We start from the raw sequence: 549,491 nt of genomic DNA, 5'->3' as shown, positions 1-549,491 counted from the left end.
GTTCCACTTGTGCCCACAGAGGGCCACTCCTGAGGATGGGCTCACCTGGACTGTGTGAGGGCTGCCCTTCTCTCTATGGCACACACTATAATCATAAAGGGTCACAGCTGGCATTCTTCTATGATATGTCACTGGTGAAGAATGCTTGTGGGAAAGGAACACCCTTTCGGAGAGCATATGTATCTGTGAGAGAGAGAAGACCTTCATGCCCCTTTCACAACTTTGCCCTGAGCTTGAAGGGACAAGCTGTACATTTACAAAGTACATTCAGTTGGTAGAGCATGAGACTCTTAATATCAGGGTTGTGGGTTTGAGCCCCATGTTGCATTGCAGGGGGTTGGACTAGATGGCCCTGGGGGTCCCTTCCAACTCCAACTCTACAATTCCATGATCACATTCTGTCGAGGATTCGTAACAAGCTATCAGCCTGATCCAAGCGGTAACCTTTCTGTAATGCCAGGGCTTAGCGAAGTGATAATAAACAAGAGGGTGCCCCTGAGCAAGTGCAGACAGCATGCCATGCTGCTGAGTAAACACACACACACACACACAGACACAGAGAGAGAGAGAGAGTATTTGACATTGAAAGAAAGGAGAGAGCCCAAATAAAGGCTGTGGCCTCCCTTTCCCAAGCTCAGAGTATCCTTTGCTGTTAGAAAAGTTCAGGAGGCCATTTTTTAAAACTCTGAAATCATGACCAATTCTGAGCATATGGAGAGGGACTTTCCACCTCTTCCCCCCTCATAATGAGCAAAGGTCTTTCAAACAAGGCAAAGGAGGGAGGGACCTACCCCCCCAACCTTTTTAGGACACCATCCAGCTTGTGGGTGGTGCTACAGGGGAGGCTGGAGGTGTAGGACGACACAAATGCAACCCAATGACAGTGCATTAAACAACACGAAGAACACACACCCCGGTTTGTGCACACACCATTGTTCAGCAGCAAGGAGGGTGTTTCACAAGGCAGCTTAACATGGTGTAATTACTCTCAAATCATTGTTGTGCACCCAGTCTGATGGGCTAAAGGGAGCATCACCCTTTGCAGAGCAAACCAACAGTGCTCTGATTAACCTTACTGGACTCTCTGCTTACTGGGGTAGAATAATTTGAATGGGCTTCCGAGATTTGTGAAAGTGCTGCTCTAGAATGTGCTTTAGACTGAACTAGGAGTTTATGGATAAGTGCATATTTCTCCTAACTCAAGCCCAGTTTACACATGCGAGGTGGCAGAGTCCTGAGGCTCTAAGTGCTTCCAAGAATAATGCATGTGGAGTGATCGTGTTTTTGAACAATCTCCCATGCAAAGAAAAGGCTCCCTGTCAGCAGAAAAGTAGTGCATCAGCAACAGGCTTAGGCAGGAATGTTCGTTGCTAATGACTTTTTCTTACTTGGAGAAAATAAACAAATAATTAAATAAATAAAAACTTTCCCCAATCTGCAACCAAACCTAAGGGGTACAATCTGTTTTCATTAAATGCGCCAACGCTTCAGGTATGAAGTTTCACCCATGTTCATTGATTCTGTGACACTGTGTATGGATTAACGAATCTGAAATCAAAACAGCAGATTTGTTTCTGAATGTATTCCAAACACATTTGGAAGAAAGCCACGTGGTTTCACAAGCATGTCTACCACCTCTGGCAATGAGACACCATGTGTCCAATAATGCAAAACTCTTACACAGAAAAAGAGGAGAGACAAGGCAGGTTTGCGTTTTTGTTTTTTTCCAAAACGCTTCTTTTACTATCACACAATCACAATCTCAAATTCCAGCTGTCGGCATTCTCAGTAATACCCACTTCCTATTCCCTTGCACCCTGAAAACCACACTGGAAGATCAGTTCTTCACTGGAAGATGATGCCTCTCTTGCATTTCGATCTGTTCAAGGGGAGGCTGTACATGCCGGGAACCGCCATTCTCACTGCACAGTTTCAGCTGGAAGCTGGGAACTGAGAAAGTCGAGCTTGTCTTTTAATCTGGCGCCACAGATCTTAGTTCAGGGTCCATGCAAGAATCCGTTGTGAAGTGCAACAGAAGTTCTGCACTCTGGCTCCCAACAAATAAAACAATACATTTAGGTCCCCCGCAAAGGCCGTAGCAGCTTCAGAGTCACACTGAAAAAATCATCGAGAAAAGGTGCCAGCCCTCGGATCACACAGAAGCTCGTTTTCTGCCCTGCAGACTGCGGGTGATGGAGAAAGGCCGGTGGCACAACACGGGGGCCTGGCTAGCCCTGGCTCCCCAATCCGGACAGCTGGGGCAGGGGCCTGTGGGGCCAGGCCTTGGCAATGCTGTCCCCCCCCCCTTCTCAGCACTCTCTGAGAGGGCGTCCTCGATCCAGGTCCTGGCGGGGTTTCTTAAAAGGGTTTCTTGGGCCAAGGGGCGAGATTGCCGCGGAGGCACTGGCTTTCGGACAGCACCTGCCCTCCGGCGCTGTGCAGGGCCAAGTGCTTGCCAAGGTAGGCCCGGCGGCGGAAGCGCTTGGGGCAATGCGAGCAGCAGTAGCTCCCTTCGGCGGCGCCGGGGTGGGGCAGGGCCCCCCGGGGCGCGCCCGGCTCGGGGCTCTCGTTCTCCTTGGTGGTGCCCCCCGCGTGCCCGCCGCCGCCGCCCCGGGGCTTGTGCCAGCGGCGGTGGGAAGCCAGGTTGGCCGGGCAGCTGAAGGCCTTGCTGCACTCGTGGCAGCGGTACTCGACGCGGGCGATGCGGGAGCAGCAGTGTTGCGCCAGGGCCAGCGGGCCCGGGTAGGACTCCTGGCACAGCTGGCACACGAAGGCGCCCAGCAGCACCCCCGCCCCTCGGTCAGGGGCAGCGCCGCCGCCGGCCCTCTTCGCGGGCGCCAGGGCGCTGGGCTGCTTAGCCGACGGCGCGCAGGCCGACCCGGTGCCCAGAGCCTGCGAGGCGCACGTCGGGGCGGACGCGCCCGGGGCCGGCGACCCCGAATGGAGGCCCCCTCGCTCCAGACAGCTGCCCAGCGTCGCGGCGCTTCCCGCCAGACGCAGGGGGCCAGGCCCTGGGGCCGGGCAGTCCGGCAGCCCCCCGGCCCGGGGCAGCTTCCTTGGGGCGGAGGAGGGCAAGGCCAAGACCCCGCCGGAGACCAGCAGGCCCGACGGCACCCCGCCGCCATCCACCTCCTTCTGCGGGGTCCGGATCCGGTAGGAAATGGGCGCTTCTCGACGCGTCCTCTTCACCAGGAACCCCCGGGGCATCTTGGGCGGCTCGAAGGAGGGCGGAGAAGGGCGCTGGCGCTTAGCCCTTGGGCACCAGGGGCCTGGCACGGCGGCGCACGTCGAGGGGGCTGCTGGCACCTGTTGCTGCTTTGCGGGCCCTGCAAGAGGAGAGGCTTCCAAACTTGGCGCAGGGGCTCTCCCGCTTGGCGCGTCCGCTCAGGCTTTTGTTAGCTGAGGCTGCTGCTGGTGGTGGCGACGTCTCTTTCCCGTGCCCGCCGTCGTGTCTTCAGCGCGGAGCCAGCTGGCCTCTGGGAGCAAGCACGGCGGCTGCCCCGCTCTATAAAGGCCCGGGCGCCTATTGTGCTGGCTGGAAGCTGCAGATGGCTGGTGCGGGGCAGCCAATGGGCGCTGCGCTGGTTGCGTGGCTGCGGGTCCCGTGGGGGCGAGCGGCAGATGGGAGCACTGGCCCTGGCGCGTGGGCCCTGCCATTATGCAGATTGGGGGCAAGGGGTGGCACACGCCGGGCCGCCACAAAAGGGGGGTGGGCTGCGGGCTGATCCCCCAGGGAGGCTGACAGCATCAACGGGCCAGGCAGGGCGGGCGGGCGGGGGTCTGGGGGAAGATTAACCCTTTGCTGGGCCTTTTTGGAAAGGCAAGAAAGACGAACAAGAGACAGCGGGCAAATCTCAGTTAAGCCTGCAAAGCCCGTTTTTTCATCCTCTGCTAAAAGAAACGGCCGGAGAAGAGGAATCGGCTTAGTTAAGGGTGTATGAATTTATTTGGCTGGAGAGCCAGCTCTCCTCGGTGGCTTGGAGCAAGTTCACATCAACACTACAATTGCCATTTGACAGAGCCGGTAGGTAAAGTGCTTTTAAAACGATGCCACCTTTGGGTCAGAAACCCCATTTTCTATTTCAGCTTCACTGCTGACAACAAGGAGGTAAGGGACCCTTGTTGCATTCATGCCTTATCTTTATCTACATGATTCTCTCCCCCAGACATAGGAGCCAACTTCTAGGGGCTGAGGTCCCTTTGCTTCCCCAATAAAATATTTAAGGGGGCTGCCCCCAAAGTTGATGGGCATTGCCATTCAAATACGTAGTGTGTGTGCGCAAGTGTGTGCCGTGTCATGTGATCAATTATGTGGGGTGGGGCTTACCTGCCCCCTCCAATATTTTATTAAAGTTGGCACCCCTGCCCCCAGACCTCTCTTTCCCATATATATATATATATATATATATATCACATCACATCACATCACATCACATCACACATATGCACAGTCAGACACACATGCATATATCAAAAATACATGAGTTAGCATGACTGAAAGTTTCCCCAATGTGAGAAGCAGCCTCTGCTCCAGCATTTATTGCTTACAGAGGCTACTTTTCTCCATCGCAGAGGAAAGGGCACTCTGCATGTGATCAAAAGCATTTTAATAAATATATTTTATTGCAGGACATGTTTTGCAGGTTGAAATGTGCTGCTGAAAGCAAGTCCTTGGGCCAAACTCAGCTGCTTGGAGTGGAAGCTGCTTTATACATACCTGCTCTGACAGAGAGCAGGAACTCTCCAGAAGGAAATCGATCCCACCATCACCATCACCATCAAGGGATTGAACCTGGGACCTTCTGAATGCAAAGCAGGTGCTTTGCCACTGAACTCCCGAGGAGATATTAATAAACGCAGCAATATTTGTCTGTGGATAGCAGTGGCGGCCGTGTCCCAGTCTATGACTGTAAATGAGTGACCTCGCTTCCTGGAGGGAATTTGTAAGTGGCCGCTGAAGGTTTGTTTGTGGTCCTCCTGGGAGGGGCACGACACCTCTGTCAGTTCCCTTCCCTTGCCATCTTGGGAGGGAAGAAGCACATGCCAGCCTTTCAGAGCCCTCCAACTCCCCTGCATCATCTAGGGCAGCCTACGATCCGCCACTGTCATCTGTTGGTGGGGCCAGGTCTGGCCTTCTAGAGGCCTCAGGAGGGGCAGCATGTTCTGTGTGTAGTCATTCCAATATTTTCACGCACTGCCTGCTAAATAAATGAAGGTGGTTGTAAGCATGGGGCGGGCAGGGAGGTGCTGACCTGGAGCCTCTGAGCATTGCATGTATGCAGCTGAGCATGAAAATCCATGGGGATGGAGAACGGGGACACTGAACACTTGCATCACTGTAGAGCTGGAGGCTGTCTTCTCCCTGCAAAAAGTGCAGTTTTCCAGTGGTAGAGCCCAGCTCAGTGGTACAGCCCAGCTCTGCATGCATACAGAGGCGGAGCAAGGTAAATTGGTACCCGGATGCGATTTTTTTTGTTGTCACCCCGTCCCCCCTGAAATTATTAAAAGAAGGAAAAATAAGATACTTGCAGTTAACAGTGTTATTTTCTGGTTTATTTACATTGTGAGCATAAGCTCTTAAAACTCTTTCCCCCAAACTTTGAACTAGCTCCCCTGCAAAAGTTTAAAGCTAAACTGCTTGGTGCCTCGCAAGACGAAAATAATTCGTTCCGCGAGTCTTTTCGTCTTGCGAGGCATTCGTGTACAAAGATTGCAAAGAGGGGGGGACTGCACTAGAGGCGGAGAGGGGAGTCAGAGAGATCTTGCCCAGTCCGGGGCTTGCGCGGTAGTGGCAAATAGATAACTCCGAAGCAATGACCCTGGCCAAGGGCGCGTGGGCGCAGGACGGAGAGAATCCAAAGGCAGCTGCCCAGAAAACTTAACAGACCCACTCACAAAATGCAACGGGCTGACAACAGCATACACGATAGTAACAAAAACAATAGCAACTGTAGCCTCACTCCAGGAAATGCACGCGAATGTAACAAAACAATGGCAGCAGCAGTAGACTCGCTGAAAGAACGGCACAGGAACGTAACCCTGTTCAGCCCTGTTCAGGGAAGTTTTTAATCTGTGATATTTTACTGTATTTTTGGTTTCTATGGAAGCCGCCCAGAGTGGCTGGGGAAACCCAGCCAGATGGGCCGGGTACAAATAAATTATTATTATTATTATTATTATTATTATTATTATTATTATTATTATTATTATTATTACCAATTAAAAGTAACAGTAGCTACACTCGCAGAAAGATGCACGGACGTAGCAGAATAAAAGTAGCAGGAAAGAGGCGTTTAAGATAAGAGGCTTGAGAATTAAATGCTTGAAAAGCAAGGAAAACTAAGGTAAGGGGGCGCGGTGGCGGACGGATCCGATTCCCGGGATGAAATGCGCCGGGGGGCGGTTTGCCGTTCGCGGTGTTGGCGGCGTGATGGCAGCGCGCTGCCCCCCAAAAGATGGAGCCGGGAGCGGCCCGCTCCCCCCGCCCCCTTGCTCCGCCCCTGCACGCATAAGATCCCACTTCAATCCTTTGCATCTCTAGCTGAGGCTCCAAATAGGTTATGCACTTGATGGTCTTCCCCAATCTGCAAATTTCCAGTGGGAGTTCCAGTCCACCTGGAGGGTACCAGGATGGAGAAGCAGGATGGGCGAAGCCAACAAGGTGCCCTCTAGATCACAGCTTTCCAAAGTGTGTGTCGTAATACATTAGTATGTCGGCTGCCGTGTGTAGCTGTGTTGTGCAGACGCTCCCCACACTCGTCCCAGGGCTGGAAAGAGGTTAGTTTAACCTCCAGTTGGCTAGTAAAACTGAATTACTGTGTCGCGAAATAATGCATGTCCAAAAAGTGTGTCACCAACGTGAAAAGTTTAGAAAGCTCCGCTCTAGATGCCGTTGGACTCCAAGTCCCAGCACCCCTAGCCACTGGCTAAGCTTGCTGGGGCTGATGGGACTTGTAGGCTAGCAACATTTTGAGGGCACCATATTGGCTACCTTTTGTATAGACAATATTTGTTTAGGTGTGCCGGTGGTACGAATCAGTATAAGGCAGCTTCCTATGTTCGGCTCTGAGCCACATAAGGAAGGAATTGCAAACCCAACTGATCCCTGTTCTAAACTCAACCTGCTTTGAGCCAGGACTACTACTTTTCATTATTTTTAGACCATCCCTCGTACCATATTGGCAGTGTGCAACAACGTTTACAGAAGGGATAAAGTGCCCTGCCCTTGCTGGATCTCCTCCTTTCATGTGCACTCTCAACTCTAGCAAGTTATGATCGTGGTGAGAGTGCTTCTAAGCATGTGCAAAGCGTCTTTTCTTCAGCACTGGGTGTCCACATATACATGGGGCAAGCAGATCCCAGGTTTCTAAGATAGCGCTGCCGTCTCAGTGTAGAAATTAATCAGTGGATAAGGGAAGTGGAAATCTAGCCCCAGGTTCTGGGTAAGGGGGTTATTTATAGGATGTAAAGTTGCCCCTGTTCCTCCTGAACACCAAAGGGATTCCTCTATTAGGATAGCCAGTCACTGCATCACCGGGGGTGGGGGGGGAGGATAAAAGAGGGTGCGGATTGCATCCCCTTTGCAAATGCTAATTTACATGCATCGATGCAGATTTAGAAACAATTGCTGTAATTTAAACAGAAATGCATCTCGTCATAGTGGGGAAGACTGTGACCAGGTAAGCTGTGTGGTGCCTGCCTCGTCTGCTGTCCAGTGTTGCTAACTGCGGATGGGCAACTTAAGAGTCATTCCCCGCTACCCTGGCTACCCTTCTGAAGGTTCTTTATCTTTCATTTCTTTAAAAAGCGGTTCTTATCTTTATCTGTAAACCACTTGGAGTCCCCGTCAGGAAAAAAATGTGGGGTATAGATAAATATCTAACACACACGCACGCGCGCACACACACGTGTATGTGTATATGTACATGTATATGTATATAGGTTTGGACCAGGCAGGATTTTATCTGGAAGCTATCTTCTGGCAGTGCCAGCCCTTCAGACAGAGAACTAAAGTATTTATTGGTAGCCCCATATCTCACCGTGCTCAGGTGCCTCCTAGATGTTTCTGTCTAGGAGGCTCAATATAGGAGGCCCATAGAATTCGACAGTGGTCCGAGAATCCTGCCCTCTCCTCTGGTTTGGAATAAGCAGCAGATCTTCCAGTCCAATACTGGGTATCTGCCACAGTACTGTACTGTCGAAGTAGTGTTGCCTGCGTGTGCGGAGGAGCCCTCTTTGCACCCCCCCCCCCGCCTTTATTTGAAATGCTCCGAGGGCTTAAGCTATGCCCTTGCACACAGATTCCGTGGTGCTTTGAGGTCTCAAAGGTATTACCAGGTAGGCTGTTCTTGTTGATTTTCTTTTTAATAGAGGCAGTCACAATAGCGGTGTGGTGCACACTGTCTGCACGCCCTACATTTAAAGCAAGCAAAGCCAAGCCACCGTCTCGAGAATCCTGGTAACTGTTGTTCACCCATCACAGACCTACCATTCCTGGCAGTTCCCGGGATTCTTGGGGGGGTTGGGGGGTTGGAAATGTGCTTCAAATGTGCTCTTCCACAGTTTCTCTGTATGAAACGTCTCCTGGATTATTTTCAAAGCAGTTGCGGGGTGGGTTTTGGTTTTTTTGCAATCTTCTTTTAAAAATAAGCTTCCCTTGGCTACCCTCAGGTATTCATTGGGCAAGGAGGAAAGAAACCACCACCTAAACACATGTGCCCATGCGCTCGCGCGCACACACACACACACACAGGCAGGCAGCCATGGGGTGGGTGGGGGGGGGTAAGGCTTCAATTGTCCTTCCGAGTTTTTCAGCTGTGCCTTTGCTCATTGTATGCAGGAAGCGCAGTTGGTCTTGGATCTTTGCACACACTGCGGGGACAACCCGTCCGCCCCCCCCTTTCTGCAACCTTGCCCCCTGCTCCCTAGGGGTGGGGGCAGGCCAGGCCTCCTGGCACATTGAGATTTGCAGCATCCCTTCCCTCCCCCCCGCCCCCCAGGAACACAAGGGAGTGTGTCTGAAAAGCACAGACACGCGCCTGCCTTGACCTCCCTAACCCCCATCTCCATAAAGCTGCAAGGCCCCCTTGCAGATGCCAGACAATGGGCCCCCCTCCCCAGCACACCACCGAGGAGCTGTCTGTGGTTAACCCGTTAGGGTCCGGATCCGGGAGGAAGGGGAAGGAAGATACTGCTAGAGAAGTGGATAAAGAAGGGTGATGTGTGAGAGGTGCCTGGTTTATAGGAAGACTAAAGTTAAAAGGGCGACGAGTCAATCCAGCTCTCTTCTTGGGACGAGTTGCGGCAGCTTCTGTGAGCAGCTTGCCCCTCTGCAAAAAATGTCCTTTGAGGTTTCCTTCTCACACTGAACCTCAGTTTTCTGATTGGGGGATACCCAATACAGGTGAACAGCACAGCCCCTCTCCCAGGTTATGCAGCCTCCCCAGGCCTCTTGAAGCTGCCCTTTAATTCCAGCCCATCAGCCTTCCTTCCTTCCTTCCTTCCTTCCTTCCTTCCTTCCTTCCTTCCTTCCTTCTTTTTTGCCTCCTCATTTCCCCAGCTTTTGAACATCCCCCCCTTTTTGTGTAGTTTCTGAACAACTGGAAGGGGAAGTAGTTGGATAATAATAATAATAATAATAATAATAATAATAATAATAATAATAATAATTTTTAAATAAAACTCTTCTCCTGGTGGTGTGGCTTGAGGATATGAAGCTATAGTGGGTGTGTGTGTGAGTGCCTTCTGCTCTGTGTCTGTGTGCAGCACACTAATGTCAGAAAGTAATTGCTTTCACTTGCTTTCTGGAACAGTAGGTCTATTGTTCTGTTGTACAGTACTTAAAAACAAAAAAACCATACCTCTCTGCATACTTAAGGGGAATCCCATCAGACCCAGTGGTGTCTTCCTTCTGAGTAGGACTGCATAGGACAAGGGAACCGGAGATAGCTATGATGAAAATTTAAACAGGGCAGTCTTTAATTCAGATTATCAAGCCAGGACACTTTTGTATTTGGCACAACTCATCTTGGGTCCTGGCTATGTCCTCTGTTAACCGTCCTGTGTGGCACCTTTCAATAAATTCAGACTGCAATTCTGTACATACTTAACAGGGAATAAATCCCCATGGAGTTCAGTGGGGCTTACTTCTGAATAATGTACAGCTTCTTTGGCATGAACCCATATTAGAAATGGCGATAGCCGAGACCCCCTTCTGAAACAAAGTACGTAAGGCTCTTTGGTGCTAAGTATTAATTGAACTGTAATGATTGCTGCCGTTATGAACTGTTGTTTAGTGGTCTGTTGTTGTTTTCATGGATTGTGTTTTCTAAAATAAATGAATAAAACTGCAATGTTTAAGTGTTCACTGTTTCTTTGCAAAGAGAGAACCAGGACTTGACCACCCCTGCCATGACTTCTTAGTAAGTCCTACCGATTCCCCAGGGCACCAGATACCACTGGGCTTATTGGTGTTTCGTAATATTTGGATGTATCTACAAATATGCAGAAAAGATTGTGCTTACCTTCAGGTACATGGTGTTACAAAGTCACCTGCTCTCTAGGGCAGGTGACCCCAACCTGGTACCCTCCAGATGATTTGAACATACACCTCTTTCTCACTATGGCTTCTAATATCCCTGACCTTTGTCTACACAGTACTAGCTAGGGTTGATGGGAGTTGTAGTCTTCCCAGGTTGGGGGAGGCTGCTCTAGGGAGAGGAAACTAGCCCCTTCCCCCAACTACTAAGATGTAACTTAGTTTATGGAGCGCAAACAGCTTTAAACCTCTCTCCCTGTCTATCCTGTAGTAGTCTCACTCAAGCTGCAGTCTGGAGAGGAAAGTTTGCTCCTTTCCCAAAACATCTCTTGCCTCTTAGGGGAGCTTCCAGCTATTTCTGAGTCATTTTTGCAGAGGAACTCAGGGCCCACTCACACCCCAGCTTAATGTGGACCCCTCCATCCTTTTTTAATTCCCAATTGTCCATATAACTGGCACTGGAGACAGCTGCTGTCCCCAACTTTCTCCTGCTAAATCCGGAGTTTCCCCATCCTTGGAAAATCCAAAAATGAAATCTGCTCCACTTTAAAAGTGCTCCTACTAGTTTTCCGTGGGTGCCCTTGTCTCCCCCCTTTTTTAAAGGGGGTGTTTTTGAGGTGGTGCAGATTATGCAGAGTTGCTTGAAACAGCAAACAGTGGAAAAGGGAGAATGGACATGGAAACTTTGGTTAAAATCTCATCCAAATATAAACTGCTCAGGGATGGGCTGCCAGTGGACAAACTGAGATTATGCAAAGTGTGGATTTTGTGGGCAGGTTTGGATGGGCCTTTGGTCATGTTACTAGGAAGCAGCCCAAAAGAGCCAAGAGTCTTGAGGCATGCACCTGATGTTGGTCAACAAACGTTTAACAATTAAATGACTTAGTCTTTCAAGATGCCGGAATATTTTTGTTGTTTGTTTGTTCTTGAAGAAGCAGGAGACCTTTGGAGGGTAGCAGGTGGTAGAGCTGAATAAATTGCATTCACAGCCAGAGATGCATTAGGCTATCAGACTGGAGACAGATGCTCATGGAGGCGCTGAGCGATGCGCTTACTTGTGAGTCATCTTCACCACTTGACTCTCCAGCCTTGGTTGACCCTATTTAAACTGGAACAATGAGGACATTGAAAGGCACCTATACACATACTTTCATATACAGTGGTACCTCGGGTTAAGTAGTTAATTCGTTCCGGAGGTCCGTTCTTAACCTGAAACTGTTCTTAACCTGAAGCACAACTTTAGCTAATGGGGCCTCCCACTGCTGTCGTGCCACCGCCAAGCGATTTATGTTCTCATCCTGAAGCAAAGTTCTTAACCCGAGGTACTATTTATGGGTTAGCAGAGTCTGTAACCTGAAGTGTATGTAACCTGAAGCGTATGTAACCCGAGGTACCACTGTACTTAAGAGTGCTTCCCTAACCATGCTGCCCAAAATGGTGGCATGCAGGGAACAGCAATGGTCGCTTTCCCCAAGTTATCAACCTCTCTTTTGTGACTGGGCCTAAGACTTCAGTCAGGCCATAGACCTATCTAGGCCAACATGATGTTCTCCCAGTGATTAACCAAATGTGAGAAGCCCACAAGCAGACATTCTGTGAAGCTTCTTCCACAACATCTACTGTCAAAACTTTCTGGAAACAACTGAAGGCATTTTTGTTTCCAGAAAACCTTTCCAGGTAGATAAGGTCTCATTCTTAGATGTTCATTTTCTCTTGTTTTTAGACCTCCATATAGCAGTTAAAAATATTGTTTTAAATATTATTTATTCATTGTTTGCTTGTTTGTTTTCATTTACATTTCACCTTTTCTCCAAGGAACTCAAGGTGGTGTAGATGGTTCTCTCCCCCCCTCATTTAATCCCCACAGGAACTCTGTGAGGTAGGTCAGGCTGAGAGATGGTGGCTGGCCCAAGGTCAGCTGGCTGGGGCTGATGGGAGCTGTGGTCCAAAACACCCAGAGGGCACCAAGTTGGAGAATGCTGCTCTCACCACTAAACCACGCTGGTAGAATGCCTTCACTGTTTTACGACATTTTAGTTGCTTTTTATGGTATGTTTGCAAATCAGCTTGAGAAAAATCGACCTGCGGAAAGCGACTCTCAAACAAACGGATAAAATGAAAGACGGTGCCGGATGACTGACTTCACTTCCAGATGAAGTCAGCCCACCCTGCTGCGTCTGGGGACCCTCCTGCGTAGTTTGTGGAACAGGGCTCTGGACTTCTGCCACAGTCGCGGGTTCGATCCCCAATACGGGCCACTTGCATATTCCTGCAAGGGGTTGGACTAGATGACTCTCGGAGTCCCTTCCAACTCCACGATTCTATAGAAGTCCTACTGCTGGCGCCGCTGCCTGGCTCCTTCGCCAACCTGCCCTCCTCCTTTGATGTTCCTTCCTTCCTTCCCTCTCTTTCCCGCGCCCCCTGTCGGCCCGTCCCGTCGCGGTTCCCTTCTCCGGCCGGGAGCCGCCTCTCCTCTCTTCTCCTGCCGCCGGCTCCGCGTCTCTTGGCGGCGCTCCCAGATTCCTGCCCCCGGCCGGAGATTGGCTGCGAGGCGAGCGGAGCGGGCCCGTCGGGGCGCGCGTTGCTCTCCAGCCTTGGCAGCGGCGGCCGGGAAGGCGAGCCGCCTCCGCTCCGCCCCTCCTCTCCTCTCCTCCTCCTCCTCCTCCTCCTGCTTCTGCTCCTTCTGGGCTCGCCTCCCCTCCGCTCCAGCGGCTCCCTCGGCCGCCTCGCGCGCAGCTTTCCGCGGGGCGCCCCGTAGGGGCCAGGCGAGAGGCGCGCCGCGCTCCTCCGCTCCGGGCTTGGCCTGCGGGCCGCGGGATGCCAAGATGCCCTGGCGGGGGCTCGCTGTACTGTGGGTGCTGGCGCTGGGCTGGCCGGGCGCCGCCGCTTCTGCCGCCGCCGCCTCGTCGTCGTCGGCGGGCCCCTCGGAGCGGACGGCGCTGGCGCGGGAGCGCTTCAAGGTGGTCTTCGCGCCCCTCATCTGCAAGCGGACGTGCCTGAAGGGCCAGTGCCGCGACAGCTGCAAGCCGGGCAGCAACATGACCCTCATCGGAGAGAACGGGCACTCCATGGACACGCTCACGGGCTCCGGCTTCCGCGTGGGTGAGATGGGCCAACTCTTCTCCCCCCACTCCAAGCAGGGCGGGAGAGGTGCCAGGGAAAGGCTGGGGAGGGGGCCCTCGGGGAGTTGTTGTTCCGGAGTAAGTCACCCACTTTCAAATGAAGCGTTAACGCTCCCTCCGCCGAACCCCTTCATTTGCCCCAGATGTTGCTCAGGCGAAGGAGACATCCCCTCCTTTGCAGAAGTGCGTTCCTGGAGGTGCTCACGGGGCTCTGATGCTCTCTAGTCAATCCCAGTGCAGGAGGCAACTCACCCCCTAGTGTCAGGATCCAAGCCCAAGTTAACCCGGGAAGGTGGGTTGGTGGCATAATCAGGCAAGTTGGATGCTTTTCCCAAGAAGAGATGCACTTCCTACGGTTTGTTTTTCAACATCGAGGCCAAAAGGCCTTGCCCACTTGAGGACACTTAACTTTTACGCACTTTTCCAGATAGCATCTAGCAACACACATACACACACCACTGCCGTTGCCCCTCCCTCCCTCTGTTCTCTCTCTCTCTCTCTTTTTCTCTCTCCCCCGCCACCCCATTCTTTCCTCAACTGCTTTTGGCTGGTGGAAAACCTTACCTCATGTCCCAGCCCATCTCTGGGGCCCTGGCTGCCTCAGAGTTGTTGCAGCAGCAGCAGCAGCAGATCAGAACCGTTAGCCAAGCAAATACACATGCAGATCCAGAGGCTGCCTCGCCAAGACAAACGTGTGTGAAGAGGCTATGAAAACACTTGCTAGGTAGGGATAAACAGGAGCCCAAATGGCCTAGATAGGATTTAGTTTTTGGCCCAAGATCTCTAATGGCTGTTGCCCAGAATTTGTTTTCTGTGGGCCACAACAACAACCGCTCTTTAGAAATTAAGCTGACTGCGGAGAAGGCAGGACAAGTCAGCAACTGAGCTACACAAAACTCTGCCGCTTTCAGGCAAAGATTTGGGGCAGCGGGACTTGCTGCAACCTAGGAAGAGTCCTACTTCATACTACAAGTTATATAGCTGCTCCATAACTCAAACTCGTGGGTGGCCCATGAGGAGCAGGAGGAGAAAGGAACCACAATTAAAGCACAACATAAAACAATTGATATACAGGCTTTTTTTAAGTAGAAGGACCAGGTTGTAAATGGTCAGGGCTAAGTCCCATTTATTCACAGTGGCCAACCAAGATGCTCCAAGGTGAGTCTGCAAGCAGGACATGGGTGCAACAGCAACTCTCTCCCCATTTGTAATTCCCAGAACTGGTGTTCAGAGGAGAGGCCTTTGCCTCAAGCGATGGAGGTGGAACATAGCCATTGTGGCTATTGTAGCCACCAATAGACTGATCCTCCATGAATTTGTCTAATTCTCTTCTAAAGCCCTCCAAGTTGGTGACCCTAACTACCTCTTGTTGGAGTGGATTCCATAGATTTAACTGTGTGCTGTGTGACGATATACTTTCCTTTTGTCTGTCCTTAATCTTCCAACATTCACCTTCCTCGGATGGCTCCTGAGTATTACAGTATATGAGAGAGCAGGGACGCGGACTTATAAAAAATATTTTGGGGGGGGCGGGGCGGGAAAGCTCATGAATAATAAATAAGCTCATGAATATGCAAATAAAGTGGCGCCGCCTCCTCGTGAGCGAATAGGGGAGAGCGTGCTGCGCCTATTAATCAGCTCCGAAGGAAATTGGGTGGAGCTTTTGCTCAGGAGGGAGGGCAGGAGGCATGCAGCCCGACCCTGTGCATTTTGGGCTGGGGGAGGGGCGGCGATGGCGCTCTGCTGGAGGGGCGCCGGAGATTATTGGGGGGGCGGAGCCCCCCCAAACGAATTTTTGAGGGGGCTCGGGCCCCCTCAAGCCCCATGGAGTCGGCGCCTATGTGTGTGAGAGAGAGAGAGAGAGAGAGAGAGAGAGAGAGAGAGAGAGAAAGTGATGGGCCTGTAAATGGGCTGTTACGCATGACAAGTGAGGCCTGCAGCAAAGTGTTGCAGCATGCTCCTTTCCAGGGTTCCTACCGTGTTTTCTCTTCTAGAATATTCCGTTTCATCTGCCTGCTTTCCTGCTTTCCTGTTTCCTTCACGCCCCCTCCTCAAAACCGTCCATCATTCCACGACCACTATGATTTTCTCTTTTTGTCCTTTTGCAAACTTACATACTTAATGGTAGTTTTTGATGACACAGACATCCTGAAATTGGCAAGCCGATAACACCAGAACACCACCACTAGCCTCATAATTTGTCTAGCCCTATTTTGAAGTGAATAAGATGGTGGTACTTGGGCAAAGAAGGGGAAACCATAAGGCAGGGGGAATTGGCGCCCAGGTGAATGCAGTTCAGGTGAATGGCGCCCAGGTGAATGCAGTTCAGTGACAGAGCACTTGCTTTGCATGCAGAAGGTTCAATCTCTTGCAAAGGGTCAAGTAGGAAGCGTTGGGGAAGACCCTTCTTGGCCCAAGAACCTGGAGAGCTGCTGCTAGTCAGAGCAGACAATACTGGCTTCCTAGGCATTTTCAGTCTGAGGGTTTAAGCACCAGGGTCTGTTTCTAGCCCTGGCATTCAAGTTGGCATGTGTGGTTTCAAGCCGCCACGAGTCCCTGAACTTCTCTTTATGCAAACCATAGGAGTCAACTCCTAGGGACTGAGGTCTCTTTGCCCCCCCCATAAAATATTTGGGGGGCCACCCCACCCCCTTCCCAAAGTTGATGGGCACTGCCATTCCTAGGCAGGCAGGCTTTGCTGACAGCAGCCTTCTCCTTTGCTGCAAAGATTTCTTTACCAGCTGGAGTGGTATCTGACTGCCAAAAATCTCTCCCCCTTTTAAATCGCCTAGGGCGAAAATCAGGGTCTCTTGGAGAGGACTCTCCTTGGCAAGCGTAATCTTTGTTCAGGAGTGGAAGAGGGGAGCGGTGGAAGGGAACGTCCTTCAGCTAATGGAATCCAGAGGTGGAAACTTTGGCCTGTGAGCCCATCTCGCTAGCCAAGAGCTGGAGAGGTGGGGCCTCTGGGAGTATGCAGAGAGCGAGGGCTCCGAATCAGTCCAAGTCATGTTCTGGTCTAGCCCAGAAGTGGCACCCCCTCTTCCCCCTTCTACATTCCGAACCTTCCCTCCTTCCCTCCATCCTGAGCATTTTGGATTTGGAGTCCTGTTTCCTTCCTAGATCGCCTTCCCACCACCCCCATGTTTTGTTTTTCTTCGCACAAAGGCTCAAGATACCCAATATGAGCCAAAAACTGCAGCGTTTGTTGACTTTCTGCAGCTTGGGAAGGAGGCCGGCCAGCGTGGGAAGGAGGCTTCCTGGCTTGGTTGATTACTCTCTGCAGAGGGGTCCCTCCCTATAACCTCTCCAGTCTGAGATACCCAACCTTTTGGGACAGCCAAATCCCCAGAAGGCATTGCCTTAGCTAGGACCGCACATTCTCAAAAAGGCTAGATAAGTATTTCAGAGCTTTTCCTGACCCTTCCAGATTTCCTTATCTTCAAGGGGAAGGACTGTAGGCCAATGTTAGGGCACATGCTTTGTGTGCAGAAGGTGCAGTATTTGGTCTGGGCTGGGAGAAGGCTTCCTGTCCAAAACTCTAGAGAGATGCTGCCAGTCAGAGTGGACAAGACTGAACCTATAGGCTGATGGTCTGACTATGTATATGGCAACTTCCAATGTGGCTAATATAGGCCATGGACTCAGACCTCACTAGGTAGTTTTAAGAGCATTCAGTCGACCCACATTTTCCAGGACTGAGTCCTGCATTTGCAGAGCTCAGAAGCTCACAGCTAAATGTGTTAACCAATTCCAGTGAGAAATACAGTATTGTGTCTAAGCTGAAACTGGGAAATGTGGAGTCTCTTCATTGGGTGGGGTGTGTGTCCTGGATTTGGAATAGCTATTATTATTACTACAGTGGTACCTCGGGTTACAAACACTTCAGGTTACAGACTCTGCTAACCCAGAAGTAGTACCTAGGGTTAAGAACTTTACCTCAGGATGAGAACAGAAATCGCGTGCCAGCGGCGCAGCGGCAGCAGAAGGCCCCGTTAGCTAAAGTAGTACCTCAGGTTAAGAACGGTTTCAGGTTAAGAATGGACCTGCGGAACGATTTAAGTTCGTAACCAGACGTACCACTGTATTATTATTATTATTATTATTATTATTATTATTATTATTTACCTGCCCTTCACCAGCAGGTTCCAGAGCAGGAAACTTAAAATCATAAACAGTTGAAATAGATCCCAATCACAGGAATGGATTGGGTTCTGGAAACGCACATCTCAGGGGCCAAAGGCCGAGGTTAAGAAGTGTGCCTTTCCACCTAGGGGAGTCCCTCCCTCCCTTTGCAAGGTGGGTACTGTCCTGCTGAACTTCAGCCCTTCCCAAAAACAGGCCTGTGTCATTTTTGCTCTTCTGGCTCAGTAAAAGGCAGCTTCCTCCTCTGTGTCTGTGTCTGTGCCTCACTTTCTCGCTCTTGTCTGTTGCTGCTCTATAGCCAGCTTCCTCTCTTGACTGCTCTCCCCTTTTCCTTCTCCCCAATCATAACCTGCCATATCCTGAAGGTGGGGGGGGGGGTGTGCCTTGGCACATTCCCAGAGCGTGGGCAGGGGCAAGCTAAGGGCACTTTGCATCCGTGGCCGGGTCAGCCTCTTGGAGGACTGGAGCCTCCCAGTTTCCCACTTCCGTTCCGCAGCTGCCTCCACACCATAAAGCTTTGTCATTTCACCATCGCCTTTGGCTGGGGCTTCGTTCTCCTGGGCCCAACCCCTTGTTTTCTCTCTGCCTGTGATATTGCTCAGAGGCTGCTCAATCACCTTTTTCTCCCAGGGACCGTGGGCAACTAGAACCCTGGTTATAGGGGTTATATGAGACGGGCAAATGAGGGGTTTCATGGGATGTGCTTTGTGATGAACTCCTGCACATAGCCACACTTGCATATACCCTCCAACATGTCCAGGCCCAAAACCAGGACGTGCTCCTGGGTGAGTCACATGACCCACGTGGGATTACAGCCACGAAAACAGGGTTTTTTTGGGGTAAAATTGCTGCATTCAACATTGCCACCGTGCTCTCGCGCAAGAAAACAGGATGTCCCGGTTTTCCCAGGATAGTTGAGGTGTATGCTATTGGAGACAGTGTGCTGCTGGGCATGTGCAGAGTGCCTTTCTTGCCATGTTCAAAGCTGTGGGGCTTGCGGGCAGATTTTCTAGACCTGTGGGTGTGGGTTGAAAGTGTATTTACTGAGTGCTTTTATATCCCACTTTTTTATCCAGGGAGCTTAAAGGAATGTGCATAGTTCTTCCTTGCAGCAACCCTGTGAGATAGGTTAGGTTGAGAGCCTATGACTGGCCCAAGGTCATCCAGTGAGTGTCATGACTTGAGCCCTGGTCTCTGACCACTGCACCACCACTAAGCTCCAGCACCCCTCATTTCTTAGAAGAAGCTGCAACCGAGTTGGACTGGCGGCCTGACTCTTTGCAAGGGAGCTTCCAATGTTCCTAACTTCTGAGTATAGAAAGGAAAAAGTTCTTCTCCCTCTTTAGGACTAATGGGAGGTGCCAAAAATTTAGATTCAGTTAGCTATGGGAAGCATTTTAATTTTGTTTGTCCAGTTTGATGTATTATATGGCATTCCCTGTCAAGGTTGCTGCTTAACTAAATAATGTTTGGAAGGTCAGGTTGTGAAAAAAGACAGAATATCCTGTTGAGAAAAAGCCATTTTAGTTCATTTTCAGCAAATGCTGTATGTTTGCGGCTCTGTTCGATGGGGCCAACACAGGTAACCAGGCTGGGGAAAGCTGCATTATAGGTGTGTGTGTGTAAATGGTAAAGGGACCCCTGACCATTTGGTCCAGTCGTGACCGACTCTGGGGCACACACTCAATTTCACCTGAAATGACTGTAAAGTTTTTATTAGAGTAAGAAATATGCACAAATGTAAGATGGGTAACACCCAACTTTACCACAGTACCTGTGAAAAGGTCACAGGTTTCATCTCTGGCATCACCAGGTAAGACTGGGAATGTGCCCCGTCTATAACCCTGGGGAATTTCTGCCAGTCAGTGCTTGAAATACCAAGCTCAATAGACCAATGACTCACAAGGCAGCTCCTTTCATTTTCCAGTGAAAGGAGTTTTGATATTTGATATGAAACTTCCTGAAAGTCTGGGTTTGCCTAATCTGGGGTGTGTTCAGACTCCCTCCTCTCCCCATTTCATACAATACTGGCTTTGTGGCTGTTTCCAGAACTTCAGAAGAAATGTCAGAATTCCCAGGTTTGACTCTAGGCCCACGCTTTGTAAATTGCACACATCTGCGGCTTCTCCTGATTTTATGGGATGTATTGTATTGTTGTAGACATTCAGCAGACAACCCAGCTTCTGAGTCAAGGAGTTACTCATGTTTATATATCCCAACCTGTCCTGTTTCCCCCTTTGGGGATTCTCCAGCTCAGGTCCCCCCCCCCTATTTTGAGAACTTCCTTGCGGCTTGTGCCCCCACAGTCCCTGAATTGTTGGCTATGCTGCCTGGGGATGATGGGGGTTGGAGTCCAACAACATCTGGAGGGCCACAGGGTTATTATATTTTTAGATATGCTGTAAGCCGCCCAAAGTGGTTGGGGAAACCTAGCCAGATGGGTGGGGTAATCATCACCACCATCATCATCTTGCTAGATCAGTCCAGTGGCCAATAATCTAGCATCCTGTTCTCACAGTGGCTAACCAGGTCATAGACTCACAGAATTGGACCACAAGATGCTTGTGGGAAGCCTGAAAGCAGGACCTGAGCTCAACAACAGCACACCTCTCCTGTGGCTTCCAGCAACTGGTCTTCAGAAGCACCACTGCCTCTTTCTGTGGAGACGACACTAGTAGCCAGAAGTGGTGATAGCAGAGATATTAGAGTGGTATGCCTCTGAATACCAGTTACTGACTTGCACACCTTTTGTTTGTTTGTTCATATATTTTTAATTAAATTTGACCACTTATGCCGCATGTTAATAATACAAACACAAATGTGTTAAAGCTGTAGCATGGCAGAAAGTATGCTATGTTTGTTTGCTTTAAACAAACTAATAATAATAAATAAATAAATATGTGCACTCCACCCCCGAGACCACTCCATTGCAACTATCCAACCTCCCAAAATTTCGACACCTCTTGTGATGATGGTTTGGCCCCTTTCCATTTTAAGATTTTAACTTAGTTTTGATTATTCAACCAGTGTACAACATGTTAAGAGAATTGAATGGCACAAGGTAAAAAAATAATAATGGATCACTTGATATGGAATGACCCAAAATAGGAATTAAGGGTGGTTGTTTTCTTAGGACGGTGGGGTTTGTGTGTGCTGTGTCCTGGTAGCATTGTGGTGGATAGGAAATGCTCTGTGGGGTGGGGTAGGGGGACCCAAAACGGGGAGGTTGAGGAGAGTCAGTCAGCGGGGCAGTGAGAATTGTCCCCCATTGTACCCCTCTGAATGCCGGAGGGTACGGACTCGTCGATGGGGAGAGTACCGTCCTGCTTAGGTCCTGCTTGAGGGCTGTCTGTCTGGCCGCTGTGAGATCTGGATGCTGTACAGTGGTACCTCGGGTTACATATGCTTCAGGTTACAGACTCCGCTAACCCAGAAATAGTGCTTTAGGTTAAGAACTTTGCTTCAGGATGAGAACAGAAATCGTGCTCTGGCGGTGCAGCAGCAGCAGGAGGCCCCATTAGCTAAAGTGGTGCTTCAGGTTAAGAACATTTTCAGGTTAAGTACGGACCTCCAGAACGAATTAAGTACTTAACCCGAGGTACCACTGTAATAGATGGGCCTTACCCACCCATATTCTTATCTGCCTGACTTATATGTTATAGGAAGAAGCTCCAAGGGGCATGTGCCACCACATTAAACCCCCGATTCCTACATTGTACAGAACAGACTTCCTGGCAAAGTGATATCTGCAGGAGGCCAACTTTAGGCCACAGTGTGTGACAGGTTGGACTTAAGGCAGCCAAGGAATTTCCACACACCCTCCCCAAGGGGGATAAAAAACCGTCCCTCACCGATCTTTCCCTGCTGGGATGGCCCTTCCGTAGCTGGGCACCATGCCCTGCTCTTTTATTTGTTTTTGTGAATGGAGGGTGGCGTTTGGGCAGGACCAGCCTGCAGCTGCTGACTGTTGTCTGGGGATGAGTGTGTGTGCGTTGGAGAGGGCATGTTTGCCAGCTTCCCAGCTGCTGACTCAGCACTCGGAATTCAAAGAGGCTGAAATGTTGTTCTCTCAATCCTGGTAGCTAGAAATGTCTTTCTCCCGGCTCTTTGTCCAAAGGTTTGTTTTCTGGGAAAGGGGGAACCCTGGGAGCTGGGGACTCATTCAATGAAGAAGTGGCAGACATGTTTTAAAAAATTAAGTTCCTGACAGGCACTTGTGCAGCATGAAACCGTACACATACATAAACACACACCCTCCAAAGTAAGAGTATACCTTCCAACATTTATCTGATGAATTTTTATTATTATTTGTACCTCACCTATTGGACTGGATTGCTCCAGCTATTCTGGGCAGCTTCCAACATACTGTATTTTTCCGTGTATAAGACTTTATCCCCCCCCCCCATTTTTTTAAGTTTAAAATTAGGGGTCGTCTTATAGACAGAATGTTGCAATTATTTATTTTCTGATTTTGGGCTCCAAAAATAGGGGTCATCTTATACACGGAAAAATATAGACTATAAAAACATAATTAAACATTTTAAAAACTTCCCTATAACAGGGCTGCCTTCAGATGTGTTCTAAAGGTTGTATAGTTATCTCCTTGGCTTGCGGGGTGGGGGGGTCGCATAACTCCATACCCTCCAACATTTATCCGATGAAAATAGGGACGTCCTAAGGAAAAGCAGGACATTCCAGTATCAAATTAAGCCTTTGTGGTTTCCTAACCTAACTACCCGGAAACTGAGATGGCTTCTGTAAATCCAGGACTGTCCTGGGAAAATAGAAGAGTCTGAAGTTGGAGATTTTGCAGTTTGCCTGAACCATAGTCAGAGAGATTTAAACAAAGTGAGGCAGTACCCCACCCATATTAAGCACTGTTTGAATTATCACAGGGTTTGATGCACCTCAAGTTAATGCTTCCCCTCTCTGTTTCTCTCCCCCCCACCCCACCCCCCGGCAGTGGTTTGCCCTCTGCCCTGCATGAACGGTGGGCAGTGTACATCTGGGAACCATTGCTTGTGCCCTCCGGAGTTCACAGGGCGATTCTGCCAAGTGCCGGCCGGTCGCCAGAGCCAAAGCCAGCAGGCCCGACTGCCCAGTGAGGGCCTTGCCATGGAGACGGGCTCCAGCAAGCATGCCATCTACGCAGTCCAGCTCATCTCGGACGGCCACGGGGACACGGCCTCTGGGCCCGGCTCGAAAGGCACCATCAGCCACTCCACCTTCATGGTGCCTCTGGGCCCTGGACAACATTCATCCGAAGGTACCCGAGAAGGGGCATTTCTGTGTGGGTAGGGATGGATTCTGCTTTGAGAAGGGCACCGGCCACTATGGGAGAATTGCGGTTAGTTAGGTTAGGAGACCACAGAGGCTTAATTTGAACCCAACTGTAGGGACTTGTGTGTGAAATAAGATTCCCGAGCATGTGCAGAGTGCTTTTTTTAGTCCCCTGGCATCGGTGCTTAACTTCTCAGTGGCACTTCTGTCTAGGTGGCGGCAGGCTCTGTGGCTCAGTCCCGCTTACTTCTTGCCCAGCAACTGGAACTGGTAAGGTGGTAGATAAGCAAATAACATAAAAGGGGTGTCTCTGACCATGTTAAGAATGACCACATCCAGCTCCTACAACACTTGTGGCTAAAGGAGACGTCTGTGAGATCTGTGAGGTAAAGGTCTGTGAGGTAAAGGTAAAGGACCCCTGACAGGTACGTCCAGTCGCAGACGACTCTGAGATTGTGGTGCTCATCTCGCTTTACAGGCTGAGGGAGCCAGCGTTTGTCTGCAGACAGTTTTTTCAGGTCATGTGGCCAGCATGACTAAGCCGCTTCTGGCAAAACCAGAGCAGCGCACGGAAACACCATTTACCTTCCCGCTGGAGCGGTGCCTATTTATCTACTTGCACTTTGATGTGCTTTTGAACTGCTAGGTTGGCAGGAGCTGGGACTGAGCAACGGGAGCTCACTCCGTCGCGGGGATTCGAACCGCCAACTGCAAGCCCTAGGCTCAGTGGCTTAGATCACAGCGCCACCCGCCTCCCATATGTGACCTAGGAGCTACCAAAATGGCAACTGCTTCTAGCAGCTGCCTCTCTTGCAGCCTAGTAAATAAACCCAGAAAAGTCACTAATAAAATAAACATAGAAAAGCCACACAATATTTTTAGTAGCCTGCTAAGGAGCTAGATGTCTGTATTTCCATACTAACTGCAGAGGAGACCATGCCCCCTCTGCTAGTGGTGACTGGTGCATTTTGGGATTGGTAGGGTGGGAGGCATGGAGGCAAACAGTAGGTGGCGCCAGAGCCAACAACAGGTGGAGACAAATCATTTCACTTTTTGTCTCCTTCCTTCTGTTGAGTGCTACAGAGACTAAAGAGGAGGAAGCTGACAGACAAGGCCAGGAATGATGGGAGTCGTAGTTCAGCAATGACTCGAAGGCCAAAAGTTCCCCATACCTGCATTACGCAAACACAAGAGCCTTTGGCCACGTGCAGGGGTGCACTTGCCTCCGTACATGCCAGACTGCCCAGCATTTTTGAGATTTCCCAGGGAGTGCTTGCAGGTCAGAGGGAATGGCCAGGTAGCTCACCTTTTTGCCCTCTAGTTCAGGTGCACCAGCCGCTGGTCAATGTCCGGGTACATCACCCCCCAGACGCCTCAGTGCAAGTCCACCGGATCGACAGCCTCAGCTCGGAGGGAAGTGGGCCAGGCAGCCAGCAACACCTGATCCAGCACCCTGCTCCCAAGCCTGCTTATACCAGGCCCCCCACCCAGAAGCCCCTCGGGCGGTGCTTTCAGGAAACGATGCCTAAACAGTCGGTGAGTGGAGTGGTCTTCTGACAATTCTGAGGCATAGGAATGGCACCCAAGTAGAGAGAGACACAGTTAATTTTGCAAGGATATGAAGGGAGAGGAGATTTTTTTACCTCACGAGCACTTAAATCTGGATACCCTTCCTTAAAACTAATCAGCAGGATGTTTCAGCGGACAAAAGGAGGTGATTTTAAATCCGCACATAATTCTCTAATGAGATTTGCTTTGCCACAGAATGTGATGGTTGCCCATCAGCCTAGACCAGACGTTCTCAAACTTGATTCCTTGGATGGGCCAACTTGGGGGGGTGGGGGGAGGATGGACCCAGAGGGTCTTGGCCAGAATTTTTTTTGCGTGTTCTACAAATAAAAGCACATACATATTTTAATAACTGCTGTCTTCCTGTTCTAATGTGCTGGATGAGGAAAAATAGAAGTATTTTTCTCCAGCTCAAGTATCATTATTAGAACCAGCCCCCAATTATGAAAACCATTGGGTCTTAAGCCAGGACCACCTTAGCTGGTTTGATAATCCAGCCCTGATAAAAAACCACCCCTTATTTCTACTGTCTGAAAAAATAGTAATTCGAGTCTAGAGCCAAGTAGAGATAGTATCAATGGTTCTGAAACTTTCCAGCGGACCACAGGCTGTTGCTTGCAAACCAGCCAGTTGTTCACAGTCCATAGAACTTTTGACCTCAGATGGCTTTAGCAAAGAATTAGATGCCGAAGGGATGTCTGCAATAGCTGGATGGAGCTTCCACTTACAAAAGCTCCATACCTGAGCATCAGACGTTAAGGACAAATAAGAGAGGATGGGTACCCCCAACTGGCTGGCTGGCCTGAGACTAGAGTTTAAGGCAGGCTGTAGTTTAGTTCACCACAGCCCAGCATTTTATTTTATTTTTCAATGATGCAGAAACAATAGTTGCACATACTGGGTTTGGGGGCACATTTGGACAAACATTAACAAAATTTATATATGTCAATTTTAAATGCATTTCTTATTTGTGTTTTATTTCCTGCAAATAGCTTTGGGACGCCTCTGGATGTGTGAAGCAACATACAAAACAATGAATTAAACTAATATCTCAAACACACGGCTGCAACGGCTTAGCTTGAGAAAACCAGCCGCAGGCGTTCCAATGGTCCATGAGATCTAGACACTTAAAAATGCAGGAATAAAACCAGCCCGTCTTTTATTTGTAGCGGGTGTTCCACGCATAGTGTGGAGGCTGGTGGGAGAAAGATTTAAGGGCTTCTCCGCGCTGTGGTTTAATACCTATAGCAAGCTTCCTGTATCTCCACTAAACTCTGCATTGCCCATGTGACATTCTCCTCCTCCAATTCACTGCTTCCAAACACTTTCCTTTCCCTCAGTCCGGATTTTCTCATCCGAGGGATACTCTCAAAAAAGGAGAGGGTGTGCTAAAATCCGGACTGAGAGAAGGGAAAGTGTGGAGAGGTAGTGATTTGGAAGACAGCACCGTGCAAACAATGGAGAACCAAGGGAGGCACAAGACGCTTACTGCCCACATCAAACCACAGAATGGATGGCCCCTGAGTGATGTGGGTGTGCATGAGATTTCTATGTGGAGTTCATGAAATCTTATATTTCAACCTTTGCCTGTCCTGTTCAGTGTGGAAGCAACCCTCTCCCAGGCCTCACCAAGCAAGAAGATTGCTGCGGCAGCATCGGCACCTCCTGGGGGCAGAATAAATGCCACAAGTGCCCCCACTTGCAATGTAAGTCTCTCTTGCCCCCCACTTCCAAGTTCTGCACCTCTTCTCTCTAACCTAGAAACTTTGCAGGGAGCGGGTAGATGATTACAAATGCTGGATAGCGACCCGAGAGCAGGGGTCGGAGGAAGGGGGGTGCCTGGGTGTCACCACTGGGGTGTGTGTGATCAAATGGTAGGCGGCACTCACCGCGGGGCCTGCTGTGCGCCCGAGCCATACGTCTCTCCTGGGAGTGACGTAGTGGTTAGGGCGCCCGCAGGCTCCAAGCTGCCCCAAACGGTCCGCCCACCGCCTCCCCCTCAGCTGTAGGGTGGCTGAGTGGAAGGAGGCAGACGGACTCCTTGGAGGCCCTGCAGTGTGTCCTGCCCCAGTTTGCCCCGCCCCTGGGCACAGGGCATGCGTGCTGCCCCAGGCACTAATTTGGCTTGCTCTGCCGCTGACTGGGAGACAAGCAGTGGCGTAGCGTGGGTTGTCAGCACCCGGACCAAGGCAAGTAATTTGCGCCCCCTAACCCGTGGATTTGCACCCCCTAACCCTAACCCCCAGATGTTGCGCCCGGTGCGGCCGCCCCCCCCTGCACCCCCCACGCTACGCCACTGGAGACAAGTGTTCCCATATCCACAAAGCTGTGAAGCTTGCTGGGTGATCCGGGTCTAGTTACTGTCTCTCAGCCTTACTTACCTCATAGGACCCTTGTGAGGATAAAATGGGGTTGGGGACAGCCATGTGCTGTCGTTTTAGGTTGCATCCTGTTTGCAGCTTCTCCTTCCTCTCACCACTCTTGCGCCTCAAAATGAGAATCACACCGAATCACAGACTTGTTGGAAGGGTCCAAGAGGGTCATTTAGTCCAACTCCATGCAATGCAGGAATCTTTCACCTAATGTGGGGCTCAAATCCAGGACCCTGAGATTAATCACCTTGACTCTATCCTCTGGAAAGCAAAGGAGCAACCATGGCTGCCTTTGCCTTCTCTAGATTAGTTAGAACTAGAAAACTTTCTATCCAAATGGTGTATTCCCTATTGTAAACAACACTATTATTTTCTTACCCTACAAGCATCTCCCTGCATTTAATTGCAACAGGTAAGTCTAGCCAAATTCACAAGCCATACACTGCATGCTTTGCATACCAGCACTCTCGATATTAGGAGCGGAATATGTGCTTTGAATGCAGAAGGTCCCACATTCAAATCCCGGTTAAAAAATAGATCAGGTAGCAGGAAAACTCTTCTGTGACTGAGACCCTGGAGAACTGCTGCCTGTCCAAGGAGACAGTGCTGGATGGAAGTTGGCTGTCTGAGACGGTGTTCCAGAGAAGGGGCTGTAGCTCAGTGGTCAAAAATCTCCTTTGCATGCCTAAGCTTTCCGCCACAATCTCCGACGCTGTTTATTTTCTGAGGTGTTGCCAGACAGAGCAGACCGTAGTGGGCATGATGGACAAAAAAGCTGTAAAAGGCAGCTTCTTGCGTCCCCTATAAAACCGGAGAAGAGTTTCCCGTTCCTGCATCTGCCAGCCAGGAAGAAGCTGCACCTGCTGCATTTCTGCCTGTCTTGCAGTTTAAATACATAAACACACTGTGAGGGAAGCTGAGGTTTTTGTTTTTGTTTAAAGAGAGCTTTTGGTTGCATTTTCACAACTGGCAAGGAATGGCTGGGGAGGGACGATGAGAGAGATTTTGCCCCGTATGTCTAGTGTCTTGCTTGCAAGGACAGGGGTGGTGGTGGCTGGCACTGGTTTGGGGGAGCCAAGCTCTCCCCCTCCTAGACCCTGCCTGAATGGATTTTCTAGCTTCATGAAATCAGCCGCGCAAGGGGCCGGATCTGTTTGTGTTGGACGAGGCCTGGAATGTGCTCAGGCTGTGGGCCCTCCCTCTTCCCTTCCAGCCCCAAGGCAGTATGCAGGCCCCTCCGCTTCACTTTCCTGCAGCTGGCTGGCTGGCTTGGCAACTGCCCCCTTGGCAACCACAACTCGGCGCCCCTCCCTGCAAGGCTAATGTTTAAAAGATGATGTCCAAAATGGCAAGGAAGGGGACGTTTCTCTGGGCTTCTCGGATTATGCACCATGCCGTCGTTGGCACAGAAGCAAATGGGGAAGGGTTGTAGCTTGGTGGCAGAACACCTGCTTTGCTTGCAGAACGTCTCGGGTTCAGTCCCTGAGGGCATCTCCCAGTATGCCTAGCAGAGACTTCTGTCTGAAACCCTGGGCAGCCACTGTCAATCAGTGTGGGCGGTTCAGAGTGAGAGGGACCAGAGTTCTCTGAGTCAATAGAAGGCAGCTTTCTAGGAGTTCTTATTGCCATTTCAATCATTCAGGCCAGGCAGACCAGGGCTTTTTGTATTGCTCATGTTTTGACCCCTGCAGGATTTTGATGCTTTCTTTTGGGAGCCTGCACTGAAGTGGGGTTACTTTAAAGATGCATTGTAGTTGCGGTAGCCTTATGGAATTCTGCACAGACTGGCTGCCGTCGTATACATTTTCACATGGGAGCAAGCCCCATTGAGTTCTGAGTAATGTATAGGACTTCACTGTTTGCTGCTCTCCCCATGAGATTAAATGTGCTTAGAATTGGCCTTCTGAAGGGCCTTTATTTATTTATTTATTTATTTATTTATTTATTGGTTCCTATTAAATAGAAAAGAGCTGTTCAACAGTGGAACAGACTCCCTCGGGAGATCATGGACTCTCCTTCATTGGAGGTTTCTAAGCAGAGGTTGGGTGGCCATCTGTCAGGGATTCCTGGATTGCAGAGGGTTGGACTAGATGACCCCTGGGGTACCCGCCAACTCTGTTATTCCATTATTCCCTGACCCCAACTGCCTGGTTGTTTGCCTGCTCCCTGGTGTTTGGCATAAAATATCTATAAATAAATATTTCAGAATATCAGAATCAGTCCTGTTGCTTTGAGATCATAGGCTGCCTTTGGCAATCCCAAATGGGAGCTGCTGTACATATGTGTGATGTTCATTAAATGCATGCATTTTTCCTCTTTCAGACTTGGGAGTGCAGAAAACGCTGGGGAGTGACTGCCCACAGGGATACAAGCGACTGAACAGCAGCCATTGCCAAGGTATAAAATTGGGGTGGAGACTGAGAGATGGAATGTACCACTTGGGGGGGGGGCGGGTCCTCTTTGCTTTTGAGAATTGTGATCTAGTATTAGGCCACATTCACACCACACATTGAAAACACCATGGTACCACTTAAAGGCTCCCCCCCAAAGAATCATGGGAACTGTAGTTTGTTAAGGGTGTTAAGAGTTGTTAGGAGGTCCCTATTCCCCTCCCACAGAACTACAGTTCCCAACGTGTTCCCAACGGTTTAACAATCAATCCCTCTTCCCAGGGAACTCTAGGAATAGGGACCTCCTAACCACTCTCCTGGGGACGCGGGTGGCACTGTGGGTTAAACCACAGAGCCTAGGACTTGTCGATCAGAAGGTTGGCGGTTCGAATCCCCATGACGGGGTGAGCTCCCGTTGCTCAGTCCCTGCTCCTGCCAACCCAGCAGTTCGAAAGCACGTCAAAGTGCAAGTAGATAAATAGGTACTGCTCCAGCGGGAAGGTAAACAGCGTTTCTGTGCGCTGCCATGGCTGTTTAAAGTGGTATCGTAGTGCTTTAAATATATGGTGTGAATGTGGACCAAGGTTGACCGATCCAGCCGAAAGCTTGGGCCATGGTTCTGTCATCCAGGGAGAGGAAAAAACTTAAAACACAATGCAAAGTTTCCAAAAAATAGATCAGAGGCAATTGTACTTCTTCCAGCAGAGCTTTACTACTACTGAAGGCAAATGAGCATAATGGTCACAAATCCAATACATTCAGGATTGGCACAGTCCAGAAGAAATCCAGTTGCAGCAGACTTAACTTAAAACTTACAATAGTTATAACAAGTCTAAAACTTAACACTTAGCATACTATGTACAGAACACCATAGCAGGAAGAAGAGAGATAGGAAGAGAAAGTGAAACTCAGGCTCCTTCTGGCCTTACTTACCATATTTTTTTCTCTATAAGACTCACTTTCCCCCTCCCAAAATATAAGGGGAAATGTGTGTGCGTCTTATGGAGCGAATGCAGGCTGTACAGCTTCCACTGCACAGCGATCCCTCTTGCTGTTCTGGCTTCTGAAATTCAGATTTTTTTTTCTTGTTTTCCTCCTCCCAAACAGTCTTGTGGTCTGGTGCGTCTTATAGAGCGAAAAATACGGTATATAGTCAGCATGACAGAAGAGATAAGAGAACCAGTTTAAGCCAGCTGTACTTAGCTTCTCTGAAGGAATAACCCAAACATCATGAAGCTTCTTTCACACAGAGAAGCTTCCAGAAACTTCCAGAACCCCCTTGAATAAATTAAGAGCAGGAAAGATGTCTACACATCAGACCAATACTTTCTGCGCTAAGAAATGCAGACTGACAGGTTCGACTCAAAACAGTGAAGATTTTATGCCAGCCTTGACTCAATCATCTGTAAATGGAGCATAACAGCCCCAATACTCTGGGATAAACCTACAAGGTGCCTTCTCTTTCACCAATGGAACACAGAGCCCGGTCCATTGGGAGGTTCTCCCGCACAAGCCCATTGAAATGAATGCACCGAGAGGCAAGGGCACCAAGATTCACCCGAAGAGTGTATGTTCGCTTGTCCCCAAGAACGGAGACAAAAGGCAGCTTTGGAGATTGCTCTGCGTTTCCCCCACCTGCCCCCACCACTGTAACTGCCCTGTGTCTCTTCCTCCCACAGACATCAATGAGTGTGCCATGCAAGGAGTCTGCCAGGGGGGCGAATGCTTGAACACCCAAGGGAGCTTCCGCTGCGCATGCAAGCCAGGACATGTCCTGGGGCCTTCGCGGACCCATTGTGTGCGTACGTATCTTGGCTGGTGCGGTGGGAAGATCTCTCATATCTAACCAACCCAGCCTCTCTCTGCTCCTTCCCTCCCCAAAGAATATAATCCCTATCACATGGGTCTTAAGTCCTTTCTGCGCATTGTCTGGCCCACAGCTGACGATAAGCAAATGTCAATACTGACAGCCACCATATTAAAGTACTGGTAGCTGGGACCATGGAAGTGCAAGATTCAGGGGCTGGTGCAGATAAAGGAGTTAGTCTGAGTCAGGGCAGGTACTTGTGGGTCTTTCAGCACCATGGCTCAACTCTGCACTCTGCGCATGATCAGAGTTTTTTCTGCCAATGCTGTTGCTATTTTCTTTGTCGTCATCAATTGCTTGTCCTAGTAAGAGTCTTCCTGATCAGGGTTCCAGCCAGACATATTCTACAGCTGAAGGGGAACACATAACTGGCTACCCTCCAGTTTCGCTTTCCTCGCACAAGATTTTCTGGCTCCTGGAGGCCAGTGAGCATGCTCAGTCCTCTTTGGGCTTCTGCTTGGGCTTTCTGCCCCCTCTTAAGTCTTTCCACCCACTTTTATATTTTGTACTTCTGCAAACCTCCAGCTTCTTCTGAACACGCTGATACCTCCCTGTAGCTTCTCAGTGAACTGGCCTCGTTTTTTTATTGGCACTCGTCACCTGAGTTTGCTGTGAGAAGGAAGTGATGGAATGCTTCACCCATTCCTTGGTACAGGGACTTGTGACGATGGCAGTGCTGCGGACACCAAACTGTCTTTTTGTCTGTTGTAGAGGAGACTCCTCAGCTGCTGTGGTTGACACCATACTGATAAAGCACATTGCTTCCCCCTAAGAATCCTGGGAACTGTAGTTCAGCTCTGTGAGGGGGAGAAATGACAGTTCCTAGGATTCTTTGGGGCAGCCACGTTCTTTAAATGTATCATGTGGGTGCTTCTGTCTTTCTGCTGACTCTATACCTTGTAGTGGGATTTTGTGGCCAGGCTTTCTGTGGAGAATTTGAGGTTTATTTTGTGTTTTTATTTTATGAATCATATTTTTAATCCTGTGCTTTGGCCCAGGGAGTTTGGGGCAGCATACTAGGCTTTCCCCCTCCCAGTCCTGTTTTATCCACAAAACAACCCTGTGAGGTAGGCTAGGCCGAAAGAAAGAGACAGGCCAAGAATCCCACCTTCCATTGCAGCAACACAACAGCCCTGTGATGTAGGTTAGGCTGAGAGGAAGAGGTGGCCAAGATTTCCCCCGTTACCTTTTAACCCCATAACGCTCCTGTGAGGTAAGTTAGATGGAGAGAAAGAGACTGACCAAGAATATCCCCCTTTTCCATTTTTAGCCACACACCACCCTGTGAGGTAGGCTAGGCTGAAAGAGAGGAACTAGCATACAGTCGTTGAGTGAGTTTACCAGGCCAGTGGGTTTTTGAAACTGGGTCTCTTAATCGTTGTCCTTGTTTTCTCTTGTGACCCCCTAACCTCTCTCTCTTTCTCCTTCTCTTTGTGGGGGACAACGATAGCGGAGAAGGCTGGGGAGAAGAGTTTGTGCTTCCGACTGGTGAGCCCTGAGCACCATTGCCAGCACCCGCTGCCCACCAAGCTCACCCGCCAGACCTGCTGCTGTAGCGTGGGCAAGGCCTGGGGGGCGCGTTGTGAGCGCTGCCCAGCCGACGGAACCGGTAAATAGAAGAGGTCTTTTCCCTCTCCCCCATTTCCTCCTGCATTCTGCCACACCTGGACCAGACGTTCCCCACCCCTGTTTGTACAAAATCATTTTTGTTTTCCCTGGGCATTTGGAAAACACCAAAGACATGCTATTGTACTGTTCAGTCTGTTTTTTAATGTTTTATTTACTTATCTTTTAATATGCTTTTATTGATTCTCCATAAGTACATTCAGTGCAAACAGAAATGTCTTCAAATTTATTCTGATAGTTAATAATGATGGGGACAGGTGTACATCACTAGGAAGGGTATTCCACAACTAGGGAGCCACCACTGAAAAGGCCCTGTCACAGGCCAGCACCAACTGGGCAGCCCTCGGCAGTGGTGCCACCGACAAGGCCTCACCTGCCAATTGTAGGGTCATGCCACTGTTTGTGTGACCAATTTTCTGTCTCTCTTTTTCCACCCGGACAGCTTCTTTCAGAGAGATCTGCCCTGCAGGAAAAGGCTACCATATCCTTACCTCACACCAGACTCTGACGATCCAAGGCGAGAGCGATTTCACACTCCAGATCCACCCAGATGGCAACACAGACCTGCAGCAACAACCACCCGTGGAGCCGCCCACCCGCCCACCTGTGGGCAGCGACTCGCAGGAGCCAGAAGGTCAGTTCCCAAATGGGTGGGCAGGCAAGCCGAACGCTTCCTGAAGTTGTGGGGCAAGTGGATTTCTTCCACTTGCATCTTTGAGTTCTTTCCCCCTCATAGTATGGAATGAAACATCTGCTTCTTAAATTTTGGAAGGTTGGTGGGCTATAAAGTTGAATGAAGTACCGGGTGTGTGTTTATTATAGAGGCTGTGATCCCCATTTTTACTCCCCCATTGCCTAGAGCAGGCTTCCCCAAGCTGGTGCCCTCCAGATGTTGGTGGGCTATAATTCCCATCAGCCCAAACCATTGGCCTTGCTGGCTTGGGCTTATGGGGTCCAGTAACATCTGGAGGGACTACCCACCCTGTTTTAACAAAAGCCAGTTAAAACAAAGCAGGATCGAACCCCAGCTTCAGGTCCTGACTTGTTAAATGACTTTGGTTAGGGCAAACCACAGTTCCCTGGGTTTCTATATAATGTAATGCTGTAACTTCTTCCATAGTAAAAGTGGGAGCTGTCACTCTTCTCATCTCACAGTGAAGATGAAGGAAATAGGAGAAGGGGTGTCACCACCCCACCCTCAATGACTGGCCATGCTAGCTGGGGCCGATGGGAGGTTGGAGTCTAATAACATCTGGAGGGCACCAGGTTGGGGATACCTGGTCTAGAATGTGTGTGTTTGCATGTGTGATATTTCCTGGGAGTAGGGGTGGTGATGGAGGAGGGCTGCATTAAACTCTACCCATTTCTGCCTCCATGTCAGTGCAGCTGCAGCTGAAGCGGGGTCTGTCTGTCTGTCTGTCTGTCTGAACTTTCTTTAAAACCTCTAACCTATTTCTTCCTTTATTTGTATCTTGCAGTCATAACTCCAGCTATGGTAAGTGTCAGCTGCATTGCTGCACCGTGAAGGAGTCGGTGGCGATCTCTAGTAAGATGAGGTGGAAAAGAAGTTAACTGGCTGTGATTTTTTAAAATTATATGATTTATTATTACAACGATAAGGCCACTCTCTCTCTCTGAGGAGCTCAAGGTGGTCGACCCTGGTCTCCCACAAGCCCTAGTCTGTCACTCTTAACTGCTACACCATGCTGGTTCTCTAAAGGCAGTCTAATGCCAAACTTATCACTTATTCAGATGTGACCCTCAGTCAGTAGAGCATCACAGGGTTGTGGGTTCGAGCCCCACGCTGGGCAAAAAGATCCCTGCATTGCTGGGGAGGATTGACTAGGTGACTCTTGTGATGACTCTACAATTCTATGATTCTATGACCCTTCTGGTAGTGGAATCCTAGTACTTTCAGCAACCTAGAAAGTATCGGTGTGTTGAATCTGGGACAAAACCATCCTGGTGACAATGGCCTTTTCTGGTGTCAATTTTCAAATGACATTAAAAATAAGTGGCAAGCAGGCTGACCCTGCCATCTGGGCATAGTAATTAGTACACAACAGACGTTTTTTTCTGTGCAAGCAATGGGAAGCCGGGCAAGAATGGAATTGCTGATTTCAGTGGGGCTTACTCAGGGGAACTGCCCACTGGATTGGGCCCCATTTTTATATTTAATAGGAAGTGGAGGCACCTTAGGCTTTCAAGCCACATTATTTGTGCCAGTCATGGTGGGTTCCAGATGAACTGTTTATCGAGCATTCCTTCCAATTTGCTAGCACAGAGTGTACGTGGAAGATACCCGGCGCCTGCTCTTTACTGAACATTTGTGCCGATTTGTTCGCGGAGTGTACCTCAACTGAGCATTCAGCCTTATTTGTTTATATGGAGGTGAAGCACCAGAGGTGTGGGGATCCTCCAGCCTGCAGGCCGAATTTGGCCCATACCGCCACTTTTTCTAAAGCACTCCCACCTGCCTATCAGTGAGCATTGCTCTTGACAACAGCTGATGGGCAGGAGAGCGAGGTTCGATTCTGCTTTGGCTGTGCAGGTGTTCCCAGTAGGGATCAGACGCTTGCAGCCAAAGCAGCAGCAGGATTTAACTCCCCGACACATCAGCTGATGGAGGGAGAGAGAGAGAGAATTAAATCTTACTCAGTTTGGCTGCACACTCCTCTTCCCACCTGTGATGGGACATCCCACCCATCAATTGTGTGACATCATAATGATGCCATGTGATTGGCAGGTGGCTTGTCCTGCCCACCTGCCAATGTTTGCCTTGTGGGGCGGGGAGATAGAAAGATCTGGCCCCCCAGCCAAAATTGTTTCCTAGCCCTGTTATACACCTTGTAAGTCTACCATTTATCCCACATTTCCCTGTGCGTTTCTTCTTTCATTCCCCTAACTGCAGAAACTCCTTTTTTAAAAAAACAAAGTGGGTTTGTTGCACCAGAGCACTTCAATTGCACAAACCTAAAGTTCTAGTCCTGTGACGGAATCCCTCCTGCAAAGTAGGGAAAGAGCGGGGTGAGGAGGGAGTGTAGCTCAGTGGCTAGAGTACCTGCTGGGTATGCAGAAGGTCCCAGGTTCAATCCTCAAAGATACCTGCAACAAAAAAGGATCAGGTTGAGGGGGTGGGAACAGAGGCAGGTTTAGGGCAGCACGAGCAGGGCGGTTGCACTGGGTGAGCAGCCAAGGAGAGCACCTTCCCAAAACCCAGTAAGCACTTGCCTGGCTTCAGGAAGGAGGCGTGAGGTCTTTGACAGGGTTCCTAGACTCCTCCTGTTTCCTTTCCAAAGCTGGGCAAGCATTTACCAGGCTTTGGGAAAGAGGCAGGAGGGTTCTAGGACCCTGCCAGAGCCTTGTGCCTCCTTCCCAAAGCCCACCTTAAGCGAGGGCTGGGGGGAGGGTATAAAATGTTGGCCTCGCACAGAGCAATATATTGCTTAGGTCTGCCCTTGGCAAGCTGCTGCCAGTCAGTGCAGACAATACTGGGTTAGATGGGTAAGCAGGCCAGCCTCATCTACAGCCGCTTCCTATGTGACCACAGGGCTAGCCACATACAAATCTGCCTTGGCCTGTAATGTTGTCCCTTTCTTTCATCACTTGACCCTCCACCCCCCAAAAAAACCATTTCCAGTTGCCCAGCTATGTGACAACCTCGGAGCAGCAGCCTGTCTTCTTCGCCAACACCCCCACCTTCGGTCCCCGTTATCCTGGTGAGTATGAGCAGGAATTTCATTGGCCTGGGGCCCTGGTGTGTGAGAAGTCTCTCTGCAAAACTCTCCCCCCACCCTCCATCCTGTGCTCAGAGGCACTGCTGCCCAGGAGCCCGGCAGTGCCATGTTCGTAGCCTTCAACCGTTTCTCTCTTTCGGCTCACAGCCGTGATCGCCAAGCCTACGACCGCCGTCGTGGTGAAATATCCTGAAGAGGACAAGAACGTCAGCGAATTTGACATGCCCCCCACACAGGTGACAGGTGAGCTCGGCAGAAGAAGATAAGAAGAACGGGCTGGATGTGAGCCCAGCATCCTGCTCTTTCAGGGACCAACTAGGTTCTCAGGGGAAACCTGTAAGCAGGGCTGGAGTGCAACACCCACTGTCCCCACCTGTCTTTTCCAGCAACCGGTGGGTGGACGCAGGTGGCGCTGTGGTCTGAACCACTGAGCCTCTTGAGCTTGCCGATCAGAAGGTTGGCAGTTCGATTCCACAACCTGAGCTCCCATTGTTCCAGCTTCTGCCAACCTAGCAGTTTGAAAGCATAGCAGCACAAGTAGATAAATAGGTATCACTGTGACGGGAAGGAAAACAGCTTTTCTGTGAACTTCGTCCGCCTGTGATTTCTAAAGGGTCCCCGCTTCGCCGTAGCGAGAAAGACCCGTTTCGCGCGGAGCTTGTCCCTCCGTTTCAGAGGGAGTCCGCCATTGCCGTTGGCACCACCCCGGAAGTCCTCCGTGAACTCTGGCTTCTGTCACGGTGTCCCATTGCACCAGAAGCAATTTAGTCCTGCTGGCCACATGACCCAGAAAGCTGTCTGTGGACAAACGCCGGCTCCCTCGGCCTGAAAGCAAAATGAGCACTACATCCCCATAGTCGCCTTTGACAGGACTTAACCATCCAGGGGTCCTTTACATTTTTTAAATAATGATGATGATGATGATGATAATGATAATAATAATAATAATAATATTAATATTTATACCCCACGCATCTGGCTGGGTTTCCCCAGCCACTCTGGGCGGCTTCCAACAAAGTATTAAAATACAATGGTCTGTTAAACATTAAAAGCTTCCCTAAACAGGGCTGCCTTCAGATGTCTTCTAAAAGTCTGGTAGTTGTTCTTCTCTTTGACATCTGGTGGGAGGGCGTTCCACAGGGTGGGTGCCACTACCGAGAAGGCCCTCCCACCAGATTCAGTGAGGTGACAGTTCAGTAGGGGGGTGTTTCCCACTGAAGCATCTGGTTGGCCACTGCAGAAAACAAGATGCTGACCTTTGGTCTGGTCCAGCCACTACCCCCCTCTTAGGTCTCTTTTAATGTAAGCCACTTGTAGGGAGTTAATGTGGAGGGTATAAGTAACAGGAACATGGTGAATGTGATATGATAAGGGCCTCCCATGTTTTAAAGCATATTTGTTTTCCCGTATCTCTCTCTCCCCGCACCCTGTAGAGACGGACATTTGTAAACTGAGACGCAATATTTGCGGCCACGGCGAGTGCATCCCTGCAAGCCCTGGCTACACCTGCCATTGTTACCAAGGATACCGCAGGCATCCCCAGCACAGGTATTGTGTAGGTAAGGGGCATTTTTCCTCAAATGCACGCACATCCCTTTTCCCACTCCCCGACAAGTTTGCTGCTTGGGAAAACCTTGCACCACTCAATTGCCCTTCCTCCGCCTTCCTCTCTCTCCCCCCCCTCTTCTCCCCAGATGTGAATGAGTGTGAGGTGGATCCTTGCGGTGGCAGCGGGAAGGGCGTTTGCATGAACACCGGCGGCTCCTACAACTGCCACTGCAACCGTGGCTACCAGCTGAAGGTCCACAAGGGAGTGCGGTCCTGCGTGGGTGAGACACTTGTGGGTCCTGGGGATGGTGAGAGGTTCCAGGGCCCGCCCTCCGCCCCACTCATGGCACCCCCCCCACTTCCCCCTTTCCAGATATTGATGAATGTGCCAAGCCCAAAGTCTGTGGGGACGGAGGATCCTGCATCAATTTCCCGGGACACTACAAGTGCGAGTGCCATGCAGGCTACAGGCTCAAGCCCTCCCGCCAGCTCCTCTGTGAAGGTAGTGGTTGGGGTTATGAGTGAGGGGTAGGGGTGGCAAGCACTGCAGAAATAAGGTTGCGTTTTGATTCAGTGTTTAGTCCTGGGAAATAAAATGGGGGGGGGGTTATGATAGCGTAACTGTCATCTACTGGTTGCATGCAGAGGAATTGTGGGAGGCAGTCTGTCTGTCCCCCACCCAGCAAACACCCTGGGGAAAATGGCTCAGAGACAGGGGACTGGTGGTGGGACACTGAGGAGAGGTCAGAGGTAGCAGACTGGGAGGAGTCAGAAGCTGAAGAGGCAACAGGGTTTAGTGAACAGGAAAATGCTGTGGCAGAGAGCAGATGAGGTAGGCTGTGCAAGAGTCCAGGGAGTCTCCCCCTCCTGCTGGGACCAGCTCCCTCCCCTCTGGTCTCTGAGCACGCACAGAGAAATGAGAAGAGCAGGACAAAGATTAGCAGCTTGAGACTGTGGGGGGGGGGACCCCGGAGAAGAGGAGCCTTAGAGAGGGGTGGGAAGGCTGAGGAGGCTGACTTCCGCGGAATTATTTAATTCTTTCTGTAGGTTTCCATTTGGTGGGACTGGTGTAGACAGTATCTTGTTTGCAAGGCAATTTAGAGCCAAAGCATAGGCCTGGGTTCACTTTGTTGAACCAGGCAGAGGGCCTTCTTGGTAGTGGCGCCCGCACTGTGGAACGCCCTCCCTTCACATGTCAAGGAAATAAACAGCTATCTGACTTTTAGAAGACATCTGTTTAGGGAAGTTTTTAATGTTTGATGTTGTCGCTTTTTTATTATTGTTATTGGTGTTCTGTTGGGAGCTGCCCAGAGTGGCTGGGGAAACCCAGCCAGATGTGTGGCGTATAAATAATAAATTATTGTAATATTATTCTGCCCTCTTAATTGCTTCTCACCGCTTCCAGTTTCCCTCTGGTGTCCCTTCTTTCCTTGCAATCTTGTTTTTGATTACAACCATCGTTCCCACCTCATTATGGTGGACTAACATGGAAAATTGCATTACCCAAAAAACTTACCTGGTACCCTTGTTTTCTGAAAGGAAGAACAAAGGCTACCTCTTTTGTCTCTCATTTTGGAGGAATTTTACGTAACAAAACAAAAACAAAAACTTTACATTTGCCTCTTCCACAAGCCTCTCAATAAATCTGGGATAAGTAACATCTAACTGGTTGAAATTTTTCCTTGACTTAATATACAGCTTCTTATTATTGGAACTCAGCTTCATTAGTAAAAAAGAAAGATATAAATGTGTTGTAACACTGTGGCACCAGATGGCGCTGTAGAGCTGGAATCAGAACTGAATGAAATTTTCCATGTTGAGCTATAAAATGGTTTGTAAAAAATCATTTTCAGAGCTGCATTTTTTCATAGCTGTGTAGATGCAGCCTTGGTACTCCTTGTTTCTCAAATGGTTTCAGCTAGGGGTTTATTCTGCATCTCTTGTAAGTCATCTGTGTCACACTTCTCGCTCCTTCCTTTCTTATGGTGATGGTACTCTCGACTTACCTGTCTGTACAGCATCTTGTGGCAAGCATCTAAGATAATCAGCTTTATTGTTTCTGCTTGTTAACGCAACTTCTCGTGCCAACCTGGGTTGGGTTGAGTTTTTATGGGTTTGTCTCATGAACCTCTGTTTTGTTATTTGGGCTACACTGATAAGTTAAAAAATAAAAATCCACAAACAAACAAATAAACCCCGTTTCCTTTCAAGATATTGATGAGTGCCTTGACCCTGGAACTTGCCCTGACGGGAAGTGTGAAAACCGTCCCGGCAGCTACAAATGCAGCCCCTGCCCGCCAGGCTTCCGGGGTCGAAATGGTGTGTGTGGAGGTAAGAAGCAAGGCCTGAGCCCTGCCTTAAGGCTTTGCTGGGCTCAGCCTCTTTTTCTCCTGGGCAGGCCAGCCCTGGTTTGGAAACCTTGCTGCTGATTTCCCCCTGCTTTATTTTTGATGCTGTTGCCATGACGAGAATCCGTATATTTTATCATGTAGTTCATAGTATTATAATTGCATTTGTATAATCATTTATATTTTTACGTTGGATAGATATTAGGGTGGGGCGATATCTGGGCAATATATCACCAGCTAAACATCCCCATATACCAATATATCACAATGTCTGAAATAAGGATGGAGCTATGTAGAGGCATGGGCTGGCTTCCTTTTTATTTCCTGCATTGTGATTTTTGCATAGCACACACACACACACACACACACACACACACACACACCAGGTCAGAAGTTACGAAACCGATATCATGATATGGCATAGCTGTCAACTTTTCCCTTTTCTTGCAAGGAATCCTATTCGGAATAAGGGAATTTCCCTTAAAAACCGGGAAAAGTTGACAGCCATGTGATATGGGCTTGAAACCAGTTTTGGACGATCTGTCGTTCAGCCCTAGATACTGTGAAGTGACATTTGTGCTGTAAACTGCCTTTTTATCAGGCTTCAGGGACTCGGCTTTCTCCCCTCTTCGGCAGTAGATAAGCAGAACAAAGCAAAAGGAGTCTCTTACCAGTTAGAGATTTTAATGATCACAGCGAGAGAACCAAGAATCCATTCCTAGGAATGAAGGTGCTCCCAATTAACGGTTCCACCCACTTCCCCACTAGTCACTCACATCACTACCGCATCTTGCAACCTGATCTCACAACCGCTGTGCTTTCTGTGCTGCCACCTTTTCTGCTCTCCTTGACCTTGCACTGAGCGGATGGACACCTTTCAGTTAAAGGGAGTCTGTTAACTCTCTCTCTCCCAGTTCTTCTTCTCCTAGCTCTTCACCACCCAGTACTTCACAACTTCTGTCTTCTGAACTATGTCCCTCTGCAAACCACTGTTCCAAATCTATACTGTCCCTCTGCTCCTGGGAAGATTCAGGATCCTGATCAGGAGCAGGGGTAGGTTCCCACCATTCCTCCTCAGTGCAGCCCTCCTCAGCACAGTCCCTGACACTTTTGGTCTTCTGAAGAAAGGTGGTGTATAAAAGACATAAATAATCAGACTAAAGAAGACCATTCCGTCCTCACAAAGCCCTCCAGCAGAGCTCTCCTTCCGTTGCTCAGGGCACAAGGAGTGAAGCTCCCTGGGTTACTCTCCCTGCAGATGTGAATGAATGTGCCGAGAGCACGCTCTGTAAACACGGCCGGTGTAAGAATGTTGACGGCTCCTTCCTCTGCATCTGTGACGACGGATTTGTCCCTGCACCCGATTCCCACAGCTGTCTTGGTAATTCCCTCACACCTCCCTGGTGCACGGAGCTTCCTGGTGGGAGGGAACCTGTACAGGCTGGTTTCTGTGATGTCACAGCAGCACAGCCAATGACAAGGGGGAGGCCAAGATGGTCACCCAAGCAGATTTAGTGCCACAAATCTTGGGTCCCACCCTAATGATCTGTTCACAGAGCACCATTTTTGAATAGCCCAGGAATTCTCATAGATGTCTAATGAAGCAGAATATTGGGAGATTCAGGACAGTTTAAAAAAGTCCGTCTTCACACAGACTGTGGAACTCACTTCCACCGGAGACAGTGATGGCCAACAGCTTGGATGGCTTTAAAAGAGGATTGGACAAATTCAAGGATTTCACCAGCTAATAACCACAACAGCTATTCTTGCCACAGTCAGAGGCAGTAGTGCTTTTGAATACCAGCTGCTAGAAACCACAGGAGGGGAGAGGGATCACAGGGTGGTTCATAACATAGACCTCTAGTTCGAACCTCTTGTCAGCCATGAAACTCAGTTTGTAACCTTGGGCCAGTCACTATTTCTCAGCCTAGCCAACTTCACAGGGCTGTTGTGAGAATAAGGTGGAGGGAGAAGCAGGGGAACCATGTATGCTTCCCTTGGCTACAGGGTGGGTGGGATAAAAAATGTCATAAAAGCAATGTTCCTGTCCAGGAAAGGACTTCCTTCCAATCTTGACTAGGCCAGAGATGGGGAATGATTGGCACTCCCAGGTATTGTTGGACTACAACTTCCTTCATCCCTAAGAACACTGGGCTGATGGGAGTTGTAGTCCCACAACATCTGGAAGGCTGGGAGAAGGCTGAGCGAGGCGGAAACACCGAAGAAGTGGGCTGATTTGTTTCTCTCCATGCAGATATCAATGAATGCGAGAATGGGTCTCTCTGTACCTATGGTTCCTGTGTGAACACCCTGGGATCCTTCAAGTGCCAGTGCCCCGTGGGTTTCCAGGCTGTGAAGGATGAGCCACGCTGTGAAGGTGAGAGCGGCCTGGGATTTTGTTTTTGGCTTGGATTATTGGACTAGTTTTGGATTCCACCAGCGACGCTGAGGAGGAGCATAAGGAAGTAGCTCCTTTGAGCTTGTGCAGAGTGCCTGAGGAGCTGAAGCCGTCCTCCCTGCATCACAGGCTTGAGACCCTCCTCTCCCTCTGTTTTCAAACACAATGAACCATGCTTCTGAAAGTTAGAGATGGGATTCTTTGGCTGTGTATTCCCTCCTGAGAACAAGGGGAGAGGTTTGCTTATGAAGAGGTTGGCTTGTGTGTGCGTTTTTGTACTCCCCACTAATGGCCAGCAGGACTGAGGCCCGAAATGCATGTTCAGTCCTGCAGGTCAGCCCTCAAGCACAAAAAGTGGTACCAGAGTATTGCAGATATTAATATTGTGCAGCTTGAAGTGACTGGATGCATAAAAGCTGACTTCTTTTGGAATGTAACATTGTTGAGACCCATCAGATATTATTTTAAAACTTTGCTCGCACAACTTTCTTCAGAACAGGACAAAAACTTCAAAGATGCATGCAAACAATTCCAGGCAAGATCCAGCACAGGCTCAGCATCTTAGAAATAAAAGATAATACCAAACAGGCCTATAAGCAAAGGTCTCTCTCTCGCCTTACAGCCTCCATTTTGTCTGGAGCTGTTTTCTCTTCAGGAGACTTTTTGACATATATTTACTCCCAAAGAGCCTGGGAACTAACACTCCACCACCCTTCCAAGATGGCAAATTTGCAATTCAACAGCTCACATGTGATATAAATTTAAACACCCCCAGTGTTAGCTAGCAGAGAACAACAACAGTTAATTATCAACTCATCAAGGTGCTTTGAGAGCTTAGTACACTCCAGTGGAATTTCCCCATTTCTAACCTTTTCAGCAACACACAAAGGCATTCTCTATTTCAGTGTCAATTAAACAATTACAGTGGTGCCCCGCAAGACGAAATTAATTCGTTCCGCAATTTTTGCCGTCTAACGAATTTTTCTTCTTGCGAAGCACGGTTTAAACGGCTTAACAAAGTCGCGAGACGTTTTCGTCTTGCGAAGCAAGCGCATAGGGGAATTCGTCTTGCGAGGCAAATCGCGAATGAAAAAACCTTTCGTCTAGCGAGTTTTTTGTCTTGCGAGGCATTCGTCTTGCGGGGCACCACTGTATACTTAACACAGAGGCGAGAACAATGCCGTTGAGCAGGTACCATGCTCCTTTTCATTCTGAGGAACCACAGCCAACCTCTTAGGCTTGGGACAAAGGGTGGGTTTTCCAGGTTTTCCAGGCAAGTACCTTCTCCTTTCCTCCTGTCCCTGCAGACCTGAATGAGTGTGACTTCCCAGCAGCCTGTGTTGGTGGTGAGTGCCTGAACACCTTGGGCTCTTACCAGTGCCTGTGCCGGGCCGGCTACCAGTTGGAGGGTGGTCGGAAGTGCCAAGGTGAGTGAGGCAGTTCACCTTATTGCAGATATTAATACTGCAGAGCTTGAAGCAACTGGATGCATAAAAAAACTGACCCCTTTTGGAATAAAACAATGTTTAGACCCATAAGTTTGATTCAGGCTTTACTTGCGGAGCTTTCTTTGAAACAGAACAAAAACATCAAAGATACATCCTGACAATTTCATGCAAAAACTTGTGCATGTCCTGCACAGGCCCAACATCTTATAAGGAATAAACAGACCTAGAAGCAAAGCTCTCTCTCTCTCACTCACTCACACTCTTTACAGCCTTCATTTTCCCTGGAGTTCTGTTCACTTTTGTAGAGGCCCATTTACACCTCCTTTGTTCTCTCTGTGGCCTTCACAGAAAGACTCACATACAAAAATAGAGACCCACAGCCTGACATGTGCATAGAGTTTAATACTATTTCTTTCATGTGATCTAAGCCAGGCATATGACAGAGAACAACAACAGTTACCAACTCATCCAGGTGCTTAGAGAGCTCTTCTTTCGCTTCAGTGGAATCTTCCAGTTGAACCCTTTCAGCAATACACATAGGCATTCTCCAGTTCAGTGTGAATTAAATAATTATACTTACTTAACACACCTTGCCAACAGTGGGCTTGGAATGGGGTGAGTGGGGGGGGGGGGACTGACTTCTGAGGCTCCAGGTTCTTGCGTCCCTGAGCAACTTGTGCCTGCAGCACCAACATGTGTGGCGTTGCCTCCCCAGATGTTGACGAGTGTGCGAAAGACCTTGACCTCTGCCAGCCGCACGGGGCCTGCGAAAACACTGAGGGGTCCTTCGTGTGCGTCTGTGATAATGGATTTGCTCCTTCTGAAGACCAACAGAGCTGCGAGGGTGAGCGTGGCACATGAGGGGGGTGGCGAGAGCACTGGGGGTGGGGGGAGAGCTTTTTCTTTCGCCAAGTGCCTCAGTCACGGTGGGTGAGAATCCGGCAGGCCTGAAAGAGGCGATGATTCTTTCTTGTGTGGAAGCGAGCGACTTTTCTCTCCCTCTCTTTCCCCTCAGAGCTGCCACACAACAAAAAGGAGTGCTACCTGAACTTTGACGACACCGTCTTCTGCGACAGTGTCCTCGCCACCAACATTACCCGCCAGGAGTGCTGCTGCTCGCTTGGGGCAGGCTGGGGAGACCATTGCGAAATCTACCCTTGCCCTGTGCTCAATTCTAGTAAGTCTGAGGGGACAGCTGCATGGAGGGTGTTTCGTTAAGAGATCTTGATAAGTGATGGTGACAGCTCCTCCTGTCACCTTTGAATACAGGGCAAGAACCATAGCTCGGTGGTAGAGCAGGACTTTGCAGGTCTGCGAAAGACTCCCACTATGAAAGTCTGGAGAGCTGCTGCCATTCAGTGTAGACCAGGCATGACCAAACTTGGCCCTCCAGCTGTTTTGGGACTACAACTCCCATCATCCCTAGCTAACAGGACCAGTGGTCAGGGATGATGGGATTTGTAGTCCCAAAACAGCTGGAGGGCCAAGTTTGGCCATGCCTGGTGTAGACAATACTGAGCTAAATGGACCAGAATTTGTATGAGGCAGCCTTTATACTTCTCCATTTCCTTGTACTGTTCCTCAGCAGACCAGCTTTTAGGGGAGAAGGGTTCCCCTAGCTCAGTGTTGGGGTATCCACTTCAGCTGCAGAAGACCCCAACATCTCCAGGGAAAAGCATTAGGTAGCAGCAGCTCTTGGGAATGATTCTGTTTTTCCCCTTTTCTTTCTTTTGTAAAGTACAGCAGTTATAACAGCAGGTGAAAATGAAAACAAAGCCATGCAATAGGCACGTAGAATAAGTGCATATGGATTAAGTACCCAAGTCCAAGTCATGAAAGAAAAAAGTTGTCTTCACATAAATAATATTTGTGCTATTCGATACTCTCTTCTCTGCCCGACACCTCCCCCTTGGAGCAGACAGTGTTGTGCTTGAAGGAGAAATGGTGCAAAATAGGCCTTCTTAGGATAGCAGAAAATCCCCAACTGCCAGCAAGGGATAAATCTTCCCAAGCAGGAAATGTTGCAGAGCAGGTGGCCCTGGGAGCCTGTACCTTTAGGCTGATGGTTATTTATTACCAGCTTTATATATATCTCTCTTTCTCCTCACTCCACATAGTTGAGTTCCATACTCTCTGCCCGGATGGCAAAGGCTTCATTCTGGATGACACCATCCTCAACTATGGCATCCCAGCACATCGTGGTGAGTCTTTTGAGCCATGACATACAAAGAGATGTCGTGTGTGTGTGTGTATCTTTATTTTCACTGGGTGGCTCACCTTGCCCCTACCTTTGACTCTCAGATGCTGTGTGACTCTGGCTCCCAGCAGACCCAGCCAGCAGAGCCCGTGATCAGGGATGATTTGAGTCTCTACTCCAAAGATTTGTTCAACCCAGAGGCACGGCAACTCAGGTCCAGGGCCAAAAATGACCCTCCTGCCCCCTCTGTCTGGCCTTCCAGATTCTCCCCAGACCACACCCTCCCCCTGACACCCTCCTCAGGTGCGTTTGCCTGGCTGGAATGTTTTCTTGGACTCTGAGGAAGCCTCTTGCTTGTCTGGGTGGAGAGATGTGGGGTCAAGATGCAAGGAAGGCTTTTGAGTGTCAGGAGTAGAGCCCAATGAACAAAGGGGTGAGTGCTCCTCCTGTTGCTCCACTCATGACTCCATTCCATGGCTCCTAGCTGAAGAAAAAAACACATGAATGAAAAATCTCTCTACGAGATTTTTACAGCCTGCATCTTCTGCATTATTTTTGTGTGTGTGTAAGGGAACCAAGTTATTTCTTTTTAAGTCTTTTGGAACCTTTTTCTTCTTTATTTTACCGCTAACGGATGGAGATTTGTAACTTCCTAAACTCTGTGAGTAAAATCTTCACTCATTTGCAAAGCTTACATGTCTAAAATATATTCCTAGCCTAAGTATTTTTGTGGGAAATGTTTGTTCAAAGGTGGATGAGGGCAGATGTAAAACCTAAGTTTTAATGGGCTTGGTAGCTATCACCACTGTGCTAACTGTTACGAGAGAGTAAGGCTCTCTTCCAAACCTTTCTCTCCAACATAAAGAGATCACAGATCTCTGTCCCTGATACTGGGCATGGTTTGCCCAATATGGTTTTGTGGGCCAAATTCAGACACCTGGTGGTCTAATGAGGTCCACAGGTTAGACATTCACCCCCATCCCCCTTCAATGTATCTGCCCTGTTCACCCAATATTCAGTAAATGGTTTCCACCGTACAGTATTAGGAACATAGTTTCATGTTTGTCTTCCCTCTTTATAACATAGGCAAGCTGCAGTCCCATAGTCACCTCTGAGTAAGTGCCACTAAAACAGTAGGACTTACTTCTGAGCAGACCAATAATTGCACTGTCTGCTTTGACATTACTGTGTCCTCATAGATACTTTGCTCTCCTGACCTCAGCAGCTGCATAATTTATATGTGCTGATTGCTCCATAACAGGGTTTCCTGGCTGGTGTCCAAGTCTGAATCACATTATAAAAACAAACATACAAACAACACATTTTTAAATAATCAATCAATCAATCAATCAATCAATCCAAAATAGTGAAACTTTCTCTCCACAACCATCCAGCTCAAACTTTGGGATATTCAGAATTACACCTAACTGTCAGATACTGCTTAAATGGTTATATATCCTTCACATTTACTGAAATGGTGATGATCTGGAAGTCTACGACTTTCCTTTGCATTTTACAATGTGCGTGCCGCCCGAGGCAGCTGCTTTGCCTCGCCTCACGGGTGAGCCGGCTCTGACGAAATGCAAATTCTCCCAACGATATGGAGAATTTTAGGGTTTCATTTGGAGCATGCCCTTCCCCAACCTGGCGCCCTCCGGAGGTTTTGAGCTATAATTCCCAGCAGCCACTGTTAGGACATGCGCTGAGGAAGGTTGCATTTGAGCCCCACAGGAATGATGCCTTGATTTGCTGGGTGGGTGAGGTTTCCCCGGATTAACAGCCTCTCCTCCCTTTTTGTTGCAGACATTGATGAATGCGCCTTATTTGGGGAGGAGATCTGCAAAGAAGGGAAGTGTGTCAACACTCAGCCTGGCTATGAATGTTACTGCAAGCAAGGCTTCTACTACGATGCAAACCTCTTGGAATGTGTCGGTAGGCAAGAGGGCCAAAAATGATGGGGAAAGCTGCAGGACTCCATGGGGGGGGGGTCCGTCCCCAAAAAACCCCTCAACAACTGTATCCAGATTTTCACTTTTGGAAATATGGCAATTCTAGTCTATTTTTGTGTGTGTGTCTTGTGGGTGACAACCTATCACCCAAAGCATAAAAACACCTTATACCATGAGCGTAGCCAGGATTTTTGTTGGGAGGACTTTTGTTAGGCAGAACCAATGTGATCGGTCAGTTAGTTAAGTATTTCTATTGTTTTACTTGATCTATGCTCATGCCTTATACTGAATCAGACCCTTGGTCTATCTATCTTATCTCAGCCTGTGCTTGGGTTTCTGGTTTTGTTGATGGTTATATTTCATTGTAGTATTTCACTTTGCGTATTTTGACATTAATTAATTAATAATGATAGGCAGGTAAGCGTGCAACTTTAGCAGGCTGCTTTCTTTCTTTTTTTAAAGACAGCAATATTTAGATTTCTGTCGCTACACCTTTTTAAGAAACACTGCATTTTGTTTTTAAAAGGCAAGTAACTGTTTCTAGCAAGGCACCCCTTTCGCTCACATTTATTTTTGATTTGGATTTGGTGTGGCCAATGGCTAGTACGATAACGTTATTCGGATCGGATTGTTTCTAGCTCAGCTTTTAAAAAATCTCTCGGAAAACAAGCAACACGTTGTGAAAGCAGTGTGTCATTTGGCAAAGGTTTGTAGCGAAGGGCGTGTGGAAGCTAAAAAGGTGTAACGGTAGGCCTTGAACGCTCAAGATATCCTGTGTGTGTCAACTTTTTAGAGAGGAGAGGGAAAAAGTCGCACTAAGTAGTATGATCTGCGCTCACATGAACTGCACCGCCATTCTTTTTGATACACACACACAGAGAGAGTGGTACCTCTGGTTACGAACTTAATTCGTTCTGGAGGTCCGTTCTTAACCTGAAACTGTTCTTAACCTGAGGTACCACTTTAGTAATGGGGCCTCCTGCTGTTGCCGCCATGCGATTTCTGTCCTCATCCTGAGGTAAATTTCTTAACCCGAGGTACTACTTCTGGGTTAGCGGAATCTGTAACCCGAAGTGTTTGTAACCTGAGGTGTTTGTAACCTGTATACAGTGGTTCCTCAGTCTACGAACTTAATTCGTTCCGGAAGCGTTCTTATACCAAGGTGCGCTTTCTGTACTGAGGCCTTGTGCCGCCAGAGCCCTTCCACTGTTCGTCTTCCGAGGCAAAGTTTGCTAAGTGTGTGTGGAATACAGAAACTGCAAGACCTGAATTCCAAACCTGTCTCTCTCCTAGATGTGGACGAGTGTTTGGACGAGTCGAACTGTGTCAACGGGCGTTGTGAGAACACGCGTGGGAGCTTCCGCTGCTCCTGCCCTGCCTCCACCACCTATGATTCCAACCGTAAGAAATGCATCCCGGCCAGTGAAGTTGGTGAGTCCGGCCCCTTCCATTCTTGAAAAGCATATGCTTGGTTTGCCCAGTGGACCTCTGAGCTGGAGGTTTGAGGCTGGTTTCTAACTGCTGCACGCTCTTAAGAAAGCCCCAGGATGCAGTGTTTGGGGGTTCCTAGTTTGGAGAAAAGGTGAATTAAGAGGTGACATGATAGACCATGGGTAGGCAAACTAAGGCCCAGGGGCCGGATCTGGCCCAGTCGCCTTCTCAATCCGGTCTGCGGACAGTCTGGGAATCAGCGTGTTTTTACATGAGTAGAATGTGCCCTTTTATTTAAAATGCATCTCTGGGTTATCTGTAAGGTCTGCCTGGTGTTTTTACATGAGCAGAATGTGCCCTTTTATTTAAAATGCATCTCTGGGTTATTTGTGGGGCATAGGAATTCGTTCATCCCTCCCCCCCAAAAAAATATAGTTCGGCCCCCCACAAGGTCTGAGGGCAGTGGACCGGCCCCCTGCTGAAAAGGTTTGCTGACCCCTGTGATATACTTTTATAAAACTATGCATGGCAAAGATATAAAATGGATAGAGAAAAGTCCCCCCCCCCCAACCTGGCTTACAACACTAGAACCCGCGGACAGCCTACAAAAGCTGAATGTTGGAAGATTCAGGACAGACCAAAGAAAGCCCTTCTTTATACAGCACATAGTTAAACTATGGAACTCACTCCCACAGGAGGCAGGTGACAGCCACCAACTTGGGTGGATTTAAAAGAGATTCGGACAGACAAACAGGCTATCGATGGCCTTCACAGTCTCTCTGCTTCCACAGTGGAGGCAGCAATGCTTTTGAATACAGTGGTGCCCCGCAAGACGAATGCCTCGCAAGACGGAAAACTCGCTAGACGAAAGAGTTTTCCGTTTTGGAGGTGCTTCGCAAACCAATCTCCTATGGGCTTGCTTCGCAATGTCTTGCGAGTTCCTGCTGGGTTTTTCCCCCTCCCCCCTTTTTTCTAAGCCACTAAGCCGCTTATCAGCTGATCCGATCAGCAGATAAGCCGCTAAAAGCTGCTAATAGCGCTAATCCGCTAATCCGTCAATGGGCTTGCTTCGCAAGACGAAAAAACCGCTAGACGAAGAGAATCACAGAACGGATTCTTTTCGTCTTACGAGGCACCACTGTACCAGTTGCTGGAAACCGCAGGGGAGGAGCAGGCTCTTGTGCTTAGGACCTGCTTGTAGGTTTCCTAAAGCCCTGGATTGGTCCCTCTGAGCCCAGGTTGCTGGACCAGATGAGCCATTCTCCTGATTCAGCAGGCTCTTCCTATGCTGAAGGAGTTCATTTCAAAGGCCACCTTGTTAAGAAGTTGGCTTTGCCAGTTTGAGTCTGGAAGAAAGACCTCTCACAGGGCAAAACCTCAGTAGCAACAGAAGGGTGGAAGATAACAAGAATACCGAGCAATTGGGGCTTGTGGGCTGTAGGGTTGAGAATAGGCTTGGGAGCAGGGACATGCATAAAGAGACCCATGTAGGAGTGAGCAGCTGGCTCCCTGGTTGTCGCCTGCAGATCTGGATGAGTGCCAGGACCCCAGGGTCTGCAAACTTGGGCACTGCACCAACACCATCGGCTCATTCTCCTGCGAATGCCCGCCTCCCTTGACCTTGGACCCCAGTGGCAAGGAGTGCCAGCTCCCAGAGACACAAGCAGGTCAGCTCGATTTATTTGCAGCATTTTTATACCCATCTAGTAACAAAAAGTTATTTGGTCAATGTGATTAAAGAACAAAAACAGAAAAACCCATAAAACACAACACTGACATAAAATTAAAAAAACAATGTTAAAGAACATTAGGATCAGATCAGAAATCTACAGAACGTTGAAAGCTTGTAGATTTAACATATAGAATAAGAGAACAAGAACATACGTTTAGAGAAGATTGGGAAACGTTTGTTGAGTATATTGGGGGGAAACTCTACATCTGAAAATGTTGGCAGCATTAAGATAAATTCAACAGTGTAAATAAGTTTTGATGGATGCAATAATGGAATACTGAATGGTTTAGGTTTTGTAAAATATGCAGGGATTAGTGATGTGCAAAATGAACCATGGAAAGAGAAGAAGGGAAGTCACTGATATTTTAAGGATGTTTAAATGAGTATTTTAAATTGTCAAGCAGAAAAATTAATAAAAAATTATATATATAGAAATACCTTTTTAAAAAACAAGAAAATCTCTGTGCGCAAATGGAACCGAACCTCAAGCCGCCCCACCCCTTCCTCTCCCCACTTCGCAGACAGGGTGACCGACCTTCGCGACGTCTGCTGGCAGCAGAGAGGGGAGGACGGGATGTGCTCCTCTCCGTTCAATGGCCAGCAGCTGAGCTACGAGGAATGCTGTTGCCGCTACGGCAAAGGCTGGGGCTACCACTGCCACGCCTGCCCACTGCGTGGCTCAGGTACCGTGAGCGCTGAGTTCATGGGGAGGGAATAGTGGGAGATGGGGGGTAGTTGGCTGAGGGGGAAAGTGCCCTTGAGCATTGAGGGTCTGACCTCTCCACACACCAGGAAGTTTATTGAGGCAGCCCAGAGTGTCAGCGTGAAACTATTTCCTTCAGCAATGTCTGGGCCCAGGAATCCTGAAAAGCAGCGTGCCTCTGAGCATGCAGAGTGAAGAGATTTAATTTATACCCCAAATCCAGCTCTTCTCAGTATGGGAGACATGGAACAGTATGGAAGATATAGGTGCCACTGAGCACACACAGAGTGCTTTCCATCTTCCCACCAAAGAAGAGCCTCTTACACATTTGGGGCTAGGCTATGAGCCCTGGCATATCCCACTCTTTCCCTATAATTATAACGCTTGTGCCCACTTTTTTTGCCTATCATTATGAGGGTGACTTGGGAGCAGGTGTGGCCCAAGGTGACGAGGACTGCTGTGGTGTTTATTTCTCCCCCAGGCCTTAACTGCCAGTCCACTCCAAGTGAGAGCAACTCGTTTTGGGACTTCAGCGCTTTGTTTGGCAAGGTGCACAAAGGTGAGAGTTTTAAGATTGCCTTACGCCCACTCCAATCTGCGGAACTTGCACTGTTATGGGTTACACATAATTCTCGTTCCACATTGGTAAGAAATTGATCTTTTAGTACAGAAGCACCCACACTATGGAGCTCCCTGCCTATTGACTTCTGGTGAGCGCTGTCACCATACTTTTTTGGGGGCCCAACATTTTTATTTAGGCAAGCCCGTCCAGACATGTAGAACGTTGGCATGTGTTTTAATCTGGTTTTTATCTTATCACTGGTCTTAATTATTTTTTGAATGTTTCAAATAGTTGCTCCTAATTGGATCTTGTTTTTGTTTTACTGATCATTTCATTGTTTCATTCTTTTTGTAAAGTGCTTTGAGTTTTTTGTTTGTTTGTTTTAATCAAGTGGTACATAAATTTTATGAACTAAATGGAGACAGGGGTGGTGTTCAGCGGCCATCTGTCTGTCTGTCTGTCTGTCTGTCTGTCTGCAACAGCTATGATTTAGGGGAGTGGGAGGGCATGGAAACAGATAAACAACTACATGACTCTTAGAAGACATCTGAAGGCAGCCCTGTATAATGAAGTTTTTAATGCTTGATGATTTATTGTGTTTTTATATTTTGCTGGAAGCTGCCCAGAGTGGCTGGGGCAACCCATCAGATGTGCAACTACTTCTTCTTCTTCTTCTTCTTCTTCTTCTTCTTCTTCTTCTTCTTCTACAAAATGAGCTAAAATAAAGTGAAGGATGTGCCATTTTTTACTTCTCCCCCCCCAAAGCACCCCTTCCATTTTGAGGCTTCTCTCACTAAGCCCCTCCTGAAGGTGAAAGCATCCATCATTATTTGGACACTAGCCTGTTTCCTGCTTCTTTCCCCACCCCAGATGCGGACAGCTCCGAAGAGGATTCCGATGAATGCCGCTGTGTGAATGGCCACTGCGTCCGCACCCAGCAGGGCTTGGTCTGCGAGTGCTCCCCGGGCTTCCAGCTCGATGCCAGCCATACCCGCTGTCTGGGTAAGGGGGTCATAGCATGGACATAGCACTCTTGGCCAGGCTGAACACTGGAGGGTACATTACAATGCCTCCAGACACCCCACCCCTACCCCACCCCCACCCTCTGACCCCACATCATCCAGGGTTCTCCTTTTTAGGGAATCGACTCCACTCTCCTGTCTGCAGAGGGTTTTGGGTTGTGGGGTGCTGGGCAAAGCGTGGACTGCCATCACCTCTCTTGGTGAGCTCTGAAGGCTTACCTGGTCACTTGTGGCATTTGGGCAGCAGTGTTGGGTGGCCATTTGCAATTTCCCATAATGCCCCAGAGTGATGCTAGATTGGAGATATGGTGAGGAAGTGGACATGACTCAGATGCCGTTGCTCTGGTTGGGAAAGCAAATTTAAAGGGAGCCCAAGGCAGATGCCAGCAGTGGGCTCCTGCCATGGCACTGGGTTCCTCAGCAGCTGCCCAAATGTGCCAAGTTCTGGCGCTGCCCACCCCCTCTTCTTTTCCTTATTTCTTTTCCTTTCAGATATTGACGAGTGCCTGGAGCTCAACCACCGAGGGCTTCTGTGTAAAACCGAACGCTGCGTGAACACCAGCGGCTCCTACCGCTGTGCCTGCAAGTTGGGCTATGTCCGCTCTCGGCCCCATGGGATCTGCATCCCCCAGCGCCAGCGGTAGTGGGATGAAGTGGGGAGAGCGAAGGAGAGAGTGCAGCTGTAAGGAGGCTAGCGCCCTCCCTCCTGCCCTGGCGACCTTTTGGCTGCCTGCTGCCGGAAACTGTATACTGGGCTAGGAGGACATTTTTGTCTGGAACCAAAAAGGCATTTCTGACATTCTTGAGGACTCTTTTTTTTCTTTGTTTGTTTTTGTACCGGCTACGATGAAGGGGCATTGATTTGATGTTTTGTTATATAGGCTGGCTCCCTTGTCCCCCGTTTTACGCTCCCCAACCCACCGGATATTTATCATTAGGGTTAAAAAAAACTGCAGTTGGTTTGCACTTGTTTCTGTAGGCTTCAGAAATAAAATTCCAATTTTTTTTGTACATAATAGATGTTGGTGGGGGTGGGGGAAACAAACAAGTTTCAAAGTTAATCAGCCAATTAAAAAAAAGGAAAAAGAAAAGGGAGGAAGATCCTGTTACAGTTTCTGTTGTCTGATTCTGTTAACAACAAGGAAAGGCTGCAATTTGCAAATAAATAAATAAAAAGTCAGTGGGAGGTTTGGGGTGGGGTGGGGAATAAAAAGGGCATTAAACATGCTCATGACGTTAATTGAATAAGATGCTGCTGTGCTTGGAATGGGGTAATGTGTATACTCTCTAGTGAAGTCATTATCTGAATGTGGATTGCTTTGTTGCCAAAGCAACACTATCGAACTCAGCACGGACCAGCTCTTTATTGTATGTCACACTTGCACCGCCCCTCCCCATGAGCCAAGTCTGACAAATGAGCAGGGCTACCGACATGTCCATCATTTGGTGTCAGGATGGCATCCGGTGACTGATAGGAAGGCAGTCGTGCCCCTCCGTGGAAGTTGACCTGCAGGGGTCTTCTTCTGCAGTGTGTGCCACGCAGGGAATGCACAGGTGAAACACGCCCCCTGCAGAATTGAACCCCGCCCATCAGGCGATATCAGCTGATAGGTCAGCATGGTTAGGAGGAAATGGCCTTTAGAGCCAACTTAGGACCCTCCTCCCCATTGGCCAGGATAGTTTCATGGGCTGGAGGTTCACCCCACTTCCACCTATGCTGATGCACAACAAGGAGTTGTGAGCAGTTTTGGTGAAACCCCAATATATGGGGGGAAAACATTAGTTAAAACAGGTAAGTGGGAGGGAGGGAGGATACTCCAAAATCTCTGAGCATGCTCCATGGGCACAGAATGGGGGCTGCCAGAGGAAGAAAACAAAGCAAAGGGGGTGAAGGAGGACATGTTAGAGTGTCCTGGATGAAGCACTGTACCTCAGTAGGGGAGCATCTACTTTGCACACAGAAGGGCCCAGGGTCAAACCCTGCAACCTCCCAGGTAGAGCTGGGAGACACCTGCTGCCCTGAAAACCATGGAGAGTTGCTTCCAGTAAGTGTAGCCAATACAGAGCTAAATGGACCACTGGTCTGACTTGGTATCTTTCTAATGAAGGCAGGAAGGCATTATATAAATCCAATAGACAAACAAACCAAATAGCAAAAGATAACATAATTTGTACAAGATAAATATGCAAGATAAATATAAGTGCCCCCCTAGCCAACTTAGGTTCCCCCAGTGAAGATGATCTCCCAGCACCTTTTTTGTATTTTCTGACTGGTGGGCCCCAATTTTTGCATCATTATTTTCCTTAATTAACAGTTCTGGAGTCTTGCCCCCCCCCCCCAAGCTGGTGATCGGCTGTTGTGGTACCAATCTATTAAAAAGGGCCTTGTAAATGACCCAGCAAATTATAGGCCAATTAGCCTGTTAGATGTCCCAGGGAAGATGTGTCTCTCCTTGACAAACTAGTGGATTGGGTAAAAGATCATGTTCTGTTAACGTCAAGACAAGCTGGCTTTTGCCCAGGCAGATCAACTTTTAAAAAACTGCTTTATGCTTTAAGTACATCATTGATAAATACTTGGCTGGAATTGTGAGACATGTTTACGTGGCCTTCATTGACTTGAAAGCTGCTTTGGATTCTATCTCTCGGGAATGCCTTTGGACCAAACAAACTACAATCTATGGAGATTGATATGCAGGTATATGTTGTTGTTGTTTAGTCGTTTAGTCGTGTCCGACTCTTCGTGACCCCATGGACCAGAGCACGCCAGGCACTTCTGTCCTCCACTGCCTCCCGCAGTTTGATCAAACTCATGCTAGTAGCTTCAAGAACACACAAGACCACAAACTTGACATGAGCCAACAGTGTGACGCGGCAGCTAAAAAAGCCAATGCAATTCTGGGCTGCATCAATAGGAGTATAGCATCTAGATCAAGGGAAGTAATAGTGCCACTGTATTCTGCTCTGGTCAGACCACACCTGGAGTACTGTGTCCAGTTCTGGGCACCACAATTCAAGAAGGACACTGACAAACTGGAACGTGTCCAGAGGAGGGCAACCAAAATGGTCAAAGGCCTGGAAACGATGCCTTATGAGGAACGGCTAAGGGAGCTGGGCATGTTTAGCCTGGAGAAGAGGAGGTTAAGGGGTGATATGATAGCCATGTTCAAATATATAAAAGGATGTCACATAGAGGAGGGAGAAAGGTTGTTTTCTGCTGCTCCGGAGAAGCGGACACGGAGCAATGGATCCAAACTACAAGAAAGAAGATTCCACCTAAACATTAGGAAGAACTTCCTGACAGTAAGAGCTGTTCGACAGTGGAATTTGCTGCCAAGGAGTGTGGTGGAGTCTCCTATTTTGGAGGTCTTTAAGCAGAGGCTTGACAACCATATGTCAGGAGTGCTCTGATGGTGTTTCCTGCTTGGCAGGGGGTTGGACTCGATGGCCCTTGTGGTCTCTTCCAACTCTATGATTCTATGATTCTATGATCCAACCATCTCATTCTCTGTGGTATATAATGGCATATAAAAGCATAAATAAGCATATAATGGTGCTATATACTGGTACACCTCTGCAAGTTAGAATTGTTGGGGGTCATTTATCCAACACTGTTCCAGTCACAAAAGGAGTAAAACAAGGATGTTTCCTCTCCCCCTTCTTTTTAATATATTTATAGTTGAAGTAGTTGAGTTTCTGAGAGGTGAGCACTACTTCCCAGTGAAAATTGGAAATCAGAAATACTCCAGTCTCCTTTATGCAGATGATGCTATCCTGGTCTCTAATGCCCAATTGGGCTTGCACAGACTTGAATTGGTTCAGTTTGTACTGCAGGAATGAACACCTCTCTTATCAATTACCAACCCCCCCCAACCCACAAAAGTTATGATATTTGGTAAATCCAATAAAAATCACAATTGGTCACTCGATGGAAATAAACTGGAGCAAGTACTCTCTTTCAAGTACTTTGGTGTGGTTTTCCATTGGACAGGTAAATGCTTTGCAAAGGTTGAGTCAAGCACCTTGTTAGCTGGTAGAACTTTAAATGGACTCTTATGATTCCATCGCACAAAAGGGGACAACCTGGTCCAGCCCAAGTTACAAGACAGGGTGTTGCCAAAACTGCTATAGGGAGCATTACTGTGGGCTATGGCCAATTTAGATTCACTGGAAATAGCACAAAATAAATTTTTGCTCACACTCCTGTCAGTCCCTGTTTCTACAAAAATAGCATTACTCCATGCGTAATTGGGTGTAATGCCCATTAAAGCTGAAGCTCTTAAAATGGCCCTGCTTTCCTGACTTAAAAACTATTTTCAAGCAGGTATCACATCTTCTCTTGACAATTTTGGTAGAGATGATGCCCAAACTCATGGAAGTCTGAAATGCGGTTGGCTGCCATGAGACATCTGGTAGACTACAAATGTTAAAATGAGGGTAGCCTTTATGCAGGCAAGATTAAATGTTCCCCCATTAGCAGATTGGATGGCTCGACATAAAGGAATTCCTAAGAAAGAGTCTGTGGCTGCAACTTGGGCTGGATCTTCTAGACACATCAGAAAAACGTTTGAGGAAAATGTGTTGTAAACCTCATAATGGGACTAGAAATCACATTGCTGAAAGATGGAACTCTACAGTGCCATCTGGTGTCACGATGTTATAATGCATTTAAAACTTTACTAATGTAACTGAGTCCTTGGTGTCAATGGAAGAATGCCCTTTCTATAATGATATTAGAAACAATTATGTCTACCCACTGTTAAGAGTGCAGAAGGGAAGGTCACCCCTTGCCCAAGACCTGGGTTTTTTTGCTGTCTGATGCAGAGAAGTACTATACATATCTTTCAGAACATCCAAATTTCTTGTAGCACTCTGCAGATCAGCGCTACAAAACTGAAAGGATGTATGGGAAATTATGTGTTTTTTTTTTAAAAAGGATAAGGAGTACAAATGCATATCATCATCATTATTATTGCTATCATTTTTAATGTGCATATTGGCTGTTTTCTAAAACACAATAAACTGACTCTGTAGCCCCCACTTAAGTTCCAACTTAGCCAACAAGTACCCACTTAGCCCATTGGGACGCGGGTGGCGCTGTGGGTAAAAGCCTCAGCGCCTAGGGCTTGCCGATCGAAAGGTCGGCGGTTCGAATCCCCGCGGCGGGGTGCGCTCCCGCTGCTCGGTCCCAGCGCCTGCCAACCTAGCAGTTCGAAAGCACCCCCGGGTGCAAGTAGATAAATAGGTACCGCTTACCAGCGGGAAGGTAAACGGCGTTCCGTGTGCTGCGCTGGCTCGCCAGATGCAGCTTTGTCACGCTGGCCACGTGACCCGGAAGTGTCTCCGGACAGCGCTGGCCCCCGGCCTCTAGATGTGAGATGGGCGCACAAACCCCAGAGTCTGTCAAGACTGGCCCGTTCGGGCAGGGGTACCTTTACCTTTACCTTTACCCACTTAGCCCACTCAGTTTTGGGGGGCAGCACTAAATGTGGGGTTTGCGGGACCAAGCCAGCAGATCGCTTTGGCTCTGGTTTGGAGTCAATCTGACAAGGTTGGTCTTTGGGCCATTTAATTAAGATCCCAGTTTGGGTGTCAATTACTCAGTTTGGGAGCTGGCACAAAATGTGGAGTTTGCGGCACAAAACTAGCACTAAACTTTGGCACCTGTTTGGAGTCAATTGGACAAGGTTGGATTTTTTGGCATTCTTGTGCTGCCACTGCCCCCAGGCCAGAAAAGGCTGCTTTATCCTTTTTAATAAAATAAAATCTCCAGAAGCGAAATTGAGATTTGCCCATCAAAAACAATGGAGAAACTCCAGAATGTTAGTGTTGCAACCTCAACAATTTCAGATTGTTAGCACTGACTCCTTTCTTCCTTCTTTTTTAATTTGCTTGTAGCCAATTAAGAAACTTTGCTAAGAAGTCTCGGATCTTACTTTGTGTGAATCTTGAATGTTTGACTGCATAGTTCTCTTCTGCTCACTTTCTCTGCAGTTTAGAAGTGTGCTACAGATGCCAGAGAAATCCACAATTCTCTCCCTGCCGCTGCAGAAGAGAGGGGGAGGCTTATGACAACCCTGCAGTGTAGTCCACTCACGGTTGATATCCCTGTGAGGAGGCGGAGCCAGAAAGTGACTGACCATTTGCAGCCAAAAGGAAGGGGGGGGGACACATGCAAAACACACCTCCGGTTGCAGAAAGGGAAGCCAAAACCACTGCCACTGATTTAAGTTTAAATTAAAAAAGGAAGATGCATGTTAGAGAGGGGGGGGGGGGGAACGACGATACATGACCAGTGATGGATTTACTTATAAGCTAAACAAGCTATAGCTTAGGGGCCCACTCTCTTGGGAGCTCCCAAAAAAATTAAAGGGGGAAAAACTGGTTGTACATTTTCAAAATATAAGATAAAAAACAAATAAAATAAAACCTACATACAGCAACAGTGTTTTGTGTTGTATACACTCCTATGATGTAATTAATGGGCCCTGCCTGCTAGTCTGCTCCCTAAAATATCACTGGTTTGCTCATTTCTATATATAGGGTGCCTACATTCTGCATGGACTGGTGGCATGGCAACATGTGCAAATGACTTTAGATCATTTAGATCATTAGGTCCATAAATTACCATATAGCATATATTCAACACAAAAAACAGCGACAATTTGCTGTTGGCAAAGGACAGCTGGACATATAAAGGGCCCCATTACCTTCAGTAGCTGAGGGCCTCATGAAACCTAAATCCGGCCCTGCACGCATCCCTGGTTTGCTGTGTGCTTCTCTCCTTCCCTCGCGACTAGGGAGGCGACGGAGAGGTTGTGTGGTTCAAATGAACCCGGAATATAGCAGCGTGTGCATGACTTTAACTACTATAAGTCTGTGGATCAGAGCAGGCCGCCGGAGCTCCCCCGGCATGCCTTGCCAACGCGGGACTTCAATTCCCATGCTGCCCTGCGCGCGCGGCGGGGGTACGGACGGCTGAAAGAGCGCATTCGAATGAGAGAGCCGGAGAAGTGAGACGGAGGGGGCGTGTTGGGAAGGTGCCTTTCTGCGTGCAGCCCCGCCATCGGCTCCCCGCCCGCGAGGATCCTGGTGCAGCAGAGGCGCAACTGCAAATTGCAACAGCCTTGGGGTGGGTACGGCTCGTTTCTTCATTCTCCCCGCCCCCCCTTCATGTGCAGCGTGAGGTTGTGGCTGATCGTTTTGGGTGGGTGGGATGCAGGAGGGGTGCGATCAAAACACCTCCGCGCGGAGGATTATTGTTCTGCGATATTGCTTTTCCTGCAGATACGGATCGAAGCATGTTTATAAAGTGTAGGGAGCTGCCTTAGCTCCCGGATGCTCCGTTTGCCCGCCAAACCCAGAGCAGGCAGTAGTTCTCCAGGGCATCTCCTTACTACCGCATCCTCCCGCCTGAACACGACAGAGCTGCAACATGCGCGACAGATTCTCTGCTGTTGAGCTCTACTCCCTCCCGATATGGTATTCCCAAACTTTTTAGGGGTGTGGCCTTGCGCACCTCGTCAAGAATTGATGTGGTGCAGCCTTTGGCAGTCTGATGCCCTGCAGATGTTTTGGGCTGCAAAAACAGAAGACTGGGAGTGATGGGAGTTGCAGCCCAGATCATCTGCAGGGCAGCAGGTTGCTGATGAATGAACAGTGTGTTTCCTCCGTGTTCAAAGCCCTTCAGAAGCAGAACCCGAAAAAAACGGTTCTCCCAAGTAGGCCAGTGTTATGTCTGCATCTGACAGAGAAGGAGGGAAGAGCCAACTCTGAAGAGTTAGTAAATGACTCACTGAATGCAACCCCGTGAGTTCATAGCTTTACTGGAGAAGGGTTGTATATCAGTGGAGCAGATGTTTTGCATGGAGAAAGTTGCTGATTCTATCCTCAGCATCTCCAGGGGAAAGACCCCTGCCTGAGACCCCCCCCAAAGGTAGTCTTCCCCAGTCTTAGGTTCCCCAATGATGTGGGACTGCAAGCCCCACCATCCCCTTCCCAGCCTGGCCAATGGTCAGTAGTAACAAGGGGTGATGTTCAGCTGCATCTGGAGACCAAGCCTATTCATTTGCCTAATAATAATTTAGCAGCAGGTTCCCCACAAGCATGGGGTGCACTACAAGCAAGAGGTGTCCCTTTCTGGCAGCGCTGCACTCCCAAGACGGATGGCTCTGCCGGAGATCTGTGAGGCAGATTCTTTTGTTCCTCATTGGGGCTGCCACATTCCCATTGACACAAGCGCTCAACCATTTTGCTACCCCAAATCTCCCCAGGCTCCAGATCTGAGCTTTCAAGCAGCTTAGGTGTTGCAAAATTCCTCAACCAGGATTGCTCTTAGGCTGAAACTTCCTGCTCTGCACTGTCTGGTCTCCAGTTTGAGGTGGGTTCCCTGCCCCCAACCTCCAAGCAAGGCAATGTGTCACGCACACTAATGGTCTAGTGGGCATTTAAGTCAGTGACAAGATTAAAATCTACTCTGGCTTTACTTTATTCACGACCCCATTGAAGATTTGGATGGACCTCTGTGCTTACCGAGAAAGAGTGGATATTTCCTGCTGTTAGGTTTTAAAAGCTGGCAGACATCTGTTACACCAGGGTGGGGAACCTGTGGCCTGCCATATGTTTCTGGACTCCAGTTTCCATCATCCCTGACCATTAGTATCTATGGTGGTTGGCGCTGAGCCCAGCTCTGAGCCAGAAGTTCCCCATCTCTGTCATATTTGAATTAGCTGGACTGCCCTCTTGCCCCCTGCTAATTCTGACCCTCCTCCTTCTCTGCTTGCTCCCTAGCGCGCCCTCTAGGCCATGGGGCTGAAGGGCGCTCAGAAGGCTCTCTTCCCCCTGCGCTCCGTCTCGGATGTGGTCCGCCTCTTTGAGCTGGAGCTTCGCCGGGAGCAGCCCGACCTGGTGCTGCTTTCGCTCGTCTTGGGCTTCGTGGAGCATTTCCTGGCTGTCAACCGCGTCTTGCCCACCAACGTGCCGGGCATCAGTTTCGAGCCTGCCCAAGGTCCCGACAGCCTGACCTACTTCCCGGTGGCTGACCTGAGCATCATCGGGGCCCTGCATGCCCGTTTCACTGCCCAAATCCGCGGGGCCGTGGATCTCTCGCTCTACCCGCGGCCAGAGGGCTACTCTTCCCGGGAGCTTGTCAAGAAAGTCTCCGATGTCATCTGGAACAGCTTGAGCCGCTCCTACTTCAAGGATCGGGCCCACATCCAGTCCCTGTTCAGCTTCATCACAGGTGAGGCCACAAAGGGAGCATGCTGCTCTCTGTCCCAAGTGCTCAGCTGCCGATCTCATGTTGCCCTGCATATATTTATATTTGTTTATTATATTTATGTTCCCCCTTTCTTGCAGGGAAGTTTTGGGTCTCTTCCTCCCCATTGGGGGGGCATATTGCTTTGATTTGCTTTGTTTCAATTATTTACTTGTGTTTTTATCTTGTACTTTAGTCTGTGAACCCCCCCTGGATCTTATGATGAAGGGTGGTTTATACATTTAATAAATCAATAAGCGAATAAATGCTATCCCCACAGCAGCCCTGCAACGCAGGCTAGGATAAGAGACACTGACTGCCTCAAGGTCACCCAGCAAGTTTCATGGCTTAGCAAGGATTCAAATCCTGGCCTCGCAGGTCGTTGTCAAGCACGTTTAACTGCTGCATCCTACTATCTCTCTATATGATGGGGATGTTGGATATTTTGAAAACAAGAGTGAGCAAGGCCTGGTCCTCTTTTCTGGTCCTCTTAGATGTGTTGCTATATTGTTTGGATGGCCTTATCTTTGGCCTGTACTACAAGACAAGCTAAGGGACGCGGGTGGCGCTGTGGTCTAAACCACAGAGCCTAGGGCTTGCTGATCGGAAGGTTGGCGGTTCGAATCCCCGCGACGGGGTGAGCTCCCTTGTTCGGTCCCAGCTCCTGCCCACCTAGCAGTTCAAAAGCACGTCAAATGCTGTTCAGTGGTACCTCGGGTTAAGTACTTAATTCGTTCCAGAGGTCCATTCTTAACCTGAAACTGTTCTTAACCTGAAGCACCAATTTAGCTAATGGGGCCTCCTGCTGCCGCTGTGCCACCGGAGCACAATTTCTGTTCTCATTCTGAAGCAAAGTTCTTAACCCGCAGGTACTATTTCTGGGTTAGCGGAATCTGTAACCTGAAGCATATGTAACCCGAGGTACTACTGTAGATAAATAGGTACCGCTCCGGCGGGAAGGTAAACAGCGATTCCTTGTGCTGCTCTTGTTCGCCAGAAGCGGCTTAGTCATGCTGGCCACATGACCCGGAAAAACTGTCTGCAGACAAATGCCGGCTCCCTCGACATATAGAGCGAGATGAGCATGTAACATTAGAGTCGTTTATGACTGGACTTAACCGTCAGGGGTCCTTTACCTTTACAAGACAAGCTACAGTCTCCCGTTTTCTGGAGTTTCAAGAGACAAGGCTCTCAGCAAAATTAACTCTCAAAACTGGTGTTAGGAGTAAACTGCTCATTTGACGTTTGTGCAAAAAAAATATATTAATTAATCAAAGGCTTCTGCAAGGTCAAGGGAAGAGGCTGTCCACTGCTTCACCTTTTGAGTTACTGTCCTGGCTTTGCCTCCTACCAGCCAGCTGCCATAAGCCAGCGGAGAAAGGTTAATTGTGCCCAACATCTGCAGTGGGTGTGGCATGAACCGTCAATCACTCCTCATGCACAAGCACAGCAGAATTACTTGCTTTCAGATGTTGTAGCTCAGGGTGTCTCTGTACTGCTCTGGGCATGGCTCTTTCCAAGCAGTTGGCTGGCTCATAACAGCAATTCATGCAGAGAGGCCACAGGTGTGCTTCTCCAAAGGTGGGCAGCTTTCACCCTCCAAAAACAATTCTTTTAAGTGTGGCTGCATGCCTCCCATTTTTAATCCAGATGCAATAGTGTTTTTCCGCTGCTCTTCAAGCTGTCCTGAGCGTCCTGCTCTTTTACTTTCTTTTACCAGGCACCAAACTAGACAGCTCTGGGGTGGCTTTTGCAGTTGTGGGGGCCTGCCAGGTCCTAGGACTTCTGGACGTTCACCTGGCGCTCTCTGAGGACCACGCTTGGGTGGTGTTCGGCAAAGATGGGGAGCAGACCGCAGAGGTGACATGGCACGGCAAAGGCAATGAGGACCGACGTGGGCAAACGGTCAACTCTGGTGTGGCAGAACGGGTAAGATATCAGCTCAGGAAGGGAGGATGTTCCCCTCTCGTCTTCACATAGGAGGCTTGTGCAACTGAATAGATGGTTTGTAGCTTGCAGGTTCTGTACTCCATCCACTTCTTCCATAGGAGCGAATTAGCTTTAGATGGTGTACACATTTAATTTCATTTCATTATTATAGGAGCATCTGAGCATCTCCGTTTAGAGGCAAAAATAAATCTTGGGAATAGGTCCATTGTGCATGGATTTTACCAGCCAATAAATGTGAAATACAACCTGCCCCCCTTCATGAAAATTCTTATCTTAGTGCTGCTGCCTGGTGAGACCCAGCCACAGCTGTAATTTGCCTGTCAGCCTTCCAGCAAATGCCTCTGGAAAGCTTACAAGGAAGGCGTGAGCAGCGGCCTAGTTGGGGGGGCGGGAACAGGGGCAGTTGCCCCGGGTGCAAATTTGTTAGGGGGCACAAAATTTCAACACCTGGTGCTGCCTCGGTACAGCTGCCTGCTTCTGTTGCTGCACTCAGTTGAGAACTGCTTCTCCGTGCAAACCAGGAAGTGACTTCTCCAGACGACTCTTCTTATTTCTATGGCTGCAATCTCCTGGGTGATACAGACGCCATTAGGCAGTTGAATGTGCATGCTGGCAACCCATGCTATGCTACTGGGCGTGTGAGGGACGCCTTTATGCCTGTCTTGTTTGTTGCCATTCCACCTGGGAATTGCCAACATCCTTCCTTGAGTGAGGCGGCTTGGTTGTTATCGCTAACATGTTAAATCACCCTCCAGGAATCGGTTTTCCATTATTATTATTATTGTTATTGTTATTATATTTTAAAAATAAAGCTCTCCAGTATACCTTCAGCCACACAACCCTATGCAAATATCTGAAACGAGGGAGATCATAGCTGGGTTGTAGAGCACATTGGTTAGGATACAGGAGGCCCCTGGCTCAATCCTGGTGATATGAAAGACCCACCTCAGTCCGAAAACTTGGAGAGCCACTGCCAACCAGGGTGGGCAATAGTGGAGTAGATGGGCCACCAATCTGACCTGGCAGAGGGCAACCAACGTCTTTGTGTTTCATGGGTGGCAGAATCATCTGCTTAGAGTGTAGAAGATCCCAGGTTCCATCCAAAGAAAGAAAGAAAGAAAGAAAGAAAGAAAGAAAGATCCTGCAGTGGGAAAGTTGATGCCCACCCAAACTTCTCACCTGCAAAATTCCCTCCCCCTTTTCAGAGCTGGCTGTACCTGAAGGGCTCCTACCTGTGCTGCACCCGCCAGATGGAGGTGGCCTTCATGGTGTGTGCCATCAATCCTTCCATCGACTTGCACTCGGATAGCCTGGAGTTGCTGCAGTTGCAACAGGTGAGCTGACATGGATTGACCCCTCTCCTTCCCTTTGGTGGGGGTTTGCAGAAACTGGAGCCGATATCATCACCACCATCATGATGCCTCTCATGCTTGCCTCTTTGTCTCCATCCCTTGCAGAAGCTGCTGTGGGTTCTCTATGACTTGGGCCACCTGGAGAAGTAAGTACTTTAGAGAGGACCTGGTCTCACAGGGCCTGGCCCTATCATTAGGCAGAGGAACCTTTGGCCCCTCCAGATCTTGCTTGACATGCAACTCTCAATGTTGGTCATGCTCACTGGGGCTGATGGGAGTTGTAGTCTTCCCAGTTTGGGAAAGGCAGCTCTAGGGAGAGGAATCCAGCCCCCATCTTGATGCTGTTAGCTAACAGAGCCCAAACAGCTTCATTTCTCTGTGTCTTTCTTAGTCTCATGCAGTGTATAGTTAAACTATGGAACTCATTCCCACATGAGGCAATGACGGCCACCAACCTGGATGGCTTTAAAAGAGGACTTGGCCTGATCCAGCAGACGTATGCTTATGCTCTTATGTTCTTAAGTTGCAGAGGGAGTCTTACTCCTTTCTAGAGGAGCTTCCAGCTATTTCTGAGTAATTTCCAGAGGGTCTCGGCCACGTGAGTTGGAAGCAGCCAAAGCAGCCAGGAATTTAGTGGTAGTGGACTCTGGTTGTGACTAGCTTGAGTCCATTGATTTCAGTAGGTCTACTTTTAAGTCAGTCTTGGCTAGATACAGCAAAAAAAAGACTTGGTCTCTGACACTCACTCTTTTGATGGAAATAGACACTAAATATTAGAAAAAGAACAATATGGGAAGGGGATTCAGGCATTCTTAAGGCATGGGACAAAACAGCCTCTGAAGTCAATTTCAACAGCAATAAGGGAAAACGCTGAAGTTTGTTCAGGGGTGGTATATTCTCCCCTAAAAGAGGCTCAGATCACCTGTGCAGATACTGCCTCCTGCTGGAGAGTCTATGATCAAAGAGTGGAGTGTATGTCATCTATGTGAAAGAATATGAAGAGTGCCTTGGCATAGAATGTGAATGTGTGGAAAATATTTATTGAGATAACCAATCAGACCTCTTAAAAATCACCAAGCGGCTGAGCAGTCCATTCAGTGCTTCCCCCCCCCCCCGCTGTAGCAATTATAATGCTCTGCACTGGATGCAGTGTGATTTTTAATTGCATTTTTATGGCTGCTCTTACTTCTTGCGTTGTACCATACTGTCCCGAATATAAGTGCACCTTTAAAAATTGGGGGGGGGGGGATACCTGAATATGCACCGATGTCGTAAAAAAGCAAATTTTTGCAAGGTTGCGAATTTAAGCCGCATTTTAACTTTTCACGGTTGGAATTTGGAAAACAATGAGGCTTCTATTCAGGCCAATACGGTAATTTATTGCAAGGATAAAAGAAGCAATGATAATACAATTGAAGAGATGTGTTGACCTCAATGGCTGAGCTGTCTCCCCATCCTCAACTACAAATCCACAGGCCCTCGGGCTCTTATTTGTGTGTTCTTAAATTGTCCCCTTGGGAGCCTCGGCCTCCTCTCACCTCTGCTTGTCCTCAGTGATCCCTTGGCTTCCTCTGCAGGTACCCAATGGCACTGGGGAATTTGGCAGATCTTGAGGAGCTGGAGCCCACCCCTGGCCGCCCAGACCCCCTCTTCATTTACCATCAGGTATTTCCCCCCCTTGCCCCTAAGGGTGCTGGTAGGCTGGGCTTGGCAGTACTGTGGCCAAGAAGGGGATACAAACCCTAGTCTGACCACTACACCACATTGCCTGAAGCAAAGCTGTTGAAGGTGGGGCATGACCTAGATCTGTGGGGCGGGTGTGTGTGAAAGGGGAGGCAGTCACGTCCCCCTGTCCCCGAGATGAACCATGATCTCCAGATTGCCAACTTCCTGTCTTTTCTTTTTATTAAAAAGTAAGTTTCTAGCTTTCATGGAATCTGAGATATGAAGCAAAACATACAGGCAGTATTAATGTCATTTAAAAAAAACAAATGAAAAACCGCCCTGGTTCTCTTTGCAATGTTTTAACTCCCCCATCCCACCAAGGGGAAAAAAAATTCCCGGGATTTTGGCCCTTCAAAGTGGGGTCCAGGGAGTAAGGCAGGGCTGGGGAGATCTGTGACCTTGCAGTTGCTGCTGGACTCTGACTGCCACCTTCTCTGCCCATGGGCCAGGCTGGCTGGAGCTGATGAGAGGATCTTAAGTGAAGGGAGCCTGCTTCTTTTGAGTTGATGATGCAGAAGGCATTGGAACAGCCTCAAGGGAGGCTGTCCAGACCACCTATGATCAGTGAGGGGGGTGCGCAGCTGCACCTGCTGCCATGTTGTGGAATGCAGCTGTTCCCGGGTTTGCTGTCCTCATATTGTACACAGTTGCTTCCTAGAGCCTCTAGGAATGGCCATTGGGGCTGCCTGTTGACAAGCCCCGAATAAGCTTCCTGGCTATACATATACCTATCTGCTACCTGAGGCGACTTGATCCCTTTCTTCTAAATATTGGGAAGACCGCCTCCTTCCCTACAGGCCCTCTTAGGTGCTAAGATCAGCAGAAGGCTGATCTTTGAGCAGGAGATTCTTCTGCATTGCAGGGAGTTGGACTAGATGACCCTGTCAGCCCCTTCTGACTCTACAGTTCTGTGATTCTGTGGATCTGCCTTTCTTGTTCTTCCATCCTCAGACATTGGGGTGTTGCGGCCTGGGAGGGAACCTTCTCTGGGGCAGCTCCTTAGTTGTGGAACTCCCTCTTCAAAGAGGTGCATCCGGCACCTTCACTGCACAGCTTTTGACAGATGCCAAAGACCCTAGCCGGTGACACCTAAGATGTATATTTTTAGAACCACTACACCAGGGGTCAGCAAACTTTTTCAGCAGGGGGCCGGTCCACTGTCCCTCAGACCTTGTGGGAGGCCGGACTATATTTTGAAAAAGCAACAAGAACAAATTCCTATGCCCCACAAATAACCCAGAAATGCATTTTAAATAAAAGCACACATTCTACTCATGTAAAAACATGCTGATTCCCTGACCATCTGTGGGCTGGATTTAGAAGGCGATTGGGCCAGATCCGGCCCCTGGGCCTTAGTTTGCCTACCCATGCCCTACATCTTATTTCTGTGATTGGAAGTTGTTTTTAACTGCTATTATCGTTATGTTTTAAATGTTGTAAGCCACTTCCATGAGACCTTAGGGGGAAGGGTATGTGCCAATAATGATGATGATGATGGTGATAATTTTTACAATGTTTGTAAGCTGTTCTGGATACAGCATGATGTGTCTAGAGCTGGGCAATATATCAGTATATCATCCAAAACTGGTTTGAAGTCCATGTCGTGATACTTGTTCCATAATTTATGACCTGGCAATATATCACAAATCATGTGTGTGGGTGCTATGCAAAAATCACAATGCGTGTAAAACTGTGAAGCCGGCCAATGCCTCTGCATAGCTCCATCTTTATTTCAGACATTGTGATATATAAATATATTGTGATATTTGATATATCACAATGTTGAAGAGCAGGTATCACCCAGCCCTAGATGTTTCCCCAAAACACCTGAGCCTGGGTGTCTTCATGGATCAGCTCCTGCTGTCCCTGAACCCCCCCCCCTTATCTCCCACCCCCCTTTTCCTCTAGGGAATCAACTCAGCCAAGCAATACTACCACAACGAGCACATCTACCCCTACATGTACCTGGCCGGCTATCATTGCCGCAACAAAAACGTCAAGGAAGCACTGGAAGCCTGGGCTGATTCAGCCACCGTGATCCAAGAGTGAGTGTCTTCCTATCCTATTCATCTTGCCTTTTCCATGGGAGGAAGCGGAGCGTGGTGGTTAGGACCCCTGCTTTGAATGCAGAAGGTCCCAGGTTCCGTCCCCGGCATCTCCCAGAAGGGCTGGCACGTATTTGTACCTGAAGCCCCGGAGAGCAGCTGCTGGCCATTGTAGAGTTTACCACAGCCTGGTGGTTGCATCCATGCATTTGAAGTTCTGGTTTCATTTGGCCTCCAGTCAAGGGTAAAATAAATTTGCATTCTTTTCTCAGTTCCTTTTATTTGGGGAGGGGGCAACTACTGATGTTTGTCCAGTTCTCCTGTAAATAAACCTTTTCCAGAGTTTGTTAAAGAGAACAAGATTGCTCTGTGGGCAGCGGCTAACAGCTCCCCAAGAGGCTTATTCCAAGGTGGAGATGCAGTGATGAAGAAAATTTTGCCTGTCAGAGGTTCCAGATATCTCTGCATAAGACCCACGTCTGCTGTTATCTGATGGTGGCATTGCCCCCTTTTCTTCTCCCCCTCTCAGTTATAACTACTGTCGAGAAGATGAAGAGATCTACAAGGAATTTTTTGATGTGGCCAATGACGTGATTCCCAACTTGCTAAAAGAGGTGGCCAGCCTTGCTGACTCAGCTGAGGAGAAGGGGGCTGGCGAGAGGGGAGAGGTAAGGTGGGTGAGCAGACAGGCGACGTAAAGGATGGATGTTGTGCCTTGCTGGCATTCGTCAGCTGGGGAGGAAATTCTGCTTTTGCTATTTATTTTTCACTGCCGCGTGCCGGATGTTAGGAAAAGTATAATTAGGTGGAATGAAAGTAGTCGGATGGAGCAGGGTGGGAATTCTAGGAGGTGCAGCAAAATTTGGGCTGGGACTTTGCCAGAAGCAAAGGAGGCAGAACAAAGGCACAGGAAACAGTGTGAAATTGTACAAGAAGGGAAGGTGGAAAACACATGACTTTGTGCAAAGCAGAGGGGATGTTAATGATAAGTGTCGTTTGCACTGAGGACTAGAAGCTTGGAGAGAAACCATGAAGGCCTGAAAAGGGGTTATTGGCATCCAGTCAAGGCAAAAATAGAGGGGTTATCGTCTTAAAAGGTGACAGAGAGAGGTGAGTGGAGCAGAAAAGCATTATTAATCGTTTAGTGAAATGGCAAGAGGGTGTATGAAGTAGATGGTTGGGGAGTTTCTAAAGGGAGGCTGACTGGAGTATGGCTTAGAGATTTGGCAAGGGGATCACAGGAAGGGGTAGGGTTTTTTTTAGTTTTTTTAGAAGCTTTAGAGAGAGAGAGTTGAGTTGGGAGAGAGGCACTTGTGAATTGGATCAGGGAAAGGAATGCCCTTGGCAGACTTGGCAGACCAGTTGGTGCCAGGGTGGCATCTCTTCACCGAACAACCTGACCTGTCTTGCCCAGGCTTCGCCATCGCAAGGAGGAGGCGGCTCGGCCCTGCAGGACCCGGAGTGCTTTGCCCACCTCCTTCGTTTCTACGACGGCATCTGCAAGTGGGAAGAGGGGAGTCCCACGCCCGTCCTCCACGTGGGATGGGCCACATTCCTGGTCCAGTCCCTCAGCCGTTTTGATGGGATGGTGAGTGCTTGTGGCAGAGCGGGTTGCAGGGGGTAAAGTTCAGAGCATTTTAAGGTGGGGGGAATAGCCAGCATCAAGCTATGTTAAGGGATGCAATGACTTGGCAGGATTTTGGGGGGCCTTGATGGGCCTAGATGTTGTCTATGGGGTGTGTGTTTATTAGCTGGAAAAGAGGGAGCTCCATTGTTACCAGGATTCAGACAGATTTGGGAGAGAAGGGTGGGTTATGGGGGACGTAGCAAAAAAAGAAAATCAGCAGTATAGCAAGAATAGAAATGAATTAAAAGAATGGTATAAAGAGGTGTGGGATATAGCTGTTAATGATAATTAACATATGCCATTAAGGTAAGGTAGGGAATATCCAGGAGAAATAGTTTTGAGGAGATATGTAAGGTGTTTGTGGAATTTGTACTGTTAAAACGGAAAGGGGTGAAGCCATCGCAAGAGGTGTTGAAATTTTGGGAGGTTGGATAGTTACAATGGAATAGTGGTGGTGGTGGTGGGGTGCACATTTTTATTCTTATTTATATAGGATTATACTTTGTAAAAATTAATAATAATGAAATTAATTAAGATGCATGTTTAACAGGCACAAGGAGAGTGTTTAAGTGCCCAGCTGAGATTCTAAAAACTCGCAGAGTAATTGCATGTGAAATCAACAGGCAGGCAGACATCGCTTGTTCTCTAGATGTCAAAATGCGCCAGCTAGATATCAGGGCCAAGATTTAGATGTGGCTAAATCTGTTCTGGAAGTGTACAGCCCAGATAAGCAGCCTTCAGCCTCGTGCCCTGGGCGCCCTTGGCTTTCTGACTACTCCCCCCTCCCTCTCAGGTGCGGCAGAAGGTGACCCTGGCGAGTCGGGAGGTAGAAGCCAACGAGGACGACGACCAAGGCAGCGAAGACCCCCGGGAGGGGCGCCGCAGGGGTCCGCGCCGGGAGTCCAAGCCCGAGGAGCCCCCCTTGCCCAAGAAAGTGACTGAGCGCCGACGCCCCAGTTCCAGCCAGCGAGTGGACCGGCCTCCCCTGGAGAAGGAGGAGCGGCCCAGCAGTGGCCCCAGCCCCCCTCCCGAAGGGCCCGTCCTCACCTTCCAGAGCGAGAAGATGAAGGGCATGAAGGAGCTGCTGGTGGCAGCCAAGATCAACTCGAGCGCCATCAAGCTGCAGCTGACAGCTCAGTCCCAGGTGCAGCTGAAGAAGCAGAAAGCCTCGGCCCCCCGGGACTACACGCTCTCCTTCCTCAAGCGGCCCCGCAAGTCCCTCTGAGCCTGCCGGGGGGCAGCAGAGCTCTGCCCTTTCCTTGAGCAATATCTTGGAGCTGCCTAGAGTCCACCCAGGGTCACGGCTCTTGTGCTTCCTTCAAGCAGCCAGGAGTAGCCGGGGGGGGGGGGGCAAGCAGGTCTGTCGAGAATCTTCCCAGCTGTGCTGCAGAGCCATGTTTTGCTCTCTAGACCCCCAGCTCCCCAAAGCCAGGAGAACTTGGCGTGCCCCCCTGCTTGAGTCGCAACACAGGCAGGATTCCTCTGGGTTGTGATCGGAAGCGTTTTTTATTTTGTTTGTAACTCTTCCCTGGGAATGGAGGTTTGAGACATGAGTGCAAATCCTGCCAGAGACAAGGGGCAGCTAGCAGTTTTCATGGTGCCCAGGAAGTTGTGGGTTGAGCACAAATCAATGTGTGTGAAATAGCGGTAGGCAGAGGGGACTCGCTGCCTCCGCTGCTGTCATTTGTACTAATTTACAGGATGTTTTTTTCTAAAAGGACATTTTAATAAATCTCAAGTTGTTGGGGGTTTTTTTAAATAAATAAAAAATCTCTTGTAGCAATTTATGTTTCCAGTGTAAATGCTGGTATGTTATGTCTTTGGGGACAGGTGAGAGGATGGAAATACAATCTAGAGCCAACCTGTTCATTGGACTACATCTCTCATCAGAACTCAGTGAAAGATTAGGGCTGAAGGGAGCTGTAGCCCGCTGGATCTAGTCCATCTACATGTTCTCACAGTGGAAAACCAGCACAAGAGCACTCTCCCCTCCTGTGGTTTCTGAGCAACTAGCATTCAGCAGCATAATACAACCATCATGGCTTGTAGCCATTCTACTACTTCTCTGCTGCTGACTAAGGCAGAGAAAGCTGGTGGGACCTGAAGGGCAGGCAGATGTTTCTGTGAGTTTCTGTATGACCAATCCATCCTGAGGACACCCTCACCCCAATGAAGCATCATCACCATCTAGGATGTCGCTATAACATCTGGTCTATGCACCCCTTGGTAAGGTTTCCTCCACCTCCCGAAAATTTACACCAACAGCTGCATGCCTTCTCATGTCAACAGAATATTTCTGAAACCACAATGAGCACAACGTTCTCATTTCCCCCTTGGGTGATTTCACTTTATTAAATGTTAATAAAGAAAACAAGGAGATGGGGCAGAAAGAAAGGGACGGAGTTTTTGTGGGGAGGGTGAAGAATACAAAAAGGAGTGGAGTAGAGTTTCAGCCCCTCTTTGGCCCCCCGCATATGAGACGTAAAACCTCAAATGCCTCTTCTAGTGAATAGACGACCCAATTATTGCAGTCTCTGGTAGCATCTTCGAGTCCTGATCCCCAACAAACATCCAGGAAAGTTGGTGGGGTCCTGGGAGGAGCCCATTCCATCTCCCCCAGATTCTCATGGAAGCTACATGTGGAAAGGGGTAGAGGGAGACACGGCATTCACGCCTGGCTGTGACTGCACACTTGAGACTGAAGATTTGCATCTGAACAGCTCCAAAAAGGGCCTGATGAGCACAGGTGGAAAGGGGGCATATTAATGGTAGCAGAAAAGGGAAGGTACAAGGGGCAGCAGCCAAAAGTAGAACTTGAAAAAAACTGGATGCTTGTAGAAAGCTGCTTGGTCACAGGACAGCCTCAGCGGAACTGCAGGGGGCTGATTCTTAAGCCAATGACATCCTTCCCGATCTCTGTTACCTGCAGAGCCAAAGAAAGACATGGTTAGCACCTCCTAGACTTGGAACCAATGGGGTCCTTTTAATATGGCAAGAGCCCCTTGTCTTGCTCCAGGGAGAGCCTCATTCTGAACCTCAGAAAGCAGGGAAATTTCTCGCTCCTCTAAGCACTTCCAGACCACGGATGTGACACACTGTGTGTCTCTGAAACTCAAGTGTTGGGTTCGAAACAAGGTCTTGCCAGGCTCAGGGTAGCCAGCCTGATGATATAGCCGTCCAAGGATGCTAAACCGTTTGATAACCACATCATCCGGGTGGCTACCAAGGAGAGGCATGATCTACACAGAGCCCTGCAAAATAGAGGAGGGTGGGCAGTTCTTCCCTCCCGCAGCAAAACCTGGCAAGTGCTGGGATGCAGGAGCTCATGACAATGGAAGGATGTGACATGAGCCAATCCAGAGCAGGGGGAAAATCAAGGCATCTCCGCATTCAGGGGCAACGGGCTGCCAGCACTTCCTCTCTGAAACTCTCCCTGCAGGGCCATTGGCTCTCTAGACCAGTGTTTCCCAACCGGTGTTCCGCGGCACACGAGTGTGCCGTGAGCCGTTGCCTCGTGTGCCGCGAGATGCCTGGAGGGAGGCGGGCGAGTCGGGCGGCGAGAGGCGGGGCGGCGGCGGCGAGGAGAGGCCGCGCCTCCTGCTGCTGCCTGGCGCTCCTCCTCGCAGCCGGCAGCGCTGCCTGGGCGCCTCCGCGCGACTCTGCCTCGCTGGGTTTGGTCTCCCAGCAGAGACGGGTCACACGCGCACCTCCCTCCCTCCCTCAGCCTGCGCGGAGGGAGAGCCAGAGAGAGGCATCGCTCCTGCGCGGCGGGAGAGGGAGCAGCCGGAGCGATGCCCCAAACGAAGGCATGGGACCGGAGGAGAAATCCTCTCCGAGGAGGATTGAGCGCAGCTGAGAGAAGCCTTTCGAGGAGCTGCCGTGTCCCCTGGAAACCCCCTTCCCAGCTCTGCCTGCCTGCCTGCCTGCCCAAAGCTTGGAGGTTCCCCGGCAAGGGGGAGGGAAAAAACTTTCACTTTTGTGCGTCCCTCCCGGCGTGACGCTGCACGCTGACGTCACGGGGCGGGGCTTTAATGGTGGTGTGCCGCGAGATTTTTTTTCAGTAAACAGGTGTGCCGTTGCCCAAAAACGTTTGGGAAACACTGCTCTAGACGTCGTTGGGACTCCCAACTCCCACCAGCCATGGCCTGTGGGCAGGAATGATGTGAATTGTAATCTCAACAACCATCTGGAGGGTCACAGGTTAGCCTAGAGAAATTCTCCCTTCCAGCAGTAACTCGTAGCCAGCAGGCCTCTCGATGCTGTGAGAAGGGGAAGATTAATGCTCCCACCCCAACAGGAGGAAACTGAGGCCTAATTTATCTATACATGCAGGAAAATGAGATGGTACAGTCCTGCAGAGGTAGAATGGACTGCGCCATGTCAGACTGCTGACGGAGGGTGCCATTATTAACTATCCTTGCAAACAGAAGGGAGCTACTTGGGTTACTAATCTACATAATAAAAGTAATAGTAGTAGTAGTAGTGTGGGGGTTTTTAAGCATAGAGTAATAAGAGAAGGTACACTCCCAGATTCAAAAGTGGTGCACCCTACTAGTTACAACAACTAGTTACTACTACTAGTAGTAGTAACTACTACAAATAGTAGTAACTGGTACTAGTAGGCTAGTAGTAACTAGTAGTAATTACTACCACCCTACTAGTTACAGCATGTATAGAGTGATGCTTCAGCCAGTTTCTGTCAAAACACAGCATCTGGCAGCAGCAGCATGTGGATACCCTTGATGCCCTATACTTGCCACGGAGACCACGAGAAAGGCTGCCAAGAGGTAACCAAAAGAGGCTGAAAAGTCTCCAAGGAGAGAGTTACTGCCAGTAATGGAGGGAAGGAGGTGGCACTTACGGTTGTGACTCTGCAAATCTGGCCATGAAACTCAGGACAGTAGCAAGCTCCGCTCAGTGGACACTTTTCCACCGGCTTGCCCCGATAGATGGGCCGGTAGGAGGCGGCGCAGATGTCAAAAGGGTTGTGCATGTCGTAGTTGAGCTGGTAGGCGTCGCTGGGGTTCTTCTCGCATGCGGTTAGGATCTTGCGTGTCTGCAATGGTGGTGGAGAGAGGAAAGCTAAGCAGCTGTTAAGGAGAAACAGGGTAGACGGCCTGGGCGTCTGAATGTTCTGTCTCAACACTTTAGAATGAGCTGGGGAAAGACTGCACTGCAAAGATTCCCCTGGAGTGTAAAGAATCGAAAAAGGGACTTTACATAATTGTACGGAGGCAGAGGAGGGGAACCTCCAGCTCACGGGCCAGTCTTGGTCGGCGGGGTGATTTGGCATGCGGGGGTTCAATCCTGGCTGCTTCAGTAGACCCCTGCAGGCAGCAGGAGTGCATGCCCTGCTCACCAGCTGGGCAAGTGGAGAGTGCAATCCTGCTGGGTGCTGCACATGCCAGGACATGCCCTTCACAATGGTGAAGCAGACCTCTGCAGCTAACAGGATTGACCCAGTCAGCTTACCAGCTACTGGGAGTCAAGTTACATTCTGCTGGGTGCTGCCTTGGAAGTGCATTGCATGGAAGGCCATGGCCAAGCAGACCTCTCTCCCCACAAGTCAACTTCGAGAGGTGGGCAGTCACCTGAAACTATCACGCCATCAGGTCACTGACCCCCCCCCCATCCATCAAAGTTGGCCTGTGTCACAGCGGCACTACTCCTGCGCCAAGGGATCATTCTGCAGATATTTTATATCTTGTGCCGGAACCGCAATGTTGGTTTATTACACTTCAAAACACCCTCTGCCCTTTGTGCTTAGAGCCCTTGAAGGCGATGAAGATGATGGCTTTGAGCAGCTCCTCTGGGAATTTACCTGCTGAGCCACTTCCGGTTTGGGCCCCAGTTCCAGGAGGCGGCGAGCGAAGGTGGCAGCCGTCTTGAAGTTCTTGAGCTTGAAGAAGAGGTTGAGCGCTGTGCGAAGGACCAGGATCATGTGGACGGGCTGCAGGTTGGAGTGGGTGAAGTAGGCAGCCATCTGTTGGGAAGAAGGATGCAGTTCCAAAAAGGAGTTTGCTTTGGTTGGGGCACCGCTCAGTTGTGCAGGAGACGGGCCTGCAGCTCAGGGATAGGGCAGCTGTTTTGCATGTGGCATGGATGTTGCACCGCCGGCTAAAAGGTTTCAGGTACCAGGGTAAGTGAATGACCTCTGTCTGAGGTCTTGGAGGGCTGCTCCTACTCAGGGTAATAGGCAAGATGGACTCAAGAGACAATGGCACCACTAAGGTCAGGCTTTGGGGCAGATGATGGGGGTCCTCGGATCCACTGTGATACGGGTTTTTCCACAAATGCAACTGCTTTCTGAACTTGCCATCAGAAATGGCTAACCCATTTTGGCCAAGGCCTGACCAACTCTCCGGGGACTGCAGGGCAGTGGTGGGTGTGGCCAACCCTATGGCCCCCACCCTCCTCAACTGATCCATGTAGGTCAGCTAGGAAGGATGCCACTCAGATGATCAGAAGGTGGTGATCTGCATCCCCACCAGAGCTCTTAGCCCCTCCCATTCCAACACTGCCCTCTACTCTGTTTTTGTGTGTGTTTTGTTTTGCTGCCATCACCGCCAAAATTAGTAGGGTCCTGAGCCAGTTGCTTAAGGGTCAGATCAGGCTCCTGAACTGGGGGTTGACCAACCCTGATAGAGTTAATGGTGTTCATTTGATCTCTTAGCTAATTATTGGTGCTCTTGTTCACAGAGAGTTGCATAGGTGTTGCCTTCTGGCAGACTGTAACAGCTAGGATGCTTTTGGTAACCCAATGTTTGCACCCTTGGCGTGAGGTCATGGAGAGAGAGAGGGGTTGCCCTACCTCGCAAATGCGCTTCTGCTCTTCCAGGGTCTCCTTGGGCAGCTTCTTCCTCTCGATCTCCATGGACAGCCCCACAATGTATTCCCGGCAGATGGCGATCAGCTGCTGGGCCTGTCAGAACAAAAGAACGAACGAGCCAGGGCACGTTAGCTACAAACAGTGGCTTGAAAATTTGGGGAGCAGTGCTTTGTAAAGCTTGAAATAAAAACAGGAGATTTGGAAGAGGGGAGTGTAGGGAGAGAGCAGATTTCATGCTGCTGGGGTGGGCCATTCAGCCTACCCTATACCCCTGAACAGAAGAGAATGAGTGGATGGCTGGTGCAGCAACACTGACAACACACTTGATTTGCACAACGGATTAAAGCGTTTGAACTGAGTTTGTCCCAGTGCAGAATCAGGGTGGTGTTCTTTTAGTACAGTAAGGTAAAAAGGTAAAGGCACCCAGGACGGTTAAGTCCAGTCAAAGGCGACCATAGGGTTGCGGTGCTCATCTTGCTTTCAGGCCAAGGGAGCCGGTGTTTGTTCACAGACAGCTTTCCAGGTCATGTGGCCAGCATGACTAAACTGCTTCTGGCGCAACGGGACACCGTGACAAGCGCCAGAGCGCATGGAAATGCCATTTACCTTGCTGCCACAGTGGTACTTATTTATCTATTTGTACTGGTATGCTTTCAAACTGCTAGGCTGGCAGAAGCTGGGACATAGCAACGGGAGCTCACTCCGTTGTGGGGATTCGAACCACCAAGTGATTTAGACCACAGCGCCGCAACACTTCTGAGAAACATGCATGAAGGCTTCTCTTTATCTGAACAAAGAGCAAGTGGGCTGAGTCTGCTTTGGATGATGCGAATGAATCGACAGCTCACCTCCGCGATCTCCTGCTTGTTGTCCACCACCAGCAGCGGCACGCTCAAGAGGATGGAGCGGAACTTCTCCACGGCCTCCTCAAACTTGCCAGCTGTGGTGAGCTGGTAGCACAGCTGCAGCCGCTGAATCAAGTCGTTCAGCTTCAGTCCCACAGCCGGGAGGGCGTTTTTCAGGCCGGCGTCCTTCCTAGAAAATGAGGAGGCAGTATGAGGACTTGCCTACGACAGATGCTTGAACTGCAACATTTTGTTAGCCGATTCCAGAGCAAAAGGGGTAAAAATGAGGTGTGGGGTAAAACTGGTCAAGGAAGGGGGAGGCAGGGATGTTCAAGGACTTGCTTATTATTGGATGGACACCAAGAAAGCTTGACTGAGTAAATCTGTTGAAATTAATGGGCCTAAGTTAATGGCCACCAATGTTGATGAGTCTGAGTATGACAAACAGTGTATATGACGCTATGCAGCATTTCACAAGATCCCTCTGTTTGAGGTTAAGCATCAGCCCACAGCCCTGCTCCTGAATTCATGCATGCAGAAGGCAGCCAGGGGTAGGCCATGGCAAAGCATGTTTCCTGCTCACAACCTAGAGAGCTCATGGCGAGCACCTGGGTCCCACAACCAAGTGCAGCCGCCAGTCGCGGCAGGAAGAACAAGGGCGCTCACACCTACCAGTTGCGATGGGGGTATCCATACATGGCGGGGAGGCTGGGAAGAGCCTGATACGTGGTGCGCCCCCGGGCGTAGGTCTGCAGGAACAGCTGTTTGTAGGGGGCAAATGTGACCACTCCCACCTGGTCATGGAGAAGCTGCAGTGGAAAGGGGAGGGGGAGAGGTGGTGTTAACGGGGGTGGGCGGGCTCCCAGATGCTTCCCAACCAAGTTCTGCTGCACAGACTCTCCCCTTCTCTCATTCTTCTCCTCTGCTCTAAAATTATCACTTGGCTTGCCGTATCTAGGCTAAGTGGCTGCAATGCATTATACTTGGGACTGCCTTTGAAGACTGCTTAGAAATCGCAAATGCTGCCGAATTTGCCCATTGGGGCAAGAGCAGGCATTCCCAAACTCGGCCCTCCATATGTTTTGGGACTACAAGTCCCATCATCTCTAGCTAACAGGACCAGTGGTCAGGGATGATGGGAATTGTAGTCCCAAAACATCTGGAGGGCTGAGTTTGCCTATGCGTGGGCAAGATGGTCTGAGAACCTAACATCAATCCTGGCCCAACTGCGTTAGCTGCCAGTTAGTTTCCAGGCCAGATTCAAAGCACTGTTTGTGACCTATAATGCCTTATGTGGAGCAGGACCTCAATACCTCAAGGTCTGCCTTTCCTCATATGAACCAACTTGGAGCCTGCATTCATCATCTGAGGCCGTTTTCTGTGTGCCCTCTCCATTGGAGGTCCAGAGGGTGGCAGCATGAGAACTGGCCTTTTCGGTGGTGGCTCCTCATTTGTGGAATGTTCTCCCTGGGCAGACTCACCTGGCACCATCACAACTTTTCTATAGGCACAAGGCAAAAGCATTTCTGTTCTGCCAGGCCTTTGGCTTTTAATTATCTGTGGCCTCTTTCACTGGGTTTAATCCTGCCTTTTAAAAATATGAATGTGTTTCAGATTTTTCTTGGTTTTATTCTGGTTTTAATGTAAATATAATTCTTGTAAGTCACTTTGAGTTACTTTTGTAAAATAAAAAAGCAACTAGTAAGTTAAATAAATAAAAATAACAACATCCTTTAAAGGTCACATTGTGCAGGCATCCAAACCAACCATTTCCACAGAGAACTGTGCTCACGTTCAGGCAGGCAAGAAGTCACAACCCCCTGAAAGGAAGCAACGCTCACTGGGGACAAAGCTTTTGTGACAAAGACAAAACCCCACTTGTGACATGCACCCCAAAGTTCAACACACTGTATGAAAAAGAAAAAAGGCCAGTGCAGAGACATTGTCCCCAGGCAACTCACCCTCATAGCTGTCTCAAAAGAGCCAGCAAGGATATGATCAACTGGAAGCTGGGAATTGTTGCACCAGACCTAAGCAGGGAGAAAAGAAAGGGATCTGATTAGAACCACAGAAATCAGAGGACTTGTGGAGGTGAACTTATCCCATTGGCCCTCCACTGCAGTGAGACAGGAACCAGCCCAAGGGTGCTGAAGGATCTGCCTGGTTTTATTTGGTTTTTTGAAAGCTCTGCAAGTCTGGCCAGACTTTTCAATTTGGCCTACAGAAATTAGCTCCTGTTGCTTTTTTTCGTCTTTTACACTTTCAAAATGAGCATGTCTTGCAGCGTCTTGAGGACCAATGCATTGATTCGTCTTTGAGACTTCTTGGATGCTTTCGCTGCAGCAGACTCCGCACCCGGCAGACCCTTCTGGATTATTTTTTAATGGGAGTTTCAGTTGCGTGCTTGTCATCGCAGCCAGCTGCCTGGGAGCAGCACTTGCATTTGGGGGGAAATGCAGGAAAGCCTCAAGTCTCTGCCTACTCCCAACCACCTCCCTTTTCTCTGCTACTTGTAGGGCTCGGCACTGTCTGCTGCCCGGTCTCAAGGAGTCTTGTGCCTCAGCACAGACACCCTCCTACCTGGGCAGGGCTGGTGCCTTTGGTGGGCGGCACGAAGAAGCCATCTTCTGCCTCTCCAGCAGGACCACCAGGAACATCCTAGCAGAAACGCGGGTGGGGGAGAGAGAAGGAGGGGCAGTTATGGTGCGTTCAGACATGGAAGTTTTCCTGGTTACAATGCAATAATAATAATAATAATAATAATAATAATAATAATAATAATAAATTTATACCCCAGCCACTCTGGGCGGCTTCCAACAAAACACTAAAATACAGAAACTAGTGCTTCCATCCCATTTTCCTTTCCTACTATGGCACCTGCCGCAACGTGAACACCTCATTCACACCAGTAGTGAAACACAACAATAAATGTCTGATCACAGAAGAGCTGGGAGGGACCACGAGGGTCATCTCTTCCAACTCTTGGCAATGTAGGAATGTTTTGGCCCAACGCAGGGCTCAAACCCACGACCCCGAGATTAAAATCTGCATGTTTTTACTGACTGAGCTATCCCGCTACTCCCCATCTTCCCCACACATGCGTTTCTGTTCTCCATTTTCTAGTGCATGAAGATATCTGAGGTAGACTGCGCCCGGACATGGAGGTTTCACAGAGCTCATGTGGTAGTCAATGACAAAATGTTCTCCACGATGGAACCAGAGCTCAGAAATGGTGCGGCTCATGCTTTGAATGCATGAGGTCCCCGATTCCATCTCTGGAGCCTCCAGGTAAAGGGGAACTGGGACAGCAGCAGGCAAAGGGAAAAGGCCCCTCACGGTCTAGGATCCTAGAGAGTGGCTGCCGGGAAGAAAATGGTCCAGACTCAATGGGCCAAGAGTGAGACGGACTTAAGGGGAGATGTGTAAGCATTTGCTTTTAGTTTCCCCTCCCCTCCAGTCCTGCTGCAATACATCCCACCAGTTAAAATGAATGAAACCCATACTTACCAGTTCAGGGGGAAGATCCAGGTCCTCTTCGATTTCCCACCCACCTCCTTCCTCTTGGCTTTTAGCCAGGGCTTCGTCTCCAAAACCTTCCCCAGCATCCACAAAGCCATCTGTAAGGGGACAGAGCGTGGATTGGGGGAGTTTAAGAAGGTCCGACATGCACCCCATACAAAAACAGGAAGTGGTTGGGTTGCTTCATTGCTAAGTGGTGGCAAGGAAACACCTTTATTAAGTCATGCAGAGCAGGAAAGATTCACAGAGTGAGACACTGGGGTAGAATCTACACACGTTAAAAACGTTGCGAAAATGTGTTTGTTTTTTAAACCTTTCGAAAAACGCATTGAATTTGCTATAGCTCACGGTCGCCATCTAGTGTGCCAATTGTACTTTACAATGCATTCAAAACGTTTTATTTGCAGCTGTATAGCTGAGTCCCAGGTGAGGGAAGGAAAGTTCCCTGGAGAGAGCTGGGAAGGTCTGTCATTTTCTGTGGGTGGCCAGGATTAAGAGCTACCTTTGGATAGAGAGAAGACTCAGGATTTGTGCACTGCTTTCATACTTTAAACACCCTGATGCTGATTTTCTCCTTTCTTATTTTTGCTGCTGCTGCTGCTGTTGTTACAAAAAACTTATAATGCAGTCCTTAGTATTACAATCAAATTCATACGATTGTTTCAATTTTTATGTTGTACAGATACTATGCAGTGACATCTGCGGTGCATGTTGCAAACTGTCCTGTGGCCTTCTGATGAAGGATGGTATACGACCTTAAACCAAAACCTGGCCCTCATGGGAATTCACCGCTGAGCTCTCACCTTCATCCAGCTGCAGCTCAGCATCTTCTCCCCAGCCTTCGGTACCTACTGTGTCTATATCAATGTCAGCAGCCAACGCGCCTCCTTTGCCTGCAGAGAAGAACAAGATCACCAGTTTGTCTTGTGGTGGGATTCTGCAGCCTTAAGAAACAGGCACAGCTTGAGGTACAGTGGCCCTGTTTGACAGCAGCCATTTCTGGCCTCCACAGAGGACAGCAGCAGCCACCGACAGGAGCAGCCTCAATACCTGGGAGCTCCTGCCACTCCCCACCTCCGATGCAAAATCTGAGAAGGGGAAGCCTGCCAGTAACAGTGTCCTTACCTTTGCTGGCAATTGTGCCTTCAAAAAAGCCCTTGGAGACAGTGAGCAGAGGCCAGTTGGTGTCCAGGGGCATGATGGGAGCAAGCGGCTGGAGCAACTGTGCATGGGGGTCTATCTCTGGGATCTGGAAGAAGAGGAAACAAAGAACTTTCAACCCTCCATGTAAATTTGCAGACTCTCCACAGGGACAAGGAAAGGGCCGACTGGGAATTAGGTAGGGAGCCACACAGCCATTTCAGCCCAGGGGCAGTTTGGGAGAAAGCTTCAAACTGCAAGCAGGTGGGTGATAACACTTATGTATTCTGAGATGCAGAGTCGGGGGTTCGTGATGCAACCTGAGAGACTTGGGTCAATAGGTCTGGTAAACTACAGACTTGTAAGCTCCCACCCCCAGACTGAAATTCTTCCACCAGTGTTAGGCAAAGGGAGAATGGCATGCCAACCAAATCCAGCCTGCACTAACCGTTTCCTTTTCCAGGTCAAAGGTCTCTTTCAGACTCTCTGCTTCCTCATCTAAGCCGTGGGTTGCAGCCGTCAGATAGGCCAGGGACTCTGACAGAGACAAGCAAGCAAGAGAAAGGTCAGGATGGTGGGAAACTCTCCAGGGTAGTCTGGTCATGCAAATGGAAACAGCTCCATAGCTGCTACCCTGTTCGGCCTGGAAAGGGGAGGGGAGGGGAGAGATAAAAGAAAGCCCTTCTTTGCACAACTCTTAGTTGAACGATGGAACTCTCTCCTGTGGCTGGTCACCAACTTGGGTGGCTTTAAAAGAGAACTGGACAAATTCATCGAGAGAAGGCTACCAGTGGCTCCCACCCATGATGGCTGTGCCCTGTCTCCAAAGTTGGGAGGCAGCAATGCTTCGGAATACCAACTGCTGGAAGCCACAGAAGGGGAGAGGGCTCTTGGGCTCAGCTTCTGCTTTCAAGTTTCCCATAAGGGGACACCTGGCTATCCACTCTGAGAATAGGGTGCTGGACCAGGGGGGGCACTGGCCTGATCCAGCAGTCTCCTCTTGTGCTCGTTAATAGAAACTGTGCTCGTTTTTCTAGGAATCCCAAAGCTCACATTGCCAGCTTACTCACTCTGTCCACAGTTCTTCAGGATCCTCACCCTCTCAGCCACGTCCCCAAGGTACAAGGCATTCTGGTAGTGGCCGCTCATGTCCTTCCGGATTTCGGCTGCAACAAAGAACAAGGGAAGAGGAAAATGGGTCACCTCCACACCCAACTCTCACCCAGGAGTTTCAAGCATTAGCTCACTGCAGAATTCTTGGCTGCTGCTGCTACAAATCTCCCCTCTCCCAACCTGAAGCGGATTCATGAGTTGCAAAAGGGCAGCCACCTCCCATTACTACGCATTTCGTCCTGCTTTTTTCCCTTGCATCAAGGTTGGTGGTCAGTAGCCAGCCTACAAAGAAGCTTCCACGTCTAGGATTCCACATGGTTTGCCTTGCACTGGGATGGGATGAATGTGTCTTGTTACGAGGTTAACACCATTTCCCAGTCCTTGACTGTTAGGAGTAAGTTTTTCAATAGTCACGACATTTTGAGAGGGCCAAATGTCAGCAACTGTGATCATGCTACGAGAGAGGCAGGCGGCTGCATTCCCACACAATATGTCAGAACTCTCTGCTTATTCTGGGTTTGTTGTGAATGAGTAGCTTGCTAGTACACGGAGCTCCTTCGCTCTTCCCTTTGGAGAAAAGCAGAGAAAAACAAAGCAAGAAGAGATGGCTTATGTCCGTACCCAAAATCCTGGGGTGTTGCTCCCATATAAACCAGGAGTATATGTAAGCAACGAAACAGGATCCTGGGTTCAGATGTCCCATCAAGCTATCCCTTCCTAGTCAATTCTATGCCCTTGGGTGGAAGGAGTGGAACAGGACATGTGCTGCTGGCTCACAGTAAACTGAGAAAAGGCAGGAATCCAGTTTTATCAACATCTGCAAAGGTGGCCAGTCTTTTGCATGCAATTCTATTTTTTTTGTAATACATTCCTGAATCATTGAAAGTTTCTGGCTCTGTATGGGCTGGAAGAGCCATTCATTGTAGAGACCAACCTATCTTCATCATCTTGCGCAGTTTCTCCAGATTGCCCGTAATGAGGTACAGGAAGGAGAGCTTGTCAAAGTTCTTGGTGCGCTGGTAACACATCTCCACGATCTGGTGGTTCCCTTGGAGCAAGGCCACTTCCCCCAGTTTTTCCCAACAGTTCTTATCATCCAAGGCTTTGGCTGCCTCCAGAGCAATCTAAAAGAGCACCAAAAACACGGCCCTCGGGTTAATACCTAAGGGGGCAGAGCAGAGAGGCTGTTCCCAGCCCTGCTTCTTGAGATCATGCAAGTAAAAGTTCACCAAAGACAGAACCTGGAACCTTCATGCTCCACCACTGAGCTATAGAGAGGAAGATTTAGCATTTTATGGCTTAGCAGTCAAATGTTGGGACAGAATTTGCCAATAAAAGGCAAGTTTGCTTTAAAAAAAGGAAAGGAGACAATGCTGGAATGAAGGAGTGGATTTGCTTAACTAAAGACCTAGCTAATTACAGATTGTTGAGGGGGGAGGAAGCGTGGAACCCTTGTGAGAGACACCTCTAGGTCTTAGATCTGTGTGCAAGCCCTCCTGGAGATGGCTGGAAGAGAGCTGGCGCCACGTCTCACCTCAATGTTGCCGCATTCGAGAGCCAAGCTGAACCGAGTCTTCTCGTCTTTCACAAAATGGAGTGCAACTTCAGGGTAGCCCTTCTTCTGGAGGTAGGCGATGATGGACTGCCCACCAGCTTGGCGTTCCGCACCATGTGGAGCACCTGGAACAGGAGGCGAGGACAAATGAGGGCGCAGTCACGCATTTAGGGAATAAATCCTAGGTTAGCACAATGGCTATCACACGTTGCAGGCGGTAAGGAGATCTGGAGGGAAAGAGGCGCAGCTCAGTGTGTGGTGGCACTGAAATAGGAAACTCAGAGCTATGATGTGTATGTCCCCTGGTAAAATTCCTGTTAGGAATTATTTTATAGGAGAACTGTAGATTAATTCCGGTTGTATGTTCCAGAGAGAGAGACTTGCTTGTAAATCATTGGGAAATTAAGATTTTCCTATGGTGTTTGCAAACAATTTATCGAGTAGTCTAAGGTTTAAGGCTTAAGGGAATGTTTTCAATTTTGTAAACTGAATCTTTATATGCCTTTGTTTGTTCTTTACCGTATATGTTGTATTTGAAAAATAATTTAAAAAATGAATTCAAGTGCCTCCCTTCAGGCTGCACCTCTAGGCCTCCTGAGAGCATCTCACAGGCTTCTGCTGTTCCAGCAGTGTCCTTACATTTCTATGGCAAGAAGCGGACGCAAGTCCTGCCTGCTCATATCAAAGATGGCAAGGAGGTAGAGAGGAGATACAGTCGCCCTCCACGGCTGCTGTACAGAGATGGGAGGCAACGCAAGAGACATGCCATTTGAGAAGACCCCTCCTCCCCACCGCTGGGCACAGATGGCAAGAGGAAGCAGGCAGCACGCACTCGTCATACTTCCGGTTGATGAGAGCCAGCTTGAACTTGAACTCTGTCGGGTCAATGGTCAGGACTCGGGGGCGGCATTCGCGATCCAGGCAGTAGACGTTGTTCCCTTCACCCGCGTCACGTAGATAGGCAGGTCCAGGGTGCGGATAATCCCGTGGTCTCTAGATGGGGAATGCGGAAGCAGGGAGTTGTGGGGGGTATCAGGGACCGAGGAGGAATGGTGGGAGCCCCCCCCCTTTTCTGAACCTTCCCAAGGGCAGGAGGACAGTATTGATTTAGAACAGTGGTTTGCAGAAGAGCACAGTCCAGAGGGCAAAAGCTAGGAAATACTGGGTGAGGAACAGCTAGAAGAGGAAAAGCCAAGAGAGAGACAGCTGGCAGATTGTGTCCTTGGACAGCATTCCTGACCCACCCCCTTCGCCTATGAAAGTGTGATAGAACAGAAAGCACAATGGCAACAAGCTCAGATTACCCAACATAGGAGTGACATAGATTAATGGGGACCGAGGGGGTGAACCTTTACTGGGAGCAATGCCATTTTTTAGAGAGATATGCATTCTCTCGCTGTGATTATTAAAGAACTTATCTAGTACGAACGCTCCTTTCGTTTGATCTGCTTATTTACTGCCACTGGGGGAAGGGATCCGATTCCCCGAAGCCTGACAGGAGGAATGGGCAGAAAATGGGGTCATACGACCCTCCCTTTAAATTTACAAGATTGAAAGTGGGGGAGGACACTTTCTGCTACTGGATAAGCTTTGGAACTTTATGGTAAAACTGACTTAATATAATGATTGAGCTCTAACTAGGCTTTGCTTCTACAGTGGTACCTCGGGTTAAGTACTTAATTCGTTCCGGGGGTCCGTTCTTAACCTAACACTGTTCTTAGCTTGAAGCACCACTTTAGCTAATGGGGCCTCCCGCTGCCGCTGCACTGCCGGAGCACGATTTCTGTTCTCATCCTGAAGCAAAGTTCTTAACCTGAAGCACTATTTCTGGGTTAGCAGAGTCTGTAACCTGAAGCGTCTGTAACCCGAGGTACCACTGTACTAGGGACTGGAAAGGGAGAGGAAGGGCACTTGAGCTCCATCAATGAGCCACCCTCCTTGGCAAACTCCTTTCAGATCTTGGTCTCTGCCATTTCTGTTCACTCAGGTCAGCTTTGTTTATAAGAGCGCAAGAAGAGCCTGCTGGATGCCTGTGGGGAGACTTTCAAGCAGGATCTGAGCACAAGAGCACACTCCCCTCCTGTAACTGTTCCTAGCAACTGGTCTTCAGAGCATTACTGCCCCTGACTATAGAGGCAGAGCACAGCCATCATGGCTAGTAGCTGTTGAGTCACACTTAACACCACCCCACGGTGTTAAAACAAATCGAGGTTTACAAGCCAACAACAAGCTATGGCTCCAGATCATGTTCTGTTGGGCAGTAAACATACCACAGTTAAGCTTCTGGAGAAGGCTCAGATGATCTAACAAGCCATGGTTTAACAAACTGCAAAAGTCTCCCTTTAAAAGCAAGTGCAGGCTTCCTCTCAATACCAGGTGCTAACGAAGGATTTTAATGCTGTTACTAAATCCTACTGGGGAGTGGCTGCACACCAGCTTTTTAGAGCCTTGAGAGAACTCCTGTTTTGCAGCTATGATGCAGAGTACTTTGTCCCTGGGAAGCTTGTGTTGTTGTTGTTGTTGTTAATGAGCTTATCAGGTTTCCCCTGTCTTCACAGTGCTAATTCATGTACCTTCAAAACACAGGTATGGCTGCTGAAAAAGCAGGCCCAAAAGCAACTTCAGGAGAGGAGGAGTTGCTTTGGCTTATACTTCAGAGGGCAGTGATCAAAGTAAAAATAAGTGCCACTTTTATTTACAACCATCCCGGATAGCATTTTTGGAAGCACCATCATCTTGAACATTGATATTCTGCTGGACGCCGCAGTCCCGCTTACCCGGTAGTGACGGCATATTTGATGTGGTTGCTTGTGGTGTAGATGAAGACCCCGCTCTCATCCCAGGCGCCGCTCTTGACCCGGATGTTCTCATGGATGTTACAAAGCGACTCCAGCTTCCTGTTGCAAATCATGATGGCTGGAGAGGCAGAGCAGAGGAGAGATGTCATGCTCAAGAGGGCTTACTCCTAAGTAACCCCAACTGAAACAAATCCAAAGTACAGGGCCTCCCAGCCTAGGCACTACACTGCCCCAATGCCCTGTACTTTGGGGGAAGATGAGGAAGCTGCAAAATTGAGCAACCCAGAAAATGAAAATCACTGATATGAAAGCCTTGGGCCTTGCTGTCAAGACACCGGTGAGGCCTCTTCTTACCGTGCTTTGCCAGGAGAGCCACGTGGGACATGTCAGCCGACCAGATGACATACTTCACCTTGGAGATCTTGACAGAGGCCAGAGTCCTGCAGGAAGGGAGCAGCCCCCCAGTCCATGAAGTCACACCAGGACACGCCACCTTCCCTTCTTCCCCATTTGCCCACTATTCGAACGCAGGAGAAGCAGCAATCAATTGGCGGGGGGTGGGGGTGGATAGGTAGTACCACGGGCAGAAAAAGGCTTTAGCCTACGGACCACGTGAGACTTATGCCGAATCTGCCTCAACTGGCCCACAGAAACCAGCTCTTCTCCTTTCTCTAGGGCAGTTCTCTGGGAATCCCTGGTGGCGAAGAACACCCCCAGATACCCTACAATATGCACTTTATCTGTGGTATCTTAAGGAAACCTGGCAGCTGAAAGGTGCTCACAGAAAAAATCTGCAAGTGTTGGGTAAGGATCAGCAACTGGGAGCCTCTGGGCCAAATCCGGCCAGGTGTTTCTACTCCCCCATTCAGAGAGAAGGAAATCAGAGGGTTCTACAATTACAGCCTTGGGCTTCCGTATCAAAGTGACAGAGCTGGTAAAGGTCGTTGCCCACCTGGAGTTTGTCTGATGGACACCACCACCACCACCACCACCACCCCAGGCCAGAGGTCACCTGCTGCTGAAGGTTCTCACCGTTTCTGCTGCACATCAAAGAGGGTGATGGAATCAGCATCTCTCAACAGCAGGTTCCCAGTCCCGGCATAGAAAATCTCATCGCAGTTGGGAACCTGGACCTTCTTGGTGATCTCATTTTTCAGGTTCTTGATCAGAATCTGCCATTTCAGCAGGCAGGCAAGAGACCGCAAAAATCAGGGAGAGGAGGGAAGAGAGAAATCAGGCACACGATAGCGAAATCCGGATGAACAAGACTCGTCGCTGGCTCAGGACCTCACACAGAGCTGCTCAGCACCTTTGCTTGCTACTCAGTGTTGCCTTGTCCCTTCTCATTTTAATCTGCCACATAACCTGACAACGGCTTGCAGGGGTAGCTCATAATCAAGAGAGCGGCAGGGAAGAGAGAGAGAAGGAAACAGAGAGCAGCCGTGCAGTGTAGGGGCTGAGACTAAGCTGCGAAGCAGAACGCTCCGTTTGAATCTCAGCTGACATGAATTGCCTCAGGGGACTTGGCCAAGCCATAAATTCTCTCAGGCTCACCATATGCAACACGGAGAATAGGGAATAACTGTCAGGGAATAACTGCACCTTCCAGAAAGAGCATTTCTGTTCCGATAGGATTTCCCAGCTTGATGGATGGGTCTCTACCACGAGTGCCCACTTGTTAGGACTTCCGCCTTGCGTTAAACGTATTTGCTCTCTTTGTGTTTTTAACTGCTTTTAATCATCTTACGTGTAAAATTATCTCGAAACAATGATTTCAAAAGTGACTAATGAATTCATTGTAATAATAATAATAATAATAATAATAAATTCCTTTGCTTTAGTCTTCTTCTCAGAAGACTTCTCTGATTTTCCTCCTCTCTTCCTAAATCAACGTTTCTCTATCAGGATTCCATGAAACATGTGGAAGTTCCAAGCTCAGGCAGGAGAAGCCGAGGCTCGTGGGAAGGAAAGCAAGGCTGCTGCTCCCCAAAGACAGCTCATGGCTTGATGGGACAGGCAGAGCATTTCATACGAAGCTTATGCCGAATCAGACCCTCAGTCCACCTAGGTCAGTATTTTATCAACACTGACTGGCAGCAGCTCTCCAGGGTTTCAGAAAGGGAGTCCCTCCCAGCCCTCCCTGGAGATGCCACTGGGGAATGAACCTCAGACCTTCTGTATGCCAGGCAGACGTCCTGCCGCTGAGCTATGTGGTTCTCCCCACTCACCGAGTGCATCCGATCCAAGACGGCAAAGCGGTTCCGAGCTACCCACACAGCTGTCAGCCCAGAGGAGCGTTTCCCTTCAGGAGCTGGGGGTGGGGTGGAATAATAAATGACAGGCATTAAGTCATATACCGCTGGCTCTGCTCCAGCTCTGCTCCTGCGGATCAGCTGCTCTCTCCCTACCCCCCCACCCCCGACTCCCATTTAACCTCAGGCTACATGTAAGATCCAGGCCCTCCTCCTCTCTGCCTCTGACACATACTTTTGGATTCTCAAAGTGGCCCACTGGAGGAGCCAAGCAGTTGCTGGGGGAACCGGCGCCACGACTGGCTGGCAAAGGAGAAAGCAGCCATCCTGGCTGACACGCCACTATGTCACGCTAATGAGCTATGCCTCTGCAGCCAAACAAAGCAAGCGCCGAGGGTCCTGTAGCCAACATAGGCCCCTCCTTTGCCTCTGCTTCCAGCAGCTGTTGCCTCGCACTGAAGCACAAAGCAACGAGTGTCAAGAGAAGAAGCCTCTCCGGGAGAGAACTGCACAGAGTGAGGCATCTGGGCTGCTTCAGACATGCAGGGCAGTACCGTATTTTTTGCTCCATAAAACACACTTTTTTCCACCTAAAAGGTAAGGGGGAATGTGTGTGCGTCTTATGGAGAGAATGCAGGCTGTGCAGCTATTGCTGAACCCAGCAGAGCGAGAGTGAGAGTTGCGCAGCGCCTCTTGTTCTGCTGGCTTCCCAGCGAAGCGGGAGGAGGGACAGAAGGGAGCTCTTCCGTCCCTCATTGTGCTTCACTGGGAAGGCAGCACAACAAGAGGCGCTGCGCAGCTCTCCCTCTTTCTGTGCTGGCTTCAGAGATAGCTGCGCCGCTTGCTCTGGCTTTTCAGGGAGGCGGGAGAAGAAATGGAGGGCAGCCTGTCAGTCCCTTCTCCCACCTCCCAGAAAAGCCAGCAAGAGCCGCTCTATCTTTAAAGAGCCGTGTTGAGTGAGCTGGCTTTTCTTGTTTTCCTCCTCTAAAAACTCTTATGGCCAGGTGCGTCTTATAGAGCGAAAAATACGGTATATAAATAAAAGTAAACTTTTTTGCATTAACAGCCATGAAGATCAGGGGTGTGGAGCTTCTGGCCCTCCAGATGTGGCTGAACTATGACTTCCATCACCTCTGAAGATTGAGCATGCTGGGTGGGCTTGATGGGAACTGGAGTCCAATAATACCTGGAAGGCCTTCCCTAGTGCAGATGACAAAAAAAACCCCAACACACTGGGAACTGCACCTTCTCAACATTATCAAGTGTAGTCGTTAAAACAGACCAGGATGTCCCAAGCTCAGATCTCTCCTCACTCAGCAGTCTTTTAGGCTAGCTGCCTCAGTCTTCCTACCTCCATTGTTGTTGTTTTATTTATACCTCATCCATCTCTGGGTGCCCCAGCCACTCTGGGCAGATTCCAACAAATATAAAAGCATAATAAAACACCAAACGTTAAAGACTTCCTGATACAGGGCTGCCTTCAGGTATCTTCTAGAAGTTGTGCAGCTCTTTATCTCCTTGACATCTGATGAGAGGGCATTCCACAGGGCGGGAGCCACTACTGAGAAGGCCCTCTGCCTGGTTCCCTGTAACTTCATTTCACTCAGTGATGGAACCCCCAGAAGGCACTTGGAGCTGGACCTCAGTGTCCGGGCTGAACGATGGGGATAGAGATGCTCCTTCAGGTATACCATTCTGTCAGTTATACGGGGGATATGTATACTGGGCCCTCTCTGCATGCTTACTCTGCAAATATCTGCAAATTATCCAACAGTTCCCCACTTGATGATTTTGGTGGTAATGCACATAATCAAAAAGGGAAAGGCTACAAGAATATACCAGTACTGCCTTCGTGTTTGGAAAGCACAGTAGGAAACAAATTTTCCTCTTTTTGCCATCACACAAAGTGAAAAGAAGAGCCTTAACACTCTTACCGCTATGAAAATGGTGAGGAAACGGGGCGGCCCAAATATTTGCTTGCAAGAGCTACCAACATCGTGGGATATAAGAGCGAGAAACAAAAGCGCCCCAGAGTCCTAGGTGCCAGGAGGAGCTCAGCTCACAGCAAGGCTGGAACATAACTAGCAGAGTTTCTGTGTCTCGGAACGAGGGGAGGTAACATCGCCTTTATAGCAAATGGTGCCTGGCAGCCATGCAGAGCCCATAAATCTGCTAATGTGGGAGGCGGGAGGTTGGCCTGGCTCATGCATCACTGGAACTCACTCCAGGAGCTTTTACTGCTGTGACGTCAGAGGCAGGGGAGACCCAGCTGGAACTTCAACTCCCAAGTGGAACGAGAGGCACTTGGAAGGAAGAACTTCCAGCGGCACATTTTGATGGGCAGATTACACGCCTGGTCTGGAATTGGCCAAGAGGGAGAGAACGAGCACTGGGCACTTGTACAGCTACTTTGGAAGCAGAGAGGCCTGCCTGGGACGGAGCTGCTTTGCTAGGAGATCCATCACGACAGGCAAGCCAGTGAGGCGGCCTGCTGGGCAGAGAGGCAGGATGGATAGTTTCTAATAACTGATTTATAAAAAATATATTTGCAAGCGTAAAAGCGAGGGGGACAAACATGAATTTTTCAAGTCAAAAGAACCTGCCAAGAGCATGTGGGCTCCGCAGGAATGGTGGAGAAGGAACCCAGTTGTGATTTTCGGAGGGCGGGGGAAGGCGGTGGAGGCAGGGAGGAACAGATGCAAAGCTCACCATCAGGATTCTGGGAATCAGCATCCTTAGGAATGGTGTACAGGTCGTAGGTGCTGTTCTCCAGATTACTGGCTCTCTGTGGAGAGAGGAAGAATTCTACATGTCAGACCAGCTCTCTCGGGACTAGGATTTCTTTCAACTGTTTGTGCTTGTTTCTTTTGCTTGGCAATCACGCTCCAGCATTCGGCGCTAGCCTGCAGGTCAAGCCCGGGGAAGCCCCACATAGAGCGCACTGCAGTAATCCAGATTTAGTAATCTAGAATTAGGCAAATTCAAGGAAGAGAAGATCTATCCGTGGGCATTAAGCCACAAAGGCAATAGACCACCTCTAAATCTGGAGGATCCAAATCTGCAAATACAAGCTGGGAGGGGCCAGGGGGAGGGTTGCCTCCCTGGAGGTATCTGGTTGGTTACTGTGGGAAGTAAGGATATTGGACTAGAAGGGCCCTTTTCGTCCAAGGCAAGTAGCAGGTTCCTTGGGCAGCCGCCCTGCTCTTCCACTTTCTGAAAAGGTGGACATGCACATCGCCCCTGCAGGACTGAGCCCCACAAGTGGCAAGGCCTCAAAACGAGCCCCCAAATCCCTTAGCAAAGGGCGATGATGTCACCCAACAAGGCTTGCGGAACTCCAGGTTAGCTTCAGCTTACCGTGCAGAGGAGGACGGCGTTCTCCGCAGGGTTGTAGGACATGTTAAACACAGGGAACTTGGAGCCGCTGAGGAGGAGGAAAGTAACAAATGAGGAAAGCAGGGAGAACACAAATAGTAGCTGGCTCTGGCTTAAAGCAGCAGCCACTGACGCAGAAGGAAAGGACCCCCATGACCCCCCCCAAAAAAAGGTCCTGGGCTGCAAGGTGCTCTGCTGGTTGTCTGCCTCCATGGTTAGGAGATGGTAATGCTTCTGAGCTACAGTAGCTGGTAACCACAGTGAGAGAGAGAGAGAGCCAGTGTGGTGTAGTGGTTAAGAGCGGTAGACTCGTAATCTGGGGAACCAGGTTCGATTCCCTGCTCCTCCACATGCAGCTGCTGGGTGACCTTGGGCCAGTCACACTTCTCTGAAGTCTCTCAGCCCCACTCACTTCACAGAGTGTTTGTTGTGGGGGAGGAAGGGAAAGGAGAATATTAGCCGCTTTGAGACTCCTTCGGGTAGTGATAAAGTGGGATATCAAATCCAAACTCCTCCTCCTCCTCCTCTCATGTTCGGGGCCTGCTTGCCGGTTTCCCAACAAAGGCAGCTGGCTGACCTCTGTGAGAACAGGATGCTGGACTCGATGGGCCACTGGCGTGATCCAGCAGGCTCTTATGGTGTTCTTGTGTACAAGCAGCGCATGCAGCCTTCTCCGCCCACAAGAAGCACAAAACAACCACCTAGCAACAGTGGTGGAAGGCATCGAGCGGAAGAGGACCTCCTCACCTTCTCAGCTGCATTACGGCAACATCTTTGGAGCTGTTGAAGTCCAGCTGTCGCAGGAAGCGGTCCTTCACGTAGTAGAGCATGTTGCCATGCACAGCGTATGCTGGTCGCTCGCGCTCCAGCTTGAAGACAATCATGCCGCCATCGTGTCCTGGAGACCGGAGAGAGAGGCAGCCGTGTTAAGACTTGTGCAGCCAACGCTACAAGCAGACTCACGGCACCTTGCCGGGGGAGGGGGGGAGGTAAAATAGCATGCCCTCCAGGCTGAAGGGTCACAGCTCAAGGATGGAGCACCTGCCATGTACGCGGAAGGTCAGAGGTTAAATCCCTGGTGTGGAAACAGATTATACCTTATACAGTGGTACCTCGGGTTAAGAACTTAATTCGTTGTTTACCTGAAACTGTTCTTAATCTGAGGTACCACTTTAGCTAATGGGGCCTCCCGCTGCCACCACACAATTTCTGTTCTCATCCTGAAGTAAAGTTCTTAACCCAAGGTACTATTTCTGGGTTAGCAGAGTCTGTAACCTGAAGCATCTGTAACCCGAGGTACCACTGTACCAAGCCAGACTCTAGCTCAGTATTGTCTGCAATGCCTGGCAGTGGCTCTACAGAATTCTAGGCAGGAGACTGACCAAAGCCTAGCTGGAGATGCCAGGAATTGTGTCCGGGGACCTTCCTCTTGCAAGGCAGACACTCTTCCCTATGGCATCTCAAGGTGGGGCTAGGAGAAGCCCCAGCAGCTATTGAGCTCTTCCCCATCCGAGGCAGGAATGTTAAGCTTTTGGCACCAGCTGAAAACCTGGCTATCTTGGGAGCTTAGTGCCAGGATGAATGTTTATTTTATTGGTGCTTTTTGGTAATTTTTGTTTTGTTTTGCAACAACAGCACAACAAAAACAAAGCAGCTGCAGGGCCCCAATCCAGATCAGGTGCCCATGCAGGTTTCCATCTGAAAATTTGCCTTGCTATTTGACCCCCCCCCCCCCGAATGCTGTTTGCAGAGAGTGGAAGCTATGCGAGCAATGTGCAGTCAGAAGGGAGAGCTTTTCAACAGGAAATCCAGTACCAGGGCCCAATCGGGAATGAGAGCACGTTCCAGATCAAGGTTCCACAGCAGCTTATTCTCTCCAAAGACCAACGCAGCCAGGTTAAGTGTATTCATTAGAACACTTGACTGTTTTGCAAGCAAAGGCTTATTAAAGCACCTTTAAAGGAGAAGGTGCAAGATGCTTCAAAGGGCACTTTCCAGGTATTCCTGTGTTCCTCTTTTAAACCTCTGACATTGGGTTTAAAGCATGGGAAGACCTGCAAAGCCACAAGAGGGATGCAGGTGGGTGGGTGACCCCACTCACGCATCAATCATGAGATGTTATAATAATGGCATGTGACTGACAGATCATAAGACCCACCCACCTGTCAAATTTGGCCTGTGAGGCCAAGCTTGATAAAAGATCTGGCCCCTGGAGCAAAAGATTCCCCCACCCCTGGACTGGACACTCCCAACTTGTTAGATACATGAACTGATCCTCTGCACTTCATAACATTTTGACCCCACCTTCTTTAAAATTATAGTGTTATATCTGCCAACTGCAGAGACCATTTTGTGCATGCCATGACATGGGCTTGAAATCACAAAAGCAGATGCCACCATAAATCTGTTTGCCTTTTGGGTGAAGGAGATCCTTTTTTTGGCATCTACTGAAAACTCATCATCAAATCCAAAGTGACTTCAAGAACAGATCCCATTACCTGCAGCAAAGAGGTTGAGGTTGGGGTGAGCTGCCAACACCCAAAAGCGGTCGTGATCCCTGCGGAAAGTCTGGACTCCCGTGCTGGGAAGGGGAGAATGAAAAACAGAGGCAGACTAATTAACACAAAACAACTGGACTGGTTTATTCAATTGATAGCCTCAAAGCAGCTATTTTCCTAACAGAGGGGGTGGGGAACCTCTGGCCTGCGGACTAAATGTGGCCAACACCATCCAAAAGTTTACTAACACTCCTTCCTCACCTGACCCCAAGATCTGTTGGCTCTGAGTTTTGGATCCCTCCATCACACAGCGGAAGGGCCGGAGGTCAGTGGCAGAGCTTCTGCCTTGTGAGCAGGAGACCCCAGGGTTCAATCCCCAATGGCATCTCCAGACAGGGCTGGGGAAAAGCTCCCTGCTTAAACTGTGGGGAGCCACTGCAGACAAAATTGATTAGATGGACTGATAGCCTGACTTTCTATAAGGCAGCTTCCTGTGTATTCCAGCCAGGCACTTGTCATTCCAGAGCGTATTCTTTTAAATAGTGCAGGGCCCGATATCCCGAGATCAGGAAGGGCAGGCAGGATGGTGCACTTACCGCTTAGACATATCCCAGACACGGATGCTCTTGTCCTCAGAGTTGCTGAGGATGAGTTCCTGGCGGGGGTGAAACACGGCGCAAGAGACGTTGTTGTAATGTCCGCGGCAGGTGTCTACCTCCCAGGCTTTCGACTCTAAGGATAAGAAGGCCGGTGATCACGAACCACTTCCTTGGCAGAGAGGTCAGGGAAATGAGACCCTCCCCTCGAGCTTGTAGAGCAACTCTACAAGGTCCTACATAGGGAATTGGTCCTGATAGTTGCCCAGAGCAGTTCTGGTGCCCAGCCTTTTCAGGTGCTAATTGTTTTTACCCTTTTAACGCATTTATACCCCACTTTTCTCCCAAGCTGGGATTCATGGCGGCTTACAACAATTAAAAACAGCATTACAAAATAAGTCATGAGCACAAATGAGTTAAAAGCTAAAATGCAGTTAATGATTAAAATGCAGAACACATTTGGAGCCAGCAATTAAAACACAGTTTGCCCCAACGTCAGCCCAGTGATCAACAGTGCCTGCAACTTAGTTTCCAAAGGCCTTGGCCTTCTGGCAGAAGGATAACAACCAAAGGCCATCACTTCCAGGCTCTGCTTGCCTGCCTCCCAAGGAAGCTCAAGCCAGACGGACTTTTAAACTGGGCTGGCAAGGCATTCCTAAGGCTTCTGCAATCTTCTACTGCAGCTTGGCATAAGTTTGCCTGCTTTCTTCCCCTAACCTACCAGAGAAGCAATTCCTTCCGGTGCTGGGCTCATTTCTAAACAGCTATCAATGCTGGATCAGATTCCCACCCTGCAGCCAAGGTTCCTTCTCTTAAGTGCCCAGCCAGCCTAGCAGTGTATGCGGCTGGATCCTTGCTCTTGCAACTTGACTCCACGGAGGGAGGGCGGAAGGAAGGAAGTGGACGGCGCTTACCATTCATCCTCCAGATCTTGACTTGCCGATCATCAGCCCCTGAAACTATGAGGGGCATGGTGGGGTGGAAAGCGGCCCAGTTCACACCACGGTCGTGCCCCTAGGAGAAGAAGGTAACTAATCTCAGGCCGAGGCTGCCATTTTGGGAAGTGGCATCATACAGTGGCAACACGTGCCAGTCAATTGGATGTGAGGAGCAGAGTTGCTGTAGCTGCCACCCCCTGCCTGCTAATCCATCCCTACAGTCAGAAGGGGCTAATATGGCCCTGCCTCTCTGCTCCTCCCTCAGCAAAAACTCTGCTTTACAATCTGGGCCAAGGGGAGAGGAAACAACTGCAACTGCCTCCTCCCTGGTCTTCTGCAGTCACCCGAGCCCTCTCACCTCTTTACCAAGAATTCAGCCATCAAAACCATCCATCTTTCTCACTGACCACATAATGCCCTCGACTCCAGTCCACAGTGAGCTCCTTATCTTCAAAGCTCTCCACTCCTCCATCCTAGGACCCTGTTATTTCCCCACCTAGAGTTTCGTTTGTCCAACTCCACCCACACTTGACCAACCTAAGATTTCTTTCTTACGCCCTCAAACTTCCCTGCCCTTTCAGCCTTTCCTCCTCTTATATGTCCGGAACCACCTTCCAGAACACCCCTTTGAGGCCACCCCTTTAACTTGCTTCAAATCCTTCCTTCAAACACCCACCCTGCTTTCCCCCCAAAGCCTTTGCCATAACCTTTCAGTATCCAAATGATTAAGTCCAAGAACTCCAACGGACGTGAACTCTTCCCCCTGCCTGCTCCCTACTTCATTTCCCATCCCGCTTCTGGTACTGTTCCCCAGAGCTGAATTTTAGACCACACGCTCCTCAGGGCAGGGTGCTATGCTCTTAATACTTTGCACATGGGTGGCACCATATAAACAATGGTTTGCAATAGGCTTGATCCCTGAAGCAAGGATCTTTCTTGCAATCCAGCTCTGGAGGTTGCAGGTCTTGCTTATCCTTGTTGCAGAATTACTCAGGGCAGGGTCCAAAGTCCCTGCCAACAGCTGCTTGTGTTCTGAGCAGTTTAAAATAGCAAATATGCAAAGGTGCCTCCCCCATGCACCCCCTGCCCAAGCCAGGAGTACCTCAAGGACGTGCTTCACCACTGCATCAGTGGTGCCAAAGAGATCTACTCCAGTGATTCCCCTAACATCCGACTCCACGGCTCCCGGGGAGAGGTTCTTCTTCCTCAGGCCTTCACAAAAGGTGAGAGTGAAGAGAGCAGGGGCAGAACATGAGGTTAGTGAGAGGATGCTCCAAAATTCAGAGACAGGCTGTTTATATAAATGGAAGACATAAACGGGTGAAATGGAACAGAGAGAAAAGGGACCACAGGTTGCTTTCATTCCCTATGAACATCTACTAGAGCAATGCACAGTTGGAAGCGATTTCTACATTTCTTTGCAGTTCACTAGGGAAACTGAGACGCCTTTGCAATCAGGAAGCAAAAAATCACCAGGCTAGGAATGCTGCCGCTGCTGAGTTACCTGGTTGAAGGCCAAAGAGAAATGGGGGAAAAAGTTAATCGGTACTTTGTTGTAATGAATATAGGGGTTGTTCGTGCGTAAGTTGCCCCACTCCTGGCTATGTTGCCTTGTTAAACCTTTTCTGGCTGGACAGCCCTTCACTTCGTGGCTGCCTCAGTCGCTAGCAGAATCCGTCAGTGGGCGCTTCTTAAACCTTTTCCAGCATAAAAGCTGTTTGACGCCAAGTCTCCTCCTACTCTCCCTGCGCGGAAGTCTTCTGCGCAGGGAGGGTGTGGGTAGCGGAGGACCCGTGCTCTCCCCGCTGGTGTCCAGCGAGGAGTCCTGGAGCCCCCTCACCGATTCCCCCATCTGCTCCCCTTTATCCCTGGTGTTGCGCTGATTTCCTTCCCCAGCTGATGAGCTGCCTCTCTCCCTGCTGGGTCCCTCTCCAGCATCACTTGGGAGCCTTCCCTCCGCCTCTGGCTCCGATGTCAGTTCCCTGACACTTGTATATTGGATCTGAAACATTATGGCCTCTTATTTTAAATACAGATTTGGCTGTTAAAAGCTATCAAGTTCACATAACCAGGCAGGCACTTTCAACAAGGAACCCGACACAATGGGCTGAGATCCAGGAAGGTCTAGGCTCAGACAGCAGCCTCCTTGAGTCGAGAGTGGAAGGAACCACCTGCACGCCTGATCCAGGAGATACTGGAACATCTGGGGCTTCAAGGAGGTGGCAAAGGAACTGAACAACAGATGGAAAATTTTTGGAGAAGCTACACAAATCCAGAGGGAAAGGAGGACACTCACAGAATGAACCAGCTATTTAATGCTGTGGGAGAGAGAGTGAGGTGTTTGTGTGAGAGACAGGCAGACAGATGTACAAGAGCTGTGGGGATTAATGTGGTCTGCAGAGCAGTTAGACAGCCTGGTCATGCGAAGGCACTGTCTGGCTCCCGGGTAGTTGGGCACGGTTAAAGGGGACTCTGAAAGCTCAGGCAAGAACTGAAGAACAAGCATCACCCTCGGAGCGTTAGACCACCCTGGACGCAGCTCACAGCACTCCCAACTCATTAGGAAGTCTAGCACCATCATGCTTCTAGAGCTTTTCCAGAACTCCCCACCATTTGCTGCCTGGAACCTCAACAAGGCTCAACCTTTTAAGAGTGCCCCCAGCAAGGAACAGTTAGGAAATTGCTGTGCAACATTAACTCTTGTTAAGCCCTCCCTTTCTGCCATCGATGTCAAGGCTCAGCTTCCACCTGGATTAAAAGGGTGCAGGGAGGAAAAAAAGGAGTTATTTCAGAAACACCCCTGACAGGTTATTGTTAGTATCAAGAGCAGGGAAACTTCAGTTACAACGCAGCTTTTCATGCATTTTAATGTGGCAACCAGACTCCAGACCCAAACTGGCTCCTTTCACGCACTCTCTCAGCAGGAACAAGGGGGACCCTGCACTCAGTTGCCCTGGAAACCCACCCATATGGCTGAGATGATTGTCTGTTTTCTCCAAGAAGTACAGCAAATCCACAACATCCACTAATTATCAGGAGAGTTCGGGATGAGGCTACAAATCACTATAAATCCAGGATGAAATTTCCATTGTCGAAATGTAAGGAACAAGAATTAGCACAGGGAGGTGGTGAAAGACATTCCAGGTTCCAATTGCGCTCGGCCAGCTCACTAGGATTTAAGACAAGCTATGGACCTATCTGCATCATGGAGACAATTCTGGCCTAAGGTTGTTGTGCAGGTGACACTCCCTTCGTCCCAGCACTTTGCTCTCTAACTGGCATTTTGAGAGAGGATGACAACCAGCAATGGGAATTAACGCAACATTTCCAGATCTGTAAAGATGTTGGAAAAGTTTACGGATCTTCCAAACAACCAGTTTGGAATCCTGCTGAGAGAGTCTGTGAACGTAGCAGCAAGGGTGCTGGCAGAAGAGATTACAAAGCTCTCCCCGTCAGTAGCCAGGAAGCAGCAATCCTCTCCCCTCCCCTCCCCACAGCTGGGTCATATCTGAATGTGTGCTACGAAACTCCAGCAGCCCACCCAGCTGAAAACTGCAGTCGAGAAAGCGGCAAGTCTATTGTGCACTCACGAGGGGAGGGGTCCTTGCCCCCAGTTTTCATGTTCCACACTCCCACCTCCTCAGGCTCCCTCTTTTGCAACCAGAGCATGACTCTCCCTAGCTCAAAGCATTCTGCAAAGAATCCCTTGTCAATGGCCAGGGGTGATGGAAGTTGCAGTTCAGCAACAACTGGAGCACCTAAAGTTCATCACACTTGCTCTACAGATTCACTTTCCAGAGGGCTTCCAGGAGCTAGACCCCAAGGCCTGCAACTTCACTGGAGCAGGATCCTTCCTCCATGAGCACCCAGGTGCCTTGGCTCCTTTGCTCTGGCCCAGGGGCCCATCATATGGGCCTGCGCACTCCCAAATTGTGTGATGCTGTTTCCACCAGATCAAGAACAGATTCTTTGAACTTGGGGCCCAATGAGATTCAATGCACTACAGAAATTGGGGAAAGAGCATTATTCCATCATGCATCCAGTTAAACTGATACCACGATGCACAATTCTCTGATGGAATTTGCTGCCGGAAGATGAAGTGAGGGCTGCAGCCATAGATGTCTTTAAACAGGAATTCAGCAGCCATAGTGAAGGAAGAGACATCTATCAGCAGCTACTGGCCAGGTTAACTAAACTGAATCCCAGATGCTGGCATCAAAAGTGGAAGAGGGCAGTTGGGAGAGGGCTTCTCAGAGGCATCTGGCTAGCTGCAGAGGAATTTCCTAGAGGTATTTGATTGGTTGGACAACTCTGATCACACGCAGAGCCCCAAGGTTCATGGCTCCTTCCACGTAGTGCTGATTTGCTACTTGCACATTTACACCCAGAAAAGGGGTTTCCTACACTTCTCAACTGCTGTTAACAGCTAAGGAGCCACAGACTGATGCCAAGTGTACAGAGTGGGCAGTTTCTACCCAAAATGAAAAGGAATCAAGCAAAACAGAGGGAAACACAGTGCCAGGCTCTCCTGTGGTTTCACAGCACCTTCTGCAAAGCAGAGCTGGTGCCATAGGAATGGGACTGGACTCTAATTACTCCTCTGCCCTGCCAGGATGGTCTATGCTCAACTTCTCCTCTCTTGTGCTCCGCTTTCAACAACTGCAGTTTTGACCGTGGTGCTGCTGCTGGACAGCCCCCTCGACCTGGGCAGCTCACCAGAAATATCCCAAACGCGCACAGTCTGATCCAAGCTGGCTGATACCACCAGGTCCTCCGAAGGGTGAAACTGAGCGCACATCACGTAATGGTTGTGTCCAGTCAGCACACTAGGAAGAAGGCAAGGAAGAGAGGGAAACACTTATGAGTAGTTCCTCTGAGTATTCAGGATCAAAGTCATTCATTCAACAAGATGGCAGGGAGCAATTTATTTAGAAAATTCATGAGCCATCCCTTCAGCATAAATCTCTTGCAAAGGGCCAAGAATGCATGTCAGGTGCCAGGTGCCCTTTTGCGCCATTCCTGACAAGGCTAGAAAAACAACAGCATTTATTGGCTCTCCAGATCTCCACACTCTCAGCTATCTGCAATGTACTAAGTGAGGAAATTCACTTCAAGCAGCAGGTGTCAAACATGAGGTCTGCTATCTACCTTCCACCTACAAACTCCCAGGAGAATCACGTTCAAGGCTTGGTGAGCACTCCAGTCACGCTTCTCACTCTCAGCTTACTAGTTATTTATTTTTAATTATTAAGTGTTATTATTAATTTTATTACTTGCCCTTTACCAACAAGTCCCACGGCGAGTTACAGGAATTTAAAACTCAGAATTAAAAACAGTTAGAACATATTGCATTCACAATAGGCTGGTTTCTGTAACACCTAATTCAGGTAGCGTATTTTGTTGCATTTTGATCCCACCCTTCCTTCAAGGAGCCTAGGGTAGCTGATGCAGTTCTCCTCCCTCCTCCTCTTAACAATCCTGCAATGTAAGTCAGGCCGAGAGATAGCACACTCAGAAAGCACCCAGTGGGTTTCAAAGATGAGCAGTTCCAGCCTGACACTAACCACTGTGCCTGCCTTGCTGCATTTCTGAGAAAGTGTACCTGAAATCCTCTGAACGCTTAGAAAATGCTATATAAATAATATGACATGTTTTTATAAAGTGTCCAATTTCACCTATGAATTGAAGAATACAAGGTCGAGGGGTTGCTTTCAATAAAAGTGCTTGGGAACCACAAACAAAAGACATCTGAATGAAGAAATACGTTTTGGTTACCAAACACAGGTTCTGGACTGCCAGTTCCAAACCCGAATGGTTTGATCATCAGAAGCACTCAGGATCCAAGGGTATTCCTATGAACAAAAAAACAAAGACACATATCCCTTTCTTTTCTTTCTGCTACATACTGCTTTCATTAAAAAGGCAGCAAAGATACTTTGCAGAGCTGCTGCCCCAGTGCTGTTCTAGGGCCTTCAGACCTAAAGGCCTGTAGAGCGTCTTGCTGGACTCACATGATGGAAGAATGTGGTGCGGATGTAATCCAAGTGGCCCAACAAGGTGAAGAGACAGCGACGCAGCTTGTAATTCCAGACCTGAAAGTCAGACATGACAGGGTGTATACATCAGACAGCTGAGCACTCCAGATTCCCCCACAATCATCACATTTGGCAACTTTAAACATATTCACCCATCTGTGCTAAGACTACTGCTAAATGAGCCTTCTGCCCAGCTATGGCTCTGTCCTGGGTCTCTCCAAAGAAACCAAAGTAAGAGTAAGGGCTATAGGGCTCATCAAGTCCAGCATACTACTTCTGCCTGCTGTCGGCATATCCCACTGAAGAGCCCCAAAGTGGGGTTGTCTTTAGCACTTGGCAGTCAGAGATATACTGCCACTGCCCATGTAGGCACTATTGCATTGCCATGGCTAATAGCTTTTGAAAGATTTCTCCTCGTGCTGACTTCTTTGCAAGAGGGTGAAGAGATCCTCGTTACCTTAATTTTGTAGTCGTCCCCTCCAGACACGAAGAGTGGCTGCTGTTTGTGGAAATCAATCCCTCTGACAGGGCCTAGAAACACACACATACAAAAGACCATGTAAATATTTCCCCATTTCTGGTACTTATTAAATAGGAGTACTCAATAGATTTTTGGCCATTCCAGTTGGCTACTCTGATTTCTTCTCCTAGTCCCTTACCTGTCCCAGGACCTTCTTCTGTCAATGACTCACCACTGGGATTCCATAGCCCCAAACCATACTGCTCCTCCAGTCAACTTGTAGTTCCTTTGGTGGCAATAGCAGCTGCAAGACCCCGCAGTGTCTCTCGTCCTCTACACACACATACCCCTTCCCTGGGACTGAGATCCAACAGCCTGCTGGGGGCATGGTGTGAGGCTGATGGGCTGCAATTGGACTACATTTAGCCCATGTTACTTGCAAACCCCACCCTAGAAAGATCCAGTTTTCATGAACTCCTACCTTGGAACTTTATACTGCAGCTTCGGTTACAAAAATTCCACCACAGCACTTAAAAACAAATATGCACTTTCCCCCCAAATATAGCTCCATGTTCATAGGATAACATGAACAGGAACAGAATAAAGGAAAGAAGTTAATTCAGAGGATGAGTCTCTCTGCATATAAAAAGGTGACAGACAAGGGCCTATATAGGTTTAAGTTAAATTTGCTTTCAAGTGTTGCAGCAAAACATGCCAGAAAATCTTCATACAGGCAATTGCACATCCACTTGCCTATTTGAGATTATTGGATCCACTTGCATTTATGCCTCTAATCACATCATGATTTGCAGTAAGCTGTGCAATAAAGCACCACAGGCTCCCACATTTTACAGACAAGAGATCCTGCATATATGTGAACGTTCTAAGGGGGCTCCACTTACCATCATGTTCATCAAATTTGTCAATGAGTGTACACATCCGGTAGTCCCAGAGCTGGATCACTCCATTGTGCAGACTTGTTAAGATCCAAGGCCGCTTAGGGTGAAAGCTCAGCCCTGGGAAGGAAAAGAGGGAAGGATGGTTTACAGACAACATTTGTTCTTACTATTTTTGCTGTCTACATTGCATGCAGACAGCCAGCAAAATATTTAACATCCAGTGGGAATTTGAACCCGTCTCCCGGGTCACATTCCAATCCACTAACCATTACACCACACTGACTCCAAGGCTCCCCCATCTCTGGTGGGTAACTGTCAAAGTCTAGCAGATACGCCACATTGCCTTGACCCCAAATTTCAGATGCATATGGATCTAAATTCCCCAATGATACATGAATAAAACTTAAGTCCCTGTTTTATGGCATATATTAAAGTGTGTGGTCATGAAAAGAACTATATGTTAGCAAGTAACTCTGTTCACGTACACACCCTTTAATATTACCATATTTTTCGCCCTATAGGATGCACTTTTTCCCCTCCAAAAATGAAGGGGAAATGTGTGTGCGTCCTATGGGGCGAATGCAGGCTTCAGGAAGCTATCTACAAGCCTTGGGAGCCCGGTGGGAGGTCCTGCCGGCTTGCAAGGCTTGCGGGCAGGAGCCTGCAGCCTGAAGAATGGGGCGCCCTGCGGAGCACGCCCCGTGCTTCGGGCAGATGTCCGCAATCCTTGTGCGCCTGGCGGGAGGTCCCGCCGGGCGCGCAAGGCTTGCAGGCGGCAATCTCTTCAGGGGGTTGGGGTGGGGGGAAGCTCGGGCTTCCCCAGCCCCACGGCTGGGGGGGATTTTTTTTTATTCCCCCCCAAAAAAACTAGGTGCGTCCTATGGGCCAGTGCGCCTCATAGGACGAAAAATACGGTACTCGCTATGCAAACTCATATACATATGTGTGTGTGTGTGTGTATGTATATATATATATATATATGCTTTCGTAGATTTTCACGGGTACAGGAATGCAGGTTTTGGTGTCTTCGGGTGTCTTCCCGTGTAAGAGTCGGGGTGTCTGTGCGACGTTTGAGTTCCTATAAATACTGTTGAGGGGTGTGGTGTATAGCCTCCAACGTTCTGGGCAGAGAGGAAGTTCCTAGATTAGTGTGCCTTTTCTTCCCTCAACAGTATTTATAGGAACTCAAACACCAGACTCTGCTCTGTTCCAGTAACAAGAAGCCGAAAGCACCAGCCTGAAGATGACGAGTGAGACCTCGTCGAAACGTCGCACAGACACCCCGACTCTTACACGGGAAGACACCCGAAGACACCAAAACCTGCATATATATATATATATATATATATATAACGTTTGCAGATGTGATTTCTCCCTCTCTCACGCACACACAAACGTGCCAACATCCCCGTTATCTACCAACAACGCAAGAAGTTGCACTTGTAACCTTCACAACTTTCGCACTGATTCCCCGAAGCGGAAAAACCCTCTGCCCCAATGGTAATCCCATGCAGGTCTACTCGGAAGCAAGCCCCACTATTATTAACGGGGGCAGTTCACACGTAAGCGTAAGGCTACGACCGTGCGCGCACTAACATGGGAGCAAAGCAGCAGTCCTTACTCCCGAGTAGACATGAGCAGCGCTAAGGACACGGGCCCTCCTCCCCCTCCCCGGGTACCTTTGACGCGGGCCGACTTAGTCTCGAACTTGGTGAGCATCTTCGGGCCTGGCAGCCTCCGCGCCCCGAAGCAGAAGCCACAATCTGACCAGTCTCCACGTCACCGTCCGCCGCCGGAGCGTCCCTCAAGCCAACTCAGCACTTCCGCTTCCGGCCAGGAAACCATAGATTACAGACGGAAATGGGAAGCGCTCAGCCTTTCTGAGAAAAGAGCGCCTCCTAGGGGAAGGGAAGGAAAGAGCCTCCAGCAAAGAACCAGTCGCCGAGGAGGACAAAAACAGGAAGGGCGCGCCTGCCGCCTTAGACCATAGAGGTGGCATACGACTAGACCGTCTCCCCCCTCAGGTCGCTCGCGGCGGGGGAGCGGGCAGAGCGTCTTCCATGAACCTCGAGAAGGAAAGGAAGCGGAAGCCGCCGGCAAGATGGCGGCCGTCGAGGAGGCGGAAGCGGCGACCTGCTGCGGGCGGATGATGAGGGAAGCTGAAGGGTGGCTCCTCCGGGGGCTCCTTCTGTGCGCCTTGGCGGCAGGTGAGGCAACATCCCCCCCCGCGAAACCTGGGTGGCGGAAGCGGTGGGACCCCCGGGTCCCTCGAAGGGGCGTTTCGTGCCTCTGCGGAGGCTCGCCAGAGCCCTAACCTGACCTTGTCTGAGAGGAGCCGGGGAGGGAGCCGCCTGAAAGCCGAGGGAAAGCAAAGGAAAGGCCTCTTTTTCTCGGACAGGCGGGTGTTCCACAGGTGCGAAGTGTCGTCTATTGGTCACTAGAATCGCGGTGAAAGAGCAAATGCAGTTATTTGGTCTCTGGTGAAGCGGTAGGAAACCTCAACCCCCCCCCCCCCCACGTCCTAAACCATTTTTGGTAAAAGCTTCTTTGGGACCAACCAAAATGTCACGAAAGCTTGGGGAGCTTTTGAGTTCTCCAGCGTCCTTCACTAGGCAACACGCTGCAAAAACGAAAGAAAGAAAGAAGTGCGTCTGTGTGTTAAAATTTAGGAAAAACGTTAAGGGGGGTGTTTTGGCCATGAGGTCAGCTTGTAGGCTTTGTTCCAAGACGGGGGTTGCAAGCAGAATAAGCCCCTCCCAGTTGGTACATGATTCTGTGGTGGAGGTGCAATAGTCGCTCCCTGTCTTTGGGGAAACGAAAAAAAAAAAGAAAAAGAAAAAAAGAACTGAAGTCTAGCTGGTAACCCAGATCAGTATTCCCATAAATTTGTGGGGAGGGGGGATGTCAGCGACTGCATCCTCATCCTCATCCCCAGACTCCCAGATGTACAGAACTTTACATCTATACTACCAGGGAGGGACTTTAGCCTGCAATCTGATATCATGGAAGTTGATGACTTCATGCCTTCAAGTTTTTTATTTTCTTCACTCCCTGCTTTGCAGTAACCTCTAGCTGAGGGACTCTGCTGCTTGCCAAGCTTTGTGAGGTTTTATGCCAGCAACTCATAAAATAGCAAACAAAAAAACAACAATGTACAATGATTATTAAAATGGCTGGCACATCAAGAAAGTTTAAACAGCTCCATGGGCTTGATGATATAAAAAGAGCTCTGAGAGATACCTGAGAGTCAATAGAAAACTTGTGGAATCTCTGCTGGAAAAATGTTATAGAGCATGGGACCTCCAACACTAAATGCCTGACTTCTAGTTGGAGTCAGTTGGGACTCTTAACATGAGGGCAACTAAAAATTATCGTGTTCGTAGTTTATTATTTATTTACAAATGCAATACAGTGAACATTAAAATCAGTTAGAATTATAAAAATCAGAAAAATTCACTTAAAATGCCTGCTGGAAAAAAGTCTTCAGTGGGTGCTGGTACTTTGGTAGTGATGGCTTCCTGCCCTCAGCTGGTAATGAGTTCCATAAAATTGGGGCCACCATACTAAGTAAGTGGTTGTTGGTGGATATGAGTTCTGCACTGAGCATATGGACTGAATACTAAGTCCATTAAAAAAGCAAAAAAAAAATTGTGCGTGTTTGTGAAAGCCTGTTGGGTATCTGTAATACAGGGACAACTAATATTGATCATGTCAATAGTTTATTAAAAAAAATTGACCACATATAGAAACACAAGGCATTGAAAATTAAAATGGGTTAAAATCAGGAAATTCAGTCAAATTGCCTACTGGAATAAAGTATTCAGTAGGCACTGGAAGTTCAACAAGGAGGGGGCCAAACTGACTTCAACTAGAAGGGAATTCCATAAAATTAGGCCACAGTATTGAATGCATGGCTCCTGGTGGATCTGAGCCATGGGGGACTAACAGTGAGTCCCCTGGAGATTGGACAAGGATACAAGAGATTATGTATCAGACTAACCTCAACAACATAAAAGTACACTTTGATTGCTTCCATGGCTCAAAATGGGTTTCAGATGGGGACAAACAGGGGAAGTGCAGCCCCCTTGATTCTCCAAGATATCTTAGTAGTTTTCAGTTCCATTTACCATAATTTCCTGCTGTGATGGCCACATGTCTTTCTTCTCTTTAGTGGTTCATTTTCTTTTTTAAAGCAGTTGGTGCTTGGAGACTGCTGTTTTGCACAGTCACATTTGACTTCTCAGACACCACAAAGTTCCATGTGGTCTTGCATAGCTCCTAATATCTAAATAAAATCTTGAGTCAAATCACCAGTATGCTGTCCTCCTATTATTTACTTTCAAGGAGGTCATGAAAGTAATAAACAGGTATCTGTAGCTAATTTTAGAGTAGATGAAGGTTAACAAACCTTAATCTAGACTGGACACTAGTACTATGAGGGACTAGGAGAGATCGTTGAACCTGTTCTGGATGGGGATGCCGCCCTCTTGAAAAAGCAGGTTATACAGTGTAGGAGACTCCTTCATCCTTACTTTTCCTGGATGCCCAGATGGTGACAGTTGCTAGGAGTGCCTTTTTATCAGCTTTGCCTATGTCCTTTCTCTAAGAAGACCGACTCACATTCAGTCAACCATGCTTCAATTACTTCCAGATTGGATTTTTACCTTGACTTTGAAGACAATGATAGAAAACCATTCAGTTGCTTCAATTTTCTACCTGCATCATGCAGCTGTTAAAAATAGAAGAGCAAGATCTGTAAACAGAGGTGGTAAAGCTTCACAGCTTTTCTCTGTGCTTAGCATCATATTTTGGGAGATTATGACATAGGATGGCTGGAAGGAAGGAGTGATACTGGATGTCTGTAAAGGAAACCCTGAAGTGCAGTGTTGGGGGAGAAGGGATCCAGCTGAGGTTTTTCTAGCCTCAACCAGTTTGAGAAGCAGCAGAAAACCTTTCTGCCTTGGAAGTGAAAGCAAAGATAAGTCTGTGAAAGTTGGCTTCATAATGGGCTGAAGTTAAACAAGTATAATTTATTAAATTAGCAGGTGTCCCTAATAGGATAGGAGGTTGTCGTAGTAAATGAGTGAGCAAAAGATGGATGGGGATTGAGGGATGGAGATACTATTAGTCACATGCTTTTGGTGAATGTAGCAATTGTATCGTGGTTTAGTTGTTTTGCACATGACATGTAGAATGTTCACGGCTAGGGTTGTGATTGCTGCTTCACTTTTTCATTTGTGCACAGTGACATGGGATGGGAAAAATTGTTTAATCAGTTCATTAGCAGCAATGAATGGGTGCTAGTTGCAAATAGGGGAGCTCGGCAGATTCAGATTTTACTTTTGTTTACTGATTGCAAATAAACATGCTAACTTAGTTTACTCTTTACGTTTCAGCATCAGAAAATTTTCTAATGCAACCTGATGTTTTTAAAAAATGAAAGTTATCCTAATTTGCATAAGAGAAATTTCCATTTTGGAGTTTTCCAGAAAAAAATCCCTGATTACATGTTGGATTGGGGATGGGGCATGTTTTGCAATGCTTTGAGGATCTGTTGGTTGCTGATTGGGGTGTTGTGAAAGAGGGCTTCCAGACTCCACAATGCCATCTCATTACCTGCTGGCTCTGAGTCGCTGAGATAAAACAGGCAAAGGGGAGAAGGGTTATTCCATCCCTCAGTCCGTCTGCTTGATCGGCATCGATTTTTCCCTAGCCTGCTATGAGGCCCACAGTCTGCATTTCCATACTGGCTTTGGGAGGAGGCTGCTTCGTTCTCTCTGCAGCCCACATGGAAATTAGTCTTAGCAGGCAAGTCTCTTATATGGATTTATTTACAAGGCAAGATTACACTAGCCCAAGGTAGTTTGTGACTGAGTGGGGATTTGAATCCAGGTCTCTCTGGTGCTGTAAAGACCATGCCACACACTCAACTGTGAGGCGCAGCCAGTACTTAAAATGGCCTAGGGGTAGCCAACATAGCGTTCCCCAGACGCTTCAGGCCAATACTACCATCAACCGCACCCAGTGCTTGGTGGTGATGGGAGTTTTGATCCAGAACACTTGGAGATTGCTATGTTGGCTACTCCTGAGCCACACCATTTCAGTGAGCTGTCAACGAAATGAGAGCAGCCCTTGAGTGGGGACTGCAGAGAGGCTGCCAATTGGATGGCCTCCTAGCAGGGATACTGTACTAGTGGATTTCCGGCATCAGTATGAGGTGGGACTAGATGGCCTATAACAGGCATTGGCAAACTCGGCCCTCCAGATGTTTTGGGACTACAACTCCCATGATCCCTAGCTAACAGGACCAGCAGTCAGGGATTATGGGAATTGTAGTCCCAAAACATCTGTAGGGCCAAGTTTGCCTATGCCTGGCCTATAAGGTCCCTCCCAACTCTGTGGTTAGGCCTGGATAGTTGAGGCCAGATTGGGATCTTTACATCTGTGTTTTTTTTCTCTCTCTCTCCACAGGTGCAGGCTGGTGCAACTCTGTTGAGAGGAAAATCTACATCCCACTGAACAAGACGGCATCGTGTGTCCGCCTCCTGAACGCTACTCATCAAGTTGGCTGCCAGTGTGAGTGTATCCCATTCTAATGATTTTTTGCCTGGGAGAGAAAGTGGAGCTACATCACCTGGACCGCATCGACTCAGCCACAAATTTGTCAGTTGGCAGGTGGCATTTTAGATATAAGTAATTGATGTATATGTGTGGTGTTTTAGAGTTGAAGAGGACAGCCCCTGCTGGGTGGGGTTGCAATCTGAAATTCATCATGGGAGGAACAAGCAGGTGAAGGGGAAGCAGGAGTAAACTGGGGAAGAAGTGGTAGTTATTTCAGTTTCATGTACTTAGTCTTATTTACAGCACAGCTTAGAAGCTAGCTGGGGGGGGGGGGGGGAGTCCAGTGCAATTGCCAAGCAACAGAAAATGAAACTCCCAAGGGTTGGTGAGAATGTTGCATCAGGGACCTCTTCCTTTCTCATGGCAGCCTCCTTGAATGGAGACACCGGAGTCATCCATGTAGTGGAGAAGAAATCTGACCTGAACTGGGTGCTGAAGGATGGGCCACATGCCCCTTACATGGTGCTGCTAGATGGATATCTTTTCACCGGGTAATGAACCATCCCCCTTGCTGCTGCCCCCACAAAAAGTGCCTAACTTATTTATTGTGCTTGTATCTCTTGTTTCTGTTAGAAAATCTCAGAGAGGCCCCTGGGCTGGAAGGAACCATGAGGGTCATCTAGTTCAGCCTCCTTCAATGCATAAATCTTTTGCCCAACATGGGGCTTTAGCAGTGTTTCCCCCATGTGTGCCTTCCGTCTTTTCTTGCGTCTGTGGCAGCGTTGATACTCAGCAGATCAGTGTCAGCAGAGAATGAAATATTCGTCTTGCATGCAATATGTTTCACATCTTCTCTCTCCCTCATCTGCTTCCAACCCCTTCTTTTCGCAGCTTAGCTTCTCCTGTTCTCAATTCTCATTGCGTTGAGTTTGTTTTTAAGTTTGTCTGTGTGTGATCTTGCATGGTACCAGATCTCATTTAATAATGTGAGTTTTGGGCTGTCTGGGCTGGAGCTCAGGGGTAGAACAGCTGCTTTGCATGCAGAAGGGTCCTAGGTTCAGTCCCAAGCATGTGCAGATCTGGTGTATATCCCTTGACTCCTGCTTGAAACTCTAGGGAGGCAAAGCATGTTATGGCAGGCAGTGCTGAGCTACGTCATTGCTCTTCGTCTGCTTAGTCAGGACCAAATACCTGATTGCGGCCTGATCTAACGTGAGTTGCAACAGCAGCACTACCACCATATAGATAGATGGCAAAAAAAGAAAGAAAGAACTGGTTCCCCAAAGGCATGATTAGGCTTAAAGGTGTGTCTGAAATGGTTGGAAGACTGCTGAGGCAGAGGGACAGATGAAACTGGCTCAGTAAAATTCAGCTTCCTGTGTTGTTCCTGTGCACTACATAGACAGTTGTGGTCATGTGAATATCCTGTGATAGGCAACATGGTATTTCTTGTGGGAGTAGCTGAAAAAAGGGACTTGGCGTAGAAATTTTTCACAGCACACGCTCTTTAGATTCTTAAGGGACTGTGTGTGTAAGCAAGAGTATGTATATGCATGTGGAGTGGCCCTTGGGCCAAAGAAAATGGGGAATGCAGAAAAGGGTGGTGTGGTTGAAGAATTCATGCCAGTATGGGTGATGGGAAGGAGAGAGTTAATGATTAAACTCTTTTTCATTAGGAAAAATAAATAAATGAAGATGGTTTATCAGGACCAGATGGCATTTAACACCCAAGTGTAGCCTTGACTTCCTGTCATTCTGCAAAGCATTAAATAGATAAGGAGGAAGTTGCGCATTCCAGTTACTTAAAATTGCTTCTCCCGTTGAGGGGGGAAACAGAATGTGGCTAAACTCTCTCTCCTTTTATGATTTGTTACACGCTATACCATGGTTTTTGTTTGAAGTCTCCCCTTTTGTGCTTGGCTACTTAAGTGCTGAAGGCAGGCGATAACTAGCTAAAAATCTAAAACAGCCGCCCCCCCCTCCGGAGGTCTGTTCATCATTTTTGTGTTTCTTTTCTCAACAGTGATGTAATGCAGCAGCTGAAGGGCAGCTCCCGCATCTCTGGCCTCGCTGTAGCCATCTCTAAATCCAGTCTCTACACAGGATTCTCTCCTGGTTTACGGTGCCCCAACGATGCCTTTGGTAAGGAAGGAGCTGGGTGGCGGTGGGGAGAGAGACTTGCCTGTGGGCTACACTAATTTGTGGAGAAGGGACTTCTTCCTGCTGCATGTCCTCTGAAGAGCTGACATAGGTTCATACTGGACAGGATGGGGAAAACAGCAGCATTTGGCTGGCTAGATTTCCAGCCAGATACCTTGACTAGCTTTACCTAATGTCATTATAGTGCTTTCTTTCTATAGTGCTTTCCAGCCTTTGTCAACCTGGTGTCTAGATGTTTTGGACTAAAAGTCCCATTGTCCTCAGTTAGAACAGCCACATGATGCTAGGGTTGATGGGAAGTGTGTAGACTTATTGCAATCCCGAATCAGCATCATCACAGTAGGTGTGATGAGCATGAGAAGGGAAGGGCTTACCTTAAGGCAGAACTAAGCTCTGAACTAAGAATTTCTTGCTTAAAAGGCTCAGCCTCTTAGGCAATTCTTTTTCTCTTCTTATTCCATTCACCTTCATCTCCATGGCATCTGAGCATACTTTCCCCCCTGTCTTTTCTCCCAGTTTTTCCTCTTTTCCTCTTGCCCTCTTGCCCCAATATTCAATTCCTCTTTCCTGTACAGTGGTACCTCGGGTTAATACGCTTCAGGTTACATACGCTTCAGGTTACATACACTTCAAGTTACAGATTCTGCTAACCCAGAAATATTACATTGCGTCAAGAAATTTGCTTCAGGATGAGAACAGAAATCGTGCTCCTGCGGCGCGGCAGCAGTGGGAGGCCCCATTAGCTAAAGTGGTGCTTCAGGTTAAGAACAGTTTCAGGTTAAGAACAGACCTCCGGAACGAATTAAGTTCTTAACCCGAGGTACCACTGTAGTTCGCTGTCTCCTCCAGTTAACAGGAGATTTAAGCCTTTTGCCAAAGTAATCACCAATGAGGGCAAGGTTGCAGATGCAGCACAGCCCAGGCAATCCACAGAGAATCAGTCTAGGGCCTGATATTATCCAGAGGCAAAGTCTGGCAACAGCCCAAGGTCAGTGTCACAGGGCGTTCAGACAATGTAAGGAGATAGCAAGGCAGGGATATTAGAATTGGAAAGCAGGAGCCAGAAGCCTGTGTTGTTCCCAGCAGCTGAAAGGCTCAGGAAGGAAACCTTGTATACTCCGACCTCCTAAACACACCCTAAAAGCAGCTGCTCGGAGTGAAGGATTATCAGGGTTGCTTACTCATGAGTGGGCAACTGACAGTGGGTCACCTTCACAGTCTTGGTTGTGTGCTTTTGGCACTGGCATTCTCAAGGACTTGGGGGGGGCAGCTGTACCTCCTCCTCTGACCATTTTAGTGGTTCTTCAACCCAGAAAGTCTCTCAAAGGGATCCTCAGCATTGGATCTGGGGGACTTTGCCAGTTCCTCAAGGTCCTTGAGCTGCAGGTCACCCTCTAAAGACTTCATGCCTGGTACCAGGTCAGGGATAGGCATGACACCCGGCCCCTGTCCCCTCCTAATTCTCTGTCACTAGATAGTTTTCACTCACCCTGTCCTATTCTAGGAGCAGTCAGGGACCCATTTTTCTTGAGACACTAGGGCAGCTGGGACTGTTGCTGCAAGAGGCTTAACAATCACCACCAGAAAATGTCTTGGTGCATCACAATACAGATGGCTGATTACTAGACAGCCCTTTTCGAGGCGCCATGGGTATTTCCTTCTGAACGAGACTGATTCAGTGGTGCCTTGACTCTTCCCACTTTGTCCTTCAGGTGTCTACAACAGCAGCTATGGCCCTGAATACGCCCACTGCAACATGACTGTGTGGAACCCCCTTGGCAGCGGCCTTTCCTACATGGATTTTGGTTTCCCCATCTTCCTCCTTCAAGATGAGAATGAAACGGAGGTCATTAAGAAGGTACTGTGGGGGAGGCGGGGCAACCTAGTCAAGATGGGCGTGGTACAACTAATAAAATTGGTGGTGTTATTAATGTTCAGAGCAGTTTTCTCTCCTATGGAGAGAAATAAAGTGAAGGAAAGGCAATCTTTTGCCTTTGATTTCCCTTTTCCTTCAGTAACTCACTGTGCTTCCCCCATCCCAAATCAAAAAAGATTATATGCTACAACTGTGGCCCGTGTTTTGTTAGCCCCCAAATGGAAAACGAGCAAGGTCCCAACTAACGAAGAATGGCAACTTAAACTGTTGGAATATGCACAGCTTGCGGACCTAACTTGCAGCCCTCTGGAACAGCATGGGATGTGGCATGGGAGTTTTGCAGGACATTAAATAGGGGGGAAATGTCTCCCTGCCTCTGTCCACAGAAGACTGTGTTGGAGCAAAGAGCCTCCTGTGAGCAAAGGGAGACCATGAAATAGAACCATAAGGAACACATGCAAATGAGTCTGAAGAAGTGTCCCACCTTCTCTGTTTTCCTCCTCTAGTGCTACCAAACCTACAACCTCCCTGCCAACGGCTCTGACCCGCAGTACCCGCTGTGTGCCATGCAGCTCTCCTCCCACATGCACGCCGTGACCAGCACCGTCACCTGCATGCGACGCAGCGCCATCCAGAGCACCTTCAGCCTCAACCCAGGTGAGATAACAGGGCCGGTGTGGGGGGAAGTGTCCCAAGACGAGGCTGACAACCTACAAGCTGTGCGTCAGGAAATTCTGGGCAGTGCGGTTGAAAGAAGATACCAGCAGACTGAAAGGTGCTCTGAGGAGGGTGGCAAAAATGGCGAAGGGCCTGCGAGCCCCATGAGGAAAGGGTTAAGGAGTTGCATACGTTCAGCCTAGGGAAGAAATGTTGAGAGGCAATGTGATACAGCCACCTTCAAATATATGACAAGCTGTCTCTTAGAAGACGGAGCAGATTTGTTTTCTGTTGCTCTAGGGAGGCAGGTTCACAAGCTCACTGACACCATGCATATTTTGCATGTAGAACTGTACTGGCCAAGCTGATGTTTTGGACTACAACTCCCATCAGCCCCAGCCCCAGTCAGTGTGACTGTGCTGGCTGGGGTTGATGGGAGTTGGAGTTCAAAGCATCTGCAGGGCACCAGGTTGGGGAGGGCTGATGCAGAAAATTCTGGATTCAGATTGTGGTGGTGTTTTAAAAAGGGGGGCGGGGATCCTGGCTGCATAAGTTGGATAAGACTTCGATCTCATTTCTCCCAGCTAGACGTCAAATATAATTTCAAAGTTTCAATTGGTTGTTTCAAAGCTGCTTTGAGGGGTGACACCACAAAGGCAGGCCGCAGCACATGGTGGGGGTCAGTCAGTCTTCCCAGGCCAAGGAATGACCAGCCAGCCAGTTCCTTGCGCTTTGGTGAGGTCGCTTTCTCTCTCCGCTCCAGAGGTCGTCTGTGACCCTCTCAAAGATTACAACGTGTGGAGTACAGTGAAGCCCATCAATGAGTCCGAGAAGCTGGACCCGGACAGTGTCGTCATTGCTTCCAGTCGGGTAGGTGTTGCACATGCGGAGGCAGGGGGCTCTCCTTGCTTAGAGCAGAATCCATATTTACGCAGCCCTGATTGGCTGCCCCTTGTGTCAGCTATGAATTGGCTCCTTCCCCCCACCCCTTTCTCAAAACACAGCTGTTGCACAGTACTGACTGGTAGGGAGCAGAAGGATTTTATCATGTGACGTTGGGTTGTAACTACATGGAATTCTAGCAGTTATGCAAAATGGATTATTGCGTAGATTGGGCAAAATCTGAATTAAGTTTCAAATTGGAAATTGTTGCTAAACATGGTCTGTATACAGATAACGCCCATTAAAGTAATTTAAACGGGTCACTTTGGGTTTAAAATTAGAAAACTATCATTATTTCCTAAATACTACATCACTTTGGGAACCCACAGTATGACCCTTTTAAAGATGTTTCCATAAAAATGTAAAAACTGTCACCTTCTATGAAAATGTTCTTCTGTTCATTATAGACAGAATTTTTAGGCTGCCTTTCAGGGAATAACCTTTATTTTTATTTAGTGGAATTTCCAGCTTAACACAAAAATAGATTGTGTGTGATTGTAAGACATCAAATTAACGAAAGGTTGAATTAAATATAGTAAAATAGCTCAGAATCTCTGAATCCAGCTGCAGGAAAACACTGCAGGAAAAATCTCTTAAGAGGTCAACTGTTGTCAGTCACAAATGTCTTTTGTTCAAAGAGCATAAAAAATGAACAATGGCTCAACTTTCCCATTCTCACAAATGCATTTGCAGTTCCATAGTTGTTGATGCCTCATCACTCTGTGTGGTGTTTGTTCTTAGAGGAAATGTGCCTTAATGCTGTTAAATAAGATTCACAACTATGTGGATGTTTTAGTTTGACTTTCAAATATATTGATTAGCTGATCCTATCGGAAGCCATCTCCACTCCCCTGTTTCAAGTGCCAAATATATGTTGGGAGCTGATAAACATACCAGGGGAGAGGGAGGTGAGACACAAAAGTTAAGGAGTCCGTCTGCCCTAAACACAATGGCCTGTGAGGGGTTGTTGTGGCGGGTTTCAAGGCTCCTGCCTAAGATTTCCTACCCCTGCTTTAAAGATTAAAGCCAGCACTTTAAATTGTCCTTGGAGACCCAAAGGATGTATGCAGACAGGGCAATGGAAACGGTGAATATTTGGACCTTCCTGATTCTCTCTCTCTTGCTTCTGGCAGATGGACAGCCACTCTTTCTTCTGGAATGTGGCCCCTGGGGCAGAGAGTGCCGTGGCATCTTTTGTGACTCTCTTGGCGGCAGCCGAAGCCATCCACAAGATCCCTGGAGTTCAGACCTTGCCGAAGAACATCATGTTTGTTTTCTTCCAGGGGGTAAGGTCAGGTCTTGTTTTTTCATGGCAAGGGAAGGAAGGAGCTTCCCTTCAGAAGGGCCCAGGTCCAGGCCCCAGCAGCTTAGGTTTGGCAGGAAAGGGCAGTGATAGAAGGTCTGCTTTGCATGCAGAAGGTCCCAGGTTCAATCCCCGAGGGCATCTCCAGGTGTGGTTGAGAGACACTCCTGCCTGAAATCCTGGAGAGCCCCTGCCAGTCAGTGTAGGCAGCACTGAGCTAGATGGACCAAGGACCTGGCTGTTTCCTATATTCCTAAAGGCCCCTCTGGCCTTGGAGACAGTGTTAGAAATTCCCCAGGTGTGTTTTGCGACCGGCATGGGTCCAGTTGTGACCCCGTGGAGATCTCTGGATGCCAGGTTGGCAACTGACTTCCATCTAGCTGGCCCTGCCAGCTTTCTTAAGCAGGTAAGCAGAAGAGCTTATTCACTGTGTTTATGTCCCACCATTTCCTCCAAGGAGTCCATGGTTCACCCCCCACTCCTCAGTTAAACCTTACAACAGCCCTGTGAGGCTGTGACTGGCCCAAGGTCACCCAGTGAGCTTCATGACTGTGTGGGGATCTGAACCCTCATCTCCCAGGTCCTAGTCCGATACACTGGCTTCCTAGAGTACTTCTGCTATGGGGCACCTGTATAAATTAAGTAGGTAAATAAAGATGGGGAGAGCAAAATGTCACTTAGAGTAGGATCTAAAATATTTTCCATGAAGCTTGAATTCTGGATTGTTTTTAATGTGTTTTAAACCATCTTGAGTTTTATTCTTTAAAATAGAAAAGCAGTATAGGAATGAAAAAAAATATCAGCATCATCATCAAATTTCATTGTAAAAAAAGACACCTAGACATTCCATTGTGGTGACCGTAATCTGGGTTTAAGATGGCATTTGGCAGTTAGTTTATTTATCCAAGTTTCTAACACTGGGAGAGCTGCTGCCAGTCAGTGTAGCCAATACTGAGCTAGATGGACCAAGGATAATCAGACTCAGGGTATGGCAGCTTCCGATGTACTTCAGGCTGAAAGAGCGCTCCCAGTTTCTGCGTTGGGAATAGGAATCACATTGGTGGCCTTTGTTATTCTCAGCTGGAAAACGTAGCCATTGAGCCCTGGAATAAATGTAATTATCCCCAGAGAAACGAATGATCAGTGAGGCAGATGTACCCAAGCCCAGCCCCTCCAGGGAATTAGCCAGCGATGTGGATTTTGCAGAAAATGTTCTGATGCTCTTAATCTGTTGAGATCTGATCTAGCATGTTTGCTTTGACTGATATTTAGTAATCAAGAACTAAAATGTATGTCAACTTAATTTTAACGCATTGCATAAATTTCTCCGTAAAAGTTTTTGTAGTGAAAATCATTGCAGCTGAAACACTCAGGAAAAGAAAATTCAATAGAGCACATTTAATGCATCTGAAACGTAATTCAAAGGATGGCATTCAGTGATAGTCATACTTGGAGCAAACCCACTGATATTGGCGAACCCATGAATTTCAGTTGCTCTACTCTGAGTATGACTTGCTTGGTGTGCTTTTGGTTGGACATAATTTTTGTTGGCATCTTTATTAGTGTTTTAGGACCTGATAACTCAGTATCATACATACTTCCTTACTTTGTTAAAAATTTTTTTTAAAAAAAGGCATTTAAAACTGCATACTAACAGAAGACAAAGAAGAAGCAAAGCTGGGGGAAACTGTTGCCTGAGGCCCCAGGCAGCTCCACCAGTTAGAGCTGAGATTATGAGAGCTAGATGGACCAATGATCTTGGCAAAAGAACAATCCCTGGCCTCTTCCTTTAAAAAGCTTCTGGAAAGCCACTCCCAATTGGAGGGCAGCCCTCTGTGTGGTGCTGGGGAGCATAACTCAGTGGTAGAACATTTGCTATGCACAGAGAGAGCGTCAGGTTCAGTCCCCAACCGTATAAAATTATCTTGGAATGGCAACCAAAAGACCCCAGGAAGCTGCTAATAAGTTGAAATGAAAGTACATGGTTCTCTCTGTTGAGGCTTCTTTCCTGGGTAGACTTTTGTAGCTTCCTTTTCCCCTTTCAGTCTGGGGACGGGGAGATTTTCCCCTTGGCTGGGATTTAGCTGGCCAAGAATGGTGGAAACCAGGTTGGGTGTTAACATCAACGCGTGTTCGAATCTTAACATTAGCCCTGATGGATCAGTCATGGGGGGGGGTGTGGAAAGGTCCACCTATCCCGGCATCTTCTCACCAGCAGCAACAGCCAACCAGATACTCCTCAGGAAGTGCCAGAGCACGGCAGGAAGGCCAGCTCCAACTCTTTGTCCCCCAGCAACGGGTATGTGGAGGCCCCGCTGCCTCCAAACATTAAACGTCACATGGAAAGGATTAAAAATATATGCGCACTCTGGAGCAAACCAGTTTTAATTTCTGGGAGCTGGCAGCTGTGTGAAGCCAAGAGGATATTTGGAAGGGGAGGGGGCAGATGGGAGAGAGGGGGAACCGATGGTTAGCAGCTGATGTTCCCCTCCAGGCATCAACATCGAAGGGCCTCATTTGCTCAGCGCTGTCAACTTTGCGGTGGCTTCCAAAGTCCTGTGATGTCTCCATATGATCTCCCCACCCAGTGGGGGAGCAGTGGGAGGGGAGGGGGGGTGAGAATTGGCAATGAGGACCTCCCTCCAAAGCCTGCAGAATTAGCTGTTGGGAAACCAGTAGTTTTGATGCAGTATCTGGCACTGTTAGGCTGTTCAAAATACTTTGCACAATAAGCTCTACAGTGATTCCGCAAGGTAGGTTGGTGTCGTTACCTGCTGCGCTGCATATTCGGAGGGGGGAAGGACAGTACCTTAATTGTGGTTAAGAGACTGAGCTGTGAACCTAGAAGCTCCAGTTCAGATCTGCATAGAGTTGGCCTCGGGTAAACCCACTCCCCTCTCCACCACTTGCAAGATGGGCGTGTAAAGATGAGCCTAATTTGCAAGGTGGTTGCTGCAGCAATGCCCCGTGCTGTATAATAAATGCTGCATCTTCTTCCAATCATTATGGTTTGCAGCTGAGGCTGGGTGGCCAAAGCCTGCTTTGTGACCATTTTTGAATTTGCCTTCCTCTCTCAAGGAGACCTTTGATTACATCGGCAGCTCACGGATGGTTTATGACATGCAGAATGGCCACTTCCCAGTGAAGCTGGAAAACATCCATTCCTTTCTGGAGCTGAGTCAGGTAGGGAAGTTCAGTTCAGTTCTCCCTCCCTCTGCTATAAACTCAGTGGCTTTTCCTTCTCCATCTTGCTGCAATGTTTACCCACTTCCATGTTCCAGAGTGTGGATTCTGCATTTCTAGGCAGACAGGTGCCAACTAACTATTTATATTTGCGGAGCAGGGAAGGATTTTTTTATTTTATTGTTTTACCTTTTTGAGGGTTGTCGTCATTTCCACAGTCAAGCAGTGTATAAATGCATTTAAGTAAATAAGAAAACAAAAGGACCAGAGAATATGAGGTCTGCAACGTGAGAAGGCTCTGACACAAATTGTGGCAGCGGGTGGCTCACATCAGACTCGCATCTCACACAGCAAAGACAAAAAACCAATTATTTCTTCCTTACACTTTCCCCACCCCAAAGGCCTTCCAGTGTGTCACATCTGTCAGAAACATCCTGATTTATAGTTTGCTAACATCAAGGGCAGTCTGTCTTTAGGCAGGCTGGAGTTCAGGTCCACCTGCCTGCAGTGGGCTTACTGCCAATCCCTGAAGCCCCCTGGCCCCATTCCCCCTTCTCCTCCATGCTATCTCTGCCTCTGCACCTGCCCTCTCTTAAGCAGGCAAGCATTGGCAAGAGGGCGGAAACAGACCTCCTCCTTTTCCTCTGGGCTATTGGACAGGTTAAATGGCAGAGAGGGCCCACAAGGGGCATCTTTCCCCAAGGCTCTCCTGCCTCACACCACCAAAACTCGGAGCAGGCATTGAACTTCAACCATTTCTTCCTGGCTTCCCAACCCCAGAGGAACAAAAGTTAGAATTGGCCCTCACTACAGCCCTCCCTCTCTTTCATTTGGTCCCGTGTTTCTCTCCATCTCTCAAATAACTGTTCATTGGTTATTTAAAGGTATGCAGGGGTCCCAAGGAACGTGTGAAGGGAAGTCACTTGGGGACATGCACATCCCAGGTCGGCTGCCTTGCGTTCCAGCACAGAGGAAAGGCAGGATGCAAATAGTCCAGGCGGAAGGACGAGGCAACTGGGCTGAAGGCCATGTTGTTCTCGAGGTCAAAGTGACCACCTAAAGCAGGGCTGGCTTAACTAGGCTACTCCCTTTTTTAAAAAAATAGAAGCTTCCAAGCTGCACCAATGGGTATTTAAATTTGCGAAGCAAGAGTTTAAACCCAGGAGCTCAGAACAGTTAAGGCATAATTAAGAAGTGCTCATTGATTCTGAGAGCCTTCTCTTGCTCAGTCCAGAGTGGCACTTAAGGGCCTCTAGTCCAAAATTCTTTGCAAACATCTGGTGCTAGATAAGCCGTTGGGAGTGGCCGTTTGCTTCTCCCACTCTGGAGGGTAAAAAACCCAACTCTCCTTTCCTGCCCAGACAGCAAACGCTCGCCAGTTGCATTTCCAGCTGTTAGGCCCTGTTTCAGCTCCTGTTGGTCAGGCTTTCTTGGGGGGTGGGGTGTCTTTCTGCCTGCTTCCCAGACAGCCTAAGTTACCACTATACTGCTGCCACCAAGTGGGATGACGGGTGCTCCTTCTGTTGCAGGTTGCTCTGATGGATAACTTCGATCTGTGGATGCACACAGATCCTGTATCGCAGAAGGACCACTCTACAGAGGTAAGGGTGCAATATGCTCTTTTTTTGGTTCTCAGGTGGCGCTGAGGGGCAATTAAGACTGTGCAGGATGGAGTGCCTTCCGCAGTGATCCCCAAAGCATTGCCTGCTTTGCTCTTGACGTCTGTGTGGCCATGTTGGGCAAAGGGCAAAAGCTCTGCCTCATACTCTGGTTGTCTTTCCCCTCAGCTGCAGCCGTCTCCTTTTGTCTGGCCTTCCTCTGTCTTGCCTTCATCCCCCTCATGCCTGTCCATTGGTTCACCCCTCTCCAAACACCAGTCATGCAACGCCCCTCCTTTTGGCTTCCTGCCTGCGCCTGGACCCCGCACAAGCGCCTTGGTCCTTGCCTTCTGAGCCCGCTGTGGCCTTGCCCTGTCTGGCCTTTTACCCTTGGCACCCTGGATGTCCCCTGTGCCTTCAAAAGACTCCACCCTTGTTCCCATGCCTCTGAGAACAGTTGCATGATGCCAATTCTCCCATTTCCTTGTAATCCCTTTCCCCCCTGAAGCCTTAGATTTAGTCCTCACTACGTACTGAAACAAAGTCTGTGTAATGGAACTGAATTGTGTCCCGTGTCCAAAGTTTGCATTGTAAGCCCATGCGGCAGGGACTCATCCTTTTAGACCTGCGGGACCTCCAGTCATGCTGTATAAATGACAGTTCCTGAGAGAGTGGCAGGCGAGTAGCACAAGGCCTTTAACTTTGAGTGCTTTCTGTGGGTGGGTGTGGTTCTTGGGAAGTTTCTGTGATGTTCCTGAACACCACTGGATGATGTGGCTACAGCCTGCCCCCAGCATCATGTCTGGTTTTGCAGTTGCTAAATTGGGTGAGCGGAGGCCGTTCTCTAGTTCTAAGCTGCAGCAGACCGCTTGTGTTTGCTTTGCTGCTGCTGTTGTTAAGTCGGGTTTATTTATATAGCCTTTTCCCTGCAAATGCTGCACCTCAAGTGGGGTTTGCAACAAATGCATCTTCATAACCATAAGCTGGTCTCAAAAAGGAATGTCGTCACCGGCCTCCTCCTTACTTTTTAGGAAAGCGTTCAGAACATGGTGCAGACCTTGAAAAACAGCAGTGGGGATACCAGCATCACCATGCAAGTGATTGGCGCCTCCCAGCCCCTCCCTCCGTCCTCCTTCCAGCGATTCCTGCGGGCCAGGCAGATCCCTGGCGTGGTGCTGGCTGATCACCGCTCCACCTTCAGGAACCGGTAAGCGGTCCAATGAGCCCTGCCCTTCACGTTGGCTGCAAACTGTTCATGTTGGGAGGGTTGGCTAGGGAATGTCTTAAAGAGAGTTGCGGCAGTTGCTGTGCGCGAGAGCTGCTTTCCTAAAGCTCTTCCTCCTCCCACCCTGGTGCATTCCCAATGAGTTTTGCAGCACTTCAGTTAGAATTCTGTTCGTCCAATTCAGTTTCCAGCACTCCAGAAACCCCTGCTGCCTACTTCTCTTCACAGGCTGCCTTGCTGAAAACCCTTGGCAGCCTGGGAAACCTTCATTTCTTAATTCGGAGGCAGGGTCGTACCTTGGCAGCACCAAGGATGTAGGCTTGGGGTGTGCGCGCAAAAATCACACCTCTCCACTCTGGTTCGGAGTGGCTAGGAGCCTGGCCTGCCCATCCATGTGTTCAGGTAGGTGGACCATGTGTAAGAGAAGGAAGGGAGGCAAAGCAGAACACACCCAACCCCATGGCTGCGAAGTCATCGCTGACAGAGCGCAAAAGGCAACAAAAAGCAAACTTTCTGAGTTTCCAGTCCATGGCCTCTCCAAGCTTCAGAGGCACCAATACATCATCTTTCCAGGGGTACAAGGGACGGGGGGCACCAATACAGCTGCTTGCCAAGGGTGCAAGGGAGCCTGAATACACCTCTGTCCAGAGGCCCTGGTCATGATGCTTCACACAGACTCCTAATTCTTCCTGCAAGCCATTCGCTTTTTCCAAAGAGTGGCCCATGGGCAGCCCAAAGGGCATTTTGCCATGCACACAGAATATGAGTGTCTGTTTCTAGCTCGGGCTTGTTAGCCAGCTGCCACCTTTCATGACTTTAGCCTTGCCGCAGTAGTATATCCTCTGGCAACCTCATGCTTGCAATGTGCTCTACTGCCCTGACAGTCCTGAGGCTGCCTCTGGTGCGGAATGTGGCTGCCAGACTGTTGGCTGGTGCTGCAGAATGGGATCTTGTTCCATGGGAAGGGATGGTGCATCTCCGTGGATACCTGTGCTCTGCATGCAGAAGGCTGCAGGTTGAACCTGCGGCATCTCAATGCTGCGAATATCCTCTGAAGAGTCTGTGTCAGCTGCCAATCAGGGTGAAAAACACTGAGCTAGTGGACCAGTGGTCTGTTTCCGTATAAAGCAGCTTCCTAGTTTCCAACGTTAATCACTAATACAAGCAGTACTGCTTGCCTGTTCACTACCAAACTCATTGTAAGGTGTTCACCATAGTGTATAAAGCCCTAAAGGGCTTGTGATCCAAGTGTTTGAAAAAACGCCTTTCCCATTCCCTGTCAACCTTGGGCCTTAAGATCAGTGTGGGAAGCCCGGCTTGTAGTTCCATTGACTGCTCTGGTTTGTGATGCAGCAACACAAGAGCAGGGCCTTTTCTGTCACAACTCCCTCAGTTCATTTCCCCCACCTCCCAGTTACAAGGCTTCTAACATCACATGAAGGCATGTGCTCCCCCCCTTCAGGCCTTGGGAGACAACTGAGCTATTGAACGGATCTTTTAAAGCCAGATTAGTTATTGGTTTTATGTTATGTTGATATGTAGCCTATAGGGCCGTATGATATCTGTTTTTCAGCATCGCAATATATCACCTGTTAAACATCACGATAAATATATCACAATGTCTGATATAAGAATGGAGCTATGTAGAGGCATTGGCTGGCTTCACCGTTTCCCCTACATTGCGATTTTTGCATAGCACACACACACATGCATAATGATTCACAATATATTGCCAGATCAATAATTATAAAGCCAATATTGTGAGATGGAAATCAAACCGGTTTGGGACGATATATTGCTATATCGCTCAGCCCTCATAGCCTACTAATATCCTGTTGTGCATTGCTGTGAGAACCTTTGAGTTATAAATACAATAAATAATAACCCACCCAGTATAAAGCGGTGGACGAACTCCAGAATAAAGTTAAAGTTATTTAGCAGGTTCTCAGGCAGAGTTGGGCCATGGTGTTCAGGATCCAAAAGAGAGATGTGATGTTAAACTGAGAGTCTCTCCTTCCCTTTCTCTCTCTTGAAACACCTCTTTTTCCCTACTAGTGAAAGTTGCAGACTTCTTTTTAAAAAAAATCCTGTGCCATAGGGCTGCATGGAAATGGGGCGAGATCTGGCCCGTTGGTCAGCTCTGTTCTGCATAGCAGACTCACCTACTGGGAAGCTGCACAGCTTCCAAACAGGTTGAAGAAGAGTCTTTGCAAAACCCTTTTCTGACAGTAGCCAGTAGAGGGGGTTATGGCCACCCCTTTGCACGAGGAGTGAGAGGGCTGGGGGTGGGCGAGGATGCTGGGAAGAGCGTAGCAGTTGTGTTTTGGGGGAGGCAGAGGGAGCAGACGTGTGCTATGTAATTAAAGAGGCGCAGCGTAATTGTTCTGACAGCCACGAGAAATCCAGTTTTGTACCGCAATGTTTTCCTGCAGCTGGCTGGCAGCCAGAGGTTAGCAAACAGCAATTGAGCGTTCAGGGAGGGCCTCATCTGTTCTTCAAGGACTGCTTTAAAACAAAAACAAACATGGGAAGGAGTGTGTTTGCGGTGGCCTGGGGAAATCCAGCTGTTGCAGGCACCGGGCTCTACCCTGGGCCCTTCAGCCTGTGCCGTGCGCACCCAAACGTATGGTTGCCATGTTCTTTCCCAACCCTTAACCAGAGACCCCTGAAGAGCCTGCTGGATCAGGCCAACTGTCCATCTAGTCCAGCATCCTGTTCTCCCAGTGGCCAACCAGATGCCTGTAGGAAAGCTGCAAGCAGGACCTGAGCACCAGAGCCCTCTCCCCTCCTGTGGCTTCCAGTAGCTGGTATTCAGAAGCATTGCTGCTTCCAGTGGTGGAGGCAGAGCACAGCCATTGTGGCTAGTTGTCCTCCATGAATTTGCCCAATTCTCTGTTGATGCCATCCAAGTGGGCGGCCATTGCTGCCTCCTGTGGCAGGGAGTTCCATAGCTTAACTGTGTGCTGCATGAAGTAGGACTTCTCTTTATCGGTCGTGGATCTGGCAGGCTGGTCAGCAGCTTCTGCCCAGCTGTGTGTTGAACCCGCATGCAGTTTCTGCTGTCTCCTTGCCTTCGCTTTGCCTTGATGCCCTCCCTGAATCATCCATCCACTTTGCTCTTAAAGCCATGGAAAGTTGGCTGCATCCCCATGCCCAGAACCTGCCGTTCAGCGGGCCTGGTGCCATGGCGAAGGGACAAGGCGGGTAGTCCCCTAGCTGGGAATTTGCTCACTGAGCAGAAACCGCTCTCTCACAGCCTCCTTCAAAATGGGCAGAATGGTTGCAGAGAGGTGGTTCAAGGGCTTAGGCAATATGATGTGGCCTGGAGTGCTTTTGCAAGGCTTCAGTTGCTGAGCCCGTTTCTGGGGAGGCAGCAGATCTGGTCATTGTATTTCAGATTAGAATTGCAGAGATACAGAGGGGTGGGCGGGTTATTTTTTGCAGTGTGTGCGTGTGTGTGCGTGTGTGTGTGTCCATGAGCACCCATAGCATGCCTCTTGCTTCTCCTTTTGCCAGCTTTAGGGATCTAAGTCAAGCCAAGATCATGGACTCCTTCTCCCATCTTTTCTTTACCTCTGCTAAAGCTCATTATTTATATATTATTTATGGCCCTCCAGCACAACCAACTACCCAGCTTCCTTTGCCCCACTCAGAAAGCGCCAGCCTTTCTGTTAGAACAGAGTTTCCCAAACTTGGGACACCATCTGCTTTTGGACTACAATTCCCATCATCCCTGACCACTGCTCCTGCTAGCTAAGGATGATGGGAGTCCAAAAACAGGCCCAAGTTTGGGAAACCCTGTGCTAGAGCGTTCTGCCAGTGGCCCTGTGCCTCTTCTAGTCGGCAGCTGACTGCCCACATCCAGGTCTGGCCTCTTGAATTCATGCGATTTTGGGAGTGGGGATGGGTCAGAACTGTTCCTTTTGCCCCACCCCTTGTGTTTTGGCCTTCGCCCTCTCAAGGTTTGCCGGCATCCTTAAGTAGGTTGGCGGAACTTCTTCAGAAGCGTGTTCCCGGTGCGAGTTGCGTGGACTTCCCTTCTCCCTCCCGCCCCTGCCAATAAACGGCCTTGAGCTCATCAAACAGGCAAAGCTGCAGAAGGGCCAAGTTAATTACAAAGCCTCATTAAATGCTTTGAGGAGGAAGGGGGCAGGAGGAGGCTGGATTCCCCCCCTCTCCTCCCCCAGGAGAAGCCTCCTGGCACCTGCTCCAGACACCGCCTGCTCTCGAGGGCCCCATTGTGCCCTCGCCAACCTGCCTTCTCCTCTTCTTCCAGCTACTACCAAAGCATCTATGACACATCGGAGAACATTCAGATGAACTACCCGGAGGGACTGAGCCCAGAGGAAATGCTGAATTATGTGACGGACACGGCTAAGGTTCAGTGTGCTGTGACGTGGCTGCGGGGGGTGGGGTGGGGGGAGCGGCTTCCATCTGTCCTTCCAAAGACTTGAGAAGGGGGAGGGAGGAGAGAGTCATCGTAACTTCGTATTGTCTTGAGCTCTCGGTGGTTGTCATAGAGACATGCCAACAGCGCACAGGCAGGAGGGTGGCTGGCCTGCGCTCCATGCACTCGCCAAACTTGCCAGTCTCGCATTAACCTGGAGCCCCTTTTCTTCCCTTTCCTACAGTCCCTGGCGGATGTGGCCACTGTGGTTGCCCGCACACTCTACCAACTTGCAGGAGGAAGTGGCAACACCTCAACTGTTCGGGCAGATCCGGCAACGGTACGAGCAGACAAGGGTCCAGGGCCCTGGCACCAGGCCTGAGATCTGGCCTTTTCCCCTTCTGTCTATGTGCGTGCGCATGTGCATGCGTGCATGAGTTTCCCTCTCCTTGTTGCATCAACAGAACTTGCCTTGCTTCATCTCCCTGAACCAGCCACCTTCACCACCACAATCACTTTTTTCTTTTGGGGGTGGGGGTTGTGGTCCTTTCCCCTCATCCAGATTGAAGCCGTACGCACAAATGAGTCTCATTTGGATGGAATGTGTGCTTTGTGGAATTTCTGATGATGATGATGATGCTGATGATTTGTACCCTGCCCATCTGACTGAGTTGCTCCAGCCACTATGGGCAGCTTCCAACGTATATAAAAATAATAATAAAACATTAGACATTAAAAGGCTATCTTCACATGTCTTCTAAAGGTTATATAGTTACTCATCTCCTTGCCATCTGACGGGAGGGTGTTCCGCAGGGCAGGTGCCACTACCGAGAAGGCCCTCTGCCTGGTTCCCTGTAGCTTCACTTCTTACAGTGAGGGAACCGCCTGCAGCCCCTCTGTGCTGGACCTCAGCGTCCGGGCTGAACAATGGGGATGGAGACGCTCCTTCAGTTAGTTTGGCAGGAAGGAAGGGGTCAGGTGCCTACATCTCCCCCTATCAATAAAGATTCCCATCTCCATAATTTCTGAGCAGCCCCACCCTGCTGTTAGTCCATCAGGCAAGCATTGCCTTTCAAGCCTGCCTCTGCAGCCATTGGGACAGGTTGGAAACATCCCTTTTGCTTTTTTCATGGGTGGGCTTACTAAATTCCTCACTCTCACCATTCTCCTCTACAAATGTGGAGTCCTGTAAGACAGCCTCCTCCCAGTTCTGGTTAGGCAAAAGGGCAGGTCCCCAATGACCACAGGGTGAGCTTCCTGGCTGAACCCAGGTCCCCCAGTGAACCAGCCCAGCCTTTTCTGCCTGCTTCTGAGTGGCCCCAACTCAATGTTCTGCTCTCGAGGCCCTGACTCAATGCTTTGCCCTCTTTCCAGGTCACACGCATGCTGTACGGCTTCCTGATCCAAGCAAACAACCCCTGGTTCCAGGCGATCATGAAGGCAGAGCTCAAAGCCGTTCTGGGTAAAGTTGGTCTGGGTTGCACATGAAGTGAAGAGAAACGTTTTTCCTCCCTCGTAATACTAAAACTCGGCAGCACCCAATGAAGCTGCATGTTGGGAGGTTTAGGGTAAAATAAAGTAGTACTTCCACACAATGCGGAGTTAAAAGTGTCGCTGGTTTAGCAATGGGCTCAAAAGGGATGTAGATGTATTCTTGGAGGGTGAGGCTATCAGGGGCTGCTAGCCATAAGAACTGCGTCCTGCCCTCAGGATCTGAATACCAGCCGCTTGGGAATCACAGGTTATGAGAGTACTGTCATACTCAGGTCCTACGTGCAGGCTTTCCATAGGCATGTTGGATAGTTCTGTTGGTAGAGCATGCATCTCGGTTGTGGGTTTGAGCCCCACGTTGAGCAAAAGATTCCTGAGTTGCAAGGGGTTGGGCTAGATGACCCTTGTGGTCCCTTCCAACAGCCACAAGAATAGGATGCTGTGCTAGGTGGGCCTTTGGGGTGGGCAATGCTGACTTCAGGGCCTGGTGCCTCTACCTGCCCAGCCCCTCTTGAAACCTTTCCCTCCTCTCTCGCCCCAATTTCCTCCCAGGAAACGGACCCCTCCAGTACTACATCGCTGTGAATAACCCCGTGAACTCCACCTACATTGTCCAGTACGTCTTGGCCAACCTCACAGGCACCCGGCAGGAGAACGCGACCAAGGAGCAGTGCCAGGAGCTCAACAAGAACTCCAAGGTGAGTTTGCTCATCCCACTCTTTTTCGAAATGCAACATATTACTCTGCTGCCTGCAGCACTTTTGATTATATTACTTTTGCATTTGTGTCTCACCCTTGTGGTTCAGGTTAACTGTATTGTTGATCTACCTTGGGCCCTACTGAGGAGAAGTGGAATAATAGCAATAAACACGCGCATAGCAATAAACACGTGCGGCCATCCCTAATCAGTACAGTGGTACCTCGGGTTACATATGCTTCAGGTTACAGACTCCGCTAACCCAGAATAGTGCTTCAAGTTAAGAACTTTGCTTCAGGATGAGAACAGAAATCGTGTTCCGGCAGTGCAGCGGCAGCGGGAGGCCCCATTAGCTAAAGTGGTGCTTCAGGTTAAGAACAGTTTCAGGTTAAGAACGGACCTCCGGAATGAATTAAGTACTTAACCCGAGGTACCACTGTAGGTTTGTAAGAATTCCTGTAAGCGACAAGCCCAGACATCAGGCTTCACAGAGAGCCCATTTTGACCATTCCAACAACATCAAAAACCCACCTTGTTCAGAAAGTCCCAGACCCCCAGCTTCGCAGCAACACTCTTTGACAGTTTTAGGAGTCCACCTTTGGCTGGAACTTGCACCTGAGTCTCTGCTTCCATTGCCCCTGTGTTCTCTCCACAGCTGTACGACTACTCTTGGGTGCAGGGTGCCCCGTACCCAAATGCCACATCCCCCCGACAGCCGTACTGTGTCATGTCAACGGTCCGCTTCAGCCAGGCTTCCTCCCCGGCATTTGAGCTCCAGCAGTGGGGCTCCACTGAGTACTCCACGTGGACAGAGAGCCGCTGGAAGGAGCTCCACGCCCGGATCTTCCTCGTGGCCAGCAAGCAGCTTGAGGTGAGTCTCTGGGCCCAGCTGAAGGGCCTGGAAGCAAAGTGGTTCTTTGCTGAAGGTGCAGAAAGCAGAGCTTGGACCCAGACCTCTCTGGACATCTCAGCAGTTTGGGGGCTCATGAGGCTTGAGCCCAGGTCCCATATCTGTGCAGAGGAGGTGGCAGAGCATGCACTTCATATGCAGAAAGTCAGGCTATGACTTCTCATATTAAAGGGATCTCTCGGGCAGGGAAGAGCAACTGCCAGTTAGAGTAGGATGGATGGACCAAAGTGTCATGCGTCCCAAAGAGGCATCGTGGAGCGGCTGGTCAAATCAGGATGGGGTGGGCGGTGGGAGCAGCCTATTGAAGAGGCAACTAAGGTAGTTAACACTACACAAATCCTAAGATGGTTAGATAGCACCTTGTACACCTCCTTCCAGCAACTCCTGCAGCCATGCTGATGCCAAATGCATTGCTCTGCTTTCCTTTGAACTACAAGAGTGAGACTTCCATACACACTGCCCAGGCTTGCACCCCAGAGAGGTCATTTCAGAACTGCAAATGCAGCAATGTGACTTCACCCCCAGAGATGCAATCCATTGGCTCTCAAGAGAGATGGATGCCCACATAAATTCCCATCTAACGGGATCCAAAGGTGTGTGCTCCTTGTTGGATCATCTTCTCAGCATCTGAACCCTTTTTGCCTGTGTCCTGATTTCAGCATTAAAGGTTCCGGCAGAAACCGTATGCCAAGACAGACAGCCCTTAATCCACTGGTGAGAGCCAAGAAACACATGGAAGACAGTTTGCTGCAAAATTTGGAATTCTGGGTAGCAGTAGCCACCCCTATTTTGCATGCAGAAGGAGTAGGGGTCAATCCCTGGGATTTCCAGTTGGAAGCATCTGGGGCAGCATTGCTGGGCGAGGCTTCTGCTTTGGAGAGCTGGTCAAGGCAGACTCTGAATAAGGCAGCCCAGCAGAGGTCAGAGGTCATATCTCTAGGGTGGCCAATGGACAGGGCAAGCTGGATTTCTGCCATCTGTAAAAAAAATGTGCTAATAGGCAAAAGCAGGGAAAATTGTGCAGAATTCATTCTGGATTCTGCTGATGGTGGAACTGTTGTCCTGCTGCCCCTCTGGCTACTGAGATTTCAGCAGACATGTCCTCCTTTCAAGCCATGAAGACTAGCTCCTTCACTTTAAAAAAAATCACATCTGAGTCTTTGGGGAATAAAATTCTGCTCTCCTGTGGAATTCCCTCTGTGAGTCCCCTCCCAATAGATTTACTCTCCTCATGTCCCAAGAGATGCACCCCCGATTTCAAAGATGCTCCACCCCCTCCAAAAATAAATAAATTCCAAGAGTTGCTTTTGGGCTCCAGGGCTTTGGCCACAGCATTCTTTCTTCTAACAGTCGTTTGTTCTGCCTTCTCATTCTCTCCGCAGATCATCACGCTTATCGTGGGCATCACTATTCTGATTGTTTCATTCGTCGTCACCTACTTCATCAACGCCAAAGCAGATGTGCTTTTCACCAACCCAGGAGACTCGGGAGCCGTGGCATATTGAACTCCTAGCACTCAAAGCCGGGTGAGACAGAGAACGAACTTTGGGATTGCTGGTAGAACAACACTGGAGCCTTTTCTTCCCTGATTGATGTGGATTGTGGCACTGAAAGGAATCTCACTTCTCTCCCCTCCCCACCGCCACCTCCCCTAAAACAATCTTGTACTGAAAGAAGATGCTGGCGATACAGAGATGATTTTTCTTCTTCCTGCAAGGGAGATATTTGGCCAGATGTCTTTAAACTTCAGAGAAGATACCTTTCCTGCGAGGGCACCTGCTACACACTTCTGTGAGAATAGGTGGTCAGATACAGGGGGAAATCTTCTCCAGGGGTCTGTGCAGACGAGAGGGTGTTCCTCAGTCTCTTTTGTTCTCCCTTTCCCTTTTTTATTATTTTAAAGATCCAGGTTACCTAAAAAGATATTCTCAAATCATTTGGTCTGTATGTGTATCAAGATGCAAATAAAAGAGGGAGATTAGGAGGCTGGAAAGGGGGAATTGGGTGTAAAATATTTCTTTTTTTTAAGAAAAAAGAATTGGAATTTTTTTGTACATATTCTATAAATAGCTTGGTTTAATTAAAAAAACAAAACTTGCGAATTAAATCCATTGATCCCACTGGCTTTAATATCTTCCTTCCCTGGATAACCAAGGGAATCAAAGAGTTCGTGCAGAGCAGGGAAAACGGTGGTCATCTATTTTGTGTGGTGTCTATAGAGATCTGTTGAACTGGAGGGTGTGTGACTTATGCATAGCCACCAAGGGATATTCTGAGATGACACTGCCTTGCGTAGAGGAAGGAAGGCTTGACCCGGGGCTGTGTGAAAGTGAAGTGAAGAAGAAAGGAAGCTTTGGCTTCCAGAATAACTCTGGTTGGATACTCACTTCTGGCTTAAATGAGAGCCATGTCACCCAAGGTCCAGGTACATAATCTGGTTGTAGTGACATGACCATCAATGAAAATGCAAGAGTGGTTCATCATCTGCCAGAACAAATCCGTGTAAACTTGGCATTGCGCATGGATCAGCTCTGATGTCCCAAAGTTTCCCATGGTGCATGGTTGAACTTCAGGATCCTACGGATGGGAAGGGTTGCGGGGTGGGGGTTGTTTGCTTCAAAGTTGTATCTTCCACTCTGGCATGGTGATGCATCCCTGGAGTCAGTCCTGGGGTCAGGCCTTCGGCACCTGCAGCATGTAGACGGCACCTTGACATGAGAAGCAGCCACAGGGGACAAAAAGAGGTGGCTTCACTCGGCTATCTGCTAGGCAGAAGCAATTATGCAGCATTTCCTGGTAGCAGGGCACGCTGGATTGTCTGGAAGTGAGGTGAGAAAGTTAAATGGCGCGACACTGCTATTCCAATAGGGATACCGGAGCAAAAGGTGGGATGCATGGTTCTCCCTACAGCAAGCATGTGATGTAGGCTAGGCTGAGAGTGAGTGACGGGACCACTCTAACCACTACACCACACTGGCTCTCACACCATCTCAGTGAGTGGCCCTCTCCACATGCTCTGGCAGCAGATTCAGTAAGTAACTCCTGTGCTGCAACCTTTTGGTCTTTCCTGAATCTGATGTCAGATCAGTTTCCTTGGACTGATGAAGCTCTGTTTCAAGTTTTATTGCAGTGCCATGGAGATCTCGCGCTCTGTTCCTCTCAGTCACTTTCTCCCCACATCCCCAACTAAGAAGCCCATTGGAAAATGCTCCAGGCCCCTGATGAATTTTGGCCATTTTTCCTCTCCGTTCTGTTGGACGAGGGGTGGAGGGAATTTTCCTCTTCTCCCCTTCTGTAATTTCCCCCTTTTGGAATGAGAGCAGCAGATCTTTCTATCGGCTCTCCTCCTCTCCCTCCTCTCTCCCACAGCCCTTGGATCCGACGGCTGGCAAAGCGAAGGTGCAGCTGCCACTGTTGTCTCTGCCTCCCAACGCTCCACGGGTAGCCAATGGGCCTTCCTGCGGAGGACGCAAGAAGTCCTCACCCTGATGCTCTGGCTGCCGAAACCACGGCAACAGAGGGGCAAGCGGGAACCCAGCGTCAGCTAGACCTTGAAAAGGCCGAGACCTGTTCCTGCAATTCCCTTGGCAAAACGTCTTCTGACCGTCTTTGAAACTGAGGAAGGGCTGCAGCTCAGTAATAGAGCATCTGCTTTACATTTAGAAGGTCCTGGAACATCTCTCAGCACCCTTAACAAACTGCAGCTTCCCAAACCATTGCTATTTAGAATGGCATCATAGCTCTTTAAGTGTATGGTGTGAATGTGGCCTACTTCCAAAGAACCACCGTTGCCAGGGGGTACCACTTGTATTTCCAGCACTAGAGATGATGCTCCTGGGGTGTCAGATGCTAGCCTTGCCTTCTCTCTGAAGGAGAGGACTCTTGTGCTCAGCTTCTGCTTTTGGGTTTTCCTTTGGGGCATCTGGTTGGCCAATGTGAAAACAGGATGATGGAGTAGATGGGCCATTGGCTGGATCCAGCAGGCATTAGGACTCCACCTGAAGCACCAGGCGCAGCCAGGCTCTGCCCCCCCCCCACCTCTCACGCACCAGACACACCATCTCTGGATTTGTTACCCAAACCCTTAGTTCGGGACCTCTGACCCATCATCAAGGTCCACCAAGCCAGCCATTTTGTTCCATACAGCCGCCATTGTTTGGCCATAACTTCCCATGGCTCTGGTGGTTGTTAAGGGTTACAGCTACATAATTGTTAAAACTATTAATTAGCTTATAATTAAATTAATATATTTATCTGCTGCCCTGGGCTCCTTTGGGAGGAAGGATGGAATACAGATATTATTATTATTATTATTATTATTATTATTATTATTATTATTATTATTAATTTTATTTATTATCATCATGTAATAAGAATAAGAAGACTATACGCCTTGTGTTTTGATGTTCATCAGGTATATAAGCTTGCTGCAATTATTATAACAACCATGCAAAATCCAATGCCATTCCGTCTTTTGGATTTAGCTTTCAGTCGATGTCCTCAAAGACCAACATACTTTTGTGCATGTCAGGCAACCGTCAAACACACAAGTGTGTGCGCGCACACACACACACACAAATGCGCTCCGTCCAATTTAGCTTGCTTTCTGCACAAAGCTTCTCTACCCGTCTCGCCATCTCTTACAATTCTGTGACCCGGCATTTGGACTCATGGAAGAATTCCCTTCACTGAAGCTTGCTTTGCTTTGGTAATTAGTGGTGGCAGCAGGGGAAATCACACAAAACCCGGCAGAAAGTCAACAATTTTCTTTGCGGTGGGGCTGCAGCCTCGGAAGCTGCCCTTGCAGCTTTAAAAATATGTGCCTGCTATGGTTTGGGGAGAAGAAAGAGCCAGCATCCTGCCTCCCCACCCTTCCCTTTTCATACTGGTGGATTTTTTGGCAGGTGTAGTCTGCAACATGTTATTGATGCAATCACAGTGCCTTACTGATGGGCTGTTTGCATACACCTGTTTTATTAGTCGTTCTGTGATGCTTCTCCGACGCTTCTGCAATCTGGAGGGGCTATTGCGCAAGAAAGGCAAGACACCCCTGCCCCTAAAAAATGTTGGTTGTATGGAAAGTTGCAGGCTTTCATCAGGAAGTTATAGGACACGCACTGATTGGAAACGAAGCGGTATGACCACCCCGGCAGAAGAGCAGTACTGAAAGCGTGATTGCGTATGACTGCCCCCACAGCGTCATGAGCACGAATCATGAGCAATCCACAATAAAATGGACCTCAACGAGGGGATCCTGAAGTTATGCTGAAGTTATGCACACGTCAGTGAAAACACCACATGATTTCCACAAATTTTAAACTGGGGAGAGGGCCCAGTTATTGAAAAACAGTCCTCCCCTACTTAGATTTGCATTTCAAGGAGCTGGACCCGCACACACTTGCAAACTTTGGGAGGGGGGAGTGTTGTTTGGAATGTGTCCACAATTTTGTATCCTGTGTCTGTGTTCACTGTGTTCCATTGTGACACCACAGAAGCAACCCATGTGAGGAAAATGGTCCCAATTTTTTGGGAGGGCGTTAGCTTCCCTCAATAATTTTTTTTTTTTAATTTACAAACATTTTCCTTCCCAGTTCAGCTAAAATTCAAAGTTGCTCAATTTCTACCATTTGAAACATCTTGATCAGCTCTGTAACTGGCAGAGTTGATGTTGATCGCCAAGGCTTGAAACAATACAATCTCAATGATTTAAACCAAGTAATCTACAAATACCTTGCCTATCCTTTATCCAAATAAATCAGCAATGTCACAAGTGTCTCTAATTTCAGCCTAACACATTAGCTGAAAGTTTAACATCTACTTTTGGAGACCAAGTCAAGAAACAATGATGTGAAACTCGAGGAGAAATTAGTGGAAAGAGGGATGGGAGAGTGGGGACAAACCCCCTTGAGATGCTGTCTCCACAAACCTCCACCAAAGGGCATTTGGCTATGATGCAACCTTTGGCAAATGTTACCTGAAAATAAACAAGGTATGTGCTCACCTGTGGGGTCTAGGGAGAGGGGGAGGGGCTGCCTGGCCCCGAGGGGGCTATGACTATCAGGTGGCATTCCCTCCAACATGTTCTGGACAAAAATAGGGTCATGTGTTGTGTTCTCAGATCACAGCCTGAGGCTGCATGGCTACCCCCCCCCCGCCCCCCCAGTACATTGCCCACTGCACATTGACCATTTATTTGCTATTTTAAAAGCACAGAGTGGAGACAGACATAGGAGGAACAGCAGAAATGGAGTGAACCCAATTTGGCTGCCCTGAAAATACAGTACAGTGTTCAAGCCACTTCCTGTCCGCCTGCCCCCCAAATATTAACTTGGTCTTCATGCTTTAAGAATGTTGACTGGGATGTTTAGTCTTGCTATGGATCTGATTGCAGTGGATGGTACAATATCTGCCAGACAAACACATCAAGCAACATTAAGACTCATCTCCTGAGTCTGAACACAGGGGCAGTTTGGTAAGGGAGAAAGCATTCTTGCAGATATTTGGGTCCCAAGCCAATCGAGACCACCCTAGACCTGCAGGGCCAAAGTCAGGAACCTCACGGGCACTTCCCCCCGGGCAACCAAATCCCTTGCCAGGAGCTGAGTAGACCAGTGACAGCTGCAAGTGCACCAGGTAGGAGGAATCTAGGGATCAGAGTGCCTGTATTCAACACGGAGGTTTGGCCCTTTTAAGAATCTACAGTTAGGTCACATGCCCAACATGCATTTAAAGCACTGTGGCACCACTTTAAAAGTTATGGCTTCCCCCCAAAGGATCTTGGGAACAGTGGTTTGTTGAAGGTGCTGAGAACTGGTAGGAGAGCTGTCACAGAGCTACAGTCCCCAGCACCGTAAACAAACTACAGTTCTCAGGATGAGGCTGTTAAAGCGGTATAAAGGTAAAGGGACCCCTGACCATTAGGTCCAGTCGTGGCCGACTCGGGGGTTGCGGCGCTCATCTCATTTTATTGGCCGAGAAAGCCGGCGTACAGCTTCCGGGTCATGTGGCCAGCATGACTAAGCCGCTTCTGGCAAACCAGAGCAGTGCACGGAAACGCCGGTTACCTTCCTGCCAGAGCGGTACCTATTTATCTATTTGCACTTTGACGTGCTTTCGAACTGCTAGGTTGGCAGGAGCAGGGAGCGAGCAACGGGAACTCACCCTGTCGCAGGGATTCGAACCGCCGACCTTCTGATCAGCAAGTCCTAGGCTCTGTGGTTTAACCCACAGCACCACCCATGTCTGTTAAAGCGGTATAAGAGTGCTTGAAATGTATGTTGCACCAGCCATGACCTTACTCATAAGGGTGTGAAACCTGAGAGCAGTAGCTGTGATAGGGCTCAGTTGCTTTCAAACTTGGTCAGAGGGGGGCTGCTTGCTTGGAGCTTTCCATGGTGCTGGAACCTCTGACCAGCCTCACATCCTTCTCTGTGGGGTCCAACATCATTGGACCAGAGCAGGCAGGGGTCTGTAGTGGGGAGCAAGAATAAAGGAGCGGCGGGGGGGGGGGACGGACAACTTTGCAGCTATGCAATTTTGCAGCAGGCTGACTCAATATCTAGCAGCTTTCCATGCTCCTGTTCAAGATGCAGGCAGGAATCCTGAACTCGACTGCAGGGGTGGGCAGATTCTGGTTGGTGGATCTCAGCGATCTAGTAAAGAAACAGAACAGGGCCCTGCAAGCCTGCCCAGAAGGGCCTTTCGCACCTGGCTCTCATCTTTTCAATTCTTCCTTTCTTTCCCCCCCACCCTGACTGGGCACAGCATGGGGCCAGGAGCACAATGGGGCTGCATCTCCCAACCTTTGAACTCGGCTGTTTCCCCTGGGTCAGAGGAAAGGTGGGGCAGGACAGAGGGGTGCGGTGGGGAGAACTGCAGCTGCCCCACCACCACCGCCCTGAGGGGAAACATATGGGAGTGAGCCGGGAAGGCAGAAATGGGAGCAGTTAATAAATGGAGCATCTTCGTATCCTGGCTTCGCAGACTGGGAACTTTCTGGCTTTGGAAGAGCTGGGAGGGAGTCAACTGAGGCTCAGCACAACGCCAGGGCTGCAGCCTCCCTTTGCGGCTGGAAGTGGCAGCGTTTTACACACACACACACACACACACACACACACACACACACTGCCCTCCCAAATCCAGCACGCCATCAAATTCATTATTTGCTTATTAAATTTTAAAAGCTGCTAAGCGGGAGAAGCGGGGAGACGAAGCGCCAAGCTGGGGAGCGAGTCTGGCGACAGAGCTCGGCATCAGAGCTGTCATCACCCAGTTTGGAGCTGGCTGCCTCCCATGGCATCCTTGGCTTCCGGGGAGGTGCAAAGGGCCTTCCTGGGGAGTGGGCCAGGCAAGCTAAGCTTCTGGTGGGGCCGTTCCAAAAGCTGGGGAGAAGCAAGGGAAGATCTGCTCCTTGCGGCCAAGCAAAGATCTGCTTCTTGCATGCAAACCTTTGCACACGAAAGGTTCCAGGTTCAAACCGCAATGGCATCTCTTCTGTCTGAAACCTCAGAGAGCTGCTGCCAGTCAGTGCAGTAGACCAGGGGTCAGCAAACTTTTTCGGCAGGGGGCCGGTCCCCTGTCCCTCAGACCTTGTGGGGAGCCGGACTATATTTTGGGGAAAAATAATGAACTAATTCCTATGCTCCACAAATAACCCAGAGATGCATTTTAAATAAAAGGACATATTCTGATTCCCAGAATGTCCATGGGCCAGATTGAGAAGGCGATTGGGCCTCATCCAGCCCCCGGGCCTTAGTTTGCCTACCCATGCAGTAGACAGTACTGAGCTTGATAGACCAGTGGTCTGACTTGGTATTCCTTTCCTTGTAAGTCTTTTTGGTGGGATGTCAATCTGGAAGATTGGGACTCTTCCAAACATTTTTTTTAAAAAAAGTTTTACAGAGACTTCTCATAATACAATAAAAAATTCATCTAAACAAAAAGAAACACATGAAAAAGAAAAATGCAAAGTCCTCTCTCGTAGGTAGATCTTAACTCTTACCCCACCCAGAGAGAGGTGAACACCCCCAGCTCTCACCTGGGAGCTTCCCTTCCCTTTCCCAGCCTCCCACCTGGGGAGATCTTCACTTTCCTGCCTCTCACACAGGTTCCTTGGCCAACCATCCATCACCTTCACCTGCGGTTAGTTTGTTTGCTAACCCAAAGTAGGGGATTAAAAGCATAAGCAAAGCAGAAAGAGAAAAAGAAAAAGAAATCAAAAAGATAGACATAAGAGAGGGATGAAAGAGTGAAAAAAAAAAGGAAAGAGAAAGAGAGAAAGAAAACAATTTAAAGAAAAACATTAGCAGAAAATGCAAAGAGGAATTTCTGTTTTTCCGCCTGTTTACATAAAAAAAAATTACTTTTATAAAAATTAAAGATTTTCTTGGGTTACATAAGTACGTGCATTGTCTCTATTTTCAGGTCATGGAGTCTTTTCTACAAATCAGTTATGTTCAGTGTGAGACACTGATGTTGTAGGCAGTTTAAGATTTACAGCTTTCAATCCATGTGAGCAGCCGTCTTCTCCACTTTCTGCTAAACAATCTCTCTTTTAGGCCAAACCTGTGATCCTGCATATGTGAGGCTAGAATCTGTCAGAGGGAATGCGATGAACCCGCCAGACTGGCCAGGTTAAGTGTTTCTCAAGGAGTGAGCTGTGAGGATAAAGTGGGGTGGAGAAATATGTAGGACAACATCTTGGGCTCCTTGGAGGAAAGGGGGGAAGGGGGGAAATGAATGACTACTGAGTTAGATGGGGCCCAATGGCCTGGGCTCCATGGGAGGCAGCTTCCGATACTGAGCACGGATCCCTGGAACTGTGCTGAGCAATTTACCTATGCTTAGTTGGAGGGCTTGCACCTGGGCTTTTGGCTGCTGTGGGGCTGGGGATGGGGCAGGTCTATCACGCCCTAGCAGCATTGCAGGAGTGAGAATCCAGTGGATGCAGGCAAAAGGAGGTGAAAAGGTGCTATGCCACCGGCCTCCCCAATGGCTTCTTGCTCCTCCGCCTCCGACCTCTCGTCTCTTCCCCCCTTCTCCGCTGGCTAGCATGGAGGCAGCTTTAACCAGAGCTGCTGGCTCTAATCAAGATGGATAGAGAGCGAGAGAAGAGAAAGAAGAGGGGCCTCCCCAAGAGGAGAGGGCCAGGGAAAAGAGGAGCAGATGGACAGGGGAGGTGGAGAGCCACGCGGCAGCAGCTAAGTGGATTGATGGAGAGGCCTTGGAGAGAGAGAAAGATGGAGCCACTGCAGGCCAATGAGAGGGAAAGAGCAGAGCTGCTGCCGGGAAGGGACCCAGGCAAAGGTGGTGGCGAAGGCCTGCAGCTGACAGATGGACGGACACAAAGGCGCGAATGGCAGAGGGTGCAGTTTAGAGGAGGGGGGGACAGATGGACAGGCAATAGAGCCCGCCGAAGAGAAGGGATCGGAGCATAATTAGCTTGGATCCGATTATGACAGACTCGATTAGGGCCATATTATGATCGGCAGCTTCTGCTACACTTTGGCTTTCGAGGGAACAAAGCCACAGAGGAGCCGGGAGCAAACGGGGACAGGAACAAGACCGTGTGTTTGTGTGTGTCCTTTTTACACAGATCTGACAGCAGGAGCAGCAACAGATTGTGGTGATATTGAGTAGCGAGGCCTTCTGTCAGGGGCTGCACGCAAACCCCAGGGAAATAAGGTGAACCAGGCAGAAGGCCTAGTGAAGGGAGCAGAGCGGGCCGGGCCAGGCAGTGGGCAGAGAGGTCTTGCTCAGGCGGCCTGGCAAGGGAGGCACAGACGGTGAGCGTGCCAGGGTGAGCCAACGCTGCGCACACAGAATAAATTGCCATGCTGCACGGAGTCAGAGGCATACACCTCTCCCTGCATGTGTGACTTTGCAGAGAGGCGGAGAGCACTCTCCTTGTGTTGTTTTTGAGCCCACATGTTCCAACCCTGCATGTACTCTGCAGCATAGCTGTCAACTTTCAGATTTGAAAATAAGGGATCAGCAGCCTCACCTGTCCCGGGGACAGTCTACGGGATATCTAACAATCCGGGATAGCAGCGGGAACGGTGCTGGAATAAGGGAATTTCCTGCAAAAAAAGGGAAGGTTGACAGCTATGCTCTGCAGTGCACTCCCCTCTGCTCACTGCCTAGGAGTGAGTGTCTCTTGAGTGTTTGGGGAAGGGCTGTAGCTCAGCAGTAGAGCATGCACACGTTTCCTGTTTCCCCCAGTGGCATCTCCAGGTAAGGGTGAGGATGTACCCGATCTGGAATCCCAGAGAGCTGGGGCCAGGCTGTGTAGACAACACTAAGGTACATGGATCAAACTTCTGGCCCCTTCCTAATGCTCCTGAATGGGGCACTAATGCTTCTGGAAAAGAGTCCTGCTGATCAAGCCATCAAACACAGTGAGCAACATTAACTTTCTAGACAGGCAACTGGGAGCATGAGAACATGAGAAGAGTCCTGCTGGATCAGGCCAATGACCCATCTAGTTCAGCATCCTGTTCTCACTGTGGCCACCCAGATGCCTGCAAGAAGCCCATAAGCAGGATCCCAGCACAAGAAGAACTCTCCCCACTTGTGATTCCCAACAATGGGCATTCAAGGGTGCGCTATTTCATAGCATTATCCTCCACGAACATTTATGGGCAGGAGGTGCTTCCTGTGATCAGGTACAAGTGGCAGAGTTTCCAATAGGCTCTGGGACATAGCCTAGCAAATGCTAGGCATTTCCTGGGCAGACTACAATGGTTCGTTAGGAATTTTGACAGTCTGCTTCATCGCTCCTACATTTGAGGTGGCTTCCCAATCACCAACCATAGTGAGGATCAAATCCAGTTTTAAATACATAAATGTTCAAAGTTCTGAACTGGTTGCCAATTTGTTACTGGCCGAAGTTCAAGTTGTTACTATTAGTAAATAAAGCCCTGGACAACTTAGGACCAGTTTGCTTGCAGATCACCTGATGTGATATACGTCCACTTGACCGCTTAAATTGGCTTAAATTTGCAAAACTGACCGTGTTATAGATGCCACATGATATTTGTCCTGCGTTTGTTAAGAAATTGAACTTCTAGTGTGGCAGCACCTACACTTTGGTACTCCTTGCCTATTGGCGTCAGGCAGCAGCCTTCGCTGTACAATTTCCGGTGCCTGATAAAAACGTTTTGTTCAGGCAAGGCTGTCCAGGTATGCAGAATACTGATGTATGTTTTCATATGTTAATATCACCAATTTTATTATTATTATTTGAATGTTTTAAACAGCTGTTTCTAACTTTACTGATAATTCCACTGTTTTATTCCTTTGTAAACCCCTTTGAGGCTTGTTTACAATCAAGCAGTGTATAAATCGTAGGACGTAAACCTAAAATAGTGTTCAGATGAGCTCCCCCTCTGCCTTTTCACCCACATAATTAATGAAGATGTTGGACGGTGCTGGAACCACGACAGGCTGCTGTCAGACCCTACGGCAGGACACTGATTTATAATTCCATTTGGGGTCCTGCCTTCTAAGTCAGGGCGGATTTCTCCTATGGCAGCATCTATGGCCTCTAGCCCACGGCAGTCCTTTTACCCACCTCTTTCATTGAAGGCGTGTGTGGTGGTTTGGTTCCTAGCAATGGCTTTGTAGCAGTTGGGGATCGCCCTCGTTTCTTGTAGACAATTCCAAGCCAATTCTGTTTTCAAAGAAATTCCCAGGAGTTGAAGTTAAGCCAAGAAGCCTATCGAGTTGTTGTTATTATTATTTTAATGGGGAGGAGTCCCTTCCCAGTTGCTGAAGATTTGGTGTGGGTTTTTTTTTAATATGATAGCGATAATGGCCACTATGGTTTATCTCTCAGCTGCTGATCTTCCTTCTGCTCCTCACTTTAAAATAAAGCATAGGGGGAGTCAGCAGCAGCACTCCGCCGGCCCTTCAAGGGTTAAGTCCGTCTGCTCTGCCTGACAAGAACAGGCCAGCCAAGGTCCCCCATGGGATTGTACAATATGTCGCCTTGCCTCTTGCCAAATGTTGCCTCTCTGGTGTTTTCATGGCTCCCATTTGCCTTCCCGCTCAACTCCCCCCCCCCCCGTAAAATACACACTCACAGCAGCCTCCGCTGTGCCCATAGCAACTCAGTCCAGAGCTAGGCCTGGGAACAGTCGGCCTGGATTTGCTCGGATTCTGCAAAAGGAGGTCTCTTCTTCCGGAAAGGGAACATCCAAGGCACAAAAGGGGTGTTTGCTAGGGGTTTCAGGTACAATTATTTTTTTTATAAGATATTTATTAAGATTTTTTTAAGATATTACAATATAAAATGAAAAATAAAAATAAAATAAAAATAAAAATGATTAAAAACCACTCCATTTTTCTATTACTTATTTTCCTTAGCTTGTTTCCCGGACCTCCTCATACCTCCCTTTTTTGTATTCCAGTTCAATTTGTTGGCTCAGCAAATCCTTACCCTCTTTGTTTATCCTAATCTTTGGTCTTAAAATAGTAACATTAGATTTTTCCCTATTAACAACCCATTTTTCATATTCCCTTAAAGCCTGACAGCTGGAAACCACTTAATTTCTATCCAACATCATTCTAACATTCATTAATTTTACAATATTTCTGTAGATAGTCTTTAAATTTCTTCCAATCTTCTTCCACCGACTCTTCTCCCTGGTCTCGGATTCTGCCAGTCATTTCTGCCAGTTCCATATAGTCCATCAGCTTCATCTGCCATTCTTCCAGAGTGGGTAAATCTTGTGTCTTCCAATACTTTGCAATGAGTATTCTTGCTGCTGTTGTAGCGTACATAAAAAAAGTTCTATCCTTCTTTGGCACCAATCGGCCGACTATGCCCAGGAGGAAGGTCTCTGGTTTCTTCAAGAAGGTATATTTAAATACCTTTTTCAGTTCATTATATATCATTTCCCAGAAAGCCTTAATCCTTGGGCAAGTCCACCAAAGGTGAAAGAATGTACCTTCAGTTTCTTTACATTTCCAACATTTATTATCGGGCAAATGATAGATTTTTGCAAGCTTGACTGGTGTCATGTACCACCTGTATATCATTTTCATAATATTCTCTCTCAAGGCATTACATGCCGTAAACTTCATACCTGTGGTCCATAACTGTTCCCAGTCAGCAAACATAATGTTATGTCCAACATCTTGTGCCCATTTAATCATAGCAGATTTCGCCGTTTCATCCTGAGTATTCCATTTCAACAGCAAGTTATACATTTTTGACAAAATCTTAGTTTTAGGGTCTAACAGTTCTGTTTCTAATTTTGATTTTTCCACCTGGAAACCAATTTTCTTATCCAAATTATATCTCTCCATTATCTGATAATAATGAAGCCAGTCTCACACTTTGTTTTTTAATTTCTCAAAACTCTGCAATTCCAATCTATCTCCATCTTGTTCCAAAATTTCCCAATATTTCGGCCATTTGGACTCCATATTGAGCTTTTTCAGAGCTTTTGCTTCCATCGGTGACAACCACCTTGGAGTTTTATTTTCCAATAAGTCCTTGTATCTTATCCAAACATTAAACAATGCTTTCCTGACAATGTGTTTTTTAAATGCTTTATGTGCTTTGACCATATCATACCACAGATATGCATGCCATCCAAATAGATCACCCAGTGAGGGAATCTGAGCCTTGGCCTCCCAGGTCCTAGACCCTCTAACCATGATGGATGGCTTCCTTTCCAGAACCTAGTTCTAGCAGTGTGATCACACCCAGAGAGGACACTGGGGCTCGTGTGCCTTTTACAGGGAGGAACAACTGTGCGGACAAGCAGAGCATTTCCCTTTCCCCTGGAGGACGAGCTGCAACTGGTCAAGTTTCCCTCTTTTATGCAACTGGCAGAGCATCCAGGCTAAAACAAGAAACTACAAATCAGGAAGTCTATGGCTCCAATTAAATGGAGGGGCAGCGGAGGAAAACCCAATTATAAAGTTGTTTTGAAAATTACATTTCCCGCCCCCCCCCCTCCGAACAGAGAGAAAACATACTTAAATTGAGCTGCTGGTGGGGGAAAGGGGGGGGGATGAAAACTATACATTAAAAGAAGCAAGAAACAAAATCCACAACAGGTGTGGCAAAATCTGTGCTGTTAATGACATGCTCCATATCCTGGGGGCCGTCATCAAGATTTCTGGCATTGCTCAGTGCCTGGACCCAAGTTATGCAGAAAGGATTCTGGTTGTTTTTGCTCTGCCCACCACACAGACTCACACTGAACTAAACATTTTACCCATGTGCTTATTTGATGTTTGTATCTCACCGCAGCTAGTATTTGGATTATTGTTGGTTTTGTATTTTATGGTTATATTACATGTGATTGTACCCATGTTTTAATCTGCTAATCATTTGTAGCGTTAGTATTATTTCCTCTGCCATAATCTTACTCCCATTGCTACCCTCTAGTTCCTCGTCCCTGCATTTTATTTAACATCTTCCTCCTTTTGTCAACCCTTTTCAGGTTGAGGAGTAAAGAAATGTTTCAGCAAATGAGTAACATGTGTATTCACTTAAATCTTTTTTTGTTGTTAAGTAAGGCTGGCTTCTTTGTATGGAACTGATGTGATGCTTATGCCGTGACCTGCCCGGCAACTGTTTATAGGGTGAAAGGTGAGATATAAATCCACAAAATAAAAATTAATAAATGTTCTCAGGACAGCTTACATAATATTACAATTATACTGTAAAAACAGATGTAGAACAAAGCATTAAAATGGCAAAGGGTTGTATTCAAGTAAGCCTTACTTAGAGTAAGCCACTAAACTTCATAGCCATGATTAACATATCCATTTATTTCAATGGATCTGCCCTGAACATAAGAACTCCTATCAGCCATGGGAAGCATGGCCAATGGCCAGGAATTATGGGAGATGTAGTTCAGCAGAACCAGGTGGGCCAAAGTTTCCGCAAGTGGCAGTCTGTATCTTTTCTGGAAAAAGTATAAAAGCAGTAACCTGCCGCAGGTGATATAAAAGCAACTTTACAGGGGGTTATAAGGACAAGCACAAGAGAATTCCAACAAAGCATTTTGAACACACAAAAGTATTATAAGTGGTACCTTGGGTTACAGATGCTTCAGGTTACAGACTCCGCTAACCCAGAAATAATACCTCGAGCTAAGAACTTTACTTCAGGATGAGAACAGAAATTGCGTGGCAGCGCAGCAGCAGTGGGAGGCCCCATTAGCTAAAATGGTACCTCAGGTTAAGAGCAGTTTCAGATTAAGAACGGACCTCTGGAATGAATTAAGTTCTTAACCTGAGGTACCACTGTATAAACTGGAAGAATCAAATACTTTAAAGCAGCTCACCCTATAAGTGTGTGCTTGCTTCATGTTGCAAGACAGGTGCCAGGAGCTGGCAGTGGCACTACCAGACGGTGGCTGAGGGCCATCAGCGACCAAAGTAGACCCAAGAACCCTCCTGTCTTTGCTACAGCTTTTTAGTTTAGAAAAAAGGCGAATATTGGGGCATATGCTAATGATTCTTTTGCACGGTGTGTGGAAAGTGGATAGAGAATAGCTTTTTCTCATAACATTAGAACTTAAGGACATCTAACGAAGCTGAATGTTGGAAGATTCAGGGCAGGCAAAATAAGGTACAGTACTTCTCCACACAGCTTTTTGTTAAAACTCGGTGGTTCGCTCCAAAACGGTGTAGAGCAAGGGCCACCAAATTGGACAGCTTAAAAAGAGGATCACGCTAATTCACGGAAGATAAGGTTATCCGTGGCTACATATAGATATGTTCTCAAACCATTGCCAGGGGCAGTGCGCCTTGGAATAGCAGTTGTTTGGGAACCACGAGAGCGCTGCTGCACTCAAGTTTCTACTCCCCAGTTTCCTGCAGGCATCTGGTTGGCCCCTGGGACAGCAGGATGCTGGGCTAGCCGGCCTAATCCTGCAGCCAGCCTCTTCTGACATCTTGACGCTGCCTGCCGCACCTTCGGCTCAAACTGCATGCAAGCAGCCAGAGGAGTTGGGAGAAGGAGCTGTCACCTCCTCACGCCTCATCCTCTGGAGGTGCTGACTGGGCCCAGGGGCTAGCAAGTGGGGAGCGTGAAGGAGGGGGACTCAGGGAGAGGCCCCCCCACTCAAAACATTTTGACCACTGGCTGCTGGCCCTTGCAAATCCACCTTTGCCCACGCGGCCTCCCATTCCACACACAGCCTAAGTGGAAAGTCCGCTGCACCAACTGTCAGAATTCAGGGTGATGCCAAGGCTGTCTTCGGGGGGGGGGGGGATTTGTCTCTGTTAAATCAGCTTTAATGATTCCCCTCCTATGTGAAGGCGACGCGTGCCGGCTTCTGTCTCCCTTTTTCATTCTGCCTCTCCCCTTCCCTCTCTCTCTATTTCTTCTTTATGAAATATGCATGCTGAACAGATGTCTCCAACTCCCTGAGGGCCCACACCCCATTCCCCCCTCCCCCTGCCTCCCTCCCCTTTCCTCCAGGCTCCCCCCCTCTCCTCCTGTCCCAGGGGCTTGCCCTTCTTTTCCCAGCCAATGGCATCCTTGCTCCTGGCTTTTAATATTTATGAGGGGGGGGCACTGGAGCGGCCAATGGGAAGCCCGATGATGGACACAGCATGCGGCCAGGCTGGGTATATATAGTGGTTGGGGCAGGCATCCCCAGGTGCGCCCATGGTGTCAGCGCAGAGCACCTGGGCGTGTGGCGGATCAGGGGGCCCCCATGTGGCAGCCGCACCCCTGCCAGAAGAAGGCAGGTGCTGGGAGCACAAGGATGCAAACTTTCTTGCCAGCAGATGATGGGATGCATAAGTGGATCAAGGGATGAATGGAGTCGTCCGCTCTACCTGGATTCCCACTTGGATATTGCCTCTGAAGCGGAAAAAGCGCTCCAGGAAGAAGTGGTTTGGGAAGGAAAGGGTCTCCTTTGCTCAGGGGTAAGACTTCTCATGTGTCTTGGCCTGTGTGTGTGTGTGTGTGTTTTACTGTGTGCGGTTTTTTGGAAATTAAAAAAGAAGGCCTGTTTGGAAGTTTGTTTTGCACATTTGTGGTACCCGGCTGAATGATGTTGCCACAATCAGTAGGCAGAGAAAGAAAGAAAGAAGGAAGGAAGGAAGGAAGGAAGGAAGGAAGGAAGGAAGGAAGGAAGAAAGAAAGAAAGAAAGGACACCTGGGGAAAACTGAAGGAAGTAGGGAAGAAAGGGAACCTTCTAGAGAGGAAAGGGTTTTTTTGTTTTGTTTATTTTAACTGAAACTATAATCCCAAATATATATCTATCTTATCTAGCTATCTATTTATCTATCTATCTGTCCAACCTCACAAAATAATAGTGTGTGAAAAATAGTCTCCATTTAACAAAACAGGAGAAGAGATCCCATGGCTTATATGAACTACATCTGTTTGCTGACCCATTTCTATCATATCAAGAGCCTTGGTCAGTCATTCATCTATAGACCATGGTTCTTCTGCCTGTTACTTCCAATATCTAGGACAGACAGGTGGATGGATGGACGGAAGCAAACCACTTTTATTTAATAATAATAATAATAATAATAATAATAATAATAATAATTTATTTATACCCCGCCCATCTGGCTGGGTTTCCCCAGCCACTCTGGGCAGCTCCCAACCGAATATTAAAACACAATACATAATTAAACATTAAAAACTTCCCTAAACTTCCCTATTACTGTCTTGATTCACGAACATTTCCCTCTCCGCATTTCGTGCTGTGAAGGAAATGAATTACATCCTGTTTTGTTTCTTTCTGGAACAGGATTACCAAGTGACCAGCCTGGTCTGGTCTTGTTATGTTTTAGAGCAACATGTTCTGTAGACATCATTCATGTTCAACTGTTCACAACACAGGAGATAAACCTTGTTACCTGCTCATGTCAGCAGATCAGGCAAAGGAGCTGAGGCTGGTGTTTTTCTTTTTTTAAAAAAAAGTTGGCAAACCTGCCAGAAGGGCGAGGCAAGTTTGTGTCTAAGAGTGGGCTGTCTTCATTTCCATGATATCCGTAAAGAATTGCAAGCCAAAGTTTTGTTAGAGGCAGATTCAGAGGAGCCATTGGATCTGGGTGGAGCACAAATAGTAATAGTAATGCCTCCCGTTTGACTGGGTTGCAGGGTGATATCCAAGGACAGAGGGGGTGGGGATGGGAGAGAGATGGGGCTGCCGGTCCCTTTCCTTCATCCCATGGATAAAGCAGAAAGGGCACCTGGACGGAGATTACCTGTCCACTTAATTCTAACTCCTGAAAGGCAGCCCAGATAGAGACGTCTTGCAATATTTCCCAAAGATGCACAGGCACAGACTTTGACTAGCCTTCAACTGGAGGACGGGGCTTCAGCATCAAATGAAAAAGCGCTCTGTGAGAATGAGCCTCTTTGCTCCCTTGCAGCCTGAGCCCACGGCATTTGCCTACATTAACGTGGGCAGAGAAGGACCTTTCCTATCTCTTCCTTCCGAGATCCTTTTAAAACTGCACATGTGGGGGATTAAATCCAGCCTCTGCATGTGCTCTGAATGATGGGCTTTCTCCAGGAAGTTTGGAAGAACCCAGTGTGGTGCAAGGCAGCCCCTAAGATACGCCAGTCTTCCTGAGGGTGTCCTCGCAAATTCTGCTCCTGCGCTTTTCATTTTTGAAGGGTAGCGGCTCAGTGGCAGAGCATCAGATCTGTACATAAGTTCACTTCCTGGCATCTCCAGGTAAGGCTGGGGGAAAACCCTATCTAAAACCCTGGAGAGTTGCTGCTAGTCAGTGCAGACAGTACTGAGCTGGAGGGAGTAATGGGCTAAGCTCAGCAGAAGGCAGTTTCCTATGGTCCTCTGAGGTGGGAAATGCCTGGCAGTGGCGTAGCGTGGGGGTGCAGGGGGGGCCGGCCGCACCAGGCGCAACATGGGGGGCGCGTGCTCGTACTTGCAGCTCTCTGCCCCCTGCTAAAATCCATGGGTTAGGGGGCGCAAATTACTTGCCTTGCCCCGGGTGCTGACAACCCACGCTACGCCACTGATGCCTGGTGCCCATCTATGTTTGAGCCTTGCCCTCCAGATGTGTGAGGATCTTGCGCTGGTGTTCTCCCACCTGACTCCAACTCTGTGAGAAGTTTGGCAAAGTTTTAAGTGTTGAATTCATGTGGTTTTGGCTTAACATCATTGTACATTTTAGATGTTGTTTCTTCAAATGAAGTGTCCCTTGCTAATGTTGGTTTTATTTTCATTTTTTTAATGCTAAACGTACAATCACACACCTTAGCAATCCTGAGAATTAATAACTAGATTCATTTAAACCAGCTTGGAGAATTTATCTCCGTCTTGAATCTTCCATATGCAGAGCAAATGCCCTTCTCCCAAAAGCTACCATGAGAACAGGACACAGTGAGAGTCGGGGCAAATCTCACAATATTTGGCTTTGATTGCACTTAGCCCAAAAACCTTGCATATACTTCCAGGTGCCACTCAGAGGAGCAGGCAGTAATAAAAAAGGCATTTGGTGCCTCTAAGCATATGTAGAGTGCCTTTCCTCCTTCCACACCCCCAGAAGACGGGTCCTTCAGTGTCATTTGCAGGGCAGTATCTGTGCCTCAGGGTGCTGTGTATCAGAAATTCAAGCATGAGACTGTTCCTTTAGCTGCATTTGCTCCCCAATACTGTGGCATTTTTTATCCATGTTCCCTCCAGCTTCCCCTTGTTTGACAACTTCACAGGGGCTTAATTTAGCCCTGGCTCAGCCTTGAAAGCTCAGTCCTGGGAGCTTTTCATGCCACGAAGGAGACATCTCTGAACTTGTGCAGTGTGATTCTGTAACCAAACCACCGACACACAGATCTGGGATTGGGGAGGCAACATCTGCCCCACAACATTCACTGATGAAATGAGGGATCGGCTTGCCACACTCCAGTGCCCTGCTTCCCATCATCTCACACTGAAGGCTTCTCCCTTGCACTGTCCACTGATTTTGCAACCAACGATTGGTTTTTAAAGTCAGGGATGTGTCTTGTCAGAAGCTAAAAATGAGCCTCACTCCAGCATGTGAAATAGCAGCACCTTGTGGCACCATCATGTCCACGATGGGTGTGCAACAGAGGGAAGGCATATCTCTCTCCCTTCTAGGGGTGAGCCCTGAAGACAAGTTGCGTGCTAACAAGCTATTAGGAGCTCAGCCACCCCCAGAGGAACTCAAGAACCCGTTTTCCTTTCCTTATTCAAAACATGTTTTCATACACTGGTTCAGAACTCTGCTGTAGCTTCTGATAACTGGATGAAGTTTGTATAACCCAAAGTCACTAGCAAAACCCCAGGGGGGGAGGCAGGGAGTGGAACAAGAATGTTTTGTGCCACATGATGCTGTGTTGAAAAGTGCCCCTTTCTTTGTCAACTTTCAAAAATCAAGAGCCCTGCCATGCTGGGTCAGTGCAGAATCGATCCAGCATCTTGTTTCCAGCAGGTTAGTCAAAATGCTTCTTCTTGGGAACCCCACAAGCAGGACATGCCCGCCTTCCCATGCTATTTGCCCCCAGCACCTGACATCAAGAAGGTAGACTGCCTCAGAACTGAAGGTTCTGCCTCTGTATCATAATGACTGATAGGCTTCTTTTCCTCTGTAAGTGTACCTTTGTTTTTGTTTTTTGTTTTGTTTTTAAAAAAGCATTGAATCCTATGACTATCACCCCATCCTGTAGCAGCAAATGCATCTTGGGTTAATTGTGCATAGTATGGAGAAGTAATGTTTCAAAGAAAGTTGAGCAGTTTATTTTCCTCAATCCAAAAAATGTGGATTCATTACTGCTTAGGGTCTTGCTTCTCCTCTCGATCATGCAAAGTGTCATTTGAGCACAGACAGAGTGCCATTTTCTCCTCAAAGTAACCAACCAGATGCCTCAGCAAAGAGGGCCTTAAATGCAAGAGCACTCTTCTCACCTGGAGTCCCCAGCATCTGGGATTCAGAAATATTACTGTCTCTGACTGTGAAGGAAGAGCATAGCCATCATGGTAGCCACTGAGGGCCCTATCATCCACGAGGGTGCCTTTCCCTCCTTCCTAAGGAGGCTCCCAGGGTGTGTCCTCAGGCAGACTTGAGGGCTGCCAGTTCCTCCCATTTTTAAAAAATTAAGCACTGAGGACTAGCAGGCTGATGAGCCCTACTTCCTTCCCGGCCTCAAGCTGGCTTTCGCACGCCCAAGGCACCAGATTTCTGCAACAGAAGGGCTCTTTTCCAGAGATAGGCGGGCTCTTCTCCTCCCTCCCGACCCTGCAGGCCTGTCTTCCCTCCTCTCCCATTCGCCACCTGTCACCTCTCAGGAGGGAACAGAGCAGGCAAGGGGCTTCCAAAGTCTGCCCCCCTCCCCCTCCCTCGGGGTCTTGGGATGGAGAGCACGCTGGCCTTCCTTCCCCCACAGGCAGCATGTAGGAGCATCTGCCAGAGAATTCCCTCTTTTCAGACTGAAGCCGTCTGTCACTCGCAGATATTCCCCCAACCTACCACATTCAGTCGCTCTCCCCGTTTTTCCATTCCCTCCCCCCCCCCACTTTCTCTTCCACACTGCATTTTCTTTAATCCTCCCACCTGTTTCCTTTCATTCGCAACCTTTCCCCACACTCCTGGTTTCATGTTCACCTCTTCGATTGGTTTTACACAGAACTTACTTCGTTTTCTTTTAAAAACACAAACCTGGATCTCCCCCCCCCCAATGTTCCCTCTCCTTTCTTGCTTTCTTTCCTTTGCAAATGATTCTGGACCAACCCCACCGGTTCCTTCAGATATCTATTGTGGGCGGAGGGACACCTTGCTCGGTTTAGCCTGCCTTCTAGAAGCATGTCCAGCTAATACTTTACGGGTGACAGGCTGCCAAAGACTCTTTATAGACTCACACTATGAAATACTTGACAAACTCAGCTAGAGTGATTAGTTTAAATGAATGTATTTATTACAACTCCCACCTTTCCTCCGAGGAACTCAAGGTGGTTTACATATTTCTCCTCCTCCCCAATTTATCCTAACAACAACCCTGTGAGGTAAGCTAAACTAAGAAGGAGTGACTGGCCCAAAGGCGCCCAGTGAACTTCATTGCTGAGTGGGAATATTTATTATTATTAATATTATCATCATTATTATTATAATATATGGCAAAAGCTGCTCAACAGCGGAAGAGATTCCCACAAGAAGTGGTGGAATCTCTTTCCTTGGATTTGGACTCTAACCACTACACCACACTAGGCTCGCCTGACACCTTTTGCAGCCTCTTTTTCTACAGAATCCCATCTGAATAGCAATAAAAACCACAGGCTGTCTAAGCTACTGTCCCTGCAACCGTGTTGGCCTCCATCTGTGTCAGGACACAGTGAAGCGGCATGCACTTTTGTGGGTAAAGTCAAACGGTTGGAAAGTTGCAGCGCCTTCTGTGACTGTAGAGACCGATATGGGAGAGACATGATTTGTTGCAACTAGAGAGGATGAAGGCATCCAGTTGCGCTGCAGCATGTCGTTTCTTTTCTCTGCGCTCCTCCCAGCGGTCATTCCTCCTCTGGTCAGTGCTGTGGATGCACAATTTGACTGTCTCTAGGTGCTGTACCCCTAACTTCACATTATCCACTTTTTTTGGTGGGAATTTGCAGGAAAGGTCTGAAGGATTCATTGCTGCTGCTGTTATTAGCAGTTGCAATTTTGCGATTTGCTATGAATTTGACGAAACTCCGGGAGGCAGTAGAAGACAAGAGTGCCTGGTGTGCTCTGGTCCATGGGGTCACGAAGAGTCGGACACGACTAATCAACTAAACAACAACTGCACAGTTATTTTATGGCTTGCACTTTTTGAAATAATAATAATTTTTAATTGCTTTTTTAAAAAGTACAACAAAATCAATTGCAAATCCATATATAGAGATTACTCTGAATCTCAATACTTCCTCCCATCCCTTCCATGGGTCCTAATATCAACATTTACAACTGCATATCAATCTGTTATCTACTTTTTTTATCCATCTGAGTTATCCATAGTTTTTGTTACCTTACAAATGAGGTTAAAATCCCGCTAATGTTTTTATCTGCTTACAATGGTCTTCTAAGTAAGTTATAAAATTTCCCCGTTCTTTTTTAAAGTTCTTGTCCTCACGGCTTGCGCTATTTTATGGGTTCTTTGCATCTTCATTTGACTTCCTCGCAAACCGCCCTGTGGCCTGCGCAAACGCGGAGGTGCCCTGAACGCTCCTATTGTATTTCAAAAAACTTTTAGATATATTCATTTGCTCCATTTGCCTCCTTCCAACAGGTTAAGGACTCTTCTTTCTCGCTCTCCCTCTCTCGGCGGTTAAGAAATCCCTTCTCGTCGGATGACTGGCTCTCTCCACAACTCAGCCCTGGCACAGATCCAGAGGGAAGACCAGCAACCTTTCTTTCTCTCATGGCCTAAGCGGGGGCCATCGCCCTGGAGCGCCCGCCACCCAAGTGTGCCATTTTGAGGTGGCCTCCTCAGCCGGGACCCTAAGCCCCAGCCGTCCACCCCTTTGCCCCCCGACCCGCTCTAATTCGCCCTCCTTTCTCCCCCTTCCCTTGCCCCGCCTTGTCTTGGGCCATGATGCTCAATTCGGACCAGACCGAGCTGGACCTCCAGCCGACGCACTCCGAGACGGAGTCGGTATTCAGCGACTGCGGAGGCCGAGGCCTCGCGGGGGAAGAAGCCGGCGGCGGCGGCCTGGGCTTGTGCAGCCAGTCCCGGGTAGCTGAGCCTGGCGACCCTCTGAAGAAAGACCTGCAGCACCTGAGCCGCGAGGAACGGCGGCGGCGGCGGCGCGCCACGGCCAAGTACCGGACGGCCCATGCCACGCGAGAGCGCATCCGCGTGGAGGCCTTCAACATGGCCTTCGCCGAGCTCCGCAAGCTGCTGCCCACGCTGCCCCCGGACAAGAAGCTCTCCAAGATCGAGATCCTGCGGCTCGCCATCTGCTACATCTCCTACCTGAACCACGTGCTGGACGTCTGAGAAGGGCCTGGCCTGGCCGGAGGAGCCCACACTCCTCCTCCTCCTCTCCAACCTGCCTCTGCTTTCCTGCTTCACCTCCTCAGGGGAAAATATATGTATAGCTCGATCTCGATCCACTGCAGATATAGATAGGGGGGCAGCTGGTGGAGCCAGTCAGATGGACCTGCTCCTCCAGCTCTCTGCCTGGAGGAATGGCCTACAGATGCTAAAATTCTCCATCCTTAAATTCTCCAGGAATCCCACACCGGGGTGGCTGACATGGTGGTTAAACTGCCCTCCAGCTGCAGGCAAGGAAATGTGGGGTGCCTCAATACTTCGTGCCTGGAACATCTCCTTGCCCAGGTCTAAACCACCCTGGGGTATTGTTTGTTTACACACTCACTCTCACTTTCTCTCTACTCTTCTCTTTACATACAAGTGGGCCCACTAGAAAAATGTTATTATCATCATCATTATTTACATTTCCATCACCCTAAGGTCCCAGGAAAGGTCACAACATTAAAACACGTTTTAAAACAATCATAGTTACAGATAAATATAAAAACCATAGTAGCGTTATTATGCCAATCAAGCAAAATGTTACAAAACAGCGTGCAAACTTTGCCAGGACTCTTCATCAGGCTAAATGTCAACAAATGTCCTTAATTGAAAGTTGTGGCCACAGTTCTTGGTATATCTTTTTCAGTGTCTTTAACAGGGCAAAGGGGGCACAGGGAGAGAGCAAAAGTTTGCTGGTGATGAAGAGCTCTGGAGAACTCAAAAGCTTGCACACCTTTTTACAACATTTTTATATTGGGTTGTGGTCAATTTAGTTAGACCTAGAGTAGACCCATAAAAATGAATGGGCATGTCTGAGTGGGACTAACTTTGGATTCAACCCCAACACCCTAGTATGGATTTGGATTTCATAACTCATTTGTTTGTTTAAACGCAGCCTCAGTGGGCACATGTTCACTCAGTTGGCATGGTCACATACATGTGGAAAAGGGGCAATATTCTATCCTACTTTGGAGCATTCTTCACCACCACCCTCCAGGTTGTCACAGAGGTCTGAACACAGAAGCAAACTCAGAAATACAAATAAAAAGACACAGGAAGGAACAAATATAAATAAATTGCAGCTGCTCTCCCCCTCCCTGCAGATCCTTCCATGGTGCCAGCTTCATCAACAGTGTGTTGATAATAGCAGAAATCCGCACCTTTTCATCTGTGTGGTGCCTTCCCCACACATCCCCTCTCCCTAGCACAAAAAACCCACGTAAAGAATGTTCCTTTTTGGTTTATAGTGCCACACCCCTAAAAACTGGCATGGCGGACTATGCTTCAATAGGATTGGTTGAGGGCATCCCCACCACTACAGGACTGGGCTGGATTTATTTGTTTATTACATTACTTTTCCACCAAGGAGCTCAGGGCTATGAACAAAGCACATTCTTCTCAAAGAATTCTGGATATTGTAGTTTATTAAGGGTTGCTAGGAGTTGTAACTCCTTGAGGGATAAACTACAGTGCCCAAAATTCTTTGAGGGAGAGAATGTGCTTTAAAAGTATAGTGTGTACACACTTAGGGCATTACACACTGTTCCCCACATTTTATCCTCGCAGCAACCCTCTGAGGTAGGTTAGGCTGAGACACAGTGATTAGGCCACCCAGGGGGCTTCGTGGCTGAGTCTGAATTAGAACCCAAGTCTTTATGGTCCTAGTTGGACACTGTAACCACTCCACTCCACTGCCTCTGAATGGAAATCGTGTATTTATTTATTTCTATCCTAGCCTCCCTCCCAAAGGAACCCAGAGCAGGAACAAAGCTGGAACATATACCAAACTACATTTTCCAAGGCAGCCGCTCACCACCACAGAGTGCAGATCTGATGGATTGCTTTGTATGTCATTTGTTTGTCTTTCTCAACTTCATCCTCCACCCCTGCTATGTTTTAGACTATGACTCCCATCTGCACCCACCAGATGCTGCTGGACTACAAGTCCCATAGGCCCCAGCCAATCACAACTGTAATCCAAAACATTTGGAGGTTAAGGAAAGTTGGTTTGTGGTCATCCTGCCAGAGCAAGAAGAATGTTACCACTGGGGTTGCTAGGTCAGGAGCATCCCAGGCCCTGAGACTCCAGGGGCAACCTCTGGAGACGGAGGTTAATTGGGAGCTACTGTCTTGGTGCTGGATGGATGACCTAGGAGGACCCATTCCTGATATCCAGAGTAGGGACTCATTTATACTTTTCACAATCTACTCTCCTTTTCCTACTTTTACTCTCTTTAGGGCATCCAGATGCTATAGAGGGTCAGGCTTCTATATTATTCATAATTTCATAACAGGGGTTTGTTTGTTTGTTCATCAGAGCTGCAGCTTGTCAGTCACATCTGAGAAGAGCTGAGCTTCCTATGCACCGACGAACAGCAAAGATCCCTGTTCTCCTTTGTATCAGGTCACTGCCCCTCTTTTGTTTTCCAAATCACAAGACACAACGTAGTGGTACCGCTGGCGTAAGTCTAGCCCGTCTAACTCAGAATACTGTCTTAACTAGCCTTCTCAAAACTAGTGCCCTTCCAGAGGTTTTGGACTTCTGTCTCCCATCAGTCCTGGCTGGCATGGCCAACGCCCAGGAATGATGGGCGTTGGAGTTTTGAGGGCACTACTAGGTTGGGGAAGGCTGGTTCCAAATAGTCCAACAGCAGCTTTCCAGGGTTTCAGATGAAGGTCTTTCATACCCTCCAACATTTCTCCGATGAAAATAGGGACGCCCCATTCCATAATGATAATTTTACTATTTATAAATACACATATTTATATCTTACACATCTTACTAGGTCACCCCAGCCACTCTAGGCAGCTTCCAACGTATATAAAAACATAATAAAACATTAAACATTTTTTAAAAAAAACTTCCCTATACAGGATTGCCTTCAGGTGGCTTGGGGGTCGGAAAACTCCATACCCTCCAACATTTCTCCAATGAAAATAGGGACATCCCAAGGAAAAGCGGGACGTTCTGGGGTCAAATCAGAAACCAGGACAGTTTAAATCAAGGAAGTACCTGGGAAAATAGGGACACTTGGAGGGTCTGGTCTTTTCCTTCCCTGTGCTTGAGGGAAGGAGATGCTGGAGATTGATGCTGAGATTGTGCTTGACTCCTGAGCCGCAGCCCTTCCTCTTTGGGTGCTGCATGACCCACTTGTGTTTCTCGAACCATCATCAGAAGACCAATGATCCAGACCAGCATTCTGTTTCTAAGAAGGACCTGCAAATGGTCCTTCCACCGCCCCACACACCAGGAAGCTTAGATGCTGGGCACAGAGGTGATGGACTTCCCCTATTGCTGCTCCCCCTGCATCTGGTGTGACCCGGGCCCAGTCTACTGCCTCTAGAAACGGGATGTTCTGTTGAGCTGTTGTAGCCCACCCTAGTCCCTTTGCACAATACTCAGAAAAGCTTGGGAGCTTCTGACTTTTCTCAGAACGTGATTTGGCTCCTGGTTCGGAAGGAGACACGGACAAGTGCCAGGGCTGGAGAGGATGGAAGCCCCTTCTCATGTCTTGAACAACATCTGCGTGCCACAACCAGCATTCCTTTATTATTTATTTATTTGATGTATTTATTTTTTAAGATGTTATTTATTTGCAGTGTTTATGCACTTTTTTTGGAAGGGAAAGAACTTGGGAGGAGGAGGGGGGCTGGGGAAACCTTGTTTATGGTGTGTCTTTATATAAGTGTGTGTGTGTATTTATATGTGTGTCTGTTATTTGGTTTAGAACAGACAAGAGATGATGATTATTAATTATCATTATTATTGGTTTTGTAAGCAGAAGGGAAGATATTAAATTCTTCCATTCAGATGAGAATGATCTGGTGGAGAAAGGAGGGGGAAATTAATGATGTGTCCATTTCTTTCTTTAAATAAATTAAAATAAAAATCCCCGCCTCATGTGGCCTTGGGTGGCAGCTGGGTAATTTCACGAGCGGTAATTGATGGTCACGGACTCCGCCTGTTAGGATCAGCCTAATCAAATCTTACGCTCCAAAGCATGAAATGATCACAGTGGGGTGGAAGGCTGGAGGATTACTGCTGGAGGGGCCTCCCCATTCTTAAGCCCCCCCCCCAGTCAGTGGGAAGGCTGAATGTTTGGTTCACTGCCCCAGTGCTTCATAGGCATTGGGTGGGCCAGTCCTACCATTAGGTGGACACACAGGTGACAGATGTGGGTGGGGTGGGGGGCATAAAAAGGGCATTATTATGAACTGAGTCAGCCAGAGTTTTTACTAAAGCCACAAAATGTTTGGCCATCTCAGGGATGGGTGTTCAAATTATCCCAACACACAGTGATGCACAGAAGGATCAAAGGTTGGGTCTCAGCCTCAGGCCTGTCATCAGGATGTGCATCTCAAGCAGCAAGATTGAAGCTACATTCACACCATACAATTAAAGCACTCAGATACTTTGAACAGTCATAGCTTCCCCCAAAGGTTTATGGGAGCTGTAGTTTGCTCAGGGTGCTGAGTGTTGTTAGAAGGTACTGTCAGGAGTGGGTGCCAGGAGCAGGTTAGCAATAACTCACATGGCATCAGTGAAGTTAACTCCTTCTTCAAAGAAACAAGACCGCTCAGGAGGCCAAACCTAGAGAGCACATCAACTCTTCCTGGTAGATCTTGCCCCAATGAGGCAGATGCAATGACTGAAGGTCCCCACCTTCCCACAGCTCCCTAAGTCTCCTCCTCCCCCAGTTCCTTCCCAAGCAATCTGAAGCTCTTGTTGTCTTGCTTGTCTTTGCTCCGCCCTCTTCACACCTCTTTGGGTTCTGGGAGACCAGCAGGGAGGGCACCCTCTGGCTTCTTCAGCAGCCTGCCTCCTCTCCAGCCTCCACTTCTGCCTCTGATTTTGGACTGCTCTTAGCCAGACTCTTCCTGCTCACCAAACCCTGTTACCTCTTCAGCTCCTGACAAGTCTTCCCAGTCTGCTGCCTCTTCTTCCTCATTGTCATCCCACCACCAATGGTGGGATATATTTAGCTGAGGGTTGTGCTGCAAAATCCAGAGGGGCACATGACCTCAAGGATATCTGTTCCAATTCATACAGTGGTGCCCCGCAATATGAATGCCTTGCAAGACGAAAAACTTGCTAGACGAAAGAGTTTTCCGTTTTTTGAGTCGTTCCGCAAGACGAATTTCCCTATGGGCTTGCTTCGCAAGACGAAATGTCTTGCGAGTTCTTGCGAGTTTGTTTCCTTTTTCTTAAAGCCGCTAAGCCGTTAATAGCCGCTAAGCCGCTAATAGCCGTGCTTCGCAAGACGAAAAAACCGCAAGACGAAGAGACTCGCGGAACGGATTAATTTCGTCTTGCGAGGCACCACTGTACATTAGTCTGTTGGGAAGGTGGAAATTAGGACCGTTTAAAAATGCAGATCAAATCGCCAGGCTTGCTTTCCTAAGGCGGCTCTTCTAAATTCTGGGTGCCTTCCTTAAAAATACGCCCTGCCTGTACTTCTGACAACTGGGAGACTCGGAAAGCCAGAAAAACGAAGAGGGTCTCAGGCAAATTCATATAGAAAGAGGCAATTCTTGAGATACTCTGACCTCAGGCCTTTCAAGACTGTAACAGGACAAAACTGCAGCCTTGACTTGATCCTGTAAACAATTGCCAACCAATGGTGATGGCAATATTGAAGTATTATGTTCTGTCCTGCATGCTCCAGTTTAAACCCTGGCCGTTGCATTTTGAATCAACCTGATGTTTCTGAGCTGTCTTCAAGGCCACTCCCATTTAAAGTGCACTACGGTAATCAAACCACGAAGTAAATAAGGCGTCAGTGATTGAGGCCGGGTCCCAATGCTTGAAGAAGTGCCACAGGAAAAAGATGTGGCCTGATTCCTTCCCACGTAGAACACTAGGTCGTGACAACCTAGAGATGGGGTTATCTCACAACCCTGGAATCAGCCAAAGCAAGAGGGAATTAATTCCCCTTTGAGGGAAATTTACTAGACTCTGGACCTGGGACTGGCAGCTTGGGACTTTCGTAAGAGGGTTGTGAATTGCCTCACCCACTACAGTTGGTTCTCCATCCTTTGATGGAGAAGGCAGAAGCGCACAACCCAAGATAAAGTACCACCCCTTTAAATTCCCTGCCACTCTGCTAGGGAGTGAGACTCTGGCAGTCCTCCTCAGACCCTGCTTCTTTTAGAGGGGGTGGATGGGTAAGAAGGCTCAGTAGAGGTTAAAATTTTGCCAGGTCAGTATTTCTTATTTGTCCTGGGACTTTCTTGACCTGCAGTTGCTCAGTGGCAGAGCAGAAGGTCCTAGGCTACATCCCCCAGTAGCAACTCCAGTGTCAGGGCTGACAAAATCCCTCTGCCTATGACAGGCCTTGGATTGCTGTGGCAAATTGTCCAGAACTGGGCTGTGTAAACCAGTGGCACGACACAGTATAAATTAGATCAGACCCCTGACTTGGAAACCCTCACCCACAACCATAGAACTGTTTCCTGCTTCATACATGATCAACATTAATGTAGGTTCTCATCCTGGCCAGACCTTTATTGACACCACCATGTTGGTATGGAAAGGAGCCCCGTCATTGACCACTCTCCTCCTGGACGTTGCTGTTTAACATTTCAATTGTGCGGTAAATCAAAGCCTACAATATCCAAGTTGTCATTAATATCCCTCTTTTGCAGGGTATCTTCTTCTTTGGCGATCACTCGTAGCCGAGTAAGATTTTCTTCCATAAACACAGTTTTAAAAGTAACTGTGGAGGCCCATTCTGGATCCACACGTCCTTTCACAGTGGGGACATAGGTTTCTGGGCGGGAGTTGATCATGGTGAGGGTTTGCCAAGCGTGCCTTCCTCTTAGAGCGTTTTCCCCTTTTCTCCTGAGTTCGAGCATCTTCAAAACCCATGACAACTTTGATAAAGGCTCTTCTCCAATTGGAGCGCTCACAGGCCAGTGTTTTCCAGTTGTTGGTGTTCATACTACATTTTTTTTAGATTTGCCTTGAGAGAGTCTTTAAACCTCTTTTGTTGACCACCAGCATTACGCTTGCCATTTTTAAGTTTGCAGGTTATGGGGCAGACTTAACTCAAGTATTGCTTCCTGTTTTCAGTCTCTCTCTCTCTCTCTCTCTCTCTCTCTCTCTCTCTCCCCCCCCCCCCCGGCCTCATGTCTTCCCAAGAAAGCAGACACAGAGCCTGGCAGCAAATTCTGTTTTCCTTTCTGCCTCAGAACATGTGGGGTTCCCCAAGGAGAGGATGGGAGGCCGGTTGCAGGTGTTCACAAGTTGCTCCAAATTTCTTCGGATAATCGATTGGATTCGGCTGAATCTCTGCCCGCTGGGAACACATTTGTGGGGGGAATGGACATGCAAAGGCAACGGCAGGAGCGTGACAGTTCCATCCCTGCTGAGTCCTAATTCAGAGTAGTCTTTGACTCTTTCTTCTTCCTCAGGGTGAAGAAAATGGAGAGGCTTCGTGACTGCTTGGCCCAGGCCCCAAACGATGGAGCAAGATGCAGAATGCTGAAAGGGAGCAAATATAGGGGAGCAATTTGATTCAGTTCTTCTTCTTCTTCTTCTTCTTCTTCTTATTATTATTATTATTATTATTACTTATTAATCATCTTCCAAACAACAGTCTCAAGGCGATTTATGCATAAGGTAGTTTAAAACACTGAAAAGCACAAAAACAGCAAATAGATTTAAAACAACATGAAAAACATACAAAGTAGACACTTGTGCTATTTATCCTGCAAGGAAAGCCTGTAGGAACAGAAATGTCTTCAACTGTTTCCTGAAAGTAAAGATATTATTATTATTATTATTATTATTATTATTATTATTATTATTATCAATTTATATAGCTCCCTTTATCAAGAAATTTCAGGGCGGTGTACAACATTAGAAAGTGGGCGTTGCTCATTTCTCAATTGGAATACTGTTCCACATGGGCAGCCGCACTAAAACCCTTCTCCGACTTACTGCTGAGGGGGATTTGATATCTTAGGAACTTGCAGGAGTCAGGAGAAACCTTTCCACAGATCACAGCAATGCAGTGGGTGTATAAGGGATAAGGCGGTCTCTCAAGTAACCTGGTCCTGAGCTGCTTAGGGTCTTGTATGTTAGGACTAGCACCTTGAACTTGGCCCAGCAGGAAACATTTAAAGGAGAATCTAGTAAATTTGTATTTTCTGAAACATTATGAGAACTGAAACACAGCCATATTTTGCGAAATACGGTAGTTATCTGACCAGCGTTTACAAAAATGCATTCTATTAGGGGAAACTGTGCATGAAAATTAATAATAATAATAATAATAATAACATGCAAAAATTTGTTACGTTGCGGGAAATTGCTTGCAAAACTGTGGCTGTTGGTCAAAAATGTGCTGTGCCAAAGACTTGAGGGAAAACGTGCATTGTGAGAAGGGATCTGAAAGAAGTGGGGAAGGTGGACCACAGAGGTATACTAGGAGGCAGTTCTGGGTCTTCTGAAGGTGTAGGAGGGCTTTAGATGAAGGATGAGGCTGTCTGGACCAATAGATAGATAGATAGATGATAGATATTTATTCTGTCCAACTGCCTGCATTTTTGGACTTCCCTTTGGATGTGGCTATGAGGACTGGTATGACAAGCTCCTCCTCCTCATAACTGATCACTACAGCCCTGCTTCTGAGCACCTTCACTCTGTGAAGATTTAGAATTAAGGATCCGGGGTCTCTCTTCCTGGCAGATGGTGGGCACTCATCTGAGCCCCAGCACCTCCTCCTGCATCACAACTAAAAATGGTGTTCTACCACTGACTAGTTCTCCCTCCCACCGCACAGTAGCACCATCTTGTTGCACCCCACCACCCCCCAACAGCCCTGACCCAGCTCCTGCCTCCGTAGGCTAAAGAGCTGTGAGGGCTTCTGATTCACGGCCGTGGAAACAGCTGCTCCCCTGTTTATTATGGATTCGTGCGCTTTTCCCCAGTGAGACCAGAGGAGAACTGAGCGAGGCTCGAGAGGACATGCCTGGACATGCTTTAATGAAGAGGAAGTGGGGGGGGGACACAGCTTGTGGTTGTGGGTCACACGTGGGCAGGCAACTCTTGAGTCAGGAGGGCAAGCTTTGGGGCAGTTGGTGTCATCAACTCGTTGCGTTTTTTTTATTTGAAAATGGTGCTTCCCACCTTTTTTGCAGTTTTAGAGTTCATTGAGAAAGAACAAAACATACAAGAAAAGCAACACAAAAAGAAGCAGAGCATCACGCCCTCTAAGTGCTCTGCTGCACCAGGAGATTTTACAACCACATGGGAGCCTTTTTTGACCTGTATGAACACTCACATGATGAATTGCATTGTTTTCTTTGGCCCTTTGTCTCCTTCTGGTGCCCTTCCATTTTTTCCTCCCTTTTTTATTAGCATTAGTTGCTGGTACCCTTATAGTAGTTTTGCTTCCTAATGGTTTTGTATTATATGAGTTCATATGGGTTTGTGTGTTTTTTGCGCTTTTTATATGTAATGTACATGTTATATGATTCTTTTTTTAAAAAAAATCCCTAAAAAACTAGATAAAAGGGGGCACAGCAGGTTCATAGTGTCAGACTGATTATATCACAGCGTTTTAAGATAACTAAATTTTACAGCACAGAGCAGATAAAGAATTTCACACACCTGAATTGTAAATATACAAAATGAAGTCCCACCAGACTGCACCTTTGGAAACACGTAGCTTGTGTGTTATTTTTTTTCTGTGGTAGCCAAGTCTAAATGTTTTTGTACCACAAGGAAAGCTGTAGGCATACCACCTGATGTTAATTGATCACAAGACAAGTTGACACTTGCATAAAAATGCAAAGGGGAGGAAAAGCCACAATAAACTGACAGAATACAGAGTTCAGTTAAAATCAGTCAACGTAATTCAGAGACGGAATACATGCTAGGCGCTAGGAATGCGGGAGACAACTTCAGAACGGAGGGAGAAATTCGCTTTGCTTCACATTTTGACACAACTCTACCTTGTTTGCACGTCCAGAAACAATATGCAGATTAAAATGCAGCTCTCCTTTCAAATCTGCACAAATCTGATTTTTCCCAATGTGTATAACGTGCACCACAGTACACATATCTGGGGAAACTGAGCATAAAATATGAATGTCAATGCATGATATTAGGAGAAATGGTTTGCGACATTTTTCTTTTAGGCAAAAATTTGTACAAACGTGTGTTTCGAAGAACTGCACACTAAAATATTGGTGAATTTTTGTATGGACTTCAAGAAAAATTGCAAACAGATGTAGAAATGAATTTAAAATGGGGGGATTAGAAACAAACCACATTAACACCATATATTTAGAGCACAATAATACCCCTTTAAATGAGTCATAGCTTCCCTCGAAGGTTTATGGGAACTGTGGTTTGTTAAGGGTGCTGAGAGTTGTTTGGCGAAACTTGTTCCCCTGACAGAGCTACAATTCCCAGAGTTTCCTGTGAGAGTTTGACTGTTAATCCCGAGGGGAATAGGGGTCTCCTAACAACTCTCAGCACCCTGTACAAACTACAGCTCCCAGAATTCTTTGGGGGAAGCCTTGACTGTTTAAAGGGGTGTCACAGTGCTTTAAATGTAATGTGTGAATGTAGCCTGACATTATCCTCGAAGGCCAAGCCTCTCTCACACTAGGAGGACAGAAGTTTGGCTCTCCAGAAGGGGGGCAAACAGGACAGGCTAAACTGCCACTGGCTCTTCGCTTGGGCCATGCAGCTCATGCCTGACTCATACGTCAATCAACACAAGATACTATCACCAAAGCAACTATCTGTAAACAAACACTTAAAGTCCATAAAAATGGCAAAGGTAGTTTGTTTCCCAAATAGGTTTTATCTTAAACAATAGCACAGTAAATAAAGAGTCCACTTGTGATATACCAGTGGTTCAGTGCTCACACTTCGTTCTGGTAATCCGACATTTCGTTGCTAAAGAGCTTAGTCATCAAGCTTTGTAGTAAATAATATGCAGTCGTACCTTGGTTGACAAATGTCTTGCGAGTCAAACGTTTTGGCTCCCAAACACTGCAAACCCAAAAGTGAGTGTTCCGGTTTGCTGACATTCTTTGGAACCTGAATGTCCGGCGCAGCTTCCGATTGGCTGCAGGAGCTTCCCGCAGCCAATCGGAAGCCACACCTTGATTTCTGAATGTTTTGCAAGTCGAACGGACTCCTGGAACAGATTTTGTTCGACTTCCAAGGAACAACTGTACAAAAGAAGACAGTATGTAAACGACTGAAAGCAGGGGTATATCTGTCCCCGTCTGCATGTTTTCATCGGGAGGAGCATAGAAAGAGGATGATGTCCTTCAGTTTGTGAAGCAGGTTCCTAAAAACGATATTAGGGCAATATCTTTATGAGCCCAACTGAAGTGTCCTCACAAAACATTCTGGGTGAGCTAATAAAAACCTTGCCCTCATACAGATTTTGATTTCTGCCCCATATAGATGTACACCATTACCTTTTATTTAAAAGCCCACTGAAATAAATAGTGTCTACTGCCCATAAAAGGGGAGCTGTGATCAGGGCTGGGTGTAGGGATGAATCAGTCCATTTCCAGTCACACATGCCCCAAATTAGCCCATACCGTCGGCCAGGGCTCAGAGGCCTGCCTGCAGCCCCAAAGTCAAGTACAACTTAATGTCCCAAGTGCTGTTGCATTTGAACAGCAACGATCATCATCATTAATAATAATTAAATAGTTCAGTCACAGGGCCCTTTTGGAAGGCCTCAAGAGACTCGGCAGAAGGCCTAGATGAGGCTGGCCTTGTCACTACGGCCTCCTCTGCTCCCCTTGCCGCCTCTTGCGTGTGTATTTTGGGGGGTGGAGGTTGCCGAGGCAGCCTGACGGGAGCCCAGACAAATTAATCACGTTATGAAAGTGTGAACATTCTGTCGCTTTCTCCAGCCCGTCTGCAGCACCCATTGTTACACGCCTGCCAGCCAATCCCACGACATATGGACCCCATTGTTGCCTCACACGAGGCAACAACCCGCACCGGCCTTGTGGTCCCCCTTGACAGATTGGGCTTCCTTCTCCTCCTCCTCCTTTAATCTCTCTCTCACTCCTTTGTGTTCAGCTTCAGGTAGACTTAACAGACCAAGTCAGCTTCCGTAGCTTGCAAGGCCTTCTTCACAACGTTTTTTTTTTTTATTTTATTTTCATCACCAGAGTCCTTTCAGGAGGAGTATCCTTTTGACACAAGTGCATGTTGTTTTCTGTCTAGAAAGCAGGCCGTAATGCACGCAAGGACCCCACATGCATGCACATGTTAGGTTACTGTGACTTCTGGCAAGTTCTGAGCACATGTACAGGCGATAATAATCATCACATGCACGTAGACAGGAAACAATAGCCACACAGGATTGAGGCACTTTCTTCAAAGCACACACGGAATGGCTAACAAAGTGGCTGTAGCATCAGTTTTCAGCTTCTGTCACAATTAACCTACTAGTGCTTTAGATGTTTCTTCACACTGGAATCTGTCTTACAGGAAGCAGGTGTGGGATATTTTTTTTAATGCATTAACAGAACCCCCAAATGAGCCTTCCTTAGTAGTATTTTGGGGAGATTGGATATTCTGGCTATACCCCCTCTTGGTAGACTGAGCCCCCTAACTGGGGCATTTCCATCATTGCATTTCTATTTCAGCCTTCCTACAGTGAACACAGGGTCCTGTCCCCTCCCTCACCCATTTTATCTAGTGATGCAGCCCGAGAAAGAGAATGACTGGCTTAATATCACCTACTGAACTTGGCTTAGTGGGATCCCCACCCCCTACACTACCCTGTTCCGGTTATATTTTCTCACCTTCTTAATAGTGCTGCCCTCACAGTATGACATTTGGAATGTGCTATGTCAATATGAAGTGATGGCCACCAACTTGCATGCCTTTAAAAGAGGACTAGACAAAATTCATGGAAAATAAGGCTAGCAACTGCCTTGCCGGGAATCACAAGTGGGGAGAATTGCTGTCGCACACAGGTCCTACTTGCGGCCTTCCCAGAGGCATCGGTTTAACCACAGTGTGCTGGACTATATGGGCCTTTGGCCTGATCCAGCCGGGTTCTTCTTATGTTCTTTGCTGCTTACCTTAATATTTTTCAAAGAAAGCCACCATTTATTTCTGCCAGTAGCAAAATCTTGCACCCAGGACCATGTGACCCAGTAAAGTCTATGTTCTTGCACCAACTGGTCTGTTTCTTTCTGTCTAGTGGCACTGTTCCTCTTTGGATTTTTAAAATAAGCAATTCCACCACTTCAACGGGAGTTACTCCAGAGTAAGCTTGCATAAGTTTACAGCCACCGTAGCACTATTCTGGAGTGAAAGGGAGGCATAAGAGATGGCACCTCCCATTTTGACCAAAGGCTGCAATTGTGTACACGCTTACCCCTGAGCAAACATGCATCTGATCAAACTGTGTGCTTTGGTTCGATTAACCGTGCTTAGGTTTTAAATGACATGGCGATGGGCAGTTTCCAAACACCCTCTTGTTTCTGAAGCCAGCAGAGGCAAGGCGTCAAGGAGCTGATGAATGCAGGAAACAGGAAACAGAAAAGCACCTTCTGTGGTGGTTAAGGGGTGCTGGTGTTTAGCAGTGAGCCTCAGTGTGAGGCCAGGAATGCGAGGGGGACACCAGTGCCCTGGTTTTCCTCTTAAGAATGGAACTAAGGAAGCTGACTCATACCCATTCTTTCAATTGGTCTATCTAGCTCAGTATTATCTACACAGACTGGTAGCAGCTCACCAGGATTTCAGGCGTGAATGTGTAGGGACTCTCTGCATGCAAAGCACTTAACCATGTCCCTTCCCCTAATAGGTGACGATCATCTCCCACACTCCACTTTCGGGCGTCAGCTTTCTTTTCAGCACACCCAGGAATACCGTATTTTTCGCCCCATAAGACGCACTTTTTCCCCTCCAAAAATGAAGGGGAAATCGGGGTGCGTCTTATGGGGCGAATGCCTGCAAGCCTCGCGCGCCCGGCAGGAGGTCCCACCGGGTGCGCGAGGCTTGGGGCAGCAGCCTGTCGCCCGAAGCACGGGGAGCCCTCCGGAGGGCTTCCCCTGCTTCGGGCGAGTGTCAGCAAGCCTCGCGCTCCCGGCAGGAGGTCCCACCGGGTGCGTGAGGCTTGGGGCGGCAGCCTGTCGCCCAAAGCACGGGGAACCCTCGGGAGGGCTTCCCCTGCTTCGGGCGAGTGTCAGCAAGCCTCGCGCTCCCGGCAGGAGGTCCCACCGGGTGCGCGAGGCTTGGGGCGGCAGCCTGTCGCCCGAAGCACGGGGAGCCCTCCGGAGGGCTCCCCCTGCTTCGGGCGAGTGTCTGCAAGCCTCGCGCACCCGGCAGGAGGTCCCACCAGGTGCGCGAGGCTTGGGGCGGCAGCCTTTCGTCCGAAGCACGGGGAGCCCTCGGGAGGGCTCCCCCTGCTTTGGGCGAGAGTCTGCAAGCCTCGCGCACCCGGCAGGAGGTCCCACCGGGTGCGCGAGGCTTGGGGCGGCAGCCTGTCGCCCGAAGCACGGGGAGCCCTCGGGAGGGCTCCCTCTGCTTCGGGCGAGTGTCTGCAATGGCTTGCTGACGCTCGCCCGAAGCAGGGGAAGCCCTCCGGAGGGCTTCCCCTGCTTCGGGCAGGTGAGCGCAAGGCTTGGGGCGGCAGCCAGGGCTGGGGGGGGAATATTTTTTTTTAATTCATTTCCCCCCCCCAAAAAAAATGAGGTGCGTCCTATGGTCCGGTGCACCATATAGGACGAAAAATACGGTATATATATTTTACGATCCAGTCCTTTTCTTGATTGTGTATTGAGGTCCCATGTCCCCCCCACCACCTTCCCTAAGGTGTAAATAACTAGACACAACACAAGATATTGGTTTGGGATCAAATAAGGCCACAACTTTATTGGTTACAGATGTGAGGTTTGACCATAGGCATTGGGGTAAGCAACTGTGCATGTCCCTCCCGCCCGCCCGCTGGGAGTGTTTCTAAGGGTGAAGCCAATGGGGGTAGGGGTGGGGGTAATGCCCTATGACCTAAGTCAAATTGGGGTGTCCCCCAAGTGGTTCCCTTAGGAGGAGTGGTATGGACCTAGCCCCCGTCTGGCCATCGGACACGAGCCACTCCTCCTGGATCGCTTTAACAGGATACCCTCACCTGTGGAGGGGCAGGCAGAGGTTACAACCTCCTCTCAAACAAGACTAGGCTTACCCAGTGCCTATCCACCTTACAAAGTTGTGATTGTGACGAGGTAGGCGAAAACCCAAATGGCGGTGCCAATTAGCCAAGTGGGGAAAATTCCTATCCTGCCTCTGAAAATTAGGTGCCTGACATTGTCCAATAGCAAAGTCAAACAGTACCTGAACTGTTAAGTTGTGGGTGACCATATCTGACAACACAGCGATTCTTCCAAAGCAGCTCTTTATTTGTAAGCTGGAACAGAACTGAACTGAACTGAAGGGTTCAGCCAGCCTGCTTATATAGAGCTCCAGTACAACATAACTGTAACAACTTTCTGTAACTATCCAATCACTGAACGTCACTTTCAATCCCTTATTTGCATACAGTATGTGGACCTGAACTATCTACAGTATCCCCCTGCTAGCCCAGTGTGAGAACTTCAGTACATAACATGAACAAAAACCAATCCAAGAGGGGGAGGGTAGGAGAACAGGCAAGAGAAAAGTCAAAAGGCCCTGCCGGCCCGGCATTTAAACTTTCCCTGGGCGCAGGTGCCAAGGGCTGCTATTGGTCTTGGTCCCGTGCCCAGGGGAACGCCCATTAACTTCTGCCGCCATTGGCCAATTTGGCAGCAGGGACACGATCCGGACTCCAGTAGGATGGATTTCCAGGGAGGAAAGGAGCCGAATGGACTTAACATCCAGTGTGAGGAAGAGTTCTGGGGAACGTAAAAGCTTGCTTCTTCCTTTGTGGGGTTTGTTGATCATTTTGACAGCCCCGCTTCCTTCCACGAAGGCACACAAAGGTAGGTACCTTCAAAGCGGGTCAGCCTCTCAAGCAAAGCATCGTGCGCTTTCAGACCAGGCTGTAGCTACACGGTCAAATGGCATCCTCTCCTCCATTCCCAGTCTTTTCTAGAACCATCCCAATGGATTCCATCTCAGGGGGAATCTGCTGCGATTTTCCAAGGTCCTTGCCTAACAGCTGCGGCCAGGGGCAGCTGCTCTTCCTTCTCTCTCTCCTCATCACAGCCATGCCAGCCGAATTCATACTGCCCTCTGCCTGTTGCTCACATGACTGCAGCCTCTTGATGGGGAGATGGAAGTGGTCTTTGGTGGGGTCCAACCTTTGCAGGCTAAACCACGTCCATTTAAGCCAGGTTGGGGAGAAACGAGGCTGGACATTGCTCCAGAGAGCATCTTTGGGTTCAGACTCTGAACTGCCCTGGGCATGTCCAAACCCAGCCTTCCCAGGAATAAATAAGCTTGTAATGTGAGCAGGAACTACAGTGATTTAGAAACTGGGGGATGAGTTCTGGCTGACACCAGCCAGTAAAAGAAGCTGAGAAAACCTGGCTAGTTTCTATTTTGTAAATAGTTTGGTAGCTTGTTTCTTCTAATCCAGTCGCTGCAGACCATTCGAAACCTTGCAGATACTACAAAGTGCTCCCTTACATGAATAAACTTAGCAGAGTTATTGTAAACAGGCCTGGCCCTAGGGATAGGCATGGCCAAGAATCTGCTCAGAGGCCTGTAGCTCAGAAAGGCCTATTGTCAACTGGTCTTAGTCACTCGCTGCACCCTTACCTTGGGTATGATATACTGCTTTTAAATGGGACCTAAGCCACAGAGTAAAACCACAGAGCCTAGGGCTTGCCGATCAGAAGGTCTGCGGTTTGAATCCCTGCGACGGGGTGAGCTCCCGTTGCTCAGTCCCTGCTCCTGCCAACCTAGCAGTTTGAAAGCACGTCAAAGTGCAAGTAGATAAATAGGTACCACTCTGGCGGGAAGGTAAATGGTGTTTCCGTGCGCTGCTCTGGTTCGCCAGAAGCGGCTTAGTCATGCTGGCCACATGACCTGGAAGCTGTACGCTGGCTCCCTCAGCCAATAAAGCGAGATGAGCGCCGCAACCTCAGAGTCGGTCACGACTGGACCTAATGGTCAGCGGTCCCTTTACCTTTACCCTTAAGCCATTTTATGGCTCCAATCAAATGTCTCCATAGTACAAAGAGTTCTAGTGTTGTGAAAGAGTGAGAAAAGCTTTTTTCTCTCCATGCCAGACATACATTGATAAACTTTGATAATGTCACCTCTTACTCGCCTTTTCTCCAAACTAAGAAGTCCCAAACGCTGCAAACTTTCCTCATGGGGTGTCATGACTTCCCCTTGGCCAGACCCCTCTTAACCCACCCCTCTCCTGCCCCCACCAGCCTCCCCTCTCCCCTGTGCCTCTTGGCCCAAGACTCACAACGGTATGGTTTTTCTAGCCATTGTTTTTATTAAAGTCAGAGATGGTTGGAAAAGAGGGGAAAGCATCTCTGTCCCTTTGGGGCTTCTTCTGCTTCTTGGGCCACTCTCAATGCCTCCTCTCTCTGCCCTCCTTTCTGCTTTCTTTGTGGTGTTTGTGGCTGGTGCTGGAGAAGGAACCCATGAGAATAGAGGAGATCTTGCTGGGGCTCCGGCTGGCAGCTGGAGGAAAAGGAGGAGAGACCCCGAGAGGAGTCAGCGGAGCTGCTCCCACCGCCTTCACCTGCTGCCCCTCCCCTCCATGAGCACAGGCATGCAGCACTGCCCCTACCCATCTTTGGCTGTGCCAGGGGTAGACAAATGTGCCCACCCCCGCTGTTGCTGGACTACAGCTCCAACATCCCCCTGACTATTGGTCATGCTGGCTGGGGATCATGAGAGTTGGGAGTCTAACCAACGTCTGGAGCCTTTGACCATCGAAGCATGCGATAACTTTATTCCTGCACTGCGGAGGGTTGGACTGGATGACCCTCAGGGTGCCTTCCTATTTGACAGTTCAATTATTCCATTGCCTTATTTTCAGATGCCAATTCTCAAATCCATTTGATTTTGGAAATGTTGATCCAATATGGCATCCCTGGATTAATGGGTGGACGGAGATTCATGGGTTAAGGGCTTCTGCTTGCCCGTGCCCAGAAAGCACAGCTCCAATAGGTTTTCTGCTTGTCCAATGCTTTCTAGGCACAGTCTGAGTAGTTTCCATTTGCGCCACCGCTTTCCTTGGCAAACCCGTCCTTTGCTGCTGAACCGCAGCAAATGCCAATCTGCAGAAAACCCAATTGATGTTTGCTGTGATTCAGCGGAGGGACAGGCAGAAGCATGGCAGATCCCTGAGATGCTTACAGTGGCATGGATCTTCCGGTGTGTTTGGGGATGGGCTCTGAGAAGCTGGCCCGAGCAGCTCTTACCTCTCTTTGATGAATGGCTTCGGCGTGACTTGCTTGACCTTTTCCTTCTGCTGCTTTTTCTGAAACAGGAAGAGCACCTGTGAGAATGGCTGCCATGTCCACGTGAAACCTCCTCCATTCGCCATTCACCATGAGGACAATCAGAAAGTGGGTGTGGTTCCCCCATCTCACAATTAGGGCTTGTCCACACTGGAGTTTACTGTGGGTTTGCTGCTTTTTGCAGTCCCATTTAATTAGCACAATCCACATAAACAGCACCAATCTCAATGCTTTTCTCCTGAAAATTTGGGTTCACCAGATACAGGATGTACTTTGACAGGGGGGCACTGTTGACTCCGTCCTCCCTGAGCCTGCCCAGGCCTTTCTGCTGAACAACATCAGCCCCAAGCTGCTTTGCAAGGCTGCAATGATCCCAGCCTCACAAAGCAACACAAGGCTCACGCGACCCTCTCTGAGCAGCTTTGCAAGGCTGGAATCTGATTAAATCCCAGCCTCACAAAGCAGCACAGGGCTGGCTTGGGGAGGGCGGCATGAGCAACATCCCCTAAAAAATGTGCCTGGGGCGATCGTCCTGGTAGCCCCCCACCCCACCCTACACCCCTGCCACTGTGAGAACAGAATTCTGGACAAGATGGGCCTTGGGTCTGATCCAGCAGCCAGGCTGTTCTTATACTATAGGATATTGGGAACTAGTTGTCCAAATGACCATATGGGTAGCTAACGTTGTCAGAATACAACTCCCATCATCCCTGACCATTGGATATGTTGCCTGGGAGTAATGGGAGCTGGAGTTCAAAAACATCTGGTGTATATGTGCACCACCTAGCTTGCCATAATGTCCAACTGGAGCTTTCTGTCAGCGTATGTTTGTCTGGGGTGGTATGGGTTGAACCCTTTCGCCGTCAGCCTCAAATCCCAGCTCCCCGCTCTGGCTGCCAGCACAAAATTTCCCTGGTACCTGCTTCCAGACGAGCGGTCCTTATGCCTCCTGTCCTTCTTGTTGCCCTTGGAGGACCTTTGAAGGAGCTCTTTGGAACTTGGACCCTCTGAAGGTGGGAGGCTCTCCGATTCTGCTGGTATCCCTTGGCTGGGAGTTGGAGATGGGCTGCTGCTGGGTTCAAGGATGCTATACTGATTCGTCAAGGGCTCAGCTGGGTTCCTCTTGTCCTCTTCTTCTTGCAAAGTGCTTAGGACTTCTGCAAGGGTGTACTCTCTGTCCGCAGGGAGCTGGGGCGCAGGATTCTGGGTGGATGGGGAACAAGGTATTTGAAACAATGGCCATAGACCTAATTTTCTTTCCTGGGGACAGAGGCAGATTTAGGGCAGCGCGACCAGTTTCCCCACATTGGGTGCCAAGCCTAGGGGGTGCTGTAAGGCGTCACAACTATGACATAGTGAATTGAGCAGAACAGAAGGTGAGATGTGGGAGGGTGCTAAATTTTTGGCTCACACAGGGTGCCACTGAAGTTTCTACAACTATTTGGCTGTAACATTATTTGTTTGAAGAAAGTTCTATTAATAAAGCTTTGGAACCATATTTTGGGTCCGGACAATATTTATTCCAAGAGGAGTCAGTTTTTATCCACCCGATTGCTTCAAGCTGTGTAGTAGTAATACCTGTAATATGTTGTAGGGATGGACAGACATGAGGCTTGTCAGACTGACTTTGCTTGTTGTTTGCTAGAACCGTCAGGTCACCCAACCAAAGCCAGGTGCAAAAGATAGAAATAAATAATGCATTTTGAGCACAGGCTGAGGCTAGGAAGACGTTTTCAGAACCTGAAATGAGTGGCGCTCACAGTCCTCTCACATACACACTCATGGTTACTCCAAACTTACTTTATTTTAGCAGCCTTATTTAAATGGAGAGGAAACAATGTGAACAACTACTATTCAGAAACCTTTACTAATCTACTTCAGAACCCACAGAGCTCTACCAAGCACTTCTCAGTCTAACAGCACTCCACCCCAGCTCTGCTAAGTAAATTCCCTTAAAAGCTTTTTCAGCTGGGGTTCCCCAGATGCTGTTGGGCTGGGACTCCCATCATTCATCCCAGACTAACTGCTATGCTGGATGAATTATAGTCCAACAGCATCTGAGACTCCAAGGTTGAAGAACACTGCTTTTTAAACAGCTAAGACCAGTTCAATGAACTGTTATAGATTTGAGGGGTCTAAACCATACCTGTGGGTATAATCTAGACCAGTGATCCTGTGTATGGGAGGCTAGAATCTATAGGACGAAGCTGACTGAACCAATCAGGCCAGTTCATTTGTCAAGGTAATGGCCTCAGCTGCTCAGTTAAATAAATACCTGTCATTCACATCTTAAAAGAGTGAGCTCTGTTCCCATAGAGACATGTGGGTGAGTTTTTCCCCATCTGTTCTGGTTGTATGCCACATCATCCTAGGATGGAGAATAATAGGCCAAGACTGTGTATGTGAAAGTTGTGAGAGAATTTTTGCTAATGCTGGCAGCTGGAGACTCAGAGGCATGTTTTGCTCAGTGCTGGACTCCAAAGCTAAGGTTTTGGGCTTCCCTGGAACTCTAACAGGGAGGCAATATCCGTTGTGGTGTTAATGCTGTGTGCCCCTCCATCCTATGCTCAGGTTGAATATATGTGTCAAGAAATCCATATATCATAAAGACGCCACAGTCTCTGTTGACCTTCGTTCCAAGGAAACTGAACCCTGGGAAAAAGCAAGCACGCCTGGAGTCTCTCACCACTCAGAGATTGGGATGTGTGCAACACTGGTGTCAGAAGTGCTGGAGAAGAGCAAAGTGGGGTGTCTGTGAAGGGATGGCAGAATGCACCTCAAACAGGAATCCTTGGTGCAAGAGCAGGGATGGTGGAAGTCTTCAAGGATTATCCTACTTCCATCTCCGAAATGGTAGAGATCATCCATCTGTGAGAATGGAGAGGGCTGGGGTCTTCTGAAGTAATCTTTGGTGTGAGAGGAGTGTGTGTTAACTATAGGTGTGTCCCTATTTTCTGTTGGGAATCTGAATATGTGCAGCTATGCACACAGAGTCAATTAAGGTTTAGCAGACAGCCAAGGCAATGTGAAGGAGTAAGTTTGCCTGGTGATACAGAGGCATGGAGACAGCTCCATGATTGGTCAAGCTCTCTCACAGGAATATTGATTAATGGCCTTCTAACTGGAATGTATGGGACGCGGGTGGCGCTGTGGGCTAAAGCCTCAGCGCCTAGGGCTTGCCGATCGAAAGGTCGGTGGTTCGAATCCCCGCGGCGGGGTGCGCTCCCGCTGCTCGGTCCCAGCGCCTGCCAACCTAGCAGTTCGAAAGCACCCCCGGGGGCAAGTAGATAAATAGGTACCGCTTACCAGCGGGAAGGTAAACGGCGTTCCGTGTGCGGCTCTGGCTCGCCAGAGCAGCGTTGTCACGCTGGCCACGTGACCCGGAAGTGTCTCCGGACAGCGCTGGCCCCCGGCCAATAGATGTGAGATGGGCGCACAAACCCCAGAGTCTGTCAAGACTGGCCCGTTCGGGCAGGGGTACCTTTACCTTTACCTTTAACTGGAATGTACAAGTGTCAGTGTAGGAGTTGTGAGACGTATGAGAGAGCAAGTTAAAGATCCGTGTTCTGTTTTGCTCCTGTAAATAGGCACTGTGTATAATAAACACCTAACCACAAGTTACTGGTTCCTGCTTCATCCATCCTGTCTGCAGCCAAGTTGCCAATTGCTTTCGTGAACTCTGCGTGTGCTCTGCTAGGTCGGGCTAAGGTCCTGCAACTAGTCAGAAAGTTGTGAAACACCAATAGGTTTTGCCAATATATTCACCTTCCTTCCCACATTCCCCCTGCATTCCTACTTTTAGGGGCTTCACTTCCATCACCCCAAAGGAACTCACAGCTGTAGCGTTGAGAGCAGGCTGGCCTGGCTTCCATAGGTCTTCAACAGGCTCCTTCTTCAGGCTAACGTCCGAGGGGGGTCGCAGCAGGTGGACAACCTTGACCCATGACTCAAACTCACTTTCCTGTGTATCTGGTAGTGGGCAGAGCTGGAGGTAGAAAGTGCGGCCGGTGGACATTTTGAATCGGAGCTGTTGCTTATCAAAGTCATGGATGGAGATCTTGACGAAGCACAAGGGAAGGAGCCTGCAGGGAGATGGGGAGAGAAAGGAGGAAGATCTGTATGTGTGTTTGTTGTTGGAGTGCAAAATGGGGTCTATGAACTGACTTGCCGTCACACCACAATCTGCACCCCCTTTGTTTATTAAGACTTTTTAATGCCATGCACAAGATTTAGGAACTTTCACTGAAATAGCACAGCCATTCTTAAAAATTACCTCTGAAAGCAGCAAGAGAATTTAGAATGAAACAAAGTGAGGTCTGCTACACTCACGTCCTGCTTGTGGGCTTCCCATTGCGGTTGCCAACATTTGGGAGCCAATGCCTACAGTTCCCAGAGCTCCCTGTAAGGTGGGATCAATTGTTAAGCCATCCTGGAAATTAGGGTCGGCCCAATATATTTTTGGTACCTGAGGTAAACCACAAAATGGCGCCCCCTTCCCCACCAGGTAAGAAGGGGTGAGTGAAAATCTATATCAGGAACAAGGGAATAAAGACCTATACAGTGGTACCTCGGGTTACATACGCTTCAGGTTACAGACTCTGTTAACCCAGAAATATTACCTCGGGTTAAGAACTTTGCTTCAGGATGAGAACAGAAATCGCGCAGTGGTGGCACAGCGGCAGCAGGAGGCCCCATTAGCTAAAGTGGTGCTTCAGGTTAAGAACAGTTTCAGGTTAAGAACAGACCTCCAGAAAGAATTAAGTTCTTAATGAGAGGTACCACTGTATTAGGATCTGCTGTCCCTGTGGATCCTGCTACCTGAGGCAGTCACCTCACTTTGCCCCATAGGTGGGCTGGGCCTGCTGGAAATTGTTTCTCTATGGGGATAATAGGGGTCTCCTAACCACTCTCAGGGACGCGGGTGACGCTGTGGGTTAAACCTCAGCGCCTAGGACTTGCCGATCGCATGGTCGGCGGTTCGAATCCCTGCGGTGGGGTGCGCTCTCGTTGCTCGGTCCCAGCGCCTGCCAACCTAGCAGTTCGAAAGCACCCCCGGGTGCAAGTAGATAAATAGGGACCGCTTACTAGCGGGAAGGTAAGCGGCGTTTCCGTGTGTGGCTCTGGCTCGCCAGAGCAGCTTCGTCATGCTGGCCGCGTGACCCGGAAGTGTCTGCGGACAGCGCTGGCTCCTAGCCTATAGAGTGAGATGAGCGCACAACCCCAGAGTCTGTCAAGACTGGCCCGTACGGGCAGGGGTACCTTTACCTTTAACCACTCTCAGCACCCTTAACAAACTACAGCTCCCAGAATTCTTTGTGAGGAAGTCTTGACTGTTGTGCCATAGTGCTCTAAATCATGCAAATGTGGCCTTTTTAAGCAGGGTGCTGCCTTGGTGTGAAAATGGGCAACCTGGGCCTCACCTGGTCAGCTCAAACCTTGTATTCATCGAAGTGCGGTGTAACCGGGCGGCCTGGAGGCTTTGAGGCTGCTGTCGAGAAGGGAATATTGGCCGGGCCAGCAACAGCACGTTGGGGATCTGAAGACCTGGGCTGGTGGCCGCAATGGCAACCCGCACCATCTGGACTTGATTGTGGACGTCCAGGGTGCCACCTCGCTTGCTGACCTGCAATGCAAAGAGAAGTTACCATGTGATGACTGTTGGATCAATCCATCAACCTCTGACGGATGATTTAGAAGGATTGGGTCCAGCATCATTTTCGCTACGTGTGTGTGTGCCAGTATCCATACTCTGCAGAGTGACATCTCAAGGCAGCTGCTTCCTTGGAAGTGTCTTCAGGGTTGAAGGTACACACAGCAGCCAATGAACACTCTTGGGCACCATAAAGATTTGATCAAGTGTAGAAGCTTACTTGACAGGCATAAAAGCATATTGGTAGCAAATATATACAGACATCCACCAAGACTCACTCTCCCTGCTTTTCACCTCCCTTTGCGCTGGGGAGAAAAAGCTGACACTGCCTTTAGGAGATAGAGATGAACTCCTCTAACAAACCAGCCTAAGAAGATAGCTCCCCAGAAGGGGTCTGCTTCCAATGACACAGACTGAGCAAAGTCCCCCTGACAGACATCACCTCACTTCTCTGCAAACAACAGACATCACTCCCTATGTTCCTGGAGATTTAACAGCTATGTACTGAACTGTACTCAAAACTTCACAGCACAGCCTGCAATTCCATACTGCTCCAGTAGGGATAGGAAAACACTCCTGCTTTTAACTCCACAGAAAACTAACTTCAGGCTTACCAGACTTACTAGACTGCAGATGTAGGTTACCAGCTAACATCCTCACTGCATCTGTGAAACTCACTGCCACTAGAACAGAAAAACAGCAGCCTAAAGTGTTTGCTTTAGGCCCTAGACATGGCGGCATGTCTCGTATCAGCATCCCAGACTATTTGTAGGGTTGGTTACAGCAGGGAGAATTCTGCCAGGGCCAAATTTTCCAAACATGTTTCTGTAGCGACGGAGAAAGGGGAACACTCTTCAGCTGAGTTTTGCCCAGTTCTTGAGAAACTCTGGATGTGAGTTGGGGAAGGATATTGACTCAGTGCCCCCCCCCCCCCCGCGTCTTGCATGCAAAAGGGTGTTGAGTTCAACGCCCGGCATTTCCAGAGTTCCAGGAAGCAAACTGAGGAGCAGGTTCCTGTACCTGGACAAAGTCACTTTCAAACATGGTGGCACACTTGAACAGGTTGTACTCCCCGGAGCGTAGTTGGCGCTGGAGGGGCCCCATAGCTGAATTGAAGAGGCCTTTGGTGGCGATGTGACTGGGTGGTTTAGGCGCCTCCATCGTCTTCCCTTGCTCCATGGCCTACATGGGGTGTGAGAGACTAGTGGTTAGAACAAGAGCAGAGAGGGGCGAGAGGCAGGGAAGAATTAAGGGCTGCAGCAGATAACTATATGTGTGCATGTGTCAGGCTACTGTTATAAAGGCACAGGAGCAAAGCTGAGAGGAAAAGGTGGCAACCTTCCCTGAGTGCCTTGGTTTGTGAGTTGTTTTTGCAGGCAGGATTGCCAGGTTTCCCATTGACTGCTGCTCCTGTGCCTTTAAGGCCTCTTGATTTGCAGACCTTTTCAGGTTAGAAAGCTGTAGGTAGCTGTAGGTCAGGCATAGGCAAACTCGGCCCTCCAGATGTTTTGGGACTACAACTCCCACTATACCTGACCACTGGTTCTGTTAGAGAGGGATGGTGGGAGTTGTAATCCCAAAACATTTGGAGGGCTGAGTTTGCCTATGCCTGCTGTAGATCTTGACCTTGTAGGTGTGGCTTCTGCAAAAGCAGATCAAGCTCTCCCCTCATCAGTTGGCAACCCAACTCATGGGGTAATGGGGCTAAGGACATGCTCTGGTGCCTGTGCTCATCGCTTGTTTCTACCACGGCTTGTTTAAAGGGTGTCAGCAACTGACCTGTGGTCTTTTTTCCGGCCCCTCCTGCCAGCCCTGCTCAGTCCCTGTTTTTCCTAGGCCCCTTGGATGTCGCTCTCTGCGGGAGCAATCTTGTGATGTCATCCTTCCCTCTATGACCTCTCACTCCATTGCCATGGATCTGCCTGCAGAATCCTGAGCCAAGGCTCAAGGGTCCCTGGGACTGCCACCTTTTTGTGTTTCACAAGAGGGTTCTTGTGGATGCAACAGCCGCAATGTGGACAGCAGAAATGCAATACTGTAGATACAGAGGTTGCCGCACGGCGGTTATAAAGGCACAATATCTCCATCTAGTGGAAGAAACAAAAACACACTTTTCTGAAGTGCAAACTTTTGACCAAACGCTAATGTCTTCTCCCACACTATTGTTTATCCTTGTTAATAGACTGCCAAATCAAGTGGGCTTTTAGCAACCATGGTCATTTAATTTCATGCCTAACTGATATTGCAGAATTAAAACGTTTAAAAAATAAATAAGAATGGCACACCTGAATACCTCCTTTGATTAGAACACGGTGCTGATAATGCCAAGGTTGCAGGTTCAATCCCCTTATGGGGAGACACTTTTCAACTTCAATGGATTTTGTATGGGGACAGATTTGTAAATCCGGGGGCTGTTCCCGGGAAACGGGGACGTCTGGTAACCTTGACTGCAAGGCGTTGGACTACATGATCCTTAGTGTCCCTTCCAACTTTACAATGCTATGATTCTAAGAGCCTGTTGGATCAGGCCAATGGCCCATCTAGTCCAACTGGGAAACCAGCAAGCAGAACCCAAGCAGAAGAGCCGTCTTCCTTCCTGGTACAATAGTCAGAAGCATTACTGTTTCCAACCAGGGAGGCAGAGCATTGCCACTGTAGTTAATAGCCATGGACAGCCTTATCCTTCATGAATTTATCTAATCTTTTTAAAAAGCCAACTAAGTTGGTGCCAATCACTGCCTCCTGTGGCAGCGAGTTCCATAGTTTAACTATGCACTGTGTGAAGAAGTCCTTTCCTTTATTTTTAATGTCCATAAATAGCAACACCCTAGAGGTCCCGGGCCCTAAGGAAGTTAGATTAGCCTCAACCAGAGCCAGGGCCTTTTCAACACTGGCTCTGGCCTGGTGGAATGCTCTGTCTCATGAGACCAGGGCCCTGTGGGATCTGATCTCTTTCGGCAGGGCCTGTAAGACAGAGTTGTTCCACCTGGCCTTTGGCTCAGAATCAGTTTGATTTACTCCCCCTCTTTCTTTTTCCTTTCTCCTCCTATGAAGAGATTGCTCCCTAATTGTTTTAATATTGTAGCTTAATCTTTTAAATTGTATTTTAATCAACTTGTTTTTATTATTGGTTGTTAGCCGCCCTGAGCCCGGTCTTGGCTGGGGAGGCCGGGGTATAAAAAATTATTATTATTATTATTATTATTATTAGTCCTGAATCTTCCAGCGTTCAGCTTCATTGGACGTCCACAAGTTCTGGTGTTATGAGAGAGGGAGGAACAACACCAACAACAAAATCTCTATTCACTTTATCTAGGCTGCACATAATTTGATAAACTTCTATCATGTCATCTCTTACTTGGCTTATTGCAAGTTTTCTTTCTTTCTTTTTAAAAAATGATATTTATTAAGAATTTAAAATTACAGAGAAAAAAAGAAAAAGAAAAGAAAAAAGAAGAAAAAAAATTTAAACAATACAAGTCAATAAAAAGAAAAAAGAGAACAAAACACACAATACATCAAAACCAAAAACAAGAGCAAACAAAAATTTTTAAAAAATCCAATATTCCCAAGTCTTTATCTTTCATTATCTTGTTTCATCAACCTCCTCACACCTCCCTTTTTTGTATTCTAGTTATTAATTATCTCAAGTTCTCATCACAGAGGAGCCATAAACTGAAACTGACACGGGGACAAACAGAAGAAGACGCATTTACCCCAGTATGGTTCCCCCAGCCCAACAAGACAACAACAATAATCCACCGACAGCATATGAATCAATCTGGCTAACCTGATCCAAAAACACACACATACCCCACTCACACACAAAAACAAATCTCATTACAGTGGTACCTCGGGTTACAGACGCTTCAGTTACAGACTCCGCTAATCCAGAAATAGTACATCGGGTTAAGAACTTTGCCTCAGTATATTTGTATACTGGCACAGTGGCAGCTGGAGGCCCCATTAGCTAAAGTGGTACCTCAGGTTAAGAACAGTTTCAGGCTTAGAACGGACCTCCAGAACGAATTAAGTTCTTAACCCGAGGTACCACTGTACAGCCAACCAAAGACAACCAACCACACCCTAGGCTGCCCCCAACCTCTCTCACCACCAAGGAAATACAAGCAAATAGTAAGAGAACCCACACAAATGACGCTAACACAAAACCCCACACATACACTAAGTCGAAGAACAGAAGCATTGCCACCCGACCCCACCCCACCTTGCCCCCTCCTCCTCTCTCCCCCTCTTTTCTTCCTAACCTAACACTGTATGCAACCCTAATGTCTCACAACAAATGAAACTGATCTGTAGAAAACGCAACTTGAAAAAAGAGACAATGGACGTATTTGTAAAATCTTTAGCAAAAATATATCATAGAGGAGCCGCCCCATCCCCCTGGTGGCTGTAGCCAGAATGTTGAAAGTGCTGAAAGTGGTATAAGCAGTGCCGGATTTACGTATAAGCTAAACAAGCTATATAGCTTAGGGCCCCACTCTCTTGGGGGCCCCAAAATTTTTTAAAGGAAAAACAAATCTGGATGTACATTTCCAAAATATGAGATAAAAAACCAAATAAAATAAAACCTACATACAGAAGCAGTGTTTTGTGTTGTGTAGTCTCCTATTTGTTATGTGCAAATGGCTTTAGATACCTATTAGGTCCATAAATTATGTTATGTGGCTGGTTGTTGGGAAGCTGTTTTAAGTGGTGGGGCACTGTTCAAATAATGGACTGCCCTCTGTAAACTAGGACATATAGTCATTCTGCTAAGTGTGCCTAGCTCAGTCTGCTCCAGCCAGGTTCTTAGGCAGGTATGAACTTTGCAAGAGACAGGTGAGAACACCATAAGGAGGGACCCCTCTTCCAAATGGCTTCCAACACACTGAGAAAGGAAACAAATGATTAAAGAACTAGAAGGAGTGTTGCATAGCGGTTAGTGTCGGAGCTGGGAGACTAGGGTTCAAATCACCATTTAGCTATGAATCTCACTGAGTGATGTGGGGCCAGTCACTGCCTCAACCCACTCTGCCCCACAGAGTTGCTGTGGGGATGGGGAACCATGAGGGGGTGGGGGAACCATGTGCACCATCTTAAGCCCCTTGGAGAAAAAGGCAGGAGGGTAATAATAATAATAATAATAATAATAATAATAATAATACCATGCCCTTCTGGCTGGATTTCCCCAGCCACTCTGGGTAGCTTCCAGCACATATACAAACATAATAAAATGTCAAACATTAAAAACTTCCCGATACAGGGCTGCCTTCAGATGTCTTCTAAAAGTTGTGTACAGTAGTTCTTTATCTCCTTGATATTTTATGGGGGGGGCATTCCACAGGGCAGGTGCCACTGTAGACAAAGCCCTCTGCCTGGTTCCCAGTAACTTGCAAACTCAATAAATGAGTTTCATTTTTAAAAAAGCTAAAACAGATGGAGCACTTGGGCAAATCCTGCCTCCTTAAAAGCACCAGATTCACCTTAAATTATCTTTCCCCAAACCTAGGACCTTCCAGAAATTTTTGACTATGCCAGTGCATACGACTATGCTGATGGGAGTTGTAGTCCAAAACATCTGGGTTTGGGGCAGGGAAAGCCGCCTTAGGGCAGGCATGGGCAATCTCGGCCCTCCAGATGTTTTGGGACTACAATTCCCATCATCCCTGATCACTGGTCCTGTTAGCTAGGGGTCGTGGGAGTTGTAGTCCCAAAACATCTGGAGGGCCGAGTTTCTCTATGCCTGCTTTAGGGTCTCTTAGGCTTGCAAGCCGCGCTGGCAGCGAGAAAAGAAGGGAAGCAGCAGTAACTTATCCCCGCACCTCCCCAGTTCCCCAAATGTGCGTGACTGGCGGGACTGCGCCTCTCAGAAACCACCAGAGGAAGCCTGATGATGCCACAGGCAAGAACCGCCTGGAGATGCAACAATGCGAATTAACTTGCTCAAGTCGGAACGAACGTTAAGCTTGGAGGCGGCGGCGGCGGACGAACCCCAACAATCAGGAGGAGGCTGGCATTCCCTTCCTTGAAGCTGACAGCCCTTTGCGTCGCTCATTGGCTCTATCCACCCTCTCCGACGCCTCCTCCCCTTTAAGAAAAGAAGAAGAGACTCGCTTTGGGAAACGCCATCAATGGAGCCTGCGGAGCAGCTGGATTGGCTCGTTTGGAAAGGCTGGCTCCGCCCCCTCGCCTGGGCTGCCTTTTGAATGGAGAGGGTGAGAAGGGAGCGGAGGGCTCGCTCTAATTCAGGCTGAAGGATGAATAGGGAAGCGGGAGGAGAGCGGAGGGGGGGGGGAGTCTGTTGGAAAGGGGCTCTTTTGTCAGGCCGTCTTCCCACTGAGGCTGCAAGCTGAGGCCGGGGGAACAAAGGTCTAGCATCAGCCTCGGTCCCCTGCCTGCTCCCACCCCGGTCCCTCTGATGCAGTCCTTTGCCATCCCCCTACCCCCACCCCAGACAGAGCACCCGATAGATCCCCTCCGAAGGCCGGCCAGGATTAGCCTGGCTGCGCAAATCCACTGGATTCAGAGAAGTGACTTCCCCACCCCGGATGAATAAAGCTGCATAAACTTTTAAAAACAAAACAAAAAAAGAAGTGACTTACCCTGACTGAATAGTTTCTAATATTATTAATTCATTCAATATTTTCATTTTGAAATCTCTTTCTGTGAAGTATCTCGAAATGATCAGATCATGCCTCGTGGCGCCTTAGGTTTCTCAGGACCAAACTCCACGTGGCATTACCTGCGTGTTTGAGGCGCCATGCGCACTGTGTACAGTGGTATTTTGGTTTACAAACTTAATCCATTCTGGAAGTCCGTTCTTAAACCAAAGCGTTCTTAAACCAAGGTGTGCTTTCGCATAGCAGCAGGGGACTCAATTTACAAATGGAACACACTCAACAGGAAGCAAAGCATGTTCTTATTCCAAGGCAAAGTTCACAAACCAAAACACCTACTTCTGTGTTTGTTGTTCATAAACTAAGCTGTTCTTAAACCAACATACAGTGGTACCTCGGGTTAAGAACTTAATTCATTCTGGAGGTCCGTTCTTAACCTGAAACTGTTCTTAACCTGAAGCACCACTTTAGCTAATGGGGCCTCCTGCTTGCGCTGTGCCACTGCTGCACGATTTCTGTTCTCATCCTGAAGCAAAGTTCTTAACCCGAGGTACTATTTCTGGGTTAGCGGAGTCTGTAACGTGAAGCGTCTGTAACCTGAAGTGTCTGTAACCCGAGGTACCACTGTACCACTGTATTTTAACCAGTATCTACAGTATATATTTTAACCAGTATCATACCAAGCCAACAGTTGTGGCCAAAGAACCCTGGGAAGTGTAGGTGCTGAGAGCTGCAATTGACAACTGTTTGTTACGGTTGTTTTCATTTACTGAATTCGCCCCCAGAAAGGCTAAATACAGCCTGGCATTCTGATGCAAGCAATACAATGGGGTGGGTTCTTGTAAACTTTTGCATGCATGACATCAGCCTGAAATTGACGCTGAGAGGCAGGCCGACAGAATCAAAGTGCTGGAGCATTTTCCAGGGCATTGTTGCAGGGTGTGTTTGTGTGCGTTCTGGGTCTTTTGCACTGACCCTCTTGCCTCTTCCTCAAAAATTTGCATTCTTTTCCACTTTGTTTACAGAGTGGCTTTCCCTTTGAAAGCAGGCCTAAATTTGCATGTATAGTTTTGCAGATTTGTTTCATGGGCCCGTGGGGAGTTCAGTGAAGGACTTAGCAATGCCTCTCTCTATCAGGAAAAGTGCTTGGGTCTTCTTTGAGTATTTTGGGGTGGGATTCAGTCACATGCCGGCAAATTCAAGTGGCGCAATTGCGGCTGATTGGGAGGACTTGCGCAAGGAACCCAATTCCCCAACAGATCAGACTTGGGTGGGATAGCACTTCTTTGAAGCAATGTTATCTAACTAAAGCAAACAAATCGAAATGAATGCTCAATAAATAGCAGGCAGTCATCTCATCTCCTTGCAAACAAAGGTTGAATGTTCAGTAAAAAAGTTGTCTTGAAGTGGCCTTGGGTTAGAAAGAAGATGGCTAAAGCAATGGAAATGTGTGAGAGGTCTGTTAAAATTCTGTGTGGTACACAAGGGAAAGTGGATTGCTTGATTCCATTCCTCACCCTTGCTCCTCAAATCAGAGTACTACGAATCAGGGTCACTGGATGAAATGGATTCACAAACAAACCAGTACAGGACAGTCCAAAGAAATACTTCACACATGAATATTACTTGTGGAACTCACTGCTGGAAGATGTAGCTTAAATGGCCCTAAAGCAGATTAATCAAAAGAAGTCTATCAATGGGTTCCTCTAGCCATGATGGCTAAATGGACCCTCCAGGCCTAGGAATTAGAAAATGGCAGCTTCCCTGGTAGGGACCGAAAAGGGTGAGCCCCCCATGCTTTAAGGTCGCACTTCACTTCGTGCTTCAAGAAATAGAATACTGTAATTTGAAATGTACAGGTTCCTGTGTGCCTAAAAGTACCCACACAGGAGATGTATTGTATCTCTGAATGAGGTGTGGCAAGATATCAGGGTGCTTTCTCCAGGACTCCCCCCCCCCTTCCAGGCCACCATGAGATCAAGGCCAGCAAAGATGTCTTCCTTGGGGTCTCTCAGACCTCCTTTTCCTTCCTCAGTTCAAGGTTCTCATTTGCTACATTTCACCCACCGTTTCCGCTCTCTTTCTGCCTAATCTCCTCGGATCCTCCCTCCTGCCCTGGCCCCTGAACAGAGTGAGGGGGTGAATGATCCGCAGGGCTCAGGGCAGGAGGGTAGGTAATGAGAGGTGGCAGTTCTAGGCCGCCCACTTGACCAGGGATGCTGTAATGACCACAAACCTGAACCTGGCAATTATCTCATTGCCCTGGTGGGTGGCATTTGTGGAACGCCAGGCGCAAAATTCAACCTCAATTAGAATAATGGGGCAAATTGCAGAGGGAGGGGGCAGGGTAAGGCAAATTCCAAACATATATAATGACTCTGTCTCGGAGATAGCTTGGGTGGTCCACTGGACTGTGGGGTGGGGTGAGGGGAAGAGCTGTGTTGCAATCCAGCATTTCACAGACCAGGAGAGGGTCATGCTCACAACACACCAATTTTCTTACCAAGAACCACTTTGGAAATGTGAACTTCCCTCAATTCCACATATTGTTGATGGCTCATTGTCACCTGTCGGCTGATGCAAAATCCAAGAGAACTTTCAATTTTTTTAAAAAAAAAATGCATTTGGAAAAGTACCATTGCCTGACAGTTCCAAACATGAACAGTTCCATTATCTGTGGTGCTGTGCAAAAATTGCAGGACGCACATTGCAGGAGGCTTAGTGTTCATGTGCATGCATGGCTAAATTTATTTCTGTTAAATTTATTTCTGTACTGTCCTTCCTCAGAAGACGATAAGGCGGTTTACAACAGACAGCGCAAATGGCGCAACGTAATAACTATGCAACGTTAAAAAATTAAAACAATTCTATAATGACAATACTCAGAATTACATAATAAAATGCAGGTTCTTGGAACAGCATGAAAGATAATGGAGGAGAAAATCAGCAGCCGGGTATCAGAACCACAAATGGACCTTGCCTGGCACTGAAAGGATAGTAATGAAGGCCATCAGGTGACTGCATTTTATTTATTTAGGATTTGTATTTATACTCCACCCACTAGCCAAAGTTCTCAGAGCAGCTTACAGTATATTTAAAACACAATAAAACAACCACAATAGTACCACCACCTTGTTCTCTGGTGTTCCACCAAGTGCTATTCTGCAGCTGATCCAGGCCAGGATGCCCTTGCTGGGCGGCTGCTGCTGTGTATCACACAGTCCTGGCCCTGGTGGCTGATGCAGGAGGTGCTGGGTGGATCAGAGATGTCACATGCCTTCCTAGGCTCCTAGAACTCCATAAACCAAGCATAGGCAAACTCGGCCCGCCAGATGTTTTGGGACTACAACTCCTATGATCCCCAGCTAACAGGACCAGTGGTCAGGCATGGTGGGAATTGTTGTCCGAAAACATCTGGAGGGCCGAGTTTGCCTATGCCTGCCATAAACTGTTGGTCTGTTTAACTTACTTCTGAGTAAACATTTCTAGGCTTGACATAGTTTAGCTTGCAGTGTGATCCTCTGCATGTTTATGCAGAAGAAAATCCCACTGTGTTCAATAGGGCTTCCTCCTGGAGAAACTGTGCATAGGATTGGCTTTCAAAGCCATCAAATTCCTGGAGGTCAGGGCTGTCCATGGCTATTAGCCATGGGAACCCAGGGGCGGACTTTGGCAATCTTTTGCAATAAAGTGCGCCATGCAAGCCTAAAAATTGGTGCCCCCAAATGGATCTTCTCGATTATGGATATTCTCAATTTAGCACTTTCTTGATTCGGCACCCTGCGTGGGGAGGGGGGACTGCCGCACCACCCTAAATCTGGTGCTTTCTGTGGACCCCCCTTGTCAATGGCAAACAGCAGGGGAGGGCAACTGCATTCTGTGGGCTTTCTGGAGGCATCTGGTTGGTCACTGGGAAACAGGATTAGGCCCTCACTCTGATTCAGGAGAGGTGTTCCTATAGCTGTATTTATTTGGCAGTTATGTAGGTCCCACTGAACCCTGTGGGATTTACTTCTGCACAAATGACCTTTTTGGATCACATTGTTAGACTGAAATGTGATCAGGTACTAAACATTATTTCAGAGGCTTTAAAAATAATAATGATAATAAAATTAAATCTCTTTCTGCTTGTCCTCCTCTAGTGTCACCTTTCAGAAGCAAAATTGTGTGTGTGTGGGGGGGAGAGATTCTAAGAATAAAAGTTTGGATTCCCAAGCCTGCCCCCTTCAGATTCCACCCCTCACAATCCCATTCTACTCCCCCAGGAAAAACAAAACAAAACAGGTGCTGTAAAACTAGGTTAGCTAGTTATAAATTGCCAGAAAAGAGAACACGGATCTGCATAAAAGTTGCATGCGATAAAGAGATACAGTACACATTTGGAAATCAAATATACTGTTGATGAGATTCAGCTGGGTCCTACTCGCAGTAGACCCACTGAAATGAATGAACCTGGTTGTTGTTGATTAATTCAATGTGTTTCTCTGTTAGGAAAAGAACACAAATAACAGCTTGCTGGATCAGACCCATGGCCCATCTGGTCCAGCATCCTGTTCTCAGAGTGGCCAACCAGATGCTCCAAGGCTAAACCCACTCTCCTCTCCAGTGGCTTCCAGTATTCACACAAATCCTGTTGGCATATCACTGCCATTGTGGTCAATTGCCCATCGATAGTAATGGCACAGGGCACAGCCTGACTCCCTCCTTCAGCAATCTTCGCGGAGCTCTGGCACAATGGTTGCCATTGGTTTGATTTGAATTAATTTTATAATGAATGATTTTAGAGTGTTGTGTTGTACTGTTGTACTGTTGTACTGTTTTATTGTTGTTAGCCGCCCTGAGCCCAGCTCTGGCTGGGGAGGGTGGGATATAAATTATTATTATTATTATTATTATTATTATTATTATTATTCTGCACCATGAATATTTCCATCCTCTTTTTAACCAGTCCAAGTTGGTGGCCATCATTACATCTCTCTAGTGGGCTTGAGTTCCATATTTTAAATAGATGTAGAGTACAATCCATCGACACCAGGCGACAGGGGCACCTGCTCAGGCTGCTGAGCAAATGCTACCAACTACTGATGGGTAATTTCAAGGCTCCTGTTCCTCTTTTAATGGTAATTTACCTTGAAGCCAGACTTGGACCCAACAGCCCCTCTGTATTAAAGGAATATATATGTGGAGCTGCCCTATGTAAAATTAAACAGGGTACAGGAGCAATTCCCTGGGTGCTTTTTAAGTTTGGCTCCTGCCTTGGTCGTCTCCAGTTTATTTCCTAGACATCTCTCTCTCTCTCTCTCTCTCTCTCTCTCTCTCTCTCTCTCTCTCTCTTTTATTTTTATTTTAAAAGCGTTTGGAAAGGGTCAAAAGTCTGGAGAAGGCGAAGTTTCGCCCCCGCCCACCCTGCTTTCTGTTTTCCTTTCCCTTTAACAGTAAACCATAAAACTAATTGGGGCGGGAGGGAGAGTGGAGGCAGTGGGAACTTCGCGGCGGAGACAATGGAAGCGCCGGAGGGAGGCGCGCGCGGGCCTGGGAACAGCCGCGGAGCGTCCACAGGTTCGAATCCTCTCCTGTTCACACGCCGGGAGACGCCGGAGAGGAGTGGATCCGGAGCTGCCAGTGTGGGCGGTGCGGCTGTTTGCAACGACTTCTCGCCTTTTCCCAAGGCGAGGGACCGCAGGCTTGTTGAATCCTTGTGCTCCCCTCTCCCCTTTCTATCTTACACATTTTCGAATTGGATTTCCTCCCCCTCTTCCTTTTTTGTAATTGCATGGAAAACGGAAGGAGACGCCCGAGAGAGAGAGAAAATTGGAATTTTGCAGGCAGTTTGGGTGGCTGGAGAGAAAGGGCCGGGAACGAACAAAAGCCGCCGAAGCAGGGAAGGGAAGGAAGCTGCTACGTCTGCCTTTGTCATACGCAAGCCGGAGAGCAGCAGGATCGGGGCCGCTGCTGGCTGGATGCAATGGTAATTCGGATCGAAAGAGCGGCTGGGTCTTCCTTTTGTTTCCTCTACCCCCACCCCCTCGAAATCAGAGTTTTGCAAGGATGGCAAAGGAAGGGGCCGTTCCGTGTCTGCGCTCTCTCTCCCCCCCCCGGCTTTCAGCTGTGGATGTGCGGGAGGGGACTTGAGAGGAGGGGGCACTTGGAGGGGGGGTGCTGGGGAGGGCGTCTGGTACGACTGCTGAATCCTCCTGCTCCGATGGGCCTCTGTAGAGCCTGGGATTTGCCTGGGTAACCTGTCCAGGGGAAACGGGGGCATCGATCGCTTTGCAAAGGGGGTGTGGGGTGGTGGTGGGAAGCCTGGGAAATCTTTGCAATGGGGAGGAGCGGGTGGGGGAGGGAAACAGGTCTCGTACAGCGCTGGAGGGGGGTGGGCGGGTGCGAAATAGGCGTGGATGGTGGTTGCAGGATTGATTTGGCATGTCCCCCACTTCTCTCCCCCCCCACTCCCGCCCCAATCTCTACTAAATTGCATCCAGCACGTATCTTTAAAACTGGAGGAACTGGCGCGCCCGGGGAGTGGGGGCGGGTTTGCTCCCCTGCGTGGGCTGGTCAGGTGAAATTTTGCAGGGCTTCCAAACAGCTGGGAGCTGTTGATTTTCCTGTATCCCCCCCCCCCGCTTTTTTAATCTGAATGATAAGAGTCTTAAACACACATGGGCGTTGGGAAACGGACGTTGGGAGCCCGCGGTTGCTCCGCCAGGGCCACGTTTGGAATGGTTTCGTGTACAGCATTGTGCCTAAGGAGGGGTGTTTGGTGCAAATCGCTTGTGCAAACGGGCCCTGTTTGGCCAGGTAGCTGGAACAGTAACTGACCCAAACGCCAGAGAGCCGGCGGAGTGATCGGCTGGGCAGCTGAAGCGCAAGTCCGGCTTGTTTCTGTGCCTGCCTCCTAAGGCGTCATGGGAATGCAAGGCGGCTTCTTTGGCTTGTTGCCTGGCCGTGGCCGTTGGAGCGGCGGTGGCCTCCGAAGCCAAAGGTGTGCCTGACTGGGAACCCGGATAGAGCGCACAAATGGACTTGGGAGACTGTAGCCAGGGTGGAACGACTGTTTTATTTAGACCCCGAAAAGCTTCTCACGTGTGTGTGTCTGTGTATGAGAAAATTGGGTAGTTGCAAGAAAGACCCCCAAAATGGAGGAATTGCCACCTTCTGTTGGATGGAAAGATGCTACGCCCTCGCCAGGGGCATCTTCCGTTCCTCCAAACAGGCGTAAATACCCAGAAGGGAAGGTAGGGGAATTATGGGCTGTTCCAGCACCTTTTCCAAAGCTACTTGGGGGTGGGCCTGTTTAGCACGGTAGCTTGTTTGCAGTTTTGCTGGCCTTCCAGGAGTTTCACAAACAGGGTGAGAAGGTGATCTCCATCGCTATTTGTTTTGCTATTGTAGCTAGTTGAGGCAGTTTTCTTACCGTCACCCCCACCCCCCAGTATATTTATCAAGACTCCTTTAAATAGCCATTTGTGGCAACATCCTGTGGCAATGAGTTCCAAAGATAGGCAGTGGGCCAGGAGGTACTTCCTCTTTTTGCATATATAAACATGGGAGCCTTGGAGGCCACTCCAGGCAGGATGCTTGATGAAAACTTAGTCTCCCTTTAGACCAAGACATTCTGAAGGAAATCAGCCCTGAGCGCTCACTGGAAGGACAGATCGTGAAGCTGAGGCTCCAATACTTTGGCCACCTCATGAGAAGAGAAGACTCCCTGGAAAAGACCCTGATGTTGGGAAAGATGGAGGGCACAAGGAGAAGGGGACGACAGAGAATGAGATGGTTGGATGGTGTTCTTGAAGCTACTAGCATGAGTTTGATCAAACTGCGGGAGGCAGTGGAGGACAGAAGTGCCTGGCGTGCTCTGGTCCATGGGGTCACGAAAAGTCGGACACGACTAAACAACAAGACCAAGACAGAGAAACTCCTGACTGCAGCCAGATACTACTAAGTCCAGTGCCACCTAGTGACCAGACTAAATAATGGCACTATCCACATATCTTGATATCTTTGTTTTAAAGGACCAATAATGAAATAAGTCAGCATTGTTGAAACAGCAGGTCATTGATTGATGTTACTCATTCATCACTAAATCTTAAACATTTCCAAATAACTTGACCCAAGAGAGTGATTGTCTGCAAAGTATCATTGCTGGGAGCCTTGCAAGATGGCTTGGTAATGTCTCAGAAAAGGTGAGCTTGCATTTGGCCAATTGCATTCTCAGGGATAGAGAAAAACACCAGTTTTTGTATTCCATATTCAATTTGAACATGTTGTGGGTGCTCAGTTGCTCCTTGGGTAAAAGCTGGAGCCTAGCCTTGGTCTGTTCACTGAGTTTGATATAAACTCTAAATATAGTTCTTGTACCAAATTGAATCGGCCCTAGAAATACAGTTGTAACTTCTGTTAGCTTGGAAAACTGAAGAAGCAACTTTTCCCAAGTTTGGAATGGATGTTCCTATTTGTCTTCCCGTTTGCAATATATCTGAGCCAAATCCAGTGGCATATCCAAAACCCAAGTTCTGTAGCTAAAAAGGGCAATGTTTGGGTCATGTTAAGGTTTCCTGTCCTGTGTGCCAATTCTCTCTGCTTTTTCATTTCCTTGAAGGTAGCGAGGGTGGATGGTAATATGGCAAAATATATGGTAATATATCCAGCATGCCTGGAATTCTGCTGCTGTAAAATGCTTTTACTATCAGTCATGAGTTCACCTGGTAGGCCAAAAGCAAACTGGGGTGTTGTTCAGTTGTGCAACAATGTCAGAGCAACGTCAGACAAGGAGAGTATCTCACTGTACCTGGGGTAGTGCCCCCCACAAACCAAATAGTGTCAACCTCCCAGTTCACCTAGATCAGCTGTGGACCTTTTCCAAGGTCTATCTAAAATCAGGGTGTAGAGACAAAAGGTTCCTTTCATGATGTTGATCTGTTTACAGTGGTACCTCAGGTTACATACGCTTCAGGTTACAGACTCTGCTAACCCAGAAATAGTGCTTTAGGTTAAGAACGTTGCTTCTGGATGAGAACAGAAATCTGGCTCCGGCAGCGGGAGGCCCCATTAGCTAAAGTGGTGCTTCAGGTTAAGAACAGTTTCAGGTTAAGTACGGACCTCCGGAACGAATTACCGGTAAGTGCTTAACCTGAGGTACCACTGTATTCTGTAATAGCCACAGGATAAGATTCTATTATTTCTCATGTCCTGCCCAGCTCCAGCCCTTTTCTTTCCTCATAGACAACATTATTAGCCTTATTCCCTTATTAGACTTGCCAATTCACTTGGTGGCCCATTCTCAACAAAGTACTTAACAGTCATCTCTGAAGAATTACCAGGATATTTAGGCTGTCCTGATCTGAAATACTATTAAAAGGTTGTGGATTTCCATAAGTAGTTGTTTGGATTCACTGAAACCTGCATTTAGATGCTGCTAGGGAAGGGTTCTGGGAGAGTGTTGTACCTTAGCAATCTTCTCTAACTTGTAACTCTCTGCTTGTGTTTTGAGGGGGGGGGGGTTGGCAGGTGTTGGCTATGGTATGGCCGACTTCTTTCTGTGATGTATTCAGCAACTGGGTTGAATCTTATTCTTGCGAGAAGACATTGGTGTCGTCATGGTCTAATTATTTTCCTTTTAATCAAGGTCACCAAGGGTTTATGGTCTGTGAGGAGCCTGGAACGAGCATCTGCAAAAGGGTTTCAGTGTTAAAATACTAGCTAGGCACTTCAGGTTTTTTGGTTTGCTTTTTTGTAATGTTTCTCTGCTTTGAAAAGAGTTCTGGAGTAGAATGTTGCTAGCATCCATTCTGAATCATGTATTCTACCTAGCTTGCGGTTGTTTGCACAAGTGCCGTGTATGTTGGCATCATAGAACTGCAAACGTGGGGCAGTGGAGATTGTGTCCTTTATCTTTGTAAAGGCAGCCTGCTAATCTGATCTCCCAAACGAAGACATGATGAATTTCAGTAATAGGTTTAGAGGATGTGCTTCTGCGGGGTCGTCTTGCACATATCAAGCAAGATAATTCACATTTCCAAAGCGTGGTAGTTCTGCTTTTGAGCCTCTGATAGCATTTATCTTCACCTGGCATGTCTTAATTGTTGCAAGAACTTTGCCTCCGTGAAAAACGCATTTCTCCTTGTCTACCTTGAGTCCAGATTCATGGATCTAAGTCAAGACTGTCCCCTGTGTCCCCAATCTGTCTTCCAATAATGTACCTGATTGATGTCATCCATGAAGACCTCCTTTTATGCCTTGGACAAGTTCTGTCATCTTCCTTTGAAAAATCTCAGAAGCTGTTGCGATTCCAAATGGCAAGCATTGAAGAGTGTGATAGATGGCATCGGTGTATAACTCTGGTATTTGGTGCTTGCCAGAAACTGCTTGAGGCATCCAATTTAGTAAATACTTTGGTTCCTGTCTCTTTTGGGAGAAAGTCCTCAAGTGATGGTAGCACTTCATTACAACTTCATTAAGTTTCTTCAGATATATACGGATTCATATCCTCCCCCTCCCATTATGGAAACCATCGATTCACACCATGGACCATACATAAACAATGTCCCTTCATCTTTCATTGCTCCATTTCCACCTTGTTGAGTAAGGGATGGGGAGTCTAAGGGCTGTCTTGTATGGTTTGATGTCTAAACAAAGCTGTGTGTACAGAATCTCCTCCTGTTAGCAGGCCAGTTTCTCCAGCCATACACTGTTTTCAGCAGTCCCATTCCAGCAGCTACTCTGCGACTGAGGAGGTTATGTAGTTATGATCCCATATCACATACATGGCAAACATATAACTGCTCTTCTTTGGTATCATTGTGCTTTAAATATATAGTGTGAATGTGAACCTCCCAAGGATTCCAGAACCTCCCTGCACTGGATAAGGCAGAAACCCTTTTACACATCCAAGGGGAAACCTAGACTCTTGGTTGCTTTGTTGCACAAGCAAGGACAAGGTGTGTGTCTTTACTGAATGTGGAGCCAAAATAAAAATGGCGCTCTCCTGCTGTGGTCACTTTTTGCTTCATCCGTGTGCAATAGGAAAATGGTCTGTTTTGTGTGCACTTCCTACATGGCGCTCTTACAACTGGACAACTCTTATTTTTCCACCCCTTACCTTTTTCTTATTGCTGTAGAGTGTTTTTTAAGAATATACTAGCCCAGTTGTTGGATCACACCAAAGGTCTATCTAGGCTAGCATTCTGTTCTCCCAGTGGTCAAGCAGATGGGAAGCCCACAAGCAGGACCTGCGTGCACTAGTGACCCCTGGTGCTGCAACTTCCCAGGGAGGAGATTGCCATCACCTTTTCATATCCTTCTGCAAGGTTTCTTATTGGCTGATAGTTTGTCTGGAGAAGACAATCCATGAGCCCAGCTATGGATAACACGCTAAGTCCAAACCATGGCTTAGCTTGCAGCAACACAGCAGGAACCAAGGAGGAGCAAAGTTTGCAATCTCCTTTCCGGGAGCTTGTAGGTTTGCCTGAAGCCATGGTTTGGCTTGGTGTTCCATGCGAATAGAACCATAAATCACTTGTGTTTACGTATCTCCTTCCTTTTTCCTCCCGGAGAAATATTGAATTGCTAATGGGTCCTCACACCTGGGTTGCATTTTGTTGCCCTTCTGGGTTTTTTGTTCTTCTCTGTATTCAAAGATCAGCCTTGGCTCTTTCTGTGATGGGAAAATGCTCTCCCGAGTGCACATTGGAGCTTTTTATTTGGTTCCCCCTTCAGGCGTGAACATAGTAATTGCTGAGAAGGTGCGCAGGGAGAACTGCTTAATCAAGGAGCCCTGGCTGATTGCGCTGGGACTCTTTTATTTGGCTCTGGGGCTGATCCTGCTGTCGCCTGACTTGGCACCTGTGCCTGCATTGAGGATGTGTGTCAGTGTGCAGGATCCTGCTCTCTTGAGTTTTTTAATTAAGCCGTGACTTAGCTTCAGGCAGAAGACTTGCTTGAAACCCATCTGGATTTTTTAATTTAGGTGGCGATTGGGGGAGCTGTGGCTTCTCTGCCCCCTGCTGTCTGGAGTGGTGTCTTTAAGCAGGGAGAGATGTGGGGTCTCTACTTTGCATGAAATCCCCATTTCCCAGCCCTGGAAGCGCAAAGTGGGGGCGGGGGCTCTGCTTGCTTATAGGGGATGGAATGTTGATTGATTATTCTACATGCTGCTGATCAGAATCTTGAAATTCTGAATGCTACATGAATCCACCCTGTTGGGGATTGAGCCTTGGACCTTCTATGGCTCTTCTCCTCTATCTAGATCAGGGTGGCCAACTCCCAAGAGACTGCGATCTGGGGAGTTCAGGTCAAAGTTGTTGAGTTTTTTTAGGGGTGCAGGGCAAACATGTTGAGCTTTGGGGGGAGCCAGTGATCTACCACAGACATCCAGTGATCTACTGGTAGATCATGATGTACCTGTTGGACATGCCTGAAATAATGACTGTGGTCTCTTGGAGAGCTGGGCTGCAGAGGTGAAACCGAAGCTCCGTCATGATAAAGGCCCAGTCCCAAGGCAGCTGGCATTTCAGTGCTTCGTAGCTGGGGCTCATGAGAGATGTTGCCCATGCTACGCACCCTGCTATAGGAGAAGGCAGCATGGCTCCCCTCCAGATGTTGTTGCACACCAAGTACCATCAGCCCCTGCCAGCGCAGGCAAAGGCACCATGGGAGTTAATAGTTTCAGCAAGAATTGGAGGGCACCTCATTGAGCTCTTCTGTGCAGGAGCGGCACTGCAGCAGCAGCCTCTGAGAGGGAGTGTTGCCACTGCTGTGTACTGGGAAGAGGCAGGGGGGTGAGATGAGGTCAAGGGTCGGGGTGGTGCAGGGGCCCTGCCGGTGCCCCTGCCAGCCCCAATCTTACTGCCATGGGAAGTGGCAGCAACTTCTCCCCTCAATAAGAAGATGGTTGAGTTGGAAACAGTGCAGAAAAGTGTGAACAAAATTCCAAAGAGGATGGAGCGCTACTCCCCTGTGAAGAAAGCTTGCAACGTTTGGGACTTTATAGTTTAGGGGGAAAGGCAGGTAAAAGGCAACATGATAGAAATTTATATAATTTGCATGGCACAGAGAAAGCGAATAGAGAGAAGTTTTTCTCCCCGTATCGTAACACTAGAATTTGTGGACGTTGAATGGAGCTGAATGTTGGAGGTGAACGTCAGGACAGATGAAATACTTTTCACACAGCGCATAGTTAAAACTATGGAACTCCCTCACCCAGGAGGCAATGATGGCCACCAACTTGGATAGCTTTAAAAGAGTATTGGACAGATTCATGAGGGAGAAGGCTATTGATGACTACTAGCCGTGATCACTATACTTCTGAGTACCAGTTGGTATGTCCATTCTGAGAAGAGGATTTGTGACTAGAAGGGCCATGGGCATGATCCAGCAGGCTCATCTTCTGCCTTCTGGGCCAGCCACACTTAGTAGGCTACAGGCTGTTTATATTTGCTCTCTAGAATACTCCGTGCTGCTTTATTGGTAAGAATTGCCATAAGAGTGTCTAAAAGAGTCTGGGTGTTGGCTCAAGCCAACGGCCCACCGAGTCCAGCATCCTGTTCTCACAGTGGCCTGCCCCATATGTCTTTGGGGCAGTGTTTGAAATTCGGCAGGTGCATTTTGCACCTGGCTATCGGCCACTTGCGACCCAGTGAAGATGCCCAGGTGTCAGGATTGCACCTGACGTCTCCACCTTCTGGAGGTGCGTGTCTTAGATCCTACCTGTTTTCACACAGCAACAACACATCCTGTAGAATTCTGACTGTGATATTTTATCTTCACAATCGGAATAAATTTCAAGGACCAAAAAGCTGTATCCAAAAATCTGGCCCCAAAATGGCAAGTAGACATTCTGTTTTGGCAGTTGTAACCCTGGTTTTAAGGAGCCATTTGGCACCTAGCTTATATATGAGTTTCTAACACTGCTTTGTGGGGAGCCCAAATGCAGGATCTGAGCACCACAGCACATTTATGTGTGACACTGTAATTTATGAGGAAATAGCAGCCGCTTTGGTCTGGTTTTCATTGAGGTGGTTGACTTTTGTCTGGGCTGTACCACTAAGCTGAGGCCTCACCTCATGGAATGCCTTCTTCCCCAGGTTTGTTTTTAAAATCCCACGTGAAAGATGTCAGGGAGAAAGCTAAGCAATAACCTTTCATCTTGATCTGCTAGTTTCCTGTGGTCAATGTTTTTTTTAAAAAAACAAAAACAAAACAAAACCAGAGTGTTGGAATTTTCATTTTATTGCAGGAAAGAACGTTCCATCATGTGAGCTGGTCCCCTTCAGTCATGAAGTGAGGCAACCACCTCTTGTGGGAGTAATGGCCCTTTGGTTTGCAGATGTTCTGTTTTCCTGCACTGGTTTCTGTGGCAGGCATTTTAGGGTGATGATATCGGTGTGAATGCAGTCTCTGTTGTCTAGCAGGGAGCCTGCCATGCCACATTTCAGGCCTTCCATTTTAAGGGTTTTGTGTGGGGTTTTTGATCTGGAGATAATGAGGTGGTTGCCGGCAGCCCCTCAGTCAAGTGTTTTCATTTGCTAGGACAGCCTGTTGGAATGAGGGCGGTTGGGGGGGGGCTGGCTCTGTGTGGGAGACCTCAGAGCTGCAGATGGTGTGTCCTGTTGTGGTGATCAGCCTGCAAATGACCGTGAGGCAGGGGAGGGGGGCAACTGATCCCCCTCGCTGCTGCTGCTGCACTGGCAAAAACTGGTCTTGTGTTTTCCTCTTGGAAATGGAGATAATGGTCGTTGGGGAGTATGGAATTCTGCCTGCGTTAGGGGAGGAGGAGGAATTCCAGGACTTGACATTTCTGAATGTAAGGTACTAGCTTTTATCGCTGGCTGCTGTGATGTCTGTTTTCTGGAAAACTTTTAGCTGTAATGTCCAATGCCCCCCCCCCCGCCCACAAGAGCAATCCTGCTTAGCCTGTTTATTTTATTACACATTTAGTAAAGCTAAAAACTTTGCAGCTGCCATGCCTGCCTGATATTTTTGCAATGCGTCGTTACAGAGAAACAAAAGTAGTAGGAAATTTTCGGTCCCATGACGCCAGCTTGCTAATCTGTGCGATTCTCCGTTTTAATCGCAAAACAAGAGTCTTGCGGCACCGTTTTAAAAGACAGACAGTTTTTATTGTGGCAGAAAAACACTGGAACCAACTTGGTCACATATGCCTCCATAAAAGCTGAGGCACTGTTGAATCCCTTGGGCGTTTAGATTCCACAATACTATTTTTCTCCCCCTGCTGCAGCAAGGCTACCCTTCTAGAACTGGCTGTAATTATAAAATTGCGGCCTTTACCTCCCCTTTGGTGTACCTGTGGGACTCGGGCCGTATCCTTCTCACCAGCCCTGCTCTGCACTCGTGTCCAGGAGTTTTTGCTTTGGTTTTAATGCATCTTTCAGCTGTGATGTGTTTTTTGGCTGGACGGAGGACAGAGAGATGAGTGGGTTGGGGATGTATGGGGAAACTGCCTTTTGTGTGGCTGGTATGTAACTTTCTGTACAAAGGGGAGGCTCTTGCCTCTTGGTCTGGCTGTTCCCAATTTTGTCTTTTGGCCTGCCCACCAGTGGCATGTGGCCAGTGTTAGAAACTGGGATATATGTTAGGAAACAAATGCCACCTTAAACCAAGGTTACAGTCGCTAAAATGGAATGTCTAGCTGCCAATTCGGGGGCAAGACGCCGCTAAAGTCTTATTTTTCAAAGGATGGACTGACTGTGATTGGTTCTCAGTTACACATCTGGCTAGTTCAGATGACTACCTTGAGCTAGGTTAAGAGCTTTGGGAGAGCTTTAAGAAGACACGTCACTTGAACCAGGGACAATCCACAAATATATTGGCCAATTCCAACCTCTTTTTCTTAACTGCGTCTGCTCCTGCTCAGGCTGCACAGAAAAAGCAATTTGGTTCCTGAACTTCATTCCGATTGTGCAGATAAAATATAACTGAGAGAATCCTACAGCGTGGGTTATTAGTCTGTGAAAACAGTCCAGACCCTCCCGGCAAGCAGTTTCTGGTCTAATTAATTTAGTTTCTAATGGAAAATTGACACCTTTCTCTCTAAAGGCTCCCATGTTGTGAGTAATACTTGAACAGAGTTGTGCTTTGCTGCACACTTGTAGGGGCAAGAAAAAGGTGAGACATTTATATGGAGAGATATTTATGCACTTAAAAACATGTGGTGTCATCCTAAGGAAGAGACAAGAGGTGGCCTGTCCTTTTGGAATAACTTTGTTGTGGTTTGTGAATGTGCTGCAGAGGGACACATAGGGGAGCAGTTTGCTTTCGCCTTATCTGCAGAGGCCTGGGAGTCCTCAGACTTTCTCCTTCTCATCCCCATCACCCCCCCCCCACCTGCTGCTGTTCTAACAACATCTTTGCCCCTGTGGTTGGTGGCAAGGAGGGCCGGCCTGGTGTTGCACGTTCTCCACAGGGGGTGGGGCTGGTTGCAAAGTGATGGACGGGAGGCGAAGATGACCCTATTGTGCAAACCCAGCTAGGCATGATCATTTCCTTTAAGCCAGAGAAAATCCTGCTTGGGAGCGCCGTTTAGCACTCCTGCCTGATGGCTACAGATGGCGGCAAGCAGAGGATGGAGTGTGTGTGTGTGTGCGCGCGCATGTTTGGGGTGTAGCCATGAGCACCTCAGCTGGGGAGGCAGGTGCTGAGCTCCTGCGTTACTGCAGATTTTGTAAACGGCTCCCACCTGTTTCTCCCATCAGCAGGTGCACAGTGGACTGCCTCTCTTCTTAATGCTACAATAGACTTCTTTAAAAAAACAACAGCAAAAAACTTTTGCTTAACAGATAAGAACACAAAGAGACAGCTGGATCAGTCCAATGGGCCCATCCAGTCTAGTTCTTAAGTTATGTATTTTTGTATTGTAAACCGCCCTGTAGTCCTTGGGTGAATTTAATAATAATAATATAGCATCCAGTTCTCACAGAGGCCATCTCCATGTTTGTGGGAAACTAAGAGGCAGGACCCCAGCACAGAAGCAGCTCTTCCCCTCCTGCTGTTTCCAGCAACTGGCATTCAGAAGCATTGCTGCTTCCGGCCATGGAGGGCAGAACATAGCCATTGTGGCTAGTTAGCCCAGAAAGTCTTATAGGACCATCATGGCACCTGGCTGGGGCTGATGGGAGTCGTAGTCTAGGACAGTGTTTCCCAACCTTGAGCCTCCAGCTGTTTTTGAACTACAATTCCCATCATCCCTGACCACTGGTCTTGCTAGCTAGGGATGATGGGAGTTGTAGTCCAAAAACAGCTGGAGGCCCAAGGTTGGGAAACACTGGTCTAGGATGCCTGGTGGGAGCCAGGTTGTCAAATGCTGCCCTAGTTGAGCTGTGGGATGCGTTGTCTTGCTCTGGTTTGTCTTTCCGGTGCAGGCAGAGGAATGCCTTTGTTTCACAAGGATGCAAGGAGAGGCCTTCTCAGTCATGTCTGTCTAGTCCAGCAGTGGCCTAGCAGATGCTGTCAACCAAGGCAGGCTGTGAGGGCCGCCATCTTCCCACCTTGTTTGCGCTCTGTACCTTGTACTCAGAGCTCCCTCCAAGCATTCTGTTTAGTTAGCACGCCTAATTTTCCTGGGTGGGTTCATCCTCTTTCCATGAGTTTGTCCACTCCTTTAAAAGAAAGAAATGATCAGACTTGTCGCTATATCGCGTGGTATTGAATTCCATGAAAATTTATGTCCCAACTGCGCAGTGCATACAGTCGTACCTCAGAAGTCGAATGGAATCCGTTCCCAAAGTCCTTTCAACTTCCAAAACGTTCAGAAACTAAGGTGTGGCTTCCGATTGGCTGCAGGCACCACAACACTCACTTCTGGGTTTGCGGCGTTCGGGAGCCAAAACGTTCGACTCGCAAGGTGTTTGACTTCCGAGGTACGACTGTACCATGGTTCCTTCTTTTGCACCTTCAGAGAAACCTCTTTCCGCTGCTGAACCTAGAAAACTCCCTGATCCTTGGATGAACAGCCCACCTGCTTTGCCACTATCTACTCCCAGCAGTGTTCAAAATCCACCAGGCGCATTTTGCAACCAAGTGAAGATGCCCAGGTGCCAGGATAGCGCCAGATGTCTCCACCACCCGGAGGTATATGCCTTGGATCTTGCCTGTTTTCACACACTAGCAACACATCCTGTGGAATTCTTTCCATTGTATTTTATTGGCACAAGCAGAACAAATTTCAGGAACCAAAAAGCTGCCCCCAAAATGGCAACTAGGTACAGTGGTACCTCGGGTTAAGCACTTAATTCGTTCCGGAGGTCCATTCTTAACCTGAAACTGTTCTTAACCTGAAGCACCACTTTAGCTAATGGGGCCTCCTGCTGCTGCGCCGCCGGAGCACGATTTCTGTTCTCACCCTGAAGCAAAGTTATTAACCTGAGGTACTATTTCTGGGTTAGCGGAGTCTGTAACCTGAAGCGTATGTAACCTGAAGTGTCTGTAACCCGAGGTACCACTGTACCACTGTATTTTAACCAGTATCTACAGTATATATTTTAACCAGTATCATACCAAGCCAACAGTTGTGGCCAAAGAACCCTGGGAAGTGTAGGTGCTGAGAGCTGCAATTGACAACTGTTTGTTACGGTTGTTTTCATTTACTGAATTCGCCCCCAGAAAGGCTAAATACAGCCTGGCATTCTGATGCAAGCATCTTTGCCTTGGCTGGATCTGCACTGATTCTTGCCTTCCTGGAAGATTTGGAAGTGGGCGGAAAGGGAAGCTGTTCTGATCTGCTTCGCTTCGTAAGCTGGGGAAGAGCCCACCCGCTTCTCTCACCCCCGCCCCCAGATCTACGATAATTACGCCTCTTTGGGTAACTGTTGCACCAATAACTGTCAGCTCTTTAAATCGACGAATTAGTAGAACGGTGACGAGGCGGCTGCTAATTGCAACCAAGAAAACCCCCAAGTTAGTTAGTCTACCATTATAAAACCATGTAATTAAATTCCAAACTATTGCTTGCAATCAATTATTTACAGCCAGCCGTGTTCTGCAGACACAAACAGACGGCAACCAAGGGCGAGGGACCAGATGCTTCGTCTGAGCTTCCTGGTTCTGGAGCACCAGAGAAGAGCCCCAAAACAGTGGCAAATTACTGCTTTAAATTGAAGCAAGGAGACAAGCTCAGTGACTCTTAAAAAAAAAACAAAAAATGGATGATTCTTAGTTTTTGAAATGCAGTTGTGGTGCCGCTACCCAGAACACCGGAAGATGCTTTGTATTCGGTTCAGCATCTCATCCATTCAGCGGAAGACTATCCGTTTCAATTGGGAGGGTCTTGGGGAGAAGGAAGTCTCCTCTGTCAACTGGCAACCTGATCCTTTAATTAGATTTAATTAGAGATTCTGGGGCTTGAACCTGGGACCTTTTGCATGCAAATCATGTATGTTCTGTGCTGCTGAGCAACAGTCTTCTTAAATGGACAGACTCCTACCGGACCAGAGAGTACCTCTCCAGCTACTTTTTGTTTTTAGATGGCACTTGGAGTGCCAATTTGAGCACTGTCAGGGAAGGGGCTGCGGCTCAGTGGCATCTCCCGATAAAGCTGGGAATGCCCCCTGCCTGAAACCCTGGAGAACCACTGCTGGTCAGTTTAGTCAATGGTCAGACTTGGTATTTCTGGAATTCCTGTGTTCCTTAATGTCATTACCATGTTCAATCAGGTAAATGGTTTTGGTCATGGCTAGTCTGGCCCCTCTGGGATGAAGCTCCCAAGCAGGACATGGAAGATGATGGACCTTACCTGAGTGTTTGTCCTCAGCATTAGACCTTCAGATGTACAGTACCACTGTACAAGGAGGTTCCATTTTAGTGAGCTTGGGACATAGTGGTTGGATCTCTTAAGCCAAGTGGCCGCCAGCTTATTGTAACGGCATAGCTGTGCAACCCCAGCAGGACATTTGCTGCCTGCCAGACTTGTGTTGCAGCCTTCCAAGTGACAGTCTTGGCAATCCCTGTGCGTTAGCAATCCCGAGTATCCGGTTCATAGAGGTGTCTGGCCTTCTGAATGTGGATGTTCCACTTGACTATCATAGCAATTAGCTGGTCAGTACAACTCCAAGGCTTGATGTGGTAGCCTTGATGTGGTAGCACTCTGCAATATTCAGCTATAGGGCAGCTATCATTGAATGCAAGGCAGTCAATTGACAGTAATTAGCAGGTCAATTGTCCATTGTCCCAGCTCTATAGACCCTTGGGCTATCTCGCCTTTCAAGTTTACTAGCTCTGCAAGAAGAATCAAATGTGAATTTGTTAATAGTTGAGTTGTGAAACTGAGTAACAAGGTACAGTGGAATGTGCTGGTTGCCAGACTGCTGTGATAGAATCATAGAATTGGAAGGGATCCTGAGGGACATCTAGTCCAACCCCCTGCAATGCAGGAATCTCAGCTAAAACACCCTGTCCACTAGCTACTTCATTCAAGGCACCTGCCCAACCACCCCAATAAGAAACCAGCCCCTCTCTGGCCCAAACCATCCACTCTTACTTTAAAAACCAATTTGGATGGACTCATTCCTATTTGGCAGCAGAAGGAAGCTGAGTCAAATGGGGATGACCTCTTAAGTGAGCCTTCGCCAACCTGGGGCCCTCCAGGTGTTTGGACCACACCTTCACAGTGTTTCTTAAACTTGGGTCCCCAGTTGTTAATGGACTACAACTCCCATCATTCCTGACCACTGGTTGTGATAGCTAGGGATGATGGGAGTTGTAGTCCAAAAGCAGTTGGAGACCCAAGTTTGAGAAACACTGTGCTTAACCCACAATAACTTGCAAGTTTACCTGTAAGATTACCTTACCCCATATATGCCTGTTTTGATTTGCAGAATGCCATGTTACAAGTGATACACAATATCCATTTTGTGTTTGTTAGAAATTGACCTTTGGAACTCCCTTCCTATTGATGCCAGGCAAGCAGCTTCACGGTTACTCTTTTCGATCCCTGTTAAAAAAAAAATTTGTTGAGGCAAACCTACCCAGATATGTAGAACTCTGGCGGGTGTTTTAATCTGTGTTTTAAGCTTACCAATTTTAATTACTCTCTGAATGTTTTAAGTACAGTGGTACCTTGGTTTACAAACTGTTTATAATCCGTTCCAGACGTCCGTTCTTAAACCAAAGCATTCTTAAACCAAGGTGTGCTTTCCCATAGCAGCGGGGGACTCAAATTACAAATGGAACACACTCAACAGGAAGCAGAACATATTCTGCTTCCAAGGCAAAGTTCACAAACCGAAACACCTACTTCCGGGTTTGCAGCGTTCTTAATCTGAGTTGTTCATAAACTAAGCTGTTCTTAAACCAAGGTACCACTGTAGTTGTTTTCAGCTGTTGTTTACTGATAATTTCATTGTTTTGTTCTTTTTGTAAACCACTCTGAGGTTTCTTTTGCATTCATGTGTTTCATAAATTTTATGAAACGAGAAACAAAAACATCTCATTAGCCCACAGAATCACAATGAGACATATCGTCCACAGGGTTTCAGGCCCCTCCTTTTCAGCTGAGGCGGTGGGGGGGGCGGGGCCTGTGGACACCCCCCCCCCGTCTTTCATATGCTAGTGACTTGGAAGGGCCAAAGGGCCAAAACACTTGATTCCCTGCTTTTTGGAACAGTCTGGACACGCCTTGTCTTGCAGATAAGTCCAGAGACATTGCTAGGCTATAAAGTGTCTGGAGCCAGCAACTTCCAAGGCTGGTTCTTTGTTGTTGTGCATTGATGGCCTGGAGGGGTAGAGAAGGAAGGGAGGAGGAGAAATGACTCCTCCAAGTTCACAACTATTTCTTCGGCTGGTTCCCTGGAGGGAAACCTTTATGTGCTATATTTGACTACGCCTGCCTTGCAATGAAGCCCTTGTTGCGTGTCCACTGGATAGGCAAGTTCCTCTGGAGTGTACCTAGGGTTTGCAGCCTTAGTTTCTGTGCTGTGGCATGGATGGGTTCATACCAGTGTTTCTCAAACTCTGGTCTGCAGCTGTTGTTGGACTACAACTCCCATCATCCCTAGCCAGCAGGACCCAGTGGTCAGAGATGATGGGAGTTGTAGTCCAACAACAGCTGCAGACCACAGTTTGAGAAACACTGGGTTATATTCTGCTCCTCCAGGCCAGGAGTGAGACTGAGCCACCCTTGTAAAGTATTAGACAAAAATGATGCTGCTTAACCTGGTGACAAAAACAGAATGCAGAGCATTCCACAAAAGGGGTGCCACTGCAGAAAAGGCCCGTTCTTTTGTTGCCACCCTCCAGACCTCTCATGGAGGAGGCACACAAAGAAGGGGGTCAGATGATGAATGCAGAGTTCAGGGTTGGTTGTTATGGGGAGAGGCGGTCCTTGAGGTACCCTGAAGTCCTGGGGTAAACATGGTGCAGATTGAGAGTGCAGCACAATACACGAAAGGGGGCTTGTTTGTCTCCCATCTTGTGTTCCATTCCTCATGTCTAGTGTACTTGCGATGGCTGTTTACGCCCAGTGGCTTGAACAGCAATAAGATGATCACTGAATGACCCTCCTTATCCCAGGCACAGTGGAGGTTGTTTTCTTGCTTGCTGATCTCCCATTTTGGGTTTGGTCTTTCCACAGCTCGCTTCCGGAATCCCTGCATCGCGGCCGTTGTAGATGTTGAAAGCTGGGGCTCTCCCCACGGAGTGGGACGGGGCGGGGAGTCTGACCCCAGCTGCTGAGTGTTTTGAAGGCTCCATGATGCCCAGCCCCTTGCAGGACTAAGTGGATGGTGGGGGAAGGCACTGGACCGTCAGCCGTGACTGCGCCTTGGTGTGCCACCAAGTTGGTGAGTATTGCTTAATTGCTTAATGCAGGACAGGGGTGGGGGGGGGTTGCGCATTTGGAGTGCAGACCTCATGGTCTCTGCCCTGTCCTGAATTTGTTTTTTAAGTGCATTTCTGTTTGAGAGAAGTGTCTACCTGCTGAAATCTTGAAGGTGGGGGGGGGGGTTGAAGACTCACAGGCCTGGGAGCTAAATGTAGCCCTCCAGGCATCACTTTCTGGCCCTCTGATCTCTCCCCCAAGACACACCTCTCATCCTGGGCGTTTCTGGTTGGTCTGAATGTGCTCTAAAATGCCGATGGATAATGCTCTTGTTTGCCTGCATGGAAGATGAAGAGGCATTTGAGTGTGTTTAGAAACTAGCCTATTATACAAATATGAAATCTGCATTAGTTGCTCTGCACCACATACACCTCTGGCCTGCCCTCCACTGGCATTTTGCTCTTGGAAGGCTGTGTAGAAGGGACTGTGGATAGCTCAGGCGGTAGAGCATGTGACTCTTAATCTCAGGGTTGTGGGTACAAGGCCCACGTTGGGCAAAAGATTCAAAAGATTCATTCATTGCAGGGATGACTCTCGTGGTCCCTTCCATTTCTACAATTCTGTGATTCTGTGGCCCTTGGGCTGAAAAAATTACTTGCCCATCTTGGGAGGGTCTAGAAATTATTATGGTAGGAAGATTTTTTTATTAGCAATTATTATTTATTGTTCATAGTAGTTTTGATTAAAACCAAAACCTAGAAGGATTAAAAGGAACAGTAAGGGCAGAGAAGTGTGTGTGTGATGTGCATTTTGTCTTAGCTACTGTTTTTGGATTATTTTTTTTTAAAGTCAATAGTGAGTTCATGAACCAGGAAGAGAGTTTGGTGTTCAGCTTGCTGTGGTTTGTCCTCCTAGTCAGGATGAACCTCGTGGCAGTCAGTGAGAGGATGTCTCTAAGACCAAATAAATCTTGATTACACGTCTCTGCCCAGAATGAGGCGATGAGCTCATGAGGCCTAAGATTGCAAGTTGTGTTCATCCTTTATCTGCTTCTTGGCTGTAGCCCTCTTCAAGCAATCTTTTGATGCTATGGACAAGGGGGGTGGTGCTGGGCTCCCTAAGCTTCACACCTTTGCATGTTGAACAGGAAAGTCTGAAGGGGATTACAGGTGGTAACTTGGTAGTTGAACGGCTTAGTTGTCGAACAAATCGTCTCCTGAACGTCGCAAACGGTTTGCGGACGTTTTTTGGAAGCCAAATGTCCAGCGCGGCTTCCGCAACTTCTGATTGAGTGCAGGAAGCTCCTGCAGCCAATCGGAAGCAGCGCCTTGGTTTTCGAATCGTTTTGGGAGTTGAATGGACTCCCGGAACGGATTAAATTCAAGAACCAATGTATGCCTGTATTTTCATATTCTGCCGAATGTGCTTCAAATCCTTCACTGGTTTTCCTTGCGGGGAGACTCCTGGAGCTGCAGGAGACTCCTAGCTTCAGAGACAGTCGCTCTCCATGAGTTGAGAGGGTGATGGGCTGTGAGGGCATGAGAAAAGACGAACCTGGTGCCTGCATCAGACCAAAGGCCTGTCTAGTCCTCTGGGAAGGACAGCTCAAGCAGGGCATGAGGATCACAAGACTCTCTCCACTTGAGATTCCCAGCAACTGGTATTCAGAGGGTACCACCTCTGATACTGGAGTAATGTACAGCCATCATTAGTAAATATGTACCCTCCAGACATGGTGACAGTGACCCTCCCTCCCTTGTTTACTTAACACCCAGTGGCTTGTGTGTGCCAGGGTGTGTGTGGGGGGGGGGGGGGCGACGAAAATGCTTGTTCTATTGCCAGCTCTAGCTCAACGTTTCCTAAACTTCCAATCTGTAATATGGTTTTAAAAAAAGAAACAAAAACTTTCCACTGTTCAAAATCAGTGGATACCTGATGGAGGTTGTTTATTTGACTTATTTTGCTTTTGCTTGCTAACATGCATTTTACTAATTTCATATTTCATGTAAAGATTTGCAAAGTTTTTCCATTCACCCAAAGTACCTGAGATCAAATGTTTGCATGGGTTAGAGGAAAATCATAAATTTCATTTAGGCTAAAATCCTATAAATAAATAAAATAAATAATTGTCCAGTAGCACCTTAGAGACCAACTAAGTTTGTTCTGGGTATACGTTTTCGTGTGCATGCACACTTCTTCAGATACACACGAAAACTTAAACCCAGAACAAACTTAGTTGGTCTGTACGGTGCTACTGGACACTTTTTAAATTTTTTTCTTTATTTTGACTGCGTCAGACCAACAAGGCTACCTACCTGAATCTACAATCCTATAAACACTGAAGGTTACTCCCACTGAGCGTAATGGAGCTTACTTCTGAGTTGACATGTGCAGGACTGCACAGCAGGTTTTTAAACGTTACAAACATATTGAAACCCTGACTTCAAAATTATTTTTATTGCATTCCTTGTATATATTTTAAAGTGTGACCGTTAAATAGTGTATATGTTTCCTTTCATAGTTTTTAAAGTAAAAATGTCACTCAAAACTATTTAACATATTTATTTTAGCAGTTCTTAAGAGCTATGAACATAAAATATATGTACTTTCCATGGAAATTTAGCTGGAAAAACAGTTGGTTACAAATGTGATTTTAGACTTGACTAGGTTTCTCAGTTGCACTTGTTTTATGCCACTAATTCATATTTTTAAAAAACTGATGTATTTCTTAAAAGTGGGTTTTCTGCCCTAATTTTCTGCACAAGTCATGGGCATTTTTTTCTCTCTGGATGATGCTCTGCAGAAAAGGTTCCTCCCCTCCCACTCCCCACTGCTGCTTCTGGTTGCTGAAGCATGTTTGTTTTCTGACTTCAAGGCAGAGGTATGCCAATTCATGGCTTGAAAGGTTTACTTAAAATAATCTCCTGTCCTTGGCTAAATAAAACTGGTTCTCCTCCATTTGACGGGAGACGCTGGGAATTGGAACTGGCAACTTTCTGCGTTGCAGAGCATGTGTAATTAAGTCCCCGGGCCTTGCAGGAGATTTACACCCAGATCAGCAGCTCATGCAAAACCACAGTGTGGGCTTCTCTGAGGGCAGGTAATATCTACTGTGATGCATCTGGTGAAAGTTAAGCATTGTAGGGTGAAGAACTGTGCTTCTGGATGAGTCACTGTTCTGGGCACACATCTCCTGAGGGCAAGTAATCCTGCCACATTGCTACAGAGGATTATTAGGTTGCTTCCAGTAGCGCATTGTTGAGGTCTGGTAGTATGACCCATTAATTCCTCACCCCACCTGGAGGCTGGCTGGAAGGAAATTAGGCCAGAGAATGACCCGTAGAGAGAGGCAGCCTCCTCCTAGTCTGGGTAATCCTCCTTCAGGACAGACTGCACCATGCAGTCACACCCTGTGCAGCTGAAGCTGCCTGCTCCCCAGTGTCAGGAGGGGGCTGGACCAGAACAACAGCTCATTCAGAGCTGCAGTGGGAAACCTCCTCCCATGTCTAGGAAACTAGGAAGCTGCCTTGAATAAACCAATAATAATAATAATAATAATAATAATAATAATAATAATAATAATTTATTTAAATCCCGCCCTCCCCAGCCAAATCCAGGCTCAGAGTGGCTAACAACAGTAAAAGTAACACAGCATTCTAAAATCAATTCAGAATCAAATTAATGGTTTAGTATTGCTTATGCTGACTGGCGGTGGCATGCCAGGGCTTCACCAAGTGATATTTTCCCAGTGACCTTCTGTACGCAGAGCGGTTACCGTGCCACTGAGCTGCATCCCAAAGTCCAGGGCCTCACAGGAATCATATTAATGTAGTCTAATTTTCCACCGCATATCCTTTGGGACTGATTCCTAATCAGAGCCCTCCCCAGTCGCAGCTGGGTGCTGAGAAAAAGAGAGGGCGTCTTTGGTTTTTTATTTTTGGCTTTTCCACTGCCATGCCTTCCTCTTTTCCATAAATCTCCCCCAGAGACACCGCATAACACTGTGAATAAAATTGAGAAAATGCAATGCCCGACCCATGGTTCTTTCCAAAGAGGCCCCTCGTCCTTTGGCCTGTTCTAAATTTTTCATCCTCCTCCTCCCCACATCTTCTGCTGCATTGTTTCTTAAGAAAACCCTCTGCCTCCCTCCAAACAAACCTTGGAAGGGGGTGGGGAGAAGGCGGGGAGGCAAGGGAACACCCCCCTCCCAGTTCCTCCCCCCCCCCTTCTGCTTTAGTTCGCTTTGGATGCTGGCCTGCAAGCTCTCAGGCCTTGTTGCCATCGCCTAGGCAACCAGGGTGTGCATGTTTGCGGGGCGAGCTTTTGTTTCCTCTTGTGATAAATGTGCAAGAAAATCTCCTGGCATCTTGTACAAAAGGCCACTCTCTCCCCGCCGTCGCCCGTTCTTCGTCCTCTTTCTTTCCCCTCTCCCCATATTCCCCGTTTCGTCTCTTTGAGGCGAAAGAGTTTGGACAAGAGCAAAAATTCCATCTCTTCTCCTCACTAAGCACACACCCCACTTTCTTCAGTGACATGAGTCCTATTCCCTGCCTGTGCTTTGGAGGCTGCTCTGTGAAGGGGGAGGTCTGCTTATTGCACATAGGCCCTCCCCACAATTGGGAACCCCACAGCAACAGTGCGGGATAAGGCCTGCCCATGTGCCCCCACATCCATGAAGTCAGGCCACAACCCCACCAGACCATTGTTTACTGAGGGTACTGAGACTTGTGATGAGACGCTGCACCCCCCTAATTCTTCTTCTGGAGCAACAATTCAGAGTGGTTTATCAATTCCCTCCTCACAGGGAACCTTGCGAATTGTAGCTCTGTGAGGGGAACAGGGGTCTCCTAACAACTCCCAGCACCCTTAACAAACAATGGCTCCCCTCCCAGAATTCTTTGGGAGAAGCCATGACTTGATAGTGGTACCATAGTTCTTTAAATGCATACCCTCCAACATTTCTCTGATGGAAATAGGTTCATATTATTTAATAATAATAATAATAATAATAATATAATATGCATGCATACATACATACCCACCCACCCATCTGGCTGGGTTGTCCTAGCCACTCTGGGCAACTTCCAACATATAAAAAACATAATAAAACTATGTAGAGTTGTCTTCGGATGTCTTCTAAAGGTCGTATACAGTGGTACCTTGGGTTAAGTACTTAATTCGTTCCGGGGGTCTGTTCTTAACCTGAAACTATTCTTAACCTGAAGCACCACTTTAGCTAATGGGGCCTCCAGCTGCCACTGCGCCGCCAGAGCACGATTTCTGTTCTCCTCCTGAAGCAAAGTTCTTAACTCGAGGTTCTATTTCTGGGTTAGCGGAGTCTGTAACCTGAAGTGCCTGTAACCTGAGGTTCCACTGGATAGTTACTTATCTCCTTGTCTCTGGGTTGCATAGCTCCCTACTCTGCAACATTTCTCCGATGAAAATAGGGATGTCCTAAGGAAAAGCAGGACATTCTGGGATCAAATCAGAAACTTGGGATGGCTTCTGTAAATCCAGGACTGTCCCTGGAAAATACATGTAAATGCGTGGTGTCTCTGGCCCATGCTGTGCTCTGCCTGCTTCTACCCCTCACACTGGGAGCACCCATGACTCTGTGATCAATTACATCCATGTCTCTGTGTGCTGAAGACCCCATGTTCAACCCCTGCCATTTCCAGCTAACAGGATATCGGGGAGCAGAACTGGCTTAGTCTTTGGTGAAGCTCAGCCGCCTCTGGTCAGAGAAGACGCTCTGCATGGTTGCCAGTTAGCCTGACCTGGTTGGGAAAAGACCCTTCTCATGTAGACAGTCTTGTTTGTAGTTTAAGCCGGCCTTAGACCAAGCCAGGTGATTTGCCCACTTAGTAGCTTCCTGAGGTATCAGGCAGAAAAATGTCAGATTCCATTTAACTGAGGAGGACCTGGGATAGAGTCTGGGAGCTTCTGCATGCCGAGAGCAGGCCGTTATTCTCAACCAGGGAAGGAGACAACCCCTGGGGACTCTCCAGATGTTGTGGGACTACAACTCCCATTGGCCAGGCTGCCTGTGGCCGATGGGAGTCGGAGTCCCACAACATCTGGTGGTTCCTCATCCCTGCTCTGAACTGGCCTGTCCCTTTGCTGCCTTTAAGCCCAAAGCAGAAGCGCCGCGGTCTTATTTCTTAGCCATACGGTTGATTGCACATTGAGGACATTTTGCCTCCTTTCATTCTCCTCTTAGCTTTCCCTTTCTTTCCACACACACTCTCCTCCCCCCCCCCCCGTTTCCCATAAAACTATTGCCAAGGAAGCCTTGTAATCTGGGGAAAGGGGGGCAACTCTTCCAGCTGAAGCCTCTTGCAGTCCTGCTGTTCCAGAGGGGGGGCCTCTGGCGCTTTGTGTTTGGGCTCTGTTTTGCTGAAGCGGCTCAGCATGGTCTGTTATTGCTGCTGCTGCTGCTGTTGTGTTTTGGCCTGGTCAGACTCGGGGATGGAGGAGGAGGTCCATTTTGCGGAGGGGGAAGCTGAAGACCGTGAGGAGGAAGAGATCAATAGTAAAGGGCTGGTGGTAGTCAGGAGGACTCAGCTGAGGGAATGCACGATCAGCACAGTGTTGGTTGAGCAATGGAAATTGGCTTGAGCTGTTCTGTTAGTTGCATGACTTTGCATGCAGTTAAAACAATTATTTTTGAAACAGGCAGGCGGGGAGGAGTATCCTGCTTCTGGGTGATTCGCACACGTGGCAGCACAGCACCTCTGTGAATGGGGAAGGCCTCTTCTAAGGAAAAGCCTGTCGTCTGCAGTTTTTTAAAACCAATATTTTTAATACAAGTCATTTTTTTAAAAAGTCGTCTATCTTGAAAAATTTATGTACCCCCCCCTTGATTGCAAGAAACAACCTCCAAAGTGGTTTCAAAAAAGAATAAAATATCAATGAAATCAGTTAAAAAGCAGCAGTTTAAAACATTCGAATAATGATTAAAATCAAAGGTAAAATTATAAAGGGCTGCCCAAATAATTGGGGACGCTGTTTTTGTTGATTTTTTAAAAAGCTTCTGAATCAGTGTTTGGGTTTTTTGGGTTCGCTGAGCTCTGGGCAAGCCAGGGGAAGAAGGGACTGTACCTTGGACGTAGAACTTCTGCTTTGCATGCAGAAATTCCAGGTGACATCTTCAGGGAGGCTGGGGAAAGACTCCAGGCTGAAACCCTGGACAGCTGCTGCAGTCAGTGCAGAACAGCACTGAGCTAGATGGATTAATAAATCACTTTGAGGGTTTTTCCCCTACAATCAAGTGGCATATAAATTTTATGAAAGGGATAAAAAAGGCACACTTTGTAAAAGGTAACTTCTGACATCCCTAGAGGAACATAGTCTTTGCCAACTGGTGCCTTCCAGATGTTTTGGACAACCAGATCCATCACAGAAACAGAGTTGGAAGGGGACCCTCAAGGGTCATCTAATCCAGTCTCAACTAGATGAGTCTGATAGGTGTTGTAGTCCCAAGCGACAAGGGCTGATGGGGAGTTGTGATCAAGAACATCTGGAGGGCCCCAGGCTGGGGATGGCTGCTGTAGTGTGTCTTGCATTGAGTGGCTTGCCCAAGCCTCCACCGGGAATTAGTGGCAGGGCTCTCCTCAACCCCTTGTCTCTGGCTTTCTCATTTTGATTTCCAAAGAAGCATTGGTATGCTGCCTTTATTATCTTAACTAGCCGCAGGTGCTGCTGACTTGGCATGGATCCATTCCGTAGCCGCCATCTTTAATTGGTCCATGGCCTTCCCCCTTGCCTTTGTGTGCCGGGGTGTGTTGCATGTAAAAGGGGCGTTTCTGGATCAAAACCCGGATTGGGCTGTTGACTTGCCCCGCTGCAGGTAGATCCAGTTCTCCACCTGCCACAGGCAAAGCCCTCTTTGCACTCCTCCGACAGAAAACTTATTAGGCCTTTGCTCTAACCCTCTGGCATTGCGCAGAGCACGTAATTCTCCCTTATCTTCCTTTTGAACTGGGGGACTCCTTGGCAGTGGTTTTGGGCGTGAGCTTGCAAGGTGCGCTGGGGTGGTCGACCTGTGATTCAGATTGTCGGAGAATCTGGAGAGAAGTGGCTGAATCCATCTCCCTTTGGGGCCTGGCCTGCGGGGAGGGAGGGTGATGGGACACGCCTTGTTCGTTCCTGCAGTTGCTCCCCCCTTCCCTTCTCTCCCCCTCTACCATGCACACGTCTGCGCTTTTGAGTCTGGTATGGTGCAGGTAAGTCATACCTGGAGGCCCTGAGAGGAGAGAAGTGGAAGGCCTGGTAATTAAACAGCAGCTGGGCACCATCAAAGCATCGCTGGTGGAGCTGCTCCCCACCCCTGCTTTAGGGACCCGCACCCTGCACTGAGGCATGTGACCCATTTGAGGAACAACACTGAAAGCCCATGTAGGTTTCCTGCTTGTTTTGGCAGCCAGGTCCACATCTGCGCCCCTTACTCCCAAGTCCGGTAGCAGAATTAGAAACTCAAGATATATAAGCTAATTGCCAAATGGCACCTTAAATCTAAGTTACTGTCTCCACAACGGATTGTCTAGTCACCTTTTTTAAACGATGAAACAACAACAAATTTCATTTCTATACCGCTTTATATTTTAAGGGGGGGGGAATCTCAAAGCGGTTTACAACACGTTAAAACATCAAATAAAACAATGCAGAAACAAATAGCAACAAGACATCTGCACAGATTAGCTGCCTTGTGCGGCGAATGAGAAATCCTCACCCTTGGCTACAGGAATGCAGCTTTTTGCATTTCCCTTTTTTAAAAACCTGCCTCTGTGCAGCTTGTTTTGGAACAAGTTCCCCTTTTTGCGTTGATAAATTTGGTTTAAATAGGTTACAGGGTTGGTGACCAAAAATGGAGTAGCTTAGGTTGGGCAGCATCCTGTGACATCATTTGGGATATGTGTGAAGGGGGTCTTTCCTAGATCAGCCACAGGTGGGGGGTGGGCTGTTTGGCTTGCGTGGAATGGAGTGGCAGAGCCCTTCTGTTTGGCCTGCTTGCTTCCTCTTCCGAGGACTTTACTAGCTCAGGCCAGAATTAAAGTCTCTCCCCCCCCCCCAAACGGCACATATTTGGACTGTGAAGAGCTGACAGAAGTACTTGTGATGGCCCCAGGGTGGTGAGATTGCCCACAAACTGGGATGAGGTAGAAGGAGAACAGGCTTCTCCCCCAAGACACTGGAGGGATGTGGATAAGATAATAAACAGAGCACACAGGAAGGCTGCCTCGGATCCTCTTGTGTGTAATAAAGGCCAGAGTTCGTAATGACATGCTTGCATCTCGCCTCTGCCTTCCTTGGTCGTAATGGGAGCCAGCATCTCCTCCAGGATGCAAGGGCCAGCCAGGTGTTTTCCAGGACACTCCTGAGGGAGGCTGCAGGTGGAGGCAGCAACCCCCATCTGTTGATTGTCCCCAGCGTGTAGTATGCAGATATTGACTGAGTGCTAATAATAATAATAATAATAATAATAATAATAATAATTCCCTTCACCCTAAGGTTGCAGGGCAGGTGACAGCTATTAAAATGCAATATTAAAAACAGTTTAAGACAACTCACAACCACAGAAAAATAAATATTCATCTCAAGTGTCAAAAGCCACGGTAAAGAGATGCAACTTCAGCATTTGACAGAAGCTGAATAACGAAGGTGCTGGATGCATCTCTGTGCAGAGGGAATTCTACAACTTAGGGGCTGACACAGAGTAGGCCCTCTCCCGAGCTGCCACCCCCCTGAGCTTCTGTGGACCCTAACCAGGAGGGCCCCCCCTCTGCTGATCTTAACACCCGAGGGGGTCCATAGGGAAGGGAGACCTGAATCTAAGGCTTTAAACACAAACATGAACACCCAGAAATTAACCAGTTCAGGTGTTTAAAAACAAGGGTTATATGAGAACTAAACAGAGCCCCAGTTCTGGGCAGTTGAAGTTTCTGAGTCGTCTTCAAAGGCAGTGAAAGACTCATGCATTGCAGGGGGTTGGCCAAGATAGTCCCCGCGGTTCCTTCCAGCTCCACAGTTCTATGATTGTTTTGTGGAGCCCACGACCGTCTCTTATATTTCCTCGTGAGCCCCACAGCCCCCAGACTTTGTGGACCTCTCACCCTGCCGGCTGCAGTAGCTCTCTAAAGTCTGAGGCAGAGAAGATCAGAAAAGGTACCTTCTACCAGCTTGGACTGTTTGCTTCGCTGGCCCAGTATTGGCCACTCTGGCTGACAGCAGGGCTTCAGGCCATGCAAGGGGCCTTGCCCCATTTCTGCCACCCTCTGTGGACCTTTTATCTGGAGGTGCGACTCAGAGGTGCCGACTCTACTTCTGCTGTTCTGGCCCCTCCCCTGGGAGAGGGGAAGAACCTGATCTGGCAGGTTGGGTTTTTTTTGGAAGGCCCCTTTGCCGAGCAGGCTGGGATTCCTCCCAGAGCGCCAGACTTGCCCGGACAAGAGTCCCGAAGCCCTGCGGTGGGCGCGTTTGCCTTCGATGGCTGATTCCTTGCCTTGGCTCCAACCCTGGGCTTGCTCTGAGGCAAGTGATATCTGGAGCAGAGCATTAATGCGAGCATAAGTCATGTGAAACGCTTGTCATTTTGCAACATTGGTAATAATCAAGTGGCGCTGTGCATTTGTGTGTGTGTGTTGACTTCTGGTTGCCTCGGCCTCCCTTCCCCAGGGCTGTTAGAAATAACTGAGCAAGCACAGTAAGGTCCTTTCTTGTTTGGGGTAAGATGTTCCCGCTTCCAGGAGAAGCTTCTTTGTAACCCAGACGGTCGGATTTAGAGGCCCAGGCCCATTTTAATTCTCCTAATAACTGGGTCTGTCTAATCACGTGGTGCTGGTGAGGGCTTTCGGTATCAAGGAAATCTTGTTCGTGAAACTGGGATCTGGCCTACACAACTGAGTGTTTGTGTGGGGGGGGGGGAGATGGGGAGAGAGCTTTTTTGAGGGGGGGATGAGAGAAAAGCCTGAATGTATTGAGGAAAATTATGGGGTGTGTCACTCTTTTTTGAATTGGGATCTCTGTGTCCATAGTTCCTATTTCTGAGACAAAGGCTTCTAAAGTAAGAGTTGATTGTTTGGGCTGGGGAGGGGCTGGTTTCTTACTGGGGCGGATGCCTTGAAAGAAGTCCAGTAGCTAGTGGACAGAATGATTTAATTGAGATTTGTACATTGCAGGGGGTTAGACTAGAATTGGTGGCAAGGAATGGCTGACCACTGTCATGGGGGGCTGTTGACCTCAATACAGTGCTGCCTTGGTTTAAGAACAGCTTAGTTTATGAACAACTTGGATTAAGAAAACTGCAAAGTAGGTGTTTTGGTTTGTGAGCTTTGCCTTGGAAGCAGAACATGTTTCGCTTCCTGTTGAGTGTAAATTGAGTCCCCCACTGCTATGGGAAAGCATGCCTTGGTTTAAGAACGCTTTGGTTTAAGAATGGACTTCTGGAACGGATTAAGTTCATAAACCAAGGTACCCCTGTAAAGCAAAATTTCCTAACCCCCCTCCAATGCCTTACACAAAAAGTTAAAGTAGACACAGCACTGGGTGCAAATCTTTCTGTTCAGCAGCACCCTGATGGGAATGCACATTGTCTCCTTCCCCAATGTTCAGATCGATAATTTCAGGGGGAAGGAGGGGGAAGCAATGATAAACTCTCCTCAGCTGATCTACACAGATTAAATACAGGGCAGGGCTGTGTGTGAATGTGGGTTCGTTACACCTACTGCTGGCATTTCGGCCCCAGAGGGCTGCCCCCAAAAGGTTAGTGGGGTGACTTCCTGCAGATCTGGAGATAAGCCTATCCTCTCCCTGATCCTGGTGTTTTACCTGTTGGGGATGGGGGTGGAGGGGGAAGGAGGAAGGAAGCACCTGGATTTATAGTCAGTTTAGGTGTGACACAGACCTCCTGGTATATCCAGCTTCCCCGCCCTCCTCTGCACAAACACATTAAAAACCAAACAAACCCCTGCAGGTGGAATGCTAGCATATCAGGTAGAAGGGTTCTAGCTTGAAGTGCTGCTTTTCTACATGCGGGGTCCTCTTTTCTTAGTAAATATGCATTAAACATGCCACTCCTTCAGCTGCAGATCATACCATATGCTCTCTCCCGACTTGTCTCGAGGGCTGGGCGTGATGAGCATGGTTAAGCAGTTTCTGCCTCCCTCCTTCTGCAGGTGCCCCCTTTTTTTCTTCTAAGACGAGCCCAGCTAGCCGATCAAAATAGAGTCCCTCAAGGTGAAAGTTGACTTTCTGAAGGTGCCCCTCGGCCTGAAGAAACCCACTCTGAAAGAGGCAGCGGCTGCCTTGGCGGCTGTCCCGGGGCCTGGGAGACCTAAGTCCATCAACGTGGACCGCTACAAGGCGCGGCGCTCTGACAACATGGACAACGAGTCTCAGTATTCCGGGTACTCCTACAAGTCCGGGCATTCCCGCAGCTCCCGGAAGCACAGGTGAGTCTGCCGGCAGGCTGCACCCTTGGGCCTCCCGCTTTGAGCCAGGGGGAGCAGTTGGTTTAAACCAGGGTTTCCCAAAATTGGGCCTCCAGTTGTTGTTGTTGTTGTTGTTGTACTACAACTCCCATCATCGCTAGCTGGCAGGACCAGTGGTCAGGGATGATGGGAATTGTAGTCCAAAACCAGCTGGAGACCCAAGTTTGGGAAACCATGGTTTAAATTGTTGCAGTGAGCTCTCATGTGGGGCTGCCCTGGGACTCTGCATTAATGTACAAAGCTCTGAGCAACTTGGGTTCAGGGGGTTCCCTTGTCTCAGCCCACCTTGTGTCTAGGAAGAGGAACGTGAAGTACTCTTGCACACAGCTCTGTTCTTCGTACCCTCTGCCTTATTATTATTGTTATTATTGTTAAGTTTAATTTTAAAACAAGTCATAATAATAAACTCCAAACAAATATAAAAGTTATAATACAAATTTGTCCATTGCTGCAATGTTACAAAACGATGACAATAAGCTTTAGTTTCACATTACTGTATCGAATCCACTGCGCACCTCAATTTTCAAAACCTTGAAACCAAAAGCACCATCAAATCTAATGCACACCCTAGTTTTTGTGAGTGAATTTGATCAAGAAAGATGCACATTACACTCGAGTAAATAAGAACTGGAAATGTTTAATGAGCAAACATAACAATAGGGCTGGGCAGTATATTGATATATTGTCCAAAACCGGTTTGAAGCTCATATTGTGACCGGTTTTATAGTTTTTGACCTGGCAATATATTGCGAAACATTGTGTGTGTGCATGTGTGAGCTCAGTGGGTTAAGGGCCTGATTCTGTTGAAGGCACCTTCCTGCGGGTCCAACAGCTGCAGAACTGTGGGGCTGTGTCTGTAGGCGACAGCGAAGACAAGATGGAGGACTTGGTGGGCTGTAGCTGCCCTGAGGTGCTGAGCAGGACAGTGTCCTATTTCCTTCCATGGTTCTCAGCATGCATCTCTTCCTCCCCTCTGCCCATTGCAGAGATCGACGGGAGCGGCACCGTTCCAAGAGTCGAGATGGGAGTCGAGGGGACAAGTCGGTGACCATCCAGGCCCCTGGGGAGCCCCTGCTGGACAACGAGTCAACTCGAGGCGATGAAAGGGTGAGTGGCTTATGACAAGTAAAGAGGGAAGCCCCCCTGCGAGGGCCAGTGGCCACCACCTCCTGCCCGCCTTTTCCTGACTGGCTTTCCCAACCAGCTAACACCCAAACAGCCAGTGATTTATTCTGAGGTTGGGCTGGGCAAATGTTTCAGGGAACTTCCATGTGCTTTGTTCAGTAAAGGAGAGAAGCAGCGGCAGGCAAACCTGCACGTCAGCCTGGATAGCTCAGTTGGTTTGAGCATGGTGCTGATAACGCCAAGGTTGCTGGTTCGATCCCCGTATGGGACAGCTGCATATTCCTGCATTGCCGGAAGTCCAGCTAGATCAGGGGTCAGCAACCTTTTTCAGCCATGGGTCGGTCCACCGTCCGGACCTCAGACCATGTGGTGGGCCAGACTATATTTTGAGGGGGGGGGATAAACAAATTCCTATGCCCCACAAATAACCCAGAGATGCATTTTAAATAAAAGGACACATTCTACTCGTGTAAAAACACGCTGATTCCCAGACTGCCCGTGGGCCGGATTGAGAAGGCGATTGGGCCGCATCCGGCCCCCGGGACTTAGTTTGCCTACTCCTGAGCTAGATGATCCTCAGGGTCCCTTCCAACTCTAGAATTCTGTGGAGCTCTGTATTTTGCGAGTCTCCTAATTGGACACAGGTTTCCTGCCCAAAGTGACTCACAGGCAGGTAAATTCTAAGTGCCATGCTGCTGGTGGATCCTATAAACAAATGGAAATGTTCTTTATGTAGTCAGTCATTTATTTATTATGGCAGTTGGATATGGGCCATATTCTTGTGCTTATAAACTGAAAGACAAAGGAAGGGGAAGTGTTGGGGAAGACTTCGAGGAAGGAGATCGGTTTGACAGTGTCAGGATGAGGAGTCTCCCCCCCCCCATTTGCCACCCATGGATGAGGGCAGTGCATTGGGGCCACCGTTCTAGTTTAGCCCTAGTATCAATAAGATACTTTCGTCATGCTCCAACTGAAGTTAAAAGCACCTGTTAGCAAGAAATGTATCAAAAAGCCCTTGGCAATAGGCTTATCGGGGATCAAAAATATTAGGACAGAGGTAACATGAAACACTTAATACAGAGATAGTCCCATCTGGCCCAGCCAAAATGACCAAGGGGCTGGAGCAATGCTCCTAAGAGGCAAGGTTTTGCAGCATCCGGAACTTTAGAGGAAGTGCGAGTAAGGGGTGACACGAAAGAACTTTATGAAATTATGCACGGCATGAAGAAGATGCATAAAGAAAAGTTTTTCTCCTTCTCTCATACTAGAACTCTGGGACATCCCACAAAGTGGAATGTTGGAAGGTTCAGGGCAGACAGAACCTTCACGTGGTGCATAAACTATTCAACTCACTCTCACGGGAGGCAGGGCTGACTTTAGAAAGAGGGATGGACAAATCTGTGGATGTTAAGGCTATCAACGGCTACTGGCCACTTTGGCTCTGCTCTGTTTGCCTCCATGGTCAGAGGGGAAGCAAATGCTTCTGAATCCCAGTTGCTGGAAAACTGCAGGCGTGAAGAGTTGCTCTTTTTGCTCAGGTCCCGTTTGCAGGTTTCCCATTCAGGCATCTGGTTGGCCCCTGTGAGAACAGGACGATGGACTAGATGAGTTATTGACCTGATCCTGCAGGCTCTTACAGGTGTGTGACTAGACAAGGGAGGAGCAGTACCCGTCTGCTGAAGTACACATGAAGAAGCTTTCAGGCAGAGTCAGTCCACCTGGCCTGTTCCTCTTTGCCATTACTGGCACCTGTTTGTAGCAGAGGAAAGCTGTGCTCAGCATCCCAAGACTTGACCCTTCTTGGTGCAAGAAGGTGTCCTACCATGAGGTGTCTGCCTGCTCCCTCACCTGCCCCTGCTTGGCCCTTTCCCTTCTTTTGCAGGACGACAACTGGGGAGAGACCACCACAGTGGTGACGGGCACGTCTGAGCACAGCATCTCCCACGATGACATCACGCGCATCACCAAGGACATGGAGGACAGTGCCCACCTGGACTGCTCCCGCCACCTGGGCGTCTCGCTGGGCGGGGCCCTGGCCCTCCTCTCCTTCCTCACGCCCTTGGCCTTCATGCTGCTGCCCCAGCTGCTGTGGGGGGAGCGGCTGGAGCCTTGTGGGACGCCTTGCGAGGGGCTCTTCATCTCGGTGGCCTTCAAGCTCCTCATCCTCCTGCTGGGCAGCTGGGCCCTCTTCTTCCGCCGCCCCAAGGCCTTCTTCCCGCGGATCTTCGTCTTCCGCGCTCTCCTCATGGTGCTCGTCTTCCTCCTGGTCGTCTCCTACTGGCTCTTCTACGGCGTCCGGATCTTGGACTCTCACGACACCAACTACCAGGGCATTGTCCAGTACGCCGTCTCCCTGGTGGATGCCCTTCTCTTCGTCCACTACCTGGCCGTGGTTCTCCTCGAGCTGCGGCAGCTCCAGCCCCATTTCACCCTCAAGGTTGTCCGCTCCACCGACGGGGCGAGCCGGTTTTATAACGTCGGCCACCTCAGGTGAGGAAGGGCTGCAGTGGAGGGTGCACAGTTGGCGGTACAGCTTGTTCTGATCATGATGATGATGATGACAACGACCTGCCCTTTGCCAGCACGTCCTAGGACGGGTTACAACAATTTAAAATTAAAAAAAAAGAGGTTCAGACACGTTACATTCACAAGAGTAGAGTGCAGCATGAAAACACACATCTTGGGGTGCTGAAGGCCAGGATTGATTTGTTTGATTGACTTCAGTAAGATTTTTTTTTAAAAAAATACATCTCCCATCTGACAGGTAAACAACTATTTGTTGTTGACATCCCCTTTCCAGGGGAGTTTTTAATGGCTGATGTTTTATTGTGCTTTAAATACTTTGTTCGGAGCTGCCCAGAGCAGCTCTGGGGCAACCCAGCCAGATGGGTGGCATATGAATAATGAAATCATTGCTATTGTTGTATTATTAAAATGAATGAAATAAGTAACAGGCTGCGGGTGCTGGAGACTCCATTAATCAACCAGTCAATCAATTATGCTTCCCTTCATCCGAGGACCCCCTTTTCTTTCTCTGCCTCCTTGCAGCATCCAGCGAGTTGCTGTGTGGATCCTGGAGAACTACTACCACGACTTCCCGGTCTACAACCCGGCCCTCCTCAACCTCCCAAAGTCTGTTCTCTCCAAGAAGATGTCTGGCTTCAAGGTGTACTCCCTTGGCGAGGGTGAGCGATCCTGGCTCTCTGAATCATAACACCGTAGACTTGGAAAGGGACCCTGAGGCTCATCTAGTCCGGTGTTTCCCAACGTTGTGTCTTCAGCTGTTTTTGGACTACAACTCCCATCATCTTTAACTAGCAAGACCAGTGGTCAGGGACGATGGGAATTGTAGTCTGAAAACAGCTGGAGAATCAAGTTTGGGAAACACTGAGCTGGTCCAGCCCCTTGCAATGCAGGAGTAGGCAGCTTTCCCATATGGGGATTGAATCTGCCACCTGGGCATTATCAGCACGGTGCTCTAACCAGCTGAGCTAGGTGTAGATGTGAAGCAGTCTTGCAAATTGTCAGACCATTGACCCACTCAGCCTGTCAGCCTCTTTCCTAGGGCTCTAACCTGTTCCCTTCGGTCTTCTGAATGGGAGGGCTGGGGTTTGAACCCAGCATCATAGGAGCCAACTCCTAGGGGCTGAGGTCCCTTCTCTCTCTCTCTCTCTCTCTCTCTCTCTCTCACACACACACACACACACACACACACACACACACACCACACATTGATGGACATTGCCACTGAAATGGTGTGTGTGCATCATGTCATGTCATTTACAGTGGTACCTCGGGTTAAGTAATTAATTCGTTCTGGAGGTCCGTACTTAACCTGAAACTGTTCTTAACCTGAAGCACCACTTTAGCTAAAGGGGCCTCCTGCTGCTGCCACGCTGCTGTTCTCATCCTGAAGCAAAGTTCTTAACCTGAAGCACTATTTCTGGGTTAGCGGAGTCTGTAACCTGAAGCATATGTAACATGAGGTACCACTGAATTATGTGAGGTGGGGGTTACCTGTCCCCCCCCCCATATTTTATTCAAGTTGGTACCCCAGCTGAGCATGTAGTGGCTGCTCTTCCATTGAATTATGCTCCCTCCTCTGGTCCCCGTCCCCCCCACCATCCTGCACAGGCCTGCCTCTTCACTGCCTTTTCCTCTCTCCTCTTTGGCCACATTCACACCATACATTTAAAGCACTATGATACAACTTTCAACTGTCATGGCTTCCCCCAAAGAATCCTGGGAGCTGTAGTTTGTTAAGATTACTGAGAGTTATTAGGAGCCACCCCCCACCCCCATTACTCTCCCAGAGTAATATTTCCCAAAGTTTCCTGGAAAAAGAAGAATGATTGTTAAGCCACTCCAGGAATTGTAGGAGGGGAATTGGGATCTCCTAACAAACTCTCAGCGCTCTATGTGTGATTGCAAAATGTGGTGGCCAGAATTTCAAGCCTTCTTGATTCCCTTCTCTGTTCCCATCCTCCAGAAAACACAACCAACAACTCAACAAGCCAGTCGCGGGCTGTCATTGCTGCAGCGGCACGACGGAGGGACAACAGCCACAATGAGTATTACTACGAGGAGGCTGAGCATGAGCGCAGGGTGCGCAAGAGACGCGCAAGGTATGCACAGAAGGGGGTGGCTGTGTGTTCCTGTTCGTCCCACAGCAGAGAAGAAACTGAGCTTGGCTTGCCAAGTCCTTACAGTTGACATTATGCACTGTAAACTCCTCGAGGCAGAGTTGTGAAATTTATGGAAATTCTGGGAAATCGGGCAGTGCTGACTTCCCTAAACTTGTTTCATCGGTTTAACAACTTAAAATGCATTCGTTTTATACAGTAGTGGCTTGTGAAATTGTGTTGTTTTTGCACATTTATGAAATTCACACTGCAACCTTTCCTTCCTTCTGCAAACGTTCTGATACCTTTTGCTCCTTTTCCTTCCCTCCACTCCCTCCTCTCCCCTCGCTGTGGCTTTGAGAGGTGAGCATGCGATGGGTTCCGCAGTCCATGGCTTACTATATCACAGGACCCCTCTTGTCCCGACAGGCTGGTGGTGGCTGTGGAGGAGGCCTTCACTCATATCAAACGGCTCCAGGAGGAGGACCAGAAAAACCCGCGGGAGATCATGGACCCACGAGAGGCGGCGCAGGCCATCTTTGCCTCCATGGCCCGGGCCATGCAGAAGTACCTGAGGACCACGAAGCAGCAGCCGTACCACACGATGGAGAGCATCCTGCAGCACCTGGAGTTCTGCATCACACACGACATGACGCCTAAGGTAGCCAAGGGAGATCAGAGGGCCAGCCGAGATAAATGGCTGTCCTGTTAATGTTATATAGGATTCTTCTACAGAAACTGCATCATATCCCACTAAATTATATGTGGGGCAGACCTACTGAAATTAATGGGCCCAAGAGAGTCATGCCCATTAATTTTAATGGCCCTTGATTAGGATTAATAATGGTGTGCAACCTAGAATATTTGGGTGTGGGTATGTGTCCGAGAGGGACGCGGGTGACATTGTGGGTTAAACCACAGAGCCTAGGACTTGCCGATCAGAAGGTTGGCGGTTCGAATCCTGTGACGGGGTGAGCTCCCGTTGCTCTGTCCCAGCTCCTGCCAATGTAGCAGTTCGAAATCACATCAAAGTGCAAGTAGATAGATACCACTCCAGTGGGAAGGTAAACGGCGTTTCTGTGCGCTGCTCTGGTTCAGCAGAAGCGGCTTAGTCCTGCTGGCCACATGACCCGGAAGCTGTACTCTGGCTCCCTCGGCCAATAAAGCGAGATGAGTGCCGCAACCCCAGAGTCGGTCACGACTGGACCTAATGGTCAGGGGTCTCTTTACCTTTACCTATGTGTCCAAGAGTCACTGTTGTTGCTATGCCATTTTGGCATAGTTAAGTAGAGCTCTTCTGGATCATAACAAGGCTTGGACCTGGTCCGTTGTCCTGACGGCAGCAGCCCATCCCATAGTTGCGTATCCCCATCAGCCAGCATTCAGAGATAGACTGCCTCTGAACTTGAAGGTTCAAATTTAGCTCTAAAAAATAGCTTTTCTTAAATAACACTCAGCAATTTTCCAAAGTCCCCTTCAACACTGAGGAAACCCAGACCCTAGGCATTCAGGCTTTAAAGCCCAAGAGCAGAGGCAACCTCCCCCAACTTATGGGGCCTTCAAATGTCTGTTTGGACTCTTATCTCTCATCATCCCTGATCACTGGCTGTTGCTGGCTGGGACAGATGGCTTTGGGGAAAGGCTGGGTTTATCTTTTGATTTTTAGTCTTCGTTAATTAATGTGGTAGCCACCTTTTTGAAGTGCAACAGAACGGGGGGATATAAATATTTTTAGTCATTCCAGGCTCTTGTGTATGTGTGCGGAACCTGACTTCAGGTGTCTGAACTATAGAGGAGCCAAAAGCGCTTTGCCCTCATTCAGATGGCCTGCCTAACAGGGGTGTTGTCATGGGGCCAAGTCTCAGTGAGGGCAGTAGCTTCCTGCTTGTCATAGCACTACCACCATTCAAATATATGGTAAAGGGTCAATAAACAGGTTCCCAAATGCTTGTTTCGGCTGTAAGTCTGAAAGTGCTAAAGACACCTGCTCCAGAGACTGTTGGGTTAAAAAAAACAAAAACACACCAATGGCGCCCCCTAGCAGCCTGAAGCATGATTGCAAGTACTGTTAAAGTTGGCCTACACTGCTTCTTGGTGACGCCTCCCCAGCTTTTGCAGCCTGCAAACAAGCGCTAAGCTCTTTCAAGCAGGATTTTAGTTTTTGCCATGTGTTAGGCAGTGCAGTTGAATTGGAGTTGGAAGGTGGGGGTTACATATTTCAACTTCAAGTGGAGCTTCATTCATTGGATATTGGATTGTAGGATATTGCCCTCACATTCAGAGCCAGATTACAGATTCCTTGACATGATAGAAGTCTATTAATGACACGATGGAAGTTTGCAAAATTATGCAGGGCATATAAAGAGAGGACAGGGGAAACATTTCTCCCCTCTCTTGCAACACTTATGGACCCTCAGTGAAGCTGAAGATTTGGGACAGATAGTAGTAATAATCATAATTCTATTATTTATATCCTGCCCATCTGGCTGGGTTTCCCCAGCCGCTCTGGGCAGCTTCCAGCACATATAAAAACATAACGTCAAACGTTTTAAAAGTACTTCTTCATGGGGTGCACAGTTAAACCGTGGAACTCTCTTCCACAGGAGGCAGTGATGGCCACCAACTTCGATGGCTTTAAAAGAGGGTTGGACAAGATTCGTGGAGGGAGAGGGCTATCGATGGCTATGAGCCACGATGGCTGTGCTTTGCCTCCACGGTTGGAGGCAGCAAATTCTGCTGAATTCTGGTTGCTGGAAACCAGAGTGCTGTTGTGCTCGGGGGCTTCTGTTTGGCCACTGGGATAGCAGGATGCTGGACTGGACTGGCCATTGGCCGGATCAACTTGGGCTCTTCCTCTGTTCTTAAGACTTGTCCCTTCTCTCTTTTCTCCCTGCAGGCCTTCCTCGAGCGATACCTGACGGCTGGGCCCACCATCCAGTACCACAAGGACCGCTGGCTGGCTAAGCAGTGGACTCTCGTCAGCGAGGAGCCAGTGACCAACGGCTTGAAGGACGGCGTGGTCTTTGTCCTGAAGCGCCAGGACTTCAGTCTGGTGGTGAGCACGAAAAAGATCCCCTTCTTCAAGCTCTCGGAGGAGTTTGTGGACCCCAAGTCGCACAAGTTTGTGATGCGGCTTCAGTCAGAGACCTCCGTGTGAACTGAATCTGGGGTTTAGGGGCTTGGATGCCAGAGGAGCGATTTGCGACGGGGAGCAGCCCTGGTGCACAACACCTGCCTCGTAGGAATTTAGAGGAGATTTCCAAGCTCGGGGTTTGGAAAGAGGCATTTCCACCAAGTTTTCCTTCCTGGAGTTGGGAGTTTGCACCTACGACCTTACATCTTCTGATGCCGCCATCAATGGACCTTTCTTCACAATGCCAACGGAGGGGTGGGGTGGGTGGATGTGCCCCCTTTTTTCTTGTACCTCCTTTTTCATATTTCTTTGGTAGCAAAATTCCCAGGAGCCCAGAAGGTGTGCAAGTGGAAAGGATGGTATCTTCCCCACCCTCCCCCAACCCCTGGCCTGGTCCCGAGTGAAGTGATTGAAATTTATGGTGCCAAATTTTAAGGGCTAATTCCGTTCACTGTCTTCACCAGCATCACCAAACACAGTTGTGGGTCTGAGGAACCTTCTTGAATGTTTGTTTGGTTGTTGTTTTTTTAAAAAAAGAACACAAACCGACTCTAACCTCACAGTTCTGGCCTTGGAAATATTACCTGATGCTGTTGTAGTGGTTGCCGTCCATCTTCTCTCGTTCTCTGTGCTTGCACAAGACTTTTGCGGAGTCCCACGAAAGCAAATGCCTATGGATGGTAGGCTTGTGTGGCTGCTATTTTTTGTAATCTTCCATCATTCCGTGGCACATGCAAAAAAACCCCCCAACCCAGCCAGCTCTCCCGAATTTTTGCAAGTCCGATCTAAAACCATCCTGTTTCAACTTCCTCTGGGGTATTTCTCTGACTCAAGTTTTTAAACACACAAGGACACATTTTGGGGGGAGATGGGGTGAGGTTTTTAAAATGGTGACTTGTTTTTTTTTTTTTAAGATGCTGTTCTCTTTTAAAGGACATCCTGTGTGTTGTAAATAGTTGACTTCTCTAGGGTGACCCAAACTGTCTCCTGGCTGGGTCTTGTCTCCTTGACTCTTCCCTGTGGTTTGACCCTTGGTTTGACTTGAAAGAAGGCTGTTACATTCTGTAGGACTTGGGTATAAGCTGAGAAACTGACCCCCCTCCCCTTTCTGGAGTGTGAGAGGCTTCTTCTTTTGCACAAGCCCCTTTGAAATGAACGGCAGCCCCCACGAGCGGGTGAGCGTTCCTGTTCATTTTGACAAGGCTTCTGCAGGGAAACTGCCCAGTGGACCCCTGCCCTCATTGAAAACCACAGCAAAATGCCATGAATTTCAGAGTTCTGGAGCAACCTTGCTCCCTCCACGTTGATTTTTTCTCTCCAGATCCTCACTGTTACATTTTTTTATTTTTTATTTTAAAAAAGCAGGTTCTCCCCTTATAACAGCTGCACTGAAGAAAATGATCCAGGGTGAGAAATGGGCAATTTGCAGCTTTGCTCTTCAAGCAGGCCAGCTTTCTGTCTGTGTTGTGGGGTGGTTTGCCTCGCCACAGCTTTGGTGGAGAGACAGAACATCTGGGTGAAGCTGCTATCTTACCATCCCAGAAAGGAGCCCCCTCCTCCCCTGTTAGTTCTCCCAGGCAACCATCCGCCCTGCCTTGAGCTTTCATGCAGCTCTGCCAGCCGCCTCAATGCCTTTCGGGAAATCCAAGAACAAAGATGTTGATTGGCTGCCCCCGCCGCCAGAGCCTGATGAGGTCACACTGGGCCGTAACTCCCAGCGTCCTCTTTGTGCTTTAAATGTTTATTGTTCTGTCTGGCTATTTCTTCTGGAAGAAATTCCTCCCCGCCCCCGCCCCCCCCCCTTTGCTACAAGGAATATACCTCAGGAGTTTTTCTGCCGAGGTTCTTTCCATAGCTGCGCTGCAGTTTCAACTTACCTAGGGTTGTTTTTTAAAAATTAATTATTATTAAAAGTAGGTCTTGGGTTGCTCTCAGACTAATTGCAGTGTGAGAGCCGCTCAAGCCTTCTCTCTTTGTGGGTGGTTCTTCTTGGGGGGGTTTGGTAAGGATGTTGGGGTAAGAAATCTCAAATGGCATCTTTGGCCAGGCTCCTCCCCTCCAGCCATTTTAGACTACAACTCCCATCAGCCTCGGCCCATGCAGTTATGCTAGATGTGGATGATGGGCGTTGTAGTCCAAAACAACTGGAGGGCCACAGCTTGGCTAGGGCTGTCAGATTGTATCACTGTGATGTTTAAATTTTATTTCACTGTGATTTTTTTATTGTTTCATTTTTTATATATATTTGGAGCACGATCCAGCCAGAAGGTGAAGCACTTTCTCAATTATAATTCCCTTTGAGTACAGCATCTCTCCTGTTGAAACCAATGTGCAACGCTATGGCTGGATTCTGCCTTTTTAAATTTTAATTATTAAAGGAGGACTTTGAAAAGATGTTTCCTTAAGTTGGATCTGTCCGGTTTCGGGTGGGGCGGGAGGTGAGGGCAGTAAGCATTCTAGAACCTTCTTTCCCTGCTGTGGAATCCCACATGACGAAACAGGAGACTTCCTGATGGAGGCCGCTTAGGACCTCTTCAGCACATCTTGGTTTAAAGGGCACACCTGGAAATGTGAAGTGCAAACGTGATCTGTTGGCTACAGTCGTGACCTCGGGGCGGGGGGGGGGAGAGCTGTAACTCGCTGCCCATTGGGAAGCCCAGTCTTGCTGGTTGTGAAATGGCTTTCAGAAACTTGAAAATGGGGCCTACCTGCATCAGTGCGACATTTCTCCCCCTCCCATGTTGCATTGGTGAAGATTTGCCCCCCTTTTCTCTGCCAGATGGCGCCTCCTGTTGCGCCATCTCCTGCCCTTTTTTTGGGGGGGGGTCTTCATTTTTCTACCTATGATGTCTGCTTCACTTCTGCCATAAACCTGCTTTAAACTAATGGCAACATCTTTCCCCCCCTCCCCGTGTGGCTTAGCCTACGATACATGCAGATCTCCTTGATCTGGCACTGGTGGGTGCTAACACCTCTACCAGAGCAGCCGAAAGGTGACCCGAGAGCCACGTAGCAGCCCCTTGAACCCCAACTACAGCCTTCACCACTCTAATGCCCTTCAGATGGTTTGAACTGGGGCTGATGGGAGTTGTAGTCCTAAACGTTTGGCAGGCACTGGATTGGTAAAGTCTGGTGGGTTCTCTGTAGCCTCTGGCTGGGTTGCGTCCTGCACCTGTTTAATGAGTTCAGGAAGTCTTAGTTTACTCTTAGAGCAGTGGTTACCAGACTTGGGTCTCCAACTCCCACTATCCCTAACTAGCAAGACAGGGATGATGGGAACTGTAGTCTAACAACAGCTGAAGATCCAAGTTTGGGAAACACTGTCTTAGAGGAAGCAAGAGCTGGTTCTGTATGTACAAGTGTGCAGGTGAGTCCATTTCTTAAGAGGCTTCAGGCATGTGATGTAGTGATCCATTTGTGTAGTAATAATTCTCTTGTCTTGGGCGATGTGCTTTCTCTGGCTGGTGGCTGGTCGCATCTTCCTAGGGGTGGTTGCCACATCGTGGCAAAAGCTCAAAGCGAGCTAGAAGTCACAAAATGCTCACAAGCCCAGGCAAGCTGCAAGTTTGTGGCAACACATCTTCGGTGGAGAGATCTTGAATATACGGTGGTCTTTCCAACCTGGTGCTCCCTTGCTGGGTTGGCCTGCCATTCCTGTCACCCCCAGGCTGCCGTTCTGTGGTCCTGCTCACATTGCACAGCTGTGATGGCTGGGGCTGATGGGAATTGTAGTCCAGAGCAGCTGGCAGAGCTGGGGAAAGCGGATTTAACCTGTCCCTGCTTGTATCTCTGATCTTGGCCTTCCAGGTGTGACTTCACTGCCATTTCACATTGTCACAGACGAAACCCTTCCGGCTTGATCGCAAGTAGTGGTTTGGCAAGAGGACGAAGTTTCAGTGGCAGAAATACCACCAACTCCCCCTCTCGTATTGAAAATGTAAAATAGAAACTTCTTCCCCCCTGCCTCAAACACACACTGAATTTAGGAAAATACTTTTTTGTTTCTTTTTTAAAGACAGAGTTGGAAAAACCTTGTGCATGCGTGTAGAAAATTGTAAAATGTAAAATTGTTTTTTAATATATAAAATTTTGTTTTTACAGTTTGCAGTGGTACTAAGCATTATTGCAATGTTAGTAAGGTTTTTTTTCATAAATCTAGGAAGTAAAACTGTACATTTTTTTTAAAAAAATAAATAAACACCTTTTGGAACTTTTGAAATTCCTTTTTCCCCACCCCCTCTTTCCAATATTTACAGGAGAGGTGTGAGATTGAAATGTGTTTCTAGCTCAGCCGAAGTCCCCTTTGCAAGTTAAATGTGGAAACTCCAATCTGACCCCTGATAAATATCAATGACTCTTCTGCTGAGAAATGTGAGGCAGAGTGGATGATAACAGAAGCACTGCAAATCAACTTTCACAGATAAGAGGCTGGCAGGTGATAACCTGCCTAGAGCCATCCAAAGAGTTTAGTTGTGGAACTGGCATTTCAGGTTCCCCATTCACAAACACATACTGGCGTCTCTGATTGATTCGTTCATCATTAAAATCACTGTGATAGAAATGGGGTTCTGAGTGGGCCTGAATCTTAGGTAGCAAGTGGCTGGGAGTGGAAGTCTCTTTTGCCATTTTGCCCTTGTTTGATTCGGTTCCAGCTGTTCCTACTGCTTCTTAAAATCCACAACAGCAAACTACGACTCTTTCCCCCAAGCCGCAGGCTGCTCTGAATGCTTCTGCTGACTGCTCTTGTTGCTGTCACTCAGGGCAAAATGCAGCACATTAATGGCTTAATTAAATGCCATTATGGGCAGAGTGCATCTCTCTGGGATGAGGTGGTGGAGCAGGAAAGCAATTGACTGGAAGGTCGCTTCGCTGAGCACAGTGGCTGCGCTGCAATTGTTGCTGTCAGAGTACGCTGTTCAGTCCGCTGTCTCTTTGCTATCTGAGACAGAATGCTGGGTGAATTCCCTTTTTTTAAAAAAGGGATGTTTTATTTTATAAAATGGATATACTGCTGGCTTGCAAAAAAAGAAAGAAAAAAAGGCAAACCTCAAAGCGGTTTAAAAGAGGAAGAAAACAATAAAATTATCAGTGAAAACAACTGCATAAAACAGTCAAGTACTAATTAAAAACAGATTGAAGCTCCTATAAACGTTCTGTGTATCTGGGTTGGCTTGTCTAAACAAAAGTGTGTTTTGCAAGCACTGAAAAGAGCACAGTAAAAGGATCCGCCTGATGTCAATAGGCAGGGTGTTCCAAAGTTGAGGATTTCTATAACAAGATTCATAATAAATGTGGAATGAGCACCCGTGGCACCCGTATCCGTTCCCGTTCCACAGATTAAAGCAGTCAAGTGTGCATATGTTAAGGTAATCTGGGTAAAACTGGTCCCTAAGTGTTGGCATTTGCCTGTCTTTTCTTCCAGCAGTTGGAAGCCAAGCACGTGGGTACATCAACTTTTGCCGACCTGGAGTCCTGCAGATAGTCTGGACTCACAACTCCCGTCTGCCCCAGCAGTTAGTACAAACTGGCCATCATGCCAGGGAGTTCTGGGAGCTGGGAGTCTAAAACATCTTGGAGGGCTGACGAAGGCTGCGTACTGAAAATGTGGCAATTGAGGGTGTTGTGCACTGCGTACTAGTAGAGTGCAAGCCAGTGCTACTCTGCCCTGTGCTCTTGAAAGATGAGTGCTCAATTATGGGGTTTTTGCCTAATACTTAACAGGGGTGTTTTGCCCTGCAGAAAGGAATTAATTTTCAGCTAAATAAACTGTAATTTTGGTGATAATATCAGCAATAAAGGGTTTATAATACAAAACCCAAAAGCACGAGGGGAGGAGTTGAAAAAGAAAAGAGCTCTCATCCATGCTGGCAGATTTACCGAAGCTGGGGAAAAGATATCCCTAGAGGAATTTAGGATCAGCCTTAAAAGGCTGTTGTCAAAGTAGTCTTTTTATCTATTGCTTATCACACAAAACAATGGAGATTCAATTAATTCCTGCTTCTACACATCTTTACACCCTCCAGTGACTGTGCTTATAATAGCTGGATTGCAATTGCAAGGATCTCCGAGCAGCCTTGAATGCCATGTTACTGAACTCACTGGTTTGCTTGCTCTGCAAGAGCATGTCTCATACAGATTTTTTTAAATCCAAGAGGGCGTCTATTCTGTTGGCTAAATATTTGAAGAACCTTAAGAGGAGCCTTGCTGGATCTGGTCAATGGCCCTTCTAGGCCTGCAGCCTGTTCTCCAGGGGCCAGCCACGTGCCTCTGGGAAGCTTTGCAAGCAGGACCTGAGCCCAAGAACACTCCTGTGGTTTCCAGCAATTGGGATTCAGAGGCATACTGTGCCCTGAAGTCTGGCTTGGGGGTTGTTTCTGATGCCTAGGACTGCAGCAGCCCTGCGCTCAGCAAGTGGGAGAAGGGGGCCCTACATGAGGATGGATTTTGAAAACCCACATGTATATCTATATGCATATAGAACCCCTTCTCAAGTGTGCCAAATGTGGCCGGTGGGGGGCTGGCTACCAGGTGCAGTGGGAGTTGGGGCTGGCTGCAGATTCCTCACAAATAGTTTTAAGGTGTTTATGGGATTTATGGATTATCTGAACCCCACTTACCTGCAGCTCATAGTGAGCATGTGGAATGTCAAGCTCATATATATGCATTTATGTACATGTCCGTTGCACAGGGGGGAAAAATCTTTATATTGACATCAATGTTTGGACACTCTTATAAAAACTTTACTATTATTGTTTAGTTCCAAACTATGCACTTAGGTTGGGTAGAAGTGGTGGATGAAGATGTTTAGTTTGTCCCCTTTCTCTCTTCCATATGCAACTCAAAAGGACAAGTTTGTGCAAATATCAACACAATAAGAAAAATCACTAAACATATATGTACAGAGGGGCACCATCCCATCCCTAATTCTTATTACCAAAGTATAGAATCAGAGTTGGAAGGGACCCTGAGAATCATCTATCCCTGCAAAGCAGAATTTAATAAATTTAATACAGTGGCACCTTGGTTCTCGAACTTAATCCGGTTCAGAAGTCCGTTCGACTCCCAAAATGTTTGAAAACCAAGTTGCGGCTTCCAATTGACGTAGGTGCCCCGGAAACAATAGCTGACAGCCACACTAGACGTTCAGCTTTCGAAAAACGTTCAAAAACTGGAACACTTCTGGGTTTTTGGAGTTCGGGAGCCAATTTGTTCGTTAACTAAGCCATTCGAGAACCAAGGTGCCACTGTATTTAAATTTTTATTTTAATATTGCCACCCCAGTGATGATGTTACACTTGCGTTTGTTTAGTTTGTGTTTGTGTATAATAAAAATGCAACAATAAAAGACACCGGCTATCTGCAGACCTAACTGCCAGGTAAGAGAGTACAATCATCGAGACCAATGACAACTCCCACAAGCCAACCTTTTCTGAGCCAAGGCAAAAGCAGGGCTGCGTCTCCTCAGGAAGAAGTGGAGAAGGTGGAATGCAGAAGAATATTCAGTAGCTGGGGGAAATAAATTAGTGTTTTTGTCCCTGAAGAAAGAGCACTCATTGAAAAATGTGGGCACACTCGCTAGTTTATAAATATCTGGTTGTTTTTTTTTTTAAAAAAACCATTCAAAAGCTCAATAAATGCTTCCTCTTGCACTCATAGATTGACCCCCCAATCATGTGTGTGTGATGTCTCAAGCGGGGCTCCAATCCTACTTGAAGCTAAACACATGCCATAATTAAAAGCAATAGTATGAATTGTATGAATAGTATGCAACTGCTTCAAGGCTCCCATATGTTGGTAAGATGTGTTGGAAATAAGAGCTTTTCAGCTGCCCTGTATAAAAGGAACTTGGATGGGCCTCCTGGGTTAGGGAAGTCCACATTTTGCCTGCGCATCTGGCTGGCGACCCTGTGTGCTTGAAGCCTCTTCGTTATCATTTATAGTTGGTACTTGCACCATTTCCAGAGGCTCCTCAGGAATTGGCTTGAAGGCCTGTGGGGGGGGGGAGGAGAACAAAGGAATGCAAAAGCATAAACAATAAAATTCCCCTTCCTAGAAACACTTGTGGCTATGTTGAAACACAAATGGTCCATAAATATATAATTATTGATTTGAATCACTTCATGAGGCAGTCTTGCTTGAAAATTGGAACAGAAGGGTTTTGAAAATGAACAAACACCCCTCGTATCGTTACTCCTTTTCTACATGGGTCTTTTACACAAAGTGCTAGGATGCCTTCCTACCATATTTTGAAAGGAAGCAGTGGTTGGGTGGGTCCCTCCTTGCCAGGGGGTAATATAAAGCCAAATTACCTCAGGATTCAGCTGCTTTGCCTCTTCTGCAGTAGGAAAGTCAGAATCTGCAAATCAAAAGATCAAAATCAGCAATGATCTACAACAGCTGTGGGTAAGTTTTGGCCTTCAGGTGTTAGTGAACTACAACGCCCATCAGCCCCAGCAAGTACGGCCAAGGGCCTGGGATGATGGGAGCTGTAGTTCAGTGGCACTTGAAAGCCCAAAACTTCCACACACCTGATATGCAGTCAGCCCTCAGCTCTGAGCATCTCCCATCTCCAGTGAAGGGATACAAATACTGGCTGCCTTTGGAGGCTGTTGTCAAGGTTGTTGAGGTAATGTAGGCAGAACGAATTTCAAGGTGCTCTCTAGAGGCTTAGCAATGTAATAAAACATGGCTCTACTGGACTTGTTAAAAAAGCTCTGCATGGATGTTTTCGTACCTGATGATTCAATGATAGATACTGTCCTGCTATGGCTTCCTATGGAGAGGGAGAGAGAGAGAGAGAGAGTATATTCATTTAGTAACACTGAGAATAAATCTTGTGTGTGTGCACAGCAGTATTTTCTGCACAGGGAAGATGAAGTGCAAGATCTAAAAATAGACTGTATCTATTTTTAAATCCTTGAAGAATTTAAGAGAATCAATTTAGTTATTCACCTGCCAGAAAGTTTCATAGTGCGGTGGGCAGAATATTCCTTGAGTGATCACACCAAGGCATTGTGAATTTGCAATGAAGGATGAACTCTCTGACACCAGGTGGCACAGCACAACATATCTGTCAACCTGATGCCCGCCAGATATTTTTGCTGGCAACTGTTGGCTTCACCCAGTGTTGTTCTTGTGCTAGTTGGGACTAATGGAAGTTGTAGCGTTGAGGAAGCAGAGTTGTAGCACATGCTCATGTCCACCCACCAGGGGGCTCTGTAACTCAAAGGCTCTCCTTCCACCTCCACCCTTCCTAAGGATGGCCATTTTGGCCACAATCACACCAAGAATTCTGGGAGCTGTAGTTTGCTAAGGGCAATGAGAGTTGTTAGGAGACCCCTAGAAGAGGCGGACTTAGGGCAGAGCCTTTGGGGCACCATAGGGGGCTCCACAGCTATGAGCTAGAATGGAAGATGAGAGGCGGAGGGGGGCACCAAACTGTTATGTTGAACAGGGTGTTGCTGAAATTTCAGACCTGCCCCCCAGGTCCACTACTGCTCCATGTCCCCTTGTGGAGCTACAATTCCCAGAGTGGTTTAACAACCAATCCCTCTTATCAGGGAACTCTGAGAATTGCAGATCTGGGAAGAAAATAAGAGGCCTCCTAATGACTCAGTGTTTCCGTGCGCTGCTCTGGTTCGCCAGAAGCAGCTTAGTCATGCTGGCCACATGACCTGGAAGCTGTACTCTGGCTCCCTCGGCCAATAAAGTGAGATGAGCACCGCAACCCCAGAGTCGGCCACGACTGGACCTAATGGTCAGGGGTCCCTTTACCTTTACCTTTTACCTAATGACTCTCAGGGCCCTTAACAAACAAACTGACAGGAAGCCATGAAGTTTCTTTGCTAAGCAAATGAAGCACCAAGTCTCACCTCTTCCTCTCTTCCTTCTGTACATGAGGAACAGGATCAGCAACAGGACCAGAACGAGCAAAAGTGGAATTAAGTACTTAGCGTACAAGAATGTTGATGCTCCTTGATTGAGAGTTGAAGGTTCTGGAGTAACAGAGTGAATAAGAGTGAATTTCAGATTACATATGGCAACCAAAATTTGCTGGGTGTTGTAAATATCTCCTGATGGACACTGCAACGCCCATCAGCCACCACCAGAATGTCCACATCGCCATGCTGGCTGGGGCTGATGGGAGCTGTGGTCTAAAATGGCCAGCGGGCACCAGGTTGGTGAAGGTATCCCTAAGGTATCCTGGCCACAAACCACTCAAGCTCTTTAAGGAGGGTTTAAGCAGTGGGAGACCACAAGTACCAAGGAATTTCTCCTGTGCATGGCTCATTTAAATGCACGGCTGTTGTACCAATAATGGTCCACCAGGTATTGCTGCTAAGCTGGTTTCTTTTGGATCTGAACTCTCCCACTTCCTTTGCTCGTAGGCTGTGGCTCAAATGATGCATTTCATGGGATTCCATTACAGTGGTACCTCAGGTTAAGTACTTAATTCGTTCTGGAGGTCCATTCTTAACCTGAAGCTGTTCTCAACCTGAAGCACCACTTTAACTAATGGGGCCTCCTGCTGCTGCCACACCGCCACCACATGATTTCTGTTCTCATCCTGAAGTAAAGTTCTTAACCCGAGGTACTATTTCTGGGTTAGTGGAGTCTGTAACCTGAAGCATATGTAACCCGAGGTACCACTGTATTATTTCCTTTTAGACTTTTCTTTAAAGCCGAAGCAGTCCTGAGCAATCGGGGTCTCAGGGCACTTCCAGACTGTCACTGTTTTGAGATGGGAATCATATACAGTGGAACCTCGGTTTTCAAACGTAATCCGTTCTGGAAGACTGTTCAACTTCTGAAGCATTCGAAAACTGAAAACTCAATACAGAAGCCTCAATACAATAAAGAAACTCAAAACAGAAGCCACCTTGGAAGTTTGACTTCCGAGGCGCATTCGAAAATGGAAGCATTTACTTCTGGGTTTATGGTATTTGGGTTCCAAATGGTTTGTTGACGGAGACGTTCGAAAACCAAGGCTCCACTGTAATGGCAAATTCTGGTTGCACATTTATTGGGAGGCAGAAGAAGCCCTTCCCAGCGGAGGAAGGCTGGGTGGATGGATGGAAGGAAGGAAGAGACTGCTTAACCTCGTCCCTGCTGGTCATTTCCCAGCTCAGAATTGCCTCCCCAGTCCACTTTTTCATCCATAGATGAAATACATGAGGAAGCTACAGAAACCCAGAATTGTCGCCCTCCACATTGGGAAGGGCCATTTTGAGCTGGAAAAGAAGCAGTGCGAAAGCAGTCTCTATACTTTCTGGTAGCCTGAGCTTGTCTAGGATAATTTTAGGATTTTTAAAATACCACCCTGCTACCCAGAAACAAAATATGGGTTTGTGTTTTGGGGCAAGTGGGTTTTGAGGTGCCTGAAGTCACTCAGGTGTGAACATTCCATGACATCATGCCCACTAAGCCAATAGTAAGAGATGCAGAGAAGAGTGGCATTCCCTGTAGCCAGGCAAGAGATAACCACTAACACTCACATTTTAAGTTTCTTTGGAACAGACTGCCACCCCCACCCCACCCCGTTTTACAAGGCAGTGTTGATGTGGGCTTCTGTGCTTCTCCCTTGTGGAAATTCAATATGGCAGCTTGCCTCACCATGGCAGTGATCTCTCAGGGAAACAGTGCTGAAGTTTTGACTCTGCTTGTTGCGCACAGTGCAGGTGTAATCCCAGGTTTGATCTGGGGGCTTCTGAGTGATGTGTAGAGATGGCTCCTCAGAGAGAACCGTCCCCATTTCAGAAGTCGACCAGGCGTAAGTCACGTCCTCTCCTTCCCCTCCAGTTACCACACAGTTCAAGGTGACATTGCAGGTCCCATTCACTGAGTGGATGGTGATGGCTGGCTTCAGCAGCCTTCCTTCGGGAGCGAAAATTAGGAGATTCAGTCACTTTATGTGCTGGACAAAATGTTTTTGAATAACGAATCCATTTCATACTTGGGGCATTGTGGTAAAACTGATATGCTGGAGCAGACCAAATGTCAACATAGGACAGTGGGCAGGCAAGAGACTTCATGAAATCCTCTAAACAGCCCATGCACAATGTTTGCTTGGGACATTGTGGTAAAACTGATGTGTGGGGTATAAATAATAAAATATTGTTATTATGCCCTCAGCACCTGGTAGGCAGGGATAGACTGCCTCCGAAAATGGAGGTTCTGTTTAGCTATCATACCTAATATTTAGTGACTGATAAGATTCTCCTGTAGGATGAGATAGATTATTAGCTTTGTGCTCATCAACTTATAGGACACATTCACATCATACATTTAAAACACTATGGTAAAGGTAAAGGGACCTCTTACTGTTAGGTCTAGTCACGAACAACTCTGGGGTTGCGGCGCTCATGTCGCTTTATTGGCCAGGGGAGCCGGCATACAGCTTCCAAGTCATGTGGCCAGCATGACTAAGCTGCTTCTGGCGAACCAGAGCAGCGCACGGAAACGCTGTTTACCTTCCCACCGGAGTGGTACCTATTTATCTACTTGCACTTTGATGTGCTTTCGAACTGCTATGGTACCACTCTATAAACAGTCAGAGCTTCCCCCAAATAATTATGGCAACTGTTGTTAAGGGCACTGAGAGTTGTTAGGAGGCCCCTATAGTTCCCCCAAGTTCCCTGTGAAGAGGGATTGACTGTGAAACCACTCTGCGAATTGTAGCTCTTGGAGGGGAATCGGGGGTCTCCAACACACACATAATCACATCTGCCACTTACTGCCTTGATATTCTGTTTCGCTCTTTACAGTGGGGTCAGGCAGCGTCGTGATGATACCCAAGACTCCATTGGAGGGGTCTGTTCTATTATACGTTGGCCACAACGTGAAGGACTCGTTTTGTTGCTGTGTTGCATTGACAAACTCAGCTTGGAGATGTTTTGTTTGGCCATCTTTGGAGGGATGTTCTGATTCCTCTGCTTGATGAGCTAGATTAAGAAAGGAAGGAATGTTAATGATGGTGATGTCTCAAATATGCCTTCTGATGAAGCAGAATGTTTGTTTGTTTGTTTCATAAAAATAGAACATTGCTTGATTGCAAACAGACCCAAAACTCTCAGAGTGGTTTACAACAATAATAAAACAAATAAAATTATCAGAAAAAAACTGTCCAAAACAACAATAAACACAGAAAAACCAGCAATAAACTAGAAACAGAATTAATAATAATAATAATAATAATAATAATAATAATAATAATAATATAAATTATTCATACCCCTGCCCATCTGGCTGGGTTTTCCCAGCCATTCTGGGTGGCTTCCAATAAAATATTAAAAATACATTAAAACATCAGTCATTAAAAACTTCCCTAAACAGTTCCCTAAAAGTCAGGTAGTTGTTTATTTTCTTGACATCTGATGGGAGGGCGTTTCACAGAGTGGGCGCCACTACCGAGAAGGCCCTCTGCTTGGTTCCCTGTAACCTCACATCTCGCAGTGAAGGAACTGCCAGAAGGCCCTCGGAGCTGAACCTCAGTGTCTGGGCTGAACAATGGGGGTGGAGACACTCCTTCAGGTATACTGGGCCAAAGGCGTTCAGGGTCAGCACCAACACTTTGAATCGTGCTTGGAAACGTACTGGGAGCCAATGTAGGAGTGTGAGCTCCGACGTCCAAAGTTAATTGGAAAGCTTTTCCCATTTCCTTCCTCCTTGCAGAGAAATATTTCAGGTCAATTTGGGAGAGTCAAAAAGGCTTCAAGATTACTCTCCTGTACTATTTCAGACATGTGGTTTATGAACATTTATTCCATGTTTGAGATCTTAGAATTCTTATAACTGGATCCATAACAACACACAGCATTCCCAAGATGCATTTGGGCAGCGCCCCATATGTTAAACTTCAGCCATGTTTTGAAAGCTGAGAATATGGGAGAGTTTCCATCCGAGTTTATACCAGTGGTAGAAACCAGTCAATCCACCAACCAAACGGCCGGCTGATCATTAAACAAAGTACAAAATATAAAGTAACACAACCTTGGGAGAACCAAATATTAATTATTAAACATGACAAGCTAGAAACTAATAGTCATAGCAGATCTGAGAGCTGTGACAACGTTCAGATATGTTACTGCCTGTTTGGTAATAAATTAATTAGAGTCCTCAAGGAAGATGATCAAAAGGTTCTCTAAGGATTGACCATTCTGGATGTGCAGCAAAAATTCTCCTCACCACATGGAGGGATGATACTATCCACTTCAGCTATCCCAGAATGAGGGAGCTGGTTGGCAGTTTGGCCAGCTGCATGGGCTGAGTAGGGATCTAACAAGGGGACTGCCTCCCCCTCCAGAGATGCCAGTTTGCCCCCAAGATTGAGGGGGCCGGGCGCATGTTGTGTGCATGAGACGCCACTCACATCACACATCGTGCACGCGTTACCTCATGTACATTGCGTGTGTGCAAAGCGCCTGTGATTCTGGAGGAGCGGGACACTGGAGCTGCAACACTCAACGTGTGTTGAGGGATGCCTCAAGATTGGGGCCCCCCTTAAAACAAATGTTGAGGGGGCCAAGGTGTCTTTGACCCCCTAGAGTTAGCGCACCGGTCCCCCTCTTTTTCAGGCAAGGAATACCATCCCCCTCTGGCTGCCCATCCTTGTACAATTCAAGGGGGTGAAGTGACCATTTTCCTAAAGCAACAGTCCCTGCAAAAGTGGGATGGCAAGATCCTTCTCCTGGGTATCCAAGTGGGCAGGATCTCTTTGGTACCCAATACTCTTTTGTTGCAAGAACGCAAGTCAGCTATTTCTGAAAACAATGAGTGCTGGGGAGCCCCTGGAACATTAGCTGTGTGAATATTCTCACCTCAATTAAAACTATCTTAATGCAAGGAGGTGGGATTGGCGGGGATTTGCAGAGCGAAAGCTGGCAGCTTTGCCAGCTGGCTCATTAACTTCTCTTTAATGTTCCTGCTTTGAGCAGCAGCCCTGGGATCCTGAGGCCACTCGGGGGCCCACATTTTCGTATTTGGAGGGCAACTCTTGTTCTTTGCAAAGCCTCGCCTCTTCCCCATATGCAAAGCAGAGATAACTCGGTACTCCTAAGAGGGCTCCATGGAGAGCATTCAGCTTTCTAAAGCTTCTTTGTTTGAAATTTGTTTGAAATTTCCCTGGAACAAATGCACACACAGAGACCTAAAAGCAGGACATTGTCCTCAGCACTAATACTACAGCATCAGCGGTCCATTGACCCCATTGCTCTTGAGAAGTTCTTGAGAAGTTCGGATTTGAAAAAAGGAAAAACCAGCAGATTTCTACACATTAGGGTTTGAATGAAGATATGTTTGCAAGTTTGTGAGCCGTATAAGAGTGTGAGAAGATGGCTGGATCAGACCCATCTAGTCTGGCATCCTGTTCTCACAATGGCCTTCCAAGTGCCTCTACTGGGAGGTCTGCAAGCAGGATCTGAGCACAAGACCACTTTCTTCTCCCCACTTGCAAATTTCTAGCAAGTGCTTGTTAAGTGTGTGGGGAAGGGGGTGTGGCGATCACACAGGGTCCCCAGACATTTGACGGTCTATTGATCCCTGTGCCACCACTATGATCACTTCCCTGCTGCCACCAACCCATTTCTCTCAGGTATACACGGAGTCCAGACAGTTGTTAACATTAAAACAAATAATCAAGTTTATTTTATAAGCATGAACAAGTTTATGGTTTCAGTTAATTTTTCTTGTCAGTTTCTTATCCTTAGTTTCTATACCGGCCTATACCTTCCTAATAACTGTTAACTGATTATCCCAACTGTCTATCTGACTCCTCCTATCAGTTTCTCTCACTCTCTCACATCAAAACTTGACCAACCCACAGACTTATCCTCCCTCTTCCTTCTCCAACTCCCAAACAACTTTCCAACAACTCCAACTCTAACTCTAACTCCTCCCCTTGGGTTCCCACTGGCCAATCACTTCACACTCATTTAACCCTTTCCTTATGACCCACCTAGGAGGGCAAACGCCACAGGGGGTCATACTGGAAAACTGGAAATTTGAAGGCAGCTCCCATTTGGCTCCATCTGTATGTCATGAACCAGCGACAGAGGAGCAATGGGGCTTTGGGTTGCTTCCTTTATTCTTGCACAGATCTCCTCCAGCCTGCATGCCTGGGCTTCTTGCAGTTTGTTGCCATTACAAAACAGCAGTCCCACAAAACCACAAACGTTTCTTGTTGGGATAGTTTGCTGCCTCATTCTAGGCATATGGCAGAGGCTGATAAGAGGGCATGTTGAAAAACCGGCATCTTAAGTCTTCGGGAAGAGCTACACCTTACATTTAAAGCACGACCAGTGTTTAAAGCACATGGCGTCCACCAAAGAACGTTGGGAACTGTAGATTGCCGGGAATTATAGTTCTGTGAGAAGAGAAACTACAGTTCCCATGATTGTTTGGTAGAAGTCATGTGGTTTAGATGTGCATTGTTAAATGTGCATTAAATGTAACCCTATTTTACCCCCTCCTTTCTTAAATTGTAGCTTATGGCTGAAATGGAATTTAAACAAACAAACAAACAAACAGGGTTTCCAGAGGAATCTCTGGCCTGAGCAATGGACAATCAAATCAAAATTAGACACACCACATGGCATTTTAAAAGAAAGGTGAGAAAATGTGCAATATTTGAAATATCAGGTTGTGAAGCTGAGTGCTTTTTACACCTTATTTCATTTTTAAGGTGCAAATCTTTAAAAGACAAACAATTAAATTTGCAAGCAGATTCCAGCTGGGAAATTTTGGAGGAATTACCCCCTCCTGCTCAAAGTGATTTTGGTGTTTAATCAACCACTCCCACATGAACAGCTACCCACAAAGCACTTTGCACGCTCTCAGAGGGCTACTTGCTCTGGGAATCCAAGTTAGGTTTGCACAACTAAAGTGGACTAAAGTACTCTGTTGCAACAAATCCGCTTTTGTGGGAACCCAAAGCAACTTTAACCAGAAGTGTTGCCATCCAGCTCCCATAGGTGGGAGTTGTCACTTCCATTCTGCTGCAACTTAAAAGAATAATAATAAAAAAATCTGTGCTTGTAGTTGTAACAATCTTAGGTAAACCACTTTGTGAGGTCTGCCTGAAAAGCACCATATAAACATTGTAAGTAAATAATAGGACATATAATCTCTGTGTATGCAAGTCAGGAAGGATGCTCAGATACATAACCTCCCCACCAACCCCAGAATGAGTGCTCATGAGAAAGCAGGCCTTTTCTATCCTTCGTTGAAAGCAAATCAGGATGCACGCTCAGTGAACAGGTCATCACACCGCCCGCCTGTCCCATGACTGCGTTTTCTGGACCTTCTGATTGGACAGCTCCCTCCCTTTGAGAGTCAGTGAACCCAAAGTTCCTCCATTGCCTCAGCCCAGCTGCCTCCACTTCCCCTCTGATGTGTGGGTGTTGAACCACTGCGCAGCGTATTTCCCAGGATTCTTTGGGGAAAGTGGTATAAGACCCCAAAGTGCTGATCCATGCTAGAAGTCCTCCTGCCGGTCAGATGTTCTTAAACCACCACGACTGTCCCTGTTTCTTCCTGTTCTGCAGCTGAGTGTAGAGACAGAGCTCAGCCGGATAAAAGAATTGGGCTGGTCGCCTTTTGGAAAGCACATGTCCTACAATCCTGTGAAGTTTCTGACTTCGGAACTCACCTGTCAGGGGAAATAGCAGCACAATCCAAAGCCATCCTCCATGGGTCTGCATTGGAGTCTGTTTTCTGCCGCTGATTCTAGAGCAAAACCTTGTGAACAATTTAGAAAGCAGCAGGTTCCTCCTTTTCTATCTCCGCTTCCTCTTAACTAGAGAGTTAAAAGAAGAAATGCTGTAGAAATACTACAGATGATGAAGGCAGGCCAGGGATTCGCAGGGTGTGGACATTTGTTTTCTTGAACTTTTTTTAAAAAAACACACACGCCAAAAACAGCCTCCAGGAAGTTCCAATGGCCATGTAAACACCCGAAGCTGCTAACGGGTAATGAGTCAAATAATCACTCCCTCTGTATTGAGAGCCAGTGTGGTGTGATGGTTAGAGTGTCGGACTAGGACTTGGGAGACCAAGGTTCAAATCCCCCACTCAACCACGAAGTTGGGAAGCCAGTCACTGCCTCCCAGCCTTACCTACCTTATAGGGTTGCTGTAGGGATTAAATGAGGAGAGACCTTTCTGTGCCACCTTGAGTTCCTTGGATGAAAGAAGGTAGGCTATAAATTCAATCCATTATTCTACAAGTGATTAATGGGTTGAATTCCTTGTTGTTTAATGGTGAATTTTGGATATAGCAGAGATGTAAAAGATTTGGATTACAGTATTATAAAAGATGCAGGAGGAAATGATTAACAATAGGACCCACAAATGGGAGGAGGGAAGTCCAGGAGATTCTGTGGAATGTTGTCTTTATGTTGTATGTTGGATATGTGATCAGGTGGAGGGAAAGGGTGAAGTTGTGATCAGATGGAGGGAAAGGGTGAAGTTGAGGCTGCTTGGAGGAAGAGGAAGAGAAAGAGAAACAAGAAGAGGAGGAGGAAGAGATACTGTACACATGGCTGCATGTAAAGTGAATTCTGGCTTCAGCTGCCTCGACAGAGATCAGTTTTGTTTACCTTTTGTTTTTTGCCTTAGCACAGAACAGGGTCAGGGTTGAAAGCACTGCTGGCAAACTCCACATTAATTTTAATGCTTGGATTTGGTGGGGTCTTCAAAAAAGAAGCAGCAAGGTACAGCCCCCCTGGAGGTGCTAAGTGTCAAAGTCGGTGTAAATATCAGACTTTGAAAAGTTGGTAGCACTAGATCAAGTTCATAAATCTTATTTATTTAATTAAACTAAATAGTTTTAACTGGCTTTTGAATAATTAATGTGCAATTAATTGTTGATGCACCAGAAAAAGTGATTCGTCTGTGCAGAAATTCCCTTTTGCCTTGCCTTGCACCCCTGCCTGCCTGCCTGGTTCAGAACCCAGTTGAAGATTTGATCTTACCCACTGAATTGAAGCTCAGTTAAACAAAAACTGTCTTCAGATAAGATCCGATTCAGTGGATAAGAGAGGATTTTCACAAGGCACAGAGCTGCGGAGCAATGAAAAAAGTTATGGGGCCATCATTCTGTCCCAACTTCTAGGCAGCCCTGTTTATGGAAGTTTTTAATGTTTGATGTTTTATTCTGTTTTTAATCTGTTGGGAGCTGCCCAGAGTGGCTGGAGAAACCTAGCCAGATGGGCGGGGTCTATTATTATTATTATTATTATTATTATTATTATTATTATTATTACAATTATTATTGCCAACCTAGCAGTTCAAAATCACACTAGTCCAAAATCACACCAGTACAAGTAGATAAATAGGTACCGCTGCGGCGGGAAAGTAAAACAGTGTTTCCATGTGCTCTAGTTTCCATCACGGTGTCCGCTTACGCCAGAAGCGGTTTAGTCATGCTGGCCACATGTCTGTGGACAAATGCCAGCTCCCTTGGCCTGAAGCAAGATTTGTGCCGCATCCTATAGTCATCTTTGACTGGACTTAACCATCCAGGGGTCCTTTACCTTTTACAATCAAAATGTGGGTGAGTCCTTAACTGGTCTCTGGCAAGACAAAAAAACATGCAAATACACCTGACCAGCATCTTTCGGAGCCTGCTCTGTATCCAAAAGGAACATCAGGGGAGAACTGGACCATCATTGCTGAGCTGGGCAAGTCTGCTGATTTCAGTCCCCCCTCCATTTCTCATTTTTCCAGTTTTAAGTTAAGCTCTTCACATTTTCACATCAGTTTATGATTTTTTGAAAATCCACCAACATTTCAGTGCAAAGTTCTGTTAATATACTTTTTTTCTATAATGCATTATTGTATGTTATTTTCACTTTAACATTTCCATTTCTATGAACACTTTACCCTGGCATATACAATTTTTTGAACATATTACTGGAGAACTGCACTGCAAAACTTAAAGAAGTGCAGATTTTGAAAGATGACTCTTGCTTGGTTCTTGAAAAGTGTGAATTATGCAAGGTTGCCTTTAGAAGCAAACAGAATAAAATTTCTTCCCAATCTGTCCCTTGACATTTGATTTGTAGGCATGGAATGTGAGCAGAGAGCGAAGGGACTGAGAAGGCAGAGATGACTGAACCAGGGAAGGGTAGACTGAACAGCTGAAGAAAAATGGACAGGGAGAAAGGGGGAATAGTTATTTATTTAAAATCGCGCATTCTATTTTTTCATTGTTGAAGATCTCAAAGTCCTTACAAATCAAAGCATTACAGACAGTCATTTAACAAGGTAATGTACATGCACACAACATTCAAAATTACCCTAAAGTGCCAAACAAAAATGCACATACCTACAAGAAAATCAATCAAATCCCAAGTAACCTGGAAGGGGAGACAAGTGAGTGAGTTCTGTGGATTCCATTGCAGAAGAGGGGTCCTTTCTCATGAAGCTAATCCATCTTTTCTCCAAAGATGGAGGCACTTGAAGCAGGGGCCTCCATAAAAGATCTCCACAGTTAACTTGGAAGCAGACAACCTGTCAGGGAAGAGTTAGAAGTTTCCAGTTTCTCAGAGGGAGAAAGCATTCCCCAAGGGGGGAAGGAGAGCAGTGAATCTAATAGAAGAGAGCACGAGGAACAACAGGGAATGGACTGGCTGTTCACAGGAAAGGCAAGGGTTCAGTTCTAGCTCAGATTCGGAGGAGGGGAGATACAAGCTCTAGCCAGGAGGTTAGAAAAAAGAGCGGGAAAGCAAAAGGAAGGGGCGTTCGACATTTTGAGAGTGGCTGGTCACGGAGAAGCAGAGCTCAGAAGGTATCTGAAATAAGTGACTCTGAGGAATAACGGTTAAGAACCGTTTATAAGGCTGGCCACCAACTTGGACTGCTTTAGAACGGAATGAGACATTGCATTGGGTGGTGTGAGGCATTTTGCAAACCTCAACAATTAACTGATTGCCGGGGTTTGCAAAACACAGTGCTTTGATTTCAAACCATGTGGGCAAAAGCAGGCTGCTTGACGTAATTGTGAAGACAGGTGATTGACATGGTGCATTTTTTCCTTCTGCTCTGCTTTGGAAGAGCAAGTTTCTACGAGATGCTGCTGCTGCTGGTGCTGCCCTGGTTTGCTGTGATGGCTGGTACCCAGTGGGATGCGGAAGGCAGGAAGCTCAACAGACAACGATAGGTGGAGCCAATCGTTGGTGGAGGAGTTTTGCCCTCCTCCTTAACCCGAGGTACCACTGTATATAAGACCTTAAAATTTTTATTTCCCTCTGGTAGTGCAGTCTCTGCTACTGCTTTGTCCCCTTGGTCCTTGGTCCAGTGGGTTGCTAGAGAATTTTGTCATACTCAGTGGTTTCAGGAGGTCTCGGGTTGTTCACTGTCTCGTAGACTGTCTTGGAGTCCTGGTCCTTGCACTGCAAGAGAAAACAAACACATGTCCACAGGCACAGCGCTGTTCAGGAAGTTGCTGCCTATTCTGGAAGATCCTGCTGCCTGTTTGCAGAATGAGCACCAATTCAGCAATGCACATCAGAATACCAGCTGAGCCCTGTTGGCCGGAAAAGCCAAGGTGGGTCTGCCTAGTCCAGCAGGCTCTTCCCCATGGTGGTGTCTCCGAAATTGCCAAAAGCACAGCATGAGTAGCTATCCTAAGCTGCTGCCCATCCCCAGCAGCCTAGTGGTGAGAGTGTTGGACTAGGACCTGGGAGACCAGGGTTCAAAGCCCCACTTGACCTTGGGCCAGTTACTTCCTCTTAGCCTAACCTACCTCACAGCGATGTTAGGGGGATTAAATGAGGAGGGAGAGGAGCGTGTGTGAACCAAATGTGGACACAACACAGATCTTTGTCCAATCTGATGCCCTGCAGGTGTTTTGGCCAACAACTCCCATCAGCCACAGCCATGGTCCTATCAGTGCCAGCAACATATGGCTGTCCTAGCTCAGGCTTATGGGAGTTGTGGTCCAAAATGTCTAAAGGGCACCAGGTTGGGAGAGTGTGTCGTAGATGGCGAGCTGAGCCTCACAGATTCAGAAGGAGAAAGATGTGTGTCTGCAAAGGTCAAGAGTTTAATACTGGGATAGTTACAAACCTAAAGGTAAAGGTCCCCTGACAGTTATGTCCAGTCACAGGCAACTCTGGAGTTGTGGCGCTCATCTCACTTTACAGGCCAAGGGAGCTGGCGTTTGTCCACAGACAGTTTTTCCAGGTCATGTCGCCAGAATGACTAAGCCGCTTCTGGCACAATGGAACACTGAAACCAGAGCAGCCCATGGAAACGCCGTTTACCTTCCTGCCGGAGCGGTACCTATTTATCTACTTGCACTTTTTGGCATGCTTTCAAACTGCAAGGTTGGCAGGAGCTGGGACTGAGCAACGGGAGCTCAACCCATCACAGGGATTCAAACCGCTGACCTTCTGATCAGCAAGCCCAAGAGGCTCAGTGGTTTAGACCACAGCACTACCCACGTCCCTAGTTACAAACCTAGGTTGCATTAAAAAAGAAAGCAGCAGATTGAAAATGATGCAACCTGTGTCGATGGGGTAAGTTGAGAATATACGTGTGGCTTCTCTTGCATTGTGAAAGTTCCTTTTTACCACTTTGCAGAACTTATTGCAGCTTGCTAGTCACAAGGGGCGGGGGGCAAAGTGGCTGTGAAATGCACTCACATAGACTATGGGGAATCTTGTCGGGGTCATCTCCCAACCACGGAGAGGCATTTTTCAGACTTCCCCCTTTGCAAGCGTGGGAAGCCAAGGAGCTCATTTCCATTAAAAAAGAAAATGAAAGCTGAGGCTGTTAGGAAAATAAAATAAATTTAGCAGCATTCTGTGCTGTGTTGTGGTGTGACTCCCCCCCATACACACCTGGAGATTCCACTCACATCTTCCCACCCCCACCTTTAACGCAACCACAGATCTTGCAACTTTCTATGTCATTAGCCTTGAGTAACATGTGGCTTTGCAATGGACCCAGCTTCCTCACTCCCCTTTCCATGCTACAACCCTTCACCACTTGCTAAGAAATAGATGTTTAAAAATCCACGTACCTCTTGAGGCTTGGTGATCTCTGAGTAAATTGTTTTCTCACTCTTTTCTCTGGTTCTCCGCATCTTCTCGTCATCTGTTTGCAAAGGATTCTGGGAAAGAGAAGAAGAAATTTACGGGGTGGTGGTGGTGGTCAAACAGGCCTTGTGGAGCTGGAACATCACTGGAAAAAGCCCAACTATTGATTGCCATGAATCTCAAATCTGTATCCTGCCAAAGAGGGATCAGGTTTCCTAGGGCAGTTGTCTTTTACCTTGAGATAACAGATGTTGTTGGACCACAGCTCCCATCATCCCTGACCATTGACTAAGCAGGCTGGGGATAATAGGAGTTGTAGTCCAATAACATCTGGGGACTTAAGGCTAAAGAACTGTGCCCTAGTGTGGTTGTGCAAAGAGATGGACAGCTTCAAAGTACTTAGTATTATCTTAGAGAGGGGCTAACCAACATGGTGTCTTCTAGACATGGTGGGCCACACCTCCCATCAGCCCCAGCCAGCATGGCCAATAGTCAGGGATTATGGGAGTTGTAGTCCACAGCATCTGGAGAACACCACATTGCCTACCCTTGGCCCGCCTTATAGAATGACAAGGAAGAACAAGGGATTCAGCTTCCCCCTCACTTTAAACACACACACTGATTCCTGATCTCAAGATGGTAAAAAAATAATTGTTTGGAAGAGTTTAGGAGAAGATTCTTATGTAGTTTTGGGAGTTGTTTTTAACAAGCTGTTAAACCAAGCTGACCATAAGAACATAAGACAACCCTGCTGGATCATCTAGTCCAGCAACTTATTCTCGCAATGGCCAACCAGATGCCTGCAGGAAACCAGCAAGCAGGACCTAAGCACGAAAGCTCTCTCCCCTCCTGTGTTTTCCAGCAACTGATATTTAGAAGTGTAACTGCCTCTGACTGTGGAGGCAGAGCAGAGCCATCATGGCAAGTAGCTCTTGATAACCTAGTCCTCCATGAATTGGTCTAATCCTCTTTTTAATCCACCCAAGTTGGCGGCATCACTGGCTCCTGTGGGAGGGAGTTCCACAGTTTCTGTGCTGCATTTAAAAGTACTTCCTCTCAAAACAAAAATTTATGGAAAAGTGGGCTAGATATAAGATATATGTTCAAAAATACAGTAAAGGTTCACTATCTATGCTAGCATTCGATTGGTGTTGTAGAGAGACTGAGTTGAGAAATAAGACCAAAGGTACATATTGATATAGGAATGTATTAGAAAAAATGTAAAGAAATATACAATAATAAGAGTACATTCATTTGTAAAAAAGGAGTATACAACCGGATAGACAGGAAGGCCAAAGTGTTGGTACATATATGATTTTGGAAAAGTTTTTTGTCCTTTTTTCTTTTTCTTTCTTTTCGTATATGAATTTTGTATACATGTTGAAAATTATAGTATAATAAGCCTTGTGATGTAATATGATAATGTTTACTGATGTAACATAAGAACTTTAATAAATAAATAAAATTCAAAATAAATAAACAAAAATAAAAGTACTTTATTTTTAGTACTTTATTTTGGGAGAAAAGCAATGACAAACCTAGACAGCATCTTAAAAAACAGAGACATCACCTTGCCAACAAAGGTCCGTATAGTAAAAGCTATGGTTTTCCCAGCAGCGATGCATGGAAGTGAGAGCTGGACCATAAAGAAGGCTGATCGCCGAAGAATTGATGCTTTTGAATTATGGTGCTGGAGGAGACTCTTGAGAGTCCCATGGACTGCAAGAAGATCAAACCTATCCGTTCTTAAGGAAATCAGCCCTGAGTGCTCACTGGAAGGACAGATTATGAAGCTGAGGCTCCAATACTTTGACCACCTCATGAGAAGAGAAGACTCCCTGGAAAAGACCCTGATGTTGGGAAAGATGGAGGGCACAAGGAGAAGGGGACGACACAGGACGAGATGGTTGGATAGTGTTCTTGAAGCTACCAGCATGAGTTTGACCAAACTGCGGGAGGCAGTGGAAGACAGGAGTGCCTGGCGTGATCTGGTCCATGGGGTCACAAAGAGTTGGACACGACTAAACGACTAAACAACAACAACAACAACAAAAGTACTTCCTTTTGTCTGTCCCGAATCTTCCAACCTTCAGTGGATGTCTGCGAGTTCTAGCATTATGAGAGGGGGGGGGGGAATGCTTTCCCTAGCCATTTTCTCCATGCCATGAATAGTTTTGCGAATTTCTATCATATCACCTCTTACGTGCTCTTTGTCTAAGCTAAAAAGTCCCATTGCTAATTACTAATAAAATGGTTCGTATTGTTATTAGACCACATTTCTAATGCCAAGAAATTTTATGCCATTTGCAGAAAGTATGCAGCTTTCAGGGGAACTTTTCAGGGGCAAGAAAATTTTTGCAGTGGGTTTTTCATGTAGGACAGGAAGAAAGAGGCCCTTGTGCTTCCTGTACCTTGTGCATCTTTGGGGAAGGCCCTTGGCTCATTTGTAGAATGCTTGCTGGTGCTGTGCACTCAGAAGGCCCCATGTACAATTCTTGACATCACTGGTAGCATTGGGAATATCCTGTGCCTCAGACCCTAGAGAATCATTGCCACTAATTGTAGACAGTACTGAGTTAAATAGACCAATGGTCTGATTTGATATAAGGCAGCTTTCTGAACCCCTATCTCTGCGCTCTGAATCATCTAATCTGAAATCATAGCAGAGATGAGGCGAAGTCCAGTCCTGTAATCAGGACACGATCCCTCAGTTTTCTTCAGTGCTTGGGATGAATAATAGAATCATAGATTTGTGGAGTTGGAAGGAACCCTGGGGATCTTGCCCAACCACCTGCCAAGCAGGAATCTCAGCTAAAGAATCCATGACAGATGGCCATCCAACCTCTTCTTGTGGTTAAGAGCAGTGGACTCATAATCTGGTGAACCAGGTTCGATTCCCGGTTCCTCCACATGCAGCTGCTGGGTGACCTTGGGCCAGTCACACTTCTCTGAAGTCTCTCAGCCCCACTTACCTCACAGAGTGTTTGTTGTGGGGGAGGAAGGGAAAGGAGATTGCTAGCCACTTTGAGACTCCTTCGGGTAGTGATAAAGCGGGGTATCAAATCCAAACTCCTCTTCTTCTTCTTAAAAACCTCTAATGAAGGCCCACCACCTTATAAAGTTCCACTGTCAAATGGCTCTTAATATCAGAAAGTTATTCTTTAGGTTTAGTCAAAATTCCCTTTCTTGTAATTTGAATCCATCGGTTCAGGTCCTCCCCTCTGGAGCAGCAGAAAACAAGCTTGCTATCTGTCTTGTGACAGGCCTTCAGATATTTGAGGATGACTATCACATGTTCTCTGAGTCTGCTCTTTTCCAGGCTAAACATATCCAACTCCCTCAACCGTTCCTCATATGGCTTGGTTTCCAGACCCTTGATCACCCTCCTTGGCACACATTCCAGCTTGCCAGAACGGGAGACAGGACTACAAGGGTGGCCTGACCAATTTACCCAATTAATTCAAAAAGCTTTGAACTAAAAGCAGTTCCCGCCAGCTAGAACATGAACTAAGTCCATTCTGAGGTAGAACTTTGTACTTGAAGATGAACTAGAAACCGTTCATTTTCTTACTTTTTTTTTTTAAAAAAATACTCTTTATATTCTTTCGACCTTTAAGCTCAAAGAATGTTACGGCTGGGGGAAATAAAAGTAACGCTTCACATTCCACTGTGTAGGCGTTTTGATGTTTCCTCAGTCTTAAGTGTATTTTACACTTCACCGCAGATGCTCATAACATTCTGAAAGCTGAAAAGAAATTGCTGAGGAACATTTGAACAAACCGTGAATTGAACTGTGAACTGGACACAAACCATAGAATCATAGAATCATAGAGTTGGAAGAGACCACAAGGGCCATCGAGTCCAAACCCCTGCCAAGCAGGAAACCAAACCCATTCATTTTGTAACGGGACAACCATGAATTGGAGTCAGTTCCTTTTGGGACATGTTGTACTTGTACTTCAACTACAACTAGTTTCTTTTTTTAAAATGAATTTTCCAATTTCCTGTTTTCTGTACCAATATTTTCAGGTCTGAAGCCCCGTTTTTCTAATGTAGATGGATTGTAGCAGCTTCCTACCTGTTTGGGGAGGTGCACTGTGGTGTAGATGGTCTGGGGCACATCCTTTTTCGCCTTTGGTCCTCTCCGCTGTTGGGTTTCCAATGGGGAATTCTGTGAGTGGAAGAGAAAGCCGCAACGTTTACTGGTGCCTGTGACATTATGGGTTGGAATAAATTTAATTATTATTATTAATAATAATAATAATAAAGGTGACAAGAGGGATAAGCAGGACATTGTTATGATGGCTTTATCACCAAGGGGGTAAATTATCCCTAAACTATCCGTATTAACTGTTGTATTTTAAAAAGTCAGACTTCCCCCCCTCCAGTCCACCAAAGAAGTGGATAGAGCAGCCCAAAGAAGTACATAATCATATGGTGTGAATGGAAATTCTCAAGCTATGTGGTCTTTCCACCCCCCCCCTTTTTCTTTTTTTTTCTTTTTTGCAAAGTGGATGCGATGATTAAAATCCTCATTTGTGGAGCAAAGTAAAATCAGATACACATCACACGTTTCTGAGCTTTTAAGAAGGTGGTTTTAATTTTTTGATAAAATACTTGTGAAATAGAAACTAACACTTCCCCTACCCACCCCTTAGGAAAGTAAAAATACCTTGAGAGACTGGCTCCACCCAGTTTCCACTGACTTTTTTCAAGAATATGGTATTGATGTAAGCAAATGTGAGAGAATGAGTGTTTCGAAGTCCATGCCTGAGATCTTTCGGAAGCACTGAAGCACCTCCTCACAGGTCTTCAGTCCTCAAGAGACTAACCCAGCAAAAAGGTGTGAACATGTCGCTGGTATTTTAAGCATGATTAACTACTACTGAGTTGTGCTCAGGGCTTATTTGCTTTTGAAACCTTGCCCCCATTTTGAATTCCATTGTAGTTATCATTTACTACTCATCATGTTCACTGTAGGAGGGGGATGGGGGGGAGGTTATCCTGGTAGATATCTGGCCCCTCAGCGATCTCCTCCCCCCCCAAAAAAAAGTTCAACAACTTTGGTCCGATGATGGATAGATCACTGCCAGTTTTTTTATACTGTGAGTAGATCACAGTCTATTGGGAGTTGGATGTCCCTGGTCTACAGGATCGACAGTGATGGGCAGGACAATGATGTGGGCACTGATACCTTGGAGAGATGCTGCCAGGCAATGATTGGCCTTCACTGACCTGATGCCTTCCAGATGTTTCGGAACACCAACTCTCAACTGCTCCCATTAGGACATTTGGAAGACACCGTTTGGGAAAGACTGGTGTCTACAAGACTGAGCTCAGTGAACCGAGGGTGCACCTGATCCAGTTCAAAACAATGTGCTCTGATCATCAGAATGCATTACCCTTCAGTGCATTCACACCCATTCTTTTGAACCAGGTACACATGAAGTTACCAACAATCTGCTGGTTTAATTCTGAAATGCTGTGCTTTGAAGCAGTTCTAAAGCCAGTTTTGCTCTCGTTTCAAAAGTGTTTGAGTGGTGAATCCCAGGAGTATAAAGTTGGAACTGTTTCCTGGGGATGGCGGTCCTACATTTCCGGCGTCAGGGGTGGTTGTGTTATGGAGGTTCACCCCACACGACCCACCCACCCACCGCCTGCCTACTGCAATCCTACCTGTGTCTGCTCAGAAGAAAGCACCATGGAATTCGATGGGGCTTACTCACTGGTAGGTAGGACTGAAACCAGTCTCTGCAAACAAGAATGTGGGGAGGGGGGTGTCGATCTATCTCCTTTCACTCACTTTGAGAAGAAGCAAAGCTGGGATCTCCAAGCAGGTACAGTGGAACTCATGAGCAACCCTCCCACAATGGCTATGCTCCACCTCCATGTTCAGAGGCAGCAATGCTTCTGGAAACCAGCTGCTAGCAAACTGCAGGAGGGGAAATTGCTCTTGTGGGTTTCCCACAGTCATCTGTTTGGCCACCGTGAGAACAGGATGCTGGACCAAGTGAGCATCTGGCCAGTGGCTCACCTCTGATGGTGGAGGGAGAGCATAGCCATTGTGGCTAGTAGACATCAATAGCTTCCTCTTCCACAAATTTGTGCAATCCTCTTTTAAAACCAGGCAGTGTGTGTGCGCGTGTGCACCAGTCAGAAGAGGGGCGAAGAAAGAGTTTAAGCTGCAGCTCTGTAATGTGTTCACATAGACTTGTCCTCTCTTAAAAAGTAAAGGTAAAGGAACCCCTGACCATTAGGTCCAGTCGTGGCCGACTCTGAGGTTGCGGTGCTCATCTTGCTTTATTGGCCGAGGGAGCCGGCGTACAGCTTCCGGGTCATGTGGCCAGCATGACTAAGCCGCTTCTGTTGAACCAGAGCAGCGCATGGAAACGCTGTTTACCTTCCTGCTGGAGCGGTACCTATTTATCTACTTGCACTTTTTGGCGTGCTTCCGAACTGCTAGGTTGGCAGGAGCAGGGACTGAGCAACGGGAGCTCACCCCGTCGTGGGGATTCAAACCGCCAACCTTCTGATCGGCAAGCCTAGGCTCTGTGGTTTAACCCACAGTGCCACCCACGTCCCTTGTCCTCTCTTATTAGGGAGTAAATCCCAAGGTGCTCTTGGCTGCAGCCACAGGAAGATGATCACTAGGGGAGTTATTGAGGTGAAACATGGACAGACAGTAGGCCAGTGGAAACACATCAAACCATGATGCTGTGTACCAGGATTTGCAAAATCAAATGGAAATGCTGACAGGAAAAACAGCCTTGCTTATATTTTAACCCTCTAGCGTGTACATACCACTTGAGTGGAAAATCCCTCCGTGGCTCAGTTGGCTCAATAGAACTTACCTGGGGAATGTTTTCAATTTGAGAATAAACAGTGTGGCACTCTTTGGATTCTGCAAAGAGAAATCATGTATGTTAACTGAATGGGCCTCCACCCCATTCAGATATGCTTTAATTGTGATTCTTCTTATAGCCCTTCCAAGGAGCTCACAAATTCTAATTACTACAGTAATTGTCTAGTCTCTAGGCAGATAGGTCTCTCTTTCTGGCCACCTTTGTTGTTTGGTCTTGCAAATGAAAGAGGATAGATCTGCCCAAGAGAAAGTCATTTTCTTTTATTTTCTCTGTGTTTCTGGAGGACTTTCATCAGTGAATTTGGAGTTGTCAGCTCAGGCACTGGCTATTGATTAATGTGTTGATAATCCATTAGAAAATGTATCTTAAGATTTAGTTTTTAAAATGCTATTAAACGCCAGGAAACAGGAGCACAGGAGAAACATCAAAAAGCAGATTAGTTCTTGCAAAAAAGAAAAATTGCAAAAATGTTAAATGTTAAATGTAAGCAGAAAGAGCCAATCAATAAGCTTTGCAGTTTAATCATATATATTTTTATTTCACACACACACACACACACACACTCATAAAACAGCAAAGGAACATAAATGCGAAATCCTCCATAGGAGATTGTTTATGTTGCAGATGTAAACCAGTTTAAAATCCTCCATCACTGTTATGGACATAAACCAAGGAATCCTGGGAACGGTAGTTTTTATGAAAGGCACCTTTCATAAAAAGGCCTCAGCAAATATAACTACAGGTCCCAGGGTCCTTTCAATGAATCCAAAATCATTTAAATCAACTTTAAATTTGTGGTAGAGAGAGAAAAGGTATTTTGTTCTAGAACCTACAAACATGTCTGCAGCAATCTGTTGCTTCTTGTCAAGAACAACAAGAGAAAAGAGCAATCATTTCCAGAATAGTAGTCAAAAAGCCTGGCAGCAATGGACTTTCTCTGGGTTTTCCCTCTATAAAGTTCACATTCTTCATAAAACTGCATTATTTACATCACTGCAAAGATTGTTCACTTTTACTATAGATCTGAGTGTCTAGTCTTTTCTTCTTACTGAAGTTTCTGTACATTCCAAATTAATGTTCACTTTTGTTAATCAAGCGTTTTGTATTGCCATTTGTTTTAATTTCTGCCTTTGCTCTGTATTCACACTTTCTACTTCTCTCTCCCCCCCACCCCCCACCCCGTTTCCTTGAGAGCATCTGCCTCCATTGGTCCCATTAACCCATACTTGGATTCTGTTCCTGGAAGGCAGACACTGTATTTTCATCTCTACATGTGTTTTACCAAGAGGAGGGCAAAATTGTTCCAGGTCTCATTTTAAGGCAATGGAGGAACTCTCGCAGGCACCTACTGGACAACACCTGTAGCATCACAAATAGCAAGTCATGTGGGTTGCATCCAATGTTAGCCATACTCAGTGTAAACCTATTCAAATTAAGGGACCTAAGTTACTCATGTCCATTAATTTTTATGGGCCTACTCTAAGTAGAACTTCGTTGGATATCACCCACTTTGCTTGGACGATGTTTGGCTTAAAAAGACTTCTTTTACTTATACTTTACTTTTAGTATTAGTCCTTTCTAAGCAGAGCACTTCTTCATTTATCATCATCATCATCATCATTAAAATTTCTACTGCATAGGATGGCAAACCACAAAGTAGCAAAACAATACAATTGACAATAAAATAAAAACCTATTTAAATCATTTAAAAAACACTAATAAGACGTAAAAAAAAAAACATTTTAAAACACATAAGCACTCATGACATATCACCTTTCCAGGTAAAAAAATACCCAAACATTTCTCTAGAAATTAAGTACGTAGGTAATTTTTTTCTCTTTCTTTCCTCTCCTTCACATCCCAGAGCCCTGAAGCACACATACTCAGGAGTCACTGTGTGAGAGGAATGCAAGTATGGATTCTCCCCATTGTACATTCTCAACATATGAACTGAATTGTAGAGTTGGAAGGGGCCATTTGGGCCACCCTAACGGTCCAACCTCCTGCATTGCAGGAATCCTTTGCTCAATGTGGGGTTCAAACTCACAACCCTGAGATTAAGAGTCTCATGCTCTACCAACTGAGCCATCCCAGGAATGACCAAAAACAACTAAGAAGAACATTGGAGAATGGGGACTGAACCTGCAACCTTGGCGTTATCAGCACCATGCTCTAGCCCAGTGTTTCCCAAACTTGAGTCTTCAGTTATTTTCGGACTACAATTCCCATCATCCCTGACCACTGGTCATGCTAGCTAGGAATAATGGGAGTTGTAGTCCAAAAAGAGCTGGCGATCCAAGTTGGGAAACACTGCTCTAGCCAACTGAGCTATCCAGCTGATGGCAAAAGACAAGAGGGAGTCAGTTGCCAAGTATGAAATACTGTCAGTTTCCAGTTTTCCCTTGTCAGTTCTAATGAGAGGCAAAGAGCCTTCAGCTAATGTGTAAGAGGCCAGGAAGCTTGTGTTTGTGTGTGTACTGAGTGGTGATCCTGGCCCAAGGAGAGTATAAGACCCTCTCGGATGGGGCATAACTGGGCAGATTAGGGAACAGAGCTGTCATCTGATTAAAGGACTCTTTAGTTGATTAATCATGTTAGTTGCTTATTGTCAAGAAAAACAAAAGAGCAATCACTTCCAGAATAGTGGTTAGTTGATTAATCAAATGGGGTTTCATTAAATCTGCACATAAATAGAACACTACTGAAAGCGGGGAAAGCCCTTGCCATTAGAGGATGCACACACACGTCTCAAAAGTGTTGCCACCTTAGCAGAGGCCTTCCCATGTGTGCAGGGAGAGAGGGAAGGCAAGAGGGGATGCCAATTCTAAGGTGTTCTTGTACAGCATTGGTTCAAAATTATCAGATATCCAATTAATTTAGGGCACTTTTGAAGCTGACCCGTAGACTTTTTAAACTGGTTAATCTAACCGATTAATTGGCAAAATGCTGCAGCCTGAATAAGGAGGGCTGGTGGTCAGCGGACAGTGTAGTCACACACCAGCCAGGACCCACAGCAGAGCTAAGTATCACACTCCACTTCGAGGAAGAAGTGGGTGATTCCCTCAGAAACCCAGTGAAAGCATAGGCACTGGGGCAGGGAGGGAGGGAGGGAAGGAGCAGAGCACCAGCTGTTGCATTTTAACATGGTTGTTGCCATTAAAAATAAAAAATATGTCCATCTTCTCCTCACAACAACCCTGTGAGGTGGGTTAGTCAAAAGATACCGAACGGCGCAATGTGAGCAGAGGGGTGATTTGAACCTGGTTTCCCTAGCCCTAGTTCAACACTGTGACTGGCAGGTTTAACAGGGGCCCAAGCGAGTCACACTCAGCTCCTGCCAGTGGGACGGCAAAAGGAGAAGGGGGTGCGTGATGTGAGGGAGCAAGGGAGCACCGAGTCAGACAGGGAAGGTGGCAGCAAGGTGGTGGGGACATCCTGTTTCAAACAGTGTGCAGAAACTCGTAGCCAGCTCTGGGGAAAGGCTGGAGGGGTGCGTGTGTGTGCAGAGGGCCCCTCGCCTCACTCAGGGATCTGTAGCTCCACCTGCCAAGTAATTAGGAGACATATTTCAACCTGGGATTGAAAGTCTACTTCGCTGATCATCACATCTATTAATTGTTCACTGCTCAAAGCCAAAAAGTGTGCTTCGAACTGTCCCACTTGATAGAAACGAGAGCAAGTTTAAACGGACTGGCTGAAGCGTGCAGAGACCAGTTGCCAAAGCCTGCTGCACCACTCCTCCACAATTATTCTAGGCACTCCAAGGAACCTAAGAAGCAGGCTGCTGGATCAGGCGAAAGGCCCGTCTAATCCAACATCCTGTTCTCACAGTGGCCAACCAGATGCACATTATGGGAAGCCCATGAGCAAGCCATGGGTGCAACAGTCCTCTGCCTACTTCCGACCCTCAGCAACGGGGATTCAGAGACAGCCTGCCTCCAGGAAGTTGCTTAATCCCCTCCTAGTAGCCACTAGCCCAGTGAAGGACATGAATCAATTAGGCATTTTGCGGCAAAGTACTATCCTTTGTCTGCCTGTCCTGAATCTTCTGCAAATCTATTTCACATGGGATGACTACAGATTCTAGGATCATGAGAAGAGCAATTGCCCACTTTTCCTATAGGGGTGGGACGGGCACTGCCAGAGCAGGAAGGGGCGGCTGTTTTACCTGACTGACGTGCAGAATCCAGCTTTTTCCTGTGGGAACCTTTGGAAAGGGGAAAAAAAAAACCAAAGTGAAAAAGGGGAAGTGAGCAAAACAAAAGCAGGCACAGATGTCTTAATCCTGATCTCCCCTCCCTTCAGCAATTTGCTGCAGGGCTGTTTTCCATGCAGGAGCCTGTGGAATAGCCACTGGTGCCAAGTAGCACTGAGCTTTGTACAACTATCCCTTTGTTGGTAAGTGTGATAGGAATTTTATGGTCTTAGATATATGGTAATGTTCATAACTGCACATACATAGATCAACACAGGAAGACCAACCTGGAACCATTTTGATCCCTAAACTGACCAAATCCTTTCTCTGCAAGGTTAAACTGGAAAAGCCTCCCCATTGTCTCTTTCCTCACAAATCCTGTCTCAAGGATATGTCTGTTTGAATAAGGTGTGAGCCTGTGACCTGGCCCAGGAAATAAGTATTTTACCACTACAAAAGAATGGCCAGGCTCCCCAGGCAATCCAATCAAGTAACTTGCCAGACAGGAGATAAACTGTGACAGGAGAAAAACAACATTAAAATTTCTGTGATGTAGGTGGGATGGATCTGAGGGGTGGTCTTAGGTTACACCCCTTCTGTGATGTATGCATAATGTTTCTGGGGGTGGTCTTGATCTAGAGAATGGGAATTTCAAAAGTCTTGATAAGCCCTTGCACGGCATTTTGGGGCGTCCTCTTCCTCTCCTGCGTGTGAGGGGAGCACCCTGTTGCAACAGATTAATAAAGATCAAGCTTACTAGCTGCTTTGCTTCTCAATATTCTCTGGTTGGCCTCTGTTATTTTCTCCTACCAATAAGGAACCTATGTAAGGACTCTATATGGGCTCTTGGATACCCCATAAGGGAAAAGGGCATATTTTTATTTACAACATAAGTGATGCCAATTGACCAGGGTGAAAGAAAATCCTGCTTGGTCTGCTATCGTATGTTGGACACAGATACCAGCCAGTAAAGCTGTTCACTATCTGCAGAGCAAGGAGATGCGAAGGGGAGAGGAGCAAGGTCTGGTAAAAAGAGCTGGCAACCCTAGCAGGGACAGCACTTTCACACTTAGGCAGGAAAGGAGAGGAAGACCTTCCCTATTCCCCCTGGGGCTGTGCCACCCACAAATCCAAGCACTGATTGTGCCAATCGCAGGGACTTCACTGATTCCCCTAGTCAGACTGCATATGGCTCAATGGGGTCAGCAGGTGGATTGAGATGTATAGAACCAGTTCAAATGTGTGCTGGAAATGTAAAATGTAAAAGGAAGGAAGGTACTTTTTAATCATACGTGGTGGTCATGAGGGGTGGGTGGTAAAAGCTTTCTAGGAAATGATATATAATAACTGGGGGGGGGGAATGTTTAAGATAACCTTTGTTAAAAAACCTAGAGGCTTTTCTGTTAGGAATCATAGGTGTGGAACTACCAAAAGAAAAGATTGTTTATGTATGCAACAACAGCAGCAAGGATGCTCTCAGCCCAGAGATGGAAAGAAGAAAAAGTACTGAGTGGTAGACCAAGCTGGTGGAATATGCCGAAATGGCAAGATTGATGGGAAAAATCAGAAACCAGGAAGACCAAATATTTGTGAAAGACTGGAATAACTTTTTAACATATTGAGAGACCACTGCAAACAGTTGAAATCATTGGCAGGAATTACAATGACACTTGTAAAGTAACAAGAATTTTGGATGCTATGGATATTTAATAGATGCAGGAATAAAATTTAGAAATGGAACCCAGGGAGGGAGGAGGGAGGTCTGAAGGTTCGAGAGAACCTTTTCTTTTTGTTTCTTTTTGAATTGTTATGCTTGTTAATTTCTATGTAAAACTAATAAAAAATATTACATATATATAAAAAGAGACCAGCCCAATAGATGGCTGATGGATGTCAACTGCTCTGGGCCGTGATCAAGAGTGGCCTCTCTCAGGGCTATGTCTCCCAGTGGTTTAACAATCAATCCTTCTTCCCAGAGAACTGTATCTCTGTGAGGGCTAGATGACCAGCTCTACAATTCTATGATTCTCTTAGTTTAGGTTCATTCACTTTTTCATCAGGGAATTTTAAAGCGGTTCAGATAGTTGTGTGAAACCCCTTACCTCTTTTCTTCTTCCACCACACAACAAGGCCAGCGCAGATGAATACAACTACCACTGCAAGGATAGGCAGTATGACTATAGAGGTGTTGCCAATAGGTTTGTCTTCTTAAAGAAAGAAAGAAAGAAAGAAAGAAAGAAAGAAAGAAAGAACAATATAATTTAGTAATTCCAGTAGTAATGATAGAATTGCGAAAACATTGCTGAAGCTAATTCACAAGGGCTTTGATAAGCCTACTTAAATTGCTTAACTTTTTTTCTGAATAAACCTATTCTTATGTCAGCAACTCATTCACTGTAATATCTGATCTTTAGCTTATGCTTTTAAAAAATAAAAGAACACCCCCACCACCTCTGATTTAGGCTGATAAGGGAATGTGGCAGATGAAATTAGGTGGAGGACAAGCCGTGCTTTTTTTCTTTAAAAAATGTTTAGGGTACTCCCATTCTCCTACTCATATTGAAATACTGCCCCTCAATGAGGCCAAACTTAGATTCACAAAATGTTTAGGAATATGCGCACCCCTGCATCTCCCCAGAAAAAAGCACTGAGTAAAAGTAAATAACTGCCATACAAAGAAGGAAAACCTCTGCTTAAAAATCTGCTGTGACATCTCAAACCTTTGACAGCACCTTTGGATTATAGCCCAACACCCCCCCAGTCTACAAAGGGCCCACCCTTGGGCATAAGGTGCCATTTTGCAAAGGTGGCAACATTTATTTTAATTGGAAGTCTTAAAATTTTTTTAAAAAGTATTATTGTACTATAGAGTACACATAATGGCATTTAATACATAAAATATCACAGCTGTGGAACAAGAAAATAACATCCATTGTGAAGGGAGAAATCGCCTTTGCTTTTAAATGCTTCATGACACACAAAAGATTGGCAGGTGAACCCTGCTCAGGTACAGCTGAATCTGTTGATTATGGTTTCTCTCAATTTCTTCTTTTTCCAATCTTTTGCTTTGCCTCATAGCAATAATTTTAAAAAGTGCAGTGCATAAGCATTTGTGTGCATTTTAGGGCACATCAGTCCTATTATATGTATTTTTGTACACAATTTGGCCCAGTATACACATTTTTGTCTTGTTATGGAATAATACCCTGGGTCCCTTACAAACCTGTGATCATGTGTATGGGAGGCTAGAATCTATAGGTGGAACCTTGCTGAAACCTGTCAGACCAGTTCATTTGCATCTTTAAAAAGTGAGCTCCGTTGCCATAGACACAAATGGGTGGGCTTTTCCCCACTGTACCTGAATGCCAGATCATCCTAGGATGGAGAACGATAGGGTGAGTTGGCTGATGATGGTGGTATCGAGAGACATGTTTTGCTCTGTGTTGGACTTTGGGGGTCCCCTGAAGCCCTAATGCATAGCTGTCAACATTTCCCTTTTTTCAAATAGGATTCCTCGCAAGAAAAGGGAAAAGTTGACAGCTATGCCCTAATGAGGAAGCAAGATCTGTTGTGGGGTTAATGCTGTAAGCCACTCTTGCCTATGCTCAGGTTGTATAGAACCATATATCCTAAAGATACCACTTCTCGCATTTGTAGCAGGCTTTCTGGTGGTATGGAATGCCCACTGACATCGCCTGCTAACCTTGCAAGCACACAGAGGAAGATGGTCCATGGATCACCTTTCTCTAGGCATGCAGGATAAGGAATAGGCACAAAGAGCGTACAGTGGTACCTCGGGTTAAGTACTTAATTCATTCCAGAGGTCCATATTTAACCTGAAACTGTTCTTAACCTGAAGCACCACTTTAGCTAATGGGGCCTCCTGCTGCCACTGTGCCACCGGAGCACGATTTCTGTTCTCATCCTGAAGCAAAGTTCTTAACCTGAAGCACTATTTCTGGGTTAGCGGAGTCTGTAACCTGAAGCGTACGTAACCCGAGGTACCACTGTACTGCAAATGGTTTGGGGGCATGCAACAGATTCTTCTAGGGGAACACTGCACATGATGTTAAATGTGCTATCCTATTGTTATAGGTTGGGAAGAGTCAGTCTGAACGAGATCCACAAGTCCCTTCCAAACCTGTGATCCCATGATTGTCAGATTAAAATCTATAAGGCAAAACCGGTGAACAGGTCTGGCTACTTCCTCTGTTAATGGAATAGCTTTGTCTGGTGAATTAAGTACTGCCATTTACATGTTCAAAGAGGGTGCCATAGAGATGATTGGGTCAGAATCCATGTCATCCTAAGGATGGAGAACAGCAGGCCAAGGGAGGCTGTGTATGCAAGAGTGAGAGAGAATGGTTAGCTTATGCTAGAAGCTGGAGACAGAGGCATGTCTGTTCTGTGTGGGACCCAAAGTTCTGCTTTGGGGCTTTGCTGGAATCCTAATGGGAAAGCAAGATCTTTTGGGGGTGTTGATGCTGTGAGTCCTTACATCCTATGCTGAAGTTGCATATATGTGTAAATAAAATCATATATCCCAAAGACACCATGGTTTCCACTGACCTTCATTCCAAGGAAACCAAAGCCTGGGTAAGCATAGGAACCCCTGCTTGAAGACTGGGGTGTGTGCAACAGCATTTAATGTAGCATAATAGAGTCTCAGGGGAAACTGGAGATTGAAGGGGGGCAATTTGGTGGCGGCAGGTAAGAGTTAATGCTCCCTCCTTTTTAACTAGGTTAGGAGAAGGCTCTTGTCTTGCTTGGCCAATGGACACCCTCTTCCTGGTAGTAGTGGTGGTGGTATAGAGAACCCATGTGGTATAAGTCACAGAGATGAAGAAGAATTACAATTTGGGAGGGTGGGGGGATGCAACAAGGGACAGAGGGTGGGCACAGAGCTAACCAATCTCCATGGAGGCCACCATCTTGCTGGGTTCACAGTGAGAATCAGAGGGGCTCAGAGTGAGCAACAAGCACCAGGTGGAACCAATGAGAAGTCAATGGCAAAGAATGTTGACTAATTGGACTAGGGGGGGGGAATGGCAACTGGGTGGGAGGGGGAATGGAATGGAGAACATGTGGAAAGGGAAGGGAAAGAACGAGACACACAGATACTAGAAAGGACCGAATGAATCATCTCATTGTCTGGATAAGCTATTTCTTGGTTCATGCTACTAAGTTATTTCTAACTGCATCCCCAGGGATGGAAGTGAGCGCTCCCCATATGGAGAAATCCTAGAATCTGTTATGCACCCCTGCAGTGTAGTTCATACTTAACAGTACAGGTGAGAGTGTTAGAGGTTTGCAACAACCTTAATATATCACGTAATATATTTTAAATCTCCTTGGGACTTTTAAACAACTAGCATTAAATAATAATAAAAAACCTAGCCTCTTGCTGTGTAATCTTTCATTCTGTAAATGGAGCTACACTGGTACGTGGGTGATTCCCCACGCCTGTTTTGGATGGGACTGCACGCACCCTGAAGGACCAGGCATTTCGGGGGTTTTTTTTTGGGGGGGGGCTCCCAGATATCGCTTTGCCAGTAAAGTCATAAGTAGCCTCATTGGCACAGGGTCCCTATTTCCAGCTACAGAGGTTACTGGACTGGGATAGGCTGGTCACAGTAGCCTATTCACTGTTAACCTAACAGGGAGATTACGATAATGCAGTCAATACATTTATACAGACATAATGGTAGTATAGGGATGCGGGTGGCGCTGTGGGTTAAACCACAGAGCCTACGACTTGCCGATCAGAAGGTCGGCGGTTCGAATCCCCGCGACGGAGTGAGCTTCCATTGATCAGTCCCTGCTACTGCCAACCTAGCAGTTCAAAAGCACGTCAAAGTGCAAATAGATAAATAGGTACCACTCCAGCGGGAAGGTAAATAGCGTTTCCATGTGCTGCTCTGGTTTGCCAGAAGCGGCTTAGTCATGCTGGCCACATGACCCAGAAGCTGTATGCTGGTTCCCTTGGCCAATAAAGCGAGATGAGCGCCGCAACCCCAGAGTCAGTCACGAGAGAAAGGAGATTAGCTAACACAACTTCAGATTAAACCCAGAGTCTCCGAAACAATTCACAGCTATAAATCTAACATCCTTGTTCTAATCTGGTTTGGCTCCACTTTTACTACAAAACCGTTGTCTCACTCAAACGAAATCGAACCATTTCTACTGGGGCATCCCTGCTTCCATTTTTCAACAAGCATTTCAAAAATCTCTCTCAGGTTGTTGTATAATGGGGCAAATTAACTGATAATGGATAATATTGGATATTGATTACTGCAATGTACTCTACATGGAACTTCCCTTGAAGCCCTGTCTTTCTCCAGGGTTCAGCCCCTCCACTTTCACAGTTCTGAGCAGATAAAGTCTCAACAGGGCATGTGTTTGTGGAGGGGGGAAAGTATCTTATCTCTGGTGCCTACACACCCCTTATCAATTCACAGAGTGATGCTGCTGATGTGTTTTGCTTTGCTAATATCCTGCTGCAGGACTGAGACCTGCTGCTGCTCAGATGTTTGGGGGCACCAGGTTGGGGAAACCTGCAGGCTAGCTTATCTTTAACCTCTTCTCATATGACTCTTCTCTGCACCCCCCTCCCCGGAACACACGTGGCCCAGCTGTTTGGGCAATGCCAGAATTAGCTTCATGGTATAGCGCAGGGCCTGAGCTCTAAGCTTTATCAGAGATGTCCACACATCTCCTGTGCCTGCTGTTTCCTGAGCATATTAAGGCAGACCAGTTGACTGCGTTTGAAAGATAATATTCTCGGATGCAGTTTTCTGTTTCTTGTACAAGCATTTATCTGTATCCCCTCCACCCCCATACCTAAAATAACGTACAACGGACATGCACACACAAAGCACTCCAACACAATGGCTATGCATAAAGGCACAGAAAAGCTAACTATATTGTTCATTACAGCTTATCCCATCAAATTACAGTATGCCACCTGGCATGACACAAAAGATTCCATGTAAATGTCATCTTGAGGAAGGCATTTATCCATGGCCACTAGTTACATTGGCTAGAGATTCTAACTCCTGGCCCCTGTCCTGTATCTAACAACATGTGGCTCACTTGGGGATATTTGCACCCTGTTTTCTGCTCTGGGGACTGACCCCCTTGGGACAGAAGGCAGCACAAGACTTTCCGAAGATTTAAGTGAAGGGGCACAAACAACAAAGAACAGGGAGTGGAGCTCACCAGTCTGCGGGGGGGACCACATCCCAGGTGTCGTCGCTTGGTGCTCTGCACGAGCCGATGGGACAGGGAGCGAGTGCGAGAGAGCAGATTGGAAAGAGAGATCAGGCAAATTGGCAAAGATCTGGAAAAAGAGTTCTGTGCATTTTGCACCGGAAAACTGCCTTTGGAAGGAACGTTACTGTTCCATTGAAGGATATGCTGATCAGCAATTTGAGCTCTTGGGATTTCTGCTAGGGCCTTAGAGAATGCCTGACCTCCTCCAATGCAATAAAAGCCATAAAATGTTGGGGGGTTTCGTTTCTGACTACAAGTCAGCCTAAAGCCTAGACCTAACCCGGTCTCAGGGTCCTGAGAGGATGAACCAGGCAGGACCTCCTGGAATCAGTGTGAACAGCAGGGAGTTGTCAAAATGTACAGGCAGCCCTCAGCCCTTGAAAACATTGGTGCCAAAAAAATGCAGGCTTAAGAGCATTGATGTAGCAGGTTTCTACAGACCCAGAGTTGTTGTGTAGCATTTTGTTGAGGGCACTGAGAGCTGTGGGGAAGGCCCTTATTCCTCTCACAGAGCTACGCTTTTGTGTGGTGGTTTAAGTGCCAATCCCTCTTCATGGGGAACTGTGGGAACTGTAGCTCTGGGAGAGGAATTGGGGCCTCCTAACAACCCTCAGCACCCTTCACAAACAAAAGCTCCCAGAATGCTTTGGGGGGGGGGAGCCATAACTGTTTAAAGTGGCATGGTGTGAATGTGGCCCAAGAAGCACCATTGAAGGGCATGTTTCAGTCCCTCGAGGACAATGGAAAGCAGGGCTAGCGAAGGATGTGGCCTGAGGAAGAAGGGGTGTGTGGCTGGTTTTGTGTGGGGATGTTCCTAAGGGCTTGAAAGAGAGGCTTGTGTCTGCACCTGGCCGCCAGGCCTGAAAAGGCCCATCTTAGGTGAACATCCTGTGTCGCATTGGCTGCATTATTTCCATCTGCAGGTGGAGGGTCGCAGCGTTCGCAGCTCTTCTGTTACTTAAGAAAATAAACCCCCTAATCGTATTCACTAGCCTGTCGAGTAGAGCAGTCACAGCCAAGCTTCTGTTTGTGGGAAGGGCCCTTTTTAAAGGGGTATGCATGAATCATGTGTAAACCCCCCACCCTCCATTGCAGGTAGCACAGATATAACATCCGCTCACAGGAAGTAGCTAGCTAGTGAGTTCCTCGCTCACTCACTCGCTTTTGCATGCATGACATATACGCACACAAATTTGTGTGAGTGTGACTGTAAAACACCCACACTTCCTTTTTCAGCGTAATCACCTTGCTTGGTTTAGCTGAGCTACTTGAGTCTTAGATGAGCCTGTTTCTGCTTTATTGAACCCTGGCTGCTCTCACTGACTAGGTCCCAAGGCAACCCAACAGGTGGAATGGTGGTTTAAATTAGGATCTGCCCCCTTTTTGCCCTGATGCAGCTGAATCTCACTCACTCACAAGCTACACCACACACTTATATTCCTGTAGAGCTCTTGAGTGTTCTGTTCTCTTTATTCTGGTATTTTACAGTCATCTCATGGGTGGGTGTGAGGTGGTTTATCTAATTATTTGGCTGTCAATTTGTTAGGTTTTCTTGTAGCGAGGATACATTACTCCCTAATCCGTGCTTAGTGAGAGAGGCTTTATCCTCCATCTTTACCTTTGGCAGGGGGAGGGAAGCTTTGTGAGAAATTTGGTATCCCCCATGAGCCGTGGACTCCCATTTGTCACAGCACACCAGTGTCCTGCACCAACAGGAATTGAACCAAATGGTATTCTGTGATTCTACAAATGAAATAACTCCAAATGATTCCCCATATGGAGATTCTGACCAATTATTCCTTTCATATATATTTTTAAAGCAAGTTTCTAGTCCTTAATGTTATATGTATGGGCAAAGGCCTGGTGAAATCAGACTAGTTAAGATTTATTGTGATCAGTGGGGGAACCATTGCCCCATCCATGGTTAGAAAAGCTAAATGAATTATGCAAATGCTAGCACTGCAATACAATATTTTTGTCATTGTCATGTTGCATACTAGTTGCAGAATTATTGTTGCTGTGGGGTTTCTGTTTATAAGCTAAAGCAGCCAAATCCCTTCAAGGCTGAAATGTTTCATAATGGAGGTTTTGCTACCCTCCCTGTGTCCTCAGTCCTCCCACCTGGGTCACCTTCAAACAGGTTTGTAAAACTAGGCATGACTCTACATAGAAAAAGAATGGAGAGCTGTCTTTCTAGGCCTCTTTTAAATAGATAAAAAGTTTACCACTGCAAATTTCTTGTTAGTACATCTCAACATTTCTAATTCCACAAAACCAGTTGGGAGGCTTTGCTACATTTTCTGAGTCTTTGCCCCCATCAGACTTGCCCCTGCCCCGCTGTTTTCTCCTGAGTAAACTTGATCTTTATTAATGAATTATAGCAACCACCAATCAGATTAACATTTGCTCCAATTTATTGCTAAAGAGTAGGGTTTCCAGGGGATAGCAGCTGGGTAAGGGCAAAACTGGACGCGTGCCTAGACTGCATGGGAGAAGTGGAAAACAGCTCTGATCCCTATTTCTAGGCAGAGGACAAGCACAGGTCTGGATCAGCATGTCATCAACAAAAGGATTGCAAGACTAATTTAAATAGAGGCATAATTCTGCCAAGAGAAAAATGAAAAGCAAATCTTACCACTGCAAATTTTCAGGAAAGACACTGTCTTGGATGCTGTGCTAACAGGGTTCTCTACTTTGCAAGTGAAGTTCAAATCATTGCCTTCTAAATTGTGCCAGGTGACAAGAGATCTCCCAGTGGATTCACTCTTGCTGGCTGGGGCCCAGCTGAACGTGGCATCATCTTCCCAGCTGCCTGCAGAGCAGTTCAGCTGAAGAGTTCCATTCCCACCACCATAACCTTTTCGGTCACAGACGATCTCGAGGTCAGCTTCCAATAAACGCTCTGAACAGGAAGGGAGAGAGACATGGTATACAAAAACAAGCAACAAAACATGAGAGATTATTTCCTTCCCTACAGACCCCCTTGGATGTGAAGATCAGCAGAGGAGACCTTATCTGTACTTCCATTTCTCTCAAACTTTTTCTTTTTTTTTGGGGGGGGGGGTTGCCCAGGATGGGGCGTTTTTTGTGCTGGACCCTGAGCTATGGTATTCACTCCCTGCCTGGCACCTTCATTATACAGTGGTACCTCAGGTTACATACGCTTCAGGTTACAGACTCCGCTAACCCAGAAATAGTGCTTCAGGTTAAGAACTTTGCTTCAGGATGAGAACAGAAATCGTGCTCTGGCGGCGCGGCGGCAGCAGGAGGCCCCATTAGTTAAAGTGGTGCTTCAGGTTAAGAACAGTTTCAGGTTAAGTACGGACCTCCGGAACGAATTAAGTACTTAACCTGAGGTACCACTGTATAGTGTTTCTATCATATGCTCAACACACCCCTCTTTACCTTGGCCTCTGACACTTCATATTTAGGGCCCATCCTAATCTGCTACATTTAAATGTTTTTACAGTACTTGATTTTAAAACCTTGTAATCTTTCCTGGGCCTTATGGTAAAGGGCAGGAAATAAATACAATATAATATGCCTGGCAGAGTGGGAATTCTATGCCAAAATACCCCACACAGTGGTTTTCATCCCTTGTTGTGAGAAGAGGTGAAAGTGGTGTGATGGAGCCATTCCAGCTCTTGTGGGGTGCACCATCACCTCAAAAACCTGTTAGGTCACAGCTGATAATGAGACATAAACTTGAGTTAATATGAGATCTTAGTAATGGGGATTGGCCCTGGTGGATTTTTTGTAGGGGGTCTGGATAGAGTTCCATATTGTGTTGTATGAAGTACCATGTTAATCCTCCTTGCAGGCCTCATCAGTGCAGAAGGGCCCAGAATTAGTTTCACAGGGTCAGGGACTGAAGGAGAGATGCTCTATTATCATTTGTGACTCCACCTGGGTGCCTGAAATGTTTAGAATACTTACTATACACCCTCAGGGGAAAGGTTTCGCTTATTGGATTTTTGTCTTCAGCTATCGTGATCTGTGCTGTGTATGTGCCAGAATCCTCTTGCATTAGATTATTGATTTGTAACCTTTTGCAGTCCTCAGAGACACTCAGCCGCCCTCTATATGCTGGAATCTGCACACTGAGTTCACATCTCTCTTCTGGATCCTTTCGTGGAATCGCTGCCACAAAAAATTCAAGATCCTGCTTTCCTTTAGTTCTAAGCCAAGAAATCTTTTTGAGTTGTTCTGCAGTGTTCAGTAGGAAAGTTGCAGGTTCCCCCAGAATTCCTTTCATTTTCTCAGTATTTTCTTCACCATAGGAACCTGTATGGTCAAGAAAATGAAGGAAGAAACTGTCAAGAAACATAGGAATTTGCCTTATGTCAAGTCTGACCATTGGTCCATCTAGCCTGGTATTGTCCACACTGACAGGCAGCAGCTCTCCTAGATTCCAACTAGGCTTTCTCAGCCCTCCTGGAACTTGCCAGGGATTGAACTTGGGACCTTTTGCATGCAAAGCATATGCTTTACGACTGAGCCACAGCCCCTCCACAATTGTACCACATCATCCCAGTGACCCATTTCAGTATCTGAAAGCAGATTCCCTGAAAAATCTGCTGGGTTCTGATCTGCCGGGTCTCTTGATATTTCTTGATTCTGCACTCCCCAGTAGGGTTAATGTACATTTGGCAGCAAGGGGTTTTCTAGACAATGTAATTATTGTTATAGGATTGGGAGCTTGGCTTGGATGATATTGTTGCACACCACCCCGATGTCTGAGCAGTGCTCCCCACTCCCAGATAACCTAAGACAGGGTGGGCAATCTGGGCCTCCACACTCAAGCCTGTGGTCATATGATGGGAACTGAACTCCAGCAATTCCCAAGCCCTGTCCCAAGATGTGTGCTCATTGTCTTGTGCAGCAAACTATCCTTGTAGACCCCGAAAGGCTCTGTGCCACCTGCCTTCCAATGGCAGAGCCCAGTGATGCCCTCCCAAGTGGGGTGGGGACGGACGGACTGAAATTAATGCAGCCCCACAGCACCCTGAGGCTGAGTTTGCCAAAGGCTTTGTGGCAGCACTGGCAGCCTCTGGGCCCCCCTTTGCCTTTAAGGTTGCAATCCATGCCTGCTGAAATTGATCATGCCAGTCTTTGAAATAAACATGGACAGGACTTAAATATTTGCTTGCCTACATTTTCATGGTGAAAAACGGACTCTTGTGGAGGTTAAGATGTTCCCTAATCACCCCACCTTTTCATATTCTTTTCTCCAGTTTGCAATCCAACCTGCATTCCCTCCCCCTGTTTTCTTTTTTTTCTTTTGGTTAGGGCTTTGTTTCTGCTCACATTCAACCAGGGACCATACAGTGAAGATGTCACATAGTCTTAAAAGTCCACCAGATGTAATGTTGGTTTTTCTGAGTAGGACCCTGAGGGGAAGAATGAATTTGTGCTCCCTCTCCATCCCATGGACTGCTGTTTGGCACTTCAGCTGCAAAGCTGGGGGATGTTTGGGACCCCTCTTGGGTTTCCCTTCTGGTCATGTGATAAATAAATTAGGTAAAGGTAAAGGGACCCCTGACCATTAGGTCCAGTCGCAGACGAGTCTGGGGTTGCGGTGCTCATCTTGCTTTATTGGCCAAGGGAGCCGGCGTACAGTTTCTGGGTCATGTGGCCAGCATGCCTAAGCTGCTTCTGGCGAACCAGAGTAGCGCACGGAAACACCGTTTACCTTCCTGCCGGAGCAGTACCTATTTATCTACTTGCACTTCGTGCTTTCGAACTGCTAGGTTGGCAGGAGCTGGGACCAAGCAACGGGAGCTCACCCCGTCATGGGGATTCGAACCGCCAACAATTCCATAATGAATATCCCAGGCAGACAACAAAAGAAGCAGGCAGGGGGAAAGGTGTGTGTGTGTGTGTGTGTGTGTGTGTGTGTGTGTGTGCATGCATGAGAAAGAGACAGATTGTGTTCTAAAATCTCATCTTTTGCAAGTTAAAGAAAACTGTTGCTAAATGAGTATGTGATTACACAAAAGTGCTTCTCAACTGGAAACTTATCACTTCCTCCTTGCCCTGTGACAAGAGGAAGCAGCATTCCTGCATTACGAAAGGGATGGTGCATAAACAATCTAGTTATTTAGACTGCCCAGCAGTTTCCAGAATATCGTAACAGAAAAAAGAATTACAAAAGCGTGCATTGGTAAAAAAACCAAACAAAACCAGCCTAAGATAGGAATGGGAATCTTTGTGGCCCCAAGGGTCAGATCAGAATCAGTCTCATGGACCAAGTTTGACAGGTGGGCAGGGCTACTCAGCTGGCAATCACATTTTGCAATTATGACACCACATGAGTGGCATCTGTCAAAATCCCTTGTGCTGTTCTGCACGTCTCCCTATGCTCCACCTTTTAACCCTCTGAAGACATATGCAAGGCCAGTGAGGGAGCTAGTCATTGCAAAACGAAGTACTGCACACACATTCCACTTTACAAACACAATGCATTCCCTGGAAATTGCTCATTAGCTGAGCATGTGTCTAATGAGTCAATGACTTCCATCCGCCTAGCCAGTCAACAATTTCCACTGACAAAAGTTTCTGATGTGTTCTCAACCACAGAAGCTGTGGGTACTAATTCCTTGTTTTTGGATAAGTGAATTTTTGCACAGTGGGTATTTTTTAAAGAAGCAGTTATCTAGGGTTTTGGGAAAGAGTCTTCCACAACCCTCCCTGGAGATGTTGGAGATTGACCTTGAGCCTTTGCTTGCACTCTACCATTGATAATGTTGTTATAATTATTCCTACCTTATAGGGTTGTTGCAAGTTTTATTGAGAAAAGTTTATTGTAGTTTTATTGTAGAAAACTGTTTAAATACTCAATACAGTGCTATATGGGAGTTAAGCATCTAGACAACTGTTCTGATGATAAGAGAAAGGATTCATTGTTTTATTGGATCAGATTGTATTGTGGGCACAGTTTGGAATCCACCCTTTCGCCCTTTCAGTGGGTTCTTCTAGTTTTTTTACCTGCTTGGGTCTAAAACTTAACATCTCTTGAATTCACCAAGATGAAAGCTAACTCAAAAGCCACCTGAAAGAGCTTTCCTCAAGCACCAGGTCAATATATAACACCCTGAATGTACATATGCCACAAAAATTGGAAGAAAAATCACTATGAAAGTTGAAATGAACTCTCCTAAGATTCCAATTCACTGCAAGCGGACAGAAAAGGCTTAAATAATCTTGTAAATGTTGTTAGGAATTTGTTGCCAACACAGATGAGATGATGATTTTTATCATTCCTGCAATATAGTGCAGCAAGTACACAATTGTGACCCTTTGCTAGCACTATCCAAATAGCAATGCTTGGGTGAAATTGCAGAACCTTTCTGAGCATTTTGGTGCATGAAATGCCTTTACTGCTGATTCAGCTTAAACCAAATATACTGCCTGGACTTCCTTTCTTAGGGCAAAAAATTTATACTGCCCAGGCTTCAAGTCTCAAGAAATGGATACTCTACATATATGAAAGAGGCTATTCAGAAGTACCCAAAAAGTACAAGAAAAGACAACCTGATCACTTTTAACTAGCGAAGGCTTGCTATTTCTTCATCCACACACCCTAGTTCTCTACTTGTGCAATCTCCAGTGGCACCTTGCCTGGACATTTTCAGAGGCATTCACTCACGCACAGGAACCAAGGAAGGCCTGGGACAAGTTGCCCTAGTTGCAGGAATCTATTATTTCTTATGCTCAGCACAAAACTCCTCCTGCTGCAAACTCTGCTCCCTGAGCTTTGACACAGCCTTTTCAGCTACAAGAAGTTGGCCCTCAGTCGGTGCAGTGCAATCGCTTTGAGGGTTTCCTCCTCACAATTAAGCAGCATATAAATTTTATGGAGTGGGGGGAACTAGTCTTTAAGGGACAGAGTATCACCATAAACTGCAGTTTCTCAAGCTGTATCTTCTTCAAATGTCTTCCTTTTTTTAGCTTTGGAAATTACCATTGCCCCCAAAATATAGAACTGTAGCAACCATGTGACTAAGCCTAGCAATTTGGTTTTACTTTTAATGTGTGGTTTTTTGCAGCAGTTCCTATATTTTGGTAATCATTCTTTATGACAGGATATCCTTTTTTTTGGTAATCCTTAAAAATAATACAGGAGAATTATAAATTTTCTAAAAGGTATCCAGTGGACTTTTTAAAGCCATTGTATTATTATTTATGTATTGCTTATAGTATATGTTGGCCCTAAGAAATGCTGAGTACCACTGATTTTTACCTAGTGTAAGAGACAACAAAGTGGACCTCGAAATAGAAACATTTAAACCTAATTGAAGGACAAGTTGTAGCTCAAAACCCTGGGCAACCACCAAGCTCACCCACGTCTAAGACCGAGCCTAGACAGTTGACTTCTACATCATGGGGGGGAAATGTCTGCGTCTCTTCAACACACTTGATATCTGTTACCAGGCAATGAAATGCTGGATTGTGTGACTGGTGGAAAGTATTGTTAAAGACAAAAGAACTGAAATATACTCTGAGCTTAGTACATAACAAGAACCAAGCACTTGGCTTCTGCAAGGCAAGTCCTGTCTCACAAGCCTATTCCATGCGACAGCCCTTCAGATGTCTGAAGATTCCTATCATATCGCCCCTCAGTCGTCTCTTCTCCAGACAAAATATACCCAGCTCCCTCAACCATTCCTCATAAGGCTTGGTTTCCAGACACGTTCCCTTGACCTAGACATTAGACATCTGTTGATGCAGCCTACAATTGTATTAGCTTATTTTGCTGCTGCATCGCACTGGTGACTCATGTTCAGCTTGTAGTCTCTTAAGACCCCCAAATCCTTTGCACATGTACTGCTGTTAAGCTAGGTGTTCCCCACCTTATATTTGTGCATCTGGTTCTTCCTGCCTAAGTGAAGAACCTTATATTTGTCCCTATTGAAATTCACGTTGTTAGTTCTGGCTTGGTCTTCTGCTGCCTTCTACTGCAGTGCTAACAACTGGCGAATTTGGGGCATGTGATAGGAGGGCTGCTAAGCCCATAACAAAGCCATGAAGAGAGAATGTGCCTTAAATTTCACTTCAGGTCCCTCGGCAGCAAGCAAGATTGGAAGGCTGGCACACATGATAACTGCTGAATGATCGTAGCATAGCTAGGAAGCTATGCTATTGTGAATTGTCTTATACACCTTTGTATGAAAGAGCTGTTGTGCCTAGCCCTGACATTTACACACCCAAGCCCCATCCATCAAGCATGGTCTTCTTTTGAATCTGTACGGTAAAAAAAGAAAAATACAGGACTTACCCACGAATACGGAAAGGAACCACAGATGCAAAAATGTCTTGCTTATCATCTTTTCACCGTTAGCTCTGGTGTTGGTTTCCTGCTTCGCAACTTAGTTGCCTACATGAGGAAGAAGGCGTGGCTGAGGACGTCAGTCTCTCAACAATTTTAGCTTTTTACAATTGTTTTTAAGATAAATTATAATCCCCCCCCCGTTCCCCCTTATTAAAATTTTGGTCTTCCTGATTTCTAATTCTTCCGGTTATTTTAGCCATTTCAGCATAATTCATCAACTTAATCTGCCATTCTTCTCTGGTAGGGACTTTATCTTCTTTCCATCTCTGGGGCAATAACATCCGCGCAGCTGTGGTCGCATACATAAATAGTATTTTCTGCTCCCTTGGAATTTCAGCACCTAGAATTCATAAAGAAAGGCTTCGGGGGTTTTTTTTATAGAAAAGGTTATTTTAAACATTTTTTTTAACTCATTATATATCATTTCCCAAAATTCTTTTACTACCTTTTCCACCACATATGATAGAAGGTGCATTTGACTCTGTTTCATACAGTTTTGCTAATTTACTGGGAGCTAAATACCAAGGGTACATCATTTTCATATAAGTTTCTTTCAACGTGTAACATGCTGTGAATTTTAAATCTCCTGAGAGGGGTTGCCGTTTGTCTGGATTTCCCCAGGATTCCAATGACCGAATTGGCGGGGGGGGGGTGGATTTCAGAAAATTGGCAAAATGTCTGGGTTTTTGAAAATTTCCCCAAAGAAGCTCAGCAACCTTCTTTGAGCGATTTCCCCCCAAAAGCTCAACAATCCCCCCTCTAAAGCCCAACAACTATCACTCACCAATATTCAAACTCCCTTTCAAAACTCCTACCCAATCACCATTCGCTTCCTACACCCCAAGCATACTCCCTCCCCCTCCCAACCTACCTTTCACCCAGATTCAACTAATGTGCTTACCTACCACATTTAACACAATCCCATACTAAAGGTACATACTAAAGGTAAAGGGACCCTGACCATTAGGTCCAGTCGTGACTGACTCTGGGGTTGTGGCGCTCATCTCGCTTTATTGGCTGAGGGAGCCGGCATTTCTCCGCAGAAAGCTTCCGGGTCATGTGGCCAGCATGACTAAGCCGCTTCTGGCGAACCAGAGCAGCACACGGAAACACCGTTTACTTTCCCTCTGGAGCGGTACCTATTTATCTACTTGCACTTTGACGTGCTTTAGAACTGCTAGGTTGGCAGGAGCAGGGACCGAACAACTGGAGCTCACCCCGTCACGGGGATTCGAACCGCCGACCTTCTGATCGGCAAGTCCTAGGCTCTGTGGTTTAACCCACAGCGCCACCCGCGTCCCTTAATCCCATACTAGTTGACTGCATTTACTCTAATATTTACATGATAACATCTACATAAGCATAGGAACATCACACACTCCCCCCCAATTGCACTAATTTTGGGTCCTTAAAGCCCAGAGAATTCTGCTGAAAGTTACATGAATTCGCTACATAAATGGAGGCAGCAGGGTACCAAGGGCTCTGCTGCCCTCTCATTCCGGGGGTATTATGGAGGAATCGGTAAATGGAGTTTAAACTGCATCTTATTTCATTTTTTTAAATAAAATATTTATTAGATTTTCACAAATTATATCAAACAAAAAAATACAAACACACACAAAAAGAACAAATATAATTTCAGCCCTTATTTTCTTAAAACTTACTTCACCGACCTCCTCATACCTCCCCTTTCTGCATTCCAATTTCAAATATTTAGTTCAGCAAATCCTCACCCTTAATTTTATCTAATTGTTAACCTTTCTTTTCTTTTAACTTAATCTTTACAGCTGTAATCCACTTAATTTCAAAACCCACATCATTCTAGCACTCATTAATTTTACAATGTTTCTTAAGATTTCTTAAATTTATTCCAGTCTTCTTCCGCCGTCTCTTTTCCCTGGTCTCGGATTCTGCCAGTCATTTCTGCCAATCCCATATAGTCTATCACCTTCATCTGCCATTCTTCCAGGGTGGGTAGATCTTGTGTCTTCCAATACTTTGCGATGAGTATTCTTGCTGCTGTTGTGGCATACATAAAGAATGTTCTGTCTTTCTTTGGCACCAATTGGCCGACAATGCCCAGGAGGAAGGCCTCTGGTTTCTTAAGGAAGGTATATTTAAATACCTTTGTCATTTCATTATATATCATTTCCCAGAAAGCCTTGATCTTTGGGCATGTCCACCAAAGGTGAAAAAAGTACCTTCAGTTTCTTTACATTTCCAACATTTATTTTCAGGCAAGTGGTAAATTTTTGCAAGCTTGACTGGGGTCATGTACCACCTATAAATCATTTTCATAATATTTTCCTTTAAGGCATTACATGCCGTAAATTTCATACCGGTGGTCCACAACTGTTCCCAGTCAGCAAACATAATGTTATGACCAATATCTTGTGCCCACTTTATCATAGCTGATTTCACTGTTTCATCTTGTGTATTCCATTTCAACAGCAAGTTATACATTCTTGACAAGTTCTTAGTATTAGGTTCTAACATTGCTTAGTATTAGGTTCTATGTGTGCCACCCAAAAATGTTGTTAAAACCTTCCAGGTCCAAAATGTCTGTGTTCTCAAGAAGCAGCCAGTCTTTCAACCAGCAGAAAGCTGCTGATTCATAGTAGAGTTTAAAGTCTGGCAGGGCAAATCCCCCTCTTTCCTTTGCATCAGTTAAAATCTTAAATTTTATTCTGGGTTTCTTGCCCTGCCAGACAAATTTCGAAATATCTTTCTGCCACTTCTTGAAACAATCCATCTTGTCCACAATTTGCAATGTTTGAAACAAAAACAACATTCTAGGCAGTACATTCATTTTGATCACAGCAATACGGCCTAACAGTGAAAGCTTCAAATTTGACCATATTTCTAAATCCTTTTTTACTTCTGTCCAGCATTTCTCATAATTATCTTTAAATAAGTTCACATTTTTAGCTGTCATGTTAATCCCCAAGTATTTCACTTTCTTAACCACAGTTAAACCTGTTTCATTCTGGAACCTCTCCCTTTCAGTAGCTGTTAAATTTTTCTCTAATACCTTAGTTTTTTATTTATTCAGTTTGAATCCTGCAACTTGACCAAACTCTTGAATTAATTCTAAAACTCTTTTGGTACTAGTGTCTGGCTCTTGTAATGTAAGTACCAAGTCATCTGCAAATGCTCCCAATTTGTACTGTTTGACTCCGACCTGTACCCCTTTAACCAGCTGGTCCCTTCTAATCATGTTCAGCAAAACCTCTAGGACCGATATAAAAAGCAATGGGGAAATTGGGCACCCCTGTCGTGTCCCTTTTTCTATTTTAAATTCTTCCGTAACCACATTATTTACAATTAGCTTAGCCTTTTGTTCAGAATATATTGCACCCATACCATTCTCAAATCCTTGGCCTACCCCCATCCCATGTAGATTCTTCTTCATAAAACTCCAGGAAATATTGTCGAAGGCTTTCTCCGCATCCACAAATATCAATACTGCTTTGGTGTTTATATTCACTTCTAGTTTTTCCAAAATATCTATTATGTTCCTCACATTGTCTGACAAATGTCTTCCTGGGAGAAAGCCTACTTGGTCTAAACTGCATCTTATTTCATAAGGGCAATGAGATCTTTAGCAAGAGCCTAGAATATATCCCATGGGCGCCCTCTGCTGCAGAAGTCCAAGTGGAGGACTAGCTGTTGTAAAATCAACAAGAAACCCTGCTTCCATTTCCACAATGCAAGAAGGCTGAGGTTGTTGCTGTTTTTTTTTTTTTGGGGGGGGAGGAAACTGCGTTCGTTGTGCAAACAATCATTTTAACTGTATGAATCCCGTCTGCCAAATGCTGACCACTTGGAAGTGGCGAAAGAAATTTAGCATGTGGCGAGCAAGTTTATTCATCAGTGACCAACAGGGTGGAAATGGGTGTGGGTGCATGTCACAAGCCTTAAAAGAATGTTCCTGTTTCCATGTTGGAGGCTGTGCACCCTGAGCAACGTTAGGGAAGAAAGCAGAAATGGGAAACTGCACCTGAGGGACCATTAAAAGGCTGTGTTCAGGTCTGAGAGACTGCGATTGATGTTCTGTGATATCTGCCATAGATGAGGAAGGGTTGAAGCTTGGTGGGAGAGCACCTGCTGTTACAAAGTGTGTGTCTAAACCCACATGCGTGTCCAGCACTCAAATGTATTTGATGCATAACTCCAAGAGGACTAGAATCTTTTGCTGAAGTCCATACATGTGTCCATTATGAACACCTGTTTAGCCGTAACCTTATGCCCCAAGAAGTCCACACACCAGAGGAATAAAGAAAGGCTGATTTATTACTTGAAATGAAAGGGACAAGAGTATAGCGATGCTGCTTCCAGACAGCACAGTTGCAACATCAGCAGGCAGCAAATCACACAGCATACTGTAATAATAAAATTTAAGGTCTTATATATAAAAAAAATGTTCATAAATGTACCAACCAAACACATACATACATCAGCACAGGAAGACCAACCTGAAACCATTTTGACTCCCAAACTGACCAAATGTTTTCTCTGCAAGGAGGGAGGGGGTCAGGGAACCTTCCCATTGTCTCAGGAATTGGGAACTCACCATCTCAAAGGGTGACAGACTACCAGGAAAGGCAATCAGATAAGGCATTATCAGATAACCTGCCAGACAGGAAAAACAACACCTTTTTTGTGATGTATGTATGATGTATGGTGGTCTTGAGCTCCAGGGCAGGGAATTTAAAATGTCTATATAAGGCATTGCACTCCATTGTTCGAGGTCCTCTTCCTTTCCTGCGTGTGAGGGGAGCACCCTGTTGCAACAGATCAATTTGCTTCTCAATATGCTCCGGTTGGCCTCTATTTTCTCCTACCAATAGGGAACCCACGTAAGGACTCTATATGGGCTCTTGGATACCCCATAAGGGGGAAAGGGCATATTTTTATTGTTTACAACAATAAACAATGATCTTGAGAGTAAAAAGGATCCATAACTATCCCCAAAGCCTAGAGAGTGAGTGCAGCGATGTGCCACAGACCCACACTAAAATAAAGCAAAGAAAGGGGTGATCTTGAAGGCTAATGGAACCAAAGCCAAGCATCAGAAATATGTGCCTCCTCTTCTTTTAAGACCCTAAACCATCAGAAATCTCTCAGCCTTTGGTCTGTGTCCAGTAAAGTATGGGGTTGATCCTTGAGAGCGTAGAGTGAAAAGGGGGTCCCGTTGGAGCTTGTGAGCCACCCAATATTAAAAACAGGTGGCTTAAGTATTATTTTGAGCCAGTGCTACTTTATGGAGAAGGGAAGGGTCTTTCTGGATGAGTGAATGTCATAACACCTTCATTCCTTTGTATTGTTGTTTATTTCCTACAAGTTCCTGGCCATTTGCTATTCTGCTTACTTCCCTGAGTTTGAAGTTGAAAGGACACGGCCATACTGAGAAATGACTAACTGGTTGTCTGTGTGTTTCCTGAATCGTGAGTTTGCCTTTCGAGCAAGATTTTATTTTCTGTGCAGAACTTCATTCTTTCCTACAATAGGAGATAATTTATCTTTGCTGGTAACACAGGATTAAGGTGCTCATCCTTACATTAAGTATTAGGAGGTCAGGAAGTGTTATCAATGCCTCCTTGGACACATTTAAGATAAAGACTTGTACCAGCATCAATATAGTCCATTGAGGGGTACATTTTATATCAAGTTATGGCAACTTCACTGATGCCATGATCCACAGCAATAACCCATCAAAAACAACTGAGATTAGTACGCACCATTACATCCAATTAATTTGGAACGCTTTTGAAGTTGGCCCACGGGCTTTTTAATTGATTGATCAAATTGATTACTTGGCTAAATGTTGTAGTCTGGAAAGAAACAAGGCACGAGAGAGTCACGCTCAGCTGTCAGGAGGAGAGATTCCCTCAGAGGCCATTGCTTTTCTTCTAGAAAAAAAGGTGCCCCGACTCTGTAGCCTTCAGTATCCCCCTCAGAGGCCCAATGAGAACATGTGTTCCTTGCGAGGGGGTGGGGGGAGCAATGGAGTGAGCAGAGAACCAACTCTTGCATTTTTTTTTTCTCCTCACAAGAACCCTGTTAGGTAGGTTAGCTGAGAGATCATGACTGATCCAGTGTCACCTGGTGTACTGAGCCATATTTCAGATCCAGTCCTCCCACGCAAAACCATGGACTCAAGCTGTACAGCTGCAAATAAACGTGTGTGTTTAAGTGCAGTATACAATGTGACACTAGATGGTGATGGTGAGCCTTATGGAAAATGTAATGTTGGGGGGGGGGTTAAAAGCATTTTCAGAACGTTTTTCATATGTGTGTAGATTCCACCTATGGCTGACAAAGTTAAAAGGAGCCCAAGCAAATTGAATTCCGGTCGCCCCAGGAAAGCCGTGACTGAGTTATAAATTTGGGGTGTGTGTACATCCTTTGGCACCAGCAGAAACCTTTTCATTTCGCTTTGGGATCTGTAGCATCACCTGGCGAGAAATTAAGAGGCACATTTCAATCTGGGATTCAAGGTCCACTCAATTAATCACCTCTCTTAGTTGTTCAATGCTTGAAGATGAAAAATGCCTGGTGGCCAGCAGCACAGCATGCGTTGTCGGCACCTGGGGGGCCGCAGTGATCCCCCCTTGGGAGCCAAGTGGCACTGGCCTGCAGGGTCTGCCCACCCAGGTAGGGGAGAACCCTGCCTGCCGATGCAAACCTTGGCGGGGGAATCTCCCTGACACCTGTGGAGAGGAGTCAATGTGGACTGGGCTGAGCTGGGGTCCCCCTTTGCATACCTCCCTCCATCCCTTCCTGCTCACCTTGGGCCTGGGCTGCTGCTGCCGCCATACAGAGAGTGCAGCATGCCAAAGAAGGAGCTTGCCATGTGGCCATGTAGCGCAGGGGCCAGACTCTGTGTGGTCCAGACTGGAGAATGAACCCAGTCTTGGTTCTGGGGAACCTGCAGCCTTACAGATTATGGATGGGAGGAGACGTTTTGTTCTTTCCTTATCTAATCCTTGCCCGTTTAAGGGGTATTTTTGAAGTGGTTCATGCAGTTCGGTGAAATCTCCTACCTCTTTGCTTCTTCCACCACATCAGAACGCCAGCACAGACGCTGATGGCAACTTTTTCCACTGTGAGAATGGCAGCCAGCAGGGTTAAAGACATATTTTTGTAGAAAGCCTCATTTCCTTAAAAGATGCACATACAAAACAATAACATGCGTTAGGTTTCCAGGCCCTAATGCCACATAGAACCACAGAAATGTAGACTTGGAAGGGATCCCAAGGGTCATCTAGTCCAACCCCCTGGGTTTTCCCAGGGAAAGTGGTAGGGCAAATGGAAAAAACACTCAGCCTCCTACCTAGAAAGCATGGGACAAGGGGGAAACTGCTCAGAACTGTGCTTTCTAGACGCAGGACAAGCAAACTGTAGATGAGCCACCAAGGGAGAATACAATGGTATTATTACTTCCCTTGATCTGAACATTATATTTCTGTTGATGCAACCTAGAATTGAATTATTGCTGTTGTGGTTGTTGTTTCCTACTATATCACACAGTTGTCTCATGTTAAGTTTGTACTCTGCAAGACCCCTAGATCCTGTTCACATGTGCTGCTGTCAAGCCAAGTGTCTTCCATCCTACGTTTGTGCATCTGATTATTAATACCTTGCTTTTGTCCCTGTTGAAGTACATTCTGTTTGTTTTGGTCCAGTTCTCCATCATCTTGTGCTGCAAACACCCAGTGAAATATAAAGAGTCACACATGGGGAAAATATCAAGATTGTTTGGGTCAGTGGGCTATCCTTTGTCCTATCCTGATTAAGAAGAAACAAATTATGCAAAGACATTTTCCAGGTCCTCAGTCCTCCTAGTCAGGCCACCTTCAAACAGGATTGTAAGACTAGCTTGGACCCATGACTCTGCCTAGAAATGAGTGGCGGAGCACTGTCTTCCTAAGTAGCTTTTAATGAGAGAAAAGTCTTACCACTGCCAGTTTCCTGTAAGGATATTAGGTAAAGGGACCCCGGACCATTAGGTCCAGTCGCAGAAGACTCTGGGGTTGCGGCGCTCATCTCGCTTTATTGGCCGAGGAAGCCCGCGTGCAGCTTCCGGGTCATGTGGCCAGCATGACTAAGCCGCTTCTGGTGAACCAGAGCAGCACATGGAAACACTGTTTACCTTCCCGCCGGAGCGGTACCTATTTATCTACTTACACTTTGACGTGCTTTCGAACTGCTAGGTTGGCAGGAGCAGGGACCAAACAATGGGAGCTCACCCAGTCACAGGGATTCGAACCGCCAACCTTCCAATTGGCAAGCCCTAGGCTCTGTGGTTTAACCCACAGCGCCACCTGCGTCCCTGTAAGGATATTACAAATGTTCTAATTCCACAAAACCACCAGGGGTGCTTTTCTACCTTTTCCCAGGTCTTCTGTTCTCCTCACAGCCACTTAACCTCATCCACAAACAGGATTGCAAAATTAGAGGCTCATCCATACTTTTGCTTCTCCTGCTTTCCTCCAAGAAAACCCATTCTTTACAGCTGAATTGGAGCAAACGTCAATCAGGTTTTCTGCAGATTGACATTTGCTCTAATTCAGGAGTAAAGAGTGGTCTTTTCTTGGGAGAGTGGCAAGACAAGTGGAAGATCACTCAGACCTGTTTCTTGAAAGTAGGGGACAAGTGGAAGTATGAATGAGCCCAAGCTTAGATGCAGGCATTACTCTGCCAAAAGAAAAATGAAGAGCAAACCTTACCAGTGTTGTTTGCAACACCAGTGTTGCAATTTTTCCGGACAGACACTGTCTTGGATGCTGTGCTAACAGGGTTCTCTACTTTGCAAGTGAAGTTCAAATCATTGCCTTCTAAATTGTGCCTGGTGACAAGAGATCTGCCGGTGGATTCACTCTTGCTGGCTGGGGCCCAGCTGAACGTGGCATCATCTTCCCAGCTGCCTGCAGAGCAGTTCAGCTGCAGAGTTCCATTTCCACCACGATAATCTTTTGGGTCACAGACAATCTCCAGGTCAGCCTCCAATAAACGCTCTGAACAGGAAGGGAGAGAGAGACATTGTAAACAAAACAGCAATAATTAGCAGAAAGGCAAATGAGGCAGCTGCAAATAAATGGAAAGGGAAGAAAAGGGTAGGGTGAGCAAGGATTACTCACCTCCGTCACTGGTGCTGTGCAATGCCAGGTCTATAGGCAATAAAACCGCCACCCTGCGAGATTTCTTTATCTTGCAGGGGGTCGACCTGGCTTGTGTGACGGAGACCTGGGTGCGCGAAGGGGCAACAGTTACCTTACGAGAGATGGCGCCCCCGGGTTTCTCTGTCCTCCACCAGTCGCGGACTGTGGGCCGGGGGGGAGGGGTGGCATTATTAATCCGGGAAGATTGTCCTTTCAGGGCTCTACCATCGCCATCGATCCCCGGCATCGAATGTGTTGGCCTAGTGTGGGGCTCCGAGGAGAGCTTGGCTGTCTGGCTGGTGTACCGGCCACCTAGCGCACCAGCAGCCACCCTGTCAGGCCTGCTGGAGGCGGTGGCCGGCTGGGCCTTGGAGTTCCCTAACCTATTGGTATTGGGGGACTTCAACATCCATGCCGATGCCACTCCCTCCTCACAGGCTCTGGACCTGGTGTCTTCCATGGCGACACTAGGGCTCTCCCAGTTTGTTTCGGGCCCCACACATCAAGCAGGCCACACGCTGGATTTGATCTTTGGCGTCGGTATAGATGTGATCATGTCTCCTCCGACGAAGGTGCCATGGTCTGATCACTACGCTCTGAAAGCCAGGATTGACTTTCCACCCCCACCCTGCTTAGGTGGCGAGCCAATTTGGGCTCGCCCGCAGAGGCTGATGGACCCCGAGAGATTCCGCCAAGCCTTGCGGGACCTTGCTCCCCCTGGCGACTCATTGACTGAGCTTGTTGAGGGCTGGAATGCCCAGCTCCTGGCAGCATCGATGAGATCGCACCTAAGCGCCCTCTGCGACCCCGCAGAAACCGGGCTCCCTGGTTTACCGAGGAGCTTCGGAAAATGAAGCGGGACCTCAGACGGCTAGAGCGAGTATGGCGGGGTGCCCGTGACGGAGCCTCAAGAACATCTTATAGGGCTTTTATGAAAACCTACGAGATGGCGGTGAAGGCTGCTAAGAAGTCATACTTCTCGGCCTCCATTGCATCCGCTAGCTCTCGCCCAGCGCAATTATTTAGTATTATTAGGTCTTTAACGTCCCTTGAGGGACAGCCAAATTTAAATAACAAATTGACACATGGCTGTGAGGCATTTGCGAGCTTTTTTGCGGAGAAGGTCTTGTCGCTCCGCCATGACCTCCCTGCCAATTTGGATACAATAAAGGAACTGGAGGCCCCTCGACTGTCCTCGGGTCCAGTATTGGACCACTTCGACCAGATATCCCCAGCCAATGTGGACAGACTCCTCCGAGCTGGAAAGCCCACCACTTGTCCTCTCGACCCGTGCCCGTCTTGGCTGATTAGAGCGTGTCCAGACGAGGTGCGGGCCCCCCTGGGGAATATCATCAATTTGTCCCTTGGCACGGGGACATTCCCAGGGGAACTGAAGGAGGCAGTGGTGCGCCCGCTCTTAAAGAAAACATCATTAGATCCTTTAGATCTATCCAATTACCGCCCGGTTTCGAATCTTCCGTTCCTGGGTAAGGTGATTGAGAGAGCGGTTGCTGAACAGCTTGGTGGGTTTCTGGATGAAACATTGGCTCTGGATCCATTCCAGTCTGGCTTCCGCGCTGGTCATGGGACCGAGACGGCTCTGGTCGCCCTAACAGATGACCTTCGTAGACAGCTGGATCGAGGCGGGTCAGGGCTGCTGATTCTTCTAGATCTATCAGCAGCTTTCGACATGGTCGATCACGAACTTTTGGACCACCGCCTTACCGACGTGGGGATCCAGGGCACAGTCCTTCAATGGCTGCGCTCGTTTCTCTCTGGTCGGGGACAGAGGGTGGCGCTTGGGGGGGAATTGTCATCGCGCCACTCCTTGGTGTGTGGAGTACCTCAGGGCGCGATACTCTCCCCGATGCTTTTCAACATCTTTATGCGCCCCCTCGCCCAGCTTGTTCGGAGTTTTGGGCTGGGTTGCCATCAGTATGCTGATGACACCCAACTCTATCTGTTGATGGATGGCCATCCTGACTCGGCCCCAGACACACTGACCAGATGTTTGGAAGCTGTGGCTGGATGGTTACGTGGGAGCCGGTTGAAGCTAAATCCTTCGAAGACAGAGGTCCTGTGGCTGGGACGGGGCGATATGGGATTGGGGGGGCAACTCCCATCTCTTGCGGGGGCGCAATTAGTGCCAGCACCGTCCGTTAAGAGTTTGGGTGTAATCTTCGACACCTCCCTTTCCATGGAGGCGCAGATTGCAGCTATAACAAAGGCGGCATTTTTCCATCTCCGCCAAGCTAAGCAGTTGGCTCCTTACCTCTCTCGCCCTGACCTAGCCACTGTGATCCACGCGACGGTCACCTCCAGACTGGATTATTGTAACTCGCTCTACGTGGGGCTGCCCTTGAGACTGACCCAGAAACTCCAGCGGGTGCAGAATGCTGCAGCGAGACTCCTTACGAGGTCTTCGCTGCGAGATCACATTCACCCGGTGCTATACCAGCTGCACTGGCTCCCGGTGGAGTACAGGATCAGGTTTAAGGTGCTGGTTTTAACCTTTAAAGCCCTATATGGCCTAGGACCCTCGTACCTACGGGACCGCCTCTCCTGGTATGCCCCACAGAGAAACCTACGGTCTTCAAATAAAAACATCTTGAAGGTCCCAGGCCACAGAGAAGTTAGGCTGGCCTCAACTAGAGCCAGGGCTTTTTCGGCTGTGGCTCCGATCTGGTGGAACACTCTGTCACAAGAGACCAGGGCCCTGCGGGACTTGACATCCTTCCGCAGGGCCTGCAAGACAGAGCTGTTCCACCAGGCCTTTGGCCAGGGCACAGCCTGACTCCCTCCCTCGGCAATCTTCGCAGAGCTCTGGCCCAATGGTTGCTAGTGGCTTGAATTAATTAATTTTTATAATGAATGATTTTAGAATGTTGTTTATGTTGTACCTTTGTACTGTTTTATTGTTGTTAGCCGCCCTGAGCCCGGCTTCGGCTGGGGAGGGCGGGATATAAATAAAATTTATTATTATTATTATTATTAAAAAACAGCAGCAAAAGCATAAGAAAAGTTTTTATTTAAAACGGAAATAAGCAACAAAACTTGAGAGATTATTTTCTTCCCAACAAAACTTGAGAGATTATTTCCTTCCCTACAGACTCCCTTGAAGATCAGTAGAGAATCTATACTGTATGTACTTCCATTGATTTCAAACATTGGGTATGTGTGGCCCAGGATGGGGCGTTCTTTGCGCTGGACCTCGAGCTATGGAATTCCCTCCCTGCCTGGATATAGTTTTTCTATCAAATGCTCAACACACCCCTCTTTACCTTGACCTCTGACACCTCATATATATTTCAGGCCGTCCTAATCTGCTACATTTAAATTGTTTTACTTGATTTTAAAACCTTGTAATCTGTCCTGGGTCCTTACGGTAAAGGGCAGGAAATAAATACAATATAATATGCCTGGCAGAGTGGGAATTCTATGCCAAAATACCCCACACTGTGGTGTTCATCCCTTGTTGTGGGAAGAGGTGAAAGTGGTGTGATGGAGCCATTCTAGCTCTTGGGGGGTGCACCATCACCTCAAAAACCTGTTAGGCTACAGCTGATAATGAGACATAATCATGAGTTAATATGAGACCTTACTAATGGGGATTGGCCCTGGTGGGGTTTTTTGTGGAGGGTCTGGATAGAGTTCCATAGTGTGTTGTATGAAGTACCATTTTAATTCTCCTTGCAGGCCTCATCAGTGCAGAAGGGCCCTGGTGCGGATGCAGGCCCAGAATTATTTTCACAGGGTCAGGGACTGAAGGAGAGATGCTGTATTATCATTTGTGACTCTACGTGAAAGCCAGTTCAAGGCTTAAGATGCTTCAATCAGAGCCACATCTTGGGTGCCTGAAGTGTTTAGAATACTTACTATACACCCTCAGGGGAAAGGTTTCGCTTATTGGATCTTTGTCTTCAGCTATCGTGATCTGTGCTTTGTATGTGCCAGAATCCTCTTGCATTAGATTATTGATTTGTAACCTCTTGCAGTCCTGAGAGACACTCAGCCGCCCTCTATATGCGGGAATCTGCAAACGGAGTTCACATCTCTCTTCTGGATCCTTTCGTGGAATCGCTACCACAAAAAATTCAAGATCCTGCTTTCCTTTAGTTCTAACCCACCAAATCTTTTTGAATTGTTCTGAAGTGTTCAGCAGGAAAGTTGCAGGTTCTCCCAGAATTCCTTTCATTTTCTCAGTATTTTCTTCACCATAGGAACCTGTATGGTCAAGAAAATGAAGGAAGAAACTGTCAAGAAACATAGGAATTTGCCTTATGTCAAGTCTGACCATTGGTCCATCTAGCCTGGTATTGTCCACACGGACAGGCAGCAGCTCTCCTAGATTCCAACTAGGCTTTCTCAGCCCTCCTGGAACTTGCCAGGGATTGAACTTGGGACCTTTTGCATGCAAAGCATATACTTTACCACTGAGCCACAGCTCCTCCACAATTGTACCACATCATTCCAGTGACCCATTTCAGTATCTGAAAGCAGATTCCCAGAAAAATCTGCTGGGTACTGATCTGTCTGGTTTCTTGATATTTCTTTATTCTGCTCTCCCCAGCAGGGTTAATGTACATTTGGCAGCAAGGGGCTTTCTAGACAATGTAAATATTGTTATAGGATTGGGAGTTTGGCTTGGATGATATTGTTGCACACCACCCCGATGTCTGACCAGTGCTCCCCACTCCCAGATAACCTGAGACAGGGTGGGCAATCTGGCCCTCTACACTCAAGCCTGTGGTCATATGATGGGAACTGAACTCCAGCAATTCCCAAGCCCTGTCCCAAGATGTGTGCTCATTGTCTGTGTGGCAGACTATCCTTGTAGACCCTGAAAGGCTCTGTGCTGCCTGCCTTCCAGTGGCAGAGCCCAGTGATGCCCTCCCAAGGGGGGTGGGGACGGACACACTAAAATTAATGCAGCCCCACAGTACATAGGAAAGTTGCAGATCATCCCAGAATTCCTTTCATATTCACAGCATTTTCTTCACCAGAGGAACCTGTTATTGTCCAGGAAATGAAGGAAGAAACTGTCAAGAAACATTGAAAGCTGCCTTATGTCAATTCAGAGCATTGGTCCATCTAGCTTAATTTTGTCCACACTGACAGGTAGAGGCTCTCTGGGCTTTCAGCTAGGAAGGGCGGGAGCCTTTATTTTTTGTTCACATTCAACCAAGGGTCAAACCGTGAAGATGTTGCAGTGTCACCTATCCTCTAAGGGCAGGTGCACACCATCCATTTAAAGCAAATCCAACACACCTCTAAAGCACATGGCTTCTCCCCAAAGAATTCTTGAGGCTGTAGAATGTTAAAGGTGCTGGGAGTTATAGTTCTGTGAGAGGAAACTACAGTTCCCAGGATTATTTGGATAATCCATGTGCTTTAAATAGATGGTGTGGAGCTGCCCAAAGTCTTCCAAAAGCAATTCTAGTTTTCCAGGGCTGGGTTCTGAAGAGAATAACAAAATGGTACCCCCGCCCTGTTCCATGGACTGGTGACTGGTGCTCCCGGAGCAAAGCTGGAGGGTGTTTGTGACCCCTCTTGGATTGCCTTTGTGCCATCAGTAGTGGAGCCAGGGGAGAGCCAGCAGCTTCTCCTTCCCTCAAGTGCCCCCTCCAGTATGTGACCTCTCTGAAGCTGGACTTGGGCCAGACTAAAATTCCTAGCCCTACTTGAAGCAAAAGATGGCTGTTCACAGCAATGCAGCCAGAGCATTTGGGGGCCTGTGCTAGGAGGGCAGTTAAGCCTATAACCAAGCCAGACCCTTTATGAAGGAAGTCTTGCTCTCCTCCACTATTTACGGCACAAAGAAAAATTAACAAGGACACATTTCCTCTCTCTCTCTCCCAAAAAAGCCAATCATACAGGTCGGCCAAAGCAGTTTCTGCGCCAAAACTGGGGCTAAACCCCAACTGAAATGGATCTCAAAAATAAGTTTCCTCCAAGAGTGCTTGGATCTAGTCCACAACCACCTGCTCAAGAACCTTGGCCAAGAAGGGAGATTGTTGACAGGCCGGTAATCACTTAAGATTTTTCGAATCCAGAAATGGTTTCTTGAGGAGTGTTTCCATACCCTCCTTCCACACCCTCCAACATTTCTCTGATGAAAATAGAGATGTCCCATTCCATAATGATAATTTTACTAATTATACCCTACACATCTTATTGGCACTCTGGGCAGCTTCCAATATATATAAAAACACAATAAAACATTAAATATTTAAAAAAGACACCTTCCCTATTCAGGATTGCCTTCAGACGGCTCTGGGGTTGGATAACTTCATAACCTCCAACATTTATCGAATGAAAATAGGGATATCCCAAGGAAAAGCGGAGCATTTTGGGGTCAAATCAGAAACCGAGATGGCTCTAAATCAGGGATGTCCCTGGAAAACATTCTCGCAGGCAGTGACTAACCCCTCTTGCAAAAAGGCATTAACCACTTCCTTAGCCCAGCCAGCTGCCTCCTCCCTGCTTGTTTTTATCAGATGCACACACAATTAATTAATGATTGCTCTATCTATATACACACACAAATCAATTAATTAATCACCCCGCTTCCTCCCCGAGGAGGTGAGGCTGGCACAACAATACACAGGTCTGAAAAACATTTAAAAGCAATCAAATCTCTTTACACAGCGGAATCATTTCAAGGTTGCCGGGAACAGTGTGTCTCGGTGATGAGTGCCTAGAGGAGCAGGAAGGTCTTCTGGTTCTGCCTGGATATTCCATAATAGTGAAGGACTGGCACATTTCAGCAAGGAGGGCATGGCATCAAAGGGCAGCTGCTACCAAGAAGACCCTGTTCACTGGAAAGCACCGAACAGGCAGCACTCAGTAGCACCAACAACAACAACAGGGCCTCCCCCTGCCAATTGCACAACCCAATATAACCATAGTTACATATGGCCCTGTGAGGGTGGAATGTGTGTGTGGCAAGATCTGCAACTTCCCTCCCAAAATTGTAAAGTAGGAAGGGATCCCAAGAGTCGTCTACTCCAACCTCCTGCACATATTCATTAATCTTAAGTCCTTCAGACTTTTAATGGAGAAAGCCCGGGGTTTTGGATAATTCTGGTTTAAATGAGGACCATGTCTCTCTCTTTTTAGTATAATTTTTATTAAGTTTTCTATTTTAAAATTTAAAATATTCATTAAACAACCTTAAAATGTCAGTGACTTCCCTTCTTCTCTTTCCATGGCTCAATTCGCATATCGTAAATCCTTGCATATTTTACATAAACTAAACCATTCACTATTCTATTAATACACCCATCAAAACATTATTATTATTATTATTATTATTATTATTATTATTATTATTATTATTATTTTATTTATACCTCGCCCATCAGGCTGGGTTTCCCCAGCCACTCCGGGTGGCTCCCAACAGAATTAAAAGCACAGTAGAACATCAAACATTAAAAACTTCTCCATACAGGGCTGACTTCAGATGTCTTCTAAAAGGCAGATAGTTGTTTATTTCCTTGACATCTGAAGGGAGGGCGTTTCACAGGGCGGGCGCCACTACCGAGAAGACCCTCTTTTTACACAGTTGAATTTATCTTAATGCTGCCAACTAATGAGGACCACGTCTGACAAATGAGGATAGCCTGAAAACATTTTTGCTGTTGGGAATCACCTTAAACTTATTTGCATACCAGGAATGCCTTCATGGTCTCACAGCTGACACCCCACCTACCCACCTTTGGGGCCATCACCAAAAGTGGAGGCTCACTCTTCATGCGTGGAGCGAAGGGGGCTGTACCCCAGAAACCTGCCACAATAAACTAGGGGTGGGGTCTTTAAGGTGCCACCACCAAACACTTTGTAATTTTGGAGCCGGGATTTGTGATAGAGGAAATGTTTTAAAGGAGTTGAGGAAGGACCTTCAAGTAACCAAGACCCTATCTATCGAGCATGTTCTTCCTTTTCAGATGGGGGAGGGGGGAGTTTGCATCCAGAACTTACCAGCTGGTAGTGCAAGTAGCCCCAGAATGAAAAATGCCTTGCATAGTATCATTTCGGCTTTGCTCTTCTGTTTCTTTACTGCCTGTTTCCTGCCATCAAGGCTCCGTGTAAGTCATATGAAACTGAAAGTGTGTGCGTGTTCTCTAAAAATCACCACCTCGACCAGAGACAAAAATAAGCTGCCTTATATGGAACCAGAACATTGCTCTGATAGTCTTCACCAGGGGAAACAAAACTCTGGACTATGGGCCCAGGCTAGGCCCCACCCCAAATGTCCCCTTTTGGCCCATGAGGCTTGTCTATCTCCTGATGTCCGGTGAGGTCAGGTGTGAGACAGGTAAAAGCCATGACATCAAATACAACAGGAAGAAAGAATTAGAACCTTTGGCATGAATTGGGCACCTTTTGAAATTAGCAGCCTGGGCAGCGACAGAAGAAGGCACCAAATTCAAAAAGTGCTGAATTCAAGCCAAGGTTGCAAAGGCAAAATTAGGAGCACACTTTGAGGGCCCTCCTTTCTCTTCCTCTGCAGCAGCAGCAGGGCTTTAAATCACCTGATGTCAGATGATTGACAGGTAGGTGGCCAACCCACCTATCAAAATGGCCTGCAGAGGGGTGGCCTTTAGTCCTGAGCTCTGAAACGACATGGGCTGGCGAGGGCTCTCCAGGGTTTCAGACAAAGGACTCTCCCAGCCCCATCTGGAGATGCTGCAGATTGAACCAGGGACCTTCTGATGTATTATCTGTGGGTCAAAAGGTCATGTTGGAGATGGCAGGATCATTATATTAGAGCAGCGGTTGCCAAACTGGAGAAGAAGAGTTTGGATTTGATATCCCGCTTTATCACTACCCAAAGGAGTCTCAAAGCAGCTAACATTCTCCTTTCCCTTCCTCCCCCACAACAAAATAAAAAAATTCCTTCCTGTTTATTTCTTTTATTTTGACTATGGCAGACCAACACGGCTACCTATCCGTAACTCCCCCACAACAAACACTCTGTGAGGTGAATGGGGCTGAGAGACTTCACAGAAGTGTGACTGGCCCAAGGTCACCCAGCAGCTGCATGTGGAGGAGTGGAGACACGAACCCGGTTCCCCAGACTACGAGTCTACCGCTCTTAACCACTACACCACACTTGGTGCTCCACAAAGCATCTTCAAGTGTTCCTAATCCCTGTGGGATTAGGGGCCCAGACGTTTAAGCTTCCTTGGTTTCATAGTAGATCTGCCCCTGCCGATGATAGTGCTCCATGACAAATTTCTTTCCTGAAAAGTTCTCTGCGACTCAAAAAGTTTGGGAACTGCTACATTAGTGGATATTGATTGCAAAAATGTTCACAGTTGTTGCCTGTGTATTTTACTCCTTGCTTCCTGGATATTTGTCCACCTCTGGTAAAATCCTATCTGACCCACTCCAAACTGGTGTCCTGTGATGTGTGACTGATCCCTATCCTGCACCCATCAGTGCTAACCCCAAATATCTCCTGTCTGGCGCAAAAGGGCCTAGTGGGACCAGCCTGTGGTAACTCCCTCCTCTAGGTCAGGAGGGCAAGCAATATACTATTTGGCGTCTTCATGGTACATCCCTGTGTAAGGGATGAGTCAACTGCAGCTCCCCTGCAGGGGTTTCAGAGGGGAGGGAACTGGCTCCTTGCACAGGCAGTGGCCTGTGATGTGTTCCAAGTATGGGTCCCGGGACCACCAGATGGTGTCTGATACCATCAACTCACTCATGAGTTTGGTGTAGGGTTTGCCCGCACTGCAGGCTATCAGGAGGGGCTTGTTGTTAAGGTCCCAGTCTCCTAGGGCTCCGCTAAGGAGGGCATGGATGAAGACACTCTATGTCTGCTGGGGAGGGGAGTGTATTTGCCTATTTTACATTCCCTGGTTTCCTTCATGGCTGTTTTCCTGTTCTTGAACGGGATGGTGATGTCTGCCATTATGACTTTCTTCTGGTCCTCAAGGCGGATGACAATGTCAGGTCTCAGTTGGCTTCCTGTGTTGGGTGCTACACTTGATACTGGCCAATAGGCAGAGAAGTGGACTGTTTGGAAAGTATCTGGGACTCCATTACTCTCCAAGAGCGCATGAATGCTGGAAAGAGCTCACCAGCACATCAGCACAGTTTTCAGCTCCACAAAATATACTCCAACCACATTTCTCTTTCCCGTGCACATTTGCAGCAAATTTTCCACACCACTGGAGTCCTTTCAAGGACATATATTCAAGAATATATTCAAAGACATACAGCAACACCCACAACCTGAGCCTTTATCACCCTGGCCTCAGGACATGCGTCAGGAAGCTGTTTTGCTTAATTTTGGACCAGCTTGATCTTGGATGTTCTTTGTGCTCCTCTTAATGAGATGTGGGTGATTTCTTGAATGCTTGAACATACAGCACCTTTCTTGAACACACAGCACATTCAAAGCACATATTATTATTATTATTATTATTATTATTATTATTATTATTCATAATAGAGCTTATGGTATATACCGCCCTATACCCGGAGGTCTCAGGGCAGTTCACAGAACAAATCAGAATATAAAACCACAAAATATATAATCAAAATGAAAGCAATAACCCAATCACACACCCCAAAACCTCCCACATTTTAAAAGGGCATAGGATCAATCAAATCAACCGAAGGCCTGTTTAAAAAGGAATGTTTTTGCCTGGTGCCTAAAGGTGTATATTCAGGTCCCTTCCAGCTTTACAATTCTATGAGTCTATAATTCTAACCTGAAGCCAGGGTGGAAAAGTTTCGTGTTTGGTGTATTGCTGTATGTCTTTTGATGTGTGGCCATCTCTAAATGTGGGAGGTTGGGTACACTACAAAGTCTATTAATAATAAAAAATGACAGGGGGATAATTGGAATATAATGCACGCTTTGGCCAAGGCTTTGTGCTCCAAGCAGGAAATGTACTCCATTAACTCAGAAGAGCTGAAGGCAAACAGCCTGTTCAGCCACATTCTGCCTTCCCAGTTCAGTTTAAGCCCTCAGGTGTTTGCTCCAACGTCTGAGTTTTGCCTTCCGTTCTTTGCAAAGGCTTTTGGCCCCAAACCACAAACAGAGTTGGTCCAGAGGACTTTAGAAGCTTCCAAGTTACAAAGAGATTCCGGAAGGTCTTCAATTCCACCTACAGTAGATAATATGATTTCGATCCTGCAAGGCATTTGGTTCAAATATCCCAGTCAGGGATACTCGGTCCCTCAGCCTCAGCCTCACTTTGTATATACAGTACACCAGGTGCTTCTTTAATTTTCTGCTGCCATCAGTTCACTCAGAACATTTTCCAAACCTCCTAGTACTGGTGAATGTTCTGTATCTGAGGGATTATGTAGGTCATGTTGCACAAAGCCATACGATGTGATTGGCTTTAAAAGTTTGTATATTTCCTTCTGGGTTGTTGTTGTTTTGGGTCACTTTTATTTACTAGCATCATTTTCGTAGCATTTACGCATTATTACTTTCACAAAAGTCAGAATTAAGTATTATTGTGATTCACAATGATATATATAAAAAAACCCCAGTGGTTCTCAAAACGCATGCACAGTGACCTGAACACTTGAACTGCTCCATAGCTGACTTTCTCATCTGATTCTGAGTAGCTTTAAAGCCTCCACAAACTTTACTAAACAGTAAGTACACACTTATACAGTCGTACCTTGGAAGTCAAACAGAATCCGTTCCGGAAGTCCGTTTGACTTCAAAAACGTTCAGAAACCAAAGTGTGGCTTCTGATTGGCTGCAGGAAACTCCACGGAAGCCACGGAAGCCCCATCGGACATTTGGGTTCCAAAGAATGTTCACAAACTGGAACACTCACTTCCGGCTTTGCCAAAATGTCCACGTACCAAGATGTTTGGGATCCAAGATACGACTGTATAACTGTTATACAGTCGAAGACTCATACGTCATGTTACTAAGAAACTGAGCCTAGCCAGTAAAATCTGCCAGTTTTTGTTGTTGTTGTCTTTTAAAGCAAGAGGCTAAGCCCCCCCCCCTAGATTTTGAGGCCCTGGACTGCTGCCCACTCAGCCCATATGTAAATCTGGCACTGCCCAAATCCCATTAAAAGGAACACAACAAACATCCAAGCTGAAGCTGATAGAAAATTAAGCACAACAGCTTCCTGAGACAAGGCGTCACCTGGCATGCGGGATAGCATCTTGGAACATATTCCACTTAGCCAGATGATAGCTAGGAACAGTCTGGTGCAATCTAGAGCAGGTCATATACTTAGCCAATTTAATGTCATCACATCAAACTATTTGCTTCCAGCTTCAAATGAATGTGTATAAAAGGACTGCTGTGTTGGGGTTTTCCACCTGCACCTTCCGTTCTGACATCTCTTCTGCCACTCATCTTCTTCAGTTCGTGGTAAGTGGTGTTTTACTGAATCGCTTATTAGGGTGATTGTTTGACTCCAGAGCAGAAATTGATTTGGGATTTTGTTCAGTATGATTTTCTGTTTCTAGACAAATAAGAATCAGTTATGGGAAGAGTCCTGCAAATCTCTACATCCAATCAGTGGTGCTTCTGGGGTTGTTTAAGGCTCAATTTTTTTTTCACAACAAATGTATTTCTACCTTCCTCAAGATTTATACACCTATGTTGTTTTAATTTATTACCTCTCTTGCATGCTAAGATTCCAGGGTAGGTTAGAACAATTTAAAATATAACATTAAATTAGATATTATTATAATATTTTATTAGGGAATCTGAGCCATCATGAGTAATATTCCATGATATGTCTGAAAGTATGCTGAAGAATGTTTAATTTCTGTTTCTCCAAGATGGTTCTCCAAGATTCCTCCAAGATGCCCACGGTCATCACCACTGAAGTGATATTGCCAGATGTATTAGTCATATACTTTTCTACAGCTTTTGATGGAGTACTTTTCTAGCCCATGTCTGAGTGTCTTCGGCCGTGAGGATTCACTTCTGGTGATATGTTGGCTACTCCTGGGTGGTCTCACATTATGAGCCGAACAAGAACCATTGCGGCCAACACATCATCTTTGCTCTTCCATGCATTACTCTTCCCTTATAAATCTTCCTTCTTCCTCTGCTATCTATCTTTCCTCCATTCATTTCCTGAGTCAGAGTTGGGGGGCCCTTGAGGTTGGCACATCTTCCACTGAGAGTTCCCCTCTGGCACCTCCTTTTAGCCAGCTAGGCCAGGGCAAAGTGAAGGTGTAGGGAGAACCAAACACCCTCCCTCCCTCCCTCCTTCCCTCCTTCCTTTCCTTCCTTCTGCTTGTCCAACGCACCACCTCCATTTGTTGAATTGTTGGATTCTCTGAATTGGCAAATCCACTCTCTGGTTGCATGGAATGTCTTTCTTTCTCTTCTCCTGCTAAACTGGTGATCGGCTACCACATTAGTGTTACGTAATGAAAAAAACCAAACAAACAGATTATCCAACATAACCAGTTTTGAAAATGTAAGAAAAATAAAGACAGAAAAAATAGTCCAAATGGAAAAAGAAAAAGAAAAATCATGACTTCCAGACTGGGCTGAGCTCGCAGTTTCCTCCTCCTCCTTTTCTATCCGCTCGACTCTGACTTGTCAACATTCTTATTCAAAAAGCCTTGGTGACTTTTGCTGCTTCACTAGTCAATAAACAGGTGATATAAAACATTATTTTGTTGTTGATTTTCCCTGCTGACTGTTTACACACCAATCTACTGGTGGAACACCCAGACTGTCAAAATGTGTAGTTTCTGCAGTGTCTGTGCGAGGAGTCCTTATGAAGTCAGCAGAAAGAGGCTTCTTTACCCTGCCTAGGAAGGGGGGAGACAATCAAATCGGTTTGCCTTTAAAAGTGAATCTATCCGATCCTCAATTTCCAAACCAATATGAGAACCAAAACAAAATGAAATTTTTCATTACGAAACCATATGAATGTTGCAATGCAGTTCTCCAATTAATGTTTACGAAACGTTCACATGTCACAGGAGAAACTGTGCATTCAAGTGATGCATCCAGACTCTTTATATCCAAAAGAAACTTTACTTTCATAAACATATAACTGAGAAGAACATATGTACAACCTCATGCTTGTTCACTTTGTTCCTTACAGAGAACACGGGTTTCTCCCTGTTAACATATAGGGTTCTTCCTCTGTCTGCTTCACCGCATACAGACCACACCAGGACACCCCGTCCTAGGCAGCATTCAGATAAACCTCTCTCTGCATCTTCTGCATCGTCAGGACCTTCTGCATGCAAAGCAGATGCCTGGCCCCTGAGTCCTTCCCACTCCTCATAGCTCTGGGCAGGTGATCCAAGGGCTGAGCATTAATTTTTAAAACACAAACAGATACTGGCCATGCACAGCACAGCTCCTGCTGTGGGGCAGAAGCAAGTGATGATACGTCAATGTTCTCAGGGGTATGGCACCCACAAAAGCATGGGCCCATGAAGCAGCTATCCCCACCCCCACATACAATCAATCTACAGCCCCACCCTGAACCTGGACAGTAGAAGACAAGCATCTGGTATCAGGTTTTTGAAAGAAAAAAAGAAAGGAAAGAGAGAGAGAAAGACAGACATATGTTAATATGCAGACTGTGCATAATAATACGCTGTGGTGTAAACCACTGAACCTTGGGCTTGCCAATCAGAAGGTCGGTGGTTCGAATCTCCATGACGGGGTGAGCTCCCGTTGCTTGGTCCCAGCTCCTGCCAACCTAGTAGTTCGAAAGCACGTCAAAGTGCAAGTAGATAAATAGGTACTGCTCTGGCAGGAAGGTAAATGGCATTTCCATGCGCTGCTCTGGTTTTGCCAGAAGTGGCTTAGTCATGCTGGCCACATGACCTGGAAAAACTGTCTGCAGACACCACTGATTTAAAGTTTAACTTTGGGGGTAGTGCTACAAACGTGGAAAAGGATCTTGCAGCATGTTTACGCAGACCTACTGGATTTAATAACGCTCCTAAGTGAAGGCGTGCCTATATCTGATTGAAGCTGCCCAAAGGTTAATATTCTGTATATTCAAGGCACATTAATTCCCTAAGCGCAAAGGACATGTACTGAAAATTAGTATTACGCACACACACACACAACACCACTACCAAGAACTGCAGTTTATGGACAACTCTAAACTTGTCTGCTCAAAAGGAAGTCCCATTGTGTTGGGGACCTGGAAGGAAAGAAGCAAGAGCTCCCTCAGCTCAGGACCCAAGCCCTGGAACGCACAGAAGGAGAGGTAGGGTGTGAGCGAAGCGATGGATGTAGCCGGCGCTTAAAAAGCGAATAAAATGGTTGCTGCCTTTCTATCTGAGCTGGCTCCCTGCCTGTTATGTGTGGGGAAACCCGCGTGGGTTTCTGTGTAAAGTCTTCAAGCCGTGCCTGCACAAGCCTGACAAATCTGCCCCATTGCCTTTCCCTCGTCAAAATTTTCGGTATCTTTTCCCCCCACCTCCAGGCCTGGCTGAGGGGAAAAACAGGACATTGAAAGTTCTTCCCATCCCAGCTCCACAACAAATGTCCCGCAAAGCACCACACTATGCACACATTCCCATGAACATATTCTTTCTTTGTAATTAAATACGAGACTCCCATAAATAAGGGCAGTTTCAGACACACACTTTCAATGAAGAAGGCTGCCTCACTCATCTACAAGCTGGGTAGTCCGGATGGCTGAACCAATGCATTCAGATAACCTGTCAGAGCCAAGGAGAACCAAATAAACGTTAGCTGAGAACGCTCCCTGGAGAGAAACACAAGGGTACTGCAGGCAAACTTTCAGCATCTATCTCCATCCACATTCATAACAAGGTCACTGACGAAAAGCCACTGTTTCTACGATATATCCATTTTTAATAAATCATTTCCTTCCTTCTCCAGTTCAGGGTCCAGAAACATTCAAGCACACATTCTATACTATAGGAAACCTTCAGATATTTCTATAAAATCAAATGTTCATCGGATTTCCACCAGACCACTTTTGTTTTACTTAGGGAAAGGATGGCTACCGAAGGGGGATGGACTTGGATTGCACGAAAAGGCAGCCATAATCCTCAGGGCATAAAACCACTTTCTCTCCCACCAGAAATAATTCCTGACACCTTGGCAAATGGGTGTCAGACAGCTAGCCATCCCACGAACTATGATGACAGACCATTTGGGAATGGGCTAGATCCTTGGCCAGGATAAGGAGATGATTACTTGGCCAGGAAACCAGGAATTTGTAAATTGTTCTTTTCCCCCTTACTTAATAGGTGTAAGGTGGAGATCATGGAAGGGGGTGGAAGGCTGATCTAGGTTTCAGCTCCAGACCCTCCCAAAGTGTGATGAAATTGTGATGTATGCATGATGTAGTTTTAGGGGTGTTGCAGGTAGTTTTGTAGGAACTGATAAAAGTTGGAACGCACTTTGGTTTGGGGCTTTTTCCTGCTCCTTTGTTGAGTTGGGGGGGAAGTCCTGTTGCAACAGTTTCTTTAAGAAAGATCAAGCCTGCTGGCTGCTGTTTTGCTCCGATATTCCTGGCTGGTGTCTTTGTTTGATAAAGCGTGTCCAGAGATGTACTGGAACAATGGAAAGGTAGGCAACTTCCTGTTTTGTCCCAAGAGGTATGTACATTTAACATTGTGTGAGAGATACCCGTCTTTAATGCTAGGTCTTTCTTGTGAACACTCCATAGTACTCCCCTTTTCAAACAGAAGCTTTGGTTTTGGGTGTGCAAATAGAAAAGCTGCTGGGAAGAGTAAACACTTAACTAAGAAAACAAACACGGAAGCTAAGATGTAATAATCGGAAAATAACAAAGTGCAATATGTAATTTGAAAAGAATTTTGGAATCAATGTTTGATTATTATTTATTTTTTCTGATTATTACTTATGTTACATAGTTTTAAAAATCAACAAAGCATTAAATAAAATTTGCAGAGAAAGTTAGGGGGGAAAGCTTAAGTGCTTATATGCACAATGTTAAGTAAATAAACCAAAAAATAACACTTGCAACTGTAAGTTTCTTATTTTTCCTTCTTTTAATAATTTCATTTCGGGGGGAGGGGGAGGGACAAGAAATTTTCCGCACCGGGTACCACCTGACCTTGCTACGCCACTGGCTGTATGAGAGAACAAATTGGTAGCTTTCTGTTTTTTGTGGGTGTGTGGGTGTGCATAGTACCCTAGAGTCAGAAGACAAGTACTTTCATTTGCTTTCTAGCAAATGTCCTCTACTGGCTTGAGAGTAACTCCATGAAACCCAATGGGACTGATTTCTGGGTAGACCTGCAAAGGATTCGGAATTCTCATATGACCATGGTGAAAAACAGTCCCTATAAGGAAACGGGGAACACTTTTGATTCTGGCTCTGCCTATCATCTGAACTTTGGCTGGCTCCACCCATCACCAGAATTCAGCCCCTGCTAGGCTACCCAGAAGGGAAAATGATGAAAAGAGGTTGTCTATCTTTGGTGTAAAGATTTGAACAATTCATTGTTTATGCTGTGCATTGACACCCACAAACCACAATGCTAAGTGCTGGCCTGAGTGTATTAGATTGTTATAGAAAGGGGGTCAGTCTAGATTATACCCACGCATCCCTTCCAGGCTTACATGAAGCTAGAATGTGTAAAAGAAAACCAGAACCCCCAAAGCAAACCATTTCCTTTGTTAAGGTAATGGCCTTAGGTACATACCCATCAACAGCATCTTTAAAAGGTTATCTCTGTTGCCATAGAGACAAATGGTTGGGTCTTTTCCCACTTCACCTGGCTGGCTGCTATGTCATCCAAGGAGAGAACAATAGGCAAAGCAGGGCTGTGTTTGGGTGAGTTTTGGCTGATCCTGGAAGCTGCACACACAGAGGCATGTCTGCTCTGTGCTGGACCCAAATCTGTGATTTGGGGCTTCCCTGGGAACCCAGTGGGGAAACAAAATCAATGGGAATGCAGATGCTGTGAGCCTCTCCATCCTATGCTCAGGCTGTATTTATGCCCTTATTTAAGATCTATGTAACCAAGTCAGCCAGTGGCAGCCTCCTCCAACTCTCATCCAACCATTACCACCACCAGAATATCTCAGTTCAGCATACAACTTCCCCCAAACTTGGGGCCTGCAGAAGTTTTGCACCTCAGCTCCCATCAGCCCCAGGGTACAGTGCTGGGGCTGTTGGGAGTTGTAGTCCAAAATTCTGCAGCTCACCAGGTTAGGGAAAGCTACAGAACTGCATAGGACAGCACCATGTAGCACCAAAAAAGCATATCATGTGCACAGCTCAGTGAAAGAAAAGAAGTGTGCTTATGTTTTTAAATTATTTAATATTTTATTCATAGAACACCAATTTTTAAAGCAAGCATATTACAGAGGCAGCCAGGAAGCAAAGGCACAGTAGTTACAAGCCGTATCTGCTCAGGGTATTTCAAGGCATGGATCCTGCTGTGGATCTTAAGAGATAAGGATTGCATAGCACCAAAGCGAGTAGATCCCTACCCCCAGACGCTGGTCTCTCTCTTTTCTGTCCCACACACTGGGCTGAATTTGAGCAGGGTCTCTATACTGGCCCATAGAATCTCCTGTAAGCTTCTTGGAAGCCGATGTGGTCGGCCAGCTCGTCGCAGTCGGGGTTCAGCTCACAAACCTCTCGCAGGGGCTCAAGGGGGTCTGGGGTTGGGGCTGCACGGGTGTTGTAGAACCTGCCAGGGAGCAGAAGCCATGGTTGGAGCATTTAGCAGCCATTTTGGGGCTATATCAAAATGTTCTCAGTATGCCAAAGGATATCCACGTATACAAAACTTTAACTTAGCAAGATACACATTTCTTAATGCAAAAATCCCCATTAAAAATCTTCAACGTTCATTGTAAAATTTCTCCTAATTTTGCCCAGTATACATTTTTGCAAAACATTTGCAAAAACCTAACGTAATGATTATGCACACTTTTACCCTAGTATATGCATTTTGTATACATTACACCACACTCTGGAACTCCCTGCCTATTTTGACTTCAGGCAGGTACCTCCACTGCACTCTCTTCAGTGCCTGCTACAAACATTTTTCTTCGGGCAAGCCTCTCCAGTTAAGTAGAACGTTGACATGTTTTTTAATTTGTTTTTTTAGCTTATAATAGATTTTACATTGTTTTGAATAGCTGGATTTAACTATTTTTTATTGGTAATTTTATTGTTTTTATTTGTTTGATAAGATGCTTTGAGGGTTTCCCCCCCTTAAAAGCAAGCAGCCTATAAATTCTAATTAATGAAATTAATTCATTAACTAATTGGCTGGAGGACTGCATTGCAAAATTTGAAGAAGTGCGCATTTCAAAAGACAGCTGTGTTTCAGAAAGTAGGTCCACTTTTAAGCACAAATGGAAATAAAATTCTTCCCCTCCACTAGATGCCAGGGTGAGGGCTGGAGATTTTGCATTAATTGCAAGGTTACACTTTTCCATCAGAGGAGTGAATAGGAACAATTGTGTCAGAGAAAGCAAAGAGCTGCAAGGTGAGCAGACACTGTAGGGATAAGAGCTAAATCTACCCCTTGTTCCATTTCCCACCATTTAGTCCTCCCCTCCAATCTGCATAGTCCCACCTCTTCATATGCATACTCTTCCCCTGGGTTCTGTTTCTCCACCAAGTGGAATGCACATTTGATGCATCCAGCCAATCCTTGCAGCAGAGAGAGTAACAGCTGCTTTACAGAGCCCTGTGCTGACATTATCTGGGTAAATATTCTCTGTCCAATGTTTGGAACCTCATGGAGGCATCTTCAAAGCCATTAGGGAGCCCACCCCACCCCAGATTTCTAGCTCATGACAAGTTGCGCATTTATCTTTACCTGTTATAGTTCCTCTTGTGTCTCTTCACTACTTGAGCACTGACGCGCCTGGAGACAAAAGCTGCAAGAGGAAAAGTCGCATATTTTATCAACAGCACTGCCTCACCCCTCTACAGGAGGAGTTCTCCCTATTTGCCTCCTCCCTGCCATCAGTAGGGCTTGTGGCTCAGGAGTGAAACCAAAGATCCTGACAGTCTCCGTTTTCATTTTGAAAAGCAACGTGATTCTAGCCCTCATTGTGGAACAGAAAGGGAAAAGAGAGATTTCCATACTTTTAGAAACACAAGAAGCTGCTGTGGCCCATCTAGCTCAGTATTGTCTACACCAGAGCTTTCCAAACTTTTCAAGTTGGGGACACACTTTTTGGATATGCATCATTTCGCGACAGAGTAATTCAGTTTTACTAGCAAACTGGGGGTTAAACTAACCCCTTTCCAGCCCTGGAAAGAGTGCGGGGAGTGTTTGTGCGACACACTGCAGCTGATACACTAACATGTCGCGATACAGTTTGGAAAGCTCTGTTCTACACTGATAAGCAATGGCTCTCCAGGGCTTTTGATAGCCTTCTCCCACCCAGCTCTAATTGAAGATGTGGGCAATTGAATCTGAGACCTTCTGCATGCAAAACACATCACCACTCAGCTACAACTCTCCCGCCTTCCCTCTATCCCCCCTCAAATTTTCCAAGTTTGCAAACCTAGGTCACATCTACAGATATGTCTCTTCGAAGCAATTATCTAATAATAAAAAAGCAAGAAAGGAATAAAAGTGGAGATAAACTGACCTTCAGAGCTGGGTGAGTCGTTGGCACTGTTGGAGGGGGCAGAGTCATCTGGAAAAGGAGAAGAAGGGCAACTGCAGTGAGCAAAAGGCTACTTGCCCCTTGGCCAAGTGAGGCATCAGGGAACAGTTGTAATGCCTGTCACCCAAGGGCATGGTTTGGGCTTGAGCACTTCCTAAGAACCTCAACTTTCAATGTAACAATGTCATACCCTTGTGACTGAGATAAGCTTGGTAAGTACAGAGGCAATGCCTGCTGAAACTGCAGCCAAGGGAAGGGCCAGGAATGATAGTAAAGGTAAAGGGACCCCTGATCATTAGGTCCAGTTGTGACCGACTCTGGGGTTGCGGTGCTCATCTCACTTTATTGGCCGAGGGAGCCGGCGTACAGCTTCCAGGTCATGTGGCCAGCATGACTAAGCCGCTTCTGGCAAACCAGAGCAGCGCACGGAAACACCATTTACCTTCCCACCAGAGCGGTACCTATTTATCTCTTTGCACTTTGACGTGCTTTCGAACTGCTAGGTTGGCAGGAGCAGGGACCGAGCAACGGGAGCTCACCCCGCCGTGGGGATTTGAACCGCCAACCTTCTGATCGGCAAATCCTAGGATCTGTGGTTTAACCCACAGCGCCACCCGCATCCCCTAGAATAATAGTAACCTTTATTTCATTTATACCCTACCGTTCCTCCAAAGAGCTTGAGGTGGTGTACACACGTCTGCCCAACAACCCTGAGGTAGGTTAGGCTGAGAGGCAGTGGCTGACCCAAAGTCACCCAGGGGGCTTCATGGCTGAGTGGGGATTTGAACCCTGATCTCCCAGGTCCTAGTCCGACACTCTAAACGCTACACCACCACTGGCATGGAGGGGGGTGGGGGGGCAGAGAAACGGTGGGTCACCTTTGAAGGCAGAAATTAATCTGAAGTGATGTTGGCATCTCTGGGTCCTGAAGGTTATTCTTTTTGTTTAAAAAGCTGGCACACCCTGGAAATACAGTGGTGCCTCGCAAGACGAAATTAATCCGTTCCGCGAGTCTCTTCGTCTTGCGGTTTTTTCGTCTTGCGAAGCACGGCTATTAGCGGCTTAGCGGCTATTAATGGCTTAGCGGCTATTAACGGCTTAGCGCTTAGCGGCTTTAAGAAAAAGGAAACAAATTCGCAAGAACTCGCAAGACGTTTCGTCTTGCGAAGCAAGCCCACAGGGAAATTCGTCTTGCGGAACGACTCAAAAAACGGAAAACTCTTTCGTCTAGCGAGTTTTTCGTCTTGCGAGGCATTCGTCTTGCGGGGCACCACTGTACCCACAATCTTAAAACTGTGATTTCTTGTCTAAATATTTAGCTTTGCTCACATGTAGGTGCGTTGAGAAGACTGGATTTCGATGGCACCTGCAACCCCATCTGCGGCCACATAGAGAATCATAACCCAGAGATGGTTTGGCCACTTACCTGCTTGGCAAAGGCAGAGTGTGGCCACCGCCAGGAAGCTCACCAGAATCAACTTGTTCATCTTGATTGATGCTGTTTGCTAGTGGGGAGATGTTCTCTAAAGGTCTGGAGATGCTTGCTTGCTTGCTTCCTCCAGTTGCTTCTTGCAGTGCCCTTCCTGGGTCTCTGCTCCTGATTTATACTGTTCTGGCAGCCCCCAGCCCCCCCAGCCCACTTGGCAGGAGGGACAGCCCACAGGACCTCCTCCTTCCTCCTCGCTCCAACCTCAGAAGGGGCAGGAAGCCAGGTCTATTTTGGAGCCCATCTGCTGGGCAGGAAGGCTGCCAAGTCCAAGCAGTAATTGTGGTTTGGGGGGCAAGGACATCATCTGGAGAAGGCAAGCTCACTGGCCTGCAAGGAAGGGGCAGGGCAGGGTGGACGCCACAGTCAGACTGGTAAGCCGTGATGCTTTTGCAGCACTGGGAGTTGGGGTGTTTTGGGGACCCAAAGCTCAGGAAGGAAGGAAGGAAGGAAGGAAGGAAGGAAGGAAGGAAGGCAGCTACCTAGATTTCAAGCTGTTGGGTGGCTCAGGTTTCAAATCAAAGCAGACTGGGGACGCAATATATATTGGAAAGCATATTTGAAACACATTTAAAGCACATGACTCCCCTCCAAATAATCCTGGGAAGTGTAGTATCCTCCCTCATAGTTACCATTTCCAGCACCTATAATAAGCTACAGAACCCAGGATTCTTTGGGGGAAGTCAGCCTGGATAGCTCAGTTGGTTAGAACGCAGTGCTGATAGCATCTAGGTTGCAGGTTTGATTCCCGTAAGGGACAGCCGCATATTCCTGAATTGCAGGGAGTTGGACTAGATGATCCTTGGGGTCTTGTCCAACTCTAAAATTCTATGCTTCTGTGTGTTTTACGCTGAAAAAGCTTTAATGCAGTGTGTGGATCGAAGATTTGACCTCCTGGTGTGCTGCAGCAGCTCAGGTGCAAGCAGCAAAGCTCCTCTTCAGCTGTTGCTTTGGTCATCAATTCACATGCCTCCAATTATTCCCATAAGAGGTTTTTGGTTAAGAGACAGTGCAATGCATCAGGAAAGTCCCCAGTCTGAATCTCGCCCCGGCTATGAACTCACTAAGAGTTTGTGAATGGCAGTGAAGCCAGCCTCCTGCTTAATCATAGAATCATAGAGTTGGAAGAGACCACAAGGGCCATCGAGTCCAACCCCCTGCCAAGCAGGAAACACCATCAGAGCACTCCTGACATATGGTTGTCAAGCCTCTGCTTAAAGACCTCCAAAGTAGGAGACTCCACCACACTCCTTGGCAGCAAATTCCACTGTCAAACAGCTCTTACTGTCAGGAAGTTCTTCCTAATGTTTAGGTGGAATCTTCTTTCTTGTAGTTTGGATCCATTGCTCCATGTCCGCTTCTCTGGAGCAGCAGAAAACAACCTTTCTTCCTTCTCTATGTGACATTCTTTTATATATTTGAACATAGCTATCATATCACCCCTTAACCTCCTCTTCTCCAGGCTAAACATGCCCAGCTCCCTTAGCCGTTCCTCATAAGGCATCGTTTCCAGGCCTTTGACCATTTTGGTTGCCCTCCTCTGGACACGTTCCAGTTTGTCAGTGTCCTTCTTGAACTGTGGTGCCCAGAACTGGACACAGTACTCCAGGTGAGGTCTGACCAGAGCAGAATACAGTGGCACTATTACTTCCCTTGATCTAGATGCTATACTCCTATTGATGCAGCCCAGAATTGCATTGGCTTTTTTAGCTGCCGCGTCACACTGTTGGCTTATGTCACGTTTGTGGTCAACCAAGACTCCTAGATCCTTTTCACATGTACTGCTCTCAAGCCAGCTGTCACCCTTCTTGTATTTGTGCCTCTCATTTTTTTTGCCCAAGTGCAATACTTTACATTTCTCCCTGTTAAAATTCATCTTGTTTGTTTTTGCCCAGTTCTCTAATCTGTCAAGGTCGTTTTGAAGTGTGATCCTGTCCTCTGGGGTGTTAGCCACCCCTCCCAGTTTGGTGTCATCTGCAAATTTGATCAGGATGCCCTTGAGTCCATCATCCAAGGCGTTGATAAAGATGTTGAATAAGACCGGGCCCAAGACAGAACCCTGTGGCACCCCACTAGTCACTCTTCTCCAGGATGAAGAGGAACCATTGATGAGCACCCTTTGGGTTCGGTCAGTCAGCCAGTTACAAATCCACTGAGTGGTAGCATAGTCAAGACCGCATTTTACCAGCTTCTTTACAAGAATATCATGGGGCACCTTGTCAAATGCCTTGCTGAAATCAAGGTAGGCTACATCCACTGCATTCCCTTCATGTACCAGGCTGTAGGTTTTATAAGATATGGTTAGAGGTATGGTTTCACTAAAATTGGGAGAGGTGGGGCTTGTGGGTTTGAGCCCTTCCTCTCTGCAATCTGAGCACTGCACAGAAGGTAGATTTAGACATACCACTCTCACTGCCTCAATCTCTACTTCTTGATCTTTAAGGGCTGTCGCAAGGCAGATATAAGCAATTAGTTTGGGAGGTAAAATGGTGCCGAAGCATTTGGATGTTTCTATTCACGTAACTTCCTATAATCTGATTCTATTCTTCTTAATTGATATAGCACCATGGTACTTTACAAATAACAGGAGGGCCAGGTCCTTGCCCCAAGGGCTTACAATCTAAAGCAGACACAAGAAACAACCAACAGAGGAAGGGGAGAATGGAGGCACACAGGTAAGCAGGGGAGGCATATATGGCTGTTTCAATTGCATGTACTTTGGATTGGCCAGAGGGTTAGGGACCAAGGTGTGGATGATCTAAAGGCTTCCTGGAAAAAGTAAATTTGGAGAAGGGACTTTGAAAGGAAATAAGGGAGGTGGTCACACAAAGATGTTCCAGGAGGGAGTTCCAGGCATAAGAGGCAGTGAGAGGAAATGGGTGGAATCATTTGAGGGAACAAGGGATTTTCAGTGACGGAGGGCGGTGGCAATAGATCATAGAATCATAGAATCATAGAGTTGGAAGAGACCACAAGGGCCATCGAGTCCAACCCCCTGCCAAGCAGGAAACACCATCAGAGCACTCCTGACATATGGTTGTCAAGCCTCTGCTTAAAGACCTCCAAAGTAGGAGACTCCACCACACTCCTTGGCAGCAAATTCCACTGTCGAACAGCTCTTACTGTCAGGAAGTTCTTCCGAATGTTTAGGTGGAATCTTCTTTCTTGTAGTTTGGATCCATTGCTCCATGTCCGCTTCTCTGGAGCAGCAGAAAACAACCTTTCTCCCTCCTCTATGTGACATCCTTTTATATATTTGAACATGGCTATCATATCACCCCTTAACCTCCTCTTCTCCAGGCTAAACATGCCCAGCTCCCTTAGCCGTTCCTCATAAGGCATCGTTTCCAGGCCTTGGACCATTTTGGTTGCCCTCCTCTGGACACGTTCCAGTTTGTCAGTGTCCTTCTTGAATTGTGGTGCCCAGAACTGGACACAGTACTCCAGGTGTGGTCTGACCAGAGCAGAATACAGTGGCACTATTACTTCCCTTGATCTAGATGCTATACTCCTATTGATGCAGCCCAGAATTGCATTGGCTTTTTTAGCTGCCGCGTCACACTGTTGGCTCATGTCAAGTTTGTGGTCAACCAAGACTCCTAGATCCTTTTCACATGTACTGCTCTCAAGCCAGGTGTCACCCATCTTGTATTTGTGCCTCTCATTTTTTTTGCCCAAGTGCAATACTTTACATTTCTCCCTGTTAAAATTCATCTTGTTTGTTTTGGCCCAGTTCTCTAATCTGTCAAGGTCGTTTTGAAGTGTGATCCTGTCCTCTGGGGTGTTAGCCACCCCTCCCAGTTTGGTGTCATCTGCAAATTTGATCAGGATGCCCTTGAGTCCATCATCCAAGTCGTTGATAAAGATGTTGAATAAGACCGGGCCCAAGACAGAACCCTGTGGCACCCCACTAGTCACTCTTCTCCAGGACGAAGAGGAACCATTGATGAGCACCCTTTGGGTTCGGGCAGTCAGCCAGTTACAAATCCACTGAGTGGATGGGAGAAAACAAGGAGGATGGGAGACTTAGGATGGGAGAAAACAAGGAGGGCCACGGCAGGGCCCCACCCTGGGGTAAAGGTCAAGGTCAAGGGACCCCTGACCATTAGGTCCAGTCGTGACCAACTCTGGGGTTGCAGCACTCATTTCACTTTACTGGCCAAGGGAGCCGGCGTACAGCTTCCGGGTCATGTGGCCAGCAGGACTAAGCCGCTTCTGGCGAACCAGAACAGCGCATGGAAATGCTGTTTACCTTCCCGCCGGAGCAGTACCTATTTATCTACTTGCACTTAGACGTGCTTTCGAAGTGCTAGGTTGGCAGGAGCAGGGACTGAGCAACGGGAGCTCACCCCGTCATTGCGGGGATTCAAACCGCCGACCTTCTGATCGGCAAGCCCTAGGCTCTGTGGTTTAACCCACAGTGCCACCTGCGTCCCTGGGTTAGGAAGAGACAAAAAGAGCTTTAAGTCAGCAAAGCTGATCTTGAAGGGGCATCCTCTCTTTGCCTCCAGCGACGCTCCATTTCTACACATCTGTACATAAATCAAATATCAACAAAAAGTGGCTTTGTGCCTCCGGAGCTCTTTCCTTCAAAGGGAGCCTGGTTTGCTCAGCCCCTGGAACTCCCTGCCACTTGAGACGCCCGGCGCGAGTAATGTCTCCTTTAAAATAACTCAGAAACACCGCTGTGCCTGCTCTGAAGGGTCTCCCATGTGCCAAAACTGGAGCTATCTGAAGCCGCTCCCCACAACGCCCTCCAGACCCCTGGCTCACCTGAAGTCCTCCAAGCTGCTCTCAAAGGGGCGGCCCCACTCCAGCGTCCCGTTGGCCAGGGGGTACTGACACATGGGCCCGTGAACAAGGCCCAGAGAGGAGGTGGCGACGGCGTAAACGCCTCCCAAGGCCCCCACAGCTGCGAAGATGATCGAGAGGCACATCCCGCAGCGGTGAGGGTCACAGGATGGGACCTCTCTAGAAATAAACACAGAGATAGGGAGGCACAGAGGGTTCCAAAGGTTCCAGGAGCAGACACAAAAGCAGTGTAAGGAATTAAGGGGTTGGGAGGGAACGGCATCATCAAAGTAACAAGGTGGTGAATAATGTTGGCAGCAGAGCGCTGGGTGGATGTGAGGGAATGAAGGTGACACAACAGGAGGCTGCAGTCATTGCAAACATATCAGCCAGGCAAAAAAAGCACTTAAGGAGAGTGTAGAGCAGGAGCAAGTGATGGACATGGTCTGGGGAGTTTAGGAGGCCGGAAAGAGATGCTTGGAGGACCACATTCAATGCCTGGGAAAGATGGTTGGAGGGGCTAGGAGCTGGCTTGGGAGGGCTACCTACATAAAGTCAGGGGGCAATAACAGCAGCTTGCAAGCAGAGCTCAGACCTAGGAAATAGGCGCACAGGCAGTCATCTTTGTTTTCCATGCTATTTTTGTGACACGGAAGTCCTTTCCATGTAAGGACTGCGCCTCACCCTTACAAGAAATCTGCCCCTGAAGAAAGGAGATCTGGCTCTGGGCCAAGAGCAACTGGCAACAAGGGGCAGAGGAGGAAACAGCCTGTAAGCCTGTAATTTACCCACAAACTGCAGAGATTTGTGGGGTTTTTCCTTTCCATGCGGATGTGTTCAGGGCCAAAGAGAAACTCAAAGATTTAATTTGCCCTTGGCTCCTTCTTTTCCCTCATCCGTTCACAGCAGGCCATATTGCTGAGCTCCAAAGCCTCAGGATGGCCTCCAGATCTGGGGAGAGGAAATGGGATGGGGTATTTCGCCCTCACTTGCCCTGGATGCAAATCGCTAGCAGATGCATGGGAAGAGAACCATGCCAAGAAAGCAGGCTCTCTCTCTCTCCAGTGCCACGTTGTACCAGATTAATGTTGTTTTGGGGCTGTGAAAGGCCACCCCTATTCTGCTCCAAAACCAGGCACTGTCACAACACTGGGATGAGGTGAACAGCATGGAATTCTAACCCCCTAAAAATAAATAGCTTTTGCATTTATGCAATGTTTCAGAATGCTGAAAACTCAGCACATCGTACCATAGGAAGGGACATAGCTTAGCAGCAGAAGGTTCCAGGTTCAATTCCTGACATCTCCAGGAGAGAGCCCTGTGGGGAACTCTGGACAGAAGCTGCAATAATGAGCTAGATGCACAAATGGCATGCCTCCCACATTCCATCACAAGCATTTCAAGAGGCCCATAAGATCAGTATTATCCCTGAAATGCAGACAGGATTTTGCCTGTGCATTGAAGCCAAGAGGCAACAGCTTGTCTTAAGCAGATTTGGCAATAGGCCCCCCATCTCCTCACCCAGAGAGGTAAGAACTGCATTCTGCTTACACCTCAATATTTTACAGCTAGACCTTATGCTTAGAACAGATGCCTGGAATTCTAAATATCAAGCTTCTAAACCAGGCACAGGAGCTTGTGACACCCCCCCCCCCAAGATGTTGGTGACTACAACTCCTATCATCCCTGACAATTTAGCATGTTGGTTGAGGATGATGGGAGTTGTAGTCCAGCAGCATCATAAGAACTGCAAGTTCCCCACCTGTGTTCTAGTTGTTATGGCTAGAATGGACCCTTGAAATGTGCTTGCTAAAATCTCAGAAGTCAGGGATCACTGGGTATTGTTGCTGGGGGGCGGGGAGCGATCTGCTGCCGTCCCCCTTCCCCTGACTAGCAAATACAAGTTATAGGAAAAATATTTTAAAGTTTGCATAATGTATACGTGTCACAAAATCCAGCTATCTTTGGTGCCAAATATGCCTGGCCTGGAGGCAAAATTCTAGCAGTAGTGAGGAGCCAAGAGCCCTGGCTATAGACAAGCCAGCATGAGATGGAATGCCAGCCAGCAGTGAACCGGTTGCCCTGCAGTTTGTTTGCAATGACAAGCCTCCAAGTTTGTGGCATTCTACAGGAAACTTTAAGTTTTCAGCACTCCTCACATCCTATGTGCTGGTTCCTGAGTTCCCAGTTGCTCCCCGGCTCCTGGAACTGCATCTGGAAAAGATGAGGCTGACTCGGGGCAGCCAAGACCTCTGCTAGACATCCCACGCTGGCCACAGGGAACGTGGCGCAAGCCAAACAACAAGCACCGCTTGGCATCCCCCTCTATATTTACAGTGTAATCAAGGAACCCGTGTTTATACAAGAAAAATATGGGTAACTGGGTCGACTTTACATCCAAACACAAACATTGTATCTAATTGGGAGCAGATGCTGACATGTACAATAGAGACACACCCTCCTTCTCTAGCCTCAGGGGACTGGTATTCCATCGCTCCGGGAAACCCTTTCTGTATGGATGCGTTATTGAGAAACCTGATCAGTTCTGCCACGGAAGTCCTGCCTGTTGCAGTGCATTGTGGGTCCTATTTAACACACACGTTCAAATGGGCCTCGCTTTTAGCCCACTGGTAAGCAAAGCATACCCAAAGCATACCCAGCACATTCACATTGCAGGGGGCTGGCAACCAAGAATTTCCCCAGAAGAAAATGGGTGGCGCATAAAGCAGATTTCTACGCACTCTGACTGCTACTACAACTCAACCTAAGCAAAGCCCAGCTGGATCAGGCTAAAGGTCCATCTTGCCCACCACTCTGAGCGACAGGAAAGACTCAGCTCAGTCACAGCAGAAATACGTTGCACAATTCACTGCAACTCCAGCTTGGGCAGATGGCAATATTTGTGTTAAAGAAATGCAAGGCAGAAATTGTAGCAATACTTTAATGCAGTTCTAATCTGCTTCAAAAGTTACACATACACAAAGAGTATTTCAGAGGAGAGGTTTGGTTGTACTTGCTTTATACATCAGTAACTAACAAATATTTGCTCCCTTCAAACTAAGAAAGGGGAGGTGCTGCTGCTTAGATCAGCCCCCAAACACCCCAATGATTCGGCTGTGAACATGGGCTGTTATGTGGCACCCTTACCATTGACTCACCAGTGGCTGAGCTTCATGGTGGACAAGACGTAGATGGAGTTTTTGAGAAGTGTTAAGTAGGAACAGAAGCAGGGAAGCAACTTACAGAAAGAAAAGAGAATGACTGAGATGCAATAAAATCTGGGAGAATATTGCAGTGGGAAGTGACCTTCGCCTCAGTTTCCTGATGAGGATTTCAAGGGCTCAAATGAACCTTGACCAAGGGAAAAGGAAGGTTCAAGCAGCTGCAAAAAGAAAAAAGCCCCCCCTCCCCGTGGCTTGCACAGTCCAGGGTGTGGTCATATAGTCCAGGTCCCAAACACACAGCAAAGACTTTTTTAAATAGTCCAGCGGCAGGATTGTGAAAGCAACACTCTGCAAGAATTGGAAACCAGTGAGTCTCACACTGCAGTAGACTTGTGAGGCCTGTTGGTTCTACCTCAGAGCCTATACAAGTCTTGGGCTGGGATCCTAGCCTTCCAAAGCACCTTTTCAGTTGGGGCTCCATTCGTGAGGAGCCAGCAAGGCTTTGCTTCCTCTCTAAAGCTCATCAAGGCTGCTCACGATCTGCTGACCTTCTTGAGCAACTGCCTGGAAGGGAAGAAGGAAAAATCATTAAATGCTAGCAAGAGCAGTCTTTCAACGTACCTCTTTCCCATTTGTATTGCCTCTGTTAGATTGTAAGTCCGCAGGCAAGGGCTGCCTTCTTATTGATCTTATGTAAGCTTCTCAGGGATCCTTTTTGACTCCTTAGCAGGGTAAAAATGCTTCCTTCTAGGTTCTGGGAAGGGTCTGAGGGCAGTTTTGTTGTGGCTTTGATCCTCCCCAGCGGGGTGATCCTTTAAATGTTCAAAAACTTGAGCTGGTACAAAATGCTGTAACCAGATTCTGCTTTTACAAGCAAACCCACAACAAAATGTTGCAGTGTGTAAGTGTGCAGTCTTCCAGCCAGCCAGCCAGGTAAGCCTTTTTCCAGGACACTCCACTCCACCCATTTCCTCCTCCTCCCCACGATCATTCTGTGTTCCATGACACACTGAGCATGCTCTGTTCTCATTATGGTTTCTTTTTCCTTCTGAAAATTTGTAACTTTGTAAATTTGCTGCAAATCAGCCAGATGCCTCCATCTTTATGTGTGGATGGTACTATTTTGGTTACAAAAGATCCGCATTTGGAGAATGAGTCCTGTATACGGGATTACTCATGAAGACTCCTCTTGCCACAGTGGCCCTACGTAGTGTAGGACTGTGATTCTTAAAGGATCATCTCATCTCCTGTGAACCTGCCACCCATCTCAGGCCTAACTTTGTGTCCCATTGTCTTTAGTGGTACAATTGGCAGGGACGTGTGATAACGCATTTTTGGTCAGAGAATTCAGGTTGTGGGACTCAATTCCTGGAGAAGTCTTGGTTGGCTCCTTCTTTTGCCCATTAAGCCAACTGAGAACAACAAATTCATTCAGCAAGGATTCCACCTGACTGAATGTTTCTCATCAGTGTTTGAAGACAAGTGTGGGGAGCAGGGTACATTTCTCTTCTCCTTCCATTTCTGTTGATGCACCCCAAGCAAATTATCCTGATGCACAGATGGGCATGCTACCTGCGAGGCTCCACTTACCTGCCACTCTTCCTTGCTCTTTCTGATCTCCTCCTGCAGGTCTGCAATTCTCTTCCGACCAGCCAGCACTGCTTCAGCCAACCGCGAGTTCGCCTCTTCCTTTTCTTTTATGGCCTTTTGTAGGAATCTGCGCTGCTTCAGAAGGTACGGCACAACAGCACTGTGGACGTCTTCCTCTGGGATCCCACTGGGACGCCTGAATTCAATGAAGGCATTACACGAGGGGTGGGCAGTCTCAAGCCCAGAGGCCAAATGTGCCCCCTCCCTCCTGGGACTCACTATCTGGTCCTAGAGATCCTCCTCAGGGCACACTCCTCACCAGCCCCACTTGCCATCCCTCTCAAGTGCTGTGAGTAGAACAAGCCTATCAGACGAATGTAAACTTAAGATTTGTTCCTCTGCACACTTTTGCCTCTGGCCCTGCCCAACGTGGGCATGTGGCCCCCGAATGCTTCACAGAAGGGGGAGTGGCCCTCGGTCTGCATTAGACGAACAAGGAATGGGCTTAGAGGCAGGTGATATAGGAAAGCATTGAAGTCACCAGCTTTTAGAATGTGCCTGTTGGTATGTGCAACATCTGCACACTGCTGCAGAAGTACTGGCAAGACACTGGTGCTGCCACGGGTGTAGTCTGTGCCCTATCACAGAAAGGACCGCAGCCTAGCTTTTCATGCAGAAGGTCCCTAGCTGCTCAGTCCCCATCAATGAAGCAGCAATAAAATTGCTAGCACATTTGCAAAGTTAAGCAGGGTCTGGTATGGTTTTCAATTGGATGCGGGATTGTGTTTAGAGATTTCTGCACTGCATGGGGTTAGGGTAGATGACCTTTGGGTCACTTCCAACTCTACAATTACATGACCTCTAGCTGTCATGTGTGAAACGTGTGTAGAGGCCATCTACCAGACCCCAAACAACCAAAGGTTGAAGGTGGAGGGTGTGCGTGTGTGTGAAGTTGCCCTCTCCCTCTGCTTCCCAGCTCTATGTAAATGGCTGCTGTGAAAAGAGGCTGCCTGACAGGACAGACCTCAGAGTCAATCCAGCCAGGCAGTTCTTATGCCAAGGGAGTCACTCCTTACCATGCAGGGGTACTCCTTTTCTTTGCTTCTTCCGCAAGTTCATCTAGTGATTTAAAGAGCACACTGAGATTCCCTTCTTCCTTCAGGTCCTGGATCTCCTCCTGCAGAAAAAAACCAAGACACACAATCTCTGCATATAACCTGAGGATGTACTGTTGAGTTTAATTTTCACACCCGTAACATCTGATGCCTCTCTGAGCCGTACTGCCGAAGGTTCATGCGTTGGACACACATGCAGGACCCGAATACAAACTATTTATTCTAGTTGTGGCTGTAGCTTTGAAAGAGATTTGATTTAATGTTCTTAAAAAATTAGGGACAAATTGCAGCCTTTTAAGTACAGCCAACAAATAATCCCACCTCAAACATTAAAAGGCCTTTGACATATCTAAGGCCAAGACTGCAAGAGGTTTGCAATAATCAATAACGTTTAACAACTTTTCACAACAAGGTCTCCCTCCCTGTAGCAGATAATGTGGCATGAATATGAACTTCATTACCATTCTCTTACTGGACTTCGCACACACACAGTCATCCTGTTTTTACGGTAATATCAGTTGCTATTTACTCTGTTGCAGTCTAGTCACATCACATATGCAGGACTGAACCCTCAAGTTGGTGAATGAAGAGTTCAATCCTTCCAGGTTTACTATTTATTTAAAATAAGAAATCTCCACCCTTTTCTGAAAAACAAGAACTGCAGGCTGCACTGGAACCTATAAGGAAGGGTTTTGTGCTTTTCCTTGGCCCTTACCCGAAAGGAGGTTTGCAGGTGCGAGATAAACTGATTGTAAACACACTTGGTGAGTTCAGGTTGCACTTTGTAAAGACGACTGTAACACTTCGCAAACCTATGGTAGCTATAGGTAGAGAAAGAAAATGCCATTAACATTTTTTAAACCCTGCACATTGTTTCTATTATCTATGCACTAGGATGCATAATCAAGTACTCATTTCTATATATTCTCGCTCTTTTTTGTCCTCTCCTTTTCTTTTCACAGCTTAAATAGGATTTTAGTCAAGAAAGATACCTAATTTTCTAACATGTAAACTTTTCATTTTCGTGTTTATAGTTGTTGTTGCATGATTCAATATTACAGATTAATATGCTTTAAACATTTACGGTGTTTATATTCGAAACATTTCCATTTTTCTAAATCAAAAACACACACCATACTCGTAATTTTTCATGTTATACGTATTCCTCACCAGAAAAGAGAATTGGACTGGGTGGCAACTCCAGACTTTTAACAGGAAAAAGTTTGCAACAGCAGCATCACCTCTGACCATGGAAGTTCCATTAAAGGAGACCCTCCCCATAGCACTTATCAAGCCCTTAAAAAACTAATCTAAGCTCATGACAACATCGTTTGTGTTGCCATTTCACTCATTTAACACTAACCTTTCTGCTGTACCTCATCCTGTGAACAAGAACATTCCAGGGAGGTTTTTAAATGAATGCTGAAAACTTTTTTATTCCACCAGGCCTGTGGAGAGTACACCACCCACAATGGGTTACTGGTCTTTGTTTTTAAGTGTTTGTGCTTTTATTTCATGCTTTATTTTATTTTTACCGTTGTAAACAGCTTTGATATATTCTTGTCATATGGCAACAATTTTTTGTTGTTGTTGTTTTACATAAGTCAAAGAGCACTGGAAGAGGCCTTCTGCTCGACTTTGCTTTAGGGCATCCCAGCCTCTTTTCTGCTCAGAGCATCCTTCCGTCTTTCCACAGCCAGGCTCCCTCCAGGCTGACTACAAATCCCATCAGCCCCAGCCAACTTCAAGAGTTAGCGAATTCCAGACTTCCGGGTTGGCGCCATCGCCGAATGGCGGACTCCCTCCGAGCTCCGGAGGGAGTCTGCTCGGCAGGGGCTGGGTCCTACCGCGCCGGCGACGCGGGGACCCTTAGAAACCACGGGAACGGATCCCGTGGACATGGTGACTCGGCTGGCACCGTTATCGCTCTCCCGGCTTGTGAAAGAGCCTTTTTAAAGGCTACGGATCGGGCGCCGGGGAGTAGCGTGGTGCTTTGAGTCCTCCGCTTCCCCTGCCGGGCGCAGCCGCATGCCATTCGGCGGAGAGCGCTGGCTTCTTCCAAAGGAAATTCGGACAATTGATCAGCAACCCGTGAGTAATTGGGCAACCGGGTTTAAAAGGAGGAAAAAAGAAAATTTTTTCCGGATTTGGCACGAGCGGGAGGGGATCCAAAAAAGGAAGTCAGTCCCCTCCCTGATTGTAAACATGCTAAAACAAGGACTGAGAAACCAAGATCTATTCAGAAGCTTATTGATGATAAAAATTACCAACTCCACGATGTGAATTATAAGAACTGTGCTGGAGGAGAGGAGTCGAGGGTGAGGAAAAAGCAACCCCCCCCCCTGGGAACCGGGGCGATTCGGACAGCCTGGCGAAGAGAGATGGAGATTTTGACAGCTGTCAAAGGAGCTGTCAAAACTGGAAATTATAAAGAGGACTTTGCTACAAGTTCTTTGTTGGTTAATTTTGTTACAATTTGATATAAATATGGATATAAACTGTTGGGAAAAAGAAACAACAAATTGACTTTTGGATTAGAGGATACAAAGTTATTGTAATCCCTCTAGAGGGGATTCGGGACATTACAAGTGTCGTGTGTGGAAAACTACTCTGGGATGTGTAAAGGTCTTATCTCCTGGGAAAGCTGCAGAACTGAAATATTATTTTGTCTACAGAGGTGACTATAACACAATAGAATCTTCTATTGAAGCAAGAAAGGAACTGGACGTAAGTCTGTGTCCCTGAATAACAAACCTCTGTAGAGACGTTAAATTTTGGAACAAGAATGTTTTGACAGCTGAACAAGACAGAAACCTGAGAAACCAAGAAATAAAAGAGTAGATGACTGAATACGACACGGAAAGAATAATGGGAGGAGTAACAAAAGATTAAAGAAAATTAAAGGCCTCTATTAGATTGGATTTTCGACGTTAAACATCATTAAGACAATCAAATCCGAAGAAAACAGCATGATGGACTGAGATAAATTTGGCTGTGGACTTAAGATCTCCAGGCCGACAACATACAGACAAATGGACATGGGGAATCAAAACCGGGGAAGGGAGGGGGAACCTTAGAATCCAAAGGCTTTGTAACCAACTTTTTGAATTTCTCTATACTTTCTATCTTATATTCTTTATAACTTTGATATTTTACGTTTCTGTTTTTTCTTTTTTTTTAGAAAGGGGGAACTCGTGGAAGAAATGAGAGCGGATCTTGGGGAAAATTTTGTTCTATTATAAGACGAGGAGTGATGCTAAGATGGTGTAAATTTAAATTGGTTTATGAGTATAATATATTAGGTTTAATTGGGGATGAGAACCTGTGGAACCAACTTAGATAAAGGGGAATACAATCGGGAGGGGAAGGAGGAAGTCCCAGAAAGAAGGTTATGAAAAGAAGGGTCTAAGTTAGTTTCTCTTTTTCTTTCTTTCCTTTATCTTTCTTACTTTCCTATTCTGTTATTATTGGAAATTTTAATAAATATGATTATAAAAAAAAAAAAAAAGAGTTAGCGAATTCCGCGTAAACAACTCTCGTGGGACCTTCCCCACTAGATCTCGCGAGGCTTCCTCCTCCTCATAACACCAAGCTAACTATCGCGAGAATTGCCTCCTCCCGCTTTCGCCCTTACCTGCCCGTTTCCACAATCTTCCGCAAGGAAACGTCGACGATGTAGTCCAGGAGCTGCTCCCGGCTGGGGTTGCTCGGAGGCTCAGCAACAGCAGCGGCGGCGGAGGCCTCCTTCTCCCCGTCAGCTGTACCCGCCACCTCAGTCGCCATTTTGGGCCCGCCACAAATCCAAACGCCCCAATAGCCCCGCCCACTGATGGCCACGCTGCTTCCGATTGGTGGAACGAGGCCGTTTTATACGCTCGGCCCCACCCACGTGATTTGTGGTCACCGAAGAGGCGATAGGACCTAAGCTTTTATTTAATTGGACGCGGCTTCCCCGTTTGTCCAATGAAAAGGCTTAACGTAGAGCGAAGTACAATGCCGCCCTCTACTGGCATCTACTGGTATATGGCATCACTGATCGGCGTGAGTAGGGCTGCCTGGCAACTTGACTATGCTGTACAGTATTATTTCTTTTTGCAACCTTGCTAGCACGGTATTATTAATTCTTAAAAAGCACCTATAGTTTTTCTAAGGAATACAGGAGATTAAAGGCCAAGACATAGTCAAATAACCTTGAACGGCCCAAACGGGAAAAAGGAACGGCGAGAGAAAGGGACACGGAGATCATTCAGGTGCCTGTAACTAAAAGTTGTAAAATTGACCTTTCAGTGGCTGGCTGGAATGGCCAGCTAAAAGCAAGCCCTGTCTATGATGGCTTTAAAAGTGAAGTGGGGCAATTCATGGCAGGATAAGGCTCTGAATGGCTTGGGTCTACCTTCACTGTTCTAGGCAGTATGCCTTTTGAATACCAGCTGCTAGGAATTGCAGGTGGGGAGGGTGCTATTGCACTCAGGTTCTGTTTATGAGTTTCCTAGATTAAATCTGGTTGGGCACTGTGAGAGCAGCACGCTGCACAAAACAGCAAAGTGACAAAAGAGAGTATGTGAGAGGGAAATCTTAATATGCAAAGGAATGATGGAGAGCAAGAGCCAGAGATCTTGGATTGGCACTGCGCCTCAGTAAATTCACTGACTCAGCTGCCCCAGGGCCCCCAAGTACCCCCATGGAACCTGCACACAGTGCAAAGGTTTAGGAAGTGTGCACACACAGGAAGCTAGAGAGGTTTGTCTGACCTTAACACCACCCCATATGAACGGCAGGTATGTTAAAAAATACCTCATTTTCATTTCCAGCTGCTCTATTAGGGAAAGATCATTAAAAAGCAGGGCAAACTGTCTTGTGGTGAATTCTGCTCGTCCACAGGCCAACTTTTCAGTGCCCAAGAATCTTCCAAATCCCCAGGCTATCCTAGCAGCAGTCGGAAAGCCATTGTTTTAAAGCAGAAATGGGGAACGTATGTCTGTCAAGATGTTATTAGATGTCATCGCCAACCACCCTTGGCCATAGGCCATGTTGGCCAAGGCTGATCAGTGTTGTCAGTCCAACAACATCTGGAGGGCCAAATATTTACCCACTCCTGATTTTGGAGCATTTCATCCCTATTGAGCGTAAAAGGTCATTTGTTTCCACACCATAAGCAAAAGAAGATTCACCAGGAAAAGGGTCAAATAAATAATAAAAACTTTAATTACACTTCAAAGACTTATTACAGTGCAAAATTGAAACCTGTTTTAATGTACACAAATACATTCAAACTCCATATTGAAACAGCAGGCACAGATATCGGAGATCGTTTGGATTTTTTTCCCATTTAGAGAAGACATGGACAGGCAAATCCTCACTTCTTGTGGCTGCCGAAGATTTCCTGTTGGCCCTACGCACCCCATGCTCAGATCATGTTTGCATCTGTTTTAAAGGTAGTCACTACAGCTTCCTCAGTTCCGTTCAACGGAGCTCCCTACAGATTCTCTGTGTACTAAAGACTGGAAACAAAAATAATAATTCAGAGCATCATTGCACTTTAAAAAACAAAGTCAAGATAAAGAATGGAATGAGATTTCAGCCCAAAGTGGTTATTTGTATTTGAGATATGCATAGGACCTCACCAGGAAAAACACATGCCACAAACCGCTCATCATTTAACCAGCACGAGGGATTGGCTACTCTATATACAATCCACTGATAAGGCTCCAAGCATTTTCATAAGGGTTGGTCGTATAGCAGATGAACTGACATAAGTAACATACCACTGCAAAACCATCACAGCAGCTTTTCGAAGGGGTGGGGCATTAATCCATCCAACTCCCCTGAGATTATAATAATCTTCCTTTGCCACTTTAGCTTAGAAGCAGGAGAGGCTAATGTTTTTGGGACCCTCCAGGAGGCTGCAAAGAAGTAGTGGGTGTGGCACCCCACACTATAGCACACACATTTGCATGCAAGCACACCGGACATTGTGCCTACTTTATTTTACTCTTTTGCCACCAAAGGGGTAGAAATTTTTACCTGGTGGAGTACATCAGGCCCCTGGATCAAGGGTTAGCCACCCCTTCTGCAGAAAAAGCTAATCCACCACACCATCTAGGTGCTCTTAACACATCACCATGTAAACAACCTCCCATCAAAGACAATTGCAAAATGCAATGGAGGTTTATTGTGAAACTTAAAAATACAGAAAAGTGTACAAATTAAGAGAAAGAAATATGTTTTGACTGCTGCTCTTACCAAGGGAAGAGTCAAAAATGCCTCCCACTTGGCAAAAATCAAATTCAGCACAATTCCCGGCATGTTGGGGGGATTCTGCAGTCAACACTACTCCTAGGCAGCCAAAATGTGCGCCTGGTTCTGCTCCCTGTGCATTTGCCGACTATGAAATAACCGTGCAGTATGAGGACTCCCAGGTCGCCTAATTTTATTTGCTTTATTAACCCCCCCGGGGGGGGGGCGGGAAATCCTTCAGTCCTCCATCAGGTCACCACTGGAACTAACAGAAGCCCATGCTACACTCAGAGGCCTAGTTCTAAGAGGCTGAGTGGGAAACCTTATCTGGGCTGTACCATTTCAGATTCAGGAGGGGCTCACATGGACTGGTCCTAAATTAAAGGGGGGGGAGTGACCACCCATTAAGAAGGAAGCTCAACTAGCAAACTGGCTTTCTATGGACAGGGTTTTGTGAGGTTTGAACATGGGAAAAAGTCATGTGAGCCTCCACCTGCACTACTACACCCCAGGCACATGTCTTACCGCCTCACTAAGAACTAAACCAAGTATATGGGGTGCAAAACCTTATGGTGATAGGTCCAAGACTTTGTCTAATTACAGCTGATTTTGGCCAAGTTTGGGATATTTCACCCCTCTTACTTTCCTGCCCTTAAGTGGAAGTGGGTTGTTTGTCTAGTTCTACCCCCTGCCCCATCCTTTGTCTGGGACAGCACACCTCCCTGCCTCCGCCTGGGGTGCATTTAGGTTCGGGGAGCAGGAAAGGCATCAGAAGAGGGTTGGGGAGGGACAGACAGACTGGCCCACATATTCTGCTTCCAGGGCCCACAACATGCCAAAAAAATTCCACAGTACAGTGTTTATAGGGTTTACTTAAATAACCCTATAGAAACTTACAGGGTTTACTTATTTGCAGAGTATGAGGTCCATCCATAGCCCCTTTCTTGGTTCCTGATTATGGCACTAGAGTAAACTCTGATCCAAGTTTATATATATATATATATATATATATATATATATATATACACATACATATATATATGTATATATACGAAAGCATATATATATATATATATACTTTGCTTACTTTAGAGAAAAGGTCCAAAGTGCAGAGAATATCACCTCTTCTGTATTGCTTCCAAAGATGCCCACCCCCGTAATCCATTTTAAAACAAGTGAATTTACTTCCAACATGGTATTACCACCTCTACTCCCCAAACGGCAGCCTTTCACAGACTTACATGGCTACAAAAGCACTGTGGACACAGGGGAGCAAGGTAAAAAAAAAATAACATGCAGAATCAGCACCAGTCACAATAGAAAAAATAGTGACAGAAACAAGATGGGAGGACAAAATGGAAAGACGTCCATCACTGGAAAGGGGGCTGCCCTGCTTCTCCTACTAGCCCAACAGCTGAAAGCTCTTAGATTGGAAACAGGAACGCAAAGCAACTTCAACCAAGGTGGAGCCAGACCTGCAAAGGGCTGCAGTCTCAACAGGCTGCCCTGCCCAGACAAAAAGAGAAGCTTCCACTCTTGCCCTCTGCAAAAGCAGGTGTAGAGCTCCTTCCCAGTTACTACACTTTCATGAAACACTCATTCAGTGATTGGGACATACTTGTACAAAGATCAAAAAGGAAGTATTATACAACTCTTTTCAGCAAGATAATTATGTTCTGCCTTTCAGAATAATCCTAAAAGGGGGGGAGGGAGCAGATTTCATTGTGCTTAAAAGGAAAGGGGAAACAATTTTAGGATAGGAATCTTCTTTCTTTTTTTAACACTCACATTTGCAAAGGCCACAGAATAAAGGGTGCATCCTCCCCGGAGAGGACTTTAATCCCAGAAGATGCATGCATGTACCAAAAGTACAACTGTGCACCTCTACTGCTGCAGACTCTCAAAAGGAACTCCTTGCTTTTGGTATATCTCCCCGCTTTCAAATCTTAAATCTGTAGACGTTTTGGAGGGGTGTCTGAGGGGATTTTTTTTTTTTTTACTAATGACTTCTTTCCAGGAGGTGTGTACTGTTGCTGCTGCAAGTGGCAGTTTCTGCAGCTCACGGGTGGTGGTGGCAAATTGCACAAAGTCTTCCAAGGTAGGAATTTGGCAAAACGAAGAATAAAAACGCATTTTCAGAAGATCGTGTTGTTTTGCTTCATTCGTTTAGTTGTGGTGTGTTTCCTTTTAATTCAAAAAGGAAAAAAGAAGAGGCGCCGGGGTTCCTTCACATATGAGCAAGGAGTTTTTACAGTAGGTGCTTTCTTTTACAGAATGCTGCAATCAATCCAAAGGGGTAGACAAATACTGGGGAAGGGGACTTTTTATATACTGTCCTTTGCATTTAATCCTTCACTAACAAATACTTGTTAGAAAGCTCTCCGGGCTCACTTTTTGGTGGCTTTTCAACCGTGCCAATGGTCCAAGAGATTACAACCAAGTCCGACTCCCCCTTCCCCAGTTTCGCTACCAGTGCCTTGAGTCCACCAACTCTGGACGGAGGCTCAGTTTCTTCAGAGTCTCGTAGCCCACCACGATGACAATGGTGGAAGGGGTGGCGGAGATGATGCGGGCCGAGAGGCCTTTCATCAGGCCCCAGGGCCCTTCCTCTGCTACCAGCTGCTTGAAAGTGAGAACAATGGAGCTCTTGCCTTCCACCTGAGCGGGAGAAAAGAACAGCCACAAAGTCAGAGGTTCACATGGAAACAACACAGGATAAAAAACTGGACAAACCAAGCAAGCTTGTTTCCTTCTGCTCCAGAAGCTAGGAATCGAACCAAAGGATTCAAGTTACAAAAAAGGAGATTCCAACTAAACATCAGTTAAGAGCTTTCTGATGTTACGAGCTCTTTGACAGTGGAATATGCTCCCAAGGGAGATAGTGGACTCTCCTTCCTTGGTGGTTTTTAAGCAGAGATTGAGTGGCCACCTGTCATGTACCATTTAGCTGAGATTCTTGCACTGCAGGGAGTAGGACTAGATGACACTTGGGGTCCCATCAAGCTCAACAATTCTATGCTTCTACGACCCACCCCACCCATCAAAACAACCATATTCAATGCTAAGAAAAGCCCAAGATACCATATTGGCCCGAATATAAGCCGCACCTGCAAATAAGCTGCACCTTTAAAATTCAATATAAAATTGGAAAGAAATAGAAACAGCAGTGGTGGCCAGATGGGCGAGAAGAGACATTCTGAGGGGGGGATGCAGCTCGCCTCACACTACGTTAGGCAGGGTGGGATGATGAGTGCCGGTGGGGGCTGCCATGGCAGCGCTGCCATGCGACCCCCCTCTGCCTGCCCCGCCGCTATTAATGGAGCCAGGGTTGCCCGCCCTATGTCCGGAGTGGCGAGCGGCTGGGCAGGCAGAGGGGGATCGCATGGCGGTGGCGTGGCAGCCCCACTGCTCCCGGCATAGGGCGGGCAACCCGCCCCCAACAGCAGAGACAAACAGTGGGAAGCGCGAAGTGGCAGCACCTGCCACCCCCGCTCGCCAGGACTCCAGCAGGAGTTAAAAGAGTTAAGGGCAGGGTTCACTATGTCTGTTTCAGCCAATTTTGGTAAGGCTGCGAATACAAGCCGCACTTTAACTTTTCACAGTCAGAATTTTTTTTGGGGGGGAGTGTGGCTTATATTTGTGAGGCATCTGATCAAGGCCTGTATTTTAAAATGAGCATAAAGATATATTTGTAAATGTTTGTATGTTTCATGCCAGGCATAAAGCAGCTGGCTGGGTGCTTTGGCAGTTGTTCATCTTCCTGCACAAGGGCCCCCCTGATTTATAGCAGTAGCAGGAGACACGTTTCTCAAAGTTGTAAAAGGGAATTACAGGCTGGGAGTAAAGGTCATACTGACCATACATATTACAGAATACAATCAAGCTGCAAAAACACTAATTAAGAGTTGGTAAATAGTAAGATTTATTGTTTAACAGAAAATAATACCATGTGCCTCCCATCAGACTCGAGCAATATTTTCCTAAGGTTACAGGGCAAGAGCTAATGGGAACAGCAGATGGCTGGGGAAAGGGGGTGTAAACTGAAGAGGCTTTTTTGAAGCTGTTTTACTGAGTTCTTTTTTTTACTTTGCAAAGGCCTTTTCTTCTAAAAAGCTATCCATGTTAATGTATGCAATTTATTGGCTAAATGTAATTATGCAAAGGATTTAGAAAGTAAGAAATGTTAGATTCTTATTTCATTGATGGTGTGTGAGAAGGTGAACCCAAGATCTCTGTTTAAGATAAAATTTAAAACCATGAGCCATCTGTTTTAGCCATTTGCCCCTGTTGCCAGGGGCAATAGGCCAAAAGGTGATCTGGTAATTAAGGTGCCTTGTCGAGGCAAATGTAAGATATATGGCTACTTGTCTGCCATTTATGGATAGAAGGAATTATAGCTCTTTGTCTCCCATAAAAGGTAATAGGAAATAGGTGTATCTTTTATGATTGGTTCTAGCAAACAGCCAATAGGAATTTCAACCAGGCTGATTGGACAGAGGCAGCCAAAGGAGGAGCAAGGGGGCTGGGCTGAGGAAATATAAGTGCTGGCCATCAGGGCTGGAGTGGGCAGAGCTTTTGGTAACCATATACCACTGTGCCTATCATTTATTTGTCTGACAAATAAATTATTATTTTAATTTCTCTATTGCTGCGTTGAATATTTCATTCCAGCTAAGCGTTAGCCACAAGCAGGGTGCTACATTTGGGCCAATACGGTAAGTTACAGAAACAATGGAATTGTCCCGAATTCATTCTATTTTCAATGTTTTCGTTGTATTTCTATTTTATTTACATATTTTAAAGCAAGACTGCCTTTCACGCACAAGTAGCCAAGATAACACATGGCTACTTCAGAATCCTCAGCTACAAAGCTTTCAACAGCCTGGCCTGGGGCCCACAAAGGGTGGCTGGCCTAGATGTGCAGTTGCCAAGATACTGCCCTGTCACCTACAAGAGCCTGGGCCAACTTCCAACGTCATGTTTGCTTATTTGTTGTGTTATATACTGCCTTTCTGCGTGGGCACCCAAGGACGTTTACAATTCTAAAATACTAAAACAATTTACATGAAAGGTAAAGATGGCCCTATGGCGTCAGTGGGAGGGCAGCCTGACTGGAGCAGACCCTGCTGCTGCGTTTCAGAGACAGGATTAATCAGAAATGCAGTGGTACATGAGGGATGACTCTCCCCAGATCAGGTGCTTTTCTACCTCACACTACATGACTGATGCACTCTGAATGCCTTGGAAGTACAGTATGAATCAGTTGAGCTTGGCAGAAATAAATGCCCAACCTGGCTGACTTGGGAGTTGTAGTCCAAAATATCTGGAGGGCACCAGGTTGGGAAAGGCTGCCCTAAACATTCAAACATACCTTCTGGAGGTAGTCTTGAATCCACCTTTGCCACTAAAGACTCAAGCAGCCACAGAGTCTCTTTCATGAGTCAAGGCTGCTGCACCACCCGCAACCACCACCTCAATAGAAATAGGCTGCCAAGAGCGATCCATACTCTGGAAAACTCTAGGTTGAACTACCACACTGCATTATTTGAGGGTCTGCTGTGCTTGAAGATTCTGACTAGAAGCTAGAGTTAGTCCACAACGCAGACACCAGAGGCTGCTTACTGGGACCAGCTAACAGAACCAAACTTCACCAGTGCCTCAGCATCCTTCCATTTCTGAGCAGGACTCAAAATGGTGAAATTTACCTGTAAAGTACGAGACCTGAATACATGGAGAGGATCACAAAGCTGGAAAGTAATTTGAAGGCCATCTAGTTCAAGCACAGGAGAGGCCACCAAGGAACGCCTAGTCTACCATGAGCCCCTGCCAAGGTAATCATTTAAAACGATGCTTTATTTGGACGTAGGATGCTCTTACCTGCACGCGAGCCCGGATGACATCCATGGGGTTGGTGAGAGTGGAAGCTGTTGCAGCGGCCATTGGCCCAGATATGGCTTGGAGGAGCAAGTGTGGACAGTCCTTGGGTGTCAGACTGGAAAGCTGTTCTGGAAAGAGGAGTGAGAGCCAGGTTATGTATACGAACATATAGGTTGTGCCATTTGTGCTTCCACAGTCAGGGGCAATCTACCTCACTGTGCTGGCGGTGAAGGCAGAGCACCGGGGAGGACTGCTGCCTTCTGGTCCTAACTGGAAGCACCTGTTTGGTAGCTGCTGTTAGGGGGAAAAGGCTGGGCTGGATGGAAAACTCAGATCCGGCAGGGATGGTCCGAAGTGACATTTTTCTGTTTTAGATTACTGGTGCTTTGCCAAATGTTTTCCAACTGCAACAGGCAAAGCATTTAAATAAAAAGGAAAGACAGAACCCTTTAGTGGCTGGCTGCTTTATATGAACTTGTATCAAATGTTTTTTGATTTTTCCTAATCCACACACAGGATAGTGAGACAGTATCATTATTAAGGCCAGTTTTAAAAATGGTAATCCCAGAGTAACATGCAAACTTTCATGTTCTCTCCCCCCCCTTTTAGTCAACAAAGAGCAGCCATTGTTTATTTATCACAGGATGTCTTGCTGCCGTACGGGACTTGTGGGCCCCAGGCACAGTCTAACCTAATTAAATCTGCAAAATGCTTCTTCCTTTCCATCTCAAGACTGTCACAACTAGCAAACAGGAGCTACCATCATACCCAGCAATGTATTTTCTCTACCACCCACTTCTTTGTTGTTTCAGGGAAAGGGGGTTATACCCAGTACTTGGTTTGGAGAAGAGTTCCATAAAGCCCGTAAGGTTGCAGAATACATTGCAATTCTGGGGCTTATGCTAATCAAGGAGTCTTCTTACTAATACCACAGGGGTTTTTTTCCTGAAGGAGCAACATGGCCACTTGGCTTTTTGTATACATACCCTTAGCTGCAATAGCCTTTTGTAGCAAAACCAGCTAATAATCTTGAGCTTTCCTTGGCATTCACATTTCAGATGTGCACATGCATTCAACAGATAGGCTTTTCCAACAAACGCTCAAAACCAATTATGGGGGGGAGGGGGCTAATATACAGCCTTTACACCAACCGGTTCCCAAGGTGGCTCAAATTATTTTTTTTAAAAAAACATTTAGAATGTTGGAGTGTTGACAAGAATTGAGCCTATAGGGATAAGTAATACTAACTCACCCCACTGTGAATTTGGAAGTTCCAGATCCAGACACAAAATGCCAAATAAAATCTCTTTCCTTCACTGCTACCTTTGGAGATGGAGTGGGATATACTGCTGCCTAATCACTCCATGGTGCTGGAGGAGACTCTTGAGAGTCCCATGGACTGCAAGAAGATCAAACCTCTCCATTCTTAAGGAAATCAGCCCTGAGTCTGACCAAACTGCGGGAGGCAGTGGAAGACAGAAGTGCCTGGCGTGCTCTGGTCCATGGGGTCACAAAGAGTCGGACATGACTGAACAACAACAACAACAACCTATGCTAAAATCCTGGATTTCTCCATTATTTTCTGTAGGCAGCTCTCACTTCTAACCCGGAGGAGGGGGGGAAATGGATTGTGTCTGTGTGCGTAAAGGAACCAGACATCAGACACGACTGGTTGTCTATAAATTAAATTATGGTTGAGAAACAGAAATGTTAAGTGTATCAACAGAAAAAGGAAAAAGAGAATGATGGAGGGCAGTGGGAGAGAGGTAGTTGGCTGACTCAACTCTGCAACAGCTTGTACCTTTGGGGAAGGGGAGGAATAGGGTTGGGGGGCATAACTCCCCTTCCCTGCAGTATGCAGGGAAAGTTAAGAGAAAAGGTTAAAAGGGCATATTTTCTCTTTCACCTCAGACAAGCCTATATAGCAATTAAATACTCAGGTTTGGGGCTGGCAGCCAGCCCTTCACCTAATCCCTCTGGAGTTATACAACACAGCAGAGGCTACGACCCTTTCCCACTTCCTGAAACTCCTCTGCAAGAGGCCTCAACAGCACTACAAGGCTCTTGTTTGAAACTGGAAGGAGCCTTGTATGGGACAATGCCTCTTACCGCAACATCTTGTTGCAGGTCTTACTTGTAAAAGCAGTTTAAATTCATGCAACCCCCCACGCCCCCCACCAATAAAAGAGAGCTCAGCAACTAACATAGGGGTTGCGACCCAGGATGTGTCTTCTTAGCAACTTATTCTTGTAATTTTTAAGTTGTTTAAAACTGTTTTTAACATTGTGCAATATTGTGTTTTAATATTAATGTTGTGCTTTAATTGCTGTAACCTGCCCTGGAAACTTAAGGTGAAGAGCAGATAATAACACCGTAATAACAAATGAATGATGGTTTGAGACGACAATATATGCTTTCAGTTGTAAAAGAGCAAATGAGATGCTTGCCAAACACATCTGGGGAGGTTCCTAAAAGGTTCTGGTTTCAGTCGCCGCCACCGACGCCATCTCAGAAGGTAGGAGGCAGCTGGGAGCAGGGGCCAGATTGGCTTTCTTAACATTTGGACTGGGGTTTGTTTGGGAGCAGAGTCCTGCAGTTCCTCTGGTCCCAGCCTGCATAGCGCTTGCAAAGGCAGAGGGTGAGTTCCGATCACCTGCCAGAGAAACGAACAAAAGGGAGGTCCAAAGGCTGCTTTGGTTTCTCACCTGCATAGAAATGGTAGAAGGGCCACCAGACGGCGCTGTTGGGAATGTAAGTGAGTAGGGAGGCCACATAGCCCCTGTAGAACCCCCTCAGCCCGTCGGCCTTGAAGATCTGTGCGATGATGTCCCGCGTCTGTCCGAAGACCGGGAACCGTTTCCCCTCGTGGGTCTGCACTCTGAACCGGCCCATGGTCTCGCCTTTCCGTTGCATCATCAAATGCTGGGAGATCACATCGATGGGCACCGTGATGCTCTGGGCCACGAGGGAGGCTGAGCCACCAGCCAACAGAGACTTGACTGCGTTACTGCTGGTGTACTGAGAGAAGTACTTGCGAGTGAGCTCGTACGTTGTCACGTAGCACTGGCCTGAGATCAGGGTGAAGGTGTTGACCAAGAAACCCCGGTAGAGCCCAGCCGCCCCTTCTGCCCGCAGGATCTTGACAAAAGCGTCAAAGGTCCCATTGTAGAGGCTCTTTCCCTTCTGGACCTGCAGCCGCGTCCGGATAAGCGTGAAGGGGTACACACTGACCCGGATCATCATGGTCATGCAGACGCCAAAGACGTAGAATTTCTTCTTGTCCAGGTGCTCCCACTCAATGATCTGGATGTTGCGCTTGTCCTCCATGGCTGACGCCCCCTAGTAATGAGGCAGAAAGGACACACTGATTATTCCTAGACAAACTGCTCCTTTGGGATTAAGCCTCAGCTGCCCGAACCTGCCCACGGTATTTAATCAACCATCAGCCAGGCCTCACAGCAGCTTTCGTCAAACCAATGTCCTCCAAATGTTATTTTGGCTATTTTGGATCATAACTCCCATCAGTCTCAGTCAGCACAACCTCTCAAACTCACATGGAGTTGTGCTGTGAGCCAATTCTAGAAGTCCATGGAAAGCAATTCTACAGAATATTAGCTCTCAAAAGGTTTTGATTAGGATTGCCACCCAATTAAAAGAAAGTCTCCATAAATTTGCAGAGGATAGCAGTTGTGAGAAAGGCACTCTCTTCCAGTTTCAGATTATGTATTCACAGGCCCTAGCAGGCAGATGGGCATTTCCTCCTATAAGAGAAGTAGGAATGCCTCTAAGATGGCATGCATCACCTGGTTTTGTTCGCTCCTTTAAATTGTGTGAAAGATACTGAAAACATCTGCCACCCAGTTGAGGGCACATTTTAAATAAAACAAACTGATTAATCAGCTGAGCACCATATAACCTAGTTGCCATCCTTTGCAGTTCCCAGGTGCTGCAATATTTTATAGTGTTCACTTTGATTTCTATGATTTTCAGTGGTGGTGCAGCAGCAGTAATGGTGAGAACCTCGGCTATTTGCCCAACCACCACCTTTCACCAGAAAAAAATAGGAATTAGGCAAAACAAGATTTCTGTGCAAACTGGCCTAATTCACATAATAGATACAACTTGCAGTATTTCTTTTCAGTACAGTCTCAAGCAGATTCCAAATGCTACAGCATTCTTAAAGGTTATCGCTTTAATTGTTTTGCTTCCTTTTTTTTTTTGCTTCTCAAGTCACAAAAAACCTCACACATTTGCCTTTTGAGAAGACAGGGGCAAACTATATAAACTAGTAGTCAGTATTTTCTCAGAATGTTTCATTCCATTTCTTACTCCTTTAGAGCAGCAATGAAAGTCTCAGGAGCAACGGTGTCCATACTGCTTCTGAGTTCACAACACAACCTTAAACTGGCTCTTCTAGAAAATCTGCCCATTTGCTGGGAAGAAAGCCAAGGTCTCTTTCCTGACAGCTTTCCCAGAAGTGGATTGAAAGGAAACTGGGCGGGTCCATGTTCAGGTTTTACCTGTGTAGCTTGGACAAATTCATTTTATTCTCTAGACCAGCCTTTGCAAACCTGATGCCCTTCAGATGACTCAGTTTTGACAATTCTCCCAAACCAGTTTGGAGATGTGGGAATGTGACATAGGCTCCTGTCTCTGATTCCCTCTTTCTGGCAAGGACTCCAGTTCCTTTCCTCCATTTCCAAGTATTTTCTAGCCATAGTTTGCTACAATGTCCAGTGCCCTGACCTTTAAAACAAGGGTTTCCAACCAGGGATTGGAGGCAAGTGCTATCTCTACTTCACACAACAAACTATTAACAGAAGAAACTTGGGAATGGAGGAATCAGTGAGCACAAGGGGAGAAGCATACACACACATCTGAAGCACGTCCCAGATCTTCTAAGGCTCCAATAGTAGCTCTGTTTAACAGGGAGTAAGTTCCACAAAGTTCAGTGGGATTTACCTCTGATTAGACATGTGCTGAAAGCCATGATTTGGGGAATTAGAATATGATGTCTGAACTGGGGTAATGATGGGAGGACTATGCCAATACATTTGATGTAAAGTTCATCACTTTTAAAAAATTGCTGATAATTTTGCAAGCAAAATATTCAAATTCTGAAAATGGAGTGTGCTGTATCAATCAGGCACAGCTACTTAATTTGCAGAGCTATTAGGGCTCCACTTCCAAAATGCCATGGTGTAAATGAGGAATTTTATTTTTTCTTTTTGGCATCAGAAATATCCCAACAAACACAAGGACTAGGAATCAGCATAAACTAAACATAAAGACACTAAAAGTTAATGGCAGCTTTCAATACAAATTGACCTCAACATCCTTTTTCAACAAGCTATTAGGATTGGGAATTAGGCATGCCACATAGTAGCGGCCCCTTTCTTATATTGATGATTGTTCCAAAAAGTGAGGCTGGGAGACCATTCCCCTGCTCTGTGGCAGTTACATGTCAGGTCTGCTGGACTTTATTTCGGCTCTATGGCTTGCCTGCTGCATGATGCCTGAACTGAGTCATTCTCAAGCAGCACAAAATTCTGGATGAAGAGATGTTTATTTATTGGATTTATGTATCTCCCTTCTTCCCAACAGGACTCATCAAAGGAGAGGCAAAAAATGTAGCTACTAAATGGTACCTTTTACTGAACATGTAGTGCACGAGGATTTGTGGGCAAAGATGAGAATCTCTCCCCATGCATGTTGAGTTCCCAGCTATTGCCAAGCTGTCAGAGTTCTCCCCTTCCTGACACCAACCTTCTGTAAAGTAAAGAGAACAGATTATATTTCACAATAAGCACTATGTGTTAACAGGGGATGGAGGTAAGGCAAAGAAGAGAGCTATAGCGAAGGGATAACATGGCCACCAGCACAGCAAGAGTCTCACCCCACTGTAGATGATATACTCCCTACCATTTATGCCTTTGCAAAACCTAAAATATTGTAGGTTTTGCTCTACAATCCTGAAGACTAGAAACCTGATTTTGAATGACAGCTGAAATCCTCAGAAATCTGCAGAAGCAACCCCATTCTGATATTCAGTTCTACATTCCATCTCAGCTGCACAGACCGAAGTCCATCCACAGGGCAAAGTTGGACTTTCTGCGGATGGAGCTTCCTCAAGTCACATTTTTCTTTGACCATCGTGCTCCTCTCCTTCACATCTCTAACCAAGAAAATGTGTCCTTTTCAGTCATTTATAGCTGTGTGCATATGAATGCAAGAAGCTGGCTTATGCCAAGCCAGAGCAATGTCCATTTAGCCCATTACGTTCTATTCTGATAGGCAGCGGCTTGCCAAGGCTCAAGGTCCTCCCCAGCTCTGGCAGAAGCTCTTAAAGTTACCAAGATTTCCTTCATTGGCAGGGGTTGACCTTTGAACCCCTTCCAGTTCGATGATTCTGGAATGAAAAAAGTGAAGAGGTGTCAAGTGGAATTAAACCCTCCACAGCAGGGATGATGGAAGGCTGGCTTCCTATCTCTCGCTCTCCTGCGACCAAATGGGATGGAAAATGCTCCCTGAAAATAGGAAATTAATTAAGCCACCAGGGAATAGGTTCTAGTTCAACCAAAGCCTTTTCCCTACTCTGCTGATTTTCTATTTTCAGGCAGCTTTAAAATACACCCCCAACACACTCTCTCTCTTCCACCTGCTGCACATGAAGGCTAGCCTAAACGTTATTTGAAGCGCAAAATATGGCAAACTTGCAAATAAGTCTTCAGGTTATTAGCTCTTTTTTTTTTTGCTTTTTTTTTTTACTAACCTGCTCTTCCAAAATTGCAAATGTAAATTGTGGACCAGCAGCTAGCAAATACCGTAGACCAATAACTTGTGTCAATACATTTTAAGTGAGACCAGGCCTCTGTGGGCAGCACTTAGGAGGTGTAAGCAGAGCAACAAAGAGGTTAAGACATAAAATGCACACAAGACCATAAGGCAGCCTTTCTCAACCTGTGGGTTCCCAGATGTTGTTGAACTACAACTCTCATCACCCCTAGCTAGCAAGGCCAGAGCTCAGGGATGATGGGAGTTGTAGTCCAACATCATCTGGGGACCCACAGTTGAGAACCGCTGCCATAAGGGCTAATGACCCTGATAATAAAATTTATTGGCTTTTTCATCTGAAATGGTCAGAATCCTCCACAAACTCAGAAACCCTTTTCTCCCACATCTTCCTTCCCACCTTGTAAGATTCACTGATGTAGCCTTGCACTTTGTTTACAAATCAGCTGAGACGCAGCCTCCTTAGTGGTGGCTCCTACATGGTAGAAATCCATTTCTTAGCCAAACTCTAAGAAGGGAGTCTTTCTCATCCAGCAGTGGCCAGCTGGATGCTTTTAGGGATTCCATACCCCAGGGCTATTCTTGAAGATGGTTGGGAAGCTGCAACTCATGCAGAATGTAGCTGTCGTGTCGTTATGCACGGCAGCAAGATAGAGATCATACACCACTGGCACTTAAAGCCCTGAAGAGCTCAAGACTCAAGTATTTAAAGGGACACTTTCCTCAGTACTTGCCACCAAGAAGATGCTCCAAGCTTATCAAGGGAGGACCTGCTCATGGTCCCCCTGACAGGTATGGCCTGCGGGGTGGTGACACAAAGTAAGACCTTTGTGGTGGTAGCAGTGCCTCAGTTGTGAATTCCCTTCCTGTGGAGATCAGTTGTCCCTCCTGTTATTCTCATCCATAGCTGGAGTGGCGCTCAGTAGTCTTAAGTATCACCGTCTGCTGAACTTTATGAACTTGGCTAACTCTCTAAAGCTATCTGAGGTCGTAACCATCACCATATCTTAAAACATTTCTCACCATCCCCATTCTCTACAGCCTGCTGGCTTATATATAGCTGTCTGCATTTATTATTTTTAAGATAGTGTTGCATTTTATTTGTTGATATTTTCAGTTCCTTTTTGTTAGTTTCTGGTATTTAACTTTTTGAATGCATATAATTCTTCTATTAAAAGCAGGCTAAGAAATCCAGTGGGGTTTTTTTAAGGGACATGTTTCACTTCAGCAGTATAAACAAGCCCAAGTTTATAAAAAGCTGCATCTCTCTCTAAACGTGATTCTTTGGCCAATGAAGTTGGGGCTTTTGTGCTGTAGCAGAGGGGGGGAAAAAAGACAAGGCTCTGGGACTTGCCCAGAACAGGAGCTGAGCAAGGGCCCACCCCACTTGACACAGTTCTCGAGGGACAGTAAGAAGTCAAACAACTGGGAAGGCAGCAGGCACTGCTAATTTTAATTCTGAACTCATCTCTGCAAAGGCTAAAGGAACTTAGGGTAGCCAAGTAGTATTTACGTAGTTTCTTTCCCCAAAACAAGAAACAAATATTGTGGTGTTAGTAGCTGGAGCCTTTCTACAATGCACCTACTTCAACATCTCCCTCCACCACCCCCAGTTCACAGTGGGGGGAACCAAGTCCTACCATGGAACAAGGCCATGGCTTGCAAGACTGCAGAGTCACATGATTACACAGAAAAACTGAGAAGAAGAGAGTCAGGTATTGTGAATTCTAGAGTAGATTCTCAAACTGTTGGATGACATGCTAAATATATCAGTACAAGTCACAAAGCAAAATTCCACAAGGCAGGACAAAAGTACCAAGATTCACATAACACTCTGCAGAGTGCTACAGAAATACAACCCCAGCACACTGCTGTATGTGGAATTAGCATAAATATTATCTAATCTGTCCGCTCAACTCCTGTGCTCATTTCTACATATTTCGAAACCCACCAAGCCCAATGCAGCTCTCTTGCAACCTATTGTGGGTTGCCTGGAATGGTTGTTTACTCTCTCTCATCACATTTGGTGGTAGGCAGAAGAACCAGGAGTATGACTGTGGCTCCAAGGTGCCACCATAAATGGCTGGTGATCTGTGTTTCGCTCGGCAGGTTGTAATTTTGGCAGGTATGCTCAAGTCTTTGACACCGCTTTCACCTCTTTATATCCATGAACTAGAAACTTATTTAGGAGAAAAAGAAAGGCCTCCCAGGTGACAAACACCAAGGTTTGTCACCATGCAGCAGACACATGGTTGTGTGAAAAAATAAGCTGGGGAAATTGATGGACAACTGATATCAGCACCTATGAGGCTGCCAACGAAGTACCAACAGACATACATGACACCCCAGAGGACTTCTCTGGTGCCTGGAGGTTCCCTTCTCTCCCCACCCTTGAAATTAGCCTTGAAAGACCTATTTTACTATAGCCAATAGAGGAGATTGCAGGCGTGGAGGTACCTGCAAGTTTCTCTGGTTGAAATGGGCCCCAAAAGGTTGGCAAACCCTGTGCTCCAGAAGCAACTTCTATCCTTATACAATCTACAAGATTGCACTAGCATCCTGCTCATATCCTCTTCCTCCCACCCAAAGCCTTACATAATTTCATCTCCAGTCTATGAGCCCCAATAGTACCTTTAGCATGCTCCTACCCACGTGCTCAACAAATTCTAGTCTGCTTCATAGCTCCTCCATAAACTAGTGCAGAGTTCCCAATGAACCCACCTTGGTCCCCTGCCTGCTCCCCCAAATACTCTTTTCATATGCCCCAAATCCTCATTCTCCTGCTCCCAATCTGCACACCACATCCCTATTCCCACACCTCTTCTTCCAAGCCCCTTGTAGCATTTGTGTTTTCCACTTTTCGACACTTGAGATGTACAGTATATTTTTATGACCAACCCTGCTTTTGTAATTTTGAACTGGTTTTTTATATTAAAAAAGTTTCATGTTTTTGTTGCATGTTAATGTTATGCTTTCATATTAATGTTGTGTTTTAATAGTTGTAACCTGCCCTGGAAACTTAATATTTATTACTATAATAATTTGTTGACCGCCCTTCACCCTATTTCCTCTCCACTCTCCCCCCTCCCCCCCCGCGGTAATCTGCCTCACAGGAACAAGCCTACTCCCCACAGCAACAACATCACCTCCTCCCTTTGGGGTGCTTTGGCCCTTTCCCCTTCACATGACCTCTTCACCCCAATAGGAGTCCATCCCCATTGTAATCAACTCTCTCCTAAACCTTATAACATAGACACCACCCCCGACCACACATACACATACATACAACACCCTCTCGAGGCCAGCTGCTTCTGTTTTTAGTCCCACCGGGGGGGGGGGCGAGGTATAAATAAATTAATAAAATATCGTGGGCCCTTCCCCCAACTCTGAACACACCACACATACCTGCTCCCCTCCCTACAAACGAATCTCGGGGGCTCTTCGTGTCCCTAAACATCAGCTCCCGCTTTCATCACGCACCTTGCACCCCCACCCCACGAGCCCCCCATAGCCCCGCCCCGCGCCCCTCACTCACCTCCTGGCGGCGGTTGGGCGTCCGCCGTCCTGTCCCCAGAGGAGCCACTCTCTTCCTGGCCCCAGGCAGCGGCCCCGGCCCCAGCGCGCCCCCTAGCAGGCTGCCTCGCGCTCGACCCCCGCTCCGGCTCTGCCTCCTCGGCTTCTCCTCACGGTGTCCGGGCGAAGCCCTCGGGCCAAGGGGCGGGGCCTCTCGGCCACCCGCCCGAGCCAGTCACCGAGCGGCAATCGTCCCTCGCGCTCCAGCCCCCATCTTACTTCCTGGCTAACCGAGGCCTCCTGGCCGGCTTCATCTTACTCCGCTTGCGCTCGCCTCGCTGCCAGTGACAAAGATGGAAGCGGCGGGGCGGCGGGAAGGGGGCGCACGACGAATTAAAAAGCGCATGGAGGCGGAAGGGAGGAGCAGGGAGTTTCGAAATACTAGAGTGGTACTTCCGGTGAAAGAGACGGCGGTTCTCTAGGATTTATAGTAGTTATTTTGAATTTGCGCTTAGGTTTTCTGACATCCGAATTTTTGGGGACTTTATATGCCCCCCACTGTGAAGTCGCTGCCTTTATTTAGCCAACAAAATTGTCACAAAGCACCACATAAATATATAGGGTTAAAATACTCTATAATCCACCCATCCCTGAAAATGGGTTCCGGGTTCCAATAATCTTCCTTTAAACCCAGGGCCGTTGTTGTTGTTGTTGTTGTTTGGGGGGGAGGTGCCAGTACTCACCATGAAGTTGTTATAGTAAGTGCCACACTTTAAACTTTTTTTTTTTTAAGGTGCTGGTATGGTGTGCTCTTGAGTACCCCCAGAATAAAAGCACTGCTTAAACCAATTTTTTAAAAGTGGAGGGCCACATGGCCTCTGCAGCAATTTACACCATGTTGGAATCAAACAATGGTGCTACATATGGTAGAAATTGCCCAAGGGCTTTTCATGGCACAGAATGTTGATGGTCCTGGTGTTTTTGTTCTTGCTTTTAGCGTGCTTGTAAAGTGCGAGGAAGAACTCTTTAGATAGGTACAAGCCAAAGAACCATAGAACAGTGGTAGACCAGACAATCCGAGGTTTAAGCCCTGACAGCTCAAGGTTGGACTGGAAATGCCCCTTGTCTGATACCCTAAGACAGCCACTGCTAGTCAGTGTTGACAATACTGAGCTAGATCCAGTGGCCCATTCTCAGTATAAAGCAGCTTGCCCTGTTTTAAAGCACACACTAAAAGACACAGAAAGACCTTCCAAACACCTCCCACCCACCCAATTCTGTTTTTAAAATAATTTTCAGTAGGCAAAGCATGGAGCTATAGTACCTCTCCCACCTACAAAATATCTCAAGCCCATAATAGAAGGACCCAAGATCACCTGAGCCATAATGCAGCACAGGCTCTGTCAAAAAGGAAAACTGGGATCCACCTCCACTGTAATAATGCATGGGGTCCATGTTTAAGGAACCTTGCACAGAAGTGATCATACCCCATTGGCCAGGCCTGTCAGTATCCCATTCTGCCACTCTCAACATCTTCCTGGTGTAAATAGGTTGGGCTGCTCCTTCTACATGGGGAATCTACCTTAAGATCTGCCTCCCTCGAATCAGGCCCATTCTTCTGTAGCCTTCCTTTCTCTGGCAGTCTTCTGGGATGAATTACAGCTAGGCTGTTGCATCTCAGTGTGAAAACATTGAGCAAGGCCAAATAAACAGCCCTGACCCAACTACCACACCCAACACTGGCCTTCACTCCAAACTGGACAGCTCTGTAGATCAGAGATGGGCAAGGAGAGTCTGTCTTCTAAATTTTGGTAAGCATTTCTTACCAAAGAGAGAGACTTATGGATTTGGCTGTGAGTATGGGGACCCTTCCCAGGATCCTGTCTATGGAGGTAGGGATGGGAACCTGAAAGCGTAGGAAGGATTTGGCCAGTTGTGTGGTGCTAGGTCCTGCATTTACATGGCATTGTACAGACAGAACTAGGTGGGAAAGAAATGCAACCAGAGGTAACACCCTGTTTTCTGGTGGCATTTTGTAATAGCATCACAGTTGTGACAATACTTTTGTTCTTGCTAGGTTGCCTGTGTGAGCTGGTGAGATCGCGAAAGGTTGTTCCCTGCAACAGCTGGTGAGGAATCAGGTAGGCCAGGCTAGATCTCCTCCGCTGCCACGGCTCCTCTGGAGTCATCCTTGTTTGGCAAGCCCAAGTCCAAGCAGTTTTTGTCAGCCCTGATAGCCTGAACAGAGCACGTAGACATAGTAGGTGTTGGAGCTGTCACCAGTTTTCTGGCAAGGTCCACTTGCAGAATGCTCTGGCTGCCATTGAACAGGACTTTCTCTTGCTTGGATGTTTTCTTGGCTTGGAGGGGGCTCCTGCACCCCTGTACTTTGCTTTTCACTTTCACTGTGTCTGGGTAGCAGAAGAAAACCACGGCCACTACGGCAATCAAGGTGATTGGCCATGAGGAGGCTCTGCTCTTCCCACTGCTGCGCATGCACGAAAGGCCTGAGTTTCCGGCCTCAACATCTTGCTTAAAGTTACTCTTTCCTGCCATGCTGGAACATAGTAAGAAGCAGGGATAGAGTAATCTGTCTTTGGGTCTTTCCAATCTTAAGGTCCATATGAAAATTAATATGGCTCCAAGTGCATTTTGCCTAGCATTAAAATGTTTTTACGCAATTGTCTGAAACATGTGCATTTTTGCAAAAATGACCCTACTTATTATTACTATTATTATTTATTGAATTTATATCCCGCCCTATACCCAGAGGTCTCAGGGCAGTACTTTAAGGCATTGCATTATTTCCACTGATATAAGCATTTTTGCACAGTTTGAAAAACTGCAAAATCTGGAGAAGTGTGCATTTTGAAAGATGGCTTTCAACTTACATTGTGAACTGACGTGCACATAAGGTAGGTTTGCATTAAAATGTGAAACAAACCAACCAACCAACCAACCCCCCCCATCCCCCATCCTCCTAATATATTCACCCTTTCATCTGCTATGTGCTTTCACAGACTTGTCTCTAGCCTGCAAATACCCACCTTTTGTATTTGTTATTCCAGTTATCACTGCATTTCCTTCCATCCCAGGCACAGTAAGGATCTCGTGCTAAAATGCAGTCAGGACAGGTTTTGTGAATGCCACAGTTGGCCAATGGGACTTGTACAATTCCTTTGGAATACCCCACATAAAGGATCCCCTAAGAATGCACAAACAGAAATATTTTGTTACTACAGTATTAGGAGGGCAGGAGAAAGAAAGACCTTCCTTACATTGTGTATAATTAACTTGTAGGACTTATGGCCATAAGGTGCAGCGATGGGCCCTGGCCTTAAAAACTATCTAAAATATAGTTAAATAAAAATGCCAGTGCCTCATTCACCCCAAATAATAGCCACGGATTGAGAGTTGTGCTTGTGATAATTTGATTGCCTGCAAAGTTTCTTTATTTTCTGGTTTTATATTTAATTGTGGCTCTCCAGGGTTTCACTCTTTTTCCAGTTGAGGATTGAACCTGGGACCTTCTACACATGAAGCATCTGCTCGACTACTGAGCTGTGGTCCTTCTCCTTAAAATAAAGTACGGTTCTAGTTCATGTGGTCTTGAATAAAGAACAAGTTTAAGTAAGAAACTGCCTTATCCCACATCAAACTACGGGGTTCATCTAGCTCCTTGTTGCTTAGCAGCTTTCCAGGGTTTCAGACAGGAAACGTTCTTGAGACTCAGCCTGTAAACTAATGTAAGATTACTAGATTTTTTTCAATGAATCCGGGGACACTCTTCAACTTCAACGGATTTTGTATGGAGGCTGATTTGTAAATCCGGGGACCATCCCTGGGAAACGTCTGGTAACCTTAAGCTAAGGCCCTTTTACAAACTTGCAGCTCCTGTTCCTATCCAACAGAGTCTGCACACCTTTTCAGGGAAGAGCAGCAGGTTTTGGACTGCCTCTGGCTTCTCAAACAGCTGGATCTCCTCAATGATGTGAGCATCGCTGCCGACGACCACCACTTTGTGAATGGCTCCCTGGTCTGTGGAAAACCAAGAGTAGTATCAGAACAGTTTGTTGAAACCCGGGCCTGTCACTATCAAGTGGGTGGGAGCTGACGTTTCTCCCTCTTGTGCAGTCCACCCTCACTTAAGAACCCAAGAAGAGCCTACTTGATTGGGCTAATGGCCCATCTAGTCCAGCTTCCTGTTCTCACAGTGACCAACCAGATGCCTGTGGGAAATTGGCAGGCAGGATCTGAGCACAAAAGCCCTCTTCCCCTTGTGGTTTCCAGCAATGGAAATTCAGAAGCATTGCTGCTTCCGACTGCGGAGGCAGAGCAGGGCCATTGTGGTTAGATTGACAGCATCATCCTCCACGAATTTGTCTAATCCTTTTGTAAAGCCATCCAAGCTGGCGGCCTCCCATGTCTCCTGCAGGTGCAAGTGTCATAGTTTAAATGTGCACTTCCACTTTCGGAGCCGCAACCCTTTAATTGACTGGCTGACCAAGGCTGGATCTACACCGACCTGTTTAACATTATTAAAATGGTACAGTTGTACCTTGGCTCCTGAATGCCGCAAACCCGGAAGTGATTGTTCCGGTTTGCGAATATTCTTTTGGAACCTGAACGTCTGACGCGGGTTCCACGGGTTCCGATTGACTGCAGGGACTTCCTGCAGCCAATGAGAAGTCGTGATTTGGTTTTCTAATGTTCTGGAAGTTGAACAGACTTCTGGAACGGATTCCGTTCAACTTCCAGGGTACGACTGTATTAGACATATCATTCTAAAACGCCACAGGGCATACTTGTAAATCAAATATTTTTTTACCTTTGTTTCTTTCGTCAAACCACAGTCTCCCTAGTCCCGGTTGCTCTGCAGTGCCCTCTGGTATCACATTTTAATAACACATTATGAACATTAAAAGTACAGTCATACCTTGGTTGTTGAATTTAATCCTTTTCGGGAGTCGAATAGACTCCCGAAACGGTTCGAAAACGGTTTAATCCTTTTCGGGAGTCGAATAGACTCCCGAAACGGTTCGAAAACCAAGGCGTGGCTTTCGATTGGCTGCAGGAGCTTCCTGCACTAAATCAGAAGCCATGGAAGCTACATCGGATGTTCGGTTTGTGGCATTCGGGAACCAAAACATCCGAGTACCAAGGTGTTCAACAACCAAGGTACGACTGTGGGACATCATGTGTCCATATAGTTATCAGAAACATTCTTTAACCCTTCATTAACATTAAAAACCATGAGTGCAGATCTGCTCCAGGTAAGTCCTAGGAGGAAAAGTAAATATGTTCCCTAGAGCTCCCCATCCTAACTCCAAGGGTAAATCAGCTGCTAAGCAGAGAGAACTAAGAGGGGTGAGGAAAGAGCTCTACAATCCCAGCAAACAGCTTTCTCGGCCTCTCCTGGGAGAACCATTAGCATTATCTAACCATTATCTGGCTACTTTTGGTGCAATGAATTTGACACACAGGCCGCTTCTGAGACTTGCACTTTTCAAAATCAAAAGATTCATGATTGAGTCAGTCTTGCTTGCTCATTATCTGGCTAAACCAGGCTTCCTCAGACTCAGCCCTCCAGATGTTTTGAAACTACAATTACCATCATCCCTGACCACTGGTACTGCTAGCTAGGGATCATGGGAGTTGTAGGCCAAAAACATCTGGAGGGCCAAGTTTGAGGAAGCCTGGGTTAAATGTTGCAACCTGTGTTGTAAGCCCTTGCTGGGTCAAAGGAATAAGGAGGTTACAGAGCAAATGTCTTAATCTCGACCTCCAGGGCAGGGAAAAAAACACATCCATACCTGTCCCAAGAAACAGTATGGTATAGGGAATCCCCAAGATGTTCTCAGTTTGGTGTACTGTAATCCGGGTGTATTTCACATTGAGCTTCACAAACACAGGCTGGTTATAGAGTGGCCGAATCGTCTGATCCATCATATAATGATCTTTCATGAAAACGAGGGTTTTGTCTGATGATGGGCTGACAGAACACTGAAGGGGGAACAGAAAAAGAGGCCCATTGGATCAGGCTGAGACCTATCTAGTCTAGCATCCTGCTCTCACAGAGGCCAACATGCTCCTATGGGAAGCCTTCAAGGAGGACCTCTGTTCCCCTATTCACCCAAGGCATGAAGATGTGACTAACACACTTAATTAGGAGTCCTCCATACTGTTCTCTTCCAGTTTTTATCCGTGACTTAAGCCCGCTCTGGTAAATATTCAGAGTCTTGCACAGCACAGGGTGAGTGTGATGTTGAATGTGTGATGGCCTGGGAATCCGATTCAGAGGGTGAACCGGAGGAATCCCAGCCTGCACAGGAGTCCCCGCCTCCAGGGCCGGCTGAACTGGGGCAGGGCCTTGATTCTGAAGCGCCTGCACCTGTGCCGGATCCTCAGGAGCAGGCACCAGGTGAATCCACTCTGGCTCCAGGGGTGGTTGAGGACTCAGTGCCTACAGGTGAGTCTCCCCCTGGGCCCAGTAACCCTTCAGCCTCTCCTGAACTGCAGAGGCTCAGGGCAGAGAGGCGAAGGGAACTGGTTTCTCCCAGGAGGAGTGCTCGCCTTAAGGCCAGGAGAGGCGGGTCTCCTGGGGGCCGAGACCGCCCCTGGCCTCAGAGAAGATAAAGGCCAGTCAGCCCGGTCCCAGGTTGCGGGAGCAACGTCATTGTTGAGTACCTGTTCCTGCCCGGACCCAGACCTGACCCTCCAGTGTTCCTGTCCCCGCCCGGCTTCCTGCTTCGGACCTCGCCCCGCTCCTTGTGAACTGTTTCCAGGCTAGTGACCCAGGACCGGACTTTGACTACGCCAACGGTAACCTTCCCCCCCGGGACCAGCACAGAGTGTGAGCAGCTAGTTAAGTAGGGTGTGTTTTGTAGCTGTCTCATCCATCTGAGAAGCGCCATTTTAATTTTGGCTCCACGTTTTGTAAAGACACACAGCCTCCCTGGAGGAGAAACTGAACTGTTTGTGGGGCAATGGTTCATTTCAGGAGCTAAGGACACACTAATTTCAAGGTAGATCTACAAAGGGTTCCAGAACCTCTTAGACCTTTCTAATAATTTTCTACAGCCTAAGTGGGATCCCCTACACCAGGGATAGTCAACCTTTTTATACCTACCGCCCGCTAATGCATCTTTCTTGATGGTAAAATTTCCTTACCGCCCACCAGTGCTTGATGGAAGGAGGATTCAGCTTGTGTCGTAGAACCCCCTACTGCCCACCTAGAATCCTAGTGGGCATTAGGGACAGGTTGACAATCCCTGCCCTACACGGTCTGGGTTAAGGGTATCTTCCCACTTGTGGAGCAGCTGGCAGAACAGAACTACAGGAAACACTGGAGATGCTAATCTTCTGGCAGGACAGCCTAAGGACATAGGTTTGCTTTAAGACTTGATGGCAAACTATACACAGCATCCCTGAGAATCCGCATTCCCTGATTCCGGCAGGCATGTGCAATCCCCTCTCAACAGCTTATTTCCATCAGTGCAAAAGGACACAAATTAACAGAAGGAACTGACAGCCAAAGCAATTACACAGGAACTTGCAAAAACATTCAGAAATAATTTGAATTTGATTCCACTTCAGAAAGACAACAACTTCAAAATCTGGGGTTAAATTAGAAGGAAGAAGCATTTCTCAGTATCAGAGGCGCCCCTGGCATGCATTGGACATGCGTGATGCGATGTTGCACCATCTAGAGGAGGCTGAGGGCTCTGAAGGAGCCAGCCACTGATACTGTGACGCACGACACTTGTGACGTCACACCCACATACCAACCCCATTCCAACAAATATTCAAGGGGCTGAAGACAACTTGGCCCCCTAGAGTTGGGGTGCCTGCTCTGTATCCTCACCAGAAGCAGTATTCAGCTGGGCATTGCACACTTCCAAGCAGAGGGCTAAAAGCGGTACTTACCGAACCAGGGCGAGGATCCATGGCCTCCCCTTCATAGGACAGCCATCGGGAGCAGTTCTGGTGTAACTCTTTGTATCTCCCATTATCAAAGACTTTGTTGATAGCACTAAGGTCGAAGGCGCAGACTGCCGAGCTCCAGAAACCTCCCACCTGCCTACAAAGAGATGTACAAACCAGCCGCACCACTAGAAGGAAAAGGCACTCTGCATATGCTTGGAGTCAATTTACTTCACCAGTATTTAGCACATTGTGGGACCCAAAACAAATTCCAAAGTAGGGATGGATAAATTTGCGTATTTCGATTTCTCACTTTTCCAATTTTAAGTTCAGCTTGTCACATTTCTACATCAGTTTGTGAATCTTTTCTCAAATAAGTCCACAGAAACATGGTCAGCGTTGAGTGCTTATTTCCCCTAAGAGACACATGTTTGCAAGAAGTTTTGCTTCATATTTTTCATTGTGTATGTTGCTTTTCTCATCATATGCATTTTTGCGCACACTACCCCGATATATGCATTTTTGCATGCGAGCAGCATCACAACAGTGCAAATTTCCTAGGGTGGTTGCATTTCAGTTCATTTATTGTTTGGGAATATGCAAAACTAGGTAGGGACCCATTAAAAAAAGAGAACTGAACCAAATCCTATCCCCCGTTGTGCTGAGTGGCTAATATTCTTCCCCCACTCCGGCTACTAAGGATTCTCACAGCCTTACCATTGAGGAACGAAGACCCCATAGAAAAATGCACCGCCTCCTGGGTGTGGAACAGCAAACACGTGTTGAATGACAGTATAAGGAAACTGCCCTTTCTGGGCACAGGAAAGATGCGCTTTCAGAAAGGTGGTCCATTTCTTCTGCAGCAACGTTTTTCCTCCAACATCATTCTGTAGAGGATGGGAAAGCAAACATCATTGACAAATCAGATTGGTAGGCATAGTCCTTTTAAGGAGCAGCCCCAGGCATTCTCTGACAGCTCTTTTGAGATAATCAAATTGCTGCTTTTCTTTATTCATCCTATTAATTTTACGGTTTGCTTTGTTGCTTACTGTTTCATCATGCGGTGCTGTACATTTCCATCTTGAGTTTAGCAAGCTTGTAAGCTGCCTTGGAGGATTTTATAAAAGGGAAGCTGAGCTACGATGAAGACTGGTCGTGTTCGGCGTCAACTCAGTGTCACAGAATCAGAAAATTGTAGAGTTGGAAGGGACCCCAAGGGTAATCTAGTCCAGCCCCCTGCGATGCGGGAATCTCAGTTAAAGCATCCAGGGCAGAAAACCACCTAACCTCTGCTCACAGCACTGAAAAGAAGTTCCTGCTCAAAAGCTTCCTTGATTTTGGAGGCAGCTCACCTTGCAGATGCGAGCAACCCTGGAGACAATCACTTTCTGAAAGAAGTTATACTCCTTAGCTGCTTCCCAAAAGAAAAAATAGACTTTGTCATCATTTGGGGGGGCTTGGGTGTTGAAGGAGCCCACAAATGTTGCATCACCTGGGGAGGGAAGGGGAAGAAAACCGCCAGATGTGAGATCTGATTTAGTTTCTAAGGCCCTTCCCCGCTCCCTCAGCATCTGCTCTTACCAGTCATCCAGTGCTCATTCTTCAAAACTGAACTACTGCCCAGGGTTCGAGTGATGACAGGCTCATTCCCTGTAATGTTTTCCTGGGTGGCAGTGTAAAGTTCGCCATCTGCAGGGTAAAGGCAGGAAAGATGGTGACTCCTCCTTCCCCTTCAGCCCGTTTTCTAGAGAGCTTGTAATTCACTGCCTACAGGGCGAGTTCAATATGTTTTTGCACCTGAGGCAAACTGCACGCTCACCACCAGGGAAGAAGAAGGTGAGTTAAGATGTCCATCAGGAACAAAGGTAGGGAGAATCAAATCAACCTTACCTGATAGTTGAGCCGGGAATCAAAGGCCGTCTCAGTGCAAGGGAAGTGGCCTGCTCTGAATCGTGCCAGGTGGGTGTGGGCACATAGCCCAGGCAGCTCCAGCGGGCAGCCCCCATCAGCAGCGCCTCCTATTCACCAAGAGGTTACTGTCGAGGTGGCATGGGAAGGGGGGGGGCTGCCAAAGAGGTGGCAGATCTGGCCTCCAAGGAGCACATTGCTGCCGCAGCAGGCAATACATTCCTTGCTGTTCCTGTGGGTGCTGCCGCTTGAGGCAGTCGCCTCATCTTGCCTCGTGGATGGGCCGGCCCTGGCTGCCCCTAATTTTGCCTTGTACATACCTTGCTAAATATCTTGTAAGTCAGTGTGCTTTCCTAAGCTTGCTCATGTCACTCCCCAGGACCTCTACAAGTTATATCTCAGAGTGGGCGGCTTGTCCCCCAGGGAAAGTTGGCCGCGTGAATCTATGCACAGTTCATCAAACTGCTTCACACATTGCAGTGTCTGGGGTATATTTTAATCACACTGCAGGGTGACATGTTGTCCATCTTTCAACAAGAGGAAATACAGGCAGGGGACAGGCTGTCATCCTCCCTAGATGGATGTTCTCCGAATGATTTGGACTATAATTCTCATCAACCCTAGCCAGCACAGCTGATGGGAGTTGCAGTTCAAATCATCTAGAAAGGAGCACAGCCTTTGACAAGGAATTAAAGGGGCATGCCCTTTTGGGAGCCTCACCCAAGAAAAGCGCTTTTAAAGGGGGAAATCACGGCGTGAAATCACGTGAGATCATGGCATAAAAATGGGTGCCATTCTCTCACGAGGAGAAAAAAAGAGAGAAGGTGGCATCTGGGAAGATCGTGTCCCGGATTTTGCTGTTGAGTTGTTGACGGGTATGGCATGAGAACTGGGGATGTTATAACAGACCTTTGTCTTCCTCTATGGAATGCAAAAGCGGGCAATAGGCAAAGGACCCCTGATAGTTAAGACCAGTCGCAAATGACTCTGGGGTTGCGGCACTCATCTTGCTCTATAGGCTGAGGGAGCCGGCATTTGTAGACAGCTTCCAGGTCATGTGGCCAGCATGACTAAGCCACTTCTGGCGAAACCAGAGCAGCGCACGGAAATGTCGTTTACCTTCCCACCGGAGCGGTACCTATTTATCTACTTTCATTTTGATGTGCTTTCAAACTGATAGGTTGGCAGGAGCTGGGACCGAGCAATGGGAGCTCACCCCGTCGCGGGGATTTGATCAGCAAGCCCTAGGCTCAGTGGTTGAGACCACAGTGCCACCCGTGTCCCTATGCTTTCTATGGAATGCAAAAGCGGGCAGTAGGGTAGTGCAAACTTTCGACATCCAAGGAAGTGGAACCCCTCCCCTTCCAGGTGGCTCACCAACGAGGATTGCGGTGCTCCCATGGTGAGGGCTATAGGGGGAGACACCCTTCCCTTGCAGGAGGAGGGGGTTGCCTTCTGCATCTTTCACCAGACTGAATGTTGTTAGATCCTAGCAAGGCAAGGGAAGGAAAAGGAGAAAGGTCAAAAGAAGCAAAATCGATGGGAAGGTGTCCTTCAGAAACCAAGCATCCCCATGGAGCTGTTTATAATCGAAGGGAAGCACAGATTGTGGGCGCCTGTTGATTCTCAGCAGGAATGTTGTCCCGTAGAACAGAGCCAGCCACACTGAAAGCCCAGCTTCAAGTTGCTGGCCTTATAAAGGTACCCCCCTTCCTCTCTCCCCTAAGAACTCACAACGTAAGTGCAGGTGGGACTGAAAGCATATGTCCCGCAGGTGTAAAGGTGTGTGTCGTTCAGTTGCACCAGGACACGGATGAAATTGAAACATTCCCTCTGTGGAGATGAAGGTGAGAAAATCAGGATCGAACTTCCAGTTACATTTGCATCCCAAAGAAGGTTTCCACTGGGTGGTTGTTAAATAGCAACCAAGAATGCATGAAAACCCAGCCCCTTTCCTACATGCAAGCACATAATAATAATAGTTCTTGAAGGGGTTAAAGGATAACAGATTATTTATTTAGTCAAAATAAGCAGTGGTGCCACTAGATAATTCTGCAGTCTGGTCATAATGGTGTTTTGTTAGAACCAACCTTTCATTTAGCAAGCCCAAGCGGCACGGTGGTTTAACTCACAGCGCCACCCGCATCCCTGTGCATAAGATAGTTCAGGATATACTGGTATTATTTCTCAGCAATTTGGAAGAGGATCGCCTGTGGTTCTTATGCTGTCTGTGTTCACGCAGCTGAGTTTCTATCTCCACCCCACCCACCTCCCACCCACAGGTCAGGTAGCAGCTTCGGAGTGGAGGTGGGCATTCAAACCAGCAAAAGGAAAGAGGGAAATACACACAGATGCACACCACATTCCCAAACTGGGAGGCAGCACTTCCTCTATCCCCAATGCATTACCTCTTTGTTTTTCACCTTCAAGGCACAATTATCCTTTGTATCAGCCGTGGGACTCCACTGTATCTGTTACAGGAAAAGGGGAAGAAGGGCATTTTAGAGGAGGAGAAACAAAAGAAGGGGGAAATAGTCAGATTGCAAATGTTCAGCCTTACTGGTATTCACTTGCAGAGTTATTTTGCAAATAGGAAGATGAAAGTCAAGACTAAATTTCTGTTTTTATAATATAGTTTTAATGGTTTTGTGTTATATTTTTATAAATTGCTCAAGAGATTTTCAAATATACAGTAATTTAGAAATGCATTAAATAAGCAAATAAATAAATAAGCAATACTCCCTCTGTTTACAGTCTCTAAACTCTGGTTCTTGATAAAGCACTGACTTGCTTGAGACAAAATGCCAAATCATGGTTTGGAGCCATGTGGCTGAGCCGTCTGCTTCTTGCAGGATATAGGGATGGAATTATTCATCCATTTTGGTTTCTCCTAGTTTCTCATTTTGAACCTGAAGTTCAACTCTCCACATTTCTGCATCAGTTTGTGTTTTTCTTTCTGAAGGTTTTTTTTTTTTTACCCAATATTTACATTTTTGCATGTTTTAAGTAACGTAAATTTTTGTGCACCATTTCCTCGATACACACTTTTTTGAAGTTTGGATGGAGAACAGCACCGCAAAATTCTGAGAAGTGCAAGTTTTGAAGGAAAGCTGTGTTCCAGCTTGGGGAAGTGCAGATTAGGTGGGTTCACATTAAATTGTAAACTTTAATTGCTTCCCTGTCGCTGCTGTGCTGCCCCCTCTTCTCCCCTCTTGCTTTCTGCTAATGGGGCCATGCAAGGAAATAAATACAAATTAACTATTAAAGAGGTCACAAAGCAAAAATAAACCCTTTACCATAAAAAGACAGTTAAGAAAGGCTAACAGGGTAAAGACCCCTTTCAGGATTTGGGTAAAGTCCAAAAGTTAGCTGGCCACACCCAATTCCAACCATTAGAGTTACAGACCCCACCAGTAAACTGTATTGAGGCATCTGTGGATGTTGCATCGCACAGACCTTTATCAGGGGCCATTAGACCCAGGCCAGAGGCCAGCTTTTCTACAAAAGGATTTCTTTCAGCCAATCAGGGCTTATTTTCTCAGCACTAGAGGATGCCCATGGTGGAAGACCTTGCAGCTACTAAATGGATTTCTGCACAATCTCTTGTGACCTTGATGTAATCCTGCAATAGACAAGCCACACAGGTGGCAAGTTGGGTTAATTAAACAAAACCTCCCCCCCCCCGGGAAGGCTGCACCCAGAATCCTAAGTAAAAAGCCATTAAAACGAACCAAAGACATGATGATTTACATTGAATCAGGACTTTAACCGACATTAAGCTGCTGCTTACCCTTCAAACCTGGTGCAAGCCATAGTTTCCTGGTTGGGGTGTCTAATGGTAAACCGTGGTTTGATAAAACTAGGAAGTAATGTGGTCTGGGGGCAGGAAGGGCTGAAATGTGATGAACTCCAATGCACACATAGAAACATTTTTTAAAGGCTCCTCAGTATCTCCCACAAAACAGGGAGCAGGGTTGAAAGGGTTGTCATCTTGAATAATGTGGGTGAGCACCCTCATCAGAACACCACTCCAGACCTTTCCTCTCACTTTCTCCAGCACTCCTTATCCTGAAACCCCATTTCCCACTCACCTCATGCTTCACCCTGATGGTGGTATCCGTGCGAATGTCAAGGGCGAGGATAGTGTCTCTGGCACCCACATAGAGAGTTTTCTTGTTTTTGCTCAGTAGGAAAGTGTCCCAATTCTGAACCCCTTTTTGCATGAATGGGAAAATCTTTCGTCTGGGGTCCCCTGAGGATAAAAAAAAGAGTAAGGCTAGGTACATTTTCAGCAAGCGTTTGGTAGCCAGTCCTGGATTCCAGTGCTCAGTGGTGATCAATTTTTTTGCTTCCTGCTCCTCAGAGGCAAGGTCAGTGTGCCCCTTTTGTACCATGACCAGTGAGGGTGTATTACTTGGTGGATCATTGGGTGGTGTGTGTGAATATGTAGCAACTCTGTCCCCAACATGGGCAGTGTGCCCAGCATAGCGCATAGTCTGGTGCCATTTTGAAAGGGACATCCTCACATGCACAATGGTGGGTGCAGATGGCATATGCATACAGTGCAAATACTCAACAGTCTCAAGTTTCTAGTCCTGTGCACGTGCTAAGAATCCACAGACAACAAACATCAGGAGCAGATGGGTGAGATCCTGCTCTCCCACCTAGTTGTGAATGATCCACCAATTCTGAATGTTTGCACAGGACTAGATGAGGTATAATAGTTTATTCCTACCAATGAATACACTCACAGCCCTTTGTTAACCTTTCCCATCCCAAATCTTGCTCATCTCCTTTGAGGCACCCTTTCAACTTCTCCCCTAGTGCACATATATTGACTCTGTCTTCCCTTGAGTTACTCACTTAACGAGGTGGTTTGCTTTGGCATCAGCTCTGTGGCCAGAGTGTTGGCAAACGTCAGGAGGCAAATGAAGAAGTGTTTGGAGTTCATGCTTGGTTATCAGCAGATGGTAGCTGTCAAGAAATGCAGAAGAAAGAAAAGAAAGGAAGGGAAGGGAAGGGAAGGGAAGGGAAGGAAGGAAGGAAGGAAGGAAGGAAGGAAGGAAGGAAGGAAGGAAGGAAGGAAGGAGAGAGAGAGAGAGAGAGAGAGAGAGAGAGAGAGAAAGTCATCACTAAAAAGTTAACGACATATTATACCCTTGGCTACACCTTTGTTATATGAGGCCTAAGTGCCCTCTGTGGCTAGATGTCCTTTTCGCCAGCTTTGCCTGGTACAGTGGAACCTCGGTTTTCGAACGTAATCCGTTCCGAAATGTTCAGAAACCGAAAACTGAAAGCGGAAGCCTCAATGCAATAGGGAAACTCAAAATGGAAGCCGCGTGGCACGTTCGGCTTCTGAAAATCGTTCAAAAACCAAAGCAGTAACTTCCAGGTTTTTGGCATTCAAGTTCCGAAACGTTTGTCAACGGAGACGTTCAAGAACCAAGGTTCCACTGTACACTAGCTAAGGATGTTTCTGGAATACAGTAGGCTGTGGGTTGATAACCCTGAGACTGGACTACTGCAATGTACTGTATGTGGGGCTGCCCCTGGGACTTGGTCTGAAAGCTACAGCTGTTGCACAATGCAGCAGTAAGAATGCTGATGGGGGCAAACAGCCAACATCTTGTCTTCTAAAATATCGGCATTGGCTGCCCATATGCTACTGGGTCAAGTTCAAGTTTTATTTTAACATACAATGCCCTGAACAACTTGAGTACCAGACATTTTAAGGATCTGAGCACTTATAAATAAATATAATTATAAATATAAATAAATAAACAAATATTTAATATATTTAAATTATTATTATTATTATTATTATTATTATTATTATTATTATATCGTAGCTTCATCACAGGGATCACTTTTAGGAATGCTGCTAGTTGACCCCTGGGTTTCCCGATAAGTCAGGTATGTAAGCGTCTGGCTAGCATCCTCACTGTTAAATTTCAAGACTATCTTGAAGACCTTTTTATGCTAACAGACCTATTCGGCTGTTTAAATTTTCTTAGGTTGGACCCTGTCGTGTATTGTTGGTATGGTATTCTGTGCTTTGTTGCATCTATTTTTGTACACCACATTGATATTTTATGAGTCCGGTAAGTGTGAGATAGGGACGCGGGTGGCGCTGTGGGTTAAACCACAGAGCCTAGGACTTGCAGATCAGAAGGTCAGAGGTTCGGATCCCCGTGACGGGGTGAGCTCCCATTGCTTGGTCCCTGCTCCTGCCAACCTAGCAGTTCAAAAGCACGTCAAAGTGCAAGTAGATAAATAGGTACCGCTCCAGCGGGAAGGTAAACGGCATTTCTGTGCGCTGCTCTGGTTCGCCAGAAGTGGCTTAGTCATGCTGGCCACATGACCCGGAAGCTGTACGCCGGCTCCCTCGGCCAATAATGCGAGATGAGCACCCAGAGTCGGTCACGACTGGACCTAATGGTCAGGGGCCCTTTACCTTTAAGTGTGAGATAGGTTATTACAAAATATAAAATATTTGGCAATCAAATACAACTGCTTGAAATGGGATGGCTGATCAGATATTCCTAAATATATGGCTCTCAGCTGCCACAGTGGCAACTTTAGGATGAATCTGCCTAAGGATCTTCTGAAGATGCAGGAAGGAAAAGAGTAGTAGTAGTAGTATTTATTTATTTATTTATTTATACATACATACATACATACCTACCCCACCCATCTGGCTGGACTTCCCCAGCCACTCTGTGCAGCTTCCAACAAAATATTAAAAACAGCATAAAACATCAAACAATAAAAACTTCCTTAAACAGGGCTGCCTTCAGATGTCTCTTAAAAGTCAGATAGTTGTTTATTTCCTTGACATCTGATGGGAGGGCATCCCACAGGGCGGGCGCCACTACCGAGAAGGCCCTATGCCTGGTTCCCTGTAACTTCGCTTCTCGCAGTGAGGGAACCGCCAGAAGGCCCTCGGAGCTGGACCTTTGTGTCCAAGCAGAACGATGGGGGTGGAGACGCTCCTTCAGGTATACTGGGCTGAGTTGGGGAGCTAAAGTTCTCACACTGTGGGCGAGAGCTTCAGTGCGGGTGAGGTGGAAAATACTTGCATGGAGTTATCACCAATTGTGGGAAGATCCACTGAAGAAGATAAGTGATGGTACCAACTGAAGGCTCATGCTCTTTTTTTGTCCAAAATTCCTGGGGCGGAATTCCAAAGCCATAGAGGTAGATCAGAAGCTTTCCAGGCCTTCTCTGCTCATCCTTTCCCCAGGCCCTCCTTTCCCTAGGACCCCACGTCCCCTTTCTCTGGCCTCCCCAGGTTCAATTGCTCTTTCCCCAGTTAGGCCACAAAGTCTTCTCCTTCACCAGCACCTACTCTTTTATCAGGCTCCAGGTTTTTTTGCCCTGCATCTGCTCTGCCCCGTCTTGCACCAATCCTTGTTCTGACCTATCTCAGCAAGCCCCAACCCTTTGGTGCTCAGCTTGTCTGTGACATCAAACAATGGCAACCAATGGCACCAGAAGTCAGAAAAAAACAATGACATTTCCCCCTTTTTTAGTGAAAAGTTGCCAGTTACCCACATCCAGATGGAACTATTTGTTAAGAGAGTGGGTTTGGAATATGCCAGACGTTCCCCAGGCTGTGGCTGATAGAAACTAGAGCTCCAAACACCTGAATGGCAGCAGGTTGATCTACTAGACTCATTTCTTCCACCAAGATGGCTCAGTTAAGACAATGCTTCCAAGCAAAAGTCTGGAAGTTAGGGAACGTGACAGAAGCTCCTCCTCCTAGAAAGGATTCTGGTTCCCTTCTTCCATTTCCAGGTCTCCTTTAACCATGGGTGCTACAATAGCCCAGGGTGATGACATTTAAAGCCATCATTCCCAATCAGGGCTTGGAGGTGACCAGTACCTCTGGTTTTACCCAATTCAGACATAGCAGCAAACTATCACCAGAGGAAACTTAGGAATGGAGGAAAGAATAAGGAAACATGAGAGGAGGAGCACGCACACACACACACACACACACACACCTCTGTAGTATCTTCTAAGGCTCCCACTTACTTGGGAATGAAGTCTGATTGAACTCAGTAGGACTTACTCCTGAGTTTGCATCATCAGGACTGCACTGCAAGCCATAGAATCCTAGAATCATAGAGTTGGAAGAGACCACAAGGGCCATCGAGTTCAACCCCCTGCCAAGCAGGAAACACCATCAGAGCACTCCTGACATATGGTTGCCAAGCCTCTGCTTAAAGACCTCCAAAAGAGGAGACTCCACCACACTCCTTGGCAGCAAATTCCACTGTCGAACAGCTCCCACTGTCAGGAAGTTCTTCCTAATGTTTAGGTGGAATCTTCTTTCTTGTAGTTTGGATCCATTGCTCCGTGTCCGCTTCTCTGGAGCAGCAAAAAACAACCTTCCTCCCTCCTCTATGTGACATCCTTTTATATATTTGAACATGGCTATCATATCACCCCTTAACCTCCTCTTCTCCAGGCTAAACATGCCCAGCTCCCTTAGCCGTTCCTCATAAAGCATCGTTTCCAGGCCTTTGACCATTTTGGTTGCCCTCTTCTGGACACGTTTCGGAGGATTATAATAAGATGTCTAAACTGGGGTCATGATGGGACAACAATGCTAACATCAACAATTCAGCACGCACAAAATGACTGGCAAATCTGAAACCAAAAGGTTCAGATTCTGAAAATGGAATATGCTGTTTAAATCAGGCGCAGCTACTTAGTTTACTTAATTCCTCACACAATCCAGTTCAAGACTCCTCCAAGAATCAGATCACTGGATATAAAGTCTCATAAACGCTGAAAAAGATTGTGCAGGGATTTTAACTGTATGGAATTGGGTGCATATATTGAGCCCGGTGTTAGTAGGTGAGCTTCTTGTAAAAGCACTTTGACAAAATTTCTGCTGGTGTCTTTGAGAGTCTAATGAGCTTTGAAAGCAAGTTGGGAATGTAAAACAATGGCAACACCCTTGGATTTAGGAGATCCTGTGGCAACCATCTGTTGTCCAAAGCAATTATGACGTAGCAGCGAGTCCTTTGGGTCAGCCTCTGAGCATTCATGGGATTTGCTTGTGTGGTGGCTGTACATCTTGTTGATCAGTCATTGACCTCACTGTGCATTTTAAGTGCATTTCTCCATTTTTCCTAATGGCAGAAAGTATTGGAAAAGCGTGGATTTGTGTTTTCGTTCTGGAAAATGCAAATCTGATAGATTCGGCTTTAAATGCAAACTGAACCAAATTTCTCCCCCGTCCCGACTAGAGAGAGAGAGAACAATCTGCAGTTGATTCAACAATAGAGTGATGCTACGGCATCAGGTGGGTGATGCAAATTGAAGTCCAAAGTGGCCATGCTGGCTGACCTTCACCTCCGCTTTATTTTTTAATTTAAAGCAGGCAAAGTATGAACCTGCACTCCTCTCTTCACCTCCCTGCCACCCCCACAAATATCTGAAGCCCATAACAGAAGGGCCCAAGACCACATGAACCAGATCAGGCATAGGAATGGCTCAGTTATGAAGACAAACTGGGAACCAACTCAGGCATGATAATAACTCCAGGTAATCTTACACAGAAGAAATCATTCCCTTTGGGTTGGGCCTGCCAATGTCCTGCTCTGCTGCCCCCACTTGCACCCCTAGACTCCGACCTCACTTTCCGTTATGGTAGAGCTGCCTAACAATGGGGCTGGTTTTGCAGGCTGCACATCGTGTTGCTAATTTGCCCTCCTGTATCTGCCCTTGAATTGTTGGTAGCTTAAAATCTGCCTCCCAGCCCTGATTTACCCACAAGCATCCTTCACCTTCATTCCTGAGCATCTCCAACCTGGAAAGCTCTGAAGATCAGGGATTGGCGTTGGTATTCCATTTGTTTTTAGGATTTAGGCAAACATTTAACAGAGAGATCTATGGATTTGGGTTGTGAGTCAATCTATGGAGGTGAGGACAGGGACCTGAACAAGTGAGAGGGATTCAGCAAGCTGCACAACCTGGCTTTCCCATGGCGTTGTAGAGAAAAGGGGACAAGGAAAACTTGAAATCAAGAGGTAACAGCATGTTTACTTTTGTGGTGCTTGAGAACAGCATCACAATAGTGGCAAGATCTTTGTTTGGTTGCCTGTGGTGAGCTGCTGTGATCTCAAAAGGTTGCTCCTGCAGGGGGATGAAGGTGGACCAGGTTAGATTCCCTCTACTGCCACAACGCCTCTGGAGTCTTCCCCATATGCCAGGTCGAAGTCCAAGCAGTTGTTTTTAGCCAGGATGTTCTGAAAGGATCCACCACCACCTTTGACACAGCAGATCTTAGAGCTGTTGGCAGCTTCCTGGCAAAGGCTGCCTTGTGGAAGGCTCTGGCTGTCACGAAGCAGGAGTTTCTCTTGACCTGATGCTTTATTGGCTTTAGAGAGGCTCCTGCATCCCGGCCCTTCCATTTTCAGATTGTCAGGGAAGGAGAAGAAAACCAAGGTCATCACAACCACCACAGTAATTGAGCTTGGGGAAGCTCTGCTGCTGCTGCTTCTGCTGCTTCTGCTGCACCCAATTTCTGGCCTTCCTCCCTCAATATCCTGCTTCAAGCTATCCCTAAGGAAAGGAAGGACCCAGGAAAGTAAGAACCGCCTTGCTGGACCATAGCAAGGTCACATTCACATTATACTTTTCAAGTAGTCTTATTCCACTTTAAGTCAAGGCTTCCCCCAAAGATTCCTGTGAACCGTAGTTTGTTACAGGTCCTGACTTCATTGACCTAAGGTTCCCAGCACCCTTAACACACATCTCTTCCCAGGATTATCCTTGTCTGTTAAAGTGATGCTTTAAATGTATGGTGTGGGTTTCAGTGTGAGGAAAGGATGGAATAATCTGTTTAGTGTTTTCCAGTTTTAAGGTCTGCATGAAAATTCATACAGTTCCATGTACATTGCACCCAACTTGCATTTTTTGTAGGCAATTGTGCTTAATCTATGCACCCCCCCAAATCTCCTAATCTAATGAATTACAGTACATTATTTTCACTATTACAACAATTTTGTTGTTGTAATTGTGAAATTGTTGAAATTGTAATTGTGAAATTGTTGAAATTGTAATTGTGAAATTGTTGAAATTGTTGTAATTTCACTATTACAACAATGTGTATCTGAAGAAGTGTGCATGCACACGAAAGCTCATACCAAGAACTAACTTAGTTGGTCTTTAAGGTGCTACTGGAAGGAATTTTTTTATTTTGACTATGGCAGACCAACACGGCTACCTATCTGTAACTGGAACAATTTTTGTGTGCAGCACCGCAGAATCCGAAGACAGCTGCATTTCAAATCACCTTGTGAACTGAAGTGCACATAAGGTAGGTTTGCATTTATTTGCAACTCAAACCAAATTCCACAACTCCCCATCCCCACTAAGGAACTCATCCTTTCATAGAATCATTGAGTTGAAAGGGACCACGAAGATCATCTAGTCGAACCCCTTGCAAGGCAGGAATTTTTGCCCTAGGTGGGGCTCGAACCCACAACCCTGAGATTAAGAGTCTCATGCTGTACTGACTGAGCTATCCTTAACCCTTCTATGTGCTTTCACAGAGTGCTCTCTAGCTTACAAATACTTACCTGTCAGTATTGGAGATTTGGATTTCTTTGCACCTGTGTCCGTTCCAGGCACAGTATGGATCTCGCGCTGCAATGCAGTCGGTACAGCTTTTGTGAATGCCACAGTTGGCCATTGATATTTGAAGGACTCCTTTGCCATGGCCCACATGCAGGATTCCCTGACAATGCACAGACAGAGATGTTCCATTAATATTTGGAACCCATTAAAGGATGACAGGCCAAAGGTCATCCTTCCGCATCTGGTATATACCGTATTTTTCGCTCTATAACACGCACCCGACCATAACACGCACGTAGTTTTTAGAGGAGGAAAATCCGTAGGCATGCCACCCATAGGCATTCCCTCCATAACACGCACAGACATTTCCCCTTACTTTCTAGGAGGAAAAAAGTGAGTGTTATGGTGCAAAAAATACGGTAATTAAGTTGTGGGAGTCATCGTAACAACAGGCACCAGGCTTTAAAAAGTCAAATCAAAATGTAGTTATATAAACATTTAACTACAAGCTACAGGGAGGCGTTTTGGCCCTGCCTGACAAAACATCAGTGTGAGTTAGACAGAGGTGTGTGTTTGCAACTTCCGGCTTTCTGCTGTGGGAAATGGCTGCCTCCCACACGAATGGACCCCAGCCGTGCCAGTAACCCAGGGCTAATATGGGAGTAATTAGCCCTGGCAGACTCCCCAGGGTGGGGGAGGACTGTCTCACAGACACACAGATAGCCCGTGATCTGTCGGCTCGCATCAAGGTGCAAGCGGTAGGGGCGTTGGGTCTAAGAGCACAGCATGGCTGGCACTCTCCAGAGCCACTCCTACATGCAAGGACACCTGTTTCTTAAAAAATTAATAAGATTTGACCAAAAACAGGCATATTCTGGACTGAAGGAGAAAAAGGAAACAATCTGCAGAACTGCACAGTTGGTGGTGTTTAAGTTTGGACTTCAAAGAGATTCTCATCATAGTGTCTTGATTTACGGAGGTGATCGGTACATACTTTCTTTATATCTACATTTGCTTTTATGTGCTGAACCTCATTAGAGAGATCTAATTTTTAAATGGAGTACAGGTGGATATCTGTTCACTATTAATTATTCAGCTGCACAGTTTTAATCGGACTTGACAAAAGATAAAGGAGCGGCCAAGATGGCGTTTGCTAGCTCTCACGCAGGATAAAAAAGAGCGAATTACTCCCTTTTTCGAGGGAGTAGGAAACATTTGTTGGCTGATTCTGCAACAATCTGAGACAATAATTTGGGAAATGTCCCACAATATACAGTGAATCTGTTTGCATGCTTTTCTTCATCATGGGCAAGAGAGAAGGCGAAGCGGGCATCTAGCAGCCCCCCTCCAGGGCCCAGAGGTGGGTCTGAGTGGTCCCTGGAAAAGCTGATCAATCACCAAATGATTTATATCTTCATTGCTACATATGTTAGTGAACAGTATGCTTAACAACTTAACAACTTTGGAATACTGGGTCATTAAACTTCAAGCAGCAGGCTTAGACAACAGCCCAGACTGGGAGATAAGAGTGGAGTCAGGAAAAGCTGCACTGACAAATGGACAGAAGGAGTGTGTGTGTGTGTGTGTGTGTGTGTGTGTGTGTGTATGTATATATATATATATATATACATATATATATATATATATATACTGTACTCGGCAGATACATGGCTGTTTAACATGATGAGACTCGATCAGCCAGGGACTGAGGACTTTGAGAGAGTTTAAGATTGGAATGTGAAAAATATGAGAACAAGAAGAAAGCAGAAAATATAATTGTGTGAGATGATTGCTTCAGAAGTCCAGAATATGGGAAGTCCATTTGAAATTTAATAATTAATAATCCGGATTGTAATTTGGTGTTGTTTTTTCTTGATTTGGATTATGACTGGATTTGATTTGTTATTAATTGGATGTTTTTAATGGAAAACTAATCTTATTATTATTATTATTTTAAAAAGGCAGATGTGTGTGTTTGGCAGCAGGGCAAGGAGTCAGGGCACCGTACTCTGCCCAACAAAACCCCAATCTCTCAATAAGGTAACTAATACATACACGTATACACACACACACACACACACACACACTGCTCCTTTTTCTAGGAAAAGAGGTGCCAGAACTCACCATGAACACAGAAGTCTCTTGACTGCTTGGGAATCAGCTCCCTAGGATTTCAGTCAGAAATCTTTTCCCAGTCCTAACTGGAGGTGGAGGTGCTGGAAACTGAACTTGGGGCCTTCTGCACATGAAGCATTGTGTCAATTCACCACAAATAAAGTACTTTCTACTCCCAATGGTTTTTGGATCAAGAACTTATATAAAGAGGAAGCTGCCTAATAATACCTCATCAAACCACTGGGCTCATCTAGCTCACTATTGCTACCCCTGGCTGGCAGAAATTCTCCAGGGTCTCAGACAGGGGACATTGCCTGCCCTACTGGGGATTGAACCAAAAACCTTCTGTATGCAAAGCAGATGCTCTGCGGCTGAGCTACAGCCTTTTAAAAGCTCGCAGCTCCAGTCTCTAGCCAGCAGAGCTTTCCTACCTCTTCAGGAGAAAGCAGCAGACTCCGGATCGCCTCCGGCCTCACAAACATCAGGATCTCCTCAATAATGTATGCCTCGTTGCCAACGATCACTGCTTTGTGAATGATGCCCTGGTCTGTGGAAAGTAAGGGAAGATGCCGAGGTGTCAAATTAGATACGATGGTGGCGGAACAGTTCGTTGAAATACAGGCCTGCCCTCCTCAAATGTGTGGTGGGAGTCCAGTTATGAGAGCTAAGGAGACAAGCAGGTGAGGGAAGCTGAACTCCACTCTGCCTGCAGTTCATTCTCACTTCTGCTTTTGGAGGTTCACCTGTGGCAGGTGACAGGTAGTCAGCCTCTGAGATTTCTACTTTTTTAAATTGAAAAATTTGTGATCGATTCATTCCGCCTCATCAATCAATCTATCGTTTTATTTGCATGCCTCTTTCCTAAGTTAAAACCATGCTCAAGGCGACTTATAATATATATAAAAATTACATAACGGCAAAACAGAACAAAAGTAGTCATGAACAAGAAACGAAACACCAAAGCACATGAGATTTTACAATTGCCACATCAGTTATAAGTTTAAAAAAAAAGCAAGCCTGGTAACGTGGGATTTGGCTGACACCAGGAGCGCCTCCCCTACTCGCAGGGAAAGCCCTTTTAGGGGATCCGAAGCGACGTGGGGTGAGCGGCACGGTGTTTTGAATCGACTGCTACTTTTACGGAGTGAAGCCGCACAGCCGTTGCCGGAGAGCGCTGACTTTTTCCTGTGGACAATTGGACTCTAAACAAGTACCCGTGAGTAAAACGGAAAATTGGATTAAGAAACATTTTAATTTGGCACTGAAGCGGGAAGCTTCTAAACAGGAAGTCCGCCTTCCGCTTTTTGTAAATAGACTGAAGCAAAAATTTGCAAGCTAAAGTCTGGAAAGTCGCATATAAAGGACTAAATTTCCTTCAGTTATAACCATTAAAACCCCTCTTGGAAGCAGGAGAAAAGGGGGGAATTTTGATTGTTCAAGCCTGCAGGAGAGAGAGTAAAGAAAGATAAATTTCCACCGTCTCAAACCTGGGAAAGGGGTGCCAGAGACAGAAATTATTGGGGAAGTTCATTGACTGTGAATGGAACGTCTTTTGACAGATAGTTTAAAAAAAAGAGAAACAAACTGACTCCAATGTTGCCTTTTGCAATCAAAGGATACAAAATATATAAAAATGAAAGTAATTTTCTTTTGTTGGACCTGTTTACAAAAGATGGATACAAATAGAAATTGTCTCCTCTAGAGGGAGCTTGTTAAATTGTTGCTGGAGTCGATCCGGGGATTTTACAGCTGCAAGATTAGGATCGTGAGACCAGACTCTGGCCTTGAATAAAAATGTGTTTAGAAGAAGTTTTGGTGCTTGCCTTTTGCAAGACAAGCGCTTTGTTGGAGCAGATGCATGAGAAGATGGATTTGATGATTGCTGCAGTTAAAAACTTTGGACAAACGGCGAATACCCATATAGAAACCATCCAGGAACCAACTCAGGAACTTGTTTTGACAGGGCAAGTGCAAGTGCAGAAGATAATGGAGGAGGTTGCTGTTGAACCTCAAGTAACACAAATGGAGAGACCCGAGGCCCTGCAGGAGCATAAGCCGCTGTTCTTGAAGATTGAATCTGGAGTGGGCCAGGGGGGATCTGGAGTTGTGGGGGCTTTTAATTTTGGAGGGTCTTAGAAAATTGCTTTTAAATACTTTTTGGACTACAGTGCTGAGTGTGGGGAATGGGACTGTGGGGAATGGGCTGATCTGCTGAGGGGAGATGGAGATATTTTTGGGTCGGAGTCTCCCCGAGTCCTATTCCTCAATGAGAAAGGAAAGAAACTGAGAAAAAGATAAACAGAAGACAAGGTAAAGTGCAGGTATAAACAAGAAGAAGATCTGCAGAAGGGGAATGGAAGAGACTTAAGAGCCTCGGATACAAGAGCACCAGGTTGATGGACTAGATGGAATGGACAGTAAGGACTGACATAACCCGAAACCAGGAAGAGACGTTGGATGAAGATTGGAAGAAAGTTTTTTGTTTTTTGTTTAAATCTATTTTGAGAATTAGTGTAAAACTAATGAGTATTAGGAAAAATGTTGGAATGAAACTATTTGGCTTTAGTAGAAATGATATAAGGAGTTATGTATAAATAAATATTAAGTTTTAAGCTTTAAGGTATTTTATGGTAAGATAAGGTTAAAATAAATTAAGGTAAATTGAATGACAGAAAACAGTGAAAGATAGCAAGGATTTGCTGAGTGAATTAATATGTTAGACCGTTAAGATAAATTACTTAACAAAAATTGAGAAAGATGGAAAGAATTTGCTGGAAAAATTAACTAAACTAGAATACAAAAAGGGAGGTGTGAGGAGGTCGAGGAAACAAGCAAATGAAAGGTAAAGATATGGAGTATTGGATGTGTGTTTTTTATTGTTGTATTGTTGTATTGGTTTTTATGTTTTTTATTTTCCTTTTTTATGTATCGAAATGTATGTCTTGTTGATTTTTTGTTTTCCTTTTTTGTTTTTTCTGTAATTTCTAAACCTCTAATAAATATCTTTTTTTAAAAAAAAGTTTAAAAAAGATACAACAACAGCAATAAACACGCCCCCCAATCCAAACAATTCCTAGCCTAATATATAGTTAAATGTCACAGCCCTCATTTTTACCCCTTATTGGGTCAAAAAAATAAATAGTTCACAAAGCTCAATAGTATTATTGTTATTATTATTAAAATTTCTGTACCACCCTTTATCCGAGGATTACAGGGCAGTTTGCAATATAAAAACACAAAAAGACATAACAAAAACAATAAAACCCAGCCCCAGTTTAAACAGCCATAGATTGTTTGATGAGCCAAAGGCCCGGGGAATGTTATTGACTGGTGCCAAAATATAGGTAACAAAGGGGCCAGGCGAGCCTCGCTGGGGAAAGCATCCTACAAATAACTCAATCTCTACTACTGGAGCATAAAAGCATACCTGTCCCAAGAAACATCACATAGTAGGTCCTTCCCAAGGAGTTATGCAATTCGTGTACTGTAATCTGGGTGTATTTCACATTTGGCTGCACCAGTAGAGGTCGATTATCGATTGGCTGAATTTTTTCATCCATCACATAGTGCTGTCTCATGAAGCTGTGGGTGTTGTGTGAAGTGGGGGTGATGGAACACTGCAGGGATAATGTGAAAAGAGCTGGAGGTCAGTCCAGCATCCTGTTCTCACAGTGGTCAGCTAGATGCTTTGGGAAGCCTGCAAGGAGGACCTGAGTTGAACAGCACTCTCTCCCCTTAGTTGAAATTCCAAGCAACTAATATTTAGAGGCACGATGCTTCCAACAATGGAAATAAGACACAGACACGATGAAGAAGCCCAAACATGATAAATGACAAAATAAACCCTGCCTTATACTGAAGGAGACCAAGATGATAAGGGTCTGGAAGCCAAGCCTTATGAGGAACGGTTGAAGGAGCTGGGTATATTTAGCCTGGAAAAGAGGAGCCTGAGAGGAGATATGATAGCCATCTTCAAATATCTCAAGGGCTGCCACACTGAAGATGGTGCAAGCTTGTTTTCTCCTGCTCTGGAGGGTAACTCAAACCAATAGCTTCAAGTTACAAGAAAGTAGATTCCGACTAAACACCAGGAAGAACTTTCTGACAACAAGCAGTTCAACAGTGGAACAGACTTGTACTCTCTTTCACTGGAGGTTTTTAATCAGAGGTTGGATGTCTGTCTTTAGTTGAGATTCCTGCATTGCAGGGGGTTGGACTAGATGGACTTTGGGGTCCCTTCCAACTCTAAGATTCTATTATTCTACTTTTCCTCCACTGTTTCCAGGCACAAGTCATGCTTTAAAGCTCCATGTCTGAGCACCCTTTTCTTTGCTCCGTAGCTTTCCTCCCCAAAACCCGCTCTTTAAAGCTCAACTGGAGCAAACGGCAATCCACAAAACCCCAAATAGACGTTTGCTCCAGTTGAGCGCTAAAGAGTGGGTTTTTGCAGGGAAAGCTCTGGGGCAAAAACACTACCAACAACTCTTGGATACTGAACTTTTAAGTGCGGACCTGTGCCAGGAAAGAGCAGAGCAAAAGATAAGTGTGGATAAGCCGAGTCAGATCATTGGTCCTTCTAGCTCTCTACTGGAAAATCCTATACCAGATTGGTGCCCTCCAGAACGTGCTGGACTCCAACCCCCGTCAGACCCAGCCAGTATGGCCCATGGTCAGGGATGTTGGATGTTGTGCAATAGCTCTCAGGGAGATGCCAGGGATGGAGCCTGGGACCTGCCCAGAGATGCCAGGGATGGAGCCTGGGACCATTTGAGAGCCAAAACAGGTACTCTACTACCAAGTTACCAGAATAACAAGAGGCAGTGCTTTTTTCAGGGGGTACCTCAAGGGGACACAGTACTGGAACCTCTTTTTTGTTGTTAAAAAGTGTGGGACGTATCTTCGCTGTAGCAGTCAAATACTGTACAACATTTGCTGTTTCCTAGAGTGGACACACAGGGGAATGTTGCTCCAGACAGGGAGAACTTCCTGTCATACATGCTCTGGACCACGCTCCCCCTGTGTGTGACCAGGTAGATGGGCATGACCCTAGCAGACCCTATAAAAGGGCTAGTCACAAAGCCATCTTCCTTTCGTTGGCTCTTTTGCTGCTCTTTTACCATCTTCTGCTGGCTCATCCTTACAGAGGATGGAAGCCACAAGGTAGAAAGTCTGAAGCCTAGCTCAGACTTCCTTTCTCTACAACTGCAACTGCAAGATAAAGCCTGCCTTCAGGACAAAACTGTGAACTGAATGTAAGTAAACTTTACCAATACTTTTAAAAGAAGACTGTCGCGTCATTATTGTTTTTAAGAGGGAACTAAAGGGGAAATTTACCAGGAACAATCCAATCTGGACAAGCCAGACTGGATTGTTGAACTTATATGATTCTAGGGAATCCATCAACTTGCTTCCAGATAAGGGATAGTGCTCTGCTGCTAGCTCACTAGTATGAGTGAGGAGGGATAATATTTAATCAGTAGATCCTCTGCTACTATCCACAACATTTCCACAAAAAGTGTGGCACTTATTGCAACAACTTCATGGTGAGTACTGGGACCTATTTTTCTAGAAAAAAAGCACTGATAAGAGGACTTTGAAAACACCCATTCTACTCCAGAAAAACAACAGCTCCAAAACTGGGGAGAAAGGAGGAGAATTTTGTAAGCATTCCCCACCAGAAGCTCATGTTCACCTGGTCCCTGCTCACACCCTTCTAAGAGGGCTTGAAGCGATACTCACACTGCCAGGGCGAGGGTCTGGAACCTCGCCCTCATAAGGCATCCAGTGGGAAAAGCTGGCTTGCTCTTTGAATTTCCCTTCATCAAAGACTTTGTTGATAGCAGCAAGGCTGAAGGCACAGACTGCCGAGCTCCAGAGATCTCCCACTTTCCTGCAAAGAGATGGGCAAGTCAGCTGCACCACTAGAATGAAACGGCACTCTGCAAATGCTCAGAGGCACTTATCTTCATTACTGTTTAGTGCGCTGTGGGACCAAAGAATGGATTCCAAGATAGGGATGGATGAATCTGATGTTGCTTTCTCACTTTTCCAGTGTGAAAACCAGCTTGTCACCTTGTTGCAATGTGTGTGTCAGAAACCACATGTATGTCCAGCGCTCACATGTATTCATACATACACTACCAAGCACTGGCGCCAACTATAGGGCACTCACAATGCAGGGCTCTAACACAACTTCCGGTTTCCAGGTCAAGAAAAGTTCATAAAGGGGATCTCTTTTCATATGAAGTTATGCCAACCTTTACTCATGCCACAATCCACGGTAATAAACCACAGAAAAAGTTCGGATTGACACACAGCTATTGACAATGTCCATATCTGTTTGTGAATTTTTCGAAGAAGTCCACATAAAAAAATTGTCTGTAATTAGTACATATTTCCCCAAAGAGATGCATTTTCTTTTTTTGCAAGAGATTTTCACCTATTATGATTCTTTTTGTACATTACTTTCATAAATTTAGGCATCTAGGCACACTTCCCCAACATGGGCATTTTCCCACACTTCCCCCCCCCCCTTTTTCTTTTGAACTGCATTACAAAATTCAGAGCAGTGCAGATTTCAAAGGATAGTTGTGTTCCAGTTCACCTGCTGTTCAGGGAAGTGCAGATTAGGCAGGTTTCTGTTAAAAAGGGGACATGAGCCAGATCTCTTCTCCATCCTTATTTTGAGCAGCTACAGCACAAAATAGCCCTGGGTACAATGAGTTGTCGCAGCCTTACCACTGAGGAGTGAAGACAGCGTAGAGAACTGTGTCGCCTCCATGATGTGGAAGGGCAAATACGTGCTGAATGACACTGTAAGGTAACTGCCCCTCTTGGGTGCAGGAGAGAGTAGCTTTTACAAATGTCGTCCATTTCTTCTGCAGCAACTTTTCTCCTCCAGCATCATTCTGAAGAGGATGGAAAAGCAAGACCATTGACAAACCAGTCATCTCTTATTTCCTCCCCTGGCCCCTCCTGATCTCCCTCCCTCCCACTGCCCTCATGCCCTTTTGTTGTTGCAGCATCTTCATTTCTGATGTCCAGTTTATCTGTGAGACTTAACCCCTTTCTCTTTGTTGGCCTTCGGGCGGAAGACAGGGGCAACCTCTTAAGGAACAGGCCCTGGGATTCTCTTAAGGCTCTTTGGGTAATAACGATTGCTGTTTTTCCTCTATTAATCCTGCTATTGTTCTTGCTTTCTTTGTGCTTGACTGTTTTCATAGAATCACAGAATGGTAGAGATTTTGGGAAGGGAAGAAGCTGGTGCCATCACCACCCTCCAGTCTCAGCCCATTCTTCCCAACTCTAGTTATGCCTCTCTGCGATGTTGTACCTTGTGGACAACCCTGTGATATTGACCTTGAACTGTTTCTCAGTTTTGCTGCTGGTTCCTGGTTTGGCCTATGTGGATTCCCTTGCTCTGTTCGGAGAGTGCTGCACTGGAAGCCCTGTCTTTGCTTGCAACTACTTTTGCCCTGGCTGCTGCCCCCAAACACCACAACAAAAAGAGAAATCTTTACCCAGGTGTGCAGTAGGCACAGGTCTGACAGTAGGCTAAGGCACAGGAGTCTCATTACAAGAATTTAAAAGCAGGTTCCAGTTTTCATGACTGGACAAAAGCAAACAAAGATGTCTCAACAAGCTGCTGTGCCCTTCAAACCAAGCTATTAAGGACAAGGCATAGCAAGCTTCATTCATGAGGCACTTTCTCCCCTTACAGGAAAGGTGTACTTAAGATGTGTGCTTCATCAAGGTAAGTGTGTCTGGTCCCATCAACAAAGGCAGCCTCAGGTTCTCAGTGATGGGATGGTGTTCTGCCACCCCAGCTCCATCTCAGTCACCCCTCCAGCTTCTCCAAGTCCTTCCCAGTTCCCCAAGAGGCTCTGTTTTGCGGGAGAAGTGGTGTGCAGAGGTAGTGGGTCTGCTTCCCTCTCCCTAACAGCCGGAGTAGAGAGACAGAACCTCCGACCTGAGTTGCCACTCCCTCCACCTTCACCATCATCTGCCTGAGGCTGCCCACTCCAGGCCTGACCCTGTTGAAACCTGGGGGTCATGGCAACTTTCGTGAGAAGATGAAATTCCTGAGACTGGGGCCCCCTGGAGAATAACATACTGTTTGAAGAAGTCTTCTCATTTATCGGGCCCTGAATCTACTTCAGGGGGGTGGCCCTCAAATTTGTAGCAGTATGAAAGAGAAAAAATTGAGTCTATCCACCACTGCAGCCTTACTGTTGCCTTTTCTTCTAAATGAAAAAGCCGCCGCCCCCCCAATGCTTGGTCTTTCCATTTTATTAGCATAATTAAAATTAAATTCTGGCTCAATTTCCTTCCTGGGAAGCTGTATTTCCCAATTCCAGATATGCCAGCTCAAATGTGCCCTTGATTTTGGAGGCAGCTCACCTTGCAAATGCGCGCCACCCTCGAAACAACCACCTTTTGCAAGTAGTTGAATTCCTTTGCTGTTTCCGAAAAGAAGAAATAGATTTTCTGATCATTTGGGGCAATTGGGATGTTGATGGAGGCCACAAACGTTGCATCAGCTGCAGAGGGAAGCCACAAAAAGACCAGACATGAGATGCCCTTCACCCTCTCAGTTCATGACCCCACTGGCGTGAATTCCAAAGGGAATGCTGGTTGTTGAGGAGATGTATCTTCTCCAGGCACCAACCTGTTAACTGTCAAGAGCCAGCCAGCAGTAAATCATACTGTGCAAGTTGGTGTTAACTCTTTATTAGCAAAAACAGGATCTGTACAGAAGTGTCAGGCCTAATGAGCACAACAACCCATCTCTGCTAAGTATTGGCCCCATGAAGCAGTTGCTGAGACTGAAAGCTCTCACCTCCCCACAGCTGTCTAAGTCCCTTCATCTCTAGGGTTTATTCCAGGCAATCAGAGACTCTCCTTCACACTTTTCAAGTTTCTTCAGGTTCTGGGAGACAAGTGGGGAGGGGAGCTTGTTCCAACAGAAGGGGGAGACACCCATGGCCCTTCAGCAGCTGGACTCATCTCTGCCTCTTGGCTCCCCCCTGCCCTGCTTCATCTTCTCCCTCTATTAATAATAATAATAATAATTGTCAGCGGCTGCCTCAGGTCTCAGCTCACAAAAGACCAACGCCAAGCTCTTCTTATATACAAGGATGTTTATTGCAGTTCATTATTGGTTCCACAACCGAGGCGCGCAGCCCCTAGTCTCTAACGTCAGACATTTGAAGTCCCCTCTGAATCGGTCCCGCCTCTACACCAACTTAAGAGGCTTGTGCTAGACCACCTCTTCCTGTCTTTCCTTTTCCGCAGGGTCTTTCTGCCCCCCTGGGTTCCTTCCCTCCTGCTCTCTCCTGAAGCGGATTCCTCAGATGCCTGTTCCCCCCTCCTTCGTGCTTTGGGGCTGGGCTCCTCCTCCGGGCTTTCTCCATTTCCGCGCGCCTCCACATTTGAACTTGGCGCGCGCTCGCTACCCCTGACCTTCCTTTTGACACTTACACTACTCCCTGTACTACTCTCCGCCTCTTCCGGCAGGACGTTCTCCCCCGATCTCCTTCCCCTGTCTCTTTCCTGCTCCGCTCCGTGTGTCACACTGGGAACCCCCCTCTCTTCCCTTCGTTCCTGCTGGGAAGCCGGCCCCGATCTCCCACTCCCGCTCGGGGTTTCCCTGCTGCTTCCCTGCTCCTGGCAGGTCCCCCCTGTGACCCCCCTTGTCCTGACTAGGGGCGCCCCCTGCTGAGAATCCTCCGATTCACTTGAGAGACTCATGGAAGATCTCAAGTCATTGTCATCCTCTTCCTCACTGTCCTGGGATTCTTCCTCGTCGCTCTCCGTCTCCTCCCTCACCTGTGCCTCTGTCTCTGAACCCCTGACATCCATCCCCCCCTCGAAGCCCCCCCTTCCCCCCTCCCGCTGCTCGGGCGCATGTTCCAGGGGCTCCGTCGTTGCCGGACACAGGTCGTCGACGTCGATCTCCTCTGCTTCCAGTTCATTGTTTGTGTACTCGAACCCATTGTCCTCTCCCAACATGTTCATGTCCTCCCCTCCCCCTGTTGCCTGGGTGGGGTCTGCTTGCCAAGGACCCACCCGCCACCTCCTGCGCCAGTCCTCTTCTGGTTGGTCGTCCCACCAGTAAGAAGGGTCGGTGTCCACCCCCGAACACGATCCCCTTGGAGGGCTCGACTCTGGCGTCGTCTCCTCTGCGGAGGAGAACCCTCGGAAGGTGCTGGCGGAAAGTGTGGGCGTAAAAAGCCAATCGTCGAAAAACTGTGCTGGCATGGGCCTGTGTGGGAAAAGGGCATGGAACTCGTCCTTGAGGAGGGGTTCGTCCAAAGCGTAGTCCGGCACCCAACTGTTGGTGCTGGCCGGGGCGCCCTCCCTGGCGAGAAAATATTCTACTCCCTCTTCCCCCCATCTCGAGTCCAGAATCTCTGTGACCTCGTTGACTGGTTCGTCCTTAGGTGACCTCCCCCTCTTGGGCGACTCCCTGCTTGGTTCTGGTGCCGTCCCTGACTCCTGAAATCTGTGTGGGGCCTTGTAGGGGGTGAGCATCGACCTATGAAAGACCGGGTGCATTCTGGAACCCTCGGGGAGGGCCAATCGAAACGCTACGGGATTGATCCTGGCCTCAACTTGGTACGGCCCTAGTTGCCTGTGTCCTAGCTTCTTTTTAGCTAACGACTTGGCCGGCACCGCTTGGGCCGCTAACCATACCCAGTCTCCCACCTGGATGTCTTCCCCCTCCCTCCTGTGTTTGTCCGCCTGCACCTTATAGGCTTGTTTAGCTAGCTCTAAATGTCTCCGTAGCTCGTCGTGCACCTCTTGCAATTCTGCTGCGAAATGGTCGGCTTCCTGTGGCGCCCCCTCCTCCGTCGTTACGAGCCCCGGGAAGGTTCTGGGATGCCTTCCGTTGTTAGCGAAGAACGGCGTCACCCCCGTAGACGCGTGCTTCGTGTTGTTGTAGGCAAACTCAGCCATCGGCAGGTAATCCACCCAAGCCGCGGGTCGCTGATTGGCGTAACATCTCAGGTACTGCTGCATGATCGCGTTGACCCTCTCTGCTTGGCCGTTGGTCTGCGGATGTCTCGCCGACGACAGGTTGATTTTGACGTGCAGGATCCCTAGTAGCTTCCGCCAGAAACTGGACACAAACTGGCGCCCCGTCGGACAGAATGGACCGTGGCAACCCATGCACCTTGAACACGTGGTCGATGAACAGTTTGGCTGTCTGCTCCGCTGTCGCCACCTTCGCGCAAGGAATGAAATGCGCCATCTTGGTGAACAGGTCTACAACCACAAGCACTGCCGTCTTGCCTCGCGAACTGGGCAGATCAGTGACAAAGTCCAGTGCCACCCTCTCCCACGGTTGCAGTGGCGTTTCCAGCGGTTCCAGCAGTCCCGCTGGCTTCTGGTGCACTGGCTTGGACCTTTGGCACGTGTCACACCTGGCGACGTACTCCGCGACCTCCCCTCGCATCTGGGGCCACCAAAAGTCTCTGGCCACTAATTCCGTCGTCTTTTCCTTGCCGAAGTGGCCAGCGCTGGGTGCGTCGTGCAACTGCTGCAGAACCTTCGCGTGGAGATCGTCTCCCGGAACGTAGAGAGCACCTTTACGGGTCAGCAGGCCGTCGCGTATCTGGAACTCGTCGTCCTTCGCTGTGCCCCTCCGCACCTCTTCCATCTTGGACTGTGCGAACGGATCCGCCTGCAACGCGCGACGCACCGCCTCCAGGTCCACGGCAGCTGAAGCGCACGCCCACGCCTGCGGTGCAAAAATGTGCTTGGCTGCCACCGGTGCCGCTGCCTCGAGATACTGCGGTTTCCTGGAGAGCGCATCTGCTATGACATTGTTGTCGCCTGGGATGTACTCTATCCTGAAATCGAAATCCGCAAAGAACTCCGCCCAGCGTATGTGCCTCTGGCTCTGTAGCTTCGCCGTGCGCCAGTACTCTAGGTTCTTGTGGTCCGTGCGGACCTGCACGGTGTGCTTGGCTCCGCTGAGAAAGTGCCTCCACGCCTTGAAAGCTGCTTGGATGGCCAGCAACTCCCTGTCCCAAATGGTGTAGTTCTGCTCCGACTTGCTGAGCTTTCGGGAGTAGAAAGCACAGGGCCTCCAGTTTCCCTGCGGGTCTTCCTGTAAGAGGACGGCCCCCACCGCTCTGTCAGATGCGTCAGTCTCCACCCTCATGGGCCTGCCAGGATTCACGTGTAGCAGCTGTTCTTCGGACGCGAAGAGACTCTTAAGTCTCCTGAAGGACTGCTCCGCCTGGTCCGTCCAGGTGAACTTCTTCTTCTTGGAGCTGAGAGTGTCCGTGATAGCTGCCGTCTCCTTGGCGAAACCCCTGATGAACTTGCGGTAAAAGTTGGCGAAGCCGACGAACCTCTGGACCTCTTTTCGATTTCGCGGGCTCTTCCAGTCCAACACCGCGCGGACCTTGGCGCTGTCCATGGCTAGTCCTCTGTCGGACAGCCTATAGCCCAGAAAATCCACCTCCGTCACGTCGAATTGGCACTTCTCCAGCTTGGCGTAGAGCCTGTGCTCCCGTAGCCTCTGCAGGACCTCCTTCACGTCGCTCTCGTGAGCCTCCGGCGATTCTGAGAAGATCAGAATGTCGTCGAGGAAACATACGCACTTCTTGTAGAGGAGTCCCGCTAGCACATGATGCATAAAAGCTTGGAAAAAGTGGGAGCCATTTTGGAGACCAAACGGCATAACTCTGTATTCGTAGGTGCCCAACGGCGTGAACATGGCCGTCTTCCACTCATCACCCTCTCGCACGCGTATGAGATTGTAAGCTCCGCGGAGATCCAACTTGGTGAAGATCTTCCCTTTCCGCACCGTCGCGAGCAGGTCGTCGATCTTGGGCATGGGAAAGGCCGCGGGCTTTGTCTTTGAGTTTATGAATCTGAAGTCTACGATCAGCCTCTTTTGGGGCGTGTCTTTCTTCTTCACAAAAAACACAGGACTGCCCCCTACAGCCTTTGATTCTCGGATGAATCCCCGCTGCAGATTGTGATCTATGAATTCCCGGAGCTCCTGCAGCTCCTCCTCAGACATGGAATACAGCTTCACAGGCGGCAGCGTTGTCCCTGGCAAGAGGTCAATAGCGCAATCGTAGGGCCGGTGAGGTGGCAACTGGTCAGCCTCCTTTTCGCAGAAAACCTCCAAAAACCCCTTGTACTTGAGGGGTACTGCTTGCGCCATGCTGAGACGTAGCTGCTGCCCCTCCTCTTGGCCCTCCTCCTCCTGACCGGTCTGGATGCAATGCTGCGCGCAATAGGACAAGCCGAAGGTGAGCTGCCGCTGGTACCACGCCATGGTCGGGCTGTGCCTATCCAGCCAACTCATGCCTAACACTATAGGCGTGTCTGACAGGCGGGTGACGTTGAAACTGATGACTTCTCGGTGATTGCCAATCTGCATCACCATGGGCGGCGTCTGTTGTACCACTTGCCCCCCCAGCAGTTTCCTGCCATCCACTGTGACGACGTTCAATGGCAGCGTGGCTGGCAGAAGCTCTATGCGATGCTGCTTGACGAACTGCACCCCCACGAAGTCTGCGTTGCTCCCACTGTCAATTGTGATGGGGACCTCCAGGGTGCGTCCATTAGGTAGCTGGAGGGTTGCAGTGAGCTGCACTACAGGTTTGGGTGGCAGGGGGTCTGTAGGCTGCAAAAGCGCTGGGGACTGCTCTACTGATTTGCCTGGCTGTGCCCCAACATTGCTGATTCCAGCCAGGCATTGTCGTTTCCCTGAAACAGCTCTTCATGCTGTGCTGCTGCATTTACTGTTGCCAAGGCTGCAGTGTGCTGCCGGAGCCTCTGGGGACACTCTTTCGCCATGTGCGTTGCACTGTCACAGATGTAACACTTCCTGTTCCCTCTAGGAGGCTTCTTCTTGACTGTTCCGGACGCTGGGGCTCCGGCCACTGACTGAGCCTTTGCACTCCCCAGTTCCATAGGCTCCTCCCCTGGCTGCAGCTGAGGGGAGAGACGCGGACGTCCTGGATCTCTGGGAAACAAAGGAGGCACTCTAGACGGTGCGTGAAGCTGGCTACCCCCCTCATTGCGCCAAGGGCGTTCTTCCTGGCGCACTCCAATGGCAAGCGCACGCTGCACCACGTCTGCCAGGGTTTTAGGTCTGCCCCCCCTAGCCAGTTCGTCCTTCACCGGGCCAGAGAGCCCCTCCCAAAATAAGTCTCTGACAGCCAGAGAATCTTTCTCCCATCGCAGCACATTCAGCAAGGCGAAAAAGCGAGCATGGTACTGACGTACTGAAGCCTTGCCTTGCCTTAAACCATGGATCTGCTGGCGTGCCACATCCACATCCACGCTAGACTGAAAGCAAGCGTCCATGCATTTGATAAATTCATCAGAGTCCCTTCGAGCAGGGCAATCCTCGCGCCACAGATTGCGCAGCCAAGCCCTCGCTTCCCCATGCAAGTGGGACACAATGAAACCCACCTTCTCCTCATCTTTAAAGTCGTCGCGAAGCAAGTGCAACGCATATTCTACGTCTGCTTTAAAACTGGGGTATTGCTGCAGGTTCCCATCGAAGTGGGCTACCAAGTTGCCCCCTCTTCTGCCCAGTGCTACTCCAGCAGCTTTGGTCCCCGGGAACCCCACTTGGCATGCATGATCCCACCTGGCTTGCAGATCTTGGCACCGCTTTTCCGCCTCTTCCCCCTTCTTCTGGGAGACCACTACCTCAGTGGTAAGCCAGGAGACTGCGTTGCGTAGCTCAGCTATCTGCTGCTCCATACTCATGGCTGCCAAACTTCGTGAGCTTTGCAAAAAAAAAAAAATTGCGTAGTTTTGGAGGGGACTTACTGTCAGCGGCTGCCTCAGGTCTCAGCTCACAAAAGACCAACGCCAAGCTCTTCTTATATACAAGGATGTTTATTGCAGTTCATTATTGGTTCCACAACCGAGGCGCGCAGCCCCTAGTCTCTAACGTCAGACATTTGAAGTCCCCTCTGAATCGGTCCCGCCTCTACACCAACTTAAGAGGCTTGTGCTAGACCACCTCTTCCTGTCTTTCCTTTTCCGCAGGGTCTTTCTGCCCCCCTGGGTTCCTTCCCTCCTGCTCTCTCCTGAAGCGGATTCCTCAGATGCCTGTTCCCCCCTCCTTCGTGCTTTGGGGCTGGGCTCCTCCTCCGGGCTTTCTCCATTTCCGCGCGCCTCCACATTTGAACTTGGCGCGCGCTCGCTACCCCTGACCTTCCTTTTGACACTTACACTACTCCCTGTACTACTCTCCGCCTCTTCCGGCAGGACGTTCTCCCCCGATCTCCTTCCCCTGTCTCTTTCCTGCTCCGCTCCGTGTGTCACACTGGGAACCCCCCTCTCTTCCCTTCGTTCCTGCTGGGAAGCCGGCCCCGATCTCCCACTCCCGCTCGGGGTTTCCCTGCTGCTTCCCTGCTCCTGGCAGGTCCCCCCTGTGACCCCCCTTGTCCTGACTAGGGGCGCCCCCTGCTGAGAATCCTCCGATTCACTTGAGAGACTCATGGAAGATCTCAAGTCATTGTCATCCTCTTCCTCACTGTCCTGGGATTCTTCCTCGTCGCTCTCCGTCTCCTCCCTCACCTGTGCCTCTGTCTCTGAACCCCTGACAATAATAATAATAATAATAATAATAATAATAATAATAATAATAATAATAATATCTTTATTGTCATTGCCCCCTCTCAGGGACAATGAAATTACTTGGCTGCTCCATCCACCCAGGTAGGGCACTCCACACAAAATCAAAACAACTATAAAAACACTAATTAAAACAATACAGTCTAACACAGCAAGGAAGATTAGATGACTTTCAAAGTCCAGGCTTCCCATTCAGGGCCGAGATCGCTCTGGAGAAGAAGCTGTTCTTAAGACGACTCGTTCTTGTCTTCATCGTCCTGTATCTCCGTCCCGACGGCAAGAGCTCGAAGAGACAGTGACCAGGATGCGATGGATCTTTTACTATGTCCAGTGCCTTCCTATGGCACCTTGTGGCATAAATCTGCTCTAAGGTGGAGAGTGGGCAGCCAACAATGCTCTCTGCTGCCTTAACAACTCTGCACAACCCCAATCTGTCCTGGGTAGTACAGCTTCCGTACCACACACATAAGCCATAAGTGAGCATGCTCTCAATGGCACAGTGATAGAAGGCAAGCAGCAGTTTCTGCGGAAGATGGTTTTTCCTTAGAATTCTCAAAAAGTACAGTCTCTGCTGCGCCTTCTTCACAAGCCCCCTTGTGTTGACACTCCAGGACAGATCCTCTCGTAATTCAATGCCCAAAAATCTGAACGTTGTTACCCTCTGGACTTCTGGACTTCTCTCTGTTACAGATTCTTCCCGCTCACTAAGCCCTGTTGCCTCCTCAGCTTCCAACACCTCCTCTTCCCAGTTTTCTCCCTGTGAGCACTCATCTTTGTCCTACCACAACTCCCCGGGCTCTGAGCCTTTTTTCCTTGGTGGTTCCCCAGCTGGTTCCTCCCTCCATTCCTCTGCGTCCGACCAATCCATTAACGTATCACCTGCCCAGGTGACCAGGCAGTGGTGGGCAGTGGGAGTCACTGGACTCTATTTGGATGATTAAGAAACTTTCCACTCCCTCAGTGCCCCAAACTTGCTCTTACATTCCATCCACTGCTCTGTCTTCAAAATTGTCTTGCTGCCCAGGGTACGAGTGATGATAGGGTCTATCCCTTGAAAGTCATTCTTGGTAGCTGCATAAAGTTCACCATCTGCAGAGTAAAGACAGGAAAGAAGATGGTTCTTACCCAGGAACAGTTCCTGCTTTCTGGATTTCTGGTAATACACTGCCCCCATTTTTACCCTGGAGATGCTTGGCTATAGATCTTGGCAGCGAGTGTGCTTTTCTCACCTTGATCAGCTCTCTCCCCAGGACCACTACACAGATATGGCTCATCCCGTTTTGCCACCAGAGGCAAAACGAGAAAGCGTGCCCTGCATATGCCGTATGCCCCCCCTTGCCGCCCCACAAGTCTTGCGGCTGCAGTGAGATCTCAAAGGGCTCTCATAATATTTTATGATGCTCTTGTGAGATCTCTTCCTAGAAGGTGCCGCAGCTGCTTCTCTAGTGGAGACAATAGTGTGTGTGTGTGTGTGTGTGTGTGTGTGTGTGTGTGTTGAGGAAGGCCACCCTTGGATTCCACTGCCTGAGGGGGCTGCCTCAGACTGCCTCATGGATGGGCTGGTCCTGACCCTACAAGTTGTATCTCGAAGTGGGCATCTTGTCTCCAGTGCATATCCATGTGAAAGGCACCTGCATGGATCTGTGCAATACACAACATGCCACTTCACACACTGTTGTTGTTGTTGTTGTTGTTGCTGCTGCTGCTGCTGCTGCTGCTGCTGCTGCTATTTCTATACTGCTTTATATTTTAAAGAGAGAGAAAATCTCAACGTGGTTGACTACACATCATAATATCAAATGAAACAATCCAGAATAAAACAAATTCAAGCTTCAAGGAAAATATTTCAGATTCTTCTCTGAGTGTTATTTTGCTTTCCCCATATTTTTTTACCTACTTGATTTATATAGCTGCCCCATTGCAGAAGTGCTCTAGGAAGCCAATGTGGTGTAGTGGTTAGTGTTGGGGCTAGTCATATATTTAAATAAGAACAAATACCCTTCTGGCATTCAAATAGGCAGGAGACAGTCCAGGGGTTTCCCTCAGAAGGATGCTCTCCAGATGTTTAAGACTACAACTCCCACCTGCCCCAGCCAACACAGATGATTTGTAGTCCAAAAACATCAGAAGGGTGCTCAGTTGTGGGAGGCTGGACGAGAGCCTTTGCAATGAGTCATGGGGGCAGGAAAGTGGCTCAGGAGGGGGCATTAGGGGGTGCTGCAAACATTCAATATCAAAGGAAGTGAATCCCTTCCCTTTCCAGATGGCTCACCAATGAAAATTGCTGTGTTCTTATACTTGTTAGTATAGGGGGTGACACCTTTCCCATCCAGAAGGCGGAGGTTGCCGTCTGCATCAGTCACCACAGCAAATGTTTGTAGGTCCTAGCAAGACAGGAAAAGGAAAGGGAAGAGACAAAAAGGAACAGAATGTGTGGGATGGTGTGCTTCAGAAACCAAGCATCCCGATTGCTGTAGAATTTGGGATATGTCATTTCCTGCTAATATCACTATGCATAATTATATCTGTTGCATTTTGAGCACGGGTCTTCTCTTCCTCCAAGGAGTTCAGGGTGCATATTATATGTTGGTTCCTTGCTTTGTTCTTCTCCTTCCAACAATTTCGTGGTTAGGTCAAGAGGGAGTGCTCAACTGGTTCAAAGATGTTCAGTAAGTTTTGTGGCTGGATGAGGCTCAAACCCAGATCTTCCCAACCAAGGGCGAATCCTTTAGCCACATGGGCTCTATGTTTGGAAGATGGTGAGACTGAGCTCTGACTAAACTCTGACTGTTATTCCCCTATTACAGATGGGGGAGATGAGGTGTGAGCAAGAATGGCTTGCTTAAGGTTTGTCTAGCAACTTCATGGTGAAGCAAGATTTGGACCAGGGATGTCTGGTCTTATGGCTCAGCCTCTCAGTCCCTAGGCTACTCTAGTTTCAGGGGTGGGTAGGTGGCATAAAGAGTCAACTTCACAGACCCCAGGTGTTTTATTACTGACCTGCTACTGTCACTACCCATGGCTTTAGATAACCCAGGGGTAAGCAACCTTAGGCCTGGGGACTGGATGCGACCCAATCACTTTCTCAATCCGGCCCGCAGACAGTCTGGGAATCAGCGTGTTTTTACATGAGTAGAATGTGTCATTTTATTTAAAATGCATTTCTGGGTTATTTGTGGGGCCTGCCTGGTGTTTTTACATGGGTAGAATGTGAGCTTTTATTTAAAATGCATCTATGGGTTATTTGTGGGGCATAGGAATTTGTTCATCCCCCCCACACACACCCAAAATATAGTCCAGCCCACCACATGGTCTAAGGGATGGTGGACCAGCCCATGGCTGAAAAAGGTTGCTGACCTCTGATATAACCTCTTCATTCATTCAATATGGAGACTGAAGGTGTTGCTGTTTATTAATTTATGAGTTTTCTTTTACATATACTTTTCAAGACAATTCACCATCATATGAAGCAGAAGTTGAAATAGTTTTAAAGACAGTATGAAAACAATGGAATGTGAGTTTAAACACAATACAAAATGACAGGCACATTTTCACACAGCTAGAAAAGCTTGTCTTCAGCTGTTTCTGGAAAGCACAGGTAGTTGTATCTCAGCAGGAATTCTGTTCTAGTCGTGTTTGTGTAGAATCATAGAGTTGGAAGGACCACAAGGGCCAAACCCTTGCAATGCAGGAATCTTTTTGCCCAATGTAGGGCTTGAACATACGGTAAGAGAAAGGTAAAGGTTAAGGACCCCAGGATGGTTAAGTGCAGTCAAAGGCGATTATGGGGTGGTGTGGCCCTCATCTTGCTTTTCAGACCAAGGGAGCCAGCGTTTGTCCACACACAGCTTTCTGGGTCATGTGGCTAGCATGAATAAATTGCTGCTGGCGCACGGAGGACAGTGATGAGTGCCAGAGCTCACTGAAATGCCATCCACCTTCCTGCCACAGTGGTACCTATCTATCTACTTGCACTAGTATGCTTTCAAAGTGCTAGGTTGGCAGAAGCTGGTACAGAGCAACGGGAGCTCACCCCGTCACACGGATTCAAACTGCCAACCTTCTGATCAGCAAGCCCAGGAGGCTCCATGGTTTAGACCACAGCACCACCCGTGTCCCCCAACCCCTGACCCTGGGAATAAGAGTCCCACTGAACAGGACCAGTCACACTGAAGGCCCTTGTCATCCCCCCATCTCTCTCCCCCAGGAACTCACAATGTAAGCACAGGTGGGTTTGAAAGCATACGTCCCGCAGATGTAAAGGTGTGTGTCGTTCAGTTGCACCAGGACACGGATAAAATTCAAGCAATCCATCTGTGGAGAAGAAGAGGGGGAAATCAGGATTCAACTTCCAGGTAACATTTCTATCCCAGAGGAGGCTTCCACTGGCAGGTTGTTAAAAAGCATGAAAAGCCAGCCCCTTTCCTGCTCTGCAAGCTCAAAGGGGATCTTGAAGGTTTCAGTGGATGGTGGATCTATTTATTTAGTCATAGAATCATGAAGCAGCAGGGCAGCTAGAAGATTTTAGAGCTTGGATGTAATAGCATTAGGTTAGTACTGCTCCACTTCAGAACGTGACAAGACAGCCTCTCCTGCTCATGCTGCTGAGGAGAGCACTGGAGGAGAAGGCTGCTGTGGCAACTGCCGGGTGGGGTGTCTGTGGAAGAGGAGGCGGCTGTGGCTGCAGGAGGGCTGCGCCGGAGGTGGGCTGAAGAGGAGCAGAACGGTGAACTCCTGGGAGACCAGATTTGCCGACTTTCCCAGCTGCTGCCCTGAGGCAAGTACCTGAGACAAGTACCCAGACCCATGAGTGGGCCAGCCCTGCACACCACATTCTTAGGGTGTAAAACTTCCCTTATCCTCTACCCCTCACCCCATTACCTCCTGTTTGCCTTTGAGTTTACAGATGTCCTTTATTTCCCTCGTGGGGGCCCAGCGTACCTATTACAGGAAAAGTGGAAGAAGGGAGCTTTAGAGAAAGATAACAACAACAAGGATAGTTGCCAAGAGTGCAAATGCTCAGCCTTAAGCTAACACATCTGGGATTTTTTTTAAAAAAAATACTGTTTCAATGTTGTGTTTATGTATACCACTTCGAGTTCTCTTGAAAAAAAATAATTAAGTGATTTAGAAATGCTGTGAAATAAGCCAATACATAAATAAATAAAGACTGCCTGTATTTACCAGCAACAGTCTCTGTATTCGAATAAAACGCTAAGTTGACAGAAATGGCAAACTGTGGGGCTGAGCCTTCTGCCTGCGTGCAATAGGGATGGATGAAGCCATCTATTTTGCTTTCACTCGGTTTCTTACTTTTCTAATCTTAAGTTCAATTCTCCACATTTCTGTATTGATTCGTGCTTTATTTTTCTGAAGTCCTCACAAAAAATGCCAGCGTTTTAGCGCAAGTTTCTCCTAATGCACACATTGTTGTGGGCAGTTTTGCCTAATGTAATACATTTTGTATGTTTACATACACACACACACACACACACACACACACACACACATTTTGCAAACAGTTCTCCTGATTGACACTTTTTGGCTGCAGAACTACATTCCGAAATTCAGAAAAGTGTGAGTTTTGAATAAGAGTTGTGCTTCAGTTTGTGCATTGTTTGGGGCAAGGTGTCAGTTGAGTGGGTTCACGTTAAACTGTGAACTCAATTTCTTCCCCATCCTTGCCTTTGCTCTTTCTCTCTTCTCCCCTCTATGATAATTTTGGATATTCCCTGGTGTGACCACACCACAAATTTTTTTATTGCACATCATACCAGGACTATAAACCAACTACAAGCTGTGGTTTCTTTCACACCCGGTTTGGATGGCAAGCACACAAGCCACAGTTTCCTGGTTGGGGTGTCTAACAGCAAACAATGGTTTGGCCAGGGTGAGGGCTGAAACGCAAAGAACTCCAGTGCACATGTAGGAAACCTTTTCAGAAAAGGCTTCCCAACATCTCTCCAAAAAGTGGTGGGTGGGGGGAGACAAGGGCTGTCATCTAGAGGAGGGCTAACCAGAAGACCACCCCAAGTCTTCCCCCCGCACTTCTTATTCTGAATTGCCATTTCTTACTCACCATGCCCTTTTGGTTGTTGATTTTAGCTCTGGCAGTGTCAAGAGCGACAACGGTGTCTCTGGCTCCCACATAGAGAGTTTTCCTATCTGTGCTCAGGACAAAAGTGGCACAATCTGTAACTCCCTTTCGGTGGTATTGTGCAATAATTGGTCGAGGGTTCCCTGAGGAAGGGAAAAGATGTTAGGTACATTTTCAGCAAGCAATGCCAACTGACCGGGGGTGGGGGTGGGAGGTAGATAACCTGGACTGCTTTTAACCAGAGAGCCACACATTTTGGATGGACTGGGTAGCCAGTTCTGGTTTTCAGTGGCTAGTGGAGCTCAGCTTTCTTGCTTCCCGGTCCCCAGAGGCGAAGTCAGGGTGTGCCTTTTGTTCCTTGATGCTGAAGGTGTCTTACAGGGGCCGAACATTGGGTGGTCTATAGGGGTGGGTGATATATCAATATATCATCCAAAAATGATCTGAAGTCCATATCATGATATCGGTTTCATAATTTTTGAGCTGGCTATATATCATGAATCATGGTGCTTGTGTGTGTGTCTGCGCTATACCAAAATCGCAATGTGAGATAAACTTTGAAGCCGGCCAGTGCCTTTACATAGCTCTGTCCTTATTTCAGGCACTGTGATATATCGATGCATTGCAATGTTTAGTTGGTGATATATATCACAATGTTGAAAACCACATATTGCCCAGCCCTGGTGGTATATATGTGCATATGCCGCACCTCCGTCCCAAACATGGACAGTGCAAGACATAGCCTGGCGCCATTTTGAAAGAAGCACCTTGAAACCTGGCAGTTAGAGGGGCATGTGCCACCCTCAGGCGCTGGCTTTGTTAGGGCAGTGTTTGTGGAACTGAGTCACCACCTTTGGAGCATGCACTTTAGCTTCCTAGGACTGATCATTTGGTCCACAGCCCTTGCGGTCAGTGAGATATTGCAGCTTTCCAGGACGATGTCAAGAGTCCAAGTTCTGGGCCACCTCAAACTCCTCCTTTCCATCCACCAATACTGGTGCTGGCATCAGACTGGGAACCCTATATGGATGCTTGGGGGCTACGGAGGCCTCAGAGGGGGCGATGAAACACTGGGTGGACACTTTGGAAGGAAGGAAGGAAGGGAGGGAGGGAGGGAGGGAGGGAGGGAGGAAGGAGGTGAAATTGAAAAGTCACAGGGTGGATCTGAGTCTGGGGTGTCATGCATTCAACGTGCAGCTAGCCACTGTGGAGGGAAGATAATGGGTGGCAGCAGCGCAGGTGCTGCGTTGGTGTCTGTAGCTAGCAAAAAAAGGGGGATGTGTTTCCTGCTGAACAATCGAGTTGCTATAAGCAAATTCCACCAGGGGGAGCAATGAGACCCATTTGCTTTGTTGGCAGTTCATACAACAGCACGTTGATACCTGTTATGAGGTTTGTTGGGGGGGGCAGTGTCAATCTGAATGATGCCTCGGGTCCCTTCCAAACAAGTTACCTTTGAAGTAACAGGTTTGGTAGGGTTGCCCTATTTTAAAAAGTAAAAACCAGGACACTCCAAAAGTTGTTTGACTGACTTGCCCAAGATCCAGGACAAAGCACCGCCTTTCGGAAATTCGCCCTGGACGTCAATTCTGCCTTTGAAATCCCAGTAATGTCTGGGAAAATCCAGACGTAGGGCAGTCCTAGGTTTGAAATCTCGCTCATCTCCTTCCAGGCACCCTTTAATATCTCCCCAGAGTGCAGCTTCTGCCTCTGTCTTCCTGTGAGTTACTCACTTATCTGGGTGTCTTGCCTTGGCATCAGATCCGTGGCCAGAGCGGTGGCAAATGTCAGGAGGAACCCGAAGAGGTGTAAAGACTGTTTGGGGTTCATGGTTGTCAATCAGCAGGTGGTCGCTGGGATTTCTGCAAGCAGGAGAAAGGGCAGCTAACTTGGTAGCTGTCAATAAATTCAGAAGAAAATAAGGAAGAAGTCACCTCTAAAAAGGTAGCAATGTGTTGCTACACTTCTGAGGCCTAAGGGTTCCCTATGGCTAAGCGAGCCTTTCATCAGCTTCATCTGCTGCACCAGCTTGACACATATTTGGATTAGGCTATCCTGGGTGGCACTGTGATCTAAACCACAGAGACTAGGGCTTGCTGATCAGAAGGTTGGCAATTCAAATCTCCGTGACGGGGTGAGCTCCCATTGCTCGGTCCCTGCTCCTGCCAACCTAGCAGTTCGAAAGCACATCAAAGTGCAAGTAGATAAATAGGTACTGCTCCAGCAGGAAGGTAAACGGCATTTTTGTGCACTGTTCTGGTTCGCCAGAAGCGGCTTGGTCATGCTGGCCACATGACCCAGAAGCTGTTTGTGGACAAATGCTGGCTCCCTCAGCCTATAGAGCGAGATGAGTGCCGCAACCCCCAAGTTATCCGTGACTGGACCTAACGGTCAGGGGTACCTTTACCTTTTACCTTTATCCTGCCACTATAATCTAAGGGTTAGTGATCCTGAGACTGGACTACTGCAGTGTGTTCTATGTGGAGCTCCCCTTGGAGCTTGGTCTGGAAACTCTGCAATCCCACACTTTCCAGTGCATTTTTCAATCACTTTCTTTATTGCAAAAAGTGTATTTGTTGTTTAAGAGTTCCAAACCTTCCTTAATTGTGCAAGCTGAATCTGCCTGAATGTGATTGAATCCCACATGGAAATAGCAATATGCTGGAAGCGACTGTGGAAACTCACTGACAAACGAGTGTCTAATGCTCAAATTTCTCAGAGTGTACGTGCCAACATCCTCAGAGCCCTAGAGAGAATTGAGGAAGATGAATCTCAAATGTCAGGTGCAAAGATCCTGAGGGACATAAAGCACAGTTTGGAGGCTGGTATTTTGTGTGAAGTCTGGAAATATATACTTGAGCCATTCAACAGCTGCAAACTAAGAGGGCAAAGTGCTCAAGCAGAGCTTTTCATGGCCGTAAACCTACCGAGAAGTCTTGGAAATGTTCTTCAAGAAATATGGGGCTATTGCTACAAGACTGCAAAGACTCCCAACGAAAAGTACAAAGCAGCAAAAGACAGAAAGCCTGACGCGACTATGCTGCTGCCTATTGCCTACGGATTCAGTGACAAGGTTGTCCTCAGATCAAACAGTAACAAAAAAACCAAGGCAAAATACAAGAAAAAGAAAATTAGGGCAAAGAACCGCTCCCCTAACAGCTAGTGAAAATCAGGCAAAATATACACCAAACAAAAATGCTAGTCCCTAGAAGCATTTAGAGGAAAGAGAGGTAAGCAGGTGAGAATCATTTTCCAGCCAGACATTCCAATGATGATAAAATACACTATTAAAAAAAACAAAACCAAAATATGGGATGGGCCAGGCATGGCACCTGAGGGTGCAATGGGTGCCACACTGCAGATCCTAGGAATGCCCTATGGAATCTTAAAGACAACCAGTTCTTGGCAGCAGGATTTATGGCTCCTGTGTAGGCCTCTCCTAGGTTTCCAACTATTTTCTATGAGAAGCTCAAAAAAACCTCTTGATTTATAAGCCTCTCAGATGCCACCCACAGGACTCAAGGGGGGGGGATTTAGTAGAGTGGATGCATATGAGACCCCTGGACAATGTTACTGAGAGGATTTTTGCTTTGCCAAGAAGAAGAAGAAGAAGAAGAAGAAGAAGAAGAAGAAGAAGAAGAAGAAGAAGAGTTTGGATTTGATATCCCGCCTTTCACTCCCCTTCAGGAGTCTCAAAGCGGCTAACATTCTCCTTTCCCTTCCTCCCCCCCAACAAACACTCTGTGAGGTGAGTGGGGCTGAGAGACTTCACAGAAGTGTGACTGGCCCAAGGTCACCCAGCAGCTGCATGTGGAGGAGCGGAGACACGAACCCGGTTTCCCAGATTACGTGACTACCGCTCTTAACCACTACACCACACTGGCTCTCATTCTGCCAACCAGAATGAGTTCTCAAAGTGGAGAGAACTAGCAAGACCACCATCTACCAGAAGGAATAATAAATCAGCAGTTAAGTGCACAGAACAGGGAACACTTACAAGGAAGGTAAATTGATATGGAAATGGATTTGGGGGCGGGGCGGGAACCTGTACTCCTGCAGGAGGAGAAATCCTCCTTATCCCAAACATGGTGTCTGATGGAGGCCAGGAGAATTTCCAGAGTGAATCTAGAACCTGATGTTTTGGGGGAATAAATGGAAGTCTCTGGAATAAATGCAAAGATTCCTGCCTCCCCTGCTCATCCTTTAAATATCAGTTCTCCAGGCCCCCACATCCCCTTTGCCTATCTTCCCCAGGTTCAATTGCTCTTTGCCCAGTTAGGCCATATTCCTCCTCACCACTATGAGCTGAATAAAGAGAATGAAATCCACTCTCAACTCAAGAGTATATTTCAGGCCACAAGGTCTTCTCCTTCACCAGCACTTACCCTTCCCCCAGGCTCATGTTTCTTGTTCTGACCTCTCTCAGCAAGCCCCAACCCTTTGGTGTTCAGCTTGTTTGTGACATCAAACAATGGCAACCAATAGCATCAGAAGTCAGGAGAAACAATGATTTTTTCCCCTTTTTGAATGGTTGCTAATCTCCCTGGTTCAAAAGGAACCCTTTCCTATAAGATAATTGCAAATTCAAACATCCGTATAAACTGGCGGCACTGGATGTGCATGGGCTTCTACATTTGTATTCGAAATCGAATCAAACCAGGCATCAAAAAAAGTGATGTCTAGGGCAGTAACTTCTGTATAAAGAGCAATTTGTCAAGTATTGGTATGCCAATAATCCCAATTAGCTAGATCTTCCAAAAATAGGCTACTGAGGCCCAGGCTGCCGTTAGGCGATGTGAAAGAAGTTTTTTATTTTTCAATTCCCTATAAGTGTCCACTCATAAATTCAAAAGCGCTAAAGAAGAAAGTGGATAGGCTGCCTTCTTGGTTTTTATATGAAAACCCATTGTCCATAGCTCTTTAATTTTGGAACAATCTCACCTCAAACACTTCTGCAAGGGGGAGAAGCAAACAGCAAATGCTTTTTAAAAAAAAAATCAAAGGGTTTTTTTTACCACACACACATACCTCCAAAGGCTATTAGAAAAAACCCAAGCTGAGCAACCTGATATTGCAGACATTTGGCCTGTTTTAAAAGGACCAAGATAATTGATTGGATTTTAAAACAAAATGGATCAGGCTGCAAGTGTCCCTTTGATTAAGTGCACTGAAGTTTTAAATAAAATTGCGATAGGCTGTGGTGGGAGATCACATTGAGGGGCACCATGGTGCTCTGGGTCTCAAGTGAGGCCTGGCCAGGAGGGACTTGAGAGAATTGTTGTTGAGGTAGTGAGAAACATAGCTTCCCCCCCTGTGTGAACTTTCCAGAATTGAGGTGGGTGCCATTGCCATTATAAAAAAGAACAAGGGAGGTGTTCCTGGGGAGCTAGAAAAATAGCTCAGGTGAGAGATGTCTTTGGAGGTGAGCTTGTTCATCATTGTGTAGCAGCACTGCCCTGAGATCAGGGTGAAGGTATTGACCAAGAAGCCCTGGCAGAGCCCAGCTGCCCCTTTACCTTGCAATTTGAGGCCTTCCTCACAGACCCTGAGAACGAGAAGCCTAAAATTGCACACCACACCTGATATCTGGCAAGCTTAGTGGCTGCAGGTAGTGGAGGGTGTGAGGAGGACTAAGGGTTTAGCTACACTTTAATGCTCAGGGTCCAAGCTTTCCTCCCCTCTTTTTTGACTTGAGTTTTCCCCATGAAAAGCTGCTCTTTAAAGCTGAATTGGAGCAAATGTCAACGTTTTGCTTCCGGAACAAAGAAGGGCTCAGATATGGAGCTTTAAATTGTGCCTGGAAAAAGCAGAGGAAAGGCAAGTATGGATAATGAGCCTTCTGTCTCAGGTATTGCCTCTGACATCTGCCCCAAGATGAGAATCTGATACAATAATCAAGAGTTATTAACCACTAATACCACAATGCATCAAACTTTTTAATAAAAATAGTACATATAAACACATTTTAAAAAAACAAGTTATAAACAACACAATGAACAACAGACAAAACACCCTGTTGGACATGCATTTTCCTCCACTGAGGAGATCAAATCAGGCTGGAGAGAGGTTATGTGTTTTTCTGAAGAGCAATTTGAAAGGGGAGTCCTTGCTTGAGGTGCTCCCCATTTCTGGCTCCAGCCAAGCAGAAAATAGTTTATTTTATTTTATTTTCCTGTTTTCAAAAGTCTGTTTGACCAGAGGCAACTGGGGAAGAAATGTGTACCTGTGCATGCCAGCCTTTGCTTACCTGGTGCCTTTCAGATGTTTTGGACTCTAACCAGCCCCTGACAGAGTGGCCATTTCAGACTCAGACTCCCATCAGCCCCAGCCAGGAAAAGCATGAAGCTGGGAGTCCAAAACATCCAGAAGGCATGAGGCAAAGGCTACCACAGAAAATGATTTTTCAACTGACAATTTTATCTCTCTCTCCAGCCTCAGTCACTCCAACTTAACAGCAGCTGATAGAGCCATAATTCCCCCCCCCCATCTTGGTAAAATGAATTTTGTTGTGGGGTGAGGAGGGGGGCATCATCTGGATCTCAAGTAGCATGGGAAGAAAAAGCAGCTCTTTAAAAATCCTCCTTATTTGGTGATGAGCAACTCTCTCAACTCGCCACCGGCTGTGTTTACACCACACATTTAATGGACACCCTACCCCCCCCATGAATCCTGGGAACTGCAGTTAAGAGTGCTGGGAATTGTAGCTCTCTGAGGGGTAAACTGCAGTTCCCAGGATTCTAGGTATATAGTGTGTACACAGCAGAAGTATGGTGGGTGCCAAGAGCTGTGATATCCCGCATTGCAGGGGGTTGGAGTGGATGGTTCCAACTCCGCAATTTGATGGCTCTGCAAACATGGGAGTGCTTTTGCTTATTCTTCAGAAGGGAAGGATAAATAGGCAAAAACCTGAGAAGTTGTGGGGACAGACTAAGCGATATAAATATTCCTTCCTCTGGGAAAAGTCTCCTATATTCCACTTCGGTCACATTAAAACATTTAGGGAAGTACCTGTAGATGTTTTTTAAAGTATACGTTTAAAGATTTCACTTCCCCCGCAACTCAATGGCCAATTATCAATTGATATAGTTAAATTAATTAGCTGGTGAGAAGGTGTACCGACTAGGATTTCCCACCTATCCCTCCTTTGGGGAGAGGTGCCACTCCAACACAACAGTTAAGAACATCACTCTCTTGCATACAAAGACACACAGACACATATATGTACACACAAAGAGGAAAGGTGTGTACAAGGCATGCCAATAGCTGCTGCTTGGAAGAAACAACGCGCCATTCGAACTCAGGTCCTCTTCTTACATCATGTTTTCTTCAGTGCAGGCCAAAGACGTTTTAAAGACACACCTAAAAAGGCAAAACATGGACACGACAAAGACTTTTATTTGCTAAAAGATTAATCGTGCAGGTATGGTCATCGTGGAGCAAGCCTTTCCTCTCTCCAAAGTGTACAGTTGGTTGCTACTGTATAACACATGAAACAGGCTTCAGTGGCAACGTATGTGTCTTCCTACGAGGCATGTCCACATCGCTGAGTCCAGAGCATTAGTGCGCTAGCAGAATCACTGGACCTTGGAAGTCTCCAATTCAAATAATTCTTCTTTTAGACCAACAAAAACAATGCAATTATAAAACAAGAAATACTGCAAGTAGTTTTGCATGCCCAAGGCAATGGCAGGCAGTACAGACAGGCCTAGAACTTGGGACAAAATTTGTTTCACACACCTCCCTTCCTCCAGCAACCAAGGTCTGTCCACAAGCAGAGCAAATAGGTCAACAGAGGAAAGTTGTAGGAGCAAAAGGAAGGCTTGAAAGCGTTTGTGAATGTGAATGCAGTTTTGCTCACTAGAGGTCAGCAGAGCAACATAAACGGGAAAAGAAAGATATGGGGGGGAGGCGCACAAAAAACTTCTAGGGAGTTGTCGGTAGGCTCAGTTCCAGGAGCCAAGACTTCTGGCTGACTTTGGAGGAGGAGAAAAGCAAATGGGGCAGGGGGAGTCCCCTCAGGCATCCCTCTGCCAAGTCAGCCAAGGCACCTGTGTCAAGCGGAGACGCGATTTGGCTCTGTGCAGGGCATTGGGCAAACTCCTTTTGCTGCCCACGTGTCGAAGAGGAATAATACTGACCTGCCTCACAGGGGGGCTGTGAGGCCAAACACATGTAAAGCACTTTGCAACTGAAAAGGGGGATGAGTTAGCAATGAGTCTTCTCACAGTAAGCATCAGCATGAGGACCAATTGGCTGCCAGAATAAAACCGCCTTACAGGGGAGTTGTTCCCGTAAGGAGAGTATCCCACATGGAATCAGACAATTGGTGCTACATCACAGCAAAGAAGATGGTGGAAGTTGCCCAAGCTGCAGGGTAGGTATAGCCAATGTGGTGCCTTCCAAGTGTGGTTGGACTACAATTCCAGTCACCTGTAGCACCATGTTGCCCACCCATGGTGTAAGGGAGCCCATCGCTTTACCCAAGCAATTTAAAATGGCCTCCACATGTGGGTAGCTCTTATGTGTTGCATGCTCTAGTTCTGGAAGAATGTGGGCAGGGCGTACAGAGAACGTGGTATGCTGAGGGCAGGGACCATATTTCAAAGACTCACAGGTTCCCCTTTAGGAAGTAGAAAGGGGGACAAGAATCTAGTCCTTATGGTTGCAAAGGCCATGCCTGAAAAAGTATGTGAGTGATGCCTGTGGAAATTGTAGAAGCTGGAGGGGGATAGGTATGTGCGGAAGAGTTCAAGGGGTGGGGAGACACCCTTCAGGCCTTGCATAGCTAATTCTCCTGGCCCACTCAACCCAGAAAACCAACATAAACTATGCAAACATGTTGTGCCTTTTAAAAAGAAAAAAAAGGACCAAAATTGTGGCAGCGAACTTAGATTTCCTTTTGCTTTTTGGCACAAAATTTCAATGGCCCAGCTACACAAGTATGTATATTATAGAGCAGAGCACGAAGACCTGCTACAAACAGGTGAAAGGGGCCTCTAGTGGTTTCGCAGGGTGTGGAGAAAGACTCCTTAGGTAAGCTATAGAGGGCACAGCTCAGTGGCAGACCATTCTGTCCCAGGCTCAGTCCCTGACGTCTCTGCATAGGATTGAGAGCACCCCTTCTGATACCCTAGTCAGTGTTACTGAGCAGGACAGACCAGTGGTCCGACTCACTGTAAGGCTATTTCCTCTGCTCCTGAGCACTCCTTGCAGGACACAGAAAGACCTTCCAAACACCTCCCACCTACCCACTTCTGTTTCCTTTTTAATTTAAAGCAGGCAAAATGGAGACCTGCCACACCCTCTTCATCCACAAATGCGAGTCAGAGGCAGGCCTGGCTTAATCGCAAAAGGTAACTGAGAACCACATTGGGCACGACAACGCACAAGGGCCCCTCTGCTCCAGGGAACCTTGCACAGAATGCCCTGTGGCTCTGTCCTCTCAGTATCCCCATTCTGTGGCCCCAACAGTGCCATTATACTTTGTAGAGCTGCCTCACGATGATCACTGAGCTGCCCTTCTGCATAGGAAGCCCAGTCTTGCATCGCCGTGACCTTAAGAACTGCCACCCTCTCAGTAACATCCTCTGTAACCTCTCACTCTCTGGTTGTCATCTAGGATGCATGACATCCAGGCAGCTACCTCTCCATGGAGCAAACAGCCCTGACCCAACCACTCCTTGCCACACCTGCCCTTCACTCCTGCGCATCTCCAAACCCAACAGCTCTGGAGACCAGGAGTCAGCGAGGGGACTCCGCCTTCCGGGTTTTGGTAAAAACTTCGCAGAGAGGTTTGTGGATTCGGCAGTGAGTGAACGTTTGGGGATGCTGGCCCAGCACCCGATGGATGGAGGTGGGGACACGAAAGCACGACAGGGATTCAGCCAGCGGTGCAACACTAAGCCCTGGGTTTTACGTGGCATTGAACAGACCAGAAAACAGGGAGGGGGGAAATACTGAAATCAGAGGTAACTCTGTGTTTTCTGGCGGTGTTTCAAAAGAGCACCACATTAGTGCTAAGACTTCTGGTTTTTTTGTTTTTGTCAGGTTGCCTGTGTGAATTTGCTGCAATTGCTAACGGTTGCTCCTGGCAACAGCTGGCGGGGGACAAGGTAGGCCAGGCTAGATCCCCTCCGCTGCCACGGCCGCTCTAGAGTCATCCCCGTTGGCCAGGCCCGAGTCCAAGCGGTTGTTGTCAGCGTCGATGTCCTGAAAGGGCCCCCCCACTTCAACGCAGCAGGTTTTGGAGCTGTCGGCAGCTTCCTGGCAAGGCCCCTGCATCTGGTATTCGCTGCTTTGCGGGGGGATCTGGCTGCTGTTGAGAGGGACCTTCTCTTGCCCGGAGGCTTTACTGGCGTCAGGGAGGCTGCTGCAGCCCTGCACTTTGCTCCTCGCTTTCAGCTTGTCGTGGTAGGAGAAAAAGGCCAACGCTACCACGACGGCCAAGGTCATTGACAGCAGCACCGTCACAGTGACAAACTGGACCCAGTAGGAGCGATACTCCCCCACTGGCTCTCCATCAGCATAGGATTCACGGGCTCGATCCACCCTGGCAGGGGAGTCGTGGGTCCTCACGTGGTAGCGCGCCACAGATTGCTGGTAGCCGTTCTCGCTGGCCCAGCACTCATAGAGACCCAACGTCTCCTCGTGCACAATGATGACTAGGGCCTTGTCGTCCTCTAGGATCAGCCTGTCCGGAATCTTCCTGTCTGGGTAGTTCCACGAGTAGTTGGCCAGAGCAGAAGCCTGCGGGCAGGGCAGCCTCACCATGGTGTTGAACGAAGCGGTCATAACTGAAATTTATAGGAAGAGAAACAAAGCTGTGATTCATGCTCTCCACCATTTCGCAGATAAAAAGATAAGGATGCATCGTTTGTACTTATAGCATGCCTGTTCACATTTCAAGAGTCACCATGTGGGCTTGATGGCTGGCTACACACTGCTGGACACTCTAGCGTTCATGCATATGTATTGGTTTGCATGCGCACTAGTGCACACATCTGCATCTCACGCCCTTAAACATAGCTCTAAGGGACTGCTCCATCAGTGCAAATGTTTCTGCTTGCCTGATGCAACAATCTCCTCTCTCCTCCTGACCCCTCCAGCCATTTTTTTTTTTTGGGGGGGTGCAGTGGGTGGGAGGAGAGCCCTGTTTCACAGGCTTCTGCTAGCATGACTGGCTAGCCGAATTTGCTCAAAAAGGATTCACCTCGGAGGGGAGGGAGTTGTAATCTGATGGAACACACATTGTGGGCATGCTAAGTTTTTCTTTAAAAAAAATCATTACCAACATCTCCCTTAAAGACAAAATAAGAACAACAACAGGGACTGTCCCAAGGTGGCTGGAGAACACAGTGAACATGGGTGCGCATGACACTTTGCTACCCCAAACCCTCTCCTACCCTTCTGCCATAGACAGATCACTGCCCCCAACATAGTCTAGCAAATTTCTCCTCCATGCTTGAAATGAATCTAAAATCCTCTGGAGCAGCAGAGGTTGCAAAGGTAGTCGACCACAGCCATTGGGATTCCTAACACACATTCCCCTCCCCTATCATTTTCTTGGATGGTCTTTCCAAACGAAACTTCTGTGTGGCTTTAGCAAACGGGCATCTTGCTTTCAAATGCATTGCTTTCGCAAAGCAACAAACAGCCTTGGGAAGTACAAGGCCTTTTGTTTCCGAACAGGGGAAGAACCTTCGCCGATCAATCAAACTCTGCAAGGCTCATACTAAACTTGTTAGCAAACTGCTTTCAGGGCCACTCTGAGTCCTTGGTATGGCTCTGCCAATTCCGCTCTTGGGCTGGCACCCAGGATCCGGCTTCCCTGTCTCGATATTCTGCACCAAGTCATTCCTAGGAACAAAGAGAAAACAGAAAAGTAAGAACTGCCTTACTGGGTTGCGCTAAGAAGCGGGGAAGGACAAATCTGTCCCTTTTGATTTTTCTTGGTTTCCCCATTTTAAATTCAATTTTCCCCATTTCCACATCAGATTGCAATTTCCCCAGTTGAGATTCTTTTGGGAATTATAGGGACAGAACTACCTAAAATGTATAGAAACTTATTCATGAATGCTACTACAGTGGCAAGAATGTTACTCGCCCAAAAATGGAAAGAAGCAGAAGTCCCAGCAAAATAAGAATGGATACAAAAAACTTATGGAATATGCAGAAATGACGAAACTTACTGGAAGAATAAGAAATCAAGATAACAAACTTTTTATAAGAGAATGGAAATGGTTATTGAATATTTACAGATAAATTGTAAACAGATAAGAACATTGGCAGGATTATTGTAATAACCTGCAGTTTATAAGAGTATATATTTAAAGTAGATGAATAAATCAGCAAGTTAAGTTAATTTGGATATGCAGAAGATATTAAAAATAAATTTAAGGAACTGCAGAAAGAGGGGGGATGAAATGTTAAAATGATTGTAAAATTAGTGAAATGTATAAACCTGAAAAGCATAAATAATTTTTTTAAAAAACAGCAATTTCCTCTCACAAGTCTACATGATAACTCATACTAATTTTCATGTGCATGCAATTTTGCCTAGTATATGCACTTTTTTGCAATAGTTTCCCTAATTTACTGCATTCTAGCACATTCTTTTCACTAATAGAAGCCTTTATTCTTGTAAGCATGTTTGGGCTGGAGAACTGCATAGCAAAATCTGGAGAAGCGTGAATGTTGAAAGATACATGCATTTCAGTTCACATGTATTAGGTAGATTTTCATTAAAAAAGTGTTTTGAATCAAGCCACATTTCTCCCTCACCCCTACTAAGCAGACCAATCCAGTGTTTTCTGCTGTGGCCAACCAGAGGCCTCCAAGAAACCCACAGATGGAGCACGAAGCCCTGCATTTTGTCTTCAGCACATGGCATTTGGAATTAGACTGTACGACTCTCCATGGAGAGCCCAATTAGCTCTTGTGGGTTACAGCAGTCGACAGACTTCTCCTCTCAAAATTTGCATTTTATTTCAGAGAGAGAGATAGAGAGAGAGAAGGTTCATGCCACCTTGCTGAAGCAGGTGTGGGACAGGTCTGGACAGTACCTGGATAGGTGAGTGCCTATGGCCCATACAAACATAGAAAGCTCCTTTATACAGACCTTTAGTCCGTCTGTCTACCAATTCTTTCTTGTACACTGACTGAGACCCCACCTTCCTGGCTACTGTCTCGCCAAAGTGGTACATGCTCTGGTTATCTCCCGACTGGACTACTGCAGTGTGCTCTATGTATAGCCACCTTTGAAGGTGACTTGGAAACTGCAACGAATCCAGAATGCGGCTGCCAGACTAGTGACTGGGAGCAGCCACCAGGCCACGTAACACGGGTCCTAAAATAATTACATTGGCTCCCAGTATGCTTCCGAGCACAATTCAAAGCGTTGGTGCTGACCTTTAAAGCCCTAAATGGCCTCAGCCCTGTATATATGAAGGAGCGTCTCCGCCCCCGCTGTCCAGGCAAGAAACAGAGATCCAGCTCCAAGGGCACTTCTAGCAGTTCCCTCACTGCGAGACGTGAAGTTACAGGGAACCAGGCAGAGGGCGTTCTCAGTAGTGACACCCTCCCTGTGGAACGTCCTCCCATCAGATGTCAAGGAGTTAAATAACCCTATAACTTTCTGCAGACATCTGAAGGCAGCCCTGTTTCGGGAGGCTTTTAATGTTTGATCCCCTCCGCACTGTATTTTTGTTGGAAGCTGCCCAGTGTGGCCGGAGCAACCCAGTCAGATGGGCGGTGTATAAGTAATAAATTATGATTATTATTATATTGTTATTACTGGTTCAGTAATGTCTGCACTGATTTGGGCAGCGACTTCCCAGGGCTTCAGACAGGGAGTTTTATCCCTGTCCTACCTGGAGATGTTAAGGATTGAAGTTGAAACTTTCTACATGCAAGGCAAGTGTTCTCCGTAACCACATGCTCACCACCTTGGGTTCCATGACAGAAGAAAGGTGGGGGTATAAACCTAAGGAAAATAAATAAATAACAAGGGGAGGAGGGCAGGGGGTGGGATAAGAGGATATTAACCTATATCTGGGATGCTTCACAAAAGGAGCACCACAACCCAAAATTGCAGGCTCCAGTGCCACGACAACACCATTAGCATTTAGGGAGCAATTAAGCTGAGCCATGTTGTATCAGACTGAGTTGGGTCCTTGTTATGTACTGAGTGAATAAGATCCAAAATGCAGCAATCTGATTGGTCCTAGAACAATAGGATCCAGAATACAGCAGTCTGATTGGTCTGCAGGAGCCACCCAATCCAACTCCAGTTGGAAGTGAATCCGCAACCTGATTGGCCTACAGGAGAATCCCGGAATTAGTCAATCACGTGGGGCCCATTGTGTATATAAAGCAGACATTAAGTAATTTCGTTGTCCCCGAAGGGGGCAATGACAATAAAGATATTATTATTATTATTATTATTATTATTATTATTATTATTATTTCGGGGGAACTGGCATTCCTTACTACTATGAGCTGAATAAAGAGCATGAAATCCACACTCAGCTCTGAGTATATTTCAGTTCGTCTACCCCACTATCACATTTCTCACAGCAGCCAATCAGATGCTTCTAGGAAGCTTCCAAGTAATGAAGTTCCCTGTGGTTGGTTCCTAGCAGCTGGTATTCGGTGATGGCCTGCTTCTGAACACAGAGGTTCCATGAAGCTACGGGCTTCTTTCACACTAAAGATGTGAAATTTAGCACAGCATAAGCTAGGAAGGGACTGCTAACACCACATTATGATGTCATGAATGGATTGTGTCAGTTATCATGCACGTATTTGGGGGCTCTGTTATTTTTTAATGCGACAATCCCTGAGGGATACTGCAAATACTCACAAGTTCTCTGTAGCACCCCAGATATCTCGGCACTTCTGCCCATCCCAGCCGCAGTAAGGATCTCGCGCTAAAACACAGTTGGCACAGGTGGTGTAGATGCTGCAGTTCGCCAAGGGCACTTGCAGGACCCCCGTGGAATAGCCCACATACAGAATCCCCTAAGAAGGCACAAGCAGAGGAAGACCATTGTCATCACCATTCTTATTCTTGTTTCTCTCTTTGTGTAGCTTTGAGATGGATGTCTGCATTTTTTTAATGAGATACTGCCCCTTAAAAGTATGTTGCCCCAATCCTATGCAAGAAAGTAAAGCCCACCTTTTCAGGGGAGAGCAGCAGGTTTTGGACTGCCTCTGGCTTCTCAAACAGCTGGATCTCCTCAATGATGTGAGCATCGCTGCCGACGACCACGGCTTTGTGAAGGGCACCTTTGTCTGTGGAAGACAAGGCATCAAGTGAGACAAAGTGCTGGCAGAAGGGTTTGTTAAAATGCAGGCCTACCCCCTTCAAGGGCTGTGTCCCCAAAAGGGGCATGTGGGCCTGGATGTAGCCAAGGGGTGGGGGATGGGGGTGGCAGCTGCCCCCTACATAGTTAACTGAGATTCTGTCCCCCATAACAAAAGGCCTGAACCCCCCCAAAAAAGTCCTGGCTATGCCCATGCATGTGGGTGAGGGAAACTGACCTCTTCCCCTTTTGCAGTCTACCCTCCTTCATACATGAGGTTCACTTCCACTTTCAGAGCCCTAACTGTGTGGCAGGGGGTTGCCTTTCTGTTGACTGACCGAAAGTAAGCCATAGGACTGGGGGCGGGGCTGTTCTCTCGTGCTGCCCCTCCTGACTTCAAGGGGAAATTAGGCCCTGAGCAGAAAGAGCTAAGATGGGTGAGACTTGGAAAGATGGACAAAGACGTCTGCAATCCCACCATCAGCTTTCCCAGCTTCTCATGGGAGAAGGTTGTGGTTCCTATACTGCAGGGGGTTGGACTAGAACAGTGTTTCCCAACCTTTTTTGGGCAAAGGCACACTTATTTGATGAAAAAAATCTCAAGGCACACCACCATTACAGCCTCGTGACGTCAGCGCGCAGCGTCACGCCGGGAGGGACGCACGAAAGTGTAAGTTTCAATTTTTCCCCTCCCCCTTGCTGGGGAACCTCCAAGCTTTGGGGGTGGGGGGGAGGAGGCAGCAAAGCGAGGGACTGAGGGACTCCTCCAACGACAAGGGTTGGGGAAGAAGAGAAAGGGCTATTCCGCTCCAGTCCTTTCTGAAGGAGCTGAGGGTGGGGGTCCTCTGGCGCCTTCGGCGAAACGGCGCCTGCCCAGAGCGCTTCTAGGAGGCTGCCTTTGTGCGCGACGTAAAGCCCTCTTTCCCTCCCTCCAGCCCCGTGTCACCTGTGGAAAAGGGGGCTGGATCCAGTGACGCAACTCGGAAAACTGTTAGGGAAGCCAGAGCAGGAAAGTGAGTGGGGGCGGCGTCGCCGCTTTAACCCACGTTTCCTTTTTGAAAGACAAACTTAAGACTAGATGACCCTTGGGACCCCTGCCAACTCTACAGTTCTATGGCCCTTTGTGGAGGGGGGGCAGCACCTGGAAAGACGGGCTAGGGGATAATTGGGGCGGCCGCCTTAGGCACACCAGAAGCGAAGCACGTCCTGAGCTACAAAAACAAACCCAATTCCTGCCTCGTTTTTTGCAGTTTCTGCAAAGCGAGGGAGTCTCCCCCGCCTCCATTCCTCGGTGCCTCCTCCTCCCCCTGCTCCCCACTACGGGTCTCCCCTGCACTTGGCCAGGCCGCCTCGCCCTCCTTCCTTTCCCAGAGCAGTGGCTCAGAGCGCCTCCTTGCACCGCAGGTACACTCCGTGGGGAGGGGAGGGAGCGGAAGCCCAGACCAGCCCCCAACCCGCTTAGTCCGACCCCTCAAACCTTCCCAAAATAAGAACTCTGCGTTCTACAACGTCACCCCCCAGCGGGGCCCCCTTTATTCCCGGTGAGAGGGGGGCGGCGGAGGGAAAAAGCTGCTTCCCACACTTACCCGCCGCCATCTTGACTTCCCGCAATGAGCCGGATGCAGCGCCTAAGCTCCCTGCCGTCGCTTCTCCGCCTCCTCTACTTTGCACAAGGCTTCAGGGTCGCCGGCCGATTCATCCATCGGCCGCTCTTTCAAGCCCACTCGGAGGAGGAATGAGTCGAAAGAGCCAGAGACGCAGCCGCAGTGGAAGCCCCGCCCCTCCCTTCCAGTCTCGGGGCAGGGCAGAGGCCACCAGGCTGGCAAGCAGAGTGCCGAGAGCGAGGAAGCTGATGCAACGCGGAGGCAGACCCCGGCTGGCGTGTGTTAGAGCATAGTTTCCCAACCTTTTTTGGACTCGCCCGCCTCCCTCCAGGCAACATCTCGCGGCACACCAGGCAACATCTCGCGGCACACTAGTGTGCCGCGGAACACCGGTTGGGAAACACTGGACTAGAAGACCCTTTCGGTCCCTTCCAACTCTGCACTTCTATGATTCTATGAACCTTTAGCACATTATCTGGTGACCTTTGACACGATGGACAGCTAGCTTCTGGGAGTGGTGGCGCCCACCCTGTGGAATGCCCTCCCACCAGATGTCAAGGAAATAAACAACTATCTGACTTTTAGAAGACATCTGAAGGCAGCCCTGTTTAGGGTAGTTGCTAACGTTTGAAGTTTTATTCTGTTTAATATTCTGTTGGAAGCTGCTCATAGTGGCTGGGGAAACCCAGCCAGATGGGCAGGGTATAAATAAAACATTATTATTATTATTATTATTATTATTATTATTATTATTATTAATCAAAATGCTTGCGATCAATGCTGTTCAGCTCATCAGTTGGTTAAATGTTGCAGCCCTTGTTGGGTCAAAGGGAATAGTGAGGTGACAAAGCAATTAGCTCAATCTCTACCACCAAAGCAAACAACAACCACCCATACCTGTCCCAAGAAACATCACGTTGTAGGGATGTCCCAAGCTGTTCTGAGTTTGGTGCACTACAATCCGGGTGTATTTAACGTTTTGCTTCACCAGCAGAGGTTGGTTATGGGTTGGCTCAATCTTCTCATCCATCAGATAGTGGTCTTTCATGAACGTCAGAGCTTTGTCTGAAGACGGGCCGACAGAGCACTGCAGGGAGAAGAAGCTCAAACATTATAAAAGATAGGAAGCTGCCTTTGACTGAGTCAGACGATTGGTTCTTCTAGCTTTTTACTGTAAAACTATACAGTGGTATCTCGGTACTCGAAAGGCTTGGCTCCTGAACAATTCGGCTCCCAAACGCCGCAAATCCGGAAGTAAGTGTTGTGGTTTGCGAATGTTTTCGGAAGCCAAACGTTCGATGCGGCTTCCATGGCTTCCAAGTGAGTGCAGGAAGCTACTGCAGCCAACCGGAAGCCGTGCCTTGGTTGTCGAATGGCTTTGGGAGTCAAACGGACTCCCAGAATGGATTAAGTTCAAGAACCAAGGTACCCCTGTACTGAGTGGCTGCCCTCAGAATGGCCAGTGGTTTGCGATGTTGGAAGCTGTCATCCAATGACTTCTGGAGAGCATCACGTCAGCTACCCCGGATCTATACTGACTTGCAGCCACCTGCAGCCAGAGATTCAGGCAGGGGTCTTTCCCAGCCTTGCCTGGAGATGCCAGGGATTGAACCTGGGGCCTTTTTCCAGGCAAAGCTGGCCCTGAGCTATGGTGCTGCAAAAAGCCAACAGAGTGACCAGGAGCACCACTTAGTTCTTTCTGTAATAATTAAAATATTGCTGTAGGTTTGTCGGGTTGCTCTGGATTATATCTGTGGGTCCCACCAAGCCTGTGATTTAGTAATGAGGAGCTTAGAATATAGCAGAGTGAACCTGCTGAACTGGTCAATCCAGTCTTTTGGTTAAGACAATATACCCTGGCCAAGTAGCTTATCTGCATGTGCAAATATGTTGGTGTTTTGTCACAGAAACAACTGAGTGGGTTTTCCCCACCCCTTCACCTGGCTAGGGGTGACATGATCTTGTAATTATGAAGATGACAGCCAGGGCTAAAGTGTCTGCGAATCTGGAAGGTGCTGGGAGTTGGAAGGACATATAGAGGCTTGAATTGCTCTGTGTTCTGAATTGAAAGCTTTGGGGACCCTCCAGAGGACATCTACAGCTGAGCAAATGCCATAAGAGAGAAAAGGGCTGGAACTAGGCAGGACAACAGAAGGAATAAAATCTTATCCTGCGACTATTGCAGAAGAAATAGATTAACATCATGGAAGGAACCTTTCATCTCTAGACCCTAATCCTGATAGACCTTGGAAAAGGTCCACAGCTGATCTAGGTGAACTGGGAGGTCACCACTATTCAGTTGGCACTGAATAGTGCCAGCACTATTCCAGGTACAGTGAGATACTCTCCTCGCCTGACGTAACTTTGACATTGTTGCACAAATGAACAACCCCTCCAGGTGAACTCGTGACCAACAGTGCAAACCATTTTATGGCAACAAAATCCCAGGCATGCTGGTTACATAACACCTTTTGCCATGTTACCACCAGCCCAAGCAGATGGAGAGGCAGAGAGAAAGGTACAGAGGGGACATCAAACCTTAAGACAACATGGCCCATGTATTGCCCTTTTTAGCTACATGACTAGTTTTGGATAAACCACTGGATTTGGCCCAGGAGTATTGCTGATGGGAAGAACATCCATTCCAACCTGGGGAACAGTTGCCTCTTCAGTTTACCAAGGAGTTATGGCTGCCTTTCTAGGGCCTATTCAATTTGGTGCAAGAACTACATTTAAAGGCAGGAAAGTTTAGATCAAACTTGATTAAGAAGAGGGCAAGGCAGACTCTGGCTTCAATGCAAGGAGAATGCTAGGAGCAATACATACACTGCCAGGACGAGGGTTCATGGCCTGGCCATTGTAGGTCATCCATCGGGAACAGTCCTTGTTCAACTCCTTGTATTTCCCATCAAAGGCTTTTTTGATAGCATCGTGCCTGAAGGCACACACTGCTGAGCTCCCAAGATTTCCTGCCTGCCTGCAAAGAAATATACAAGGTAGTTGCCCCACTAGAATTTTGCATATTCTCTGAGGCACATTTATTTACAGTATCTCCAATTAGCACAATGCTAGACCAAAAATGAATTCTGAAGTAAGAGTAGATGATCTGTCAATTTCAACTTTTCTCAGTTTCTCATTTTTCCAGTCTCAAGTTTAGCTTGTTGCATTTCCAGATCAGTTTGCCTTATTATATTTTTCTAAAAAGGTCTGTACAAACATTTGTCAGCATTTTAGTGTGCATTTCTCCCGACACACTTTTTTTTTTATAAACAATTTTGCCTAATATAATTCCTTTTGGCTTCTTGCTACCAATAAGATATGCAATTTGGGGCTGGAGAACTACATTGCAAAATTCAGAGAAGCACAAGTTTCAAAGGATAGTTGTGTTTCCAATTAATTTAATAAATAAAAAAATTGAAAAATTGTCCAGTAGCACCTTAGAGACCAACTAAGTTTGTTCTGGGTATGAGCTTTCGTGTGCATGCACACTTCTTCAGATGCCAATTTAATGTTTTATTTAATGTTTGGGGAAGTGCAGATTAGGGAGGTTCCCGTTAAAATGCAGACCAACCCAAATTTCTCCCCCACCCTCACTAAGACTAAGACCCTCACAGCCTTACCACTGAGAACCAAAGACACCGTAGAAATCAGCACCACCTCCTGGCTGTGGGAGGGCAAACATGTGTTGGATGACAGTATAAGGGAACTGCCCCTGCTGGGTGCAAGACAGCTGAGCTTTCAGAAATGTGGTCCATTTCCTTTGCAATACCTTGTCTCCTCCAACGTCATTCTAGAGAGGATGGAAAAGCAAGCATCACTAACAAACCAGGGAGACAATTTAACCACTTCCTCGCTTACTCACTGTTGGCCTGATAGCAGACCAATTGAAGGAGTAGACAGTGGTATCTCAGTTGCTGAACATCTCGGAAGCCGAACATTTTGGTTTCTGAATGGCGAAACCCGGAAGTAAATGCTTCCATTTTCGAACGTGCCTCAGAAGTCCAATGGCTTCCGCTGAGTTTTTTCCCCAATTTTCTTCATGGACTTTGCAGAGCGCCCTGTGCGCCTTGGTTTTCTAACATTTTGGAAGTCGAACAGTCTTCCGGAATGGATTATTATTATTACAGTGGTGCCTCGCAAGACGAAAAGAATTCGTTCCGCGAGTCTTTTCGTATTGCGATGTTTTTCGTCTTGCGAAGCATGGTCCGTCACAACTGCGCCTCTTCAAGCGGCTTTTAAAAAAAAGTGCAAGACGTTTTCATCTTGCGAAGCAAGCCCATAGGGAAATTCGTTTAGCGAAGCAACACAAAAACGGAAAACCCTTTTGTCTAGCGAATTTTTTCGTCTTGCGAGGCATTCGTCTTGCAGGGCACCACTGTATTAACCTCCCCTTCACCCTCAGGTCCCTAAGTAGCCCCTGAACTGTCTGATGGCTCTCTCGGGATAATCAGATTGCTGGTTGTCTGTATTAATCCTGTCAATGTTTTTAGGTGCTACTGGAAGGAATTTTTTTATTTTAATCCTGTCAATGTTACTGTTTGCTTTGTTTTACTGTTTTATGCAATGTTGCACATTTTTCTCTTGATTTTGACCTTGTTTGTATAATGAAACCTGAATCACGATGTATTAAACAACAACAGGGGTAAAAGCATATGCTTAGTCCTCACACTGAGGATGTGCAATGTGACTTTTCTTCCCATTTATTTAACTATTTATAATACACACTTGGAAAGTTGTTCATTGTGCCTGTGTGAAGTTTGCCACCTATGATCTGGAGGCAGGTCTCAGGTTCAGTCCCTAGCTGTTCCCTACATGGGTGCCCTGCTGCTGGGCTTCCCAGAGGAGTCTGGTTGACCACTGAGAGAAACAGCAAGATGCTGGCATTGGGATGTAAGAAAGCAGCGATTTCCCCTCCAAACTGCATTTTGTCACAATCAGCGCTGCTTCCATTCCACTGCAGTTCAGATTTCACCAACTACTATGTTATTCATCTTTCTGTCTGCTGTTTAGTGTAAGTTATGTAAATTGCGAAGTTACATTCATCGCAATGTAAAAGAGGAACGTTAAAACAATGTTTAATAAGCCATTCATTATGTATTGTTTGTGTGCTTCAAAAAACCCAACAAAATTATGTGAACAAGTACGAATAGAATTCGCCTGACTGATTTCCATTCCTGGCCACAGACGGAAGCACAGATTGCAGCAATTTTCACTTCCTTTTCAATTTTCACCAGCGGTTTCTGATATCCCTATGCTAGAGTCATTAGATCAACCTTCCATAGCTTGCAACGCTACAAATGTTCACAGAATACAGTGGTACCTCAGGTTAAGAACTTAATTCGTTCCGGAGGTCCGTTCTTAACCTGAAACTGTTCTTAACCTGAAGCACCACTTTAGCTAATGGGGCCTCCTGCTGCCGCTGCACGATTTCTGTTCTCATCCTGAAGCAAAGTTCTTAACCCGAGGTACTACGGTATTTCTGGGTTGGCGGAGTCTGTAACCTGAAACGTCTGTAACCCGAGGTACCACTGTAATAAAATTGTAGAGTTGGAAGGGATTCAAAGGAACATGCTGCAATGCTGGAGTCACTGGCCCTAACTGTACAGCCAATGGACAATGATAATGGTAGTAGTAGTACAACACCCCTAATTGCTTTTCCTATCTTTAATTCTGAATTTTAAATTGTTGCAACCTGCCCTTTGACCTGCTGGTGAAGGCTAATAAATGCAATGATGATGATGATGATGATGATGATGATGATGATGATGATGATGCTACTTTTACTACTACTACTACTACTAACATCTGGCGGGCATCAGTTTTGGGAACGCAACCCTAGAAAGCCATCCTTTCTGATTTAGCAGAAGCTCCCCTTGTGTTCTGGTCTCCAGTTAAGAGATTTCAGGAAGGATGGATAGGAGCAAGGGCATGAAAGCATCTGATATTCAGAGGGAGACTGAACACAGAAGTCCTATGTAATTGCCATTGGCTGACCTAGCCTCTGTGAACTTGTCCAATATTTTTTTTAAAAAATCCAAAACTAAAAACTATTTAAGCTACCAGCCATCAGTACATCTTGTGCCAGTGGATTCTCAAATTACACTTCGTCCTTTCATTTGTCTGCCCCAAATCTGCTTCTTATAATTCAAGCATTACGAGAGGGGAAGGGAAAATCATTGGCAGTCCACTATTGTCCAAAAGGGAATAAATCTCTATTATGTGTCCTTGCTCCAACCTACCAACCTTGGCCTTATTGTTGTCTTTTTTTGTAAAGGAAAATCCTTTCCAATATGTTAGCAAAATAATTAAAACTAAATTCTGGCTCCAGTTCCTTCTTGGGAAAGCCTCTTTTCCAGTCCCAGAAATGTGATGAATGAAGGCAAGGGATAGCCACTCTGCACATGCCCATGTGTTACTCCTTCAGACATTCAAGAGCTAAAGCTTTGCCACAGAATATGTTCCTGGGGCTGAGCCCAAGCAAGTCCCACCTCAAAAGCTCCCTTGATTCTTGAGACGGCTCACCTTGCAGACACGAGCCACCCTGGAGACGGTCAGTTTCTCGAAGAAGTCAAACTCCTTAGCTGTTTCCCCAAAGAAAAAGTAGACCTTGTCGTCGACTGGGATGTTGAAGGAGGCCACAAAAGCTGCATCACCTGGAGAGGGAAGCCAGACATGAGATCCCCTTTGCCCTCCCAGTTCTTGACTCAGCTGGCGTGAATCCCCAGGCGAAAGCTTGTTGCCTAGGAGATGCATCTTCTCTGGGTACCAATCCATTAACTATCAGTTGCCTAGGCGACCAGGCCATGGTGGATGGTGGGAGTCACTGGATGCTAGTTGGGGGTTGGACTAAGACCCTTCCCCCTTCCCCAGTCCTCCGGTTGTGCTCTTACCATGCAGCCAGTTATCTGTCTTCAAAACAGTCCTGCTGCCCAGGGTGCGGGTGATGATGGCCTCATTGCCTTGAAAGTTGTTCCTGGTACCTGTGTAAAGTTCGCCATCTGCAGAGTAAAGGCAGGAAACAAGATAATTCCTTCTCAGGAACCGTCCCTGTTTTCTGGAGTTCTGGTAATTCACTGCCAGTCAGTATGCTTTGCTAACTTCCCCACCCTTCGGCTCCCTCCCCAGGGCCCATAACAGTTAAATCTCAGAATGGGCATCTCATCTCCAGTGCACATCCCTGGGAAAGGCACCAGCATGGGTCCGGGCACAGCACAGGCCTCTATTGCCAGCTGGCGGGGGCTGATGGGAGTTGTAGTCCAAAACATCTGGATGGGGAAGGCTGGATTAGAGCCTTAGTAATGTGTCGTGGGGGACAGGCAATGATTCTGGGGTGTTACAAGGGCTCACCGACTACGATTGCTGTATTCTGATGTTGAGGGTCAAAGGGGCAAATGCCCTTCCCTTCCAGGAGGAGAGGTTTGCCGTTTACATCAGTCGCCAGGGTAAAATTCTCCAGGTCCTAGCAAGCCAGGGAAAGAAAAGGGGGAAAAGAAGGAAAAAAAGAATATATTGGAAAGCGTCCTTCAGAAAGCAAGCATCCCTATTTGCTGCACAATTTGGGAAATGTCATTTCTTCCTAATATAGTTTTGCATAATTCTTTTTGCATAATTATATCTACTGCATTTTGGGCATGGGTCTTATCTTCTTCTAGGATACTCTGGGTGCCTTATGCATAACCCTTGCTTTGTTCTGATCCTCTAAACACCTTTGGAGGTTAGGTCAGGTCAAGCAGTAATGCTTGACTAGTTCACAAATGTTCAGTAAGCTTTTTTTTGTTTTGTTTTTTCATTTGATTTTTTCATCATCTTCATCATCATCATTTATTATTTCTACCCCATCTATCTGGCTGAGTTTCTCCTGCCACTCTGGGTGGCTCCCAATAGAATATTAAAAGCACAATAAAACATCAAACATTAAAAACTACCCTAAACAGGGCTGCCTTCAGATGTCTTCTAAAAGTCAGATAGTTGTTTATTTCCTTGACATCTGATGGGAGGGCATTCCACAGGGCAGGCACCACTACCGAGAAGGCCCTCTGCCTGGTTCCCTGTAACCCCACTTCTTGCAGTGAGGGAACCGCCAGAAGGCCCTTGGAGCTGGACCTCAGTGTCCGGGCAGAACGGTGGCGGTGGAGACGCTCCTTCAGGTATACTGAGCCGAGGCCGTGTAGGGCTTTAAAGGTCAGCACCAACATATATATATATATACTGCTTGGTTGTAGAAAACCTCAAAGTTTTGTGTCTGGATGAGGCTCTGTGTTTGGAAAATGGTGAGACTAAGCTCTGAGAATCAACCAAACATTTATTGTTCTCTCCATGCTGCAGATGGGGGAGTTGAGATGTGTGCAAAAACAGCTTGCCTAAGGTGCATCTAGCGACTTCATGGCAAAGATTCAAGATTCAAACCGGGGATCTCTGGTCTTTTGCCTCAGCCTCTTAGTTACTAGGCTGCTCCAGTTCAGGGATGGGCAGGTGGTACAAGGCATCCATTGGGTCTCTTGAGGCAGTTATAGGCATGCAGCATAGCAGTCTGGAAATCCAATGGGTGCTCCCCTGGAGATTAGATGCAACATCACAAAGGATGCAGAGGTTTTCGCCAGTCCAGGACTAGCCAGTGTGGCACCCTGCAGATGTTGGACCACAAGTCCCATCAGCGCCATCCGGCATAGCCAGTGGTTGGGAATGATGGGAGCTGGAGTCCAACAACTGGCAGAGGGCACCACCTTGGCTACCCCTTGCTCAGTTGCTAGCCTGGTAGAGCCTGCCCCCTTCCCTCTCTGCCCCAGGAACTCACAACGTAAGTGCAGGTGGGGCTGAAAGCGTACGTCCCGCAGGCGTAAAGGTGTGTGTCGTTCAGCTGCACCAGGACACGGATGAAATTGAAACATTCTGTCTGTGGAGATGAAGAGGGGAAATCAAGATTGAACTTCCAGTTACATTTGCATCCCAGAGGAAGTTTCCACCGGGAGGTTGTTGAAACGCACAACTGTGTCCTACAGTGTACAGAATGCGCATGAAAGCAGCCCCTTTTCCGCTTGCAAATTCGAATGGGTTTTTGAAGTGGTTGAGAGGTAACACCTGCATTATTTGTTTCCTTAAAACATGAAGCCTGCAGTTCCTCTACATGGGAGGCTATGGGCCCTTCTTACAGCTTCTTTCGTGGGGTAACTCTTCCTCTTCCAGTGAGTCTCACCTGGCTCAGGAGGCTGTGCAAAATAAGGGGCCATGACACAGAGGCACCATCCTGCTCTTCAAAATCTAGCAAAGCCCCGCCATCTGTTAGGATTGGGAGGCACTCCAGAAGAATGTCTTTTGGTGGTGGCTCCCAACAGTTATGGCACGAATTACCTGCTCAGGTCTGACAGATTCAAGAGCTTTATATAGACCCCAAATCTCTATTTATCCAGACAAGTTTTGGCCTTTAGTTTCAAGTATGGGAGGTTGCTCCCCCCTCCACTTCTCTCTCTCTCTCTCTCTCTCTCTCTCTCTCTCTCTCTCTCTCATGTTTAATCAGCTTACAGTCAAGACTGTCTGTTTGTTTTTCATTACTGCTCTTTGAGGGTCTCTCTTGTCCAAAGACAAGCTATAAATTCCCCAATAAGCAAATGAATAAACTATCCACCAGGGGGAGCGACACACGTGCATAATTCTGCTTTGACAAGTGCCCTGGGTGATTCGAAATACATCGGCAAGGATTTCTGATTCTCAACAGTTTAACAATGGCAGGAACAAAGACCCCCACCCACGCCTTAAATTATACTGTTGGTATGAAGAAAGGGGGGGGGGGCAGAGCAAGCAGACCAGGAATCAATCAATCTCTCTCTCTCTCTCTCTCTCTCTCTCTCTCTCTCTCTCTCTGTGTGTGTGTGTGTGTGTTTATGGACTGTGATCTCTATTCAGTTCTAGCACTCAAAACAAACTCCTGGGCTCAAAATTCTCTTAACTATCAATGTACATGGTTTGCACCTGGCACCAGTGGATCTGAGAGAGCAAGTAATCCCCTCATCCCCCAAAAAACAGACAACCCCCTACCCACCCAGAGTAGATCCCACAATCCTGAAGCCATTTTAGGGTGTGTTAAGCATACATCTGGACTGACTTGTTCCTCCCTCGCCTGGCCCCACAGAAAATACCAATTTGAGGGCACACTAGACATAGCACAGGAGACCTGCAAGCAGAACCACCCCTGGTTTTATGCTGCTGCTTCTTGCACAGCTGAGTTTCCTATATCTTACCCCCACCCCCACCCCATGGGTCAGGCAGCTGTTTTGGAGTGCAGATAGGGACCAAAACCAGCCAAATGCAGGAGGAAAGAGTTAAGCTCCCCCTTCGTCAGCACCATGGTCACCGACCCTGATTCAACCCCCACTCCACTCAGGGTCTGCTTTTATATTTGCTGCACGCAGACACACATACACACAAAGTTATAATTCCTAAGCAAGGAAATAAAGCTTCACACACAGAGAGAGACATAGACATATCTTACCTCATTGCTTTTCTTCTTGAAGACACACTCAACCTTTTTTGTGGCTGTGGGGCCCCACAGTATCTATCACAGGAAAAGGGAAAGACTTTAGATAATAGTAGTAGTAGTAGTAGTAGTAGTAGTAGTAATTCTCTGATTTTCTGATTTTTCCAGTCTAAAATTCAATTCTTCACATTTGCATATCCCTTTGCGTTGTTTTTTTTAATGCCCTCGTGAAATTTGTCAGCATTCTAGGGCTGATAAGCAAATTGCAGTATGCCGTTTCCTCTAATAATATAGTACAATTTTTTGCATGTTATTTCCCTTCCCCTCCCTGTCCCAATACATGCTTCTTTATGCCCACTTAGAGAAACGGCACCACAACATTTGGAAAAGTGCCAGTTGTGGCACATTTCTGCTATCCCCAGTCTGCCCCTTTTAAGATACTTGAGTCTTCCTAGTCCTCTATTATCTGTAAACGGAGAAGTCCTGTCCACAAATTGAGATAATGTTGTGCTTTTCACTGGGTGGCTTATTCCCGCCTTACAGCCACCTGTCTCTGGCCCCTGGACATTATTTTGGTGAAGGTGATCAGCTGGCTAATTCTGCTGGTTAAACAGGACCTGGGTTGGCAACTTTTAAGAGAGGGCTGTTGTTATATAAACCTGTGGTCCTCAATGCGTTGAACCATCGTTCAACCTGGACACTTAGGTCCTGCTCTGAGGGCCTTCTGGCAGTTCCCTCACTGCGAGAAGCAAAGCTACAGGGAACCAGGCAGAGGGCCTTCTCGGTAGTGGTGCCTGCCCTGTGGAATGCCCTCCCATCAGATGTCAAGGAGATAAATCATTATATGACCTTCCATAGACATCTGAAGACAGTTCTGTATCAGGAAGCTTTTAACATCTGATATTTTGGTGGGTTCTTTTATATTCTATTGAAAGCAGCCCAGAGTGGCTGGGGAAACTCATTGAGATGGGCAGGGTACAAGTAATATTTTTTTTTAAAAAACTCTACACAGTAAGCTCTTAACTTACATGCATTTAACTTGTGCGCATTCAGCTTTACAGGCTTGGCACAAAAAAAAGGGGAATTAAGAAGGTGGTGGCAAGGGGCAGGGCATCTGGGGTGGGAAAGAGTTTGGCAGTCCCACCCACCATTGAACCCTATGTCTTGACTATACGCAGTTTTGCCTTTAGGCACAATCCCCCGGAACGCAACCCCCACATAAGATTCCTGTACTTGAGGTGTCCAGAAACCTGCCTGTAAGGAACCGAAACAGTTTAGCTAGACCTGGCTTGAACTGCTTCGTTTGTTTTTGACGTACTGTTCTGCTTTCACCTTTGCACTCTTTCCTCTTATTTTCTATCTGAGTCTAAAGAAATTCTAGGAAATTAGTTCTTGCCGCTAAACTCAAAGAGCATTCTTCCCCCTCATGAGCCTAGGACCCTTTAGTTCATGATCTTATAACGGCAGGCTTTGCTGGGCAAAAGTAAGTCACGCTGGTCTTGAGGAAATGAGAAGGGGAATTGGTGCCTGGCCCTGCTTCTCCTTGTATTTCTTTGGGATTCAAAGAAATCACCACCCCCTGAGGGTTGAGCTTTCTAAAGAGATGAGGTGGTAGCTATGTGAGAGGGGGCAGAAGGCTTGTCATCACCAGAACATCATGTCAGACCCACCCCCCTCATTTTCCTCCAGCACATCTTATCTCAAATCCCCATTTCCCACTCACCTCACCCTTCAGCCTGATGGAGTCAGGGCTGCCGATGTCAAGTGCAAGGATAGCATCTCTGGCTCCCACATAGAGAGTTGCCCCGTCTTTGCTCAGGAGAAAAGTGTCGTAATTCTGAACCCCCTTTCGGTGGAATGAGAAAACTATTCGGCTGGAATCCCCTGAGGAAGGAGAAAAGATGGTTAGGTTCATTTATTTTTAGAACACCTCTTCAGAAATTATTGTGACCGCTAAAGTTATGGGTGGCTAATAATCTTTATGGGGGGTGGGGCAGCATCATCCACCCATAGCCAGCCTTCTGGGGTAGACATGGCCAAAAGTTGGTGTGGTCACACAAACCACTTTCTGTCTTTCTCACACACATACACAGCACACACAACCCTTTTCCCCAGCTGAGCTGTGCAAATCAGTGAGGAGGGGAGGTCATAGCCCCCCTCCCTGCTCATGAACTGATCAAGTGGAAGACTGGAAAGCAGGAGATTTGCATCTCCATCAGGGGACTGAGCTGGGTGGAGAGGGTCAAGCTTCTTTGTCACACACACACACACACACACACACACACACACACACACACACCCGTTCTGTGTCTACTCTGGTGGCAGGGGCAGTAAAGAGGAAGGAGGGCTGGTTTAGCTGGTCTGCTTGACTTCATTCACTCTCAAAGTACAGACCACAGCCTGTACAGGTTGCACCCTCCCTGTGCAAAAAATGGAGATAATAATTGGCTGACCTTACAAGGGTGTTGGTAGGTTTACAATGATGAGAAGAGTTAAGTTTGAAAGCAGCAACAGCTAGGTATTCTTATTATTAAAAGTTTTGTCTTTGACAAAAGGTTGAGAATTTTCTAAGTCTGGATCTGTGACCATTTTTTGGGTGAGCAAGTGAAAAAATACTAGGGAGAAAAAGAAGAAACCAAATCTTGGCAGCCACGTGAGCCAGTGAAATGTGTTGATTAGAGTTGTCAGACGAAGAGCTCAAAAGCCTGGGTTCAAACCCCTTCTCAGCCATGAAGCTCACTGGGTGACTGTGACTTATCACAGGGTTGTTGTGGGGATAAACTGGGAGGAAGAGAACCATATATGCCACCACGAGTCCCTAATGAGAAAAGCAGGGTGTTCATGTAGCCATAACCTGCTCCATGCCAATCCTTGCCTGCTGCAGCCATCCTGAGGCTGCTGGATGTGGAAATGGGGAAGCAAGCAAAGTGCAATGAATGCCCACACTTTGCATTCTAACAAGGAGGAAGTGAATGCAGTCAGGGCTGTCTTAAGCATATGCGGCGCCGGGGTGCAAAGATCCGCCCCCCCCCCAGCCCAGGGCAACAAAGCAGCCCGAGACGTCAGCGTCTGAACTGAGCAAAGCCGGGCACCTCATTCACAGTACTGAGGAAAAGAACCACCAGTAATGTTTCCCTGTTCACCTAAAAACAATGCTGATATGTCAAGAAGAATTATGGGATATCCTCACTCAGGAAGAGCTCTGCAGCATCAGACTAAGAGCCCATCTAGTCAAGCATTCAGTTCCTACAGTGACCATCCCAGATGTTTATGGGAAGCCCTTGTGCAGGACATGAGCACCATAGCCCTCTCTCTGTCTTTCCCCAGTAACTCATATTCTGGCTGCATATACACCAAACATTTAAAGCACTTCTGAAGCACCCGCCCACACAAAAAGAATCCTGTTAACTGTAGATACATATCAGAGTGGCATTTTCAAGCATCCTTCAGTTCCCAGGATTCTTGTAGTGCGTGCGCACGTTAAATGTGCTTTGAAGTATGGTGTGCACACAGTCTCAGAGGCATGCTGCCTCTGGCACTGGAGATCATAGAATTGTGGAGTTGGAAGGGGCACCAAGAGTCATCTAGTCCAACCCTCTGCAGCGCAGAAATCTCAACTAAAGCATTCATGACAGAAGGCCATCCAACCCCTGCTTAAAAACCTCCAAAGGACTTTTGTTTCCCTTGAATTCCTGGGCAGCGCCTGGCACTTCCCACTTGGAAATGCTTAAATCTAGTTCTGCATCACACACCAGATACTCTAGGAAGCCCACAACCATGACAAGACAGCCACCCCAGCAACTGGCATTCGGACAAACACAGAGGTTTCTAGGTAGCTGTTATAGCTAAAAGCCACAACATGCCTTTCATGAACATGTCACACACATCATCTAAGTCTGTAGCCATCATCACATCTTGTGGCAACAAATCTCATAGTTTAACTATGTACCGCAGGGGCAGATATTGTGGCGCACCCCATATTATGTTGTTGGAGTACAATTCACATCAGCTCCTACCAGCTCCCCATATCCGATGGCTTGGGTTGGTGGGAGTTGTAGTTCAACAACATCTGAACTATACAGGGTGAATAAATTTGTGCCTATGAATCTCCCACCATTGTGCTTCATTGGATGACTAGTGTTACGGAAGATGTGCAGTGACGGCGATCCCATCCCTGTGGCTGTTAATTGCCTACATTCATTAAATGCTACGCGAGGTATATTTACATTGCAAGCTTATGCATGTCTACGCAGAAGTGCACCCCGTGGTATTCAAGCGGACTTGCTCCAAAGCACACGGACAATCGCAAACCTCAGGCTACCAGCCTATTCACTGGTATATCCCGCTGAAGAATCCCACACGGGACTTGGGAGAGGACGGCACTGTGAAGTTGCAATGCGATACACACTTTACTTGGAAGTCACGAGGCTTCCTTTCTGAACAGGCAGCTCCGGGGCTGCACTATACACAGATTGCAAAACAAAAAGGCTCCCCAAATGCAAAACAAAAGGCACCCCCGAAATGCCTTTTTTTGCCCGCCAACTTCTCAGCCACACGAGACCAGCCCTGACTCCACTCATTCTCCCCTTCACTGCCCCCCAAGAAGCCCCAACTTCCAGCATCCCTTCCTGCAGATGCCTCGCAAAGATTTCTCCATCCCCCGAGGTGAGGCTACCTAAGCCGGTATCTGCCACTGGGCCACTACCAAGTCCTGATAGTACTTTGCAGCCAGCAAGGCCGCCACCAGTGCCAAGACCCAGCCAGGGCAAACGCAGCAGAGTAAGGTGCCGGGAACTCCCACCGCCAGCCTCGCAGGGCGCCATTTCTGGAGGAGCATGGGGGGAGGAGGCCTCGGGCTCCCCTCTTCTCCCCTGGCCATCACCCGCTGCCATGGCCGCTTCTCCAGCTCTCGGGACCCAGACTCCTGGCCTGGTGCCCCTGAGAGCCCGGCACCCTGGCGCCCCACACCACTACGGCCTATGGGTAAGACGGCCCTGAATGCAGTGAAATTAGATCATCACCCCAAACTCTTCAGTAGCTTAACAGGAAACTGAGTTTGAGTAAAATGTAAGCTTGCAATCTTGACAGTCCCTTTTAAAGTAACATGTCCTGAATGAGATCCATTTCCTATAATTAACACCCTGCCTCCTGCCATCAGGAAATGGCTTGATAGTTAACCGAAACATGCTCATAAGGGCCCCATTAGGCTTCCTCCCTCCCTCAGGTCAAACCCCTCCTTTCTTTACTCAGCTCTTTTTCTGAAAACAAGTCTTTCTTTGTATGATGTCTGTTTGGAAAGAAGCTATCCCAGGTGAGAGTTGGGCAAATCTGTCAAAGTTTCCAATTCTTCCAATCTTAAATTTTCCTTTCAGGACTGGGCCACCCATGAAGAATGCTGAGGCCGTGCCCCCAAGAGCGTCTCACCCACCCCTGCCAGTGACAGAGAAGTGGTGGAAGCTTCCGGCAAGATATTACCAGAACCTGCCACTGCCACTTCACAGGCACTGCCATGTGACTCAGGTAAGGGAGGCAGCAAGGTGGCAGTAGCAGCACCTTCCCGTTTCGCCTCAGGCGGTAAAACATGATGCGCCACCCTGTTTACTTTTCCACATTTCCACAGCAATTTGCAGATTTTAAAAAAATATTCACAGAAATTAATCAGCATTTCAGTGTGCATATCTCCTAATAAACACATTTTTGCAGTCTAATGTACACCCTTTTGCAAACAAACTTCCCTCATACAATGCATTTTGTTTGTTATTTTCATCTGTATAGGCATTATGTGGACATTATACACCAGTGTGTGCCTTTTTGTACACATTACTTGGCTGGAGAACTATATTCCCCGGAGCCAGTGTGGTGAAGTGGTTAGATTGTTGGACTAAGGCACTAGGGTTCAAATCCCCACTCAGCCATGAAGCTTGCTGGGTGAACCTGGGCTGGTCACTCACTCTTAGTCTAACCTACCTCACAGGGCTCTTGTGAAGATAACATGGGGAGGAAGAGAACTATGTATGTCACACCTTGGGCTCCTCGGAGGAAGGTAGGATATAAATGTAAAGAGAAAATAAATAGCAAAATTCGGCAAAGTGCGAATTTCAAAGGATGGCTGCCTTTCCATTCACATCTCATTTCAGAAAGTTCAGATTAGGTCAGCTGGCCTTTAAATGTGAATAGAATTGAATTTTGCATCCATCTCTACCACAGTCACTGTGGGCCTCCTCCTCTGCACACAGGAAATGCTGCAACAGAATTTGGCTGCCCCTGATGCACACACAGGGCAGGATTAACCACATGCCCCAATGGTGGTTGATGGGCTGTAGGCGGAAAGGCAGAGTCCAGGAATAGGTTCCTCCTTTTTTAGAGGGGGCCCTTTGCACCCACAGACAGGTTGGGAATTACCCATTTAACTTTGCAGAGCCATGGTGACCTGATGGAGAAGTGAGGGCAGGGCCAGCATCCTACTTCACTGCCCAAGCATTTCCATGTGCCAGCAGTAAGGACAAGATGCATTGACGTCACAATGCCAGCTCAGCTAGTTAGAGCATGGTGCTGATAAAGCCACGGTTGCATGTTCAATCCCTGTATGGGACAGATGCAACTCCCTGCATTGCAGGGGGTTGGACTAAATGATCCTCACGGTGCCTTCTGACTCTACAATTCTAGGATAACTTATATGCTAAGTCCCCCACCCCCCAAAGGCAAAGATGGACAAAATAGCTGCCCAGGAAATTTGGTTGGAGGTTTCCAACTTAGAATCTAGAAAGCAAATAAATAAAGGGAGAGAGTGATTTATCAAGGGTAGTGATTAGGAAATGCAACGTTAGAACACTTGGACTTTGCGGCAGGAAAGGGGTATATAGAGAGAACATTGTTAACAGAATCTATGTGACTGTCCCCTCCCTACTTAGGCAGCCCCCACCCCAAACAGTAACATATCGCTGCAAGCTTTCTATGGCTTCCTGAACACTGGTGTCAGAGTCACATTTGCTTGGGATCAGGCCTATGCACAAGGGCGCAGAGACTTAGGAAGCCTACTTAGACAGAGATGGCTCATCTATCTCAGCATTGTCTATGGTGGATGGCAATGACTCTACAGAGTTTCAGGCAGGGCCTCTCCTAGTCCTACCCGGAACCTGGGACCTTCTGCTTGCAAGAGCTCTCCCACTGAGCTATTGTCCTTTCCCACAGGTTGTGTCAAGATCCAAATGAAAAGGACTATAACTCAGTGGTAGAGCATCTTTTCTATGTGCAGAAGGTTTGTCCCATGGCATTTCCAAGCAAGATGGGGGACGACAACCCCCATGTGCAACCCTGGGGGAGCTGCTGGTAGTTAGGGCAGACAATACTGAACCAGGTGAATTTATAGAAGTTCCTAGGTTCCTGTGGAAGCCACTGGGGCTACATTTGTGCCCTGGGGTCTCTAGCTGCCCATGCATCCGTTCGGGCCCTTCAGCCAATGAACACACCAACAATACTTGCCAACATCTGCAGCAATATTCACTCTGAGCTGACACTGTCAGTACTTCTCTGAATGAAAACCCACCACAACCTTAGAGGAAGGAAGTGGTGAGATGCAGTTCAGATTAGAATTAAAACACTGAGCTGGCCTGCAAGAGCAAGGGTAGGCAAACTTTTGGAGGCCCCAAGGGCTGCAGTGATCGGTTTGGGGACCAAGCACACCTAGGAGAATGCACCCCCTTCCAACATATAGAAACAGAGACTAAGAGCTCCCTCTTTGATTTAGCTTTTAGTTCTTCTCCTTGACTTTTCTAGCAATGGAGCAGACGGACCCCTTCTCCTTTCTGAGCAGAGCCAGTGAGATGACTCTGCTCAGCCTTCCAGTCCACCTGGATTCTGATTTAAGTTGGAGATGTCCTAAAATTAATTCCATAATTGGAGAAAAACAGTCCAATTTGCATTTCTCATTGCTCTGTGCTATAGTAACAAGTATGCACTGAGCCACCAAAACACTGCAAAGAAGCAAACCTGGTGTGACTGTGCATTTCATGTGTTTTATTGATGTGCACACATACACTCCTGTGGACTTGCATAAACTCCACACAAAATAGAATGTTAAGCACTTGTGCACACAATCCCATTGAGATTGCAACCTTGCAATATTTTCTTAAAGCCTACATGCACATCAGTAGCATGTCAAGGCAGTGAGGGGAAGCACAAATGGAGGGATGTAGCTCAGTGGCAGACCATCTTCCTTGAATGCAGAAGGTCACAGATTCAATCTCTGACGGCATCTCCAGGTAGGGCTGAGAAACACCCTTGCCTGAAACCCTGGGAATGTTGCTGCTAGTCAGTGTAGATGATACTGAGTTAGATGGAACAATGGTATGAGACAGCTTCTGCACAGGAACATTACAAGCTTCAGGTTTTTTTATTAAAATTAAAAGAACAAGGGGTAATTCCTGGGTATCCCTTCAGAAAGAGGAAATCTAGCAAGAAAATCAAGTGAGATTTTTGGGAGCATTCTTAAAATATGCATACAAGCACACGCCTGTTGTTATGTGAGCAGGGCTATCAGTGCAGCAATATCCTGAGGCAACACCTGGATTTGACAGTGTGTCAATAGCCTGGCAATATGTTGCCATGGGAACTAAATTGCTAGCCAATTGTTTCTGGATACAGGACCATTCCTATTTTTAATGTTCTGAAGCAGCTCTTCTCCTGCCATCTGAAAAGCAAAGGATGTCATCCAGGGGTCTGTGCAAAGGGAAGACGGTCCAGACTGAGAATAGACACAGAGAGCAGAGTTTGGGGTTCTTAGGGTGCTGGCAGTCACCCTAAAGTCTTATATGAGAGCAGAAGACATTGGCTGGGTGCCTCCATCCCCTCCACACAACTGGTATATGTGTAAATGGCTCTCAGAGTTATAAACTGGCAGCGAACCCCCAGCTGTCTCATTCCAAAGGGCACCAAGCCTGAGTGAGTGCAGCGCTACTGGAATTTAGGAAAATGGGAAGCTGTCTTATCCTGAGTCTGTCTGACCATTAGTCCATCTAGCTCAGCATGGCCTACAATGACTGGCAGTGGCTCTCTGAGGTTTCAGGCAGCATTTCCCCCCTAGCAATTCTTGGAGATGCTGGGCATTGAAGATGGGACTTTCTGAATGCAGCGCAGATGCTCTTCTACTCCTGAGCTGAAACTAGGAGCGTCTGCATGCAGTGCAGGTATTAGATGCTCAGCCCCAGAACTATGGGGTCCATCCCCTCAAAATAAAGTATGGGATGTTTCTAGTCCACATTTCTGAACAAAAAGTCTGATTTACTGTAAATAGGAAGAGTCCTTATACTGGAACTGCCCATTCACCCATCGGGACTGGTCATTCATCCTATTTCCTTGACTGGCAGCAGCAATCCAGGGTTTCAGATGGGATCTCTCATAGCACTACTTGGAGACATCACGGTGTTAAAACCTGGGACCTTCAGTTAGCTAAACACATATGCTCTCCCATCGAACCAAGGTCCTTCCCAAAATTTCTCATGCTCTGGAGGGGTGTGCACAATGATATATATATTAATCTCCACTTTGAGGATTTGGTTTGAGTTGGAAGTTCAGATTATGTAACCCACATTTAAATTAAATTTTTTAAAAAATAACCCCTCCCCGACACCCACCCATGCACAAGTGTATTTTTAGGGTCCTCCCCTCCTTCCCTTCTCCTCCCAAAAAACCCACAAGAATTTTGGCTCTAGGCCTGAAACGGTCTTGTGTACATTGGCTTCCAGAGGTTTAAGTGCACTTAGTTTACACTGTACATCATCCATGGAGTTTCCCTAGGTCCAGGTTGGGTGGGGGAGGGGGGCGTCATAGTGTGATGACAGAACATCTGCTTTGTATGCACAAGGTTCCAGCTTCAATCTCTGGCATCTCCAGGTAGGGCCAGAAAAGACCACTGCCTGAAACCATGGAGAGCCACTACCAGTCTGTCTTGACAGTCCTGACAGCTAGACGGAGCAATGGTCTGATTTTGTGCAAGGCAGCTTCTTATTAAAAGCAGCCCTTTATTCAGAAACACGTGGTCTAGAACCTTGTTTTATTCGGAGGGGAAGAGCCATAGCTCCATGGTACAGGGTTGGACTTAGTCTGCGGCAGCTTCCTCTCTAGTCCACAGCCAGCCCCTGCCCACTTTTCTCTTTCTGACCCACTCCAGTCTCCATCTCACAGCAAAAAACGATCGGAGAGAAGGAATCAATGGGCTGGAGAGGCAGCAGCTGCTGTTTGTTTCCTACACGTCGGCAGCACAGATGTCCGAGTAATTACTGCCGGAAGATGCTGCTTTTACCACACCGGCTCTATTTTGGGTTGACAAAGGAACTGCTGCCACCACTCCATCTTCCTCCCACCCTCCGGCCGCTTGATAAGTTTCCTTTGCACAGAGCAGTTGAGTGGCCAGAGCTGTGGGCTGCTAAATTAAGCCAGTGTGGAGGAAGGAAGCCCCTCTTCTCACTTGCGTACCACAAACATGCATCTGTGTGAGCAATGAGCATGTAGGCAGAGGATTGGGGCCACTGCTAGCACTACTCAGAGCAGATCTGCTGAAATTCATGGAGCAAAGTTGGTCATGTCCATTCATCTCAATGGAGTCTGCTCCAAGCAACCCAAGGTGAGATGAACCAGTCAGACCAGACCATGACTTCAGATGGCCAGTAAAGCATTCTCATCAGCAACCTGGTGATGATGCTCTCCAGGTATTGTATTTATTATTTTATTTATATACTGCCCTTCATCAAACGATCAGGGTGGTCCACAGAATAAAATACAAGATAAAACACAGTAAATAATTAAACCAAAACAACAAAACAATAGCCCCCACCTTCCCACAGATACAATTAAATGGCTGTAGGATGTCAATCAGCCAAAGGCCTGGTTGAAGAGGAAAATTTATGCCTGTCGCCTAAAAATATATAATGAAGGCGCCAGGCAAACCTGGGCATTTCCCACACACCCCTCACCCAGCTGGATGCCACCATCATCCTAGGAAAAGGAACACTAAGCCAATGGAAGGGCTTTGTGTAAGAACATATGAACACAAGCAGAGCCTGCTGGAACAGGCCAGTGGCCCATCTAGTCCATTGTCCTGTTCCCACTCAGATGCCTGTGGGAAATCTGCTGGCAGGACCTGATCCCAAGATCCCTCTCCCCTCCTGTGGGATTCAGAACCATTGTTGCCTCTCACCATGGAGGCAGAGCAGAGGTATTGTGGATCTTTATCCTCCATGAATTTGTATGTGGAAGTTTTGGTTGAGGAGGCAAGATCTGGTGGAATGTTAACGCTTTGAGCCCCCACCCCCACTCCACCCCATGCTCAGCTTGTATATATGTGTGAATAAAACTATATCTCCTAAGGACACACCAGTCTCTGCTGTCCTTCATTCCTAAAGAAATCAAACTCTGGGTAAGTGCCTGGAGTCTCTCACTGCTCCGAGATTGGGGCAGTGCGCAATAGTACCATCTATTCATTTTTGACATTTCATTTCATTTCATTTAGGAAACACTTGCCCTGAAACTTCCCAAAGTGATTTAACAATAAAGACATATCTAAAAACAATGTAAAATCCAATGCAGATGTCGACTGGGATAAAAATTACTGCCTTCAGCCATTAATGAGTTCAAGGCAGTATGCATGCCTATCTCTCTCTTTCTCTCTGGATGCACACAGTGGCCAACCAGATGCCTCTTCTGGGGAGCTTGAAAGCAAGACCCGAGTGCAAAAGCAGCCATTCTCCCCACTCATGTTCCCCAGCAACTGGGAACCAAAGGCACACCACCTCCAACACAAAGCCCTCGGGACTGGACCCTTCGATAACCTTATCCTCTACATAGGGGTGCCAACTTGAATAAAATATTGGGGGAGCCCAGGTAAGCCCTGCCCTGCATAATCAATCACAAAACACATCAACTTCAAGAGGGGAGGGCTGGCCACCTCAAATATTTTATTGGAGGGGCCAAAGGAACCTCGGCTCCTAGGAAGAGACTCCTATGCCTCCGTTGATTTGCCCAGCCTCCTTCTAAAGCTGATGGGACACCATTGCATCCTACAGCAGCAAATTCCTCAGTTTGGTCTTCCCAACGGACCCTGTGTGGCTGAAAGATGGGGAACTGCTCCAAGGTCACCTCACTGAGCTTCACGGATTCAAACCTGGGGTCCTCTCAGTTCCAGGTTCACCACTGTCACCACTATGCCACACTGGTGCACAATGAACGTGTATGGACACAGACACATATGAGCTGGTGCATATGGACGGTGGTGTGACCGTAGCGGTGAAAATATCAAGGCGGCCCTTGTTTGAATCTGACCTCTGACACCATAACCTCGCCAGCTGGCCTTAGACAGGGGCACTGTCTCTTTGGCCACAGCCACACCATATATTTAAAACAGTCATGGCTTCCCCTAAATAATCCTGGGAGACATAGTTTGTTAAGGTTGCTGAGAGTTGTTAGGAGGCCGCTATCCCCCTCACAGAACTACAGCTCCCAGAGTGGTTTAACAATCCATTCCCCTTCACAGGGAGCTGCAACAATTGTGGGCAATAAGGGCCTCTTAACTGCTGCTGTCAGCAATTTAACACCCTCTGCCCCTTGACATCCTATGACCTTTTGGGGGTGGGGTTATTGGGTTGTTGTTTTTATTTTGATTATGTATTTTGCGGTTTTATATTATGATTTTATTCTGTGAACTACCCTGCGGGTATAGGGCAGCATATAAATCCAATAAATAATAATAATAATAAATAATAATTTAAATGTATGGTATCAGTGGGGCCTAAGTTACCTAACTGTGTTAGAAGGGGAGGCCATTTTAAGCATGTTCCTTCATTTTTTAAATGTGTCCCTCAACTGATTGCTCATTGGAAGAGCACATATATTGTGCCCCAGAATGTTTTGTGAGGACACTTCGGTTGGGCTAGTAAAGACATTGCCCTAATAATGGTTTTTAGAAATAAGTGTCTTAGCAGCGCCATGGAAAGAAGAAATCCCACGCTGCTCTGCTGACATATGAGTCAGGCATGAGGTGCAAGGCCCAAGCGAAGTTTAGCCTGGCCTGTTTGCCCCCCTTCTGGAGAGCCAAACCTCCGTCCTCCCACTGTGAGAGAGGCTTGGCCTTCAAGGATAATGTCAGGCTACATTCACACAGTACATTTAAAGCACTGTGACACCCCTTAAACAGTCAAGGCTTCCCCCAAAGAATTCTGGGAGCCGTAGTTTGTACAGGGTGCTGGGAGTGGTTAGGAGGCCCCTATTCCCCTCACAGAGCTACAGTTCTCAAGAGCAGTTAATGATCATTCCCTCTTCACAGGGAACTATGGGAACTATGCATAGGGAAAAGACATCTCTGCCGTCAATGCCCCTGTGGTATGTAAACAAACAGAAATGAATCTGACCCGCTAATGATGTGAACGTGCTGATGCAAACAGCTAGAGGAGAAAGAGCTGTGAAATGCCCCAGAGAAACAAACAACTTCACAGTGCTCTAAGGTGGCAATGCTGGCACAGCCTTAGTTGGATAGAACCCTAAAATGAGTTTTGGGGAGGTGTTCTGGGAGGCCGCTTCAGTGAGGGAGAGTGCAAATCGTAAGACAAGTACGGCAGAACTGTCATTGCTGCAGTTGCAAGCCTGTCTTTGCCACCATGAGGACTAGAAACCTACTCATGCTTGGTTTGGTTTTTTTTTGGAAAGAACCCTACTCAAACCCTGTGTGGAAATTCAGCTCTCAGTACTCATTTCCAAGCTTGCATTCATAAGCAGTGCAATCATCGAAAACACTCATCTCAACCCAGGTTGCCTTCCCTCTTCCAAATCTCCCTCGTTCTCTTTCAAAGCCCCCTTTCAGTATCTCCCCCGGGTGCTGCTGCTGCTATCCTTTGAGTTACTCACCTTTCCGGAAGGTTAGCCTTGGCATCTGATCTGTGGCCAGAGCAGCTGCGAACATCAAGAGGCAGCCCAAGAGGTGGGAAGACTGTCCGGAGTTCATGGCTGGTTATTAGCAGACGGCAGTAGCGGGTTGGTTGAGAGTGGCGGAGGGGCAGCTAGCTTGGTAGCTGTTAAAGCAGAAGAGGAGAAAAGAGGAAGTCAACCACCAGAAAGAGAACGTATTTGGCCAACTGCTTGTCTGGAGCGGAACTGGGTTGGCTGATCAGAAGGCAGATTTCTAAATACTGTGTGTGGTATTTTGCTGCCATGATGGCATCCTCAGAGTGTTTCTGCTTGTGGTTGTTCAAGTGAAGCAGGAAGGAAAAGAGGAGGCCTTTCTACACAATGAAACGCAGAGACCACGGCTGGGAATGGAATTAACCAAAGAAAAAAGCAGAATCTTAATTCTGAATTAACTCTGCAGTTTAGACTGGATCTGAAATCAGTTTACCAAAACCACTGGCCTGGTTTGGAAGGAGTGGAGAGACAATTTCATGGAAGGGGTCTCTCCAGAGATGGATTACCCAACAACAGACTTGCTTAGGGCAACCCCCCCTCCCCCAAAATGAGAAACTTTGCAAAAAGCTTGACATTTGATATTTCGAAAAGGAAAACACTAAAATAGGAATCGTGGGGGAAACCAGAATTGTAAATGAAATCTCCCCCCATTTTTCTGTTCTCTTTTTATTACTCATCCTGAAATAAACCAGGGGATGCCCCACTAATGTACATCAAACCAGAGTAAGGAAGCCGGATCCTGTCCTGTGTTACACGTGGCATCTATGCATGTACATTTCAGCATACATGTCAGTTTTGTGTCATTTTGAAAAATAAAATTATATTTCATGGTTTAGTATTGTTTTTATTTATTTTTAATTTTAATTATTTGTACCCCACCCATCTGGCTGGGTTTCCCCAGCCACTCTGGGCGGCTTCCAACAAAGATTAAAAATACATTTTGAATTACACAGGTTGGGGGGGATGTAAAATAATCTTTTCATTGGTTAGGACTTCTAAAGGTCTTGATCCAGCCCTGGGTCATAGAATTGTAGAGTTGGAAGATACCTCAAGGGTCACCTAGTCCAACTCCTTGCAACGCAGGAATCTTAGCTAAAGCATCCATGACAGATGCCCATCGCACCTCTGATTAAAAACCTCAAAGGAAGGGGAGTCCACAATCTCCTGAGGGAGACTGTTCCACTGTCGACAGCTCTTATTGTCAGAAGGTTCTCTCTGTGTCTTCCTTTGGTCCTGTGGCAGTCTTTCTACTACCCATATGCAGTAAATTTGTCCAGCTTAGGGACTGGCATGATAGAAGCTTGCACCAAGTAAGAGATCTTTATAAATATAAACACCCTTTATCCATAGAGGGACTTCCCACGAAACCTCAAGGCATGCATGTCAATTAACTTCACATTCTTGACAGTCATTTTATCAGCAATAAAACAAGCAAAGATATAGCACTGAGAGAGCTCAGCAGCTTTGAGCTCCTGATGCTAGAATATGAACACAGTACTAAGGGTCTGGTCCCAAAAATATATTCTTTATTAAATGACGAAACAACCAGCTCTTTTCATTTTCTCTGAAAGTGCTTTGGAAATGTGATATTGAGCAGTCTATCACACGAGTGCTGCGCTGATATATGGCATAAGCAACTAGTTAAATCAATTTCTACAATGGCCAGAGAATGCCATTTAAATTGGATCCATCAATGGGATCTTACCTCTGCGCCTGGCACACATTTCTGGCTCTTAGGGCTATAACTGCTGGAGAGGCTGTGAAGTTAGGTTTTTCTTACATATACCTGTGCTGGGATTGCCCCCACATTGTTTCATATTGGACTGTGATATTTGCTTGAATAAATGCTACAAAGCATTTATTTGCTGTAAATGCAAACAATTATGTGACTCTCACTCTGCAGTTGGCTCTTCTCAGTATATGGGATGGAGAAAATGGGGGTTTTGTGTACAAACCTTTGATAACTTTCTTTTGGTCAGACCAGGTTTCAAATCCCAACTTGGCCATAAAGCTCACTGGGTGGTGATCTTGGGCTAGCGACTGCCTCCCAGCCTAACCTAACTTGCAGGTTCGTTGTGAGGATAAAATGGGAGGGATAAGTATGCATACCACCTTGAACTCCTTGGAAGAGAGGTGGGATACAGATGTAATCCATGATAAATAAATAATAAATAAATTGGCTAAACACACTGTGGAGTATTGTAACGGTGGGGAAATTATCAGTTGCATTAAAACTGGCAGAAGGAAAAGCTAAACTGATGAATTTCTTTGTGGTCTGGGACCATTCCACGGAGTATGTTAGAACACATGGGCAGAAAGCAAATCTGTCTCAGGCGTTTCTTAGACAGGCGTTTCTTTGTTCAACCCTGATGCTCTCCTAGAACAACGGAAAAAGGGATCTCAATGCTTTGATAGTACCTGGGCAGATGAAACTGAAATGTTGTAACTGCAGGTACCAATTTTTTTTTGGGGGGGGGGAGGGAGAGAGAAGAGATGTTGCTTGCACCTGATTTACTTCAATTTGAGCATTAGCCGTGCATCTTATTTGCCATATTAATGTTTCACACTTTCATGTTTGGAATCTCTCATTCTTCTATAGGGTAAAAACTTTCGCAATAAAAATATGCAGAAAAGAGGAAGACTTAAGGGACAAGTTTATCATGCCCTAGGTGAAGATGGCAGGGAGTGGGGAGTTCTGCAAGGCACCAAACAAGGAGGTGCCACTAATCCTGGGACTGTGGGAAAGATCCACTGAAAACGAATGGTAGCAAAAACCTAGGAGGGAATCTGAAGTCATAAGCTTCCCATGTGGTCTGGTACTGGCACAAAATTCAGAGCAGTCTTTGCCACCTGGTGTTCTTTAGCTGTTTGGGGCTATGGCTCCCATCATGGTACAAGAAGGCTGGTTTAAAGTTTATCCACCATAAGCTGTAAATAATGTTTTCTTTCTTTTCTTTTTTTACTTTTTCAATCCTTTATTATTTTTTCAATTATTTGGCACAGACGGACTGGACATTCAATACAGTATTGTAAATTCTTTTCATTGTTGGCAAACCAGTGACCAGAAATGCTTAGGAATTGCATCGGACCACAAGGGTATTTGCGAAATCAGAGGGAGTAATTTGCCTTCTTGTTTCTTAAAGATTCCTGCACTGCAGAGGGTTGGACTGGATGATCCTCATGGTCCCTTCCAACTCTACAATTCTGTGATTCTGTAAACAATAGAGGGGTACCAGGTGCTGGAGAAAGTCTCCCGCATTTTACCTGCTCCAGCCAGTTTACTTAGAGCAAACAGGAAGAGAGGTAAGGTCAAGCAGGCAGCCTTTCACCTACTGGTTTCTCTGTTCAAACTGGCAACTCCTCCAAAATTATTGGCATATGCCAGGAGATTACTTGAGCATTATGCAGTCCGGCTCATACATCCATGCCTTTGTCTAAGCTGGTCCCCCAATTCTCCTTCTTGGTTTAGGTTGGAGCTTTTTGTCCATCCACTGAAACTTATGCCTTCAGGTGACCAAAGCTTGACACAGATGCTTAGCCAATTAAATTGCCCCTGGAAGGCCCAGAAGTAATCCCAAAGCATCCCAAGGAATTTGCCTTGTGTTGCAAGATTACGGTACAACGCCCTGTTGGATAATGAAAACAATACTGTAGCATAAGAGCAACCTGTCTGGCAACTCTGGCATTGGCACCTGCCACGTTTATCAAACATGTCCTCAAATTACCTTAATTACAGACAAGTAATTTTATGCAGATGAGCAATGGCCCTGCAGCCCATTATATTTGGCCACTGTGCTTACTAGCAGCCACATGCCCCTGCCTTAAGTCCACCCTTGTCTTCAACTGCTTGGAGCTTTTCCCTTGGAGACGACGCCAAGCTGAGCCTTTGCCTCCCTCCAGTCCTATTCCCAACACGCTAGCCTCTACCCCACATGTCATGTGCCGCTGGCTAGACTATAATCAAATGCACAATCTGACAAAGTGGAATTAAGCCTACAACAGCTCAAGCTGCAAACACAGTAAGGGCCAAGCTCTTGACAAGACACCTTTCCTGCACTGAGTAATTGCATGAATGGGTTCTAGAGTAAACCATGGGTGCAGGAGCCCTGGCCTGGATTGGGACCACAGGGCAAAAGGTCCCCTAGCAGTGGGGCCAGGATTCCAAGCTAGGTGGGGAAGTGCACCTGCTAAGAACTCTAAAACCTAAGCAAAATATTAGGACAATGGTTCCTGTAATGTTGCTTATGTGCTTTTATAATTATTTAAGAAAGGGGTAAACACACACAGAGAGATGCAAATGATGTTAGTAGTAGTAGTACCGATACTGCAAGACATATCCAAATTAGCATCTTTCTCCCATCCCATAATACCTTTCAGGCCTGGCCCTTGAAGTGCTGAGTCAGCTGCCTGTCCCTCCTCCTGCTGCTGCTGCTGCTCTGGGTGTTACAGAGATCAACCTCAGAAGCCGCCAGGTGACAAGTGGCTGACAGAGGCAGGACAGGCTGGTGATAAGGTCCAGCCAGAGCCAAGTCATCCTCATTTCCTGGCATCGCCAGAGCCCGCCTGCAAGGGTCAGCTGCTTCTTCTTTGTTGAGCCTCAGCAGCCTTCATATGACTTGAAAGCAGGCTGTGGGGGAAGCCAGCAGTTGTGCAAGGAAGAGCTATGGAAGCCCTGCTACCGGGTGAACGGAAGCAGTCAGCTGGGGCTGCTTCCGACACACCCCTCATTTGCATTTCCTTCCATATTCTGGAGCTCCAGAATTACCCAAGTCTAGTTCCAAAAAGTGACAGTGATGTATTAGGAGCGCATCGTCATTTCATTTTCTGTTTTCAAATTTCGTACGGAACCCTTTTTTTGCATGGCCAGGTTGCCACACCTTTCCATTCCTAGACCCCTTTTTATGCATCTGTTATACATGAGCATGTTGATATAACAAGTCATGCCCCTTCTTCTTCTTCATCATCATCATCATCATCATCTTCTTCATCTTCTTCTTAATTCTTTGTGTGTCCGTGTCTAATCCTGTCCCTTTCTAAAATTCATTTATTGGTGTGTGTGCTTCTTTTTGCAAATCTATCAAATAATAAAATCAAATCGGGATTAAGGGGTTCAAAGACGGTGGGTAGGTGGGTGGGTGTGCTATGTATGTCTCGGTGGTGTAGTAACGGTGGCACTCACCCTTCTTCAGATAGGAAATTTGGGAGGGGAAGAGAAAGAAATATTCCTATTTTCATCTGAGGAATGTTGGAAGGTATGAACTCTCCCAGCCCTACCTAAAGACGCCATTGGGGTCTGACCCTGGGGCCTTCAGCAGATCGGAATTGCATGCGGTTCACATTTCAAAGCAAAGTAATCTAATTTGTACCTCTCAGATTAATATATGTGGATTGGAATGTAGTTACCCTTCAGACTTCTCTCAAGTGTCAAAAGCCAGGGTAAAGAGGTAAGTCTTTGGCATTTGCTGGAAGCTTTATAATGAAGGGGCCAGACACACTTCTCTGTGGGGAGGAAGTTCCACTATTACGGGCTCCCACAGAGAAGGCCCTCTCCTGGCTTAATAACGTTTGGGATTTGACTATAATGAGAAAAATAACATCTTATCTAAGAGCAAGAATCTCAAATGATTATAAAAGCAAATGATGGGAAAGCTGGTTGCCCTTTATACAACATCGCCAATAAAATATTTACCTCCCGCAAAAAACCAAATTTGAATTTTTTTTAGAAGAAATACTGTAATTTTATGTTGTCCTATTTTCTTGCAGACTACTATACTCTGAAGTAATTTTCACAGGAACAATTTCATTGATTATCGTTAGTAGTTGCCAAATGATTTTTTTTTTAAGTGTTAAAAATGGTTTTTGGTTGCCTTCCTATGATTTGACTTACTTTGTTTTTGTGTTAACTTATTTACTTACAAAGCACGCCATTGGAGTTCTGTAACATTCTGTGCTATGACTTTTTTGTCGGGGGGAATCTAATACAAAAACTCAGGGCGTCTTCAGGTAAGGTTAGGAGAAGCCCTTCCCTTAAACCCTGGCAAGCTGCTGCCAGTCAGTATAAGGCAATTAGCTTCCTGTGTCCCTAGCCTTCACATCAGGGAGCAAGCCAACTGTGGAACAGTCTGTCAGATACCATTCCAAAGGAATTAATCGCACTGCCAGCAAAGAAGAATCTAATAGCCATTGTTAATAAGAGTAAAGGTTGAGAGGTCTTTTTCAGTGTCTGTTAAATCAGTGCCAGATATGTCACATGAAGACCAGCTGACTGTCATGTTGTGTTATGTGCTACACAACAGACCAGTTGAACATTTCATGACCTTCAGAAGCATTAGTTGCCACACAGGGGAGAAACTTCCCTCTGACGGCTCAAAAAACAGGAAAGGTATCAGTCTCCATTGTAGCCAAAGCTATGGCCAAGGCCGGTAGTGCCTATTCAGGGATGCTTTGGTTCCTAACATACCATAGTTGGCTAGTCTGCTGTGAACTGGTGCATGGAAGCAATTTTATTTGTGTGTGTGTGTGTGTGGATTTGTTAAAGAATGATACAAGTATTTCTCTCCATGAACCAGCCACTGGATGACTCTTAAGCGACTACCAGTTGAATGCCTGGGATGCCCGAATTTGTCTCAGAGACAGAGGCCTACCTAAGCTCCTTGCAACTTTGACAAGGAACTATATCGGTGTCCCCACCCCACCGCAAAAAATCACTTTACCACAATAGCCATAGTAGGAATTACTACATTTTATGCAATCCAAGTGCTCTAAGCATCCTGTATGAAAGCAAGATGAGAAAGAAGGGTAAAAAATAATGATGCACACCTATGTGCCGCTGTGCAAGAGAGATGAGAAGCTCCCATCATGTTTGATTGCCCCACAAATATGCATCATAAACATCATAGTCAGATAGGTGATTTTTGTGCTCCTGGTGGGGGCCTGTTTCACCAAACCCAGGTACACCACTACTCAGGGAGAAGAGCAAAGCTATGCACACCACAACAATCTCAAAGAACTAGGGAGAAACCAGGATGGTGAATCTCAAAAGGTGGTTGCAAGGATCCTAAAGGGACAGAATGGACACTTTGGAGGCTGGTATTTTGTGTGACTTACTTGATCCATTCAGCAGAAGCCACCTAAGCTTCCAAAGTGTTCAAGCTGAGCTTTCACTGTTGTAAACCTACTGGGGAGTCTAGAAAACGTTCCTCAGGAAATAGTGGGGCAGTTCTGACGACAAGACTAGGGGCTGAAGGAGCACAAACCAAAAGAATAAATCAGCCACACACCGCAGAAGACATGTGAAGATGCTGCCGCCCACAAATTGAAGGCTCATTCAGACTTCTGCTTGCCCCACTGCTTTCCCTGGGAAAGCCCAATCTTTGCCGCTGAATCAGAGCAAACCTCAACTGGGTTTTCCCAGGGAAAGTGGCAGGGCAACCCGAAAACTCCCCGGATCTGTGCTTTCTAGACACAGGACAAGCAGAAGTGTGGGTGAGATCTCAGTCACAAAACTGTCTTCAGATTCTTCAATCCCAGAACATCAGGGGAAGGCTTAGGCCAATATTGACAAAGGTTTCCATGTCCTGATAAAATTTTCACACAAAATGTGCAGACTGAACATCTGTGCGTGAAATACCCAGACAACCTTCCAGGAGATTTTAATGAACGCATTTCAGCCATTGTCAAATTCACATCCTTCTCGGATATTGAGAGAAAAGGCGATGAAAGCAGATGTGTTTGGATTTAGGGCTTTCAGCTGTGATGGAAAATTACTCCCCCAAATGTTGAAACTGCATTGCGTCTGTATTTGAGATGAATGATCAATCACTATAGTGGGGAATGTTCCTTTTTTAAAAGGATTTTTTTTTTAAAAAAAGAAAGGCTTCTGATCCACCATGCCTCAAGAGCACCTCGCTGCTTTATCCCCTCCTGAGTGCTGCAGAGATTGAATTTGTTAGATCTTTGAATTACGCCGACATGATTCATGACTTTGCCACATCCAAAGCCAGGAAGAGACGGGGGAAACGCTTAAAAGAAATTAGCGTAGTGAATTATTTATGCTTGGAAAATTTTGATTTGAATATATTTGTTAATTTTTGGTAATTTGTTTTGAGGGCTTCATGATTCGATTTGCTTTTGCAGCAAGTTCAAGCTGTGGTGCCGTCTTATTCCGCTCAGGGCCGCAATACCTAAAAGATCACCTCATTCCATAGAGAGGCAATAGATCATTATGCTCCACAAGATAAAGCCTCCCACAGAAAGCATTTCATCAGGAAGTACCTTCCATATGATGTAGGAATCAGGACTTTAGTGTGCTGACACCAGTAGTGTGCAGCCAGTGGACATGGGGGGCTAGGCAAGTCCCCTAAACTTTCCCGTTAAAAATGTGCATATTAGGAGGAATGCATGGTGCAAACCTGACAAATTTTCATCAATTTTTTTTTAAAAAATAAATTCAACTGATGCAGAGTGTGTCCTTTCCATCTTAAGACTGGAAAAACGAGAAACGGAGAGATAAACCTAAACTGGTGTTCCCATCTCTTGAGGAGGCGAGAGGCTGAAGCCAGCCCAGCCCTGTAGGTCCTCTGTTGCAAGTCCTCTTTCGTCCTGGTCAGACAAATCTGGCAGGTTTTTGAACCACTCCTAAACCTCTGTAGGGAGAAGAGAGTGGGCTGCACTTACGCACTGCAGACGAGAAATGCATTTATCATATCATAGCCAACAAAAATATATATCCTTCCAAGGACTCCCCCCCCCAGCTAGGACTCATTGGAACTCAGTACTGGCACCTTTCAGGTGGACACCATGGCCAGGATAAGAGAACAAGGGAGGCGTTCATGGTGCGTTCCTACATCTCTTCTTCTAGCACTTCTCATTCTTCCCCCAGAACTGAAACAGCACATGGATGGGATTCCTTCTGCTCTGGGTACCTCTTTTCTTCTCCTGCCCAGATCCGCTATTCTTCCCAGGGAACAGGCTGGCTCCCCACGTGTCCCCTCAGCCACACTTCCATCACTCCCTCCTTCTGGTGCTTTCTCCGTGCCCATCCTCTTCTCTTTCAGTAAGAGCAGCCCTCCCACTGAGGCTCTTTCTAGTCAAGCACCGCAGAAACAGAAACACACACCAGAGCTCTCGCCACCATCACCAGGGGACATTTTCACCCACAAGGCACCAAACTCCACTTCTGCTTAGCATTCACTTGTCGTATGAATGGAGAACTTGAGCTGGGCCAGCAGAATTAGGCTGGGGCCCGTGTCTGAACCTGGGATTGCAGGGAGAGAGAGGGCTGCCTCTCTCCTTATAACAATTAAGACCGTTCATCCAGGTGTTATCGATTCATTGATTCGCAGCATTTATGCCACGTCCCTTAGCCACAAAGACTCTCAAGAGCAGCTTACAAAAATCACTTCCAAGAGGGTCGCGGCCTGCAGGCTCACAATAAGGCATGGCACATGAGGAGAAAGGAATGAGAGGGAGGAGGAAAAAGCAAGGCTCAAGCACAAGTTTTTGAAGCTACAACCAATGTCAGTGTGGGTCAGGTTCAGTATCTGTCTATTGTTGGTGGCTCATATCAAGGCACAAATGCAAGATATAAATGCTTTAAATGTAACGATAATGTACATGTATTAAATGATCTCCACATGGCAGCCAGGCTGGTGGAAGATGTAGTTCACAACATCCAGAGGGCAGCAAAGCCATGAATTTCCTGGCCATCCCCTGGAGCTTCTGATACATTGGCCAAAACACTTATTCTTGTTATATAGACCCTTTTGCTGCATTAACTACAGTCACGTGTATACATAAATAGCATCAAAGAAGCCCAAAAGCAAATGTGAAGCTCAGGTATGTGAAAACACTACATGCATTTTCTCACACTCATCCTTTCTCTCCCTGCTTTCAAACTTTAAACCTTGAGGCAGATACCTAGCCCTGGAAAAAACTTAGGTTCCTTTTGCTGGTGCTGCAAATCTGTCAAAGACTCCTATCAGCCTTTGCCAAGCTGGTGCCCTCCAGATGTTTTGGATGGGGGCTTGCAATCCAAAACATCTAGAGGGCACCAGGTTGACAAAGACTGCCCTATACAGTCCTGGCCAAATGATCCTCTCTGATACTTTCACAAAATGGGAATAACTGTTGCCTATTTGGAAGAGAGGAAACATGCCACATTTGGCACATTTCCTTTGCTGAAGAGCAAGGGACCTACTCATCCCTGAACCAGTTAGTAAAATTGGCAGCCTAGTTTTTCGTCTCTCTCCATCTTATTTCCCTCTCCTCCTACTTGTTTCCATACACTCTGATGCCTGGACTTTGTGGTTATAAAACAACCCTTGTTTTATATTTTTCTTGGGCATTAAATTAAGTGTTAAATCCAAAAGGGGAAAAGTTTGAGAGGTCATTGACTTTCCCAGCTGCTTCTGCCAAGCCCAAAACTATCTTGTCTTGTGATTCTGACTTTTTCTGTGCTCAAAGTTCATGAACAGCAGCTGTAAAAAACGCAGCATTCAAAGGATACCAGAAAAGTAGTACACAGCATAATTGCCAATGTACTCAGAAAACAACCCTAAAGAAAAGGCAGTTCTAAACAGCCACAGTTGTACAGCTTTTTTTCCAGCAGGGGCAGGGGGCTTACGCACAACATTATGACAAACTCTACAACTAAATTGGGCAAATCTAGAATATCTGCACTGACATAACTGGGAGCATAAGCAAAAGGGAGCCAGATTCACCATATTTTGGGGCCGTCTGCTTAGTAATAACAAAATTACTGAACAGACGGGCAAATAGTGTGACGCTTCTGAGAAGTGGCATGCCCACAGTGGGAGCGTGGGTAGGGAGTTTACAGAGCCCAAGCAGAAGTAGGAGAAGGGGGAAATGAGGTTTCTAGATGAAGTCACGTCTGTATTCTACGCCAACCTAGAATAAATTTTACCCTATGGCTCTGTACTAATGGCTAACAACACACTAGGGCCACATTCACATCATACATTTAAAGCACTTATATACAACTTTGAACAGTCAGGGTCTCCTCTCAAAGGATGATGGGAACTGTAGTCACAAAGAGTGCTGAGAGTTGTTAGGAGACCTCTGTTCTCCTCATAGAGCTACATTTTTCCAGAGTGGTTTAGCAGTCAATCCCCTTTCATAGGGAACTCCGGGGATTGTACCTCAGGGAGAGGAATAGGGGGCCTCCTGACAACTCTCCGTACCCAGAATTCTTTGGGTATGGGGTGGGGAGAAGCCATGACTGTTTAAAGCAGCATCATAGTACTATAAATGTATGGAATGAACGTGGCCTAGAATCCCCGCTGCACCCTTAACTTTATACAGAAAGGGAAAGAACCCATATAGATGGATTTTTCTTATTTTTCTCATTTATTAAATTTACACACTGCCCTTCATCCAAATATCACAGGGCAATTTACAGGATGAAAACACAAAATACATAAAATAATAACACCCCAAAAAGAAAAACAATAACAGCCCCTTCAAAAACATTTAAAAGGCCACAGATGGTTTAATTAGCCATAAGTCTGGGTGAAGAGGGATGCTTTCGACAGGCGCTGAAAGATATGTAGTGAAAGCGTCAGGCGAGTCTCCCTGGTGAGGGCATTCCACCAACAGGGAGCCACCACAGAAAAGGCCCCTTCTTGTGTTGCCACCCTCCAGACCTCTTGTGTAGGAGGCACACAAAGAAGGGCCTTGGATGCTGATCTCAGGGTCCAGTTCATAAGGGGAGAGGCGGTCCTTGGGGTATTACGGTCCTGAGCCATTTAAGGCTTTATACGTCAAGACCAGTACTTTGAATTGGGCCCAGAAACTATTTGGCAGCCAGTGCATTTGGACTAGGAATGGCATTATATGCTCAGTTTTGCACCAGTGAGCCGCCAAATTCTGCACTGGCTGAAGTTTCCGAGCCATCTTCAGAGGCAGCACAATGTACACAGCAATAAACATTGCCATAATGTAACCTACAAGTTACCAGAGCATAGACAACAGATGGGGCGTAGCTGGGCCACCAGCCGAAGCTGATGGAAGGCACTCTGTGCCCTCAAGGTCACTTGAGCCTCAAGCGACAGAAATGGATCCACATCCACCCCCAAGCTACATACCTGCTCCTTCAGAGGAAGTGTAACCTCATCAAGAGCAGGCTGTCTCCCATCCATCTGGTCTAGGGAACCACCCACTAATAGTGCTTCAGTCATACCTGGATTGAGCTTCAGTTTATTGACTCTCATCCAGTTCATGACCAAGGCAAAACAATGGTCCACCACATTCACAGCCACAGCTGCAGAAGAAAAGGAGAAGTCGAGCTACGTGTCACCAGCATATTGCTGACAATGTACTCCAAAACTCCAGATGACCCCACTCCGTGGTTTCATGTAGATGCAGTTAACAGAATGGGCAATAAGTTTGAACACTGAGGAACTCCGCACTGAAGGCACCATGGGGCTGAACAACATCCTCCAGCATTATCCTCTGGAAATGACCATTTGTCACCACCTCTGACCACTGAGGCTGATGGAAGCTGCAGTCCACAACATCTGGAAGGCCCCAGGTGGACAAAAAATGCCACAATGAAGGGGGACACCAGATGTTTGCTAGGACTGGGAAAAGGACAGCCCTCCCACCCTCCATTATCATAAGAGCATAAGAAGTGCCTGCAGGATCAAGTCAGTGGTCCATCTAGCCCAGCATCCTGACCTCACAGTGGCCAATCAGATCTCCAGTGGGAAACCCCCAAGGGAGACACGCGAACAAGAGCACTTTCTCCCACCCACAACTGGCATTCAGAAGCATTACTGCCTCCGACTGTGGAAGCAGAGCAGAGCCAACGTGGCCATCGACAGCCTTCCTCCCTCAGCATTGCAAGGTTCAGGAACCCTCAGATCACATGCCTGCCTGCACTTGGTAGGTGAAAGGGGCTCCCTTGAGGAGGGTGCATTGGCTGTGGCCCCCTCCCACAAATCCCACAGCTGGCTCAGGAAAGAGAGACCATTACCATGAAGCAGTGGCGTAGCGTGGGTTGTCAGCACCCGGGGCAAGGCAAGTAATTTGCGCCCCCTAACCCGTGGATTTGCGCCCCCTAACCCATGGATTTGCGCCCCCTTACCCGTGGATTTGCGCACCCTAACCCTAACCCCCAGATGTTGCGCCTGGTGCGGCCGGCCCCCCCTGCACCCCCCACGCTATGCCACTGCCATGAAGTCCAGTCTTCCTCCCATGCCAGACCAAAAGCCACCTAGAACTCAAACCCTGTGACTTGGCAACATGGACAGTGGTGCACCGGGGTTATTTCAGACTGAATTTAAAAGCATGCTCTTGTTTAGATGGCAGCGCACCTTGAAGTGTGGCAGGCCGGCCCTGCTGCATTTGGCGGGCCCTCTTGCTGAGTGGGGCCCTGGACCTCTGCCATAAGTCCTGCCCTGACAGCGCCACCAAACACAAACGTCCAACTTGCACACCCAGCGAAGACTGAGGAAGAGGAGGGGGCATCTGTTACCTTTCCGGGAGGGTGTGGAGGCCAGGCTGCATTTGTGGGCATCCTTCTGTGGAATAGCAAATGAATCCACGCTTTGGCAATGGAGGCCTTGGCTGGCTGGCTGCAGCAATGATGGCTTCTGGGCCAAACCAGTTCTGCAGTAGCCTCTTGGACCGAGGCAGGCAAAGTTCCCCCTCAGCCACAATCTCCCCAGGCAGCTCTCCCAGCTGAAGACCTGGCTTCCTGGCTCAAGGAAACTCCAGTCTGTTTTCTTGCAAATAAATGGCTCTCTTCTTCTTCTTCTTCCTCCTCCTCCTCCTCCTCCAGAGCTGTGCCTTTGCTGGAACCCCGTTCCGACTGGAAAGTGCCCAAAATGCTCTCCCCAGAGAGAGCGGGCTGCTGCTGTCACTCGCTGTGAGTCAGGAAACCAGAAAGTCCACCCCATCCTCTCGTTCTCTCTCCTTGGTGGAGCAACACAGGCAGCGAGTCTCAACACATCCAGGGGCCTTTCCTTTGGCAGCAAAGGCGGTGCCCGCCTCCCACAAGCTGCTTCGCACACCACTCAAGGAGGGGGATATTGAGCTGCTTTTGGACTGAGAAAGTTCCCGTGAAGGCCTTCCTGAAGCACTTGGGTGGGTCAGTGCCAGGGAACAGGTTGCGGATCGAAGCTGTTTTCACATTCCTGTTTGCTGTGCATTCACTGTGCTCCCAGGGCTGGGTTTCTGTTCTCTGCTCGCAGAATACAACCCAAAATTCATATGTATCCTGTGCTTTGTTCTAAAATACCATAATACCGTTTGACGCATTGTTTATCAAACCAGCTTCAGAGCAGTTGGAGTCCTTAAGCCATTCCTATTTGGTCTCCAGCCAAAGTGGGAACACCTGTGGGGGGCGCGCGAATACCTCACCTGCTAAGGTGAGCACCAAAGGAATGATTCTGACATTAATGAAGCTGTGCTGATGTGAACAGGTTGGGGAAGGGAGAGCTGTGAAATGCACCAGGGGGATGGACAGCTTCCGTGTACTCAAAGGTGGTCACATGAACACACCCCACATCCACCAGATTCCCAGTTCTTGGAGGATTTCCAGCAGTTGTCCCATAAGCATGGAACTCCCTTTCCCTAGAGGGTCCTTCAGAAAGGAAAGCCATTCAGAACTGTTCTCACACCTTCCTGTTTGGCCTGACATTCAGGTAGTCAACTTTTTCTGCACTGCTTTGTTCGTCCTGCTCCTCTGCCTGCTGCACGCACAAATTCAGCAGGCGAAAGTTTTCCCTGGCATGGAGAGAGGAAGCTATATGAGGAAAAGCTGCACCTGTTTAATTTCTGCGAGTGTGTCAAGCTGTTTCAAACAGTACAGAAGCAGAGGCAAGGACAAAAGTTGGCAAGCCAAGGTAACTAGAGCTGAACAAAAATGGTGTGTGTGTGTGTGTTTACTTTCTATAAAAAGAAACCGATCAGGTAAATAAACGAACCATGCATGATCCATCTTCACATGACAGCTTCACCAGGGAGGGGGAAAGTTTGGCTGTATTATTATAAATATTCTTATTTCAAAATGGGAAGACAATAGCGTCACAACTAAGGATCTGTTTCTCTCCACCCCATCACTGTTAATTACCTCATAAACCCCTGTTCATTTGACAGCTGCGTCTCTAGGCACAGTAAGATCAAGGACACACAAGAAGAGCAACGACTCAGTTCCAGAATTCTCTCTGAAAAACAGAAGGACGGGTTGTTTTCAAAGCTTTAGTTGCCTGAGTCTCTCTCCCCGCCCCAATTCTCCCACATATTGTAGAACATGTTAATTCAAAATACAGCTTACAAAAGGATTCCAGTAAAAGGCTGTTATATCAATGAATGGAGGCCCAAAGAGTCAGGGGTCTTCACCACTTTTGTGGGGCTTGGGGGTACATTTGGAAATCTAAGAAACAGGCATGGGCAGCACAAAATACCCATTTCACAGACAAATAAGTGGTGATGTTCAGACACATCCACACAACAAAACTAGGGGCTTTTTCACACTTACCTTTTGCTCTGCTCTTTCCAGACTCAGTTCGAGTCTTAAAGTTCTGTGTCTGAGCTCCCTTTTTCTTTTTCTTTTTTGCTCCTCAGCTTTTCCTGCAAAAACTTGCTCTTTAAAGCTGAATCAGAGCAAACAGCTACATATGGAAAACCCGAATTGCTGTTTGGTCTGATTGAGCACTAAAGAACAGTTTATTGTTAGGAAAGCTCTAGAGCAAAACAAAGAGCAATTGTATACGGAGATTTAAAGTGTGGCTCTGTACATGAAAATAAGAGGCAAAAGGTAAGTGTGGATCAGCCTAGGTTAAAAACAAAACAAAACCCTACACCCCCCCCAAAGCAAGTAACACAGAGCCCAATAAAGCAGGCAACCCACCCCCAAAACAAACACTCCCCTCAACTGAACAATCATCCTAAAGGAACAATACCTACAAACAAAACAAAATAAAACCAAACCAAACAAAATACACACCATGCAACAAAACAAAGGAGACTCGCATGTGGGGCCCAGAGGCATTGTGGAGAAAGTAGGTAAGGAGGCCAGACAAGACTGTATATATGCACTTTCCAGCCAGCCCTGTGCCACCCACAAAAATAAAATAAATGAAACCCATTTTTGACAAATTGGGAGATGTAGTGTGCCTACTCATGTGATGGGGGGGGGGTTCGAGGGTGCCATGATGCCCATGGGCACCACATTGGGAATCCAAGGAATGTCCTACGGAATCCTAAAGACAGCCAATTTACAGCAACAGAAATCATGGCTCTTGGGTAGTTAGATGCCTCCTTTACCAGAGGCCTCGATTATGCTTCCAGCACTTCTCTATGGAAAGCTCAGGAACCCTAAACCACAAGCCTCTCAGATGCCACCCACAGGACTCTCTGGGTGGATTTAGCAGAGTGGAGATGCAGAGAAGATCCCTGGACAATGTTGCTTATATGTTTGGAGAATCCGCAACTGCCTTTGCAACCAAAACGAGCTCTCAGTGTGGAGGATTAGTAACACACATATCTCCAAAGGAAAAATAAATCAGCATAGTACAAAGAACATGAATTTATACGCAAATGGATGAAAAAAACTGTACTCCTGCAGGAGGAGAAATCGTCCTCCTCACCTAAAACATGGTTTCTGAAGGGAGGGCAGCAGCATTTCCAGAATAGACCCAGAACCTGCTGGTTTTTTTGCGGGGGGGGGGGGGGAGAAATCTACAGGGCAAATATTTCTGCCTTCTTTGCTCATCCTTTTAAATGCCTTTTCCCCAGGCCCCCACATCCTCTTTGCCTACCTCCCCAAGCTAAATTGCTCTTTCCCCTGTCCGGCCACAAGTTCTTCTCCTTCACCACTTACCCTTCCCTCAGGCTCATTTCCCTGTCTTCCGCCTGCTTTGCTCCCCTGCTTTGCAGCTATCCTTGCTCTGACCCCTGTCACTAAGACCCAACCCTTTGGTGCTCATCTTGTCTGTGACATCAACCAGTGGCAACCAATGGCAGTAGCACTGGGAAGCAACTTGAGGAACAATGACATGTGTTTTTAAAAGTTGGAAGTCACCCACTCCAGATGGACTCCCCACCAACACAAGATTAGGTTTTGAATAGGCTATGGCTTCGAAAAAGAGGTCATGCATGCTCCTCAAAAGATAATGAAAAATCAAGTTGATCAACCTGATGCCATGAAGATTGGGGCATGTTAACCGAAACAAAACACTTGTGAAACAGCTCATCAACTCAAAGGGTGAAAATAAAACCTCTCCAGCGTTGCAGGAAGGCGGCATTCCTAGACCTAGCCTGGAGACCCCAGGCAAAACATGAGCTCTACCGCTGAGCTTTGGCTCTTCCTACTATTCTCCAAATGTTTCATGCCATAAATGCCACCTGCCCCAGATTCTTAAGGGCATTCCCTGTCTTCTGGTACGTCCCCCTGGAAATAAATGATGCTGTCGCTGTTCAGCCTTTTGGGGAGAAGCAATTCTACAGACTTCAGTGGGGTTTATTCCAGTGTAAGGACAGAAAGGATCTGTCCATTTCAGTTCTCCTGGGTTCTCATTTTTCCAGTCTTAAACTCAGGCCTGCACATTTTGCAGCAACATGTCAGGAAAATTCATCAGCATTCTACTGCAAATTTCTCCCAATAAACACATTTTTATATGCTGTTTTAACTAACGTACACATTCTGCAAGCAAATTTCCTCTAACACAATGTATTCATTTTTACTCACAATTTCCCCTAATAGATGCATTTTTGTAAGCATTTCTCGGTTGGTGAACTGCATAATAATTTCAGATACAGTGGTACCTCAAGTTAAGAACTTAATTCGTTCTGAAGGTCCGTTCTTAACCTGAAACTGTTCTTAACCTGAGGAACCACTTTAGCTAATGGGGCCTCCCGCTGCCGCCGCGCTGCCGCCACGCTGCTGCCACGCTGCTGCCACGCGATTTCTGTTCTCATCCTGAAGCAAAGTTCTTAACCCGAGGTACTGTTTCTGGGATAGCGGAGCCTGTAACCTGAAGCGTCTGTAACCCGAGGTACCACTGTACGCGAAAATTTCAAAGGACAACTGTGTTTTGTTTGTTTGTTTGTTGTTGTTGTTGCTGTTGTGCTACCTATCTGGGCAGCCACTCTGGGCAGCTTCCAACAAATTTAAACACCAAACACAGTAAAACATCATACATTAAAAGCTTCTGTATACAGGACTGCCGGTACTGTTTCAGATAGTGTGAATTTGATTGATACAGCTTCAAATGAGATCTGAATCAAATTTTCCCCACATCCCTACTCCAGAGTAAGTCCACATAAGTTTACAGCCACAATCCCATGTCCAAGGATGAAAGACAGACAGGAAATACAACTTTTCCTGTTTGACATCCATCTTGTATACACTTGCTCCTAAGAAAACATGCACACAATCAGGACGCAAGTGTTCATCTGATTAAACGCTCTTAAGTTCTAAATAGAATTGTGATGATGGACAGTTTCCAAACACCCTGCTGCTTCTGAAGACAGAGTGGGGAAGAGGGAGAGAGATTTGGGTTGGTTCCTATTTTAAGGGGGAACCCACCTAATCTGCACTTCCCGAAATGCAAGGTAAACCAAAACTCGGCTATCCTTTGAAATTCACCCTTCCCCAAATCCTGGGATTCAGTTCTCCAAGCAAATAATGTGTGCAAGATGCCTATATTAGGGGAAGGCGTGCATAAAATGCTTTATGTTGGTAGAAAAGAAATAAACATGCATATATGAAAGGAAAATCTGAATGAAATCAAACCTGAATTCGAAACAGCAAGGCTGCCTGTCTTTGCTCCTGCCTTTTGGTTTTGGGTGGACACAATTTTGCTCAAGTCACAGGGATTCTGTTCTCCAGGCCACAATTTCATTTTCAGGGAAGATTAACCCCCCAAAAACCAGCTTCAAAATAAACTAGGCAATCCCTTCTCCACTGTCTGAATCTAGAGAAAGAGAGGCAAGGGAAGGTGAGGACTTGCCAAGCAAGACCCAAAACAAACCATTAAGCCCTTTCTCCATCATCTGAACTTCCTGGTTCATTTTGAAGCTGCTTTGAGGTCTTCCTGGTGCGTGTGTAAGACTGATCTTTCTCGACAGAATCATAGAATTTTAGAATTGGAAGGGATCTGGGTCATCTAGTCCAATTCCCTGCATCAGTTTTATCTGTCAATTTACGCATTGTCTAAAAACACAGCAGCGGGCTCCTTCCTCACAAAGCAATTGCTTCAAGTGGCACCTGAAAATTTTGCTTCATAACTTTTGTTCTATGAGGACTAGAAACTTGCTTTTTAAAATAATTAAAAATAAAGTGCAGGTTTTGGGGCCTCTGCTGACTCTGGGCCCGAACACAAAAGAGTCCCCTGTCTCTCCGCCCACCTTCTGGTTGGCCCTGGAGCTTCGCAGAGGCATCCATGTTTAACAAACTGATCTGAATCAATCATGGAGGAAGAGTGGGGTGGAGGGCAATTCTAAAACCAAAAAAAGGCAAGGGAAGGTGAGGAATGCTGAAAGAGCTTTTGGTCAGGCAAGCCTACTCAGATACGTAGAACGTTGACAGGTGTTTTAACGAGGCTCATTGTGAATTTTAATTACTCTTTGAATGTTTCAAATAGCAGTTTTTATTGATAGTTTTACTGTTCATTCTTTTGGCAAACCTCTTCAAGGGTTTTTTCCCTTGCAATTAAGCGGCGTACAAATTTTACAAAATACAGTAAAATAAATAAGTGCCGTTATGTTGACTGGCTTGTGCTCTCTTTTGGAACCTCGCCTGGAATGCCTCCGCTCACTGCACCCCAAGGTGGGGCTTAGGTGGGCGGGCGTATCTCACCTAGCAGGTTATCAGAAGAAATATCTCAGCTAGGGGGAAATCTTTCATTCAACCCAACCCTGGGAGTTTCAACAGTAGTGGATCCATCAGCACAACACAAGCAAACAAAAACATGGGTGTGCTTCAAATATGGGGAAGAAAGACAGGCGAGGAGGGAGGGCACCATGTGGGAGAATAGGTCGGCAGACACCCAGATCCTCTGGCATTCCAGACGGTTCAGCACAAGAGCACTACTGACACCAGTTCAGGGATCAGTCCTTAGGTATACTGCCAGGGGAACAGGCAATTCTCTCCTTGGTCAGAGAGCTTTCCCTCTTCACTTCATGTCCATCACCACCAAGCGCCTCCCTTGAGAGTGCAGGTGCTACTTGCTGCTATGCCCCATCAGGCTCGTCCCCCAAAACTGAGACCCCGCCCTTAGCTCCATCTCAGGAATCTCAAAGATTGAGCCTCAAGAGACCTGGTGGTGATCTTGGGACCTGGCGAGAGGAATTTGGCAGGTAGGGGTGTCACGCTCGGCCCAGTATACCTGAAGGAGCGTCTCCACCCCCATCGTTCAGCCTGGACACTGAGGTCCAGCTCCGAGGTCCTTCTGGCAGTTCCTTCACTGCGAGAAGTGAGGTTACACGGAACCAGGCAGAGGGCCTTCTCGGTAGTGGGGTCCGCCCTGTGGAACGCCCTCCCATCAGATGTCAAGGAGATAAACAACTATCTGACATTTAGAAGACTTCTGAAGGCTGCCCTGTTTAGGGAAGTTTTTAATGTTTTATTGTGTTTTTAATATTCTATTGGGAGCTGCCCAGAGTGGCTGGGAAAACCCAGCCAGATGGATGGGGTATAAATAAATCATCATCATCATTATTTAGTATATAAGGACCCTTTGCAGAGAGCCGTGGTGCAGCTGTAGATTGCTGGATTTGTATGCAGAAGGTCTCAGGATGGGCATCTGTGGGTGAAAGAATCTCACAGAACACATCTGGGGGAAAGCCTTTAAAAAAACAAAACAAAACAAAAAGACCCTGTAGAGCTGCTCCCAGGTAGAGGAAACCGGATGGAGTGACGATCACCCTACGCACTTTATCAAGGCTAAAACTAATTGTGCCCATCACCACTCACGTGTGTCTCAGTTTTGGCTCCAATGCAGATCTCCTGGAATTGATCGAACACTGTAATTATTTTGTCATGAGACTCTATTATACCATACTTCCCCCCCTTTTTTTGCAGGGGTGGAGGAGCGTCCCTTCCTTGGCAAACATTCAAAAGGTTCTCAACACTTGTGAGGAAACTCGCTCTTGTGGCTTTTTGCACCTGGCTGGTTAGCGAAATCAAGGGAAAAGTGGAGAATAAGAACTTAAGGCCATTGGCCCATCTAGTCTGGCCTCCTGTTCTCATGGTGACCAACCAAAGATATGAGGGGAAACCAGTAAGCAGGACCTGAGCAGGGGAGCCTTCTCCCCTCCTGTGGCTTCCAGTGACTGGTTTTCAGAAGCATTACTTCTTCCAACTGTGGCAGCAGAGCATAGACATCATGGCTAGGAGCCATCGTTAGCCGACTCTCCTCCATGAATCTGAACAATCCTCTTTTGAAGCCATCCAAGTCAGTGGCCACCACTGCCTCCTGTGGGAGGGAGTTCCATAGTCTAACTAAGTGCTTTGTGAAGAAGGACTTTCTTTTAACTCTTGACGGTGAGTTCCACAGATGGTATTGACACTGCCCATTTCAACTCCATTGCTCTCAACTAGTACATTCTACGGAAGGTGTGGGGAATCTAAGGCCCCTTGCTGGACCACAACTCCCATCATCCTTGGCCATTGCCCATGCTTCCTGAGACTGATGGGAGTTTTAGTTCAGCCTCATCTGGAAGGCTAAAGGTCCCTCACTCCTGCTCTACAGAGTCAGGCTTTCACCATATCTCCTTCTCACTTGAGTCTCATTTTCATGGAGTTCTCAACCTGTGTCCAAGCTGTACCACTTCTGAATGAAGAGGGGGAAGATCTCATTTGATGGAACACTCTCTGCAAAGAATTCCTCCCCACACACAGAAAGCAAGTGCTTCAGGGAAGAGGCAAAGCTGGAACATGGCAGGCTAGATTTCTGCATGCAGAGACTTTCCAAATGAGGGGCATTTAGTAATGAGGGCATTTAGTCCAGGGACCAAATGCAATCTTTCGGGGGAGGTGTTGCTTGCTGTTTTGTCTGTGCTTTATTTGGGGCAGGGGGTGGGGTATAGTGCTTTGCTTTGGGGGAAGGGTCCTGAGTATCACAAGATTTTTTTTTGTCCATGAAATGGGCAGCAGCCCACACCAGCTCCTTAGATTTCAAAATATGCCTCTGGGTGCAATAAAGCTTGGGAACCCTTCCAGCACAAACCATGAACACAGAGACATTCCTATTCCAAACGGCTTCCAATTGTCTGGGTAAAGAAAAAATGTTTCTGTCCGCTCCAGCCTAAGTCAAATGAGAATATATACATGCATATCGGCAAATTTGCAACCCATTCCTTTCTTGATCTGCCCAGCGTTCCATGCCTCTCAAATGCTGGTTGAACTAGAATGATTTCTCAAGTTCATTCCAGATTTGGACCCTGTGCCACAACTTTTCAGCTGCAGCTTTTTTTTTTTAACTGCACCCAATGAATTTTGATGTGGCTGCAGTGTCCTCATATTAAGATGGTTTGGAAGCTTTTTACCAAGTCAGATCATTGGTCCCTCTAGCTCAGTATGCCTGCACTGGCTGGCAGTGGCTTGCCAGGGTTTCGTACAAAGACTCTTTCCAAGCCCTACTTGGAGATGCCATTGGGGATGGAACTGAGGTACTCCTGCACAGAATCATAGAATTGTAGAGTTGGAAGGGACCACGAGAGTTACAAGAGTGCAATCCCCTACAATGCAGGAATCTTTAGCACAACGTGGGGCTCGAACCCACAAGCCTGAGATTAAAAGTCTCATGCTCTCCTGGATCACTGAGCTACGACCCTTGTCCAGAGTCGGTGTTTTGTGTATTGCAACATCCACTTTCAGAATATTGGAGGAGAAAGTCCCCGAGGAACTGAAAGGGATAGCAGACTGCGCATGGTTTGGACATTTTTAATACATAAATGGGACAAAAGGAGGGTTTCTAATGCCACCCAGAACTCTCCAATCCCAAAGTCAGATGAGGGGAATTTCATAAGCATCCCTAACTCAGTGTCCACCTGGATGGGAAAAGCGCGGACTCCAGACTTCGCCGTCTCTTTGACACCATAAGTGGGGTGAGGGGTTTGCATTGTGCTCCTTGTCAGATGCAGGCCAAATGCCCTGAGCTTTGGCGGCAACCCAGCCCCACACCAGCCACTGCTTTTCCTCTGAGAAGGCCTCATGGAGGATGTGAATCGCTGAGCACATTGTCTGGAAGGCGGGGGGGGGGGGGGGGAGCTCAGAGGTTGGTGGGGGGAAGGGAGCAGAGCCTGTCCCAGAAGCAAGACAGAAAGTTCCTTGTAGTAACGCAGGAAAACTAGGTTAGCCCCGGCCGGATTTCACAGTCTGCCGTGCACCGTTGGCCGAGAAACAGGGCCGCACAGCATTTTGAACCACTTGCCATTGTTTTGGGCTGGGCCCCTGCCACAGGAAAGGACGTTAAAAGGCATTCCTCCTTCCCAGGGCAAACCATCAAGGCTCAGCTCAAAGTTTTCAGCTAGTGTATTTTTAGCCTTCGGGGGGTATTCCTGCAAGTTCAGATTCAAAAGGCTTGGTAGTGTGGCCACAAACTTCAGAGTCCCCTGGTGCAAATGCCAAGTCTTGCAAAAAGAAGAAATCTGGCTCCCCTTTTGCGCCCTTGGCAGCTGTCAGCATGCATCAATTTATCAGGTTTGAAGCCTTTCCCCATTGAAAACCTCCATGCCTGGAAGAGGTCCGCCTGCTAGATTTCAGCATGCCAGCAGCTATTTAATTTCTGCTGCTAAAGGGAGAGGAACAAGGGCCAATAAAAATGTTGGCAACCCTGCCTCTGCTACAAACAAGGTTCCCTTGCACTGGGAACTATGCCTCCGTCTTCCACCTGGAATATGGGGATAACAGCAAGACCAGAACTGGTGTAAGGGTGACAGGAGCCTGCTGCACTTCTAATATGATGCACAAATGCTGGTTGTTATACCCATAGAATAGATAGTAATATATCCATAATGGAAGGACGGACGGCCTTCTTGCAGAGGGCAAACCCCTGTTATTCTCCATCCCCCTCCCATGAAGGGGGGGGGGAGGCAGCTGATGGACAGATCCTGCACAGAAGAGAGCGAGAGCGCTCAGCTCTGTAATGAGAAGGGATGAGCAAAACAACCTCCTCACCATTTGCTCACTGTGTTACGAATCCAGCATAATAAACCATGAGGAAAACCCTCTCCTATTAGAGGGCTTCAAAGTATCTTTGGAGCTTCGTGCTTGCCTTACCCAAATGCATCTTGCAAAGGCTGCACGCGTCACATGCTGCTCTTTTCCTCCCCTCGCGTTGCAGCGTCACATCTCCTGATTCACCCTTCCCGGACTGCTTATTGTTACATGCGCTTTCCAGCCTGAGGGCCACGTTGCCTCCTCTGCAGCTGTCTGGGGGCTACCTGCCAGTTTGGGGCAAGGCAGACTTGATTATTGTAACTCACTCTACGTGGGGCTGCCCTTGAGACTGACCCAGAAACTCCAGCAGGTGCAGAATGCAGCGGCGAGACTCCTTATGGGGTCCTTGCCGCAGGATCACATTCACCTGGTGCTATACCAGCTGCACTGGCTCCCAATGGAGTACAGGATCAGGTTTAAGGTGCTGGTTTTAACCTTTAAAGCCCTATACGGCCTAGGACCCTCGTACCTATGGGACCGCCTCTCCTGGTATGTCCCACGGAGGACCTTACAGTCTTCAAACAAAAACATCTTGGAGGTCCCGGGCCACAGGGAAGCTAGGCTGGCCTCAACCAGAGCCAGGGCTTTTTTGGATGTGGCCCCGACCTGGTGGAACGCTCTGCCAGAAGAGACTAGGGCCCTGCGGGACTTGACATCTTTCCACAGGGCCTGCAAGACAGAGCTGTTCCACCAGGCCTTTGGCCAAGGCACAGTCTCACAGAACTCTAGCCCAATGGTTACCATTAATTTGATTTTGAATGATTTTAGAATGAATTGATTTTAGAATGCTGTGTTACTTTTATTGTTGTTAGCCGCTCTGAGCCCGGCTTCGGCTGGAGAGGGCGGGATATAAATAAAATTTTATTATTTTTATTTTTATTAAGGCAAGAGGCTAAAAGTGGGTGGAGCTACGGATGTGACTCTTGCCCTACGCTCAGCTGAAGTCAGGTGTTTGTCTAGCCCTCGCCTTAGGGAAGTGAGATGCTCCCGCAACTCAAGGGCACATTCCGGCCAGGCAAAAGCACTTGAGGATGGGGTAGAACAGGGCTGGTAAGGGGTGTGGTCTGAGGAAAGGGTATGGCCTGGAAAAGGGCCGAATAAAAAGGCCTGGAGGCCTGCAGGTTTACAATGGTAGTTTGGCAGGGAGCCACAGCTCAACGGATTGGCTCCCTTTGCCAAATAGTTCGAGTGAAACCAACACTCCTCACGTGCAAATGGGATGTTTTCATTTCCTTTAGAAATTAAAGGGCAGCAAACAACTGAGCATGTGCAATGGTAGTGGGAATTGGCTGCTTAGGGCAGATCCACACCACACATCCAAAACACATTTAAAGCACATGGTTCCTCCCAAAGAATCCTGGGAGCTGCAGCCTCTTAAGGATGCTGGGAACTATAGCTCTGCAAGCAGGGGGAACTACAGTTCCCAGCGTTCTTTTGGGGAAGCCATGTGCTTTAAAGGTGCATTCAATGTGCTTTAAAAGTATGGTGTTGATCTGCTCTTCGTCCTGTAACCATGCAAGCACGGAAAATATTCAGTTCATAATCTATCTCTGTTTGAGTTTTGAAAATAGACCCAAATCAGGGCTCACAACACCCTGACTTACAAACCTACCAGATTCGACTGACCAACCGACTAATTTCAAGTTTCAGTTCCACCACCAGCAAAGAGGGGAATGGAAGTGAGTAGCCTCCAGGCAAAGCCTGAGGAAGCTCCTTGTTAGCTTCACTACAACTGCCAATGCACACAGCAGCTTGTGAGCCAGTCTCAGCCAGATCGGAAGCGCCTGTAGCAGCCGCCCTCCCCACCTGTGGGAAGCCCCGTTTCCAACTCTAGCATTCTTACCCCTTCCCTGATGTAGGAAAGCCTGGCTTCTCCTGCCAGGGCACTGAGAGCGCTGGAAACACATCTCTGCTGGTGCCTGCAATTACTGATCCTGATAGCCAACACTACAGTCACCAAGAGCCTTTTAGAACCTGGTTCACAAACCGTTGCTTGAATCAGCCCAAAGCCCATAAAGGGCTCTGAGGAAGCATAGAGTTCAAGGGCAGGGGGCATTGTGCAAAGCAAGAGCACAGAGTATGTCCCAGAGAATTATTGGATAGGGCTGGCTCACGTACCCCTTTCTCTCCTTCCTGGTCAACAGGACAGTCAGATTTTCTCTTGTTTCAAGAGCCCTTCCCTCCATAAAAGAATTTGGGGGGCATATTGTGCTGGTTTTCCCCCACCCCAGCATACATATGCTTCATCTCAGGGGTTCTCTGGTGTGAATTCTGCCCCCTATAAAAGTCTGCATCATCTGCCCCCACTGACTGCAGTGCTTGACAATTTTATATCTAGATCAGGCATCCTCAAACTCAACCCTCCAGATGTTTTGGGACTACAGTTCCCATCATCCCTGACCACTGGTCCTGTTAGCTAGGGATGATGGGAGTTGTAGTCCCAAAACATCTGGAGGGCCGAGTTTGGGGATGCCTGATCTAGATAGATAGATATAGATAGATGTGCCCACTCTCTGACCCACATATCTGACACCCTACACAGCTTTACATGACCATCTCAGACCATGTGGCTGAGAGAGCTGGATTCTTCCTGCAAGCACAGAGATGCTCCAGGAAGGAAAGATTCCAGACTCAGCTCTGTCTTCATTTTCCCACATCCGACCAGATGCAGGAGCCCCAGCCTTTATCAAATTAAACCTGCTCCTCTCCTCCGCAGCCTTCATTCCCCTGCCTCACAATTCTAGCTCCGGCTACCCAAGCATGAAATGGAAAGCCAACTTCCTTCGGAATCCACCCAGAATATCATGCAGAGAGACAGTGGAAGGGGAAAATCCACCGGCGCTTAATTTCATACAACAATCGCAACTTAACGTAATGTGTGAGGAAACTCCCCGACATGCAACGCACGTGCATTTAAATTCTTCCTCATTAGATCTTTGCAAATGAACCAGTGTGGAATTGGTTCATTCGTTTACAGGGCTCCGGCGAAGGCGGAAAAAGCCGGGTATCCACGCCTGTCTCACTCCATTTGTGGGGAAGCCCACTCAGAACAAGAAGGGGGAAAGAGAGCAAAGCTTCTACGCTCTGTGTCTGCTTCTGATGCTTTCAACAAGGAAGCTCCCGCCAAACCAAAGGCACACATGTTCTCACTCACACGTCTCTCATTATTCCACGAGAAATTATGGCTTTCAGACAGGGAAATGTTACCTGGTGGCTCAGCGTAACTCAGATCTCCATTGTCTTGGCTCGGTTGTATCGGAAGCACAACGCCAGACTCTCCCCAGATCAGGTCCAGTTGCGGTCGCTACAAAACCGACCTGCTCTTCCCAGCCGTGCAGAGAGGAAAACCCCCTCCGTCAAAGAATATCCCTGTGTCATAACAGCCAGCCTAGCTCCGCGAACATCCCTGGTGTTGCCATAGCGACGGCTTACCTCCAGCAGCGGTCCAGGGGCTCCTGCTCTTGAGATCTCTCCAGCGTCAGCCGTGCAGAAAGGACCTGCGAGAGATTCCCGGTTCAAGTTCCAGATGTGGGGGTCGGACCGACGGACAGATGGGGGTGCTCATCCCCCACAGGGGGCTCATCGTGTGGCTTCTGAGAGAGAAAGAAGAATATGAATTCATCACCTTCTCTCTGACGAAATCTGCCGCCCAGCCAGATGTTTCCCTGTAGCAGCCAACAAGGCATTAGAGCAGCTCATGAAGGCAGCCCTTGTCCCTGACACGCCCAGAACAAGGCGAATGATCTGATCCCAGCAGTTTCCTTTGATCAAGCTTCACACTGAGCGTGCGGAGTAAATCATGTTTTCCCCGAGTCACAATTCCATGCCCAGTTATGAATGGGCAACATAAGCATCCTGGATCCCCAAACCACCTGCAGATTCTTTGCAAAGGGATAGCAGGTGCTTGTTTTTATTGGGGGAGCGAGGAAGAAGAGCCCACTGTGCAGAAGATAATTACTTTAATTATATATATGCATTTTTCGACTCGGTATTTTTAGCCTTCCCCGCGTTTGTTGGCGGCTTACAAATAAATGAAATCAAGCACGTGCAATATTCAACTGAAACTGAAGTGCAATTCATCACACAAAGACCACTCGTGCATTGCACAGGCAGATGATGTTTCAATTTCCCCCTCTCCTAAAGACCTGAGCAGCTGCAAAGGCTTTATTGATACTAATGCTAGGGTCCCCAAAGTGGAGTCCGTGGGCACTTCTGTACCTCTGACACCAACTTGGCACCTTTTAAATTTTTTGCCCAAAAGACAAGATCATTACAAAAGAAGTACAATATTTTATCTATATGTGTACAAATAAAACATAATTTAATTTTTTTTGGAGGGATTGTTTGTTTTTGGGAAAGATGTTGCCTGTTCTTTCGCCTGCGTTTTATTTGTTATGGGGTGCCTGAAATGGTTTCCCTACTTGGCAGAGTTTCTTGCGTTACAAGTATTTCTTGTGAAATATGGGTTGTTTTTTTAGGAATAATTAAATAATTCTCCAGGGTTTCAGGCAGGGGTGTCTCTCTCTCTCTCAGCCCTACCTGGAGATGCCAGGGATTGAACTAGCGACCTTCTGCATGAACATAGCGGACAACTGCGTCTGGGGGAGGGCTAATCCAGAACTGCCCCCACCCTGCCATGCTGAGAGTTCTCTCTGTTGTGCCAGAGGGACCTTCCATTATTGCATTTTGTACCTGGGAATCCAACCAAAGAGCCTGACAGATCCGTGTCTATTTGGAAGGGAAGGAAATAGGGGAACAGGACCCCCTCGCCCTCCACAGCAAGATGCCAAGATTAAAAGGCTTTCTTCGGTCCCCTTTCAAGATGTATCCAACTCACAAGGGTTATCACCCGCCTGGCTGATTAGTTCATCATACGACCGATGGCTAGGATTACAGAGGTAGTGGCCCTTCTTCGTCCCCTGTGAGGACTTGCAGCTGGGACTTTTCAGGGGGAGATTTGAGTGTGCGGACCCCTCCACATTCGTACCATGAAATGCAGGGCTCTGAAATGCAAAGCAATATATTCACATTATAGATTGCCCAGGATAACTAACTGTCCAATTCTATGACCACAAGCTTTACTTTCAGAGAGAATTAGTACAGTTTCTTACTGGTAAGATCCATGTTGTTTTTTAATACCTGAATTTCTTTGCCCTTGGGGATCAGATTCCAGAAAAGGGGGGGGGGAGGTAAACAAACAAACAAAAAAACCAACCAGCTATCTCCCGGGCTCTTCACTGATCCAGCTGCACACCATGCATAATTGTATACCGCTTTCAAGGATAGGAAAGACCCTCTTGCCTCTGACCCCAGGGAGGGGCTGCAGTTAATGCACAGCCCAGTGATGAGACAGAGGGACTAAGGATGCAAGTCAGTGGAAGAAAGCCTTGGATATTCCTGGTAATATTTGGGGTATTAGGGGAGAGGGGAGGCGTAGTACCTCTGGTGGGGGACATGTCACGCTCCTTCTGGGCAGGGGTGCTAACTTGAATAAAATACTGTGGGGGCCCAGCTAAGCCCCACCCCATATAATTGATCACATGATGCAGAGCATACACACTATTTGAATGGGAATGCCCATCAACTTTGTGGGGGCCCAGCTCCCTCAAATTCTTTATTGTGGAGGCCAAAGCACTCACGGCCCCTAGGAGTTGGCTCCTATGCTTCTAGGGTAGTTTGTCTACCTTTCTACAGCAGGCTAGTTTACACACACACACACACACACACACACACACCACTTTTCTATCCTCCATTGAGGCAAGCAAAAGGCAGGATCAGAGTTGTAGGACACATTCCAGCCAAGCAAAGACACTCCAGGAGGGTGTGAAGCAAAGTCAGCGAGGAAAGTAGCCTGGGCAGAGTTTGGAGGGCCTGGAAGGCCTTGACAGACACCTCGGGCCTAAGGTTCCTCCCCCATCACTTAAAAAAAGAAGAAGACATAATAAGTCTATTAACCCTTATCAGCCATGATACTGAAACTGAACCTCCGCGTTAAGAGGCACTCTACCTCTAACTACCCATTGCTGGGGGCAAACTGGGGGTGAGGGTTGCTGCCTTCATGCTCCAGTGGTGGGGTTCTGCCTGGTCACTGCCGGACACAAAACTCTCTGCGGGGTCCCCTCCTCCTCGCCATGCCATCCGGCCCAATCGCCAGCCCTCTCCCCCAGTGCCAAATCAACAAAACTACCCAAAAGGAAGGGAAGCATGAAGCTGCATGTCCTCCCCACTTGTTTTTGTTCGGAAGGGTCAAGCAGAGGAAGAACAGGGCCAGGAGGCACCAGAGGCCAGTGGGGTTGGGGGAGCGACTGTCGGCACCAGCGAAGGGGGGGGCGGGCCCTGGGAGGTTGCCTGACAAAGCCTGCTGCAAGCACCCAGCCCTGAATCTTACAGGAGCCTCAGCAAAGGAGAGAAGTGGCTGGAGTGTGGTGCACATTTCTTTAAAAAGAAGCAGCAGCAACAGCAATCTAGGCTTCTCTCTCTCTCACTCTCTAGGCCGCAACCCAGCCTATGAAGATGCTTCTTGCCCAGGGCCGGAAATGAAAGGAGAGATAACGTCTTAGGAAAGATAAAAACTGTGGAACAAAACAAATCTTCGGGTCTGACAGGAATATGTACAGGACAAACTGGGTTGAAGTGGAAACGCAGCAGCCACTTTCGTTGCGCTGATAATCCACCCACCACGCAAACACATCCATTTGGAATCTCTTTCTCTCTTTCCACAGGCACAGACACTCCCGTAGACTCATAGAATTGCAGAGTGGGAAGGGATCCCAAGGGTCCCCTAATCCAACCCCCTGCAAGGCAGGAATCCCAGCTAAGGGCCACCCAACCTCTGTTTCCAAGGAAGGAGAGGCCACCACCTCTCATGGGAGCCTGCTCCTTTCACGTAAGTTGAATCCATTGGTATGGGTCCTACCCTCCAGAGCAGGAGAAAACAAGCCTGCTCCATCTTCCATGTGACAGCCCTTTAGATATTTGAAGATGGCCGCTGTAGCTCCTCTCAGTCTCCTCTTTGTCAGGCTAAACATGCCCATCTCCCTCAACGCTTCCTCATAAGGCTTGGTTTCCAGACCCTTGATCATCTTGATTGCCCTCCTTTGCCCACACTCCCAGCTTGTCAGGATCCTTCTGAAATTGTGGTGCCCAGAACTGGACACAGTACAGTGGTACCTCGGGTTACATACGCTGCAGGTTACAGACGCTTCAGGTTACAGACTCCGCTAACCCAGAAAAAGTACCTCGGTTTAAGAACTTTGCTTCAGGATGAGAACATAAATCATGCTCCGGCAGCACAGCAGCAGCAGGAGGCCCCATTAGCTAAAGTGGTGCTTCAGGTTAAGAACAGTTTCAGGTTAAGAACGGACCTCCAGAACGAATTAAGTTCTTAACCCAAGGTACCACTGTATTCCAAGTGTGGTCTGACCAAGGCATAATAAAGCAGGACTATTGTTTGCCTTGATCAGGACACTATACTTCTGTTGATGCAGCCTAGAATAGCATTAGCTTTTTTTGCTGTATCACACTGTTGTCTCTCTCCCTCTCTCCCTCACCCCTTCTGGTAGGGCTGGCAGCTCTCAACCCCCCACCTCCCCCACCTCCTAATGTCTTGCCCCATCTGCATGGTGGGATGTGGGGGAGAAGTTCTCCTTCCGGTAAGGGTGGAACTGGCAAAGCTGCCTGCCTGAAAACCCGAAGAGCCATTGCCCGCAGACTGTCTCGCCAGAGTGGTGCATACTCTGGTTATCTCCCGCTTGGACTACTGCAATGCGCTCTACATGGGGCTACCTTTGAAGGTGACCCAGAAACAACAACTAATCCAGAATGTGGCCGCTAGACTGGTGATTGGAAGTGGCTGCCAAGACCATATATAACACTGGTCCTGAAAGACCTACATTGCCTCCCAGTATGTTTCTGAGCACAATTCAAAGTGTTGGTGCTGACCTTTAAAGCCCTAAACGGCCTCGATCCTGTATACCTGAAGGGGCATCTCCACCCCCATCGTTCAGCCTGGACAGTGAGGTCCAGCTCTGAGGGCCTTCTGGCAGTTCCCTCACTACGAGAAGTGAGGTTACAGGGAACCAGATAGAGGGCCTTATCGTTAATGGCCCCTGCCCTGGTGGAATGCCCTGCCATCAGATGTCAAGGAAATAATCAACTATCTGACTTTTAGAAGACATCTGAAGGCAGCCCTGTATCAGGAAATTTTTAATGTTTGATGTTTTATTATGTTTTAAATATTCTGTTGGGAGCTGCCCAGAGTGGCTGGGGAAACCCAGCCAGATGGATGGGGTATGAATAATAAATTATTATTATTGCCAATCTGCACAGACAACCCTGAGCTAGGTGGACCAACAGTTTGTCACAGTCTTCTTCGTATGCATAAAGTCCCACGTTCAACCCAGCTGATGCTGGGAAAGACTCCAGACCAAGGGGTGAAGCAGAATATCTAAGTGCACATGATCACAGTGTGACCTTATGACCCTCGGCAGCTTCATCCTTGTCCTTTTAATTATCCCAGTGACTTGAAATGTTTTATACTGTGATGACAATAAAGGTATTTGATTTGATTTGACTCCAGACCAACGTCCTGGAGATACCCCACTGCCAGTCAAAGTCAAGAAAACTAAGCTGGATGGGCGGACTCTGCAGAAGGCAACTTTCTATGTTCTCAGGTTTCTTGACTCTTTAACAACTTGCCCCATCATTCCACCTGCATGGTGATGTGGGAACCATGGAACATGTGCCCATTACAGAGCTGTTTTTTAAAGGGCTGGCTGGCAAATTTTACCAATGATTTATTAAGTAAAAGCAAAGGCACACTTAGGATCCCTGGCAGCCCCACCAGGGGGAAAAAATCACTTTACCGCAATAGCCTCAGTAGGAATTACTTTATTTTACGTGGCCCAAGTACAGTACTCGAAGCATCTTACGTGAGGGCAAGGCAAGAAAGAAGAGCCCCCCCCCACTGCACACTTTTGTGCCACAGTGTGAAAAGGATGGGAAGCTTCTGCTGCACATTGCCACCCACCTATATGTCAATCAACTCCATAGGTGATTTTGGGGAGGGAGGCTATTCCACCAAGCAGGGGCTGGTTTCGCCAGCCCCTAGGTATGCCTTGGAGTGAAAGATGTGAAGACTTGCAATTCTCACCTTAGCACAGGGTCTACCTCTGCTGCTTCTCTGTAAGGGTATGTTCACATTCACCCCATGATCTGTTTGTGGCCTGCTCTGCTCCCAGATATCTAGGCAGGTAACCACCAGTTCTGTAATGTTTAAGCTAACTGGTTAAAGAGTGTGTGTCCATTCGTGAGGTCACACACACCCAGACACCCCAGATGCATTTCAAGCAACATTTGCACAGCGATGTTCACATCAAAGAGGGGGCAGATGTGTCTTCACACACCCCACATGACCATTTTGGGGTTTCCCTGCCCCCCAATTTCCCCCACAAAACTCCTACTCATTGAAGCATCGCCTGCGCATGTGCGAAGGAAATGTCCCCATTACCACATTCAGTTTTCTAGCTGGACTGAAACTGGCTTGAGAAAAACACACACACACACACACCAAACACAGCAGAATTTGTCAAGAAGCTACAGGATCGATAGGGAAGGCGGCTAATGGCGTATGAGTGCAGCTTCAAAAACTAGTCATGGGAGCCCACAACACGAGGTAAGTAGGCGGTAATGGAATCAGCCCCTAAGTGGCAGTAAAGGAGCAAGCCCCTTGCCCCACTTTGCCAGGATTCAGAGCTGGCCTCTTCCCACGGAGCTCTCCGTGGCTTAACATACTTTGAGCTCATGGGCTTAAGAAGCTTGGACTTCAAGCTGGGTCATGCTATGAAAGGGTTCATTTGCAGCAGCAAAATCCAAGCAGTCTTTCCCAAAACTCACCCCTCTCTCAAAGCTCGCAACAAAGACACACCTTCCCGAGAGAAGCTAGCTGGCTTTCGTGCTGCGTTATATAATGTGCCTAAATGAAAGCCATGGTTTGGGCTAGGTGTTGCAACGGAGCTTATTTACAAGGAAATGAAGCAAGGCTTTACTAAACATGAGCTGCAAGATGGGCTCAGATCTTGCAAGGAAGGAGCAGGTCTGTGCATAAATCTCAGCCGGCCTTGCCTGCTCTACAGGAAGGAGGTCAAAACAGATGTGACCTCCAGCATCCACCACACCACAGTCCTGCTGCTACAGGAATTAAAGGGGGGCAGGGAAGAGGATATCCCCATTGTCTCTGCAAAGCAAGCTTCTGAATAGAATCACCAACACTTAAAATCCAGCTCAGTCCTCTCCTCCTCCTGGCTTCTTGCATTTCACCAGGCAGACTTCCCCCCACACTTGCAGCATTGCGGAAGTGTCCGCCCCCCCCCACCGCCCGCAGATGAAACCCAAAGGTCTGACAGCCCACACCAAATTAGAATTTGATGGCAGCAGGCACGTTATACTGTAGCTTACAGCGATCTTTCTCATGTGCTAAGTGCAAGCAGCCGCACACATCAGGCTTCAAGCACACAGGAGTTTCAAAGCTAGCATCCTTCTGCTCAGCCATGCCACTCCTTCAAACCCTTTTGTGCATCCTGATGCCCCAGCCGTGCCAGTGAGTGCATTGTTTTGCACCGCAGGTGATGCGCCACGTAAACTGTACCAAGTCAGATCGTTGGATCAAGTTGGACCATTCGCCAGTCAAGCTCAGAAATGGCTACACCGAACTATAGCAGCTTTCCGGGATGTTTTTCTGATGTCAGAGGACTGAACTTAAGGCTCTGCTGCTGAACTGCAGACCTTGCATAACAGATTTTGCAGCTGGTTCCCCCACGCCCCGCTCCTGTGCAAGTCTGGGTGCTGAGGCTTGCTTGCGCATCGCCGTGCACCCCATGGGTTTGCATGGAGAGCCACGACAGCCTCTTCCCCACCACATCCACACATTCGGGGCCCGTCTGTGGAAACTGCACAGACTGCATTCCATCTGCGCTCCATCTGTGCGGAGAACGGTACAAACACATTGGAACTTGCCCGAAAACAAAGCCAAGCCCTCCTGCAAAGGAAGAAAAGTTAGTGCTTTTTCGCAACGGGCACAGATTTCATACGACAGGATTCCCGGAGGCATCCCCAACAAACTCACGTGGCTGGTCTGCGGGCTGGTCTTGGGTCCAGTTTTTACTCCCTTGGAGGTGTTTGCTCTTTGCACAGCTGGAAAAATGAAAACAGAGGCTGCAAAGGGTGTGGGGGAGGCGAGCTTCCTCTTGGCTCCCCTTTTCCTTTGCGAAACCGATTGACCGCGGACTTTAAACAGTCCCTCCTTCTTAGCCACCCTGGGAGAATTAGCGCTGCTGTGAACTCGCTGCCAAGTTGCCTGCCAACCGGGATCTGCCGCCTGGCACATCCATGCTCCCTTGGTGGCTGCTTGAAAGGCCTTGCACAACTTCGCCAGCGAGATAAACACTCCAGAACTCTGTAAGAGCCAACCTCCAACTCGCCGTTTATCACATACCGTAAGCCGGGGAGTCAGTCGCACACACCACACACACACACACACACACGCAATCCCGTCCCAAGGCTGCCAAATCCAGGCCAGGATTTATGAGGAAGGCTCGGCCACAAAGGGTTTTATCTTTGGCTTTTAGATAAACGGTCCCAAAGTAGCTTGTGAGTTTCTTGGGGCAAAGGGGAGGGGAGGAGAGAGGAATCAAACAACAGGCCTTCTCAGTGATGTTTTCTGGACCATGAAAAGCAGGAGGTGCCGCATCATATGATCGCAGCCTATTAAGTGAGCAGCAGCAGATTCCAAGTCAGAACCAGCAAACAGACAACAGGGGCTGTGCCCTCGAAAGCAAGAAGCCGAAGAGGCCACCCACCACCAGGGTCATCTAGTCCAACCCCCTAAAATGCAGGACCCCAGGCTGGTGCCCTCCAGACATTTTGTGGCCGTCAGCCCCCAGGCGGCATGGTGAAAGTTCAGGGATGGTGGGTTCGCAAGTCCAGCAAGATCTGAAGAACAGCAGCTTGGTAAGGCTGGTCAAGGCCATTCAAATGCTGCAGCAAGAAAAGCTTGTTCTTGTAGGCTGTTTATGAATTATGCACACACATATTGTTGCTCTTCTTTTGCATAACTGAGTCTGCACTTTTGCCTGTTTTGGATAATTTATTCCACCTTTGCTGGTCACAGGGCAGAAGAAAGAGCTGTGCAAGGCGACCCCACCCTCAGCTATTGCAAACTTTGTTCCCATCATCCCCACTGGCTTCTGTGTTGGGCTTTGCTAACCGGGTCTCCTCCTTCGGACTGCAGCTCCCATCAGCCCCAGTCACCATGGCTGTGCTGGAGGGCATGCAGTTGGCCAAAGCTTTCCTAATATTTGAACCGGCATTGCCTGTCTGCTTCTAGGGATGAAGGAGAGATTCGGTTGTGTTCGGGTTTCAGTGAGAAGCGACCTGATTTGCACTTCTCAAGCACTTGTGCAAAGCAAAACATAATTACAGTATTCACCAAACTTTGCACTTCCCCAAATGTTGTGATGCAGTTCTCCAGCCAGTTTATATAAAAATGCCTAATTATTGGAAAGTGTGCCTTAAAACACATACGTCCGTGAATGTAACAGTCAAAAATATAATTATATAAGAATACATTGTTTGACGGAGTGTGTGCATTAGCCAAAACTGCATCTCAAAACGTGTATATTTGGAGAAATGGGCCCTGAAATGCTGACAACTTTTCACAATGATTTTTTTTAAAAATCTCCAAGATGCTGCAGAACTGTGGAGAACTGAACCTTTGACTGGAAAAATGAGAAACAAAGAGAAACTGAAGTGGATAGATTTGTTGGCCCTCATTCCCTGCTCCTAAGCATGGCTTTATTTCTCTGGAAACAGAAAGCTCAGATCACAAATGTGTCTCTTCCCTACCTGATATATTTGAACATGCCAAGATGAAGCCTCTCCAGTGAGGCTGGAGGGGCACTTATTTGCTGTAGGCAAACTTCCAACTGGTAACCAAATTTTGCCATGCCCTTTATCATCCTTCCAATGAGATGTTCAGTGTTCTGAACATCTGTCCCATTCTCCTGTGCACCGTAACTTCCTGTTCATTTGTTGTTTATGCTGTTAAAAAACACTATAATATTTTCATGCTGCAAGTCAGAGCTCAGTGGCCCTGATTGTTCCCAGCCTGCATATCAGGCCAGGAAGTGACCAGCTCATGGGTCCAGTATGGCTCGGGAGGCCTTGTCATCTGACCCTTTGGACTCTCACCAGACCCCACTCCTCACCAGCCCACCAGAGTCACAAGTAGATCTGTTGCTCCACCCACTATTGCCTCTGGCCCCGCCCCCACAAGCATGCAGCCCCGCCCCACCCAGGAAGGTTGCTCATAAAGGAACACAGCCTTGGGTCTGAAAATGGTTTCTGACTCTTGTGGTAGTTGCTATGAAGCAGAGACAGTGCAAGGTAAAAAACCTAATAGTGTTTCCCTTACCACCACCACCTGGCTTTCCATTTAAGTCACCTAGCAGCATCCATTACATCAGGGGAGCTGGAGATGCAGAACCTCTCCATAAAACCTGCCGAACGTCCAGCAAATTTTGGCTCCTCCTCTCCGTATCCTTCCAACCCTGGCGGCCTTGACAAGAACTTAACTAAGGACTCAGCTACATTAGTAAAGAAAAGGCGCTTTATATGCGTTATAACACTGTGACACCAGATGGCGCTGCGGAGTCCCATCTTTCGCCAACATGATTTCCCACTATGACATTTATGACGCATTTTCTCGAAATGCTTTTTTTAAACGTGTCTAGATCCAGCCTCTGACGCTTGGGATCACTTTCAACTCTATTCTAGGATTCAAGTACTGTGACTCTAATAATTAGCCTCTGAGCTTTTTTTTTTTTACCCTCCTCCCTCCCCATCGCTTTTCCTTTTGTGCCATGTCTTTTAGGCTGTAAGCTTGAAGGCATTTGTATGCCATTCTGGGAGCCCCTTTTCAGCTAAAGAGCAAAATAAACATTAAAAAAATAAATAAAAGTCATGGTGCTTGCATTACAGAGACCAAGCTTCGGTGTGGTGTGATGCTTGCTAGCATATCAGGGTGCTAGCCTACCCTGAAGCGACATGGTGTTGTGTAGATTGCTGAAGTGTGAGACTTGGAATTGAATTTGCACTGGGAAGACACATACCCTAATTTATATCATAGGGAAAACAGGGTTGGAAGCAGAAATGCTTCTGAATACCAGGTGCTGGAAACTGCAGGAGGAGAGAGAGCTCTTACGCTCGTGAATTGCTTCCAGGTTTCCCACAGGCATCTGGTTGGCCCCTGTGAGAACAGGGCGTTGGACTAGATGAGCCATTGGCCTGGTCCAAAGTTACTTACATTCTTAAGGTTTGCTGGAGAACAGCATAACAATCATGACAGGCACCATCTGGAAGCAGTTCCAGATCCCTTTGTATCAGCCTTTGCCGCCTCTGAGCCTTCAAAATATTTTGGACTACAGTCCAATGGAGTTGTGCTCCAAATTATCTGGAGGGCACCAGGTTCCTGGTGGCAGCTTTGCAGAATGAAGCCTTGGAGAAGGCAATCCTGACCTCTAGTGGCCACAACTTCTAAATGCACAAGACAGAGTCTATAACATGGACAGGCAACCTAAGGCCCAGGGGCCAGATCTGGCCCAATCGCCTTCTAAATCCGGCCTGCGGACGGTCCGGGAATCAGCATGTTTTTATGTGAGTAGAATGTGTGCTTTTATTTAAAATGCATCCCTGGGTTATTTGTGGGGCATAGGAATTCGTTCATCCCCCCACCAAAATATAGTCTTGCCCCCCACAAGGTCTGAGGGACAGTGGAAAAAGTTTGCTGACCCCTGGTCTCTAATATATACTGTATGTTCAAAACTCTAGGCTGGAACATCCTTAAGGCAACTGGGGATGGTGGTGGAGGGGACTTCTTGCTCCTGTCGTTTTGCTGACTGTGCTTAATAGAGATTGTAGTGGAAGACATCCACGAGGCATGGAAGAGTTTGCCACAATTAGGGTTGCCGTATTTCAAAAAGTGAAAATCCAGACACAAAAGTTGTTGAGCTTTTGGGAGCAAAGCTGTTGATCATCTTTGGCAAAATTGCAAAAAATAATGTTTTGGAGCTAATTTAAAGGAAAATCACCAAAAACGTCATTGCCGACGTGGGTTACCATACATGCACCCGGATTTTCCCTGACATTTTTTGCAATTTCCGCCTAGACACTACTTCTGACTACAGTATTCCAGTTATGTCCGGGAAATTCTGAACGTGTGGCAACCCTACCCACAATACTGGGCCAATGACACTGAAGGAAGAATTTATTGCGATTGTCAAATGATGTCTGCCTTTGCAGTGCAGATATTGTTTTGGAAAGCTGGAATTGGGTAGGGTCATTGTTCAATGTGAACTGAATTTAATTTCTCTTTGATCCTTAGTTTGGGCTGATGGGGTTTGAGTTCAACATCATGGAGGATCTAGAGGGCCTGAGTTTCTCCTCCTCCTGGTTAAAAGCTTCTCCAGGTTGGGTGTTTGGGCGGGGGCAGAACTGTAACTGGAGCAGGTTTCACCTTGTGCCGGCTCACTCACTCACAGCCGTTTCAGAAATGATTATAAATATAAAATTAAAAGCCGTCATAAAAATTTAATTTGGCTTGGTGGATTTCTAGAACGTTAATTAACATTTATGGGCGTCCCAGAGCACCACTGTGTGAAATCCTTTTTCACCGTCAAGAATTGATTGAACCTGGTACCATTCATGGTCGTTAGGCCTGACCTGGGTGCGCTTCTAATCACAGTATGCCATATTTAACATTTTTATAAGAATACCCAAGTATAGAAGAACCATTTTATGGGCTCATTTCAGTGTCTTACCTTCACATATTTTAGATGGCAGATTGGCCCGAGACCCAGACAGACGTGGTTCGTGTTAACTGTGCAGAGGCCAATCTCTCGTGTTCTTTTCTGGATGTTTCCATCAGGGGCTCAAAGAACACATAATATATCCTCTTCATGGCAAGTTTTCTGCTTAATCTTCAGAAAGCCTCCTGAGTTCCTTCCTCAAGGGGACTGATGAATTTATTGCCACACAAGTGGCCAAAATATCTGAAGTTGTACCGTATTGGCCTGAGTATAAGCCACACCCGCAGATAAGTTGCACCTTTAAAATTCAAGGGGGGGAGGAAGAAAAAAAGGCAATACCCGAATATAAGCCGCTCCCTTAAAATTGTGTTTTATGCTGGTGCTGGTGGTCCTAGGAGCTATGCGCTGCCATGGCGCCCGCCATCTTGTCTCACCGGAAGTCCTGTAAAAGCCAACTTTTGCAAGGCCGTGAATTTAAGCAGCACTTTAACTTTTCACTGTCGGAATTTGGAGAGAAAAAAAAGTGTGGCTTATATTCAGGCCAATACGGTACTTGCTGTGATCATGAGCTTATTTTTAAAAATAATCAGCTTTTGTTTTGTTTGTTCTTGACCAAAAATCATTGCAATTTGTCTTCTTACAAGTCAGTGGACGATAATGAACATCTGACTGACCAACCATGGAAGTCCACAATATGCTCAAGTGCCTTTGTTACTTGGCATGGCTGGGATATGTAGCTGACATGCGCTGCGGCCTCTTTGTGTTCGGCTTTTGGGAGGTTGTCCTTGAGGTCGCCCTGACTGAAAATGATTTCCCCGCCCTGCATTACATATTCATTTTGCGAGTCAGTCTAGGGAGGCTGCAAAGCTGCAGCACGTTGTTGCTGGTTTTGGTAAATTGATGCCTAGGCTGAGTCTGAACATCAGCGTAGCGATGTAATCTACTTCAGGAGCATTTCTCCTCTTGTGGATTTACTTTTGCCTCTCACATCTCCCCCCCCCTCACTTTTTGCCAGTTTCTAGTGTGCAGCCCCCCAGGAGGTCACCGGTGAGGAAATATGGAGCACCCTCTTCTCATGAACTGGCAAGGGCAAGGAGCCAAGGCCCCGCTCTCCCAGGAAGCCCCACTTACATTAAAGGCCGTGAAGCCCCACTTCCCAGCTTTCTACCATAGATTAAGATACCACAGTGGTGTCTGACGCAAAAATGAAGGAAGACACAAAAGACTGGTTTGGTAGACATTTTTTAAGTGTATTTGGTTTAAGAAAATACAGGAGCACTACTGCCACATGAACAGCAAACGCAGGCCGCAGCAGAGGTCAACAGCACAAAAAACTCCCTAACAAAAGCACTGGCTTCCCCCTGGAGAATTGTTTTGGGTTGTTGAGTCTTGCTAGAGAGGGAGGCATCTGAGAGAAAGATAGCAATGACATGGGTGGGTGTTGAATCGGGGTGAAACTCTTGCAAGGACAAAAACCGAACAAGAAGCAAGATTGCAGCTGGCAGCAGGCAGGCACATTTTCAGTTTAGTGTTTTAATTTTGCACCATGCCCTACCCCCACCCAAATTAAGGCAAGAGAACAGGCGCATTGCAACACACAGCACAGGTTTTGCTGCTCCATCGAGGAGGGTGCATTGCAAGCTACTGGCAAGCTACTGGCAAACGAAGCTGCCCAGAGGTTCCTGAGGAAAGTTATTTGCCTGCAATCCAAAGCTGCATGCAAAGATATATGTGCGCATGGAAAAGGTGCCCCCCAGTCCCATCACACACCTCACTCTAGTTCCACAGTGGAGAGCATTTTTAAAAAACTGTCTACAAGGGGGGAAAAGATTTGAACTGTGGGCCACAGGGAAAGTGGCTGCTGTTCAAGGGTGAAGGGGGGATCCCTGTCTGAGACACACACATGTGAGAGGGGCAGAGGCTAGGGCAAAATCAGAGCCCCTTCAGAACTCCCTCAAAACTCTGAAGATTTCTCTAGGTCCTATTAAGAAGCTCAGAAAATTTGTGGATCCTTGAGAAGTGACCAGATGGCTCTGGCTGAAGGGATCAAATGGGATCTTTCTCAGAGCACCCAATATTGCCAGTCTGTATGTACAGCTCACAAAAGAGCTCACAATTCAACAGGGGCCAATTTAGGGTAGATCAGGGGTTGCCAACATGATGCTCTCCAGGTGGTGTTGGGACTCCCATCAGCCCCAGACAGTACAGCCCATGGTTGTGGATTATGGGAGTTGCCATGCCACTTTAGGTCCAGGCTAGAGAGGAACCATGCAGGATGTGCTTACAGACCCAGAGTCCTAGGCCTACTCACAAGTAGGGGGTCTATGATACTCCTTCACTGCCTGTTAAGAATGTGTTTGGGAGGCCCCCATCTGGGTCTTCCATTTGCTAGAAGCAACACAGGCCTCACCCCCCCCCACCTTGCTGAACTCTCTCTGCGCTAGTGACCTTGTTTCTGGATCACGTTTTGGACCGAGATTCTCTGTGCCTGACCCTGCTTGTGTTGAGACTTCATTGCACCCTTAGGTGACTTTGATCTGGTGTGTCTTCCAAACTTAACGTGAGACACACATCTGAAGACTGAGGAGACCCAACTGTCTGCTGCAAGAGAAGGTGGCCTTTTTGAATCCTCGGCTGGGCAGGGAAGAGAAACAATCTCTGCAGACAGGACCCCACCAACAGAAGACCATGGTGGGAATCCAGCCTTAGTTGGAGACAAACAAGACCCTCAAGACTGACAGGGGCTGCCCCATGCACATCAATGGGAGAAAAAGCTCCGTGGGGCGGCCCCACTTTGGAGAGAGGAGACTCTGTTGCTGGGCACTGCGGCTTCCCTGACTGTGCATCGGCTGCTCTGATTTCACAAAGGGGTGGGGGCTAAAAAGACATACAAAACTCCCCAAACCTATTTGGTGCTTTAGCTAGGAAGCTTTGTAGCTCAACATCCCGTTTAGGGCATCGTAGTCAAACTCAGGCACAGAAAAAAAGCTGGTCCCGGAACTGAAATCAAAAGGCACTTTCCCCCGAACGTTCACTACACCTTCCCGTAGCCCTTAAAAAGGCAACCAAAACAAGAGCACTGGCTACAGCAGCCATCTTACAGCAAGGAGCTGCCATCCTTTGATTCTGGGCTGCCAGTTTGGCGAAGACCATCCTTTCCAAGGCACATCGCGGCTACCACCCGATACACACCCACCCGTTTCTCCCTCAAAGCGCCGCCAAAGAACAATACAGTACATAAATGTCAACCCAACAGCATTTATATTGGCTATTATAGCATAGCAGTTGGCTGTAAGGAGGAGGGGAGGAGGGATAACAGCAGCTGCAACTCGAGCAAAGCAAGGCAGAGAGGCAGAGAGAAAAAGCTTTGGAGAGAATTGTTTTTGGACCGGACAGCTGTCAAGCCCCAGCTGCCAACAGCCTTTTCTTACAATGCGGGAATCTTACATGCTTGTTTGCCAAAGGGAGGTGGTTTCAATTTTTGAGCCAAAACATTTCCTTGAAGCAAAAGTGGGTGTTAAGTTGTCATGTGAACCCCCAAAACTGTCAGGAGGGGCATCAAAAGTACACATCGGGTCAGGTATATGAGCTGTTTTGCGGGGTGGGAAGAGCTAAATCTAGATTTCTTCATTTAAAGGCACAAATGTGGACGCAGTTCATCTGAATTTGGTTCACTCACACTGGCGATTATTTTGTATTTATTCTGAGTGGGTGAAAAGTAGGGGTGCAAACTAAATTTTAACATGAAGCGGATTTATAATCTGGTCAGTTTAAGGGCTGTTTTGCATTGTAACTGCCTTAGAGGGCCTCATCAGCATCGAGTAAAACAGCCTGACAACAGACATTGGATTAAAGTATGGTACATATCCTGTCCAGGATCTCAAACCAGAATTTAGACTGAAATTAATGTGGGTTTTATTTAAAAGAAGAGTCTCACATTGACACTGTAAACAAGGCTCCATTCTGAACCAAGAGGGTGTCTCTATGAGAGTCAAACTGTTTTACTTCAGGTGTGGGGGCTAACTGTGGGTTACAGCTGCTGTTAGCCAAGAGTGGCTTATGAGTATAATTCATCTTTAGTGTATCCCACAGGGAAACAGCAAGTGCAAAAATCCCTCTCAGAGTTTGTCCCTAGGGGAGAATATGAAACCAAGAGGGCCTCGTCTCTGCTGGCTGTTTATCTTTTTCCCTTTTACATACAGAAACCTTTGGTATTCCAATGAAAAATCTATATATATATCTCTATACATATACACACCCCTATGTTAAGGAGATATTAAAGTAAAACATTTCCCCCCTCCTTTTTGGCACCAATAACTCAAATTTCTTTGGCTTGGTTGTGGTTTTTTTTAAAGCTTTTCTTTTTGTTATAGAAAAAAAAAATCTTAAAAAACCCCTGAAGCATCTTTAGCATTTATATATATTTTTATATATCTCGATATGTAATAATAAAGTATAAATTCCTGCAGTAGAAAATAACTCCTTTTATAAACGTTTCTTCTGTGCATGTAAGGAATAAGTTGCTTTTTGTCTAGCAGGCTGTGAGCGTTGTCAGGGAACAGCGGCAGGTTTACATGATGCTGCAGTTTTGAGGGCCCTGGAGGGAGACACACAGAGAGAAAGATTTTTATTAATAATATTTAAACTGATTAGAAGCGTTTTTTTAACAAAGGGAACTCAAACCCCCACCCACAAAAAACCCATACATTAAAATATACATATAGACTCAGTCAAAATTCTGAGGAAAGAAATCGTGATGACTTAGCCAATGTTCTCCTGCAGGTTCAACACCTTCCCCTCCAAGGAAAGGATACAGAATTTGGGTTTTTTTTATAGTTCAGAAGGTGACTGAGGAGAGACATGGAATTCCAACACCACAGGGAGAAAGTTGGACTCTCCCTCATTGCCCTGAAATAACCCAATGGTTATTGCAAATCATGCCTGGTCCTTTATTCTTGCAAGAGGTCAAGTAGTTTCACTGTTTAGTCAATACAATATTTTTATTGCTGGCATCAAATCCCTTTTTCTTTAGCAAAAATTAATAGCAGTTGAGATAGATGCTGAAAGTGCTTGAAGTCTGAAACTGATGGCGCCTGTACTATGTGGCGTTGCAATAAGATTGAGTGTTTCTGGAAGACGGTGGGCAGCTCAGTTAAGTCTGACCCTGCATTATTCTTAGGGACGGACAAATCCGTCAGTTCCAGATTTTATTTTTCAAATATTAAATTTAGTTGTCCACATTTGGACATCAGTTTTCTTTCTTTAAAGTAACCTCAAAGAAATTGATAAGCATTTCTCTTGATACATTCTTTTGTATGGAATTTCCCCTAAAATCCACACTTGGCAAGCAATTCTCCTTAATATAATTTTAATTTTATTTGCATTAACATTTGCATTTTATGTATTATTTATTGCATTTATATCCCACCGTTTTCTCCAAGGAGCTAAAAGTGCTTTACATGGTTCTCTCCTTCCTCATTTAATCCCAACAACCCTTTTGGACAGGTTTGGCTGAGAGGCAGTGACTGGCCCGAAGTCACACAGCCAGGGGAAGATTTTAACTCTGGTCTCCCAGGTCCTAGTTCAACACTAACCACTGCACCACACTGCTCCCACCTTTCCCATATATAAACAGCTTTGTACACATTTTTCTGGTTGTCAATTGAAAGATTCAGACAAACACAAATTTCAAAGGGTAGCCGTGTATCAAATTTGCACCCCCAAACTGTGAATTAGGTGGGTTTGTATAAAAAGGTGAACCAACTTTCTCCCCAATCTCTAGTCATTCTCGTTATCACCAAGTCCCCTGTGCCCATCACTTGGGAATTTCTATGCACCTCAAGCAGCCTGATCTGGTTTGTTAAAACAGCTGCCACATTTCAGTCGCCTCCAACAGTCTTAATCCACCATCGCTTAACAAACAGGTGCAGAAACATGGTAGAAGCATTCATGGCAAAACTGACCGATTTCATTCATATAGAGAAATGCAAATGGACAGCATCTGTCGTTTGGGGAAAGCCTTGTGAGGCCTTTTTAAAGTTAGACAAATTCTCCGCAGTGATAATGGACACGTAGGGTTGTAGCGAACTAGGTTCTACTCAGAGTAAACCCACTGAAATTGATGGGCCTAAGAGAGCCATGTCCTTTAACTTCCATGGGTCCACACCAAGTTGGGCTGTGCCCAATGCTTACTCTTTGTTTGCTGTTCTGCTAGGGTCTTGCTGGAAGCATTTGGGGAATGTTATTTCACACTTGTCCTTGTGTGTTTTCAAGGGTCTCCAGACATTAACAGTTGACAATGCCACATCAGATGCTACAGTTAATGATGGGACTCCCTCCCTGCTGAATTCCCCTAAACTCTGGCCCCCAATAGCCCAACCCACTGACCTGCTGGCGTGGGCTGGAATTGCCCAGGATGTAGGTCCGGGGGAGCAGGCTCTCCCCAAGGCTGCTGCCTCCGGTACGGTAGCTGCGTGTGATGGTGAGGCTGGAAGAGGAAGAGCCGGAGGACAGGGTGCTGGTCGCAGCGTTGGTGGTACTGGCCCCCTTGTCTGCTGGCTGCCCGCAGGTGCCGCAAAGCACAGTGCGGGAACGCAGGTTGTACTCGCCTGGGTCGCCAGAGCCGCTGCAGTGGCTCTAGAGGAGGAGGAAGATCAGAAGCTGAACCACACAGAGAACAGGGATGGGGAACCAATCGGCCTGCCTGGGGCTGCTGAGACTCTCGGCTCTAGGCAGGATGGTGGTTGCAGTCCACTGTCGGGAGTGACACAGCTTCCCCATCTCCAACGCAGAGACAGAATCACCGAAACTTTCGATTAGAGGCGGAAAAAAAGTTTTGAAGGATAGCAACGGACGTTTTATTTATTCTTCTGAAGGGAAAAAGCAAAAGCCATGCACTAGGTTATATTTGGGATCTGCGTATGTGCCTAACAGTGTGCAATTGAAAATTTTGCAGCAAATGTGGTTTAGAAAGTTTTTTAGAGGAGGATTTAACCCTATGGATGGGGGAGATTTGAAAGGGAATACTTTAAAAAAGTATGCAAATTAATATCTTTTTAGCAATCCTTTAGAAGCAGGTAAGGTGATATACGGGAGGAATTAAAAGGGTGGAGAACCTCTGGTCCACCAGGGGGTATAATTTGGCCCAAGAGGCCAATTCCCCTATACCTCAGCTACCTGTCCATCAACTGAGAGCAATGCGATATCAGCTGATGGAGGGGAGGGTTCAATTCTGCATTGGCTTGGGTGGCTGCAGCGGCAAAGCATATGCCCGCGCTGCCCAGGGCAGATGCACTTCCGAGGGGGGTGGGGCAGGGCGGGGCGAGTGCCCTCCCAGGCGCGGGATAGCCACTTGGGTGCCGGAGTGAGCCACCCATGTTGGACATTCGGTGTGCTGCCCGCCCGCCACTTCCAAGCCTCCCACACCTGTAAAAATGAAGGGGGATGGGGGGAATGCCGCCGGCAAAGCGCCACAGCTCCCCCCTTCCCCCAACGGCTTGGGGTAGGCTTGGGAGTTGCGGGCAGGCAGCACGCCAAATGTCACCCCCCCAGCAAAGACACTATTAGAGTTTCACTTCTGTCCTTGACAGTTGCTTAAAACAAATTACAGTGGTGCCTCGCAAGACAAAATTAATCCGTTCCGCGAGTCTCTTCGTCTTGCGGTTTTTTCGTCTTGCGAAGCATGGCTATTAGCGGCTTAGCGGCTATTAGCGGCTTTAAGAAAAAGGAAACAAACTCGCAAGAACTCACAAGACGTTTCGTCTTGCGAAGCAAGCCCATAGGGAAATTCGTCTTGCGGAACGACTCAAAAAAACGGAAAACTCTTTCGTCTTGCACGTTTTTCGTCTTGCGAGGTACCACTGTATAGGTGATTACATCCATGTGGACCAAACTGGCTTTATCCCAGTTTGGTCTCCATTTGAAAATTAATAATATTAAGTATTAATAAGTATTATTGTTAGTAGTAGTAGTAAGCAGAAACATCCTTAGCATCTTTCAGATGCTTGACTGTGTGGAATGGGCATTTCAAATTGGTTTAGTTAAAAGCATGAAATTTGGCCCTAAATTTATGTATAGTTTTGGGGGTGAAATTAAGAATAAGTTTAGACTTTAAACAAATTGATCTCTGGGGTACAAGGCGAGGCCATCCCTGAGTTTGCTTGTGTTCCTTATGCACAACAAAGAAGAGCTAACCAAGCTCATGGTTGCGATGCAAACATTTCTAAACTCTGGTGGGAGCAAACTTTGAACATGCAAACTCAGGGGCTGCCACAAAAAGGCCCTCTCTGGGGACACCACCAAACTTCTGGGGGATGTGGAACTAGCAAGAGGGGCCCAACTCAGCTGATTTTAACACCAGAGAGGGTCTGTAAGGAAGCAGGTGGTCTTCCAGGTATCTGGGACCTAAGTTATTTGGGGCTTTCAGTGCTAACATGAGCACCTTGAATTGGGCCTAGCAATGAACTGGTAACCAATGCAGCTGTTTTAAAATGGGGCTCTAAAATTATTGGTTGTAGAAAATTTAGCAACTTGTCCTATTACAGAAATTGTCTCATAAGTTAAAATTAATGAGAGGACGGTGTAAACAGGATTCATTTCTATTTTCTCAGTTTGATTTTACTTTATTGACTAATAGATAAGAGATTGGAAGGTCAGTCTCCACAGCATTGGGTGTAACTGACTGAAATACAGTCTTGGACCAGTGATCTTCAGTTTAAAATATGGTTTTCAAACCTGCAAGGAAAGGGGAGAATGTGGTTCAGCACCTGGTAATATCCCCCCACGATTTGTACCGAATTAATGTACATGTCATAGTATGAAATATAGGAGAAATGCACGTTTCAGCACTGTATTCATCTTGTTGGTGGGCTATTGTGCAAAAAAACATGTTTGCCTATGGTTTGCTATTTTTCTTTTGTACTTTGGGATAAGAGAGAAAGCTAACAAAAATTATAGACCAAATCAAAGGAGCACAGGAATCAGGACAGACCAAGCTAATACAGAGTACAGGGATGTGCTAAAATACAGGAAGAGACGGGGGGAGAGGCCCCAGGCAAGAGCAGCATCCTATCGTGCTTCCGTGGGCTTTTAATGCCCTCCTTTATTAGGAGCATTGCAGTAGCGCATGGAAGCCTTCAGTGAGAGGGTAAGTCATGCCTGCTCTGCAGCCGCTCCCCCTGCTAGCAGAGAACCCCAGAAAACTCACATGGTGGTGGTGGTGGTGGCGCCCATCTTCATCCTCATCATCTTCATCGTCGTCATTGACAATCACGGTGCGCACCAGCTTCCGCATGGCCACTTCCTGTGGAGGGGAAAAAAAGAAAGGATGTCAGGTGAGTTGCTGGCACTTTGCTCTTTCAACTGGGCTTTATGTCAAAGAGGCCGTCAGGAGGACAGAGAGGACAATAACCTGGTCTTGGTACTGGGAAGAGGGGTTTGGGAGCAGTTAAATTGTCACTGTCTCTTAAACCTCTTTTAAAAAATGGGCATGTAACAGTCAACAGGGGAGTCACATCCACACTGGGAACTATAGCTAAGCTACAGTTCCCAACACCCTTCACAAACTACAGTTCCCATAATTCTTTGGGGGAAGCCACCTGCTCTAGATAGATGGTGTTGAAGTGACCAGAGCAGTATCCTATAATTTAAATTAAGAGGTGGGGCACTCCAGGCCCTGAGACTCTGTCCAGGCCATACTCACCACCCACACTCTGAGAAGAAGAGATTGGATTTTATATCCCGCTTTATCACTACCCGAGGGAGTCGCAAAGAGGCTAACATTCTCCTTTCCCTTCCTCCCCCACAACAGGTGAGTGGGGCTGAGAGACTTCAGAGAGAAGTGTGACTAGCCCAAGGTCACCCAGCAGCTGCATGTGGAGGAGTGGAGATGCGAACCCAGTTCACCAGATTACGAGTCCACCGCTCTTAACCACTACACCACACTGGCTCTCTTTTGCCTGGCAGGAATGGATCCCTGATAAGGCCTCTTTGCTCGGATAGAAGGAGGACGGGGGGAGATGTGCGTGTGGTTGCTTTAACCTAGCCAACAGTACAGAGATCACACTGTACACAGTGTCACACTGGTGGCTCCACCCATTTTTTTTTTTTGTTCTGCTCACCCCATGAGGAAATGTGTCCCTTGGGTGAAAAAGGTTCCCCCCCCCCAGCCCAATAAATTCACAGACATAACAGGAGGAAGAGGGGAACGTGAGAGCTGTAAGCAAAGGGCAATGTAATGGAGTCCTGGGCTTTGAACAGCAACAGCTCTGGCCTCACTAAGGAATAGCGGCCCCAACCATCCACCACAGGGTGCCTTACCTCTCCACTAGAGGTGAGAAGAGCAGTGCGCAAGCTGTCTCCAGTTCCCCATGAGCTCTGGTTTTTCCACACCATATCACTGGGAGGGTTGTGGGTCACCCCGGCACCAGAGGCCCAGATCTTAAGTGGGGACAGAGAGGAAGAAGAGAACGTCATCAAGGGAGACTCTGACATACAACAGTGCTGCATATTGGAGGAGGTTCAGGGGGCTGCGCCACATCCATCCTCCTCCTCCTCACGCAGTCGCTGGCCCCGTCCTGGGAATTATGCACTTCTGCTTTGCACGAGGCTCGCAGCTACTCACCGTAACCAGCTGGCCTGCCTTCAAGGTGAACTTGGGGGGGAACCTGTAGGAGATGGGGGCCTCGTCTCCATTCTGGCGCTTGATCTGCCAGTTTCCCAGGGACTGGTCCTAAAAAAAGACAGAAAAGGGATGGCCATGGTAAGTGTGTGCAGAAGCGGCACCTCTAAATGAAGACTTTTCGGGGTTTGTACGGACCCCTGGAACAAATTAAGTTCGTATCCGGAGGGTCCACTGTATAACTCAGAATAATGTGAACTTTAATATATATATATCCTCAGATCAATCTTGAGGAGATATATACTATCTTACAGATTACTATTCAACCTTACCAGGTTCAAGAGTTCGAATGTAATGTAATTCGAATGAAGATCAGGGTACAGATTCTCTGTGTTAAATCTTGTAGTTGAGAAACTGTATGAGGAGGACTCCGACAATGAGACATTCGGATAAAATTCTTTCGATATCCTTCTTCAGGTCGGTCCAAATTGAATAGTAATCTGTAAGATTGTATAGATCTCTTCAAGATGGATCTGAGACTGTTGATATATATATTCTTTAAACTCATGTTATTCTGAGTTGCATTGAGCTAATTCAGTGTACAATATACTTCTATTTCTTATAGAGAGTTGTGCTTGATGAGGTTCTATTCTCTGTATTCCTTCGTTGGTTGATGCTAGGATATCTAAACAAAAGCGGCAGCTGATGCCTATTGGACTTGGTAGGACGGAAGGCAAGGAGCCCAACAGCAGGTGGCGCCAGAGGCAAGGGCAAGCAGAGACAAATAATTCTAGCCCTTTCCCGAGGACTTCCGGAGGCGGCGCGAAGCAAGTAATGGCGGTCCTCTTTGCGCTGCGAAGAGGGGCTCCGCAGGAAAGGGTCGTTCGCTGCGGCAAAGCGACGACCCACTAAGAAAAACCACGAGCAAAAACCACCCCTCATGAGTTCTACAACAGCAGCACTGAGACTAAGCTGATGGGCATGCTGATGGCGCAAAATGCGCCTGGCACCTGGCGAATTTTGAATGCGGCCGAGGACTGAAAAGCTCATCAAGATCTGCCTTATGTGCAGCTGAACATGCCCCTCCTCTTCCTCCTGACCCCCCCAGGATTTCTGCCAAGCAGCAAGGCACTCCCCCTCCCCCGTCCCCACCACAAGGTTACCCACCTCATTCGACTTGTTCCTCAGGCGGACAAACTTCCCTGCCAGGTCTATTTCCTCCACAGCCACGCGGCCGCTGGTCCGAGCATGGTGGGAATAGCTAGTGCGGCTCTCTCCATCCTCCAGCTTCCGCTTTTTGGAAGAGCTTTGCATAGAAGAGTGGGAGATGCGTGTCCTGGTGCCCCCCTTCTGGGAGGTGGGGCTGGGGGAGAGACGCAGCCTGGGGAGGGGGGAGAGAAGAGAGAGGAGAGGGCGTCAAGGTGACTTGTCTTCAGATGCATGCAGGAGCTGAAACTAAGAACATAAGAGCCCTGCTGGATCAGCCCAATGGCCCATCTAATCCAGCATCCTGCCTCTTCGTTCTGTTCTTTTCCAAGAGAAGACCCATTTACCAAACTCTCCACTCAACCTACAGCCGGACCCTCCAACAGAGAAAGAACAGGAGGCCACCGTCCGAAGGAGACCACCGTGTTTTGACTCCAGCCCTCCCTGGGTCAACTTTCCCAGCCCTGCACCTACCTCTCCTCCTCTCCCTCCAGGAGCTTGCGGTAGGCATTGATCTCCATATCCAGGGCTAACTTGATGTCCAGCAGCTCCTGGTACTCATCCAGTTGCTGCTGCATGCGGGCCCGCATTTCTGCCATCTCCCGTTCCTTTTCGGACAGGATACGGCGGCTGGTGTCGCGCTCCCGGGCAAGAGCGTCCTCCAGGTCACGCAGCTTCGCTTCCTTGGCAGAGAGCTGGGAAGGAGGAATAAGAGGAGCTGGTAGGTGGAGCAGGCCAACGGCACAAGGGGCATGGAGAAATTCACTAGATCCTCACAGGGTGGTGGTGCTCATTCTTACTCTACAGGGTTGGAAATCAGAAAGGGCTTCGCTCAAAACCCCTTAAGAGTTAAGTGGGGAGCGTTTCAGTGCACTGTAGCCGTTACTCAGCTGGAGGAATAAGCCTCAATTTAGAGCACCCTGGGCAAAGACATTCAGCAGTCCCAGTGTCATCCAGGGAGCCAACAGCACTCAAAACAGAGCACAGCACTGGCCGCCTGTCCCTGTGACCCTTCCCGATCTCTCACCTGCTTCTGCAGCTGGCTCAGCTGCGCCGACAGGCTGTCGATGCGGATGCGAGTCTGCTGCAACTCTTCATGGGCTGCCCCCGCCATGCTGCTGTTCCGCTCGGCTGACTGCTTGGCGTTATCCAGCTGAAAAAGAAGATCGGCTGCGATGAGGCACAGAAGAAACTGGGCGCTCCAGAAAGGAGGACAGAAAGGAACTTTCTGGGACATGGGCTGCCTTTGTCTAAAGCAGCCTTCACCAACCTTCTGGATGCTTTGAACCACAACTCCCAACATCCCCCAGCCAGCATGGCCATCTTGGACTACAGCTCCCATCAGCCCCCAGCCAGCACTGGACATTAGTTTGCAGTGGGTTGGGAACACAGTTTAATATATTTAACCTGCACCGCAAGTGGAGGTGGTTTCTGGTTTTTTTTACTTCTGGAAATCCAAACCAGCCACTGACGAAAAATGGCTATCTGGGAGCGGTGATGGTATTTCAATGCGGTGTTTCAGAACAATATTTAACAGCCCTGATTGTTGTACAAGAGAGAGAGGGAAATAGTGACTATGATAGTGTATTAGATATGGCCCAATGTACATAGACCACAATGCAGGGTTGTTGTAAACCACTCTTCTCTCAAGCTCAGTGCCGCATCCAACACACGCGACTATCCGTAGACTACACTACAGGGCTGCTGCAATCCACTCCCTCACAGCTCTCGCACCCAGCCTGCAAAACGGGGAGAACCACCCAGGACCATTGGAAGAGCAGTCCTTTGAATGCAGGCAGCGGCCGACTGACGTGCGACCATGCACGTGCGCACTGCTGCAACCAGGAAGGTGGCAGAAGCAGAGAAGGACAGAGCAAGCACACACACACACACACACACACACACACACACAGTGTGTAATGTAGCCCCCCGCACAAAAGGGGTCAATGCCTGTACTTCAAAAACTTGAACTCCTCACATTTCCTACACCAAACAGGACCTAAATGAGAAATAGTGTTAACTCCTGGACTTTAATTCTAGCTTTTTAGTTGGGGCTGGTTGGGTGGAGAGATAATAGGTGCAAAAGGGAAAGCAGGGCTGGCCTAGGATGTTTTGCCACTTGAGGCAAGACAGACATTGCTGTCATGGTGCCTTCTTCTTCTCCTCCCCCTCTCCTGCAGCCTGCCCCCAGGAAGCCGGAGAGGAGCAGGCGGCTGGAGGTGGAGGCCCAATCTGCCACCTGAGGCGACTGCCTCACAGGTGTGCCAGCCCTGAATAGCTCCACAGTCTCTTAGGAGCAGGCTGCCACTGCAGCGCAAACCGGAGGAAATAAACAAATGGGTTGGCACCAAAAGTAGTGAAAAAAGACTCCATCTCTCTGGCCAAAGGTAAGGAGTTTAAGGCCAGGGTGGTACCTTGGAGCCGTAAGTCTTCTCCAGCTCTTCCTTGTACAGCCTAACTTGCATTTCGTGCTGGGCCCTCAGATCATGCAGGGCATCAGCCAGCTTGCTTTCGAACTCCCGCTGGCGCCCGTTGTCGATCTCCACCAGGCGGGTCTCGTGGCGGCGTTTGCTCTCGCGAAGCTCCTGCAGGAGAAGCCGGAAAGAAGAGTCATGGGGGACGAAGGCTATTAATGGCTGGAAGCCCGGGGGGGGGGTCTTGTGCTCGGGTGCTGCTTCTGGGTTTCCCCAAACAACCTTCAGCCTTGCACTGCAGGGACAGGAATTGCATTGCGGGCAAGCCCAGGGGGTTGGTGAGGGTATGTGCGGCTGTGCTGTTTTTTGCAGGCTGCCCCACTCACCTCGCTGTAGATGTTCTTCTGGAATTCGAGCTCCTCCCTCAGGGTCTGCAGTCTGTTCTCCGCATCCACCCGTCGCAGCATCTCATCCTGAAGTTGCTTCTTGGCCTCAGCCAAAGCAGCTTCCAGCTGTGGGTGGATTGGCAGGGAGACGGGGTGGTATGAAAAAAGAGAGAGAATGGGAGAAGTATGTCAATGGGATGAAACGTGGCGGCCTTTATATATGTCCACCCGAGCATTTGAATCCATGGAACTGGCCCTGTTACAGATGCCACATAATACTCATTCCACATTTGTAAGAAATCAATCTTTTAGTGTAGGAGGACTGTGGAACTCTCTGCCTGTTGGCATTGGCAGACGCCTTCACTGTACTCTTTTCAATGCCTGTCAAAATTGTTTTTGTTCCAGTAAGCCTGTCCAGATTTGCAGTACATTGACCTGTGTTTCAATCTGGTATTTAGTTCCTCTTTGACTTTATTCTAATGTTTTAAAAAGCTGTTTTTAATAGCAACTTTATTGTTTCATTCTTTCTGCAAACCGCTTCGAGGTTTTTCCTTACAATCAAGCGGTATATGCATTTTGTGAAATGAATAAATTATACTGGGGGCAGATTGAAGCTGGGCCAGGGACTGCCATATTCCCCAAGCACTGTCTCTCAGATGGGCTGGGAAATCTCTGGGAGCAGCCAGCTGCATTTCCACTTTGCCGGGATTCCAAAAACCAGCCCAAGAATAGGGGCCAGCCCCGGCTTGACACTCTCATGGGTCACAGGTGAAGCTGCCTTCTGCAAAGCCAGGCCGTCTATTGTGCTCAGAAGCTTCTGCTGAAAGCAGCTTCCTAGCATAAAGAAAAGACATGTGGTACAGTCCTCCCTGGAAGTGAAGCTTTCCAGATGGGAGGGGGTGAATAACAGCTTTGTGTGTGCACTGGGGAGGGTGCTTCACCACATATCCTCCTGCCCACGACAGCCTGAAGTAGCACCGACAGCCAGAAGGTCTACCCCACATGCTTTCACCTGGAAGCATGAATCTGCTTTAAAATCCAAGAGGTGTTGTTGGGTTTAAAGGACTGCCTTGCCCAGATGGCAGGTTGTGCTGCCATCTGCTGGCTGTTTTGAATCTTCATGGGATAGATTTCCTAACCTCCAGTGCTTCCCACTTCCTTCACACCCCAAAAAAGGTTCCGGTACAATTATGGACTAGGGTTGATGAAGGCAGGGGTTTATGAATTCACTATGGGGTGGGGAGAGGGAGGGGGAGCCAGCTTCCTCCTCGCTCTCCCATAACTGAAGAACTGAAAGTCACTCAATGGAATGGGCTGGCAGACCAAAGAAAGCACAACACAATTGGCCAGGTGAGATTGCTTTCTTTTTAAAAGGAGGTTAGGATGAACTCGTGGAAGAGCAGGAGATCTATCTGCAGCGGTTAACCATGAAAGCCAAGTGGAGCCTCCAAGACCCAAGGCAGTCTACCCTGATTGTCAGGCACTGAAGTCAATTAACAGGCAATCAACAGTCACCCTCCAGGCCCTATGTGGGTGCGCTAAAAGGCAAACTGGCCGGCAGCTGCCAGAACAGAAAGCTGGCCCAGACAGCATTTTGGTCTGAGCCAGCAGAGGTCTTCCACATTCTTAAAGATTACACCATCTAGGGCAGGCATGGCCAAACTTGGCCCCTCCAGCTGTTTTGGGACTACAACTCCCATCATCCCTAGCTAACAGGACCAGTGGGCAGGGATGATGCGAATTATAGTCCTAAAACAGCTGGAGGGCCAAGTTTGGCCATGCCTGATCTAGGGTCAACTTCACAAGTCCACACACCACCAGTGGCGAAATTAAAGTCCGTTGCAGAAAAATGTAAGATAAGAGGGAAGGAGACTGCTAAGTTGGTGGTCCTCACCTTGGCCAGTTGCCCCCGCAGATCACGGAGCTCATTCTCCAAGTTGCGCTTCTCTCCCAAGGCAGTGGTGAGTGCTGCTTCTTTGGAGTTCAGCAAGGCCTCGAGGTCCTTCAGGCGGGCTTGAGCGGTCAGCAGCTCCCCTTCCTTCTTGGTGTTCCTAAAACAAGGAAAAGAAGAAGGCACAGCTGTTAATCCAGACTGGAGAGAGGCTTGTCTTCTTCACGGACCAAGGTACAACCCCGCCCCCAAGCCCCGATGATTTGTTATTTTAAAAAGAGCAAATGACAAAATCATTATGGAAGTAATAAAATGATTCGTCTGTTTTCTTTGTAAGTCAGTCTGCAATGAGTACGATTTCATAATATAATGCGTAAGAAAGCAGAAAATGCAACGCAAAGTTTTTAAGAGGCAAGATCGACAAGACACACTGAGCTTTGCTGGATCAGGACACAGGGCCATCTAGTCAAGCATCCCATTTCAAACGGTAGCTTGTCAGATGCTCTTAAGCAGTCACAGGCAAACTGGGCCCTCCAGATGTTTTGAGACTACAATTCCCATCATCCCAGACCACTGGTCCTGTTAGCTAGGGATGATGGGATTTGTAGTCCCCAAAACAGCTGGAGGACCGAGTTTGCCTATGCCTGCTCTTAAGGAAGACCTCCAACAAAGGTATGGAGCCAGCAGCCTGTCCCTGCTGTTCACCCTTAGCAACTGGTATCCACATCTAGACTGCCTCTGGACTTGGAGGTTCTATAAGAAACATCAAAAACAGTTTCCCGCCTCTGTGAAGTTGCCTAGTCCCTTTTTGAAGGCACTCTGAGCCAGCAGCCATCACATTTCCAGAAAATTCTGTTTTCTGCCCCTGAACCTCACATTTCACTAAAACAACCAATTATGAGAATTTCTTTCTATCCACTTTTGCCACAACAAGTGTAGTTTTATAAACTCTCCTCATGTCTCCACTTAGCCTTCCCCTGCCCCCAGGAAGGGAGGAAACAGAGACATGCAATGCGGCACAGACAAGCGTTCTGCAACCAGGTGCCCTCCAGGTGTCCAGGTTACAACTTTTGCCGTCCAAAACATTGTGAAGGCTGATGTGGGCCACTGTGACCCTATCCTCTTGCAAGTGTGTTTAGAAATATATATAACACTGTTTTAGATTAATCCACTAAGACTTTTGTTGATTAATCTACATAGGTCAATTTTAGAAGTTGAAGGCACAGGTTAGTTTTCCATGACTACTTTGGTTTTCATGTGTTACTGTCACAGATAAAAGGGAGAAAAATATGAAAGACTAAAAGAGGACTTCCCTCCTAACACAGAGGTGTAGCCCCTTACATATTAAATGTCACGTTTTCTTAACTGCCTTTAAAAAGAGAGATTAATGTGTGTATTTAGATGTTTTGGCAATACAGTGGTACTTTGGTTCTCAAACGCCTTGGTACTCAAACAACTTGGAACCCAAACACTGCAAACCTGGAAGTAAGTGTTCCTGTTTGCAAACATTTTTTGGAAGCCGAATGTGCTTCCGATTTGAGTGTTACACTGAGGTCTGTGATTTTGCTATTTATTTTGCTTTTTTGTTTTTGAGGCTCTTATCGTTTTGTTTTTGTGACTGTGTGGAACCCAGTTCAGCTACTGATTGTGTGACTACAGTACATTGCTTATTGCTTTCATTTTATGGATCAATGGTCCTTTTAGATAGTAAAATTCATGTTAAATTGCTGTTTTAGGGGTTGTTGTTAAAAGTCTGGAACGGATTGAACCATTTTGCATTACTTTCTATGGGAAAGCGCGCCCTGGTTTTGGAACGGACTAAGTTTGGGAACGAAGGTACCACTGTATGCAAATATAATCATTCAAGGGGTGTATTACCAGATAATCTGGTTGGCTGACAGTCCTTAAACACAGGGGTGGCTTTGACATGTTTTTCATGTACCCCAGGGGAATTTTGGGTCTCCCTGACTGGCTGGGAGCTCACCACAACCTGAGCATCTTTGGGAAAGCGGTGCAGGAAAGTTCTTACACCAACATGTTGCAGGTGGCCTAAGAGGGAGAGATGGGTGATGCTAAGCTGCAAAGCTCCCTAGTTGACCTTGTGGACTAATCAACATTGTCAGCCTGGCTTACCTCTCATGGCTGTTGTGAGGGTAACTGGGGGTGTTGAAACATTTAAGCTGGTTTTAGTTCCTTGAAGGAGGAGAAAATGTAATGTGAGATGGTGTGAAGGGAGATTACAAATCTAATTAAAAAGGCCAGCAAATAATTTCACAGGAACCATAGCATACCAGATAAAGAAAACTCCTACTCCAAGAAGAGGGAAAACTGGGCCTCAAGATCTTTTTATTTGGGTTATAGATATATATATATTTTAAAAGGAGGGAGACGGAGAAAGCTATAAATAAGGCTGAGGCAAGAGAAAATCCAAACGTTGGTCGTCAGCTCAGATCCAAGTTTCCATTACTCGCTTACATTCCATTACATTTTGCTTTATTTTCTTTCTTTTCCCTCCCCTGCCAAGGAAGACAGAAGACCAAGAGACAGAAACACAGCTGCTTAAAAAAGCATCACCCACCAAACAGATGATGGCTGGGGGGAGGCGTACTAAAGAAAAGTCAGAGCTGCAGACAGAACCATCCTGCCTGGCTGGAATGTTATGAACAAGGGAGTCCCTCTTAGCCGATCAAATTCCACAGCTGAGCTCATCTCCAACGTTTGGCTGACAGGGCAGCAGGCTATGGGGATTCACAAGTCACTCAGAGCACGTGCAGAGTGCTTATTATTACTAAACATATTAGTTGCTTTTAAAAAAAAACTGAGATAGCCTAACCCTACTTGCAACAACAAATAAACACCATGCATTAAGACCAGCATGAAACAGAGCACAGAAAAATCTAACACACATTCCTGATTTTAAAAGGCAGTATTAAGATGGTTTGAGTATATCACACATTTGATCATCCACCTCTGTGATCACCCTCCTACGCCCTTGTTTGTGTGCCGCCTCCACGAGTGGTCTGGAGGGTGGCAGCATGAGAACAGGCCTTTTCTGTGGTGGCTCCCCATTTGTGGGATGCTCTCCCTCCAGGAAGATTCACCTTGAACTTTTGTTACATCCCTTTAGGCTCCAGGCAAAAAGATTCCTGGTCTCCCAGGCCTTTGGCTAATTAATCAATCTATGACCTTTTACACTTGGGGTGTGTATGATGTTGTTGTTATTGTTTTATTTGTTACTACAATGTGTGTTTTTGTGTTTTTAATGTTGTAAACAGCCCTATGATCCTCAAATGAAGGGCGGCATATAAATATTTTAAAAATACATAAATAAAATTGAAATGGGAAGATTTGCTCATCCCTCACCAGTGACTGGTTACCTTTACCATTTGGGAACCGGATACCTGAGGGATTTGAGGGTCACAGGATGGGCTCTCCAAGCTATGGAGCCTCTAGCTAAAAGCAGAAATGCAGAGCTGGCGAGGTTCGTTCATAGGCAGGTGAGTCAGTTTCGCCCAGCCCTGTTTACTGCAACAACAAAGAGCGGATTCCCCAGGGGCCTTTCCCAATCCTGAGGAAATGCTGAGCCAGAAACCACACTTGTGTGCGCTCTTTCCACTGAGCCACAATCAAAGATCTGTAAAAATTTTCCTCCCTTCAAACTAGACTGCTTGTCTGATCTGGGGAAGGGAGACACCCAACCTGAAATTTTGCTTGTCAACAGAAAACAGGGTAACAGAAGCATGTATTTGTATCCGGACAAATAATAGCAAGAACACAATTCTATGCAGGACATAATGAAATACAAGCATAGTTCGGAGAGGCTAGTTATGGAAGTCCACATCCCTGTACACTTTTGTCTGGGCAGACCAACTTCTCTCCTGGATTGCCTTCCAGGGAAACCAGCTTTCTGAATTTTACCAGCAGAAGCAGGCTCCGAACAGCACTGTTTAGCTGGAAACAGCACAAAGCCCCCTCTACTGAAGAGTTTTTCAATGCCTAAATAACTGACTCTCCTTTTTTTAAGAAGGGGAGAATGAGTGTACATTAAAATAATACAATGCAGCACTTTTAAGGGTGTAAAACTGGATATTTCTTTAAAGCATGGTGGCAGGAGACGAGAAGACAGAATACCCCAACAACATTTGTTTTTGCTGGGCGATGTTATCTTGCCACATGTCAGAAAACGTAGAGGAAGGCCGGGCTGGATTTGTCGGGAGCCAAGGGAAATCCCAGAGACATGGTGGCTCCCGATTTGAATGCAAGTTCATACAGGTGCCAATTATTTTACAATTGCTTTTATAGACAGTCTGTGGCCTGTTGTATTATATGATTTCCTAGTAGGGCCTTGAAGCTCAACTTTATGAGCAAAAGTTCAAAACAACAGCATTACTAGCAAGAAGAAAAGTGAAATTAAAGAAGTTAAATAAAATAACTTCGCTCTCAACAGTTCACTTTCCTCTGTTTATTTTCCTCCTCTTAGTCGCAAGTAACATTCCAGGTCAGCATCTAGGACAAATATGGCATGAACAGCAGCTCTAGAGGAATGCTCCCCTCTGACATTCAAGCTTGGCTTTTAAAAAAAAGGCAAAAAAATGACAAACCAGGTTGCAAAAGGCCACCAGGCACTGCTTATCAGCAGAGGAAATTGAGACTTTTTGCACAGGCAAGATTCCACTGAGCATGGCAAACTCTGTTTTTGTAGCACATAGGTATTTTGCCTGGCCATAGAACCTTAAGCTGCATTTTGCAAAAAGGCAAGAGGCATTCCTAATCCTCATGATTAGGATTATCTCCTAAATCGGCATCGAAACTACACTGCTTGCCTATCAAGAGGTGTGTTCTCTGAAATGGGGACCTCCTGCAGCCACCCCGGTTCTATTTCTTCAAAAGCATTTCCAGCACAAGTAAAAAATCAGCCATTTTCCTTTTGTGTGGCTACACCAGAACAGGTGGATTCCCCTCCAGACCTGAAAGGGAAACAGCATCTCCCGAGCTTAGCCACAGAGATTGAAATCATTAGTTTCCTAATCATGAGGCAAATTGTAAAGGCGGGGAGGCGGGCGGAGAAACTACTAGTTTCTATTTTAGGTTCTTCTTGAGTTGGGGAGATTTCCCTCCTGGCTAAGTTTATAAAGCTGGCACCAAACTGACCATCCAAGCTTAATCTCAAACAATCAGTGAGTTTCCTTCCCGCCACTCAGTAGACCTGCTGCCAAAAACCAATTGACCGGTTAGCACAGAAATGTCTTCGAGGCTCAGCATCCTAGCAAAGCTCTTGGCAGAGAGCCCTCGTCCACCTCGCCCTTTGATTCATTCTAGCTGCACCTTCTTTGCTGCAACGTAGAGGAAGGATCAGCAACCGTACAACCAGATCAGGCCCACCGATGGCGCCATCAGGAGGTGGGGGGCAGAAGGAACAGCGGGTGTGAAGATGGGGGACTCACTGGCAGGCAACTGGGGGCTAGAGAGACACTCTGGCTGACTCCGCCATCTCCCTTCCCAAAGTAGCCCTCCAACTAGACAATCATTTGGACTCATGCCCTTCAACATCTATCCTCGAGCCCCCCGACAACCCCCAGTAAAGCCCCTTCCAGTAGAATCAGCTGAAAGCAAGTGCCCTTTGATTTCTCCTCTCCTAAATATCCTCAGCAGCCATTCCAATTGTTCAACTATGTAACCGTGTAATAGCCATTAAATTGGTACCTTGGTTTACATACGCTTCAGGTTACATATGATTCAGGTTACAGACTGCGCTAATGCAGAAATATTACCTCAGGTTAAGAACTTTGCTTCAGGGTGAGAACAGAAATCGTGCGGCAGCAGCAGGAGGCCCCATTTAGCTAAAGTGGTGCTTCAGGTTAAGAACAGTTTCAGGTTAAGAACGGACCTCTGGAACGAATTAAGTACTTAACCCGAGGTACCACTGTACCTGAATTTGCTTCCCTCCCCTCTTCCCTCCACACTCTTTTTCCTTTTGTGTTGTTCAGATCTATTAGATTGTTCATGCGTGGCAGAAACTGTCTTGGTTTTTAACGTTTGTCCAGTGCTTAGAAATTTTTTGATGCTTTATGAATGATGGTAGTTGTTGTTGTTGTTGTTTCTGTCCCAGAAAGTCAGATGTTACACAGGGGGGACAATCTGGCACCAGGTTCTCCTAACAGAATTTTTGCTGCAGGGGGACCACAGTGCCTGCTGGCGCAAGTTGCTCCATGAGCAAACACTTTTTTTGGCACGGCAGAGATATGACGGAGGAGGGGGTGGGATGCGTGGATTGGAACAAAACACTTGCCAGGAACAAGCACATAAAATTGAATCAAAAGGGAAGGAGAGCTGGCAGAGTTTGGGCTTTTGACATCCCTAGTGGTGTCTCTGGAAAAGAATCCCATCAAAAGCAGGAAAGGGACAGGGCACGGGAGATCCTGTTGTTTCTGGAGAGAAGCGCTTGCGACCCAGGCCCATCAGAGTGGCTCTGACTCACCCATTCTTTTTCGGTACCAAGGGCACCACTGCCAAGCCACCAGGGATGTGCCACGTGGGACAGAAACGTGAGCAAGCGCCACCAGCCTTCTGTCAGAGCCAGCTGGACAGGATTCAGGATTGAGGGTGTGGCCCTATTGAAGGTGAAAAAAAGATGTTTGCTGCCACTGATACAGCAAGGGCCACACCCAGAAGGCCCCAGAAAAAAGTCAAGAGGGGATTTGCGGCTCTCACCTTCCAGATTTCCAATTGCATGTGGAGCCCCTGAACCCTCAAGAAAGAAAGGGAAGCAAAAAAAGTGTCCTGCTGTTTTCATTGAAGATTAAGGAGTGGAGAATTAGGTGAAAGTTTAAGGGGGGGGGCTAAACTCAAAGATCTGATGTGCAACAAGCAAGCCCTCACAAATAAAAGCAGCATGGATCTATTCATAGATAGAAGCTTCATCTTCAGCTGATCAACAGCAAAGACAAAGAGGGCTCTTGCACCCAGAGGTCACAGCAGGAAACAAACCCAAATTTAAATGGGTTTTTGCAGTGCCAAAAACGAGAGCAACTTTTACAGTGGTAAAAGGTAAAGGTAAAGGTACCCCTGCCTGTACGGGCCAGTCTTGACAGACTCTGGGGTTGTGCGCCCATCTCACTCAAGAGGCCGGGGGCCAGCGCTGTCCGGAGACACTTCCGGGTCACGTGGCCAGCGTGACATCGCTGCTCTGGCGAGCCAGAGCCGCACACGGAAACGCCGTTTACCTTCCCGCTAGTAAGCGGTCCCTATTTATCTACTTGCACTTAGGGGTGCTTTCGAACTGCTAGGTTGGCAGGCGCTGGGACCGAACAACGGGAGCGCACCCCGCCGCGGGGATTCGAACCGCCGACCTTTCGATCGGCAAGCCCTAGGCGCTGAGGCTTTTACCCACAGCGCCACCCGCGTCCCTACTTTACAGTGGTACCTCAGGTTAAATACTTAATTCGTTCCGGAGGTCTGTTCTTAACCTGAAACTGTTCTTAACCCGAAGCACCACTTTAGCTAATGGGGCCTCCTGCTGCCGCCACGCCACAGGAGCACGATTTCTGTTCTCATCCTGAAGCAAAGTTCTTAACCTGAAGCACTATTTCTGGGTTAGTGGAGTCTGTAACCTGAAGCGTAAGTAACCTGAAGCGTATGTAACCCGAGGTACCACTGTAGAAGTTTCACAAGTCTCTTTAGGAATTAGCCTCGGGTGCCTCCACCTGTGCTGCGACAGAACACTGCCTGTATTTTGACAACTTGCCATGGTTTGCTTTCAAGCCAGAAAAGGGAACAAGGGAGGTCTGCAGACTATGGACGTGTTTTAGTTGCGTGCCATTTTCATGAACAGCAGACACAGCTCATGGTGGATACACTAAACTAGATTAAACTGTTGTCCTGCAACACAAGCCCATGCAAGTAACTAAGATCCTTTGTCTGTTCGTTTCTAATCTTTAAAGTGTGCCCCTCCTCACATTTGCAAAACAGTCTCAGTTTTAATGAGGACTAGAAGCTCCCCCCCCCACCAAAAATAAACAAATAAATAAAGAATACTAGATTCTTGTACGAATCCTGCGGATCACACTGAATCCGTTTAGAGGGCGAGAGGAGACGCCTGAAGCGCCAGGGTTAAAAATAATAATTCCCTGCTCTTTTGCTGAAAACTAGGAGGCGTGTAAATATATATACAAGTATAACAATATAACACCGTCTGCGTATAATCTTTAGTGTTACTGTAAGAAAATGCGCAAGCAATCCGTGCAGCTGCGGCCTGCTTCAATTTATCAAGCACAGGAAACGCGGTATTAAATAGTACATTGAGGGAGGGAAAGGAACAATAAGCGAAGTCTTGGCTGGAATCGTCTCCCCGCCTCCCACTCCCCGGCCAACGCCTCTGTTCCGGCCCCACCCGGCGGGGCTGAGTCATCCCCGCCGCTCCGTCCGCAAATGGAAGTCGGGCCGGCCTGGCCCTGGCAACGCCGCAGATGGCGCGAGCGGGGCCGGGAAGGGAAACGGGACTCGAGGCGCTCTCCGGTCCCCGCGCAATGACGCCTCGGGAAGAAATGACTCAAAGGGACGGACGGCCTTTTGCGCGCGCCAAACCATGGCCATTTAGCAGACATTGGGAGGCCGCGAGCCGTCTGAGCGAAATGCCAGTTTTGAGTTTTCCTTTCTTTCTTTTACATACACAAGAAAACGAGGCCGAGTGATCTCTCTCTCTCTGCTTTTTGTGTGTGTGAGAGAGAAAGTTGAGCAGCTTTGCGTCGCAGGAAACCTCGGTGCCAGCACGAAAAACGCAACTGCTGGGAAGCAGGCGAGGGACATTCCTTTCGGCTGACTAAACCAGCCAGCCAGCCCTCCAGCCCAAACGCCAACGCCGAAGCAGGCCCGCAGGCCTCCCTGGCCTCACGGCGCAAAGAGGCACACTCCCTCGAGGCGCCGGGCGGTCGCTCCTTTTCCGGTTCGAAAGGCGCCCCAAACCCGCGCGGCCGCAGCGACAAGCCTCCGAAACCGCAGCTGCATGCGAGGCCCCGACCGCCGCCGCTCACAGTGCGCGCGCCTCTGTAAAGTCTTCTCCTGGATGCAGGGATGGGGGGAACCTGTTGCATTGCAACTCCCGCCGTCCCCGACCGTGGGTCATGCTGCTCCAGGGGCTGGTGGGAACTGGGAACCCCACAACGTCCGGAGGGCTGCCCCACACTTGCTGGAAGGCAGCCTCATCCAACTCTGGTTCTACGCAAAAAGCCTCTTTGACACTTGAGACCCAGAACCAGGTGGCTTTTGATCCACGAAGCTCAAAAAGGATAAGTAGAGAGGGCGCGCTCCCATGTAACAAACAACCCACCAAATTGCTTGTTTATTTAGAAAATGATGACATGAAAAATCCCTCACAAGGTGGCCTTGGGGCAGGTACTCCTTTACAGCCAAACCTACCCCCACAGGGTTGTTGTGACAAAAGGATCTCACACCAGGGATCAAGTAAGTTTGGGAATGGGTGCATACTGCCCATAGGAAGTGGGGAGAGCCCTCTACAGACATGACCTCGGGAAAGCCAACTCAGATGCAACTCAAGATCCCCGCTCCCCATCTGTTGCAATGAGTGCAGGCTTCTTGAGGTTGAAGCGAGGGAGGGCCAGTTCTGCTACTGTGCAGAGCCCTTGCACAATTCCAGCTCGTTCCTAGCTGATCTGGGTCAGACGCCATCTCGGGACATGCCACCCCCCTCAGTCTTCCAAGATGCCATGAGATCAATGGGGTTCTCTGTTCACCAGTGGGTGGATGGCTTCAAAGGAAGCAAATGAAAATCAGCAGACTGGAGAGTGTGTGTGCCACTTGGTGAGAGACGAAGGCCTTGGGCTCTGGCCCCGCCCTGCCACCACACACATTCTCACACTCTCTCTCTCTTCCCTTGCTAGCAAAGGAGCCGGTAACTTCCCAACGCCCTTGCCAAAACAGGGAGGAAACAGCAGCTGCCCTTGCTTGCCAACCTGCCCACAATTCACATGGCTTACAGCCTGTGTACACATGCTCCGTCCCTCCCATTGCCAACCCTGCCACTTTCAGAACTTTCCCAGCGGAATCCAGGATACCCTAGATTCGCAAGAGAGCCTCTACGCAACCTCAGGGTGCCAGCTCAGGTTTTGCAAAAGCCTTGCATCCAAAATGGCCCCTGCAAGCTGGAGAGGTTCGGTATATTCTTCAAAGCCAGTATCAAGTTGTAGGCCTGGAATAATTCCTGCCCAGAAGTCAACGAAAGGCTCTCTGGCTGAGGAGGGTGACGAGGCCTTTGCTCATCTGGTGCCCTCCAGATGTTTTGGACAGCAATTCCCATGAGTCCCGGGCCAGCACAGTTGTCTTGGGCTGCAACTCCCATCATACATATGCACTCGCTGGGGCTGATGGGAGTCCTAGCCCTAAACAGTCAGAGGGGGTCTAGGTTGGCACAGTGCAAAGACCTGGGAGCAGGCCCTCAGTGTCACTCACGTCCAAGCAACCCAACAAAGAGGCTTTTTAAAAGGTTGGCTCCAAGTCACTAACACGGGTATATGGGAGCAATCAAGGCAGTAGGTTGCTGTCAACTTACGCGTGCGTGCATGCTGCCAGCTTCACAAAATGTTCCTTAACTGAGCCATCAAAGTACAATATCCGACACTCATTTCAGAAACCAACATTCAAGCCGCTTCCCTTGGCTATCAAACTGTCGCCTCAAGTCACATTTTTACACTTCACATCTCTTACCAGCGGTGCACTGACACTCCTCATAATGTAAATGCCACCTTGCTAGAACAATGCAAAGTCCCATCTCTCCCAGCATCCTGAAGGCAGATTCCTTCTGGGGCGCTCTTAAGCATGGCACGGCAGCAACAGCTACCCCACTTCCGTACCCTTGGTAATCGAGAGGAAGACTGCCTTTCAACAAAGGTTCAAAGCTCTTGCAGATAATAGCTATTGGTAATTTTTACTGCGTTAGTAAATTGATATGACCTACCCAGGGATTTTCCCACTCCCTAGCCAAAGTAAAATAAATCTCACTTTCTGCAAACACACACACTCACCTCAGCAACCTGAATATTCAAAACAAAGTAAAATATTGAACTTTATGGGCAGAATATTTGCTTACTAATATTTGCACGGGCACCATAGCTCACAAGCAGAGCCATACACTTTGCATGCAGCTGTGGCACCTACAAAGTTTGCATATGGCAGAGCTGGGATGCCCCTTCTGTCTGAACAACAGAGTAGACCAGCCTCATTCGGCCTGGTGCCATCCAGATGTTCTCTAGACTACTAAGCCAGGCCAGTTGTCGGGGCCTGGAGTCCAATGCTGGCTAGGGCTGATGAGAGGTGCAGTCCAGAACAAGAGGGCACCCGGTTGAGAGAGGCTGGAGGTGAGAATACTGTGTTAGATGAACCAATGCTACAATTTAAGCCTAGTACAGGCTCATGTGCTATTGGAGAAGAGCCACAGAGGGCACGCTTTGCATGCAGAAAATTCTAGGTTACCAGTTCCTGCTGGCATCTCAAACTGCCTGACTCAGTAAGGTGTAGTACACACCAGCCTGTAATGTGAACCCTCCTTTCCACTCCTCTGCTCAATGGCACAGTTCAAAGGGTCCCGAAAGCTTCTCCGTCAGGCTGGGTAAGGCTTTTGAATCCACCCTCCCAGCAGCTGAAATCTACTCTGCTCCAAGATATAATAGGAGGTATTGTGAGGCCTCTGTTTGAACAGATCAGCCTCACCCAGCCCAGGCACAACAGAAGACAGCTTTTTATTATTTTGGCTTGCAGATAGAAACCCCGGACAATTATTTACAGTGCAGGCCAAAGAGAGCGCTGGTTCTGTTTTGCATGAGGCAGAGGGAGCTGGGCGAGCTTTGCAAGCAGAGAAAGAAGCCTGGCAGCTGCAACAGAAGGCAGCTTTTGGCTAGGTTTTGGGATGAATGAGTCACCACCCCTTTAAAAGGGGGAGATATTGGCTGCAGTGGGATTGGTTGACGTGGCACTGAGGGCTGGAAAGACCACTGCTCTGCTGCCTGGGTCAGAAATAGGAACAGCCATGTGCCCAGAATTGCCATATGGGCAGCTGCCAGAAATGGTGGGCATAAATTTAGAACAGGGTTAGGCAAATTCATGAAGGAGAGAAGGTTGACAGGCATCCATTTGCCATTAACTAAACCTCCATGCTCAAGAGCTGTTTACCTCTGAATAACAGACGTTCATGATATAGATACTGAGGATATAAAACGTGGTCAAACCATTGCCTTCATGCCCAGCTTGAAAGTATTAAAGAAGAATCTGCCTGACCACCATTGAAGGCAGAGGTGGATGGACCCAGGTTTCTTTTTTCTCATTTTCAAGTAAAAATGTCATGGCCAGTGTTTTTGTTTATTGCCCTCCTATCTCTTTTGGAAGGCAGCAGGGAGACCTAGCACCACCACAGCATTTCTAAGAAAATACAGTGACGTTCCGAGAACACTTTGCACATGCTTAAACACTGTGTTGTGAAAATGTCATGTGACTCAGGTGGTTATCCTCTCACAAGGGCACTGCATAAATAGCTCCTGCCCACATGACAACCAAGCATCCAACTTCTCAGGAAAGTGAGAGACGCGGAAAATATTTTCAGGAGCACAATGCTGTTTCCTTGATCTTGCTGCAAAAAGAGCTGGCTCTCACTCAAGTCAGAAAGGTCACCTTGCTGGCCCTTTCTTCCTCAGCCGTGGGCGACCCTTTTTCCACGCCAAGGCATGCCACCATCAGCAGCTGGCACGGCACCCAGTGTGTGGGAGCCTCTTTCCTGGAGGGGGGCTGTCCCCAGGGTGTGGCGGGCACTTTGCCACGTTGCAAGAATTCGGGGCCGGCCTTCTGCTGGAGACTGTAAACAGAGCAGAGTTTTCTTGCCGGTTGGCACAAAGCTCTGGCACATGCTCAAGAGACAGGCGAGAGCAGACCAACCTGGCTGCGTTCCCCCACGTTGGTCGGTTGCTGGTTCCTCACAATATGTTTTTATTGGTTCTATTAATACCCACCATGCCAGAAAGGCCCTTCCTCTTGCCCACATCTGACAATCACGGGGCTTAACAAGGACATTTCCGACCGAACTGTTTCCCCCGACTCTTTCCCAATCAGATCGATTCCATTTCCATAAATGGGCTCGTTAGCAAAAACCGAAACACAGGTGCTTTCTAGGTATTAAAGGAAGTGAGACCATTTCATCCTTTTTACGGCTACATTTGCACCATACATTTAAAGCTCTCTGTCACTTTAAACAGTCATTGCTTCTCCCCTCAAAATCCTGGGAAGTGTAATTTGTTAATGGTGTTCAGAGTTATTCCTCTTGCAGAGATACAATTCCTAGAGTGGTTTAACAATCCATCCCTCGCCCCAGGGAACTCTGGGAATTGCAGCTCTGGGAGGGGGACAACAACTCTCTGCACCCATAACAAGCTATACTTCTCAGTATTATAATTTTTTATGGGGGGGAGGAGACCTAACTGTTTAAAATGGTAACATAGCACGTTAAATGTATGTTGTGAACGTGGTCTAAGTTACCTCTTTGTGCTAGAAGGGTAGGACATTTTTAATGTGCCCCTCAACCGATTGCTCAGTAGTGGGCTGCATACTTTGTCTGCAGAAGGTCCCCGGCTCAGTCTCTGGCATTGCCAGGTGCTGCTGGGAAAGCCTCCCTGCCTGAGACCCTGGAGTGCAGCTGCCAGTCCGTGTAGGCAATACTGAGCTAGATGGCCCAATGGTCTGGGTCAGTAGAAGGCAGTTTCTTTACATGAATAAAGTTTGCCCTCAGTATCTAAAAATGATATGGGTGTTATATTGGAGTGGCTGAAGTGAATATTGTTTATATATAGTGGATGGATGAAGAATGGGAAGTCCCCCTACCTTCTGAATTTTATTTTCTCTCTTTTCTATTTCTTCTTCTTTATTACTCACTCTTTACGTTTTTATTGTATTTAGACCAAAGTCTTAGTTTGGACACAAAAAGGGACAAGAGATTTGATAGTAAGTTTTGTATTTTTTTCTTTATAAGTCCTAATACAATTTAAAATATAAAAATGGGGTCACACTCACTTATAACTTTGGATTAATCAGTTATCAAAACATGCAGCTTTACTCATGTGTGTTGATTATTTCATCAAGCTTGCAGGAGATAGAGGGTGGGGGGCAAGGCAGAAAGCACTTGTAAAAACCGTGCACACCTCTTAAGCATCCCCCAAGATAGCTAAGGATGGTCTGCGTAGACAAAGGAACTGGCTCAGCCCACACAAGAGTCAAGGTCTAATCCGCAAGGAAGTCAAAACTTTCAGAAAGATCTTGGGAAGACTCCACACACTCAAGGCCAGGGACCAGAGGGCAGTTCCCTCCTGGTTCACATGGCTCAACAACTGTGACTTAAGAAGAACTGGCTGCTGGATCTGGCCAAAGGGGGCCCCTTCTAGTCCTGAGCCCTGTTCTCAGTGGCCAACCAGATGTCCCCAATGGGACATCCACAAGCAGAACCCAAGCACAACAACACTGCTTCCCAAAGTGGAGGGAGAACATAGCCACTGATGGCAAGGAAAAGCTTCGGGACTCATGTAGCTCTTTTCCTCTTATCCACATGCCAGTGTAATTGATGTAGTTATCTATAAACAGCTGTATTGCATGTACCTAATGAAAGAGGTTAGCTCAGGGACCTGTAAGCGCTCCAGGTATTGTTGGACTTGAATTCCCAGACAGAGAGAAGAGAGCAAGAGAGAGGAAGAGAAGGGAACTCCAGTGGTTGTTGTTTTGCTTCCCCTGCACGGTCTCAGCTTTGTGGCTATTGGTTTCTTTCAGATTCCAACACCAACCATACCCAGCTAGCATGGACAACAGTCAAGGATTATGAAAAGTCGGAGTCTAGCAATGTTCAGAAGGCTATAGGTTGTCCCTGCCATGCACTAACTGCATGCATTCTGAGCTTGCATGCATTTGGCCAAATCTCTTTTCAGTTCCCCCTCCCCTCCCAATCCTTGGTGCAAAACAAAATGTGGATGCACAGAGCAACGGTTTCAGACGCAACTGAGCCAGATTGGCAGCCGGCCCAACGTGGCAGCGCAGAGCTTTGTTGCTGGGTAGGCAGCCCGGTTCCCCAGCCTCACTGCCAAGAGAGCCACTCCCCAAAGTGGCATTCATGGGTGTCGGATCACATGTCCAGGCCGGCGGCCGCTTTGGCTCCTGACCACGCTGGAGGAAGTAAGCAGCTGAGGCCAGAGAAAGCAATCCCTTCCTTTCCAGGGAGAAGTCACTGCCTTTTAACATTGCCTTTTTGAAAAGCATACCAGCTCAAAGCTATCTGAAAAAGAGCACGGAATCAGACGTGTTCTAAGGCCACGTTCCCTTAATTGCAACCTTCCAGAGGCCACATATGAGTGGGTGGGGCCAGAGGCAAAAGTAGGCAGGGCAACCGATGTGAATTTGAACATTTGAACAGTAGGCTAGGTTTTATTACACACTTTCAAAGACACTTCTCTTTCCTCCTCTGCCCAAACAAGCAAGATGCAGTGTCATAGTTCAAGGACACATTGAAGTCGGGTGTAATCATTCCCGTTGCAAAGTAAGGGCCGTGGTTCAGGAGGGTATGTGGCCAAGGGAGAGTCCAGAGGGCCAGATAGAAAAGCTGGAGGCCACATTTGTCACCTGGGTCCAAGGTTTCCCATCCTTATAGTATGGGCAGAACACAGGGTGATGGGGGGTTGCACAGCTGTGTGTCCATTAGGGGCAAAACTAGGCTTTATTTCACCAGGGTCAAAGACCCAGTTTGGTACACACACCCCATGCACATTTGCACACACACACACACACACACAGGCTGGGACAGTCAATGGCACCTCTCTGGAGGCTTCACCCAGGGCAAAAAAAACATGGCTACCCCCTCCATAGCTATGGCACATGCCTCCCATGTGAAACTGGGCAACACTAGAAGCAGTCTCAGTTGAGTTTCAGCCAGGAAACCTCCACAGCCCCAAATAATGTGATCTAGCCAGGTGTCAAGATTTGACCTGTGCTTTCAAGGGTCTTGCCTCCTTCCTCGATGTCTCAGGAGGACTAAAATTGCCAGGCAAACTGAGAAACCACGAGGGCACTCAGTTTTTCTACCTGGCTTGAGAGCTTTGCTTTCCTCGTGAACCATCTGGGCTGCACCCTGAGGTACCCACCTTGGCCATGCTCTGCCCACCTGGTGGAGTCCCCTCCACTCCCAACAACATTCCACTCCCTATCTAGGAGATTCCACCCCTGGATTCCCAAGGTTGGAGCTACCACCAGAGACACAGAAACCCTCACTAGGACACAAGTTGGTGCATTCCAAAGTTGCCACAGCTGCGAAGGAGAAGAGAAAGGAGGAAAGCAGCCGGTTGTTCCAGCTGACACAATGGACCCATTGAAGGAGGAGAAAGAGAAGCAGCAATTGTGGGACAGGTGGACAGCTCAAGATCTACAAGTCACTTAAAAACCCTTCTCCTGCTGCTGAGATTTGGGTAGACTGAATGCAAGAGGCATGAAGGCTACGGATGAAAGACAGACAGAAGCACAGACTGTGCAAAATAGAGAAGAATGCTTGGGAAAGGGCCTTTTTTTATCTTAGCAGATCAAGGCAAAGGTATTTGTCCACATAGTTCCATAATAGGCCACTCGCTCACACAGCTCAATCTTGACTGTCAAGAGCATAGTTCCAGCAAGTTGAAGAAAGCACAACCAGAGAACAAGTCAGTCTGGGTGTTGAAATAAACCTAGTGCAGGAGGTCAGATCTCCCAACAGGGTGTGTGTGTGTGTGTGTTTTAAAACTTCAAAGCAGCTGGGCAAGGGGAGGAGGCTCCAGTTGCTATCAGAGTCTCTCTGCAGCTGCTTTGAAATAAACACAGTGGGGGTTGAGATCTGAGGACTGATAGCCCCTCCACCCATCATAAAGCAGGTGGGAGATGCACTGCCAGCTCCCTTGCAGATTAGAAGAACTTTCTGGCCTGGTGCATTAGCAAGAGCTTTGAACCATCCGGAAAGCAGAATGCCGCAACCTGCAAAAAGTATGCAAATGACGGAATTCACCAGGGCTGGTCCTAGAATGAGGCAGAGAATGGAGGAGAATGCTCTTTTGCTCAGGTCCTGCATCTGGTTGGCCACTGTGGGAACAGAATGCTGGACTAGATGGGCCAATGGCCTGATCCAGCAAGCTCCTATGTTCTTATGCTTCAGCTGCCAGTGCCAGTAGCAGGAATGAGGTATGTATGGAAGGGGGATGCCATCTGGCCGTGCACATCAGCTGCTAATTCTGCAAAAATCTGCCCGGCGAGTCATGGGCTGGGAGTGGAGGAGCAGAGAAGGCAGCAAGGCAGCCCTACAATCACCCACCAGACCTTACTCAGAAGTTTTCGAGCAAAGCCGCATCCTAGAAATCTTGCTCTTTGGAGAAAAGGCAAGGTGCTTTTGAGATGCCAAATCCTGTGCTTGCAGGTGGAAGCTGCGGAAGACCCTGAACCCTTATTTTGTAAGTCAACCGAGACTCCTCATGCAGCAAGCAACACACACATGGAACGAACCACACAAACACACAAACCTGTGGTCAGATTAGCTGCTCAAGTGGCACTCAGTCCTACAAGCAACCTGGCTTCATGGATCCCAGTCCCAACAGAGAACTAACAGCTGGTTCTCTAGAGATACTGCTCTTATACATGGATGTTCCATTTGAGTATGTTGGTATAAGGGCGTTGAAGTAAGCACTTGGCAAAAGAAAGTGGGAGGAAGCAAAATTCTCTCTCCACCCTCCCTTCCCCCGAGCCTCTATACCAGGCATAGGCAAACTCGGCCCTCCAGATGTTTTGGGACTACAACTCCCATCATCCCTAGCTAACAGGACCAGTGGTCAGGGATGATGGGAGTTGTAGTCCCAAAACATCTGGAGGGGCATGTTTGCCAATGCCTGCTCCATACTCTGTCCCTCTAATCACAGGCCTGCCATTGCCACCCCCTTCTCCCGCCCCCCTCCCCGAGAAAATGAGCCAAGTCCTCATCCCCAACCAAATCTTTAGAGCTGTGCAGGATAATCTGTTGCTCTGACTCACATCCTGCCAATTGAAACATGCCCACTGTGGATATACAACACCCCCCTTACATAGCCAGAAGCCAACAATTTCTCTCTCTCTCTCTCTCTCTCTCTCTCTCACACACACACACACACACACAGCATTGCCTCCTTCTCCTCACTCGCTCCCTTGTCTCCTGAAAGGACCTCAACTGCTGAAAAGTGCTTCTGCATAGAGACAAAGGCCTAGTTCTTGAAGCAAACAACTGTGCCTCGGCTACCCTGCTCCTGCCATTAGGTCACATTCACACCATATATTTAAAGCACTGTTTCCCCTTTTAAATGTATGGTGCGAAACCAGTGAAATTTATAGAACATTAGTAGAAATGGAGGATCAAGAAGATCAACTGAAAGAGGTGTGGGAAAAGGAGACAACAGGGCAGATAGATGGTCAAAGCTGGGGAGAAATATGGGAGAATCGTACATTGAAAATGTTGTCTATAAGAAGAAAATTATTCTAAATTAGTTTGGAAGTGGTATTTAACACCAGTCAGATTAAATCAAATAAACAAGGAATAATCAGTGTTATGTTGGAAGGGATGCCAGGAAACCAGGAATTATGCTCATGTGGTGGGGGTGCAAATATGTACAATATTTCTGGCAAAGGGTGTTTAAGGAGATAACAGAAATCACTGGGTTAAAGCTGACCGAAAGTCTAGAGATAGCATTATCAATTTATGATGGGGTGGAAGATTCGCAGACTATGAAGGACTTGCTCACAAATTTATTGACAGCTGCACAAATTATTATAGCTAGGAAGTGGAAGGGGCAAGCAGAATATAAAATGGAAGAATGGTATAAAGAGGTGTGGGATATAGCTATTAATGATAAATTAACATGGGCCATTAAGGTAAGTCGGGGAATATGCAAGAGAAATGATTAAGGAGATATGGAAGGTGTTTGTGGAATTTGTACTGTTAAAATGGAAAAGGGTCAGACCATTGCAAGAGGTGTTTTGGGGAGAGACATTTTGGGAGGCTGGATAGTTACAATGGAATGATCTCAGTGGTGGGGTGCACATTTTTATTCTTATTATTTATGATTATAAGTTTGTCAAAATAAAATAATAAAAATCAAAAAGCACTGTAATGCCACTTTAAACAGTTACAGCTTCCCCCAAAGAATTCTGGGAGCTGGGGTTTGCTAAGGAGACTAGGAGTTGCTTGGAAGCCCCTATCCCACCCCCACCCCCGCCATTCCCAGAGTAGTTTAACAGGAATTCTCTTCACAAGGAACTCCAGGAACCATAACTCTGAGGGAAACAGGGGTCTTTAAACACCTCTTGGCAAACTACAGCTCCCAGGATTCTGGGAAGGAAGCCATAGCTGTTTTAAAATGGCATCAAGGTGCTTCAAAATATATGGTGTGACAATGTCAAGGAGAGACTGAAAATACTTACCTGTGGTGGCATTGCTGCTTCCTGCAGAATTTCACTGCTCAGTTTACCATCTCCACCTTTTCTCCCTTGTCACGGACTCTGGAGGCTCTGCCAAGATCGTTTAACCTTCCACTTCCTTTAAAACTGCTTAATGCAGGTTTTAATGCAGCAGACTTTCAACAACACCACCTTTACATCTCAACACCAGACCAATATTAGAAACTGAAATATGAAAGCTAGGAGCTAAATGGCACCTTAAATCTAGGGTTATGGGCGCAACAACAGAATGACTAGGTGCGCCCCCCCGCCCCCCATAACCAAAATACAAAGCTGAAAATGAATGAACTGCAGCTAAAATATTATGTTCATTTTTTCACATGCTCTAGTCCTTCCCCTCCCACCCACCCCAAATATTCTTAAGAGGGTCTCTTCTCCAGTCTTCAGAGAGTACTGTAGCTGGAAGTGGCGAGGCAGAAAAGGGCCCTCCTTTCCTTCCACTCTGCAGTTTTAATCGGAAATCTTAGGCGCAGTGCTGCGCCCAGAGCTCAGAAACGGTTTGTGCTAATGAAATTCCCTGTTGCAAAATGCGCCTAGAACAATGGGAGTTTTGAACACTGCGCCAGACTATATTTGGTTGTAGGAAGAGGTCTTAGGTGACATCCATAACACCATACATTTAAAGCACACAGCTGCCTTCAAAGATACCCGGGAACTGTAGTTTGCACTTCAGAGCTGCAGCTCCCAGCACCTTTAGCAAAGTACAGTTGCCAAGATTACTTGGGGGAAGCTGGGTGCTTTTCAGGTATGGTGTGGACACAGGCTCTTTGGAGAAATGAGACACTTCATCTGCACAACTCTGCATGAGCCAGACCGCTCCTTAAGAGCTTTCCAATGTGGAAAAAGAAAAAGAAAAATCAACACGCTCAGAGAGCTCAAACTTCTGCAAGGGAGCCTCTCGCAGCCAATTGGCTCATTCAAACCCAGCAAGAGAGCAGAGTCCGTTTCTGCGGGAAGGAAGCATGCTTGTCCCATGCGTCACACACGGGGGAAAAAATCACCCCAAAGGGAGAGAGAGCTCTGTAAACTCCTATAAAGCTTTTGGAATGCAAGAAGTTCTGGGTTCGAGCACCAGGTAACGCTGGGGAGGTCCCCTGGAGAGTCAGCATGGCCCTTATTGAGCTAGTTGGACACTTGGTTTGACTCCATATAAGGCAACTTCTTGTGTTCGCCACAGACGGGGAGGAAAAGAATCACATCAGTTTGGGGCAGGAATGGCAAAAGCTGTGAAATAGGTAATACAACATTTCTGTTGCCTTTGAAAGGATGCAGATATTGGGTGGGGGTGAAAACTGGTCTTCCTGCATTTTCCCTTACATAGCCTACACTGTCTTAGGAATGGCTACCTTCTGCTCCAAGTAGGTAAGCCACCCTTCACCTGAGTAGAACCTCCTTGTCCAGAGGCAGTGCACCTCTTTAGTTCTAGGTGTCAAGAGACCAACCTATTGACCCCAGCATGTCCTGCTTGGCAGCACCCACAATGTGATATCATTATGAGTTCCATTTGTATCCCACCTTTTTCTCCAAGGAGCTCAAGGTGGCATTCATGGTTCTTCCCCTTCCTCAATTGATACCCAGAGCAAGCCTGCAAGGTAGGTTAGGCTGAGATGCAGCAATTTGACCCCTGGTCTCCCAGGTCCTAGTAGTATGTGTTCCATTATAGAAGAGATTGGGGGACCTGTGTCCCCTGCTAGATGTTCTGGACTGCAACTCCCAGCAAACGCAACAAGGACAGCCAGGCTGGCTGAGGCTGATGGGAGTTGAGGTCCAAAACATTTAGAGGTGCATGTGAGGTTGGGGAAAGCTGTCATCCATTATAATGCTGGCTCCCCATCCTATTAAGCCTCCTGAGCAGAACAGACCCACGAGCCATTCAAACAAAGAAGCAGCTGGAGGCACGATTACCGGTACCTGGAAGGGCTGGCCAACAGTGCGAGTCTCGGGCCCAGCTCCTTGCAGGCTGCAAAACATCCCAGAGGGATGAGCTTCTTCTCCCAGGCTTCCGCACGCAGATGCCAACCTCCAAATTCAGTGTCATGTTAATTATGGGGGAAATCTGTTGCAGGTAGCAGAAATGTGACACAAAAGCAGCTGCTGTCACTTCACAACACTTTCAGGATTTTGCAAACTACTCATGGCGTGCTTCCAAGCATCTCCAAACAACAAAGAAGGGTGGAAGCTTTTTAAAAACAAACTTTTTTGAAACTCAGCAGAGGTCTCAGGAAGTTTCCCTGTGCAGGTGGGAGCAAAATCTCATGATATGCAGTGCATGGTATTCCACCAGCTCTCTGTTCTTCTCTCCAGATAAAGAGAGATAAAGACGAGGGTACCACGATGGGAGGAAACCTGTCCCGAGATAATGCTGGCGAGCCTGTCTCCTCCAACATTTATACTTCCAGGGAGAACGGTCTGAATGCATTCACACCTTTATAATGAGAACTGCAATCTTGGCTTTAATAAGGAGCTGGGACTCTCAGAAACCAAAACAACCGTTCTGTTCTCAGGGCCACACAGAAGATGGAGAATAATCAATGACCTTCTGGAATTACGGAGTCAAAATAAGGGACTCGTTGGCTATGATCTGAGCTCCCTTCCCATGCTGGGATTAATATTTTTTTTAGAGCGAGGATGACATATTAAAGACCCACATTCTGCAAAACTTAGTAAGTGTGGATGCAACCCAAAGGGGCAATGAGAAAGGATCTCAAGAATTGCACTCGGACATTTCTGTCTCTCTGAGAAGGTTAATAGGCACAGCTTTGAAGAATGGAGGAGTCAGGAAACACAAGAAAGCTCTCTCTACACCCCCACCCCGGCCCCCTCTCTCCTCTTCACCCGCTGAAACGTGAGGGCAGCAGATCCCTGGTAAAGAACTGGCTGTTCCAAAGTGTGGTTTTGGATGCAAGGGGAAGAAAGCAGAAGGAATCAATTAGGATCTGAACAAGAGCCCCACCCAAAAGCCATCGAGGAAGCTGCTCAGGCAAGGACTGGGAGAGCTACAAACTGCTTTTTATTTTGTATATTTTATTTATTACTACTACTATTACTACTACTCTATTATTGTTAGTAAAAGGTTGGTTTCCTTGTTTTCTGCTATTTGTCATGGGCAAATAACTACCCTGATTTTGTCTACGTGTGGGAGAAGGGGGCATTCAGGAGGTTAACTTTTTAAAATAATGTAGCTCCTGTACCAGCTAATAAATTTTATTGACTGTGTTGGGAGGACGCAGACTACATATTACACTTGCTACAGAACCACTGTAACTCAGGGGCAAGCAGTGCCATGGCACCCAAATGCGTCACAATGAATTCTTAATGGCTTTGGTGAATTATTAAATGAAGAGCAGCATCAAACAGGAGGCAGAGCAGGGGAGGGGCTGATTAACCCTCTCCTCACAGTTCCTTCATGCCCCAAGAACTAGCCCCCTACGCTGGCTGCTTGTGTCCCTGCAGGGCTCCAGCTGAATGCTTAGGGCTAAAATATGCATCTGAAACCCTGGCATGTGGAAGAAGGGCTGAAGGAATGAGCAGAACAGCAGCCAATCGGATAAAAATTAAGCATCGCCCTCACCCTACCGCTCCTCCAGTCAAAGTTACAGCCTCCCAAGGGTGCTTTTCTTTCTTTTCTTGTATAATTCAAAGGAACTTCCTAGACCTCCCTTGCTTCTTCCCATTCATTCCATGTGTCTAATATAACTCACATAGAGGTGTTACTTTAACAACTCATGGGCAAATATTAATACCAATTGTAGGCATTAGGTACTATCATGTTCCTTGTCTCAGAGCAGCAGTTGTTCTCAGCAAAGCGCAAACCGGATCCATTGTTAAATTAAACAGACATCCACTTTCCAGGTTTTCTGACTGGGATCTCTCATAGACCTACCTGGAGATCTTGGGAATTAAACCAGGGACCTTCTGCATGCAGAGCTGATGTTCTACCACAGAGCTATGGCCCTTTGCTGACAGTGGTGTAACAGAACCTGGAGGGAGCAAGTTCTGAAACTGCGGCAGGTGAAGCTACCTGAGAAGGGCTCCTGTGAGTGATGCCTTGGCCCAATGGCACACATGCAGCCTCATTCTATTGTCTATATAAAGGAAGAGAACGGGGCCCTGGGCTCAGAGAAACCTCAGGGATGAAAAGGTGGCAAGTTAAGTGCTTCGAGGAATTTATTCTTGGCATGAAAATAAACAGGCAGCATCAAGGCTTTGCAAGGGAAGGTAAACAAGAGACACAAACAGGAGCTTCCGAAAATTGTGGTATGGTGATGGCGGGATGATATTTTGTCAAGGTTCCTGGCATGTAAGAGGGAAGGAAATGCACAATCCAAACCAAAGTTTTGCATAGGGGAACCATTTCTTCCCACAGGATTTGGTTTTCAGCGGCTGAATTCCCCCACCCATGACCAGCCATGTTTCTGCCCCAGAATGCACTCAAGGCATTGGATTATGGATTCAAACTGCCAGCAAAGAGATTTCACCAAGCCCATCGTTGTGGCTGAATGTCACGTTTCACCTCTCTGAGGAAGGAGGCGCCAGAAGGGGCACTGGAGGCAACAAACACACACACAACAACCAACCCGCCTTGCTTAAAAACTGCATGTGAACAGGCAGGATCTTGGATTGCCAGCAACAAGCCACCAAGAATCCCAAATCCTTGGAATAAACGCTTCTTGCCGGAGCAGAAGGGCGTTGGCCACAGCCATGAGTCAGAAACGGTTCTGGCACAGAGTGCCAAGCATGTGCTCCACCCTTTCAAATCCAAACCGCTGGCTGGTTTCTATGGAGTGGCCAATCCAGAGCTTCCACAGCAGCATCCCTAGTTCCCATTGGCCCACTAGAAGATGCCGAGAGCAGGGGCTGATGGGAAGCCTCACCCGTTAGGCACACGTGAGGGGTGCAGGGCTGCCCTGGCTTTGTCTGTGCCATGTCAAAGATCTGTAGCCATTTCTACCTGGGGACTGGCGTGAGCCGTGAAGTGCCATGCCTTTACCAGGCTCCCCTGCTGCCTAGCTTTCATACTTTTCCAGGCTCCCTTACTGCCTGGCTTTTAACATGCGTCCTGGTGAGGTTTTTAGGAAGGCATAGTACGTAGCACATAAAACCCATTCACTCTTATGCAGGGAGGAGATTAGAATCCAAGAGTAGCACATAGAGATGCAGGTTCCAATCCTGACAGCCTTGTCCAAATCATGCACTCCAGTCCTAAACTCTTTGCAGGGTACTTGCAAAGACAAATGCAACTTTGTACACGCAGGGTATGATTCAAATTTATTCAGTGTTGCTCTAACCTGCTACAGATACCCAAGAGGGGAAGGGGTGCATCTTGCACTGATCAGCTTCCCTGTAGAATGGCGACACTCACCCATGCCCACAAACCACAAGCTATGGGGCCTTTCCTGCGCTTTTTACATCTGTTGCAGGTAATTGCATTTTAAAGAATGTCGCACGTTCCAGGTAGAATTTTGCAAAAAGGTGACACATGCAACCAAGACAAACAGAAGAAGGTGCCTCTTATCAGGTCTGGCCAATGGCCCACCATGCCTGGAATTGTCTATTCTGGCTGACAGCAGCAATGATGGCTTTCCGGTGGTCTGCATGTCCCAGGTTTGATCCCTGGCATCTCCAGGTAGGGCTGTGAAAGAGTCCTGTTGGAAACCCTGGAGCACCACTACCCAGTCAATGTAGACAACAATGAGCTAGATCAGGATCTCCAGCTGTTTTTGGACTACAGTTCCCATCATACCTGACCACTGGTCCTGCAAGCTGGGGATTATGGGAGTTGTAGTCCAAAAACAGCTGGCGACCCAAGTTTGGGAAACCCTGAGCTAGATGGATCAATGGTCTGACTCTGCATGAGGCAGTTTCCTATGTTCCACTTCTGTTTTGAGACCCAGCTGAACCATGGAAAACTTGTGTTCTGCCACCCAGCTTCAGGCCATGCCATACATCATGCTGAACAAACAAAGCCACATAGGGGAGGGTCTAATAAACAGCAATTGGTGGTAAGAGTCAAAGTCTGACTTACATACAAAGCTAATTTATTTCAGTATCACTGCCCACCCATACCAACCCAAGGCATTTCTGGCAAATCAACAGCCTGAGAACAGGGGCGGGAGTTGAGGAGCAGCCAGCTTCATCAGGTTTAGTAAAACTTCCTTGCCTGCTCACCTGGAAACAATCCTTACTCGACACAGGTGAGGAAGCAAGTGGTTATAATATGAGCACAATATACCTGGATATCAGATGTTGGGGATAGACAAGAGGAAGCCACACACCCTTTTATGCCCAGCATATAAGCTCCTTGGAGGCTTCTGGCTAACCACTGCTGGAAACAGAAGGCTGGGCCTTTGGACCGAATAGAACAAGGCATTCAAAATACAGTGCACATGGCCTTAAGATTTAAGGGGAACCCGGAACCTGATTCAAGTGTTAGGGCTCAAGGCATAGAGCATGCCAACAAAGAAAAAGTGCCTCTGAGCATACATGAACCAATTTTTGCTCCCCACCAAGTTACCCACAAAGCTCCTTTAGAACCACAGGGGCTTTGTTGCTGCAGCAAACCTGCTCAGCAACTCTGGCCTCTCTCCAGGCTGTTTAATGACAACTCAGCCTATGGCTGTTTGGAACTTCCTGGTGTTCCTTTCTTGTAGCTCATAGCTGGACGTGCCCACAAAAGTCCTCGAAAAACACAGTCCTCGGAGCCAGCTCAGCCCAGCGGTTCCATCGACCAACGCATTGCTTGGATCCCCCAATCGCTTCCAGCGGTTTGAGACCTGCGGGCGCTGCCTGGCTTTTTTTTTTTTTAAAAAAAAAGAAAAACACAGTCCTCCAGCACAGATCATAGATCACAGAATTGTAGAGTTGGAAGGGACCCCGAGAATCATCTAGTCCACCCCACTGCAATGCAAGAATATGCAGCCCATATGGGATCCCCGTATGGGAATCGAACCTGCAACCTTGGCATTATCAGCACCATGCTCTAAGCAACTGAGCTGCCGGTCTGACTCTCTAGGCAACCAAGAACTCTGGCAGCGAGCGGTTCGTCAAGATATAACTTGTACTGGCCTGTTTGGGAGTCCTAGTTACCTCCTTCGCTAGCCACTGCTCAAGGGGGCTATCCTGCCTGAATGGTGATGTCGCCAAAGGGGAAGGGTCTGTCAAGAAATGTTGCAGGGGTGGGAATTACTTTAAGGAAGCGGAAGATCAGTGTGGCCGCAGGGAAGATCTCAGGAATGGGTGGGGGGCTGTGTGTGGTGCATTGTGGTGTTAAGGTAAGCAAGATAGTAGGGGAGACTATCCGCTGTTATAGGGAAGCGCTGCAAAGAAGCTCATTTTTTTTACCAAGTCAAAAATTAAAGGTTAAAAACTAGCATGATCGGCTGTGTATCTGTCACTGAACTCTAACTGGGATGGATGTCTCCCATTTGCGCCCTGGCACAGGTGGGTATTTCAACATGATCAAAGTTACGATGGGCTATTGATTATGGCAAGGGTGGCTAACCTCTCACCCAGGAGGGAGGTCTGATGCAGACCCCTAAGACCCAACTGATTTGGCAGTGGCAAAAAGGTAAGAAAAATTAAAGTGGGCTCCTCTCCACTCAGCTACTTGATGGAGAATGCCAGAATACGTGCTTGTCGCCAAGTCCTGATGTATTCGCTTCTGGTTCTCATGGTCACAATGATAAGCTGGAGAAAGCTAACAAAAGCATCAGAAACTAGGGGCACGCCAGCCTTGAAGAGACAGACCACATCCTACCCAGCTTCCTACCCGCGGGAACCATTTGTTTGCCGCTCTGTTTTCAAAGAAGAGTCTTGGACAACAGTTAAGAGAAGTAATCCAGCTGCACAATCCTGATAGTTGCCTTGCCAGGGTGCAAGCAGAGTCTGGGTGGCAGAGATACCGAGTGGCTGTTTCCACCCAGCCTCCAGATTAATGTACTCCTGGATATTATTGAATGCCTACTTGTATGCCCTGTTGCACTCTGTGGGGCCTAGCATGCTACTAAAAAGTCACCCCGAGGGGGATCCACTGGCCAGTCAAAAAGAGAAAATCCACTCCTGAGACAGGGCAAGTGCAATGCAAAACTGTGATATTATTATTATTATTATTATTATTATTAACCACCAAACATCAAAGTGGAAGGCACAAATGGAAAGGAACTGAAAGCTGGTGAATCAAGAATTCTAGAGACTCCAATGCGAGTGATATGTTCAAAGGGGAAACAATTGTTACGGATGGGGAGACTTCGTCACGCAGCGTGCTTTGATCTTTGTAAAGCTACCACTAAAAGGGGAACAGCTTGCAAGGTAGAGGACTTTGCTTCCGACCACAGGCGGGGCCCTCCAGCCGCCTCACCCCCACGCAATGTCTAGCTCTCCCCCCCCCCTCAGGGCTCCACCGGGGAATTTCTATTTGTCCTTCGAAATCAATGAATTACGATTGTAGTTTCCCTTCGGCTGACTCACACTGCCTCTTGTTTGCAGTCTCAAAACATTTGCTGCCTCCCCTGGCAACCGCTATTGCCGAGCTGTCGGACGAGGCGGGCAGGCAAACAGGTTAATTGCAAAGGAAAACCTTTTGCAACCAGCCTTGCAAAAACAGAAAGACAGGTAGCCGGCGCCCCACGGGAGGAGACGCAAAAGGGCCCCATGTGCTGCTGTTTGTGGCACAAAGCACACGGTTGTCAAGACCCGACGCGTGGGCTGCAAAGCCTGCCTGCTTCTGGGGCACAGCACAATGGCTGACAAAACAGACACCTGGCAGCTAGACGGGACTTCCAAAAATATTTCCTGCTGCTCTGAGTTTGTCTACTCCTACAGAAGAGAGGCAAAGCTACACAACATGCAACTGCAGTTGACAACAACCATTTCTTTTTGCATTAAATTGTAGTTAAGCACAGGGGCATATTAAAGAAGTGGCAACTGTGGTTAGATGCCCCATGAACACACCGAACTGCTATCAAGCCATAATCTGAGGCTTGCAGTATGAATCATATCAGCTGCAGCATACCAATGCCGATGAATCTTCAACCAGGTTGGGGGCAGAGGAGAATAAAAGACACATCTGTAATGTCCCTACCTCCTATGTCTCAAGTGAACATGCAGTAAGGCAGAGCTTTCCAAACTGTGTTGCATGAATGCTCCCTGCGCTTCTCCCGGGGATGGAAAGGGGTTAGTTTAACCTCTGCTTTGCTAGCAAAACTAAATTACTGTGTGGCGAAATGATGCATGTGTAAAATGTGTGTCACCAACATGAAACGTTTGGAAGCTCTGCAGTAAGGGATATTAAGTCCTACAGCTCACTTGGGGTGAGCAGGAATCAACACCAGATGACCAGGCAGGTCTTTATAAAAGCTTGGCCAGAAAGCATGGGTTTATGCAGGCAAACAAGCCAACAAAAACCCTTGCGCTGCGGCAACTTGGGTGGAATTAACTGCAAACCATTCCTTGCCGAGTCTCCGACTACTACTACTACTATTATTTCAGTTGTCATTCACACAGTGCATTTCAAATCTGTAAAATGCTTTGCAGGCATTGTTTTAGTAACCTGCACCACAGCCTTATCAGATAGAAATATTGGCCTATCATCCCAATTTGGCAGATGAGGGACCAAGCTAAAGAACAACTAAGGCTGCAACTCTGAGCACAGACAGCTGGGAGCAAACCCCTCTGAAATAAATGGGGCTTAGATGTGAAAATTAAACGCATGTGGGTCTGGGCTGCAAGGCCACCCAGGAAGCTTGAGTCACAACCTGGGAAGTTCATTTGAGTACTTCAGAGGTAATCTAAGGCAAGGCAGATTCACCCGCCTTCCCCAGCTGGTGCCCTCCAGATGTCTGGAACTACAACTCCCATCGGTGCTGCAATGGCTGCACTGACTGGGGCTGATGGGAGTTGTAGTCCAAAACATCTGGAGCGTGAAACAGGCTGGGGAAGGTTATCTTGGGTAATCTGCAACTTTTTCCTGGTATGCTACATGCATGCAATTATGAAACTTATGTTCAGGCTTGGTTTTGAAGTGCTTTATGGAGCACTTGCAAGTGGTGGGGAATGCAGCCTTCCCCCCAAAAAAATGCCCACATTAAGAGCAGCTGCTCAGCACCTAGTGCTGCAGCCTTTTCAAATGATTCGGCCACACATAGCACAACAGACCCAGGATCTAAATGGAGACAGGCTCGCATTGCCATTGAGATGAGCACAAAGTTATCTAAAGCAGGATCTGCAATGGGACACATGGAGGTTAAATATAAAACTGAGCTGCATGCAAGCGGCATCTGCAAAAGGCTTTATTTCTGGGAAAGGGACTCTGCAATTTACTCAGAAAGGACCCAACGACTCACCTCCCCCGCCCTCAGTTCTAAGGCTTCTCAGCAGAGAAGGCTAGGAAGCCACAGCAAAGCCAAAGGCTGTAGGAAAATGAGACTGGCCGGCAGACTTTGGCATAAGGCTGTTGTAGCTGCCACATTCCCTACTGCCTATCAGAGTTCAGTTACCTCCTGAAGCCGAATACTGGCAGGGAAGGCAGGAGGAAAGAGGGTACAGTTGTTCAGCATGCAAGCACAGCACTATCAAACCATGCACAGCAGAACACAGTTACTACAGCTGCACCTTGGTTCCTTTAAAACAAAAAACCTCCATGTTGAGTTTTGAAGTTCCTAGTGCTCCTGGTTCAAGAGCAAAAAAAAACCTCAGCACTGAGAGAACACAAAAAACTATTTAGAAACTAGAGGTGGTGAGGAAGCGGGGGGGACGGGGGACAACAGACTGCTACTCGCTATAGTTCCTGCTCCTTTGCTATGACCACTAGGTCTTCCCCTCTGCACAGCCTGTTTCTCTGCAAGTCTGAACTCACATTCTCCAGCAGATGCCTAAGAAACGTGGAGGAGATGCATTCCCCACCCCCGGGCCCACCACAAAAATGCAGCCAACGCACAGTAACTAAGCGTGTGGCGCAATCTGCCCAATGTGTACAATTTATTCCAGTTGCAGAAATTTAGGATGAGTAGAGTGGAAAAAATATATAATCACATAATTCCTCCACCACACCCGAATCGAATATTTGAGCCAACACAGAAAAGGCTGCGTAGGAAAAATCTAAAACGGTGACAATGAAGGTCAGAACGGGCGCAAATTCAGCAAGCAGTTTGTTAAATCAGATGCACCCCTGGATGAAAAAGGGTTCGGCTTGAGTAAAAGCGGTCATAGGTGGGCACTTCAGAACAGAATGTTCACCTTGCCAACCAGCAGAGCAGCAAACATAGTTTGGTTCTACTGAAGATAGAACTTGCTAAGCTTAGAAGTCTAGGGAATCCTCCAAGAGAATGAAGGGTATGCCTTGATAAGAGAAGCACCTATCCCATAGTCTGCCCCAAGAGCTTGCTGACATTTCCTGCGGCCCCCAAACCGAACTGTGATCTGCCACACAGAGCCTTTTGGCAAACCACTCAGACAATTCATGAGACAACCACATACACAAACAGTCCTTGCCCAATTTGGAGTGGAGACTAAGCTGTGTACAGTATACACACTCTCACTCAAGTCTGCACTCAATGCACTCCTAGCTGCTAGTAAAGGAAGCAGTGTGCGCACAACACGAGCCACAATCCATATCTATCCTGACGTTTCTTGTGAAATATTGCATTTTAATGCACTTTCCCCCAAACCAGCTTGGCTCCAAATTGAGAAAACAAATGACCCAGCTGCGTTTTAAGCCAGCTTGAATTGTTTTCAACCAAGCCTTACTCAGAGTGAATCCATGGAAATGAATGGAGGCACCTTAGCCATGCCCATTCATTTCAATGGGGTAGGCAACGCGGTGCCCTCCAGATGTTCTTGGACTAGAACACCCATTGTTCCTCTCCCCTGGCCATGCTGACTAAGGCTGAGGGGAGCTGGAGTCAAACATCTGGAGAGCACCACACTGAGGACCCCTTAATCTGGTCAACACGAGGGGGCAATTTATGCAATCTTAATGGAGACTATTGTGCATGGCCTCATTGCCGGCACCAAAGCCATCCCCTGTGCTTGCTCCCCAATGCACCCAAAACCAGGACATGGATACAAAATATTAATTTGATGGCCATTGGTAGAAATTTAAGACAGTTTTAAAAAAAAATTCTGATTACTCCAAGATATTCTGAACAAAACACAGCTACAGTGCCAAGGAGAATTAACTCCCTTTCTAAGTTTGGGGGATCCATCCAACTATTGTTTAAGATATGCTGGCCACATACCACAGAGGTAAACTTTCCACTGCCAAACTGGAAATTCCAGGCAGCCGCGACAGATACCACAATGCCAACCGCACAACCAATTGCCCACAAAAGAGGAAAAGAAAGTGTTCATTGTCAAGCCTGAACGTGGGCTTGGGGAAGAATATGCCGCCTCCTCCTGTGCCCACAACAGAGTCGCAGTCTTCCCAGCTGGAGAATGACATTCTTTGCCCTCCCAGCTCATATGATGGCTGCCAGCTTCCATGCCCGCTTTGGTCCCTGCCCAAAATCCTTGTGGGCCACCATCCACTGGGCTTACGCTTTTGACGCAATCCTGACTACGTACTCCAAATCGTGCAGAGGTGTTTGTGGGATTTTCTCTTTTCTTTTTTGAGGGGGGAGGGCTGAGGAAAACGGTGTTTGGACCAAGGAGGGTTCCCTCCACCCCCACCCCGGGTCCCTGGGCGAGCGCCCCTAGCCAGCCCCTTCCCGGGCTTCCTACCTGGCCTTGAGCTCCTTGAACTCCTCGCGGACTTTGCTCAGCTCCAGCTGGAGGCGCGCCCGCTCCTTGGCCACCGAGTCGAGCGTCTTGCGGGCGTCGGCCAGCTCCGCCTCGTAGGCCGACTTGATGCCCGTGACCTCGCGGCTCACCTCCTCCTCGGACTCGGTGATGCGCAGCCGGAGCCCGGCGTTCTCGGACTCGAGGGAGCGCACCTTGTCGATGTAGATGGCCAGGCGGTCGTTCAGCTCCTGCAAATCCTCCTTCTCCTGCAGGCGGGTGATGCGGGCCGGCGAGAGCGGGGTCGAGGTGCCCCCGCTCCGGGTGCTCCTCTTCTGGCCGGGGGTCTCCATGGCGCAGGCGGGGGTTCGGGCCCTGGCGAACGCGGAGGACGAGGGAAGCGGCGGCGGCGGAGGCACTGGAGGAAGCAGCAGAATTCCAACGCACCTCGGCTCTCCAAGTGACAGGCGGTCTGAGTCACGGGCTTGGAGGGCAGCTCATATAGCTTTGGGAAAAGGCGGGGGAGGCTGGGGAAGAGGAGGGGAGGGGCTAGGCAAATAGAACCAGCCCCTTATTTGCATAGTTAAAGGAAAACTGCCCAGGACTGAGTTTTTATCACATTCTCTAATGCTTCCCTTCTTCGTCCGCCTCCCTCCTCCCGATCTGCTTGGCCTTCCCCTCCGCTCAGGGAGTTTCGACGACCCAGAGAGCAAGGAGCCTGTGCGCCTACTGGTTAGAGCAGCCTTTTCTCAGACGGCGTTGGAATGCAGCGCCCACCATCCCAAGCTAGCAGAGAAGGTGATCAGGGACGTTGGGAGCTGTAGTCCAACAGCGTATGAGGACCCAAGGTTGAGAAAGGTTGGGTTCGTTGGAAGGGAGCTTGAGACCATCTAGTCCAACCCCCTGCAATGCAGGAAGATGCATGCAGCTGCCCCAGACGGGGATCGAACCTGCAACCTTGGCGTTAACTGCAGCATCACGCTCTGAGCTATCCAGGCCAGGGTTCGAATCCCCATTCATAGGGAAGCTCCCAGTCGCCGGCTCTCAGCCTAGCCTACCTCGCAGGGTTGTTGGGGATTAGGTGAGGAGGTAGGAGGGGGAGAACCATGTGCGCCCCCTCGAGCTCCTTGGAGAATAAAAAGGTGCGGTATGGTGAATGCAACAAATAAGGGCCAGTTGTTTCTGTGCAGGTATGGGAAGCAGGAACGCAAACGGTGCAGGTCCTGCACTGAAAGGGGGTGGCGAACCAGTCGAAGCGCAAAATATCTAGAGGACAGCACGGTTGGCAGGGAGTGCTACTCTGGATCTCCCCACTCCAAAATAAAAACAAAGAAAAATACCTTATACTGCAGCCCCAAAAGCAGGTCCACATTGCCAAAATAGATGCATCTCTGGAAACCCCCGGGAGAGCGGACCGATGTACTTACCCCTCTCGTAAAGGAGCTAAGAAGCTTTCCTTTCTCAACTCTCCACATTAAAAGGGCCAGAACCCATTCTCCACCCCTGACCAGTAGCAAGAACTGAAAGAGAAGTCGACTCCACGCTACAGCCGCACACCATGCATTTAAAACACTCCCAAGAGTCCTGAAAATTGTAGTTTACCTGTCACAGGGATACAGTTCCCAGCAGCCTTCACTACTGCTCCAGGATTTAGAGGCTGGCAGTGCAGAGACTGTTTAGCGTGTGAGAGATGTGCTTTAACTGTAGTTGGAACCCCCACAGCTGGAACAATTTGCTCCAAATTATCAGGACTCTCATTGCAGCCTCCATTCTGCAGCCAATGACAGTCCACGCTGGGTCAACCCTGCGAAAGGTTTCTGCCTTTTCTCGCTTGGCTTGTAGGTAGCCTTGAGAGGCTGCCATCTTCAGATGCTATAGTGCGCTTTTTGGCACTGGAGCAGGGCGCTGGCGGGGGGGGGGGCAAGTGAAGCTTTAAAACTGCTTTGTCCTCAGTCCCCAAAAGATGGGGCTGGTTTAATTTGTCTAAGAGTCATTTCCCTCTCTTCAGGAACCCCCTGGGAGTTGTAGTTTTCTGAAGGGGACCAAATCAGTAATAGAAAAGGCCTGCACACTCACTAAACTATAATTCCCACAATTCCATGGTGGGGTGGGGTAGGGATGGTAAGTCGTTATAATTCATCTAGTATAATTTTGGTATGCAAATATGCCTTCGCTTGGGAGAAATGGTCTCTTCACTGAGCTACAATTCCCAGAATTTCCTGGGAAGAGTGATTGGTTATTAAACCACTCAGAAAATTATAGCTTTGTGGAGGGAATAGGGACCTCCTAGCAACTCTCAGCACCCTTAAGAAACTACATTTCCCAGGATTCTTTGGGGGAAGACATGACTGCTTAAAGTGGTACCACAGTGCTTTAAATGTATAGGGCAGAAGATGGAGCCTATTCAGTTTCACTAGGTTCAATGGAGCTTACATCCACATAAAGCTGCGACAAGGAGTCAGATTCCAAGCATATCCACAGCTTTGGGTGCAGGGATCCAAAATCACTGCTCAAGCATATATATATATATATATATATATATATATATATATATATATATGCTTTCGTAGATTTTCACGGGTACAGGAATGTAGGTTTTGGTGTCTTCGGGTGTCTTCCCGTGTAAGAGTCGGGGTGTCTGGGCGACGTTTCGACGAGGTCTCACTCGTCATCTTCAGGCTGGTGCTTTCGGCTTCTTGTTACTGGAACAGAGCAGAATCTGGTGTTTGAGTTCCTATAAATACTGTTGAGGGGTGTGGTGTATAGCCTCCAACGTTCTGGGCAGAGAGGAAGTTCCTAGATTAGTGTGCCTTTTCTTCTTTTGTTCCTTAATTACTTGAGGGATATCTTGAGTGATTTCATGAGTGATATTCTGAATACCACTGGGTGGGTCATTAAGTGTAGATTAGTTGCTAAAGCTTTCGTGTCTTGACCTCTTGAGCTTGTGAAGAGTTTTTCTGAGAAGATGGCTGTGCTGCATTTAGTTGTGCTCTGGCTTGGCTTCGTGTATAGGGGCGAGCTGTAATTTTGTGCCTGAAGATGACGAGTGAGACCTCGTCGAAACGTCGCCCAGACACCCCGACTCTTACACGGGAAGACACCCGAAGACACCAAAACCTACATATATATATATATACACACACACACACACACACACACCTCACATATTTAATTTGAGATCTGAGGAAAAGAGAAATGAAAATATGAAGAATGGTGAGGAAGTCTGGCAAAATGTTCATACAGCCTTCCCCAAAAGGAAAAGAAACAAGATGATTTACCAGGTTGTCCCTAGTGTTATAAGAATTTTAAGGTTATATATATATTAGATGTTCATAAATGTACCAAGCAAACCCATCAAAATATGTAAACCACATGTCTGAAACCCACAGAAAACTCCTGAAACCATTTTCTCTCTCCCAAAATGACCTCAAATATTTCTCTGCAAGGTCGAAGGAAATGGGAAATCTCCTCATTGTCTCTTTCACAAATCCTGTCTTAAGGGCACATTTAAGATATGAATAGGGCGATCCTAAATAATGTAATCAGTTATCATTCTCAGGTAACCTGGAAGACAGGTTTTCTGCTGTAGACCGCCTCTTCTGTGATGTAGGTATGATGTATCTGGGTGGTGGTCTTGGGCTCCAGGACGGGCCATTTAAAATGTCTATATAAGGCACGGGTAGGCAAACTAAGGCCCGGGGGCCAGATCCGGCCCAATCGCCTTCTCAATCTGGCCCGCGGATGGTCCAGGAATCAGCATGTTTTTACATGAATAGAATGTGTCCTTTTATTTAAAATGCATCTCTGGGTAATTTGTGGGGCATAGGAATTTGTTCTTTATTTCCCCTCCAAAAAAATATAGTCCGGCCTCCCACAAGGTCTGAGGGACAGTGGACCGGCCCCTACAGAAAAAGTTTGCTGCCCCTGATAAAAGGGCTTGCACACCTTTGTCCTGGGTCCCTCCCCCCCCTCCTGTGTGTGGCGGGGAGCACTCTGTTGCAACAGCTTTAATAAAGACCAGGCTTATAGCCACTTTGCTTTTGTATATCCTGGTCTGGTCTCTGTTCATTTCCCAACCAATTTGAGCCTTAAAAGGTATGCTCTCTCCAAAGATCCAGTTTTCCTTAAGAAGCTGAACCCCTTGAAGGGACTCCATTTTTATTCTTATTTCGCTAGTAAACAGAGACATTTGGAAATCGTACTGATAGGTTTCCAAGCCAGCCAGCTAGATCTTTCCTCTGAGTTACAGTTCTGGGAATAAGGTGCTTTGGAGAGTTAGAATCATAAAATCATAGAACTGTAGAGCTGGAAGGGACCTCAAGGGTCATCTAGCTCAACCCCCTGCAATGCAGGAATCACAGCTAAAGAGTCCACCACCTAATGTAGGGTTGCCATATTTCAAAAAGCAAAAACATCAATTCCACCTTTGAAATCACAGTGGTGTCCAGGAAAATCTGGACATATGGCAGCCCTATCCTAACGTTTACTCAGAATCTCCCTTCTTGTAATTTGAGTCTATTGGTTCAGGTCCTCTCCTCTGGAGCTGCAGAAAACAAGCTTGGATTAATTTCCCTCTTATCCAAAACCCTTGCTGAGAATCAAGTTTGCCCCCAACAAAATCTAAACAGCTGGTGGGAACTAAATTGCGTTACGAAGATTGAAAAGGGTAAGCTGAACAATTGATGGGCAAAAGCACCATATAAATCTCTGTCAGCTTCTACTAGGGAATGTTCACTAAAAAAAAGTGCATGGATGGTGATGTTATGAGTTTGGGGGCAGGAAGCAGATCCCCTTAAATTAGTAAATGTTGTAAATTTAACTAATATTTGGAGTATTAAGGGAAGATGCCTATGCCGGTTTTACTGCTCAGGGAGATTGGATGACAGAGGTGTCATTGAGACAAATAGAGTAGGCCAATATGGAGCAAAGTACCATATCTCATAAAGACACTATAGCCTCTGTTGTGCCTTAATTTTCCAAAGGGATAACAAACCCTGGTTAAGTACCAAGAGCCCTGGAATTCCGTGCACCGCTCAGCAGAGGTTGGGGTGGCCAGCAACACTGGTGTCAGATGTGGGATCTGTGTTTTCAGGCAAGCAAAGAGTGTCTGGAGACAAAATGGAGGGAGGAACAGCAACACTCCTTGAACAGCTAAAGCTGTTGAGGGGGCAGCGGAGGAAACAACTTGAGAGAGTGGAGCCAGCTGTTTGACACCATGATCCAGCAGCAACTCCAGCTGTTTGAGCAGCGGGTGAAGAGGTTGCAAGCAGAGTAAATGGAAAGTCTCCTTGGGGAGAAAAGTGTGACCCCCTGTGCGGCGGGAGGAATGCCTGGTGAGATGCTGCAAGGGGCTGGAAATGACTCAGGGGTGTAGCTGGGGGGGGGGGCACGGATTGCAAGTCAGTAGCTGGAGGCAAGGGAGCCTTGCAGCAGGATGAATGGGCTGGAATAATCAGCTCCTGCAGGATTGGAAGTTGTTCCTGAGAGGTGGAGGGAGTTAAGCCAGCACCTGCAAGGAAGGCAGCAGTTTCCTATTGTGATAGGAATTTTATGGTCTTAGATATATGGTAATGTTCATAAGTGTACCAACCAAGCACATACATAGATCAGCACAGGAAGGCCAACCTGGAACCATTTTGATTCCTAAACTGACCAAATGTTTTCTCTGCAAGGTCAAAGTGGGAAACCTCCCCATTGTCTCTTTCCTCACAAATCCTGTCTTAAGGACACATTTAAGATATGAATAGGGTGAGAGCCTGTGACCTGGCCCAAGAACTAAGTATTTATCACTACAAAAGAATGGCGGGCTCCCCAGGCAATCCAATCAAGTAACCTGCCAGACAGGAGATAAACAACAACAGGAGAAAAACAATATTCAAATTTCTGTTTTAGACCACCTTTTCTGTGATGTAGGTGTGATGTATCTGAGGGGTGGTCTTAGGTTACACCCCTTCTATGATGTATGTATGATGTTTCTGGGGTGGTCTTCATCTGCAGGGTGGCAATTTCAAAAGTCTTTATAAGGCCCTGCACACCCATTTTTCTGGGTCCTCCTCCTTTCCTGTGTGTGAGGGGAGCACCCTGTTGCAACAGATCAATAAAGATCAAGCTTACTAGCTGCTTTGCTTCTCAATATTCTCTGGTTGGCCTCTGTTATGTTCTCCTACCAATAGGAAACCTATGTAAGGACTCTATATGGGCTCTTGGATACCCCATAAGGGAAAAGGGCATTTTTTGTTTACAACACTGTGTACCCATGAAAGAAACAGTGGTTTCTTGTTCACCTAAGGAGAAAAGGGGGGGGGCACAGGCTCCTGCTGGATTTGTGATGGAGGAAGAAAGCAGTCTGGCAGTGTTTCCTGCAGTGGGGAGAACATGCAAGGAAAGCTCCAAGAAGAGGTGTGTCTATGTGCATCAGAAGTGCAGAAGACTCCTGTTGGGTTGGGTGAGATGAAGGTCACCAGTGATTTTGCCCCTTGGGTGCCCCAATATGGCCTGGTGGGATGGGAAAGCAGTTCCAATGCTGGGGCAACAGCCAGGGTCACCCAAAGTCTTGTGGGATTAGGGAGCAAGAATTACTGGGTTATGTCCCCTTGTTTAGCTCCATAAAGCATTCCAGAGATGCTGGGAGTTAGCAAAGGGGGGATTTCTGGCCCCCAATTTGGGTGGGGCAGGCCAGTGAATTCTGAATTGGGATACCACCAGATAAAGCCTGGTGGCAAGATTCTGATTTGGAGTTTGGGGGCAGGAGATGAAGTGGACTGGGACAAAGGGCAGAGAAATGGAAGGGATCTCCAACGTACCAGAGAAGAAACAGATGTGATCCTGAAATTATGTCTTGAAGTGGCTGCAAAGGCTGTTTGAGGACTGGGGTGGGGTGGGGGTTGGAGGTTCCGACCCACAACTCTTGGAAAGGCCAAAAAGTAATAGACGGATCCTGGACAGACTGAACTTGTGATTTTGAGCCCCAGAATAACTGCTAAACTTGCTTGAACTTTGTGAAAATGCCACAAACAACCCCGTGTAACTGTGTGATTCACAAAGAATAACTCTGTGAAACCCCAAGGCAAACAACCATGCAGGCAGCTGGCTGGCCGGGCCCAGAGTGGGAGAAATTTAGGTCTATTTTCAGATATTGCTTATTTTTCCTGCAGGGATATTTCTTGCAAGATAAATGCTGTTAATTTGTGCTTTTTACATGTTTCTGGTGTTGGGATCTGGTGAATGATTTGTTGTTGTTAGAATTGCTCAGATAATCATTGTGTGTGAAAAATGTCTTTGAAATGCAGATTTGACTAGTTATGCACCCAAGAAGGAAGGAGGAGGCCTGGAGGATTCCTGGAGAACTAGAGATGGTTGGAAGCAATCAGCACTGTGCTGAGTTACGAGAAATGTGCTCCCATTAACTTTTTCTGTTTTTTCCCTATAGGATATTGAAATATACTCGGAGTTGAGTTCAGCTCGTAGTAGCAATGAATGAAACTTTCCCCAAAGCGTCTAGCTATATATACGTTATTTATACAATGGGCCCTCCATGATTGCCTAATTCTGGGCTGCTCCTGCAGGCCAATCAGGTTGCTGATTCACTTCCACCTGGAGCTGGATTGGGTGGCTCCTACGGACCAATCAGACTGCTGCATTCTGGATCCTATTGTTCTAGGATTCAGCTCAGTACATAACAGATATTCTTATGGATTGTATGTGGTCAGATGCACGTTTTCTAAGAGGAGGGTGATGTTATGAGCTGGGGGGTGGGGTGGCGGCAGATCCTCCTAAAATCTAAAATTAGCAAAAGGTTATAATTTAGCTAATGTTTTGAGTACAGTGGAACCCTGGTTCTTGAACTTAATTCGTTTCAGAAGTCCGTTCGACTCATGAAACATTTGGAAACCAGGGAGCGGCTTCCGATTGTCGCAGGCACCCCGGAAACAATAGCTGACAGCCGCATTGGACGCTCTGCTTCCAAAAAACGTTTGAAAACAGGAACACCTACTTCCGGGTTTTTGGCGTTTGGGGAGCCAATTTGTTCGTCAATAAGCTATTCAAGAACTAAGGTTCCACTCTATTAAGGGAAGATGCCAGTAACAGCATAAAAATAAAGGCTTTGCTGTTTTTTCCTGTTCAGGAGATCAGATGATAGAGGAGCCCCTTAAGAGACAGGGAGAGCAGAGCATTGAGCAGTTAAGGGCAATTTGACAATGCAAATAATACTTAGTGGATAGATACAGGGTTACAGTGGGCATGATGTCACCACAGGAAAAAGTGCCTTTTGCAGGAGGCTTTTGAAATGAAGGTTTACTGGGGTGGGTGTGCTGAAAGCAGAAGGGGAAGAGTTGTTTTCTGAAAAGGCTTCCGAGGAGGAGGAGGAGGAGAAGGCAGCACTCCATGCAGGTTGGCTGGGAGAGGCTGCAACCAGAGACCGGGGAACATGGCTGACCTCTGCTCTGGACCCAAGCCAGCTGGAGCAATGGAAGATGTAAAAAGAGACACTTTTCAGGTGTAATGTTCTGTACTCCCTCCATTGAAGGCTTCAGGTTGTAAATAAACCATATTTCATAAAGACACTTGGCAAACGACTTGGTTTGTCAAGAGTGTGGCGGCATTTCAAAGGTCAGTATTTGTTGCCGCACCCAGGGCTTTTTTTCTGGGGGTACTCAGTGGTACACATACCCCTAAACATTTTGTGACTCTAACTTTGGCCTCATTGAGGAGCAGTACACTGGTACCTCAGGTTTAAATACTTAATTCGTTCCGAAGGTCCGTACTTAACCTGAAACTGTTCTTAACCTGAAGCACCACTTTAGCTAATGGGGTCTCCTGCTGCTGACGTGCCACCAGACCATGATTTCTGTTCTCATCCTGAAGCAAAGTTCTTAACCTGAAGCACTATTTCTGGGTTAGCGGAGTCTGTAACCTGAAGCGTATTTAACCTGAAGCGTATGTAACCTGAGGTACCACTGTATTTCAATATGAGTAGGAAAATGAGAGTACCCCTGTTATGTATTGGGTTTAACACTTTTTATGTTACAAGGCGCGTTCTAACCCATCGTATAAGCGTTGTTAGACGAATGTTCTAAAGCACATGCACTTTCAACTGCCAACTGTCAACAACGGTCAGTTCTCGTTGGGGCTTTTTTATTGTGTAGTCCTGTGAGTTCGGGTTTTGTTTTCCTATGAGTGAGCCATTGTTACTGACAACGTAGTTGAGGAACTTATACTGCTTCCTTGGGCTTCTGACTTTGCTGAACATTTAACATTGGCAACGAGGATGGGATACATGAGCTCCCGCTAGCTACCAGAGGCCTAAGACCGCACAGCAGCACTGCTGCCTGCCGCCTCACAGTAAGCGCTACCTTACCGCCATACTGGACTCAGCAAATAGTCCCGGAAATGAGACCACGCCTGCCACGTCTTCGCAACCACCCACAATCGCACAAGTGACTGCTCCAGGTCTGAGGATGGCCATCAGTCATAGTCAGCCGCCACTGGACTTCGATATGAGCCATCCTGCAGAATGGCCGCAGTGATCTGGGGGGGGTCCAAGAGGGTTCTCCCCGGGGGACACTGTGTACATCCGAAACTATGGGCCCGGACAGGGTTGGGTCCCAGTATTATTGCCCGCTGTACAGGTCTGGTTTCCTACGAGGTAGTTTTGGAGGGGGGAATTGTTTGGAAGAGACACCTTGACCAGTTCAGAGCCAGGGCACCTCTGAACACGGAACTTCACGCAGAACCAGAGGACAGAGAAATGGGTACTTTGGGAGATTCTGTGCCCAGGCCAGGGTGAGAACCAGACGGGTTGCTGGTGACTGAGTTACCCCAGCAGGGCGACTTCAGGCCGGAAGCCTCAGTGGCTCCATCGGCAGTGACCCCTTCAGAGGAGGTCTCACTGACTGCCCCACTCAGACTGCGGGCACCGGAGGAACCCTCCTGGGTCACCCACTCTGGCACAGGAACCGCAACGGTCCTAGCAGAAGCGGAAAAGGCCGGCACACCTTGATGACTATGTTTGTTCCTTTTGTTAGGAAGTTGGGGGGAGGAATGTTTATGTATTGGGTTTAACACTTTTTATGTTACAAGGCGCGTTCTAACTGTCAACGGTCAGTTCTTGTTGGGGCTTTTTACTGTGAAGACCTGTGAGTTCGCCCCCCCCATGAGCCATTGTTACTGTCAATGTTGAATAAACGTAGTTGAGGAACTTATACTGCCTTGGGCTTCTGACTTTTCCGAACATTTAACAACCCCTAAACATTTTTTAAGGGGGGAAAAAAGCACTGGCCGCACCCCGACTTCAATTTGCTCCTTGCCTCAGCACAACCTAGCCGTTTTGTATCCAAGAGCCCTCAATATCAAATGAACAAACAAAAGAGAGCAATTTATGCCAACTGCTGCATGCTGAAAACTCACCCACATTGCAGCTAACCCAGTTCGGAAGAGTTGTTCTGTCAAGATCTCCACAGAATAATTGTCCGGGGCAGGGAGGAACTATCTCAACTACTGTAATCACAATACACCCTTTAGAAATTTTATTTAATAAGATGGTCGTGGACAAGACCTCTTTGTCCTTATTTCAACAGTGATTTTAATATTATTTTTGGGTGAGGGTTGTGTGTGTGTGGTTGCGCTGTTAATGATTACAGGGACCTATGGTTCTGGATGTTCCTGGATGTTGGCACCCAGCCATGACCCCACCAAATCAAACAGCAGGTCATTATAGCTATATATATATATATATATAAAGCTAGATATACAGCTTTTGTGCAAGACTTCAGTTTAAAAATGAAAATGAACCCCCCCCAAACAGAATTGGATTTTCCAGAGACACAAGCCCCCATTTTGCCTATTGTGAAACACAATAAGGAATGGTAAAGTTTCCTCTTGCAAACTTGGGTTTTCTGTGTATCTGAAGAAGTGTGCATGCACACGAAAGCTCATACCAAGAACTAACTTAGTTGGTCTTTAAGGTGCTACTGGAAGGAATTTTTTTATTTGGGTTTTCATTATTTTTTAAGGTATGCACATTCAGTCAGTGCTTTTTTGTGGCAGCACTCAAAGATGGTACAGAATACCATCACTTCTCTTTCTTTTTGTGTGCTGGCACCCATGACAACTCCCCTCCCCAGCATATGAGAATTGGCACATCATTTTTTAACACCCCCACTCCCAAAAAGCACCACATGCAGGTACAAAACTACCTGTGTACATCCTACCTGCCCAGAATGGGGGAAAAACAGCAGAGGGGAGGGGGAAGGAGTGACTGAGGGAAGGGAGTGAAAGAAGGGAGCAGAAACCCACCTATATTCTATCAAACTCTACTCACTGGTGTGTATGGAATAACAACAAAAACAGGGCCGGCCCAAAGCATTGTGGCACCTGAGGTGAACCACAAAATGGCACCCCACTCTTCACCAGGGAAGAAGCGGTTAGTGAAGACCCACATTAGGAAGTGTGGAGGAAAAAATATCTACATCCGTATCTGCTGTCCCTGTAGAGCCTGCCGCCTTAGGCAGCTGTCTCAACCTTGCCTCATGGGTGAGCCGGCCCTGGCAACAAATATCCATGACTGAAAAAACAGGAATGTGTGTAACCCACATAGTTTGCTCCAGATGGTGTTGGACTCCCAACTCCCATCAGCCCCAGCAAGCATGGTCAAAGGTCAGAGATGGTGGAGGCTGCATTCCTTTTTTTTTTTTTTTTTTTTTTTTTTTGTTGTTGTTCATGGTTCTGCTCCTGCCTCCTTTCCTTTTTTTTTTTTTTTATTCAATTTTTATTCATATTCAACAAAAAAAACAAACAAATGTATACACAGACAAGTCAACATAAATTGTCATTCCCATTTCCCCTTCCACACAAACAGAAATTAAACACACAAAATCATAAAATCATAAAAATAGACTTCCCTCCACCCTTTTGGTAAGTTTCTAATAAATTCTATAATTACGTATTTATTTTTAATCTTAGAATTGTCACTGAAAGAGTTTTCCTTTCCCTGCCAGATCATCTTATAAGTCTGTTCCAATATAATTCCAGAATTTACTCCAATTTTTTTTGAATTTCTGTTCATCTTGATCTCTTAATCTGCCTGTTAATCTGTCCAGCTCGGCGTAATTTACCATTTTAACCTGCCATTCATTTATACTAGGTACAGTTTCCGATTTCCAATTTTGTGCCAGCAGGATTCTTGCAGCTGTGGTGGCGTAGAGGAATATTATTTTATCCTCACTTTTTATTTCTTTATCCATTATTCCCAACAGAAATGACTCTGGTCTCTTGGGAAAAGTGTATTTCAATATTTTTTTAAGTTCATTGTAAATTAGTTCCCAAAAGACCTTCACCTTACTGCATAACCACCACATATGGTAAAGATCTCCCTCTACTTCACCACATTTCCAACATGTCCTGTTCTTTAATCTGTACATTTTGGCCAATTTCGCCGGCGTAAGATACCATCTGTACATCATCTTCCAGATGTTCTCTCTTAATGCCATACAGGCCGTAAACTTAATATTACTGTTCCACAGTTCCAACCACCTTTCAAAATCGATATTATACCCAAAGTCAATTGCCCACTTAATCATTACTTCTTTCACCTCCTCATCTTTTGTGTACCATTCTAATAGCAAATCATATATTTTAGATAATATTTTGTTCTTTCCTTCTACTATCTCTATGTTAAATCTTGATTTTTTATCTTCGAAGCCTATTTTCCTCTTATCCTCTTTTAGTAGGTCGTTCACCTGATGGTATTGTAACCAACCAATGAATAAATGTTTTATCTCTTCATAAGGTTTAAGTTTGGGTCCTTGTTCCGTTTTTCTTACCAGATCTTCATAGGTAGCATTTCCCCCCTCCATGTTAGTTTTCTTAATTGATAAAACCTCTATTGGTGAGATCCACCAGGGGGTCTTTCTTTCAAGGAGATTTTTATTTCTCTCCCAAACCTGATATATTGGTCCCCTGAAGATATGGTTCAGGAAGCCCCTATGGACCTTCACCTTCTCATACCAGAGGTATGCATGCCACCCATACCAGTTGTTGAAACCCTCCAGGTCCAACAAATCTCTGTTCTCTAACTTTATCCAATCCTTTAGCCAGAGTAGGCATGCTGCTTCATAGTAAATGCCCAGGTCTGGTAGTGCAAAGCCCCCTCTTTCCTTTTTATCAATCAATATTTTCATTTTTATCCGTGGTCTTTTCCCCTGCCAGATGTATCTCGCCAGGGCTTTCTGCCACTCTTTACATTGTTTTAAACCTTTAATTACTGGAATAGTTTGGAATAAGAACAGCATTCTGGGCAAAATATTCATTTTAACCACTGCTATCCTCCCCAAAAAGGAAAGTTTCATCCTCCCCCAAATTTCCATGTCTTTCTTTATATTCCTCCAGGTGACCTCATAGTTATCCTTATATAAATTTAGGTTTTTGGCCGTAATCCACACTCCAAGATATTTCACTTTTTTAACTGCCATTATTTCCGCCTTTCGTTCTACTTCCATCATCTCTTCCTTATTTAAGTTTTTAACCAACATTTTAGTTTTATTCCTATTAACCTTAAAACCTGCCACACCCCCAAATTCCTCTATTATTTGTAAGGCTTCTTTGACACTCTCCTTTGGATCTTCTAGGGTCAATACAATGTCGTCCGCAAATGCTTTGATTTTATATTCCCTTTTTCCCACCTTAATTCCTTTCACTTCTGTTGCCTTCCTCAATCTCTCATTGAGTATTTCCAATACTGTTATAAATAATAAAGGGGATAGGGGGCAACCTTGTCTAGTTCCTTTATAGATATTGAAATATTCCGTTGTGGTGTTATCTATTACCAATTTTGCTTTCTGCTCCTTATATATTGCTTCTATCCCTTTTCTAAATTTTCCTCCTATTCCCATCATTTCTAAGCTTTTCCTTAGGAAGTCCCACGAAATATTGTCAAATGCTTTTTCAGCATCTATAAAGACCAGAGCGGCCTGTCTATCTATTTTCATATCCAAGTATTCGATAATATCTATCAGATTTCTTACATTGTCCCGTAGTTGTCTCCCTGGAAGGAAGCCTGTTTGATCTTTATGTATTTTATTAATCAAGACCTTTTTTAATCTTTCCGCCATTATATCTGCGAATAGTTTATAATCATTATTTAATAATGAGATTGGCCTGTAATTCTTCACTTCCATATTATCTACGTCTTTTTTGGGGATCAATGTGATATATGCTTCCTTCCAGGTGTTTGGAATCTTTCCTTCCCTCAATACATTATTCATCACCTCGCCTAACACTGGGGATATTTGATTACTTAGCATTTTATAATATTTGGCCGAGAGGCCATCTGGCCCCGGGGCTTTCCCCTCTTTCATCTTTTTTATTGCCTTCTTTATCTCTTCTTGACTAATTTTCTGATCTAATAGCTCTTTTTCCTCTTTTGAGATTTGTTTCAAATGGTATTTTTGTAAATATTGGTCTATTTCTTGTTCTGTTTCATTTCCTCTTTTATACAGATCCTTATAGAATTTCTGAAATATCCTTTTTATTTCTTTGGGATCTTCCACAATTCTTTCTCCTTCTCTTATTTTACTAATCGTATTTTGTTTCTTCCTTTCTCTTATTTGCCATGCTAGATACTTCCCTATCTTATTTGCGGATTCAAAATTCTTTTGGTTCAGTAATTTAATTTTCCACTCTATCTCTTGATTTATTATTGTAGAGAATTTGGCTTGTAATATTTTTAAATTCTGTTTTATAGTCTCATCGCTAGGGTTAATAGTTAATTTTCTTTCGTTTTCCATAATCTGCAATAGAGTCTCTTCTTTCTTTGTCTCTTTTTCTTTTCTTGATTGGCTGTTTTTCTGTATCAAGAATCCCCTCATAACTGCCTTTCCTGCATCCCACACAGTTTCTATGGGGGTTTCTCCATTTAAATTCCACTTAAAATATTCTTCAATTGTTTCTATGGCCTTATTTACAATTTTCTGATCATTAAATAGAAATTCATTCATTCTCCATCTACCTATTTTAACATCTTTGCCTTTTAATTCAATCGTGACCGCGTTGTGATCGGATATTATTCGTGTTTGAATTTCAGATTTAGTTAAGTTCCGTATCAGTTCCTTCGAAATCCAAATACTATCTATTCTCCCCCAACTTTGATTTGGGTTTGAGAAAAAAGTGAATTGTTTCGTAGTGGGGTTCTTAAATCTCCATGCATCAATTAATCCCAAATTGTTTACCATGTCGAAAAAGGATCGCGGCAATTTACCATCTTTCATCTCTTGTCTTTTTGTTAATTTGTCTATATTTGGAGACACCACCCCATTGAAATCTCCCATCAATATCAATTTATGATCCATCCAATCCATCAATATATTACCTAGTTCAAGAAAGAAAGCTGATTTTTTATCATTTGGAGCATATATTCCAACCACAATTATTTTTTCTCCATGGAACACCATCTGGACTACAACTACTCTCCCTTGCTCATCTTTATACAATAATTGTGGGTTGTACTTTTCCTTAATATATAATACTACCCCTCTTTTCTTAACCTTATCTGAGGTCACAAAATCCAATCCTAGTCTCTTATTACTTAATACCCTTTTATGTTTGTTTATTACGTGCGTCTCTTGTAAACAAATTAAATCCCAATTCTTTTTTGAAAGTACATGTGTAACCTGATTCCTTTTATTTTTATTGTTCAGCCCATTCACATTCCAACTTAAAGCTTTTAAAACCATCTGCTATATTATAATAACCAATTTCTCTAGCCTAGATAGAACCTACTGTTCCTTGTCTTCCCTTTCTTCTTCTTCCCTTTCTTCTACTGAGTTCTCCTCTCTTTCCTCTTCCTCGCACCCTTCTTCCTCTTCAACCCTCAACTGTTCCCCCCTTTCCTCTTCTCCCTCCAACTTTCCCAACTCCTTCTCGTATCTCCTTACAAATTTCTGAATTTCTGTAGTGGAAGATAGTTTAAACCTTTTTTCCTTAAAGTAAAACGAAATGCCTTCCGGGAACTCCCATCTGTACAAGATCCCATTTTTCTTCAATTGACTTGTTAATTTTTTATATGGGTCTCTCCTTCGAAGAAATCTTGAAGGGATTTCTTTAAAAAAAATAATTGGGTTTCCTTCAATAAATAGCCTTTTGGTATGGTTCTGCCTCAATATTTCATTTCTTATCTCTAACGAGTTGAACATCACAATTACGTCTCCTGGCAATTTTTTCTTTTTAACTTTAATCGATTTTGACCTAATTCTAAAAATATTTACTAAATGATAATCTATCTCGTCCTCTTTCTTATCTAACCAAGTTGCCAGCTCTTTTATCACTTTGGTTCTGATATTCTCATTTAAATTCTCAGGTATGCCTCTAAGTTTCAAATTGGATTGGTTTTGCCTCATCTGCATCATAGCCATATTATCCAGCAAATCTTCCTGCACCTTTTCTATCTCTTTAACTTCCACTCTAATCCTGTCCATCTCCTTCTTACTGTCTTTCGTATCTTTTTGCACCCTTTTCACTGAATCCTCAAGGACCTTAGCTCTCACCGATAGGTCTTTAACCTTCCCTGTCAGTTCCCCCACCACTCCCTCCAGTTTCTTATCCAGAGTATTTTGCATTTCAAGAAATTTCCTTTCCATGTAATGTTCATTATTTTTAAATTCTTTTCTTATTTCAGCCATCAAACTGCTATAGTCTTTAATCTCTTTCGCCTCCTTGCCTTCTTCTTGTCTTGATGGTCTCCTTTCCGCTGGTGTTGCCACCCCCTTCTTTGAGCCATTTGTCATTTTGAAGACTTTTAAAAACTTAATGTTATTTCCTCCTTTGGTCTCCGAAAAAGAGATTGGATATGAGAGTAGCAGCTCTAGCGTGTTTCACATAGTATAGCACAGTTCACAGCTTACCTCTGTAAATTGATAAGTCACCGGGGATGTCGCAGGGGTAAAGTGTCGAATGATCGGGCAGTCTCCAGGTACCTAAGTTTTTGTTCACTTTTAAGTTCTTATATTCCTGAAGATGGATATGTTGTGAACCACAAAGCTTCTTCTAAACAAAGGAGTAGAAGAGCTACCGCAAAATTTTCTTTATGTTCAAAACTGATTACTGACGTCTCTTATTCCCACTTTATCGTATGTCCCTTTAAATCCAAATAAGTATACAGGCAAGATAGAGTCAGGTGTTGAATATCAGGAACCAAGCCCGAGTCTCCTCCACCACAACGTAGAGTTGCCCACACTTTGTCCCAACCACCTAGCCCGCACTGCGAACCAAAGGGGTACACAGCTCTGTCCTCCACTTCCCTCCTTCCCCTCTTCAGGCACCACACCCAAGGGGTCTGGGGGTGGAAAACCTTTTTGCACAAGATCCGTCAATTATAACAACTTCCAGATGTGCCAGAGATTCTTCCTTTCCAGCCTCTCTAGCTCCTTCAAAGTCCCTCTGTAAAAGGTTCCACAGAGATAAGGAAGAACGATATGCAGGCGAGATAAAGTCAGGTGTTGAGTATCAGGAAACCCGTCAATTATAGCGTCTGCAAAATGAACCAGAAACTCTTCCTTTTCTTCCCCTCTAATTTCTTAAAGAGTCCTGTTGTCAAAGGTTTTCATTATTGTCTCACCTTCAGCTCTTTATACTTTACACTCCTGTTTGTTACTTTGTAACCGGGGTTGTTCTTTTCTCCTCACTTAGCAGCTAGTTTTTAACTCTTACTTCCTCTCTCCCAGCCTTTCGCTGTACTCCATTTTCTATCTTACCGCCAGTGGTGGAGTCCTCCTCCTTTCGCCATAGTTTCGTCTCCGCTGGGTTCTTACAGCAAAGTTCCTTTTATTTTAGTTAAATTCTTCTTCTATATTTTCTTTTATCACCTCTGCATCGTCTGCAGGATTTTTAGCCTATTTCCCAACTTTTCAGCTGCTGTTGGAGATCCGCCGCTTTCCCTCGGAGCTTGAGGCTTCACAACATGGGGTCTGGTGCTTCCCTCACGCTGCGGCTCCAGCCCTGTTAAACGCCGGCAACAGGGCGAGCACAAGCAGCGTCGCTGGGTGCATTGTCCCCCAGGATAATCCTCCTGTGGTTTCGGGGTTCACGGAGCCTTCGTGACCCCTATTTCGACCCGTGTTGTTCGAGACTCCCCCGGAGGGTTGCCTCGCGCTGGTGGAGGCTGCATTCCAGTGACATCTGGAGGGCACCATATTGGCTACCACTGGTGTAAGCTAACATGTCAGTAATTGCCTTTCTGAAAATGTGCTGGTTTCACCAACTCTTTGCTTTCGTTCTTTCTTTTTAGTTACTTTGCAAGGGCTATACAGTGGTACCTCGGGTTAAGTACTTAATTTGTTCTGGAGGTCCGTTCTTAACCTGAAACTGTTCTTAACCTGAAGCACCACTTTAGCTAATAGGTCCTCCCGTTGCCGCCACGCTGCTGGAGCACGATTTCTGTTCTCATTCTGAAGCAAAGTTCTTAACCTGAAGCACTATTTCTGGGTTAGCGGAGTCTGTAACCTGAAGCGTATGTAACCCAAGGTACCACTGTATACTCGGCAATTTTGGACATTTTCGTTTAGAGAAAAAGGCAAATAAGAGGTGACAATGACAGAATCTGATACAATTCTGCATGGTATGGGGAAAGTGGATGGAGAAAGGTTTTTCTCCCTCTCTCATAAGACTATTCTTCTTACTCTTGTTCTTATTCTTAGTGACCATCCAGTGAAGCTGAATTATAGGAGGATTCAGGGCAGATAAAAGAAAGGACTTCCTGGCACAGCACATAACTAAGCTATGGCGCTTGTTCCCACAGGAGTCAGGGATGGCCACCAACATGGATGGCTTTAAAAGAAGACACAGGAAATTCATGGAGGATAAGACTATTAATGGCTACCAACCCCAATGGCTATGCTCTGCCTCTGTGGTCAGAGGTAGCAATGCTTCTGAATACCAGTTGCTAGAAGCCACAGGAGAGGAGAGGGCTCTTGTGCTCGGATCCTGCTTGCAGGCTTCCCACAGGCATCTGGCTGGCCACTGTGAGAATAACCAGTGGCAGGTGCACGGTGGCAGGGTGAGGCCGGGCACCCATAGAAAATGTTTTGTGGTTGCCTGGGCCCACAGGGCTCCCTGGGGTTGGTGCCCCTGTGTGTGTGGTCAAACAGTCTTTCTTTATATACAGTGGTGCCTCTGATTGCGAACGGGATCCGTTCCAGAGGCCCGTTTGCAACATGAAAAGAACGCAACCCACAGCGGTGTGTCTGCGCATGCACGGGTTGCGATTCACTGCTTCTGCAGATGCGCATGATGCCATTTTGTGTGTCTGTGCGCGCGACGAAACCCAGAAGTAACCCTTTCCGGTACTTCCAGGTCGCCATGGGACGTAACCTGAAAGAACGTAACACAAAGCGGACATAACATGAGGTATGACTGTAATAAGAGGGATGTTGTAAACATATCCTTACAGTGGTACCTCGGGATGCGAACAGGATCCATTCTGGAGCCTGTTCGCATCCAGAAGCAAACGTGTGATGGCACGTCTGTGCATACGCGGGTCGCTTTTTGCCGCTTCTGTGCATACACGTGACGTCATTTTGAAAGTCTGCGCATGTGGCGAAACCCAGAAGTAACACACTCCGTTACTTCCAGGTTGCCGTGGAGTGCAACTCGAACACGTTCAACATGAAGCATATTCAACCCGATGTATGACTGTATTTCTATCTGTGAAAGCAATCTTTTACAGTGGCAGCACCTACACTTTGGAACTCCCTCCCTACTTACATCACTGTACTCTTTTTGGCACCTGCTAATACCCTTTTTTGTTCAGATAAGCCTACTCAGATATGTAGAATGCTTGCATGTGTTTTAATCCGTTTTTACCTTACCACCGATTGTTTTAACTGTTTTCACTGATAATTTTATTCTTTTTCATAGACCACCTTGAGTGGTTTGTTTGTTTTTTAAGCAATTGAGCGGTGTATAAATGTCATGAATCAAATAAAAATAAAATAAATAAAACTGAGCCTGAGCAGTTCCAAGGTGTGGCTGAGTCTACACATTGCAGCTGAATTCAATGGCGTGGCAGGGCTGTACCACTTCAGGCTGCCTGTGGCAGGGGATCATTCTCTCTCTTTCTAACTCATTCACACTGTGCAGAATAAAAAATTTTAAAAACCCTGCAAGAAAAACAAAAAACTAGCAGAGCAGCCTGGCTTAACCTAAAAACATTTACTTCCTGGTATGTTAATATTTTTTTACTTGCTGGAAATGGTAGCTGCTGTGTTGTGTAAAAAAAAAACAAAAAACAAACCAAGGGAGAGCATTAAAAAAATGATCCACCCCCCCTCAGCAGCCTGTAGTGGTACAGCCCACACTATCCTCTCCTTCTGCTGCTAAAGCAGACCTATCAACCAGGCTGCTAACAAGGAGACCAAACATCCCTTCCAAACCTTAATTAAAAATAAAGGGGAAACCCACATCTGGTTTCCCAGCAGCACGGGAGTGACTCATTCCAGTGCCATGGCAACATGCGCGCACGCACACACACACACACACGCACAGCCTTTTATGAACGAGTAATCTAATATATCTCACTCATGGCAGGAATGAGTCACCAGTTGTCAATGAGCAGAAACGTTTTCCTCCTCCCTACATAACCAGTCTCGGACTCCACGCTTTCAGCATCCTCTCTGCAACTTTCAGAAACCTTCCCGAATATGCCCGTCCCCCCAAGAAAGAAAGAAACCACATCGCCACAGAGCCTTGCCACAAGCGGAAGGACAGCTCATGGGCAGAGCTCTGTGCCCATCCAGGTTGAGTCAATGTGGAGGATTGCAGAGGTGGACTGGCACCAGGTCTTGCGCATTCTGGGGTTTGTTCTGAATAACTGGAATCCCCGTGGTTAGAAGGGTGGGTGAATCTGCCAATTTCAGTTTCTCTCAGTTTCTTCTTTTTCTAGTCTTAAAAAAAGTTCTCCATATTTCCACATGCTTCCCCCACCCCCATCTAAAGTCAACATAAAAATTCATCAGCACTCGGGTGCGAATTGATTCTGCTATACATACAGTGGAACCTCGGTTGTCGAACGTAATCTGTTCCAGAAGACCGTTCAACTTTCAAAACGTTCGACAACTGAGGCACAATTGCCGGTCGGCAAAACCCATTGAAGAAATGGAGAAACGAGCCTCGGAAGCCATTCAACTTCTGAGGCGCGTTTGAAAACGGAAGCATTCACTTCCAAGTTGTCTGTGTTCAAAAGTCGAAACGTTTGACTTCCGAAGTGTTCGACAACCGGGGTTCCACTGTGTTTCTGAATGCACGTTCCCCTACTATATTACACTTCTGTAAGTACTGTATTTTTTGCTCTATAGGACTCACTTTTTCCCTCCTAAAAAGTAAGGGGAAATGTGTGTGCGTCTTATGGAGCGAATGCAGGCTGTGCAGCTATCCCAGAAGCCAGAACAGCAAGAGGGATTGCTGCTTTCGCTGCGCAGAGATCCCTCTTGCTGTTCTGGCTTCTGAGATTCAGAATATTTTTTTTCTTGTTTTCCTCCTCCAAAAACTAGGTGCATCTTGTGGTCTGGTGTGTCTTCTAGAGCGAAAAATACAGGTATATATTTTCACTAATATATGCACAGCATATGCATCTGCAGCCAAGTTGTGGCTGAATGGTTGAGCCCATGTTTTGCATGCAGAAGGTCCTAGGTTCAATCCCTGGCATCTCCAGGAAGAGCTTAAGGCAGTGTTTCCCAACCACTGTTCCGCGGCACACTAGTGTGCCGCGAGATGTTGCCTGGTGTGCCGCGGGAAAAATTAAAAAATTCGAAAGATTTTTTTTTAAAAAAAGTCAAATTTTCAATTGGGGCGCCGTCACTAGATGATCCCTGGGGTTCCCTCCCTCCCTCCCGCTCTGCGCCTCCCTCCTCCTCCTCCTCCGGGGAGGCCCTTCCTGGCTCTCGGCCAAGGCTTGGCGGCTGCCACTCACTCGCTCGCCCACCCGTCCCTCCATCCCTGCACCCGGCCTCTCCCCCTCCGTCCCCGGCGCGGGGGCTGCCGGGATCCGTAGTCCCCTCGCCCTTGGGCTCCGCGCCCGCGCGGGGTGCGCAAACTACGTTTCCCAGCGTGGCCTGGTGGGCTGGGCATTTTGTTTGAAGCGCTCTTCTCCCGGCCATGGAATGAGCGCGGCGGCGGCTGGGCGGGCAGGGGCTCTTCCGCGCAGACCCCGCGCAGCCTGCCTGCGCCCCCGCGGAGATCGGGCGGCAGGATGGAGCCCGGGGATCCCCGCGGAGGCGGAGGCTGCCCCCCAGGTAGGGCTGCGTCGGGGTTTTTTTATTTTTGCAATGCTGCATCCGCGCCGGAGGGGACGCATCGGACCGCGGGGAGACCCCTTGGCGGGCGTGCAAGGCAATGCATGCGTGCAGGCGTTGCATGGAGTGCAGTGCAATGCAATGGCAACGCGGCGCCATGCATGCATGCAACTTCCACCGGCGCTCCGGACTTGGCAGGTGAGGGGGGTCCCCAGTGGGTGGCAGAGAGAGCCGGGAGGGCGAAGGGGAGCCAGGGGGGGAGCAGCGCTGCTCCCCGAGCCGAGCCCGGGGGGAAACTTCAGCGTCGTTGCGCCGGGTGTTGGAAGCGGAGGCTGGCGGGGGCCCCTCACCTGCAAAACCTGGTCGCCTCTCATATATTTCGTGCATTGCATTCATCGCCCGCTTTCTCCTCCAAGGAGCTCCTGGGGTCGCGCGTTGTCCTCCTCGTGTTATCCTCGCAACAACAGCCCTGCGAGGTGGGTCAGGCGAGTGGCCCAAGGGAGCACCCAGGGATTGTCCTGGCCAGGTGGGGTGATTTGAACCCTGCTCTCTGCCCGGTCTTCGTCCTCATTTAGTCCCCACATGTGCATGACTGTGCATGACTGAGGTTTTCCCCCCTCGTCTTGGCTATGGTGTGAGTCTGTGCTGTTAATTAATGGGGTTCTGCCTTCGGAGAAGATGAGCCAGCCCTCAAGGAGGCGATTATGTAATTTGCTAGCAATTCATGTCCCTCCCGGCGTGACGCTGCGCGCTGACGTCATGGGGCTGTAATGGTGGTGTGCCTCGAGATTTTTTTCATGAAACAAGTGTGCCTTTGCCCAAAAAAGGTTGGGAAACACTGGCTTAAGGAACCCTCTGGAGAGCTGCTGCCAATCAGTGTCAACACTGAGCTAGGCAGGTCAATAGCCTGCCTCTGCATAAGGCAGCTGCCTATTTAATTTGGTCCTTCATTTGGAAACATAAGGGCTAGAGTCTTACTTTAAGTTTAGGGAGCACACCATAGCTCAATGCTAGAGCATCTACCATGTTCAAGCCACAGCCATCTTCAGGTAGGGCTAGGAGAGACCCTTGTCTGAAACACTGGAGAGTTGCTGATGGCCTATGTCAACAATATTGAGCTAGACGGACCAATGGTCTGACTCTATCTTCCTAATCAGAAGCTTCCTGGCTCACAGCTGATGCTTTCAACCACCACATGGCACCCATTCTCACAGCTCTCCCCTTGTTCAAGTCCCAGCACCCACAAACCACAGCACAGAAAACATGGATTATGCAACAGCGTTGTGGATCTTGCCAGCTCCTGCCAGGTGGAATACCTAACATGGGATGGAAAAGTTGGCTCAGGAAGCACCCGACTTCACCATTCAGGTATCAACAGGTTTTCACCTGGATTGGAAACCGCTTGGAATCAGGCCCATTTTGCTTTCCGGGCCAAATCAAAGAACATTCCAGGCAAGAGGGAATTGTGATCTTCCTGTTTGCACAGACAACAGCTTCTGTCTTGAGTCTGGAACAATGGAGCATCTTTGCAGACAGCGACTGTGGAACCAAAGCAGTTGGGATTGAAAAGCCCAGCCAGAGTGCTCTCATTTGCCCTTGACTTCCCGGGGGCGGGGGGGGGGAACAAGCTGGAACTGCAGATTCAGACAGGAACTGATCTGGAGCAATTAAAAGAAAATTAGAGGGCTTGAAAGAAACCAGGGCTTAGCTTTGTCAAAGTAAGAAGTCTCTTTGGAGTTTGCCTCCGGAGGATCTGCTTCTGAATTTCAGAGCAGGGGAAGTAGCCCTGCACCAGACAAGGCTGCTGGCCCACCTAGAACAATGTTAGAATCATAGCACTGTAGAGTTGGAAGAGAGCTCAAGGGTCATCCAGTCCAATTCCTGCATTGCAGGAATCACAGGTAAAGAATCTCTGACAGATGGCCATCCAACTTCTGCCTAAAATCCCCCAAGAAAGGAGAGTAGTCCGAAGTAGTCTGTTCCACTGTTCAACCGCTCTTACTGTGTCAGAAAGTTCTTCCTAACGTGTTGTCTTCTCTGACTTGGCAGCTTCCCTCCAAAGTCTCAGACCAGGAAAAGGTCTCTTTCCCATCACCTTGAGCCGTTTAGATGGAGGCGCCCTTGGGGAACTGAAGCTGGGATTGGCTGCATGCAAAGTACAGTAGATGCTCTGCCACTGAGCTGGAGTTCACTGGTGTTCAGACAGTGGAGGCTGCCCATGAAGGCAAATGGGACACAGTCCTAGTATCACCCTGTCTGCTCTCAACTGCCTCCACTTGCCTGCCTGCCTACTACAACCGGCCCAGATATGGATAAATACAGTGGTACCTCTGGTTACGAACACTTCAGGTTACAAGCTCCACTAACCTGGATGTAGCTGCTCCTGGTTGCGAACTTTGCCCCAGGATGTGAACTGAAATCATGTGCCGGAGGCGTGTGCGCAGTGGGAGGCCCCATTAGCGAAAGCGTGCCTCAGGATAAGAACGATTTCAGCTTAAGAACGGACCTCCGGAATGAATTAAGTTCGTAACCAGAGGTACCACTGTATCAGAGCCAGCTCTCTCAGGAGGCAAGGTGAGGCGACTGCCTCGAGCGGCCAAAGACCACAAGATGGTGCCCCCATGGACTGATTTTATAGAAATATTACCAGTCCCTTTTGATATATGTGTAGATCATACTGTAAAAATACAGCTGAAAATGAGCATGATGTTTACATGGAGAGATGGATGCATATGTTTACAACGTGCTGGAGGGTTGAGGATTTCTGCAAACTGCCCTTGGCAGATGAAGAGAACAGTTCTTTGGAACACAGCTGGAAGGGATACACACATAGATATATACACACACACTGTTTGCAGTAAAATGGGACACCAAAGTCATTAGGAATTAGATGGACTATGGGACATGCATGCTTGTAAAAAAAAAAAAAGAAACAAGACAGGGAAGGAAAGAAGGAAAGAAGGAAAGAAGGAAAGAAGGAAAGAAGGAAAGAAAGAAAGAAAGAAAGAAAGAAAGAAAGAAAGAAAGAAAGAAAGAAAGAAAGAAAGAAAGGTCATGTGCCAAAGCCACGGGAATACAAACTGTTCCACTGTGCTTAACGGAAAACAGGTTTTTGCTCTGGCCAGCTCTCATTCAGTTTCCATCTAAGATGGATTCAACTTTCAATAAATAAGAGAGCAAACGTTGCTCTCTGTCTGTCTGTCTGTCTGTCTGTCTCCTTATCTGGGTTTCAAGTCACCCC

At 47.3% G+C, this 549,491-nt stretch overlaps 18 protein-coding genes and 3 long non-coding RNA genes across 45 annotated transcripts; 8 read left to right on the top strand and 13 right to left on the bottom strand.

Annotated features, from left to right (window-relative positions):
* Positions 1–1,745: 1,745 nt before the first annotated feature.
* On the bottom strand, positions 1,746–3,411 carry LOC309520814 (insulinoma-associated protein 1-like). The gene has a single exon (XM_082202704.1). The coding sequence runs from the start codon at positions 3,205–3,207 to the stop codon at positions 2,359–2,361; it is 849 nt and encodes a 282-aa protein (XP_082058830.1). The 5' UTR covers positions 3,208–3,411; the 3' UTR covers positions 1,746–2,358.
* A 10,028-nt stretch (positions 3,412–13,439) lies between these two features.
* On the top strand, positions 13,440–54,986 carry LTBP3 (latent transforming growth factor beta binding protein 3). The gene is made up of 28 exons (XM_082202882.1): positions 13,440–13,639; positions 22,766–23,068; positions 24,404–24,618; positions 26,252–26,357; positions 29,346–29,420; positions 31,093–31,215; positions 32,731–32,889; positions 33,349–33,540; positions 34,385–34,401; positions 36,547–36,625; positions 36,791–36,886; positions 38,077–38,202; positions 38,338–38,472; positions 38,565–38,693; positions 40,403–40,522; positions 41,798–41,920; positions 42,794–42,916; positions 44,245–44,364; positions 45,101–45,229; positions 45,401–45,562; positions 46,503–46,586; positions 48,386–48,514; positions 49,825–49,962; positions 51,489–51,629; positions 52,216–52,377; positions 52,879–52,956; positions 53,830–53,961; positions 54,474–54,986. Exons 1-28 carry the CDS (start codon positions 13,576–13,578, stop codon positions 54,623–54,625), a joined length of 3,612 nt encoding a protein of 1,203 aa, XP_082059008.1. The 5' UTR covers positions 13,440–13,575; the 3' UTR covers positions 54,626–54,986.
* A 5,959-nt stretch (positions 54,987–60,945) lies between these two features.
* Positions 60,946–73,719, top strand: MEN1 (menin 1). Its single transcript, XM_082202899.1, has 10 exons — positions 60,946–61,113; positions 62,772–63,222; positions 64,958–65,166; positions 66,393–66,521; positions 66,645–66,685; positions 68,117–68,204; positions 70,173–70,309; positions 70,839–70,977; positions 71,724–71,897; positions 72,730–73,719. Exons 2-10 carry the CDS (start codon positions 62,787–62,789, stop codon positions 73,159–73,161), a joined length of 1,785 nt encoding a protein of 594 aa, XP_082059025.1. The 5' UTR covers positions 60,946–61,113; positions 62,772–62,786; the 3' UTR covers positions 73,162–73,719.
* Positions 73,720–74,255: 536 nt separating this feature from the next.
* On the bottom strand, positions 74,256–108,623 carry COPA (COPI coat complex subunit alpha). The gene is given in 35 exon segments (XM_082202939.1): positions 74,256–74,859; positions 76,798–76,992; positions 77,758–77,919; positions 78,748–78,858; positions 79,614–79,800; positions 80,283–80,419; positions 81,572–81,640; positions 82,191–82,268; positions 83,118–83,227; positions 83,933–84,022; positions 84,255–84,378; positions 84,718–84,806; positions 85,340–85,435; positions 86,317–86,506; positions 86,917–87,032; positions 87,035–87,062; positions 87,769–87,878; positions 87,881–87,930; positions 89,715–89,853; positions 90,090–90,175; positions 90,768–90,907; positions 91,964–92,046; positions 94,697–94,772; positions 95,345–95,411; positions 96,110–96,260; positions 97,861–97,943; positions 98,457–98,592; positions 99,371–99,470; positions 100,497–100,606; positions 104,111–104,220; positions 105,170–105,246; positions 105,406–105,486; positions 105,887–105,960; positions 106,792–106,905; positions 108,468–108,623. Coding segments are annotated over 35 exon segments (3,669 nt in total). The 5' UTR covers positions 108,508–108,623; the 3' UTR covers positions 74,256–74,799.
* Positions 108,624–108,840: 217 nt separating this feature from the next.
* NCSTN (nicastrin) lies at positions 108,841–135,898 on the top strand. Its single transcript, XM_082202893.1, has 17 exons — positions 108,841–108,995; positions 113,260–113,364; positions 113,777–113,900; positions 115,373–115,491; positions 117,222–117,367; positions 117,892–118,042; positions 118,806–118,912; positions 120,118–120,270; positions 123,366–123,470; positions 125,000–125,071; positions 126,100–126,275; positions 130,570–130,672; positions 130,925–131,020; positions 132,055–132,142; positions 132,724–132,869; positions 133,524–133,739; positions 135,161–135,898. Exons 1-17 carry the CDS (start codon positions 108,890–108,892, stop codon positions 135,281–135,283), a joined length of 2,136 nt encoding a protein of 711 aa, XP_082059019.1. The 5' UTR covers positions 108,841–108,889; the 3' UTR covers positions 135,284–135,898.
* A 22,408-nt stretch (positions 135,899–158,306) lies between these two features.
* Positions 158,307–159,353, top strand: NHLH1 (nescient helix-loop-helix 1). Its single transcript, XM_082203613.1, has one exon. It carries the CDS (start codon positions 158,318–158,320, stop codon positions 158,723–158,725), a length of 408 nt encoding a protein of 135 aa, XP_082059739.1. The 5' UTR covers positions 158,307–158,317; the 3' UTR covers positions 158,726–159,353.
* A 16,820-nt stretch (positions 159,354–176,173) lies between these two features.
* On the bottom strand, positions 176,174–184,718 carry LOC309521329 (uncharacterized protein). Its single transcript, XM_082203713.1, has 7 exons — positions 184,602–184,718; positions 183,843–184,004; positions 182,593–182,795; positions 181,008–181,254; positions 178,092–178,375; positions 177,134–177,192; positions 176,174–176,387 (listed from the first exon to the last, which is right to left on the bottom strand). Exons 1-7 carry the CDS (start codon positions 184,701–184,703, stop codon positions 176,275–176,277), a joined length of 1,170 nt encoding a protein of 389 aa, XP_082059839.1. The 5' UTR covers positions 184,704–184,718; the 3' UTR covers positions 176,174–176,274.
* Positions 184,719–195,021: 10,303 nt separating this feature from the next.
* On the top strand, positions 195,022–235,969 carry VANGL2 (VANGL planar cell polarity protein 2). The gene is made up of 9 exons (XM_082203708.1): positions 195,022–195,407; positions 212,022–212,229; positions 224,381–224,656; positions 225,682–225,802; positions 227,703–228,310; positions 228,869–229,005; positions 230,310–230,445; positions 230,872–231,103; positions 233,339–235,969. Exons 3-9 carry the CDS (start codon positions 224,586–224,588, stop codon positions 233,597–233,599), a joined length of 1,566 nt encoding a protein of 521 aa, XP_082059834.1. The 5' UTR covers positions 195,022–195,407; positions 212,022–212,229; positions 224,381–224,585; the 3' UTR covers positions 233,600–235,969.
* Positions 235,970–236,395: 426 nt separating this feature from the next.
* On the bottom strand, positions 236,396–251,377 carry LOC309521332 (uncharacterized protein). The gene is made up of 7 exons (XM_082203720.1): positions 251,220–251,377; positions 246,310–246,516; positions 245,189–245,449; positions 243,448–243,570; positions 242,310–242,348; positions 241,885–241,931; positions 236,396–241,564 (listed from the first exon to the last, which is right to left on the bottom strand). The coding sequence occupies exons 1-7, from the start codon at positions 251,269–251,271 to the stop codon at positions 241,439–241,441; spliced, it is 855 nt and encodes a 284-aa protein (XP_082059846.1). The 5' UTR covers positions 251,272–251,377; the 3' UTR covers positions 236,396–241,438.
* A 3,032-nt stretch (positions 251,378–254,409) lies between these two features.
* LOC309521328 (SLAM family member 9-like) lies at positions 254,410–284,388 on the bottom strand. 4 transcript variants are annotated; one of them, XM_082203709.1, is made up of 10 exons: positions 284,221–284,388; positions 278,880–279,227; positions 277,579–277,845; positions 274,890–274,934; positions 269,774–269,878; positions 267,645–267,683; positions 263,465–263,514; positions 260,692–260,784; positions 256,598–256,687; positions 254,410–254,963 (listed from the first exon to the last, which is right to left on the bottom strand). In XM_082203709.1, exons 1-10 carry the CDS (start codon positions 284,267–284,269, stop codon positions 254,877–254,879), a joined length of 1,173 nt encoding a protein of 390 aa, XP_082059835.1. In that variant the 5' UTR covers positions 284,270–284,388; the 3' UTR covers positions 254,410–254,876. The 4 variants fall into 4 exon arrangements, with proteins under 4 accessions (XP_082059835.1, XP_082059836.1, XP_082059837.1 ...); XM_082203710.1 differs by having other exon boundaries at positions 269,774–269,875; XM_082203711.1 differs by lacking the exon at positions 274,890–274,934.
* A 4,161-nt stretch (positions 284,389–288,549) lies between these two features.
* Positions 288,550–301,632, bottom strand: LOC309521331 (SLAM family member 9-like). 4 transcript variants are annotated; one of them, XM_082203719.1, is made up of 7 exons: positions 301,419–301,632; positions 298,419–298,447; positions 297,315–297,633; positions 293,007–293,294; positions 291,917–291,979; positions 291,321–291,437; positions 288,550–290,732 (listed from the first exon to the last, which is right to left on the bottom strand). In XM_082203719.1, the coding sequence occupies exons 1-7, from the start codon at positions 301,468–301,470 to the stop codon at positions 290,704–290,706; spliced, it is 897 nt and encodes a 298-aa protein (XP_082059845.1). In that variant the 5' UTR covers positions 301,471–301,632; the 3' UTR covers positions 288,550–290,703. The 4 variants fall into 4 exon arrangements, with proteins under 4 accessions (XP_082059845.1, XP_082059844.1, XP_082059842.1 ...); XM_082203718.1 differs by lacking the exon at positions 298,419–298,447 and having other exon boundaries at positions 297,315–297,662; positions 301,419–301,628; XM_082203716.1 differs by lacking the exons at positions 298,419–298,447; positions 301,419–301,632 and adding an exon at positions 300,083–300,313 and having other exon boundaries at positions 297,315–297,662.
* Positions 301,633–311,679: 10,047 nt separating this feature from the next.
* On the bottom strand, positions 311,680–315,631 carry BGLAP (bone gamma-carboxyglutamate protein). The gene is made up of 4 exons (XM_082203642.1): positions 315,446–315,631; positions 314,002–314,049; positions 313,218–313,278; positions 311,680–312,074 (listed from the first exon to the last, which is right to left on the bottom strand). Exons 1-4 carry the CDS (start codon positions 315,504–315,506, stop codon positions 311,933–311,935), a joined length of 312 nt encoding a protein of 103 aa, XP_082059768.1. The 5' UTR covers positions 315,507–315,631; the 3' UTR covers positions 311,680–311,932.
* A 7,592-nt stretch (positions 315,632–323,223) lies between these two features.
* On the bottom strand, positions 323,224–329,972 carry PMF1 (polyamine modulated factor 1). 2 transcript variants are annotated; one of them, XM_082203721.1, is made up of 5 exons: positions 329,800–329,972; positions 326,881–326,986; positions 326,127–326,227; positions 325,051–325,246; positions 323,224–324,024 (listed from the first exon to the last, which is right to left on the bottom strand). In XM_082203721.1, exons 1-5 carry the CDS (start codon positions 329,946–329,948, stop codon positions 323,974–323,976), a joined length of 603 nt encoding a protein of 200 aa, XP_082059847.1. In that variant the 5' UTR covers positions 329,949–329,972; the 3' UTR covers positions 323,224–323,973. The 2 variants fall into 2 exon arrangements, with proteins under 2 accessions (XP_082059847.1, XP_082059848.1); XM_082203722.1 differs by lacking the exon at positions 329,800–329,972 and adding an exon at positions 327,701–327,887.
* Positions 329,973–331,347: 1,375 nt separating this feature from the next.
* On the bottom strand, positions 331,348–348,831 carry SLC25A44 (solute carrier family 25 member 44). 3 transcript variants are annotated; one of them, XR_014214617.1, is made up of 6 exons: positions 348,607–348,831; positions 343,928–344,048; positions 340,985–341,618; positions 338,280–338,402; positions 334,191–335,060; positions 331,348–331,666 (listed from the first exon to the last, which is right to left on the bottom strand). XR_014214617.1 is itself a non-coding variant. In XM_082203715.1 (5 exons), exons 3-5 carry the CDS (start codon positions 341,604–341,606, stop codon positions 334,869–334,871), a joined length of 942 nt encoding a protein of 313 aa, XP_082059841.1. In that variant the 5' UTR covers positions 341,607–341,618; positions 343,928–344,048; positions 348,607–348,815; the 3' UTR covers positions 334,548–334,868. The 3 variants fall into 3 exon arrangements, 2 of the variants coding, with proteins under 2 accessions (XP_082059841.1, XP_082059840.1); XM_082203715.1 differs by lacking the exon at positions 331,348–331,666 and having other exon boundaries at positions 334,548–335,060; positions 338,280–338,407; positions 348,607–348,815; XM_082203714.1 differs by lacking the exons at positions 331,348–331,666; positions 348,607–348,831 and adding an exon at positions 348,477–348,560 and having other exon boundaries at positions 334,548–335,060.
* On the top strand, positions 331,664–333,406 carry LOC309521334. The gene is made up of 2 exons (XR_014214618.1): positions 331,664–333,258; positions 333,292–333,406. It is a non-coding gene; the product is annotated as an uncharacterized lncRNA (long non-coding RNA).
* Positions 348,832–348,944: 113 nt separating the features above from the next.
* Positions 348,945–352,180, top strand: LOC309521336. The gene is made up of 3 exons (XR_014214625.1): positions 348,945–349,042; positions 350,662–350,725; positions 352,073–352,180. It is a non-coding gene; the product is annotated as an uncharacterized lncRNA (long non-coding RNA).
* LOC309521325 (semaphorin-4A-like) lies at positions 350,603–366,473 on the bottom strand. 3 transcript variants are annotated; one of them, XM_082203705.1, is made up of 14 exons: positions 366,453–366,473; positions 363,279–363,389; positions 362,507–362,667; positions 360,824–360,886; positions 360,150–360,248; positions 359,793–359,904; positions 358,089–358,196; positions 357,860–357,999; positions 357,225–357,394; positions 356,511–356,664; positions 354,398–354,587; positions 352,507–352,622; positions 351,632–351,789; positions 350,603–351,141 (listed from the first exon to the last, which is right to left on the bottom strand). In XM_082203705.1, the coding sequence occupies exons 2-14, from the start codon at positions 363,364–363,366 to the stop codon at positions 350,736–350,738; spliced, it is 1,965 nt and encodes a 654-aa protein (XP_082059831.1). In that variant the 5' UTR covers positions 363,367–363,389; positions 366,453–366,473; the 3' UTR covers positions 350,603–350,735. The 3 variants fall into 3 exon arrangements, with proteins under 3 accessions (XP_082059831.1, XP_082059830.1, XP_082059832.1); XM_082203704.1 differs by lacking the exon at positions 366,453–366,473 and adding an exon at positions 365,491–365,740; XM_082203706.1 differs by lacking the exons at positions 360,824–360,886; positions 366,453–366,473 and adding an exon at positions 365,491–365,741.
* A 1,978-nt stretch (positions 366,474–368,451) lies between these two features.
* LOC309521323 (semaphorin-4A-like) lies at positions 368,452–398,307 on the bottom strand. Of its 5 annotated transcripts, none has more exons than XM_082203698.1 (14): positions 398,232–398,307; positions 395,580–395,742; positions 393,829–393,989; positions 392,631–392,690; positions 391,965–392,063; positions 390,022–390,133; positions 388,731–388,838; positions 380,526–380,665; positions 378,864–379,033; positions 377,865–378,015; positions 375,553–375,742; positions 372,557–372,672; positions 370,013–370,170; positions 368,452–368,993 (listed from the first exon to the last, which is right to left on the bottom strand). In XM_082203698.1, the coding sequence occupies exons 2-14, from the start codon at positions 395,674–395,676 to the stop codon at positions 368,591–368,593; spliced, it is 1,965 nt and encodes a 654-aa protein (XP_082059824.1). In that variant the 5' UTR covers positions 395,677–395,742; positions 398,232–398,307; the 3' UTR covers positions 368,452–368,590. The 5 variants fall into 5 exon arrangements, with proteins under 5 accessions (XP_082059824.1, XP_082059826.1, XP_082059827.1 ...); XM_082203700.1 differs by having other exon boundaries at positions 395,580–395,708; positions 398,232–398,279; XM_082203701.1 differs by lacking the exon at positions 393,829–393,989 and adding an exon at positions 396,532–396,592 and having other exon boundaries at positions 398,232–398,264.
* A 1,457-nt stretch (positions 398,308–399,764) lies between these two features.
* SEMA4A (semaphorin 4A) lies at positions 399,765–475,385 on the bottom strand. Of its 9 annotated transcripts, XM_082203689.1 has the most exons (19): positions 475,233–475,385; positions 470,483–470,550; positions 464,198–464,363; positions 462,793–462,953; positions 450,265–450,358; positions 435,117–435,280; positions 422,947–423,107; positions 421,239–421,301; positions 419,547–419,645; positions 418,100–418,211; positions 417,643–417,750; positions 417,275–417,405; positions 414,373–414,542; positions 413,579–413,729; positions 411,650–411,839; positions 409,022–409,137; positions 408,707–408,864; positions 405,584–405,702; positions 399,765–404,639 (listed from the first exon to the last, which is right to left on the bottom strand). In XM_082203689.1, exons 6-19 carry the CDS (start codon positions 435,211–435,213, stop codon positions 403,969–403,971), a joined length of 2,346 nt encoding a protein of 781 aa, XP_082059815.1. In that variant the 5' UTR covers positions 435,214–435,280; positions 450,265–450,358; positions 462,793–462,953; positions 464,198–464,363; positions 470,483–470,550; positions 475,233–475,385; the 3' UTR covers positions 399,765–403,968. The 9 variants fall into 9 exon arrangements, with proteins under 9 accessions (XP_082059815.1, XP_082059814.1, XP_082059816.1 ...); XM_082203688.1 differs by lacking the exon at positions 475,233–475,385 and having other exon boundaries at positions 470,483–470,939; XM_082203690.1 differs by lacking the exon at positions 475,233–475,385 and having other exon boundaries at positions 462,793–462,950; positions 470,483–470,939.
* Positions 475,386–476,449: 1,064 nt separating this feature from the next.
* LMNA (lamin A/C) lies at positions 476,450–524,455 on the bottom strand. Of its 2 annotated transcripts, XM_082203702.1 has the most exons (12): positions 523,977–524,455; positions 491,739–491,895; positions 489,845–489,970; positions 489,459–489,629; positions 488,072–488,197; positions 487,519–487,739; positions 487,006–487,219; positions 485,842–485,949; positions 485,538–485,657; positions 484,426–484,521; positions 481,608–481,856; positions 476,450–479,817 (listed from the first exon to the last, which is right to left on the bottom strand). In XM_082203702.1, the coding sequence occupies exons 1-12, from the start codon at positions 524,324–524,326 to the stop codon at positions 479,791–479,793; spliced, it is 1,965 nt and encodes a 654-aa protein (XP_082059828.1). In that variant the 5' UTR covers positions 524,327–524,455; the 3' UTR covers positions 476,450–479,790. The 2 variants fall into 2 exon arrangements, with proteins under 2 accessions (XP_082059828.1, XP_082059829.1); XM_082203703.1 differs by lacking the exons at positions 476,450–479,817; positions 481,608–481,856 and adding an exon at positions 482,054–483,953.
* A 20,715-nt stretch (positions 524,456–545,170) lies between these two features.
* On the top strand, positions 545,171–547,778 carry LOC309521338. Its single transcript, XR_014214627.1, has 3 exons — positions 545,171–545,291; positions 545,554–545,682; positions 547,099–547,778. It is a non-coding gene; the product is annotated as an uncharacterized lncRNA (long non-coding RNA).
* Positions 547,779–549,491: the final 1,713 nt, after the last annotated feature.

This window comes from Podarcis vaucheri, assembly GCF_965113315.1.
Source record: "Podarcis vaucheri genome assembly, chromosome: 16".
In the NCBI taxonomy this organism is placed as follows: Eukaryota; Metazoa; Chordata; class Lepidosauria; order Squamata; family Lacertidae; genus Podarcis; species Podarcis vaucheri.
Note: the sequence above shows the minus strand (reverse complement) of the source record. Positions and strands in the feature narration are given on the sequence as shown.

Coding starts and splice junctions, on each gene's coding strand:
- LOC309521328 (XM_082203709.1), bottom strand. CDS start 284,269: ATGATAAGCAAGACATTTTTGCATCTGTGGTTCCTTTCCGTATTCGTG. Junction 279,228..284,220: donor GTTCCTTTCCGTATTCGTGG/GTAAGTCCTGTA, acceptor TTGACCATACAG/GTTCCTATGGTGAAGAAAAT. Junction 263,515..267,644: donor GGATTCTGCACGTCAGTCAG/GTAAAACAGCCG, acceptor TTCTCTTTGCAG/AATCCAAAGAGTGCCACACT.
- LOC309521332 (XM_082203720.1), bottom strand. CDS start 251,271: ATGCAGACCCATGGAGGATGGCTTTGGATTGTGCTGCTATTTCCCCTG. Junction 242,349..243,447: donor CAGAAGGAAGAGAGGAAGAG/GTGAGACTTGGT, acceptor CCCTCTCCATAG/GAAGCCATAGCAGGACAGTA. Junction 241,565..241,884: donor CAAAGCAGCTGAATCCTGAG/GTAATTTGGCTT, acceptor CCCCCCCCACAG/GCCTTCAAGCCAATTCCTGA.
- NHLH1 (XM_082203613.1), top strand. CDS start 158,318: ATGATGCTCAATTCGGACCAGACCGAGCTGGACCTCCAGCCGACGCAC.
- LOC309520814 (XM_082202704.1), bottom strand. CDS start 3,207: ATGCCCCGGGGGTTCCTGGTGAAGAGGACGCGTCGAGAAGCGCCCATT.
- LMNA (XM_082203702.1), bottom strand. CDS start 524,326: ATGGAGACCCCCGGCCAGAAGAGGAGCACCCGGAGCGGGGGCACCTCG. Junction 487,220..487,518: donor CTGGAGGGAGAGGAGGAGAG/GTAGGTGCAGGG, acceptor CCCCCTCCCCAG/GCTGCGTCTCTCCCCCAGCC. Junction 484,522..485,537: donor TTCTCACCTCTAGTGGAGAG/GTAAGGCACCCT, acceptor TCCCCTCCACAG/GAAGTGGCCATGCGGAAGCT.
- SEMA4A (XM_082203689.1), bottom strand. CDS start 435,213: ATGAACTCCGGACAGTCTTCCCACCTCTTGGGCTGCCTCTTGATGTTC. Junction 421,302..422,946: donor CCATCAGGCTGAAGGGTGAG/GTGAGTGGGAAA, acceptor TTCCTGTGATAG/ATACTGTGGGGCCCCACAGC. Junction 405,703..408,706: donor TGGGGTGCTACAGAGAACTT/GTGAGTATTTGC, acceptor CTTTGTTCCTAG/GAATGACTTGGTGCAGAATA.
- LOC309521323 (XM_082203698.1), bottom strand. CDS start 395,676: ATGAACCCCAAACAGTCTTTACACCTCTTCGGGTTCCTCCTGACATTT. Junction 392,691..393,828: donor TCAACAACCAAAAGGGCATG/GTGAGTAAGAAA, acceptor TTCCTGTAATAG/GTACGCTGGGCCCCCACGAG. Junction 372,673..375,552: donor TGTGATGTTTCTTGGGACAG/GTATGCTTTTAT, acceptor TACTTTCCACAG/ACCAGGGCATCATTCACAAA.
- PMF1 (XM_082203721.1), bottom strand. CDS start 329,948: ATGGCGACTGAGGTGGCGGGTACAGCTGACGGGGAGAAGGAGGCCTCC. Junction 326,228..326,880: donor ACCTGCAAACCTCCTTTCGG/GTAAGGGCCAAG, acceptor TTTTTTCTGCAG/GAGGAGATCCAGGACCTGAA. Junction 325,247..326,126: donor AAAAGGAGTACCCCTGCATG/GTAAGGAGTGAC, acceptor CATTGAATTCAG/GCGTCCCAGTGGGATCCCAG.
- MEN1 (XM_082202899.1), top strand. CDS start 62,787: ATGGGGCTGAAGGGCGCTCAGAAGGCTCTCTTCCCCCTGCGCTCCGTC. Junction 68,205..70,172: donor CCCTCTTCATTTACCATCAG/GTATTTCCCCCC, acceptor CTTTTCCTCTAG/GGAATCAACTCAGCCAAGCA. Junction 70,310..70,838: donor TCAGCCACCGTGATCCAAGA/GTGAGTGTCTTC, acceptor TCCCCCTCTCAG/TTATAACTACTGTCGAGAAG.
- VANGL2 (XM_082203708.1), top strand. CDS start 224,586: ATGGACAACGAGTCTCAGTATTCCGGGTACTCCTACAAGTCCGGGCAT. Junction 224,657..225,681: donor CGCAGCTCCCGGAAGCACAG/GTGAGTCTGCCG, acceptor TGCCCATTGCAG/AGATCGACGGGAGCGGCACC. Junction 228,311..228,868: donor TATAACGTCGGCCACCTCAG/GTGAGGAAGGGC, acceptor GCCTCCTTGCAG/CATCCAGCGAGTTGCTGTGT.
- LOC309521329 (XM_082203713.1), bottom strand. CDS start 184,703: ATGACATCACAAGATTGCTCCCGCAGAGAGCGACATCCAAGGGGCCTA. Junction 181,255..182,592: donor ACAAGGTTTGAGCTGACCAG/GTGAGGCCCAGG, acceptor ATCTCCCTGCAG/GCTCCTTCCCTTGTGCTTCG. Junction 178,376..181,007: donor CTGCTCTCAACGCTACAGCT/GTGAGTTCCTTT, acceptor CCATCCACCCAG/AATCCTGCGCCCCAGCTCCC.
- NCSTN (XM_082202893.1), top strand. CDS start 108,890: ATGGCGGCCGTCGAGGAGGCGGAAGCGGCGACCTGCTGCGGGCGGATG. Junction 113,901..115,372: donor GATGGATATCTTTTCACCGG/GTAATGAACCAT, acceptor TTTTCTCAACAG/TGATGTAATGCAGCAGCTGA. Junction 132,870..133,523: donor AGCTCAACAAGAACTCCAAG/GTGAGTTTGCTC, acceptor TTCTCTCCACAG/CTGTACGACTACTCTTGGGT.
- LOC309521331 (XM_082203716.1), bottom strand. CDS start 300,200: ATGTGCCAGTCCTTCACTATTATGGAATATCCAGGCAGAACCAGAAGA. Junction 291,980..293,006: donor TGGTGTTGCAAACAACACTG/GTAAGGTTTGCT, acceptor GGGTGTTTGCAG/CACAAGATGATGGAGAACTG. Junction 290,733..291,320: donor GTGGTGGAAGAAGCAAAGAG/GTAGGAGATTTC, acceptor ATTTCTCGCCAG/GTGATGCTACAGATCCCAAA.
- LOC309521325 (XM_082203705.1), bottom strand. CDS start 363,366: ATGAACTCCAAACACTTCTTCATTTGCCTCCTGACGTTTGCCAACACT. Junction 360,249..360,823: donor TGAAGGTGAAAAACAAAGAG/GTAATGCATTGG, acceptor TCATCTCCACAG/AGGGAATGTTTCAATTTCAT. Junction 356,665..357,224: donor GGGGTCTTCGTTCCTCAATG/GTAAGGCTGTGA, acceptor ATCTCTTTGTAG/GCAGGTGGGAGGTTTCTGGA.
- LTBP3 (XM_082202882.1), top strand. CDS start 13,576: ATGACCCTCATCGGAGAGAACGGGCACTCCATGGACACGCTCACGGGC. Junction 38,473..38,564: donor GGGAGTGCGGTCCTGCGTGG/GTGAGACACTTG, acceptor CCCCCTTTCCAG/ATATTGATGAATGTGCCAAG. Junction 52,957..53,829: donor GTTTGGCAAGGTGCACAAAG/GTGAGAGTTTTA, acceptor TCCCCACCCCAG/ATGCGGACAGCTCCGAAGAG.
- SLC25A44 (XM_082203714.1), bottom strand. CDS start 341,606: ATGGAGGACAAGCGCAACATCCAGATCATTGAGTGGGAGCACCTGGAC. Junction 338,403..340,984: donor CTTCTACCATTTCTATGCAG/GTGAGAAACCAA, acceptor TTTCCAGAACAG/CTTTCCAGTCTGACACCCAA. Junction 335,061..338,279: donor TCATCCGGGCTCGCGTGCAG/GTAAGAGCATCC, acceptor TCTCCCGCTCAG/GTGGAAGGCAAGAGCTCCAT.
- BGLAP (XM_082203642.1), bottom strand. CDS start 315,506: ATGAACAAGTTGATTCTGGTGAGCTTCCTGGCGGTGGCCACACTCTGC. Junction 313,279..314,001: donor CGACTCACCCAGCTCTGAAG/GTCAGTTTATCT, acceptor TTCCTCTTGCAG/CTTTTGTCTCCAGGCGCGTC. Junction 312,075..313,217: donor CACAAGAGGAACTATAACAG/GTAAAGATAAAT, acceptor GCTCCCTGGCAG/GTTCTACAACACCCGTGCAG.